Source organism: Diadema antillarum, unplaced genomic scaffold (genome assembly GCF_040938485.1).
Source record: "Diadema antillarum isolate AM-2024a unplaced genomic scaffold, OU_Dant_1.0 seq00001367_RagTag, whole genome shotgun sequence".
In the NCBI taxonomy this organism is placed as follows: Eukaryota; Metazoa; Echinodermata; class Echinoidea; order Diadematoida; family Diadematidae; genus Diadema; species Diadema antillarum.
The window spans coordinates 1-576,716 of record NW_027272129.1 but is presented as its reverse complement, the minus strand read 5'-3'; the positions used below and the strand labels follow the sequence as shown (position 1 = coordinate 576,716).

Genomic DNA, 576,716 nt, shown 5'->3' with positions numbered 1-576,716 from the left:
ATGTTTACTGCATTTTGCTATGCAATTGCGATGGTGCATGAATAATGAAGTTTAGCTGAGCATAACTTATCTGTAAAGGTTAAAATAATGGTGTCAAGATGTAGGGAGCCTAATATTATACAAGTTCTAAGCCAATGAAATTGTGAAAAGTGACATTGATTTCATGAGAGTTTTGGAACTAGAAAAGTTTGCTCCTGACTACATGTCTGAAACAAAGCTTTGCTTTTAGCCAGTCAGAATTGATTATTTGGAGTTTTCTTTGTTTTGTTTTGTTTTTGTTATTATTGCTGAGCTTGTAAACTAATTTTGGCTGCGTTGCCTTTTTATAGTATTTTGCTATTTTGCAGAAATACATTCTTTAGGCAACATTTGTAAATTAATGTTTTTTTTTTGAGATTGCATTACTTTATTTTTGTTCTTACATGGCAATTTCTTAATTTTCGAGAAAAAAAAAAATCATGTAACATTGCACAATGGAATGTTTTAGGTAGGGTGGCTCTGGCTTGGATCTTAGCAGACCAAGGGCAGAATCTGGCCTGACTATTGGCTAGCTTCAGGTTGACTCTGGCCTGACTACTGGTGGGTTTCAGGCTGGCTCTGGCCTGAATACTGCCTGGCTCCAGGTTGACTCTGGCCTGACAATTGACTGGCTCCATGCTGACTCTGGTCTGACTATTGCCTGGCTCCAGATTGACTCTGGCCTGACAATTGACTGGCTCCATGCTGACTCTGGCCTAACTATAATTATATTGACTGGCTCCATGCTGACTCAGGCCTGACTATTGACTGGCTCCATGCTGACTCTGGCCTGACTACAATTATATTGACTGGCTCCATGCTGACTCTGGCCTGATTACTTGTTGGTTCCAGGCTGGCTCAAGCCTGACTATTGATGGGCTTCAGGCTGGCTCTGGCCTGACTATTGCCTGGCTCTGGCCTGAATATTGACTGACTCCAGGCTGCATGGCTTTAGCCTTACTCTTAACTGGCTCCAAGCTGCCTCAAGCCTGTTTATTGGCTGGCTCCAGGCTTATAGCTGTGGCCCAACTATTGGCTGGCTCCAGGCTAGCTCTAGCCAGACTCTTTGCTGGCTGCGGCTGCGGGTAGACTCTGGCCTGACACTTGGTTGGCTTTTGACTGACTCAGAAAAGCACCTGGCTGGAATTAGACTCTGGGATTTGTCTTAATTGACTCCAAGTGAGCCCATGCTGACACAAAATCTGTTCCACAATGGCTCTAACTTCTTCATATTCAGTGTGTCAACAACTTTCAGTTGGATATCAAAGATATTTTTAGGCCTATATGATCACACTCACAGTAATCCAGACATTTCTTCAAAATGATGGATGTTCGAAGTGAATTTGTCTCCCATCATGAATTTGCACTTGGTAATCAGGTCTGTTGAAGTTGAAATTTGATTTGAATGCATGTGATAAGCACACTTCCCGTATAGTCCATAAACCAAAGTTACAAATCAAACAAGAGAGATTTTGTAAAATTATTTTTAAGGTGCTTAGATAAGGTCGAACAGTTGTCCCTTCTTAACACTTATTCAGTCTGGAGCTAGACTAAATGATCAGAATGACGTGTGATGATTACCAAAGATGAAAACTTGAAAAGGTGCTTCATAGTGATGACCGGTCCAGTTCATTCCTGTTGAGATAACTACAGCTGTTGGGCATACATTAAAATCCACAAAGCTCTATTTCTTATAGGTTAAAGTATTACATGTACATTAGGGCACAATTTAGATGTTCAGAAAAGCCAAAGTAGTTTTTCCCTGTTTTGCAATGATGGGATTCCATTTCATTTTCAATTTTGTCAATTTCTGCAATAATCAACAGGGCAAAAGAGTTCTCTGATGCAGTAGACCATTCTGATGAAGAGTTTACCCCCCCCCCCCCCCCACCAAAAAAGAAAAAAAAAAAGAGAAAGAAATGAATTTAATCGCACATGCCCTGAAACCAATAAATTCTTTTTCTCCTTTTATCAATAAAACAGATATCACCCTTGACAGATAGATGGGAAAAATATTGACTCACTCGTCTAATGCCACAGCTGTGTGTGATATTTCCATGGCATTTAGCATTTCTACATTACTAGCATACATTGTGGTAGATTGCACTTGTAGTCTACAAATAATTTATGTGAACTGTTTGTAATTGAACGAAGATCTACCGTGTGGCAATTCCATACACAGTAACATGGTAAACAAATTGACATTGATCTGTTCAGTAGCTAATAGTAGATTTGTGATATGTGAAATTTATCATTTGACCCACGACCTTTTCTGTACATGGTTTCTCACCATGTTCCACTGCTATATGAATTAAGTTGAGCACCTTTTCTTTTGTATTCATAAGGAATTCTTTCATCCTTATATCACATGCACACACCCACACACCCACACACACACACACACACACACGTACCCACCCACCCACACATACATGTACCCAAGATGATAATGTGGTTTCTCCAGGGCAAAACTGGCAATCTGCAGTGTAATCAGAGGTATTAAAGAGGCTAAATGACATTGTTGGGTCTTTCAAGGTATGGTAAGGGTCTTGAGGGAAGCTTAGGAAAGAAAATAGACTATGCATGAATTATGATAGAGTGACATTTTTAGTTTTCATCTACTGTAAAAGTGGAAATTTTTGCGGTGTTGAAATTTTCGCGCATTTCGCGCAACCAGAAACTAGCGCAAAAATAAAAACACGCAAATATTTTTGCTTGCCATACCTTCCTGTGCGTGATGTCTTGATTCCACGGAATTAAAAACACGAGAAACTCTTCTGACCCGGCCTAGTGTGAAAATTATTCGCGCGAAAATATCCACTTTTCCAGTATCACAATTAGCAGACAGAAACCTTGACAGAAAACAAAACAAAATAGAACCTTCCCCCCGCCACTGGCCCAATTCATATGTTAGCAGGGTCACTATCCAGCTTTCACTTCGGTTTTTTTTTTTTAATCGGCTGAAAGGGGTTAGTGGTGAAATATAAGATGAAAAATGTCAACAAGGAGAAATAACAACAGAACACTATTTTATTTGCATTATACATGATTATTTATTTACCCATGATGTTATCCATGAGGCTTGCATGAGTGATCTGGAAAGTAAAACATAATTTCAGGTAGGCCTGCATTTCCCAATACTGATTTTGAATACTTTTTTTAAAAATTCATTGTGCCCTTTGGTATGTGTAATACATACTTTACATGGCTTTACAAAATTCATGATTGTCAAGAAGGGAGCTGTTGCTAAATGGCAGTGTGTGGGATATTTATTAGTGGCTGAATTGGGTAGAATATGCTCTTTGCTGTATTAACTTTAAAGTCTTGGCTTTTGATTGTAGATCTCATATGGCTGAAATAGTCATGTAATAGTGCTACATATATCTCAATTAAGTACGACAATGTTGTTGTATAAGCCAGGAAATCAAATTTACAGCACAGATCAGACTCATTCAAATACTTGTTAAAATGCCCTGTCGGGATATAAGTGTATACATACTGTGGATGTTGAGGGTCCAGTGATGTGATACTTGGGGTACAAAAGATGCTGGTACTCTGTACAGTACACTTGGCGTCATATGCTATCATGTATTATTTAAATTCAGCCATCTTGTGCGCTAGAAAAGTGGGTCCACTCCCTCCATCTTGTTTCCTGTCATACCTGCTGGTACCTCTGGGCTTTGACATGGTGGAAACGCACCCTTTCCTCTCAGCTAGGGCCTCTTTCATTAGTGCGCGGCACATCTGCAGTGTTCTAATTCTTGCCTACAAGGGACCTCTCCCAGCTCCCCTGCCTTTCCCTTCAAGCACTGCGCCCTGTGCCCAGCCAGCGCTCAGGAGGCATGCAGTGTCCTTCAGATGTCCTGCCTGCCTCCCGTCACCTTGTTGCTGCTGAACTAAGACATGGTGTCTGTGATTCGGCCTTGATGAGTACTTCACAGGGCAGGGTGTATCTCAGTGATGCGAAGAGAGTATATAGCTCGTGGCATCCACATTGATATTCATCGCACAATGTGCCTCATCTTCATGCCCTGAACATACAATGAAGATATGACAGTGAATAGTAGCATTTTTTTTTGCTTTCTTTCTTCGTATTAGACGTAATGAACAAATCATAAATATATCTGTTATTCTGATTTTGCACTGTTAATGTGACTTCCTTGATCAGTTGGATATTTGCTGAGTCTTCATGTATTTGATTGCATCAAATTGCAGTACTTCTCAATTTATTCAGAATTTTCTGCATTGAATGTATATTACAAATGAAGTGCAGTCATTTTTCAAAAACAATAGTTAAGGCGTACTATCAGTACATTCGAACATTAACTAAAAATCTATGTGTACAACTACAATAGACTAATAACATATTGAAAGCAAAAACACATTGATTTGGAGCTATTCAGAATGATGGAACAAACAGTGATACGACTGAATTGTGGTAGAAAGTTTCTTTGGGCATGAATGCAGAAAGCTGTCATTTGATAAGAAAATAGCTTGAAGATACAACAGCCTAAAAAGATAAAATGCCTAAAGCATATATTGTGTGTATTGAGGGAAAAAGAAGCCAGGTTGTCAGCTGTTCTTTTGTCACCTTGTGATAATAATAAGAAAGATTTTCTAGGTACAAGAAAGTGAAGTGAGTGTGGAAGTGCTGGTGCTAATGTGTGTGCTTACCAAGCCCACAATACATGATGCCTTTTTCGATAGGTAATCTCGAATGTGTTTGTTGAATGATCTTATTGGGCTTGTGTTGATAAGTGTCTTTGCTGTTTTGGAAATGGTAAACGAGGTAAACATATTTACAAATTATAATTAACATGTCTGTTTTTGTGCCTGTTCTGAATATTGCATTTACTCTTAAAAGGTTATTATTTTAAAGGAAAGTAAGTTCATATCAGCAGTTGATTATACAGTCTGTGTGAAATCAAACTTATGATAATTTAGTACTATGTGACAATCTTTACATCCAAATATGCTGTCTTGAATAATGTGAATCAAAACCTATTTTTGTGGTGTGACTATAAAGTGGGATATTTATAGATTTCACCCAAATACATAGACCTTGATTTTCTATTCTTGAGCATCGTCAGGAGACAACATACTGAAAACTTTTTGTGCAGAATCAAGGAGAAGGTAATGTCTGTGGTAAAAAAAAATCCAGCTGGTAATATTTTGTATGAAAAAGAGGGATGACATAGACTCCGTTAACAGTGTGGGGCTGGACCGAGCCGTGGTTGAGCCGCGGTCGAGCCCGGCCTCAATTGCGGGGCCGAGCCCCGCAATTCTGTCCGTTTATAGTGCGGGGCTCGGCCCGGGCTTTTCCTTCAAACCTTTCAATATTTTGTCGTAGTGGTGCTCTGCTTGTAAACAAATGCAATTTGGTATAGTCTGGTTTTCAGACCCTTTGCCAACTGGATTCCATGGCGACGAAGTCGCTGTTCGGGCAAAGGCCTTTGCCGAAGGAAAAATCCTTTGCAGGACAAAACCACCTTAAACCATACTAGTTTTCGACGTTGAGGGGGTTAATATCCTGAAAAGCGAGATAGTACTGGCAGAGGGTCTGGAAGCCAGACTAAGATTGGCCGCGCATTTGGCCCAGTTTGTGTTTACACTGAGAAAAGGCAGGGCTCGGCCACCTCCAGAGCGTGGCCAAATGCGTGGCCAATTTTGGCCCCGCATTTGGTCTTTTTGCGCGTTTACACTGAAATGAAGGCGGGCTTGGCCGCGGCCGAGCCGCAGCCCAGCCCCGTAAACGGGGTCATAAGCTCTTGAAGGCAGCATCTATCTTAACATTCTTGAAGAACACTACCCTACTTGGAATGCTGTCATTCAAAAGTTCATTTGTTCTCAATTTGTTTCATTCAAACCAGTTGTCACCAACTTATTTTCGTGGTATCATGACATCCTTTCTAAAATGCTTTCTCTGTTGGATGTTGCATACATCAAATATTTCCTGATGTATTTATTTTTAGCGAATTCCTCGAGTCGAGTGCTATTCGCCAATTTAAAGACATGCAAAAATATTAACTTTCATCCCAACATGAATGTGACGTGCACGCATACAATTCTCCGTTCAGTACTGTACTCCACGATCATGAAATTGTCGGAAAGTCCTGATTCGGGAAAATTTAGACTCGCTAAATGGCATATACAGTAGATTCCACTTTTTTCTTGATGAAGTGTTTGTCTGAAAATTAGTGTGCTTATCAAATTGATAAAACAATTGATGAACAACTGTTACTGTATAGTGTAACCAGAGCTTAATAAAAACCAACATTACAGACAGACTACCAGGATAGTGCTTGTCTACATGCCTACTAGCTGGGGTAGATGAGTTGAATTAATAGTCAAACAGAGACTCCAACCCCAAGCACCTTCTGATCTGGAGATTCTCCCGCCTGAAACCCCTAGCAAACGGGAGACTCCAAGTTGATGTGTGCGAAGCGCGAAGTTCCCAGGGTTCTAGATGCTCTCTGGTGCTTTAAGGCTTATTTTTTGCAACATACAATAGCAATAAGTAAGAAATCCTTTCGAACGGGAGACACAGAGCCAGGGCGGGAGAAATTAAATCTCAAACGGGAGAACGGGAGATTTTGCAAAAATGGGTTTTCGGCGGGAGACCTCCCGTCGAAAACGGGAGAGTTGGAGTCTCTGGTCAAACACTCCCGACATTTCCACCAATTATTGTTCAGTTTTACTCCGAGTTTCAAAGCTGTGGTGCTTTTGCGTGCAAGGGTGGGGGGGGGGGTGTTTTGCTTTACACATATTCAGCTCAAGTGATAACAGATGCATCTTATTTACACTGTGGGAGTTCAGGTAGAAGGCAAATGAGAGCGATCAATGCCTTTTTTTTTTAAAGCCTGGATGGCTATCAAAAGTTGAATTATCCAGTAAAAATAGGTTTCCTGCATGGTCCAGCCTGAGCTATGGAGGCGAGTCCAGAAGAAATTTGTGTTTGGTAGATAGGTTCTGTGGTACAATGTACATGTTCTCTTCTACTGTTCAGTATCATCACACTGTAAGAAGTGTGATTTCGATTTGAACATGTTTTTATGAAGACAGTGTAAACACCCCTACTGCTTCAAACATGGGGCCTCTCTCACAGGTATCCAGCCTACCCTAGTGTGACTCATGTATAGCAACTGGCAGCAATGGAAGGGGGGGGGGCGTGAGAGAAACACATAGGAGATAGATAGTGCTAGTGCTAGAGGGAGGGAGATGAGAGAGAGTGAGGAAGGGAGAGAGAGAAGTAGGTGAGGCCATGTACGGGTAATGTACTGCCTATGAATGTTCCCTTGCCTTGTCACTACCAACACATCAGTATAGCAGGATGGAATTGAAATCTACTCTGTTCATGACATACGTGCATGCAATGTATTGTGAGGCCATATTGTGTGTATATATATATGTTTGCACATGGCCAATGGCTAATGTAGAGAATGGTATGATGCCGGTATGGCAGTGTGTGTGTGTGTGTGTGTGTGTGTGTGTGTGTGTGTGTGTGTGTGTGTGTGTGTGTGTGTGTGTGTGTACGCACTACTCACTAATGCAAGGGATAGTGTCAATGCCAAACTACAGTGTGTTTGTGACATAGGACTCCAAACCACACAGTATAGATGCTCACATATGATTGAATGGTAATATATACTGGCACACAGGTTTTGTTGCTTTTTGTTAATGACAAATAAACCAGCTAGAATGATGTGATATAGGGATAGATATGTGAAAGTATATCCAATAAGTACATGTGTAAAAATAATCTCTGGTGATCGTCCTTCAAAAATGAATTGTACTTGATAGAGATATTTGTGTTGGGGATTTACACATGTAAAGATTTGAATAGTTTAGCTTGTCAAAGATTTAGTAAGTCATAGGCCCTACATGTAACAATAGTGTTATAGGTTGTATAAGCCTATATGTGACCACCATAGTGTCAAACAAACTGAAGGGAAGAGGGTGCCTTTCCACATTATAGTCAGTCTTATGCTGTAGTTTGACTTCACCGGAGATTTAGCAGATCAAATACTATTATGCCTTTTTTGTTTTTTAATTGTTCAGAGGGTGCATGTGAATGGGGGAGGGAGGGGCTATTGTTTTCATAGAGCAGCTATTCACATAGAATTATTTTGAATGCTATAAATAGTCCAACTTAACATTCATGACTGTAATGAGAAAAGAGCAAAGTCATCTGAAAATCAAGAATAGCTGGATTTCAGTGATTCTGACAAGTCTTTAAAACCAGCCCAAGTGACACCAAAAGGTAGGAAATTTCTTATCAAATGGCTTCTTTCTTTGTGGTGTGATATGGGTGTGGACTTTTTTGTATTCAGGGGATAAAGCTTGTGAGAAATCCTGATATTTCTTTTTGTTTGTGAGGTCTAATTCTGTAAGTGTAATTAAAGGTTAAAGACAAAAGGAACAGATCTATGCATTGTCTAATATAAAAGTTAAGAAGGTCATCGTGTTTTGGCAAATGAAAGTGAAGATATCCTCAGAAATACTGTGATTATTATGCATTATATACATCTTATTCATTTTGGATGAAGCCTAATGTACACGTACACAGGTTCACATCCTCACATTCTACGTTCATAATATTTCCTAATTTTCATTTGTGAGTTCTTACTCTACATGATGATGTTTATTGTATGAGAAGTAGGACACTTCATGCCCTAAATTCTAAAGTGACAGTGTTGCACATGAAAAAAAGAGTGACTTGTAGATTAACCTATATCCATCATCATTATTGAAGACAGTTCTCTTTAAAAAAGAATATGGACTCCATTAGATGTTTTTGATGAAAAAATCATTATTGAAGACAATTCTCTTTAAAAAAAATGGGCTCCATTAGATTTTTTGATGAATAAATCATCATTATTGAAGACAATTCTCTTTAAAAAAATATGGGCTCCATAAGATGTTTTTAATGAATAAAGTGATGAAAAGTAGATCTAAGTTTGCCTATCGTGATGTTGAGCAAGCTAGGTGTTGTGTAGATCTGGGAGGAGGCTGGCCGTTTATGTCAAGGTTGACTGTGAAGTCTGCTAGGCCCCAGCGGGTTAGTCGACCTTTTCCCCAGCTCTCTCTGCCCTGCACATATATAGCTTACTCAATAACTTACTGATTCCCCATCGCCCGTACAGTGACAGCCAACCACAGTCTTTTATGTCTGTAATGATTTTGAGAAACTGCAGCTTTCTTCTCAGTTAATAATGTCAGCATGTAAAATATGTGCCTGCCTGTGAAAAAAATAAACAATGTGCAGTCACTCTCTAAAAAAAAATCGAGTGAAAATATTCACTCTTAAAAGAGTGACATTAGAGTGAGATTGGAGTGAATTTTGAGTGAAAATGTTCATTTTCACTCATTTTTGAGTGACCTCAGGGATCACTCGAAGATTTTAGAGTGATCCCTGAGGTCACTCTAAAACAAGTGAAAATGAACATTTTCTCTCAAAATTCACTCCAATTTCACTCTAAATTCGCTCTTTTTTGTATTCTCTCTATTATGAGTGAATATTTTCACTTGATTTTTTTTTAGAGAGCATGGTGTTGTGAATTAGTCCAGGAATAATTCTGCATTTTATGATAATGCATTAGTTGTCGCCATCAAAGATGCAAAGAAGATGAATTAGATGGAAATAAATGAATGCAGTAAACATGAAGAGGTTAACCCAGGTGAGTGATAGAACTGCGAGAACAAGAGAAACTTGAGGTGATGAACGAGATTTAATGATGAAAAAGAAATGCATTCTCAACAGGCTGTATCAGACATGTGGGATTGAGTAGATTCGTTGACCACTTGAAAGTTAAAACCTGGCATCACACAATAGACATAAGCCTATATAATGTATACCAACTTTTGAGAATTTAAGCATGACTGCATAGGATATGCTCCTGAAAATCCCTCTCATAGTTCATGAATATATACACTACTTTGAAATATCAGCCAGATATCTACTTCGTGTGAAGAATTGTTATATATCAAAGTTTGATTGATCTATGAGAATCTTCAGTGACAGATATCAGTGGTCACACTTCTTCGTCTGTCATGGTCATGAACCCTGTCCACATTCTAGAGTACCCTTGTGTCTAAATAAAGAAGTAGGGGAATGTTTGACCCAGAGAGCTGACCATTGCCCATGACCGCTCCATAGGTGTCTTTCTCTGCTGTCCACTCACTGATGGATGGAGGTCAAAGACCTCACACAGCATGAATTTTATGCTTTCTTCTGACCATTTTCAGCCATCATAGCCAACATATCAGCTCAGTATGAAGTAGCCTCATGAATTTTAATGGCAAAAATCAGAGACTGCTGTGAGGGGAACATAATAAGCTATAAACAAAAACAATTTGCAGTACATCAATTTTTCACAAATTTTGCACTACTGGTACTCTTGGCTCAGAGTATGAATTCTGTACCCCTCAAAAATACTTTCACAAGTTTCTGTGCATATTTTGAACGGGTCGAATTTTGCACTTTATCAGCTGATAAAAGCTTCTGTAAAAGTGGATATTTTCGCGCTTGGCTGGTTAAGAAGAGTTTCGCGTGCTTTTAATTCCGCGGAATCGAGACATTAACTACTGGAACATAAGTTTATGACAAGCAAAAATATTTGCTTGCTTTTGTTTTCGCGCTAGCTTCTGATTGCGCGAAATGCGCGAAAATTTCAACACCGTGAAAATTTCCACTTGTACAGTACTACAAGTGTAGTACGTGTTTGTGTGTGTATGTGTGTCCTAGTGTCAATTTTAGCCCATGTGTGTTTGCTAGTAGCTTTGTGCGGGCCATACATAAGAATGGATGATTTGTGTGTATACCGTAATCAAAATTATGTGTAATACTTTATTGTTAAGAGTAAGACATATTTGTTGCGCAGTTGAGTAAAGGATTTCATGTGGGACATTGAGTTTTATGCACAGAACTGTCCAATCAAATTATGTCTTTCTTGTGAATTGGATGAATATTGTATCGGGCCCATTACCCCCCTACCTAAATACCGGTTAGTGATAGGGTTAGAGTAAAGATTAGTCAAGGGTTAGGATTAGAATTAAGGGTAGGGTCAGGATTAGATTCAGGATTGGGATTAGGATTAGGGTTAGAGGAAGGGGAAGGGTCTGGGGCAATTGTCCAGGGGGTAATTGTCCGAGAACCATGAAGTCAGAAGAGTAAGCTAACGCACAACACAACTATAAGAACCAGTGAATATGTTTTTTTTTTATGTGAGCCACTGAGTGTGAAAATTTTATTGTGCTAAAACTTTGTAAAATTCAGACTTTTTATCACTTGCAAACACTCATGCTCTCGAAACTCATACCCCTACATTGTAAATCTGTTCTCCCCTTTAAAACTAAAGTACTGTGAACTTTGAAAACAAAACAAGGACATTTTGCATGCCTCTAAATTTCTTTTATCCTTGATTATTTGCCAATGAACAAGCTAAATTGCATCACAATCATTGTCACGTTGTTAAACTCTCAATACAGTTAATATTCCACATATGAAACTGTAAGTGATATTGCAAAGATATAGATATCCTTAATTTCTAGCTTCCGATAACTTTGGTTCTCCGGCATTCGTAGCAATTTAAATGTAATGTATCAGAGAAGCATCAGTGAAGAATCCTGAAGGTCATGACAATGTCACATTCAAAACCACTCATGTACCTCCGTAGTACAGACAGATATGTACTTAACAATGCTCTCATGCAAACATCAGTGTGTTAATGTAAAGGCATTCTGTGTTGTAGAAAGTGATACATTTTTTTTTTTTTTTTTTTACAAGTAAGACTAAAAGAAACATTGTAGTGACACATTGAGCTCTTCTGTCTGCTTACGGTCAGTTTTAAGGAACCTTTGACTGGTGTGATCTACAGAGACTTACTAGTATTCATTGAAATATATGTTAGATTTGCTGTAAATGATATTGTCAGCTGAGAACCAGAAGGGTTTTATGACAATTTTGGGGGGTATTGAGTTATTGGTATTTTGTTATTGGTATGTTGTAGAGCTTCAGTTCCTCTATATTATGGTGTCAATTTTAGATTAATTTTACTTTCAGCAAAATGTTAGAATTAAAACCAGAAGAACACTCTTTTATCCTATACTTGGAGCAGTGCTTATAAATCTACCCACTTTAGATTAAATACCTTTTTATTTCATGAAAATTGATTGTTTCATTTTTATTTATGTTCAAATCTTAGAATGCAATAGTGCCCTTCTGGTTCTTAGAGCCCTGACTATATGCTCAGGTGATATGTCATTCAAAACTATGCTACAAGGATTGCTACAGGGGTTGGTATAAAATTCTCTTACCATATAACTATTCACTTTACTGTATCTCATGAAGAAATCGGCAAAACATGCTTTTGAATTTGCTACTTAAAGCAACCTTGAGTAACTGTTTGAATGATACATATAACAGTAGTAAGATTGTGTAGCGTAGGGGACACAAAAACAATAGTCAATTAGGCTTTTTGAGATTGTTTAAACTGGTTTCTTACTGTTTAATGGAAGAAAGGCTTGAACTAGGTTGTTTAATACTAAAATCTGACAAAGCTGCTGTTTTGTGTCAGTGTGTATGTTTGTGTGTGTGTTTTTGTGTGTGTTTGTGTGTGTTTCATGAAGTGTTCTGCCTCTATTGAATTCCAAATCTATTGTTTGCAAGATTGGCAAGAGAGCATGAATCCTAAAACCACTGAAACGTGACAGTTAATCTGGAAATCTGGTATAGGGGGACTTACAAAATGAGGGACTATGATATAGACACTCTTCTGTTTTCTATGTTAAAGATATGAATAAATATCCATCTCCCACAATGGCTTTGGTCCACTTGCTTTATCCTGGAATACAACAACAAAGAAATATATATCTTGGGCATTTACAAAACTCTAAGGCAATCTAATTCTGTTACCCTATATTACCTTTACACCCCTGTGATAAAGTAGACTGCCCTAGGCCTCATACCATTGAATTAAGATTGGCATAGAAAGAGAGAAAAGGGCACGGTGAGTGGGTCACGATATCATTGTGAGATCTTCACCAGATACTTGTCAGTTTGTGCCATGGTTACTCTCTGGACTGGTCAGAAGTGAGAAATCCACCATGCACACCACCATAAATCTTAACGGTGAAGCTGAGAAGGAAGACAGCTTTAAATTACCTTCTGAAACGAGTAGTGACTCTGGCGTGTACGATAATCTCAGTGGGGTAAGTGTGTAGGAGAGGGAAGATTTTTATCTTCTGTGCGCGACAGTTGAAAACCATTATCAATGCTAAATAAGTTTGACTTTTTATCAATTCTTCAGTACTTTGATATGTTGTTCACCATTTGTCGTGGAAGACAGAGGCTAAGTTAACATCTCTTTGTATGTAGAACTAAAATGACTTTATGTAGTCACCTGAAAAATGATGTAGTGTTACCTTTTTGTCATGTATCTATCAAGCCATCTCTACTAAATCCTTTAACATCACATGTTCCTGAAAAAAAAAGAAGAAGAAGTTTAAGATGAATTATCTGTGTCATTGACATTATTTTGTTTGTAGGAATACATGTTCATATTCTATGATGAGTATGAATGCATCTTTGGTCTTTACTTTGAGGAAAGATGAAGACCAAAAGCTGGACTGTGAGTGAATTGGTCTGAAAACATCACGCATTGGTCTTTAGATTCATATAAAGGCTTTCTGTGCCAACCAGTTTCCACGTTATATTATTGGAGGTCTCAATTTTTCTGTTATTTCCCATTTAGGTGTGTGTAAGAAGTTAAAACATAAGAAGAAACATCGTACAAAACAGATGACAGATTCAGTGTAAATTTCTACTAACCAAGCCAACTAACTTACCTGAATCATTTTTCAGTGGGATGGGGGTGGGGGAGGGTCATAAATACTCTGTGTAGGCATTATAACAGTGATTCTAATTGTTTTTGTTTTGGAAAAAAAATGTGTGGCGTGTGTATGTCTGAGTGTATGTTTCAACAATAATACATTTAACCCTAACTAGGCGGGAGGGGGCCCCGGAGGCCCCCCCCCCCCCTCGACATTCCGTGTGATGTATCAGCATCACAAGAAGCTATTGCCGCGATATTTTGCAACTTTTTTCATTTTAGTCTCCCACAACTTTTGACACCAAATTTGGGATGCCTAGGCACGCAGTTTCAAAGTCACACATAAATATGTACTTGCATGTCAGACCAAAAATTGCTCAAAAACGGTAATTCTTGTACAATTTTAATGCAAACTGTGCTTACAGTCAAATTTCATAAAAGCATGATTATTTTGGCGTTTATTGATTAAAATCAATTAATAACACATTTACATGTTCTGGACAATGATGCAAACCAATTTCAGCGAAAAAACAATGAAAAACAAAAAGTCGAAAAAACAAATAGATACATAAGAAATTTTAAAAAAATTTCTTAAGTAGTTTTTCTGATGGCACAATTTTTTTCATCTACATTTCCTATGGAGACTGAAAAGAATATTTACACAAAAAATGTGCCTGTTTTGAGCTTTATTTAGTGATTCAACATAGCCAGAAGTCTGATATTCATGCATCATTATGCATGAATTAGCATAATTTAGTATTAGTGATATTTTTTTTTGAAAATCAACTTTACAGTCTTTTAGATTACATCCTAGGCAATGTGCGCGATAATTTTTGTCGGGATCGCACGGTCGACGGCCGAAATCTGGAGGGGGGACCTGGGAGGCCCCCGACTTATCATTTACCAAAATAGGCCGGCCTAGTTAGGGTTAACCTCTTGATGAGTCAATTTCTAGAGGATTACTCCTGCTAATCGCTTGCTTTGAATCCTTATTGTCACTTCTCAAATTCCTTTCCTTTTGTTCTCGAGTGGGTATTAAGATTGGGTGATAGAGTTCAAAAGGGTATATTGTGTTTATTGTTGCGAGATTCAAAGCTACGTGATGTCAGATGTCATCATGCGTGTCTTTTTAGGGCACGTGAGTTGAAAAAGTGTGCGCCCTTATCACAGGAGCATTCCAATCTGAAGAGGCGTATGATGGAAGGATGAACCAACAGTCTGCTTTTCCTTTTAGAGCATGTGAGTTGAAAAAGTGTGTGCTTTGTCACGGGAGCGTTCCAATCTGAAGAGGCTTATGATGGAAGAAAGAACCAACAGTTTGAAAATTTGGTGTGGTGATGAAAGCCTCACTCCTTCTGACACTCTTGTTTATGTCTGTCTGAGAGATTTCACAAAATACTCTTTTTCCTCATTTTCCTTTGAAATCAACTATTCTGGGAGACCACTTTATTGTTGACCTTTTATGTACATGTTCTGTACTGTTCATAGCAGTCTCGGACACATGCAAGCACGGAGTATAGACTTTAAATGCAAGCATTCTTCATACTGTCGAGAATGTATAATGTGTAACAGGTAATGACATCGATGCTTGTTTGTGGGCTTGAAATGATTCATGCCTCTACCTAAATGGTGTCATGATGATAGAATTCAAGCCACATGAATTTGCTCTGGATAATGACAAACTTAACTGCTTCCTTATCAAGGATGATTGTGTAGAATTTATTGTCTAACACAGTTAGTTTTTTAGCTCACCTGAGCCAAAGGCTCAAGTGAGCTATTGCGATCGCCCTTCGTCCGGCGTCCGTCGTGCGTCGTGCGTCGTCCGTCGTCCGTCGTCCGTCGTCCGTCGTCCGTCGTGCGTCGTGCGTAAACTTTTTACATTTTCATCTTCTTCTTGAAAACCCCATGACCGATTTTCATCAAACTTGGCAGGTAGCATCCCTAGGGGGTTAGGAACTCAATTTGTTAAAATGGGCACCATGCCCCACCCAGGGGGCTCCCAGGGGGTCCCAAACCCCCCAAAATTAAGGAATCTGTAAAAATCTTCTTCTCTAGAACCAGAAGTGATAGAGCTAAGTTAATACTATGAGTTAGTACATTGATGACTGTAGTTTCAAGTTTGTTCATGGCAGAATCAGGGGTGCCCCCCTTGGGACCCAGGGGAGGGGGGTGGGGAAGGGTTCTAATGGGGCCTAAATTGTACATTTTCATCTTCTTCTTGAGAACTCCATGACCCATTTTCACCAAACTTGGCAGGTAGCATCCCTAGGGGGTTAGGAACTCCATTTGTTAAAATGGGCACCATGACCCACCCAGGGGGCCCCCAGGGGGCCCAAACCCCCCAAAATTAAGGAATCCGCAAAAATCTTCTTCTCTAGAACCAGAAGTGATAGAGCTAGGTTAATACTATGAGTTAGTACATTGATGACTGTAGTTTCAAGTTTGTTCATGGCAGAATCAGGGGTGCCCCCCTTGGGACCCGGGGGGGGGGGGGGGGGGGGAGGAGGGGTCCTAATGGGGCCTAAATTGTACATTTTTATCTTCTTCTTGAGAACCCCATGACCCATTTTCACCAAACTTGGCAGGTAGCATCCCTAGGGGGTTAGGATCTCAATTTGTTAAAATGGGCACCATGCCCCGCCCAGGGGGCCCCCAGGGGGCCCAAACCCCCCAAATGAAGGAATCTTTAAAAATCTTCTCTAGAATCAGAAGTTATAGAGCTGAGATAATACTATGAGTGAGTACATTAATGACTGTAGTTTCAAGTTTGTTCATAGGAGATCCAGGGGTGCCCCTCTTGGGGGTAGGGGGGGGGGGGTGGTTGGAAGGGTCCAAATGGGGGCCTGAATTGTACATTTTCATCTTCTTCCTGAAAACCTCATGATGGATTTTTGTCAAACTTGTTTTTGACTGACTGTACTCTTTGGTGGTCTAGAATGTGGTTTGCCATGATATATGGAATGAGATTGAGTTGTAAGCCAGTATTCTGATAAGCTGCGGCTTTGTTTGATCTCAACAAAGGAGGGAAGGAAGTTAAGTTATTTCTCTGTTGGACAAGTGAAATATGAAATTTAACAGTTATGTGGTGTCACATGAGTAAAGAAACTACAATATCAGCTTGGTTTTACCCAAAGAACTTTCAGGCGAAAGGTATAATGTGGGACAGAAAATTTGGCATGAAATTACTTCTCGTATGTGTTTCTATTTTACTACCAAAGTCAGACAGCCTGATGTCATCATATGTGAAGGGTTTATCTGTGGAAAAAAAAAAGAAACTAAATGATACATGCAATTGCTGTGCATTCAAATTCTAAGATAAGTCTATGGATTATTGTACAAGTCTAACAAATCCATACATTATCAATTAATAAGATTCACAGTCAAGAATACATTGTTAAAGTATTGAAAACTAATTTTCAAGGAATGGCCAATATCAAGATTGCATTTACAGAAATCAAGGAAATGTGTGTGTGTGTGTGTGTGTGTGTGTGTGTGTGTGTGTGTGTGTGTTTTGTGTGTGGGGGGTGTTTTTGGGGGGGAGGGAATGACCGAGCTGAATGATCTGTGACTGTATCATCTGACTATATTGGGGTAAAATTGACAATTCTAACCAGACGGCAGCCTTAGAAACATTCAGACACAATCCATGAATGTGTTAGTTACAAAAGATGGAGCTCGGCTTTGAGGTATCTTTTTGTACAGCAATCCACATTGAGGGGACTGTTTATGCAAAGTCACCTGTAGATATGAATATAGTTTTGTCTTATTCATTGCCTTCTTTATTGCTGTCTACTTTTCCCTGTTCATTCAAATTTCTGTCCATAATTTTGTCTAAAAGAAGTGTTATGATTGGTGTGTCGCTACATGAAGTGTTCAGTTATTTTGTGTTGATTTGATGCACACTGCACTTTTTTTTTGTCCAGCTGCTAACAAGTAAGTCAGAACATGTGACAAAGACATCCAGCGTAAGCTTCCTGTGAATGTTGATTATTAATTTGATGCACCTGTCAATATTATGTTTTTGTCTTGTGTTATTTGATGATAACACTGTGAATACTTTTTATTTCTCTTAATTTGCTCTTCCAGTTCGCGTACAGACCTGTAAGTTTAAAAGTTATCATAAGATTCTGCATGTCTCTGTTTTTGCCAAGTTTTCATTTGTGTTTCGCATGTTTCAGTCCTATGTATGCCAACTATTTGTCTGCGTAGTTTTGTCTTTGTGTTTTGAATTTACATAGTGTGATTATTTTGTTGTGTTGCATGCCTATAGAGATAGGCACTGTGCTGCCAAGCTTTTAACCACTGAAGCATGATAACAAGACTGTACTGTAGCTCCTATTGTTGAGTTGCAAGAGTAAGAAATAGAAAAAGATAGTGATAAATAGGTTGGGAGATAGTGGGGGAGTGGGATAAAGGGAAGGGAGAAGAGTATTCATATGAGAAAGCAAGTAACAAAATACCAAAATAACATTTTGGGTAAAGTCTAAAATATTGAAACCTTTGTAGGTTTTTAGGAGTATATACCCAAATGAAGCTTGGGCTTCTGAAGTGTAACAAGAAGCTTTTAATTTGTTATCATATGAGTGAGACTCTGACAATGATTACTTAACTTGAAAATGAATGCAGTTATTAAGGATATTTACATCTGCTATCAGAAAGTAGCATCTGAAGGCTTGATTTTCTGAAGATGCGTCAAATTTCATGTTTTTTCCTACTGGCTTTTCAAGCTGACATCACACAAACAGGCTTATTACAACATTGCCACCATTTTTTTCATCATCTGTATGAAATTATTAGACATTCATCTGTTATTCATGCAGATAGAAGAGTATGATAGTATTACTGAAAGGGACTGCTGGGCAAAGTATCTTGATGAAAGTGGTAAACTTTTAGTTTATATGTCAAACATTAGTATTTGTTAATTGTTAAAGGAAAGAGGCATAAGATTAAGACAATTAAATATCACCGTAAGAGTGGGGCACTTAGATCTTGTCATCATTTCCATAATAGAGGAAGGTTTTGTACATCATAATGAAATGGACAAATCAAAATTAAGCATATCCCAAAATTTTATTATCACCCCAAATTTAATTGTCATGTTTGTTTGCAGTTGTTGGTGAATCATGCTTCCTCCACAGATTTGTAAATATTAAAAAAAAATCCCAAGATGTTATAATACTGACTGAAGAATTTAGACTTCTAAAATTAAGATCATATGCATGAATAGGTCAGCTTGTGACTTATAAGAGTCTGATTAGAGATGTATAGATTAAATTGCTTGTGATGATTATGAGATTATATAATAAAGGAACTGTTATAGTTGTTTGTACGTCAGATTATTTAATCTTCATATTGTTGTGAGCATTGTGAATGTTACTGTTTTTCCCTCATATCAATCTGAGCTGTGAATACACCATTGTATCATGGTTTGTGATTATAGGCCATGTACGTATTATCAATTGTCCTTGATGTTCCAGAATTTGCATGAATATTACAAGAATCATTTTAAACACTGTTTTTGAGGTGGATGCTAATATTGCTGTCAAACACATTTCAGTTTAAACCTATAGATGTCACAAAACTAAGCATCCTTTCCTCTATAACTGATGAATCCTAACCACCCCTTTCCATCTCGCAATGAAATTTGCTATGAACTGGTCTGGATCTTATGGTAAAGAGGAAAAAAGCAGAAGATAGAATATAGGCTGAAGTGAAGCTTGTGTTCGCCTTGTAGTTTAGGTAATTTTTGTGAGCTTGTGTAGCATGCAGTTCAATGATTTGTTACATTGTCTAGTACAGAATAGGCACGTTGCAACTCAGTGTGTTAGAATGGACTTACAGCTATCTCATGCTGATCTGAATATATTAATTTTAGTTTTTTGTGACTGTTGTTCAACACAGAATAGTCATGTTCACAATCGTACGCAGTGTCTCATATTCTTATTGATTGATAGATATGATCATTGGAATATAGTCACATCACAAAAATTCTGACAAACAATATGAAGCCTAACATCTATACTGCTAGATGTTATTATAGAAGCAGGATTCTGTAGGCTTCCCGATCCATCCATTATTGACTTCCGTAGAATCACTCTTCTTTAACACCTTCAGCTCTTCCTCTCAATCTTATGGACTGCTTTGATTATATAAATACCAAACAGAGCAAAAGGGGCTTTCCCTTCTTGGCTACAGTACAGAGGTTTCAGTCTGTTGTCTCCCATGGGTATTTAGTCAGACTATTTTGGATCAAGTGTGGATGATAATGATAGTTAACTCGTTGAAGACTATTTCCAAGTATACTCGGGCATGTACCAGTCCTATGGGAAATGCATGCTACAGCAAAATCAGCCCGTCCTCAACGGGTTAAGAGCCATATGAATAAGGTGGCTTAATGTATCTAGACATTTGGCACATGGTGGATGTAGATACTAGTAGTCGGTGCATGGGGATAGTTGAAGCATTTATAAATTGATGTGTTGTATAGAACAGTGTCAGTAGGGAACAGTATGTAGAGTAGGCATAGCAGTAAAAGAGTCATGTCAGAGTATGTATAGAGTAGACCAGTCTCAACCAGTGGAAGGCTCAAATAATTTGACATTATCTGACAGAGAATTTTCAAATATCTTAAATCTCCTGTACTTTAAGCTCACGAAAGAAAATATGTCATATTGGTCACCTACAGTATGCTATGTGACATTTCCTGTAAGTGTTTTATGTAGTGTCATAGCCCTGAAGTACTTTATTTAGTGACATATTTATCACAATATCATTTATAAACAGTTAAGAGCAAAATTCATTTATTTTGTTGTGTAGTCATCAAAAGAACTCATTGGAGTGCATGACATTAAAATGAAAGGGACAAGAGCTGTGTCGGACTGATAATCTTCAGTGTCTTTAGGACCTTGAGAGTAGAAAAGTTAATTCATTCCTTCCTGAATTGTGATTAGACAACAGTGGGTAGATTCTCCCATTGATCTAATGGTGCTACCATGTGTGAAATAGAAAATCTAACTCGTCTATTCCTTGCTCAATATGGTATGTAGAGTGCTAAATGCCAGACATTGATGAGTGAGCTACTTCCATAGATGAGTTTCTAGACTGGTGCCCCTCTCGATTTTTTTTTCTTTGAATCTATGATAAAGAAGCCTGGCACATATTTATTTCTATTGAATCTTTCTCTCCTAAACCCTGCCTTATTGAGTCAAGTTTCTATTGATCTGACATGGTGGAATCATGGCTTGGCTAGAAGGCTTCCTACATCCTACATTTGGGTCAAATTTTGTGGAGTGATACTCAGAAAACATACTTGATTCATGATGCATTGTAGAAGATATGCAGATTTCTGTAGACTTGGTTGAGAGACTAATAAATCACTTGAGATTTGTATTCCCTTGTAGTTTCACAGCTGGGCGAAAAGGCTTCCTACTTCCTACATTTTTGTCAATTTTTTTTTGGAGTCATACTTAGAAAACATACTTGATTCATGATGCATTTTAGGAAATATGCAGATTTCTGTAGACTTGGTTGAGAGACTAATAAATCACCCAAGTAGTTGTAATAAATCACCCTTGTAGTTTATCAGTGGGTTTGCTCAGAATTTTAGATAATGTCATTTCTTTTCCTGGCATACACCAAAAGAAAACAAAAGGAAAGACATGTAGATAGTTGTCACATGACCTGTTTGAATGAATGTTTGGAAATAAAATGAGTGAATGAATGTTGATAGTTGAAACATGACCTGTTTTAATGAATGTGTGATGTAGTTGAGCAACATATGACACAGCAAACCCTGACAGGCAAAGAACAACTTTCCTTCATTATCTAACAAAGATACCCAGTATATATTACTCCAAATTATGCAGTGGAATTTGAGACACATTAATTTCACAGGATAGACAGGACACTTCTTCACATTGTGATCGGTGCAGTTATTTTGCAATTCCATCAACCTACTGTAAAGCAAGATATTTTGCAGCATGAAATTTTTGCAAATTGGAGCCGGCAGCCTTTTTCACAGCATGAAATTTTCGAGAATTGCCACCGGCATTCAACGATGTAGTGGTGGCAAGAACTTTCACGAGCATTTTGATTTCACGAATCTTGGCTCTTGCAAAATTTGCGAAATCAAAATGCATGTAACGTTTCAGGTCTTACAGTATATGAGAGATTGTGTGAGAGCATGTTGTGTGGTCATTGAGATCAGAAATTCTGTGGTATGGTATCCTCGAGAGGCAGAGATATATCAGTGTGTCTTATGAAAGCAAGATTAAAGCTGCGTTTATCTAACTTGAGAGAGAGAATCACGTTTCAAAACGTGTTTGGAATGGTGCTTGTGAACATGGTTTGAAACGCGATTCTCGGGGTGCAGCGTTTATCTATCCATCATACAATCACGATTCGAGTGTTGTCACTGCGCAGCTACTTTGCGCCGTTCGACCCGGGAAGTAAAGGTTAACTGTGTACCAGCAAACATACATGCCTCATCAGTCACACACAAATAATGGGTAGAGAGCACAACCAGAAACAGCTGGGATTTGACCTTGAGATATAAATGCGTTTCAAAACGGCATTGCGTTTATCTTCTCACAGAACGGCGATCGTGGTCTCAAACGCGTTTCAAAATGCCCTTTGAAAGGCGTTTCAAAACGCTGTTTCTGAACGTGTTTGAAAACCCGGTTGCATTTATTTAACCCCTGAAAATGCCTCAAATGCGTTTAGGATCGTGATTCTGCCTCAGAATATTTTTAGATTAAACGTAGCCTAAGAAGATCAGCATGTTCTGGGAGGCAAAGATAACAACCAAAGCATCATCCATCATGTCAGTTCTTGTTAGCTGCCAGAGGTATATGCTACGTCACTATACATTGACCATGCATGCCTATCTGGTGGAAAATAATGAATGACAAGGTGTCCCCCTGGTAGACTCTCACATATACTTATAGGAATATAGTATACCTGAATCAGTCAGAAACCCTTTAGTACATGATGGCAACAATGTTTGAAGTGCATGAAGTCTTAGTATTAGTGTCTTGTGGTCAGTGATGTCCCATGTTGTGTGCAACATACATGCGTTGTATACCTGGTATCTAGTTTTTAATTTCTAGATATCCGTCAGAGACATAGTATAAACAGCCCTGATGGATAGATGCCACAGTAATTTGATACAAGCATATGTGTATGTGTGTGTGTGGGGGGGGGGGGTGGTAGTGGAGATGGGAGATCATAGCCTCATATCCAGGCTTTGGTATTATTTTCTTCTTTTTTTTTAACTTGAAGACTAGTCCCAAGTATATTCAGGCAGTAGGCCTACGTGTCTGTGGGAAATATGCGATGTTGTAGCAAAATCAACCCATTCTCAATAGGTTAAGTCTTGTGCTGATTTAGTAATGGACATTCTTTCGATCTTTATTTTTTTAAGTTAATCTTGATTAGAGCATTCATCTAAGGCTGAGCCATCATCTTGCAAATTATCAAAAAATATATTATTATTATTCATATAACTAAACCACATGCCCGGCCATGCTGGAGTTGTTTATCATTCAGCATTTTGTTGGGATTTTCCCAATACTTATCAAGGTCTAAGTGTTTACAAAGAAGGTAATCTCAGGGACATAAGGTTGATGAAAAAAAAAATTCTTTTAAAGGGAAATTCAGTGCACACTTACCCATAAACTCTGTGATTTAAACATTACATTACATATAAACAATGATTCGTGACGTACAATGTAGGCCTGTATACAATACTTATCTGTTTAATTTCAGGGGATAAAGATGTCAGTCTTGTGTATAGGGTGGATGTATAAACAGTGTAGGGAGAAAGAATATAGAGGCATCAATGGGATATGATCTCATTTGATAGCATGTTCACAAAACTGTAGCAATGTGATGTTATTAAGGGATTTGAATATCAATATGTAGGAATTATAAGAAAGTCCTGTATTATGCACAGGCATTAGGAAGCACAAAGAATGTCAAATACTGATGTCAGTAGTGACATCCAGAAGATAAAAAAAAAGCTACCAACAAATACCTATAGTGTTGGTAACGATTTCATCAATTGCAAGTTAAGATACACATTTGATGTACAATGATATGATATGAGTATATAAAGTCTAGATTTTTTTCTCTAATAAAATGGTATCAAATAATTTAGTAAACCAATCATACCAGGTTAGATTTCTAGAAGTAGAAGACAATTTGGCAGTACTGAATGTTTCTTTGAAGGGAACCAAACTAATTGCATACCAACTGCATCCTCTGTGATTAACACAATTGACAAAGTAATGTTGTCATGAAATGTGAAAGTGCTTGTTGCTCAAAAATTTTTCATGTTTCTGAAAAAAGCAATTTCAGATCTCTGACCCGTATACCAGTTGATTTACAAGTGAAACCCTTAAAGACACAAATGATTGTAGAAGTGAAGTGTTTGCAACACTTTGAGGTGTCACGTAATATCGAAGAAACGTGTGGACACACGTGAGAAACAAGTCAACTGTGACTGAAGTATTCAGGTAAAATGTATCTGTCCTCTTTCTGACTGCATGTATTCTGTGACTGGACCCCGAAATCTTTCAAACAAACATTTTATGGCTGTGGAAAAAATTCCAGTAGCCAACAAAGTGAGCGTGCATAAAGGTCTTGTTACCTTGCATGCTTCTGTGGGTTCTTATTCCTTTTATCAATTTGAGGGTCCAGTTTCGTAAGTGGCTAAGTAGCGTGCTAGAACATGTGCACAGATTCTTCTTTGTTATCACTGTGTAATAAATAATCGCATATTTACTGTGTTTATGAAAAATGGCCATAATATGCTTTCTTTGATCACGTTTTCCAGCAGAGTGAACGAATAGTTGGGAGAATTGTCACATCCTGTGGATGCTACCGATAGCTGTAACTGATTTAACCCTGGTTCACCGAGTATGTGATGAAAAGACCTAGGCATAGATAACTGGTAGTAGCCTGTGCTGGTATAATTCAAGGTTAGCTATGACGTTTGCAGTACAAAGAAATCCACAGCTTATTAGGGGGGAGAACAAAAAACTCGCTTGACGCTTCTTGTTTCACACCACCACTAAACACTCTAAAAATGATATCACTCCATCGTAGACAGTATGTGTTTAATATTGTCATCAAACTCTGTGGCAACTGACACTATAGGGCATACAGGGAGGTATCCCGGATGGGAAGAGGTACAATCTTTTGACATTGTTTTGATTTGAATGTGTGAATTCATTGTTATGAGGTTTCCCCTGATACAAAGACGTTGTTCTTTTAGATCGAGTCGCTAGGCTTGTGATGCTGTCCACAAATTAGAACAAGTTCTAGGTATCTTACATATCATTCAAGTTTGAAGTACTTGTAAATTGAACAAATACGAAGTGGAAACCTAATGCACTGTCTGACAGAATTTGACATTATGATCATATCCGACATTGATTACAACCATCTAATGTAAAAGCCTTAACTTGATTGATTGATTGATTGATTTTATTTTTGCTTTTTTTCATACATAAATGGGGAGCAACACAAAATTGATTGAACAAAGAAACTGAGTAAAATATTGTTTAAATCTAACAGTTGAAACAGGTGAGTGATTAATTAAAGTGTACAACATCAGTCTACCAAAAGACAAAATGAAGTCAAGCAGGCATGAAAAATTATGAATGTATATGCAATCTTAAGGATACTAATATGAACAATTTTAGTGAAGACAAAGTTCAGCAAACCTTCAGTGATCCCAGCCTTTTCAGGATCAAAGAAGTCTCTTTAAGTATGTTTTACAATCTCAAACCATATTTTTTGATGAATCAAATAAAAATCACTGTTAGCAGTGTCATAGCGAATAGATTTATAGCACTGAAGCAGATCTATCAACATTTGATATAACTGCATCATAACAGTGTATGCACTATGCTGTAAAGAGTGATAAGACTGTAAAAATATAACCACAAGTTAACAGTTCCTGAATTGCTGGTATAGCCACACTTTACAGTACCTGTAATAAATGCACATGTTCGACTTTTCCTTGAAGGTCAGTTAAAAAGCAAGCACGTTGATAGATATGTTACTTGAGATCCTGTAGTAGCCAGTAAAAAGCAGTTTATATATACCAGCCACCTGAAATTTTATCACCAACACATAATGCTGGTATTTCCAGCTTTATAAATGCATGCATGTAAATAAAAGTATCAACAGCATGATTATGATTTCTGTGAAGAGATAAAATCAAGAATAATTAATGGCATATGTATAACATACAGAATTTGTCACGGATGTATAATCGGTGTAACTTTTGTGTGTTTATGCATTTTAATTAAGTGTACTTTCAATTCCATGCAGAGCTTCTAAACTATCATTCCTGCAGAATCAATGCTGTTAAAGGGAGTTTCATCTTCAGGATGGAATATCTGAAGGAAAGAGAGTATATGGCCATGCTCTTATAACCTATTGTCTCATCTCTTAGTGCTTTTGCACTAACAATGGTGGCAAAACAGGGAAAAAAATATTTAGGCCTTTCCTCTTGTTTTTTCCTGTCACAGACTTTCATCTTGTATGATATGTATAAATATGAATTAAGGAAAGTGTGCCATTCTGGCAGATCATGTTATTTTTTGTTTTTTTGTTTTTATGACTGAGCAACTATTTAAATTTGACAGACACACAATACTATGTGTGGGACTGCTACATCCGTGTAATCCGTGATTAACACAGCAATCAGTGGTGGATCCAGGTGGTGGCACACTGGGTGTGCCCCCCCTCTTTATTTTTTGTTAAAACAAACAAAATAAAAAGAAAAATGGGGGGGGGGGGGCGCATGCACCTCCGCTTTACGGAATTCCTGGATCCGCCCCTGGCAATGAACAATGGTCAACTTGGGTCAGAATTTCAAAGTTATAAGATCTAAAATCCATAAATTTCTATAACTATGTACCGTATTACTCTGTTTCCACATTCTATTGTAAAAACATGACTCACAGAAGGGTTATTGAAAAATGGGTAGATCACTCTTTAATGACATAATCAGTAACAATGCACATACCCGGTACTTTCAGCGACACTTAGAAAATTTGAGCAGCATGACAATTACACTGAGTGCTTCAAAGCACTGGCCACATGCATTCATGTAGAGTACACTGTAGGTACAGAGTGCCTATTATCACACATGCATGTGTGGTGTTTGTGACGAGGTGCATTCAGGGGCCAGCGATTAATTGATCTGTATATGCATGATTGCATCAAGGAATTTATCATTACAGAGAGATTCTAATTGGCAAAAGGTTGAACAAGTATTGTCCTTTTGTGTAGTCAGTGGGAATTTTGTGAGATGAAAATAGTTTTGATATGTAAATTATATGTTTATCGGTGGTGTATCTGTCATAAAGCAAAAACAAAACCTTACGTGGTGTTACTCTGTAACTTGCTGCCAGCCAGCTAATAAAATAACGCAGATAAAGAAGTATGGGTGATAATGCTACCTTACCTTAGGAAGAATAACAGTAGAACCAATGGAAATACCAGCTAACTCAGAATTGTTATTATTGGGAGAATTATACTGTGTCCAAGCAGAAATTGTGGAAATGCTACTTTCTATTCCCATGATCAAAATTTGATGTCATCTTACAGTCTCCAGTGATTAGTAATACAGGAATCTCACATTCAATCTTTCCATTCCATTGACCAACAGTGTTTAGACAAAAGCAGGCTCTGAACATGAAGAAGACCTTTTCTAATGTCACAAAACACAGCGGTACGTCTAATCTCTTGTAAACCAAAGTTCACATGCCAGATGCATAACTCTGGCTTCGTATTCATCACCGCGCTCAATAAAAGACTCTTGCCCTGACAAACAAGTATGTTCATTTTCAGGTATCAAGTGACATAATAATCTAGCCTTCATTTTTTACACTTCTCTTAATATAACACTTCTCCATATCACAACCATTTCTTCAAGTCCCTCTCGCCATGCGAGTCTAGGGGTTATCAATCAGATATCTTCTGCTGAGAACCAGAAGGGCGTTATCATGTTCTAAGATTTGAGCATAAATAGAAAAAAAAAACTAAGCAATCAATTGTCTTGAAGTAAAAAGATTATTTGATCAAAAGTTAGTAGATTTATGAGCATTGTTCCAAATGTAGTGTAAAATGGCACCCTTTTGGTTTTGATTTGAAACAAATGACTGAAATTGAAAATAATTTGATATTGACACCACAATGTAGAGGAGATTAAGCTCTACAACATGATACCAAGAACTCAATACCCCCCCCCCCCCCCAAAAAAAAAAAAAAACAGCCCTTCTATTTCTCAGCCTAAGATTGTGCTCTTGCCCCCAACTCTGGAATGGTTACTCCCAGCAAATACATTTGACAGAACCAGGAAACTTTTTTTTTTTAATCATTACTTTTTCGGGAAGAGCTGCAGAATTTTATTTACATACTACCAAAGGTAGTTTATTTTTCGGTAACGTTCTGTTCATGTTCTGTTTGTACATTTATGATTGTGTCACAGCACTTTGTAACTAGTGGTGAAACAGATCATGCTTTGTAGGGGAAAGAAAGCGGTATTATGTTAGACCTGGGCCTGCACTTGAAAGGAAAATAACATACAAATTGTCATTGACATGTTTGAAGTGTCGTGCCATTCTGCGTTGTCTTTTGATATCCATGAGCGTGGAAAATTTTTAAATTGAAGCATCATTAAGAGCTGATAACACCATAGGATTCAGTGCAGTCCCTGAGTGAGTAGAAACAAGTGTAAAGTGACATACTGTAGGTGGGGTTGTTTTATGCTAATGACTAATAGAGCCTGTCATTTCTCTATAGCTCCAGTCCATTTTACAATCAATGATGGTGGCATGTAAAGTGATAGGTAGCAATGTCCTTGTGTGTCATTTCATTGTGCAAAAAGCAAAAAAAAAAAAAAAAATGTAATCAATTATTTTAAATCAGTCCACCACCTCGCCACAGTGTGCAGAGGTAGTAGCATTATGTGAGGTCTTTTTCAGGGAGGTTGTGATTGCAATGAAAAGATATCCAAACGAAACGAGACAAAGATGTGGTCTGATGCCATTGTAGGCAAATTCTCAACATTAGGGGTATGTACATGTGTAGGCATCTAGATGAAATGAAAGAAACATGAAGCTTCATTTGTGTATCTGATTTTTGTTAGCCTGAGATGAAACAAATTCAGAAGTGTATTATGCTGATGTGTATACTGGTGTCACAAACGGAAATTATAATGTTACCATGGTCGAAGTGTTCATTCTTTAAGATGGAATATTTAATAAATACCTTATGTCAGCTCCTCACTTAGTTTCAGGGAAACTGGAATGTCTGACTCTGTTTGTTTGTTTGTTTGTTTGTTTGGTTTTTTTTTTAAGAGAGCTCCCACTTTTGGCTGCCTACAGAAACATGCTGCTGATTCAAGCCAAATTGGGTTGTCAGTTTGGCCAATTATTTTCTTTTTTTTTTTTTAGATTCCAAATCATTATTTTAGCTCTATCATCTCCAGGTTTTCTCATAGCTTGTATTTCTGGTCATCAGAAGAACAAAAAAATGATGATTCTAGGGCTCTTATGACTGTTAAACCGTGATGTGGTAAATACCGGAGAACTGACATACATGGAAGTACTTTGATAGTTTAGCTAGTCAGATTGCTGTTCATTCCTTTTCTGTGTGTGGTACTTCTATCATGTATATGATATGTTTATAAGTTATATCATTCTGAATTCTGACTTGAATATATGATGAAATCTCCTCACAGGTACAGGATGACAATTCGCAGACCTAGTGAGGGAAGTTGTCTGACATTTGTAGAAAATTTATCATAATTTTTTTTTTAGCACAAATGAAATATCAATGTGTCTATCACATCACAATGAAGAGCTATGGCTGATCAGTGTAAAGAAGGGTGCCTTGTAAACATCAGCTGAATTTGTGAGCTGGGGATTATGTCAGATATTTTGAAAACATCAGTCTGTCAGTGAGAAGATGCATGTTTTGTTTGTCAACAATCTTTTGTTGTCATGGTGATGGAATAACTTGACATATCAGATAGGTACTGTCGTATGGTCAAATATTGTTTGTGTAATACACTGTACCTACATCAACGAGACATAGAATTATGATGTTGTTATCTCACTAAAAATGTCATTAAGTTCATGCCCTTGTAGATAGATGTCCTTTTTTTCCTGTAAACAGCACAAACAGAACTTCTTCATTTTTTTCCGCTATTTGAAACTAATCAGACTTTGGAATGAAAAATCATAGAGTGAGGTTTGATGGTTAAAAGCTGAAAAACATGAGATTCGACAATGATTGGTTTTTTATTTCCATGTATCCTGCAGAATTCAACAGAAAGAGAACTGTCTATTTTGGGATACGGTTCTTTTAGACTATACATGGCTACCAATTCTTGTAAGTCCTGATGTATTATGGCCTCTTCTTTTTCACCATCAAAATCTATTTGATAGGGACATGTGTGATAGGTGGTGAAAGGGAGATAGGTTTTAAATATAAATGCTTCCCCCCTACAACAATACAAGGGTTATAAATGCAGATATTCCAAGAGTTTGTCTTGAAATCATTTCACTGTCTGTACTGCACTCTATCTAGATTGGCTAGTTAATACGTCATAGGCCTCATGACGTGAAAGTGTCTCGCAGGCAGAGACTTTTCTAAAGTCTATTGTACAGAGAAGATCTCGTCTTGTTCCGAGCTACAAAGCTACAGTGTATTACCACAGTGAGTGAATGGCTCCCTACTTGCGTATCACTGGATTAGATAGGACAAAAAATCAAGGCTGAAGTTTTAGTGACCAATCAATGGCTTTCAGTTTTTTAGGTCCTTTATGTTAAGAGTTAATGGAGAAGTACCAAGAACATCAAGCTTTGTGATGTGCTATATATGTTATATAACTATATTTTGCAATATATCACTGTAGACTGTGCAAATAAAAGGCAATTTTTGAAAGAATGCCATTGTAAGAAAAATTATAAACCACATATTGGGCATTCTTTCAGGATGCAAAAATAGCACAGTTAAGAGACTTTCTCTGAATCTTAAGTATAGAGTAAAATAACACAAATTCCTTAATATTCATAACCATTTTGATTCAAAGCAGTACTTTGACCTGATATTTTAAATCATGTATACCCGGTAAATGTTTTCTTTGGATACTGTAGATGAATCATGTTGTTGGTTGCTTGTAATGTAGGACATAAAACTCTATACAATAACATGCATTAATGCCCTTTTTGCTTTCAGGGGATATATGAAATGATTGCAAATCAATACCAATGTAGGTGTAACCCGGGGACCGCCTTGTTTATGTTGATGTGTAAGGTTAGAGGGTATGAGGACTAAAAAATAACAACAACAGCAACAACAACAACAACAACAACAACAACACCACCAAAGAAATTAGTAATATTCCTCTTTGTTGTGTAGATTATTTCATGATTATCAGGATAAATGAGGAATAAAAGGTTTGTGAATGCCCACTGTTTTGTGGCTAAAAATAAGCAAACCAGACCTGGAACACTTTTGATACTGAAATTGTTACAATTTGCATTTTTAGTACCCTTTGTGGCAATGCGAACCAATGAAGAAAATCTTGATGAAAAAGTAACGATTTCTTATAATAATCCTCAAACTTAGGTTGTTATTCAAGGTGCTTTGTTTTTTGTACTCTCAAAGTTATAGTGTGACTGACTGTGTAATGATCCTACAAATGATCACTCATATCTTTTGATAGCAAGAATTTATAAAGATAAAGTGCATAGAATGTAATGCACTCGTGTGGAGAAAAAGGTTGATATGTGTCTAATAGCAGGACATCAGATCTTTTAAAGGGGTTTTGAAATACAAGTGCAGATCCTTGTCAATGAAATGAGTAAAGACTTTACAAGAGGTTATTATAGTGATTATGATCTAAATAGAGTATGGTGCATCTGGTAGATGTAACAAAGCTACCTTTGGTAGTTTGTCATGCAAGCAGTGCACAGATTTGCATTTTTGTTTATTGTTGTGGAGGAGTGCAATCACATGTGCATGTCTATACCGGTAGAGGGAAGTAGCCTCTGTCCCTCCGTTCGTCCGTCAGTCTGTCAGTGTGTCTGTGTGCCATGGAATGACTGACACTCGGAGCATGTCAACTATTTAGTATCTCTCTACCACTCTCGCCGGCATAGACTTGGCTGGTGTACAATGTGTGTGAGAGCTTGGGTAGTCATATGTTCCATCAAGCTATGTGTCTGTGTGTGTGTGTGTGTGTGTGTGTGTGTGTGTGTGTGTGTGTGTGTGTGTGTGTGTGTGTGTGTGCGTGTGTGTACTGAATGCGTTGTGGCTACTGGGTGCAGTGGAAAAGTCCAGGATGGTGACGTATTATTTTACCGAGGGCTGGATACTAGTACTCAAGTTCGGTACTCCACACTACCATGCTTGGTATTGGACTATTAAGATATTTATTAATCCCATGGCAGTGATTAGATAATGTCATTGCCATATTTAGAGCAGAAGTGCTATAATATGAGTCAGTCAAATATATCCAACATTATATTCTCCACATGGGAATTGACATCCGCTTGGATGTATCTTATTGTGTGTGTGTGTATGTCGTAGTTATCCAATATAGCACTCTTTTAAAGTGTGGGGTGTGTACAGCACACCATGTATGTTGCCCCATTTTAGGATGTGTGTGTTCAGCTGACGTTAAAATTTTCACAAGAAAACGAGAAAATTATTCTAGGGCTTAAAGTAAGTTTTCACTATGATCCAGGCTTTCATTAGAAAAAAAACAACATTACACTGGTAATGCATATGATCTTCTTGTACCTTTGACATTCCTGGGAAACAAAGGCTTATACTATGTCATTATAGCGACTCGAGTATTAGTGGTAGAACTATCCTTGGGGTATATCAGCACATAGGCATTTTTAAACTCCCTCCCCAAAAATCTCAGTGGCATACTATCATTCACATAAGGGAAGGGATAATTGACTTGTCTGACAAATAATTTTTTATATGACATTTCCTTGCTTGGTGTATTGACCAATGTCAAGACTACACAGAGACTGAAAAAAAAAAAACCCAGTATGCAGTTTGACATTATGACAGGATGCTGGAACCAGTTCTCAAAAAAGTACTGTCAAGCTTGTCACACATGGCATTTCTGAATATTTGTTTATCATACCAAGGGGGGAAAACTGTTGCATGTATTTCTGCTTCTTTGCCTATTGCTTAGAATCAGGTGGCACTTTATCAATGCAGTCAGATGTAGAAAGAAGAGGCTTCTGATTTTCACTTGATGACAGTGTCGGGATAAAGCTACAGGAGAGAATGTCCATCAGTCCATGTTGACTTAGAAATCCTGACTGCTGAGAAAGATTTGCATATTCATGATGGTGGTGGTTGTTTGGGAGTGACAAATTCCACCCATCTTCTCTGAGTTTCCTTGCCTAAAAAAACCTGACTTCTTACACCTTGCTCTGAATCTCAGGTTGGCAGCTACAGCAGAGTCTGAGACTAAACCTTAACCCATTGAGGATGGGCTGATTTTGCTACAACATGCATTTCCTATAGGCACTTGCCCAAGTATACTCTGGACTCGTACTCAATGGGTTAATGTCTTCAACTGCATGTCAATGTGTTCACAACCATAAACCAATAATCAGTCACAAATATTAATAATGAGCAACAATGTCTCAGGACTCGGAGCTCGTTCATTAATTTGACTCAGCAATAGGTTGCAATTGGCTGTGTCCCTTTATTTTCACTTTCTTGTACTGTGAAACATGCTCATGATAATAGTATGTTCTTACTAGACATGTATTCTCATTTTAAATGCATGAGTTATTTGTATGTCATATGTTTTGTTCTTTTAAAAAAGAGTGTCCCTTATTTGCAGATCATACAGTGGAGTCATACTAAGATTCTAGTAATTCTATCTGGATTCACCTACCAGTATATCTAAACCTACAAGCTGTAACTTTCAATCAATATCTGCAGTACATTTCATCAATGTTCAGGGGCGGATCCAGGAATTCTGTAAAGGGGAGGTGCCTTTACAAAATTAAAGGGGGTGCATGCGTCCCCCCATTTTTTCTTTTTATTTCTTTTGTTTTAACAAAAATAAAGAGGGGGCGCGCCCGGTGCACGCCCGGTGCACTCCCCTCTGGATCTGCCGCTGATGTTGTAAATAGAAGGAATTTGTGTTTTCCATCTATATGTCATCAGAGTGATGCTAGTTCCATGGATGAGAAATGAGATATTAGTGTATACATTCATATGGATTTGTAATAATTTAATCTTTTCCTTTCTCAGAAAGAAGACATTTGCAACCACAAGACCTTTTTTTTTAGGAGATCATTCTATAAAAGAAGAATTATTCTTCTTTTTAATGATATTTTTTTTCTTTTTTATAGCAAAAAGTTGATGTTTTGACTAGTTCAAATTCATGTTGTTTGTATCTTATGCATTTTATATAATCATTGTTTCAACTGACTTTTGTTCATTGCAGAATTCAACTGGGAAGGGTACAAAGAAGAAGGGGAAATTCAAACGTTCCAATGGAAGTTTTTCAGACACAAGTTCCAATAGTCTACTTCGACAGGTATGTCATCCATTACCTTTTGTTTTAACTATGTTTAAAGTATTTCAGCGACCTGCAAAGGTATGCATTGAGAAATCATTGTACGGCACGAAAAGGGGAAGAAAAACAGAGGAATTGTAGATAATATGACTTGAAGAAAGACAAAGGCAGATAAAAGAAGTGATATATAACTATAATGTGGCAATAGAAACAATGAAAGAAAGGGAATGGCAATGTAGATTTTGCAAGTGAGTATAAGAGAAAAGGCATACAGATTTAATTGATTCAGTGGAATCAGTTAAATCTGTAGTCCTTAGGCGTAGAGGCTTTCAACTGCTTAGAGGCTTTTGCAATTTGCAGTATAGAAAATAGTTTCATTATAGTCACTATTATTATTCATATAGGATGATAAAAGGAAAAATTCATCTCTTTTTTTAATTCATATATAGAAGGAGAAATTTTAATATTGTTATTCAAGGAGTTCAAAAAACTTTGGCCAGTATGAATAGATATGATCTGAGCTAATGACATACATTTGAGAGATCAGTGAAACTCATAAGAACACCGAAGGGGATATTTATGAAATATGATGGATTGTGGAGAAACACAGAATTTAAAACGGATAGGAGTGAATTATTAATGTACATACATATTCATGTGATAAAAGCTACATTTTGGTTTCAGTAAAATTGTGATCTCATCTGAAGAGTGTACAATGCAGTCATCTTCTAGAAAGTTCTTTTTTTTTTCTTTTCTTAATGGTCTCACTGAGGCAAACAGGCCACTGCCAGTGATATCTAGTCATCCTATAGCAGGATAAATCAACAGATAAAATAATATCAGCAGAAACCAAGAAAATTATGATACTGATGATGATAATGATACTACTAGTGCTGCTGCTGCTGCTGCTGCTGCTGCTACTACTACTACCACTACTACTACTACTACTACTACTACTACTACTACTACTACTACTACTACTACTACTATTACTACTATTACTACTACTACTACTACTACTACTACTACTACTACTACTACTATTACTGCTGCTACTACTACTACTATTGCTGCTACTGCTACTACAACTACCACCAATACTTCAACTACTACTACCTCCGATTGATCAAAAGTTAAAGGTCTTATTAGCTATGCCACAGTGCCCCAACAATTTATATATATCACATAAGATATTTTGATGATGCCTTTTCACATATACTGTTAACCTTAATATTTCATACAGGATGGTACTCACTGATTACATAGCAATCACTGAAGGACATCGTGTGCTGCATCGAATTCTATGTGATCTAGCATTCTATGGGAAATCTATTAATACCATCACTCCTTATTTTTTTCATACAGGGATGCACCTTTCTTTAGTATGATGAAGGCAAAAGAGGAAATATATATTCATAATTTGGTTTCAGGTGACATGATTAACCAGTGAAATAATGAATGAAAAGTGTACACATGTTAATCACACAGCTAAAGAATGTATTCTGTTGATTAGAAAATGCTGGTTATCTCGTTGGATTGATTTGCCCATTCATCGTCTTATCAGGCTGACTAGTCCCTTACGCAGCCCTCAAGACCCACCCAGAGTCCTGGTAAAGGCTATAATTAGACCCCCTTTGAGGGCCCCAGGGCACCGACGCAGTCTACTGCAAGCCCTCGTCTGATTAATTCATAATATTCACATTTGATTTCACATATGGAGTAATTACTCACCGCTCCTCCTGTTTGTCCTTTCCCCTGCCGGAGCCGAGGCCTCCTGAGCGGGGTCTGATGCTGTCTAGATTCACCGACTTTTTACTGGAGGAATTTTAACCTCTTCAGAGACGATCTCTGACAGCATCTTGTAGTCCGAGGCTTCCTTGATGGAGGGATAGAGTGCCACAGTTTGATTTGTTCAGAATTACACAAAAAGCTGTTAGGCTGATGTGATATTGGGAGGAGGAAATTGTATGTAATAGCCATGGTCAGATGTCCAGTGGATTGGGATTTACAGCTGCCACATTATTGATGGAATCTGTACTGTCAAGTCGTGAGTGGACATTGATTAAAGTGGTGGTTGATCGAGCTCTTCTGTTTTCTTTCTGCAGTTAATCAATCTGCTAATGATTAAAGAGGTTAATCACACACCAGGTTAAGTGCCATTCTCACAAATTTTAAAGTAAGTCCATCATCAAATAGGACAAATAAAACCTTTCCAGTAGTGCCTTACTTGCACTGTAACAGGAAATATTCTCATAGTAATTGTTAAAAAATATCCCATATTTTCTTATCATATCCTTTTTTTAGCAGCTTTAATTGCAAATATCTCAAATTATCAATAATAGAGTAAACTTGTTTTATGATCAATCTCATCAGTTATTGTTTTCAAAACAAAGCAGTCTTTTTTAGGATGTTAATATTTTCCCCCTCAAAAGAATAAAATGGTTTCATTGATGACCATATTCTGTCAGTTTACTAGGTCATATATCTCTTTTGTCTCTCTTCTGTTGATGTTAATGTTTTGTCTCTCTTCTGTTACTGTGTATTTGTATTTTTACATTGAAGATTGCTACTCTTAAATGATCATTTTTGTAAAGTATTTTTATACCTGAAATATGTTAATTCCCCTTGATGAAAGTGGTTCCTGATGGCAATAGTTTATTTCAAATGTTTCAAGATTTGCAGATCTAAGAAAGGGCAAACAATATCTTTTTGATACAGCTTATAGACCTTAGATTGAAATAATGTTTCTTATTAGTGAGAAGCTAGTTGATCTTCACATACGTTAGTTTATATGAGTACACTGATTAAATATTGATTCACACAGTATTGCCTCCTGGCAGTATGCTGTGTCTTACAGATGACTGCAGTCTTTGCTGCCATCTCTTGTCAAGAGTGTGCCAGGTTGAACCTGCCTAGAAATGTCAACATGGAGTGTGATTGTATGCCACGACTGCATAGAGGCCATCATGTAATGTAATGGGTGGACACACTGTATGACGGGTCTTTGCCGTTGATGCTATGCAGTCTCGTGGTTGAATGTGAACATACACAGACACACACACACACACATATTCACACCGTTCTTGTGTACGAGTCGTCTACTCAGCATGCAAGCTATGGTCATCTGACAATATATTTCACACATTGTTTATGTGCCACATGTATTTCCATATTGTTATTATATCTGTTGCTGCAGTAGAACTGATGTAGGATACTCTGAGCCATTGATTTGTCTTGAACTAGTGCTTTTCCTTTTCACTTGCCTGTATTCCAGTACCTCTGTGATGAAATGAGATTGAAGCTGGCCAATTCTGGTCTTCTTTTTTCTTTTCTGTTTTTGAATCATAAATCATAATAGAACCTTTTAGAACAACCACATAGGGAGACTCAATCCTGACTTTTTCTCTGAAGTGATTGAATTATATTGCTAGTGTTTGCAATTTGAAAGGTTTATCTACAAACCTGTTGCAATTCAAAAACCCAGTGTACTTCTATGTTAATCCTGTTTATGCAGAGACTGATCAGTGGTCATTGGATCAATGGGTTGACTGTGAAAGAACAGAAAGCTGAAAAGCTGAAGTAACCGTTCTTGTGTGCAAGCTGTATGATTACAAACACTGTCATTGAAGTCTTGCCTGGATTTCAGTTCAGAGATTATGAACGCTTTATTTTTTATTTTTCCTCTGCATTCTGTGGACATTGTTGAAGTCTTCCTAAGAGGGGAGGGTTAGTTTTATTTGGCAATTTTATACCATGATGCTTCCATTGAAAGTTGCCACACCCAAGCAACAGTGATAGCATTTTAAGCCTTAAAATTTTGTCTGAGGTTTGCATGGTGTTTCGTGGGTAAATGCTATCAAACTTAGTATTTGCCGTAAGATTTGAATTCTGTGTATAGGCATATAGTCCATCATTTTTGTGTGTGTGTGTGTATTGCTTGTTCCAGTTTTAAAAGGAACATCATACTTTAGATAGGTTTTATAAGATGTGAGGATGTGTTTATTCTCAGCATAGCATGCTGTAATGCAATTTGTTTTACACCAAACCATTACTAATAATAATCACATTTATCAATAGATTTGATGTGTATTACATTATTTTCATGTAGTCTCCATTAGAGTTTGTAATCATTTCTCCATTAGAGATTGTAATCATATTAAACTCTTTCAAATTTTGATGGATATGCACAAAAAACTAAAATGTTTAGTAGACCAAAGCTGCATAGTGTTTAAACATTGAGAGAAAATCGATATTGTTGCTATCACACAAAAAAGACTTGTTTTTCATAATTGTTTTGAAGGAAAGTAGAGGAAAAAAATGTTAAAGGTATATAAAGTTTGCATCATAATATTTTCAAAATTGAGACATTAAAAGAAAATATCATTATTGAGGTTGAGAAGTACCAACGATGAAACAAGAAGTAAATTTTATCCCTTTTGACTGTAAAGTTAGCAAATTCCCATCTTGGAGATATCATATGTTGTATTTCTGATAAAGAAAGCAGTATTTTACTAGAGAGTTGGTATAGTTGCGTATAAATCAATTGACTCTGAAATTTGCAGGAAAAAAAGAACGCTGCAAAATAAATGGCATATAAAGTAGATATACTTTGAGAAATTCATGCATTAAAATGTGTTAAAGCTGCTATGCTTTATATAGCACTCTGCCCATGTAAGCAAGATCTGCATAGAAGGAAGGTTTGACTCATTTGCGGAACATACAAATCTATTTTTTTTCTAGATGTGCAAATATGTTCTTCATTTCTATTAGATCATCAGGTACAGCTTATACATGTAACAATTATTGTTTAAACAATATGATTGAGTCAGAATTTATATTTGGTACAGCTTATACCCTAAACAATTTATGGTGTACAAAGATTAAAATTTTCTATTCTTCAGTAAAATAGGCTTGGACAATTGTAACTGAATATTAAATCATTTCATTGCAAGTCCTTTTTTGTATCGTATATGAAAGAGAATAGACAAATCCTTTGTTCTGAAGCATGTCATAAATACATAAAGACAAAATGACACACATTCTTGAAAATGTACAAAATGTTTCATCATCTAAAGTTTACATGAATTATGTCTCACTCTACAGAGGCACACACATTTAAAGAACACAATCATTGCATATGCAGTCTGCATATTCATCAATTTATTAACTGGGTCTTAATTGGCCAAATAATGTACATATATCCTTGTGCTTATTTGTTTTGTGATATTCTAGTCCTATTGTCATGTAAGCAAGTAAAAAGCTGAATATATTGGTGGTAGATATGCCTGATGTGCCATATTGAACATGTGGAGATAAAGCCTGGAGATATATTGATTTTTGTTATGGACAGAAACTGTGAAAATGGAATGTTGCAGTCAAAAGGCGATGTCATGTGTTTGTTTATTTGTGAAGTAAAAAACAGAACAGAACACAAAAATATACCAGTATTTGACCATTTGAAAGAAAGGAAGTTGTTTTCCGTTTCTACTTGTGAAGGCTACTCCCCTGCTGAAAAGAATGGTCGAGTCCTTCTAGAAACAAGCACAGGTTCATTCTGTGTGAGCCCATTAAGTATGCACACGTTAGCAGCCTGTGCTATTGTGCATACCCGTCATGCAGTGGAGATATACACCAGCACCAGTGTGTGTTGTCAATACCAAGCCCACCCAAATCCATGCATACACACACAGACACACACAGACACACACACACATAGACACAGACAAACATATGCAGACACACACACACAGTCATGTCCATGCGTTGTCCATGCATACATCAGCAGAGCACTAAGCGCCAATTCACAGTGCTGTACACTGGGTTTCGTTAATAACTCATGCCTGTGTCACCTCTCTGCTGCTATGTGCTCTGAGCTGCAGAATAGTTGTCATGATAAATTCATGATATGATGCAGCCGGCCCGCTGACATCAGCTCTTCTGTGCATAATCACCACCAGATAAGAAATCAGCTCTTCACCAGGCTGTTGCAGAGAACTCCAAGTACACCTTGTTTTCGGCTCCATCCCCAATGACTCAATCAGCAGAAATTGTGGGCTAGCCAGTGCCTCTTGGGTATGGCTGGTGGGAAAACGCTCCCCCCTTCTGGTTCCCCTTCTAGCGCTAGGGAGAGGATGGTCATTGTGCAGTGTCTTACCCACAGGGACTAGCACGCAGGCAGTGGAAACCCGACATGCACATGTATAATGAATGGTGTGACACTAGCGATAGACTGTATCGGTGTGAGGCGGACTTCTTCCACATCTTATGTTGATAACTGGTGGAGTCTGCGACCGGCCTGGCATTAATCTCTTGATTCCTACACACATGTTTGGGTCCTTGGTGTATGCACCCCGTTGCGACAGTAATCACTTCCCTTCAACAAGACTGACTTCACTCTGTGCTGACATCATACCAGTAACCTGCTGAGTAGTTATTCGGTCATCCGGGGCACCTATATATGTGGAGCTAACATCTCAGGAATTTTCCTGGGAAATCTGACTATATAAATTGCAACCTGACAACAGCCAAGAGCAGGAATAATATAATGTCCATGGAAACTCCTTTTTAGAAATTTGAAGAAACTAGTGGACTTTAATACCTATAAAGTGCTGCAAATTTTTAATGATTCCAAGCGGTTCCTCATTTCCAAATCATCGAGCAGCAGTCAAAGGCAGAAATGTGTAGAGATTTTGGCAACCATTCCTCTGTTTTGGAGCACGGCTGTTTCTTGTGATGCTCTACATTCCAGGCATCCATCTATCTAACATTCGACAGGTTGGCGGAGCTGTCAAATCCAAATGCTTGCAAAAACAAGAGTTCTGATGTGACAAGTGCTACTTATGATTCTCTGTGAAAAAAAAAAAAAAGTGTACTTGAAACATAGACGTGAAGCAGTAGTCAAGAAAACAAGCAACTTGTGTAGATCTGAAAATCAATTATTTTTCATTCAATCACTTCCAAAGTTTGCCTATGCAATTTGTTTTATTTTGTAAGTTTGCAAATATACATGTATACATTTTAGTTTTTATGAATTTGGTGCCTCTTGCATATTTTATTTCATAACTGGTGATTTTCTAAAAATTTCTTTGCAAGTTTAAAACCATTAGCCTATCTGCTGATGCCCATAAAAAAAAAAAAAAAAAAAAAAACTTCCATTGAGTTATTTAACTGTTTAATTCTGTTACCGCAAGCTACTTTTCATTGTGTTCATCAGTATTAAAGACTTTCTTTGCTTTTGGAAGTTTGAGTGCTTGGATATTTAGCTTCCTGCTTATTGTGAAAAACTGCCTGTGTTGGATAATACACTCATTCCCTACAATTCAGTGACAATACTGGTGCCTCTTGAGTTGGGACCACACGAACTTTGACCTGCCCCCAACAAGTTTTCGACAGGAATTGGACAGAATCCTTTCACTACATGAGCAGCATCTCAGAAGTGGAGTTTGAATGTTGCAGTTAGTACTGTCGTTTTGAAACAAATCTTCACAAGACTTGTTCATCATGCTGTTGGGATGTTTGTAGTGGCTAGCAGGGATTACAGAGACTGGACTGATTTACTCAGAAGGCTGTAGGCACCATGACCTGGGCCAAGAGAGACCGTGGATCATATTCCTCTGTTAGCCAGTTTGACCCAGACTACCACATGTCTACCGACGAGGTAGGTATCATAAGTACTCTTCGAGTCCCTCCACCAAAGACCTTTTTGGAAAAAGTTGGTCAATGATTGCTGATTTAAATCTTCTGGGGGGTGTTTCATCAACGTTTGTCAGCGCTGACAACTGTCAGCGCTGACAATTTCAGCAAAATCCTTGGTTTTGATTGGCTGAGATGCTCTCGTCACTGACTGTTACTATGGTGATTCAGGTTGTCAGCACTGACAAACGTTGATGAAACACCCCCCTGGTTTGTTTTCTTTCTTTGTTTTCTTTTTTTTTCAAAAGAAAGCATTGAATGACATGCAAACTACAAAAATCCTCCAGTGACTTTATCTTCATGCATCATCACCATAAAAGTAAAACGACTTAGGTGGATGCATGGTATAAATTATGAAGAGATACCCCCCTCCCCCTCCCTTTTCTTAAAGGAAGGAGGTATACTTCTCAGATCTTGACTTGATATGAGCAACGAAAAGAGGAAATAAGTTCAAATGTTTCTTTTTTATACAGTGGTGGAAATTGTTAAAAAAAAAAACAAACACCAGGAGTTAAATACACTTTATAGTGTAGAACATACAGAGGTGACCCCAGTAAAACACACACACACACACACAAACAAAGAAGGAGAAAAAAACCAGATTGTCACAGTTTTGTTATACTCGTAGTGACATTAACAAGTGAAACGTGGGTGCTCGTTAAAGAGTATCTCATGATAAAGTAGTTGTAAAGTATCTGAAAGATGCTGGCAATGCATAATGTACATGATGTTGTGTGCAGAATGGCCTCTGGCTTATGGCGTGTGCTGGTTTTTTCTTGTTTTTTGTGTCGGGTTCAATGTACATTACACCTGCTACTTTGTCAGATGGCAGTACTAACTACTAGTACTCTGAGGTGACTGGTAATGCAGCTTTTTTGGCACAATGGTCCCATTTTCTGACTGAACGCTGACACTCTAGCCCGACAATTTGAAAACCAGGTGGATTTCCTGATGAGGAAGAAAAAAAAAATGTAGACCTTAATTGTCTTTCCAGACTGTTGTATAGAGTAGCATGAAGCCTTTAAAGTCAGAGATATGTGGAGATCATGAAGACAACTCTTACTCTAGGCCTAGACTATATTGGACCAGCTAATGTGGCAATTTTGCTCTCGCCATCCCGGTTTGGTCTTGTTTGAATCTTTAATGCAGTGCTGTCGTCATTGCTGTTTTAAAGGACTATTTTTGCAGGTAGTTATGAGCAAAACTAAGTGACTTTTCTTCTCTGAATTTCTTTGGGTCGGTGTAATTGATATGTGTTGTTTCTGTTTTCTCTCGTTACCTGCAACAATGCAAAGGGACCAGGAAATTTTAATTTGCAGGTAGAGTGATCTGCTAAGTGGTTTCCTAATTAACTCAGATGCCCTTAATCTGTTGGTTAACATATTTTTATATGAAACTCAAGTTTTTATCAATCATAAAAGTCAGCATTGAGTATTAATGCAATGTAAGCAAACAAAATACATTAACTATAGTGAAGTCTATAAGCAGAAGCATATGTAGTTAGCATATTAACTTAACGACAGACATTCCTAATCATTACAAAACTAATGACTTTCAGATAGTTTTTACCTGTTAAGAGATGTGTTTCTTATCGGGATTACTCTGTCATTCCAACTTATATTGACTGAAAAAGAGAATCGCAACAATAATCACATGCATTTTCCATTCTATCAGACCAATACTCATTTTACAAACACTAAGCTCGCATCTCCCTATAACCTCCTACTCAAACGTATAAACATTTCATGAATTGATGGAAGCATTCAAATTTTTTTTTTTTGAAATGTGTCTTGGAGATTGTTTTACATAATTCATAGATAGATTATAGATAGAATAAGTAATAAAATTCTAGCAAAATAAAGCCAGACTTGATAGACTGTCATCTGAAATGTTGACAATGGTGAAATTGGTACAGAACTATGATTTTACTCATTTCTAGGGGATGGACAGAATGAATGAAAAGACCCAACATCCACTGTTAATGTTGATCTCAAGGTTGTAGTGTGTAGTAGTACCCAATCTTATGGAGACATGTCAGTTTCATAAGGATACAAGTGTGTAGGAGACTGGTAACACCAAGTGAGTTAGTTGTTTTCATAAGTCTTTGAGTGTGCTGTTGATCATTTATGCAGGTATGAATCTAATACTCTTTGGGAAATTTCCAGGTATACTCACAAGGTATCAACCGAAGGTCATATATAACTGTTACACCAGAACTTGTATAGTTGGTTTAGCTCTGGCACTTTGCTTGCGTGCTCATAACTCAGTATAGACCATCCCAAAAGAATTGATGATTTAAGTGATAGATACTTACAAATATATGAGTTAGTATTTATCATTTTAAAAGCCAATAAAATGTCCATAAAGTAATCCATGGGTAGAATTAAGGCTGAACATGTATGAATGACTGCTATTTGAATATCAAATATAATCTTATGCATCATCTGTAGAAGTCTTTCAATATATCTTGAGGCTTATAAACTTGATGCTGGGAATGAAAGCTCAAGAATGATTGAATACTATAACATGTTTTGTAAATGATAACGTATTCATGAATCCTATTTGAAATCATATGAATTATACCCAAGTGATAATCTACCCACCTAGATTTAGGAAGTAGAAAGAATGAATGAGTTCATGTATCATTAACTGAAAGTTGTTGAGCTGTAAGTGGATACATCAGATAGTTCTGATTGATTCTGATGATGAACATTATTTTTTTCTTCTAAAACTATCAACTGTCTTTGATGGCTCATCAAGAAGTCCTGACATTAGAAGATGAGATCCTCTAATTAGATAGCTTGCAATACCATTATCAATTTGTTGCCTGAGGTGATGTTCAGGTGTAGTGAAAAGCATTTTTAGAGATCCTGTCAGTTGTCCCTTTAAAAAGGTTATTTCCATATTTTTGTCATGGGAAAAGACTCTGCCAGGCTTGCCAATCAATGTATGGCGTCCTTGGATCAATAGTCCAGATTGGGGCTTCTGCCTGCAAGCCTTGGCCAGCGGAAACGGCTGAAGCTGCCTCCACCGTGCTGATTTAGGTACAGTAGGCTGCATCTAGTATGTAGTCTCCGTAGTCTTCCAGTCCAAACCTGTCTATATTTGTCAGCAAACGTGGGAGAGGCACATTACAGCCTAGAGTAAAGACTTTACCTTTTCTAAAGTCAGTGCACTTTCAAACTCTGAAAGAAATTTCTGTATGACATTGAAAGGACTTTGACGAACTACAAGAATGATCAGCAGTGAGATAAAGAAAGGGGTCTGTAGATTTAGACTACTGGCTCTGAAGGAGAGGCACACTAGGTTCTTGGTTGGCAGTATTATGAGGTGCCAATACTCTTGTCCCTCTGCAAATGGATTGCTACAAATAAAGGATAGCTTCCATGTTTGTCAACAAATGCAGGGCTGTGTGCTTGCGCAGCATTGTTGCATGTCTAGTGATGTGGTGGGAAGTTAGGTCCAAACAAATGGAATGCTACTCCTGTGGAAGGGAAGGGGATTTTCTAATGTAAACATGGATGAATAGTGTAGGTATTGGGTTTACAGGCAGGTGCAGAGATAGACCTGGCATGTGAGAAGGAACCAACTACCAGGAGTGGTCATGTTATCTACTCCTGATGTGGAGTTAGCAATGTGAGCAAGCCATTCAATGAGAAGATTATATCAAAGGCACTTTTATAGCTGTATGATAAACTTATGTTTGTGTGATGTTAGGAGCAAAATGCACATTACTTCAGTGTGTCAGCTTGTCTGTAAGATATTCATCAACTTTAAAAGAATGGATTTGCACCAATAAGAGGAGATACTTTATCTTCCCTATATTTCACTTCAAACTTATAACTCACACAATTTGTTGTCATTTTCCACATGATTTTATTTCACTGAGGCACAAGCAAGTCATGACATTTATGCCAACCTGGAAGTGAATTCAGATTGTGACATGATGTATGGGGGGAAGGGGTGGATTAAATGGCTGACTGTGAGATAGCTGAATGAAGTCTCAGTTTCTGTATCCCTGGGAAGTTGATATCATGTGTGCAGCTCTATTTTCTTGGTATAAAATGGCTGCTAAACTTGTATTTTTATAATCATTTGCAAAATGCAATAAGGGGATGGATGTTCACACCTTATACATGTTAAAAATATTATCTTCTCCCATTCACATTCTGTAAAAAGTGTTAAGAGGATGGTGTGTGTTTGATGAAGGACAGATAGGGCATCAGTTTTATAAAAGAGGTAAAGTCTGTGGGATGCGGGCCTCATCGTAAACCGGTAGCAGAAAATTCTATTGATATGAAACAATCACTGTCACTGCTGGACAGGAAAGGTATCACTTCTTTTATCACAAAGCAAGCAAGACAAACATCAGTGGTGATGCCCATTAGATGAATGTATTAAGTGATGAAAAATGTAGTAAAAGTATTAATTTTAGTTATTATTTGAGATAAAATTCCTTCTTTTTAAAAAGCAAGGAATTCTTAGCTGAGCAAAAATGGTCTTGGTTTGCATTGAGAATGTTACAGACAAGCTGTAGTGCAGTTAGGTAATGAGCATAGGGTGTTTAGAAGATAGACTACAGCTGGCAATCAATACCTTCAGAGTTTGCTAATGAAAATCCCATTTCACCTCCTCCCACTCATCTAACCCCTTTCAGCCTTGCAGTTTCATATCAACCACATAACTTAGCCACTTCCCGTGTCAAGTAGTCTTTAAAGTTTAGTCCCGGAAATAATATTAATTACTACTTTACATCGTGGAGTCACGTTTCATGACTTGGGATGGAGACCAGATAAAAAGAAGTGTATCAGCCCATTAGAAATTATGGGATTTATTGCATGCAAAGTATCCAATGAAGCATTTATGATTCCTGGCTTTATTGAAATCATGTGCTGAAAGTTTTGGCATGACTTTTTATGATCTAAAATCATCAGTTTGAGATGATGTTTTCATGGTGACAGAGAGGATGTAAAGTGTTGGCTGTTAATACTTGTACACACTTGTCATTGCTCAAATAATATCAGTGTAAACATCTGGGATGATAGTAGTTTTTCACTTCTTCTTTTCCCTCTCAACTTTTACTGACAATTTCTGAATGAAAAAAAAAAAATGCACAAGTGAAGGACATACATCCTTATCAAATTAAGAAGGGTTATCATGTAACCAATTTGCAGAATTATGGCAATAGTGGCAATTTTGGCGGGATTACGGTAATTTCTCACGCTTGGCCAAGTAGGATGAATTTTGCATGTGTTTGATTTTGCAGATGGCTACAAAAAACAATAAGCACTTCAAACAGCTTACTGCTGCTGCAGTGGTTAAGGGCTTTGGCAGCACATACTATATACTACAGTAAAATGTAGCTGGTCTGTATTGTGACAGTAATTTCACTCGCACTACATGACTACGGAGAGTGAAGAAATCTACAGAAAAAGACAGTTATGCCCCTACTTTGTGCCTACCTTGAGATCAAAGATATTAAATAATGTTATTGCGCATAAAGATATATATTTCATGGAACCGTAAAAACAAACATATCACTTGTTCGTCATGATCACTATCCTCCTCTCATGACTACACACTCTTCTTCAAAAAAGCTCACTTGTGGCACTAGTTTCATGTCAGATGAAATGCACAAAAATGTCAGTATTAAAATCGGAATCTGTTTTGTAGCTCATCTTGAGTGAACCCAATGGCGAGTGTGCTGAAATGCACAGAATTCACACCATCAAACTAGCTTGCATTCATCAGGACTGCACTGACTTGGCACAGTGAGTGGAGCGGTGAGCTGACATTTCGGCTGCTTGATGCATAGTGGTAGATTAGGGCGAGGCAAGGAGAAATGCCAAATACACTCTTGTAATCAGACGTACCCAGCAATAATTAGGATGGCATACAGGCTTACATGTTTGGCTCGCTGGCATGTAATCTAACGTTCAATGGCGGCTCATCCTTGGAGGGCATAAATTGCAAACCACAATGTTTGATCACTGCCACATCCAACTTGATTAGATGAGATGAATATATGAAAGGCCCATTGGGAAGGTACTCTCCTCTACAGCAAATTTATCTTATCTATTCTCTGGACTGTCTATTTGATTTCATTTCTAATGCTCCCCAACTACTCTGCCGTGTCTAACTGAAATGGCAGACTGGCTGATGGCAACACTGAATCTCTTGAATTACTTATGACGTGATTTTGTCCAAATCTCTAATAAATTCATAGAATTTCAGCTTCATGAAATTTGTATGATATGAAGGGTTAGACCTACCCTATTTTATACATTTATGTGTATTGATTATGATGGGACAGAAGATCTTAAAGTCCAATTTGTTGATGATTTGTCAGTGAATGTACAGTGTACAATATCCAGCTAATATTCACCATGCTGTCTGGCTATGTCCTGGCCCATGGTATATCATACCTTATAATAGCATGTTACATCACAGTGGTAGTAGCTGGAAAGTAGTGACATTTTGACTGAATGAAAATGTTAAGGAGACTGAATGAAAAAAGATTTACCAACATAAGCAAATTTTTACATTTCTGTAAAATTGGATTCAAGAAATAGCTCTTGGCATTCATTTATACAGAATCATCCAACATGAAAAACAGGGACTGAGAAAGGAAAATGTATTAGTTGTTGATAAACACAGTGCATAAGAATATGTCATGTCTGTGAGAAGGACTTGTCTCTAAAGTTTAGTGTGCCTTTGAACATAACAATCACAATGATCATGCATAAAAAACAGTCCTATTACCAAGTACCTTGATTTTTGCAAATTTTGGTGAACATATTGTATGGAATGAAATTTAGTTAAAAACTGGCACTGTGAGAAATTTGGGAAAATTTGAGAGAAGTTGTTTTTCTTTTATCTCAGTAATATTGATATCAAGTAATTTCTTGCATTCTAGTCATGTTACCTGTAAATGAGGATAAACAGATAACATCTTTGTATGAAAACCATACCAGTGATAAAATACACATAACTTATAGGAGAACAAATACATGTATACCACAATTTGAATAATAATGAAATGACTTTGTGTCTTCTATAAGGGACAATATGTTATGCTAATCAATGAACTTTCTGCTAAATACCCTTCTGCTCCGGGTTGGTCCTGTGCAAAGGATATTGGACTGTCAAGATCTTGTAAGCTACAGGTTGATATAGTGCTAATGAGACCTCAGGTTCTGTTTGGTTTCGTTTTCTTTTTGTTTGTCTGTTGTTGTTGTTGTTTTTTTTTTAACTTTTGATTGCAGAATATAATACCCCACCCCCACATGTTCATAGCTAATACTGCTTTCATGAGATGTGCACCATCATCTGAGTCATCCTCATGAGTAGCTGGAAAGTGATGCTTTCATCATAATGATACAGCGTAGGACTTAAGATTACATCATGTGCATTGTATAGAGAAAATTGGAAAAAGAGATTAGTGAGAGAAGTGTGAGTTAATATCCTCAGTTGTGTGAAGTGAGACATGTGGATAGTCAAAGTGAGCATCTAAGTCTGTTAGTGGTATGGTTTGTCAGAAAGCTCAGGTTAAAAAAAGCAGTACGAGCTATCACAAGCTACAATCACTATTACAAATACTGATGGAGAGTGCCAATAACTGCTTTTAGCAAATATAAGAAATGTTGAAAGTATATACTTTTGGGGAGAATTTTTGACACTTATAGGAGATATGACTGCTGTTTTTTCTCTTTGATTTCTTTGAAAATGTATTGGGATGAGGTAGAGGAGGAAATTGCTCCTTGAAGTTGGTGTAATATTAGGCTGACCCAGTATCCATAATTGATGATATCAAGCTCATCATGCTCAACCTTAATCAAAGCAGACACTTTGACCCAACACATTTACCCTGGTACCCCGGAGACGGTGCTTATCACTGCAGATGGACATTGGTGTCATCGTCGTGGAGATGGGAGACGGGAGACGGAAAGGTTAGCCTGTCTCGGCTGTTTGTTCTTCACACCGGCAGACCTTGAGTGGTGGTATTGTGGTGAGATGTTGTTCCAAGAGTCCTCCTCACTTTACAGGCCCGATCTTGGCTCTGACTTGATTCTGTCTCCGGTTTACCCATCCAGACTAAACCACTCTATGATTGCATTTCCAAATGCTCCTCAAACTGTTGATATGTCTGATGGTAGGTATTGTAGTAGTGACGCAGTTAACTGACGTTTGCACTTATCTGTGAAGTACCCAGTTGAAGTTGGTGACTTTGCTGCAGCAACTGGTTACTGGAAACTGATACACACAAATGAGATTGTTCAAAAGGTAGATGATGACTTCTCAAAATGTTCAGAAAGTAAGAGTACTTTCAGGCTGTACCATAGTAGGTAAATACAGGTGTATCCTTCCTAGATGAGACTGTTATTTGCTAAATTTCTATCATTCATCTTCTTTTTAGTTTACATATGATTGAAAGTCAACAACATGTATGGGAGAGTCACCAATGGAACAAGATTACATACGGCACTCCTTAAATTAATAGCCTGATTAACTATATGACTTCCCCCGTCCTTAATATGAGGTGTTTAGTTGAGTTTGGGTCACACAAAATGATGTAAAATTGCTTGTTTATTCCCACTTTTCTCAGTATTTGCAATCAGGTGATGATACAGAAAAACCTCAAGTTAATTAACTGGTTAAATGACAATGCTCGTTTGAGTCTTTCTTTGGCTAATGCCCTAAAATCTATCCCCCACCCCCATATGTTAGAGAATTAGTATGACTACAGTGAGGACCAACAAAAGCCTGTGAGACATTTAAGCATCTTGAGGTAATCCCCGTCCCTGACGATGCATCAACCAATGAGAAATGACATCTTGGAACGAGAAAGATGCTTTCCTCAGAGATTGATGACTGTGATGCTGTTCCCATGGCAATGATTTTGCAGACGTTGTTTAATGATACCACCAGGGTTTGGGTTTTTCTTTTTTTGACGGTGCTATTCTGAATGGAAATCCGCTTAGTACAGTATGTAGGTAAAGACAAGTGTATTATGGAAATGGGACAAGGATTCACATGATGATTATACTAGTTCTTCATAAAAACAGCATGCATGTCATGTGATGGATAGATTATTTATAAAAAAATGATTTTGGGGTTCCATTGCAATATTAAATTCATGTAGGAAAGTTTCTAATTTGCAAAGGCATCAGTGTAATATTGAGATATTTAATTTATGAATGATATTTCCCGCTTCAGCTTTAGACCTTGTTAGACTCGTGATTGTCGCTATGGATCTGCCTTGTCAAGTGCCATCTTTATTATCTATGTAGTCCATTTCTTGTCCCAACTCTATACCAGCAGTCACTTGAACCCTCCGTACATCAACGTATCCACGTCACAATGTGTAGTGATGTCAGTGAATATTGTAAAGGAGACTTTATAGTATCAAAAGAGAATGTTCTTCTGGTTAGAGATAATGAAAATGATGTGTTGTGTGAATCTCAATTTTGTGCAGGGTTCCGTTGATGTCAGATTTACAGGGTAACATGATTGTTTACGACCGTTCCCTGTGGCATGCCCTGATACAAAAACGTCCGACTTGAGCACTCTCCACAGGCGAGCGATGCGATGGGCAGAATTTATCTGATGAGGTGTTGACGTCACCACGCTCTTTGCATCGGCAAGACCAATGAACTCTGGAGCACCTTGCATTTTTTTTTTATCAACCTGGCATCAACATTCTCATCCTCTGCTGCTTGCTAACCCCTTTGCATCAGCCCCTGTCCCATTTCTCCTGATTATGTGTAACCCTTCCCACCTATCTCACTCTTTTCCCAAAACTTGTCCTGTGTTCCCAAACCTTACTTTTCAGCTCCTTTGCACCTCAACTCTTTTCCTTTCTTTTTCCACCAACTCGGCTCTACCTCAATCCTCCTCTCTTCTCTGCCTATTCTTTCCATACCAACTCTGCTCTACCTCAACCCTCTGTTCCTCTTTCCATATCCTTTCCCTACCAGCTCTGATCTACCTCAACCCTCTTTTTTTCTTTCCGTATTCTTTCCCTACCAACTCTGCTCTACCTCAACCCTCCTTTCCTCTTTCCTCATCCTTTCCCTACCAACTCTGCTCTACCTCAACCCTCCTTTCCTCTTTCCCTATCTGTTTCCTACCAACACTGCTCTACCTCAACCCTCTTTTCCTCTTTCCGTATCCTTTCTCTACCAACTCTGCTCTACCTCAACCCTCTTTTCCTCTTTCCGTATCCTTTCCCTACCAAGTCTGATCTACCTCAACCCTCCTTTCCTCTTTCCCTATCCTTTCCCTACCAACTCCAATCTACTTCAACCCTCTTTTCCTCTTTCCGTATCCTTTCCCTACCAACTCTGCTCTGCCTTGACCCTCCTTTCTTCTTTCCCTATCTTTTTCCTACCAACTGTGCTCAACCTCAACCCTCTTTTCCTCTTTCCGTATCCTTTCCTTGCCAACTCTAATCTACCTCAACCCTCCTTTCCTCTTTCCCTATCATTCCCCTACCAACTCTGATCTACCTCAACCCTCTTCTCCTCTTTCCGTATCCTTTCCCTACCAACTCTGCTCTGCCTCAACCCTCCTTTCCTCTTTCCGTATCCTTTCCCTACCAACTCTGCTCTACCTCAACCCTCCTTTCCTCTTTCCCTATCCTTTCCCTACCAACTCCAATCTACTTCAACCCTCTTTTCCTCTTTCCGTATCCTTTCCCTACCAACTCTGCTCTGCCTTGACCCTCCTTTCCTCTTTCCCTATCTTTTTCCTACCAACTCTGCTCTACCTCAACCCTCTTTTCCTCTTTCCGTATCCTTTCCCTACCAACTCTGCTCTGCCTTGACCCTCCTTTCCTCTTTCCCCATCTTTTTCCTACCAACTCTGCTCTACCTCAACCCTCTTTTCCTCTTTCCGTATCCTTTCCCTACCAACTCTGCTCTGCCTTGACCCTCCTTTCCTCTTTCCCTATCTTTTTCCTACCAACACTGCTCTACCTCAACCCTCTTTTCCTCTTTCCGTATCCTTTCCCTACCAACTCTGATCTACCTCAACCCTCTATTCTTCTTTCCCTATCCTTTCCCTACCAACTTTGATCTCCCTCAACCCTCTTTCCTTCTTTCCGTATTCTTTCCCTACCACCTCAGCTCTACCTCAACCTTCTTTTCCTCTTTCGCTGTCATTTCCCTACCAACTCTACTCTACCTTAACCCTCCTTTCCTCTTTCCCTATCCTTTCCCTACCAACTCTGCTCTGCCTCAACCCTCCTTTCCTCTTTCCCTATCCTTTCCCTACCAACTCTGATCTACCTCAACCCTCTTTTCCTCTTTCTGTATCCTTTCCCTACAAACTCTGCTCTGCCTCGACCCTCCTTTCCTCTTTCCCTATCTTTTTCCTACCAACTCTGCTCTACCTCAACCCTCTTTTCCTCTTTCCGTATCCTTTCCCTACCAACTCTGATCTACCTCAACCCTCCTTTCCTCTTTCCCTATCATTTCCCTACCAACTCTGATCTACCTCAACCCTCTTTTCCTCTTTCCGTATCCTTTCCCTACCAACTCTGATCTACCTCAACCCTCCTTTCCTCTTTCCCTATCCTTTCCCTACCAACTCTGATCTACCTCAACCCTCCTTTCCTCTTTCCGTATTCTTTCCCTACCACCTCGGCTCTACCTCAACCTTCTTTTCCTCTTTCGCTGTCTTTTCCCTACCAACTCTGCTCTACATCAACCCTCCTTTCCTCTTTCCCTATCCTTTCCCTACCAACTCTGCTCTACCTCAACCCTCCTTTCCTCTTTCCGTATTCTTTCCCTACCACCTCGGCTCTACCTCAACCTTCTTTTCCTCTTTCGCTGTCTTTTCCCTACCAACTCTGCTCTACATCAACCCTCCTTTCCTCTTTCCATATCCTTTCCCTACCAACTCTGATCTCCCTCAACCCTCCTTTCCTCTTTCCCTATCCTTTCCCTACCAACTCTGATCTACCTCAACCCTCTTTTCCTCTTTCCGTATCCTTTCCCTACCAACTCTGATCTACCTCAACCCTCCTTTCCTCTTTCCCTATCCTTTCCCTACCAACTCTGATCTACCTCAACCCTCCTTTCCTCTTTCCGTATTCTTTCCCTACCACCTCGGCTCTACCTCAACCTTCTTTTCCTCTTTCGCTGTCTTTTCCCTACCAACTCTGCTCTACATCAACCCTCCTTTCCTCTTTCCCTATCCTTTCCCTACCAACTCTGCTCTACCTCAACCCTCCTTTCCTCTTTCCGTATTCTTTCCCTACCACCTCGGCTCTACCTCAACCTTCTTTTCCTCTTTCGCTGTCTTTTCCCTACCAACTCTGCTCTACATCAACCCTCCTTTCCTCTTTCCATATCCTTTCCCTACCAACTCTGATCTACCTCAACCCTCCTTTCCTCTTTCCCTATCCTTTCCCTACCAACTCTGATCTACCTCAACCCTCTTTTCCTCTTTCCATATCCTTTCCCTACCAACTCTGCTCTACCTCAACCTTCCTTTCCTCTTTCCTCATCCTTTCCACAATAATTCTGCTCTACTTCAACCTTCCCCTTTGCTTCTGGAATCTTTGCCGGCTCTCTCCTTACACTCTCTATCTCAGCCACTGTTCTGCATATCTCATTCTCCTCACTTCTATTTCACTCTCCTGTCCCTGGCGGCCTCTCCCAGTCACTTTTGTACTTTATTTCCTCCCTCATAATGTAACTACATTTAGCCATATATTAATTTGTCCTTGGTTCCTTCCTCTTTTAGACTTAATATTCATTCTTTCCTTTGATTGGCAAGTAAAACTGTTCTGAGCCATTTCATTGTGAGAAAGGTTTTGAGACTTGTTTTTGTGTTATCAGTGTGAGTTTGTATATACGTATTTGTGTCATTGTGTGCTGATCCCATTCTATCCAATCCTGCTGTGCTTATCACTATTGCAGTCCTTCTTTCCAACCATCTTTTGCTAATTTATCACTTTCATCTTTATGTTAACTCCGTACTAATATGTATACTCATATATTTTTCTTTCTTTTTTGACCCCTTTAACGTTCCCAGTATTCGTTCCAATTGACAGGACCTCTTTTCCCGAGCCTATTATACTGTTCTGAAGAGAAAAATGACCAATGCTATGCAGTGCTCAGTCAACCAAAGCTTTGGCATATACTAACTTTGAAGGATGATTGGTCCAATACAATCAAACTTAATGACATGTGACAGTAAGTTAAATTTCCTGTCCTTGACTGTCCTTTGGGAGTGGATATTTCCATTACTTTCATGATCAACACCATTAGCTGTGATGAACACAGCCAATGCTTGCCACGCCTTGTTTTCATCTAGCCACTCACACAACGGTGTGTATATATAGTTAAATACCTCTATATTCACTGGCACATATGTGAATGTTTATGGTTATGTACCAAGTACATCTCTTACTGTATGACTCTAATGGACTCATTATCCTATGATATTGTTCGCTGTGGCTTCCCCATTGGGCCAGCATTGCCCAAGGTTTTGTACACTCTTTACATTGTGCATATGATGCAGACACCCTATCACATGACTAGATCACCTATTGTCCTTGAATTGCAGTGTCTCTGCTAGTCTCGCTAAAACAGTCTCTAAAGAAGTCTTGCTAAGAACTGAGGGTGCAGATTTTACACTGGCATATAACAACTTCTTTTGAGATGTAAACCATTGTAGGAAGTACACGTGTAGGAAGCTCCATAGCTAACCTCGACTGTAATTCTTTTGCCCCGCTCTTAGCTGTTCCCTAATGAAGCTACTGTCACAATCACAAGACAAGATAACAAGTTTAAAGACATAGGACTTGGCCTGAGACTACTATGTCTAATTTGTTAAGTGCTCAACGAGAATACAGATATGATAATGGGAGTTGATATTGTTTGTAAAGCTACTTGTGTAGTACACTATCCATTACACTGTATGCAAGGTTGACATGACAGCAACAGGTAACTTGATATCCACTGTAGATATAAAGTGATGTCTCTCATGACTCCTGTACTTTCAATGAGATATTTCATTTCAGTTTCAGTCATATCATTTGAGTGCATCTTATCAAGCAGTTTAAAAAACAAAGCGGAAGAAACAGTATATGGATATGGATGTCTAAATCACAAAATACGTAAGATACAATTGCAGTGTATACTGCTACAACTGGGAGTATCCAGAAAGGCAGTCAACTCAATAGAATGGCTGACCATTTATATGGTTATGTTCTGGATCATTTGAATTCTGAATTGTGTGTATTGTGTAAATAGGAAATTAGTGATGGGCACTTTATCAATGACACTTTTCTTATAAGTGTGATACACATACAAGGTGATAGCAAGGGTGCTCTTGCAGCAAAGTAAAAGTGAGTAAAAAAAAAAAAGTCTCCTTTGGCTATGCATAAACATGTGGCTGTATGAGTTTGAGTGGGTTGCACACTATGCCACATGTTTCCCATCTACTCCTACCCCTATCTCCCCCAGTGCCTACACTGTTCCCATTGCATGCAGACGAAAGAAGAACTGTTAAGAAAAGGTTGATGGTAGTTTTGAGTGAAACCCTACAAAGGAGTAGAGAAATGAGATGGAAACAATGTGTAGAAACAAATTGCCCAAGTGCCAGTGAACCCCTACCCTTCCCCCACACAATACTGAATTACTGTAAAAGTGGATATTTTCGCGCGACTAATTTTTCGCGCAGGGCTGGGTCAGAAGAGTTTCGCGTGTTTTTAATTCCGCGGAATCAAGACATCACGCAAAGGAACATATGACAAGCAAAAATATTCGCGTGCTTTTATTTTCGCCCTAGTTTCTGGTTGCACGAAATGCGTGAAAATTTCCACTTTTACAGTAGTAGTGTTTGTCATGTGGAACATCAAAACCCCCTCCCCCCATTTAGTGCATCTTCTTTTGTTTTTATTTCTCTCTCTTCATTGTGTACCCACCCCCCCCCCCCCCCTCTCTCTCTCTTTCTACTCTTCTCTTCCTGTGAAACAATGTGTGATTCTGTTCATTTGTGCGGTTTCGTTGCCTGGCTGCCAATTTATTCAAAGCTATGCCAGACAGGTTTTTGATGCAGCTGCAAAGAGCTCCCCAACCACGTTAGTGTATGTGTGTTGTGTGTGTGTGTGTGTGTGTGTGTGTGTGTGTGCAGGAGTATGTGTTTGTGTCTCTTACCTGTGATTGTATGAATCTCAAACCTGCAAACTTCCATTCACATAATTCACTTGATAGGTTTGCATTCTACATCTAGATTTCATCGTTCCATTCTCATGCCATCAAACTTCTGAACCTGCTTTTTTTTATCATATTGTTGTCTTTTCCACCCTTTTAGATTCTTATGATTCACTTTCTCCTTTCAAGCCAGTTGGCTTGGACATCTGTGATATCTTCCATCTTCTGCATTTGAAATGTGTATGAAATCATTTCGGTGCTATCTATCCATCATGCTGTTTTTGTATGATCTTTCTAAACATTACTTCCTCACATTTTCGATATTGTGCATACATTCTTATGATTTCCATCTTACATTTCATATCTTACATTTCATACAAAAAACCTGTTGATCATATGTTCACACTGTTTATGATATTTCCATGTTTACTGGAAGTTGCTCTTCTTTCATTCGATCTGTTCTATTCAGCATTGTTACTGAGTACTTCAGAAATTAAGTATACAAAGTTTTTAGGAGCTAACAGTATACACACAAAAAGTAGGCAAGGCAGTACAGTCACAGAGCTCAATTAGAGGAATGTTTGATGGAGGTGGCTACAGTAGTGATCATGTTTTCTAGTGGTTGTTTCCGTGTAAACTTTCTTTCCAATAAGGTGATTTCTCCCTCTCAACCATGTGATGCTGAACTGGAATATTACGTGTAATACAGCAGTGGCAGACATATTGCAGGAGCATTTTAAAAATGCATCATGTCAGTAGAAAGAGCAGGAAAGAGAGGATTGGGGAGGACTCTTTTTTGGTTGTGTCCCCAGGGGCTCCATGTTTTATTTTTCATCAACCCAAGCTGACTCAGACTGGGGCCCTCTCTGGGGGAGGTGACTTGCTGTGAGAGTGTAGGATGAGACGGGAGAAAAAAAATTGCAATCATCTCATTAACATGTCTTACCTGTATCAGAGCAGTGATCAGAGGTGATAAGCACCATTTTGACTTGTGTGTGTGTGTGTGTGTGTGTGTGTGTGTGTGTGTGTGTGTGTGTGTGTGTGTGTGTGTGTGAAACTATCTTTATTTACAATAAACCTGTTACTCCAAAAGTGTGCATGTGCACTAAAACATATGATTGAAATGAATTGGACTCCCAATAGTAACAGAGAGGCTTCAAGGAGCATGATATTGTTGTGTTATCATTGAGACTCAAGAATAGAAAGTATTCTTTGTCAGGTTAGCTGGAGCAAAATTTCTTGCAGGAAAATGAGATGTTTGACACTGTTTAAGGACTTTTAGGTAATCTTGACAGCTATGTTAGTAGTCGTATCAAGATAAAAGTGAATGATTTGGGGAAACAATCTATATAAAAGATGATTGGGAAACAAAATTGTGATACAGAGTACTACTCATAACATTGTTGTGTGGGTTAGGATATGTAAAGGATAATAGTTTGATCTTAGGGTAATTAGACTAACACTGCTACTTGTGGCAAAATTCTTGCATGGGTGGTAAAGAGACACAAATACCACAAAGTTGGATTGTGCCTGAAGTCAGCAGTGAAGTGAAGTCCAACGTACATCTTCTCGTCTGCCATCCAGGCATAATTCATCTCAATATTCAGTTCACATAGCTGATTTCTCACAGCCCCTTGGTATAAAATGTAAAGACATGAACACTGTGAATGATAGGAGTGAGACGGGGGATGCATGCAGTGGGTAAACTAATAAACCTAATCAGATTTTTATCACAATGAGATTGCAGTGAAATAATAACGTCTACCCACAGGTGGATTGTCTATACAATCTGTGGAAAAGCTCTGGTTCACATAGCTACATCCCTAATCAAAACACACTCTGCCTTGCAGCGTTGGACTGGGAAAAGCTCGTCTCAGTCCAATTTGCTAAATATAGATGCAGGATCAGACGCCATCCCACTCCCCTCTTCTATTCTTAGCCCATCCCTGTGCTCGGTAAGCTCTTTCCTGCTTTAAGTTGTGTGAGGATAATTTGATTTGAAGAAGAATATGAGCTTATCAAACACTACGTAGTCAAGCTGATGAGATAGGTATCAGATGGTTTAGGGCTCTGGAATGGCCGGGTTATCCAATCACCTTGTAATGCCATTGTGAAATGACAATATGATTATGAGGCTCATTTATGCATTATTAGAGTCTGTTAGCATACAACAGCGAGGCGTTCCTAATCAGTTTATGTTTTATATCAGGCACAGTTGTTGTTGTTTTTTGTATATTGTGAAAATATGAAATGTCTTTTTCCTCATCGTCGAGATGAGAGCATGCATGACAAGTTAAACAAGTTGAGCATAGTCTCTCTTGTGTGTCCAAGTATCTGATATCTAAATTTCCATCATATTGGCAACTCTTAATGAAATGTAGTTTGCTTTGTGAACAAAGATCATATGACCCAGTATCTCAAATTCTGTAGTCATTACAAATGCTGTACTTTCCTGTCAAGAGTTGTTGCCAAAATCATTAACTAGACTGGAATTGCTTTCTAATTGCAACATTTGCAAGCCACACAATAAGTGACTGGATGATCAACATTAAAGGGATGGTATAGTATTGGTTTTTTAACGTTTTGCGAGATATTTAGAAACCACTCTATGAAATGTTAAAGAGCATACAGTTCTTAGGGGAATTGAGGGGAATCTCATATTTCAGCTGTATGAATGTAAAACTTCTCTTAAAACCACCCAAAATAAAAAAGAATGAATGTTAACTCTTGATATCTTGATATAGAATTGTGCCTTTACTTGTGTTGAAAATAAATGTTTTCATATATAACATACATGAAAAATTGTGAGGGCATGACATCATCAACTTGCTCATTTGATCATTCATAAAGGCTGGTCAAGAAATGTCTTCCGAAAAAATGTGAAATTTCAAAATGTTATTTATCTTCCTTATTTCTTATCCAATTTTTGTCATTTTTGTATCGTTCTGTATAGGGAATATCTTTTTTTTTTTTTTGAAGTTTATTTTTGGATGGATTCCCTCTTCAAGGTGTCGACGGCATGGATTTTTTTTGCAATCCTTGGGGCTGACTATAGCTCTCTCTTGACGTAGTTGGTCTTGCAGTCTTTAGAGGAATTTTCCTCTCTAGAAGGGTGGGGGAGTGAGTGGTGATATTTTCTATTGTTGTATCAGCTAGAGAAGAGATCAATTTAGGGGCAATGTTGGCATTTCACAGGCAGGTTCTCTGCCAAATTGATTCATTAGCAGAATCCTGCCTGCACTTCTGTCACAGTTGGAATCCCTTGGCTAACAATTTTCAGTACTATTTATAGCACCAAATCCTTGCAATTCTGCCAGTGAAGAGGTTGATTGATTTTTTACCCCTCTCACCATACCATGTCATTACACTTGTCCTTTGTTTCAGACCATCAAAGTTCTGGTGTGTAATTCTCATCAAGGTTACAATATTGTCTGTCAGAATAAACAGGCAAATCGCAACCCACTGTCTAATATGCAGCACTTGTCATTTCTGATTTAAATCTAATTTCCGTGTGTAAAAAAATGATGACAGTGATATTACTGGTAGTTGTGTAGAAAGCATGGTTACTGAAAAAAAGGAAGTGAATGATCTTCTTCCACTCAAGTTTCAGTGGAAGAAATAAAGTGCTCTGGTTGCTCTTCATCCCCATGTATTCCTTTGATATTCAGACCAATACTGAGATTTATATTTATAATGATTAAAAATTTATCCTGAAGTGATTGCTGAAAAGAGCTTGACATGATTTTATATATATATATATATATATATATATATATATATATATATATATATATTCAACTAGAATGTTGCCGTGCTTGACACTCCATGGTATACTATTTGGAAAACGGTGCCACTTTTCATGACAGCATTTTCCAAATACATGTAGTACACCACCTGTGAAATGATGTCACAAAGAAATTGTGACATCATTGCACGCTGTATTGTACAGTCACTGTAGGATCCCTCCACAACACCACATCCACCACATGACATGCCTCCTTTTTCCCCTTGTTTTTTCCTCCTTTTCTCTCTTCTTTTGTTAATTTTTGAAAAAAAAAATCCAAAATATGGAACACATTCAGTGCCTAATTTAAAGTTTCTGCTTAAAAACTATTGGCCTCGGTGCCTCCAGTGGTACTATTCACTACAGGGGCTGTGCTCCTCAGTGAATAGTACTATTTTGGAATCGCCTCTGCCCATAGTTTTAACCAGAAACTCTCAAGGCAAAGTTTATTTGTGGAATATTCAAGAAGTTAAGGAGTAGGTGTCTCTATTTATAATGTTTGGGGTTTGTTTTTTTCAGACTGACCTTGGTTAAGAGTGTAGTTGGGAAATGTCCAATTTCTGATTTTTATTCTTTCATTTTTTGAGGGGGGGGGGGGCAGGATGGGTTGGTTGATTAAGTGCAGTGAAGTTTGCGCTTTGTGGAATTAATGGACTTTGATCATTGGAGATGAGCCCTAGAAAAGCAATATTTGCATAATATTTTTCTTAAGCAATAGAGACTAGTGCCATTGGTGAAGAGAAGTTTAGATGAATACTTCAATAGTTCTCTATCATCATGTTCTCTGTCTGTCTGTCTGTCTGTCTGTCTCTCTCCATCTGTCTCTCTGTCTATCTGTCTCTCTTGCTCTCTATCTCTCTCTATCTCTCTCTCTCTCTCTGTCACTTTCTGTATCAGCTTGTTTGGTATATTTAGGTGTTATTTCTATGAGAATGTCTATTTCAGCCATAATTGGGGGCTTCATGTGCCCAACAAGAGTTGATTTATGCACTGACACAGTAATGCACCTGACTTATCGTGTAACCCATGGAATCATCTTTTCTTATTTTGGAAGCCCACTCCCCCCCCCCCCCCCCCCCCCCCCCATTTATGGCCAACATAAGTTAGAAATGCATTCATGTTCAGGGAAAGATTGGTTATAATATCAGTGTTATGGGTTATGTACAAAAACATAGTGATTACATATTCACTGCACAGTGTTAGCGTGAAGTAATCTACTGAAGATGTTGACATGTCAAAAAAAATCCATGTCTTTTCCTTTGTCATCAACCTGGAAAAAAAAAATCTCTTGTAGAACCAGGATATCTGAAGGCCTCTTCCACCTTTTCCAAGTTTCCCCTTTCCATGTGACTCGAGTTCCTTTCTACCTATCTTGTTGTCAAATAAACTTTGTCTATGTGAGATGTTTGAGTACCTGTAATGAAATCCAGATATGCCTTGTATCTCTGTTCTTCATATAAATGCCAAAATTCATTGCAGTACTGATTTTGGCTCTACCTTGGCCTAAGCTTCTCCAAATGAAATTGTGTAGTGCGAGCTCTGAATGGAATAGAAGAGAACTTGTCTGTTGTATCCTGACACAAACACATTTTGATTTCAATACCTTTTCCCCCCATGCACCCCTACCATGTTGTCAACTGATTGGTGTTTCAACAGATGACAACAGTGTTGATGTGAAATTTATTTGGTTTCAACAATATTCATCTTGCAGAGATGATGTTCAGACATTCCTTGACCACTTTTCAGACATTAAGTTGTTTTCATTGGTTTTGTTTTGTTTTGTTTTTTCCATCAGGTATCAAACAATGAGGTATGGTTCTCCATGCTTAGTAGCAACATGTCTTTTCTCACAAATGCCAGATGAAGCTCCCACCGATTGCACGGTACACACACCCTGCAGCCTTATATTGACTGACTTGTTGGACACAGGCATGTTTGTGACCTTTGACCCATGGTCATGAATAATAATAAGCATCCTGTTTGTAATCAGACATGGAGATGCACTCCACTCAATTAGAGTGTATTTGACTTAATGGAATGAGATTAGAGTTAGCTGGCTTTACCGGCAGTGCGCTAATTGCCTGCATGTCAGAACGGTATCGCTCAGTCCATCAGCAACTACATGCACACACTGTATGACAAGTGTATAAAGTGATATATGGCGAGGCCAGTGGTAGACAGTGGGGCGTAGTAACAGTGTGTGTGTATTGGTTTACCGGAAAACACAGACTTGGCCGAGTGTGAGGCATTTTTAGGGTGGAATTCACACGTCATGTTTGCCACCCATCTTACATTGTAGGCACTCTTTCCTGCCTGGAATTTTCACCAGGTTTTGTCATTGCTCTTACTGGTAATCACACTTACAATGTTTCATCATAAGTCACACAGAGCATAATGGACTGGTTGGGAAGGGAAAAAATGAAACTATGTTGACAGTGAGAGATTTTTAGGGGGAACCTTTGAGGGCTGAAATTCATAGTGTAGTGTGCCTATTCCTCTGTCAAATCTTATGAATACATGGAATAAATTTTGTTGGTCAAATAAGCAAAAATGGTTTTTCTCACAATTACTTGAAGTTCAGTGCAAGAATAGGAACATTGCTAACTATGTAAAAAAAAAAATGCAATGTACTATAGCTCTTTACACAAAGGAACCTTTTTTTTCTCTCTTTGAGATTTTATTTCCGTAAAAAAAGCCTTCTTATATCAAATCATTGGAATAAGATATGAGTTCATTTCAGCAGAATTGAAGACTTTCCAGTTGTGAAACAGAAATATTACATTTATTCAATCAAAGATGTCATATTTACGTTTCGTCAAACCCACAGTTGCTCTTTTCTTAATAAATCTGGCATTGTAGCAATAAAACAACATAAATTGATATTAAAATGGTAGCAGATAAGCTGCATCAAGATATGCAATTAGTGTTCCCAATCTAAAGGGCTGTCAGTGCAGGCTTGGTTTGGCATGGAAGACTTGTGTTCTCAATCTAATGGGCCATCAGTGCAGGGTTGGTTTGGCATGGTAGACTCTCCCTCCTACTCGCATCATCTTAGCCATCGTCCCAGAAGGGTAGAACTTGCCTTCATTAGTGTCTACTGCTGTCATGTGTGCCTAATAACATGTATATCTGTCAGCAGCCGCGTCTGTAATTAAGGCATTCAAATTACCCATCTCTGTGTTGTGAGGATGATGATAGAGCACAATAGACAGAGAGGATTATATGACCCAGAATCTTAAAGCCATGTTGACTGTTTTTATCTGACTCTGAGATATATTGGTTGCTTGTATTCTTTATGTCGTATCGATAATATGACTCTTCAGTATGGCGAAGAAACTCACCAAATCATAGAATGACTTTTACAACATATTGAAGTGAATGATAAAGATCACAAGTTGTTTGTTTCAACCTTATCTCTATCAAGTAAACAAACTAATTTTCCTGTCATCGACAAGTGTTTGTCTCCATTCAGACTGTACAGGAAAGTTTATGCCCACATTTCATATGCCATATATGTCACAGTACGTGTTTGTTGTATTGTTTGTTTATTGTGGTTTGATTGGTTGTTTGTTTTTTTTTTGCAAGTCAGCAGATGTTTGCAAAGTTAGCTACATGCCAAAGTATTGCCTCTCATTACACCCGTCCACTGTGTTATCATCTCCAGAGTGAGAAAATCAGTGATCATGCTTCTTGAAAAAGGAAATGCATATTGTTCATTCCATCCCTCGGGTTCTCTAAAATGAATTACCTGCTTGTGAAATTGTCTGATATACTGAAAGTCAAGATCCACAAAATATTACAGTCCCAAAATATATTGTATACTGTCAAAGTGATAACCTATTATTCCAACCCATTCTAGAGATATGACGTATCACTTTCTCTTCTTTGTGTTGTAGGAAGATTCAGAACATCATAAGCTTATCACCATTGCTACTCAGACTATGTTGTAAGACTTTAGTGTTGCTGTGTGTATGTTATGCTGGAATTCTTGACATTCCATTCAGGAATCAGAAATATTATCTTGTGCTTTGTTTGTGTGGTTCTGTGCTCTACATCATGCAGAAAGAGCTACATGTCATGAGCTGGGTTTTACTCTCATGCTTTCAAGGATCCACATGATCTATAGGCCAGAGCACACTGTATGACCTTGCCACGATTCACTGGTTGTATGACCTTGCAACCGGAAGTGTGACGTCACCAGCCTTGCCAGTTTCCAGTCGTATGACTGAGTTGCAATGCCAGTTGTGAAGATTTGACAAGTTGAATTTTCACGAGGAGTCGTGGAACTGTTGGCCAATCATGCTGCAGTAAAATATGTACTAACGTCACGTACGGTAGTAAGCCTAGATGTGTGGTCTGGTCGCATAGTGTGCGGTTTCGAGGCGTGAGACTGGACGTGCAACCTGACATGCCTCCAGAGTTGTGGGATGGGTTGAATTGTATAGTGTGCAGTGGGTCTAAGATAATCTCTCATGTTCTAAATATTCCATCAGCATGATACCTTATCAATTCATCTCATATGAAATATATGCGCCTTCTTTGAACGTAGCCCACGACGTGTCTTTTTTTGATCACTTATCCATGCATTCTTTCTTCTCTACCTGTTTATATGCTGCAGGGTTCGGAAGATTCAAATTACGGCCGGCCTTCTGATTCAGACCTGTCGCTGGATGAGGAGAGAGAGGCGTTGAGGAGAGAGACAGAGAGACAAGCATTAGCACAATTAGAAAAAGCTAGGGTAAGTTTGCATGCTGTCAGGGCATCTGATGAAAGAAATAGAAAGAGGAAGGGACATATAGATGGATGGAGAGGGAGAGTGAGAGAGCAAAAGGGAGAATTAGAACTTGAATTAGAACTTGAAAGAGAGAATTAGACAGGTGTTCTTGCTTGATGCTCTAGAGCTTGTAAATCTTTCTGGATCTAAGTCAATTTTTTTCTCTCGCGCTTATCTTTCTTTATAGGAGTGTTAATCGATACAGCTAGAGGGACTTCTTTCCATTAATGCATTTTTAAAAGCTTGATTGACGCTTGCAGAAGGGCAAGGATGTTTGCTTCTGTATTTAAAAGAGATTTGTAGGATATCTTAATCACTCAAGATTTGGGTCATTTACGGTTAGAATGAGACGTACTAAACAAATGTAGTAAAATATCTACAATGTGGAGCAGAGCAGAACACCTGTTTTTTCCTAATCCTGTTCACATTTTAAAAGCCAGTTGAACAATGCATGTGTGTGTTATTCATTATTTATTTTTTTAATCATTGATTGCCCATGCCAATGAAGATCATAATGGTGCATGATATACCAACAAAATGTCTAGCGATGTATGCATCTCATTTATTCACTGTATTCTTACTCATTTAGTGTAGTATATAAATACATGCTGTCCATAGCAGCAGATATGTGAAGTAGAAGTTTGTGTGAAATACAGCCATTCAATTCATGACTGTTGGATATCTATAATCAGAACTATCAAGGCTGTTTTAAATAAGATAGAATAAGGAAGACAGGATCCATATCTTTTGTTGCCTACATGACAGTGAGTGCTAAATAGTTCACATACAAAATGAAAACAGTCCACCAGTTGTGTGTGTGCAGTTTTTTTTTTATGTGTCTAAAAAATACATACCCCCAGGTCATTACAGTGTACTTCAATATTTCCAGAGTACCAAACACTAGATTTAAAGATCAAAACCACAAATAACATGTAACACCTTTCATAGAGTGCAGCCCTTTCCATGAGATGTACTGGTTTGCCTAGTGTTTTTCATTGGCCTGTGCATCTGTCAGTGACAGTAAAGTTTTGAGCACTAAACTGTGCGAGGCACAGCATGTTTTTTCCAGCAGTGGCTTAAGTGGAAAATCTTGGCAACCCTTGACATTTCCAGACTGACTCTGGCTTTGCTGTGTATCGGAACTCGTTACTGTGTGAAGTAGACCAGTAATTCACTGGTTACCATGGCGATTGTTCGGAGGATCCAAGAGCAGTAGCTGTGTGATCCTTGCAAAGCCGGCTGTGTAGATTCTGTGAAGCTCGGCACTGAGAATTAGAAATGTGAGGATTACAATGAAGCATTGTGACCATTTTCATGTTTGGATTTTCTCTTCACAGACAAAGCCAGTTGCCTTTGCGGTGCGAACAAATGTAGGATACGATGGGTCAATAGATGATGATTCACCGGTTCAAGGCTGCGCAATATCATTTGAAGTCAAGGATTTCTTACATATAAAAGAGGTAATGTCTTTTTGGAGTTACAGATTTGGTTTGCAGGTAACAGATTATTTTCCGTATTAGTGTAGCCAAGGGTAGAAGTTCATGTTGTAGTCAAATGCACTAGTAAACCATTCAGATAGTGCAGTATCTTATGTAAGATGTTTGTTCTTATTCCATTCCTCCCTCTTTATTTTGATGTCAATAAATGTTGTTATGACAAGCAAATGACAAAGTTAGGTTTAGTCATATGTTTGTAGAGACTTATACAGTAATGGGAATGTGCATTTTGCTTTCAGTATTATTTGTGTTACACAGTACCTGAAATTCATGAACAAAACTGGTTATGCAGAAGTAAAACATATACGAATGTTTGGTGTGTTTCATTTAGTACTCCTAAATTTCATGCAACAGCCTTTGAGTAGTGCCACATGCCACGAGGATTGATATACATAGGGTATTACACTCTGTGGCATTGTTGGGTTGTAGGATTGCGTTATGAAACTATTCTTTTATTTTTCTCTTAACAGAAATACAACAATGACTGGTGGATAGGCAAGCTAGTCAAAGAAGGAGCTGATATAGGCTTCATCCCCAGCCCTGCCAAGCTGGAAAACATGAGGCTACAAACCTCTGGCAGCAGAAATAGACTTGGAAAGTGAGTACAAGTCTGGGAATGGAGACTAGATTGGTGAAGCAAAATTATGTCTTCATGTGTTGTAGTAGAGCTGATGAAAGGGAAGATACTGTGGCATGTGCTTCATTTGTGCCAGAAAAGAGATGATTTCTGTACATGTTCATAATTGATCTCAGAAGTTATCACAGAAAAAGAATATCCTAAATAAGCAGGGATAAATTTGAACCGCAGATTTAATGACTGAATGTCAAATATTCACCAGAAGAAGGAAGATGTATCTGAGCTGATAGCATGTGGTGGGTTTGTCTTGATTTCAGAGTTTGGTCTCTTACTACTCCTTTTTTTTTTCATTTGTGAATGATGATTGTCAAAATCACAATATATCTTCTTTCTGTGTCATGGAAGCCTTGAATTCATCTTTTCTCTCAACTAGCACAGATGGACACAAATCTGTGCGATATCTAAAATCATCCAGATTGCATTGTCTGCATATAAATGCTCACATTTTTAGTTGCTACTTGAACTGAATTTGTAGTGCGCAAATCTTTTTTGACAAATGTTCAAAAACTACATTGTTTCCATGACTGTCTGTGAATTTTTGTATCTTTACATAATATGGGAATTTCTGTTTCTATGGATATATCACTCTTGATAGTGTATATAGTGTGTGCTTTCTGTGTTCTGTCAGTGTATGTATTAGTCCATCATGTGATGTGTCTATTACGGTACACATTTGTACAGAGACAGCAATGTCGACTTTGTCTTCTGCTAAATATTTATTTCATACTCTGCTACTCTCAATGTCCCTCTGCATTATGCCTTTGTCCTGCTTTTTTCTTTATTGACAGGCAGCACAATTGTAAATGACCTAGACTTAAAAAATCACCTTAAACAGATATCCCCTGTGAATGGTACATCAGTTCTCAAGGTGAAGGCCTTATCCTTGATATATTCCACCATACATTCAAAGTACAGGAATGAACACTACTTTCAAAGGTGTTTTTTTCTCGCCTATATTTCTAGGTTGAAATGGCATAACGAGTTTGATTATGCACGAAGGTATGATTATTTTTCTATAACCCCGGGGTTCCCTTTTGCCTTGGTGGGGGAAGTGTTTAAACGTCAGTGTTTATTTGCCTGCTCCAGTGAACAAACTCCAGAAAACTCTCCCGGTGGTTACTTGCTGAATGCCAAGTGTTAATCGGTGTCTTTTTGTATCCTATAGTATGCCTTAAAAATATGTATTCAAAGGTATACCGGTAATATGATTCCAAATCATTAAGTTTTGCAAGGCTGAAAATCTGTGGATTCCTTTCCCCATTCCCATAAGACCTATTGAATCAAATCTCTTCCTGTATTACCTCTGTTGTCTGTACCTCCTTTTCTGTACACTGTCTCTCTGTGTTCTTTATGTTACTTTCATACTTTTTAAAAATTAATTTTCTATGAATTATCTGTTACAGCATGTGATATTTGTGTTTAAGTTTCTCTTTGCATTTGAACTGATATTCAGAATGTTTTGAGAGTTGATTTAATAGTTCAGCTGACAATTATTACAAAACGATACACAGGATATACCATTAACACAAAATCCTATGAATTTACTGTTCAAAGTTAAAGAAAAAGATACCTCTGTATCATTCTCATTTTAGGCACAAATAATATCACATTTTTTTTTCTCCCCAATGAGAGCTGCATAGGCACTGAGATATCCATGCTAAATCTCAAACAAAACATGTCACGATGCCAAGTGGGGTGGTGTTCCAGGGCAAGCTATATACAGAAGAATTGAGATTACAATGTGTGACCATTTCATGACTATACATTGAACTGAAGCTTTAGGATTAAAGGGATGGATTAAAGCTAAAGACAGACCTAAAAGAAACAGTCATACTATCAATTAAAAAAAGATAGAAGCTGCAAATACTTTATTAAAGCTGTGCTGGAATGACCAAAGGAGAGTAACCAGTACCAGGACTAATTCAACCTGCGAGTCAAGACATATTACATAGTTACAGAACATTGGCTCGTTGGAAGGTGTTGAATGTGAGGTTACTGATCGCAATAATGTGATGATGGATAGATGAGTTAAAAGAAAAACTACCATAAGATAGAAAAAAGACATTTCTGGACAAATACTCATACAAATACAAATACTGAGAAAGTAGCACAGAAATTTGATGTGTGCCTTTAATGTTTGGATATGTCATAGCCTTTTGAGTACTAGAGTGTGACTTTCTTGTCATCAAGACATCTGGAAAAGAAATATACCTCTGATGCCATGAGAACTTTAGTGTGTAGGAATGAATCTATAAAAACCAAAAAACTACTCAGCATTTACCTGATCACTGTAGTGGAATAATGCACTATGTACATTTCGTTCCCCCACCCTGCTTTGTGATTGGCTTTGGTCTGCTCACATGGCTAACGTTGCGTTACGCACAGTCAGAATGCATTGAAGTAGAACGCTGGGTAATTTGACTTCATCTCCCAATTTCAACTGATCTTCATTTCCTGGTTGAGTCAGCCATGTATGCTCGTCTCCAGGGGGAAGGCTAAATGTGATGGTACAGGTTAAACCCACCTCATCAATCGAGGCAAGGAGCGCAGCTCGCATACGACAACACAGTATTACAATCTGCCCTATGAAAGGATAACATGGTCTTCCAACACAGGCATGCTTCACTCGTGCCTCTCATGCAGTAGATTGATTGTGAAAACACGCTCGCCTGCCTCATTTGTTTGATGTTCCTCATACTGGAACAGGTGCAGACTGTGCTCTCTTGATAGGACTGCAAGTCATGTATCGCAGAGAGGGGGATACACACAGAATGTTGCAGCACAAACTATCTCCTAGATTCTATTCCATTTTAAAGGAACACACAGTGATGACGAGCAGGTTTTTATATGAACTCAAAGAGAGCACTAGGATGAAGTTATAATTAATAGGGAAGAAAAAGGGAAAACAATACAAAAAAAAAACCCTGAGCTGCTCAAAAGTGATTTGACTTCTTAGTTTCATTCAGAACAACTTTCATCATCGAAGTTCATTTGATATCATCCCTGACACATGCTTTGACTTTTGAATCTTCACACAATGACTGACAAATATGAGATTACATCTGAAAAGGCAAGACACAATACAAAAAGAATATGTCGATGATACAAAAGGGCCTATGACACTACACATACTGTATATCTGAGATACTTTTAAAATTGAATGTACCATAATCTTGACTAATGATTGACATCAAACACTCATGCTGGACTCTCAAACAAACACAGCTCCAATGATTCTGATTTTGTTTTTTCTTTTTTAAACAACTGTCATCACTTCTCAAGTTTCTTATTTTCTTCACTTCTACTCATCAATTCAGAAAACCTTCAAAACACAGACTCTACACTGTAGATCTAAAGTTATGACTAAATAAAAGCAGTGATTCAAAACCTTTGCACGTAGGCTCTCCTTGCAATTGATGCATAAATCACTTGATTGTTCATCTGATTGTGTTAAACTAAACATTTAACTAAAGTTGACTCGAGTTTTCACTTATTTTTTTAGTTTATTTTGTTTTATTTGATGAAATTTGTATTGCTTTGATATCTATTCTTTTAAGTTTTTTTTTGTATTGTTTTTAATGAGTTTGTTTTTTGAAATTTGTTCTTTAAACTAACTTGTTTCTTTGATCCTTTCTTCCCCTTCCTGTTTGTCCTCTTTATTTCTCCGCCCCCCTCAACTTACTGCATCCTGATTGGTCAATGAATTGAATGAAATGTGTCCTTTGCATGAACGATGATCATTTCAATAATCCTGGCTATGAATGTTCATTCATCCCTGCATGCTGCGCTTGCCACATGTTCTGGGTGACATTGATCACCATTATGGAATGCACCTTGGAATGCATGCATGACATTTGAGTTACTTTTTTTCCCCTTCATTTGGGATTTTTTGAATTCTCTTAAATCTCTCCGATTGTTCACATTTCATGACATGAATTTGGATTTGATTGACATGTATTTTGTTTCTTGATTCCATTGTTGTGGCCCATGATACGGATTGTGCTTGGCTCTCCATGTTTTTGCTCATGACGAATGATGTGTTACCATGACATCATCTGCTGCCTTGTTCCGTTGAACGACATGCCAACTGTTTACTTCCAAAATGACGTCAAAACCTGGATAAATAACCCTTCCCTACCTACCCACAACTGATTTTTTTTTTTGCTGTTGGACTTACATCTAAACCGTTCACATATTTCTTATTTCTAAAATCTTATTTGAAACCCATCTACTCAACATTCGTTTTTTTTTTTTTAATGTGTGTGTTACACTTGTCAATTTCACTCAAATTGTGATACATCATTTAATTCTCCTTTTTGTCCCATATTTGAAAATCCATCTGGCAACAATTTTTCTGTAATGATGTATTTTTTTTTCTATACTGACTAAACTTTGGGTGGTTATCATGAATGAAATTAAAAATATCCCATTAATTACTCATTCTAAATTTCTGTTGGCTGCACATCTCTCTTGGTGGTTTAACACAATTGTTAAACACATCTTCATGTCCATATGTTGTGTGAAATCAAATTGTGTTCCCATTCATTCCATTTTTTTTCTTCACAAATGAATTGTGTGCTAACCCCTACACACATCATGATATCTAACTGTTTGAAATGAAATAAATAAATTTCCACCTGTTAACTGTGTGTGTGGATTTAACTCCTTTCTTCTTCATATTTGTGATTTCTTGCTGTATTTTTTGGTTTCTTTAACTAAAACTCTAATACGTCCATCTCAACACTGTTTCTTCCATTAAACCTCTCGGACTTCTGAAAAAAAAAATACATCAATGGGATAATTCATCTAATTACTTTCTTTCTTTATCTTTTCTGTGATTAATTCCATTCTTGTTTCCTGTTTTCGTACTCTCTATCTTATTTCCTGGTATGGTTTGCCATGGCCATGATTCTCACTTCTCTCCTTTTATTTTTATTTTTCTTCCACTTTTCTTTGTTAATCCTATCGCTCTCAATTCCTTTTGCTATTCTATTTGATTTCCTGTTCTTGAACAAAATATCACCTATCCCTTGATACTGCATCTTGTCTTTTCTTTTTATCATTTTGTGTGTGTGTGTGTGTGTGTGTGTGGTTTACTGCAAACTAATCTTCAACGGTTTCATTCTATTCCTTCTTTTGTCTTTAACATCTTGCCGAATTTTGAGATGTTTTCTCCCCTTATAATGCTGTCCTTGCTTACTTTGGACTGACATTTTCAATCCTTCTACACTAATGATTCATGAAATGAGTGGTCTTTTTGTATCGTTTTTCAATTAACATTTGTTGTTAAAATCTGATACCCTAACCGTAACTTCTGAACAATCTGTCCATGACCAACACCTGTATTTTTGTCGATTGACTAACAAACCCCCACTGCTGGTTAAACCCGTCCTGCCACACTGACTTATGCTCAATTCCTGGAATGGAACATTCAAATTTGAAATGCTTTTCTATTTCATATCCCTCAAATATGTGCCCTCACCCAAACAATTCTTGCCGTACTGGAAAAAAAAAATTGACCTCACACTTCAATCATGACTTGCTCCCCTTGCTTTCAACACATCATTTACCTGACTCAATGATGCGATCGGCCCCTTACCCTCCCCTCTTCACCTCCGGATCTCCCATCTAACTTTTACCAAGAGTAGCCACCATGCCACCCTCCCCTCCTCCCCCAGTAGTAAGGGAAGCCTTTCCAGCTTCCCTGGCCTGTCGTTTCTCCAGAACAAGGCAGCAACCCTCCCCCTTAACGCTACCAAGACCAATCACCATTTGGCTTCCCCTCGTCACAGCAGATCCACCAGCGGTCTGAGCTCCAGCTCCAACTTAGGGGACTTCCCTGCTACTCTGCCTAACTCTAAGTCATCCAATTCAAGAGGATCCACACCACCAACTCCAGGTGAGTCTGTTTTCACTTTTATATCTTTTGAGCTTTTCCAAGGTATTCTTTGTTTGTCGCCATGTCTGTTAGGTAGTTAAAGGAACTATGCAATGCAAATGTGTGTTAGCATGTGTTGATTCCTGATGCCCTCATCATCACTTATGTGGCCAAATGAATACCTAAATGCATGCCTTTACATTCTGTAATAAATTTTCTACCATTTTTTAAAGTTTACTTGGATATGCCCACAAAAAAACAACAACAAGAACAACCCTGCCTAACCAAGATTTTGTCCATGACATCATCTGTCAGTCATTGCTGAAGTGCTAGTATGATTACCAAAGGACAGTGCAGGGATACATACCGGTACAAGTTATGCTTAGTCTAGGGGAATGTGTATACCAATGTCTTTTGTTAATCATATTAGTACTTTACCGAGGATTGACAGATGATGTCATCGACAGAATTCTGTTTAGGAAGGTTTTTTTGTTTGTTCGTTTGTTTGTTTTTTGGGTGTATCCAGGTAATCTGAAGAAAGATAGTAGAAAATTATTATAAAGTATATGACACATGATATAGATATTTTTTCGGCCACGTAAGTGATGAGCAGGGTATTATAAATCGATACGAGTCAACAGTAATTTGCATTGCTCAGTTCCTTTAAGATGCTGTGGTCTGTAAGACTGTTATTTGGGTACAGGTTGCTAATTTTCAGTTTCATAGGTACATGTAGCACTAACATGAAAATGGTCTCAGAAATGATCTCAGAAATGCCTCGGGTGGAAACATCTTAGGATGATCTAGAAAAAGTCCATTTTTACATATTAACAGCATACAGAGAGGAGATATAATTGATTGCAATAGGAAAGAGTGGATGACATCTCAAAGTCACTACATTGAAGATTTGTAACAGGGTGTCATAGACATAATGTACTCTAATGAGATACACTGTGGATTGATAACTTTCTTTTTTGATTGCACTGTAAAGCTTTTGATAGCATCTGTGTTTTCTTTCCACATGTCACTAAACATGGTAACTTCATGCGCCATTGCCTGGGAAATGAAATACCCTAATATGAATACAAAGACAGTCCTTACTTGCATTTTATATCAGTGATTGCCTATGTATCCATGCAATTGGAATATTTATCACACAGAAATCAGGAAAGTATCTGATACAGACATAGTATCCAAGTGAGGAATGAAAAATGTGCATTTGATATTGCTTATAAGTGGTGATCGCTCAAGTTTCTTGAGGAATTGACTTAATACCTTTTTCATAGCACAAACCTTTCCTACTTTTTTATGTCTGTCTTGCATAGAGGATCTTCAAAAAATGTCTAGATATTGTGGAAGTAAATGACATTAAAATCTTCAAAACACAACCTTTATTCAATCATTTATTTTCATCCATCCATTTTCAGTTTACTTATTCGTGGAAAGTATGAAGTTTTGTAATAAAGTAAAATTTGCAAAACATAAGAAGGCAGTGTAACAGAGATAAAGTAGAATAGCTCCATCTCCAACCTCACTTTTTTGTAGTACAAAGACCTAAATATCACCTTCTTTCATGAAAAAGATTCAGATGGAAGAGAGGAAGGGAAAAACATGCATCCAATCTTTATTTAGCCTTTCTCTTTTTTTACGGAGTTGATTTCCTTCTCTCTCTGTTTATCTCTCTCCCACCCACATTCCATATATATGTACGCTGTGTGGGAGTGTAATTCATAGACGGACTCGGGGCCCCTTTAAATTACACCTAACTGGTTTATTCATGTATTCCACTCGCTTCGGCTTTTGACATTTCTAAATTGAGCTCTGCTTGTCATTTTGGGCCTGCATCTTGTTGCTCCCGACAACAGATATATTGATATGACTGTTTTAAATTCTATTCTTTCCACTGATTCTCTCATTCTTTTGTCTTTTTATTTCCTCTCTATAGCTCTTTTTCCATCAGTCTAAATTTTTACCTTTCATGTTTATATGAGTCTTGGATTATTGAAGTTAGTGTAGTATAAACCAATTAATTACTCCACATACACAGTCACCATGGTATTAAGCTCTCCATAAAGTGTAATATAAGATCCTCCTTGTTGTGTGTAAATTCTTTGGGCGTGTAGAAAGTAGTTTCCATCAAATGAAGATATGAAATGATTTCTCATGCAATTACAGATTCCATTGAAATTCAGTTAGTCACTTAAGAATTCAGTAGGTTTTTTATGTTGTAAGTTTGTAGGAATTGCAGGAATTGAGTGATAAGATGATATTCAGACTACAGGAGGTAGTAGTAGTAGTAGTAGTAGTAGTAGTAGTAGCAGTAGTAAATGTAGTAGTAGATGTAGTAGTAGTAGCAGCAGCAGTAGCAGTAGTAGAAGAAATGATTATGATAGAAATAGTAGCAATTTGCATTTGTACAGTAAATGTGACCCTGCACCTCAAAACAAACAAAACGTCGCCAGACATGATTTTTTTAGTTAAGACCATATTCTGAAAGAGCAGACTTTAAGCTTTAAAATGATGTATAACTCAAATCAAATGGACTCTCCTAACCTATCTGAATATTGGAAAGAAAGCACAAACTCAGGAAAAGTGTGAACTGAGAAAAGAGGCTCTGAAGTACAGTGTCTATTCAAGCGCTTAATCTTTACCAAACCGTGCTGGCTGTGTGATGAATGGGACAAAAAACAGGAAGTAAACCACCAGAGTAACAGCAATGAAGGGATTATCAGATTAAACTGAAATTGAGCATGCCTCATTAACACATTCTGTCCATAATTAATGCCAACTTTCGAAGCAGTAGCACTATCCTTTCAAAAGTTATTAGAGTTGAAAGTGAAGAGTGTGGACAAGGTTTTTCAGAAATGAAGAAGGGATTCTAAATACACGCCTAATCACACTATTCTACCAAAAATGTTCGAGATAAACTGCTAAAAAAACACAGTTTCCAGCCCGTTTTATGATACCAAATTTTAGCATAATGTAAAAGAAGACCCGCTCTTTCAGATAATATGAAAAAGTCAAGTTTGGCTAGGTTGACCCATTTCACTTATTTTCAGTCCTCATGCAAAATCAGTGTGTGTGCGACTTTATGTTCGTTTTGAGGTGCACATGCAGTCACATATGATAATGTAGTAGAGTCACTATGCACTTTACATAACTTCCATCTGGTACATCACAAAAAAAAAGATAAATTGTCAGGGATTTTACAAATTGCTTAGTGTCTGTCTCCAATCCTAAGTCTGTCCGGTAACCAATTCCACAAAATAGGTGCTGCAGCAGCACAAGAACAGTCTCCGTAGGAACAGGTGGATGAAACTAACACAGTATGTAGATGATTACCAGAAGAGCGTAGGTTTCTTTTAGGTGTGTTTAGAGTAATTATAGTACATAAATAAGAAGGGGATTTATTGTTTACAACTCTGTGACAGTACCAAAGGGATTGCTTGAAATGAATTGATATTGAGATAGTTTTTAGATGAAATATTAATGAGGATATCATGTGACCTTTTTTCATCTATATGTTTACTCGCAGTGAGTAAAAGAGGACTGTTGAATGAGCGGACAATTTTAGCCCACACTACGTCATCTATTTGTGACCTGCTGGATAATCTAGGCTGAAGCACTGAGAGATATGCTAATTTTTTAAACCAGTAGAAAACAGGACTATTTATCAAACTATATCAGTGAGTTATGTAGTCATTTGAAGATCTGTGGTAAGGGGCTTATCAAGTCTTTTCCCTTTAGATTGAAGATAGAGCCGTTGTCGTGTGTTTTTCAAGCACACCCACGACAACAACACGAATGTCAATTGGTGCATGTAGGCGTACATGCATACCCCGTAGGAAAGAATGCTATCACTTTACCTGTGTGTAGCCAGGGGTATGGCTGCAAGCAAGGAGAATAGGGCAGCCAACATTACTGACATGATAATGAGTCATTTAGCCAAGAAAGCCTGTTGGCGACTGGTATTATAACTCGTACCAGTGGCAGTCCTGTCCAACTGAGTGATAGTACAGGGACTGTGTCATATGTGGTGAATTCCGACAAATCGGCTCTTGTACGTAACGGTCATGTATCAGAAGAAAACTTGTTTTTGGAATTTCTGTCTGAGGAAATATTACAGAACAACTCATATATACAGTAGACCTGTTCAATCAGATGTGCGTGAACAGACCCATTGAAATTGGGTGTACTTGAATAAGCCAGCTCAAGGTTAGCTCTAGTCTACAGTGACCTCTGAAACCACAGACTTGACAAAACATGGAGTAACCTTTTAGGAGAGCAGTTGAAATCAGCCATGCTGAGAGTAGTAATTTACATAATAAATGCTGCAATGTGGTTTTTGTTGTTTTAGGTTGGAAAGAATACACATTCACCTGTACATTCGGATATGCACCTGGTTCATACATGAATATCTATAACATACAGGTTTTAATACCTTTTAATAATTGCAAGTCAATTTCAAGAGCAGATCTCCAATGACATTTATGTGTACATGCTCAGATTTTAACTGTGAACTAAGAAAAATAGACTTGTTAAATGTATGCATGTAATCAGCCATGATTAGTGTATATTTCTCAACACTGACATTTTAGAAATGTCATTTCCCTCTCAAATCGACTGTTCACATTAGTTGCTTCAATTTCCTGCAGCTCATCTCTGACATTTGAAAAATGTCAATCGGGGTGGACATAGAATATCACCCTCCAGCCAGTCTGTCTGAGGGAGAGAAAAAAAAAAAGGAATATGAAAGTGGAAGATAGGAATAGAAAGCTATATGATGAGGAAAGATAAAGATGTTTTCTAGATAGCTCCTTGTGGGATTGACTTCAGTCTAAAGCACCTGCTCATTGCTTTCTGCTTGTGTGAACTCCATACTGATCAGTTTGTGAATAATTGCACTGAAGCAGGTTTTTACGCCATACTGAGAATACAATGTGCACTAATAGCACAAGGCTCAGTATAAAAATTGTGATCTCCTGCCGAATTTCTTGCCATGCTAAGTTTTGTTCACATTCCAGTGTTTTATAAGGAGATTACTGTGAGCAGGATAAAAATCCTGAGGTCATTTGAAGTCTTAAATTATTCACAGATCGTGGACAGAGATTCTCCCAGGCACCTGTTAAATTACCAGGCTCGACAGAAATACACTACACTACAATACAGATATCTTTGGCATACTCTTCCTGTAAAGCTCAGAGAGCTTACAGAATTACAAGAATAAAAGATTTACTGTGAAAGAAAAGAGCTTATTATCTATCACTCCACACCAGAGGCAAAAAAAAAAGGATACCATTGTCTAAATCCTGATTGTAGTCCAGTGATTTTTTTTTTAAGTCTTTATTCAAAGATGACTGGGTTCAGAGGAAATAATGCTATACAGATAAGGTTGTATCATAAGTAGTGCTTTTATGTTGCGTCTGACCTTTTTTTTTTCAAAAATAATGTGCTTGCAAGAGAAAGCTTGGTGAACAAATGTTCTCCAATCACTGAGGGGCTGGACTGTTTCTTGCCAGCATGAATAAGGCAGATCTGAAACTTTGCGGTACACTAGAAAATGCGAAATATTGAAGGGTTTGAACTCATCTCTCAGGTCAAAGGTCATGCAAAGCTCTTGTGGATGTGATGAGGTGATGTAAAACCACAGAGTAGAGGAGAGAATGAGAAGGAGAAGTTTTGCCATCAGTCCGGAGAAAAAGTGATATGAAAAATATTTTCATGTGATTATTCTCTTTTGTCACAGATGGAGATCAGAATGGTCTGGGGGAAGAGGAAAGTGCAGACACGCTGAGTCGATCAAGAGGAAGTACCATTTCACCACAACCTAAGGAGAAGCGTAAACCTTTCTTCAAGAAGGTCAGTTTTACCTGCACCGATTAAGAGTTATTCCTGCCAACTTTGTATGTGTTTCTTTGTGCTGAGTCCAACTTGTCTACAGTGTATAAAGACAACAGAAGACATACAGTCAAACCTGTCTATAAAGGCTACCAAAGGTATACAGTCAAACCTGTCTATGAAGATTACCAAAGGTATACATTCAAACCTGTCTAGAAAGACTACCAAAGGTATAAAGTCAAACCTGTCTAGAAAGACCACCAAAGGTATACATTCAAACCTATCTAGAAAGACTACCAAAGACATACAGTCAAACCTGTCTTATAAAGACTACCAAAGACATACAGTCAAACCTGTCTATAAAGACTACCAAAGACATACAGTCAAACCTGTCTTATAAAGACTACCAAAGACATACAGTCAAACCTGTCTATAAAGACTACCAAAGATGTATACTGTCAAATCAGTCTATGAAGATCCCTTACTTAATTCAATGGCAGTAGAGTTTTGTTTTGCTTTTTAGTCCCCCAAATCTCAACAAGTTGACTCCTGACATCACGCCCTACCTATTTTAAAACTGATGTCAGGTAACACATGATGTAAGCTTTCCATCCTGCAATTTATTCTGCCTTTAGGACAGAACTGGAATTATGCGGTTCAATGAGTTGTTGTTCGACAGTGTAAGTCCTGCATGGGTTGTGATCTTTCTACAAAAAGAACAAGCTGTACTTGACTCCCATTGGATGTATTTGTTTGCTTGAGATGGCCTCCAGTCGTCCAGATCTGATTCTATTCAGTCATCGGCAGGGAAGAAAGGCTGGGATTGGATTGAGAGTCTGCCACAGAATTAGTCATCCATCATTCGTTATTGAAGAACTGAGCAAGTGGCTTGAAACTGAATTGATGACTCAGATATATGGGACAGATCAAAAGTATTAATTTAGTGGAAAGGAGAAGCATGAATTCTAGCATAACATGTGGAATACAGATATCTTTGTAAATGTGACTCTTAATGAAAGATTATTCCCATAAGCAGGAACAGTCAGAAAATTGCAAAGCAGTATTGTATGTGACCTCTAATACCATTTTTATGTAGGTATCTTCTGTATTAAACCTTGCATGATGACAATTTGTACTACTTGTGGATGATTGACATGAGAAGTTGAGTAGAACGTCCTTCTACAAAGTGGATATTTGGCCATAATAAACAAAAACAAGTCTCTTTAACCTTGAGAAATCTGACTTTATCCCGCAGAGGTGTATATTCCTCCAGATTAACAGCTCTGTCTCTTAAAAAAACAATCTATTCACTCAGTATGTTGTAAGCTAATGTCAGAGAGTCTGCTTCTGGCAGGATTTGAAATAAAAATTGTTGTACAAGGTAACTGTGCTGCTCACCCTCCCCCCCCCCCCCCCCTCCCAATGGAGAGGCAAAAGAGAGAAAAGGTTTTGCTCACCACTGCTCAGAGAACGAGTTCCTGTATGCATTAGGGTTTTATTGAGTGAATGGAATTCACATTTCTCCTCACATATCAATCTATCAACTCCTATCTTGACTCATTTTTGCACATGTACTGTTCAGTTTGTATATGCCACAAATTTGGTGAACTGTTGTTCATCAGGTAGACATTATGAATTTTCTTTCATTCTGAATTTTTATTGGATGCTTATGCATTCTCTTCTGTCTCCTAAACATTCTCTCTGAAGTCATTCCTTGTATCTATGACTGGTAAAATACCGGTACTGCATATAGACATGGTCTTTTGATGCTCTCCTCATATGGACCTCGTGGGAATCCAGGAATAATTATCTAAAATTTTTCTCACCGCAGAGTAGAAAACCTCATAATCTTTTATTCTTTAGGCTATGATGTCAAATCATCCAAGGGAGTCCCCATGTAAAATTCTGATTATTTCCACAGCGAATGCAGCAGATAATTTGAGAATAGCAGACACCGTCCATATTTTATGGAAATGTGAAAAGTGACCCACTGTGTTCTTAATTATGAGATGAAAATGATTATATGCAATGTATAAGGGAATATGGAAATAATCTGTATTCATTACTTTACATCCACGCTTCTCAGCCTTTCTTAAGCCCGAGGCTCACTTTGGCTCTTGATTTTTTTTTTTTTTAGGCCCAGATAGATAAAATGAAATCTTTTTTATTTCATTTTTGGCCTACATTGCCAGCCCACCTGAGACAGCTTTGCGGCCCAACAGTGAGCTGCAGCCCACCAGTTGAGAAGCTCTGTAGTTTACATGATTTTCATGATTAAAACACAAAATGGAGTGCTTCTTTTCCAATCATTTTTGGTGTTTATTAAATGTTTGAAGGTGTTGTCCTGTTTCTGTTGTCAATAAATGTTATATCGTTACAAGTGTCTAAATAATGAAAGCTATGATTTATCAGGTGTTACTTTTGGTTAGACATTTGGCTTGATTTGGTATGCACCATGTAAACTAACTTGTCAATCAATGAGAGACACGTAATGACACATTCACATCTCTAACATCTTCATTGTTTTTCCTTTCTTGCTTATTTGCAGACGGAGAACGTTCCTCCATACGATGTGGTTCCTTCCATGCGACCAGTGGTCCTGGTTGGTCCGTCACTCAAGGGTTATGAAGTCACAGATATGATGCAGAAAGCTCTTTTTGATTACTTGAAAAGGAAATTTGAAGGAAGGTGGGTATATTGCTCTGTGAAAGCCATGCACGCCATGTGCAAATGAGCATGACTTATTGGAGCAACGTTAATGTCAGTTCTCACTCTTAATGCAACAGTGGTTACAAAAACAAGCCCCCAGAAAGATAAAAATTAAAACCTGTCCCAAGTTGTAAAGTAAAGAGTATATCTACTAAAGTGTCTTCAAAAATTCCACACAAGTTTTTGACTGATATGCCTCAGTGTCTCAATGCCTCAGAGTACCATATGCCATTCATGGTAATCACAGCAAAACCTTTTCAGTGGTTTATAGGTCTGAGCTATATCAAGGCAAAGGTAATAAGAATGTTGAATTTTGAGCATGGGTGAAGCAATGATTCTGTGCTATGTATCATAATGTACTAGTGTTTCTATGGTGTGTTACTATGCCATGTAATAAGTGTATGGGGGAGCTTTCAGAAATGTTTCCCCAATGTGCTTGGTTTTTGATGATTTGCCAAGCACTAGAAGTGAATATTGGAAGCCTTTTCTTCACTGTAGCAGGGTGGTTTACTCAATTTGCTTAATAGAAAAGTCAGCAGCCACAGTAACTGATAATTTTTCTTGCCATGAATGGAATGTTTTGTTTTGTTTTGTTTGTTGTTTTTAATGTGCTCATGATACTCTGCAGTCCCATATTTTACTCCTTGTTTTGTTTCAAGCTTTACTTACATTTTTTGCAAAATGACACTGTCATTTTATGGTATAGCACTTTTTTCTATTCTCAGATAGTGATAATATTAAACACATAACATGTTAACTTTAGATCTTTTACAATGCTTCATTTTAGGAAATAATTTACAAAGCTGGATGATGAATGATAAAGACTTCAATGAGATATGTATCATGTAATATTAAAGTTTAATGAATATTACAATATGATTTCTTACTCCTTGTTTAGGATCTGCATTACACGTGTGACAGCGGACATTGCCCTCGCTAAGCGGTCAGTCCTCAACAACCCGAAAAGTCGACAGATCATTGAAAGATCAAACAGCCGCTCCTCCAGTATAGGTAGGAAATCCAGCAATCAAATTGACAATCATTTCAAAGCGCAAGAAACATTAAATCTTAGGACACATACACTCCTTCCTAGATGAACCTACTGTAGAACCAGAAACATTCGTGCCTGAAACTTTCGCTAATTGCGAATGGCATTCAATGCATCATGTAAGACAAAAACTATTGTGTGCATTTTACTTTCCAAAATCTTGGCTCCTCGCAAAATTTGTAAAACTACATGCACACAGAAATTTCTGGTTTTAAAGGGCTTGATTTGTTAGGTCTCATGGTGACTGAGAGTAATGTTTGGGAATTATTTGGAATATCAACAATAACAAAATGATTTTGCTGCCATACACATATCTTCAGTAAATGTGTGAAGTATTTCGTGCAGCATTTTGTAGTTGACCCATTAAAGATGCAGCACAAGAAAAAATGGCAGGAATCTTCCTTCTTGATGTAACTTTTTTTTTCAGTCTTCACCTTATATCAGTATTCTGTAGTCAGCTGATATCTGTGCAGTCGCTGTCAACATGTAGAGTCAAGGAAATGATTTCGATTATCCAAGCCATGAATTCAAATGAAAACATGTTTCCATTTATTAAACAACTGGATAATATGCACCATATTTACTATAGATTATTTAGAAAATGGGCTAAGATGGCTTATAAGGAGATAAGCGGCCAAAGCACAAGTTGTAAGGGAGGTGTGTCTCTGAGCTGGAATCAGAAGGTTTTTGGTATACTGTAAAAGTGGATATTTTCGCGTGACTGATTTTTCGCGGTTGGCCAGGTAAGAAGAGTTTCGCGTGTTTTTAATTCCGCGGAATCAAAACATCAGCTACTGGAACATGCCTCTGTATGGCACACAAAAATATTCATGTGCTTTTATTTTCGTGCTAGATTCTGGTTGCGCAAAATGCGCGAAAATTTCAACACTGCGAAAATTTCCACTTTAACAGTATTCCAAGAGAATTTGAAAGGAGCTGCAATGGTACCAGTGTCCAGTCAAGAACAGACTACTGTAAAAGTGGAATTTTTTGCGCATTTTGCGAAACCAGAAGCTAGTGCAGAAATGAAAGCATGCAAATATTTTTGCATGCCATATATTCAAGTACCAATATAATGTACTGATTTCCACGGAATTAAAAACATGCGAAATTAATCTTACCCAACCAAGTGTATAAAATGACTCAAATGAAAATGTCCACTTTTACAGTACATTGATGGAGACAGGAAGAAGAGATGGCATGAAACTGGTAGCATTACACTCTGTCATGACCATAGAGGGAGCTATTTAACACCAAATTATGACCCTAACCATCGCCCAAATTATATGCATGTAATGTGTACTAAAAACTAATACCAAGGCTTTGCAAGCAAAATAGGCAGGATAGTTCATGATCTGATTCTTAGAAAACTGTAATGGATAAAGGAATGCAACAGAGAATAGTTTGACACAAGTTATAATTTCTTGGCTGGAGAATGATTGTTTTCATAGACAGAGTGCAGGTCAAGATCATTTGACTGCAACTCATCGTTAGTAGCATCACTTGTTTACATGACTGTGTGTTATTTCTTGGCCTGATACACACAAGGTTGAACCTTGTTTATGTCTTCCAACAGACTGCAATTAGTATTTGTGTAGCAAAAACAGTAGGAGGGGGGAAGAGATAGTAGCTAGAAATGTGTGTGTTTTTTTTTTATAATGTTTTATTAGATCAAATGAAAATCACAATATTTACAAACAATTGGGATGATTTACAAGAGTGGAGTAATTAAAAAAAAGCGCAGAAAGAGAGAGAGAAAAAAGAGAGCATGTAACCTGTGAAGTCGCCAAGGGGAGTAATTTTCAACGTGTGGCCGAGGAGAATAAGTTTTACATCGTTGGTTGGTCAGGGGCGTCCCGAGATAAGGCAGACTTCATGCAGCTCTCATACCACACTGATGACCAGACACTTTCTAGAAATGTTCATTGTATCATTTGACCTTTTTCTCTTTCAGCTGAAGTACAGGCGGAGATAGATAGGATTTTTGAGTTAGCACGCACCATGCAGCTTGTGGTCCTAGACTGTGACACAATCAACCACCCCAGTCAGTTGGCCAAGACTTCTCTCGCCCCAATCATTGTCTACGTCAAAATCTCCTCTCCAAAGGTAAGATGCCCAACATCATGCCGATTCCTCTTTCTCACACCAGCCCTACCATGAAAGCAACATATGTGACCTGCTACAACAAAAGGATCCGAAAGTCGGGGAGGTTGATTTTCAGAAAATGGCACGACATTATTTCCTTACTCTTCTGCTTTAATTTCATATATAACACAACTCATAAAGGTACTTGGTTGCGGAGATATCGATGATTTTATGAGAGCATGTCGAGTGGTCTAGGAAATCAGCGTTTCGAGAAAACCGCCTTCATAGTTTTCCTTCTGACGCAATCGTGATCAACGGGAGGTGAGACAATTTTCTCCTCTTGAAAAGAGAAGGTATGCTCATAGCAACCTCCGCGATGTTCATTCAAACTTAGCGTCAGCAGTCTACGCATGACCAATCAGTAACCATGATGCCACGCACTAACCAATAAGATCACTCCCTCGATGCTAGGGGCAGAGTCTATCTGTGGCGCTAAATCCAAATCGTCGGGCATGTTTCTGTTCTGTTCAAAGTTGGAAAATCATGGCCCAGAAAAATACTAATTTCTTGCCTTCCCTTTGATCATCAAGCTTTGAAATTTCAGGAGATGATAGATGAAACATTACACTACAAAATTATGCCAAAATAGAAATTTGACGGTTTTGACTGATTTTGATGATCTGACTTCAAACTCCATTTTTTTATCGGCTCAGCCATCAGCAACTTTCGGATCCTTTTGTTGTCGTGGGTAACATATACTGTGTCTTCAATTTAGTAGTACTTGCTCTGAGTTGTGTTTATTCCAACTGATTGACTAAATGGCCTTCATTGTCATGGGTATGAATCTCACCCGAGTATGTATGCCCATGATTTTTGTTATGACTATTACTGGAAACACTGCAATTGATGAAGGGCAATTTGTCAGTCAGTTGCAATAAAAACAACTCAACACAAGAACCATAATTTTGATCAACTTGCAGTACCCTGTGCTGTAATTGTTAAGAACCGTCACAGGCTATTGGGCAGAATAAGCTCAGTAGTCTAGTGGACCTGATGGCTGTCTAGCAATCAGGAGGTTTTGGGTTTGAATTCCACCGGAGTATGTATGCTCATGATTTTTATCAAAGCTATTATTCAGGCACTGAAAATTTGATATTAATGTTGATGAAGAGCAGTTTGTCAATCGGTATTGATACAATAAGATCTCCCCATGACATGCTTTTTGCAATACTTTGTAAACTCTGATGAAGAAAGAACTAAAATCACCCATGTGGTAAATCATGATTTGGTATTCTAAACTTAACACTCAACAGCAGCAAAATGTACCTAATGGAAATCTTTTTAATCTGTTATATTTACATTCTATCTCATTCATCATTTTCTTTCTTTGATTAACTTCATTCTATGCTTGCATCTCTCCCCTTGCCTATCCCCCATTTTCTCACAGGTTCTGCAAAGGCTAATCAAGTCACGGTCAAAATCGCAGAGTAGAAACATGAATGTTCAACTAGTGGCTTCAGACAAACTTGCGCAGTGTCCACCGGTAAGATTCCAAAAGTTGTCAAAGTCAAGGATAAGAACGATGTAAATAACACTAGATGAATATTTCACCATGTCTCTCTAGCAGTCAAAGGATCTTTTACAGGGCGCTCCCATTACAACAAACATATTGGAACAAAATTCCATTACAACAAAGAAGAAATTAGATCCCAAAATTATCGTCATTAAAGTCTATGGTGGAAATTCCCTTAGGGTATACAAATTTTGATATAACCAAAGAAAACTACTGTTCCCGAAGACTTTTTTGTAACAGGAATCACCTGTATTTGATTTATATTTTGAATAACCTGTATTAATTGATTGGAGTGATGGTTATAAATAACTTTCTTTCTCTATCTGTCTAACAAGAATAATTGCAGAAGCAACCAGAAGCTGTACCCTTTGTCATTTTTACTACTTTCAAAGTAAACACTGCTGAAGAGGTAGTGACTCGGGGAATCAGAGGGATGGTGTCTTTGCCGTACATCATGGTTCCTACCAAGAAAGAAGCAATACATTGTAGTCTAGACTTACATGCTAGTTGAATGAACTTTCTCCAAGTATGTCAAGGTATGTGCGTAATGCACTTATTCTATTCATTTGAGTTTAAGTTAGAAGGTCAAATAATCATTTTCTGTAAGATGCATGTTTATTTCTTTGATGCTATTGTTCTTGCCACCAGGACTTATTTGATGTGATCTTGGATGAAAACCAGTTGGAGGATGCATGTGAACACATGGCTGAATACCTGGAGGCTTACTGGAGGGCTACTCATGGCCCGGAGGCCCAGACTCCACCCAAGTCTGGTCCACAACACAACTCACCAATCCTCCAGAACCTCCTGTCACGCGTCGGCTCCCACCGTAGCCACGATGGTCGGCAGGACAAAAAGGGTGACCACCACCACAGCAAACGGGGCAAGGATGAGTACGATGGGAGTGACCCCAATGAGCCTTATGAGAGCGGTTACCGCAGCGACTCACGAGAGCATCCCGGAGATTACATGCGAGATGAGCGGGAGCGAGGTTACGATCGAAGGCCAGCGTCGCCAACAGATGGGAGAGGGACTAGCTATGGCTACGACAGCGAGAGACGAGATCGAGACAAGGACAGAGACTATGATCATCATGGAGGAAGGAAACACGGGAGAGAGAGAGACAGGACTCGTGATGTAGAGAGAGGGCCTCATGATAGAGGTCCAAGGGAGCGGCACTATGCCGAACGCGACGCTGTAAGGTACGAGAGTGAGCACACTCACGATCGACGAGAACAGAGAAATCGCTATGCAGACAGAGAACGTGATCGCTATGACGATAGGCCGCAAGGCAGTGAGCGAGGACGTTACCCGCCAGAAAGGGGTTCCAGCTCCCGCAGTGGACACAGTCGGGATCACGAGATTGAGATGGAGGAGATGTTTGTGAGGCAGAGAGGCCGGGAGGCTCCTTACCCAGAGCAGTACCAATCAAGGTACCCGGACTCCAGGGAAAGGGCACGCCGGGATGCCTCGCCCGGGCCTCGACAACGGTCAGGTCGTCCCTGACGCTGACCTCTTACATTTCACCATTTAACGGTGGAGCCAATTTATTTTGAAGTTACCCAATGCTGACGGGGTGCGCAGCCCTGGATGGAGTGGAGTCTCATGCCCCAGAGCATGGGTTTTATGTGTTCCAGCCATTGTTACCTGCTAGCATTCTCTCTATGGAGTCTCAGCAATTGTAGTAGTTTGTGTCCAGCAATCTTTCTACTACCTTTTTCTATGAAATGGCTGTTTAACCTCAAGAGTTGCCTGATGCCTGATTTTTTAATATGCTTCTCTAATGTCAGAAGATCTTTGGACTCGGCGCATTCTCAACGTATTGATGAGTTGAATGGAAAGCCAGGGAGCTTAGGGTGAAGGCTGGTGGCGGGTTTGAACCCAGCGTCTTCGGTTGACGCTTGGGTGTGATTGATTGCAGTACTGACCAGATGTTCAGTGCCATGTCACATGACCATGTCAGTCATGTGACTTATTTTACAACCATGTGACAAATCATGGATCAACTGTGAGTCATGTGACCGCACGAAGTTTGCAGTATATGTGCCTATTACGTTCTGTAACATTGAAACATTTCACGCTTCCAGTTGGGAGCAAGCTCTGCTAACATGTTTCACTGGATCACAGTGTTTGTTTGATTCTGGCATGAGGTCACGGTATGTGACCTTTGTATCATATGACAGTTTGATGATGCATCATGTCAACTTAGCAAGACACAAATATGTATTTTACCATATCTCTCAGTTCATGATTCCAAGCATTTTGCACAAAAGTTAAACACTTCACGCTGCCTTGTGCACATTAAGACTGGTAATACATTTGTACGAGCTTGTTGATTTTATAAAAAAAGAACTTTATTTCCAATATTTTTTTCTAATGTTTGACAGCAAAATGAAATAGTAATGATTTGAATGGGTGATTTGACAAAAAGCACTGCTGGCAGGGTTTGAATCACCTCGACTGTCACATGACCTTTAGTATATGTGGCAGAAACCAAACTGAAACAACAAAAAGAAGACAAACTTCACATAGTGTGGTCACATGATGAAGAGTTCAATGATTCCTGGTTGCCATAGCGATGTGATGGGAGGTACTGAGGAAGTTGTGTGAATGCCTGAGAATGTTCTTTGACATGGATTCTTGGTTTGCTACCTGTTGCTGATCCTAACATATCCAAGTTTATTTCACAGTGGATGTATTCTTGTTCATTCTTTTCAAATTTTACTGCAAACTTTCCCATTGCATTTCTCTTTTTCTCTCTCTCTCTCTTTCAAATAGACAAGAGAGTTATTTGTGAAAGTAAAATAGGGTTCGATTCCTTTGTGGTACTTTGTAATTTTCTGTTATGTACAACATGCACTCTTTAAAGAGATTCACTCTTATGAGTTATTCTTCTACTTTTTCACAAATTTTCTGTCAGAATATGAACATTTGTTTCTCAGTCTTTTTGTTGTTGTTGCTTAGATAGGCACGAGGTTTCTTCCAAAATTTGACACATGATACTATACATAATGATGTTGGTTTACATTCATCAGTGTAAATTGAACAGGGGTTTGTGCTGTTTCCCATGTATAGATCAATTTAAAAGACAATTTTATCATAAAAGTGTGTGCTTTGTAGAGACAAGATGTTATTATATATATGAATATATTATATCTATTATATCAAGCTAGTGAGAGGGCATTTGGTGTAGAAGTTATATGTATTTGGAGAATGGAGATTCTGACAATTCTGTCCTGGTCATCAGATTCAGTGTGAGCAATTCCCTGCTTTTCTCTCAACGTGTGTCTTATGTATGAACTGTAATCCTACTCAAAGAAGGCAGGGATACCAGAACAAATGACAAAAACAACCTGTTTTGTTTGTTTGTTTGTTTTTTTAGATAAGCGCCAATGAAGAGCAAAATGTGTAGCACTCATTTCCAGTTTCAACATGACCACATGTAGCTTTAAAATGCATCTACCAGTTAGTAACCGCTTCCAGAAAAAACAAAAAAAATAGACTGATAACATTGCAGGACATAAGACTTCATTCTGATAAGAAAGGAAAAACAACAACAAAGAATGACTCAGTGGTATGTCTAAGGATCGAATGTACTGGTTGGATAATTTCTTCTGGCTTTTATCTATGTTGTGATTGTTATGAGACTCTTCCCTGTAATGCAGTCATTGTTGCTGAGAGTGAAGAAGAGGGAATCGAGAGACTGCTGGACAGGTGCACCAGAGAAGAAAGAGATAATCTCTTGTTATCTCTTGGTAGCAAGTCAAGCTCATGCCATTCTACCTACTGACTAATGAATTTGCCCTAGGGAATTTATCTTTGAATGTGTAATGATTATTTGAATTTACAAAGCACAAATATACAATATCAATTGGTCATTGTCAAAGGAAAGAAATGTTGTATTCCCCAGGGAGTAGCTTCTTGTTGTTGTTTTTTTTCTTTCTTTCTTTCTTTTATTCCGCAAGCTATTCTTGGAAAATGTTAGAATGTTGCGAACAGGATAAACAAAAGCTGCCAGAATTAAAAAAAAGAAAAAAACCCAACTTGAAAGTGCAATGGAAAATGATCATATATTGGAAAAAAATGGCCCATCTGGAGATGCTAACAACAATGTAGCCACTTGGACTTAGCCACGCATAGCTAGATTTATTGTTGACGGTGTTCTTGCCTTTTGAAGGAAGTCTTGCACATGAAACTTTGCCTCAAACTTGAAAACCTCCTCTTATCTTGCCATAACTTTTCCCATTCCAAACACACACACACACCCAAAGAGTTAATTGGAAGAAAAAAAGAAATGTTGCTGGTCGAAAAGGATTTGCTTCAGGTGTGGATCACATTTCTTGCTCATCAAATCAATAAAAAATCACTAAAAAAATGAAGTATTGCAAGACAGTGTAAAGTGACATGTCAACTAAACTGCTGATACTCGGTATACGTATATCTGAACAAATTTCATTTGTATTTGTAAGGAGTTCATGACTGGTTTAGTCTGACATGTTTCGATCTACTTTTCACATATTATTGTATTTCTGTCTGCACACTTGCTTCAAGTTGAGAATCTTCCAACACACGAGGGGTTATTATTCCTTATTACAGCATATGCTGCTATTTCCTAATACCAAAATGATATTAAAATGACACAAATAACCCTGTCCTGGAGTGTAACATATCATTGTCAAATATGCTTTTATTCTCAAATAGACCTAGAATGTTTGGTGGGCCATCACAATTTCATACACCATCAACACGCCGGCCTGTATATTTATCAGTAGAAGTATTCTACTTTGCAATCGGAAACACTAATAACAACAACAACAAAATAATGATAATAATCTTGACTTACCTCCTCTAAAAAGAAGAAAAGAAAAAGGAAAGACTTCTGGTTCCATCCCTACCTTTCTCTCTAAAGGAAACCAACAATGTATAACAGTGTATTAAAAAAAGACATTTATTGGTGGCATGTATTGCAAATTGGTCTGAATAGTTATAAATCCCACAACCCCTCAAAATATATTTTTACCAATGTGAGACAAAGAACCTTTTTGGTAAGCTCCAAAGCTGTTGCTAGGTGATGTAGTCTTTGTTTTAGGCATAGATGATATCAACTACCACCCCCCTTTTTTATATATTAAAAAAAAAAAGTAAAGAAAGGAGCACAAAATTGCTTCCTTTTCTTTTCTCCAAATGTTTGTCACCACTGGTGTGGGAGAGCTCATCTAAATTACTACTTGCTGTGCAAGATTGTACATAGGATTCTTGTATGCCATGGAAGAGTTTTCCATGCAAACACTAAGGCAGGTGTGTTGGACACCATTCAGTCTCGTCTCATCTTATCTGTGACTCTTTAAGTGGTCTGTGTGTGTGTGTCTGTCTGCTCTACATGTCCATGGTGGTCGCCAGTGATTGTAACGTGATCTCGTATAGCTCTCTTTCTTGGATGGCTGGGCCGCTGCAGACTCCAACCAATACTGCAAGCCCACATGTGACGGGAAGCATTGGAGGAAGTGTTACTATGCTGTGTCAGAGAAAAATAACAGATTATCTGTAGTTGTAGAGTTTAGAATTTGTAGCTGATTTTTTGAAGCAAAATGGAACAAGTTCTGTGTGGAAACCCCGAGATGGGTGGAACGTTGGCAATGTACGCTCAAGTAAACTGATGTGAATAAAACGATTGCATACCATCAAACTTTATGTACATAATGACACAGGCCTCTTGTTTAGCAAAACAAAAGCAAAAAAAAAATCATAATATGACATTTCCGGCAAGGGATGGACGAGTTAGTACATGATAGTGAGTCAACGATCATTTCCAATCTCACTTCTGACAATATTTATGACTTCAAGTGAGTGGTTCAGTCCCCTGGTGAGGTGTAATCAAGTATGTCATGTAGATTTAGTACTAAGCATATCTTTGCATCTATATACACTCCACAAACCAGCATGAAACAATTAAATGTACTTCATTTGTACATAATGTGATAACTTGTTCACTCATCCTTAGACGGCTTAGTCAGAATCAAAGCATATTTGCCAATTATTCGACATATATAACTACATATTCTTCTTTGAATATGAACTTTGGACATCATTTTCAGCAAGAGCGCAGGTTATTCAGTCCTAATGTAATCTGAGAACATTTCCTACTAAACATTTGTGACATGGACTGTAAACTTACAAGTTAAGTGTAGGTTGTGTGATTCCCACTTATACTTTCAATTCCTTTCAGATTTACTAGAAATTTAAATGGATGTACCTAACAGTTTTTGCAGAAAAAAAAATATCCATGTGTTTGTAAGAACATATTATTCTGAAACAGTAACTATTATGTACCAGGTATCCAACCAATATTTATGAAGGTTTAGTCGAGTGATGCAGGATAAAGAATTCATGAGAAATGAAAGATGTTATGTCAATGGAGCTACAGTAACCATCTTATCTGCACAAACTTTGCACTAGTATGATAGATTGTACAATGTTGTAGTGTAGTGCAGTGGTTATAAGATAGAGCAATGACAAATGGACAATGTGTACATTAACAGGTGATGAAATATACCATGCTGTCACTTCCTCGCTATGTATATTACATGGTTGTCAATATGTATGATATATTTACCCATGAGTACTTCACTTCAGACTATTACATGCCCATACTCTCACTGAAGGAGTTAACGGTATATATACCTCTTTTGAAATGGTAGATGCATTATGGAGGTAGACAACATGCATATGTTTCCTGTTGGCAGAAGTAGCAGTGAATATTTCTTGTGTCACAAAGACATATCTCGGCTGTGACTCCTGGAGTGCACCTCTTTAATTGTAAATATATTGTATAAGATCATTGGAGTATTCCAGAGCACATCAAAGGCATGTGCGTTGTTCATGACATATTTATTGTATATTCGATATGCCTGGGTATTGTGTATATTGATAGAGGGTTATCATCCTCGGTACAAAGGCTTGTCTAAATAGAAGTGGAATAATTAATGGCACATTTAATGGAACCATCCCTCTATTTACTTTTCTATACTTATCAAGAAAGAAGAAAAAAAAATCCAAACAAACCAATAAACTCAAACAATTCACCATTATGCATGTTTCGATAATAACGCATATTGAAGAATTGCAGTCTCAGTGTTTGATAGCCAGTCTGTCACTGAGGGGTTTAAGTTGTTCACTTCTCAGCTCACGTAGATTTCAACATTATGTTCACGACTGAGCTCCAGTTTTAAGAAGTAGTCAATATTGGAGAGAACAACAGGCAACCCTAGTCCAATATAAGTTGTCCTCAAAGTGAAGGGAGGGAACTTGCATGTGTTCTACCATGATAAACTACTTCCCACTCCTCTCTTTAAGTGCCATTTTATTTTGCTATGACAGAAACAAGATGTCACTCTATTCAAAGTGTCTGTTAAATTGTAGCTTGTATTTTTTCATTTCTTTTTACCATTTGATGCAATTTATCTTTCAACACTGGCTGTTGTTGTTTTTGCTCAAAGAATGTTGTATTTGAGCTGTTGTTTCTTGGAAAAAAAAAAAGAAATGTCTACCAAGACATGGTTTTTTTTTTCAATTATTGCTGTATGTCAAATGAAGAAAGGTACCAGATTAAATCACTATATTATTAGTTATTTTGTAGTGTTTATATTCATTATCAATATTCCGATGGAGGATTTGATAAAAGCTTGTGCCTTTTCTCCTCAAATGTACGTAGGACGGTGTATGTGTTTTAAATTCAATATTTGAGATTTAAAAAACACAAAACAAATTTATGCTGTTATTTCATTTGCCAGAAGCAGGGACAGGTTTGTGTTCAAATTTAGCTTGTTTAGGGTCTTTTGCCAAACGCTGTGAGAGCGAGATAGTCATATCTCAAGACCATGTCGGATTGTTTCATACAGATTGAGTTCAGTGTGTGATTTTATTCAACATGACGTATAGGAACTGACTTTGCTTATTCGCCAAACTTGAAAGTCTATGATTTGCCCCTACCAATCCCTTAAACGGAGAGCAGTCTTATGTCATCATTTTACGTTCTCTACAAGTCTATTCTAACCCCCCGCCCATTTTCACATCAGGCTCCCTTCCTTAAATGTATACACTGTGCAAGTTCACCTGTCAGTATCCTCAGTAATGTCTGACATCTTATCTACCAATCATTCTCCCTGTATTTATGCAGCTGTTCCCTACAATGTGTTTCTCTGCCTCTTTCTCTACATCCCTTTTCATTCCTGCCATGCGTGAAGGTCAAGCTTTTGAGAATCCACTAGATCCTCTCTCGATGAGAATTCCTAAATTTCATCTTTTTGCAGGTTTTATTGTGGCCCCATATATATTCACTGCCTCCTGATATGTTCATCAATAACAGAATCCCAGGCAAAGGAAATCTTTCTCAAGTCAAATGATTGAATTGTGTGTTTGTTTACTAAGATTTTTTCAGCCCCTTAGCCTCGTGAAATATATTCATTTTGCATTGTTTGAAATTAAATGTTCAGGATAATCTAGAGTACAAACTGCTTACAGAATTGGGCTTGGAATAAACCCATGCAATAGAAAGTAATTGAATTCAGACAAGATGACAATATTTATTAGCCTCTGAAGTGAAGGTGTATTCAAATTTTCTTTTTCACTGTCCATCTTTTTTTCTTTCTTTAAAGACAAGGCCAAAAATTAGCCAATAGTGCCTGGAGTAGTGTGCGAGGTCAGGTTGAACCCTGTAACAGTGAGCTGCTTCTGGGGCCCAAACCTTGACCTACTGGACATACTTATCCAGTAGCCAGGGGGGTAGAAGAGGGGCATGGTGTCATTCTACCTGCAAAGAGATATTTCAACTGATTGTGCATTTTTGGCATATTTTGTATTTCCCACTTTTCATTTGTACATTTCTCTAGTGAACTCTCTCCTGTCTGCATATAGCATGCAAGAAAAAAAAAAAGATTATGTACAAAAATCATGCAATGTACAAACTCGCTTTATTTTTCATCCTGTATTTTACACCACTTTGTTTATTTCGACCCCGCCTGACCCCAAGGTGTGGCCTAAAGACTGCCTGGTCCTGCTCTAGGGAATGATATTCAGCTTGTAGGATACTAAGTAGGTGAGTTAAGAGGATACCTTTCTAGCTCTGCTCTGCCATGTAGAGGAAAAGCGACATTTTTTCTATAATTGTTGACTTTGGAGTTGTGTACCTCACTAAGTTGTTTGATTGTATGTCATTACTGGTGATATTAAGACTTGTTCAAGAGTGATGTGGTGTATTTACAACAAGGAGATGGGCAAAGACATAAAAAATAATGTAAAACAAATGTTCTCAGCTGACTGACTGGACTATATATATATCTATATGTATTTGGTGCAATGAAATGTATACAGGTCAGTTGTGTGCCAAGATGTACCGACATACGCTGCAATGTGAGTGCAAACAGTGGCTACTTTGATCAGCTGGTAGACGATGATGTTGCCATCAGTTATGTGTGGTGGTTTGTGGTATACAATTCCCACTCGTGTGGTTCGGCGGCACATGTATGATTGTTCAAAAAAAAAATAAGGATTGAAGTGGGTTTACAAGAGGCTGATCACTATAGCTACTGTCTCTGTGAAAATGATTGTCTTGTAATCACTTTTTAGAGTTACAAACATGTATGACATGGTGAATATATCCACAATAGTCAAGTATTCCAATATCTAAATGATGTGCCGAGTACAGAGTAACATATCCACAATAAACACAGATAAATCATGATGCTTATTGGACTGCTCAAATAGGGAACGTGTTTGTATTGTACAGGAAAAACTCCGGCATATTACAGAACCTGCAAGTTAGCCAGTTCCCCATCAGCATTTTCCTAACTTTTCCCCATTTATCAGTGACAAGAAAAGGCTAATCAGCCCAATTTTGATTACTAGTCAACTAGCTACTCTGCTCCATGACAAGAATAAAGTCTGTGACTTGTTTTCTAAATTATGTCATGTAGTATGTTACTAAGAGCCAAACAAAGATATGAATATGCTGCACCAACAAACGCGTCTCTCATGTAACTACTAAACATTTGAATTCCAAGGATGTCAGTAGGAGATGATAGTCTTTAAAAAATTTTTAAAAAATCTAAAATCAGTAATCAAAATTTGCAGCAGGGGTTACGATTTGCATGTCTGGAAGTAAGTCATTATGTGATAGTCTCTGCAATCAGACTGCTAAAGCATTTCATTTCTTGTCAGAGTGGTCTCAACTCGAGTTACAGCTTGGTGTAGGAGACATCGCTCTTGACTGTGCAATTTTGTTATATCCCCCCCTTTAGTCTCATTCAGTCCATTGGGTGTTGCTCAGATGGGTGACAAGTGTATGGTTGTTGAGACATGTTGTAGAACACCATATGCAATGTTGCTGCATGAAAACTGAGACTGTAGCTTCTGGCATTGTCTGTATTTTATGTTATACATTGTAGACAAGCTTCTCTCTAGTTCCTGACCAATCTAGAATTGAATGAGCTAAGTCAGAGTCATCCCAACGTGCTGCTTGCTTTGCTCTTAATTTGTCCTTTCTTGAGTTTGTCTACCGTGATGCCAGACTGCTTAGCAAAGCCTGTTTTTCGTGCCAGCTCGTGCAAAGAACAAGAGAAATATTCAGAGTTCATATAGGTAGCTAATGCGCACAATAGGCAAGGGTCGACTGGTACCTGTGTTACCGTATATCCTGCAATGTCAATGGTAAGCGTAGGAGGCATGGATGTTACAGGTCTGTTTGACAATCAGTCGTAGAGCTGCAAGCAAGTCATGGTAAAAAACTGGACGACACTAACAAATCTTGAATACGTACACTTACTCCCTTCATAACAGTAGATGACTTGTTGCAGGTTCCTATATATTGCTGTATTTGATGTAAAGCCATGACATTAAATGTACGTCAATTCCTACTTGTATCATGTGTATGTTATATATCAAAGAATCATGATATAATTCACACAGTAGAAGGCAACATGTAGAGAAGCATACTCAATAAAAGTTTGATGTGTGTTAAAGCAAACTACACAAAAGTCTTATAAAAGATTCTAACAAAACTTGTATAATGACAGAGCGAGGGGAAGGTTGATATATCATTACTACTATTATATCATGACTATGCTATGTATGATTATTATATATCGTTGATACTATTATAAATATGTAAACTCTCATTAAGATGGAAAACTGGTGTTCTATACAATGTACGGTAGTACCATAATATTATGGCAAGTTGATCATTATTCTAGTTACATCTATGGCACAGCAATGGATTCATGACTAAATCATGGAATGAACGTAGTGATTTCTTTTACAAATAAACATTATATGCCTCCAAAGAGTGTTTCATTCCTTGTCGTATGTTTGGAAGTGATGTCTGCAGAGATTATGATAAAACAGTGGAAGTGAAGGAATGGAAGGAGCCGAGACAGAGTCGTATGGATGTTGGCTACACAAAATACACTGGTAAGAATGAATATAAGTGACAGATCCACATTTGATGATACATAATGTATTCAGCAATAGGACATCTACAGCTAATGTGTACCAACATTGAATAAAAATACAACATTAGAAAAGGACCAACTACACATATTTTTCTTTGCAAGTTGTAAAATATTTGTAAATCTTCAATAAAATGTTCTTAAATTATCTTTGACTATTTTGAAAATTTGTTGCATGACCAGGAATACACTGCTCTATGTCTCAAGTTGAAATAACAGTAGGCTGAAATTACATACTGCATGTTTGTTCTTTGTAACTTGTCAGAATGGCATCATAGACATCGCTTATTTGAAGTAAAACCATTTCCCTTAATGCCAAGACTTTTGAAATACACAACAGGTTTGACAAGACCCCTTTCTAAGATGTGGTATACATGACAAATGCCCATATATATCATAATTAAAAATGTGACCCTGTATCACAAAACCACCAAAAAGTTGCCAGACATGGATTTTTAGTTAAGGGCAGATTCTGAAAGAGCAGACTTGTTAAGCTCTTAAAATGATGGATAACTCAATTCAAATGGACTCTCCTAACCTATATCCATATTTGCAAGAATGCACACACGCTGGAAAAGAGTGAACTGAGAAGAGAGGCTCCGAAGCATGGGGTCTACTGAAGCTGCGCTAGCTGTGCAATGAATGGGACAAAAAACATGATGTAAAATACCATACCAACCACAAAGGGATTATCAGATTAAGATGAACTTATGCATGCTTTATTAACACATTCTAGCCATGATAACACAAAGCTTTGAAACAGCGTCATCATCTTATCAAAAGTTATTACGAGTTGAAAGTGAAGAGTGTGTAAAGGATTTTTAAGAAATGAAAAGGGGCATCTATTATAGACATACCTAATCACAATATTCTATATAAAAAGTGTTAAAGAAAAACTGCTAAAATAGTTTCCCATTTGTTTTATGATCCCAAACTATAGAATAATGTAGAAGAATAGCTCTTTCAGAAAATATGACAAGATTGACTACGTTGGCTCGTTTCACTTTTGAGTTCTCACATAAAATCAAGATACTGTATGTGACTTTTTGTTGGTTTTGTGATGCAGGGTTACAAATAGTTGTGCCCTTTATACAAATATTCCTATTTTATATAATTGGGTTTATCACTCCATCCTTGGCAGTTCCAGAGACTCCAACCCCAAGCACCTTCTGATCAGGAGATTCTCCCACCTGAACCCCTAGCAAACTGGAGACTCCAACTTGATGTGCACGAAGTCCCTTGGGTCAATAGGGTTCTAGATGCTCTCTCAAGTCTCATGCTATCTCGACCTTATTTTTCAACATACGATGGCACTAAGTAATAATGATTCAAATCATATATTTGGGCTTAATAAAACTTCCAATTCATAAGCAGATGCTATTTTCATGCATGCATATGAAATTGATCAGCATCTACAAAACCATACAAGCGAGAGACACAGACAGGGCGGGAAAAATTTTATCTTAGTGGGAGAACGGGAGATTTTACGAAAATGGGCTTTCGGCGAGAGATCTCCCATCGAAAGAGGGAGAGTTGGAGTCTGGGGTTCCTACAAGATCATTTCCTGCCATGCCTTCACAGCATCTACATAAAAAGATGGGATTGGGGATTGCATTTGTTATCATCAATCTCTACTACATACACACACACACACACACACACACACACACACACACACACACACACACACACACACACACACACACACACACACACACACACACACATAGCCATAAACAGATTATTTTTGGATACACGATGTATCTGATTTCGAAATGGTGACACCCCATGGAAGAATACTGTAAATGCATGTCTGCAGTGTAACATTGCCAAAAGATTGTGATACGGATTCTGGTACAAATCAGCACAATAAATTGGTTGCTTAACAGCGACTGAGTAGTGCTCTGTATGAACAGTTGGACTGCAGATATTGACAGCAGTCACTAGCAGTCAGGTCTGTACGCTGGCCGTATGCTACATGCAAATGAATGAGGTGATCTCGTGCACCCGCAACGCAACACAGGGAGTCACATTTTCGCAATTCACTTGTGCATTTCTGGTAAATGCAAATTTACTGTGCAGCAGGTATGGGCAGAGCGCATCGGATGTAGCAATCACATCTACTGGTAATTTTCCCCTTTTTTATCACGACTAAAATATTCTCTCTTCACAACAGAAATGCATTTTGAAAGCTTAAAGTTGATACAATAATTCCCTTCCCAACACACAGCAGCTACTCAGAAAATCTACAAAGCTATTGTAGTTTCAAGACATAGTACTATGTGTTATGCGTACCTGGTATATGATCAAATAGAGCTCATGCTGAGCACCGGCACAGCAATGTCGACTCCTTTTTATGGAAATTTAATAGTGCCACCTCCATTTGAGTTTTTGTAGTTATATGCAATAGCAGGAATTCACAAGTCATCACCTTTAACCTGGACAAGTCAAGAGATTTAAAATGATTATCAAAACATAAACATGGACAGTTAATGAACTTCTGTGATCTATTTCTCTACAGTATCTTGACACCAGTGAACAAGAGACTTGAAAATTCATCTTGATGTCTTATCAACCAATTTATTCATTTAATAAATGTATACAATGTTGAATGCTTTAAAAGAGTTAGTCATGATATGAGAAAAAACAATTTTCAGAGCTCCACACCAGCCATCCACCCTGTATTCTGAGTCTGAAACGAACTCAAATTAAATCAGGATGACTTTACAGTGGAATGTAAGAGTCAAAGGAGAAATGTAAGCACTGGAAAAAAAAAAAGAATCTATGCACAAATAAAATACATTTGTAGGTATGTGTATCATGGGTTGAACTACAGTTAAGCTGGCTGATGGAATATTTCTAATCTATTTCATGCATTGATAGACCTTTGCCTATATAAGTCTATAATCTTTGATTGGATTCAAAATTGAATCATACAGAATTCTAGCAAATCTAGCATCTTTGTCAACATGGTTCTGTGTGGGACTAAATACTCAGTAATTTTATTACCGATGGCTCTTTTTTTTTCTCTCTCTCTCATCCATTCAATAACAGGCTTCTTGAAGCAGTATGAGTAAGAGCATCTGATTAATGGTATAAGCCTACTACTATTCAAAGTGGCAAGGAAGATAACATGCTGTAAAATATCTAGGTAAACTTGTGGATTTCACAAGATGAATAAAATGGTATCTAGACGACCCACAGTTCACATTGAACAAGTGTGTCTTCTCCACATTAAAAAAAAAAGACAAAAGAATGGTTTCTCATTCCCATGTATAATTAATGACAAAGATTACTAAACTGCACCTACACTGACATCAAACACATATTAGCAGAACATTTAAACTTCTTCATCAAAGTTTGCTCATTACTACACTGCTTTGGCAGCCATGATAAATGCACTTCATATTTACAAGCTCATTCCTGAGCTTGGATAGAATTTATCTTACATTTGTTTTTTTTTAACTTACGCTTACAGTGATAAATTAAAGCCATAAAATTGTCTTGACATCTAATGTGCTGATACCTAAATCTAAAGTTATACCTGTATTCAGATAAAAACCAGGCATAACATGTGTACACCAGCTTTCTTCAATGAACAGAGAACTTGTCTTTCCTGGACCAAAAAAAAAAAGAAAAAGAAAAAAAGAGGGAGTTTTTAATAGATGTTTGCTTCAGGAAAACCATGAAGGATTTGAAGTTTGTCACAATAAATGTCACAATGTACAATAAGTTTAATAAGAGACAACCTATCATGTCTGCCCACCTATGAGAGTACCTGGCTGGTGCAGAATGCAATTCTCTTGCATCCACCCGCTTTGGGGGAAAAAGATAATAAACAAACATTGCTGCTGAAGATCACTGAGACAGTGGCCTGTTACACTGGTAACATACAAATTCTATTTTGTTTTTGTTGGTTTCTTTTCTGGTTAGACATTCCATTCAAGCTTTATTCAAAACAATCTCCTTTTAGGTATGTTACAATTTAAGGCTGGTAATGAAAAAAGAAAAAAAAAACCACCTATGAATACAGTTTTTGTGACTTAAGCTTCACAGGTAACATGGACTTTGGAGTGCAGTGACATTGCATGTGTGTCATGAAAACATCAAGAGACATGCACTGCTAGCATACCTTAATGTTTGCTCATTCTGCAAAAATGATAGCAAATTTCACCATTTATAATGAAAGCAGACCATTTCTTCATCTGTTTTTTTTTTTTTTTTTTGACTGACCAGTCATGTTGCTTTGACAATATTCAGCATTACTTGCAAAAATTTCAGAAAAAAAGCACACCCAACAACCTCCACTTGATAAAATAACTTTAGAGTTCATTGTGGTGACAAAGTATTTCAAAGATAATTTTGTTTTCCATAAAAATTATATTATTCATTGCTGATGTAAAAATCTATAAAATCATCGACATCATACCTAAATCAAAACTTGCATTGATCTGCACAAAACATTTAGTAAGAGAAGATTTGCTCTTCTCAGAGCAATGATGAACATACAAATGACCACATTGACCACATAAAATATGCTGCAAATGATAACAATCCACTTTATCATAACAATTGACAAAAGGAGACACAGTGTAAACTAGTCTGTAGTTTTGTCAAACACTGTACAAACCTGACTTCAATATATGACTTAATTGAAAGGCCATCAATTTCACACTTGTACCAGTCTGAGGCAAACCATTTCTTTCCATGAGTCATGTTAGTGGTCAAAGAAAACATGAAGAACGCTCTTTTCTAGTCTTCCCTCATCATTCCTCCCAAACAACAAAAATAACATCCTTCATTTCAGGCTGAATTCACTGTTGCGTACCAATGAGCAATACCAGCAATCGCATCTCCAGAATTTCACATGACACAAGATGAAACATAGACGGGCAGAGAATCAAGTCTTGTGAATTTCTCTGCAAATCTAGTACAAATACAAACATATATTAAAGGTATGTAACATTCCATACATGTGCCTGTTCTTTGCATTTTTTGTGTGATAACAAATACTGACAGGTCAGTCTGAACTTTATGAGTTGATTGAACTTTGGATGTTGAAGTTTCCAATCACCTTGCTTACATGCCTATCATGTTCACTGACACTAGAAGCAATATGTGATATCTAAAACATGTTTGTTTGGGTCTTTTTTTTGTTCTTGTTGTTTTTGTTTTTGCTTGCAAACATCTTGATTCATTGTTGTGAGAGGAAGGCCAAGTTGAAACTTGAAATAAGGAAACTAACAATCTTGTGAAATAAACCACACTAATTAACTGAAACCGATGATACTGATGCGACATGTCCTTTAAAGACACCAAAGGATGCACATAAACTACTAATCTGAACAGCCAACATATGATAATTCCTGACTTTAACAAATCAGGGAGTATTAACTTTGACTGTGGTAACTGTGAAACATTACAGTATATCTTGGCACTGAAACAAAACAATACTTGAATAATGTCCTGCATTCTATTTCTTTTGCAGTTTTTAACATTTTACTCCATCCCATTAAATGACAGCCTATTTCACTATTCAACTACGTGCGGCCACAAACTCCTGGATGATTGCTGCATTTAAGATGTTAAACCCAAGCTCATAAGAGATTCAATTCTTCCTCACTGCACTGTGTCAGCGACAGGCTATCAACTGTATGCTCCTCAAAAGTAAAGTCACCCAGATTATCAGTGTATGGCCATTTGTTTAGTTTTAGGAGGGGAAAAAGAACAAGCTGAATGATATAGCAAGTTTGGTTTGTGATATGCCTTACAGGTTCAACATGCAACATAGAAATTGTACCTATTTCCACATCAGATAAATTTCATCATCTCAGATGCTTGGCATATTGATTTTAGATCATTAGAATAAAAAATCAGTCAGTATGTATAAGCACGAAAAAGACAGACACGACTTTCTTGTGAAATGCTACAATGTATTCACTGAAATCTGTTCAGACCTTACGCCATTAGTAAGAGACAAGCAAGAAAAATTGCAGGGACTGTTTAGAAGCGAGTATGGTTGAAATCAAATATAAACACAATGTAAGATAACTTTGGTTGAATTTCTACTAAATAATCATGACTCCTCTTTTCCCCACTATACATCAAAATGAAATTTGTAATACAAACAGCCTTATGTTTGTCTATTTGCATTATTCCAACTGTAGGCACATGCTATCATGCAACTGACACTGACCGACAGTATGTATTACAATGGGTTATTTGTGTACACAAGGAGTAGTCCCATCATTTGAAAACAGGGAATACATTCTTGGTCGCTGCACAAAATGACTGCCGCAAAATACAAGTTACTGGACTCTGCATCGCAAAATAAAACAACATAAAGTAAGAACCCTTACAGACAAATGAACATTTGGTTTCCTTGGATCTTCCCCTCACAAAAAAATCTGCCACGCTTCTATTTTGCTTTGCTGTGAGTTGTAAAAGTACCAATATCACCTGGTTGGTTGTACTCTTTATTTGCACTTCATTGATTTGCTTTTTACCACTACCATACTCCTAGTAGTCTGTGTCTTAGTTCTTCCTGGGTTGCTGTAAAATGTTGGTTGGCCTGCTGCTGGCACTCTTCTGGTTAGTTGGCATGGCTTTCTCATGGTAATGTTTGATGGCCTCTGGCGGAAAGTCCTTGTTACCTTGGGAAGGAGCTCCGGATATTAGAACCTTGGTGTCAGACTTGTGCGGACTGCAGAGTGAACCATGAGAAAAGAACATAGAATGATATGATAAAATCTTGCAAATGAGGACCTTGATAAGACTCTCACTGTGGACTGCTGACTGAGTGGATAAAATCTTGTCATTGAGAACCTTGGGTACATCTTACTATGGACTGCTAAAATTAAGACAGTGCTGAGAAAAGATGTCAGATCCTTCAAATAGTTTCAGATTGGTGTTGACTGTGCAGAAAAACATGTAAAAAAACAACAACCTAAAACTACATTAAAAAAAAAAAACATATTGGTGATCAAAGAAAGTGTCCTACTCTAGACTTTCTTTTTAGAAGGCTGAATCAGCCTAAACAGTATCTTAAATGCAGCAAAATCATGTCTTTTCACTATAAGAGACAATATAACACCCTACAACTGGTACAGGTTCGGTTGACACAATAAAAGACTTACATTGTACATAAACTGTGTATCTCAGTTGATCTACACATATTCTTACTTCACAGTCAGCATCACACCTAGCAAAAATATACTGGTGTAACAAGATTCATTGATTTGATATAAAACTTGGCTCGGTAAGTTCAGCAAGGAACACAATTTTGAGACAAGTTTAAATAAGAATATATTGCACCACACAATTTGGGGACTAGTACTGAACAAAAGTCTCAATTTTCATTAATCAACCTTTTGAGAAACCTGAAAGGAATTCTCAGTTTAGTCTGGATTGGAGAATAAACCACATATCCGTGAGAAATCTGTGTGAAGACACACCTGGCTACTGTTGATTCACTGGATGATATGAATGGCCTTCCACTATCCCACTCCTACACACACACTGACACTACTCTAGCCTACTATCAAGTCTAATTCCCTTACTGCTATAGATAATCAGTCACTATGCAATTGACCTTTTTTTTTTATCTCAGCCTTCATTACAATGCATTTGTACTTGTAGTACAGCACAATGTTGATCAATGTCATTTAAATATAGCATATTACAGTATATGAAATGGAAATTTCTAAAAAAAGAAAGTACAGTTTTAGTAAGAAACCTTTTAATGCGACACAATTTGACTTCTGTAGCTGTGTAAGAGATTAGACTTCATCACCAATTTATCATCTGCTCCATAAGCATTTTAATAATTACAAATATGACATAAATGGTATCCTGGGGTACCAAATGAAAATCAGCCATTTTGTTGATTTATCTTTTTAAAAAGGTTGTACCCTGGGTTGCCAAAAAGTGGAAATTATTTTGGTGCTAGAGTTAGCGGTGCTAGCCACTACACTGCAGTGCACTGACGCACACGCTATTGCTAGCACAGCGTGCCATGCATGCATCGTATAACATGCAGTGGCATGGGAGTGACTATGTACACGCACACACAGTGCATGCAATTCTCTGCTGCTGTCCTCGAGTGGACGTGAGGTGGCGCTACACAACGCGGTAACCCGGGGTAATATGGTACCCAGGGATAATGCGTGATGCATCATATATTCTTCAGTTTTTTCTCTCTTTTGCACCCTCCTAAAGCCAATCACCCCCCCCCCCATCTCTCTCTCTCTCTCTCTCTCTGAAATTATATATCAATCCATGTACATGTGTTCGTGTTGATGTGCGTATAAACTGTGAAACATATCAGATCCTGGTGTTGATCTATGCAACTGTCCCACTAGACCAGCCAGTGTCATGTCAGGAATGCAATGCACGGTAGGGTAATACTGTTTAAAAGCATGTATCCGTAATGCTACTGCAAGTTGTGGGAGGGTCAATAGACCAGGTTGATGCTTATACAAGGAATAAGGCTTATCTTGAGGACTTCGGGAGTTGTGGCCAACATAAATGAGAATGCAATAGAAGAGGTATAAATTTCTATAGAAATACATATTTTGATCAAACAGTTAGGAGTAAAGGAAAGACTATCAGATAATCTACCGACAGCAAACAAGATTTTATCTGTACTGGCACAGTGTGAACATCCTTTCTGCAGTCCAAGCAGATTTCTAAAGTTAGCAGTACAAGTATATGTGTCCAACCACTGACTGCCCTATGGTAACGTGATACAACAATGACTGTCCAATAGGCATGAGGCATGGAAGTACAATGTTGTTTAATACAACAGGCAAAGTAAACATTAACCAAGCAAATGATTAAAGTCCATTCTGTTTGGAACGAGTATCATCAAGTACATAAGTAGGTTGTTAGCACATTAAATTTAATGGAAAGACAATAATAAGTGTAGTTGCAATTCAATTGTGTGAGGGTGTCATAATGTATAGAAATACCAGTACCTCTCTCACAATTATCATTTCATCTTACAGTCATAACATTGGTGTGCACACATGATGCATAAATTGCAATTATGTGACCCTGCATCACAAAACCAACAAAAAGTCGCCAGACATTGATTTTTTTTTTTTTTTTTTGTTAAGGGCAGATTCTGAAAGAGCAGACTCTAAGCTTTATAATGATGCATAATTCAATTCAAATGGACTCTCCTAACCCATCTAAATATCGGAAAGAAAAAAACTGGATGTAAACCACACAAGCAACAACAATGAAGGGATTATATCAGATTAGGCTGAAATTGAGCATGCTCTATTAACACATTCTGTCCATGATTATAATGCTAACTTTCAAAGTAGTAGCATTATTCTTTCAAAAGTTGAAAGTGAAGAGTGTGCAAAGGATTCTCAAGAAATGAAAAGGGGCCTCCCAGACATACTTCATCTCAATTCTTTACATAAAAAAGGTTGTAGGAAAACTGCTGAAAACACACTTTCCCATTCATTTTATGATCCCAAACTTAGGAATAGTGAAGAAGAATAGCTCTTTCAGAAAAGACGAAAAACTCAACATTGACTAGGTTGACCCATTTCACTTTTTTTTTTAGACCTCATGCAAAAATCAAGGGGTGCGACTTTTTGTTGGTTATGTGATGCAGTCACAAAACCAACATAAAGTCGCACCCCTTGATTTTGCAATGCACAGTCACATATAGTGCAGTGCATATTCCAAGCCCCTTCCCTTGAGATTGTCTCACCTGACGACAGTCTCAACGATCTCCTCATCTTCTACGTCTGGTTCCTTGTGAGATACTTTTTCAGTCTGCACCTTGCCTGGTATTCGCACTCCACCAACTTTCACTGTAACAGGTAGAAAGGATTCACTCTTAAATATGAATTGATCCACCATACATGGGCAGGTGATAAAGGGAAATGCATGGTATAGCAAATCAACTTGTCCTCAGTGGGTTTACTGGCCTAGTATGTATAGCAATATAGGGCAGATATGTGAAAAAGATGCTCACATCCGGCGGAAAGTATGAAATTTTGCATACAGGGGTATTTGGGGGCGCTGATTTCAAAAATTGTCGGATCCAAGAAATCTGGCCACGGGGTCGGCCACCATTTTGAATTCCAATATGGCTGCCGTCAAAGATCCCTATCTTTAGTTCTGAATGACATAAGCCGTTGCAATTTGATACATAAAAGCATGGTGATATGATGACTTCAATAACAGACTTATTTGATATGTCTGACAAGCTGCACGGCAGCCAATTTGAATATTCCTACATAGTTGCCATGTTGGAGTGTTGAAAATCTCTATCTCGGGTTTGTAAATTAGGCTAGCTGACTGAGCGCATTTTAACTGATTGAGTGTGCGCTGCTGTATTTACATTGTGACGTCAGTGAAATGTGCAATATGCTTCATTTTGCTGCACTTGTTGGCATGCCTGTGAATGTTAGTCATGATGTTTATTTTCGCAGCCATATTGGATTTCAAAATAGAGGGCATTGCGTTTGTCGACACATCACAATAGTCCATTTTTGAACTCAGTATGTTAAAATACTTGTTTGAACCTTATTTCAGTGTCACTCACCACTTAGAACTCGAGATGGGGATTTTGAACATTTCGTTGAGGCGGCCATAGTGGAATTCAAAATGGCGGCCATTCGATGTTTGTCATACACTTCAAATAAATCTGTCATCAAATTCAATATGTCAATAAGCTCTTGTGTACCAAATTTTGGTGCCACAGGTCATTTAGAACTGAAGATAGGGATCTTTAAATTTGTTTCATGATGGCGGCCATATTGGAATTCAAAATGGCGGCTGTCCCTGTGGTCAGATCTCTTGGATCCGGCAATTTTTGAAATCAGCGCCCCAAAATACCCTAATGCAAAATTTCATATTTTCTGCCAGATGTGAGCATCTCGACCAATTTCTGCTACATATCTGCCCCACTAATAGTTTCTGCAGGTGTATGGAAACTATGCTTTACCTTTGATGCCAGAAAGGTTTGTCTTTAGAAGCAGACAGTATAAAACATGACAGATGTTAAAAGCACATAGAAACAAGTCAGACTAATGTGAAATTTTCATGAAACAGCAGATATGCAGTTAGTATGTATGTACTGGATTTACCATAAATCACTCTGCTCAATGATTGTCTGGCTGCTTTAGACATGCTCAGACTCCAGAATTATTTCTTTGTTGTTTATAATGATCAAGTACAAGTTGCACGCAGTGACATACGGCAAATTCAAGTTGTATTGAAGGGAACTGGAAGAGTGGCGTAAAGAGATTACACTCTTTCAGCCAGAGATGGTGAATTCCTGGAACAGCCTCTCTGCTGATACTTTAGAGGCATCATAAGTTAACGCAAGCTGCCCATAATTCGACTACAGCACCGTCTAAAATTCAACCACCTTCTACACAGAAAAAGTTCAGAAGAGAGCTACCAAAATGATCTCAAACATCCAGACATTACCATACACAGAAAGACTGCAGACACTCAACCTTCTTTCCCTTGAATACCAAAGAAGGCAAGGAGACATGATCCAGGTATATAAGATCATCCACGGCCTGGACAGAATCCTAAGTAATGCCTTCTTTAAATTTGCTACTTCCAATACATGGGGCATAGTCTGAAGCTCACCAAAAACAGATGCAAGACCAAGCAAAGACAAGAAACCTACAGCCAATGAATAATAAATGAATGGAATTCTCTGCCAGAGAATGTCGTCAATGCCCATTATCAGCGATCACTTTCAAGACTAGACTGGACCGAGCATGAGCAAACCAACGTTTCAGCTTCACATTTTACATGTAGACAAAAATGCTGAGAGCACAAAAGAGAGCCAGACAAACTGACAGAAAATAACACCAAAAGAAAAGAAAGGAATTGAAAGGAAGAGACTTAACAGCAACTACAAGGGCAAGAACTGGAAGCCCAACTACTGTGACAACACTACACTACCTACTCACATGAGTGCAATACTCATGTGGCCTTTTTTACTTGCACTTTGTATTATAAGCACAGTCTGCCTGCACTGCACAGGACACTCACTAGTCCCCTTAGGGCCTTGATGCTACATTCAGAGTGATGGATCCTGTCAAGTACCAGTACCAAATAGAAGTAGAAGCAGGGGCGGATCCAGGAATTACGTAAAGAGGGGCACCTTTACAAAATTAAAGGGGCGCGCACGCAACCCCTCCCTCATTTTTTCTTTTAATTTCTTTTGTTTTAACAAAAAAATAAGGGGGGGGGGGGAAGAGTGCACGCCCGGTGCGCTCCCCCCTGTATCCGCCACTGATACATCAAGTAAGCATTCTTCCACTCCAGAATCTTGAGTAAAGTAAATGTAGAAACTACATCATGTGCTTGAAAATTGCGCACGGTCGAACCTTGGTGCAGGTGCCGATACTCGACTTCTGCTCTGCTCTGGGCACTTTTGTAGTCTAAACTTAAGGCCAAGTAAAAAAAGATAGCAGTTTCTCGTCCGGGTTTTTTGAGCAAGGCGATGAGGGAGGTCCTTACTATTTGATATCTTACTATTTTTTGAGGATTGTCAAAATGAAAGTAATATGTGTTTATCGTCCGGTAATTCTGAGAAAGGTAACGAGAGAGGGATTTACTATTTCTATATCCAATTCATGAAATGAAATATCACTCTGGTAGCTGTGTTATGAGAGACCAAGTCCCAAGTGTATGTCTTGCCTGCACTCTGTGCATTTTCAAACAAATAGATTATGTACCATACTTGAAATGAAACTTCATGTATGCAGAAATACATTTGCTTTTTCTTTCCACTACATATGTCAAGGGAAAATGACCATCTTAATACTGGTATTTAGTGTTGTAATGGCATTTCTGATTCGCAGTGTACTTGCAATTCTGATGTATTGTGTACAGGTATAAAACATGTCTTTCAACAATGTACGACTGAAATGAATTCCATGATATTCAAAACACTGCTTTATTCATCATTGGTGTTTGTGACTTTTTGTATCCACACAGCTGGTATGTATCAGCATTTCTTCACAGTACAATCATTGTAGCACATTCAACTGGAAACTGGCTTGTACAATTGCAGATGGATGTCAAAATGATACTGATATGGCATTATAGCATTAAACATTTAAAGATGTTTCTTCATGTTCTAAAAAGACATTTGATAATCACTCATCATTTGGATGATGAATGATTGTATACCACACTACAGATGATATAACTATACACAGCCCAGTCGCTGTACGTAGGTACGTCGCACAGCGTAATTGAACAGCGTCTGGTCGGGCTACAGATGATACGACTCACGGCCGTGTCTGTGAATTTACATCGTAAAGAAAAGAATCCCGCAGAAATACGAGACAAACCAGAATCCGTGGAAAAGTTATTTATTTTGGAGATACATCCATTTGATAATTCTACATTTGCTGGAAAAGCGCATTCATTTTCTCTTCAAAATAGAACAATACATCGCCGTCAGATGCAACGTTACAGAGCAGAGTGTACGGGCTTCTACACATTCGAATGTGTTCATGCGTGCGTGCAGACAGCAACAGACACGCACACTTTGCCAATACGGCCACGGTGCGGCACGACGGCCACTGAACCCGGCGGCACCGTACCTTACGACACTGCACACACATGTAGTCACAATGACATGAAAATGTATACAAACTCGATACAATCCTCACAAGCATTTGTACAGTATAATTCATCCGCTTGAAATATGAGAAACGGGGAAAAATACGAACAATGCTCGAAATATGCGTGGAATATCAGCGATTGATCGCAAAAATGTTGCCGCTATCGCGTTCATGACATACCGAGTGCGCTGTACATCACAGCTAGCCCAGGCCCGCCCGCCGCGCCCGCGCCCATCCAACTATATACAGTTCGACTGCTTTGTGGGTCATTCCTTCTTGCCGAGCTCGCAGTGCTAGTGTGAAATGCATGCGTTATTACATACGCACTACAGAAGCTACAGCTGTACTACAGCTAAGTAGAGGACGCAAGGCGTAATTAGAAATGAGACATCACGATTGGTAGGTGAATTGTCGATTTTTTTTCGGCGGCCGAAAAAATAGTAAATATCAAAAAAGTCGATGCGGCAACTGAAAATCGATGCGGGCGGGGTGCGGGCTGGGACGAGAATTATGAATTTCTCGGTATTTTCAGCGCCATTTTGAAAATAGTAAATAGTAAAAAAATCGATGCGGCGGCCAAAATCGATGCGCGCGAGGACGAGAAACTGGTTTCTTTTTTTACTTGGCCTAATGACCCCTGGAAAAAAAAAGAGGTAAATTCTGAATAAATGTCATCAGGACTGCATAAACTGACCACCCTGCGGCCAGAGCAGAGGCATCAATGAACCTTCGTCTACTCTTTCATAATTCAATATCAAGTCCAATCAAGGCTCAGCCTCACTCAGCTCAGGATTAGATTTGTTAAATGTTGAATAACTTCGACTTTGACTTACTGGGGCATCATCATACTATAGGTCAGGTAATATCTACAGCCCTCAGCTCTGAACTTGGGTCTAGGTGACCTTAAACATCAGGCAATTGTGCACTAGGGCCGAACAATTGCCAAACATCATACCATTCAATCATTAGATCATTCAACCATTCAATACAACCTGTACCGGTAGTTATTGAATTGGTTTACACAGACTCCACAGTGTTGACCTTACCTGCTGGTGGGTGTCCAGCTTTCAATTCTGACTTTCCTGGAGAAGACATGGCGCCAAAACTGCTACTACTAATGCTACTGCAAACCTACAGCGTCGAAACGATGTGTAGAGGATGGTTTACAGTTCTCGAGCGTCAGTAGCTAGCTGTATTTCTGAGTCGAATCCACGTAGACGTTTATTATCAACTTCGTCGCCAGTCGGTCAGATCATCGCATAGCTGATTAAACTGATTCTTGTCCCCGTAGGTCGCGCGTGGCATCGTGGCATATCAAAGGTTACATTGCACACACGTTGCAAGAAGGTTTGTTGTTGTGGGCGTTTAAACGGGGGTACCCTTCTTATGTTGAATCTGTGTTAAAGAAGAAACACTACATTATGTGTAATTTGTCTTATTCATTACCACAAAGATAGCCACAATTCATAAAATCACGCTTTAAATTGATAAAAGTAGTGTGCTTTCATATCGGTTAGTGACTAATTGATACCAAACTGAATGGATGTTAAATAATGGGAATGTTTATACATAATGTGTTTATAATAAGATTGGCTCTCCCGGAGAAATTCCCAGGCTCGCCCTACGGAACTCAGCTGGTGAGGATGGTCCTTGGCAGGTATAGGTGTATTTTATCTTGACGAGATAGCCTTCAAAGAAAACGACCATCTTGTCTCTGTTTATTATCAGCAAAGAAAGATGTAAACCAAGATGTTTAACCGCCAAGAAAGGTGATAGTAGAAACTGAGGAAACAACATGAAATAGACTCAAAGAAACAACCTCGACAATTGTGTAAAAGTTGTAATAATTATTATAATGTGATTCGGCTCATCAGTGCTCACGTAGGCCTACAACTACAAAACTTACATCAGCAAAAGTTGTTAAATGCATTGATATATTACATCGACAAACACCACGCACAAAACAATTACTAGTACTAGTATTCAATGTCCATTATAAGATCATCGTTTATCCTAATACAGGTTGAGTCCATTACATACCCTCATAACGTCAGAAGTCTTACTATCTACAATTCTTTTGTTATCATTATGCGGAGCCCCAAACCACTTACGCCCTACAAACGTAAAAAAAATGTTTTAAGAAATTGATTTTCGTTATACCCCAACCATGATGACCAGTGGCAGATCCAGAGAGGACCGCAACCGGCGCACGCCCCCTTATTTTTTGTTGAAACAAAAGAAATAAAAATAACAAAATGGGGGAGGGGTGCGTGGCCCCCCCCCCCTTTAATTTTGTAAACGCGCACCCTCTTTACGGAATTCCTGGATCCGCCCCTGATGACCGTATAAAGCACAGGGGGGGGGGGGGGGGGGGGGATGAGGTAAACTTTTTCTTTCGACAACTCAGCGGGACTCCTCGGATATCATATTTTCAAATAAGTTGATCTGTAGAGGAGAAGATCACGCAGAAATTAGAGAATTTAGAATTTAGTGTGTTTTGGGTTTCCGTTTTACGATTGATACTCAACGCACGTGTCGCTTACTTTTTTTGACACTTTTCCGTGTATTTCATCAAAATTGTGCACCAGATCGTTGAATTTCAACTCTGAAAATACAAAAACTCCCTCATGTCCTATTGTGGGAGGGGGAATACCCCATTCCCACGCCACCGCCTTGCCAGCGAGTCGCAGTGCTTTTATTGATCTTCAAATAATAATCATCATTGTTGACTTTTTGTAGTACATTAGATAGGCCTAGGTAATGAGAAAGTCACGCAACAATGAAAGAATTCAGTCTGTTTCTTTGTGTGCATGTGTATGTGTATGTGTTTAGTTGTTTGTTTGTTTGTTTATTTGTTTTGCAATCTAACAACCAACTTAGTTTCTTACATTTTTTGATTGAAAATTTTCCAAATAACCACCCAAAGTGTGAACCAGACAGGGGAGTTTCAACGAATCCCATGATGAAGTTTCCTCGTGTGAAAAGAGGGAATTCCCCATCCCCATCCCCCGCCCCGCCCCGCCCCCTCACTTCCCGGTCGCGCGCGTCTCTTCACTATCTACATAGAATTTTCCTCCCCCCCCCCCCCCCCTCCATCCGTGATGAAAAAACAAACAAACAATCCTAGTTCGATACGGGCATGGTTACTATTATGGAAGAAACAATGATGGTTAGCGGACCCGAATGGAAGTTGTTATCATCAATGGCTGACTAATATATATATATATATATATATATATATATATATATATATATATATATATATATATATATATAAAAGAATAAATCACAAATTGGATGAAGTCTTCGCCCCACACCTCTCCTCTTGGTTTGTTCAAAGATATATCACAAAATCAATATTCTTAACATCATGCACTTTTAAGCGCCTATGCCATCCTGTTCACAAGGTTACCACTAATTGCCTCATTTCTTAAACAAGAGATGTTCCATAACAATACAAGTTCTCTTTTTTTATTAAACAAGTAGCCCTACTATATACTTGGAAAACAAAAAACAAAAAACCGACCACCTGATGCTATAGGCTATAAATTATGCGCGCGATAGAGAGATATACTAAACGAGATTATGACGTGATCACCTCATTTGAAGGGGCACTACTTAAAAATACGTGGATTCAGTAAATACAGAAATGTTAGCAGTATAGGCCTACACATCAGTGAAGTTTGAGAGAAATCGGACAATCCCATCGAAAGTTATAAAATTTGAAATAAAGAACTATTTTGTCATGACAATTCTATATTCTAACATTTTTATAATATATTGTAGCATAACTATGATAATGAAGGGCTCTTGACTTAGGTTTATACCTCTTTAAGGAGACAGGGGGAATATTACCACCCTTAAAGAAGACTTAGAAGGGATGTGTTATTTATCATAAAATCATTAAATTAAAATTTGGTGAATTCTCATTGTACAATTAATTTTATATCGTTGCCATATGCCTACCATTGTGCAGACATGAATTAATGCAGTCTTATCCTGCCGCGATGACGGCACGCACGTGGATTTAACCAAAACTTAAAAAATATAAAGAGGCCTAGGCATATAAAGTTTGAACAGTTTGTCCGATTGTGGTCTTAAAACTCAATGGTGTGTAGCTCTACTCTTTTTATCTATTTATTTTTGTTTATTTGTTTATTTATTTATTTATCTCTCTATTTTGTTCCTATTTTTTTGTTGCATTTACTGTAAAATTCACAATAGCCCATTATGAGGTATAGATTCCTCTTTAATTTCCATCGTGACTGTGACTGTTACACTTTTTGAGAAATTTATAACAGAACGTCCCAAATCGTCGTGCCCTGTATACCGTTGCATTGTAGAGGGCCTGAACCTCTTGAATTATTATGATGATACATGATACCTGCGGATAGTCGTGAGTTTGGCCAAAATTATTGTGATGGTGTAAATATGCTGTCGTCATACATGTGTGTTTCATGTTTTCCCGATCAATTTTACCTTGTACAGTGTTAGATGAGAGATCTAGAAACAAGATTGTAGGCCTACAAATAATGATTGATTCTAATTACAATCTAATCAAATTCTCAAACTGTCAACAGTTTTTGCAATAAATTCACCAAATTATTTATGTCTGTGTTCTTTCATTCTTAATCGTTCATTGAGCAAACCACTGCGAGAAGCAAGAAAGATGTTTTCTTTTTCTTTTTCTTTTCCTTCTTCTTCTTCTTTTTATTTTCTTCCACTGATGTCGAGTGTTCTCCGTCCTCCGGTCGGTATCGGTGCGGTAGGATCGAGTAATGATAAACATTAATGGCGCCATCAACGTGCGTTTGATGTCAGTTAGCTCTCACTTGTACTGAAAATTGATGAACGACTGGGGACTGATCTTATCTAATTGTATTAATTAATCGATAATTATGGGTGGTGGAGACCTGGTAAGTTATGCGCCTTTGTATGACTCTTTTTCATTTGAATTTTGTATCTAGGTATCACATTCATAGTCGCTGCGTGCAGATATCATCATGACAAACTGCCACGCCAGAGGTGCCTTACAAAAATAAAACTGCAACTGCTTAGTCCCAGTCGTTGAATTTTATGATAGTGAAATTTAATACTGAAAAGCTATGTGGAAAAGCTTTATTGACCACACAAAATGACGTGTAGACTTCTATACACTGACCCCGGTCACTGTAAGTACAAGCCTCATTTACGACAGTAAATTTTGTAATCATTTTCTAATTAGGTGCTATGTTGTTGCTGAACCCTAGTTAAAAATGGGTGTATGTACGTACTTCTTCTAAAGTAGATATCTAACGCCACGGGAGTAACGTTGACTAGTTCTACTAGATCTAGAGTAAAATATCCCGTTTGCGGCAGTTTAAGCATTGTTAACGGTTTTTCCAACTTGTAAACAAATCAGGCAAATTATTTTCAACCATTTCATATATCATAGACAAGATTATTCATTAACGCAATTGTTTTCATGAAAGAAATTTACCACTGACCAACGCAGTTTTCATGATTTACCAGGGCAAAACCCGGCACAATTTTCGCCGATAAGGGCGATATGCGACGTAGTATTTCTGCTTGCGGCACGATGTACAATCCCTATGCAATACGCGCGTGCTCCGCGATCTTTAGCGGAACGTCTTCACATGTCTCGCGAACATTGCGTAAGCGCCAATTCCCATTGCGAAAGCACGTGAAAATAGCGTGCGCACATGCATTATTGGCCACAAACAAGATCGCAATTCTGGCGGTGTTGTTGATGATTTTCTCGTATTTTTCTCATTTTTTTTCGATGGTAACATCCACTTTCCGAAAAAAATGGCGGCCCACATCGGCTCGCGAAAATTCTATTTTACGTGAGGATATGTTTTCAAAATCCATAAACATCGAGAAAACGACAAAAAATCCAGTTTCTTGGACCATTGTTTCTTAACTGTTATGTTAAGAAGTACCGAAAATTTCATTTTGGATGCGACATGTTGTCATTTAGGTGAGAAAATTTCACTTTCGTTAGAGATCGTGCCCATTTTATCGGTTGGTTTTTGTTGATTGCTAGTGTGTTAGTATATGTGTAGTGTGCATGTAACAGTGCAATGCTGTGTTTAGCTGTATATTACCGTGTATGTTGTACCTGCTGCGAACGGCTGCACGGCCGCTTACTGACGCAGTTACTCTAGTACTAGACTCTAGAGCCTTAGTACCAGGTACTAGCAGTCCGGGAAACCCGCTCATGAGGACTGCTCCCGCGTACGAGGACTGCCCCGCCTCATGAGGACCGCCCCCAAGCCTCATGAGGCCCGGGGGGGAACGCCTCATGAGGCCCCCTACTCACTTCTTATTCATTTCACATCTGACGTATAAATTGTCGCAACTTTGCACGGTGATTTTTTGTTACACACACATGTCCACTATCCATGATGAAAAGAAGAGAAAATCCTGTCTGTTTTTTTTTTTCAAATATCGAGTTTTTAACTGATGCAGAGCGCCCATCAAAATCAGTCGGATCAGGCCGCAAGGTGCGGCAGTCTTGCATTGTGCGAACACGCTGGCGCCCGTGTTTTGATGGGCGCTCTGCATCGGTTGATTAAAACTTGATTTTTGAAAAAAAAAACAGACAGGATTTTTTTCTTCTTTTCATCATGGATAGTGGACATGTGTGTGTAACAAAAAATCACAGTGCAAAGTTGCGACAATTTATACGTCAGATGTGAGATGAATAAGAAGTGAATAGGGGGCCTCATGAGGCGTTCCCCCCCGGGCCTCATGAGGCGTGGGGGCGGTCCTCATGAGGCGGGGCAGTCCTCGTACGCGGGAGCAGTCCTCATGAGCGGGTTTCCTGGACTGCTAGTAGTACTTGTAGGTACTCATGGTATTAGACCTAGTTAGAGTAAAAATACTCCGTTTGCGGCGGGTTAAGGGTTTTCCCACACTGTAAACAAATTATTTTCGACCATTTCATATATCATAGACAAGATTATTCATTAGTGCTATTGTATTGTTTTCATTTAAAAAAATTGACCAATGACAAATGCAGTTTTCATGATTTACCAGAGCAAAACCCGGCACAATTTTCGCCGATATGCGCCGTGACGTGACTAGCTCTGCTTGCGGCACGATGTACAATCCCTATGCGCCTTCACATGTCTCACGAACATTGCGTAAGCGCCAATTCCCATTGCGAAAGCACGTGAAAATAGCGGGCGCACATGCACTGGCTGCAAACAGGATCGCAATTCTGGCGGTGTTGTTGATGTTTCTCGTGTTTTTCTCAATACAATACAGTTGATATGTTAGTATATTTCCAAATTTCACTTTATTCTCAAAATACTATAAAATGTGAAATGAAATCTGGAACCTTGTTCGGCAAAGAGTTGATGTGTTTAAAGATTTAATTTATCTCCAAATTTTTGGTTTTTTTTAAACAAAATACTATGAAACATATGAATGAAATCTAGAATCCTGTTTGGCACATAAACAAATGAAAGATTTACTTTGTGTGTATATTCTCAGAAGATCTGATATTGATGGAATTCAATTGGCTTGAGATTGAATTCATGTATAAATGAGGGAAAGTCTGCATTGAACCATCTGTGAGTAGCAACTAAATTTTTTCCCCCTTCCCATGCACTCTGCATTTCAGACCCCTTTCTACACCTGCTTTCTTCACATAAATTTTCAACCCTTTGTTTTCTATTTTGTTGTCTGTAGAACATGAAAAAGTCATGGCATCCGCAGCGGATGGATAACATTGAGAAGGTTTGGAAGAGGGAGGAAGAAGCAAGGAAGGAAAAGAAGAAGATGATGGAGTTGAAAAGGCAGCTGCAGGAGGAGAGAGAGATGGAAGAAATGCAGAAAAGAGGAGAAGAGAGTGGAGTCTTGAAGTAAGTGCTAGCTTCTTACGTTTGTAAAAAATTATGCTTTGTATTAAATAAAAACCTCAGTGAAATCCTCTGTATTTAGCACATATATGAAATGTACAGCAAAAATGTAAAAATGTTGTATACACATGTGACAGGAAATGCACTAGCTTCTAATACATTTTTTTTCTATTTCAATTCAATTTATTAATTTCATAAAATCACATTCAAAATATTTATAGTAATGTGTGAGTTACAGGAGATTTGACAGAAACTTTTTATCTTTTTATGCCTCTGCCATGAAGTGTCGCCAGAGGTAGCATGATTTTGGGTTGTCCGTCCGTCTGTCTGTCCTTAATCAACTTTGTGGACAGTGTATCTAAAAAAACCTTGCAGGTATCCTAATAAAACTTGGCATGTATATGTATGAGTGGGCAAAGTTGTGCCTATCAACTTTTGGGTGCATATGCTCAAGGTCAAAGGTCAAAAGGTCAAGGTCAAGGTCAAATGCTCAAAATTTCCCTATTTCCCTATTTCCCCCATATCTGTGTAATGCATGAAGGTATATTCTTGAAACTTAGTGTGTACATGAACTACCAAATAAAGATTCTCCAGAGAGAGTTTGGGGTCATGAGATCAAAGGTCAAAGGTCAAGTGAAAATGTTCATAAAATTTCATTTTTTTTCTCCATATCTCACGAATGGTTCAAGGTATCTTCATGGAACTTAGTACATATGCATGTACTGACTGGCAATGATTGTCTAGGGAATTTAGGGGTCATGGGTCAAAGGCCAGGGGGTCAAAGGTCAGGGTCAACTCCTCAAAATTTCACTATTTCCCTCTTATCTAAGATGCAATGCCAGGATTTTTCTTGAAACTTAGTGTATGCGTGTATTACCCACTAGAGATTCTCTTGGAAGTTTCTTGCCAAAAGGTCAAAGGTCAAGTGAAAGTGCTAAAAGGGTCAAAAGTCAAGTAAAAACCCTCAAATCCCTGAATACCTGCACTCTTAGACATTATAGACATTCAATTCAACCTATTTCAAGGAAAGTGAAAATGCAACACATTTGTGACAAACTGTCATTTTAATATCTTGTTAATTACGTGGAACTGTCATCACACATTATCAAAACATTGTACTACAGACCTATTAGGAGAACCATGCATTATGGCGGAGGCATACCAGTCGCCATAGCAACATTTCTATTTTATCATTGATACCTTTAACTTCAAGAGAGCACATGTAAAATTTCTGGCTGGTTTATTGATGACTCTATGTGAAATCTTGAATGCAGGAAAAAGAAAGACAGAGTGGACTGGATGTACAAAAACCCTCAGGATTCTGTCAATGAAGAAGATTATCTGTTGGGAAAGAAAGTTGATTCAGCTATCCTAGAGCATCAGGAAAAACAGGTTTGTCTGAGTTTACTCCGTGCCTGTTTTGTACTCTCTACATTGTATGTCAATGCCTTTATTTTCCTTACCCATTTCCAATACATTATTTTGATCAAGGATATGTTCATATATGCTTATTGAATTTATGTACCAATTACTGTTGATCATTTGTGTATGGCTTGCTTTTGTGAATTTTAAAAAGAGTTCCAGAAATTTTGTTCACTTGCCAAAATAGCCATTTGGGCAGTGACCCCATACTTTTATCATTTTGTTGCCTTGCCATATGTCTCTCATGCCAAACAGTGAATTTTAGTCAGTTGACCAGGGTAAATAGTCAAGTTGGTTTGTTGCACTGTGACAGTGAAAAGACCAAACTGACAGATCTTTGGATGAGTAAGTGGCTCTGCACCAAATACCATTTTATTTTCAGTTTTTATACCACTGACAAACAAAGTTGGAAGGAGGTCTAAGGAATCAGTGTTTGGTTGATCAGTCAGTATGGCGACCAGGGATGACATCTTATTGCGTTTTGTATCCAGTGGAAAAGGTGCTGTAAAAAGATCAATTAATATTTTTATTATTATTATTATTATTATTATTATTATTATTATTATTATTATTATTATTATTATTATTATTATTATTATTATTATCATTATTATCATTACTATTATTATTATCAATATTATTATTGTTGTTGTTGTTGTTGCTGTTTTTATTATTGTAGTGCAGAGTTCTGAAAAGAATTGTGAAACGAGAGCAAATAGCCCCTTACAGAATAATTATTATGAAAGATTTGAGGTGAAAACTGAGCGACACAAAAAAAAATTCCCAGTGTCTGAGCAATTGAATTAGAAAATTTGGCAAGGTTTGGTTTGCAAGTACTGGTATGCATGATTTAAAATCCAGGATGGTTAAGAGTTTGATACCTGAGTTTTCTAAAAAATTTTTTTTCTAATTAGGCCCAAGAGGCAGCGACTGGGGGACCAAGCATCACGGTTGACATTACGGCGAAAATTAGGGAGGACCCCCTTTTTGCAATCAAGTGAGTTTTTTTTTTTTCTCTCACTTTCTTTTCTATCATAGTGGGTTAATAATACTGCAGATGACAACAAAGACAAAGGTCAGTTGTCATAAAGAATTCCAAGAAATTGAATGCGTCATCATTTTCGTACTGGTTCACTTTGTATCAAATGTAGTAACGATCAAGAAATGTATATGGCGTATATTCTTACAGTTAGAATGTGTTGCGCATCGATCAAGAACCACATTGATAAAATGAAAAGAATATTATCCCATTTCAAGGGATAAGTTAGCAATTTCCCACCATGGAAACAATACACAAGGCATAACATGTGCTAGGGGAAGCGATGTTTTTGCACATTACTGATTTTGTAAATATCAGTCACCTCAGAAAATCTATTGAAATTTGTTGTCATAATTGCATGAGATTTTGTGAAAGTCAGAACTTTTAAGGATTTAAAACTTTTCAACTGATGTTTTCAGAACCGAGAAATTTGCTATTCCTGACCTATTGACATATCTAAAGCAGAACATACATTGTACATGTACTTTATTTTTCTTGCGTAGGCTTCATTTTTGTCAAAAAAAAAAATGGGGATTATTGTGCAATTTTGTATGCTGTATCATTGATGGTTTCCATCTGTGGGGATTTGTGTTGATTGTAGTGTTGTTCTTTCTGTGTGCCATAAAGGAAGCAGGAAATGACGCACAGAAAAGCACTCATGAATAATCCCATACGCATGAAGCAGCTTCAACAGATGGTGAGTCCCTACATGCTTTGTCCAGTCAGGGTGTTTGATTTGTAGTTAAATCCTCCTTGGTTCACAAATGATATCTGAGAATTTAGTTCAGTGGTGATCTTCATTCAGTTATGGATTCAAGACATAAAGATATTTAAAGCATGAAAACAGAGGCATATAGTTATATTCTTTATTAGATAATCATGCATACATATCTGTTATTAAGATCCTTCAATAACAAATTGTATACAGGTAGAAATCTAAGCTACAGTATTTGAATATGTGCAAATGTTCAATGCTGTTACGTATTGTAACCATAGTGTGGTCATGGTACAGTTCATTTTGATATGTATTGTTTCACTGATATATATATTTTTTGCTTTTGTTTTTGTTTGTTTGTTTTTTTCAGCTTAAGGCACAAGTTGCAGCAAAGGAAACATCCAAGAAAAGTAAAAAACAGAAGAAGAGCAAAGATGGGAGGGAAAGGAAAGGAAAGCACAAGAAATCCAGACAAGACTCAAGCCCGGATGACAGTGATAGCTCTACAGATGAAGAACTTGTGAGAGACAGAAGAAAGAAGGAGAAGAAAATATCAAAGAGGAGAGACTCAAGTGAGGATGAATCATCAGACTCTGATAGAAGGAGAAGAAGAAAGCAGAAAAAGAGGAGCAAACAGAGAAGAGATACAAGTGACAGTGATGACATGGATGGAGAGCAGAGAAGAGATAGGAGGAGAGAGAGAAGGTTTAATGCACAGAGAGGACACAGTGAAAGTGATGATGAAACAGAAAAGAGGAGCAAGGAAAGGAGAGTTTCCACTCACCGGAGAGACTCGAGTGAGGATGAACCAAGGAAGAGGATTCCTGCAGGATATGGTTTGATAGTGAGTAGTACGTTGCTTTCTTCCTTTGATGCCTATTGACCAGTTATTAATTATGGCTGAAGATAGAACTGAAGAGTGTTTCTTCATCCACACCTTTGGGATGTGAGGTTTTGTTGGTTTGTTTGTTTTTTGTTTTAAGATCTCCCTCACTTCCATTCTGTAGTTGATATTTAAGATAAGACCGTCAGATATAAACATACTCTCTTTTTTGGATGTTTTGAATGTACAAATGTACCTCTAGTATATTTTTGCATAAATATGAGGCTGTTGAGGCACTAACTAGAGATCACACCTATGGCATGCAATGATATGATACCTTGGATAGGCTGGTCAATAGCTTTAGTAGTTAGATGGAAATGCCTTGTCCCAGTTCTGGTGACAAGGTGTCTTGTACTGTACTGTATAAGCTGTAAATTTCGCGAGGGTTTAATTTTCGCGAATTTCGCGAATAACAGTTGGATCGCGAATTTAACAACACGCGAAAAATGTGTCCATGCACTTTGTAAATAGAGCATTAACGTAAGCGTCGGCGTCGATTCGCGAAAACAGCATCGCGCAAAAATGTCTGTGACCTCGTTATTCACGAAAATTTCTGTACGCGAAAATAACAGCGTATACAGTAATCCACATTCCTTGTGTCACGTTACACGTCTGTGCGTTTGTATCTGTCTGTTTCATTTTTTCCAGTTTACACTTCTCATATTACTTTATGAGCTGATTTGCAGTAATCTCAAACTGTGGTAGGGAATCACAAACATGCATGCATTTCAAAGTTGATCTGTTTTAAAACCAGGAAGGTGTTACATAGATGGAGTGGCAACTCTTCATAATTCATGCAAACATATGTTTGTGTTCAAAGCATTGCAATGGGATGTCTAACATTCTTCTACACTTTGAAGTCATGCTCGACACCATTCTAGCGGGAAGACAAAGTTTGTAGACAAAGAACGCATTTTACATTTCATTTTATTACCATTGAATTTCACTAAATCTTAGAACAGTTTAGAAAAGAATTCAGAGTTATAAACATGTGTTTCTAGTTTCCCAGTAATGCACAAATCAAAATGAAATGAAAATTAGGTCCTCTTAAAAACCTAATATTTTTCTATGATGCGCTTATTTGTGCATGTTACTTCTTTATCTTTTATTCTGGGATATTTTGATCTTTCATACAAAGTATGAATTCATTGTTGCCATCACATTGAAAGAGAGTGAACTGCAGTAGGGGGAAGTCTTTCCTGGTGTGAGAGCCCTAGTCCCGATTATTGATGCTCTCCTTTGTCAATTCACATGAGTAACACCTGTAGTTAAGCGCATAACTTCTCGATGGTGCCGAGCATGACTTCCAAGGAGAGCAGCAGTTATCCCCCTTCTCTAACATCTCCCTGTTTAAAACCATATTGTTTACACATTATCTCTTCTCAGAGGGCAAAGAAGCATAGAAGTGATGAAGAATACACAAGAGACTTACACAGACATCAAGATAGAGACAGGGACAGCAGGAGAGATAGAGACAAACACTATGATAGACATGGTGAGGGACACAGTGACAGACACGGTGACAGACACGGTGATAGACACAGAGAGGGTAGGCCAAGGCACAGGGAGCAGAGGGAAAGGTCAAGAAGTAGGTCAAGGTCACCAGTCCACAGGTCAAGGTCTGCTGAGAGATCTCCCCCAAGGAAGGAGTTCAAGAAGAAACCAAGGTGAGCCTGGGTGTGTGTGTATGTGAGTGTGTTGTGTGTGTGTGTGTACGTGCACACATGTGTACAACTAGTAAGGTCCTTTCTACAATAATGTAGCTTGCAATGTAACTACTCTAAACCCATTTATAGATGATTTTGATATGCTTTGCCATTATGCAATTCATGAAAGCACCAAGTGCCCATGCCTGCCATTGGTGCCGGCACATCAAATGTAATGGGGGGGGGGGGGGGGGGGGGGGGGGGGTGGAGGGGACCTTTATGAAACACATTAATAGCAGACAGTTATCGTTTTGTATGTGTCTGATATGGATGAGTACTGTAAGTGTAAAAGAGAACACAACAGTTCATATCTTTATTGAAAAGTTGATAAGATTTTTTGTAAACCACATTTGTAAGGTCTGTGGAAGCTTCAATTCATTCATCTCATTTTCTAATAAAAAATAAATAAAACAATTCAATTCTACAGTACAATACAAGCATAATGAAATATTTACTTAATACAAATGTGAAAACAAAAAAAGAGAACTTTGATAAAGCCAAAAGCAGGTTCCTTTCAATGCAAGCTTGCAGCCAAGTGTAGTTCTACTTTTGAAAATGAATATAGCAATATGAAGAAATAGGATGAGTCATTTCCTCCTCTACATGGTAGGAAACTTGATGCTGAGGAACTTGAGAAACGTCGAGCAGAGATGATGGAGAATGCAAAATGGAGAGATGAGCAAAGGATGGACAGAGTGAAGAAATATCGGGTGAATATACCATGCATGCCATGTCCATTATATTTCCTCTGTGCAGCTCATTGAGAGAACACATTATAGTGTTGATGCTAGTCGGTCTCATGCTGCATGTGATATTAACATACTTGCTATTTTAGTCTCTTTTGTTGTCAATCTCTCACACCATGTTTACACAAAAAAGTCCATGTTGCTCTCGTACTCTAGAAGTGGAGAATTTCGTGCCAGTAATTTTTTTTTGTGCCTGGCCAGGTAAGATGAGTTTTGCGTGTTTTTAATTCAAATATCCACTACCAGAACATATGGCAAGCAAAACCATTCATGTGCTTTTATTTTTGCGCTAGTTTCTGGTTGCGCAAAAAGTGCAAAAATTATAGCACCGTGAACATTTCCACCTTTACAGTATTATATTGTGAAGACTGAGTCAATGCAGTGAGATCTTGCCGTTTGGATGACCTGGTTACCACGGGTATTTTACACTGTAAAGTTGAGTGTAGACTGATGATGCAACAGATGCTCAAATTATGATGGTAGCATACACATATCTCTTCTATAGAAGAAAAGGGATGTTTGCAGTTGTGTCTGCATTGAGTCCCAAAATTGATAGCATGATGATTCTGAGCAATCAAAACCAATGAATGTGAATACTTATTAGATGTACATGGTGAGTAATCAAGTTGGAAATCCAACCCCCTTGTTTGCTATGAATGAAATGAGGACAGTAGATACTCCTATATGTTAGCAGGTGGGACAATGTCCTTATGGGTATATGTGTGATGTGGGACCACTTCAAATATGTGTCAGTAGCCACAATGCTCGACAAAACTAAGTTGATTGAATGCACTGACACCCATCATCTCTCCTCAACAACAGGCAGAGGAGAATGTGGAGATGGAGATGGAGAAGAAGAAGGACAAGAATGCCAAGTTTTTGGAGTAAGTTTCAACAGAGCATGATTCTTTCTGATGTGAACACAGAGCATGCTTGTTACAAAGACACCCTAATATGACTAATTGTGTTTTATATTCTCTAACTCCTAACTCAGTGTTGGGTTGCAGGCTACAGAATATTGCTGTGATGACTTTTCTCTTTGTTAGGATGTGTGTAGACAACAAGAAATATGAACAATTACAGTGTACTTCCATGTCCTCAGTGAAATCCTCAATACATACAGAAATATTTATTTTTCCTTCACTGGTGATGTGGTATCTTTTGCTTTCCTCTTTAGAAAAATAGAAGAGTTGAGTATGATTAAGTAAGCATGTGAGAACACACGCAATATTTTTGATTTCACGTCAAGTTAGTATCTGCATTCTATATCAGTCGTGTATTCAAGTGCTTGCTGCAAGGTACAGTTGTACACTGTGTAGACGTTCGCACAGATTTCATATATTGTCTTACTCTGAGACTTGCTTGCTATGTGGTAGTCAAAAACTGAGGTCTGGTAAGAGACTAGATTGATATGGCATTGGTAACGGAGCTGGGAAAACTCTTCTTGACACCACTCTTGCCTAGCGAGAATTATTCTTTTTAATATTTCTTTCAAACCGAATTGCAGTCTACATGTACATGTATTTGCAAATGTACTTGCTTTTGTATGTGTCATTATTCTTTTTTAGTACAATGGTATTCTTTTTACAGAGCATCTCTGTAAATCTGTTGCAAAATACTGATTGTGTGATTTTCCAAACATCGCTCTCAAACTTCCCTTTACATGTCTTGTTTCTTCATACCTATAGCACAATGAGGTTACCTACAAACAGCTCTGTGGAGGATCGCATCAAGAGGAATGTGTTCAACATACAGCGAACCAATGCCGCTTTGGATAAGAATTTTGCTCGCAGATAACACATGGATTATTTCTTGTATTTGTAATTTTGTTATCCCATGTACCAGAGAAAGTAATAACTCAAAAGACCAGGTGAATGAGCAAAGGAAAATGAAATATATATTTTTACCACTTACCTTGCTTTATATTTTGTAAAAGCATTTGTTGTTTCATTTCAACAATTTCAGGTGATATTCACTGTGAAGAATGAACTTCCATGACTGTATTTTTTTGGTCAAAATGCATCAGTAATGTATGAAAAATTACTACTGACTTGGTACAGCTGGAGGGGGGGTCTCTAATGTCGTGTGATGCTCTCTATAAAGTCCCAATATTTTTCATATAATTTCTTTGCGTGAAATTCTCTTTGTAAGTCAACATTTACATGTTAGAAAATTGCACGTCAATATGATTTCTTAATATCAATTCAGTTCAATTCAGTTCAATTCAATAGTTAATTTATTTCCATCATCACAAAGAAAAGAAAAGAAAAAGTTGACATAATCCAAAGTGATACAATTTTTTTCATTTCTCTTACACTCGTATGATAAAGGATTTTTTTTCAATACAATATAAAGTATATTATACACGATAAAGGATATTATACACGATATCACTTGGGAATCCTTTATAGATTGCATCGTGTCAATCAAAACTTGTTTTCATTTTGCCATGAGTCAAATCAATTGGGAATGGAGAATAAGCCTCAACATAGGCAATATTTAATTTACATATCTTCGCTGGGGTGACAAGACCTTGTATCTGCAATTTTGATGAAAATTACTTTTTTTGAATTAATGATCAAATAATAGGATAAGTGATGTCCAGTCCAAATCCCAACTGTCTTACTCCAAAAAAGAAGCCACCACGGCATGTCAAAGGAAAGGCTATCCCATTCGCCACAGTGCTTTGGCCAACATGTCTTTTGGCTCTCCTGAACATTTGACATTTTGTAGATACGAGGTCTCGTCGCCCCAGCGATGATATATGTGTGATGAAGTCAAGACAGACTTTCATATTTCTGTCAGAGAATTTGTTTTTGATGTCAGTAATTCAACTTATTTGAAGTTTGTGCAGAGCTCACTGTACTTTTTCAAAGCTTAACAATTGCCCATATACATGTATACACATTGTGTTTTTAATAAGAAGAGATAAAAAAAGCTCTTTCAATTTTTTTCTTGAGAACCTCCTACAAGAGTTGATGTTGATGATTTGCTGTATAATAATGGTGTGTTCAATCTATATGTAAAATACTGTAACAGTCTATGTTCCTTGTTTTATTTATATATCTTTTATTTCTTTATTCATTTATTTATTTAATTATTTATGTGTTTATTTATTTATTTATTTATGTATTTATTTATTTATTTATTTATTTATTTTTTGGGGAGGGGGGAGGCGGTCATAATAGTGTGACATGCTCTTCATGTTAAGCAGTGTGATTGCACAGTCTGAAGAATCTACCCAGCACTGTCTTTTCTGAGCTGGATAGTGTTGGGATTGTACCATTACACTGCTTGACGCATGTAATGCGTGTCACATTATGATGATGGGGAAAAATATACACAATAATCCAGTCTTGACTACTGAAATACATGTACCTGCTTACTGGGTGCTAAATGTAATGTGCAGAATAGAGATTATACTGTTGCAGTCTGTACCTGAATAGTCAATAATGAACTATTTTCACTTCACCCAAAACAGACGTGTTCACATTTCTGTCACTCATGAAGTGTTATATGATTGCATTCCTATTCCCTCACTGATGTAACAATGCAGGTGTACCAATGCTTGCAGTGATATTACTTTTAAAAAATGCATTGCATCCAATGGAGGCACATGGTCTCCAGTTTGTCTGCCTGACGTCATTGCTTTAGCCTTAAACTTCAAATTTGTGTGAATTGCTTTTATCATGGTAAGCATACAGGATGTAAATAAATGATTGTTCTTTCAGTCAAATACATGCGTACCGTATGTGATGTGTTCTTGCAAAAGGCACTTTCGTAAAATGCATATCATCTTTGATCTTCCTCTCATTTGGTTATACAGTATTTTGCTGAGGAATATCCAACTAAAGTTTTACATGTAACTTTGGCTTTGTGAATTGTTCATGCCATATAAATTACATGTACAAATGTATATCATGTGTGAGTATTAAGTAGCCTAGTGTTTGGGCATTTTTCTGTTGGATACTGCCGTCTAAAAAAAAAGTAATAATAATGATAATAATTCTTCAATGAATTGTAATGGTATACAGTTCCCATTGACAGGGCTGCCAACCTTGAGTGAGTTTGGAGCAAGACACTGCAAAGGAGTTAAGCAACGATGGGATGGAAGAGAGTTGTCCCCCCTCCTGCCATGGTAGGGAGCCTTGACAATTTTACATTCTAAATGTGCACAGGTACTTCTATTTTGGGGGTTCAGCTTGAATATTTGTTTATATGAGTGAGACAGAATTTGGTGAATTGTGCGAGTCTGATGCTGATTGCGTGAGAGTTGGCTGTCCTCCATTGAGTTATTTTGATTGGACATTACATGGAAGCATAATGTGCTAAATGTGCTACATGTAGAAAACAGAGCTAGGGCAAATGAATTAATATACATATATTAATGTGTGTGTGTGTGTGTGTAGTTGAGCATGTCACCACATACAAGTTGCAGATCACAGCTTATCTAATAGCCAGTGTTCAGTTAAGACGGCGAGTTCATGCACACCCAGCCAGTTTTCACAATCCACCAACAATCATCACAATCATCTGATCTTTCTTTTTTATCTTTTTTTTTTTGGTTTTTGTTTCCAGAGTATTACACATTCATACATCAGAGAATAATCTCAAAGGCACTCCAGTTATTTGGTTTGTTTGGCTCATAAACACCACCCTCTTACATCGCGTTGCATGAATATACACCTGCACAAAAACTCTGGTTCCAATTAAAAAAAATACACAAAAAAAAAAAAACACCACTAGTCACACTGACTCAAAGCAGATATGCACACCTGTAGAAAACGAGAATACATTGAAATTAGATGGAGCTCTAGATGTAGCATGACGCAAGTTCATGTTGCGAATTTTATGGGATCTCACAGCCACTTCTTTTCACTGCAATCAAATTCTAATGAATTTTCAGTAACAAGGACAGGATTTTCCCTTTGACTTGTTCAGAATACCACTATGCAACTTTGACTCGGCCACAAACTTGTGTGTGTGTGTGTGTGTGTGTGTGTGTGTGTGTGTGTGTGTGTGTGTGTGTGTGTGTGTGTGAAAGCATGGAAAAAAATGGGACTTTTTCATTGGTCTGAATAAGGATATTTTTTTATCTTGTGACTTTGAATCATGCAGAGTTAGTTGTGAGGTTTGGCAAAGTGCTATTTAACAATGATACAAACAGGTGGTCTGGTAAGGTGTCTCTTTATTTACAATTTCGATGACATTTGGTAATTTAAATACTTCAGAAGTATTAATTGTCATGAAGTTTGAGAGAAATGATAATGATGTAAACATCTAATTACTTAACAAGCTACAAATGTATGTCTCCGATTCTTTAGTGTACATCTTGTCTGTGACAAAATGTAAGTAAAACTGATGCATAAAGGATGAGGATAATATACCCTGAAGTAGGAGTGTCCAAGACACACATCTTACAATGTACAAAGGAGAAACAGAAATCCATGATGGTCAAAAATCCCAAAGCTCTCCCTATCTGAATCTATTCAGTCAATAAAATACAATTTAAACCAAACGAAAGCCATCAAAGCCTCAGTGTATGAATGGATTTCAGAATTCTGGCTGACAGCTCCTTGGTAAACCAAGTCTAAAAATATGAATTAGTTTGAACACAATTGCCCCATCAGGAAAAAAAAAAAAATGGTGAAAATCATCTAGCTATAACAACCCATTTCATAAGTAAACATACTGTATCACAGAAAATGTAAATAAGCTAATACATAATTGGTCTGTTCCTGTAGAAAACATGCAGACCTTCCAAAATTTTTAACTGAAAAATGGATGGTTTGGCTCAAAAGGTAGGAAAGAAAGAACAGTTCCCATAGGAGTGTGTAGCAAAATTATCCAGAAAAGTACGAAACACATATTGAAACGAGAGCTATGAATGGTGAAAATTCAGATTCTTTCCTCCTCATTCAAAATAGAGTAAGTAGGTCATAAACATGTATATGTTTCAGTTACCAAATAATAAAGTTACCAGGTACCATAATATGAGCCCCCCGCTATTGTACTCGGTTGCTCTTCAAGCTTTACTATCATTCACATCTTGTTTAAAGATAAATGAAAAATTTAGATTCAGTACCACATCCTACTACCACTAGACGCAAGTGTATGTCACAAACTGAAATTAACACCCACTAATACACATTTATGATGTTTATTCATGGTTTCAGAAAATGAACTTGATTCTAATATGGGGTCCTGAACAGATTATAGAGATGTAATTCAGTTATTCAGGCTGGACAAGAAAACCAACGTTCTGCAAGAACATGGACAGAAAAAAAAAATGCAAATGCAAAACAAGGCCTGGTAGGAATCCTGATAAATACACTATACCCCTCCCCAGACCAATAACTCATTGACTAGGGCAGCAAATGGTATACTCCATGATAGCTGAGGCAGTAAGCCATGCCCTTGGACTATTCAGAAGTGCCAGTGTTGATTTATCCTTGACAGCCTAGGTCATACCAAATGCATACTCATGAAAGAAGATAATCCATTAAAAATACTTATGTGTTGGCACATCCTCCCCTTGAAACAGTTTACATCTCACACTACTCTGTGTCTACTTGAATACTGCCCATCCTACTCACAGATTTCAAAATGATCACATTACTGAACACAAAGAGCACAAGGCATTCTAATGACACGCACACAGCAACAACAATATTCCAGCATTCAAAAAGTGCATTACACACAATGTATTGCATGTGGTAACCAATTTCAGGCTGAGAAATTTTGTGCAGATTAAGACTTTGTGTAAAAATTATATGATTTTCAGTCTACTGAATATGAATAGAAAAGTGATGGAAGGTGTGAGGGGTTAAAATATCTGCATATTTTCAAACACTCCAGGTAAAAGTATTTCACAAACTTGCAATGCTTATGTGTTGCTCATAACACAAACTACACTCTACTTTTGACACCATGTAATGCTTTTTTTATGAGTTGTCGTGAGACACATGTATCTCAAATTATGGGTTTGCTCTTTTACAACTTGTAAGAGGTTCAGTGTACCCATTTCAAGAACACTGCTTGTCTTCTAGTTATCCAAATTCCCTTTCTATAAATCTACAAAATTGGGGGGAAAAAAGAAAAAATGATTTGTCTGAGAAATCCACTTCCACATTGCTGTTTGTGATGATCCCATGATATCACTCTGTGAACTATGAATCAAATTCTTACATCATTCAAAAGAGATGGAATGCTACTGGAACAAAATGACAACTCTGCACTCACTGACCTACTGAACAGTTTTCTCATTCTTTCTAAGCCTTTACCTTCCTGTTCTTGGGGTACTGACATTCCCAAAGTCAATAGTTTGTTTTCTGTCATGTAATGAAAATCAATGCGACCACAAAGCAGCATAAAATATGGTCTACTTTACTCTATAACATATAGCAGCTATTTCATAACTCATAACCAATGTATGGTGTGAATGTTCCCCTACCCTATAATTTATTTGAGACTTCCATTGTACATGGGTTTGCCATTTGGAGGAGGAGAAAACACAGCTCGGTTTGAATACTAAGAATATTTAAAGTAATCTCATTCTTTCTGTGGATACATACCTCATTTTTCCACTGCTAATATATATTTTTTTTCCAATATGAGATATGTATGTCAAACATATGTGAAATACATCTCACCTGATATTCTTTAATTCCACATTAATCTAACATCTCGTATCGTAACTAAGAATTAAATGCAATGTCTGGATAATTTCTTTAACTTATCTCAGTCACATATAATTCATTTTACACATTTCTCTTTACATAACTTTGTACAAACTTACTTCTTGTCATCATAGTGAATCAATATAATAACATTATTTGTGGCGTTCAGGCTCATCAATGCACTGGCACTAAACATCTACTCTACCAGCATTATAAGCATGCAGTCAATTTACATTGAATTCAATGGCATTGTGTTTCAGGATTTGGAAGATTAAAACAAACTGTACTGGATGTGAAATCCACCGATTGTCTTGCGTTCTGAACATGGACACTTTAATGGGAATAAAATGCATACTTGGGTATATAACTTACATTTGTGCACACCATTTAAACATATTTTGCCATGGTTGATTTAAAAAGTTAATTTTTTATCAATTCCATATGTTTTGGGCACTTGTAGATGCATTTACAAAGCTTTGAAAGAATTTGATAATGTGCATCACTGATGTTAGATTCACATTGACTGATTACTGTATATTGTTCACTGTCTATGCCAGGTGAGCTGATACTGTAATTCCAACTGGAATGAAATAAACTAAGATGAAGGTGTAGCTGCCCTTTGCCATTAAAGAAACTGCTTGTAGCTTGCCATTTAGTAATCAACATAAAATCCCTATTGCCACACCAACTACTATATTGAATAAGTACATTTTATAATTTCATGTGAATTAAAAAAAAAGAGAGAAATTGTTCCTTGATGAGAGAGAAACACAGTAGAGAGTGAACTCTTCATTTTCATTGAAGTTCATACTGAAACATCTCCAATGCACACAAATGTGAGCTTCATGCAGAAGAGCAAATTTCTTATGAAGTAAAGTTCTCTGATCCACTTGGGGAGGAGGGCAAACCTATGATGTTGTTGCCGTGGATACAGGAGATGCCCCTATCCCAGTAGGCAGATTAGGGAGTGGTGTTGGTCCCGGTATTGAGATACCTCCCGGTAGGGAGACGACTGGTGAAACACCCGACACTCCCCCAACCGCTGGTGACATGACTGGGGCAGGGGAGGCTCCAACTCCTGTGGTTCCTTGTAGGGAGGCAGAGGAGCTATTGAAGGAGGGGATGTTGGAGAGATCGACTGGAGGCAAGGAGACGTTGAGGTTTGGTAGACCAGGCACGTTGGACAGACTCACTGGTGGTAGCACTCCAGAGACTGTCATAAGAGAAGTAATTGCAATGTCAATTCAATACATATAATACATATTTAACATTTATTTCAGAATTTAATCAAAAGGCATGGCCATCAGTTTGGAGAAGATATCTCAGTCATTATACAAATGATGCACAGGTCTGAGTGCGTCAGTCGGAATTGTGTGCATATGGTAACTATGGAATGCTTAACCCACGAGGCGAAACCGAGTGGGTTTAGGCTAAATTCCATAGTTACCGCATGCACACTATATTCCGACTGACGCACGAAAAGACATGTGCGTAATCTGATTTATAGAATGGGTAATTTTCTTGCCAAAAACCCATTTTTCTATCGTGTTACCCGATGACAAAATGACTGGATGCATTTACTTTTGGCTTGCCGTAAACGAGCATGCATCAGTCTTTACTGGACGCACGGCCAGCCATGCAATTAGTTTTTACTGGACGCATGGCCAACCTGAGTGCGCGAACGCTTGCTTAGTGCGCGAACCTTTGTTACAAGTACGCGTACGCTTGTACGCGTAACGCTTGTACAAGTACGCGTACGCTTGCTTAGTGCGCGTACCTTTGTTACAAGTACGCGTACTCCCAAGTGCGCGATTACATGTTTACCACTGTGACTCAGCATGCGGCCAGTGAAAATCAACGCATAGCTCTCTACCAATCAGATCGCAGGATTCTCGCTACCCATTCTATAATAGAGTTTGGTCGTTCTCCACATGTTCACATACTTTACTCAGCTAGTTAAGCCTATCTTGTCGTCTAGCTGATTGCAAGCCATTGTTCTCATGAACCACTCAAATTTTGAGTTTGAAAGTTTGTATTCATAAATGCTTCCTGAAATTTGCAACCACTGAAAGAAACCCTTCGAACAATAAAAATTTTATTTCACTTTACAAATTTGCAACATATGGCAACACTGCCAATACAAATTCACTGTGTGGTTCCCTATTGCAACATGATCCTAATCATTCAGCTCATCTGCTGGTAGCCATGTGTGTCAATTACGCAAGTAATCAGTTTGCTACCACAGTCTACTTACAAAGTCCAATGTTTCTCCTGATTGACAGAAGTTCAATAGGAAACATATATGCATTGTAGCAAACTTTAGCTTGAGATACAATGTGTATGTGCTACCTGGATTACCATCACAGCAGACTAGTATATATGATAAGATATTAACCCGTTGAAGACTAGTCCCAAGTATACTCGGACAGGTATCTATGGGAAATGCATGTTATAGCAAAAATCAGCTCATCCTCAACGGGTCAATACAATTCCCCAACAGGAACATAACTTACTTGGTCCTGAAATAGGAGGAGGCACCTTGGCAGCGCCAGTAGCCGGTGAAACACCTGGTGTCAAAGTGAGGGGTGCAGGAGTAGCACCGCCCACTGACAAGGGAGTCTGGTGCAGGGGTGTGGTGCTGGCTACTGTAGGTACAGTGGTGGAACCACCAAGGGAGACGGGAGAAGGCGAGGCAAGGGTGGACAGGTTGGGAGGGGCTAAGGGAGAAGCCACAGCAGGGTTGGAGTCTCCAAGGGCGTGTGATGCTGAGGACACCGGACCAGGAGGTGAGGCCACACCCGTAGTGGTAGTGGGAGTGGTACCAGGAGTGAGAGACAGCCCCGCCATACCACTTTGGAGGCCTGCTACTGAGTTAGAGGGTGTGGAGGCCAAGGACACCTGGTAGTAAAATGATAATGGTAAATCAGAATGCATGATTGTATTAACACTTATTGGAATAAAATGTCTTTTTAGTGTACCACAACTGTAAAAAAACAAACAAACAGATCTCCATATTCTATGTAGTGCTTCATTTTAAAGGGGATGGCGAGTAAGCGATCAGTGGGAATCAGTGGGAATGCTGAGAGATGATTGTTCCAATCCTTGTGGGATTCATTTAAGAGTACATTATATATCTACTGTTGTGTGAAAATTATTTGCTTCAGAACGGTCTCATATTCAAGTAATGTGCAGTTTAATGTTTTCAGGTTAGCATGCCTGTACAGTGACGGGGCATTAAACTACACATTACTTGAATATGAGACCGTTCTCAAGCAAATAATTTTCACACAACAATAGATATACAATATACTCTTAAATGAATCCCACAAGGATTGGAACAATCATCCCTCAGCATTCCCACTGATTCCCACTGATCAGTTACTAGCTATCCCCTTTAACAATTACAACTTGAGGCGCAGACTACTTAAACAAATTCACCCCTCCCCCCCCAAAAAAAAAAGAATGAAGCAAACACATGAAAATGCACAATGCTAATAAGAACAAAGTAGATAGAGGTACTAGTACTACACGGCAAATAGCTCCACCATGTTTTAGATGTTCACATCGTACTGTGAATACCAGACTTAACACGGATATCATGATTTGTAATAGATTAACACATGTCCTTCAAAGAGTAACAACTCTTACTTTAAAACCCATTAACATACACTCCTTGCAGAGTCAGCAATATACATTGTAGTTGCAAGAAATTATAGTGAAAGATGTCACTTCAGGTGAAAAGAGGAGAAAAGTCAAACCTCAGAGAATCCATCAGGAGGTGGGTATGGGGCTGATGGGGCAGAGGGCTGGTCTCCTCCTGCCACTGACTTGAGATGTCCAGGGATGTCCACCTGCTGACCCTCTGGGAAGGACCTTGTGGGTATCCGGTGGAGGTAACCATACCCTATGCCACAGCCCATACTGGACGGGGATATAAATTGATTGATTAGTCATGTAACCATTATTCATGACTAACAAGACAATGTATACAGTGCACTGACTTGTCTGTTTGCATACCGTAAGCTGAGAACAGAAAAGAGCTAGACAAGCACTTGTAGAGCGCAGACCTCCACCAAGCAGCTCATTTTCACCGATTAAGCATGCATGCTGAAAATCACCCATTTTCCCAATATAGAAGCCTTTTGTTTACGTCATCAGCTTCCAGCTGCATGGCAAACCACAAATAAGTGCAGCCTGAACTCCAAAGTTTATTCACCTTATCTGCCAAAAGACAACAAAAATCCTTCAAAAATCCATAAAACTTCCTGGATCACATCCAAATTTTAATCATCTTTTCTTTGCGTCAAAACCAACTTTTCTTGCAAGTTTCATTCAAGTCCATTCACACATTTTTGAGTCATTTTGAAAACATACAAACAGACACCAATGAAAACATAACTCCTTCCCTGGCGGAGGTAATTAATACTATACTGAATACACACTATTAGTTCCCTTATGTAACTTCAATAAAAAAGTAGAACTTTTCAATATACAAATTAGACAATAAAGATACCTGACACAGCACACAGTGTTCTAACATGTACTATATGGTCCCACTCGTCTAACATAAATATAGTTGTTAGTACATACAGCAAGACGATTTTCTCTTACCTTCCTTCACCTCCCCAGTTTCTATTTGGCGTGATGGTGACCTCCCGACAACCGTCTGTTTCAACGTTGTACATGTACAGCTTGAGTGGCCTGCCCTCATGTGACTCAATCAATGAAAATAAGTCTTCTGACTGCAGATGATGGAAAAAAAAAAGAGAGATGACAGTAAGGGAAATGAATTCAAAAAATCTTCATAATATAGTCCCAAGCAAGATTGATATGGAAGCCATAACTCACTTCACAAATTGTTTAAGCATTGAATACTAAGGAGACTCACCTGCAAGGTCACAGTAAACATTAATTTAATACAAAAGTGACAAGGGGTCTGGCAAAGATAGTTTCGACCTAGAAAGAAGAAGTTGTATTGGTCACTTTGTGGTAATATTTACAATTGATCACACAAAAATAATATTGATAAGAACTTACCCATACAATATAATGCTTACATTTAGATTACCTATGCAGATAACAAACAATTTTTGTAAATATGGTACGTACATTCACGCATGAAAAACTGTCGTACATAATTTTTATATGAATACTATCATTCTTGCCAATGGTATCTAGGATAGCACATTCTCCAATTTCACAACTTTATCCAACTACCTGCACAGATATCGGTGACAACAAATAGGCTACCAAGAAGCTGAGGTGACTAGACATGATTGAATGCAAGTGATTTAAAAACTCACCTCAAGGAGAACCGAGTCAGCACCAATGATATAGTCAGTATTTGTTCTGAAGCCTGCAATGGAAGCTGGAGAGTTTGGCTGCACATCCTGTCATGGGGATACAGACAAAAGTGATTCCTCACTGACTGTCACATATGTAGGAATAAGTCATGTCACCACATAATACTTGATGACAATATTGGTATCACCTTGACTGTCAAGGGTGGGCAAACTCCCAGTGTTCGACAATACATGTATGTAATTGCTGGCAAATCCCTGAAAACAAGACACTATATCAAAAAGTAACCAAACCCCTGTATATCTTGTCATGATGAAAATTCAGGCCTTCCATTAACTGCTGTATAATGAGAGTACCATTGCAACAGCCATGGAGTTACATGACACAAGTTACTGTGCTGACCATACACATGTAAACTGAATGTAATCAACAACCAGTTACTGAAAGGTATCTCTTCTTTATTCTCTCAGATTTACCAAATGATGGATAGCAGTACAACAGACAGCCAAAAAATAATCAATGAGCTACCATATTACCTTCTACAAGATAGTCTAGAAAGTTGGAACAAGAATTTGCTGCAGGTATTGCAATTTCATCTTGAAATCACTCCTGCAACATGTCTACTGAAATTTAATAAAATGACTGTTAAGGTACATAACACTACAGATCTGGGAGACTCAATCAAAACAATACACACCATGGACTTCCATGATATGAGGTTGATGAAGGGGGGGGGGGTCTATGGTTGTAACTAGAAATCTAGCGCATGGGATCAACTATGGGAACTTACCAGTACATGCCAGACATTCTCATTAGCACCCTCAAAGGAGCAGAATCTGATGCTGACTCCAAGCAATCCTTGTCCTCCCCATCGCTTATTGGGTGTCAAGGTGACCTCGCGCACACTCAGTGCCTTGCTGCTGTAGACTAGCATTTTGACTGGCTTCTCTTCATACTCCTGCAGCAGTCGCTTCAAGGTGTCATCGTCTTTATCCTTTCATTGTGAAAAAGACAAACTTTCAGTGTGTAAAAAGTGTCATACTTAATCCAAGGCTGCACACTGGCACTGGTCTCTGACCAGTAAAAATCACTGTCGGACCAGTATTACTTTTTCAGGAATTTACCAGTAAAAATGGAAAAACTGGGTACCTACTGATCCGACAGACAGGTTGGACAAGTAGAAGAGATGGGTTAGTGTGCAGCCCTGTTTAATCAAATGTTTCCATTGGGAGGCGACTTCTGATTAAAACTTAAACTTGATACAGAATTTTTTTTTTTTTTTACTTCAAAACAGAATTAATCACTTGGTTAATAAACCAAAATACAAAAAATTCTTTCTTTAGCTTCTTTCTTTGAAGGAAGGAGGGGGTGGAACAGCAGTGTTTTTTGCACACAGATTTACATTTTATTGCAGTTTCACAACTTTGCAATTATAATGGACATATATTTACAAGCTTGCTTCATCCAAAAGAGTGACTTACCAATCTTGTGTTGCCGATTGCAATAACAAAATCAAAGAAAGCTTCCAGTCCAGCCTTGTGTCCTGGTGAGTTTTCTTGTACCTTGAGTAATGAAGTAATAGAAACAAAACTGTTAACAGTGAACTAACTATTATACACAATGCTGTCACAAACAGCCGTGCTTTACACAGCGTCTGGTCAGGTTAGGGTTGGATAAGCATTTCTCGTGTGTTCTTATGTTTGGACTTACTGTGTCCCTCAGCATTTACTCAAGATTTACTCAGGATCTCATCCGGACATTGCTGTACAGCATGGTGCTGCTACTGTGCAACTTGGCTATACCAATTTGTTTAATACTGTTTGAAATTTCTGCATAGATATTTGATTTTCTATATACATTGTATATGGGTAGATCATTCCAGTTGGCTATGGTTTGAGGCAGATAGCTACACAGGTACAATTTGTATGCTTGAGTTCAGCATTGGAGTGGGATAAATCTGTTGTTATCTCCTCTTGCTCGACTGGCTTCTTTGACATAAGGAGGGATATATGTTGCACTTTTTGATGAGTTGCTTTATAAAAGTAGTGTTGAACTGTGATCAACCCAAATGCTTCCGTTCAAGCTGCTCAAGGTTTGCATTTAGACTCTCTGAAGTGGTGGTATTTTGGCATTAAAATTGGCATTAAAAAAGCATTATAAATCAAATTACTTTAATAATGTACAGTAAGAGATGTAGATCAATCATTAGCATGGGTAAAATTTGGTTCCTCAAAGAGTGCTTTATACTGTTCAAATTGATGATTTTTCTTTGATTTAATCAACTTATTACAATGTATACCCCCATAAAATTGCTACACTTCAATTGCATGAAATAAGTGATTTGGAACTTATGTGTATGCGGTAGCTGATCCATCATCCGTGCATTACGGCATCAAAGACATAAACCCCAGGGCGCTCTAATGTGATTTGCGGAAGATGTTGAACAAAGAAAAAGCATCTTCTCAAGACCACAGGAACAGTCTGGATAAGTGCAAGTGTACCACAATAAGTTGGATATTACATTTAATCTGTATGGTATAAAAGCCAGCCAGTCGCTCGTGAAATGGGCAATTTGGTGTCTGAATTTATGTTGTTTCTTTGCTAGCTACAGAGTATGCAAATAGCCCGCTATTGATTCAGGGCGAACCCTCAGTGTAGACAGTGGAGCTGGAGCGCCCAGGGGGTATAAAAGTGAGCGAGTCAACTAGCTATGTTGTCTTCTTTGGCATGGTGATGTCCATAAAGGCTGTTCAGCATGGACCATGGTAGTCACACTTGATGTAAAATCATTGAAAATAGAGGCGTAGATCTAATCACTCATTCCAGTCTATTAAAGGGCCAGGTAAGGCAAACTGCTCTCTTCAGAACCATTTCGATTTTAATGATTAGGCGGCAATTGTGCACTTTACGGCCCTATGATATCGGTGCGAGATTTTACCCTAATCGAGCAGTGTGTGCAAATTCGATTACATACCAGGCACCGCGGGTTCGACAGCGTGTCTACCGGCACTGTACTGTGTGCATGTGTGTGAGATTTCACATTGGGATGCAGTGTGTATGAATGTGTCAACGTGTGTGTGCGTGCTGAAGCACTTATGGCACGTAACATGGTGGCTCTAACGCCCTTCCCTGCGCGGCGCGGCGTGATCGAGCGCGAGCAGTCGACCCTAGACAAACAAGATCATGATTTTAAATGAATGAATTCTGCATTATATCTTAAGCAGGGGATCACTAATTAACCTACTGCAGAGGACATATGTCCATCTGCAGCCTTGGTGAACTTATTCTGTGAAATAATAATTAAAAAAACCCCAAAATCTTATCCCGATTCGTCAGTCTGTTAGTGTTTATTTCGTCTACACGTTTACCGTTTAACGAGCCCGACCAGATGTCGTGCGAAGTGTGTATAGCTAACGGTTTACGGGCAGCCACTACATGGACACACACACACAAGCCTCACCCGCGTGGTTGGTTTGCACGATTTGTGATGGGGTCGGATCAGGATGGATGAAAAAGGCATAAAAATATTCACATAACTATTGAGGCGAGCTGGCGCAAGATGGGATGTTCAACAAGAGACCCGCGGGTCTAGCGCTCACCTGAGTATCGCAAGTTCACCTTTCACGCAGTCACTAATCTAAATTATTCACAGCTCCACCAAAATTTGACGAGGCATTCTCAAGTGGAAGATGAAAATGTACAATAAGGGCCCAATTTTTTTCAAGATTCCTTAATTTGGGGGAATTGGGGCCCCCTGGGGCCCTCTGGGTGGGGCATGGTGCCCAGTTTGATAAATTGAGATCCTGACCACCTAGGGATGCTACCTGCCAAGTTTGACAAAAATCCATCATGAGGTTTTCAGGAAGAAGATGAAAATGTACAATTCAGGCCCCCATTTGGACCCTTCCAACCACCCCCCCCCCCCTACCCCCAAGAGGGGCACCCCTGGATCTCCTATGAACAAACTTGAAACTACAGTCATTAATGTACTCACTCATAGTATTATCTCAGCTCTATAACTTCTGATTCTAGAGAAGATTTTTAAAGATTCCTTCATTTGGGGGATTTGGGCCCCCTGGGGGCCCCCTGGGCGGGGCATGGTGCCCATTTTAACAAATTGAGATCCTAACCCCCTAGGGATGCTACCTGCCAAGTTTGGTGAAAATGGGTCATGGGGTTCTCAAGAAGAAGATAAAAATGTACAATTTAGGCCCCATTAGGACCCCTCCTCACCCCCCCCCCCCCTGGGTCCCAAGGGGGGCACCCCTGATTCTGCCATGAACAAACTTGAAACTACAGTCATCAATGTGCTAACTCATAGTATTAACCTAGCTCTATCACTTCTGGTTCTAGAGAAGAAGATTTTTGCGGATTCCTTAATTTTGGGGGGTTTGGGCCCCCTGGGGCCCCCTGGGTGGGTCATGGTGCCCATTTTAACAAATGGAGTTCCTAACCCCCTAGGGATGCTACCTGCCAAGTTTGGTGAAAATGGGTCATGGAGTTCTCAAGAAGAAGATGAAAATGTACAATTTAGGCCCCATTAGAACCCTTCCCCACCCCCCCCCCCTCCCCTGGGTCCCAAGGGGGGCACCCCTGATTCTGCCATGAACAAACTTGAAACTACAGTCATCACTGTACTAACTCATAGTATTAACTTAGCTCTATCACTTCTGGTTCTAGAGAAGAAGATTTTTACAGATTCCTTAATTTTGGGGGGTTTGGGCCCTCCTGGGGGCCCCCTGGGTGGGGCATGGTGCCCATTTTAACAAATTGAGTTCCTAACCCCCTAGGGATGCTACCTGCCAAGGTTGATGAAAATCGGTCTTGGGGTTTTCAAGAAGAAGATGAAAATGTAAAAAGTTTACGCACGACGCACGACGGACGACGCATGACGGACGACGGACGACGGACGACGGACGCCGGACGAAGGGCGATCGCAATAGCTCACTTGAGCCTTTGGCTCAGGTGAGCTAAAAATGGAATCTATTGTATCGCAGACTATTGCCAACTTTCTCACACTTTGCAGCATGATCATGGCAATTTTCTGCGATGCAACATTGTATAACTATAAGCTCAATAATCTTGCAGCGGAGAGCAACGGCTAGGCACGCACGCGAAATCGCGATCGCACAAAGTTCATGTTTGATGTGTCAGCTCCGCAGATTTAGCACAGTGAGGCTGGCTTTTATTGACCTTATCACTTGTCAAACGGCATTCCATACAGCAAGAGAAGCTCGCCAGCTGCTCAGTGCGTGGTGTTTCATGGGATACCACCTTTGGCTTGCATACGGTGAATGAGGTACCGATAATATAGGGCCGTAAAGTGCACAATTGCCGATTAGGCTTGGTAAAACCTGATGTGTAATGACTTAGATGTGTTAGTGATGGGGATCCCAGATTGGTGATGCTGCATACTCCAATTTGTGACAGACTACTGTATACGCTATAATTTTCGCGTACATAAATTTTCGCGAATTGCCGCTGTCACACATTTTCGCGAGTGGTTAAATTCGCGATTGGGGGACCAGAGAAAATATGAAGTGGCAAAGAAAGTGTGAATTTTCAACTTACTAGCAAATAAGAATGATACTAGTTATACACTGCATGAATAAAACTTACCAAACTCTGCAAACTAGTAGGTTAGAATTCAACATTTTTGAAGTGGTTAAGTCCATCGAGCTAGATTTCTGACGAGTGGTCCCCTTGCGATAATAGATTGGCTCTCTACAGTATTCGTAAGTAGACGTGGACGAGCGTAAACAAGCTCAGCCAGTATGGTCTGTTCGGTAAGCCGTGACATGGTATACTAGTACTGAAATGTTCGTATCATCAAAGCAAGGGATTCATTTTGGAAGGTAATATTTTCGCGTGTTGTTAATTTCGCGAATAGCTCCCGATTCGCGAAATTCGCGAAAATAAAACCCCCGCGAAATATATAGCGTATACAGTAATAAAGGCTCTAAGCCCAGCCCAGGCAAGATCATCTTGCACTATCATTGCAACCTTCTGCATTGACCGAAAGATCGGTCTGTATCTGTCCGTCGGGGAATGTTCCGCGGAGACTGCGTCTGGCTTCACGGATCCCCTCCGTATACAGACCGAAGTCAATGATTGCGGCTCCTGTGTGGAGCAGTCGCGCACAGATCAAACGTTATGATAAACCAAATTTCAGACAGCTTTTTTACATTCAAACAAGTTTGACATGACATGACATATTATGCAGCAATATTTGGGATAAATTTCTCAATTGTGCAATCGAAATACTCACATAAACTTGGTTATAACGCAGAAATTTTATCGATATTGCAACATCGCCGTTCGCAAGCTGTAAGTCGCCATTTTGAATCTGTAAGCCAATCACATGCGAGGTACGTGTTTTAGTAAAACAAACATGTAGAAACTACCTCGCATTGATCGCATGTGATCATGGTGATTGGCTAATAGATTCATAGTGTATGTTTCTGCAGTTTGAACGTGACGACGCGACAGGCTGTGTTTTACGTTGAAAATTCTACTAAAATGTTGGATTATTCATTAATCTGGTGAGTGTAATGTATTCTTAAAAAGCTAATTTCACTATACAAGCTTAAATTTGCCGACCTAGGGCCATGCATTAGACGCAATCGAGAAGGGTGAGGTACCTCACCCAATTTTCCATAGAGACAGTGGTTAAGAACATCCACACAACAATGGGTACTGCAACCTTCCGTCTGTCTACGGAGGACAGCGTTAATGGCAAAATATAAAAAGAGTCCTCCGGACAGACGGATCTTTCTGTCTACCTTCTGCACAGCTAACGTTACTGTCCTGAGCTAACGTTAGAGCTGCGCGCACACACACACTTTGATAAATTTCTCCTTTGGTTTAGGCTTTAGGCTTTGAAACCTTACTAGATCTAACGTTAGGTCTCTAACCGTTAGATTTACTGGCCTTGCCCTTTCATATTCATAATCATATGGTGCTAATATTAATAAATTTATTCATAATTCATATCATGCATACGACAGGAAACCGGTAAACGATACACAAATATGAATTGATGGGACTACAGTACAAGGCCCGACTCTTACCCTCAGAACATGATATCCCTCGGTACCACCTCCTGGCACTTCAACACTATTTACTCCACCCATGTTGCACTCTTTGCGCTTTAAATGCAGTTATGAAATTATAATGTGTTACTTTCGACTAGAACGTTGTCTGGTCCATATGCCGACATGAGGTGAAAGTCGGTAAGCCTGCAGTTTTCCTTCCGACGTCGTTACCGACAGCAGTGATAATTTACGTGGCAAAGTAAGATGCAATGCAACATGGGACGGGCTGTGGAGCCGGGAAATGTGCAAACGCCGGGAATTGTGCAAACGTCTCGCCGGGAAATGTGCAAACGCCGGGAAATGTGCAAACGTCTTGCCAGGAAATGTGCAAACGCCGGGAAATGTGCAAACGTCTCACCGGGAAATGTGCAAATTTCATCAACGGGAAATGTGCAAACATGACGCCGGGAAATGTGCAAAAGTTCAATTTTGCCGGGAAATGTGCAAATCATTGTTAGCGATATTGTGTATAAAGATAGTAGATAAACTCCATATCAAAACTGCCCATGAACTTCCACCATTTAGATTTTCTTAATGAAATCCTTCACAGATTTTCAACAAAATTGGCAGGTAGCACGATTATGGCAATGGGATCTCAATTTGTTTATATAGTAGCCACCCCCCCCCCCCCGAAAAAGGGGAGGGGGGGGGGGCTCAATTAAGTCCCAGAACTACGGTATTATCGAAATTCTTCTTGCATTATATAACCAAATAAGAATGAGCTAGGATGGTTCTTTAACCCTAAAGGGGCCGGGCTTTTTTGGCTATGCTCAGACCGGGGGGGGGGGGGGGGGGGGGGGGGAATGGATTCCGCCCCCCCCCCCCCCCATGAGATCTCGGCCATTGGTGGTGCGATCGCGATGAAATTTCGCATGCGATGAGACCCATGTCATAATCTTCAAGATTGTGTCATAAGATTTTGTGAAACAATCAATTTCTAATTTTAATTAATTAATTATGCAAATTAAGCTCAAGATGATATTTTAGCCTAATTAAAAGCATCGAGAGTCTAATTTTTGATCTGTAAATCTGTTTTTGCATATTCAACAATTGTACATCACAAAAACTTCCAAAACTCATTTCAATTCTTATGTATTTCATTGTTTTCAGAATTTCTTATGTATTTCTCTGTTTTTAAACTTTTGTTTTTTCTTTGTTTTTTCATTGGAAATTGTCACTGACCACTCTTCTACCATAATTAGCACAGAATTGATAAATGAAAGTGATTAATTGTAAAAATAATCAGGTTTTATGACTTTCATGACAGAGCATTGTTTTCCATAGGAAATGTACACAAAATCACAAAATTGTGCCCGTTTTGGGGCGACATTCCGTTACAAAAATGGGCGTGGCTTCGCAAAAGTATGCGCGGACGTTGCAAATTTGGTCTCAAAAGTTGCGCGAGACTTGAACGAAGAAAGTCAAGAAGCCTCGCGACGAGGCCTTCTCGCGTTACAGATTTATAGCGAGAAACGTCGAGGGGGGGGGGGCGGATTCCGCCTCCCCCCGCCCTTTTAGGGTTAAAGATATTGATGACAGGAGTTCACGTTTAATGGCAGATCCAGGGATGCAGGGCACGGGGCCATAAGTGGGGAGGAGTCTTCAAATTGAAGCCTCAGAGTCCCTAAACTTATAGTGCTATGAAGACATTAATGACTGAAATTGCATGTTTGATTATGACGGATCCAGGGGTGTCCGGATCGCGGGGGAGGGGGTGAGGGGAGGAGAGGGATTTTCTACAATCATTGTCAGTATCTTCTTGAAAAGTCTAGGACAGATTTTCACGAAACTTGTCAGATAGCCTCATTACGGTGATATGATCTTTATGAATTGAAATTAGCCCCCAATCCCCCCCCCCCCACCCCCGGCCGAAAAGGGGGGGGGGGGGAGTTGAAGCCTCAGAGTCCCTAAACTCTGGATTTTTAAAAATCTTTTTCTGTCGAACAAAAAAAAAAAGAGCTACGTTAGTGCCTTGTATGACTGAAATTTCATGTTTGATTATGGCAGATCCAGGGGTGCCCTGATTGCGGGTGGGGGAGGGGAAGTGATGGAGAGGAGGGGGATTGTCCACATTTACTGCATCTTCTTGATAAATCCAAAGGAAAGGATTTTCACCAAACTTGGCAGATACCATCTTTACGGTGATATGGTCTTATATGGTAAAATGAGCTCCACCCCCTCCCACCGCCAAGGGGGGGGGGGGGAGGAGGAGTTTAAGTTTTAGGTCCCTAAACTGTGGAATCTGTAATCTTCTTCTGTTGAACCGAAGAATATGGAACTACGTTATATGAAGACACTACAGTTACTAAAATTTCAGGTTTGGTTATGACGGGTCCAGGAGTGCGCTAATAAGGGGTGTGAGGGGGATTTTCCACATTTTCTGCATAGTCTTGTAAAATATATGACGGATTTTTACCAAACTTGGCAGATAGTATATATATGGTGATTCGATCTTAATTTTGTAAATTGAATCCCCCCCCCCCCCCCCCGCCGACGAGGAGGGGGGGGGGGGGGGTGAACCCTCAGAGTCCCTATTCTCTTGATTTTTTTTTTTACTTCTGTCGAACCGAAAAAGTTAGTGCTGTAAAGACATTAATGACCGAAATCTCATGTTTGATAATGGCGGGTCTAGGCGTGCTCTGATCGGGGGTAGGTGAGGGTGAGGGTGAGGGGGTGCTGTTCGTTATTCCGAAGGTTCACTGTTCCGAAGGTACGTTATTCCAAAGAGTCGTTAATCCGAAATACGCAAAGTCCCTATACCTAGAGGTTCGTTAATCCGAAAATTTGTGGCGTTATTCCGAAGGTTCGTTATTCCGAAGACTGGTTAATCCGTAAATGAAATTCGGAACAATGAACGTTCGGAATAACGAATCTTAGGAATAAAGAGCCTTCGGAATAACGAACCTTCGGAATAACGAGCTGTAACCAGGGGGAGGAGGGGGATTTTCAAAAATTTCTCCTTCTTCTTGAAAAATCAATGACGAATTTTCACCAAACTTGGCCATAGCATCTTTATGGTGATAGTACTGTAAATACAGTTAATGCATGATGTAGGCTCAAGTTTACAATGACAGATGAAGGGATGCCCAAAAAGGTGAGTGGGTAGGAAGGAGGCTTAATTTTCACATTTTTTGTCTTTTTCCTGAAAACTCAAGACGCATCCCTCGGATAATAGAATTATATATCAGCTTTAAAAAAAAAATAAAATAAAAAAAAATTCTATACAAAAATGATGGAGCTAATAGAGTGCTGGTGCATGTTATGTTAAGTTAATTCATGAATATCAATGTTAAGTGCGGCGGAGGCGGATTTGTCACGTCATATTCAGCTACTTCTTGAAACCCTTATATAATAGATATTTGCCAAGCTTGAAACGTAGCGTAGCGTATTTATCTGGTGATATGACCTCAATTTGTCTAAATGAGCACTGCCCCAACCCCTAAAGTGGGAGGAGATGGAGCCCCCCCCCCCCCCACCTCATCTCCGCCCCTTGAACTTGAAAGGGACCAACACGAGGGGGATGGGGTCGTTCGGGTGGAATTCAGAATTTTATTGAAAACCCTATACATATGGAAAAAAACGGAATACATACGTTTTAAAGAAATTTTCTATACAACCAAGAGTAATAGAACACAATCTTATCACATTTTTAGAAGGTAGATCTATACTTTGATGAAATTTCACTTCTGCTTACGATATGACGTGGGGGCTACCCTGGTCTTATCCCAAGCTTTGGGGAAGGGGAACAACTTGGACTTGTCGCCCCTTCGAACAAAGTGGGATTCTATTATCCTAGAGATATTAATTACCTCCCAAGTTCGGGGGAAATCCGTCAAAGATTTCTCAAGAGGATGCAGAATATGTGAAAATCCCCCTCCTCCCCCTCAACCCCCCGATAAAGACACCCCTCGATCCGCCACAATCAAACGTGAAATAAAATTTCAGCCATTAATGTCTTCATAGCACTAACTAAGCTCTCTTTTCCGGTTTGACAGAAGAAGATAAAAATTGAGTTTAGGGACGCCGAGGCTTCAACCCCCCCCCCCCCCCTCAAGCAGTGTGTGTGTGTGTGTGTGTGTGTGTGTGTGTGTGTATGGGAGGGGGGCTCATTTTAAGAAATTAAGTGCATATCACCGTAAAGAGGCAATCTGCCAATTTTGGTGAAAATCTGTCGTAGATTTTTCAAGAAGATGCTGAAAATGTGGAAAATTCCTCTCTTTGCCCTCACCCCCTCGATCTGGAGACCCCTTGATCCGCGCCATAACCAAACATGAAATTTCATTCATTAACGCTGTGTCTTTATAGCACTAACTTAGCTCTATCTTTATCGGTTTGACAGAAGAAGATTAAATTCCAGAGTTTAGGGACGTTGAAGCTTCAACCCCCCGCAGTCCCCCCCCCCCCTTCGGCGGTGGGGGGAGGGGGGCTCATTTTAACAAATCAAGATCATAGTTATTACCATGATCTTGCTATCTGTCAAGTTTGGGGAAAATCCCTCATAGATATTTCAAGAAGATGCTAAAAATGTGGAATATCCCCCGCCACCCATCACCCTCCCCCCCCCCCCCCCCCCGATCTGGGCACCACTTGATCCGCCATAATCAAACATGAAATTTCATTCATTAATCACGTTAATGTCTTCATAGCACTAACTTAGCTCTATCTTTTTCGGTTTGACAGAAGAAGATTTTTTTTAAAAATCCAGATTTTTTGGATGTTAAAGGTGAAGCTTTAATCCCCCCCCCCCTTCGGCGATGGGGGGGGGGGCGCATTTTAGCAAATCAAGATTATATTACCATAAATATGACTGTATTTCACAAGTTGGGTGAAAATCCGTCCTAGATTTTTCGAGGATGTGCTATAAATGTGGAAAATCCCCCTCCTCCCCCTCACCCCCGATCAGGGCACCCCTAATGGGTCCGCCATAATCAAACATGGAATTTTAGTCATTAATGTCTTCATAGCACTAACTTAACTCTTTCTTTTTCGGTTCGACAGATGAAGAAAAAAAAAATCAAGCGTTTATACATGGTATAGGGACTCTGAGGCTTCAACTCCTCCCCCCCCCCCCCCCTCCTTAGGACTGGTGTGTGTGTGTGGGGGGGGGGGCTCATTTTGACAAATTACGATCATATCACCATTAAGATGTTATCTGCCAAATCTGGTGAAAAATCGTTGTAGGGTTTGCAAGAAAATGCTGAAAATGTAATAAAAAACTAGAAATGTCGCTTTGACGACTGATGCCTCCGCCATAATGCATGATTCTCCCAATAGGTGTATAGTACAATGTCTTCACAATGTGTGATGACAGTTTCACATAACTGGCAAAATATTGAAATGACAGGTTTGTCAGAAATATCTTGAATGTTCACTTTCCTTGAACTGGGTTTGCTATAATATTGTCCAAGAGTGCAGGTACACATATTTAGGGAATTGAGAATTTTTACTTGACTTCTGACGGACCCTTTTATAAGTTTATGCATTGAATAATTTCCAATTTATGGAAGAAGACTGTAATTACAGTACAAAAAATATATATATTTTTCTTTTTTTTTTTGGGGGGGGGCATTGAAACCTGGCCCTTGACCCTTAACCTTTGACCTTCTGGCTGGAAATTTCCCGGAGAATCTCCATTAGGTAATGCACGTATATATTAAGTTTTAAAACTAATAATGCAAGCATTGCATATACTAGTATATGAGGGAAATAGTAAAATTTTGAGGAGTTGACCTTGACCTTTGACCCCTGACTATTGACCCACGACCCCTAAATTCCCTAGATAATCCCTGCCAGTCAGTACATGCGTATGCACCAAGTTCCATGAAGATACATTGAACCATTTGCGAGAAAAGTGATCTTGCAACATTTTCACCTCACCTTTGACCTTTTGACCTTTGACCTTATGTTATGAAACTCTCTTTGGAGAATCTTTACGCAGTAGTACATGTCTACACTAAGTTTCAAGAAAATACCTTCGGGCATTGCATAGATATGGGGGAAATAGCAACATTTTTAGCATTTGACCTTCACCTTTTGACCTTTGACCTCTTGCCAATGTCACTAAAATCTATTCAACTAATTGTCCCATCATACATCATCCTTGGACCAAGTTTGGTGAAAGCTGCTTCATCCAGTTTTGAGTTATCACGTAGACAGATAAATTTTAGGATTTGACCTTGATCTTTGACCTTTGACCTCTGTCCGATTTCACTAGAAAACTTATCAAGTAATTGCCCCGTCATACATCATCCTCCGACAAAGTTGGGTGAAATTTGCTCCCTCCAGTCTTGAGTTATCGCGTAAACGGATACAATTTCATGATTTGACCTTGACCTTTGACCTCTGACCTTGCGCCGATTTCACCCAAAATCTTATCAAATAATTGCCCCATCATACTTTATACTTGAACCAAGTTTGGTAAAATTCCAGTCAATATTACTCAAGTTATCGCGTAAACGAAAGCGGACGGACGTACGTACGTATGGACGGACGGACAACCCGAAAACATAATGCCTCCGTGGCGGAGGCATAAAAAGACAGATGGTCGCTAAGACAGGTGGTAAAGATGGTAATGGTTCGTGCGCAGCTTTGATTGAGAGTTTCTCTTCCATCTCTACATAATATAGGTGAAATGAATGGTTTGCACATTTCCCGGCGACGTTTTGCACATTTCCCGGCAAAATTGAACATTTGCACATTTCCCGGCGTCACGTTTGCACATTTCCCGTTGATGAAATTTAGAGATTTGCACATTTCCCGGCAAGACGTTTGCACATTTCCCGGCGTTTGAACATTTCCCGGCGAGACGTTTGCACATTTCCAGGCGTTTGCACATTTCCCGGCGTTTGCACATTTCCCGGCTCCACACGGGCCGAGCTGCGAGGTACGTACAACCACAGAAAAGAGTTCTGTGGGTACAACTGTGCCAGTGTACAGTAGGTCGCGGTCACACAAACGCTCATTTCTTGGGTCGCCGTTCTGTTTACACAGCATCTGGATACTTTATGATTTTGATCCTGGAGAAAAAAACAACAACAACAACAAAACAACTGCCTTCTCTACAATTGTCATGACAGTACAGTGTAGGTATCTTCATGCCTTCAACAATAAACAACCTAACCTTTTTACAAATTTTCTTTTCACTTGGACTGCCTTCTCACACTGTCAAAGCTCTCCATTTATTCAGGCCAGTGCAGGAGTCAGTGGTCACCAGTGAAAAATTCGAAAATACAGTGTATAGACCCTATGGCTATAAATCGACTGACTGCCTTGTACGTGGTGTATCGATATTATTATTATACTCTTTATCAGCTTCATACAAATCACATATTATATAAAATAAGATATACATATAAGGTTAGTTTAAAACATAATATAGGGCCTATACACAGTGCGTATACCAAAAAAAAAAAAAAAAGGTATACATGATGTATTCCGACCAGCAGTATTTTAAAAAAGCATAGCTAGTATGGAAAGAAAGTGCAACTTTTCTTCTTATTCAATGGCGGATCCAGAGGGGGCGCAACCGGCGCACGCCCCCTTTATTTTCCGTTAAAAACAAAAGAAATAAAAAGAAAAAATGAAATGAAACCCGGAAGTGGCACCAGAAATATTAGTTGCCTCCCCCCCCCCCCCCCCCCTCACAGAATTCCTATAGACCCACCCCTGTTATTGATACCAAATTTAAATGTCAGACCACTCTGATAGTCCAGTAGACGATGTCATAGACCATGTACATGACCTGGAAAAGTTTTTAAGTACAAGGTTTTTTTTTGTTGATTCGTGTTTTAGAAGGGTATTGGAGTAAATTAAGCTTGGTTGCCACCTGGGCAACCTTGGGCAACTTTTTTTATTAGCCTAATTAGCATAATTACGTAATTAGCATATATAAAATATGTAATATATCACTAATTTTGATACAGGGAACCAGAAAACATGGGAAATAAAACTTTTTAAGGGTTTTCCATATCGAGGAATCCATTCATAACATTAATTTTCGATTTCAAATTATGTAAGTGTCTTAGATAAGTAATTAGCATAATAAGCGTATTTGCATACGTAGTGAATTATATGGTAATATATATCATTGATATGACCTGAAAATGCTGTTTAGCCCAATGTTTTGTTGGTGTTGTGGTTGATTCATTCTTAAGATGGGTACTGAATTTATCTGAGCTTGCTTGGTACCTTGGCAACCTGGAACAATAATTTTTATTAGTCTCATTAGCATATTCAGCTAATTAGCGCAATATGTCATATGTTCTTAATTTCACTGCAGAAAACCCGAAAATACACGTAATATTACGATTTTCAAGCGTTTTTTAAGACCAGGAATTCATCTGCAACACTGGTTTGTACTTCCAAACTATGTAACTGTCTTAAATATCATAATTAGCATAATTACATGATTAGCATATTATGTATGCACAGTGTACAATAGTCCAGCAAATGGTGTCGTATGTCATGTACTGTATTAATGACCTGGAAAAGTTGGTATATACAAGGTCTTTGTATGTGTAGATTGGTGTTTTAGATGGGTAATAACAACGCAGTAAACTAATTAAGCTGGTTGCCATCCTCTCAGCCTTGGGTAGATATCTTTGATTAGCCTAATAAACATAATAATTTGTACTTAATAAGTGTAATATGTATCCTGCCAATCTTAATCCAGGACGCCTGGATATTGAATTTTGATACAGGAAGCCTGAAAACACCCAAATTATAGCTTGTTACTAGGAATCCATTTGTAACACCAGTTCCCAATTTCAAATGATACAAGATTGTGTCTTGAATATCTATAATTAGCATTTTAACCTAATTTGCATGTGTACAAAAGTAAAGTAGATAAATAAATACACCATTTGTAAATGATCTCGAAAAGATGTTCAGTACAAGGCTTTTTATTGCTTTATTTGTTTTAGACGATTATTGGAGTAAGCTAAGCTTGGTTACCACCCTGGCAACCTAGTGCGATTAGCATATACAGCAAATTATATGTTTAATTTGTTAGTTTCAATGCTGGAAGTTTAAAAACAAATGCTTTTCAAGGTTTTAAATGAAGAGAAATTCATTATAACATCGGTTTTCACATATTTGCAAATGGTACAAAGTGTCTTAAAATAATATCGTAATTGGGATAATGAGATCACATGTATTTGCATATTTCCGATAGTCCATTTTGCGATACTAGATACCATGTGACCTTGAGATGTTGTTAGATACTATGTAATATTGTCATAAATATGCATTTGTACAAAGTGAGTGTGGCCTGTTCGGCCCACGTTAGATGGACCCACCAAGATAGATCTAGACTGGGACGATTCCGCTTGAGGCGAGGGAAGAATAACGTTTTTGTTACTTTAAGTCTGATATCATTGGTGATGGTGATTTGTTTTGTTGTCAGAATGTGTGACATGTTGTGCCACCAGTATTTTCCTTTCTTCCGTAATGATATATATATATATATATATATATATATATATATATATATATATATATATATTCAATCATACAATAATGAAAAACTATATTCTGTTTTATAGGGTAATGTCCTTGCCCTCCCAACCCAGCCATTTCCCATAAAAACCGGCATCACAAATGGATTCCTGTTCATAGAAGACCTTTGAAAATGTGTTATTTTTTCAAACATTCTTTATAATAAAGCGTAAACAACATATTCTATTGTCAACCTAATTAAATCTTCAATGCTGTTAGGCTACTAAACTGTAATTGCCTAATGTTGCCAAAGTGGCAACGAAGTATTATCAATCCTTGAATACAAAATTTAATCTCAAAACCTCACGAAGTCATATCTTATGAGTATTCAGTCTCCTGGATTAAGATTAGCAACATGCTCAGTGCATATTCAAATTAGCTAACATCATGCTAATTAGCCTAATCAAAAATAATTACTAGTACCCAAGGTTAAGAAAGTGGCAACCAAGCTTAACTAGTTTACTACATTGTTAGTTCAGATCTAACATATCTAAAACACCAATCTACAAAGATCTTGTACATACCAACTTTTCCTGGTCATAAACAGTACATGGCATATGACACCATTTGCTGGACTATTGAACACAGTACATACATAATATGTTAATCATGTAATTATGCTAATTATGATATTTAAGACAGTTACATAGTTTGGAAGTACAAACCAGTGTTACAGATGAATTCTTGGTCTTAAAACACCCTTGTAAATTGTATTATACGTTTGTTTTCGGGCTTTCTGCTGTGAAAATAAGAACATTATGACATACTATATTGCCCTAATTAGCTGAATATGCTAATGAGACTAATAAAAACTATTGTTCCAGGTTGCCAAGGTACCAAGCAAGCTCAGATAAATTCAGTACCCATCTTAAGAATGAATCAACCACAACACCAACCAAACATTGGGCTTAACAGCATTTTCAGGTCATATCAATGATATATATTACTATATACTTCACTATTATATGTATGCAAATACGCTCATTATGCTAATTACAGTATTTAAGACACTTACATAATTTGAAATAAAAAATCAATGTTATGAATGGATTTCTCGATATAGAAAACCCTTAAAAAGTTCTATTTCCCATGTTTTTTTGGTTCCCTGTATCAAAATTAGTAAAATATTACATATGTTATATATGCTAATTACGTAATTATGCTAATTATGCTAATAAAAAAAGTTGCCCAAGGTTGCCCAGGTGGCAACCAAGCTAAATTTACTTCAATGCCCTTCTAGAACACGAATCAACAAAAAAAGCTTGTACTTAAAAACTTTTCCAGGTGTAAGAAGTTTCTACTCGACTATGAGGGCTCTACTGGAAAGCAGTTGAAAACCTGAGGGATGATCCTGTTTAAATATGACGGAATGAACTGATAAAACTAATACTCTTTGATGAGAGAATTGTTCTTGAATAAGACAATAGGCCTATACAAAAACACACTTTTTCCAATTTTAAGATCTTGCACAAAGACGCTCAACCCGAGTTCATGTTGTCACTATATTTATAGAGGAGGTCTTTTCACTACATTTTGCATGTCTGGGATATGTGAGGCATCTGTTGAAGAATTATTCATTATCAAGATGCTTTACATTGATACCAAACTAGTCACTGTTACTGAAGTGACTGAACATGACTACTCTTAAATGCAGTTTTTATCACTATCATATAGTGAATGGATGTATTCAAGTGTATGGACATTATGCAAAAATCACAAAATGGTTCAGCTTCCAATCGAGCAGAGAGTTTTTGTTGTCGGCGTTTCATGAGTTTGGGAGTCTGCAACAGACTCGTGAGGCTTTCAGGAAACTCTTTCCCGATCGAGAACCACCATCGTTAAAGACAATCTGGGCATATGTTAGAAAGGACGAACAGCATGGTATACCAGCCTGAATCGCAACTGGAAGATCTGAACAGAACATTGAAGCTGGACATGTAAAGGCAGTAGTTTCAGCAACATCCAAGGAGAACAAGTTCAAGGAGAAATGGATTGGGATTACCTTCGGTAATTTTCAATCGCGTCACAAGACTGGACTTACATATTATGCAGCCTTACGTTACAGGATACCAACCAGGATACACTTCAGACATCTGACTGAACGTAATTTCCTTGTAGTATGGTTGACAGCCCGCGAGAATGAAGATGCAAATTTTAGGCGGAATCTTGTAATTGGGGATGAGGCCGGCTGAATTGGAATGGATGGCAAGGTGAAATTACAAAATTTAATCGAATCAATTATGCCCCTGCAGGACACACCCAGAGGTCCGAGAACCCAGATCAAAACCAGAGGCGGATCGGGGGGGGGGGGGGGATGTATTTTGTAAAGGCGCCTCCCCTTACGGAATTCCTGGATCCGCCCCTGAAAACGGTCTGTGTGGGTTGTCCTTTGTGGGAGTGACCAGAATATCGGACCCTTTTTTTCTTCCAATGGAACATGAATGGTAACATGTACCTTCATAATTATGCTCAATGATACCGCAAATGGAGGAACGCTTTGAGCGACAGGCTCGTTAGGATGCGTGCACCAGCTCAAGTCTTGTCGCGGTCCGCAATCATCTAAGAAAACTCTTTGAAGAAAGAGTTGTTGCCCTCAAACATGACACTGAATTGCCTTCGAGATCACGCCAGATCTCACACCTTGTGATATTATTTTCTGCGTAGCTACTTAACAAAAGATGAATGTGACTCTTCCTTGTAATCTCCAGGAGATGCAAAGACGCATTCGCGACGAAGTATATACGGAGCGCTGCCTTACGCTACAACCCGCATATGGTTCGGAGATCATCCAAGACATAGTCCGTCGCTGCGAGCTATAGCTGTTTTGAAAGGGCAGGTGGTCATGTTGAAAACTATGGACCATAAAAGGTAAGATCGAGGAAACCCTCAACACAAACCTGCTGTCTATATCCCATCTATTTCAGTTAGACATTCAGTGTTCCTTCATGGTGACACTCAAACTTGGAAAAGTACAACTTGTCATTGTTGTTTTAAAAGTTAATGCCCTCATATGACATTTGTCAACACAATAATGGCTCCTTACCAATGGAAAGAACAGTACTCCTTTCCTCACAACAAACACGGTGCTCTATAGGCCTAAGTTAGATAATTACGAAATAGTAGCCCTCTAAAGTTGGATTACCTTTTTTTTTTATACGCACTGTATAATTATGCTTATTGTGTGCTTTGGTTGCATAATATTAGTTTCACACGATACTAGAATTATAATCATGTTTCAGTGTGTGTGTGTGTGTGTGTGTGTGTGTGTGTGTGTGTGTGTGTTGTTGTTGTTGTTGTTGTTGTTGTTGTTGTTTTGTCTCTCATTGACAATGCTTATAGTTTTATTTGACCAATACCAGAAACGGGGGGGGGGGGGGGCAATAGTGTGGACCTATTCATGCAAACACTTTCTTGTTTGAGAGATAGGAGATTGATTTGTTGAAAATAACCGAGATAAATACCTAAAAGCACCTTTGGCTCTGTCGATAAACGTCTGTTATGTGTGTTGTGTACGGTATTTTTGTGTAGGTATGCGTATCTTAATCTGAACTACAGGGCCTATTTTGTTATCAGGACCTGTTTTAAGATAATTAGCCTTCCTGTTGAGTCTTGCTTTAACTACAATGCATATTCTCTCTTTCCTTCTTTGTTTTTGCTCAAAGTTCTCCGTGATAGGGTTGTCAATGTAGCCAATGCGCTTTTGTTTTTGTACAAAACATTCATTGTATGTTGTTTTATGAAAGTGTTAAACAAACAGACGTGAATTCATTCAGCACCGTATGCGAATGTGTGTGTGTGTGTGTGTGTGTGTGTGTGAGGGGTTGAGGGGATGCGGAAAGTTCTGAAACACATACACACACACACACACACATTGTATCTTTTTCACAAAGAATTACTGAGAGGTAAAAGGGATGGATTGATTGATTATTAAAAAAAAAAAACGTATTTTGTTTGATCAAATTGAATCATGATGTAGGTATAAGAGTTCATGATACACAATGTATTCTACAGCATATTTTTTGTGTAACTTTAGTCTGCATGAATGCATTTCATAGATCAAGCAGCATAAATGAGTTTAATCATGTTGATCAGTCATTATGTATTTAGAGCGCCTTACTTAAGACCATACATCATTGCAGGGTAGTTTTTTTTTTTTTTAGAAATACGTATGATTTTTTTTTTTGCATGTTCGAAGCAGCATTATTGAGTAGAATACTAAATTGGTACCTACTATATCTTTTTTGGTGTGTAAATGTTTCATTTGTGAATATGAAATTCAAACAAAAAAGGCAAAAAAAGTGCGTGGCGCTCGTGTGATAGGAGAGGAAGAGGCTGGAAAGTGCGAGAGTAAAACGTGTAAAGTGAGAATTGTTTAGGACAAAAATATCAAACTTACGATTTCACGCTACAATTTGATCAAAACAATGTATAGTAGCTCTATTCGGTATACGTTTACGGGCACAGCAAGACAAGCAAACTATAGCAAGTAAACAAACAAGAGGAAAAAACAAGATTAGAATTTTGCTTCATATTCTTATTTTTTTGATGTAGAGAAATAATCAATTGGACACAATGGTCATGATTTCTTTACGAATGCATACCTTTAAAATCGATAGAGAATCAATGCGGACCGAAAGTTTTCTAAACTGTATCATGTTGCCCATCACACTGTGGGATCTTTATGTCATATAGTCTGGAGAAAAATAAACATACCCATTTCAATTATTCATTTTCTTGCATTTGAGTTTATACCCCATCAGGTAGGCAACCAACGTCATCGCTCTGATTTATTTCTGAGGTATGCACAATGGTAGCAATTTACTGTCTGTAGGTCACAATCTTCACACACCTCTGAAAACAGACCCCATGTGTGGGTGAGTGTTCAAAGGGAGACCTTTTGCACTGTCATCCATCCATATCCGCAGTATACCAAAAATTTAATCAGAACCATTCTAGCTGTATACCCTTTCACGCAAACAGCTTTGTTGACAGAAATAAGATTGCGCCATTTAATTGCTAGTGTTCGTTTTTAGGGATGGTAATACAATGTAATAACATTGAACCATTGCTACCTCGATCGGTGGTTTATTTAATGTGAGATGATGTAAGCTTTGCACTTTCTTGCTTTGCTTTTATAGTGATGGTAGATTGTGTCATTTCTACTGTAGCTGATGGGAATAACGTATGATGTCTTCGGGAAGTGTCTCGGTATGTGTATTATTTATATAAGATACAGTGTATGGCTCTATTTACCCGCTGGTAGTTCATCTTCGGGAATTAATGTAAATTCTTACTACTGTACTCGACTAAATCTTGAGTTAGTTAAAGTATACAATGGTTCACTTCAAACAATCTCTCTTAATCTTTGTTAAGTCTAGTCTCACATTGCATATTATTGTGACATCGTTTGGGGGAAATTGCAGCAAAACAAATATCAACTTTTTATCATATCACAATAAACGAGCGATTAGTACAATCACTAACGACAATCCTTAACATTCGTCTAACACAGAATGCGTATTTATTCATCTATTCGTATCAATATGAATAATATAAGATTTCCATATTTCACAAATACGCACACTGTACTTGCGATTGCGTTTAAAATTTAGTCCAATCAGCTGTCCCTCATTACTGTGCATACAATTTTAATTCAAATATTATACGCATCCGGCTCGCCAGTCAGCTGATTATCACCCAAATTCTGACCTAAAGTCATTTCGCTTAAAGATCAGTCAAGCAACACGGACCGTATACATTTGTAACGCCCTATATTATGATATATACCCCACATTACTCAAAGCAATGTCCCTCAAAAATATTATACATGTACATATTTCCGAATACAGTGTACGTCAATACTAAAAGTGGTGCAACAGGTTTTCATAAATTTTGGTCAAATGAGATACCTTTTTAACTTTTAACATTATATATATTAATTCATCTATGATGATTCTAACAAACTAACGAATGGAATTTCAAACTATTTGACACGGTACCACGCCCCCCCCCCCCCCACACACACACATACTCAGTCACATGCATACAAACAAGCAAATAAACACACTCAATATCAACACATACACACTCATATTATGATAATCGCTTATAAGTCCATGAAAGCATGAATAACATATACACACAACCACACACATCCGCATAAAATCATGTACGAACACAACACGTGGGTGCCATGTCATGTCTATTCATGCAATATCTTAACTGATGGTATAAGCACACGTCATATTGCAAATAATTCTCTTATTTTTATTCACCATTCTTCACACTTAGCATTTTACTTTGTTCATTTTCCTTTCTTCACCGCTCGCTTTCCTTTGTTGATTCAGACAAGTTAGCAAAAAAAAAAAGTTTCAATAAAGTATGACTGAAAAAAAATGTGGTGGCCTGAGCTTGAGAAGGTTTTGGTAGAAATGACTGTTATGTAGTTCTTTTTTAATGATACGAGAGCCAGCACAAGGGAGGTTGGTATAGGAATAAGATTGTTTTATTGCATAAGAATGGCTGTTTGGGGTAATGATGGCGTCGCCCGCCTTTGATATTTCGCTTAACATCACTAACTATAGCTGAAAATAGCTAACTACACATCATTCTGTACAGTGCTTCTTTCTTTCTTCTTCTTCTTCTTCTTCTTCTTCTTCTTCTTCTCCTTCTACCTTTTCCTCTTCTTTAGGAGAAAGAACAATCATATTAATTCATGAATATGTATAATTATTTTATTTGGAACGACAATGCTGAAAACATCTATAGCGCCCTCCAAAAACCAAGTCAGTGTTAACCTCCTTACAGCTTTTGTATTTGGCTGGAGAAAAGTAGCAGTCATAGCAATCTTGTAATGTTGATCAATCGTGATCGATGTAAGGGTGGTGAATCCACGTGGCTTCGGGTTTAATTATAAACCTATAGATGGAGCAATCGAGTTCAGTCATGCGATCACATTCCTACCCAATCTCTGTAGTATGTCACTCTCTCTCCCTCAGTCCGTCTTTTGTGCATACAAACCCTTCCACAGCAATAGACCTTTTCAGTCTCCAACCTTGCTCAATCCTTTTTGTACATAGTGCAATTCGAATATAATACAATTGTACAATCAGTGCTTCATGTATAACTCTAGTGTAAAAAACAACCTTTCAGTGATGTTTAATCTAACGAGCAAAACTGATAACAAAACACCTTTGTTTTCAATGCTAATTAGTGCTAGAACATAAAGCTAAAGTTTTACCTTATGTTGATGGTGACAAAATATAACAGAAACAATGTTGAATGTCACCATTTGCAATGAATAAACCATATCTATCTAATTACAAAAGCAATATTTCATCATTTGTAAAAAACAATTAATGATACTGATCATGATATTTGAATGGTTCTATAGAAGCGAGTACTTGTGTCATTATAGTAAGTGTCAAATATGCACAGAATCCCTTCCCACAATATTTAGCTGAAGATTTTGGTAGTGGTGATCTGATGATCGTATTGGACTTAAAACTCATCGTTTTCTTTGCTACAAATTCATGTATGATGACGGATGCACCGATTTTCAAGACCACAATGGTAAGCAACTGAAGGGATAATGCAAATCTTTCAGGGACCAATGGGAAGACACCATCACACTTAAATGACTTACAGTTTCCCATTCCAAACTATTTAAGGAGTCCCTAAAAGTGTTGTGTGCATGGCGGGGTGGGGGTGGGGACACTATACTTACATTATATTCACACACACACACTCACTCTCTCTCTCTCTCTCTCTTTATGATCACAATGCAGTTTATGTATATCCACGACTTGCCAACCACCCAATCACTTGAGATGCATTCTGTGACACAACCAAATCACTTATGATAATACATACAGGTAGCATATCAAGAGTAATATCAAATGTGTACCTGCATAAATTCACATGTCGATTATCCTTTATGTGGTATGTCGATATCAATCGATATGTCGATATTATGATACCTTGTGATATGTCGATATCGGGTTGTGAAATCCAGAAAGAATGTTCATTTTGTTTACAATTTGTCAATACAGTATTGTACTTCGAGGTTGAAATAGAGTAGCATAATGGTGAAATTGATAACGGGTCTTCACGCCGCATAATCACAGAAATTCATATGTATACATTATCTAAATGACGGCATTCTAACTTGACCAAGACCCTGTAAACGGAGCATTAAATTGCACGCAATTGCAATTTTATACCTTTTACATTCTGCTGGTAATTATTGTGTTATCGGTCTTATGATAAAACACTGTACATGTATCTCTTTCAACACGAGGCTGCTGTCGTTGATGAGTCAGGCGACCTGTTCTTCGTCTGGCGCCATTTTCGCGCCTAATGTCGTCTCAGTCTCGGCACTGGGCGTTGCGTTGCTCAGGTGTTTCTTTTCGTGCAGACGCATGTGCGCACTTTGGATGAAGGTGGCGTTGCAAAACCTGCAGTTGTATGGACGAACACGTGAATGAGTACGTTCATGAATGCGAAGATGACTGCTCTGCATAAACGCCTTGTCACATAGGTGACACTTGTAAGGTCGCAATCCCGTGTGGATTCTCTCGTGCATGTGAAGGTGACTGCTTTGCCGAAAGGATTTAGAACAGAAGCGGCAAGAGAAGGGGCGAACTTGGGTGTGAATCAATTCGTGTTGCCGCAAATGACTACTCTGGGTAAAGCGTTTCCCGCACAGCGAACAGGCGTATGGACGGTCTTGATTGTGAAGACGCATGTGAACATGAAGATTGTCCAGCTTGGAAAACACCTTGCCGCAAAGACCGCACTTGTGGTCTAGTATCTGGACATTACTGTTATGGGTGCGAGTATGTTTGTCCAGGCTCGAGAGTTCCCTGAAGACATCGCCGCACACAAGGCAGAGGTGGGCGGTCTTGTTACTCACCGGCTGCCCGGACACACCCATGCGACTCCTCGCGAAAGAATGCACATTATAATCCGGTCTTGGACCGAACCGCTCTGGATGCCTCTTCTCTATAGACTCTAGGTCTCCAGTGACGGACACCATACCACCTCGAGAATTGTGCCTCTTGACATGCTCCAACATTAGCCTTTCGTTGATGAATCCTTGGTGACACACCGGACATTCGTGAACTCCTCCCATCTGTTGATTTTGTCTCTGTCTCAAATTTTTCTCGTGGACTTCAACGTGACGCAGCAAAGCGTCAAACATTCTCGAACGCTTCTCCGCACTCAATGCACGAAATGTTCCCCATGTACCCTTGGCCTTGTCCCTCCTTGGATGTCCGACGACTCTCCTTCTTCGGAGCCTTGGTAGACGTCGTCATATGTGTACTGGTAGGCCTCGTGTCCCTGAGACAGTGCTTCAGCAACAGATCGATGTTTGCGAATGTCACGCCACACTCCACATCAGCAGCAAGCATTTTCCTCCATCGTAGCTTTCTGCCTATCGTCTGCGGAGAACTCGCCTCCTCGAGCACTGCTACCCTTGGACTGATAGCAGAACACCTGAGGAGCAACACACTCCGTTCTAGTCCCCACTGTTGAAGGTGTCGTTTCATGCTGTGAGGAATGTCCGTTCATTTTGTCCAAAGTGTCAGCCGGCGAAGAGTCATCTCCTTGAGCTATCTCGCACATCTCTTCAGCTCCGCCATCAAAAGATTTAGAGTTCTGGTCACGTGGGGGTGAACTCTCTTCACAATTTCTTGAGGTAGTCATAGTTTGGATGTCAGTCTCGTCACCAGCTGAAGAGTCCAGTCCGCCTCCAAACCCACAACCCTCTTTACTAAGATCATCCATTGGTCCAAGTTTTCGTCAGCGTAGGTTGATGGTCGCCTCAGCTATATATTACGATGATCTTTGTATTCAATATCTGAAGAAAAAAAGAGACAAGCAATGACAACAATGACTACTTTGTCCTCCACCATTTTTAACCAGGAAAATAACCCGGGAAAGAAAATATTTTTGTATACCTTTGCTGTTAAGCGCTGAGCCACATACGATTTACGAATGGGTGCATTTAAACTGTTTAGTCAGTTCTTATTATATATCATCATTAATAACTTTCAGTCACACACTGTCAAAAAGATTCCTTTCAATGATATACTTTATCAATCTAAGAACACATGGTATTGTTCGTTTATTCTAGAGGGTCTTTAATCCGAAAAAGAAATAAAGATCGTTACTCCGAAGGTTCGTTAACCCGAAGCACACAGTTCGGTATTCCAGATGTTCGTTAATTCGAACATTTGCGGCGTTATTCCGAAGGTTCTTAATTTCGAAAAGTGAAATAAGGTTCGTTATTCCGAAGGCTCTTCATTCAAAATGAAAAGAAAGGGGGTTCTTTGATCCGAAAATGAGAGGAGGTGCATGCGTACTCACGAACCTCCGGAATATACGAGCGTCATTTCGTTTGGATTTTAACAAACTTTCGAGTATTAACGAACTTTTTTCTTTTTTTTTTTGGATAAAGGAACCTTGGTAATTGCGAACATTATTTCATTTTCAGATTTAAAAAAACCTTCGAACTGTACATATGTGCTTTTTTTGTTTGTGTGTGTGTGTGTGTGTGTGTGTGTGTGTGTGTTTACAACATGAAAACTGGTATCATGATAATTATTGTTTGCATATCATTTATGGTGATATAAAACACTAGAGTCGCCACTAAGATAGGTCCTACCTGATGATGTAGAAATGACATTGACGACGGACAATGCTTAGACTCAAAATGTAAGTGGACATTGCATTTTTTTCGTTTAAAATATGATATGCATTGAATATGATGCTATATAAATTCCATTTATATCCAAACGACGATTGAAAGATGACTTCATGATTAAGAAAGTGCCGTATGAATTGCTTCTAATGCAGAAAACTTCACGATCCTATTGAGATGTTCTTGAGTATTCTCACTCAAGTCGAGTCATCAGCTCGTAACCATATTAAAGCGAAAACGGTTGGTTTCACTCACCACCATTCTAATCTTTGAGAACTCAATATTATACGTTCGCACTTCCAATGGTTAACAGGTGAAAATGCACACGCTGACTGTATTCAAACCCAATTCCGTTGTACGTTAATATCGATTTCAACAATGTTATATCTCTCACTCAGTGCAAATAACTGCATAACACGGCTAATGATAGAAATGGCATATAGTCTCACCAACACACACACCACGACAGGTGACAACCGTTCCCTTACCGTGGCGTATCCAGAATTAATTTAAGGGGGGGAGGGGAGGAGGAGGAGGAGGAGGCGCTCGCGCGTCGTGGAAGTGCGAAATGACTGTGCTTATTTTTAACGATCATAGCATTCGTGCATATGGTACACCGGAGTGGCAACATTACTTACCAAAAGTGTATAATATAAACTTCGATAAATACTGTATGCCATCAAAATCTTGTTTTGACTTACAGACTTTAAATGCACTTGATGCTCTCTTGTAGACTTTGCAGTCGACTCACATTCAGTGGATTTGCATGGAGCACTGCCTTTGACAGCTGTAATATGGGACGTGTGGACCGAACCGAACTTTTTCCTCTTCTTTTTTTTTTTTGGCTCATTAAAAAAACAACAACACCAATGAATTTCAAAAGGTTCCGTCCTCAGATTTATTTTATTTTATTTCATTTTCAAGTCTTCTTTAAAAGCAGAGGTAGTCCCACTTCAGTGCCACAAAGGCACTGCTTTGTACAAGGGAGCCCTGCGTTGATATACATTACATTGCATGTGCACACAATAAAAACCAAAAACAAAACGAACATAGATATCGATACAGCTAAAGAACAATCGATTCGAAAAGAACATAAAACGAGCAGAGAAAATAGCCATTTCAAATATGTTCACATTAATCTCTCAACTGCTGTAATTATGTAAGTAACCACGACTATCATCACAGCGGTTACTATGGAATTCTGCTACAATTTGAAACAGGGCCCGAGTTTCATCTAACATCTCTCCCTCTTCCCCGGTTATAGAATTGCTTTTCACTGAGCATGTGTATAGCAAAAACATCAGTAAGTTGTGCACTGTAACCGTAGGATTATCACAATATATATTCTGACCTTTATACGCCCGCGACATAATTCCGTGAAAGACGACTCTCTTTTTGTCTATGCAAAAAGTCAATTTTCGTACTTTCACTCTGGTTTTGATAATTTATATAGCTGTTGGGAGCAAAATAATTGATTGAACCCAGCAGAAAGATTTCTGAACGAAAGAAAAGAGAATAGCTGAAATTGATATAAGTATTATACTTACTCAAATGCGACCAACAGACTCGCGAATGGTAGAAGTTATTTTCGAACTGCAAACAAAAGAGGGTAGCCGGAGAAGAGTAATCTATAAATCCACTGAAAATGAACCCATAAGCTTATTCCTGTCGGGTTCAAGATATATAGAATCAAGTTTCTCTTGGTAGATGACTGCCTTTTCGATCAACCTAAGTAGAATGAATATCGCGGTAGGTTATTTCAATCGTTACAAGTTGACGCATGTATATACTTGATAGCGAGTAAGACAAAATGCGATGGCTCTGGAATCAAGAAGATGTCTGTTAATGTATTGAACGAGTAGCCCAACAGACAAACATTGCGAAATCATAATGTTGAGAACGACGTTAAACACACGTTGTGAGAACGAAGACTCGAGGCATAATGAGTTATACACACAACGCTGTGTGCACTGTACAATATACATAGCTTGTATGGTACTCTCGTACATTATACCACGACCGTAAACCGCGATTGGGTGATTTGACGACGGCGTCGGCTATTTATAGCCCCACAGATGATAGCGATGATAATGATGATGATAATAATGGCCTGACTCATTGGCCTACTCGGCGCCGTGCTGTCGGCAACCAAGCTCGCGAGGCCAGCCAGCGAGTTTCGCTCACTTAAAGGCGCTGTGACATGTAGTATTGGAAAAGGCAATTTTACTGAATATCTCTATAATATCGACTAAATAAACCTTCGTGTCATTTGTAACCCGATACTTTATGGAACGAGTTTTCTTAAGAGACGATATTATTATTGTATCATGCACTGGCGTTGCATTTCACCATTGTGTTGAACCAAGCTTGTACATTTATTACGTTAATTTTCCAATGATGAGAACCAAGCTACATCAAGAGTTTAACTGTGATGCATGCATTCAATTCTCCCTGTTGAGAAGTTTTAAATTTATGTGACGATTTCGATTGGCTGATACGTGAGCCCGAAGAAATACATTATAGAAGGATAGTAAATATGTGATCATAACAATCATTGTCTTTTGCAGACTTGTTATCTAGTGTCACGTATATAGTCCGAGATACAGCGATGAGATAATGTATAGACATGGATTTGTCGGTCGAAGTCTACATTGATTGCACACCCACTATCTTGAGCATTGATAATGTCGCGTAATGACATTAATCGGCTGGTTTTGCTGTACGCTGTGCAATCCACATATTGATTTGATAAACGTTTTATAATATACACTCAGTATATCTTCATTCCTTCGTCAATCTTCTACCTGCTTTTCATGTCCCGCCTATCGTCTACGCAGTCATTGTGCGTGATGTAGAGTATAGACTCTGAATGACTGCACGAATAGTAAGGGAAATGACTAGATAACCGTGTGGCGACCTTTAAAAATAATGACGATGATGATGATGACTGTGCCATGTCGTTATGACGATCGCCTTGTCACGCGATGATTGATGATAATGGCGGAGGTTGCTAGGCAACTGCCTGATCGCCTGCTCCGACGCTACGATAATGGATCATTAGGTTTCGATCAGGGGGGTTCGAGGGGTAGGCAGCTCGCCGCACCGCCCGTTTAGAATCGAATGATTCGCGTCAGAGCTTAATGAACTTTGGGCAGTTTCCTCCGCAGTGCTATACCAGAAGTCCGATTTGGAAGCAAGGCGTATTGTTAGTGTTAGAATTGCTAAGAGTGATTTACCTAGTCTCCTCATGCCCGCACGTTTTCTCTCTTTAATTGCTTGAAAGAAACAATGGGCGGTATGACACTTGACGCTTCATACACGGCTCGACGAGTAGAAATCCAAGCGACTCTTCAACTCGTGTGAGATTCTCCGCACAATAATCAAAGCAATAATAGAAGAAATTCCTAAAACTTGCTCGGAAATGCTGTTATGCAGGAATCGTCTATACTGATGTCTATAAATAAAATCGCTGAACAGCTGTTCACAAAAAGTTGCACGAGTAGGCCTAAGATTTTATATGTATAGATGCCTCTAATTTTCTGTTGTATGTATAAAAATGTATTGTTGTGCAAGTGTTCGATTAGAATAAAGCTGGTAATATCCCCTTTCTTTATTCTCTCTACTTCAGGTAGCCTATCCCTTTCTCTGTCCCTCGATCGTAATTGTCTTGTCTTGTCTAGTCTAGTCTAGTCTATGGCATAGTCTTGTCTAGTCCTATAGCGCTAAATTCATTTGTTCGTGTGTAACTAGAAGATGAAGATATTCTTTTCTGCAGTTAATGCTCCTTCATTTTCAATAAGAATTTTGCATTTTTTTATACATTCCAAACCGTCATCCAAGTCAAGCCTATGAGTACTGCTTATTGACAATGGTCTCCTCCATCCGCGTCTCGAAATATGGGATTTAATGTTTACAAGTATACACGTTATTCATTTCATGTACTTGCATACTTATGCCTATAAAATTACGAGTAAGTTATAGGCATCACTGATTAAAATTGTTACAGTTAGATTGTTGTTGATCCATTAATTTTTCTCATTTGTACAAGTGGACAAATAAAACAAACTTAACTGAACTGAATATCAATCCAAATGCCCGATAACTCAACTAAAAGTCGCAAGCGATATCTTTACCCGGGCTTGCCTGTCACTTGTCTGTTCGTTATAGTTTTTTGTTTGTTTGTTTGTTTGTTTTTTGACAGAGTAGCAGTAAAACAGGGAAGTGGGAAGAGTCTCTTACCCATTTCCCTGGAGTAACGTATACAATTCTATTTGGGTATACATGTATACTTTCATTGAATGACATCCGAGACTACCGATGTATGGTTATCATACGGCACTGATTATATCGGCTGAATGGCGCCCCCTTCTCACACAGTAAAAGTGATGACATGTGCGTGTGAACTGCTAGGACTGCATCGACAGCCAGTCGGAAAACGTGCAAGAAAAGTACCCCCTCTTTATTTTTTATAAGGGGGGGGGGGGGTGTAAAATCACTCTCTTTCTCTCTTCTTCTTCTTCTTCTATCCTATTTGTCCCTGTAAGAAATTTTCTTCTGCTTATTTTTTTCCTCTGCCACGACCCGTATTTCAAAGGCACAAAGTTGGTAAATCTTTCAATACCGAGATTATTTAATCCCTTTCCTAATATCATGTCCGCAAAATATTTCCAACATGCACAAAATCACTTATATATGTATGTTTGAGTTATACGAGTCTTATTATAACATATTGTGTTTTTAGACTTCTTTGTTCCCTGAAAGTAATTTTCTTTTACTTACATTCTCTCTATGGCCCATATTAGAAAGACACAAAGTTGACACATCAAATGGCAGGGTGATAGGATATTTTTGCCCTCACTTGGAATGTGTGCCCGGCAAGAGCGGCGAAGGCTGGTCGCCAGTTTCCTTTTTGTCCCACTAGAGAGTGGTCGTGAAAAAAAAAACACAAATCAAAACAAATTAAAACAAATCAAAGAAAGAAAGAAATGTGCTTCTCAAAACAAACGTGTACTTCCTGACGGGGGATTATGATAATGATAGCTTTTTCTAACAGCGATCATAAAAAGAGGAACCAAGAGTAACCTTTCTCTGATACTCCCGCCCCTCAATCTCTTCCCGCCCCTCAATCTCTCCCCCCTTTGTTTGTTTTTTTTTTTCAGGACTATGTAAAGGGAGCCCCAAACGAAAATTAATGCTTGTTTATACAGTTTCACGCACTATTTCACACAAAGGCAAATTAATGAAGGACTAAAAAAAAATCACGATGTGCTCTTTAGAAAACGAGCAGATGTTTAAATTGCTCATTTTGTCTCAATATGTGTTATTTTCACAATACAGTAGGCCGGCCTATATTGTTGAATCAATCAAAACCGGTCATTGGCGCACCGTATGAAGCAATTACACACTTGGTTGTCTTGACATTTTGCAATATTATATTTGCGCTCACAATGACGATGCTGCAAACATCCTGTCCCTGCCACCTTTCCCTCTCCTGGCATGATTTCGCCTGTAGGGGTATGCAACACTATACTGTATAGTGTCCTGATGAGACTTTTGTTTGAGAAGGCGAAAGTGCAAGATTTCTGAGCTCGCTCACTATTCGTTAATAATAATAAAGGTCTTCATTATCCAAGGTAGCCTTTTTCAGTGTTGTCACTGCTCTATCAGGGGACCCTGCCGTTATTATTACCCTAGTGTTGCCAAGTACCCATTTATACACCTGGGTCGAGAGGAACATATGCATGGTTGGTAAAAAATATATTGTCCAAGGACGTAAGCACTGGGCGGGAATCGAACTTGGGTCCTCCGATCGGGAGTTGGGAATCTTATGCACTACCACAGCGCCCCCACATTCACTTGCATTGAAAAACTAAATTGTTGTATCATACAATCCTGACAACATTCACGTACATAAAAGTATACAAATATTGATGCAAATGTTTTTCACGCGACTTGGGGTTTTACTAGATTTACATTCAACATTACCAAGCTACCCAATTTAGAGTTTACTGTTGATCATTATACGAAATGTAATTTTGTCAGAATAATGTAGCTCGATAGAGATATTGCTTGAAAGAAAAGTACAAACTTTATGCTGATTTGTGTGTGTGCGTGTGTGTGTGTGTGTGTGTGTGTGTGCAGGGAATGGGAATAACAATGTTGCTTTTACCTCAGAAATTATCACGATTTCGATACACAAATAATTCAACAATCTTTCTATACCGCTTGAGGGGGAATACCCAATTGTGGAACACCATGGATTCCATGCCGTCTGTATACCGGGGCGCTCCTTGTACACAGTAATACGTTCGGGCTGGTCGCAGTCAGCCCCCACCCTGTTCATACATTTTTTTTTTTCTATCGTATAGATTTCGAAACCAATCGTACCACTGTCTTGTCAAAAAGAAGACAGTTGAAATAGCAATAATCAACAATTCTTTGGCTGTGATTAGCGAATCCTCCCCCTCCATATTAGAATGCTTGACATTGGAAGCGATAAGAACGTCCTCCCCTCCGGTCTCTCTCTCTCTCCCCCTCTCTCTCTCTCTCTCTCTCTCTCTCTCTCTCTCTCTCTCTCTGTTTCAGAATGTTCACATTACCCACACGTATACTCGACTATATTTAAGTTAAAAATTGAGTACAATTGTAGTTTGAATGTGCAAAGCATATACGTTTAACAAAATTAATGTTCAGATATTCCTTTATTTGACAATATTGTCTACCCCTATAGCCCTAACCCATACCCCACACAGTGGGGTTTAATGTTTAACGACAATCTGCAGCCTATATGTGTGTATTTAGGTAGCAAGCATAGAGATAATACTAAAGAACATGATATCTCTATAATCAACATGATAGCAACCTATGAGGGTCCAATAATAATGCTGGGGGGGGGGGGATCGTTGTTAAGACTTTATAGTATTTCACGCCTGTTGTAAAGAACATGTACCATTTTTCATAAAAGGGTAAATGAGGGTCTTTAAATGGTAACTCTATTTCATTAAAACATTTCTAAAAATGCCTTGAAACACTCCATAATACATAATATGAGAAATGCGATCCATCTTCAATAGATTTGAAGCGATCAAAATGGTAATTATCTCATTGTCAAACTCGGTCGTCATGTCACTCTGCAATAATTCTTCTTTTGTGCTCAAAAGACAGGATGGGCAAAAGATGCAAAAAATAAAATTGCGTCTGTAAACATTGTGTTATCATTATGATATGATAAATTAAAGATTTGGAAATTTGAGTTTGATTGTTTACTTTTCCTTTCTCTTAGTCACAATCAATGCATGCTTGGTACCATCAGAAACATGTTTTAATTCTCTTTAATGATACCCTACTTGTTATGATTATGCTATTGTGAAAAGGGCAGTATCAGGTCTAAATTGAAAATCTGTTACGTGAAAAACAGTGATTAAGAGTCAATAAAGAACATGTTCTTTGTCTAGATTACTCTCATGTTTTCAGCCAGTCAGCAATGAATGCTATTTTGAATATAGAATCCTGAATTTAACATACACTGTACATGTAAGATTATAGTGCTGCCATGCCAGGCAAGGTTGATAGCTCGTATATTTTGTATTTGGTTTGTCATTATACCACGCGTAGGCAATGTTTAAAAGGCCCGCGAAATAGGGCAAATCGAAGCTGGGATGCTTCAAAAAGATGTGGCTGAAAGACACAGTGATTAGCTGGAAGCCCTGTGACCAGGGAGGTGGGATTCCCCTGCTGGGACAATCGCCATTATAGAAACAAAAATTCTAAGCAACTGCATGAAGATGCGGTGCCAGGCGGTGGTGCAGGCCCTTGGGCATCCACCCACCCGATATACCAAGCCCTGATGATGTAATTGAAACAATAAGTATCAATGATCCACACAAATCAGACCCATGCCACTTCAGTTGTTTTTTACTTGGTAGTGTTTCAATGATAGTGTGATGAAGGTTTTGTGAGATTAAACGTTAATGGTCCGCGTCCTGTTTTTAAATACCCATTGTTTGTTTGCTTGCTTGCTTGCTTGTTTGAATCTATGTATGGTAATGTTGATGTAAGAATGCATAACAATCAAAGAGACATGGGAAACTTACATATCAACACGGAAAAATAATGAGCGACTTACCAAAACATAAAGTAGGGTGTGATTTCGCAGAGAATTGAACAATTTTTCTGTGGTTACCAAGCATTCATTTCAATTATTACAGTATTGCCGAGGTAAGAGAACAATAACTGATCAAACTCTAATTTCCAAGCTTTTAGTTTATATATACAGTGCATATATATTTATGTATGTATATATAATACTAGTGTATGTATATATATATACAATGTATACATACATGTATATCTTCTTTATGGTGCTCACTCCCTCAACTTATTACAAATACACTGTAGCAATTCTGTTGAAGTATTTAAGAATAATCTCAACAAGTATTTGTTTAATTTGGCTTACAATAATTATGTTCGTATTATTATGTCATGTACTGTTTCACTTCGTTTTCTCTCTTATGTACCTGTATGTAAATGTACTCTCTTGCACATGCTTGTATCGAGAGTATTCAACTCGTGTATTAGATGGATTTGGCGCCTTATAAGTCCCATAGTATCATATATTATTATCACTATCATTATTATTATACATCTATGTGTGCATATTTTATATATATATATATATATATATATATATATATATATATATATATATATATATATACATATACACACAGTATATTATATATATATACACAGTATATTATATTATATATATATATATATATATATATATATATATATACAGCTGTATACATGCACACACACATATTAGGGCTCCACACTAACTTTTTTGTCTGGTGGCCTGTTCTGGCCACTGAAGTCTAAAATCTGAAAAAAATAGTAGCAGCCGGAAATAAAAGCCAAAGTAACAAGCTATTTTGAATCTTAGTTGCCCGATTGGGCCACCAAAGTTAGACATTTGGTGGCCCGACACCAATTTTTGTGGCCCTGGGCCACAGCCAATGTTGAGCCCTGTATACACACACATACATACATACACACACATATATAGATCTATAGGTATAATGCTGATGTATACTGCTGGCTTTTGTCATCTTTACATCATATTAGATACATTTGATTTAATAAATTAACGATCAGGACGTCACAAGAGGCCATTTAGTTTGAAGCTTTTGACAATTACGTCTTTGTAACTAATAACCACCATAACGCCCATTATTCTGTACTCTGGAATCGATTCTCTGTTTGAGTTGGACTCCACTTGACACTTACATGACAACTTAACCCACCCCTGTAAGCCATCATCAGACCCCAATCCCAGCCATGCACTACTGCACAGAATACACCTTCTTTCTATATCTCCACTCTTCCTTTTCTTCCATTCTCACACTGATGACATTTAAATTAAACATCACGTTCTTTTCACTGAAGTTTATTTCTTTCTGCCAAATTTTACAGTGGAGGAGACATATTTACCTTACAGATGATCAAAACCATTTCAACAAAACCACAAATTATCTAGACATTGTTTTACAGATCAACCAAGTCACCAATGATCCTACTTCCACGAGCAATTTCTATCCTCAGAAGATCCGTTCGAGTCCTTCTAGTGTGTAAATCCTTGTTGAACAAGGCATTTTTCCATAGTATCTCTTTTGACCAAGTTGCACAAATGGGTTACTGGCATGTAGGGGTAAGAAGGATAATGACCAGACAATTTATATATGTAAGAGCACAGAGCTGACACTGAAGGGGTGCAACCTTGTGAGTGTGTTTCTTCAGAACAAGGTTTGCAGTCTACAGTGAATGTAAACTTTGAAACTGACTCTTGATACCTACACAGGGGTCATGATTTCAAGATATTTGACCTGTTGATGATGAGGCTATCTACTCATGCCATAACTGGAATTCATCGTCACTACCTGATTAGAGTCCATTTTTGCATTTATAAATACTGACATTATTAAGGTTACTTCTTATATACTAGTAATTACTGAAGCAACTGTTATGGTTTTACTTCTTGTTCACCCAGAAATGCTAGAGCACAACATCAATCCATCCTTTTTAAAATGTACCTCCATTGATTACAGATGTGGAAATTTCCTTTCATGAAATGTAAATTTGGAGAACAATTGAAGTACAGCTTGAAAGAAAGTTTTTCTTCAACTCACTGTACATTTAGCATCACAATATACATTGGCGTACTTGCTACATAGTTGTAACAGCAGGTATAATTCTGGTCATCTGACAATAACCATAAGAACTGCTAGTAAGGAACACTGAAATTTTCTCTTTCTCTGCTAGAACTAGTAAGCATCTTTCATGTACCAGAGAAAACTCTACAGCTTTTTTGGTAGTGAAAAATGTCACAAGCTAGAGTGTGAGCAAAGAAAAAAAAGGAGAAAAAAAAGTCATTAGCATTATTGTATGACCATGAAGTTCCACTGGACTGCATGAGAAAAACAATAAATATTTGGCTGGCAAGATATCAGAGTATGGGGCTAAAAGTACAAGTGTATGGAATAAAACTACAATCGCACTTCTGAAATTCCCTCAGATAAACTACAGGTTTGTCCGACAACAGTTTCAAAACCATTTATCATTTGCATAGAAGTCCAGAGACTGAGAATGTTAACATGTCATACTAGTCCTATGAGTTAATCTGCCCTCTTTAGTCTACCATGCCCCTACTGGCTCGCTGAACAAGTTCTTCCAATCTTTCATCCTGGCCTTTATCTCTGCCACTGCCAATAAGCTGATCTCTCCCAACAGACTGACACAAGGACGATGTACAAGTAGCCCAGTCACGGAAGGCGTTCCTCTCCACAGCTTTCTAATTCAATACCAAGCCAAACCTATGCTTGGTAAGAGCGATGATTTGCAGTGTAGCATCCACCTGTAAATGAGAATGTACAATTTAGGAACACTTGAGTCATGGATAAGTATCCTGAAAGAGCATACATCATAAAAAGCAGACAAGTTTGTGTTTTCAGATAAACTTGCTACCACTCTGACAGATTCTTTTCAGAGCTGCCATGATCCATTTGCTGTTCTCATAGTGGTTAAAGGACAAGTCCACCTTCATAGACATGTGGATGGAGCGAATGCAGCAATATTAGTAGAACACATCAGAGAGAGTTTGAGAAAAATCGGGCAATATTTTCAAAAGTTATGAATTTTTGAAGTCTCTCCACAGACACTGCTGGATGAGAAGACTACTACAGCTTGTGACGTCACATGTATAGAACGGTATAAAGAAAATACAACACATTTTCATTTTTCTTGCATAATAGAACACTTGACTTGCCTCTTTCAGAAGGCAGGGGGAATAATATTACCCTTAACATATGTCAATGACAGGTCCAGGAAATGTCCACTTTTTTTTCAAAAATTATATTTTGTGAAATTCTCTTTATACATGTATATTCCTTATATCATCCTACGCATGTGACATTAAACACTGTAGTCTTTTCATTCAGCAGTGACTGCGCAGATACTTTAAAAATTAATAACTTTTGAAAGGATTGTCCGATTTTCCCCAAACTTTCACTGATGTGTTCTGCTAATATTGCTGCATTCAGGTGGACTTGCCCTTGAAAGGTTTGATTTAAAAAAAAATATATAGATTACTAGATCGGCATTTTCATAATTTGAGGTGCACCTTACAACAAATTTTATGACAAGTCAAGCCATATTACAACTTTAATGATGAAACTGTTATTGAAACCTGAATGCACTGTTACAAGCTTGAAATGGAAATATTCAACTCTGAGAGTCTTGTGAAAATAAAGGATATACTGGATAAGATCATGCACCACAAAACCAACAAAAAAATCGCACCCCATGATTCTACATGAGGACTAAAAAAAAAAAAAAAAAAAAAAGGTGAAATGGGTCAACGAAGTCAATCTTGAGTTTTTCATATTTTCTAAAAGAGCTTTTCTTCTTCTCCATTATTCTTAAGTTTTGGATCATACAACGGTGTGTTTTCAGTGGTTCTCAGTACACATTTTTCCAGAGTGTGTGCTTTCTTTCCAGTATTCAGAGAAGTTAAGAGAGTCCATTTGAATTGAGTTATACATCATTTTAACATTAGAGTCTGCTCTTTCAGAAACCGCCCTTAATTAAAAATCCATGTAAGGAGACTTTTTTTGTTGGTTTTGTGACGCAGGGTCACAAACAAAAATGTAGAGCAAAGGTATTTTGCAGGTTTCATTTTTTTTTTTCGAATTTTGTGAGTTGGGTGCTATTTGTGGATTTTAAAAAAGGCGAAGTATAACTTTGATCCAGACATGAATGCAACTTGCGTGCACACATATCTCCATCCATTACTGTACTCCAAGATGGTAAATTCAACAACTCACAAAATTGTCCAGATATACTGATTCGTGAAAAATTAGACTAGCTGAATATTTGGCACATACAGGTATGCAAAAGAATTGGCAAGCCTGAAAATTGAAAAGTTTGAGTGGTCATTCACAAAAAATAAAGAATTCCCCCCCCCCCAAAAAAAAAAAATAAATAAAAAACAAAAACAAACAAACAAACAAACAAAAAAAAAAACATAATGCCTCCGGCACCCTTTGGGCGGAGGCATAAGAAATAAATAAATAAAATAAAATGTCTCACAAAAACAAAACAGAAAATCAGAAAAAATAACAAAAACAAAAACATAAAACATCCTCACACACATACCAAAATGGACAGATACAAACAAATACACAAACACTATTCAAATTGTCTTCACAGTACTTACACAGAAAATTCCATCCCTGGATACGGCCAGATGCTGTCGACCATCCTTGACCATCCTCAGCTGAGCTTGACTTCAGCCTTTGGCTGCATTTGTAGCAAGGGGTGATCATCCTGCATATTGTAGAGGTCTTCCACGAAGGCAGGATCTTCCTTGCAATCTTATGCCACCTGCAAAAGATGATGAGACACAAGTTAGAAAGAGCAAAGAGAGAAGATCTCTGCTGAGAATTAAGTCACATTTCATCTTAACGTGGACAATGTTTCACGGAAAAACCTATTTCTTTGTATACAATGTACATGTATATATCTTCTTTTGGACAGGAAGTAAAATTGATTTCATCTTCAAATGTGTACAGAGAAAGCAAAGACATGTTCCAGCATTCTCCAAACACTGCAAAACAAATGTTTTGTGTTCATGACATTCCAATCTGTCACTGCTGATCATGTATATATTTCATACTTTCAAAAGAGCAAAGCTACACCAAGAACTGACATATCTTTGGCAGCATACAGTGTGTAGGACAGAGACACTTGCATAAATCTCAGTGAAGATGACTACACAAAATGCTGGACTCGAGTGGAATATGTTGTGGCTTTGGTGCTCTGTGTACACACAGCATTGTAAGGGACTGAAAGGAACACTCTCAACGGGAAATTTCCCACATGAAAATTAATTGGGAAAACGATTTTGGTCTGGGCTTTCACATGTAGGTCAGGAAAGACTGTTTTCTGGGTAGTACTAGTGTGGGATTATTATGGCACCCTGTAGAAATGATTGGAGTTCTTGGCAAGGTAGTTCTTACAAAGTGTTGGGCATACATACGCATCAGGAACGGCTATTGCAGATGGGCCAAATAATGGAAAAGGCTCATTGGACCGGAACGGAGCGGGTTGGATCGGATCAGAGCGGGTCAGGTGAGGTCACACATGGCAGGAAGAGAGTTAAGTGGACCAAATGAGCCCGCATTCTTCCAGTGGGATGGATAGATGGACGGGCAACTGGTAGTGAGATGAGTGGCTAGTCAGATCGGAGTAGGGCAAGTTGGATCGGACTTCACACCCAGCATCACAACTGGGCGTTTGGACGAGGCATTGGACAGAAGTTGGTCGCGGCAAGGAGGGACGCCCCTTACGTCATGTGGTGGACATGTCAGTGATGGCTAGGAGGTTCCTACAGTGGCTGTTTCAATGCTTTCTCATGGCACCCAGATACCTCCTACAACCAACTCAATGTTTTGTTTGCGCAGTTGATACTGAAAATTGAAACTGGTGATTCTATTAGATCTGAGGGAGTATTCTGGGGTGTGGTTTAGGACTGACCATCCCACTCAAGCAGTGCTCACAAAGCAGTAGCTGAACATGGGAATTTATCACTTGGCTTTGTCTTTTCATCAAGTTCAAATTTCTGGTTGTGGACATAACTGTTGCCATTTGACTTCAAATTTTATGTTATCCATTGCAGTTGGACTAATCTGAGGATGCCTATGAATGTGGGGACCATACAGAGAAAACAAGGTCTGTACTCTGTACCACTCTTGGTTGGATCTTGTCATATGTGTAGGAAGGGTGGTCTTAGTAATCGGATGCACAATTTTAGCTGTCCGGGACAAATTCCCATTGTTCCCCTCTGAGGCATTGTTTCAATCAGTTCTACATGTACAGATTTAAAAAAAAAAAGATCTGTGCACTGTCAAGAGAGCTTGACAAGCTAGCACACTGAATCTGAAAACCGTTGATTATCTACCTTGACTTTCTCTATAACTGCAGTTATTTTTCATTAAAAAGTGCTAAATACATGTATGTTCAGCAATTATATTCTTCACATATCTTTCTTGTAGAAAAATAAGGTGTTGGGAGGAAGGCAGAACACAAGCAAACAGCTTTTAAACATAATGTATGATCACCAAAATAGGAATCAATGGAACATGGTGTTAGAGAGAAGTGTCTGGTGGCTATTAGGGCTATGTAGGATTGGCATCATATCTGAAAACTTTGATTTTACCTCTGAATGGGTAGTGGGAGCAGTAAGAAGGTCCAATACTTAAAAGGAAAGGATGAAATGTGCATCTCATACTGCTCAACATTCCTATTCAGGACAACTCTCATGATCAAAACACACTTGTGAGGTACAATGTATAATACATTGTGACAAATAAAAGCATGTGTGACCAGCACCAGGTATAAGAGGACACTACAGTGGTGAATATGTATTGGATGATAGGAGAATATATGACAAACTCAAAACTTTCACACATGGCACTTGAAACACATACCTACATTCAGCACACACTGCATACAATATGAAAAATACTCTATGCCTCCTAACAGTAGCATCAGTGAATTCACATCATTTATTTCCTAACTTGAACTAGACAAAGCTTGACGAATGAGGTCAATCATTTAAAAAAAAAAAAAATCCATAATATCCATTAGTATGACAACATTGGTAGAGAAATACAGTCGCCAGCGCTTCTATCGAGACTCAGGAGACTTTTGTCCTGGTACAGTTCCTGTCGAGACTAAAAGTTGTCAAAAATTTACACGATGTGTGACGGGCTGAATTTTGAGCAAGGCTGTACTTACATTGTAGTGTGCAGTTGGACTATGTGCCACCTTTTTCTTTCTTTCTTTTTTTCTTAGTGTGTGTATCAATAAATCTTAGGCTACATTCTGCTTCATAATTAGCTTATTTTCTTTCTGTAAAATATTCTATACAAATTGTCTATATCAATATCTGAATAAAGAATATTGAATAAATTGTCCTCCTTCACCAGTGTTTGTGCCCGTAAGTTGTAAAGTCAATATCCCTTGGAAATGCTGACGTCATGTTGTCCCATGAAAGCAGTGCTCAGGGTTATCCAAGTCCCAATTAAACGATGGCAACTGTATATCACTGGAAAAATAGTCTACCTTTAAAAACTACAAACCAAGTGAAATCACAAGAAATATTGTACATCATGCTGTCGGTCTATCAGCTGGAATCCAGAATGAATGTAAGATGCGACATGAAGTCTGGGGAGACTACATACTCATGGGAAACACTGAGATAGTATTTTTCCAAATGATTCAGGGTCCCCAAATCTGTACCGGTATGTTTGACACTTCCTTACAATGCACCCTCTTCATCTACAAAAAGAAAATAATATAGGACGGTGTGACTATGAGTTTTTTTTTTTTTAATCACATGTAGACATCACCCTATCACCATTCCTTAGCTATGTTTGACATGAGCTCAGTGAGAGTGACAGCCAATTGATATTTTGACAAGAGAATTTGCCAGAATTGTCAGCATGGTTAAGGTGTGCATTGTGTTGTAAAATTCTGATAACCCCTTTGTGAGAAAAAAAAAAGTAAGATAAAACTGAAGATGTGATATACATTGCATAAGGTGTTCAAACTAACAACCTTTATATGAGAAACTTATGTTTCTGAACTTCTGTGAGCTGAAATGTGAACAGGATATTCCATCAGAACAGAACAGTTATCTGTGACAGAAGTGGACAGCTACAAGTGTACCTGTATGGTGTAAACTTCAAACTATCCACCCTATTGTGATCAAATACTCTCCAAACCAATGACACTGTTAATTCTACTAGTTTGGGTAGTCTGCAGGATAGAAAATTGCAGATCTATGAAAACAGAAAACAGTAGCCCTAGATAAGCCTTGAAGGAGTTCCTATACTGTATGATTAGAATTGAAAAAACAAAACAAAACAAAAACAAAAAACCTGTCAAGTTGGGACAAACCGACATGTAAGATGTACCATACACTGTACAACATGTTCGATGTACACTAATACAGTGTAGTACATTGTACATGGGTATGTATTGATTAGACAGAAAAATCTGCCTGTTCGGAGGAGTTTAAAAACATCTTTTGACTTTGATGGTTCTCGTCCAAGACAGACGGAAGCTTCTCATAAACACTGCTGTGGGGGGATGAGTCCCTACAGTACATACATACAATTTGTAGTGTACCTTACGCTCCTCGATTACATCTACTAGTAATTCAGTCCTGGATCAGCAAATTTAAATTTAAATAGCAAAATTAATATACCCTGGTAAATACAGTGTGTACAGCATCTGTTTGAAACATCAAAGATTTTGGTAGACAGCTTCCACAATAGATGCTCTGATTTAAACTGATATTCAGCAAATGCATCCATTGGCCAATCACATTGGTTTTTGTGGGTAGGGCAATTCCCCCTATGGCAGTAGGTATAAGAGCCTTCAGTCTGTATAGGAGAGGGATTCCGTGGAGCCAGACGTAATCTATGTGAACATATCCCTAACGATAAATACAGACTGATCTTTCACTTTAAATGTATAAATGTCATGGCACTAATAATGTTGATCACTCTACTTTCCTCAGCTCCAATAGATTAAGCCCAAAAAAGAGAAATGAACAGAGCTCTGTTCTTGATACTTGACAAGAGCCTTGACAAGTCTGGCTTGGTCCTAATCAATCATTGACAAGACTTCAGAGCTAGCACTCTTGCTCTTTCCAGTCTGAATTGTCAACTGTACATGTGTGTGAATTGTTCCATATTCCCACATACTGTAGACTGTAAACTGAATATTTGATTTAGTATAATTAGCATACAAGGTAACAAAGGACCTTTCAATTTGCAAAATCTACAGCTTTGTGGGAAAACATGCATGCATGTATGTTTGTAATCTAAATGCATCATCAGCGGTGTTGTCTTTATGGAGAAGTCATGTGTACAATTGTAGTAGTGTTTAGTTTCGCATGCTGAAAATTAAGAAATGTAATCACTGCAGAAAAATGTTTACACTCGGGATAAATGCTCTCCCTCATCCCCTCCCTTGAAAAACCTCTGGTCTGGTTTGGTCACAGTTCAGAGACATTTTGCTGCTTGTTGCATCAAAAGACTGTCTGTACTATACAATGTCGTTGTTGATACAGTTTACAATGTACAATGTATGTTCTAAAAGACTCTCAGGCTGAGATTTCTACCACTTCTGCCTTACAATGCATGACAAACAACACAATGAAAGGGAAATATTTTGTCAAGGCAGTCTTGAATCATCTTTAGACGCACATTGCAAATGTTTATCCAACAAATAAAGGAGAATAGAGAGTATGAATGTATTCATGTATGAATGTATTCATTTCTTTATGCTCTGTGATAAATGATTAAGAAAAGGACCAGCAGTCCCTAGCAAACTTGAGTTTCAATTAAATGCATTCATGGGTAAACAGTCTAAAAGCTCATATGTACAGCAAGGAAAGGGCATTAAAAAAAAAAAGTATTTGACATTGTGCTACTGAACTCCAATTATTCATTCATTTATTTTTTATATCTACTGCATGGTCATATGTATTGCTGCTCAGCACAAATTATGAAAATCTATCATTGAGTCCAAACAAGCATTGTAAATCTTATGACATTTAGTGAGTCTCTTGTACAGAACATACAGTGTATGCCACACATCACATGACATCCATCTGTACATGTATGTATTCTCTAAACAGCCTTACTAATATTTGATTTCCCCCATCCAGAAGAGCTTGGTCATTTACTGAAAATTTGTGTACTGCACAGTATTTAGATCAGTTTAAATTAAATAATTTCTTGGAGGAGACTTGCAATTTTCAACAGTACAAAGATACTGTATTCAAGAAAACAAGGGAAATGAGCAACAAGTCTCAATTCCACACTTTTGACAGAAGACAGAAGATGCCATCTTCTAAGGGAAAATACAGGAATATATTTCAATTTAGCCAGGCATGGGTATATAAAAACCTAAAACAAATACATGTACATGCCAGTTCCAGAGCAAGATAGTTGAAGTTCAGGGATGCAATTGCCTAATCATTGAGAAAAATGATATCATCTATTGTGTGTCATTATTGTTGGACAAATTTTAGCTTTAAGTATGACTACATATGAACTTAGCTTTATATCAGCACTGATGGCTAGTATCTGCTTGTTAAAGCTTGTCTGCATTGGTAAATTGATAAAACACTAATACTGGTATTAAAAAAAAAGCTAAATATCAAATGAAATACACAGAACCATTTCACACTAACCACTTTCCTGGATACAAAGCTGAGTAACAATTCATCTTAATATCAAATGCTCACGAACTTACTAAATTACAGGCCTAAAAGAACATGGACATACAGCAGTCAAACAAAGCCACTCTGATGGACATGAAATATACAGAGTTTTGAGTCATGAGGACTACATACAAAACACTATTGTTATGTTAAAACAAAGAAACAACAACAAAACCCACCCCCAAATCTGTAGTGTGTTTGAAACAACAATCTGTCTGGCAGGGACTTCCTATAGCACTTGACTAAAGACCACAGCAAGAAAAAATATATATAGTTATATCCTCTTCCAGAAGTTATAAAAATGGAAGAAACACCCAAAACCTATGGCTGAGATTTGGTTAAAGTAAGATTGTGTTAAACCCTTTCTCAATAGGAAATAAAAGGTCAAGAGGTAAAATATGGGAGAAAACATTAACAAATAGCACTCAAAACATCCCATGACACCAGTGTTAACTGCATTTAGTGGATACCTTGTGGTGCTTCCCTCCCCCCCCCCCAAAAAAAATACATGTACTCCACCATCTATACATATATATATATATGCCTTGATTACACTAATTGATTTCCCTTGTTTAATCAGATTACTATCTAATTTTGGCAGGTAAATGGTGCATCTATTAAATTTTACTTGCTCAATGGGAAGATTTCAATAAATAACAAAAACAAAACAAAAACAAAACTATGCAGTTGTGCTTGTGCTTATTCATATTGTTGATTATTACTACAATCACAAGGCAAATGTATTGTTTTCTTTGCCCTAGTTGTAAGTTTGAAATAAAAAAAAATCCAGAATTTTGTTGTCAGAAATTACAAGTGTTAGAAGACTGTGGGTGGGTGAGCTCGCCCATATGTTCTGTATTCTAATGTCTACTTGAGAAACACTGATAATACCATGAACTATAAAAAGCAAGAAGCAATAAATCACATCAAGTGAATATTTATGTACATGTCTGAAAAGAAAACTCTACAGGACAAAAACCCAGGACCTGCATCACTAATTGCGCCCCTCATTCTGACATTCCCTCACACTGGTTTGCAAGAGTAGCTTGGCATAGGTACAAGATTCTGCTGTACCTGTAATTGTGATGATGCGCTCTTTGCTGCCTGGCAGGGAGTCATCGATCTTGATCTGAGCTCTGGAATCATTCCGAATCTTCCTGATGCGCAGACCACCTCTGCCGATGATGGCTCCGGCGAGGTCGTTGGGGATGGTCACCTGCTGCGTCTGCACGGCTTCGCCACCACCGCCCCCAGAACCAGAGTCGAAACCTCCGCCACCTCCAAACTCTGACGAGTTGCGGTCGGATCTGAAGTTGAAACCCGGCTCCATGTACTGTTGCCCACTGAAGCCGCCTCTGCCTCCACCACCACGGCCACCCCTTCCTCCTCGTCCGCCTCGCATTCCCACACCTCCTGGGCCCCCTCCGCCAGCTCCTCCTCCATACGGACTGCGTCCATAGCCAAAGTTGTCGTTTCCTCTCATTCTGTCAAACCCACCATGACCATGCGGATGTCTCATCGGAGGACCACCTTGCCTCCAGTGGCCTCCTCCTCCTCCTCCTCCTCCTCCTCCATATCCACCATCCCCTCGATCTCCCTCTTCCTCTGAAGGATCAAACAGGTAGCCTCCATACTTATGAAAGTAAGCAACTTCATAGCAGAAGGGGTCGTATTCCTGTGAGGGGCCTTTCACAGGGGTCTCATCGCAGATGTTGTAGACTTCTCTAATGGCTGCTGTGATCACCTTTGGATCACCGCTAAGTTGAACGACTCGATCTGTAGACTTGGGACAGGTATCGGTGAAGATCTTGAAGTTAGCGCCTGTTTTCTCCCTTAGTTCTTTTATCTTGAAGCCACCTTTTCCGATAATAGCCCCAGCATGGCTCTGATGGACCATGACCCTTACAGACGAAGTTTTCTGATCCTGCGAATGCTTCTTATCTCCAATGCATGGAATGATATCTTGGATACAGCCCAGACAGCTATCCAGCTTCTTTGTAACTATCTTGATGATGCGTTCTGGTCCATTGCAGTCTGGAATGGAGACCTTGGCATCGTACTCACTCCTCAGGCGCTTGATGTTCTCGCCACCCTTACCGATGACCCCTCCAGCATTGTAACTCCTAATCATGAGGCGAACGACTACTTGGGGGGAGTCTCCTCGGGGACGCTTGTGCTGGTTGTGCCTCTGGTCCTCTGCAGCACGCTTCCCACCTTCACCACCATAATCTTGATCATCAGCCATGCTTTTGGTTTCTTTCTCCAATATAAATCTGCAGGAAAGTAAAAATGGGTAACAAGTCAGTGGTTTCACTTCAGCAAATTCAGCATAGACTGCTGTTTGCATGTATGTTTGGGTACTTCAATAATGAAATACAGTAAACCTCGGATAAGTCGACGTCGAGTGAGTCGAAAATCACTTAACTCGAAGCAAAATAAAAAGTCCCGATTTTTCCCTATGTACTTTCTCTAAGAAATATTTGGATAAGCCGAAGTACGAGAGTCGAATTTCGGCTGTGTCGAAGTAAAACATTCAGTCCCTTTTGTACAAAATACACGTAGTTTACATCACTTGAGCCGAAGAAGATTTGTCTGGCATTCTCATTTATTACATTTAGAGGAGAACAAAAAAATCGGCATGTCGCAGAACCCCGTCCCTGACCTACTGCAGGTAAGCATGCACACTCACCGTACCGCTCCGCACGCATGTCAAATACATAAACATGTATGCATTGTATACACACAACACATCGATCTGGGACATACTTTATCCATACACACAGCACATCCATACTTTATTCATGTCAAGCCAGAACTCCTTGGTCAACCAATCGCTGCTTTAATATTTTAGTGACAGGCCAATTGGGCGGAGCTTGTTAGTGCATGCCCGGCTGGCTGTATAGTTTTGTTCAATGGAGGCAGGATGGGCCTGGGAGAGTGTTTGTCTCAGGGTAGGTTGACAGAGATGGCTACCTATGTTGAACCATAGACATAGCACATGCACATTGCCACATTAGCGCAGACATTCTCAGAACTACGTCTAACTACTAGTATTGATACAAATTCCATGTTCAATTTAGAACAAAATAAGAACATTATCTTCAAGAACAGACAAATTTGAATGCAAACACAGACACACACATGCATGCAAATGCACTATAATACATGTACGTAACTGTGAGTCGAAAAAAATTGACTCTCGCGAGAGTCGAAGTTCACTTAAGTCGACGCATTTTTGTCAGTCCCGAGAGCTTTGACTCATGTGAGGTTTACTGTAATACCTTATTAAAGGACAAGTTCACCTTCATAGACACGTGGGTTGAGTGAATGCAGCAATATTAGTAGAACACATCAGTGAGAGTTTGAGCAAAATCGGACAATTCATTCAAAAGTTATGAATTTTTGAAGTTTCTGCTCAGTCACGGCTGGATGAAAAGACTACTACATAGCTTGTGATGTCACATGAGTACAACGATTTAAAGAAAGAATAAAGAAAATTCAACATATTTCCATTTTTCTCACATAACAAAGGAACACTCAACTTCTCTCTTTCAGAAGGCAGGGGGAATAATATTACCCTTAATATACATCAGTAGCAAGTTGAAGAACTGTGCATTTTATTCAAAAAGTGAAGTCTTGTGAAATTCTTGTGAAATGCTACTTCGGCGGGGACATATATTACGCACCGCGTAAATTCTACTTTTCCTTGAAATGGTTAGAAATGGCGAGGGAGTAGCATTTTGTAGCAAAATGTACAATACAGGTAAAAAAATCAAGGTCAAAGGTCAAAGAAGTCAAAGGTCAAAGGTCAAAATTCTGTGTAGAAGTTTTGAAGCCCTCAACTAGTGCCATCACATAAAGCAAACGGAATCGAAATCGGGTTAGAAATGGCGAAGGAGTAGCATTTTGTAGCAAAATGTACAATATAGGTCAAACGTCAAGGTCAAAGGTCACAACTGAAATTCTGTGTAGAAGTTTCAAAGCTCCTACATAGTGCTATCATATGAAGCAAACAGAATCAAAATTGGCTCATAAATGACAGAGAAGTAGCATATTGAAGATTTTGATCACACACGGACGCACACACGGACACACGGACGGACACACACACGGACACACACACGTACGGAGCCCGTTTCATAGTCCCCTGCTCGAACTCGTTCGGCGGGGACAAAAAAAAAAAGATAGGGCCTAGCTTACAGCTGTAGATATACATTGTATATCAATTCTTTATAGATTTGTTTACATGGTAACCTTACATAACACAATGTACATGTACAGTGACTGTCCACGTACACAGTTCTGTTGTACTTCACTTTTCAGCTCTACAATTGTACAGTTTGTAGTACTAGGGTTAGTGCCATTGTGTAGAACATACAAATACACATACTGTAAAACATTATATATTCGCGGCATGAAATTTTCGCGAATTGGAGCTGACAGCCTTTTTCGTGGCATGAAAATTTCGCGAAGTGCCACTGGCGTTCAATGCATATAGTGTAAACAAGAACTTTCGCGTACAATTTAATTTTGCGAATCTTGACGCTCGCGAAATTCGCGAAATTAAAGTGCATGCGAAAATTCCTCGTTTTACAGTACTGTATGTGGTGTGCCATTTGACAAGTAAAAGCATTGCTGCATGTAATTTTGCTAAAGCCTGCCTACCACTGCGATTTTGACTACTGTAGTGATAGCTTGTGGTTTGTTTGAGCAATACCAAGCCCTATCGCTCTCCATTGCAGGATGTTCAAAAATGACAGGCTGTCGCAGGGTGGTCCACGAGGGGTTTTAGCATGTCGCTGCAACATGCTAAAATTCTTGTGCAACATCCTAAAAAGCCAGCAACATGCTATGCAACATCCTCAAGAATTTGCAACAAGCTCAAAGTAAAAGTACCGGTATTCAAAAATGTGCAAAACATGTGCATAACATACCGTACTGTAAGAAAAATCAAACTACCAGGTACTTTAGATATTTGTGTGCAAAACATGAGAGAGAACATTGAATGTAAGCAGCAAAATATTGCGTACTACGTACTCATCGTGCATATTCAATTTCTGCAATATTCTCAGATTCTGAGCTTGCAACATGCTAAAATTTCAAGTTGTGGACCACCCTGCTGTCTTATCATAGACCATGATTGCCATATGTCCACTAATATTGTCAGTGGAAAGTCGTCGGTGAACGCGATAGCGGCAACATTTTCGCGAACAATCACTGATATTCCACGCATATTTCACGCATTGTTCACGTAAAAACTATGTAAACTACGCAAAAATTACGTAAAACCGCACAATAGAATGCATAAACTTTTATGTGAAGCCGAGTTTTGAGCTGCTCAACACCAGGGATCGCGTAAAGCGCCGATCTGGCACACATCGGCTGACAATTGCGAAGGTTCCACGTCAGACAAACTTGTAGCGGTTTTCAATATCTATGTATCATATTGTCTGGCATTCTGGCTGTTGTAAATTACGCTGTCTGGCGGCCCCAGTATTTTGTCAACATCCATGCGAACTTTCTTTGTGCGCCGACACATAACAGGTGCGCACTACATTCTTCGCCTTTGTCATCGTGCCGAGGTACGCGTATTTCACATTCCAACAGTAGTCGGATTTTCAGAAACACACCCCTTGTTTTGCTGTCACGGAAACAAACTACCAATTAGTGGCGAGCTGTGCATTCTCACCAGCCAATTACAACTTCCAAAGCTCCTGTCCATGACACGCTTTCTCCGACCACGCTGTTTCATTTTCCACGCTTCCTCACTTCACGATTAGCTTTCATCCTGAGAGCACGTTCTAATCGTTGGAGTCACGTCCGCATATCACGTCCGTACATTGATAATTCCCACGTCTTTTCTCGCGGACGATACCTCGCACCGTGGACTGTCATTTTATACGGATTATACCCAATACGGAATATTACACTTTCCCGGATTTCATACTTCGCGATATTCGCTCCCTTTTATATCGCGACTCACCCTTTCTTCAGACTCTACACTCCAGTCTGGGGATTTTTACATCGCTACATTCAACGCGATCGGCGCCTCGTTACAGCGCTGCATTCAACGCGATCTGCGTCCCATCACATCGCTGCATCGGTCCTGCTATTGCGTGCTGTCCGTGGTGTGCAGACTCTACCAGGGACCTCGCAGTTCTTCGACCCAGCGCTCCAGCGGTGGACTCTACCCTCGCTTGTGCTAGCCGCGGCACTCGGAGGCTACTCCACGCTGCCGCTGGATCTTTTGTACATATTTCTATGGGACACTGTCGTCTTCGGACACCATACATGTAAGTGCATTCGGAGTTTGTCCATATTGTTTCATATTATTTCGGGGAGTGCAATACAACCCACAAGGACACTCTTCACCTTTTCTGGTGCCCTAGTGCATTCCACTACTGATACGGTCGTCTACCACTACTGCTGGTGGTGCCTTCAGCTCTGTCGCGTCCTGTTAGGCCAAGTAAAAAAAGAAAGTAGTTTCTCGTCCGGGTTTTTTGAGCAAGGCGATGAGGGAGGTCCTTACTATTTGATATCTTACTATTTTTTCGAGGATTGTCAAAATGAAAGTAATATGTGTTTCTCGTCCGGTAATTCTGAGAAAGGTAACGAGAGAGGGCTTTACTATTTTCTGTATCGAATCTATGAAATGAAATTTCACTCTGGTAGCTGTGTTATGAGAGACCAGGTCCCAAGTGTACGTCTTGTCTGCACTCTGTACATTTTCAAACAAATAGATGTATGTACCATACTCAGTACTTGAAACGAAACTTCATGCATGCAGAAATACATTTGCTTTTTCTTTCCACTACAGATGTCAAGGGAAAATGACCATCTTAATACTGGTGTTTAGTGTTGTAATGGCATTTCTGATACCAGTGTACTTGCAATTCTGATGTATTGTGCTATTAATTGAAACAGGTATAAAACGTGCATGTCTTTCAACAAATGTACGACTGAAATTAATTCCATGATATTAAAAACACTGCTTTATTTATCATTTGTGTTTGTGACTTTTTGAGTCCACACAGCTGGTATGTATCTGCATTTCTTCATAGTACAATTGTAGCACATTCAACTGGAAACTGGCTTGTTCAATTGCAGATGGATGTCAAAATGATACTGATATGGCATTATAACATTAAACATTTAAAGATGTTTCTTCATGTTCTAAAAAGACATTTGATAATCACTCATCATTTGGATGATGAATGATTGTATACCAAAACTACATGATTATGTAGTAAAACATGTACCTGTGCTGGTAAGTCATATCTCCCTTCATTTCTTCGATGGCCATCATTACAGTGCTACCAAGAAGCAGCAGTGATATAAACAGCAAAATACAACGTGTAATGACAATTTCAGTTCACGCTCATCAAAACTGCCTATTACTTTTCAAAGTTTTGGCTATCAACATTCGTTCGTGGGTGTATTTTGTTTGTTCGTTTGTTTTGTGTGTTTTTCCCTCGTGAAAGACGTAATGATTTCTTCGTATCGAACGTAAACTGCATGTTTACCGTAAACAAGCCATTCAGCTCAGCTCTGATGGCGCATTCGATTCATCGAACAGCACATGGCGCATTCCTTTAAACTCGAAAGTGAAGCCACGTGTTTGCACATCGGCGCTTCCACACACAGCGCGGCATTTTGCGATCATCGTTATAGCAGACTTTCCGATTCCAGTCAGGGGAAAACTTCGGAAAATACTGATGTTTAAAATCCAATAAAATGAAAAAAGCCTGAAAACAACGCATGATTATGTTTTCATAGTAAACGATAATTGGAAACACGGAACAGAGTATTGCATCCGCTCACAAAGAAGCTCTCTTGAGAAGATGAAAGCATTCCCCGTCCACTGCTAGATAGTGGAAGCTTCCATAATCAGCCCAGCAAGTTTTTGGAGGTACATACTTGCACTTGTACACATTCATTGCGAGAAAACAATCAATCAACGCTGAACATTGCGTAGTTTGGCATCTTTATCGTGCTGAAGACAAGCTCGATGCTTCGGCATGTGTCATAACGTTATGTTTAGAGCCTGTAGGCCTCATAAGTCGACGAGTGTAATTCAAAATAGCAAAAAGAGGGAGATTGAAAAAATAAGAATTCTGGTAGAAAAATACGAATTTTGGAGCTGCTGACTACTAATTTGTGCTTCCAAAGGTTGGCAGCTCTGGTATTTAAAGCCGTTCGCTGTGCACACGTGCGCTTGAGATCGGTTCTCTCCATCACTGCACTCCACGATTTTTTTTTCCAGCTCCAGAACGCGCGCATGCTATGCTGGCTGGCTGGTCTCCTCTATTATGTGGTTACATTGCGCAATCAATCTAGCAGCACATGAAGCGGGCAGCGAGCAACAGCACTAGAAAAATGTACAGAAGGTGCTCAACGTCCTGTCTACATCACGACATACCGAGTGCGCTGTACATCACAGCCCAGGCCGCGCCCGCCCGCGCCCATCCAACTACAGTTCAACTGCTTTGTACATGGGTCATTCCTTCTTGCCGAGCTCGCAGTGTGAAATGCATGCGTTATTACATACGCACTACAAAAGCTACAACTGTACTACAGCTAAGTAGAGGACGCAAGGCGTAATTAGAAATGAGACATCACGATTGGTAGGTGAATTGTCGATTTTTATTTTTTTTTCGGCGACCGAAAAAATAGTGAAATATCAAACAAGTCGATGCGGCAACTGAAAATCGATGCGGGCGGGGAGCGGGCAGGGACGAGAATTATGAATTTCTTGGTATTTTCAGCGCCATTTTGAAAATAGTAAATAGTAAAAAAATCGATGCGGCGGCCAAAATCGATGCGCGCGAGGACGAGAAACTGGTTTCTTTTTTTACTTGGCCTTAGCCATTCGGTGAGTAAAGTTAGTTAGGTATTTCATCATAGGCCCACACAATATAATACCTACAAACTCATGAAATACGCAAATCGCGCATATATCGTGTAAGGCTCGAATTTCTTACGTGATTCATATTACGCGACTTTTGGGAAGTGCGAACGGGCCTCCAGACCAGGTTTTGAGCAGCTCAAAACTTGGCTTCGCGTAAAAGTTTACGCAGTATTGCGTTATTTTATGTAATTTTTGCGTAGGTTGCGTAGTTCTTACGCGAACAATGCACGAAATATGCGTGGAATATCAGTGATCGTTCGCGAAAATGTTGACATTATTGCTTTCATGCATGCGTGGTCTGATCTGTTAATGATTATCGCATGATCTTTCCTTAGTTCTTGCGCAATTCATCGGTGATTTTCAACGCATAAATCAGTGAAAATTCTCGATGGACAAGCACGCACAACCGAATTTCTCGCGTGATTCATGCGTTTACACAACTTTTGGGCAGTGTGACCAGGCCCTGAGGGTTGGGGCTTGGCCGGAAATTTCTAAGCAAATACTGCACGGCTTGTTGGGGACTTGGCCGCGGATTTCTGTGCAAATACTGCCTGGCCCGTCGGGGATTTGGCCGGGGATTTCTATGCAAATACTTCCCGGCCTAACAGGGAATTGGCCGGGGATTTCAACTTCACTTTTGCCCGGCCTGTTGTGGACTTAGCGGGGGATTTCCACGCAAAATTTGCCCGACCTGCGGGAGACTTGGCCGGGTGGTGTAACATCCTGAAATTGCAAGTGGGATGCAAGTCCCGGCCATCCGCGGGTACCCATTTTGCCACCCAAGGGCCGGGACTACAACTGACAAACGCATTACAGAGACAGACATGCCAGTGCAGTGTTTGCCAGGGCAGTGGCAGTGCAGCTAGCACATGTAGCAGCGCACTGCAGTGCATAGACAGAAAGATCCGTCTGTCCGGAGGACTCTTTTGTATTTTGCCATTAACGCTGTCCTCCGTAGACAGACGGAAGGTTGTAGTACCCATTGCTGTGTGGATGTTCTTAACCACTGTCTCTATGGAAAATTGGGTGAGGTACCTCGCCCTTCTCGATTGCGTCTAATTCACGGCCCTAGGTCGGCAAATATAAGCTTGAATAGTTAAATCAACTATTCAAGAATAGACTACACTCACCAGATTAATGAATAATCCAATATTTCGGTAGAATTTTCAACGCAAAACACACATCAACCAGCCCGTCGCGTCGTCACGTTCAAACTGCAGAAACATACAGTATGAATCTATTAGCCAATCACATGCGAGGTAGTTTCTACGTGTTTTTTTTTAGTAATTTACTAAATAAAGTACCTCGCATGTGATTGGTTTACAGATTCAAAATGGCGACCTACGGCTAGCGAACGGCGATGTTGCGATATGGATAAAATTTCTGCATTATAACCGGGTTACTGTGAGTATTTCGATTGCAAAATGTGAGAAATTTATCCCAAATATTGCTGCATAATGTGTCATGTCATGTCAAACTTGTTTGAATGTAAAAAAGCTGTCTGAAATTTGGTTTATCGTAACGTTTGATCTGTGCGCGATTGCTCCACACAAGAGCCGCAATCATTGACTTCGGTCTGTATACGGAGGGGATCCGTGAAGCCAGACGCAGTCTCCGCGGAACATTCCCCGACGGACAGATACAGACCGATCTTTCGGTCAATGCAGTGCAGTGCCAACCATGTGCAGTGGGGGCCTACTACTCGTACTAGAATTCTATGCTGGTCTGGGGCCATGTCATCAATCCAGCAATGGGGCCTAACACTGAACAGCTAGGCCTACGTTTAATACTAATAGTCAGCTCAGTTCTTTCACAATCTTCAACTTTCATGGGAAAAACTTCATAAAAAGAGAGGAAATTGAAATATCTGAAGGGGAATACATTACCATACGTAGCGAATATTAGTACAGGTCCTACAGTAAATGTCTCATACACGAGCTTTCTAATTCTATGGCTATGCAAGCGTTAAGCTCGCACTAACGTGTTAGACTTCTAACGTTACACTTGAAACCACACCTTGGGCCTTTCAGCGTAGCGTGTGGTGGTGTACGTGGTGAAACGCCACAAACAGCTTGCACGCACCCACGCTGTCGCCGCCGCCAGGTTATACACGTACACGTACACTTGTATTGTACATGTACAGGATAATACACCAAGTTGTCCAAGGTAGTTAAGTGTAGTTCGCTAAATAATTTCCCACTAAGACAATACTGACAATTTTTTACAACAGATTTGTATACCAGCCATGTAACCAAAAAATTAGAAAGCCAAATATCTAATATAGAGCACGTCAAAAACTTACGAAGTAGCTAAAATCGGGCCGTAAATCTGTTTCCTCTTCCTCAATAGTAGACACCGAAGCACTACCAAGCGAAAAGGACTCTTCGCTTGAGATCGAGACTTGACGTGACGCTCTCTACACACATTCGCCCAAATCGCTGTCTATATCGGTCGCTGCTTTTGCATCTCGCCCAAGGATTTGGAGCCATCACTTTTAATGGATTGAACCCATAAATGCAAAATTGTGCGTTATAGAATAGTAAGATTTACCAAATTTTGGTTTTGTAAAGTTGACTCAATCATATTGAGCTTTAATTGTTGAGGACTGCTTGCATGTGTAATTGTAGGTCTCTCATCTCAAACAATTACCAACAAAAACACGTGTTAATAAAAAAAAGTGAATAAATGAATGGTGATAATAATATGTAGGCCTACTGTATTTCACAAAACCAACATAATATTGATAGTATACAATGTTGGTGATAATTACATGACCTATAAATACAATAATCAGTATCAGATAATAAGAGATCATCACCTTAACACCTCCCCACATAGTTCTTTGAGCTGTACTGATGCACAGAAGATTCAAACATCAATTATCATTATTACCGTCAGTATATACGATTGTCACCATGGCTACATTATTGATTATTTATTTTTTCATTCATAATAGTACAATACAGTTTTTTTTAAAAAATAATAATAATACTCTCCGGTACGAGAAAGTGATGAGCCTTTAGCACATCTGAGTATCTTAACGGTTCTGTGTGTTTGCTCGTGTGACTTGATGTATGATATACCAGAAGTATATCTCCATGGTATGTGTGTGTGTGTGTGTGTTTCAATGTCCATTTAAGCAATTGTTAATGGGAATACATGATGCATGCTGAGGATGAGATGTGATTTTTTTTTTTTTTTTTTTGGCTGTCTTGATTTTGGTATCTGCGAGTTATTGTCACATCGTTGTTGGTTTTTTTCCTCTTTATTGCTTCTATAATTTGCACATCACTTCCACATTATGATTAGGATGTGTATGAGAAAAAAGTGGCAATCTGCACGTCAATCAGAGTTATTCAAGTGTGAATAAAACCTAAAACCTGAGGGCTGAAGACATAGGTTCGGGTGAGGGGGGGGGGGGGGGTGCGTGTTAGCGCATGTGGGTGGGGGTGTGTGCGTGTCGGCGTGTTCGTGTGTTCTCGCAAACGGCCTCGATTTTTTTTTCTTTCGAGAAACAAGTATATAGGGCTAATGGAATATGCCCAGTTGCCTTGAGCAAACTATCATGTCCCCCATTTTGCGGGCATTTTGCAAGAATAGTGTGTCGGGTAAAAACAAAAAACAAAAACGGATTTCGTTTCTTTGGTAAAAAAAGAGTCATAGTGTAAGATTGACATCATTTTGCACAATGTTGTGTATACTGCATTTTGTCTTTGTATAATGTAAGATTGACATTATTTTGCACAATGTTTGTGTATATTTTATTATGCAGTTTGTCTTTGTATAATGTTTTGTTTTTGTTTCTGTGAACGTGAATTTTGTGATATGAAATTGAATGAAATTGCGAATAAAGAATCAATAAAAGAAAAAAAATCTATACTAGCTAACTCCTGGGGGGCATTTCATGAAGCGTTTTGGTTGGATATTTTTCTGACAAACTGTTACAAGCTACTGAAATCCTTGCATCTGATTGGCTGAGAGCAACTTTGTCCGACAACTTTGTCCGACAAAATGCTTCATAAAATGCCCCCTGAAATGAAAATTTAATATTAACATAGTTGGCTGTCAATGAATGGAGACCCAAATGAACAAAATGGAAGAAGTTTCAAAAAATCGGTCCTGAACTCTAAAAGTACCGTAATGGAACTTATGCAAATTAAAGGAGGTAGAAGATGGCATCACCTCATCTATGCTATACCTCTTCACAGTATAAGTTATAGCATTGGCCTGAAATTATTGTATGAAAACTTCAAATTCCACAACTCTCTTATTTTCTGTCAACTTTGATGATATCTTATACTGAGTATTCTATTCGTCTGATGTACACAGACTATCAACTCAGCATGACAATGGTATAGGGAGAAGTATAAACTTTAATGTTTGCCCCTCATCGGCAAGTTATCACTAGGATTTATCCGTACACATTTTACTGTATATTTCAATGGAACAGAATGCGCAATGGATCGTATTCGATTTGATAAATAACTAATGAAAAAAGTAATAAAAATATCTCCTCTTAATATCACAATGAATTAAGACCAAAGAGATTGAATTTACTCGTAACATACAATCTTATGATGAAAACACATACATTTTTTTTTACTTGACAGAAAGTATGGTTTATAAAACTTCAGTAGGATTAGCATTTATGTTCTTTCCATGATAACAATGATAAAGAGGAATAGCTCTATATCTTTTTGGGAAAAAAGCTGATGAGTGTAACTTTAGACCAAAGAGGTTTATGCAACACACTCAGGGGGGTGTTTCATCCAGTGGCGTATCTAGGGGCAAGCGCGAAAATTGCGCCCCTAATTTCTGAAAAAGTGTTCAACCTCAACCCCATCCCGGTAGCGATTTTTTTTTCCGTAACCCTAACGCGTCGAAATTGCCAATTGTGTCACTTGAGCAAAGACTATCAGTGTACAAGTTGGTTTTTGTACGCATGTGCGTGGACTTCGCAGTTTAGGCGTTGAGTTCGTACTGTTTCACAGTATCATGGACCCATGCACAGCTCCTTGCACAGACAGAGCACCATTGGCACGGTCGTCTGCTAACCACAGAATCAGATTACAATGTGAGAATGGGACGCCGTCCTTCAAGCAGAAACATAACAACGGGGTTTACGTTGTGTGTATGGGCAGGGAGGTGAGCTCACCTCCCTGGTATGGGTATGTGTATGCGCGTGTGTGAGTGTTTGTGTGTGTGTGTGTGTGTGTGTGTGTGTGTGTGTGTGTGTGTGTTTCCACTTCACATGTCATCGCCATCGCGTTCAGCATTGCCTTAGGTAGTATTTCTGTAGATTTGTTAGCCGTCTGCTGACACTTTTCCTGTGTCTCGCGAGACTTGCGTTACTAGGATGCATGCAAACTCGACGTCGTCATCAATACATGTATCTTAAATTGAAAAAGTAAATTGGAAATCTAATTGAAGCTTGGAATAAATCATAATCAAAGTATCATATATACGTAGCGACACGTAGCGGTACCTGTATAGGTTAGTGAAGCAACCTTCTTTGTCAAATTTGTAATCTGCTATTTACATGTAGATTAACGTCTGTATATATTTTCATTTTACTCATGTTTGTATTCCCATATTATACACTATAATCTTGTATATCTTTTGTGTCATGTGTAATCTTTGAGTATTGTACTCACTGGTTTGTTATATTGTTATTTATACTCTTTGTTTGCTATATACTCTCATACCCCGAGAGGAGGTCGAAAGAGTCAATAAAATTCACAAAATTGACAAATATTTAGGTCTGCAGCGATTGCTATTGTTAACATTGATCATGTTTATTAAGCACCACAAAATCAGATTCGAAGAGGGCATTAGTGGTCTTGGGTAACATGGATGAACTCCTGGGTTAATTTGGGTTTATCCTCCAACTTCACAATGATTCAGAAAGGCGTATAGTATAGGCTCCTTTTCAGTTCAGGTTCATATAATTATATCAACGTATATGATTACATTCTCATGCAATAACATCCATGATGAAGATGGGGGAGGGAAGAGAAACTGCGGGAGGGGGGAGCTAGTAATCATCGATTTTGATCGATGAAATCTCTCTATACATATTTTAATTTAATCAGCTTTAAAAAGTCATTTTGGATCGGCATTTAAAAATCAAAAGATGTGCTATTTCCATCATAATCAATTCATTTTCCCAGTCCATACATGTGCAAAATTGCTCTAGTATCACGGTTTGAATTGCTCTATCAATAAGTTTTTGATGTTCACTTTATCATTGCCAACCCTATAGTCCGTCTCATCACTTACCATCGTCACCTCTGCCATCACGACCATCATTGAAGGAAACCGAAACCCAAAAAGAAATGTGGATTGAGTGAAAGCAGCAACATTAGTAGAACACATCGGTGAAAGTTTAAGGAAAATCGGGCAATCGATGCAAAAGTTATGAATTTTTTAAGCTTGGATGTTGGAACCACTGGATGCATGACATCATGTGTGGGCAACAATATAAAGAAAATATAAAGAAAACAAACATGTTTTCACTTTTCTTGAGTAATGGAAGAGCATTTGATTAACCACTTTCAGAAAGTAGGGGGAATGATTACTACCCTTTCATAGCATAAATTATGTCAGTATCAATTAAGTTGATGGAATGCATAATTTTATCGATTTTTTTTTTTGGTGGAATTCTCTTCATATTTTCTTTACATTGTTGCCCATCATGGTCTCTATAAGTAGTCTCTTTATTCAGTGATTACAACACAATAAATATAAAAACGAAAAACTTTGCATCGATTGCCCGATTTTTTTCTCAACTTTCACTGATGTATAATGCTAATGTTGTTGCGTTCACTCAATCCATATTGGTCTTTGGGTTTTGGTTTCCTTTAATATCAACCAATCATCACTATACCATCGTTGCTTTTATTAGATTACCATGCACGACCATAACATCATTACTAGCATTTCACAACTGGATATCATCTTATCACCACGATCATCACTCGTATTACCATCGTATATCACCACAAGCAATATATCTTCCACCATTATCAATACTTTTTTCCATGTCATCAATCCATCAACAACAACAACAGTCTAAATAAGCATTGCGACTGGCAATATATTCATACTCGATCCCTCCCTCCAATGCGCACATGGCATAGCACCCGTAATTGAAATGATGAAGAGAAACGATTGAATATTAAAACACTGATTTATTTGTTTGTTTGTTTGTTTGTTTGTAAGAACACTAGCCGCATTCACACGTACAAAATAGCTTGTTATACTCGCAACTTTTAACTTCATGATCGATATATTATAGAAACAAACACCTGGCTTTAACTGGTATCAGATTCCCAGGTGGGTTCAGGACTTTAAATGTGTATAAACCATTTGTTGTCGACTGACACCCAAAAAGGGAAGCCATGCGTGATTTGTTGTCTCGAAGTCGTGCAGTATCGTACACATAAAAAGTGATGAGATATTAGAGCTGTGATAGAAGTTTACCACAGTATATGAAGTTTATTAATATCAGCATAGCCATTATGTTCACTATGTGTGAGAGAGAGAAAAAAAAATCAAACCCACAGCTCCGATTCTCAAGTAAAACACATTTGTAGAAGAGATTTGAAACGATCGTTTTATAATGTGTTATTTGGCACAAAATAATTTCACTTATTTATAATAATATTAATCGATAACCAAATGAAAATCAATTTGCCCGATATTAGCCAAATTCCAGATCTTTTCATTAAGTTGGAGCAACGAGATGGTTACAGTTCGTTATTGAGAAGGTTCTTTATTCCGAAGTTTCGTTATTCCGAAGTTTCGTTATTCCGAAGTTTCGTTTTCCAGAGGTTCGGTAATCCAAAACTGAAACAAAGCTCGTTATTCCGAAGGTTCGTTACGGACCCAATTTAATTGTCGGATCAATGAACCTTCGGAATAACGAACCCTATTCTATTTTCGGATTAGCGAACCTTCGGAATATATAACGAACCCTATTTCATTTTCGAATAAACGAGCCTTCAGAAAGCGAACCCTATTTTTTTCGGATAAACGAACCTTCGGAATAACTAACCTGCGGAATATCGCCACAAATGTTCGGAATAACATACCCTATTTGATTTTTGGATTAACGAACCTTCGGAATAACGAATGTCCGAAAAAACACAAATTCCCTATATACTACAGGTTTGTTAACCCTAAATTCAAGAAAGGTTCGTTAATCCGAACATTTGTGACGTTATTCCGAAGGTTCGTTAGTCCGAAAATAAAATAGGGTTCGCTATTCCAAAAGGTCGTTTATTCGAAAATGAAACAGGGTTCGTTATTCCGAGATTCGTTAATCCCCAAATCAAGCAAGGTTCTGGAACGGGTCATATGACTTTTTTGAATGTTCTTAAAACGTTTTTAAATGTTCTAGAGGGTTTTCAAAAGTTATCTTGATGTCTATAACGTCCAAACGTTTTTCTGTCGGTCCTTAAAACGTTAGAAATTTTTTTTAGTGTTATCTTACCGTTTAAAAAAAAAACGTTTCTATAACGTGCAATTGAAACGTTTAAATACGTCGAAAACCTTCTACAAGAAGACGTTCTGAAAAAGTTTTGACAAAACGTTCAAATAAACGAACTTGGAATGTTTCAAGAACGTTTAGAAAACGTCTTTGTGTTAGCTGGGTAAAGACGTAAAATTCAAGTCAGTTTTGAGACGTATTTTTATCACTTCATATTTACGACGTATTAGTGAAATAAAATTTACTTTGCTTTGCAACCTATTTACCACGTCATATTAATGACGTGACGTTAAATTTACGTCAGTTTTGCGACGTCTTTGTGACTTCATATAATAAGGCCTACGAATTATAACTTTATAGAGTTATATCAGTTTGCGACATACTGTCGTCAGAACGACGACAATTTCACGTCAGTCAACTGTCAAAAATAAGATTCTTTTTTGCTCAAATGGAAGACACAGAGAGACGTCATTATCTAGACTTTAGAAAGGCGTAATAACTGTCGTTTGTTTGCGGTAAATAAGCAAAGAAAAAAGAAGCTATTTAGACGTCTCAAACTGACGCCAATAAGTCGTATTGTTGTTTGAAGATATCTAAAAGACGTCATATTTGTGACGTCTTTCTGACGCCTGGTTGGTAATGCGAAGACGTTGTAAAGACGTGTAGATTACTAATTTAAAGTCTTATAGACGAAAATAAACACAAATACTTGACATCATATAAACGTTTCAAACTGACGTGAATATGTCGTATTTTTCAAACTGACGTCAATATGTCGTATTTTTGTTCAAATGGAAGTTGTCCCAAAGATGTCATTGGTGGTCATTAGATTCGTCTAAATGACGTGTAAATCACAATTCTAAAGACAAGATTTACGTCAGAATAACGTCATGAGCACGTCATCTACACGTTAATTCATGCCTTTTTGATGTGTATTGGAAAAGAAAAAAAGGAAGACGCCTGAAAGACGCCATTTTCACGAAAACTATGTAAACAAGGAAAATGGACGTGATTTTGACGTCATATTTAGATCGTGGGCGGTCAAGGTCTAATAAAGCGCACGTGAGTACCTCAAAGCACAACCATAATACAAATCTGGGTCCTAGCTGACATTTGGACGTTTCTAAACGTTCTTGAAACGTTCCAAGTTCGTTATTTGGACGTTTTGTCAAAACGTTTTCAGAACATCATTAAATTTTTCTGGAAGGTTTTCGACGTATTCAAAACGTTGCAATTGGACGTTATAAAAACGTTTTTTTTTTTTTTTTTTTTTAACGTTAGAATAACAAGAAACCTTTCTAATCTTTTAAGGACCGACAGAAAAATGTTTGGACGTTATAGACATCCAGATAACTTTTGAACAAAAAAGTCTTATGACCCATTCCAGAACCCTGTTTGATTTTTGGATTAACGAACCTTCGGAATAACGAACCCTATTTCATTTTCGAATAAACGAGCCTTTGGAATAAAAACCCTATATTATTTTTGGACTAACGAACCTTCGGAATAACGTCACAAATTAATGTTCGGATTAACGAACCTTTCTTGAATTTAGGGTTAACAAACCTCTAAGTATAGGAAATTTGTGTGTTTCGGATATTCGTTATTCCGAAGGTTCGTTAATCCGAATATCAAAAAGGGTATGTTAATCCGAACATTTGTGGCGTTATTCCGCAGGCTAGCTATTCCGAAGGTTCGTTATCCGAAAAAATAGGGTTCGCTTTCTGAAGGCTCGTTTATTCGAAAATGAAATAGGGTTTGTTATTCCGAAGGTTCGCCAATCCGAAAATGAAATAGGGTTCGTTATTCCGAAGGTTCATTGATCCGGCAATGAAATAGGGTCCATAACGATCCTTCGGAATAACGAACCTTTGGAAAACGAAACTTCGGAATAACGAACCTTTGGAATAAAGAACCTTCGGAATAACGAATATTTGGAATAACGAACGTTCGGAATAAAGAACCTTCTGAATAACGAACCTTCTCAATAACGAAATGTAACCATGATATTTTGGGTGCTATCATCGTTCAAACTTATAGTTATCAGTTTCCTATATATGAATGTATTTCATAAAAACTCGAAAGTAGCCTCTGTGACTCTGAACTAATGCTCGTTGCTCCAACTTAATGAAAAGATCTTAAATTTGGCTAATATCGGGCAAATTGATTTTCATTTGGTTATCGATTAATATCAAAAATATAGATTTTATTTGGGTGTATATTGATGTTTTAAATATTCTTTTTTTTTCTTATGAAGCACTGTTATGCTGAAAGTACAGCTCCATTTAATATAAATATTCTTTTTTTATGAATGTACTGTCATGCTAAAAGGACAGCTCCATTTGATTTTAATGAAAGTAAGTAAGCAGTGTATGTTTTGTTTTTATTTTTGTTTTTCGGTGCATTGTATATTCTTTACGAATGCACTGTTTCTGCTGAAAGTAGAGCTTGGTTTGATTTCATTATAATTGTGTTTTGTTGAATCGTGGATGCTGTAATACTTGTGATTCGATTTATTATGAAATTGTATGGAATCAATAAAAGATTATGGAAAAAAAATAAGTGAAATTATTTTGTGCCAAATAACACATTATAAAACGATCGTTTCAAATCTCTTCTACAAATGTGTTTTACTTGAGAATCGGAGCTGTGGGTTAGATTTTTTTTTTCTCTCTCTCACATAGTAGACATAATGGTTATGCTGATATTGATAAACTTCATACTGGTAAACTTCTTTCACAGCTCTAATATCTCATCACTTTTTATGTGTACGATACTGCACGACTTCGAGACAACAAATCACGCATGGCTTCCCTTTTTGGGTGTCAGTCGACAACAAATGGTTTATACACATTTAAATTCATGAACCCACATGGGAATCTGATACCAGTTAAAGCCAGGTGTTTGTTTCTATAATATATCGATCATGAAGTTAAAAGTTGCGAATATAACAAGAACTCTCGAGTTTTGGAGCGCGCTCGAACCAGCTATTTTGTACGTGTGAATGCGGCTAGTGTTCTTACAAACAAACAAACAAACAAACAAACAAACAAACAAACAGATCAGTGTTTTAATATTCAATCGTTTCTCTTCATCATTTCAATTACAGGTGCTAGGCCATGTGCGCATTGGAGGGAGGGATCGAGTATGAATATATTGCCAGTCGCAATGCTTATTTAGACTGATGATAATGATGATGATGCTGAAAACTTTGAAAGAGATTTCGTGAAGTTGTTGTTGATGGATTGATGACATGGAAAAAAGTATTGATAGTGGTGGAAGATATATTGCTTGTGGTGATATACGATGGTAATACGAGTGATAATCGTGGTGATAAGATGATATCCAGTTGTGAAATGATACAAGTAGTAATGATGTTTATGGTCGTGCATGGTAATCTAATAAAAGCAATGATGGTAGTGATGATTGGTTGATATTAAAGGAAACCAAAACCCAAAGATCAATATGGAGTGAGTGAACGCAGCAACATTGGTATTATACATCAGTGAAAGTTGAGGAAAAATCGGGCAATCGATGCAAAGTTTTTCGTTTTTATATTCTTTGTGTTGTAATCACTGAATAAAGAGACTACATAGAGACCATGATGGGCAACAATGTAAAGAAGATAATATGAAGAGAATTCCACCAAAAAAAAATCGATAAAATCATATATTCCATCAACTTAATTGATACTGACATAATTTATGTTAAGTGTAGTAATCATTCCCCCTACTTTCTGAAAGTGGTTAATCAAATGCTCTTCCATTACTCAAGAAAAGTGAAAACATGTTTGTTCTCTTTATATTTTCTTTATGTTGTTGCCTTAAAAAATTTAATAAACTTAAAAAATTCATAAATTTTGCATCGATTGCCCAATTTTCCTTAAACTTTCACTGATGTGTTCTACTAATGTTGCTGCTTTCACTCAATCCACATTTCTTTTTGGGTTTTGGTTTCCTTCAATGATGGTCGTGATGGTAGAGGTGACGATGGTAAGTGATGAGACGGACTATAGGGTTGGCAATGATAAAGTGAACATCAAAAACTTATTGATAGAGCAATTCAAACCGTGATACTAGAGCAATTTTGCACATGTATGGACTGGGAAAATGAATTGATTATGATGGAAATAGCACATCTTTTGATTTTTAAATGCCGATCCAAAATGCCTTTTTAAAGCTGATTAAATTAAAATATGTATAGAGAGATTTCATCGATCAAAATCGATGATTACTAGCTCCCCCCTCCCGCAGTTTCTCTTCCCTCCCCCATCTTCATCATGGATGTTATTGCATGAGAATGTAATCATATACGTTGATATAATTATATGAACCTGAACTGAAAAGGAGCCTATACTATACGCCTTTCTGAATCATTGTGAAGTTGGAGGATAAACCCAAATTAACCCAGGAGTTCATCCATGTTACCCAAGACCAAATGCCCTCTTCGAATCTGATTTTGTGGTGCTTAATAAACATGATCAATGTTAACAATAGCAATCGCTGCAGACCTAAATATTTGTCAATTTTGTGAATTTTATTGACTCTTTCGACCTCCTCTCGGGGTATGAGAGTATATAGCAAACAAAGAGTATAAATAACAATATAACAAACCAGTGAGTACAATACTCAAAGATTACACATGACACAAAAGATATACAAGATTATAGTGTATAATATGGGAATACAAACATGAGTAAAATGAAAATATATACAGACGTTAATCTACATGTAAATAGCAGATTACAAATTTGACAAAGAAGGTTGCTTCACTAACCTATATAGGTACCGCTACGTGTCGCTACGTATATATGATACTTTGATTATGATTAATATTCCAAGCTTCAATTAGATTTCCAATTTACTTTTTCAAGATACATGTATTGATGACGACGTCGAGTTTGCATGCATCCTAGTAACGCAAGTCTCGCGAGACACAGGAAAAGTGTCAGCAGACGGCTAACAAATCTAAAGAAATACCACCTAAGGCAAAGCCGAACGCGATGGCGATGGCATGTGAAGTGGAAACACACACACACACACACACACGCAAACACTCACACACGCGCATACACATACCCATACACACAAACCCGTTGTTATGTTTCTGCTTGAAGGACGGCGTCCCATTCTCACTTTGTAATCTGATTCTGTGGTTAGCAGACGACCATGCCAATGGTATTCTGTATATACTGTGCATGGGTCCATGATACTGTGTAACAGTACAAACTCAACGCCTAAACTGCGAAGTCCACGCACATGCGTACAAAAACCAACTTGTACACTGATAGTCTTTGCTCAAGTGACACAATTGGCAATTTCGACGCGTTAGGGTTACGGAAAAAAAAATCGCCTCCGATTTTTTTTTCCGTAACCCTAACGCCTCGAAATTGCCAATAGTGTCACTTGAGCAAAGACTATCAGTGTACAAGTTGGTTTTTGTACGCATGTGCGTGGACTTCATGCAGTTAGGCGTTGAGTTCGTACTGTTACACAGTATACAGAGTACCATTGGCATGGTCGTCTGCTAACCACAGAATCAGATTACAATGTGAGAATGGGACGCCGTCCTTCAAGCAGAAACATAACAACGGGTTTGTGTGTATGGGTATGTGTATGCGCGTGTGTGAGTGTTTGTTTGTTTGTTTGTTTTTGTGTGTGTGTGTGTGTGTGTGTGTGTGTGTGTGTGTTTCCACTTCATATGTCATCGCCATCGCGTTCGGCTTTGCCTTAGGTGTATTTCTGTAGTTTTGTTCGCCGACTGCTGACACTTTTCCTGTGTCTCGCGAGACTTGTGTTACTATAGGATGCATGTAAACTCGACGTCGTCATCAATATCTTGCAAAATGAAATCTAATTGAAGCTTGGAATAAATCACAATCAAAGTGTTATGTATACGTATCATAGCGACACGTAGCGGTATATAGGTTAGTGAAGGAACCTTCTTTGTCAAATTTGTAATCTTCTATTTACATGTAGATTAATGTCTGTATATCTTTTCATTTTACTCATGTTTGTATTCCCATATACATTATAATCTTGCATATCTTTGAGTCATGTGTAATCTTTGAGTATTGTATTCACTGGTTTGTTATATTGTTATTTATACTCTTTGTTTGCTACTCTCATACCCCGAGAGGAGGTCGAAAGAGTCAAAAGAATTCACAAAATTCACAGATATGTAGGTCTACAGCGATTGCTATTGTTAACATTGATCATGTTTATTAAGCCCCACAAAATCAGATTCGAAGAGGGCATTTGGTCTTGGGTAACATGGATGAACTCTTGGGTTAATTTGGGTTTATCCTCCAACTTTGATGATTCAGAAAGGCGTAGTATAGGCTCCTTTTTAGTTCAGGTTCATATATATCAACGTATATGATTACATTCTCATGCAATAACATCCATGATGAAGATGGGGGAGGGAAGAGAAACTGCGGGAGTGGGGGGGGGGGGGGGGAGCTAGTAATCATCGATTTTGATCGATGAAATCTCTCTATAAATATTTTAATTTAATCAGCTTTAAAAAGGCATTTTGGATCGGCATTTAAAAATCAAAAGATGTGCTATTTCCATCAAAATCAATTCATTTTCCTAGTCCATACATGTGCAAATTGCTCTAGTATCACGGTTTGCATTGCTCTATGAATAATTTTTTGATGTTCACTTTATCACTGCCAACCCTATAGTCCTTCTCATCACTTACCATCTCACCTCTACCATCACGATCATCATTGAAGGAAACCAAAACCCAAAAAGAAATGTGAATTGAGTGAAAGTAGCAACATTAGTAGAACACATCAGTGAAAGTTTAAGGAAAATCGGGCAATCGATGCAAAAGTTATGAATTTTTTAAGTTTGGATGTTGGAACCACTGGATGCATGACATCATGGTATTGTGAGGGCAACAACATAAAGAAAAGCAAAGAAAACAAATATGTTTTCACTTTTCTTGAGTAATGGAAGAGCATTTGATTAACCACTTTCAGAGAGTATAGGGGGAATGATTACTACCCTTAACATAAATTATGTCAGTATCAATTAAGTTGATGGAATGTATCATTTCAACGATTTTTTTTTTTTGATGGAATTCTCTTCATATTTTCTTTACACTGTTGCCCATCATGGTCTCTAAGAGTCTCTTTATTCAGTGATTACAACACAGAAATATATATAAACGAAAAACTTTGCATCGATTGTCCGATTTTTCCTCAACTTTCGCTGATGTATAATGCTAATGTTGCTGCGTTCACTCAATCCATATTAGTCTTTGGGTTTTGGTTTCCTTTAATATCAACCAATCATCACTATATACCATCATTGCTTTTATTAGATTACCATGCACGACCATAAACATCATTACTATCATTTATTTTCACAACTGGATATCATCTTATCACCACAATTATCACTCGTATTATACCATCGTATACATATCACCACAAGCAATATATCTTCCACCACTATCAATACTTTTTCCATGTCATCAATCCATCAACAACAACTTCACGAAATCTCTTTCAAAGTTTTCAGCATCATCATCATTATCATCAGTCTAAATAAGCATTGCGACTGGCAATATATTCATACTCGATCCCTCCCTTCAATGCGCACATGGCCTAGCACCCGTAATTGAAATGATGAAGAGAAACGATTGAATATTAAAACACTGATTTGTTGGTTGGTTTGTTTGTTTGTTTGTAAGAACACTAGCCGCATTCACACGTACAAAATAGCTGGTTACCGAGCGCGCTCCAAAACTCGAGAGTTCTTGTTTAATATACTCGCAACTTTTTATAAACTTCATGATCGATATATTATAGAAACAAACACCAGGCTTTAATTGGTATCAGATTCCCAGGTGGGTTCATGACTTTAAATGTGTATAAACCATTTGTTGTCGACTGACACCCAAAAAGGGAAGCCATGCGTGATTTGTTGTCTCGAAGTCGGGCAGTATCGTACACATAGAGCTGTGATAGAAGTTTACCAGTATATGGAGTTTATCAATATCAGCAGCCATGTTTACTATGTGAGAGAGAGAGAAAAAAAAAATCAAACCCACAGCTCCGATTCTCATGTAAAACACATGTGCTTTGTAGAATAGATTTGAAACGATCGTTTTATAATGTGTTATTTGGCACAAAATAATTTCACTTATTTTTAATAATATTAATCGATAACCAAACTAAAATCAATTTGCCCGATATTCAGCCAAATTTAAGATCTTTTCATTAAGTTGGAGCAACGAGCATTAGTTCAGAGTCATAGAGGCTATACACTTTCGAGTTTTTATGAAAAGATAAGCTATAAGTTTGAACGATGATAGCACCCAAAATATCATGGTTACAGCTCGTTATTGAGAAGGTTCGTTATTCAGAAGGTTCTTTGTTCCGAAGGTTCGTTATTCCAAAGATTCGTTATTCCGAAGTTCTTTATTCCGAAGGTTCGTTATTCCGAAGGTTCGTTATGGACCCTATTTCATTGTCGGATCGATGAACCTTCGGAATAACGAACCCTATTTTATTTTCGGATTAGCGAACCTTCGGAATAACGAACCCTATTTCATTTTCGAATAAACGAGCCTTCAGAAAGCGAACCCTATTTTTTTTTTTTTTTTTGGATAAACGAACCTTCGGAATAACTAACCTGCGGAATATCGCCACAAATGTTCGGAATAACATATACCCTTTTTGATTTTCGGATTAACGAATCTTCGGAAGAACGAATATCCGAAACACACAAATTCCCTATATACTTAGAGGTTTGTTAACCCTAAATTAAAGAAAGGTTCGTTAATCCGAACATTTGTGACGTTATTCCGGGCTCGTTAAAAGGCTCGTTTATTCGAAAATGAAATAGGGTTCATTATTCCGAAGGTTCGTTAATCCAAAAGTCAAACAGGGTTCTGGAATGGGTCATAAGACTTTTTTTGTTCAAAAGTTATCTGGATGTCTATAACGTATACAAACGCGTTCTGTCGGTCCTTAAAGTATTAGAAAGGTTTCTTGTTATTTTAACGTTTAAAAAACGTTTTTATAACGTCCAATTGAAACGTTTTGAATACGTCGAAAATCTTCCAGAAAAATGATGTTCTGCAAACGTTTTGACAAAACGTCCAAATAACGAACTTGGAACGTTTCAAGAACGTTTAGAAACGTCCAAATGTCAGCTAGGACCCAGATTTGTATCTTGGTTGTACTTTGAGGTACTCACAGTCATGCTCTTTATTAGACCTTAACCGCCCACGATCTAAAAATGACGTCAAAATCACGTCCATTTTCCTTGTTCACATAGTTTTCGTGAAAAAGGCGTCTTTCAGACGTCTTCCTTTTTTTCTTTTCCAATATACATCACAAAGGCATGAATTAACGTGTAGATGACGTGCTCGTGACGTCATTCTGACGTAAATCTTGTCTTTAGAATTGTGATTTACACGTCATTTAGACGAATCTAATGACCACCAATGACATCTTTGGGACAACTTCCATTTGAGCAAAAATACGACATAATTTATATTGACGTCAGTTTGAAAAATACGACATATTCACGTCAGTTTGAAACGATTATGATGTCAAGTATCTGTGTTTATTTTCGTCTATAAGACTTTAAATTAGTAATCTACACGTCTTTACAACGCCTTCGTATAACCAACCAGGCGTCAGAAAGACGTCACAAATATGACGTCTTTTAGATATGGGTTCAAACAACAATACGATTTATTGGCGTCAGTTTGAGACGTCTTAATAGCGTCTGTTTTCTTTGCTTATTTACCGCAAACAAACGACGGTTATTACGCCTTTCTAAAGTCTAGATAATGACGTCTCTCTATGTCTTCCATTTGAGCAAAAAAAAAAATCTTATTTTTGACAGTTGACTGACGTGAAATTGTCGTCGTTCTTACGACAGTATATATGTCGCAAACTGATATAACTCTATAAAATTATAATTCCTAGGCCTTATCATATGAAGTTACAAAGACGTCGCAAAACTGACGTAAAGTTAACGTCACGTCATTAATATGACGTGGTAAATAGATTGCAAAGCAAAGTAAATTTTATTTCACTAATACGTCGTAAATATGAAGTGAAAATAATGCGTCTCAAAACTGACTTGAATTATACGTCTTTACCCAGCTAACACAAAGACGTTTTCTAAACGTTCTTGAAACATTCCAAGTTTTGTCAAAACTTTTTCAGAACGTCTTGTGGAAGGTTTTCGACGTATTTAAACGTTTCAATTGGACGTTTAAAAACGTTGTTTTAAACGGTAAGATAACACTAAAAAAACTTTCTGAAGTTTTAAGGACCGACAGAAAAACGTTTGGACGTTATAGACATCCAGATAACTTTTGAAAACCCTCTAGAAGGTTTAAAAACGTTCTAAGAACGTTCAAAAAAAGTCTTATGACCCGTTCCAGAACCTTGTTTGATTTTGGGATTAACGAATCTCGGAATAACGAACCCTATTTCATTTTCGAATAAACGACCTTTTGGAATAGCGAACCCTATTTTATTTTCGGACTAACGAACCTTCGGAATAACGTTACAAATGTTCGGATTAACGAACCTTTCTTGAATTTAGGGTTAACAAACCTCTATAAGTATATAGGGAATTTGTGTGTTTCGAATATTCCGAAGGTTCGTTAATCCGAAAATCAAAAAGGGTATGTTATTCCGAACATTTGTGGCGATATTCCGCAGGTTCGTTAATCCGAAGGTTCGTTTATCCGAAAAAATATGGATCGCTTTCTGAAGGCTCGTTTATTCGAAAATGAAATAGGGTTCGTTATTCCGAAGATTCATTGATCCGACAATGAAATAGGGTCCATAACGAACCTTCGGAATAACGAACCTTTGGAAAACGAAACTTCGGAATAACGAACCTTCGGAATAAAGAACTTCGGAATAACGAATCTTTGGAATAACGAACCTACGGAATAAAGAACCTTCTGAATAACGAACCTTCTCAATAACGAACTGTAACCATGATATATATTTTGGGTGCTATCATACTTATCAAACTTATAGCTATCAGTTTCCTATGAATGTATTTCATAAAAACTCGAAAGTAGCCTCTGTGACTCTGAACTAATGCTCGTTGCTCCAACTTAATGAAAAGATCTTAAATTTGGCTGAATATCGGGCAAATTGATTTTAATTTGGTTATCGATTAATATTATTAAAAATAAGTGAAATTATTTTGTGCCAAATAACACATTATAAAACGATCGTTTCAAATCTCTTCTACAAATGTGTTGTACTTGAGAATCGGAGCTGTGGGTTTGATTTTTTTTCTCTCTCTCTCACATATAGTAAACATATGGCTATGCTGATATTGATAAACTTCATATACTGGTAAACTACTATCACAGCTCTATGTGTACGATACTGCACGACTTCGAGACAACAAATCACGCATGGCTTCCTTTTTTGGGTGTCAATCGACAACAAATGGTTTATACACATTTAAAGTCATGAACCCACCTGGGAATCTGATACCAGTTAAAGCCTGGTGTTTGTTTCTATAATATATCGATCATGAAGTTTATATCGATCATGAAGTTGCGAGTATAACAAGAACTCTCGAGTTTTGGAGCGCGCTCGGTAACCAGCTATTTTGTACGTGTGAATGCAGCTAGTGTTCTTACAAACAAACAAACAAACAAACAAACAAATCAGTGTTCTAATATTCAATCGTTTCTCTTCATCATTTCAATTACGGGTGCTAGGCCATGTGGGCAATGGAGGGAGGGATCGAGTATGAACATATTGCCAGTCGCAATGCTTATTTAGACTTATGATAATGATGATGATGCTGACAACTTTGAAAGAGATTTCGTGAAGTTGTTGTTGATGGATTGATGACTTGGAAAAAAAGTATTGATAGTGGTGGAAGATATTGCTTGTGGTGATATGTATACGATGGTAATACGAGTGATAATCGTGGTGATGATGATAAGATGATATCCAGTTGTGAAATGATAGTAATGATGTTTATGGTCGTGCATGGTAATCTAATAAAAGTAATGATGGTATAGTGATGATTGGTTGATATTAAAGGAAACCAAAACCCAAAGACCAATATGGATTGAGTGAACGCAGCAACATTAGTATTATACATCAGTGAAAGTTTGAGGAAAAATCGGACAATCGATGCAAAGTTTTTCGTTTATATATTTTTTGTGTTGTAATCACTGAATAAAGAGACTACTAGAGACCATGATGGGCAACACTGTACAGAAAATATGAAGAGAATTCCACCCCCCCCCCAAAAAAAAAAAAAAAAAATCGATAAAATTATACATTCCATCAACTTAATTGATACTGACATAATTTATGTTAAAGGTAGGGGATACCTTTTACAGAACTCCCAAAATGCAGCAAAACATTAAATATGAACCTCAGGGGACTTGTTTAGGCCACTGCTTAAATTTGGAAGTCAACAGTTATCTACAATTTGAATAATGCACAAAACTCTTAACTACTCAGTAGTTTTGTGTGTCAGCCACACTTAAGCCTTTTTGCTGCAGTCTTCTGTATTTTTATCTACAAACACAAATCTAAAAGTATAAGAGCTGATGTAATAACATATAGAGTGTGTGGCAAGAATGTATATAGAAATGTTTGTAAGTTTTGATGAACTTTCTTCACAAAATATACATGATTGACACACATGCAGTGCATGGGTCTGCAAAGGTAGCCTAGTAATGTACTGGAATTTACGGTGAGCCCCGAAAAAAAATTCAATTCAAAATCTAACGGTCTAAAAATGTACTAAATGTTACCTTCCACTTTCAATACTTTATGGGAGTTTCTAAAATGATACTCTCTTCAACATACCACTGTATTTATACAACTCTTCATTTAAGGCATGCAAATGGGATTCCCTACCTTTAAGGGTAGTAATCATTCCCCATATACTTTCTGAAAGTGGTTAATCAAATGCTCTTCCATTACTCAAGAAAAGTGAAAACATATTTGTTTTCTTTGGTTTTCTTTATGTTGTTGCCCACACATGATGTCATGCATCCAGTGGTTCCAACATCCAAACTTAAAAAATTCATAACTTTTGCATCGATTGCCCGATTTTCCTTAAACTTTCACTGATGTGTTCTACTAATGTTGCTCCTTTCACTCAATCCACATTTCTTTTTGAGTTTGGTTTCCTTCAATGATGGTCGTGATGGTAGAGGTGACGATGGTAAGTGATGAGAAGGACTATAGGGTTGGCAATGATAAAGTGAACATCAAAAAATTATTGATAGAGCCATTCATACCGTGATACTAGAGCAATTTTGCACATGTGTGGACTGGGAAAATGAATTGAATTTGATGGAAATAGCACATCTTTTGATTTTTAAATGCCGATCCAAAATTCCTTTTTAAAGCTGATTAAATCAAAACATTTATAGAGAGATTTCATTGATCAAAATCGATGATTACTAGCTCCCCCGCCTCCCGCAGTTTCTCTTCCCTCCCCCATCTTCATCATGGATGTTATTGCATGAGAATGTAATCATATACGTTGATATATATGAACCTGAACTAAAATGGAGTCTACTACGCCTTTCTGAATCATTGTGAAGTTGGAGGATAAACCCAAATTAACCTAGGAGTTCATCCATGTTACCCAAGACCAAATGCCCTCTTCGAATATGATTTTGTGGGGCTTAATAAACATGATCAATGTTAACACTAGCAATCGCTGCAGACCTAAATATTTGTGAATTTTGTGAATTTTATTGACTCTTTCGACCTCCTCTCGGGGTATGAGAGTAGCAAACAAAGAGTATGAATAACAATATAACAAACCAGTGAATACAATACTAACGATTACACATGACACAAAAGATATACAAGATTATAGTGTATATGGGAATACAAACATGAGTAAAATGAACAGATATACAGACGTTAATCATCTGCATGTAAATAGCAGATTACAAATTTGACAAAGAATGTTGCTTCACTAACCTAAATACCGCTACGTGTCGCTACGTATATATAATACTCACAAACACTCACACACGCGCATACACATACCCCATACACACAAACCGTTGTTATGTTCTCTCTTCCACCTCCCTGGTTTCTGCTTGAAGGACGGCGTCCCATTCTCACGTTGTAATCTGATTAGCAGACGACCATGCCAATGGTACTCTGTATACTGTGTAACCAGGGAGGTGGAATCTCTCTTCCACCTCCCTGGTGTAACAGTGCGAACTCAACGCCTAACTGCCAAGTCCACGCACATGCGTACAAAAAACCAACTTGTACACTGATAGTCTTTGCTCAAGTGACACAATGGGCAATTTCGACGCGTTAGGGTTACGGAAAAAAAAATCGCATCCCGGTAGGGACATAAAAAGTCTACATGATATGCCTTTCCAAGGACTTAAAAGGGGTCTTTTGAGGGTGATTTAAATGTAATAAATTTAGATAAATTTTGGCGAGCGAGCGCAGCGAGCGAGCCGAAAATTTTTTGTATATTTCCGCGTCATCATCACGTTTTGTTCTGATCTTTTTTGTGTGTGATAAATTTTGGCGAGCGAGTCGAAAATTTTTGTATTTAAGCTTACAAATCATGGAATTCTTGTCTTTTTTTGCTTATTAAATCTTACAATTCTAATCAAGAAAATTAATGGCGACGGCCTTATAGATAACGATTTATACCAACAAACTGAGGACTTGAAAAAATACTCCAAATTAGTACGCACGAGTGAGCCGAAATTTGTATATTTCCGCGCCACCATCACGTTTTGTTCTTATCTCTCTTTTTTTGGAGAAATTTTAGCGAGCGAGCGCAGCGAGCGAGCCGAAAATTTCTGTATTTCAGCTTACAAAACATGGAATTCTTGTCATTTTTTGCTTATTAAATCTTACAATTCTAATCAAGATATAGTGACGGCCTTATAGATAACGATTTATACCAACAAACTGAGGACTTGAAAAAATACTCCAAATTAGTACGCACGAGTGAGCCGACATTTGTATATTTCCGCGCCATCATCACGTTTTGTTCTTATCTCTTTTTTTTTTTGGAGAAATTTTAGCAAGCGAGCGCAGCGAGCGAGCCGAAAATTTCTGTATTTCAGCTTACAAAACATGGAATTCTTGTCATTTTTTGCTTATTAAATCTTACAATTCTAATCAAGATATAGTGACGGCCTTATAGATAACGATTTATACCAACAAACTGAGGACTTGAAAAAATACTCCAAATTAATACGCACGAGTAAGCCGACATTTGTATATTTCCGTGCCATCATCACGTTTTGCTCTTATCTCTTTCTTTTTTTGAGAAATTTTAGCGAGCGAGCCGAAAATTTCTGTATTTCAGCTTACAAAACATGGAATTGTTGTCATTTTTTGCTTATTAAATGTTACAATTCTAATAAAGATATAGTGACGGCCTTATAGATGAGGATGATTTAAATGTAATGAATTTAGATAGATTTTGGCGAGCGAGCGCAACGAGCGAGCCGAAAATTTTTGTATATTTCCGCGTCATCATCACGTTTTGTTCTTATCTTTTTTTGTTTGATAAATTTTGGCGAGCGAGCGCAGCGAGCGATCCGAAATTTTTTGTATTTCAGCTTACAAAACATGGAATTCTTGTCATTTTTTGCTTATTAAATCTTACAATTCTAATCAAGAAAATTAATGGTGACGGCCTTATAGATAACGATCTATACCAACAAACTGAGGACTTGAAAAAAAATATTCTGAATTAGTACGCGCGAGTGAGCCGAAATTTGTATATTTCCGCGTCATCATTATACGTTTGTTCTTATCTTGTTTGATTTGGTTTTTTACGCCCCCCCCCCTGTATGTTCGACACCTTTGGCGCCCTCGTTTGATCCAATGGGCGATCGCTTCAGAACGAAAGAAATAAAATTGCAGCCGCTGCTCCGTGTAACATTTTGCCTTCTAACGATGGCATGTGTGAACACAATATACATTGTCATTTTGTCTGCGTCATCATCACGTTTTGTTCTTATCTTCTTTTTTCTCTTTATATGAATTTTGGCGAGCGAGCGCAACGAGCGAGCCGAAATTTCAGCTTACAAAACATGGAATTCCTGTGTGAACACAATAAACATTGTCATTTTTTGTTTTCATCTTGTTTGATTTGGTTTTCTCCCCCCCCCCCCCCCCCCCCCATTCTCCCTCCTTCCCGGTCCGGGCGACTTTTTTCTTTTTCTTCTTCTTCTTCTTCTTCTTTTTTCCCTTCTTTTTTTTCTTTTTCTTCTTCGTTTTTTTTCTTTTTTTTTCTTTTTTTCGTTTTCGGCGCCCCCATATAAGAGTGGCGCCCGGGGCACGTGCCCCCTTGCCCCCCCCCCCCTAGATACGCCACTGGTTTCATCAATTTAGTCAGCGCTGACAATTTCAGTAAAATCCTTGGTTTTGATTGACTGTGAAGCTCTGGTCACTGACTGTTACTATGGTGATTGTGAGTGACTGACAACTTGTCAGCGCTGACAACTTTCGTGAAACGGTGCCCTGGACGCGATTTTTTTTTCCGTAACCCTAACGCGTCGAAATTGCCCATTGTGTCACTTGAGCAAAGACTATCAGTGTACAAGTTGGTTTTTTGTACGCATGTGCGTGGACTTGGCAGTTAGGCGTTGAGTTCGCACTGTTACACCAGGGAGGTGGAAGAGAGATTCCACCTCCCTGGTTACACAGTATACAGAGTACCATTGGCATGGTCGTCTGCTAATCAGATTACAACGTGAGAATGGGACGCCGTCCTTCAAGCAGAAACCAGGGAGGTGGAAGAGAGAACATAACAACGGTTTGTGTGTATGGGGTATGTGTATGCGCGTGTGTGAGTGTTTGTGAGTATTATATATACGTAGCGACACGTAGCGGTATTTAGGTTAGTGAAGCAACATTCTTTGTCAAATTTGTAATCTGCTATTTACATGCAGATGATTAACGTCTGTATATCTGTTCATTTTACTCATGTTTGTATTCCCATATACACTATAATCTTGTATATCTTTTGTGTCATGTGTAATCGTTAGTATTGTATTCACTGGTTTGTTATATTGTTATTCATACTCTTTGTTTGCTACTCTCATACCCCGAGAGGAGGTCGAAAGAGTCAATAAAATTCACAAAATTCACAAATATTTAGGTCTGCAGCGATTGCTAGTGTTAACATTGATCATGTTTATTAAGCCCCACAAAATCATATTCGAAGAGGGCATTTGGTCTTGGGTAACATGGATGAACTCCTAGGTTAATTTGGGTTTATCCTCCAACTTCACAATGATTCAGAAAGGCGTAGTAGACTCCATTTTAGTTCAGGTTCATATATATCAACGTATATGATTACATTCTCATGCAATAACATCCATGATGAAGATGGGGGAGGGAAGAGAAACTGCGGGAGGCGGGGGAGCTAGTAATCATCGATTTTGATCAATGAAATCTCTCTATAAATGTTTTGATTTAATCAGCTTTAAAAAGGAATTTTGGATCGGCATTTAAAAATCAAAAGATGTGCTATTTCCATCAAATTCAATTCATTTTCCCAGTCCACACATGTGCAAAATTGCTCTAGTATCACGGTATGAATGGCTCTATCAATAATTTTTTGATGTTCACTTTATCATTGCCAACCCTATAGTCCTTCTCATCACTTACCATCGTCACCTCTACCATCACGACCATCATTGAAGGAAACCAAACTCAAAAAGAAATGTGGATTGAGTGAAAGGAGCAACATTAGTAGAACACATCAGTGAAAGTTTAAGGAAAATCGGGCAATCGATGCAAAAGTTATGAATTTTTTAAGTTTGGATGTTGGAACCACTGGATGCATGACATCATGTGTGGGCAACAACATAAAGAAAACCAAAGAAAACAAATATGTTTTCACTTTTCTTGAGTAATGGAAGAGCATTTGATTAACCACTTTCAGAAAGTATATGGGGAATGATTACTACCCTTAAAGGTAGGGAATCCCATTTGCATGCCTTAAATGAAGAGTTGTATAAATACAGTGGTATGTTGAAGAGAGTATCATTTTAGAAACTCCCATAAAGTATTGAAAGTGGAAGGTAACATTTAGTACATTTTTAGACCGTTAGATTTTGAATTGAATTTTTTTTCGGGGCTCACCGTAAATTCCAGTACATTACTAGGCTACCTTTGCAGACCCATGCACTGCATGTGTGTCAATCATGTATATTTTGTGAAGAAAGTTCATCAAAACTTACAAACATTTCTATATACATTCTTGCCACACACTCTATATGTTATTACATCAGCTCTTATACTTTTAGATTTGTGTTTGTAGATAAAAATACAGAAGACTGCAGCAAAAAGGCTTAAGTGTGGCTGACACACAAAACTACTGAGTAGTTAAGAGTTTTGTGCATTATTCAAATTGTAGATAACTGTTGACTTCCAAATTTAAGCAGTGGCCTAAACAAGTCCCCTGAGGTTCATATTTAATGTTTTGCTGCATTTTGGGAGTTCTGTAAAAGGTATCCCCTACCTTTAACATAAATTATGTCAGTATCAATTAAGTTGATGGAATGTATAATTTTATCGATTTTTTTTTTTTTTTTTTGGGGGGGGGGTGGAATTCTCTTCATATTTTCTGTACAGTGTTGCCCATCATGGTCTCTAGTAGTCTCTTTATTCAGTGATTACAACACAAAAAATATATAAACGAAAAACTTTGCATCGATTGTCCGATTTTTCCTCAAACTTTCACTGATGTATAATACTAATGTTGCTGCGTTCACTCAATCCATATTGGTCTTTGGGTTTTGGTTTCCTTTAATATCAACCAATCATCACTATACCATCATTACTTTTATTAGATTACCATGCACGACCATAAACATCATTACTATCATTTCACAACTGGATATCATCTTATCATCATCACCACGATTATCACTCGTATTACCATCGTATACATATCACCACAAGCAATATCTTCCACCACTATCAATACTTTTTTTCCAAGTCATCAATCCATCAACAACAACTTCACGAAATCTCTTTCAAAGTTGTCAGCATCATCATCATTATCATAAGTCTAAATAAGCATTGCGACTGGCAATATGTTCATACTCGATCCCTCCCTCCATTGCCCACATGGCCTAGCACCCGTAATTGAAATGATGAAGAGAAACGATTGAATATTAGAACACTGATTTGTTTGTTTGTTTGTTTGTTTGTTTGTAAGAACACTAGCTGCATTCACACGTACAAAATAGCTGGTTACCGAGCGCGCTCCAAAACTCGAGAGTTCTTGTTATACTCGCAACTTCATGATCGATATAAACTTCATGATCGATATATTATAGAAACAAACACCAGGCTTTAACTGGTATCAGATTCCCAGGTGGGTTCATGACTTTAAATGTGTATAAACCATTTGTTGTCGATTGACACCCAAAAAAGGAAGCCATGCGTGATTTGTTGTCTCGAAGTCGTGCAGTATCGTACACATAGAGCTGTGATAGTAGTTTACCAGTATATGAAGTTTATCAATATCAGCATAGCCATATGTTTACTATATGTGAGAGAGAGAGAAAAAAAATCAAACCCACAGCTCCGATTCTCAAGTACAACACATTTGTAGAAGAGATTTGAAACGATCGTTTTATAATGTGTTATTTGGCACAAAATAATTTCACTTATTTTTAATAATATTAATCGATAACCAAATTAAAATCAATTTGCCCGATATTCAGCCAAATTTAAGATCTTTTCATTAAGTTGGAGCAACGAGCATTAGTTCAGAGTCACAGAGGCTACTTTCGAGTTTTTATGAAATACATTCATAGGAAACTGATAGCTATAAGTTTGATAAGTATGATAGCACCCAAAATATATATCATGGTTACAGTTCGTTATTGAGAAGGTTCGTTATTCAGAAGGTTCTTTATTCCGTAGGTTCGTTATTCCAAAGATTCGTTATTCCGAAGTTCTTTATTCCGAAGGTTCGTTATTCCGAAGTTTCGTTTTCCAAAGGTTCGTTATTCCGAAGGTTCGTTATGGACCCTATTTCATTGTCGGATCAATGAATCTTCGGAATAACGAACCCTATTTCATTTTCGAATAAACGAGCCTTCAGAAAGCGATCCATATTTTTTCGGATAAACGAACCTTCGGATTAACGAACCTGCGGAATATCGCCACAAATGTTCGGAATAACATACCCTTTTTGATTTTCGGATTAACGAACCTTCGGAATATTCGAAACACACAAATTCCCTATATACTTATAGAGGTTTGTTAACCCTAAATTCAAGAAAGGTTCGTTAATCCGAACATTTGTAACGTTATTCCGAAGGTTCGTTAGTCCGAAAATAAAATAGGGTTCGCTATTCCAAAAGGTCGTTTATTCGAAAATGAAATAGGGTTCGTTATTCCGAGATTCGTTAATCCCAAAATCAAACAAGGTTCTGGAACGGGTCATAAGACTTTTTTTGAACGTTCTTAGAACGTTTTTAAACCTTCTAGAGGGTTTTCAAAAGTTATCTGGATGTCTATAACGTCCAAACGTTTTTCTGTCGGTCCTTAAAACTTCAGAAAGTTTTTTTAGTGTTATCTTACCGTTTAAAACAACGTTTTTAAACGTCCAATTGAAACGTTTAAATACGTCGAAAACCTTCCACAAGACGTTCTGAAAAAGTTTTGACAAAACTTGGAATGTTTCAAGAACGTTTAGAAAACGTCTTTGTGTTAGCTGGGTAAAGACGTATAATTCAAGTCAGTTTTGAGACGCATTATTTTCACTTCATATTTACGACGTATTAGTGAAATAAAATTTACTTTGCTTTGCAATCTATTTACCACGTCATATTAATGACGTGACGTTAACTTTACGTCAGTTTTGCGACGTCTTTGTAACTTCATATGATAAGGCCTAGGAATTATAATTTTATAGAGTTATATCAGTTTGCGACATATATACTGTCGTAAGAACGACGACAATTTCACGTCAGTCAACTGTCAAAAATAAGATTTTTTTTTTTGCTCAAATGGAAGACATAGAGAGACGTCATTATCTAGACTTTAGAAAGGCGTAATAACCGTCGTTTGTTTGCGGTAAATAAGCAAAGAAAACAGACGCTATTAAGACGTCTCAAACTGACGCCAATAAATCGTATTGTTGTTTGAACCCATATCTAAAAGACGTCATATTTGTGACGTCTTTCTGACGCCTGGTTGGTTATACGAAGGCGTTGTAAAGACGTGTAGATTACTAATTTAAAGTCTTATAGACGAAAATAAACACAGATACTTGACATCATAATCGTTTCAAACTGACGTGAATATGTCGTATTTTTCAAACTGACGTCAATATAAATTATGTCGTATTTTTGCTCAAATGGAAGTTGTCCCAAAGATGTCATTGGTGGTCATTAGATTCGTCTAAATGACGTGTAAATCACAATTCTAAAGACAAGATTTACGTCAGAATGACGTCACGAGCACGTCATCTACACGTTAATTCATGCCTTTGTGATGTATATTGGAAAAGAAAAAAAGGAAGACGTCTGAAAGACGCCTTTTTCACGAAAACTATGTGAACAAGGAAAATGGACGTGATTTTGACGTCATTTTTAGATCGTGGGCGGTTAAGGTCTAATAAAGAGCATGACTGTGAGTACCTCAAAGTACAACCAAGATACAAATCTGGGTCCTAGCTGACATTTGGACGTTTCTAAACGTTCTTGAAACGTTCCAAGTTCGTTATTTGGACGTTTTGTCAAAACGTTTGCAGAACATCATTTTTCTGGAAGATTTTCGACGTATTCAAAACGTTTCAATTGGACGTTATAAAAACGTTTTTTAAACGTTAAAATAACAAGAAACCTTTCTAATACTTTAAGGACCGACAGAACGCGTTTGTATACGTTATAGACATCCAGATAACTTTTGAACAAAAAAAGTCTTATGACCCATTCCAGAACCCTGTTTGACTTTTGGATTAACGAACCTTCGGAATAATGAACCCTATTTCATTTTCGAATAAACGAGCCTTTTAACGAGCCCGGAATAACGTCACAAATGTTCGGATTAACGAACCTTTCTTTAATTTAGGGTTAACAAACCTCTAAGTATATAGGGAATTTGTGTGTTTCGGATATTCGTTCTTCCGAAGATTCGTTAATCCGAAAATCAAAAAGGGTATATGTTATTCCGAACATTTGTGGCGATATTCCGCAGGTTAGTTATTCCGAAGGTTCGTTTATCCAAAAAAAAAAAAAAAAATAGGGTTCGCTTTCTGAAGGCTCGTTTATTCGAAAATGAAATAGGGTTCGTTATTCCGAAGGTTCGCTAATCCGAAAATAAAATAGGGTTCGTTATTCCGAAGGTTCATCGATCCGACAATGAAATAGGGTCCATAACGAACCTTCGGAATAACGAACCTTCGGAATAAAGAACTTCGGAATAACGAATCTTTGGAATAACGAACCTTCGGAACAAAGAACCTTCTGAATAACGAACCTTCTCAATAACGAGCTGTAACCATGATATTTTGGGTGCTATCATCGTTCAAACTTATAGCTTATCTTTTCATAAAAACTCGAAAGTGTATAGCCTCTATGACTCTGAACTAATGCTCGTTGCTCCAACTTAATGAAAAGATCTTAAATTTGGCTGAATATCGGGCAAATTGATTTTAGTTTGGTTATCGATTAATATTATTAAAAATAAGTGAAATTATTTTGTGCCAAATAACACATTATAAAACGATCGTTTCAAATCTATTCTACAAAGCACATGTGTTTTACATGAGAATCGGAGCTGTGGGTTTGATTTTTTTTTTCTCTCTCTCTCACATAGTAAACATGGCTGCTGATATTGATAAACTCCATATACTGGTAAACTTCTATCACAGCTCTATGTGTACGATACTGCCCGACTTCGAGACAACAAATCACGCATGGCTTCCCTTTTTGGGTGTCAGTCGACAACAAATGGTTTATACACATTTAAAGTCATGAACCCACCTGGGAATCTGATACCAATTAAAGCCTGGTGTTTGTTTCTATAATATATCGATCATGAAGTTTATAAAAAGTTGCGAGTATATTAAACAAGAACTCTCGAGTTTTGGAGCGCGCTCGGTAACCAGCTATTTTGTACGTGTGAATGCGGCTAGTGTTCTTACAAACAAACAAACAAACCAACCAACAAATCAGTGTTTTAATATTCAATCGTTTCTCTTCATCATTTCAATTACGGGTGCTAGGCCATGTGCGCATTGAAGGGAGGGATCGAGTATGAATATATTGCCAGTCGCAATGCTTATTTAGACTGATGATAATGATGATGATGCTGAAAACTTTGAAAGAGATTTCGTGAAGTTGTTGTTGATGGATTGATGACATGGAAAAAGTATTGATAGTGGTGGAAGATATATTGCTTGTGGTGATATGTATACGATGGTATAATACGAGTGATAATTGTGGTGATAAGATGATATCCAGTTGTGAAAATAAATGATAGTAATGATGTTTATGGTCGTGCATGGTAATCTAATAAAAGCAATGATGGTATATAGTGATGATTGGTTGATATTAAAGGAAACCAAAACCCAAAGACTAATATGGATTGAGTGAACGCAGCAACATTAGCATTATACATCAGCGAAAGTTGAGGAAAAATCGGACAATCGATGCAAAGTTTTTCGTTTATATATATTTCTGTGTTGTAATCACTGAATAAAGAGACTCTTAGAGACCATGATGGGCAACAGTGTAAAGAAAATATGAAGAGAATTCCATCAAAAAAAAAAAATCGTTGAAATGATACATTCCATCAACTTAATTGATACTGACATAATTTATGTTAAGGGTAGTAATCATTCCCCCTATACTCTCTGAAAGTGGTTAATCAAATGCTCTTCCATTACTCAAGAAAAGTGAAAACATATTTGTTTTCTTTGCTTTTCTTTATGTTGTTGCCCTCACAATACCATGATGTCATGCATCCAGTGGTTCCAACATCCAAACTTAAAAAATTCATAACTTTTGCATCGATTGCCCGATTTTCCTTAAACTTTCACTGATGTGTTCTACTAATGTTGCTACTTTCACTCAATTCACATTTCTTTTTGGGTTTTGGTTTCCTTCAATGATGATCGTGATGGTAGAGGTGAGATGGTAAGTGATGAGAAGGACTATAGGGTTGGCAGTGATAAAGTGAACATCAAAAAATTATTCATAGAGCAATGCAAACCGTGATACTAGAGCAATTTGCACATGTATGGACTAGGAAAATGAATTGATTTTGATGGAAATAGCACATCTTTTGATTTTTAAATGCCGATCCAAAATGCCTTTTTAAAGCTGATTAAATTAAAATATTTATAGAGAGATTTCATCGATCAAAATCGATGATTACTAGCTCCCCCCCCCCCCCCCCACTCCCGCAGTTTCTCTTCCCTCCCCCATCTTCATCATGGATGTTATTGCATGAGAATGTAATCATATACGTTGATATATATGAACCTGAACTAAAAAGGAGCCTATACTACGCCTTTCTGAATCATCAAAGTTGGAGGATAAACCCAAATTAACCCAAGAGTTCATCCATGTTACCCAAGACCAAATGCCCTCTTCGAATCTGATTTTGTGGGGCTTAATAAACATGATCAATGTTAACAATAGCAATCGCTGTAGACCTACATATCTGTGAATTTTGTGAATTCTTTTGACTCTTTCGACCTCCTCTCGGGGTATGAGAGTAGCAAACAAAGAGTATAAATAACAATATAACAAACCAGTGAATACAATACTCAAAGATTACACATGACTCAAAGATATGCAAGATTATAATGTATATGGGAATACAAACATGAGTAAAATGAAAAGATATACAGACATTAATCTACATGTAAATAGAAGATTACAAATTTGACAAAGAAGGTTCCTTCACTAACCTATATACCGCTACGTGTCGCTATGATACGTATACATAACACTTTGATTGTGATTTATTCCAAGCTTCAATTAGATTTCATTTTGCAAGATATTGATGACGACGTCGAGTTTACATGCATCCTATAGTAACACAAGTCTCGCGAGACACAGGAAAAGTGTCAGCAGTCGGCGAACAAAACTACAGAAATACACCTAAGGCAAAGCCGAACGCGATGGCGATGACATATGAAGTGGAAACACACACACACACACACACACACACACACACACACAAAAACAAACAAACAAACAAACACTCACACACGCGCATACACATACCCATACACACAAACCCGTTGTTATGTTTCTGCTTGAAGGACGGCGTCCCATTCTCACATTGTAATCTGATTCTGTGGTTAGCAGACGACCATGCCAATGGTACTCTGTATACTGTGTAACAGTACGAACTCAACGCCTAACTGCATGAAGTCCACGCACATGCGTACAAAAACCAACTTGTACACTGATAGTCTTTGCTCAAGTGACACTATTGGCAATTTCGAGGCGTTAGGGTTACGGAAAAAAAAATCGGAGGCGATTTTTTTTTCCGTAACCCTAACGCGTCGAAATTGCCAATTGTGTCACTTGAGCAAAGACTATCAGTGTACAAGTTGGTTTTTGTACGCATGTGCGTGGACTTCGCAGTTTAGGCGTTGAGTTTGTACTGTTACACAGTATCATGGACCCATGCACAGTATATACAGAATACCATTGGCATGGTCGTCTGCTAACCACAGAATCAGATTACAAAGTGAGAATGGGACGCCGTCCTTCAAGCAGAAACATAACAACGGGTTTGTGTGTATGGGTATGTGTATGCGCGTGTGTGAGTGTTTGCGTGTGTGTGTGTGTGTGTGTGTTTCCACTTCACATGCCATCGCCATCGCGTTCGGCTTTGCCTTAGGTGGTATTTCTTTAGATTTGTTAGCCGTCTGCTGACACTTTTCCTGTGTCTCGCGAGACTTGCGTTACTAGGATGCATGCAAACTCGACGTCGTCATCAATACATGTATCTTGAAAAAGTAAATTGGAAATCTAATTGAAGCTTGGAATATTAATCATAATCAAAGTATCATATATACGTAGCGACACGTAGCGGTACCTATATAGGTTAGTGAAGCAACCTTCTTTGTCAAATTTGTAATCTGCTATTTACATGTAGATTAACGTCTGTATATATTTTCATTTTACTCATGTTTGTATTCCCATATTATACACTATAATCTTGTATATCTTTTGTGTCATGTGTAATCTTTGAGTATTGTACTCACTGGTTTGTTATATTGTTATTTATACTCTTTGTTTGCTATATACTCTCATACCCCGAGAGGAGGTCGAAAGAGTCAATAAAATTCACAAAATTGACAAATATTTAGGTCTGCAGCGATTGCTATTGTTAACATTGATCATGTTTATTAAGCACCACAAAATCAGATTCGAAGAGGGCATTTGGTCTTGGGTAACATGGATGAACTCCTGGGTTAATTTGGGTTTATCCTCCAACTTCACAATGATTCAGAAAGGCGTATAGTATAGGCTCCTTTTCAGTTCAGGTTCATATAATTATATCAACGTATATGATTACATTCTCATGCAATAACATCCATGATGAAGATGGGGGAGGGAAGAGAAACTGCGGGAGGGGGGAGCTAGTAATCATCGATTTTGATCGATGAAATCTCTCTATACATATTTTAATTTAATCAGCTTTAAAAAGGCATTTTGGATCGGCATTTAAAAATCAAAAGATGTGCTATTTCCATCATAATCAATTCATTTTCCCAGTCCATACATGTGCAAAATTGCTCTAGTATCACGGTTTGAATTGCTCTATCAATAAGTTTTTGATGTTCACTTTATCATTGCCAACCCTATAGTCCGTCTCATCACTTACCATCGTCACCTCTACCATCACGACCATCATTGAAGGAAACCAAAACCCAAAAAGAAATGTGGATTGAGTGAAAGCAGCAACATTAGTAGAACACATCAGTGAAAGTTTAAGGAAAATTGGGCAATCGATGCAAAATTTATGAATTTTTTAAGTTTATTAAATTTTTTAAGGCAACAACATAAAGAAAATATAAAGAGAACAAACATGTTTTCACTTTTCTTGAGTAATGGAAGAGCATTTGATTAACCACTTTCAGAAAGTAGGGGGAATGATTACTACACTTAACATAAATTATGTCAGTATCAATTAAGTTGATGGAATATATGATTTTATCGATTTTTTTTTGGTGGAATTCTCTTCATATTATCTTCTTTACATTGTTGCCCATCATGGTCTCTATGTAGTCTCTTTATTCAGTGATTACAACACAAAGAATATAAAAACGAAAAACTTTGCATCGATTGCCCGATTTTTCCTCAACTTTCACTGATGTATAATACCAATGTTGCTGCGTTCACTCACTCCATATTGATCTTTGGGTTTTGGTTTCCTTTAATATCAACCAATCATCACTACCATCATTGCTTTTATTAGATTACCATGCACGACCATAAACATCATTACTACTTGTATCATTTCACAACTGGATATCATCTTATCACCACGATTATCACTCGTATTACCATCGTATATCACCACAAGCAATATATCTTCCACCACTATCAATACTTTTTTCCATGTCATCAATCCATCAACAACAACTTCACGAAATCTCTTTCAAAGTTTTCAGCATCATCATCATTATCATCAGTCTAAATAAGCATTGCGACTGGCAATATATTCATACTCGATCCCTCCCTCCAATGCGCACATGGCCTAGCACCTGTAATTGAAATGATGAAGAGAAACGATTGAATATTAAAACACTGATCTGTTTGTTTGTTTGTTTGTTTGTTTGTTTGTTTGTTTGTAAGAACACTAGCCGCATTCACACGTACAAAATAGCTGGTTCGAGCGCGCTCCAAAACTCGAGAGTTCTTGTTATATTCGCAACTTTTAACTTCATGATCGATATATTATAGAAACAAACACCTGGCTTTAACTGGTATCAGATTCCCATGTGGGTTCATGAATTTAAATGTGTATAAACCATTTGTTGTCGACTGACACCCAAAAAGGGAAGCCATGCGTGATTTGTTGTCTCGAAGTCGTGCAGTATCGTACACATAAAAAGTGATGAGATATTAGAGCTGTGAAAGAAGTTTACCAGTATGAAGTTTATCAATATCAGCATAACCATTATGTCTACTATGTGAGAGAGAGAAAAAAAAAATCTAACCCACAGCTCCGATTCTCAAGTAAAACACATTTGTAGAAGAGATTTGAAACGATCGTTTTATAATGTGTTATTTGGCACAAAATAATTTCACTTATTTTTTTTCCATAATCTTTTATTGATTCCATACAATTTCATAATAAATCGAATCACAAGTATTACAGCATCCACGATTCAACAAAACACAATTATAATGAAATCAAACCAAGCTCTACTTTCAGCAGAAACAGTGCATTCGTAAAGAATATACAATGCACCGAAAAACAAAAATAAAAACAAAACATACACTGCTTACTTACTTTCATTAAAATCAAATGGAGCTGTCCTTTTAGCATGACAGTACATTCATAAAAAAAGAATATTTATATTAAATGGAGCTGTACTTTCAGCATAACAGTGCTTCATAAGAAAAAAAAAGAATATTTAAAACATCAATATACACCCAAATAAAATCTATATTTTTGATATTAATCGATAACCAAATGAAAATCAATTTGCCCGATATTAGCCAAATTTAAGATCTTTTCATTAAGTTGGAGCAACGAGCATTAGTTCAGAGTCACAGAGGCTACTTTCGAGTTTTTATGAAATACATTCATATATAGGAAACTGATAACTATAAGTTTGAACGATGATAGCACCCAAAATATCATGGTTACATTTCGTTATTGAGAAGGTTCGTTATTCAGAAGGTTCTTTATTCCGAACGTTCGTTATTCCAAATATTCGTTATTCCGAAGGTTCTTTATTCCAAAGGTTCGTTATTCCGAAGTTTCGTTTTCCAAAGGTTCGTTATTCCGAAGGATCGTTATGGACCCTATTTCATTGCCGGATCAATGAACCTTCGGAATAACGAACCCTATTTCATTTTCGGATTGGCGAACCTTCGGAATAACAAACCCTATTTCATTTTCGAATAAACGAGCCTTCAGAAAGCGAACCCTATTTTTTCGGATAACGAACCTTCGGAATAGCTAGCCTGCGGAATAACGCCACAAATGTTCGGATTAACATACCCTTTTTGATATTCGGATTAACGAACCTTCGGAATAACGAATATCCGAAACACACAAATTTCCTATACTTAGAGGTTTGTTAACCCTAAATTCAAGAAAGGTTCGTTAATCCGAACATTAATTTGTGACGTTATTCCGAAGGTTCGTTAGTCCAAAAATAATATAGGGTTTTTATTCCAAAGGCTCGTTTATTCGAAAATGAAATAGGGTTCGTTATTCCGAAGGTTCGTTAATCCAAAAATCAAACAGGGTTCTGGAATGGGTCATAAGACTTTTTTGTTCAAAAGTTATCTGGATGTCTATAACGTCCAAACATTTTTCTGTCGGTCCTTAAAAGATTAGAAAGGTTTCTTGTTATTCTAACGTTAAAAAAAAAAAAAAAAAAAAACGTTTTTATAACGTCCAATTGCAACGTTTTGAATACGTCGAAAACCTTCCAGAAAAATTTAATGATGTTCTGAAAACGTTTTGACAAAACGTCCAAATAACGAACTTGGAACGTTTCAAGAACGTTTAGAAACGTCCAAATGTCAGCTAGGACCCAGATTTGTATTATGGTTGTGCTTTGAGGTACTCACGTGCGCTTTATTAGACCTTGACCGCCCACGATCTAAATATGACGTCAAAATCACGTCCATTTTCCTTGTTTACATAGTTTTCGTGAAAATGGCGTCTTTCAGGCGTCTTCCTTTTTTTCTTTTCCAATACACATCAAAAAGGCATGAATTAACGTGTAGATGACGTGCTCATGACGTTATTCTGACGTAAATCTTGTCTTTAGAATTGTGATTTACACGTCATTTAGACGAATCTAATGACCACCAATGACATCTTTGGGACAACTTCCATTTGAACAAAAATACGACATATTGACGTCAGTTTGAAAAATACGACATATTCACGTCAGTTTGAAACGTTTATATGATGTCAAGTATTTGTGTTTATTTTCGTCTATAAGACTTTAAATTAGTAATCTACACGTCTTTACAACGTCTTCGCATTACCAACCAGGCGTCAGAAAGACGTCACAAATATGACGTCTTTTAGATATCTTCAAACAACAATACGACTTATTGGCGTCAGTTTGAGACGTCTAAATAGCTTCTTTTTTCTTTGCTTATTTACCGCAAACAAACGACAGTTATTACGCCTTTCTAAAGTCTAGATAATGACGTCTCTCTGTGTCTTCCATTTGAGCAAAAAAGAATCTTATTTTTGACAGTTGACTGACGTGAAATTGTCGTCGTTCTGACGACAGTATGTCGCAAACTGATATAACTCTATAAAGTTATAATTCGTAGGCCTTATTATATGAAGTCACAAAGACGTCGCAAAACTGACGTAAATTTAACGTCACGTCATTAATATGACGTGGTAAATAGGTTGCAAAGCAAAGTAAATTTTATTTCACTAATACGTCGTAAATATGAAGTGATAAAAATACGTCTCAAAACTGACTTGAATTTTACGTCTTTACCCAGCTAACACAAAGACGTTTTCTAAACGTTCTTGAAACATTCCAAGTTCGTTTATTTGAACGTTTTGTCAAAACTTTTTCAGAACGTCTTCTTGTAGAAGGTTTTCGACGTATTTAAACGTTTCAATTGCACGTTATAGAAACGTTTTTTTTTTAAACGGTAAGATAACACTAAAAAAAATTTCTAACGTTTTAAGGACCGACAGAAAAACGTTTGGACGTTATAGACATCAAGATAACTTTTGAAAACCCTCTAGAACATTTAAAAACGTTTTAAGAACATTCAAAAAAGTCATATGACCCGTTCCAGAACCTTGCTTGATTTGGGGATTAACGAATCTCGGAATAACGAACCCTGTTTCATTTTCGAATAAACGACCTTTTGGAATAGCGAACCCTATTTTATTTTCGGACTAACGAACCTTCGGAATAACGTCACAAATGTTCGGATTAACGAACCTTTCTTGAATTTAGGGTTAACAAACCTGTAGTATATAGGGAATTTGTGTTTTTTCGGACATTCGTTATTCCGAAGGTTCGTTAATCCAAAAATCAAATAGGGTATGTTATTCCGAACATTTGTGGCGATATTCCGCAGGTTAGTTATTCCGAAGGTTCGTTTATCCGAAAAAAATAGGGTTCGCTTTCTGAAGGCTCGTTTATTCGAAAATGAAATAGGGTTCGTTATATATTCCGAAGGTTCGCTAATCCGAAAATAGAATAGGGTTCGTTATTCCGAAGGTTCATTGATCCGACAATTAAATTGGGTCCGTAACGAACCTTCGGAATAACGAGCTTTGTTTCAGTTTTGGATTACCGAACCTCTGGAAAACGAAACTTCGGAATAACGAAACTTCGGAATAACGAAACTTCGGAATAAAGAACCTTCTCAATAACGAACTGTAACCATCTCGTTGCTCCAACTTAATGAAAAGATCTGGAATTTGGCTAATATCGGGCAAATTGATTTTCATTTGGTTATCGATTAATATTATTATAAATAAGTGAAATTATTTTGTGCCAAATAACACATTATAAAACGATCGTTTCAAATCTCTTCTACAAATGTGTTTTACTTGAGAATCGGAGCTGTGGGTTTGATTTTTTTTTCTCTCTCTCACACATAGTGAACATAATGGCTATGCTGATATTAATAAACTTCATATACTGTGGTAAACTTCTATCACAGCTCTAATATCTCATCACTTTTTATGTGTACGATACTGCACGACTTCGAGACAACAAATCACGCATGGCTTCCCTTTTTGGGTGTCAGTCGACAACAAATGGTTTATACACATTTAAAGTCCTGAACCCACCTGGGAATCTGATACCAGTTAAAGCCAGGTGTTTGTTTCTATAATATATCGATCATGAAGTTAAAAGTTGCGAGTATAACAAGCTATTTTGTACGTGTGAATGCGGCTAGTGTTCTTACAAACAAACAAACAAACAAACAAATAAATCAGTGTTTTAATATTCAATCGTTTCTCTTCATCATTTCAATTACGGGTGCTATGCCATGTGCGCATTGGAGGGAGGGATCGAGTATGAATATATTGCCAGTCGCAATGCTTATTTAGACTGTTGTTGTTGTTGATGGATTGATGACATGGAAAAAAGTATTGATAATGGTGGAAGATATATTGCTTGTGGTGATATACGATGGTAATACGAGTGATGATCGTGGTGATAAGATGATATCCAGTTGTGAAATGCTAGTAATGATGTTATGGTCGTGCATGGTAATCTAATAAAAGCAACGATGGTATAGTGATGATTGGTTGATATTAAAGGAAACCAAAACCCAAAGACCAATATGGATTGAGTGAACGCAACAACATTAGCATTATACATCAGTGAAAGTTGAGAAAAAAATCGGGCAATCGATGCAAAGTTTTTCGTTTTTATATTTATTGTGTTGTAATCACTGAATAAAGAGACTACTTATAGAGACCATGATGGGCAACAATGTAAAGAAAATATGAAGAGAATTCCACCAAAAAAAAAAATCGATAAAATTATGCATTCCATCAACTTAATTGATACTGACATAATTTATGCTATGAAAGGGTAGTAATCATTCCCCCTACTTTCTGAAAGTGGTTAATCAAATGCTCTTCCATTACTCAAGAAAAGTGAAAACATGTTTGTTTTCTTTATATTTTCTTTATATTGTTGCCCACACATGATGTCATGCATCCAGTGGTTCCAACATCCAAGCTTAAAAAATTCATAACTTTTGCATCGATTGCCCGATTTTCCTTAAACTTTCACCGATGTGTTCTACTAATGTTGCTGCTTTCACTCAATCCACATTTCTTTTTGGGTTTCGGTTTCCTTCAATGATGGTCGTGATGGCAGAGGTGACGATGGTAAGTGATGAGACGGACTATAGGGTTGGCAATGATAAAGTGAACATCAAAAACTTATTGATAGAGCAATTCAAACCGTGATACTAGAGCAATTTTGCACATGTATGGACTGGGAAAATGAATTGATTATGATGGAAATAGCACATCTTTTGATTTTTAAATGCCGATCCAAAATGACTTTTTAAAGCTGATTAAATTAAAATATGTATAGAGAGATTTCATCGATCAAAATCGATGATTACTAGCTCCCCCCTCCCGCAGTTTCTCTTCCCTCCCCCATCTTCATCATGGATGTTATTGCATGAGAATGTAATCATATACGTTGATATAATTATATGAACCTGAACTGAAAAGGAGCCTATACTATACGCCTTTCTGAATCATTGTGAAGTTGGAGGATAAACCCAAATTAACCCAGGAGTTCATCCATGTTACCCAAGACCACTAATGCCCTCTTCGAATCTGATTTTGTGGTGCTTAATAAACATGATCAATGTTAACAATAGCAATCGCTGCAGACCTAAATATTTGTCAATTTTGTGAATTTTATTGACTCTTTCGACCTCCTCTCGGGGTATGAGAGTATATAGCAAACAAAGAGTATAAATAACAATATAACAAACCAGTGAGTACAATACTCAAAGATTACACATGACACAAAAGATATACAAGATTATAGTGTATAATATGGGAATACAAACATGAGTAAAATGAAAATATATACAGACGTTAATCTACATGTAAATAGCAGATTACAAATTTGACAAAGAAGGTTGCTTCACTAACCTATACAGGTACCGCTACGTGTCGCTACGTATATATGATACTTTGATTATGATTTATTCCAAGCTTCAATTAGATTTCCAATTTACTTTTTCAATTTAAGATACATGTATTGATGACGACGTCGAGTTTGCATGCATCCTAGTAACGCAAGTCTCGCGAGACACAGGAAAAGTGTCAGCAGACGGCTAACAAATCTACAGAAATACTACCTAAGGCAATGCTGAACGCGATGGCGATGACATGTGAAGTGGAAACACACACACACACACACACACACACACACACACACACACACACACACAAACACTCACACACGCGCATACACATACCCATACCAGGGAGGTGAGCTCACCTCCCTGCCCATACACACAACGTAAACCCCGTTGTTATGTTTCTGCTTGAAGGACGGCGTCCCATTCTCACATTGTAATCTGATTCTGTGGTTAGCAGACGACCGTGCCAATGGTGCTCTGTCTGTGCAAGGAGCTGTGCATGGGTCCATGATACTGTGAAACAGTACGAACTCAACGCCTAAACTGCGAAGTCCACGCACATGCGTACAAAAACCAACTTGTACACTGATAGTCTTTGCTCAAGTGACACAATTGGCAATTTCGACGCGTTAGGGTTACGGAAAAAAAAATCGCGCCCTGGACGACCAAACTACATGTAATTGCATGGAACGCCATTTTACACGGCGAGTTTATACGGGGCGCTATACTGCAGGTCGAGGTTTAGCACGGGTGGAGCGCACGCTGCGCGTTCACACAGATTGAAACACACAAGCGAAAACGTCGTACGTGCTGCACAATACGCGCGCATTTCACGCACCAATGGGTTCGCATTGTACACAGAACTCTATTGGAGAGTTCTGTGCATACTATTACTGTACTGTACACGAAATTATACATAAATTTTGTACCGTATGGGGGGGGGGGGGGGGGGGGGGAGGAAGGAATCAAAACTTGGAGGATATTACCGCGTGAGGTGGATCATGGAGGGTGTGTTTGAGCAGGGAGGTGGGAAAATCTCTTCTCACCTCCCTGGTTTGAGGAGGGAGAATACCAGTAGCTAGAAGAATTCAACCTCCCTCAAGAAGGAACTTTTGAAAATCTTATAGTAAATAGAGACTTTCTAAGTACTAGTATGGTAAACACATGTTTGAATTGTATAATCTAAACAAATTATTAGGGATTGTAGTAAATGTCAAGCAGGTATATAGTTCGATACAAGGACAATAGGGCCTCTATGCACTGAACACAAAACGGAGGGGCGCGTGGGGGTGGGGAATTGAGCAACTGAATATGTTATTTATTATTTATTTGTTTTTATTCTGGGTGCGGGGTGGGGTCCGTTTCATGAAGTCATCACATAAATTCTTTACATAAATCTCAGAATGGCTAAGTTGCTAGTAGGCATTGTAGCTACATGTAGAGAAATAAAGTCCATTTCATGAAGTCTCTCATAAAATGTGTGTCTAATGATCTCATAAGACTTTCATGAAACGACTCCTGATGTGGACTTATTGAATAATCATGCAAATACAGAGTGCCATGCACTGGTAGTAATATTCACATGAAAGCATAATTCCATCACCACGTAGGCTCTATATCTGATAAATAGATGAATAACTATACATGCACAAAACATCCTTTCGGATATTGTGTCTGTGCCTAATTTTTCTTGCCCCCATATTTCCCCCAGTACAATTTCCACATTTTATTCCTCGGTGTGCAACTGACTCTTGTTGGATATTCATTATTGATAATATTATATTACATCATCCATTTTCTTGCATGTATTTGCATATTTAACTGATACACAAACTGATAATACACAGTCAAACATTATTTTGAAAATAATCTGAAAAAAAAAAAATCAGATTACTCGGAGAATAATGAGCCTTGTGGAAGTACCGAGTCCTCTAATTACATGTCTCACCTACGGCCATATCAAAAACATTTGAACATCAGGCCTAATTCTGTCATTCCGTTATTTCCATGTAGGCCTACTTAAGCACAATAACTGTGCATTAAGATAATTCCACAAAATTTCATTTTTCATGAGTAGTAGGATTCCTTTCTTTCTGAAAAAAGGTAAGGCCTACAGTGTGTCAATTGCTCTTTCATTATGTTAGAAAAGTGAAAATATGTTGAATTTTCATTAAAGGCCCACTCGAGTATTTTTTAAAATATTGTTATCCAGACGTAATGAAGGGCAGACCAAGTCGTATGCCTACTAGTAGTTTCCTAAGATGACGCCACCGAAACTTTAAAGATTCATACCTTTCACACAATCCTCCTTTAAGCCTATATTTGGGCTTTGGTTTCCTTTAGTGGTTATTGGAAAATTGGCGAAATTGATGGCGAAATTGAATTATGAAGTTTTGATAATGTTTTGATGCCTATGAATACAACGTTTGTTTACAACGTAGGCCTACAGTGTAGTGGCATTGTTTTAGCAGTTTACATGACATGTTTACATCATAAGAATAAGAGGGAGGGTGCTACTGCATCCCCCCCCCCCCACACACACACACACGCACACACACACATACACACACGTCACACGTCGCCCTACTAGTATATCATGTCAGGGAGGTGAGAGTCTCACCTCCCTGATCATGTCCACAGAAGCGTCTTTGATCATATCTTTACACATTATTGTAGAGAGAGTGCATGCATGCATAGCATGCTAGTGAGCAGTGCAGTGGGTGGGGAAGTTGCAGGGTACGACTTGTATGTCGTGTTTTGGTCTTTGAGGCAGAATACACGTGCAGAACAATCGTGGGATCGTGTTTTTCTTTTCCTCATTTACAGTCAATAGTGATCTACAGCTTTCGTAGGTTCTGTATTGACCAGCAAGCAGCTCGGTTTCTTCAGAGAGGTTGGTACTATGTCGTCCCTCACCAGCACCAAGCTGTAGCAGTTAGATGTAAAATAGGCCAGGAGGAAAACTGCAATTAATGCGATGATACTGCATGGTCCCATACGTAATATTTTACGCTTGTAGAAATCTAACCCCGGCGTTGCGTAGCTCTGTAACCAGTAAATTTATTCAGTCATGTACTATGTAGTTGTACGTGTTGGGGTCGCTGCTGCGGTTAGTAGAAACGTAGAATTAGATCTCTTTCATTTTCTCGCTGAAGTGAAAAGATCTGGATAAACATGGATGACACTATATTAGAGTCTAATTCAGTGCAAATTTAAGTATAACTGCATTCTATTCTATAAGCAATTTATATAGCAAAAATCTAATAATTTACCGTCCATCTACGAGTTTACTACAGTTTGTCACCATGGTCACGGTTGCACATAGTAAATTTGTATCTTCCAGTTGTGATGGATACTGTCTCTTCAAAAAATTTAGTCATACCTTTTACCCAGCAGAGCATTGTACACGTAATACCCCAAAAAAAAGATGTAACGTGTTAGATGTGCCCTCCAATAGTTCTTGAAAATGAATATAACCGTAAGTTTCATACTCGTTGACCTCGAGATCAACCAGTATCAGTTGTTACTTAGGAGACGAAAAACAAGAATGATATCAAGTGACATTTAATGAAGGCTTGCTTAATTGTCATTTGTTTGAAAACCACAAGATAATGGTTGTAACTGGGGATGTTTGAGAAGATTAAAAACTAGAGAAAGTTGAAAAGTTCAAACTTCAAATTGGAGTTTTCAAAAGTCTGTTACTGTAATAGATATTCTCATGTTCTCATGTTCTTTGTTTATCTTGAAAGTGTCAGCTGTGATCCTTTGCTGAATGCACATCACCAGGTACATTTTATTTTCAAGACTTCTACCCTCCAAACTGTGATTTTACAGGTTCACCGGAAACTGTGACAGACTCGATTAAATGCATCTGTAAGATGGACAATGTGATGAAAAAAGACTTTCATCAAGTGAATGCCGCAGTCAGCATCAGATGAAAAGCTGGCCTATCCAAGTAGCAACATAGAAACAGTGTAGCGAGAAAGAGACTTGACAGTGGAGCCATGGCCACAACAGTGAGGAGCTCAAGGAGACTCAAGTCAAGGAAGTCTTTTCAGATGCCATCCAGAGACGATGTGCTCGATCAAATTGAGGCTGACCGCACGCCTCACAAAGGCTTCAGTCAACTTCGACCAAGAAAGCTGATCCATGATCTTGTGAAAGGGTATGTTTGTGAACAATCCAGCATTGGAAATTTTCAAAAGTCAAGAAAACTGAATTTGATTGTCTCTGTTAAATGCATTAGTGATGTCTGTATTACAGTGTACTCTCGTTCTAACAAATGGGGATATAATAAAATTATCTTATCTCATTACAATGAAGTAAAAAGATTTCAATTTCATAACTAACATGTGTTTGGTGAAAGCTGTTTTGACTCTTAATATTCAGCTGGCTTACCATGTTCCAACTCTTTACGATTGTACCTCTGAAATTCACCTGTATAATAGGGTCTTGATGCAGTTTCTGATGTACTGTTAAAGATTTATGAGCAGTCATGACAGAGGAGAGAAACACTGTTATTTTGAACCTAAGGCACATCCTTTAGTGGTATCTTGTATCATGTGTCTTCAGAGATTACTAGAGATCCTCTCGAGTTGTTGATAAAGAAAAGGGACATATTTAGAATAGGATAAGATAACAATGGAAAATCAGAGCTCTATAGGAATGTTTACCTTCAAAGCTAACCTGACATGAGCATATTATGTTTGTTTTGATATTTGTTTTAAACAGACGCAATCGATATAACAATTTGGATCCTATCTCCCTGTATGACGACGACGCCATGTCAGACTTCATTGATGATGGCAATGAAGATGACAGCAGGGATGAAGAAGAAAATGATTCCAGCACGTCTGACGATGATGACAGTGGTAATGATGAAACTTCTGAGGATGAAAATTCTGATTCTGATGATGATGACAGTACTTCTGATGAAGTTGAGATAGTTTATAAACTGCACATCAGGTACAGCCAGAGAAAGAGTAAGGTGAGAAGGAAGAAAAGGAGCTTCCAGTTGATTTCAGATGAAGAAAGCGACAAAGACAACAACAACAACAACGATAGCAGCAGCAAGTTGCAAACTTGTCCAAGGAAAAGAGGAGGCAGAAAAAAGATGAAGGAGATTACTCGGCATGATAAATCTTCAGCAGTAAGACAACATGGCGAAGAGAAGCCTGATGTAGAATGGGATGTGGAGGAATTAGGTATCAGTGAAAGTACAAAGTTGAGGCGTCGTAAAAGAAGGGCAACATTGGAGAGCAGTGACGATGACACACCTCAAGAGGATGAAGATGAGGATCAGAAAATTGGAATGAGATGCCGTGGTAAGAAGAGGAGAAGAACAATTTGTAGCAGCGATGAGGATACTTAGTATAGATGAGAGCATCAAATACTCAACCTGATGCAGCCAGAGGGAAACATATTCACGGCTACCAACGAAGTGGTAATTCAAAGACTTCACAGTAAAATCTTTGTTTTGAGCACATCAGATGGAAGACTGATGATGAAAGTTCACCAAGTGAAGTCCAATGTAGTTCTGTTTGGGATACTAGATTGATATTTGAACAAACAAAGACACAGAGTATGTCCTGTCCTGTAAGGTACCAGTACATGATCTCATGTCATTTAAGGACTTGATAGTTCGGGGAGAGAAGGGTGGCCCGATTGAATTGCTCTCCATGTGCTGCCCACCGTAAAGACGCAACAAGCTCAGGCCTATTGGAATAGAATTTCCCACCAGCGAGTATATGCATCAAAGCATAGGCTCACCAGTAACATTCAATTCTAGTTGAGATTCTTCAGCTAGGTGTGTACTAACATAGAGGTCAGTGATAAAGCTAACCATAATTTGCTCCAGGAATTCCAAATCTGGCCAGCCTTCACATTGCATGGTATATCCCACACTACTGGGTCTTTTAAAGTTGCTCTTATCAACTGTCATGCAAACATTTATTAATTTTTATCATGCATTATCAGAATTTAAAATTCCTTTACACCTATATGACCACTTATTTTGAAGGCCTAGAACATTGGCACAGTGATATCAATTTTGTGGTAATATGATAACATAAAACATAATTTTACACCATTTCTATGATGGCTTTGATAAAATCAGATAGGAAAATGAGTCTGGAGCAATGGCATATTTAAGTACATGTATCACATTTTTCATAAACAGTGATATTGTGAGCAATCAAACGTACGATTACACAAGGTACTGTTGTAACAGCCTAAGAGTTCCCATAAACAAGCCTTTTTAAAAGGCCCCCATGCTGATAGAACTAATAAGTGTGAAGGGGAGTGTCAAAGCCAAGCATGTTGGCATGAAAGCCTTTTGTTTGATACCTGCAGATCTGATTATTAGACATGAGCTGGTAGAAAACAAACCCATGCACTACTCACAATGAATACAGTAATTCTGCAATTTACTTTGACCAAGAGAATTGTAAGTGTGCCAATCAGCTGTCAATGCAAAATGAACTACAATACATCAGCTTCTTCAGGCAGAGCTCTCCTGGTTGGTTGTGTTTTTCACTACAATTGTACTGAATACCAGGTACAAGAATTAGAAGACCGATTCTTTCGCTTGATACTTGGTAGCCTGGAAGCCTTTATTTACAGCTATCTGAATCAGCTTGGATCTCACGGATGAACATTGTACATAATTACATTAACCATAGTGACACTCATTGGTACATACTGTATTTCTATTGGCGTGCTAAGTGCTGTGATGGTGCAGAAATGTGTTGCACACATTGTGTTGACATACTGATCCCATTATATCTGCTTCATGTAGAATAGATGATTAAATGACAAGATCTTGGATCTCAATGTGTCAACATCCTATAGAACAGTTGCACTTTATGCTAAGATGATAGAATATAATCATATTTGTACAATGGGCACCATGCATCTCCTGCCCCAAAACTCCCAAAGTATGGAATCTCTCACAAAGAAAAATAATCATCTATAAAACCAGAAATGCTTTGAGTAAATACATATGAGTGTGATGAGTGTTGGAGTGTACTTTGTTCATGTCAGATCCAGGGCTCAGAGGTGGGGCCCATTGGAACCTGTACCAAATTTGCGGCGCGTTTTGACATTTTGATCTTCTTTAGAAAATGTATGGTCAAAATTTCTGTATACTTGGTAGGTATTATTGCAAGTGTAGTAGAATTTACTGATGGCAGGACACCAGTCTCTCCTACTGGAGGCCCCTTAAGTGCAGTTGGGCAGTCAGTCAGTTGCAAATGTTGGGGATGAAATTACTTTTACTTCTTTTGAGTGATTGATCTCGAATATGGCACGCATGTCCGAAATAATATTGAGATGTGCAAGACATAGGTCTTGTCAATGTCAGTGAAAGCATCTCCATGGTAACATTTTTAACTCACATATCAAAGCCTCAAGTAAGCTATTGCAAACGCTCACCATCCAGTGTCTGGTGTGTATCAAGCATAAACTTTATACATTTTCAACTTCATACTGATAACCATAAGATGGATTTGCTCCAAACTACAAAGTCGGCAGGTAACATCTTAATAGGGTGATAGGATCTCAATTCTTCAAAATGGCACCAAGCCCCTCCTTCATGAGGGTACCCCTATGGTACCCAATTCCTCAAAATTAAGGAATCTTTAAAAATCTTCTATTTATACACTGTTGTATGATGTGATAATCAGTCCACTTCTGTGGCACATGAGATAAAGCTAAAGTTATGTTAGTGCTATGAGTATAATTCATGTCCATTGGTGACGATAGTTTTGAGTTTGTTCATGGCAGATCTAGGGTTACCCCTGTTGGGGTTGGGGGAGGGGGACCAAATTTGGGGCCAGTTTTCACATCTTGAACTTCTTTTTGAAAACTCAAGGTAATTTTTTCTACAAACTTGATTGTATATTATCTCTGATGTGATATCATTTTCAAATGGACATCATGCATGTCTTCTGGAGACACCAAGCAAACGCCCCTCCAAGTTTGCTATGTACTGATGACTGTTTGAGATAATAGCATGCAACAATGTGTGGAAGGTGAACTTGCGGTATGTATACTCGGGAGAGCGCTAGACACACTGCATGGATCTCTTGTGTAAGTCTACATCTTGATTGAACCATATCCACAATGTATGATGTGTATATAGATTATTGAGGAGAACCTTTCCCAATGTTTTGAACACAACTTTAATACACAGCCTTGGTTCAAATGTAAATGGACAAATTAAAACAGTTGTGAAAAACTGTTGACAAAAATATACACATGTGTATATGTACATGCTCAGTGCAGCTTTAGACATGTTAAAGTCACATAGTGTATGTTGTGTTGTGGATACTATACTTTCAATACACTATATGAGAACTTCATATGAATTACCCTGTAGTACTCCTATAAATAAGTATGTATATGCACATGATATGCATGTGTGTATGTATATGTGTGTGCGCGCGCGCGTGTGTGTGTGCGTGTGTGTGGTAACACCCTGCATGTTTGAAGAAGTTCATCTAAATTACAGAATTATAATACACTGCACTTTGACAGCATCAGGTGTATTTGTAAGCAGGGAGGTGTCAGAGAAGAAGAAACACTGATATGAAATATTAGAGAGCATATTATTGTAAGAGAAATTAAAAGTTTATTTGATGAAAATCGATTTTGAAATGACTGAGCTATCCAAAAACAAAGCAAACGAAAGTGGTCCTAATGAAAAGTGGGTCCCATCTTTTATTGGAACCACTATGTTTTTGGATGTCTCAACCATTTAAAAACCGATATTCATCAAATAAACTTTTATTTCCTCTTAGAATCGTATGCTCTTTCATGCTTCACCACAGGTGGTTTTTAATTATCACGCAAGAAGTTAAAACCTGAAGCCAATCTCAACCAAAACTATAATGTCATCCCTTTAAATTGTTAAAATCGAGAACCTCCTCTGTCATCTCCATAATATCTTAAATCTGTGGAAGAGCAGCTTGGAGCAAGGAACATCAAAGCCAGAGGACATGCTATAAGCATCAATTGTCATGCTTTACAGAACCTACAGTGTACTTATATAATGTTGCACAAATTGCGAAGAGATATAAATCCTGTTAACTCCTCGATCCCTGCAACAGTATAAGAGAATGTAATCACTACACTGTCTTAGTCCATACGAACAGGTGTTTAAATTGATCGTATAGTTTTGGTTGAGGCCTAACCTCGGGTTTCTAACATTTTGGGGTGAGATTATGAGAAACCTTTTATGAAATATGAAAGAACATGTAATTCAAAAGGGAATTCAACATTTATTATGAAAATCGGTTTTGAAATGGCTATGATACCCAAAACAGAGCAATTCTATGAGTGTGGTACCCAGCTTTTATTACGATCGCTTTGTTTTACTTTTTTTTCAGATGTCTCAGCCATTACAAAACCGATTTTCATCAAATAAACTTTGAATTCTTCTTAGAAAGGTACGCCCTGTACTATTTTACAAACGGTTTCTTGATATCTCGCAAAAAGTTAAAAGACCAATTCTCACCTCTACCAATACTGTACCATCCCTTTAATGCCGCCACTCAAAAATATTTTAATACGTTTTGTATGTGCCAAATTGGATCTGCTTCACAGATAGGAAGACAATGGATTCATGACTCATTGCATAATGACCAGCCACTTTTAAGGAAGATCTGTACATGATGGTAATTACGCGTCACTATACAAGATGAGTGAAACATAATCGTAAAGACACTGGATGCGCGATAGAATGTCGGTATTGAGCGGAAAATTATTAAATCGGCTTTCAGAAGGGCTCAGTTTCAAACACTTTCACGACATACAGCTCTGAAATGCACTTTTGCACATATAATCCTGGATGAGATTGACTTCTATTCCATATTTTTGATCAGTAGGGAAAACTTCATCTCACGAAACGAATAAACAGGCAAAATATAGCCGATAATACGACTTCAAAATTAATCTTTAAAATTAATCAGAAAGGTGGCGGCCTCATGAACATCCGTCATCAAAGGCACAAATACGCATGGGGAATAATATTCTTTTGTGCATCATTAGCAAACTGACAATTGTTTGAATAATAAAATTAGTTGGAACTCCAGCTCTTGACCTTACCTTTTGTGCAACATTATCTGAAAAATAGAACCACGCATACAATTATGACTGTGTTGATGCATGCATTTAAGGTTCACAGCTTGGGTAAAAACAAGTAGAAAAAGGGCACTGCATAGATTATGTCTGCTTTAAGACAAAGCTGTACGAAAGGATTTACACACATACTATACAGAGTAAACAAATAGAGGCAGATGTACTGACAAAGCAAAATGATATTGTGATAACTATTTACAATGGCTACTCAAAGATTTAAAAATCAATTTGGCTTCCCTTATTATCCACACACACGCACACACACACACACACACACACACACACACGCACACGCATATCTGAAACACACACATACACACACTCTTTGCGACGTGTAGGAGCTACAGGAGCCAGCGGGACGTATAGCGCCATTGTTCACTTTTTGCCTATATTTACCGAGCTTTTGACTGCTTTAACACGTCAGGGCTTTAAACACATTATCGTATATCAATATATATGTATGTATGTATATATATATATATATATATATATATATATATATATATATATATATATATATATATATATATATATATATATCCATTCTCTCTCTCTCTCTCTCTCTCTCTCACCCTATATATATATATATATATATATATATATATATATATACATATGATACTGTATGTATGTATAATCAGAAAGAGAGAGGCGGGGGGGGGGGGGAGAGAGAGAGAGAGACGGGAGTGATTTGTGTTCATCAACAAGAAGATGCATCATACAATCTGTAATTTTCTCAAGGCAGTGTTCAGTTTAATTTTTGAGGAGAGAACACCATCGATAACAACGAACATATGTCTATATTCAGCAACCCCTCTAAAAAATAAAGACTACCGTGGTGATGTATTCACATAGCCCTCCCAATTCCTGTGGTAATATGATGTATTTACATAGCCCTCCCAATTCCTGTGGTAATGTGATGTATTTACATAGCCCTCCCAACTTTGTTTGTGTCTGCTACTCTGTGATGGCACAATTATTCAATGCTAACTTGACATTGAAGAGCGATGGTCAGGAGCAGCTCTGCCATTGGTTTTCAGCAAGTCATTATTAGCACACAACTGAATTATTGATACCCGTACAACTCAGTGACTCAGCATATTTCCCTGCAGCAGTAGATGCAGCATGCGAATCGCTGTTCAAGTTGTGTTACTATAGTAATTGTGTTGGCGGGAATGTCAACGTGACGTTTTCAGACGACTTCTGGTCACCGAAACAGACGACAACTCTCGTTTCTCACAAATCTTTGCCACTTCTCAAAAGGTAAGAGTCTTGTGTTATATAGACAATGCCAATTTTCTAAATACCTATAAGAGAAGATGTTGCATGAAGGTTGTATGACCAAATTGGAGAGGGCAAAAGTGAATCAAAATATCAAAACATAATAGTTCAAATTTAGACCACCCTTGTAGACTTCTTGCAGAAGCTGAAAATGTGTGAACCTACCTAGAGTGCCCAAATAACCGGGGGGCCAAAAGCTAAAAACAGAGGTCGAGTTGCACTCTCTCTACAAACTAAGTAGACCGTACTTATTTTCAACTTTTTATTGTAACAAACAACATTCCACTGGTCTACCTCAAAAAATTTGTTGCGAAAGCCTCCAAATCCAAGATGGCGTCCAAGATGGCCGCCATATTTACTGAATTTGTTATTTGAAATATAAAATTTGATTGAAACATCAGACTTCAACAAATTTGATGTCATATGAAAGAGAATAAAATTTTCTACAAGTTGATACCATTTTTGTGGGTTATTGTGATAACTGGATTGAGATTTTAAGGAAAAAACACTCATTTTTTGATATTTTTCTGAAAAAAGGAAAATCATGAAAATGCTTGATTTCGCTTAAATCAGAGAAAGACTGAAGAATTATCTTGAAACGTTTCAAGAATTTTGTTTGACATATAATTAATATTTGGAGAAAATTAGGGGTCAGTACCATTTTTGGTTCAGGAGTTATAATGTCTCAAACTTGAAAACTCACTATGTAAAAATGGCCACTTTAGTTGTGACCAAAACCTTGTTGGTCATAAAAAAGTCTGTGCGCGCCAAGACTACTACACGCACCACTGGCACTGGCGCTCGTAGCAGTGCCAATGGTGCGTGTACTAGTCTTGGCAAATGCAGACTTTTTCTTTGACAAACAAGAATTTGTACCTGCAAACTAACTTTTCATACCAAGTGGTAGCTCAGGTGATACTGATCGCTATTATTTCAAAGTAGATTGTTCTGAAGCAGATGAGATGAAGCCAAAAAAAAAAAAAAAAAATTCAAATAGAGGTAGTAGCTTGAAACTTGGCACCAATCTTGTTATAGATAGTTTAAAGGACAAGTCCACCTTCATATACATAAGGATTGAGAGAATGCAGCAATATTAGTAGAATACGTCAGTGAAAGTTTGAGGAAAATTGGACAATCCGTTCAAAAGTTACGAATATTTAGAGTATCTGCGCAGTCACTGCTGGAAGAGAAGACTACTACAGTATATGATGTCACATGCGTACAACTATATAAGGAAAATATAAAGAGAATTTCACAAAACTTTACTTTTTGAATAAAGTGCACAGTTCTTCGACTTGCTACTGACGTATGTTAAGGGTAATATGATTCCCCCTGCCTTCTGAAAGAGAGAGGTCGAGTGTTCTTTTGTTATGGGAGAAAAATGGAAATATGTTGAATTTTCTTCATTCTTTCTTTATATCGTTGTACTCATATGACATCACAAGCTATAGTAGTCTTTTCATCCAGCCGTGACTGAGCAGAAACTTCAAAAATTCATAACTTTTGAACAGATTGCCCGATTTTGCTCAAACTCTCACTGTTGTGTTCTACTAATATTGCTGCATTCACTCAACCCATATGTCTATGAAGGTGGACTTGTCGTTTAAGACAGAATTTAGATCAACCGCTCAAAAAAAAAAAAACAAAAAAATCTAGATGACAGCCATCAAAGTTGACATAGTGCATTGCGCCAAATTAAATGTATTATTTCGATTTTGATACAATTTTGTCTGTTGCGCTATCTTAAACCGTCTTAGGTTTTTATGGACACATTTTTAACAGTGATATTCTACTCTCCGAAAAAGAAAAAACAAATCTAGTGGAAGTTTTTACTTTTGATGTGAGGAGTGAATAACAGAAAACGGTGAATTTAGAGTGAAATTGGAGTGACTTTTGAGTGAAAATGTTCATTTTCACTCTTTTTAGAGTGACCTCAGGCAGGGCCCCACACTAACTTTTATTTTTGGTGGCCCAAAGGCAAATATCCGACCTTTTTCGGTGGCCCGATCAGGCCACCAAATTTTCATTTTTGACATTTTGGTGGCCCGACGTGCCTAACGGTTTTTGGTGGCCCTGGGCCACCGGACCACCGTTAGTGTCGAGCCCTGCCTATTATAGGGATCACTCGTCACTCTTCGAGTGATCCCCGAGGTCACTCTAAAATGAATGAAAATGAACATTTCACTCTCGAGTGATCCTGATATCTATATTATGGGAAAGCATCTACCAATGGCATAAGTTCAGATCAATTGTGACACTATAACCCACATGAAATCAGCCTAAAAACAATGTAAGAAAAATCTGATAACAGTAAATACAGTTTCAGCATGCTTATTTGTAAATGTGAATATACAGCACGAATAATCAATTTGGACAATTCTATTCGAACAATATACTGAAAAAGTAATTTCGCACAACACATTTAAGAGCAAAGTTGAGAAATTGCCGCCATGTCAGATTTTTTTTTTTTTTTTTTTGGGGGGGGGGGGTTCGGATCAGAAGGGCTTTCAAGGACATCTGCGGATCAGACTGTCATTACACATATTATACCATTATCATTCACGTTTCTACAACAGCAGAGTAACATACAAGTAAAAAAGCATATCTTTGATACAGAAGCATTTCTTTTTTATCAAAGATTGGGCCTTACCCAAACACTGGAATGAGTTTCACCCCCCCCCAAAAAAAAGACCCTCAATATGGTTTACACTAGAACTATAACGTTCGGATGTATAGAAACATGTAATAGACAGCAATATAAGAAGATTAAACAAAATATATCAAATTATAAGTTATAAGTTGAGATTTAATCTTCACGCAACCCAATTAAGGTATTGTTTACCATTGGGAGAGATATCACATTCGATTTATATGTGCAGGTTAGTTGTATCACAAAACATTCTACCATGTAAAAAATCATAATAAAGCCTAAAACATACGGAGATAACACCATTTCTTTTCAAGAAACCATGACCATGATAACTGTTAACAATTTAGTATATAAAAAGACATTCTTATCAGATCTATTTAGTATACCTAACAATATTTAGCATTAATTATACTGATTTAAGTTTGTACATTAGTTGTTCTATCCCTAACTCACAGTTTAGAACTAGTTTTAGGAATTAAGTAAAGGTGGGTTTTTGTTTTATGTGCACTAATGGTAACTAATGCCTTGAACGACAACCTCGATTAATTACCGCCATCTTGAATTTTGTGTGGATACTATTTTTATCGCTAAATATTACACATTGGCAAAATTTGTGCCAAATTCCAAGCTCCTATCTCTTTTTGGAAAATACTTTCTGTTCAATCTTATCTGCCTCAGAACAATCTACTATGATGAAATGCTACAGTAATAGCGACCAGCGTCACCTACCACTTGGCATGAAAAGTTAGTTGCAGGTACTTGCAAGTCACCAGACCATAACAATATTACATGTGACCATGTAAACACATTGTATGCAAAATTTATAATGCATAAATATAATTTTTTCAAGTTTTAGATTTTTATTTTGTCAACAGTGTATGATATTGCCTATAGTTCCAGAAATATGAATTATGTCTAAATCTCAGTAAATCTCAATCTCAACCGCAGGTTTCAAAACAATTCTTCAGTTCTTCTTTGATAAATATTAAATCATGCATTTTTACATTTCTTCCTTTTTTCAAAACAATATAAAAATATGTATCCCCCCAAAAAAAAGAGAGAAGCAAACAACACCCCCCCCCTCTCCAATTTATCACAATACACAGCTAAAGTGGTATCAACTTTTAGGAAGTTTTGCTCTCCTTCATATGACATCAAATTTGTTGCAATCCAATGTCTCTATCAAATTTTATGTTTGAAATGTTAAATTCAATAAAAATGGCGGCCCTATTGGACCGCATCTGTACTTTGGAGGTTTATGCAACAAATCTACTGAGGTGTACTTACGGAACATTGCTTAGTATACTTAATATTATGTATGGTCTTGTTTATAGAGAGAGTGGAACTCGAAAAGTAAGCACGATCTTGGATTTGACCCTCTGTGACGTCTTTGGGAACAGATGCGTGCAAATATATATTATGTAAAATTGGATTTCAAGTTTTAGACATTATAACTCCTGAAGCAAATACAATACTGACCCCTAATTTTCTCCAAATATTGATCATATTATGGGAAAGATGTTAATTTCTGCATGGTTTTCTTAAACATTTTTCATTTTATTTTTTTTTTTACTTTTTAGAGAAATATGGTGCATTCTGAAAAATGTCTCCATAAAAACCTAAGATGGTTTGAAATACCATCAAAATGTTCAGAATATATAAAAACCATATAAATAGACAGCAAAACAGACAAAACTGTATCAAAATCGAAATGATACATTTACTTTGGCGCAATACACTATGTCAGCTTTGATGGCCTGCAATTTTGAATCTTTTGAGTGATTGATCCAAATTTTGTTTTAAACTTTCTATAGCAAGGTTAGTGTTTCAAGATTCTACCTCATTTGAAAGATATTTTTTGCTTCATCTCATCTGCTTCAGAACAATCTACTTTGAAACAATAGCAATCAGCGTCACCTGAGCTACCACTTGGTATGAAAAGTTAGTTTGCAGGCACAAACCCTTGTTTGTCAAAGAAAAAGTCTGCGTTTGCCAAGACTACTACACGCACCACTGGTACTGCTACAAGCGCCAGTGCCAGTGGTGCGTGTAGTAGTCTTGGCGCGCGCAGGCTTTTTTTACGACCAACAAGGTCTTGTCACAACTAAAGTGGCCGTTTTTACATAGTGAGTTTTCAAGTTTGAGACATTATAACTCCTGAACCGAAAATGGTACTGACTCCTAATTTTCTCCAAATATTAATTATATGTCAAACAAAATTCTTGAAACGTTTCAAGATAATCCTTCAGTTTTTCTGTGATTTATGCTGAATCAAGCATTTTCATGATTTTCCTTTTTTCAGAAAAATATAAAAAATGAGTGTTATTTTCCTTAAAATCTCAATCCAATTATCACAATAACCCACAAATATGGTATCAACTTGTAGAAAATTTTATTCTCTTTCATATGACATCAAATTTGTTGAAGTCTGATGTTTCAATCAAATTTTATCTTTCAAAATAACAAATTCAGTAAATATGGCGGCCATCTTGGACGCCATCTTGGATTTGGAGGCTTTCGCAACAAATTTTTTGAGGTAGACCAGTGGAATGTTGTTTGTTACAATAAAAACTTGAAAATAAGCATGGTCTACTTAGTTTGTAGAGAGAGTGCAACTCACTCGTTAAGTAAGCGACTTTTTGGGGTTTGGCCCTCCGGTTAAAAGTAATCTTTTAGCTTATGAAGATAATGACTTGATATTAATAATCTTACGTACGCCCTATAAATACTCTCGGCTCATGCATCATCCACAGACTCGTGTTTATAAACCAACTATCGGGTTAGCGATGAAATAATGGAGCTTTAGGGCCTGTATACGCCGTATTTTATCATTATCCTTATGCTGACATCGTTTAGTCATTTCAGCGTATTGGGTTCGTATAAAGTTATGACATGCAGGAGAAAGAATTCCACGAGACGTTATGAATCTTAGAAATATTGTAGGCCCTTGTACTATACCGTGATACTGTAGCTGGTGAGTGAGAGTTGCCCGTATTTCTGGTAAAAAGCGACTGTAATAAACTTGTAGTTATAGTGAAGTAGTTTTTCCCACTAATATCGGAACAAAACTTCGATGAATTGCTAATGTATTAACAATGCGCAGAACTATAAAGTAGGTATCCTATACGACTTGTGATTGCTGCATTACTTGTGTTTTAATGTTTTGACAAATTTTTGCAGATGCATTGTCAAGAATGACATTTTTAGAGGCGGTTGATATTTTGAACTCTTCAAAGTTAAATGTACAATATTTAATTTCAAATGCAAAATTGGGTTTTGTATAAAACATACAGACAACTAATAAGATGTTGGTAACTGTCATTTATCTATCATGCTACTTCTGTTGGTTTTGACCAAATTCAAGCCAATTGGCATGATATGTATACTTGTTAAGATGTAACGAGGTCCAGTTGGTTAATCCCCAAAACCTTATATATATATATATATATATATATATATATATATATATATAGTTATACTAGATATATTATCATAGTACCAATTGTCGTGCTTGTGTGTATGTGTGTGTGTGTGTGTGTTTGCTTGATTTGTAAATCCTTTTTTTAATACTGTACCTAAATTATGTGTATACCAACTATATCTGTAATGACACTATAATGTATCAAGGCGGTGGAAATGTTTACTACTTATTAGGTATCACAAATTAGTTAATACGCCTTATCTCTCACCGTCATTATTATTGACCTTGTTAAGTCATTATACTGTATTTGGTGTATGGATTATGATGAGACTTCATGGATTATAAATGAGAAAGTCGTACTTGTTAGCGTATCAATGAGATCTGCCCGCATTCCGCGTGAAAAGAAATCGTATAATGAGTGTAACTTCGACTTGTTAATAAGATTATTAGGACCAAAACATTGCTGAGATGTGAATGTGTCAACAAACTTGTGTCAAACTAGTGATGTAGACACACTATCGAGGGTCGCACTCGACCCGACCACCCGACCCAAATAATATCTCGGAACCAGTGACCGTGTTTACCAACATTTTATCAAAATAAATGCTTGACCTACGGACCTATGAAGGACATTTACTGATAGTTGGAATCGCTGATGCGTTGTGTGTGGAGCTGGATTGTTCGGCGATTCTGGTAAATGACTGTGTCAAGTACTGTATACAAATGATGTCCATTATACTTGTGTCGAGTGAGGAGGCCGATCAATAGTCACCAAAGTTATAACAAATGGAATCGCATTTATAATCTAATCATCTGTACAACGCTGACTTTGTAAATGGACAATATGTTTTTGTGTATAGTCATGCCTACCTTTAGACCTTGGTGTCCCTTTCGACATTCCATCCAAAACAATAAGGCTTTAGTGATTAAAAACTGCGTTTGAAAATAGGAGGACCATTCCAGCTAACGATACAGCTTTGCTAAATTTTGCATGCACTTGTACACTCAGCTCTCAATAACACAGGTAACGCGACTTCGCCGTGACACTTAGATCATAACGTAAATCTGAAGAATATCGTCCATGCGGTAATTCCTTTTGTCTCAACTGAGAAGGGATAGAGGAGAGATGGGTGCGTCGAGCTCGTCGAGTGGCAGCGACCTGCAGAACAAGACGGTGGTGATCGTTGGCAGCAGCTTCGCAGGGAAGAAGGTGGGACTACCTCTTAGGGGAAAATGTAAACTGGTCGTCATCGATACTAGAGAGGCTCTCCACCTCGCTCCAGCCTCACCTAGAGCTCTGGTGGACGAAGGTAAATAGCTGCCGATCATTTGTAACTTGCAACTCATAAAAACAATAGTGCTGACGCCACACAGCGATGCCTTTTTCTCTAGAGATATTACCTATACTACGCCATACACTTGATGCTATCGGTGGTATTCCACATCGATCGTTTGGGATAACGGATTGATCTGATTGAAATACGGAGTCATGCATGATAGGATTGTATAAAAAACAATTATTAACAATTAAACGGTGAGCTAAATAATTCCATGACAAACTCGTTAAAAGACTCAAGACTTTAAAGTAATCTTATTAGATTAAAATGAGGATAGTTGATGAAAAACAGGTGATTATCTTGATATAGAATAAACGTATTACACAAGGTCATTCTGATTCGTACGAAGTGACGATCATTACACTCTCGTTTTTATAGTCTCCTACTATTAATGCCAAATATATTGAACTGTTGAGAAGTTTCAGTGAGAGCAAGTGTAACCAGGGAGGATCCCACTTCCCTGGTATAACCCACGTTGATTATGAATTAATTTTCTCATCACATGAGACAATTGATATGAACGCAGAACACCCACTTTCACTCAATGACACTGTTGACCTTAATTGCTCACAGCATAACGCAATCATTTCCGATATGATATTAGTCGTCTGATGTGCGTATTATGGGGGAAAGAGAAAAGAATGACCAAGCACTTAGATGATTACTTCGACGTGAGCATATACATGGGCTACTTATAGGCGATATCTTTCTTAATACGATTGAATTGCGCTCCCAAATACCTGTCTTCCTTTCTGTGAATGTATCAATATATATGTCTATGCAATGGGCAATATAGAAACTTCACTGAAACTATAGGTGTTTGAGTAATTATTCATGTCTTATTACTAAAACCGATTTAGTTCATTGTCAACCCATTATCACTCTGCAGGATTTGTGAAGAAAACATTTGTTCCAATCAAAGATATTTTTGGAGAAAGCTTTCGGCGCGGGAAGGTTGCTGCAATCAACCCATCCGAGAAAAACGTTACATTGGCAGACGGAGAGATTATTGCTTACGATTATCTGGTAATAGCAACTGGTAGCAGTGGACCGTACCCTGGAAAAGTCGCAGATGACGTCAGTACGGAAGACGCCGTCCAGATGTACAAGAACACAGTTGCACAGGTGACGATAGGATCTCGAACAAGTTACCAAAACTCCCGAAACATAAATACCAGCGATTAGCTTTTAGAGGTTATATTTTCAGGAATTAAGGAATAAATGTAACGTGGTCTGCGAGCATGATTGCAAATTTTGATGAAAAAAATCAGATGGGAGTGGTGGGGGGGGGGGGCGAAAATGAGGATTAATGGTGCCCATTGTTGCTGCGAAAATATATACGCAGTTGGAAGGCACAACAGACAACGAGATGCGTGTTTACAATATTGCAAAAGAATTGAATCCTTTTTGTTATCTTTTAATGATTAGCGTGAAGGAAGTAAATTGTAGTTGTATAACTGCTAATGTAATTTCGATGTCAGTTGACATACAATAAATTGGAAGTAGAATATACTGCCTTGGAAAATACTATGTCTGACTGGGAATGCAGTCAAATCAGACATACATTCATATTTTCCTACAACAAAAATCAGAACATCAGACTGTACGAACCAAAAAAAAAAAATATCCATATATAGCATGAAGAAAAAAAAAATCAATCCAGTGCTGCAGCATGTCAGTTGCGCATTTATAGATAAATTTCTGAATACATGTATAACGCGACTGAAGATACAGACGGAAATCTGTTCTCAGTTTTCTATGAATTTTTAGTTTCTCGTGCATGGTTTTAATTCAAGAAGCGAAGGTTATCTTTTATTGTTTCATTTTTCTATCGAGTAATTTTTATTATAAAGTAGCCAAGGTCTTTCAAAATATCAATCGGAGGTTTGGGATTTCTTTGGAGACAAAGAAAATCGTACGATTTCGCATTAGACAACTAAGTCTTCTCAACTGTTTTCTCTTTCTTTTTTTCTTTTTTTGTGCACGAGGTGAAAGAAGCACGAACGGTCACCATCATAGGGGGCGGTGCAGTTGGAGTTGAGATAGCTGGTGAGATTGCCACCGACTTCCCCGACAAGAAAGTCATTCTAGTACATTCACGAAACGAGCTCGTTGAACCACCCGTTCACAGGAAGCTAAAAGAGAAGGTTAAAAGGCAACTTGAGAATCTGAATGTTCAACTCATTCTAGGTAAGTTTTGTTTTGTTTTATTTTGTTTTGTTTTGTTTTTGTGACATATCGCCGAAACCCAATTTGTATTTAAGCGAGTTTAGATCGAAACCTGGTGGCCATACCATGAAAATAATATACTTACAAAAAAGAGGCATAATCCTGGCATCCAAATATACATATATATATTTAATCGCATATGAAGTTTAATTATGTTCTCTATACTTTATACAACTATGACTATCTACAATGTATTTTTATGTTACCTGCATCATGTATCAGTTGTAACTTGCTCTCACTATCAGTAGATAAATTTTGAATATACATGATATGGGCATAATTTTTTTTGTCTTTTTATATAGTGATCCACGTTTTACAAGCTCCGCTTTCCAGTCGATCTCTCTTTACCATTTATTGTGTCCATTGCTATATTCACTTTCTGTCACCATTGCAACATATATGTATCGAATCTATGGATTATATTCATTCGTTTATATATTTTTGAAGTAAACTTTTTGTATTCTTTACAATTTGTTAATTATGATTTATCAAATGTGATACTTTGTATTTATATTACAATTTGTTGGATTGAAATGAAGAGAAAAATTGAACTCAGTTGAAGTGATAATATGAATGAAGCTGCGATATTTGCAGTGTTACAATGCTATAGCAAAGACAATGGCGTCATATTGATAGTATAGGCCTAACAATTTGTTTTGTAACCACATGAAACAGGAGAACGGGTCGATGACCTGAGCAGTTATCCGACTGATCGAGTGAGTGGACCAAGAGAAGTCAAGACAGACAAGGGACGAACCATACAGTCTGACTTGGTTTTCGTGTGTGTCGGTGGGAAAATCAATAACCAGGCGTACCAAGAATCCCTCAGTAAGTCACTTTGCTTCCCTTGTTTACTTGCCTTGCTTGCTTAACCTATCTAGAAAACGTATACGGTTGTCAGTGTTCATTCTTCGACTCACTATGAATGATAGCTACCAGTCAAACAATGTTGGTGTGAAGAATTGTCATACCTTAGTTCTACAATTACTGAAGTGCTGAAAGTTAAAACAAGCTTTAAATGGAAATGATTTACGTTGTACACATTTTACGTTTGGGAAGAAGCACAATCCCACCCATTAAAAATTTATTCCATGCATCACGTGTCCAAACAAACAAAAGCGCCACTTCATCTCACGTCTGGTGCACGAATTTTCAAAGGAGAATACGGAAAAAGAGCATATCGCGGTACGCATGAAGACGTATATTTTGTTATCATGTTTTAGAGGAAAGTATGGATCAGTCCGGATATCTGATGGTAGATGCTAACCTGCGGGTCAAAGGTCATGACAACATATTCGCTGTGGGAGACTGCTGTGATGCGGATGTGCAGAAAATGTTATACCGAGCTGAGCGTCAGGCTGAAGCCCTGGTCCAAAACATTCTGCGTCATAGCAGCGGGAGACCAATGAAAGCTTACAAGCAACGTGAGTCTTTTCTTTGTTTCATATTTTCTCATTGATTTTCTCTCCCCTTAACTTAAGTTACTGTAATTTAACATGGATATCATGCCGCCTACGTCAGAATGGTGCTTGAAATACTTGCTGTAACAATGCGGATAGACATCGACTCATTGAATGCTGCAGCATATAGGTCCAGCTGAATATAGAACATTAAAGGAGACCTCCGGATGATTTTCAGATTTTTACATTTGAACAACTATAAATTAGTTATATCAAGGACAGAGTTTCAGAATTTGTGAGAACTGGGATGAAGAATTAGAATAATTTCACAATTTAAAACAACTTGCGATGAACAAGGATGATGACATGGCAGAGTCACCATAAGAATGCATGTGGGGCTCAAGGAAGCAGAACAAAAGAAGAAGGCATGCAAGATTATACACAGGTGAACTCGCAAGCAAGCGGTATTGTAATGGAATTACACTGCTACATTTCTGAAATATGTAAACCTGCTATGTCATCATCCTTGTTCAGTGTAATTTGTTTAAGGTTTTTCAAAGCATTGTTTCTCTGCTCAAGAACCACAATAAATTCCACAAATCTATACATGGAGTTGTCGATTTATGTACTACATGATGTGAAATTATGAAAATCGTCTGGAATGTCCCTTTAATGAAGTTTGCTTCAATGAATGCACAGAAAATAACATTCTGCCCCCCCCCCCCCTCCCCGCCAAAGAGCACACACACACACATGTGCAATCACACCTACACACACAGGAGTGCTCGGCTGTGAAATAAGAGACCAGTCGATGAAGATAACACAAGTTCTGTAAGTTTGTTTGTTTTTCTACCTTCCCCTTTTGGGGAAATGCTGGTCAATGAACAGATGTAGGACCATTTCATAGCCTATCGATGTATAATTCTTGAATTTGTTTTTTATTCCTCTAGTAATACGTTTTGCTGTTTTTTTTTTTTTACATGTGGCCAGCGGCTATGCTTTACGCCGTGTCCCTGGGCAGGAATGGAGGTGCGATCCAAATTGGCAACGTAGTATTTGGGGCGTGGTTTATGAAGAGACTCAAGGGTGCAGATCTCTTCGCAGGGAGAATGTGGGAGGGCTGCGGCCTGCCAGTACCGAGGAACTGACCACTTCACGAACTTTGACGTCTTAATTAATCTCTTTGTCAATACTTTTGCTATCAATAATTGATTGTATTCAAAGTTAAAGATGATTTCCTATGGCAGTTGAATTTTTCTTTTTGATTTTTTGTATTCAACCCATCACGTCAGAATCTCTGTATACAGTACTATTACTACTAGTAGTCAGTACGTATCTGCATGTTCTTACCCGATTACAGCTGTACTTGCTATCCCAGGCATGTAGTCTAAACAGGGTCGTTGTAATTGTCACGTCGTCAGAACTGTTAGGTTTGTTTGTTTGTTTGTTTGTTTGTTTGTTTGTTTTTTGGTCGCTCATAATATACCGATATCTAAAGTTGTAAAGAAATCTTAAATTTTACATTTTGTTGTATATAGAAATCAATATCCAAACGAAAGCAATGATTCAAAAGAAACCAGAGTACATTACAAGGAAAAAAATCCATCCATTTTGGAAGAAAACATTCAGCAGACACCCGGGGGTATATTGTGTTCTTCATAATTTAATTAATTGTTAACTATATAAATGGAACATTTGGTGAGCAGTCTTTATTACATAGGTTGGCATTTTTTAATTCATTTTTTTGGAGGGTGGGTGTGTATGTTTTTGTGGTGCTTATATGCATTACGGATGTGTCCCAAAACAGCAGCATGACAAGACTCAAAGTTTTCACTTGGTGAAGCTATTAGTCAACTACACGCGTTGTACACCCTCCTGATCCATCCATGATCTACAGAACATTCTCGCAGACCTACTTGCAGTTATCACACATCACGACTTAGGTAGTATAAACATTGATACCGGTATTCAAATCAGTACTTAACTTGACAACAACTTTTAGATTTTTCTGGATGCTTGTCACAACGTATATGATTCAATTTTATCTATTATGATTCTGTGATTATATACGAATGAATAGTCCATTGGTGCGCTATAGGGCCTATGATGCCTCGGTCATCATTATTACTTGATCCCTCAATCTTACGCCCTTGCACAACAGACTTTTTCCCGCAAGTTTTACTCGATTTAACTCAAACCATTAAATGATACATAAATTAGTTAGAAACCTTGTAATACAATGTACATGTAAACTCATATAATATCGTATACATACACACGTTCACAAAACAAACACACACACGGGTACTGCATATACACGAATATAGAGGCTATAGGATCTCCAGCTGTCTGTAAAGACGCAATTAAAACCCACGACATTTCTTTCCTCTTAATGTAATGGTCAGTTTCCACTTAACTTTCTTTTGGTAACTCTGGTCTACTACAGTGTATATGCTTATGCTCAGACATGTTATTGTATCGTACCATACAGAGGTCGCTATCAAGATCAAACTATATTGCTTAAAACCGTCGACAACAGGAAGCTGTCTTTGTTTCTTGCCATTCGTGAGTATAGAAATAATTGTCTCAGCATGGTATACTACAATACATTGAGCAGACACGAGCTCATTGTATACTAAGTATTGTTCGGGGAGAATATATACAGGGTCAGTATAGCGTGCACAATATATATTTAGATTTCTTAGATTTAGATTTAGATTATTCATGTATATGTCACGTGTTACGTGTATTTTACGATGCATCATGTTTTATATCCATGCAAACTATACGCCGTGAATGTCTTATTTAATTCGTTTCAATTCAGCGTCAGAATTTATGGATTAATGCTAGTAGGGGCTACCCGGTAATAGCCCTACATAGATTATGCACAAGGAAGTATAAGTTTACTATTCATAGCATTCGAAATCGTTTGAACACCGTTCATTACACTGTATTACGAACGTCTTTGTTTATAAATGTCATATCATTGAAATTAGATGGAAGACATCACTGATCATAATCATAAAAATCACTTTTTTATAACAAACTAATTAGTCTGGTCTCTGTGCAACCTATAAACAAAGACACGAGAATCTTTGTCACCGACGATTGAGATGTAACCGTTTTGTGTGGGATGCTATATCAGGTAAACATGTATAAAAGAATACATTGTGCACATATTATTTGCAATTGACATTTTACTTTTAATAGGCAGTGTTAGTATCAATTTGTAATCATGTGTTCTTCATCTATATGTACAGACTACAAAGGTAAAAAAAAAGAAAGAAATGTAATATAGACCTATACAGGTATTATAGTCTTATGCAGTAAATACAAAGGTACACTATTCGTGCCATCAGTAACGCATGTCGAACCGTACTCGTTGCTGGAAACGGTGTCATGGTAATAATAATAATAATAGTCAGTTCTTAGAAACGCATAATACCATAAGATAGTCTCTATGCGTGTACAAAATAATGAAACAAAATCATCACATATTTCTCTATTCAAACATGTAATCAACAATTGTCAAAAAGGTGAGTTTTTAACGCAGATTTGAATTTATCAAAATCTGTAATGCATCTAACACTGAGAGGGAGATTATTCCATAATGAGGGTGCCATTTTTCCAAAAGACCTATCACCATATGTCTTAGATTTGACACTTATTTCAGAGAGGAGATTTTTTTATTTTGAGCGCAGATTACGACCAGGATGATATGGTTTGATGAGTTCACTGAGATATGCAGGTGCATTTCCATGAAAACATTTGAATACAAGGGTCAAAATCTTAAACCTGATACGAGCTCTTATGGGCAACCAATGAAGACTACGAAGAATGGGAGTTAAATGATCAAATTTCCTTTTGCGTGTCACAAGCCTTGCGGCTGAATTTTGTATCCGTTGGAGTCCTTTCAGGTGAGAGTCTGGAACTCCAATGAGCAAACCATTATTATTATCCAAATGACTAAAAATAAACGCATGAACTAGTTTTTCTGTAGTTGCTTTATCGAGAACGTGTCTCAATTTTCCAATCCTGTGTAGACCTATGGCTGCAGATTTGCAGATGTTATTGATATGAGTTTTCATACTAAGATCATCTTGGATAATGACACCAAGGTCACTTGCCTTAGAAATTGGCAGCACAGGAGTATCGCAAACATTGACGGACAAAGTTGTTGAGGACTTGTTACGAGATCTTACATGCACAACTTCAGTTTTCTCAAGATTCAATTTCAAACCATTTTGCAAAGACCAATCTTGAATTTTACCTAAGCATGATTCAATCTGACCAACTGCTACATCAGAATTAGTGCTACATCAGTAATACGCTGCTAGAGGTATTATCTTCAGAAGTAAAGGTATCAGTAATAAAACTTGCATGAATTATAACTTTGATAACATTATCAGTTCATCTCAGATCTAAATATCAATGTGTTTTAATTTGGCTCTCCTAAATAAGGTTAACATTGTGGATTATAGATTTACATCTCAAAGCTTCTCTATGGAGCCTCTAACAATTTCTCACTGACATTTACACCTTTGTACACACATGTAGGTATATTAATATGTGAATATATCATATAGCCTATATATATATATATATGTATATAAATATATACCAAATCTCTCGAGAAAAAAATGCAATTTCCAATATCTTGAACCTTAATCAAATCAACAAGACATAGGAGATTGTTTGCCTAGATTAACGTCTATGATTGTTGAGAACAAATCATAATTATTTTTGAAAGACCTTGCTATCTACAATTATGTGTTCAACTGGTGAATACAGAGTGGTTCGGTTTTATATCAAATACAGTCAAGAACAACAAATCCGATGTGTAATGAGTGGCCTTGTTTTAAGCTTTTATCGTTGGGCTGCACGAAAGAACGGAAGAATTTGGGTTTGCTATGATAGCATAACTACTTCGCGCCTTTATATCGCAACGCCTTCACTGCCACGCCTAATTCACTCGTCACTTCTTCACTCGCCACGCCTTCTCTCTCCACTCCTTTTCTCCTCTGTGGACCGACTTCACTCGCCACGTCTTTACACACCACGCCTTCATTAGCCACACCTTCACTGTCGCCTCTTGTCCCCTCTTGCTACGCCTTCACTCGCCAGGGCCCTATTTCATAAAAAGTTGATATGATAGCAACTCTTGCTGGAATGGCAATTGTCATAGTAACGACAAGAATCCAGCTTCGTGATTGGCTGTTGCCATTGGAAGTTGCCATTCCAGCAAGAGTTGCCATCCTAACTTCTTTTATGAAATGGGGCAAGGTCTTCACACACTGACACTCACTAGCCATGCCTTCACTTGCTATGCCTTCTCTCGCCACGCCTTCACTCGCCCGACTTCTCACACCGCACCTTCACTCGCCACGCCTTCTCTCGCCATGCTTTCACTTGTCACCTCTTCTCTTGCCACGCCTTCTCTCCCCGCGCCTTCACACACCACGCCTTCACTCTTCACGGCATCACAAAGCCACAAGCCATGTCGACTCTATTCTCGTACAAGGGCCTATGTCTTTCTTTTTCTTTAGGGTTATGTACCTCCTCAATGGTCTTATTGCAGAAATCACCTCACCGATATTATTTTTCAGAGAGGAGTGAAGTGTGTGCGTGTGTCCCCCCCCCCCCCCCCCCCCATTTAAAATCTCCTTCTGTTCTTTTTACTGCTTTGTGGTTAAAGTGCATTGTCAGTGGCTACTTTCGGCGGGACTCTGAACCTCATACGTGCATGCATACTCGAAACCCGTGTTGTGGCTATACATGTTTTTGATAGTTCGCAGCCATAACAAGGCACACTCTCTCTCATTTATCTGTTTTAACTGTCTGATTCAAATTGCATTGACTTTGTATTTCATTTATATATGAAACAGAAATTCAGAAATAAAATCAAAATCAGTCAATCAATCTTGTTGAATGACCGACACAGCAGGCGTAGTGTGACGGTCTTGTCTTAAATTATTCACCAAAAATATAACCAGAATATCAAACATAAATTCAGTCAGCATTTTTGATTATTCAGTTACATTCAAGACATTTAGTTTGGGTGTGACATGCAAGCTTGTTGAGTTATGCTGCACGATATTCAACCAACATTATCACAGTTACTTTCAGTTGCTTCAATTATTGTGCTTTTCATTTCCATCGAACAGAAATGTAATACAAATACAGAGTATGCATAAATAAATCACAAATTGTATGCAATGGAGGTCATAAGGCTTTTGTACAATATAATGATGAACGAATTATGACTGGAAACGATGCAACGTTGCAACGGTGACCCCCCCCCCCCCCAAAAAAAAAGAAAAAAAAAAGAAAAAAAAAGTAAATACACAAATGGAAAAGAGTGTTATGCAGAAAAGCGCAGCCTGTTAAACGTATAGACCAGTTGAAAAACAAAATAGCAAAATCATGTTAAATATTTTCTAATTGATTTAGTATACAATGTAGAGCATTTTCCGACAGATATATACGGCAACACTATAGGCAAAAAGGCCTATAGCAGCTTCACACTATAGGCAAATGAGATCAGTGAGCTCGACAATAGGCAAAAAAGGCCCATTCATGAGTCCGACACTTGGCAAAACAGGCCCACGAGACCGACACTATACACGTGCAATACTGAGCCCTGTGATTGTATTGTCTCTCTCGTGGGCCTTGTTTGCCTATCATGTCGGGACTTCTGGGCCTCGGGCCTATTTGCCTAGTGTCAAGCTCATGGGCTGAATGATTCGTTCGTTTTATGACTTACTGCAACTGGACCTTTTTTTTTTTAATGTATGACTCTAAAGTGTCGGACAGATCCAAATCGTACTGTATAATCTATGCCGGGTCTGCATGTGCAATAGAATTCATAGCGGTGAAGTTCGTTCACGCGGACTTTGAACTTGGCATATAATAACGGGGACGACACTTTATGGTACAGGCGGGGTGACGAAGCATTTTCGTCTTCTTTCTGTTTTGGTGTGTGTGTGTGTGTGTGTGTGTGTGTGTGTGTGTGTGTGTGTGTGCGTGTGTGTGTGTGTGTGTTTCGAACCTAGTCGATTGTTGATCTGCATTTATTGTCGATTTCCCGATTCCCATAACATTATTATGATACTTAGATATAGGCCTATATATATTTGCACTCATATACGCTCTCACGTGCATAAAACCACTGGTGTTATTCAAAAGTTTTCATTTCGTTGTTCGCATGATACATGAAAGCAAATAAAACAAACATTCATATAAAAGTGGAGATAGTGCAACGAATAATCACAAAACCGAATGATTTAGTAATGCAATAGTCGTCTATTGGCCTTGGCTCCCTTTTCGATCGTTGAACCGCTGGCAGTTCTGTTCGGCTTGTTGGTTGATACCAAAAGATATTCTCACTGCTTCTTTCTCCCGATTCTTCTCCCACCAATTTGTCTTGGTTCGTTTTTAAAAGACAAATACGGTAATCGTAAGACAACGATTGATAATATATCGCCATACTACCAACTCTTGCAATTAATGCCCCTCCTATACATTTAAGTTCTATAATGCAAATACATAGTGACTTGTGTTGATCGATTCATCACCCAATATCTGTATACAAGTTCAAGATTCAAGTTTCAAATTTATTCTCACTTCCATCAAATAAACAAAGAAATTATATACAATGTATATGCACAGGATATTTGTAATAATTGCAGAATGTGATTTAACAAAGTACATATGAAAATGAGTAACAGATGAAAAAAAAAACACCCACAATTATATCTTTTTTGATATAGACATAAAGCATATGATACAAGATAACCAAGGATAGGGATGAAAATGGAGGGTCCCACTAAGAGGCAAAGCTTGCACGATATGGGACCCTCAGAAAATACATAAAACAGCGATATAAAACAAAAGTACTTGTCACTTAGAATTACTTAGTTTTTCTTCAGGTTACTTGAGTACGCCTGAAAAAAAAATCCAAACCAAGATTATGTAAGTGACATTTATTGATTATTGCTAAATGTAGGCCTAATATGATTAACAAAATGAGAATATGCTCCCTATCAAATGAGCATGAAACTTATTGTGTGTTTCCACGTTACGTAGGCTCTACTGTACGTGATTAAGAACAAGACATTGCAGGAAGCATGCGAGTTATGATCGGTCTTGGAGAAGTTGCATTCCAATTCAGGGGCGGATCCAGGAATTCCGTAAAGAGGGGGCGCGTTTACAAAATTAAAGGGGGCGCGTTTACAAAATTAAAGGGGGCGCACGCACCCCTCCCCCATTTTTTCTTTTTATTTCCTTTGTTTCAACAAAAAATAAAGGGGGGGGGGGCGTGCGCCGGTTGCGGTCCTCCCTGGATCCGCCCCTGCAATTTCTTTTTCAATCATAATATGAGTACTTAAAACGTAGATGTCATTGGCATATCTTGGTTTGGCATTCTTTTCTTGTGGGCGTATCCATATAGGTCCTTTAGTCCCATGGAGAAAAATACACTATAGTAGAAATATTAATGTGAAACATAATGCCAATGGCACATATCGCAGATTCATAGATAATTCTTTTGGTCACACATGTGATGCGATCCAAGCTAGGGTATTATGAATAATACAAATCAACATACTTTAATCACATTGCATAGTTCCTTTAGTGAATTGGCATAGGCCTATCACATAATATTTACCACAAGAAACGACGACACTTGAGCTGCAACATGATAAATATGCACTTTGTAACATGCTTGTAAACAGATTTATCGCTACTTTCATACCGGGCAAATATTCGAGATAACAGTTTACCCAGCATCCTGAAAATGTATGCACAATATTTCCGGTGGTTTTTACTGCCCTGGCCAAATTACTTTGTTGACATCTTACGGTGGGCGTGGCGTTTGATATTGAGCTACTGGAGTTCACGCCTCTTGATGGTTTGGTCCGTCCAGCTCCGTGCATCACGCATGGCTATGTAGTGGTTAATACTCGAGGTAGTCTAGCTAGCTGCAACAGCTCGAAGTGTGCGACAGTAACAAGGCGTGTTCACCATCGCGGTTACAGGATTTTGATAATCGGAGACGCTTTTAGCATATCTCCTCTGGTATCTCGGAAAAGGTTAGGCATGTCACTGTGTTACTGAGGTTCTTGTCATTGATCATGATGCGAAAATATTGATCGAGTTACTGTCACGATCGAGGGTATAAAAAGAGAATTCGCTAGTCGCGTATTTTTTGTAGTCGGCCATGTTGTAAAAGCTTGTATTAGTTGTAAATATCATTATAGTAGAAGGTCTATTTTGTAAGCAAATGCTCTTGAATTTGAAATTGCACCGGCCCAAGTGGCAGCGCCCCGGGCCGCGATTTTTTTTTCCGTAACCCTAACGCGTCGAAATTGCCCATTGTGTCACTTGAGCAAAGACTATCAGTGTACAAGTTGGTTTTTTGTACGCATGTGCGTGGACTTGGCAGTTAGGCGTTGAGTTCGCACTGTTACACCAGGGAGGTGGAAGAGAGATTCCACCTCCCTGGTTACACAGTATACAGAGTACCATTGGCATGGTCGTCTGCTAATCAGATTACAACGTGAGAATGGGACGCCGTCCTTCAAGCAGAAACCAGGGAGGTGGAAGAGAGAACATAACAACGGTTTGTGTGTATGGGGTATGTGTATGCGCGTGTGTGAGTGTTTGTGAGTATTATATATACGTAGCGACACGTAGCGGTATTTAGGTTAGTGAAGCAACATTCTTTGTCAAATTTGTAATCTGCTATTTACATGCAGATGATTAACGTCTGTATATCTGTTCATTTTACTCATGTTTGTATTCCCATATACACTATAATCTTGTATATCTTTTGTGTCATGTGTAATCGTTAGTATTGTATTCACTGGTTTGTTATATTGTTATTCATACTCTTTGTTTGCTACTCTCATACCCCGAGAGGAGGTCGAAAGAGTCAATAAAATTCACAAAATTCACAAATATTTAGGTCTGCAGCGATTGCTAGTGTTAACATTGATCATGTTTATTAAGCCCCACAAAATCATATTCGAAGAGGGCATTTGGTCTTGGGTAACATGGATGAACTCCTAGGTTAATTTGGGTTTATCCTCCAACTTCACAATGATTCAGAAAGGCGTAGTAGACTCCATTTTAGTTCAGGTTCATATATATCAACGTATATGATTACATTCTCATGCAATAACATCCATGATGAAGATGGGGGAGGGAAGAGAAACTGCGGGAGGCGGGGGAGCTAGTAATCATCGATTTTGATCAATGAAATCTCTCTATAAATGTTTTGATTTAATCAGCTTTAAAAAGGAATTTTGGATCGGCATTTAAAAATCAAAAGATGTGCTATTTCCATCAAATTCAATTCATTTTCCCAGTCCACACATGTGCAAAATTGCTCTAGTATCACGGTATGAATGGCTCTATCAATAATTTTTTGATGTTCACTTTATCATTGCCAACCCTATAGTCCTTCTCATCACTTACCATCGTCACCTCTACCATCACGACCATCATTGAAGGAAACCAAACTCAAAAAGAAATGTGGATTGAGTGAAAGGAGCAACATTAGTAGAACACATCAGTGAAAGTTTAAGGAAAATCGGGCAATCGATGCAAAAGTTATGAATTTTTTAAGTTTGGATGTTGGAACCACTGGATGCATGACATCATGTGTGGGCAACAACATAAAGAAAACCAAAGAAAACAAATATGTTTTCACTTTTCTTGAGTAATGGAAGAGCATTTGATTAACCACTTTCAGAAAGTATATGGGGAATGATTACTACCCTTAAAGGTAGGGAATCCCATTTGCATGCCTTAAATGAAGAGTTGTATAAATACAGTGGTATGTTGAAGAGAGTATCATTTTAGAAACTCCCATAAAGTATTGAAAGTGGAAGGTAACATTTAGTACATTTTTAGACCGTTAGATTTTGAATTGAATTTTTTTTCGGGGCTCACCGTAAATTCCAGTACATTACTAGGCTACCTTTGCAGACCCATGCACTGCATGTGTGTCAATCATGTATATTTTGTGAAGAAAGTTCATCAAAACTTACAAACATTTCTATATACATTCTTGCCACACACTCTATATGTTATTACATCAGCTCTTATACTTTTAGATTTGTGTTTGTAGATAAAAATACAGAAGACTGCAGCAAAAAGGCTTAAGTGTGGCTGACACACAAAACTACTGAGTAGTTAAGAGTTTTGTGCATTATTCAAATTGTAGATAACTGTTGACTTCCAAATTTAAGCAGTGGCCTAAACAAGTCCCCTGAGGTTCATATTTAATGTTTTGCTGCATTTTGGGAGTTCTGTAAAAGGTATCCCCTACCTTTAACATAAATTATGTCAGTATCAATTAAGTTGATGGAATGTATAATTTTATCGATTTTTTTTTTTTTTTTTTGGGGGGGGGGTGGAATTCTCTTCATATTTTCTGTACAGTGTTGCCCATCATGGTCTCTAGTAGTCTCTTTATTCAGTGATTACAACACAAAAAATATATAAACGAAAAACTTTGCATCGATTGTCCGATTTTTCCTCAAACTTTCACTGATGTATAATACTAATGTTGCTGCGTTCACTCAATCCATATTGGTCTTTGGGTTTTGGTTTCCTTTAATATCAACCAATCATCACTATACCATCATTACTTTTATTAGATTACCATGCACGACCATAAACATCATTACTATCATTTCACAACTGGATATCATCTTATCATCATCACCACGATTATCACTCGTATTACCATCGTATACATATCACCACAAGCAATATCTTCCACCACTATCAATACTTTTTTTCCAAGTCATCAATCCATCAACAACAACTTCACGAAATCTCTTTCAAAGTTGTCAGCATCATCATCATTATCATAAGTCTAAATAAGCATTGCGACTGGCAATATGTTCATACTCGATCCCTCCCTCCATTGCCCACATGGCCTAGCACCCGTAATTGAAATGATGAAGAGAAACGATTGAATATTAGAACACTGATTTGTTTGTTTGTTTGTTTGTTTGTTTGTAAGAACACTAGCTGCATTCACACGTACAAAATAGCTGGTTACCGAGCGCGCTCCAAAACTCGAGAGTTCTTGTTATACTCGCAACTTCATGATCGATATAAACTTCATGATCGATATATTATAGAAACAAACACCAGGCTTTAACTGGTATCAGATTCCCAGGTGGGTTCATGACTTTAAATGTGTATAAACCATTTGTTGTCGATTGACACCCAAAAAAGGAAGCCATGCGTGATTTGTTGTCTCGAAGTCGTGCAGTATCGTACACATAGAGCTGTGATAGTAGTTTACCAGTATATGAAGTTTATCAATATCAGCATAGCCATATGTTTACTATATGTGAGAGAGAGAGAAAAAAAATCAAACCCACAGCTCCGATTCTCAAGTACAACACATTTGTAGAAGAGATTTGAAACGATCGTTTTATAATGTGTTATTTGGCACAAAATAATTTCACTTATTTTTAATAATATTAATCGATAACCAAATTAAAATCAATTTGCCCGATATTCAGCCAAATTTAAGATCTTTTCATTAAGTTGGAGCAACGAGCATTAGTTCAGAGTCACAGAGGCTACTTTCGAGTTTTTATGAAATACATTCATAGGAAACTGATAGCTATAAGTTTGATAAGTATGATAGCACCCAAAATATATATCATGGTTACAGTTCGTTATTGAGAAGGTTCGTTATTCAGAAGGTTCTTTATTCCGTAGGTTCGTTATTCCAAAGATTCGTTATTCCGAAGTTCTTTATTCCGAAGGTTCGTTATTCCGAAGTTTCGTTTTCCAAAGGTTCGTTATTCCGAAGGTTCGTTATGGACCCTATTTCATTGTCGGATCAATGAATCTTCGGAATAACGAACCCTATTTCATTTTCGAATAAACGAGCCTTCAGAAAGCGATCCATATTTTTTCGGATAAACGAACCTTCGGATTAACGAACCTGCGGAATATCGCCACAAATGTTCGGAATAACATACCCTTTTTGATTTTCGGATTAACGAACCTTCGGAATATTCGAAACACACAAATTCCCTATATACTTATAGAGGTTTGTTAACCCTAAATTCAAGAAAGGTTCGTTAATCCGAACATTTGTAACGTTATTCCGAAGGTTCGTTAGTCCGAAAATAAAATAGGGTTCGCTATTCCAAAAGGTCGTTTATTCGAAAATGAAATAGGGTTCGTTATTCCGAGATTCGTTAATCCCAAAATCAAACAAGGTTCTGGAACGGGTCATAAGACTTTTTTTGAACGTTCTTAGAACGTTTTTAAACCTTCTAGAGGGTTTTCAAAAGTTATCTGGATGTCTATAACGTCCAAACGTTTTTCTGTCGGTCCTTAAAACTTCAGAAAGTTTTTTTAGTGTTATCTTACCGTTTAAAACAACGTTTTTAAACGTCCAATTGAAACGTTTAAATACGTCGAAAACCTTCCACAAGACGTTCTGAAAAAGTTTTGACAAAACTTGGAATGTTTCAAGAACGTTTAGAAAACGTCTTTGTGTTAGCTGGGTAAAGACGTATAATTCAAGTCAGTTTTGAGACGCATTATTTTCACTTCATATTTACGACGTATTAGTGAAATAAAATTTACTTTGCTTTGCAATCTATTTACCACGTCATATTAATGACGTGACGTTAACTTTACGTCAGTTTTGCGACGTCTTTGTAACTTCATATGATAAGGCCTAGGAATTATAATTTTATAGAGTTATATCAGTTTGCGACATATATACTGTCGTAAGAACGACGACAATTTCACGTCAGTCAACTGTCAAAAATAAGATTTTTTTTTTTGCTCAAATGGAAGACATAGAGAGACGTCATTATCTAGACTTTAGAAAGGCGTAATAACCGTCGTTTGTTTGCGGTAAATAAGCAAAGAAAACAGACGCTATTAAGACGTCTCAAACTGACGCCAATAAATCGTATTGTTGTTTGAACCCATATCTAAAAGACGTCATATTTGTGACGTCTTTCTGACGCCTGGTTGGTTATACGAAGGCGTTGTAAAGACGTGTAGATTACTAATTTAAAGTCTTATAGACGAAAATAAACACAGATACTTGACATCATAATCGTTTCAAACTGACGTGAATATGTCGTATTTTTCAAACTGACGTCAATATAAATTATGTCGTATTTTTGCTCAAATGGAAGTTGTCCCAAAGATGTCATTGGTGGTCATTAGATTCGTCTAAATGACGTGTAAATCACAATTCTAAAGACAAGATTTACGTCAGAATGACGTCACGAGCACGTCATCTACACGTTAATTCATGCCTTTGTGATGTATATTGGAAAAGAAAAAAAGGAAGACGTCTGAAAGACGCCTTTTTCACGAAAACTATGTGAACAAGGAAAATGGACGTGATTTTGACGTCATTTTTAGATCGTGGGCGGTTAAGGTCTAATAAAGAGCATGACTGTGAGTACCTCAAAGTACAACCAAGATACAAATCTGGGTCCTAGCTGACATTTGGACGTTTCTAAACGTTCTTGAAACGTTCCAAGTTCGTTATTTGGACGTTTTGTCAAAACGTTTGCAGAACATCATTTTTCTGGAAGATTTTCGACGTATTCAAAACGTTTCAATTGGACGTTATAAAAACGTTTTTTAAACGTTAAAATAACAAGAAACCTTTCTAATACTTTAAGGACCGACAGAACGCGTTTGTATACGTTATAGACATCCAGATAACTTTTGAACAAAAAAAGTCTTATGACCCATTCCAGAACCCTGTTTGACTTTTGGATTAACGAACCTTCGGAATAATGAACCCTATTTCATTTTCGAATAAACGAGCCTTTTAACGAGCCCGGAATAACGTCACAAATGTTCGGATTAACGAACCTTTCTTTAATTTAGGGTTAACAAACCTCTAAGTATATAGGGAATTTGTGTGTTTCGGATATTCGTTCTTCCGAAGATTCGTTAATCCGAAAATCAAAAAGGGTATATGTTATTCCGAACATTTGTGGCGATATTCCGCAGGTTAGTTATTCCGAAGGTTCGTTTATCCAAAAAAAAAAAAAAAAATAGGGTTCGCTTTCTGAAGGCTCGTTTATTCGAAAATGAAATAGGGTTCGTTATTCCGAAGGTTCGCTAATCCGAAAATAAAATAGGGTTCGTTATTCCGAAGGTTCATCGATCCGACAATGAAATAGGGTCCATAACGAACCTTCGGAATAACGAACCTTCGGAATAAAGAACTTCGGAATAACGAATCTTTGGAATAACGAACCTTCGGAACAAAGAACCTTCTGAATAACGAACCTTCTCAATAACGAGCTGTAACCATGATATTTTGGGTGCTATCATCGTTCAAACTTATAGCTTATCTTTTCATAAAAACTCGAAAGTGTATAGCCTCTATGACTCTGAACTAATGCTCGTTGCTCCAACTTAATGAAAAGATCTTAAATTTGGCTGAATATCGGGCAAATTGATTTTAGTTTGGTTATCGATTAATATTATTAAAAATAAGTGAAATTATTTTGTGCCAAATAACACATTATAAAACGATCGTTTCAAATCTATTCTACAAAGCACATGTGTTTTACATGAGAATCGGAGCTGTGGGTTTGATTTTTTTTTTCTCTCTCTCTCACATAGTAAACATGGCTGCTGATATTGATAAACTCCATATACTGGTAAACTTCTATCACAGCTCTATGTGTACGATACTGCCCGACTTCGAGACAACAAATCACGCATGGCTTCCCTTTTTGGGTGTCAGTCGACAACAAATGGTTTATACACATTTAAAGTCATGAACCCACCTGGGAATCTGATACCAATTAAAGCCTGGTGTTTGTTTCTATAATATATCGATCATGAAGTTTATAAAAAGTTGCGAGTATATTAAACAAGAACTCTCGAGTTTTGGAGCGCGCTCGGTAACCAGCTATTTTGTACGTGTGAATGCGGCTAGTGTTCTTACAAACAAACAAACAAACCAACCAACAAATCAGTGTTTTAATATTCAATCGTTTCTCTTCATCATTTCAATTACGGGTGCTAGGCCATGTGCGCATTGAAGGGAGGGATCGAGTATGAATATATTGCCAGTCGCAATGCTTATTTAGACTGATGATAATGATGATGATGCTGAAAACTTTGAAAGAGATTTCGTGAAGTTGTTGTTGATGGATTGATGACATGGAAAAAGTATTGATAGTGGTGGAAGATATATTGCTTGTGGTGATATGTATACGATGGTATAATACGAGTGATAATTGTGGTGATAAGATGATATCCAGTTGTGAAAATAAATGATAGTAATGATGTTTATGGTCGTGCATGGTAATCTAATAAAAGCAATGATGGTATATAGTGATGATTGGTTGATATTAAAGGAAACCAAAACCCAAAGACTAATATGGATTGAGTGAACGCAGCAACATTAGCATTATACATCAGCGAAAGTTGAGGAAAAATCGGACAATCGATGCAAAGTTTTTCGTTTATATATATTTCTGTGTTGTAATCACTGAATAAAGAGACTCTTAGAGACCATGATGGGCAACAGTGTAAAGAAAATATGAAGAGAATTCCATCAAAAAAAAAAAATCGTTGAAATGATACATTCCATCAACTTAATTGATACTGACATAATTTATGTTAAGGGTAGTAATCATTCCCCCTATACTCTCTGAAAGTGGTTAATCAAATGCTCTTCCATTACTCAAGAAAAGTGAAAACATATTTGTTTTCTTTGCTTTTCTTTATGTTGTTGCCCTCACAATACCATGATGTCATGCATCCAGTGGTTCCAACATCCAAACTTAAAAAATTCATAACTTTTGCATCGATTGCCCGATTTTCCTTAAACTTTCACTGATGTGTTCTACTAATGTTGCTACTTTCACTCAATTCACATTTCTTTTTGGGTTTTGGTTTCCTTCAATGATGATCGTGATGGTAGAGGTGAGATGGTAAGTGATGAGAAGGACTATAGGGTTGGCAGTGATAAAGTGAACATCAAAAAATTATTCATAGAGCAATGCAAACCGTGATACTAGAGCAATTTGCACATGTATGGACTAGGAAAATGAATTGATTTTGATGGAAATAGCACATCTTTTGATTTTTAAATGCCGATCCAAAATGCCTTTTTAAAGCTGATTAAATTAAAATATTTATAGAGAGATTTCATCGATCAAAATCGATGATTACTAGCTCCCCCCCCCCCCCCCACTCCCGCAGTTTCTCTTCCCTCCCCCATCTTCATCATGGATGTTATTGCATGAGAATGTAATCATATACGTTGATATATATGAACCTGAACTAAAAAGGAGCCTATACTACGCCTTTCTGAATCATCAAAGTTGGAGGATAAACCCAAATTAACCCAAGAGTTCATCCATGTTACCCAAGACCAAATGCCCTCTTCGAATCTGATTTTGTGGGGCTTAATAAACATGATCAATGTTAACAATAGCAATCGCTGTAGACCTACATATCTGTGAATTTTGTGAATTCTTTTGACTCTTTCGACCTCCTCTCGGGGTATGAGAGTAGCAAACAAAGAGTATAAATAACAATATAACAAACCAGTGAATACAATACTCAAAGATTACACATGACTCAAAGATATGCAAGATTATAATGTATATGGGAATACAAACATGAGTAAAATGAAAAGATATACAGACATTAATCTACATGTAAATAGAAGATTACAAATTTGACAAAGAAGGTTCCTTCACTAACCTATATACCGCTACGTGTCGCTATGATACGTATACATAACACTTTGATTGTGATTTATTCCAAGCTTCAATTAGATTTCATTTTGCAAGATATTGATGACGACGTCGAGTTTACATGCATCCTATAGTAACACAAGTCTCGCGAGACACAGGAAAAGTGTCAGCAGTCGGCGAACAAAACTACAGAAATACACCTAAGGCAAAGCCGAACGCGATGGCGATGACATATGAAGTGGAAACACACACACACACACACACACACACACACACACACAAAAACAAACAAACAAACAAACACTCACACACGCGCATACACATACCCATACACACAAACCCGTTGTTATGTTTCTGCTTGAAGGACGGCGTCCCATTCTCACATTGTAATCTGATTCTGTGGTTAGCAGACGACCATGCCAATGGTACTCTGTATACTGTGTAACAGTACGAACTCAACGCCTAACTGCATGAAGTCCACGCACATGCGTACAAAAACCAACTTGTACACTGATAGTCTTTGCTCAAGTGACACTATTGGCAATTTCGAGGCGTTAGGGTTACGGAAAAAAAAATCGGAGGCGATTTTTTTTTCCGTAACCCTAACGCGTCGAAATTGCCAATTGTGTCACTTGAGCAAAGACTATCAGTGTACAAGTTGGTTTTTGTACGCATGTGCGTGGACTTCGCAGTTTAGGCGTTGAGTTTGTACTGTTACACAGTATCATGGACCCATGCACAGTATATACAGAATACCATTGGCATGGTCGTCTGCTAACCACAGAATCAGATTACAAAGTGAGAATGGGACGCCGTCCTTCAAGCAGAAACATAACAACGGGTTTGTGTGTATGGGTATGTGTATGCGCGTGTGTGAGTGTTTGCGTGTGTGTGTGTGTGTGTGTGTTTCCACTTCACATGCCATCGCCATCGCGTTCGGCTTTGCCTTAGGTGGTATTTCTTTAGATTTGTTAGCCGTCTGCTGACACTTTTCCTGTGTCTCGCGAGACTTGCGTTACTAGGATGCATGCAAACTCGACGTCGTCATCAATACATGTATCTTGAAAAAGTAAATTGGAAATCTAATTGAAGCTTGGAATATTAATCATAATCAAAGTATCATATATACGTAGCGACACGTAGCGGTACCTATATAGGTTAGTGAAGCAACCTTCTTTGTCAAATTTGTAATCTGCTATTTACATGTAGATTAACGTCTGTATATATTTTCATTTTACTCATGTTTGTATTCCCATATTATACACTATAATCTTGTATATCTTTTGTGTCATGTGTAATCTTTGAGTATTGTACTCACTGGTTTGTTATATTGTTATTTATACTCTTTGTTTGCTATATACTCTCATACCCCGAGAGGAGGTCGAAAGAGTCAATAAAATTCACAAAATTGACAAATATTTAGGTCTGCAGCGATTGCTATTGTTAACATTGATCATGTTTATTAAGCACCACAAAATCAGATTCGAAGAGGGCATTTGGTCTTGGGTAACATGGATGAACTCCTGGGTTAATTTGGGTTTATCCTCCAACTTCACAATGATTCAGAAAGGCGTATAGTATAGGCTCCTTTTCAGTTCAGGTTCATATAATTATATCAACGTATATGATTACATTCTCATGCAATAACATCCATGATGAAGATGGGGGAGGGAAGAGAAACTGCGGGAGGGGGGAGCTAGTAATCATCGATTTTGATCGATGAAATCTCTCTATACATATTTTAATTTAATCAGCTTTAAAAAGGCATTTTGGATCGGCATTTAAAAATCAAAAGATGTGCTATTTCCATCATAATCAATTCATTTTCCCAGTCCATACATGTGCAAAATTGCTCTAGTATCACGGTTTGAATTGCTCTATCAATAAGTTTTTGATGTTCACTTTATCATTGCCAACCCTATAGTCCGTCTCATCACTTACCATCGTCACCTCTACCATCACGACCATCATTGAAGGAAACCAAAACCCAAAAAGAAATGTGGATTGAGTGAAAGCAGCAACATTAGTAGAACACATCAGTGAAAGTTTAAGGAAAATTGGGCAATCGATGCAAAATTTATGAATTTTTTAAGTTTATTAAATTTTTTAAGGCAACAACATAAAGAAAATATAAAGAGAACAAACATGTTTTCACTTTTCTTGAGTAATGGAAGAGCATTTGATTAACCACTTTCAGAAAGTAGGGGGAATGATTACTACACTTAACATAAATTATGTCAGTATCAATTAAGTTGATGGAATATATGATTTTATCGATTTTTTTTTGGTGGAATTCTCTTCATATTATCTTCTTTACATTGTTGCCCATCATGGTCTCTATGTAGTCTCTTTATTCAGTGATTACAACACAAAGAATATAAAAACGAAAAACTTTGCATCGATTGCCCGATTTTTCCTCAACTTTCACTGATGTATAATACCAATGTTGCTGCGTTCACTCACTCCATATTGATCTTTGGGTTTTGGTTTCCTTTAATATCAACCAATCATCACTACCATCATTGCTTTTATTAGATTACCATGCACGACCATAAACATCATTACTACTTGTATCATTTCACAACTGGATATCATCTTATCACCACGATTATCACTCGTATTACCATCGTATATCACCACAAGCAATATATCTTCCACCACTATCAATACTTTTTTCCATGTCATCAATCCATCAACAACAACTTCACGAAATCTCTTTCAAAGTTTTCAGCATCATCATCATTATCATCAGTCTAAATAAGCATTGCGACTGGCAATATATTCATACTCGATCCCTCCCTCCAATGCGCACATGGCCTAGCACCTGTAATTGAAATGATGAAGAGAAACGATTGAATATTAAAACACTGATCTGTTTGTTTGTTTGTTTGTTTGTTTGTTTGTTTGTTTGTAAGAACACTAGCCGCATTCACACGTACAAAATAGCTGGTTCGAGCGCGCTCCAAAACTCGAGAGTTCTTGTTATATTCGCAACTTTTAACTTCATGATCGATATATTATAGAAACAAACACCTGGCTTTAACTGGTATCAGATTCCCATGTGGGTTCATGAATTTAAATGTGTATAAACCATTTGTTGTCGACTGACACCCAAAAAGGGAAGCCATGCGTGATTTGTTGTCTCGAAGTCGTGCAGTATCGTACACATAAAAAGTGATGAGATATTAGAGCTGTGAAAGAAGTTTACCAGTATGAAGTTTATCAATATCAGCATAACCATTATGTCTACTATGTGAGAGAGAGAAAAAAAAAATCTAACCCACAGCTCCGATTCTCAAGTAAAACACATTTGTAGAAGAGATTTGAAACGATCGTTTTATAATGTGTTATTTGGCACAAAATAATTTCACTTATTTTTTTTCCATAATCTTTTATTGATTCCATACAATTTCATAATAAATCGAATCACAAGTATTACAGCATCCACGATTCAACAAAACACAATTATAATGAAATCAAACCAAGCTCTACTTTCAGCAGAAACAGTGCATTCGTAAAGAATATACAATGCACCGAAAAACAAAAATAAAAACAAAACATACACTGCTTACTTACTTTCATTAAAATCAAATGGAGCTGTCCTTTTAGCATGACAGTACATTCATAAAAAAAGAATATTTATATTAAATGGAGCTGTACTTTCAGCATAACAGTGCTTCATAAGAAAAAAAAAGAATATTTAAAACATCAATATACACCCAAATAAAATCTATATTTTTGATATTAATCGATAACCAAATGAAAATCAATTTGCCCGATATTAGCCAAATTTAAGATCTTTTCATTAAGTTGGAGCAACGAGCATTAGTTCAGAGTCACAGAGGCTACTTTCGAGTTTTTATGAAATACATTCATATATAGGAAACTGATAACTATAAGTTTGAACGATGATAGCACCCAAAATATCATGGTTACATTTCGTTATTGAGAAGGTTCGTTATTCAGAAGGTTCTTTATTCCGAACGTTCGTTATTCCAAATATTCGTTATTCCGAAGGTTCTTTATTCCAAAGGTTCGTTATTCCGAAGTTTCGTTTTCCAAAGGTTCGTTATTCCGAAGGATCGTTATGGACCCTATTTCATTGCCGGATCAATGAACCTTCGGAATAACGAACCCTATTTCATTTTCGGATTGGCGAACCTTCGGAATAACAAACCCTATTTCATTTTCGAATAAACGAGCCTTCAGAAAGCGAACCCTATTTTTTCGGATAACGAACCTTCGGAATAGCTAGCCTGCGGAATAACGCCACAAATGTTCGGATTAACATACCCTTTTTGATATTCGGATTAACGAACCTTCGGAATAACGAATATCCGAAACACACAAATTTCCTATACTTAGAGGTTTGTTAACCCTAAATTCAAGAAAGGTTCGTTAATCCGAACATTAATTTGTGACGTTATTCCGAAGGTTCGTTAGTCCAAAAATAATATAGGGTTTTTATTCCAAAGGCTCGTTTATTCGAAAATGAAATAGGGTTCGTTATTCCGAAGGTTCGTTAATCCAAAAATCAAACAGGGTTCTGGAATGGGTCATAAGACTTTTTTGTTCAAAAGTTATCTGGATGTCTATAACGTCCAAACATTTTTCTGTCGGTCCTTAAAAGATTAGAAAGGTTTCTTGTTATTCTAACGTTAAAAAAAAAAAAAAAAAAAACGTTTTTATAACGTCCAATTGCAACGTTTTGAATACGTCGAAAACCTTCCAGAAAAATTTAATGATGTTCTGAAAACGTTTTGACAAAACGTCCAAATAACGAACTTGGAACGTTTCAAGAACGTTTAGAAACGTCCAAATGTCAGCTAGGACCCAGATTTGTATTATGGTTGTGCTTTGAGGTACTCACGTGCGCTTTATTAGACCTTGACCGCCCACGATCTAAATATGACGTCAAAATCACGTCCATTTTCCTTGTTTACATAGTTTTCGTGAAAATGGCGTCTTTCAGGCGTCTTCCTTTTTTTCTTTTCCAATACACATCAAAAAGGCATGAATTAACGTGTAGATGACGTGCTCATGACGTTATTCTGACGTAAATCTTGTCTTTAGAATTGTGATTTACACGTCATTTAGACGAATCTAATGACCACCAATGACATCTTTGGGACAACTTCCATTTGAACAAAAATACGACATATTGACGTCAGTTTGAAAAATACGACATATTCACGTCAGTTTGAAACGTTTATATGATGTCAAGTATTTGTGTTTATTTTCGTCTATAAGACTTTAAATTAGTAATCTACACGTCTTTACAACGTCTTCGCATTACCAACCAGGCGTCAGAAAGACGTCACAAATATGACGTCTTTTAGATATCTTCAAACAACAATACGACTTATTGGCGTCAGTTTGAGACGTCTAAATAGCTTCTTTTTTCTTTGCTTATTTACCGCAAACAAACGACAGTTATTACGCCTTTCTAAAGTCTAGATAATGACGTCTCTCTGTGTCTTCCATTTGAGCAAAAAAGAATCTTATTTTTGACAGTTGACTGACGTGAAATTGTCGTCGTTCTGACGACAGTATGTCGCAAACTGATATAACTCTATAAAGTTATAATTCGTAGGCCTTATTATATGAAGTCACAAAGACGTCGCAAAACTGACGTAAATTTAACGTCACGTCATTAATATGACGTGGTAAATAGGTTGCAAAGCAAAGTAAATTTTATTTCACTAATACGTCGTAAATATGAAGTGATAAAAATACGTCTCAAAACTGACTTGAATTTTACGTCTTTACCCAGCTAACACAAAGACGTTTTCTAAACGTTCTTGAAACATTCCAAGTTCGTTTATTTGAACGTTTTGTCAAAACTTTTTCAGAACGTCTTCTTGTAGAAGGTTTTCGACGTATTTAAACGTTTCAATTGCACGTTATAGAAACGTTTTTTTTTTAAACGGTAAGATAACACTAAAAAAAATTTCTAACGTTTTAAGGACCGACAGAAAAACGTTTGGACGTTATAGACATCAAGATAACTTTTGAAAACCCTCTAGAACATTTAAAAACGTTTTAAGAACATTCAAAAAAGTCATATGACCCGTTCCAGAACCTTGCTTGATTTGGGGATTAACGAATCTCGGAATAACGAACCCTGTTTCATTTTCGAATAAACGACCTTTTGGAATAGCGAACCCTATTTTATTTTCGGACTAACGAACCTTCGGAATAACGTCACAAATGTTCGGATTAACGAACCTTTCTTGAATTTAGGGTTAACAAACCTGTAGTATATAGGGAATTTGTGTTTTTTCGGACATTCGTTATTCCGAAGGTTCGTTAATCCAAAAATCAAATAGGGTATGTTATTCCGAACATTTGTGGCGATATTCCGCAGGTTAGTTATTCCGAAGGTTCGTTTATCCGAAAAAAATAGGGTTCGCTTTCTGAAGGCTCGTTTATTCGAAAATGAAATAGGGTTCGTTATATATTCCGAAGGTTCGCTAATCCGAAAATAGAATAGGGTTCGTTATTCCGAAGGTTCATTGATCCGACAATTAAATTGGGTCCGTAACGAACCTTCGGAATAACGAGCTTTGTTTCAGTTTTGGATTACCGAACCTCTGGAAAACGAAACTTCGGAATAACGAAACTTCGGAATAACGAAACTTCGGAATAAAGAACCTTCTCAATAACGAACTGTAACCATCTCGTTGCTCCAACTTAATGAAAAGATCTGGAATTTGGCTAATATCGGGCAAATTGATTTTCATTTGGTTATCGATTAATATTATTATAAATAAGTGAAATTATTTTGTGCCAAATAACACATTATAAAACGATCGTTTCAAATCTCTTCTACAAATGTGTTTTACTTGAGAATCGGAGCTGTGGGTTTGATTTTTTTTTCTCTCTCTCACACATAGTGAACATAATGGCTATGCTGATATTAATAAACTTCATATACTGTGGTAAACTTCTATCACAGCTCTAATATCTCATCACTTTTTATGTGTACGATACTGCACGACTTCGAGACAACAAATCACGCATGGCTTCCCTTTTTGGGTGTCAGTCGACAACAAATGGTTTATACACATTTAAAGTCCTGAACCCACCTGGGAATCTGATACCAGTTAAAGCCAGGTGTTTGTTTCTATAATATATCGATCATGAAGTTAAAAGTTGCGAGTATAACAAGCTATTTTGTACGTGTGAATGCGGCTAGTGTTCTTACAAACAAACAAACAAACAAACAAATAAATCAGTGTTTTAATATTCAATCGTTTCTCTTCATCATTTCAATTACGGGTGCTATGCCATGTGCGCATTGGAGGGAGGGATCGAGTATGAATATATTGCCAGTCGCAATGCTTATTTAGACTGTTGTTGTTGTTGATGGATTGATGACATGGAAAAAAGTATTGATAATGGTGGAAGATATATTGCTTGTGGTGATATACGATGGTAATACGAGTGATGATCGTGGTGATAAGATGATATCCAGTTGTGAAATGCTAGTAATGATGTTATGGTCGTGCATGGTAATCTAATAAAAGCAACGATGGTATAGTGATGATTGGTTGATATTAAAGGAAACCAAAACCCAAAGACCAATATGGATTGAGTGAACGCAACAACATTAGCATTATACATCAGTGAAAGTTGAGAAAAAAATCGGGCAATCGATGCAAAGTTTTTCGTTTTTATATTTATTGTGTTGTAATCACTGAATAAAGAGACTACTTATAGAGACCATGATGGGCAACAATGTAAAGAAAATATGAAGAGAATTCCACCAAAAAAAAAAATCGATAAAATTATGCATTCCATCAACTTAATTGATACTGACATAATTTATGCTATGAAAGGGTAGTAATCATTCCCCCTACTTTCTGAAAGTGGTTAATCAAATGCTCTTCCATTACTCAAGAAAAGTGAAAACATGTTTGTTTTCTTTATATTTTCTTTATATTGTTGCCCACACATGATGTCATGCATCCAGTGGTTCCAACATCCAAGCTTAAAAAATTCATAACTTTTGCATCGATTGCCCGATTTTCCTTAAACTTTCACCGATGTGTTCTACTAATGTTGCTGCTTTCACTCAATCCACATTTCTTTTTGGGTTTCGGTTTCCTTCAATGATGGTCGTGATGGCAGAGGTGACGATGGTAAGTGATGAGACGGACTATAGGGTTGGCAATGATAAAGTGAACATCAAAAACTTATTGATAGAGCAATTCAAACCGTGATACTAGAGCAATTTTGCACATGTATGGACTGGGAAAATGAATTGATTATGATGGAAATAGCACATCTTTTGATTTTTAAATGCCGATCCAAAATGACTTTTTAAAGCTGATTAAATTAAAATATGTATAGAGAGATTTCATCGATCAAAATCGATGATTACTAGCTCCCCCCTCCCGCAGTTTCTCTTCCCTCCCCCATCTTCATCATGGATGTTATTGCATGAGAATGTAATCATATACGTTGATATAATTATATGAACCTGAACTGAAAAGGAGCCTATACTATACGCCTTTCTGAATCATTGTGAAGTTGGAGGATAAACCCAAATTAACCCAGGAGTTCATCCATGTTACCCAAGACCACTAATGCCCTCTTCGAATCTGATTTTGTGGTGCTTAATAAACATGATCAATGTTAACAATAGCAATCGCTGCAGACCTAAATATTTGTCAATTTTGTGAATTTTATTGACTCTTTCGACCTCCTCTCGGGGTATGAGAGTATATAGCAAACAAAGAGTATAAATAACAATATAACAAACCAGTGAGTACAATACTCAAAGATTACACATGACACAAAAGATATACAAGATTATAGTGTATAATATGGGAATACAAACATGAGTAAAATGAAAATATATACAGACGTTAATCTACATGTAAATAGCAGATTACAAATTTGACAAAGAAGGTTGCTTCACTAACCTATACAGGTACCGCTACGTGTCGCTACGTATATATGATACTTTGATTATGATTTATTCCAAGCTTCAATTAGATTTCCAATTTACTTTTTCAATTTAAGATACATGTATTGATGACGACGTCGAGTTTGCATGCATCCTAGTAACGCAAGTCTCGCGAGACACAGGAAAAGTGTCAGCAGACGGCTAACAAATCTACAGAAATACTACCTAAGGCAATGCTGAACGCGATGGCGATGACATGTGAAGTGGAAACACACACACACACACACACACACACACACACACACACACACACAAACACTCACACACGCGCATACACATACCCATACCAGGGAGGTGAGCTCACCTCCCTGCCCATACACACAACGTAAACCCCGTTGTTATGTTTCTGCTTGAAGGACGGCGTCCCATTCTCACATTGTAATCTGATTCTGTGGTTAGCAGACGACCGTGCCAATGGTGCTCTGTCTGTGCAAGGAGCTGTGCATGGGTCCATGATACTGTGAAACAGTACGAACTCAACGCCTAAACTGCGAAGTCCACGCACATGCGTACAAAAACCAACTTGTACACTGATAGTCTTTGCTCAAGTGACACAATTGGCAATTTCGACGCGTTAGGGTTACGGAAAAAAAAATCGCCCCCGGGCCGGGGTTTTAGAGGTCTCCTTTACTAGGCTTTAGGGAACATTGCAGGATTAAAATCATGTCAAGTGAGTACTGAATCAATTTACAGTTTCGTTTGTAGTCGGGCCTACCTTTCATTTATTGCAACCTATCACTATCAGTGCAATGTCTGTGCTAACTGCGACCAGGGATGTGAGACACCTCCCTGCTGCAACCATCCCGAACGCGAAGCGTTCGCTCCCATGGTGTAACGGAGTGAAGGATCGCTCCGGGATTTATATGTCTGTGCCTGCTTCGTCCCTGGGATGGTACAGTATTAGTGGAGATGAGAATTGGGCTGATTGGGCTTTTAACTTTTTGCGAGATACCAAGAAAACACTTGTGATATAGTACAGAGCATACAATTTTAAGAGGAATTTAAAGTTTATTTGATGAAAATTGGGTTTGGAATGACTGAAACATCCAAAAACAGAGTAAAACAAAGCGATGGTATTAAATAAAGTGTGGGTCCCACACTTTATTAGAATTGCTCTTTTCTGGATATCTCTGCCATTTCAAAACCAATTTTCATCAAATAAACATTGAATTCCTCATAGAATTACACGTATGCTCTTTCATATTTCATAAAAGGTTTCTCATTATCTCACCAAAAATTTGGTCTCAACCAAAACTATACGATCCCTTTGTAACATACTCGTATTAGATTTAACCGTACTCGTAGAGACTCGTAGTATAAATCATCGTCTTCAGGCCAGCGCGCCAGTGAAGTGTAAGTAAATAGAAGTCCTTATAAATTGACAGCTGCTGACGTGCTGTATTTGTTATTCTCACTAGTCCCTGCAACCCCCATGGCAGCAGATATGGGATATGCCTATGGGTAGCCAATCAATCAAAGGTACATGTAGGCAATTGTGCATTTTACCAATGCTGCATAGGTGTGCAGTTAAATAAAATGGTGCATAGGTACTGAATACTGAGTAGATATTTTTGCAAATGAGGTCATATTTCACGAGATGTTTTTGCGAATTGACACCACGCAAACGCAAATGCACTATTACTCTAGCGCATGGAGGCATTTTATTTTCACATGTTGTTAAATTCACTAGATAGTATCCAACTGTAATTCATGAAAATTAAGCCCTCGCGAAAATAACAGCTTATCATAGTATAGTATACATTCACTGTCACGCCATTTTGAAGTTTCAAGTATTTTCACAGAAAAGTGTACTGTTCACGGTTCTATGATATTTCTTCTGCAACAATTGCTCCCAAGTCCCATAATGCACGCTAGCTACACCAAGCATAAAACCGACCCACAGATATAAACCTTAACCCTCATCCTAATCCTTGCATCCAACTAAACCTAAAAACCTATCACAATAACCCTAACCCTAACCCTAAGAGAACTTGTGTTGAGAGCAATTGTTGTAGGAGCAAATGTGTCACCAAAGCTGTTCACATGCAAGTTCCCAGTGTGGGCTTGGGTAACGATGTGATTATTAACTCTTTCAATTCGCTCCTTGATTTACAAAAACAAAGAAAAGAAAAAAGAAAATGATAACAGTATTTCACTCCCCCCCCCCCCCCCCAAGTAAAAATAGTTTTAAAAAAATCTTCCCCTAGATAATCCTTGAGCATTTGCTGGACTATGACAACACAACGAAAAATTGATGTGAAGAATGCAAGGATGCAGTATATTGTAAGATTCACCAGTACCGCATTGGGAACAAGACATCATCAACTTATCCTATTGGCATGTGTGGTAACTACTAATTTTTTACTTCTGTATAGCTTCTTCGGACATGCATGCCTTCCTTTAGAGGTAACTGTTTGTTCCATATCACATCATATACCATGTAAATGTGCTCTTGTATTACATTTTTGATTGATATGAATGGAAAAAATCTACATGTATAACTTGAATTGAGTTGAATTGTTGAAGCATGTAAAACTCTGCAAGTGTCACGATCATGACTCATGTATTTCATATTGTAGGTCTACATGTATTTTGATGAAACCTTTATAGATACTGGTACTATTTTTGTTCATTTCATTTAATCTCTTCACTAATAATGGCAAACTGAAGTGAAGATGGCATTGAATTGCACTTCAATATTTGCTGACAGTAACATTCTCATTGTAACCATGGTGAAGGTACTGGTATGGTTAGTGCCATCAATGAATGACTGCACATTGCTGATGATTGACAACCACCGACATTGACAGTTGGAAGAGGCATCCGTCATCCTACCCCACCCCACCCATCCAGCTGTGAGATACATCAATCAATCTGCATCTTTGATTTTTGTCTAGGTGAGTCTTGTTTCAAATTTGGAGCCTGTGGAGAATTTCATAAGCATGACAGGCCAAGGGGAACTGATATATTGGATGTGGAGCATTTATTAAAATCCAGAAATCCATTGATTATTTCCAGTTACACATAAGATAATAAAATGTAGATTACCCAGTAATACTTTGACTTGAATAGATGTGGTAAAAAACACATCAGAACTCAGTCAGAACATTAAGGTTGGAGTATAATCTGATATAGAGAGCATATAACTCAGTTTATATTCTGGAATACTTTCACTGTAGCCCTTTCCTGACTCTATTCTTATTCTAGATATTCTGTTTGACCATCTTTCACTTTGGTACTGATCTGATAAACAGAAAAAAAAAGAAAAACAGAAACAAACCTCTATTCTTTTTCAATCAAAGTATATGAATTTGGAATGAGAAAAATCTGAGTTTTCATTACATATAAGAAAATATCTGTAGAAATGATTATTAGATGAAATTAAGATGAAACAAAAGGAACAGTCTCAAATTCAGTTTCTATCTCTCTCTCTCTCTTTACTATTTACATCATTATCTGTTTCATCAGCGACATTTGAGACTACCTATTCTATTTTTCTTTACTGATGTAATGAACTATTTGTCATAAAAATCTTGACTAAATACTTTCACAGGAAATGTTTCTTTGCTTGCTTCAACAGAAAGTATTGTGACCGAGATCTACAATGGGTTTATCGCCAAGTACAGAAGCTCTTCGTGAGAAAACTGTTGTGGTCATTGGAGGCAGCTACGGAGGAAAGCATATAGCTGACTCTTTGCAAGGATGTTGTAAACTGATCGTTATTGACACCAGAGAATCTATGCACCTGACTATTGCAGCACCACGAGCAGTGGTAGAACCAGGTAGACACACAACCTGACTATATATCATGGGTTATTACATAACCACCATGGTTTATATTCAGACTTTCTTAATTTCACTGTGTAATTTGCATGTATAGTGATATTTATTTTAAAAAAGAAATGAAAGTTCAATAGTTTGCTTCATTCTGTGGAACCTGGTACTGAAAATGTTTTAAAATAAGGGATGGTACAGAATTGGTGGAGGTGAGGATTGGGCTTTTAACTTTTTGGGAGATACCAAGAAACCACTTGTGAAATAGTGCAGAACACACCATTCTAAGACAAGTTCAAAGTTTATTTGATGAAAATCAGTTTTGGAATGGCTGAGACATCCAAAAACAAAGTAAAATAAAGTGATTGTAATAAAAGCTGGGTCCCACCCTTTATTAGGATTGTTCTGTTTTGGGTATCTCGGCCATTTCAAAACCAATTTTCATCAAATAAATGTTGAATGCCTCTTGGAATTACATGATCTTTCATATTTCATAGGAGGTTTCTTATTATCTCACCCAAAACTGTTAGGGACCTGAAGTTAGGTCTCAACCAAAACTATACGATCCCTTTAAAACTGTTTTGGTTTTAATGAAGCATTGCATTGCTGACCTACCCAGTCGCCTGCATTAGGCGTGAAACTCGTGCCTGGGGGGTCTTTCTCATGCTCACATGCACTCTCACATGCCTGACAAGCTTTTTTTTCTCTCCAAAACAACCTGATGCAAGAATTCATTAATTTGAAGCTTTTTCTCCGGCCTTACACAAAAAAAGTGGATTTTCATCCACCATGTAAGTCACATTTTGGGACAATCTTTTTGTATCAGTATAAGCCAAAATGTTCTATTTAGTATGCTTCTGAAGACACAAGTTGCAGCTTGAAAATACAAGCTATCTGCACTCCTTAGCATGGTATGGGGCCACCCCCCATCCAAATTTTATCACATGATATTGATAAATGTGCAATAATTATATCTCGTGCAGATTGTCATATTCTCTTTTGTTCAAATACATTCTACAACTGTAGGTTTTGTAAAGAAGACTCTAATACCAATGAAGGAATTCTACAAAGACAGCTTCAAGAGAGGCACTGTGCAGTCCATTGACCCTGCTGAAAAAACTGTTACCCTCGCTGATGGGGAAAAGATTCCGTATGATTACCTGGTGATAGCATCAGGCAGCAGTGCTCCATTTCCTGGTAAAATAGACAATGACATGAGTACAGAGGAAGCTATACAGCTGTACCAGGGTATTTGTGAAAAGGTAAGTAGCTAGTGAAGCATGTAGCCCAATGGCAAACTTGTCAAGTAATGGCTGCTAGGTGGTGCTTGAAATTCATACATATCACCTTTGTTTTCCTCTCATATTTATGTGCTATCTACTCGGGAGAGTAGTGTGAAAGTAGCAAATACAGTCAAACCTGTCTATAGAAGCCATCCAAGGGAGATGAAAGAAGTTGCCTTTACAGACAGGTGGCCACTATAGACAGCCTGGCCTTTAACATGTTTTTTTTTTTCTCTCAGGAAATTCTATAATGGCCACATACGGCAAGTGGCCGCTATAGATAGGTGGCCGCTAAGGCAGGTTTGAATGTAGTAATGTGTACTTGATATTCATTATGATGATTGTGTGTTACCACCCTCTCCAAAGCAAACAGTTCACACAGGTGTAAACTTATAAATTATGAATATTGATGGCAGGGTGAAAAGCTGCTGTTATAGAAACAATAAGGAAGAAAGAAAAAGATTACATGTAGGCCTGCCATGCTGTTATATTTTGTTAAATTTTTTATTTGTTAATTACAGTTAAACTGGCCTAAGTCGACGTCGCATATGTCGAATAATCGTGCAAGTGGATGATTTTAAAAAGTCCCGATTTTTCCCCATTGACTTACGTGTATTAATTCACTCACAAGTCAAATTTTGTAAGTCGAATACTCGCCTAAGTCGATGAAATTCCAAGAACACTTTCACGGAAAAACCATTAAATTCACTGTGCCTAAGTCGAATAAGATTTTATTGTGTAATAAATCACTGTCAAAATCATGAGACGCCAGTTTTTTGTCTCGCCCACCGGAGGTGAAGGCGAGACTAAGGGATCCAAATGGCGTCCGTCCGTTGTCCGTCGTCCGTCGTCCGTCACAAATGTGAAAGTTTACCTGCAAGACTCTCTTATGATGCATAACTTGGCAACTGTTACAGCAATGGCAGCCACACTTGGGTGATAGAAGCACTAGGGGTATCTTCATGTTATGGTGTTGTCAGAGGTCATGTGATGATGTCAAAGGTCATTTGAGGTCATATATTAAAGAGTATGTGCAAGACTCTCTTTTCTATGTTAAAGGACAAGTTCACCTTCATAAACATAAGGATTGAGAGAATGTAGCAATATTAGTAGAACACATCATTGAAAGTTTGAGGAAAATCAGACAATCCGTTCAAAAGTTATGAATTTTTGAAGTTTTTGTGCAGTACCCGCTGGATGAGAAGACTACTGCAGTGTGTGAATAACTTAGATGTCACATGCGTACAACAATATAAGGAAAATATAAAGGGAATTTCACAAAATTCCATCTTTTGAAAAAAGTACACATTCCCCTGACTCGTTACCGACAAATGTTATGGGTAATATTATTCCCCCTGCCTTTAGAAAGAGGCAAGTCAAGTGCTCTTTTATTATGCGAAAAAAGTGAAAATATGTTGAATTTCTTTTACATTTTCTTTATATTGTTGTACGCATATGACTCACAAGCTGTAGTAGTCTCCTCATCCAGCGGTTCCAACACAAAAATTAAAAAAATTCATAACTTTTGCATCGATTGTCCAATTTTCCTCAAACTTTCACTGATGTGTTCTACCTGATACATGCAGAAAATGTGGTGGGACGGCCATAATGTATGCATGACATCATCATGACGTTTAGCAGGAATGAGGCAATCTGATGCTGTGATTGGCTTTCTACATAGGGAATTCCCCATCTTCACACACACGCAGTCATAATGTACATACAGAATGTGTCACATACACACACAACATTGTGCAGCCCATATTCAAACTTCCATAACACACACCCATACGATAACCACATACCAATCCACATACGATCTTGATACAATCGCAAGCTATATAAATTTACAAATTCAAACATCTACAATTAATAAGAAACACATTCATGACTTGATATTGGATTTCCTTGGCGAAAAACATCTTCTTTCCCATAAAGGTGAGTAATTCCCTCACACACAATATCAAGTTATCAGTATTGATTGAAATATGATGGGTAGTCCCACATGTGCAAATTAATGTCTTTATGTTATGCCTTCTTTTATGCCTACTGATATAACGAGATATCGGCTATTAATATTGTTGCATTTTCTCAATCCTTATGTTTATGAAGGTGAACTTGTCCTTTAAAGTTTACCTGCAAGACTCTCTTTTGACAAATAACTTCACATAAGTTGCTTGGATTACAACCTAACTTGGGTCATAGATGCACTAGGGGTACCTTCATGTTATGATGCCGTTGGAGGTCACAGGATAAGGTCAAAGGTCATTTGAGGTCATACGTTAAAGTTTACTTGCAAGACTCTCTTATCACATGTAACTCGACACATGTTGCTACAATGGCAGTCAAACTTGGGTGATGGATGCACTGGGGGTACCTTCATGTCATAGTGCCGTAAGAGGTCACATGATAAGGTCAAAGGTCATTTGAGGTCATACGTTAAAGTTTACTTGCAAGACTCTCTTATCACACGTAACTCGATCAGCACATGTTGCTACAATGGCAATCAAACTTGGGTGATGGTAGATGTCTCTTGGGAAGTTGAAGGTAACCACAAGGTCAAAGGTTACAGACAGGGGTCAACAAACTTTTAGGACCCAATGTTAAGTTTTTAGGGCGCATTTTGTTTTATGGCTCATAACTTTTGATCCCTTTGTCCGTTTGTGACCAAACTTTGATGGAAGATGTCCCTTGGGGAGGTGAAGGTCGTCACAAGGTCAAAGGTCACAGACAGGGGTCAACAAACTTTTAGGGCCCAATGTTATGTTTTTAGGGCGCGTTTTGATTGTGGCTCATAACTTTTGATCCCTATGTCCGTTTGTGACCAAACTTGGACGGTAGATGTCCCTTGGGGAGTTGAAGGTCACCACAAGGTCAAATGTCATAAGCAGGTCAATTAACTTCTGGGAATTATAAAAAATATTAATTCCTTGTACGCGAATGGGCGAGACACAATTTGGCGATTGCCTTGTGTTTACATAAGACCTAGCCCGACCAGACAGGTGACAAAAAAATGATCTAAAGTATCAAAATTCAAAGCGATCGCATGCGATCGTTGAACTCTCTTCGTGTTTGGAGGTCCGCTGATACAGCCCTGTTGCGCTACGTACGTACAGCGACTGGGCTGTGTATAGTTGTGCGTACAGCAACTGGGCTGTGTAAGTGTAAAGTCTGTGTATGTTTGCAGTCTGCGCTGTGCAGTGGAGTGGTATGGATGAAGCTGCTGAGTTTTCAAAGCGGAAAGTAGGGGGAAAGTTACGGGCATGGGTAAATCAGAATTACACCTCTACACGCATTTCAAGCCACGGTATGGTAAACTGGAATCAATCACTGCTCAAATATCGTTAATATTCACTTCCCCAAGGTTTAACAAGGGTGTAAAGTAATCGGATCTGTGCCAATACTAATGCACTGTCCATGTAAGTCGGATTTTTTTTCGACTTACGCACAAGTCGAAAATCGCCTAAGTCGATGTGTTTTGCTCAGTCCCGAGAAGATCGACTTATGCGAGTTTAACGGTATTTAAATTTTTATTGATTGGCTTGTTTATTTTATTCAGAAAAGCAATATATTGTGTCTAAATCATCATCTTCCTGGGAACTTTGTTGTGTAAAAATCATGTTTAGCACCATCTAGATATTCTCCTTTTCTCAACGCAAGTCTCCTCCCCAAATCAAAATGGATTTTGTTTACCTGGAGAATACCTGCATTTTCAGAATCTTCCATTTTCATCCTTCAGGGTTGTACCCCGTATGTGTGAAATGACTTGATTACCGGTATATCATCGCTGAATCTTGATGCTAAGTTAAATTGTCAATATTATCCTACCATGATCCTGACTCAGGTGAAAGCTGCCAAGAAAATAGTGATCATCGGTGGAGGAGCAGTAGGGGTGGAGCTTGCTGGTGAGATTGCCACAGACCACCCTGGAAAAGATGTCACCATCATCCATGCTAGGGACTCCCTGCTAGAACCGGTTCTCAGTGAGAAACTACGGACGAATGCTCTAGCCTTCCTTGAGGCCATGGGTGTCAAAGTACTCTTTGGTAAACAACCTTAAAGCCAAATTCTTATATGAAGTTGTTGATCAAGTACTTTCCATGTGAGCATGCATACTAGTGAAGTGTGGAAGTGTTACAATTAAAGGTCAACACACCTTATGGTACTGATTCTATTTTGGCTGTGTAGCAGGCATGCATAGTATAGATTAATGATCAGTGTAGCAAGTATGCATAGATAATAATGTTAAATAAATATTTAAAGCTACACCAGTCAGAGATTATTTCATTTGTAATAGTATGTGATTATAGCATTTCCTTTTTTATATGAATGACTAAAGGATTATGAACTGGGTAATATCAGTGTCCAGATGTACTATGATGATTCAAATTCTTTGTGTGTAAGAAAAAAAGAAACACATTAACAATAACAACAAGAAATTGCTCAATTTCATAATCCTCTGTTTTTTGTTTATATGAAAATTTGATAACTGTTCATAGTATAGTTAGCTGTTAAAAACATTCATCTGTACATCATTGCATGCATCCATACACAATGCACATTGTACATGCCTACTGCATGCAGCAAAATTAAAATAGCCACCAACCTGTATGTAATGACCACATGCCTCCTGTGAGTGGCTGCTATAGACGGGTATTACTGTGTATTTGTATTTTATTGAGGTCTCACTATCTGTTATGTCATAAACTGCAAGATCAATAACATTTATTACACTTGCCCTGGTGTGTAATGTTTGTTATTCTGCAGCATGTCTGATACAGGTGTACTTGTAATTCAATGTCTTTACCTCAGATGAAAATTAATATGTCATTTAACATTCTGTGCCAGAATAGTATGACTGGGATTTGATCATTAACACCACACATAAGCATGATGTCAAATGTGTTTGTGAGTTTGATTTATAATATCCTCTGACTTCACACTTCCAGGAGAAAAGGTGACCAACTTGGAAGAGATGCCTAAAGACGCCTCCAGCCCAGGGACTGTGAAGACAGACCAGGGCAAGGAGCTTCAGGCAGACGTTGTCTTTGTCTGTATTGGAATGAAGGTCAACAGTCAGGCATATACCAGCAGTCTGGGTGAGGAATAATCTCTGAAGAACACTACAGTACTTGTATGCCACTCAAATTGCATATTGTCACTGAGGTAACAAGACCTTGTATCATAAATGTCGGTGAAAATCACTTTTTTTAGATTGATTGTCAGATAATTATATAAGTGATGTCCTGATCAAATCTGAGATGTCTTACCACCAAAATGAAGCCACCATAGCATCTGAAAGGAAAGGCGATCCAAATTGTTATAGTGCTTTGGCTGCCATGTTTTTCACTGTCCTAAATATTTGATGTATTTTAGATACGAGGTTTCGTTGCCCCAACAGCAATATGAAATTGAGTTTCATCATATCAGATATTCATCTTCAAGCATTCTAAATGAATGTTGAAATCAGATGCCAAATAGATTTTTTTTTTTTGGTCACACAATGTTCAAAATATGTTCCAAAGATATATGACTATGACTTCATTGAATTTCACATGCTAATTCCATTCATTTCATTCTGTTGCTCTCACAGCCAGCAGTATGAATGAAGCAGGTGCCCTCAAGGTCAATTCATACTTACAGGTTGAAGGTCATGAGAACATATTTGCTGTAGGAGATTGCTGCAATGCCGATGTCCAGAAGATGGCACTCCGAGCTGGGGAGCAAGCGAAAGCGGCGGCCAAGAATATCATTCTGCATGCTGGTGGCTCACAGATGAAGCCATACAAGCCACGTAAGTTATCGTAACACTCACAGATACATGGAACTCTGTTTGAAGAGACCTGATTGTCAATTTGAATAATTTATCAGATTTGCCTTGATCTATAGCTTGTAGTTAGATATGTGCATACCCTTTAAACAATTGGTATCTAATTTTTCCTCTGACAATGCTTTGTTGACTCTCCTCTCTCCACCTTTAGTTTTCATGAAATATACTGAAAAGTTGCGTTCATAGTTCAGGGCAATGTAATCTCATTGACTTTCTTTGTCTTGTTCCGCAGCTGGTGTCTTGTTCATGATATCCGTAGGTCGCAACAAGGGACAGCTGCAAGTGGGTCCAGTCACAACAGGAGTTGGCTTTATTGTGTCAATGAAGATCAAAGATCTCTTCACTTCAAGGACATGGAAAGAGTGGGGAATGGAAGTTCCGGAATAGCAACCACTGCAAGACAGAAATACTCCAGATGATGCTAAATTTAGTTTGATATACTGCACCTTGACAGTGTTCATTGCATGTATTATTGCTGCACAGCCACTCCAACAAGCTTGGCAGTCTCAAGCAACCCTTTGTTGATGTGGTTCATGTACCTTAAAAGGTTTTGTCTATTTTTTTCTTGAGTCCCAGATATGTTGCTTGAAAGGGGAAAAAACGTCATATGTACACTTTCCTAGCCATAACATACCTGTGGAAGTTTGAATGGTGTTCCAAAATTAGTTTTGTGCTGCACTGATCTGTACCCAGCAGTCCTGTGTTTGTGAAATCTGCAGTGTATATCTGAGTGTAGAAATGTTACAGGAAAAGTTGTGTTGACTGTTGATCATAGCCATGCAGTTCTGAAGAGACTCTTGCCTATTAAATATCAATGTTTGATAATATAAGCTAACTGCAAAACACAATGTAGTCATTGATTTGAAAGTTTTCAGAAGCATTATTTCATTAAATACACTGTGTCTCTAATGGAGTTTCCAGTCAATGTGCTAACATACAGAAACTTCTCTGCTCTGTAAGAGTTTGTTTGTAATATAGAATGCTTATATGTTTTCTTTTTGTGCAAATGCCATTGTAACATTTTTTTTTTTCATTTGCACTTTTGGTTATTCAGAAGTTTGTAAGAAACAAATATGTTCAACTAAGGAACATATATATGCAATTTCCATCAAGTACAGCTGTACTCAGATTTAACGCAGGCATGTATTGCAATTGTTGTTTTGTTGTTGTTGTTTTTAATTACACAGCTGGATGCACTATTGTTTTATCAGTACTTCAGTGAATTTTTATGTCAGACATTTTTTATACTGCTCTAAGGGTGGAATGCAGATACATTGCAGAAGGCATTTTATCTTTTCTCACCCTCTACCATGTTGTATATTCCTTGTGCTTTTACATCTATGTATCTCATTTTGTATCCATGTACTTATGACACTATTTACTTCATATGATGGACCTTACTACAGTGAAATACAAATATGAAATATATATTCACATTCCACTGCCTTCACGTTTCCCTCTACATTATACATAACCTAGCAGAAAGCAAGCTTTTCACGATTGAAAAGTTTGTTTTTGGCTTCTTCTTTTTTTGATGAGTATGCTTGAGTGTGTTTACCTTGCCTTTTAGACAGAAATCTTTAGACAGAAATTTCCAATGATGTCACCCTTTGGTAATTTTATTTTTGTCAACTGCAATAATTTTTCACATTTTGAAGGTTATGTGTAATATTAACTGAAATGTAATGGGAAGATGTGCGGTATTTTATATCAATAGTTACTCTTGCCAGATATTTTCCTGAATCGATAAATTGCCAAGGATATGTTTTTCAAGGCAAAGTACTAGATGAATGCCTATACAATAGCTTTAAAATTATGGTTGGAATGGATGATTGGGTTAAATCCAATACTAGTCAGATCTCATGTTGACCTCATGAAAGTTTTATTAAAGATTTCTTCAACGATGACTAAAACAAGTTGACTACCTTCTTCTCAATTTCTTGGTGTTAAAATCATAATGAAGCAAAGTCATATGCTATGAGTGTGTGTGTGTATGTGTGTGTTTGTGTGTGTGTGTGTACATTAATTTTGTGCTTGTGAGCTTGCCTCTTTATATATTTTGTTTTGTTTTGTTTTGTGTACATGTTAGTGTGTGTGTGTTTGTGTGTGTGTTTTTGAAGTGTAAATGTTCACTTTTGTGCATGTGTTAGCAAAGAAGACTTATAAGTCAATTACTATACCGTATGTCCCCCCAAAAAATTACAACGGGAGCTCCACAATGATATCTTTAAATATAGTGAATCAATCTAAATACAGTGCAAATTCAGGGTATGAAGCTATTTCACTCATTGCCCACATCTTACAGAAAACCCCATTCGATTTGCTTCAGTGGTCAAAGAGAAATGAGGAATTTTGTAGAGGATGTCGGGAATCTCTTCCCTCCAAGTTTTGTCTATTGCATTCACACAAAAGAGCATCGAAGTGCTAAACTTGGAAGAATCAGACTCATGACATGCTTAACAACAATCCACATTTCTCTGTGACCGCTAAACCAAAATGAATAATGTTTTCTGCAAAATAGAGCTTAGATGTTATATCTTAAGGCCTTGAAGTAGCATTTAGACAGTTTAATCATATTGGATGTTATCAATGCGAAAATCTGATTGTAATTTTTTTGGGACATACTGTACATATGTATCCTACAATGTTTTATATGAATTAAGTGACAATATGTAATGGGGGTGCCATATAACTTTTCAATTCAATTCAATTCAATTTCAATTTATTTGTTCAATTCCACCAAGAATAACAAATTACAAAAGTTGTAATATTGGGCGAAGACAAAAATCAATGATTAGACAATCATGACAAATAGCTGATAAGAGATGTAATATATTTGTACATCAGGTGGAAAAGATGGGAGACCTGCTGAGAAACAATGCTTGTAAATTGCAGAAACTCCTATTTACAAATACAAAACAAAAAGCCACCAGGTACACAAGACTGAAAATTTCAGCCTGAAAACTATGTACAATATATACATACATACAAACAAAACAAAATATATATATATATATATATATATATATATATATATATATATATATATATACATATATAAGGCTACATACAAAACAAAATGCACATCATTGTAGAAAAAGTAGAACAACTGTCTTCCAACCAGGAATGTGGTTGCCTTTTCATCTCCCCGATCCAATTATATAATTCTAAATCATTATAATAAGCAGCAGTAATATCAGTGCAGGAATATTGTACACATTTCTTCCCCACCTCAATGATTGGAGCAAAAGAGATCAAAAAGTAACAACAGAAATCAGACAAGACAAACGGTAAACTAACAACACAATATAAAACAGACCCAAATGAAACACAATCACACTGTGCATCATGTTTGATTTAAATTTGAAAAAAAGAAAAGAAGAAGAAAGAAATAGATATGCAGTTGGCTATGGTTGATGAGATATGCTCCTCTACATAACAAAACGCACGTCATTGTAGTAGAACGTCTAGACACTCTTCCAGTGAGTGTACGACGCAGGTATTTAGTAGGCGTAAACACATTAACAAATACAGTCTAGAATGTAGACTAACACAATGCATGTACGTTTATATCCAGCAGCAGTCTCGAATCAGATCAACACATCATCCACATCGAACGAATGAGCAAGACCGTGATGTGGGTGGGTACGGAGCCCGGAATACGGAGTCGGCCATAGTGAAATAGTGAGTATGGATGTAGACAATAAAAGTCAACTATAGCGATCCGTTATGAACAATTGTCTGCTTACTCAGCGCTGTGATGTAATGATGTAGAATTGGCTTAGATTACCTTTACAGAAACTAACAGATGAAGACTGTTTAAATATTTAGTCCCGCTAATATAAAATGGTGTAAGTCAATGCACACACGCAAATTCTCACTGCACAAACGTTGATGGAATGTATTGTATACAGTAGTCTAGTCTGGAAATTCTAGTTGAGTAACCCGCACCTCGTCGTAGTTAATGTTTGTGCATGTTTGAATCACATTTCGTCACTGAAATTCTATGAAATCCCACTCGCATACAGGAAAAATGCTGAAGATTCCAATAGAACCACAACTTGCACAAGTTCATGTTCACTGATCGATACCGGAAATTTGCAGCTATCGGTATCGTCCTCAGACGCGACCGATGCGAAATAGTTGTGCGGTTAGGAAGGGGCCCGCAACTCATCACCCTTACTCCCATAGACAAAGCACGCAAAAGACGTGTGTGGGTGACCGTGATGCTCCCGTAGACAAGCACGTAAAAGATGCGTGCGGGTGACCGTGATGATAGGCAGTGTACAACAACCACACGCGTGTGTCTTTACCATCCAGCCACACGAGTGTGGCTGTAGCCATTGCCAGAGTCGCCGGATACAGCCACACTCGTGGACGCGTGTGTACATACCACACACACGGAGAAGCTCCATTGCGTAGCGGGGAACACGCTGTGTGTGGCCACTTCAACACGCGATGAGCCTACCTTCTAGATTAACCTTCGTGTTTCCAGCTATGCAATAAAGCAGCCCCCCGTGTGTGCAAAAGTACACACATGTCCACACGCGTTTGGTTGTATACACTTCCTATATAATTTAACACGTATTCCTAGTAGAAATTGTCTATAAATTAAAAGATTTTCACAGAAAACCGTTCATTTTTCACCAGAGTTTGCTTGGTTGTGGTAACCCTGCCACGTTTGAAGCGTACTGAACACAGTCCCAGGCATAGATCTTTGAACAGTGTGCTCGTAACAATTTTAAGTGGGGTGATGGTATAAGGGCCCCTGACGAGGTGCGGGCACCTGACTATACTACTTACTAGTATTGTCAGGACAAATTTTTGTGAAGTTGCGAGTTAAGATATACATCATACGGCACCCTTCATCTATGGTGTGTAGACTCTATCTACTCGTTCAGTGACAGAATCCGGCAGTTCGAAAAGATTTATAGAGTATGTTTCTACAACATTCAACAACACCATCAATCCTAACGTCTGTATTAAAACTGGGATAAATACACCTGTGTAGTCACAATGCCTGGGATAATGACATGAGTAGTGAAATGAGAATGTGGGTTGACTATACACGGCCCTGTTGCTGTACACAAGTACAGTGTCACCGCGCTTTGCAAGGTGTCTGGTCGGGCTAAGTGTGGGAAGAGTCCTATTACAATGTACCAGTGATTACTGTGGCGTGGATGTAAAGCAAGTTGCCCATTTTCTGACCGCTTAAATTAAGTGAGCATGATTTGAAAGCCTGCGCTGCGCCCATTGTTTGAACGCCTGCACGCATCGTTCGACCACATATGCCCATGCTTCGTATACATGCTGTATACATTGCACTATGAGAACACAGTACTCGATATACTCCACTCTGTGCGAGAGATTTGCGTTCACTACACACAGATTCAACACGCATACGTTGCGGCCGACGCAAATCCTGGCACGAGTAGCATGCAAATATAAATAGCACATAAATGCACAAATTATCTCAGAAACTGCTGCCACCGTGGCTGTAGGTGTATATGCTGTACACATTCAATGCAGATAAATGGACTAGTAACTCCAAAACTTGGAATGATACAAGTCTATACTTGTTGCTATGCAATTTTACTTACCCGTTAACATAACCTTGAACTGCTTATAAATGCGAGCTGACCTTGGGAGGGTCGCGACAATGATTTCGGAGGTGTGGCGATGTGACCCATTGTTGTGGTCTTCGGAACACGTGTGGAGGTAGTTGCATAGTTTGAATTTCACACTTGATTTGCATCATTTTTTATTCGTGAACTTTGAGAGAATGCACTTACCTTTATATTTGTAAGAGTGGTCTATTCATGGAAATGGTTGAATCATGGGCAACATGCTTTATGAGTGTTACATGTCCCATTAGTGCAGACTTGGAAGGATGTACATTGTACATCTGAAACAATTTGCGAGTAAAATTCTAACATGAACCCAATCAACAGCTGAGTGATATGCCATTCTTCTGAAGTCAAGAGCAGGGGGCAGCAAAACATTTTCTTTTTTTTTTTTGGGGGGGGGGGGAGGGAGGGGGAACTGAGGGCTGATTGGGGTCAAGGGTCAATCATTCCCCCCCCCCCACCCACACACACACACACACACACACATCCGGTTCCATGGTCCAAGAAGATGTTCTAACTGAGCACTTTCCTGGTGGCAACTGAACTGCTTGGATTTAAAGAGTTCTGTTGGGTTTTGTATTGAAGGATATTGATTTTATCTTTGGTACAATTTCAACAGATTCATTCAAAAGTTGTGAGATTTCAAAAGAAACTTCATCTAGCTGCTGCTGCTTTAGAGAGCACAGAGCTACAGACTGAAAAGAATCAAACGCTTTACCAATTACAGTAGCTCACAGCATGCTGTTATGATTGCACTCAGACTTTTCCCCATTTTCCTCATTTCCGTATAACTGTCTCACACATGTATGTAGATGTAATACAACAGTAGGGCCTAATATTTCAAGGGTGTGATATTTCTTGGGAACTTGTTAGACAATTTCTTGAGTTTTTAGATTCGCAATCAGGAATCCCTTGGATAGAAGGAAAGGTGAATATTATCACTTTGCAAGAGAGAAAGTAAGATAGTGATTTCCCATCTTTGCTATGATATACATAAAGGGAATATTTTTTGCCACTTATTAATTTCACAAATATCAGTTGAGTCACGAAATTTTTGAGAACAAGACAACAGGAAACTATACTGCATTATGCAGATCTCTATTTTGGTCGTAACATTTCATACATGTGTTCACATTGTTTCTTTCACTGCTTCTAGTCATTCAAATAATTCTAAGAGAATTTCACTCAAGCTGTGGTAGAGTGTCATTGTGATAGATCTATTCTCACTGAGATATCTCATTGCATCTGACTGCTTAAATTTAACACGAATTTCTATATCAATACATGTATTTGAAGGATTACAGCTTTCAGTTAGTGCAAGACAGAGTGAATATATATTTGTTTCAGGAGAAGGCACGTCTACCACCAGTGTGTCCTGAGCTACACCATGGCAGAGTCTGGGGATGAAGTTGAGGCAGCTGTAGCTGCAACAGACATCCTTGACTACACACTGAATGATGTCAATGTAAGATTAGACTTCAATAAATTCATCAAATTTCATGGGATGTGAAATCTTTCTGCTCTTTTATGAATCTTAGAATGAAACTGGTTATATCTGACAGACATTATCACTTTATCAGGAGATACCTTTCCTTTACTTGATTCCTCTGATGATACCTTTACTGTGTTTACTATATTTCCAAATTTAAAAGACATAACAGGTAAATTCAAAGAAGTATTAGAACATTGTGCTTTGAAAGTCGGTAGAGTATACATGTACCTCTGTAGCCTACAGTACTATGTTTAGTTCACATATTGTTGTATGTTTTTCTGCTGATCATAAAGAGCATAGACTCATCCTTTAGTTACAAAATTTACGGATAAAACCTCACTGAGCTTGTACCCTTTTCATTGTGATGTCAATTGTATAATTTTTCTCTTTCTATGTATGAAACAACTTAAATAAGAATATCCCATCCAAATAGATTTACACTTGTTTGAACCTCTATATAAAATGTTTGAGTCTTTGAGCCAGTGGAGGCTTGTGTTTTTAGTGTCCTGTGTTAAATTCTTCTAATGCACACTCATATTGATAATTAACACAACAATTATAGATGAACTGATATGACATGATGATGTTACCAGCTTTGTTTTTATACAACTTTCATAATAGAGCTCATATACTTCACAGTGTCAACTCTTTCCCCCAATTGTCACACATTCTTAAAGAAGTGAAATGAGGAGAGATATGTTTCACTCACATCGGTGCATTTTCCTTTACCCGAGTTGATATGTTTTATCTGTAGTATAATTGTTATGAATATTATTATTGTTATTATCATTGTCATCGTTATTGTCCTTTTTATATTCTTTGTTATTCAGTGAAACATGTGTAAGTATATCATGAATGTGATAATTATTTTCTTTGTTGGACAGATTGATGATAGTGAGTTTGATATTCCAGAAGTTGACTCCACACCAAGCCTGGAGAGCATTCTTAATGAGGTATGTACTTCCAGCCATTTTATATACAGTGTGTATATATATATATATATATATATATGAGATTAAAACCTAAAATGGCATTAAAACGCTTTATCCTGGCGAGGAAATTAAGCGCATGTTTTAGAAACAAGGCACCAAACAGGTTAGTCATCGCATTCTTCATCAGCGACCAGGATGCGATGTGATGTTAGATTAAAAATCCGTTTCTGAAGCAGAACATACACACAAGGTTATACGTCTGCTCCTGGTCGGACGGATTTCAAAACTCCGTCCGACCAGGAGCTGATTTAAAAAACAAACACCTACTGTATACATATATATAGGTATATACATATATATATAGGTATACAGTATACAGTATGTCTTGTATATATATACATATATACAAGACACCAATATATAGGTATACATATATATAGGTATATATATATATATATTTTAGCATGTTTTTTTGGCATGATTTTGTCGGCATGACATCTTTCACAATAGCTACCGCATTGAACATGTCTACAACATCCACATTACCAGTATGTGTTTCCGTTGAGTGGTTGTTACAGGCATGTTGAACTATGCCTGCATTATATTTACGTTGTCTCACAACCACCAGGTGAATAATGAAAATCCAAAGTGATGATGATGATAATGATGGTGGTGGTAATGATTATGATAATGATAATTAATGATTATTGTAGTTGCATTTAGGTAGGTGTATGACAAATTAGCTGTCATTGAGATACTATAATGTGATTCACCAAATTTATACATGTGTTTAACACATGATTTAGATACAATTTGAGAAATATTTGTGATATCAATACATGTACTATCCACTGTTACCTGATTAGAGAAGGGACAAAGAGTGATTACCATTGTTGTGCATCTACACTTTATTGATGCATTAGTGACATAGAATATGTGTTTCTGATAATATGATAAAATATACTATGGGCACTGTTTCATGAAAACTGTCAGCCCTGACAAGTTGTCAGCCTCTGACAATTACCATAGTAACAGTCAGTGACCAGAGCTTCTCAGCCAATCCTGACATTGTCAGAGACTGACAACTTGTCAGGGCTGACAACTTTCATGAAATGTTGCCCTGATGGACTTCAGTGTATACAGTAGGTGTTTGTTTTTTCAAGCATTGTGCACCAACAAGTTTAGGAAAAATTGAAGTCACTAAAGATGTTAACAAACTTTGGTGACTTGATTTGATTCCATTCTTGACAACAGCCTGAAGACTCCTTTGAACCAGATAATCACTCTCTGAGCCTCTTCTCTGTTGGAGCTGAAAACAGCAGTGACAATGTGTCTATCCACGACATTCCAGTAACTCCTGACAAGTCACCAACTACGCAGCAGTATGTGTTTATCCATTTCACTCAAAGGCACTCAACTCTTAAATCCATTTCTTAAATTGAATTATTTTAGACAGTCACATGTTAATACAAAACTTTTTTTTTTTTCATTGGAACCTGTTTTAAAATCTTTGTTAAGAAAATCTTAGAAAACATTTACATTTTCCTATTTACCTTATCATTGACTGAGACATTAATAAATTCTTGATGAATCTGATTAATCATTCTTCAAACATACATGGCGGACAAGTACAAGTATGCAAAAGTGTAAAGACAAGAGGAAGTAATAGTGGTTATTGTGACCTCTTCAATGTTAAATAGTGCCAAGAAGGACCGAAAAAAGAATTGCCAAGATATTTCAAGGTTAATATGAATGTCTGCTTACGATGTGCCTGTATTTCATGTAATTAAAATACCTCAACATTATGAAATATTTGTGGTACTTCAGCTTATTTACTAAAATTGTAATGGAGAGCACAATTCAAAGTCCCTCTGTCATGGCTCATTTATGTCATCCTGAGTCTTGCTTATCTTCCTGCAGGCGTAAAAACATTCAGTATGAAGAGCATGGGTCCATTCTGAGACATGTCTTGCTGCGTGGGATAGCTTCCCAGGTGTCTTCTGCTGCTGTGAGTCACATAGTTTGCAAATATACCTTTTTATTTATTTATTTATTTTTTTTTTTTTTGGGGGGGGAGGGTTGGCATTGGGGATGACTGTCTTGGTAGGACTGAAAGGAGGAGGACAGTGCCATTTACTAGACAATTTATTGACAAGAAAAACATGAGTAGCAGACTTACAAGTGTACGTTGATAACTTGGTCTTGAGTTCATATATGATAATGCTACAAATCAGCACTTTGATGCAACTCTAGATTTAGCTGTGTGGCACTGATAACACAATAAGGAAATTGGTAACTCTGTGATATTGAACACTTCTTTTTTTATAAATTTTTAAAGAGATATTCATAACACGTGAAGCTTTGCCTGACTTAAAGATAGTAGTCCTTATCAAAAGGTGTTTAAAGGCTGTTGAAGAGAAATGGCAGAAGTCATAAGGTAAACAAAGTATAATTGCCTATGCATGGTCACAAACCACCATCTACTGTGAAGGTGAGCATTCTTCCATGTCATTGACATTATGTTGTGTCAAGTAAGAGGGATTTTTTTTTTCCAATTTACAGACTGCTGACATATCACCAATATTAGTATAAATTTGTGAGGACAGAACAAAGTAAATAAAATGTTTTTATGTTTCCATATTTGCTGGATTGGTGTTTTGCTGTATGAAAAAAATCCAAACTGTGAAATGTCACATTTACTTTATCTCTTCATTTTAAAAAAGCTCTTTTGTATAAGGGTACTGATAGATGCCTCTGATTACAGCCATGTTCCATATTTGAACTTGTTAAAGCTAGAAGTTCATTCTTGCTAATGTAATACCAAACTTCATCATTCATCCAAATAAAGTTGATTTTATCTCACTCACAAAAGGGGTGACAGTATGCTATTTGAGTATTGTAGGCTCATTATAGTAGGAGGAATTGAAAAAAAAATGCTTTCAGTGGCAGGATTGCGATTCTGTGCTGCATTGGTGTACTAACATTTGTAGGGAGTTAAGTAGGGTTGTAAGGCAATAGCATCTCAGAGTCAGAATACTCATTTCAGAAACAGTGATATGAAATTTACTGGCTGTATTTTAGACAATTAAAACAAAAGAAGATATAGTTTATGCTCTTGACATCTTTCTTTTGTCACTTCAGGACCGCGTGGATGCAGGAAAGCCAACAGCCATAGCAATCTCTATACAAATTGCTGTAGGCAGCTCACATGGCCTCATTTTGGTGTTTGGTAAGTTTAGACATAAATGTGAGATCTCAAAGTAAGCAAAAGAAATCATCTTACACTGACCTGTCTGTACTAGCTCTAATGGTTCTCCTGATTATAGTCTTTAGTCCCTTATCCCAGATACAAGATACCTAAAAAAAGAGATTGTCTTAATTGAAATGTTGCTTTTTTTTAAAGATTTACCAGCTCTTTTGAAAGTTAACATTTGTACAGGTACACATTTCTGATGTAAAGTCTTTTTGACCTCTTGCTAAAGAAACTGTTACAAGGTATTGCTCAATTAGTCAAATCGGAAAAGTTCATAAGTATTATTATGAGCAAATTGTATGTCTTTTGATTGTTGCAAATTTTTAGAGCATTTTATGCCTTCAGAAAAATAATTTATTGAAACATTGCCTATTTACATGTAGAAGTATAGATTAATGCAGAGTATTTGTTTGATTTGCCATTATTGATGAATGCTTTCGAGTATGGTCCATCATTATCGGATGTAAGAGAACACTGTACCCAAAGTTTATAATATTATACTTCAAACCAATATCTATGTAAACATCAGTACCCTATATACCTATGTCATGTGAAGACTAATATGTGTCATGTACAAGTTTATCAGCATTCATAGCTAGATTTCTGATATTCACAATTCCCATGTGTGTCTGTATAGTGGAAATGTTATTTTGTAAAGAGTAAGGCAAAAAAATGTTTGCCTGTCTACCATGTAGACCCCAAACAGGTGTTGAGATGGTGTCTTGGAAGTACAGCCGTTGGGGCTCAGTATGGAGCAGTGTCTGCACTCAGTATCAACAATGACTGTACCAGGCTGCTTGCTGGCTTTGCCAAGGGACAGGTATGTAGACTGCCCTCATCTCTCATTGGTAATCCCATAAACCAGTTATCTCAGGCCACTGATTGATGTCTGGGATAAAAACAAGTGTCATTTCTTATATATTGGTGGATGGAATAAATGCAGGTGCTGTTCGTACCATGTCATACGTAGTCGTCATGATTTATTTCCACCTCCGATTAAAGACTTCCAGATTCAAGATTCAAGATTCTAATAGATATGCAATGGCACCCATTCGTATGATGGTAATAAGTGAGAGTGATTTCTGATTTTCTCTTTTGAGAGTAATAATAACAATAATAATAATAATAGTGGCTACTTGTATAGCGCACAGGTCCACTTTTCAGTGCTCATGGCGCTTCAAAAATGAAAAGATATCATGTATTTACATGCATATACATATTCAAACATTTCAACAAATAAAAAAATGGTAAACAAAAACAAATATATACCAAATAAAGAATACAACATATACCAATTAAAAATACGATATTGATCCAATCAAAATGACATACAGCAATTACAGTCCTGAGTATGAAAGGAACAGATAAGTTTTAAGTTTGGATTTGAATGACTCTGTAGATGACAGTTCCCTTAACTGAAGAGGTAACTGATTCCACAATTTTGGTCCCATAACGGAAAAAGCACGATCACCATACCCATGTTTTACTCTGGGTGTTTGGAGTAAGAATGCATCTGATGATGAACGTAGCCTTTGTATCAGATTGTATTTTTGAACAGAATTACTTATGTATGTTGGGGAAAAAGAATGAACTGAATGATGTACTAATAACAGAATCTTGAAAATAATCCTTTTTTCTACAGGTAACCAATGTAAGGAACGGAGAACTGGTGACATGGAATCAAACTTATTAGTAAAAGTTAACAATCGGGCAGCAGAATTTTGCAACCGTTGAAGTTTTGTGACATCTTTTTTTGAAAGATTACACAACAATGAATTCGAAAAATCCAACCGAGAAGAAATCAAAGCATGAATAAGTATCTCAGCTGCAGATTTAGACAAATATTTCCTTATGAAACTTAAATTACGCAACTGATATCGAACATTCCGCTGAGTACTGAGGTGTTTGATTGAAATTAAACCAAAGAAGGAAACAGTGATATAGAGGACCATACTAAAGGCTTTTCAAAGCCTCACCAGTATTCAGTAAACAGTGAATACACATTTTAAAGACAAAACACGATCTACAACTGCATGTGGATGATGCGTAAGTTTAGATTCTGGTAATAAAACCTTCTGTAAAAGACAGTGAAGCGGGATATGATGTAGATTTTGATGCTATCACCCCTTCAGATGACCATGTGGGATCTAACATCAGGCAAGCTGCTAAGAACCATTACTGATGCCCACCCACCTGGCTCTGCTGTGCTTCACATTCAGGTAAGATGACCTCCTTTGCTCACTGTATATAAGGTTTATGATGCAGGAAGATTGCTTTTATACTGCTAGTATGATCTTCCTTTTGTGCTTCTTGTATTTTATGCACTGAGCTGATGATTTAATCTAGGATATATTGTGTCTAAATAAACAGTTTCCTAATTAACTTCAGGGATTTCTATCATTTGTTGAAGTTGGGAAACAGTTATATGTCAATTTCTATTATTATTACCTAATTTCTCAAGAGATAGACTTCAGGGTACATGTATTTTCTTGAATATTGACTAGTGCAATTTTCCTTCCAGTTGATTTGATTATGAGTGCAGACATTACCAAGACATTTTGATATGCATTGTATTCACACTAGAAGTGAGAGAAGATGGAGAGTGTCATTGGTCGGTGATGTTTTACGATGTTATATGATCAGGGCCCTTTGAACTATATAAGATTGCAAGTTCACAAGGTGATTATTAAAGTGAAATTCATTATTCTCTCCCAGTTTACAGATGATCCCACCTTGGCAATATGCAGTGATTCTGGTGGTTCTGTCTTTGAGCTCAGCATGAAGTGAGTTTAGTCTGAATTCTGTGTACCAGTGTCTTAGAGAGGTGTCAATCTACCATTTCTTTTCTTTTTGCTGATTTCTAATCGGCATATTTAGTCCATGGTGGAGCTTGTTTGTTCCAAGAATGATATGTTGAGATTTGTGTATTTCTTTTTAGTCGTCTTTTAAATGCCAAGAGACATGCTGAGATTGAACCAAAATTTGATGGAAAGATGTCAGTGCACTTTGATGGCAGGTGCTCAAATAAGACTGCAGTATTCTCTCTTTTCTCTCTTTTAAGGAATAAATTAACAGCAGTGTTAAGATTTCATTATCTTTTTGACCTAGCTACATTAAAGCAAGAATATTGTTATGTATTTCAAAAGACTTTTAAGTATATTAGACCAATTCCATTGATGGGTTGATTTACTTTGGTCTTTCTTACTCTGCCTTACCCTGTAAGGCAGTATGGTGCATGTATATTCATAGATATAATCTATTCCTTCTGCCAATCTTTCATGAACTTAATTCCATACACACCAATGTGATACACTTTGATATTTGCCTTGTTTTCCTTTCTACTTACTCTTCTTGGTGTCATGTTTCCATAAATACCTACCTCCAAAGTGATTGTTGATGGTATATGTCATTAATTTTTTGTTGCTTTGTCTGTTTGTCTTTTTAAAGACGAGTAATGGGAATGCGCACCTGTGAGTCAAGATGTTTATTTTCTGGGAGGTAAGTTCACAATCAAATGATTATACATTTAAGCACTTTCTGCAGAATTTAATAATTTTTCAATGCCAGTATTTTACAATCTCTACCATGACAAGGGCCTAAAGATTGGCATTATTTTCTCTTGTTTTGAGTATCAGAAGTGAAATCTAATTCAAGCTGTATCTGTATTTTATTACAATATACTGTGCAGTGATATCAATACTCAATGAATGTTTGTATGAGGTCTGTTGTTGACATGGTGCACTTAAAACTTGTCTCAGAGTGTTGTTGTTGTTTTTTTTTTTTTGCACTCCATGGTGAGTGAGGAAAGTTTTGAATTTTGGGCCACTTCTTTTGGTATGTACTTGAGTAACGGAATGTCTTTATTTTCAGTCGAGGCGAGGTGTGTACTCTGGCTCCCCTGAGGATGGATACCACCATCACAAGTCATCCACTGAAAGATTTCTCTCTCCTCGCCATGGCAACACTCTCCAAGGTATGGAATGTAAAATATCCTTACCATGTTTTACATGATGTCTTTAATACAGTACTGTATTCAACAATGATGTCAAACAACAACATACATGTCAACACAAGTTTTTGAAATCTTGATGTCTATTGGGGAAACAAAAAGAAACTGTTTTAGTCCATAGACATAATTCAAACCATAGATTTTATGAATTAACCTGTGATGAATGGGGCAATTGTGACATTAAGTACTATCTTTGTCTTTTGGCTATCTTCTTCTTTGTTTTACTTTGTTTCATGCTATGATGTAAGTATATCTTTGAAACTGGTTTTGTCTATGTCCAAAGCTTATGTGTCATTCCAACATTTGCATCAAAGTTTTACTTCAGTTGTGAGAATACTTTCACACCTTCTGCAGTTTACATGAATACATACGCAGCCAGTGTGTTTCACTCTGTTGGGTAGGTGCAGCTGCTAAGGTCTATTTTTGTTCTAAAATGTTCATTGGTTTGGCCAAAGCAACTAGACACTTCATAAGTTAGAACATGCCATACCAAGAGTTGTAACAACATTGGAAGTGACATTAAAATTCAGTTCAACATAGTGTATGTTGCACATATGCCTGTGCTGCATAAAATCACCTTTGCCCATAGAGCTCAATGCAGTGTTCATTGTCAGTGTGAATGGGAAAGGGGCTGTGTGCATTAGGATTACACCATCTTAGATATCTAATATCTAGACAAGTATTAAAGATGATTAAATCATAAAGACTTTTAGTCATTAGAAATCACCAGTTAAACTTGTCACAAAAGAGTAGATACTCTTTAATTAAAATAGTTTTTATTTTTATTTATATATATTTTTTTGTCAATTGCTAACATGAGCCACACAGTAGGATGAGTCTTGGAAGTCACAAGTCATGGTCTGTGACAGATATTCATCAAAATGGGTGGATTTTGCATTTTGTAGTGATATTGCAAAGATTGCATTAAAAAGAATATCTCATAAGACAAAAAAGAAAAGAGAAAAAAAGGCCGTGAGAATGGTAAAGGTGTAGTAGATGACTTCATTGTTTTTTTTATTGAAGTATAAGATGAATAATGCATATTGGTAACAAACAACATAATGCATGTCTAACGTAATCAAATTTCTCTGATGATTTAAATCATGCTGATGAAATGTGTTCTGTTCATAATAATGAAGGTATTCTGTTCATAATAATGAAGGTATTCATCGTGGGTCTGAGGCCAAGACTAACTGTCATGTTCACCAAACAGCTCAGGGTAAGTCCCACAAACCTATACCTTACTATGAAACAAATTAATTCTTTCAGGAAGCCAGCTGTTGGTGCAGGCTCCTGGCATTTTGAATCCAGTCAACCATCTGTAATGACATAGTGAATATTCCATGATACTTTTACCACAAAATGACAAAACACGGATGACCTCAGTGAATTCACATTACCACCCAGAATAGAATATAGAAATGATTGATATTTCTTATGTATTTCTTATCACATAATAAAGTTTTTTGGTATAATTAGAGCTAAAATGCCAGTTTTTGGTTTGAATTGTTGGTAAATCAATTGTGGAAATATTGTTTCCTCTTCCTCTCATGTAAACCAATTAAGAGTCATGTCTAGTCATTTTTTCTGGACAAAAAAAAAAAAAATGTATTGAGTGCAGACCTATTCTGTGAAAAGAATTCCTTGTTGCCTGTGACAGACATACAAGGATTTAATGCACTATTTCTCATCTAATGTCATACCCATGAAATGCATTTCAAACCCAAATATCAATTATGAAAGGGACATAACATGATTCCATTTCTCATTTCTAATTTTCTCATGCTAGTTCAAATTGGCTTTAATCAGTGTATGCTTTTTTTTTCCAGGGTGACCCTTCAACTCTGCCCCTTCTTGCCTGGCAGTTTGTCATCATTCAGGTCACAGACACAGCAAAGGTCGTTGACCCTGTGCTGGCTTGTGCCAGGACAAATATCATCAACTTCTATCAGGTAGGGCTGATGAGGCATAGCAGTGTGTTCAATGTAGTGACAGGTGAAGGTCTATATTTCATGCACATTAGAGGACTTTGGACTTACTAGTGCATGATTGTATGATGGCATGTGGGCCAAATCAAAGTCCTCCATTTAAGAGTGGTTCCAAAGTCTTGTCTAGCAGTTCGTATGTTTTAGAATGTGCATAGCCAAGAGAGGGTACTACTACATGTATCTGAAGTGTGGAAATGTTGTGAAGAATTTATGTAATTTTTAACAATACCCTTTAAAGTGCTTTTCCATAACACGTTCAGGTGGCTTTAATAGCTAGAGTAAAGTTGGATAGACAGAGTGGTAGAAGCTTGTATCAAACTTTAGCCTAAAATATCAAAGTTATGGACTGCTAAAGGTTCATATGTTTTCGTCAAGATGTGAGAATGTCATCACAGGTCCCTCAGTTGTTTGTACACAAAAATGTCACTAAACTTTGATTGAAATTTTTTAGTCAATAGTTGAACAAGTGCAACCTTTTTAATCCTGAAAGTTATTGTTTCCAAAGTTATTACAAGACTGAAATAGTTAGAGCTTATTCTTCTTACTCTTATTCTTATTGATTTCATGACAAAAAGGCAGTAAAATAAAAAAGGATTAAAAAAATGTAGGGTGATTGTAATGTTTATTGATCTTAATGGACATTCATTAGTTTGGCCATTTGATAGAGATATTGTTCCTTTATAACTGAACTTTAACATTAATTTTTTTCTTGTTGGTTTGTTATTGTCTCGCGTTACACAATCCTTTGCCATCCAGCAGATGAAATTTCTCCAGGTTTATTAAAAATGACACTGAGGTGTATACCTCTGTCACATCTGGTGATATTTGATTTGGGGGGGGGGGGGGGGGGGGTAGGGCTGAAAGGACAAAGTCCCATAGGATGTGATATTCTGACTTCGCAGTTTTCATGAAACTTGCCGACTATTGCATTCCACTACATGAGCTGATGATCAAAGTAATATGACAACATATTCATATTTTCCTCTTTTTTTTCTCTTTTTTTTTTACCCATTGGAAGAAATATATCATTGTCTTAGGGATAGGTACAGGTTTGGAAAGAAATGACTTGTGTGTTACATTATCAGTAATCAATGCATCAGAAAAACATTAAGATGATGATTGTGTGCTTCCTTTGTCAATATTCAGAACAAAATGTGAAGTACAAAATTCACAATCAAAGCCATTTTGTTAACTGATGTATTGAAGGCTTTGAAACTCTGGTTTTGTCACTTCGCATGTTTGTGATTTATTTTGCAATATCTCCCATTTTGAATGTTATCCCTGAAGGTGCTGTACCAAGATGATGGCAGTAAAGTGAAGTTTGCTCCTCTTCAGAGCATCATTTTGTCCTACAGTCTTCTCAATGTGCAGGTGAGAGAACAATTTGTGTGACTCATGTGAAAGCATTTCATTAGTTACCCCAATCTTGGGTGAATTAGACTGGCTTCCGATGCAATGCTGACTTACATGTAAGATTCTTTTATTGACATTTTCCTGCTTTCAAAGTTTTGCCCAGCATATCTCCAAGAACTCATCCAGATATGTCACCCAGTTAATAGTAAAATCTTTGCTCCAGGTCCAAGTCTCTTAGTTTAACTCCCAAACATCAGAACATTTTAACCTGTTGAGGACGAGTCCTGAGTATACTCGGGCAAGCGTTTACGGGAAATGCGTGTTGTAGCACAATCAAACTGCCCTCAACGGATTAAAGAGCACAAACTTTTGTAGTGACAGCGGCAGAACTGTAGAATTCTGTCGAGAAACCAAACATGCACAAACAGTCAGTTCTTTTAGAACAGTGCTACATCGTATTTCTGTTTATGATGATACATTCCACCATTCTTTACCTCTCCAGATCTCACTGTATCGATTATGCTTTTCCATCATATATTCTATATCTATCTCTTTTCTTACTACACTTTTATTCTTGAAACACATAGAGAATTCTTTCAGAATATGACATGTGCTAGCTATGAATATTTTATATCATTAGTGGATGAGACAACATATATACACCTAGTAGGCAAATTTGGGATAGAGGAGTTTAAAGATCTGAAATGAGGGGTTACCGTAGGTATGCAAAGAGATGAATATAATTTCCATCAATTTTGTATTTCGTGTGTCCTTTTTTATGTGTGTGTTTATATACCATCTGTTGATGTCGATGACTCATGATCTTCTCTCAGTGGATGAATGCAAAAACCCTGGTGACTGTGGATACCACTGAGAGGCTGCATGTCATTGATGTCAAGTCTGAAGAGGAACTGGAGGTCATTGACCTCGGTGATGTGGAGCTGGTGTATGGCAGCAGTCACTTCAAGAGTCTGGCTACAGGGGGCAACGTTAGCAAAGCTTTGGTGAGGGTACAATCTAGAGCTTTGTTAGGGAGCAATGTTAGGAATTCATGGTGAGGGTACAACCTAGAGTTTTGCTGGGGGAGGGGGGCAATGTTAGGAAACCCTGATGAGGATAGAATTTAGAGTCTTGCTTTGAGGGCCATGTTAGCAAAGCCTTGGCGATCATAAAAAGTCTTGGCTCAAAGGAGTGTGATATCGACTGGGCTGTCAGTTTGCAATGCCTCTTGAAGTTTGCGAGAAGACCTCAATTGCAGAAAGTGAGTTATCCCAGGCAAGGTGGTGATGCAGATTTCAGTTGGGGGATATCTGTGTAATGCTTTCATTTATAATCCAGTCAAAGGTTTTGTAACAATTGAGCTTGCCTATCAACCAACAATACTTTTTGTATACCTGAGAGAAAGTGAAAAAGATTCTTTGGTTCTTTGTTTTAACAATGTACAATCAGTATTGTATCAGAATAATTAGAAGGAGTCAGAAAACAAATTAGTATTGATTGATTCTCTAGAGTATTACAAAAAAAAAATCTTTCTATTCACTGCAGGTAGAAACAACTATCTTTTTATTCAGCAAGATGCTGCTCACTATTAGTGGAAGGCAAGCTAGATCTTCCTTTCTTTGGGTACACTGTACACTGAATTTCAGTTTTCAAGTTTTTTATGACATGGTACACTCTCGCAGTTTGCTTTATTTTAAACTGAAAACAGCCTTTGACTTACAACAAAGAAACTAACACCTCTGATGTACTCCTGAATATTGCCATCTCCAGGCTCTCTCTGAGTCACTGGTGGCTTGTTTTCTGACACAACATGAAATGGAAACTATTTTCTTTATATATTGTTTCTGATAAGCTATTAATCGTTCATTGCTTCTCTGTACAGGCGCTGGCTGGAGAAAGAGCTTGTTACCAGTCTATAGCAACCAACAAGGGGCAACTTATTATCTTAGGCACAAAGGTAAGTGCATTCTTGTCTTCTCTTTTGATTTCAAATCCTAGGTGATGATGAGCATCATTTCTTTGCTTGTCAACATATGTTTTCATCAGGTTTATGCATAAAATGAATAAGTCTATATTTCTTTCCAAATGTAGGCTTATATACTTATATTAGTGCTTTAAACAGATAAGCCTTTTTATAACAGTTGTCTTCTCAAAGTTTGTGTAGGAGTGCATTTGCAGAGAAAGAGAGTCAAAGGGTAAGGGGTGATGGATGGACAGGACCTAATGTTATAACATCATAAAATAGATTTCAATTGATATGCCAATGAAATAATCCTCTGTCTGTTGTTATTCAAGTGTGTATAGTCTGGGTCTACTCAATGTTTCTAGAACTGATATAACTAAATTTGGTATTCTCATTGTGTTTTAGGTGAAATGTCAGTTAGAAAGGATTTGTCATTAACATTACTATATGATAAGAGTGCTGGTTTCTATCTCATGCAGTACTGATTCATTTCTCTCTCAGAATTGTTCGTTATTTCTCAATCTCTTCATTTTACAATATTTCTCTCTGATTTCAAGATCTCATACTGTTTTTATTCTCATTTCAGTCTATCCATGTAATGAACATCAGGTCATGGCATCAGGTAAGAAGGATTAGTCAAGAACATTTGAATGCATATCTCACTCTAGGTATGTTTTCTGCTTAAGTGTGAAATGTATAGACCAAAGTTGTCTTCCTGCTTTTAAATACAATTGCTTGTGTGGGTCCTTCAAACCTTACATAGATTTGCACATCATAACAGGGCAGATATAAATAGCCACAAGGTACACAACTATGTATTCTTTTTGCATATCACAGGTTTTGGATGTCTTCAGAAGAAAACAAAATGGATTAGCCCAGCTGAATATGCATCATGTAGGCCTACTCTTTGAAGTGTCTGAATGAATTTGAATTTATCAGTTTTCTGGACTAGTGCATGTGTATCAATTTGAGGAAACAACAAACATTTCCTTTCTGAAGAGCTGAATAAATTTGAATAAAATATACAATACGTTGAAATTCCTTCACAAATTTACAATCTTATACTGCCTTCTGCACTTGCTTTTTTTCTGCTTAAATGTACAGCGCCTCGATGTTCTCTTGAAGAGTGGCAAATACAAGGAGTGCCTCAAGTTAGCAAGCTCATTCTACACAGGAAAGGCCAAGGCTGTCTTAGGTAAGGAGTATATATTTCTTAGTGTTTTTGTTTGGGGGAATTTCTCAAGTTGCATGCTATTTGCGAATTTTAAAACACACAAAAATATCAACTGTGATCCCGACATGAATGCAACGTGCACATGTCTATTTCTCCGTCTTATTAATGTACTCTACAATCGCAAATTTTAACCTCTCTTAGAATTGTCGGGAAGTCTGGATTTGCAAAAAATCATACTCGCTACGTATGTAGCTTATGCAGTAATTACATTGTAAATGCCAGTGAATTCTTTTGATATCATCTGCTTTTGTTTCAATGAATAAAGGCTTTTGCTGTTTGCAAAGTTATATGTTGATTGGAAGAATGAGCTATGGGAAATATGAGAGAGATATTGTGATTTTGTTTTCCTTCACTGAGGTGACTTTAATAGCATCCTGGTAGTATTGAGAATGGAAAGAGTCTTGGGTGAGGAAAGTTTCTCATTTATTTCATTCCATTCATTTTTGCAACTTGAAAACAAAAGAATACACAAAACAGCATGAAAAGCATAAAATACACAAAGCAGTGTGTATTACTAATGCAATACACACATGTACTTCTTAAAAATCGTGATACATACACTTAAGGATAGTCACACTATGAATTGCACTTTTTATAGCTGACAGCCATAGACTGTTATTGTTAGTGGTGTATTATGAACGCAGTAACAGAGAAAAAGTTAGTTTACATGTGAGAAGTATTACACTATTTGCAGTTCTGTATTCTCATTCAAGTGAATGAGGCATTTCTGTTTTGTCTGTAGGTCAACAGAACTAAAAACATGAATTGAATTTATACATTGTCCTATATATCACAATGAATGATTCTCTGTGCTATCCAGAGTTTTGAGTACATGGTATGAAGCGCACCTCTCATCTTGCTCTTCATCTTCTCTCCCCTCTCCCCTCTCTCCCCAGGTCTCATTAAGAAGCAGCCACAAAGACAAGCCGAAGTGGCAGACAAGGTGAACTAAAACACTAACATGATGTGCTACCACCTGTTTTCAAACATCACAAAATCGTAACTGCTCCTGTGCTGATGTTTTAAGCTTCAAGAGAAAAAATGGCCATAATGAGAATAGGGTCATATAAGCAAGAAAATAGCAAATGTATTGGTATCTTTTCAACCACTGAGTACAAGTATGATTGTATTAGACAAAGTGAAAGGTATATTTTGGATGACATTCTGTTTCACCAAGTGTAATCCAAAACTAAATACGAGGTACATTTCAATGACTTTCATCAACCATGCATTAAAATACATGCTGTGAATTGTTTTGCTTTGCATCTTGTATACTGAGGTGTAATTGAAATAAATAATCATATGTTGGATGATATTGACTGCATCTTAGTGATATGAGGTGATGAAAAAAAAAGAAGAAGGAGTGGTTGGAATTTTTTTTTGTTTCTTTGTCATTTTGCAGATTCTTGAGATTTTGTTTGAGTTTGTTGAGGTGTCTATGAAGCAAGGACCAGAGAGGGGGGCTATCCACTTATTGGAAGAGCACTTTCAGGTAAATGTGTTCTCTCCTGATAAAGCTATGTCAGCAACCATGTGCATCAATAAGACATGTTATAGGGTTCTAGTTCTTAGTCAAGACTTCCCCAAGAAGTACATAACCTCGTATTCCAATGCAAGTTAGAGGGGAAAAGGGAATGAATTGATCTGCATTCCAGTCTCCATGTCAGACTTTATTATCTTTAATTTGCTCCTATTGAGGTTGAATGATTAATAGTTGTATCCTGAAGACTGATCGATTAGTGATCATTCAGGCGATGTTTTCCATGTCGAAGACTAAATACCATGCATGCATACAAGCTTGCATGGTTGGCAATACTATTCTCTTATTACCTGTAACATCACAGTGCTTTCTGATGCAAGATCATTTTTATTTTCTTTATAAACTAATACAGCCTCACCTGCACAGAGTAAGAATTAATTATGAGTTTGTAAAAATTAATGCCAAAGAATGAATGTATGATATTCTTTTGGTTGCATTTTATCTGGGATTGTAGTGAAACTTTCGTTTTGTGTAGGTTTATATACCACAAAAAATTGGGTCAATGATGGAACTAAATTTTATGTGATAGTGTGTAGCCTTTATTGTATTGGTTCATGGAAACGTGTATCACAGAGTTGTAATTTCATGTCTATGAGTAAGTATCTGAAAAGAAAAGATGTGTAATTCTATATGTGTATTTTTATAGATATGAATTGATAGCTAGGTAGAGAAGTAAAAGTTTGATGTGGTAGCTGTTCATGCAGTTGCAAAAGACTTGTTGAGTGCTAATATCCTATCTCATTTCTTTGTGCAGAGAGTTGTTCCTATCTGTGTTGAACACTGCCTCATGCTGGGAAGAAAGTAAGTGTACAATATTTGAGTTGCTAGATTAGCCATGTTGGCTGTGATGATATCAGGCTGGGAGGACTGAATGATGAATGATGGAGGACAAACATGTTATTATTCAAAATACCCCTACCAAATGCCAAAATACCCCTACCCCTACCACAAGAACTCTACTTGATATATGAGTTTATCTATTGTATAGAATAGTTATGTACCTCATTATATATGAAGAGACTTTGCATATATATTTCATGCAGCAATAGCAAAATACTTTTCAGATTTAGTCTAGACATTTTACCTACCTTTTTCTTTTCACTTTTGATATACCTTGTATGAATACATTCATGATATTTGTATTAATTGTATGTTGGAATAAAACATATAAATCTCAAAGTCTTTAAACTAAAATGATTAGCTTTTAAGAAACTGCAAATTGTATGTGTTTTTGGTAATATTGTGTACATGGTATATTTTGGGGTGTTGTTGGATTTTTTTTTTTTACATTTCAGAGGTCAAATGATATTTGTGACATGAACAACTTGTGAAAATATTACCTCATGTGGCACAAATGAGCTGTATTGTCTCCAAGGTGGAAAATCACTGACTTTTCTCCTGAAAAGGGGAAAAAATATCTATTTTTTCTTCAATCTTTGTCGTTTTCAATAGTGAAATCAATCACTAGCATAATCATCAATACAAGTTCCAATCTACAAAATATAACTCTCACAAAATATATGGCATATGCAGTGAGTTTTAAATGCTGTAGGGCCTACATCAAGAAAGGACATCTTTTTTCTCAGATAAATATTCAACACAGGCCTGATTCAACATCACAAGTCAGTGCTCTTGCATTCTTACAAGACTGCATCAAAGTGTTGGAGTACATGTAGGTATATACTTACTTTATTTCTGTTTAAGTGACAAATATAACTTAGACCAGCTTATAGCAAATCACTCTGCCAAACATATGAGTTCTGCATCATGTCTAGGAAAACGGGTGCATCAGTTATTTTAGCACATACTGGTATGCTTTCTACTTTTGCTTTTTATTAACTTATTTCAAAGGGATGTCCTGTTTGGATCAATCTATGAGAAATTCCGACATGACATCATTGCCAAGGGTGTCTTTCTGGAGTGTCTGGAGCCGTACATCCTCAACGACCGGTTGACCTCTGTGACCCCGGAGGTCATGAAAGATTTCATTGAACACTATCGGCAGAAGGAACTCATCTCCAATGTGGAAGCCTGTATTGTGCACATGGACATTGCCAGCTTGGACATACATCAGGTCAGATGTTAGCCAAAGTATGACATGATTTAGCTGCATAAAATGTCATTCTAGTTGCTAGATAACATAGCCACACTTGCAGGATAAACACTTCATCCTGTGAAAAAGACTCCCTTTGGAGAGACGTGAAAAATTTTGATGCAGTGCTTGGTTGTAAAAATCCAATTCATGTGGTCTTAAATCCATCTTGGCTTAATGCTTAATGTTAACTGAGAAGCAAGGGAAAACTGTAGAGAGCTCAACATGCAGTTTTGATCCATATGGACAGAGATAAGCTGACACAAACTGATCTTGCTCCATGTAGTAAGTTTGTATCTAAATTGTAGAATAAAAAAATTCATGATTCTTCTGAAAGTCCCTGTCAATGTTGTGGTCCATTTCACACAAATCACACACATTCTTTACCCACTAAAAAGTCTTAATACTGAGTTTCCAGGATGAGGTGGTACTGCTTTGCAATTTGAATATTTGTCTGAGAAATAGTAAGCCAAATATGTAGGAAGTCTTTTTTTCATTGGATGTTTAGTTTTCAATTTTGCTGCAGCTGTGCTATGTCAAGTGTACCACCTTTACGTTGTTCATATTATACATTTTGATGCCCTGGTTATCTAGATATTATGCTTGCAAGCACCACTGTCATATTTTAAGAAGTACTTACAATGTTTAGTATCTATGTTTTATAAATATGCTTGCTCCAAACTAATGTGATACAGTACCAGTCATAGCTCATGACAGTCTTGTGTGGCTTGTCTCTTTCATCACAAGAAATGTGCTTGATGTAAGATTTCTGCTCAGAGAGCTTACTGAATAAAGTTGATTAAATGTGGTCTTCTTTTAGTAGTTTTATCGTACATTCTCTTGATAAATATTTTGAGTTGATGTTGCAGGCAACCAGCATGCTCTTTTGTCATTTTAAAGACTATCTGGGCAAGTATTGTTTTCATTTCCTTGATATCTAACATTGTTTAGGTGAAAAATATTTGCTGGAGGTTGAACTGTATATTTCTGTCTTCCCTTGTTTTATTGTTGTTGTTGTTGTTTCCAATGTGTCGGCCATTTGTCAAGGTAGGTTGAACTTGATATGTTTTGTCATACTTGTGCAGGTTGTGTCACTGTGCTGGGCATATGGTCTGTATGATGCCATCATCTATGTGTACAACAAAGGGATGAATGACTACCTCACTCCGTTAGATGAACTCCTTCAACTGTTGAGGGCAGCAGTCAAGGCTAGCAGCCAACTCTCCGATAATCAGATTCGGCTGGGAAACAAGTTACTTGTCTATATCAGGTAGGTATTGCCATCAGCTTTATTTCGTAATCAAAGTAAACACAGAAACACTGTAATGTAGTTCGTCTGAATACAATCTTTAAGCCTAGACTAATCTATCCCCTCCCCCATGCATTTGTAATTTTGTCATGTTTCAAGTAAGTAAAGATTTAAAAATAGTGGCTTTGTTTGCTAAAATGTGGTCTTTCATGTTCATGAAAAAGAGAACAATTTTGTACATTTGTGCATTTGAAATATTTTTGTGCCAGTACAAGCCCTGTAAGAACTAAGTTTGTGTGATGCACCAAAGTAATGTTTGAAGTCATGAAGGTAAAACTGAAGCACAGTACTCAACTGTAGTTGTGTCTGCAATGCAATATGTGCTCGGTAAACTATTTTAAGTCTTAGTGTTTTGCTATTGTATATCTGCAGACATTTCAGTTGTTTTGTTTAATTCAAAAGATGAATACACACTGTTTGTGTATGTTTCTAAACCTGCAAATCTTTTCTTTCTCTTTTGTAGTTGCTGTCTTGCTGGCAGGGCATACCCAATTGGTGACATTCCTCCTCATTTGGTCTCCAGTGTCAAAGAAGGGGTAAGACTTTGCAGAAAACTTTGTTTTATATTGTGCCTTACATCACCTGTCACTGAGCTGGTTTATTTTATGTGTATCATATGTAACATCCTCTTAAATTTGCACTCATGCAGTAATCTGGATTTACTATGAAGGAAGTATTGGTTAATAGTCACAATCTTTCCCTCTTGCCTGAAAATTGGAGTATTATTGCCTTATAATGATTACAGTATTTGTCAGTCATGTGAAACTATCATATCACATTGGCAAGATGCACTGTAGACCTATTGGGAGTTTAAATTTATAAAGCAGAGACATACCAGATGCCATAGGGACATTTCAAGTTGTAATAGAAGGTAGACATTAGGTGCATTGGATTTGTGGAAAGCAGTATCCTGCCAGCAGCAAGTCAGTCATATGAGGTGTTTTACTTCTACTGTATAGACTTAGTGTGTGCTGTGCCTTACTGTAAAATGAGGGATGTTCGTGTGCATTTTAATTTTGCGAATTTCGCGAGAGCCAAGATTCGCGAAATTAAGATGTACGCGAAAGTTCTTGTCTACTCTATATGCATTGAATATTAGAGGCAATTTGCGAATATTACATGCTGCAAAAAAGGCCGTTGGCTCCAATTCGCGAAAATTTCATGCCGCAAAAATATCGTGTTTTACAGTATTCTGGAATTATATATTGTGCTCGCATAGACTAAGTCCATGGCTTCTCCTACAGGCTTATCTTCTTCTTTTTTTTTTCTGCCTTTCTGACTAGGTGTGGAAGTGTCTTACAGCGCTACACACCAAAGATGCCTCAGCTGATGAACCAACCTACCCCAACCTTCGCACTCTCCTTGCCTTTGACACCAGAGAGTTCCTCAATGTTGTCTCACTGGCTTTTGAGGAGTCAGAGTTTGATCAGCAGCAGGAGGCAAAGTGAGTCATAAATTCAATTCTGTATTTTTCTCGTGATGAAGTAAAACTCTCCAGATGATTGGCATTAATGCCACATCAATCCTTTAAAAACTGCATTTCATAACCAGGACATTTTGTGGCAAAGCCAAGGCTTGTATCTTTTAAAGTGTCATACAAAGTGATGACATACAATCACATAGGCCTAATGCCTCATTACACATGTGGTTGCAGGTAGTACATAGTATACACTTACACGTGACTGTAATCACACAGACTAGCTTTCTAGCTTTGTGATGACCTATCAAAGCAGAAAAAAAAATCAATCATATTTTTAGGAACTAGAATTTATTATATTTTCAATAAAAATTTATCCTCTAGTGATTGGTTGAAAGAGCTTAAATTCTAACTATTCTGACATCGGGCAGGGTAGGAACCTTCATTCTGTGAAATGTAACAATTTCTAACAAAACAAGTGTAACATCACAGAGCAATTCTTATGTCATGCATTGCTTCATACAGTCATTGTAGGATCCCTCCATAACATCACATCCACCACTCAACTTCTCACCTTACATTTTCCCCATGTTATGTTTAAATTTTTTATCCAAAATATGTAACAATAATATGCTCTGCCCTATTTCGAGATTCTGGTCAAAGCTATATGCCTCAGTGCCTCCGAAAGTACTATATTTGAGTCACCTCTGCCCATAGTTTTAATCAGAAACTCTTGAGGCAAAGTGTATTTGTATACTAGAAAAATTCCTTGGGGTATGTTTTTACCTGGCTGTTTTTTGTTTTGTTTTGTTTTTGTTTTTTTCTGTCAGTGCTGTGCAGTCCAGACAGAGGGTAGTGGACATCCTGCTTCAAGTTATGGTAGAGAGCGTGGGATTTTCGGTAAGATAAAAAATGTTCTAATCCTACTTGAGATGTCTTACATCTGTTTATGCAAATTGAATATTAAAAGTATAATTTACTTCATCTTAAAGAAAAAGAAATTGACTGCATGAACTATTTCTGTAGTAAGAAGGGGATAGTACACATTTATATGAAAATCATAGATGAAAAAATTTCACTGTTCAACCATTCATGACAGCACTTATTTTGTCATAATTTTCTTTGAATATTTTTAGTAGAATGTCAAGGAGCCAAGATTCACAAAAGTGAAATGCACATGAATTTTTTCCCCCTTCACAATGCATGTAATGTCACTTGCCAATTAGCAAAATTTTCATGCATCAAAAAAGGCTGTTGGCTCCGATTCACAAAAGTTTCATGCTTTGAATGTTTTCTGGTTTGACAGTACTTCCTGTTAGACAGGAATCAGAAAGTTATAAATGTCTCCTGTCTCTCAGCCTGCCCAGGTTGGATGTCTCTTCACATTCCTGGCTCGACAAATGGCCAAACACGAGAACACAATCTTCGTCAACAGGATGCTTTTTGAGCAGGTGAGATATGGCTGCTTTCACTCTGTCCACTTCCACACTATTCCTCTGTACTTGATGTAATATCGTTCAAGAATTATCATCTCTCCTGACATCCGCAATTCCATTGCAATTCTAATGAGGTGATAAAACTCTATTTTGTATGGTTTTACTCAGTGCACACATTCTTCTTTCTCTCTTTATCTCTCTAGCTCTCTGTATTGTATGTGTATGTGTGTGTATGATATATAAAAAATTCTTAATGAGACTGAAATGTAGCTGATATTCTAAGTAGATGTTACATATAATATAAAGAGATCATGTCATTTAACCTTTAAGCTTGTCATAGAGGTAAAGTGAAGATGTTCACGTCAATTTTGTGTTAGTTACAGGGCTATTAAAACCACTATGATACTAATCATAGACTAGTGTTGGTGATTTGTGTGACATATTACTTATTACTTGAAACCTGTAATGCGAAAGAATGTCTGTTCTCTGTAGGTCTTAGAATTCTTGTCGAACCCGACGGGAGAAGCCCGCCATGAGGAGAGGGAACAAGCTCTGCTGGAACTGTTGAGTGCTGGAGACCTTCTACAGGTGGATCCACAACGTCTTCTTCAGCTGGCGGAGGGAGCCAAGTTGTAAGTCTTGGGATCGATGTAGCAATTTACAGTAAAAGTGTAAACTTTGTGGAAATTTTTGTGAATATAAAAGCATACATTTTTTTTTTTTGCCTGTTATATATAATACTCTCTTTTTTCATATTTTTATTCCACTGAATTAAAAATGTGAAATTCATCTTACCACGGAGAGTGCCAATAATTTCTCAAGCGAACATTTCCCCTTTTACAGTAACACCTATTTGTGTGCTCTGCACTCTATATTCAAGGTCTGTCCATTATTGTGATCTCACTTTAGATGAGGGGTGTTTAAAATTATGTCCCACATTTCTCTGACTTTGCGCACTAACCCTGATTAATTTATTTTGATGCCTGTGGTCTTATTACATGTGTCTTCACGAAAGTAAACATAATCTATAGACGTAATTGAAACAAATTAGTTTATTTTGCTGTGAGTGTTGCAGTGCTTCATTTAACCAAAGGAGAGTAATGAGTATCCATGTATTTCTCAGTAATCAGAAGCAAACATAGAGTAACATATCTTCTGCAATAAATCTTATAATATTTTGATAGATCTGATTTCTGTTTACATGGAATTACAAAGTTCTATCGAAATGTGAGAATAAAATATGCCAATGGGATTGTATCTAACAAGTTGTTGAATTGTACTTTTTCATAAAGGATGACATTGTGGATGTGAACAATTCATTGGTAATGATTTTTTTCCATCAATTTTTTTATATGTCAGCTACCGGGTGTGTGAAGTGCTGTATGAGAAAAGAAGAGAATTTGACAAGATCCTCCTCTGTTACCTGCAAGATTCATCAAGAAAGGTATAGAAGTGTCTTCATTTCTGTTAGTTTTGAGTCCAGTACAAACAAGACTTACGTTGTTACAGTTTATCATATTATCAGATTACAGTAGGAACAGATCAACACACACAGTGTGCCACTTATTAGTAATAATAAGTCATATGATGTGTAAGAACTTTCTATGTACTCTTTATGACAGGTATGTGTAGATATCAAAAGTAGTGTCTTTTCATAGGACCTGGACAAAGTCATGAATATTATAAGTGTAGACATTTCTGGATTGAACAAATAAGATGTGGATTTTTTAATGAAAGTTTTGAATGCTATTTTGGAAGGTTGTAAAACCAATAATTCCCATCAGTGTCTCAGCATTTTGTTCACATACTAGGGATAGAGTTTTATTCCCCAGGGGAAATGTCCACCCCACAATTGATTTTTAGCTTCAATGATATCAAACCAATACATTGTTACTGATCTAGTGTGGTAAATACATCTTTTGAACAGTCATAGCATTTATCTTTGTAGATGACTTTCAGGAGTGACTTTCATCTGCACATGTTTTTTGAAACAGAAGGGAAGTTTGATAGATTAGAAGTTACCTTCATATTTTATTTCAAGAGTGGACAGATTTCTGTGTCTTGAAAGCCCGTAGTAGCAGATATGTTGATTATTTTGGTCTATTTATTACTGGTTTGTTTTTCATCTCTTTATTTACAGTCATCTTCATTTTCATACATCAATCAAATCGTGATGGAGAGTTACTACACTGAGGCAGAAAAGGAGGCAGTCCAGAGGCAAGCTTTGAAACACCTCAAGGTATGCAGTGCTTTTCATATTCAACTAAGTAAAGGGAATACCTCAAAATAAGCAGTGCTTTTCAGATTCAACCAAATACAGGGGAACGACTCAAGGTGTGCAGTGTCTTTTCATTCTCAAATTAAAGGAAACCCTTCAAGGCATGTACTCATCTTAAGATTCGATCAAGAAAGGGAAGTACTTCAAGGTATGCTGTGCTTTTGATATTCCCTAAGAGAAAAAAAGAACAACAAATTGATTTTAATCAATTAATTTTGATTTTCATCGAAGGGAAATAATTCTAGGTATGCAGTGCAGACTTTGGCATTTAACATCTATGAATTGGTCATACTGGGTACAGAGTTTCAGAATTTGTAGTGATTGGAATGAGGAATAAGAATGTTTTCAAAATTCATAACAGATCACAATGAAAAAGAGTGATGACATTGCAGTTTCACATAAGAATGTGTGCTCAAGGAAGCAGAACAAAAGAAGAAAGCATCTATAAAATATACACTAATGACGAATTTGTGAAGCAAGTGGTTTTGTAATGGAATTACTTTGCTACATTACTGGAATGTGTGAACCATCGATGGCATCATCCTTTTTCAGTGGATTATATGTTAGATTTTTTCAGAGTATTGGTATATCTGCCCTAGGGCCACAACAAATTTCACAAATCTGTACATGGCACTAACGATATAAGTAATACCTGATGTAAAATTACATAAATCGTGTGGAATGCCACATTAATATTTGTATATGGAAAGTAAGGGGAATCCTCAAGATATAATGTGCTTTAAAAGTCCTTCAGTATTTGAAGCTCTCAATACCTTATTGAAGTTAAAGCATACTTCAGTAAACTCGTAAAATGTACTGCCAAGATAATTCTGTCTCGATTCTCACAACATTTTCACAACATTTGGTTAAGGTATCATGTAACTATAACATTAGGTTTATGTCCTGACTTGGTTGTTGTGGGATTGGGATTTTTTTTTTATGCCTCTGTGATAAACATGTACTAGAGAGAAATAGCCAACTTTTGAAGTAACCGTCCTCTCTCCTTTGATTTATTCAGGATCTTGTTGCAATAGACAGCAAAGAGACAGCCCAGCTTGTGCTGAAAGTCTTCGCCCACTCCTTGAGCGATGTAGTCATCCAGTTACAGGTGAGAAATGGCTAAAGGGATTGTACAATTCCTAAAAGGATTACAAATGGCTGAAAAGATGGAAATGGCTAAAAGGATTGTAAAATGACTAGAAGGATCGAAAATGGTTAAAAGGATTGTAAAATAGCTCAAGGGTGGACAGTGATGATGAGGACGAGATTCTTTATGTAGGCAGGCTTGTCTGCAGTACAAAACCTGCTAACAGGTTTCCAGTTCTGTCTCAAATCATACACAGAAATTCTGGCAATGTTTAGAAGCTAAGTATTTGAGGTATTTTTTACTGAAATATGCATAATGTAAAGTCAAATTTTTTAGCAGGTATAGATCATTGTATTTTGTGGTTTTTTTAATGGAATTTCCACATAAAAGACTTTAGAGGGAGCGTCATTCAATTTTTATATTCAGTTTTTAGCAAGAAATGAGCAAAAGTCGTTGACTGCTCACTGTGTTATCTAGTGTACGGTGACTATAAAAAACAATACCTTCTGATGTGGTTGCTTTCAGGGGAAGATAACAATGGATGATTCTTTCATGTCATAATATAAGTTGCCAAGTTCTTGTTATTACATGAATTGACTCGAGGAATCTTCACATTGTGTAAAAAATCGTCTTGAGTTGTACGTACCCATAGTGATTATTGGAAAGAATGTGGTTCAAGTATTTGTAGCATATATCTGATGCTTGACCGTAACTTCACTGGCAGGGTCAACCGCAGCTGCAGTACGAGTTTTTGGAAGGAGTCTTTGATGGGATGGATGCGGGTAGCTCCCTCTATAGTCGGGAGGAGCCACAGCCTGACTGCTTTGTCCATGAGAAATACTTGGATCTCATGTGTACCTTCAATCCAAAGAGGGTTCTCAAGTTTGTCATGATGTCAGAGAATTACAGACTAGAGGAGGCGTTACATGTAAGTTGGATGCTGTCACTGTGAATTGTCCTCTAGTTGAGATCTTTCCATCTCAAAATGTCAATTCATTTTTCTGATCTCCTTGTGCAATAGGGATTATGATTAAAATGTGTTCTACATCAAATCAACTCTTTAATCTGTTTTCAGTGTTTTAATGTAGTTTTGTAGGCAGATAACATATCATCCATAAGAACAATCATCAGTGTGACTTTGACTCTTAGATTACCAGAAGACTCCCTTAATATGCTTATTGCATTGTTTTCTTGAATCCAAGTGCTGTGCCATGATATTGAAGGGAGCTCTTACTACAGACAGATTCATGTTCTGTAATTCAGTAGCCATCTTGAGCAGAAAGGTAATAACTCCACTACTGTTGCTCTTCATCAGATTGTTAGGAAGCACAAGATGTCGGAGCCCACTGCTTTCCTACTGGAGAAGTCTGGAGATGTCCAAGGTGCCTTTGGGATCCTGATGGAAAACCTGCAGTCAAAGGTCAAAGCACTCTGTGATGAGGTCAAGGGTCAAGATGGAAATGAAAGTGAAGGTTAGTGAGGTCATTGCTGATCAGGCATTGAACATTCACCAATAGACTCACATGAAATTATGCGTTCTGTGAAAAGACAAGGTGAGACTGTTTTCTAACAGATGTACATCATGTATTGTATATGCAGAATATTTCACGAGGTTATTATTTTCGCGAATTTCAAGAGTTGGGTGCTATTTGCAAATTTAAAACACATTAAAATATTAACTCTGATCCTGACATAAATGTGGCGGGTGCACATTTCTCCGTTCAGTACTGTACTTCACAATCGCAAATTTAACCACTTGCGAAATTGTCGGGAACTCCCAATTCGCCAAAAATTATACTTGCTAAATATATGGCATATACAGTATTCAAAAGCTTCAGTGCACTTTGAATAGGCACACTCTGTCTTCTTTTGCAATTACTGTAGACTTCAAAAATGAAATTGCAGGGACATAAAACTGTACTTTCTTTGAAATGCCTACGTAGAATCTCTGTAATGTATCAGTGTGTAGAATGAAGTATCAAGTGACGTTGTTCCATCTCTCATCTTTGCAGGCACAAATCTCAGTTTGTCTTTGGCCAATCTTCAGGCCATACTCATGGTACTTGTCCAGCTGTGTCAACGAAACTCACCCAAACTGGACGGAGACGAGAGAGAGGTTAGTTATAGCATAGCACTCAAGAAGTGTGCGGTTCGGTCAAGAAGTTCGGTTCAAGAAGTTCGGTCTTTCAAAAAAAGAAAACCAAGTGTATATTTGATGTATGTTTGCATCTGATTCATCGAGCTTAATTTTCTTTCCTTTTTGTAGTTTGCGTCATGAGCACATTAGTCATGTGGAATTGGTGCATTATGAGTACCCTGTCTTATTATTATTATATCAAAATGATCTTACGGTTCTAAGAAACTTAGAAACCATTTTGAATGAAGGGACCATATTGATGCAGAATGACTGTGACCTTGTTATGAGAACCCGAGTATGAAAGTCACATGGTACTGTAACTAATGAATTAGTTTTGATGTGTACTACAATGATATTGATGTATACATTCTACAGGCTTTGTGGTTTCCACTCCTGGACTTAATGATGATCACGCAGCGACGTCTCAAACCAACATTTACTGAATCACAGTTTCAAAGTGAGTATATTTGTGTTTCTATTGTAATAATTGTATGATTCATGAATTGATATTAGATAATTCCTGATACAAGATTACAGACAAAGAGACAAGCCCAGTATCAAGATATATGTGCCTGTGCACCACAAAACAAACAAAAAGTCGTACACACTGATTTTGTGTGGAGACTGAAAATAGGAGAAATGGGTCAACCTAACCCATCTTGACTTTTTCATATTTTCTGAATGAGTAAGTCTTCTTCTACATTATATTACAATTTGAGATCATAAAATGGGCAGGAAAGTGTGTTTTTTAGCAGTTTATCTTGAACTTTTTTGGTAGAATAGTGTGATTAGGTGTGTTTTAGAGTCCCCTTTTCATTTCTTAAAAACCTTGAACACACTCTTCACTTTAAACTCAAATAACTTTTGAAAGGATGATGTTACTGCTTTGAAAGTTGGCATCAATTATGAACAGAATGTGCTGATACGACACTCTCAATTTCAATTTAATCTGATAATCCCTTCATTGCTCTTACTCTGGTGATTTACGTCCTGTTTTTTGTCCCATTCGTTGTACAGCCAGCATGGCTTGGTACAGATTTAGCACTCGAATGTTTAATAGACACTGCACTTCAGAGCCTCTTTTCTCAGTTCACACTTTTCCTGAGTGTGTGTTTTCTTTCCAATATTTAGATAGGTTAGGAGAGTCCATTTGATTTGAGCTATACATCATTTTAAAGCTTAAAGTCTGCTCTTTTAGAATATGCTCTTAACTAAAATTTCATGTCTGGCGACTTTCTGTGCGTTTTGTGATGCAGGGTCACATATGAAGTGGTCGTTTACATCTCTATATTATTTGAGATCTAAATGCATTTTACAGTGATTCATCTGTGTGTTTTCATTTCTGTAATAGTGTATTTATTATTGTTGTCATTACTGTTTAGTCAGGCATTTCTTTGTGATTATTGTAGCCATTATTATTTGTAATGTCATTTGAAAGTGGAGGGACCTTTGAAAGAGAAAGACTCAAAGCTGACTGAACATTGTTTTGACATTAGTCTGTCTCCACGATAGGTTTCCTGTTGTTTAATGAAACCTGTTAGTGTTGAAAGAAAAAATACCAAAGTTTACAGTAAGAATGGACCTCACACTTTTGTAAAGCATTCTTCTTCTTCTTTTCCCATTTTCAAATGTATCTGTTATAGTAAGTGGCAAGCCATATGTAATGTGATATGTTTTATCTAATGTTCTAATGTGTAGGTTTCAAGGAGCTGACAAGACATGTACTCAACAGCATGATGGGACATCTTGCACTGCCTAGAATCTTACAGAAGATTATGCAGGTAAGTTATATCAGCAGGGGGCCTGCATAAAAGGATGAGTCAGACAAGTAGGAGTATATAACATGCTGTAATTAATGGGTGCTCATTACATGCACTCATGATTGTTTGTGAGATTCTCATGTTGTAGCATGCAGACCTATGTATTCACCTCTGGTATTGTGTTACGCTGAGTTTCTTGTTAACATACATACCTTGTATTCAGTGTTGATGTTGTGTAATAATGGGTTGATATTGTTGTGTGTGTGTGTGTTTGTTTGTTTGTTTGTTTTAAACCAGACACACCTTGTATTTTAATTCCTCTTCTGCTGTGTAACACTAAAGTCTATGTCATACCATTGCTTTACATACAGGACCCAACATACAGCACAGGAAAGTTTGGAGAAATCCGAGAATTGATAGTTGGAATGCTGGACACTTATAACTATGAATCAGTGAGTAGCCTTGCTTTGAGCTAGAAAAGCTAGACTTTGATATGTTCTGTAATATCATGTTATTACATGAAAACCTTTGTCAACATCAGATAAACCTGGTCATACACATACCTTATCAGTTTTGTGTAGAGAGATTGATATTTTCAATCCTCGTTACAATTCACACAATTCTCTGCCAATGTTTGTCATAGTAATGAAATGTAATGTATTAATGCAGATAAGATGCTTTGGTTTTGATTCATGATTTGAAAAAATCAAAGCCAAAATGTCCAGGAGAAAAATTTGTTTACAACAAGCTACAATTGTGCAATTTAATATGTATTCATGTATTCGTACAAATGAATGTTGACAAGATTATGCATTTACTGTACAGCACGTGATAGTTGCTGGTTTTTTTTTTTACCTTCAAACGTGAGAGCCTGCAGACCCAAAGTACAAAATTCTTGTAATGATAGTATGCTCCTCTATGCTGTGTCTACAACCCTAAGGTGAGGCTGTGTGCTAAATGGTGTATTGATTCTCGTCTTTCCTCTGCTGACAGAAAATATTGCATGTTTTTGTGCAGCATACATTTTGTAATTGTAGTAAAAGCAAGCATCATGTTATGATCTCCAGCTGCCAAGATATCTATATTGTATATTGCCATATATCACATTCTAGAGTTGGTTCTTGGACTGTTTCCATCACTCTAGACTCTTCTAAAGACTGCTAACAGCCTCCTAGCAAGGGACCTCTATGGGTCAGTGAAAAACCTGACCATAGCCGCCAACAGAGGGCTCATGCCTCGTCAAGAGTCCTGTATGATGTGTGGCAAGAAGTATGAACACTCAGCTGAGTCAGACCACATCCTTATCTTCAGGTATGTCGTCTGCGGCTTCATATATTTATTTTATGCTCTTTCAGCACTGCATGATTAATGTTTGTTCTCAATACCTTCGTTATGATGATGTAGAGTACAGTGGACTCCCGTTATAACAAAATCCTCAGGACCGGCCCTTTTCTTTCATTATATCAAATTTCGTTATAACCGAACAAATAAACAGAAGAAAACATAGAGCTGATAATGTTTGGGTCCAAATTTTTTCTTCATTGTAACCGAAATTTCGTTATAGCCGTGTTCGTTATAACGGGAGTGTACTGTATCTTGCTTCCATTCTCTGCTATCAAACTCCTTTCTAAATCTGATAATGTTTCTATCCAGCTGTGGCCACACCTACCACACAACTTGTCTGCAGACAGCTGGATGCTCAGCTATGATTGATGGTCAGCGTCACTGGACCTGCCTCCAGTGTTTCTCTGCCCGCCGTGGGGCCGCCCTCAGCCCTCATCGAAGGCCACGCCTATTTAGCTCTGGTGATGGTCAAGGAGACGGGGCAAGGGGAGCCACATCGCCAAGGGGTGGAGCCAGTGGAGGGAAGCATAGTGATGATTTGGTAAGAATGGCAAACAAGACATGGCTGATTTGATAAACAAAGCAAAGAAGACATGTATGACAGTGTTTCGTAAACACAACGTACCATTTAAGGAGAAGCAAACCTTGATTGGATTAAAGCGTTGATGACAGGGGGAACTCTGATTATTGTGATGGAAACTTTAATATGCTGTAAGCAAAACTTTCAGATGGAAGGAAATTGATCCAGTCCCCATTCATAGAACCCATTATGTAGTTTAAGGTTCTTTGTGTATTGACTTTTTGCTGTAAGATAAGTGCATGAAAACTTCAATTGCACATCCAAGCTAACACTTTTTACATTGATAGGATTATGCCAACCTTTGTGTCCCTGTAAAACAGGTTCAGAGTTAAGTATGAAAACTTGGGAAATGTTACGATGCCTGTATTATGAAGGAACACCTGCTTAATTCAACAATGCATGCAAATATAAATAGTTTACTTGAAGACTTTTTAGTCTCTGCCTAATCCTGACCTAAAAGGACAACAACAACAGACAGACACTCACTCACACACTTGAAAGTGAGATGATTCAGTCATTGCATGGTTTTCTGCTCTATGTACTCAATAAGTCAGATTCTGGAAGATTCTGAAGACAACATTCTGAAGGTGAATATTGACATTGTGCATAAAACAATAAGTGGTATATGTATGAATGTTTTACATACAGTTTGTATTTTTGTCACAATATTAACCGTATTATGGTAACGATATTGTCTTGATCCCTCTGTAATCATTGTATTACTTGGTTCATCTTTGTTATTTTGAACAGGCCTATTTCAACTTTGAGTGATGTTTGCATGAAACAAAATATCCATGTTGTTAATGTGAATATACCGAAAACTAAGCATTGATACTTGACCAATGACATTTACAATTGTGTCAAGGAACTATGAGTTGAAAATGTATAATGTAAATTCTCAACAGAATCTCTAAAAATCATATTGAAACGTTGGAGATCATTGAGGTGAAGAAGTTGAGTGATAGCAAACACAATGAATGGCCACCCTTGGTGTCGATATGTGAATGCATAAAATGGGAAAATGCAGTAAAAAAATAACAGTTGATACAAATTACTGCTAAATTATTTGCGGTTATGTTGTGTATATCAGAGCTTTGAATGGATATTATTTCCATGTTGATCTGTTTTAGCAAGTGGAGTTGACTCCTGAACAGATTGCATCTCTTGACAACTTAAAGAAATGGACAGACGGTCCCTCAAGGGTGAGTCCACCATAAATCTTTTGCTTTGTGGGCTTTCCTTCGTCAATCTTTCCCTTCAAACATCTGTGCTTATGGAAGGATATATCATGTATGTGAATCTCCTAATATCACATATTATCAGGTTTTCTTAGATTGGTCAGACTTTATTGTTATCTTGGACACTCAACGGTCTAAGAGTAGGGCATGACATCAATTCAAAAGAATGACTGATGTGGCAGATAATATAGATTAGAGTGCCCTATCAGTGCTTGTTGGCAGATAGATTGAAGATTTTTTTTTTCTAATACTGATTACCATCTGCAATGAAGTCACTGATTTTGATATAGAAACCAAGAATTACCCCTGGAAGATTACATAGATATTGGATTTGTCTTGGTGCTCAGGTGAGCATCCAGTCCCTTGGGCTCTTGTTCATTGTAAAGCACATGGAGAAGCACTAATGCCCATCAGGCACTTTGCATGTACCAGGTCCTGTCTTTGAATGTACCTTTGAATCACTATTATTATCAATATCATTGATATAATAGCATGTGACTTTGCAACACTTTGCAAATTCTTCAGTATCTGATGCAAAGTTTGTGTGTGACTTTATTTTCTGTCTACAGCTTGCCATCTTGAGTGAAGTCTTACTGACACAGAGATCCAACCCATCTAACAGAGGGCTGGTCAGTCCTAACAGTATTCTTCACCAAGAGAGATTCAAACTCCATCTTGCCCCTCCCCCTAACGATGAGTGACCACCAAGAGAGATTCAAACTTCATCTTGCCCCTCCCCCTAGTGATGAGTGACCATTAAGAGAGATTTAAACCTCATCTTGCCCCCTCCCCCTAGCGATGAGTGACCATTAAGAGAGATTTAAACCTCATCTTGCCCCTCCCCCTAGTGATAAGTGACCACAGACTTGCTCTGTTCTTTATCAGACATCACATAATTTCTTGTGTGTGTAGTAAATTACAACGTCAGTGAACAGGGAATGATCCCTCATATTTGCCAAATAGACACAGTTGTGTCTAAAATTTCTTCTTACAGTGAAAAATAAAGGCATTTGGAAATTTAAGATCAAGAAAATTCTTTAAAATTTCTCAAATGGAGCCCTTCTAGGCCATGGAAAAACACACATGCAGTTTAACACCTGAAAAGATTGGGCTATGTTGGAGGTTTTGAGGACGGGGGGCATCATCCCCCCCCCCCCCCCAGATCTCGGCTATGGGAAGTCTGATTGTCGCCAAATTCAGCACCCACCAAGTTTATGACGTGCCCTACAAGAATGCATAATTAATTTCACAAAAATCACCATAATTTTCTAATTAAGGCTAATTAATTATGCTAGTGTGCTAATTTTTATTGTTGTTTTATTTTTTTTTTATTTTGTGCCAATATGGTTGTCTTGTGATCCCTTAATTGTGAAATATGTGAAAGGAAATCGTTTAACATGTATTTGTAAGAAAACTGATTGTCTAAGACCAAAAATTTGGTAATTAATTAAACAATTGTACTCGTTATACATACCAAACTCAATATTTCGGTATTTCTTATGTTAATTATTGTTTTGATTTCTTATGTTTTCTATTGTTGTATGACTTTTTTTGTATTCAGAACAATTGATTTCAACTTTGATTTTAATAGCTGAAAAACAGACTGTGCAAGAAAAACAAAAGAAACACATTAGAATCTTGCAAAACCTCATTCATTTTACACATACACTGTAAACACATACAAATACGCCACTTTTGACTGACATGTGACTGTAAAATGTATGTAACACCATAACCGCTGCAAGTATATGCGCAAATTACGTATCAAGAGATGCGTAAGACTCTAAAGAAAAAAGTCGTGAAGTACACAATGTTAGAGAGCTTAGATTTTTACCGTAGCCCCAAATTAACCCTTATTATGTTCTTCAAGGCAGATCTTTATATTTGTTACTTGTTACCTATTGTTGGAGTTCAGGTTTAAGGTGTTGGTAAAAGGTTTCAGATTTGTTGGTTTTGTCAATGTATGTTGCTTGGAACATATCAGATGCTTTGGTGTCTTTGCAACAGTATATTGTGAGGATGGAGTTGGAGGATTAAGCATTAAGAGGGTAAGGTAAAAGTTGAAATCATTGGCAGAGAACCAGAAGGGTTCTAAGATTTGAGCATAAATAAAAGCAAAACAATAAATTTTCATGAAATAAAACATTTGTTTTATCAAAAGATACCCACTCTTGATTGAATAAACTTTTCATTTCATGAAAATTTATTTTTAAAGCATATATTTAAGCATTTAAGGCATTTCAAAGATTTTTAAATATTGCTCCAATGTCGGGTTAGGTGGCACCCTTGTGGTTTTGATTTTTTACATTTTACGGAAAAATAAATATAATTCAAAATTGACTCCATAATGTAGAGGAGATCGAGCTCTACACTGTGATACCAGTACCCACCTCCCCCCAAAAAAATAAAAATAAAAAAAAAATTAAAAAAAAATTGTGATAATGCCTGAAATTAGCCGTGTGTAAAACCCTGCTTTCCATTTCTGTGCCACCAACTTCTCTGTAATATGTTCTTCCTCTGTGTCAGAGTAAACTCAAGAACTCATGTACCTAACGCATTGCTGTAATAATTCATCTGAAATTTCTTACTCATGTATTAACAGACAAGGAGACTCTACTTTTGCTTTTGATTTTTTTTTTCATTTTTCCATCTTACAAACTGGCTGGATATAGCCTATATTCAACTGGTCTTCCATGGGGTCTTTTCATTTTGTTGAGAGGGGCATAATTATGTTGCATTTCATAACCTTTACTTTCTTTAAGACTCCTTTCTTTACATATCTTGAGAGCTGACATTAGTAAAGTTAAGTGCATTGATCAGTGGAATTGGGGAATAATGTAAAGTGCTAGTGGTTTCAAATTGTTTTATAAGCTACACAGTATGGGTTGATGCAATTAATGTTTCAAGCCGTACTGTTGAAGTTGAACAAAATGAACAGACAAGGCTTATTGTATAACAGTGCCAATAACTAAAGTTCCTTATGGGCGTGAAACCAGTACTGAACAGTGACAAACATATACTCTCATGTTTAATAATACCACAGCAGTGTTTAATAAGGTTTTCATATGAGTCCATGAAACATACACTTGTATGCTGCTTCCTGTATCCTAGTAAAATGTTATATGCTTACCTATCACAATCATTTTATGATATAGTTTGTTCAGGTATGTGAAATGTACATACTTTAAATGTAAAATGAGAACTGAAATAACTATGTTCTCTGTTATTGACTGCTATTAAAGTCATACACATACAACTATTGACTTCATGTTATGAAAAACAAGATACTAGAGTATGAATTATTCACATCCAAAATGCAGGTCCGATAAAAGTGTAAATTGTACAATTATACTATTGTTATACATGTCTATGAATCATGGCAAGTGTAAATAATAAAGACTGCATTGATTTATTGGTATTCTTAACTGCAGTTGTGAATTTATGTTGAAAGCTTTTACAATCCAACTTCTACAAGTATTACTAATGTAAAACAACCTCTGCAGTAAGTGTATAAAATTGATATTTTAGGACATCTTAAGTTAATATGTGCAATTGATATCAGAGGTCACTGAGCCTTTACATTTTGCTTACAACTGAACAAAAAAACATTTTTGTAAACTTGCAATTTTGTATTTGTTTTAATGATGCTTATCAAATAGATGAATTGATATTGATGCATGAATAACCCATTAACCCTAAAAAACGTTTCACGCTATAATTCTGTAACGCAAGAAGGCCTCGTCGCGAGGCTTCTTGACTTTCTTCGTTCAAGTCTTGCGCAACTTTTGAGACCAAATTTGCAACGTGTGCGCATACTTTTACGAACCCACACCCATTTTTGTAACGGTATGTCGCCCCAAAACGGGCACAATTTTGTGATTTTGTGTACATTTCCTATGGCAAATAGTGCTCTGTCATGAAAGTCATAAAAACCTGATTATTTTTACAATTAATCTCTTTCTTTAATTTTACGCTAATTATGGTAGAAAAGTGGTCAGTGACAAATTCCAATAAAAAACAAAGAAAAGACAAAAGTTGAAAACAAATACATAAGAAATTCTGAAAACAATGAAATACATAAGAATTGAAATGAGTTTTGGAAGTTTTTGTGATGTACAATTGTTTAGTATGCTAAAGCAGATTTATCGACCAAAAAGTAGACTCTCAATGCTTTTAATGAGGCTAAAATGTGATCTTGAGCTTAATTTGCATAATTAATTAATTAGAATTAAAAATTGATTGTTTCTAAAAATCTTATGGCACAATCTTGTAGATTATGACATGGGTGTCACGCATGCCAAATTTCGTCGCGATCGCACCACCAATGGCCGGGGGGGGGGGGGGGGGGGGGGGGGGGGGGGGGGGGGGGGGTGGAGTCCACCCCCCTCCGGTTTTAGCATAGCCACAAAAGCCCGGCCTGATTAGGGTTGATTTATATGCCTTCTCTTTCTCCCAAAGACATATTCCAGAAAAGAAGAAATTGCAGGAATTGAATTGTATACCTCCTTCAAATTATCATCATGTCACTAGAATGCCATGCATCCCTGTCTCAGCAAATGAAAAACTGAACTGTTAAAAAATTACTCAAAGGTAATTTGAATAGGAAAGGACATGTATTTGACATTATGTAATACCAAATGCTTCACATGCCTTGTTAGTTGAGGCATATCTTCAGAAAAATGCATTTGGAAAATATTATCATGGCTGCCATGTCTTCATTGGCATTTTGAACACAAAAATCTTTATGGAGTGGTGTTCTTTCTTACAGGTCTTGGAAAAGTCTGCTGATTCCTGCTTTTATTACCAAGGAGACCATGCATTTTGTGTTTATTGAGGATGGTGTGTGCTTTTGCATCATCACTGGAATAATAAATCAGTTACACTTAATTTTTTTTATGTTCTTGTGAAGATTTGAATAACATGTGTATACAAATTAAGACTAGAACTTGTGATATCATTATCATAGATGGCTGTCTTTCCAAATGTAGTGCATGATTATGTTGTAAATCTATTTATCAGTGTTCAGTGTTCACCTGAATGAAAAGATTAAGTTTAAAATGATATCACACACTTTGCATTAATGTCCTTGTTCAGTAATAAACAAAGAAACAAACATATATTTATGTGTTGTCCTAAATGATGTCTGCTGAATGAATCTTCATGTACATGTTTATGTTTGTGTGTTTTCTTGTTTGCTGATAAATGAAGTGCTCAACATTTTAAACACCATGCAGTTCTACAAATTTTAATAAATGATGATTAAGTTAGTTTTAAAAGACACTGTACACTCTGTTTGGCTGTAAAATAAAAGGGTCCATTGAACTTGTGTAGTATCACAAGTTTTCAGTGACCAGTGACACTAGTAGCAACCACATTATGCAAATTAGATGAAGTGATGATGTCATGGCCTCACAAATATCTAGTCTCATTGGCCATGACATAAATCTTCACAAAGTTCCCTTTTTCAAAATGAAATCCCCAATAATGTATACACCAAATATTTCGTGAGGTTTTTAATTTCATGGTTTTTGGGAGTCGGGTGCTATTCACGAATTTCAAAACATGAGAAACACAAATGTGACGTGTACTTGACAATCACTAATTTAACCACTCACAAAATGGTCAGGAAAACTCGTTAAATATGTGGCGCATACAGACCCACATCCTGTGTTTGCATATTTTTATTATATATATAATGTGTGTGTCTGAGGATACAATGATGCTTATTATGGAGAAAGGATTCCAGTTGCTAGATTATTATTTAAAAAAACAAACATGATTTTTATTGATTGTCACCATACATGTATTTCTGTGCACAAACTGATATGGCCTCACAAGTAATGTGTCACATCTTCAGTTTAATTTCCTTTTTTGATATGAATTCAAACATAATATGTATCCTTTGCTTTAGTATTTGAGTGTGTCCCAGCTTTTCATTTCCTCCAGACTATTGATTTAGAACTAGGATTAGGCTAGGGTTAGGGGTTAAGGTTAGGGTTAGGTTAGTCGTAGGGTTGGGTTAGGGTTAGGTTAGGGTTAGGTTAGTCTTAGGGTAGGGTTAGGGTTAGGTTAGGGTTAGGGGTTGAGATTAGGGTTGGGTAAGGGTTAGGGTTAGGTTGTTTTTATTGTAAATTTTATCTGATGCAGCATAGGCCTAATGGATATATGACATTTTGCAATGAAATTCTTCACGCGTTAATAATCACATACATACATACATACATACACACACACACACACACACACACACACATAGGTAACCCTATATATGATATGCTTGTAACATTTTCTAGCCTAATTACTGTTTGTTCCACTTTACCCCAACCGATTTCCCACTTTTCCCAAGGGTGCATTCGGAAGTTTTTTGAAAATTCATAATTACACAAATTCCTACAAACTTGTTCATACAAGTGTGTAGGAATATGTGCTATAATTGATTTTCAATCACAAATTATACAATCATGTGCTTTCAAGATTTTGTCAATCAAAAATGTACATAGGAAGATTTAGATTAATAAAATCCTTCCAAATTTCATTAAAATTTGCCCTGACTTCAGGCCCGGTTGACAAGTTTATCAGCTTTCCAGCACTCAAATAGGGAAGCAGGTTTGGTATTTAAGTAATGAATTTAATTTATGAATGATGATCATCACTTTGTTTTCCATGTTCACAAAGTATACAAGTTAATTGTAGGTTTAGATCAGAAAAGATATCAGGAAGTGAAAAAGAGTTTATCTTTTTTTTATTCTTGCACAAAATTGAAGGCTGGAAATATTAACTTGTATTTCTGAAAACGTAATTGAAACATATGTTTACAGCATTATGTCTGAAACTCGATGCGTGCAAAAGTGAATGAAGATATTGTGCCATGAAATGGAATGGATGTATCACTAATCTAAATATGTAAAAAATGGTTATCATGGTATCTTTCACAAAAAACCTGAAAGTTCTTGATGGAGAGGGAAAAGGTGAGGAGAATTGCTCTAACATGAATGCATGACAACAAATTTGAACCAAATTATAATCAAAGTGGTGAGGAAAACCTTTACTAAAGTCAACTTTTAATGATCCATTAATTTCATGTCTATGTATCTTTTCACTGAAACATTCTCTTGAAAGGTTTTCTCGCAAAGTATGGTTCGCGCACTGATGTGATTCTGTGCAACTCAAGAATGGGAGTGTCCAATATCCCTACACAATGACCGGCTTTCATAAAATCTACTACATGCTCCATTACAATGAAACTTTTGCTGTTGATGATGGAAAAGAATAGTTTAAAAAAGATGTGCTTGTTGCTGCATATACATTTGTATTACAGTATTACCTTTCATAGTTTATTACCCTACATGTATATAATAATATTTAACACCACATTTATATAGATAATATCATGGTATGAAATCATGGGATTTGTTTGAAATAAGATACCTTATATAAAGTATATATTTTCAAACAGACATTAAGGTTGATGTCCTGCATTTAACCTTACCTGTCTGTATCTAGATGACATGTACGTGTATACACAAACTGACAGACAGACAAACATACACACACACACACACACACACACACGAGAGAGAGCCACTGTGACAAGCAAAGTTACCATTCAATGTACTCAAGCAATACTTTCACTGGGATCTATATTACTAGTATTTCAAAGTAATATGTATTTAGTATTGTACAATGTATTGTAGAATGAATTTCACATGCCATAAGAGTTTAAACTATGTGGACATAATCCACTTGTGGAGGGAGCAAGAAGTGTTTGAAGCATTGTCATGGGGGTTATTGAACTTTCATTGCAACTTATAGCCTGTGTGTAGAGATTGGAAGCCATTTATACAAAACTTGTAATTTTATGAAATATTTTTTGATGGGTTTACACTTCTTGAGAATGTATTTTAATAATGATAGCTCTGTATTGCCCTTGACATTTTCTTGACAGAAAATGTAGGAGCTGATACATTTAATCCTATGTGTGATTTTAGTGTTGATTGGCAGAGAAAACCCATAGTACTGTGCACTCAGTCCAAAGCCCCTGGCACAAAAAGGGTTAACACATTTCCAAAGATAAACAACACAAGACAACAGAAGATACTATCAGCAGCTATGGTATATTTCAATGTTGAACAACTTTTATTACATTCTTGTACTGTATGTAGCATGACATGTTTGCTATTAAAACAGATAAACCAACATGCAATATATGATTTTGCTGCTTCTGACTGGGTAGTGTAGCTATATTTCTGAAAAACTCATTGTTTTCCCCAGTGTTTCTTTTATTAACAGTGATTGCTAGCATGCTGTATATTACAGTATCAAGCTAAGGTTTCTAGTTGATGAGTTAGCTCTCTGGTTACACAAAATGAATCTTTTATCACTTTCAACACTTTAATCAGCAATGAAAGAACTGGTGTCAAATTACATCATATCCTTTATTCCATTATGCATGTAACCACTGAATTTCATAAATATGCTGAAAAGTGGGACAAGGAGAAAAAAAAACATCCACTGTTTCAATACCATGGTGTGCATTTGGGCACAGGCCGACAAAAGCTACAGCTGACAGTTGAACGTGTCAATTCTAATTGGCAAAGTTGACTGGTTAAAACACAGCTTTCTCCTAAATTACAACATTTGACTATATATTGCAATATCTTGTCAAAATATTAAATGAAACAAATATAATCTGAACAAAGAAAAGAAGAAAAACTCTAGGCACGATAATACCATTCTTTAAAAAGTAAGGCTCAAATGTTCATTGGGACTTATATACCACATTTGCTCAGAATAATGTTATTTTGTTTTGACAAGACCTCTCCCATTACATAACAAAATCATTGATGTTTGGGACTGTACAATAGGAGGAAACATCAACCATCTACACAATGAAATGTTACTTATCATGGCACACTGTACAGAGTCAACCACATAGATATGTTACAGATTCTCAAAGCATTTACACTGATATGTAGTAGAGTGCTATGAGGATGCATGCAAATGTAGAAGAGAAAAGGGATAAAACAACATATAAACATTTGAAAATATATAAATATATGTATATATATAAATGAAATCTTATGGTTAAACTCACAGGTAGTCTGAATAAGCTGTCCATACAAAGAATACATTGTATAATCAATTACAATGACTGGCAACACATAAGCCAAAAAAAAAAAAAAAATAGATTGAATTTAAGATTTTTTTTCTGTAAAGACATTCCAATAATGATTGTAACACTGTAAGTGTACAATGTGTAACCATAAACTTTTTTTTTTTTGGTTATTGTTGAAAATCTGACTGGAAAATTACAAGCTTGAGTGCCAAAGTCATATGAAAATAATAGATGTAAAACATTTGAAGGTGAGTCATCAGAAATTTATCTCCAATAAAGAAATAATGGACAATATTTTGAGATAAGGTAGTTTTGCTCCTTCAGTAATTTCTCCCACATCCGATACACAGTCAAAGTAATATATGGGGAAAACACACAAATGTGATGCATGTGCAGCTATTCTTTCTTCAAGAACATAAAGAATATCTACAAATAAATACTGTGCTTAAAGAAAGAGAGAATTAATGTGTATCAGCAAAAGAATCATTAAACTTTCTTGGCACTTTGGAGCTGATAAAATACAACAGCGAACTAGAGAAGAAATAAAAGTCAGACAGAAAAGACGTAAAAGGAAAATAAAGAGAAAGAGAGAAGGGGGAGAGAAAACATGATAATGAAAGAGAAATTTATCTTTTAAAACCAAGACAATTCATGAGTTGTAAAAAAACAATGTCCATCCAACCAAACAATTGCTTTGATAGGAAGTCAAACATCACATACACAGCCCAAATTACAAATCGGCATTTGTTTTTTGTTTTGTTTTTTGTTTTTTGAAAACTTTATCCTCATCAATAACTTTGTAAACCAAAACTTAATATAGAAATAATCAAAACAAGGTTTTGTCCACACTTTTTACCCATCAAGTAGGCATCAATTCAAAGAACAATATTTTTGTCTCATTGACATAATGTCATAATGTTTGGTTAAACTATTTCTTTTCATGCTGCATTGTGAAATTATTTCTACACTGTCTCCTGTCTCACTGTTCTATCAAACAGTATTCAATGGGAGCAGTTCATGGTATTGTATGTAAATAGTCCTTCAATCATTTCAATATTGATATATATCCAAATACTGAGTGAATACATGCCTTTCATATTCATTAACATCAACTTCATAAATTACATTTTAGTAAAATATAAATATTTTTTGTTTTTTGTCGTCACAATAGCATTGATTTTGTATAAATACACAAACATTTCAATATTCATATATGTCATGCAATATAAAAGTCCTGCACATCACACAGACTATGAACACACTACTTATAAAACTCTCATGGTAAGAACTCATGCATTTTTTTTTGTGTTGTTGTTGTAAGCATTACACATTCAACTTGTAATTTTTATCATAAAAAACATAAAAGACCATAAAACATACAATGTATGATACATTCATTCATGTACGACCCCATCTGGCCTTACACAAACATGTATTTCTTTGTGTATTGTTTGTTTTTCTTGCTTAGTTTCAGGTTGCATTTGTTTCCTTACTTGCAATCATACACCAGCACTCTAGAGGAACATACCTCCCTTACACAATGTCACATATCAAACACTTTGCTATACATCATGTCACTTAGTCCCACATGTGTAAAAAATGTTGTTGGTGGACATGCACAATATTCATACTTGAGCTGTCTCCATTTTTTCAGCAGAGAATTATTAAGATACACTACCTAATTACACAAACTGTTGTATGATACATCAAAGACTTTAAGGCAGACTGAACAGTTCTGCATGGCAAACTGATTTGGTATAGGATCTTCTATTGCCACATGGACTGAAGAACTATGTTAGTTGTAAGCAATTTTAGAAAGAAAAAAAAAACTTTCTACAGCAAGTCGCATCGCAAGAGTCCCCTCAAGATTGAGAGAAGTACCCACATATCTTCAGTCCATCTAGGGTAAGTGAACAAACTCGAATCAAACAGAATTCCTGTGTTAAACATTATCAATTTGTAAACATTTTAAAGAATACATTGCTTTGAAGAGAATGACAGCAGCAAGCAATACATTACTCTATTTAAGTTAAACCAGCAAAGATGATTCTCGCAATAAATTGTCCTCGTAACACAAAGGTGAGGTATCTTTTAGCTCCATTCTTGCACAGATGCCTCCAAAGCAAAACTGCTGGTGTCCGTGAAGCACTGATGTCCAACAACATAGAAATGTCATTTATTTTTAATACCATACCATAGCACGTAATGAGACCCAATTCATTCATGCATTGTTTTTAGTTTGTTTTCTTTAAAAGTGTCTGGTGTACTTAGTGCCCTACATAGGCCAGCCACCAAAAGTATCACTGTTCTCACATAGTCACAGATTGTTTCTCAAATCTCTGTTTTGTGGCTCATGGCGTCTTAGAAGTAGACTTTGTGGTGCCGAGCATGACCTTTGTCACAAAGCTGACGATGGCAGACGCAGGCTGCTCCACTTCATAGTCCGCGAAGAGATGGCATTGGTTGTCCGTCAGACTTCCCGGCTTGCGTGCCACAAAGCCAAAGATTCTGAATGAAGAGGAAAGGTTATGGAGGCATTAACTCTCAAATATTGATTCCAAATCTACTCATGACCAGTTCTCATGTTACCCAGTCATAGAGGGAAATTAAAACCAAGAAAACTGCCTAACAGAGTGACTACACTAAAAAATGAAACATTTGACATTTGTTCAACAATAGAAAGTTTAATAATTCAACTACTTCAATGTAAAATACAAATGTACAATTTTAAAAAAAAAATTCTGAAGTGGTTTAATGTTCACAAAGCATGTTATTGAACTCTTTTGTATTGATCTATTGTGTTAAAATAGCAGCATGCTTGACTGCATCTAAACTTCAGGGCAGATTTTCTTCAATGTGATGAAATATGTTCTACCACCTCATAAGCTACTACAGATTAAATCAATGAATGTTTGCTTTACTTACTTGGCATCAGCCACTTCCTGTCCCTCTTTTCTTGGGTATCTGTGGGAAAAAGGAAAGAAAGTAAATTAGAGTACTGAGATATGCATTTTTGTATATCATTATTGTGCCTCATCAGTGCAACAATTTGCTCTCATAATCTACACAGTGTATGTAGACTATCACTTTGTCTGAGTTTCCTACCAAAGTGCAAACTATTGTCAATAAATGTTAATTTCCAGAAACAAATTAAGTGCTCCAACTACCAGGTACTGCAGCTCACATCATTAGTAGTTCTTTTTAAATTGATTGTAATATGAATCTTCTAACTGCTAATGTGGTCCATTTCTTAAAGAATTCTGCTTCAAACTTTTTAACTCATGCATAATTTTCTTCATTTATTACAATGAAAACTGCACAATAGGAAAAGCGATATTGAAAAAGTTTGATAGAACCAACTGATCCAGGAAACATGTGTGAGATGGGAAGCTCAGATGAGTGTAAGCTGACATGTGATGATTTGACAGCAAACTTCCCCCCAAAGCAGCCTTCTTTACAATAAAACTCAAATTCCTCTGGACAGGTTGCAGACAAACAAGCGTATACAGGATAAGGGACTGGCCAGTGGTCAGTGATGCTGATTTTTTTATATCGATAAAAACTGGTCTAAAATAGCCTCTAGAAAGATTCTTATCCACACGAGGGGTTTTAACAGTTCCTTCAGGAAGGTGGTAAAGGAAAAAAAAAGTTATAGAGCAAAGGTTAAAGGCAGAAAGACCACAAGGAAAACAACAACATAACAACTGCTGCTTTGGGCAGCTGTATTAGTGATTTCTTGATGTGACAGAGATAAGAAGTTTCTGAGGTGGGTGGTTGCTAGGAAGTTCATATGGATGGACAGTAGCAGTGGAAAGGGGAAGGTTGGGGGAGGGAGAAGGAAGGGTGTCCATACAAAGTGGGCTATGAAGTGGTCATGGTGATGAAACTTACTTTCTCGATTTGGGGTCCATGCCACTGTAAAGGATTGAGTTCACAGGATAGTGCCTCCTGAAGAACAATCTGTACATTGTCAGGCAAAAAGGAGAGAGAGAAGAGAACATAACATTACATTTACTTCTACTCAGCATCTGTGAATTACTAAAGTCAGGTAAATGTGCAGTAGGTCCAAGTACACACGGCATTAGATTGCACCTATTTTAAACAATATGATGCTTGAAAGTTATGCTTTGCTCTTCTATGATCTCAACAAATGAGTTAGGTTGTTGACTCCTGTGCTGATGAATGGCAATCTAGTTTCAAATTATTACACCTTGACTTGCAGAGCAAGTAGCTGCAAGAAGAAATTAAAGACACATATCTTATGTTATAATGGTTAAATAGATAGTTTTCCATTTAACTCAGGACAAGCATACTCTTTAAGAAATTCACTCCTGAATTAAATTATATCTTATGAGCTTATGGTAGCAAAATGGGTTCTGATTAATAGCTTGTAACACTTGATGGACTTTGCCTATCTAAAATGGGTAAAATGGACCAGCAATTAATGAAAAATAAAAATTTAAAATTGCTTTATGTATTCTAAACTTGAAGTCTACTTAAAGAAGTAGGGTAAGTGGAAGGTAAAATTATTCATTTGGTTTTCCCTTTTGTTTACATACAAGTATAGTTTCAGTTACCTGTACATACCTACTAAAACTGAGCATCATATTAGTGTGTATATGTGTATCTATGGTTAACACTTGTGACATACACACTTTTACATGTACTGTTTTATTTGATTTTGCTGAGTAGGAGGTGGAATAAGAGGCATTGGGTTTCTGAAAATCATTGACAAGCCTAACAAAATTTCCACAGAAACTCTTGTCACTCACGTAAAGCTTCAAATTCTTTTCATTTTCTCATATAACACTGACATATACCTGCTACCAGGCATAATGTAATCAAATTTTGATTGTGACTCTCACAGATTATAGCTAAATCCCAAAGTGGCAGTTTTTGTGAAGTACAAAATGAGCATTGAACAGTCAATACAGGTAGCAGGAAAACATACAATCAACCTTTCAGGTTATTGCCCTCTTTGAGTGAAATCCCTCCCTTGGGTAGGAATGGAATAATATCATGGTTCATTTCATACATGAAATCTGATGGGTCCAATGCACTGGCTCTTATCTGTGTTCTTAGCTAGGATAATGATTTATGAGATTGGGGAAGATATAGGGCCCTGAACTAGCATTGCAGTCAAATTCAACATAATGAATATTACATATTGGAAAAGCTTCAAGCCAATAAACTCATATCAAAGGAGAGATCTCTCCCTCGTATGTATTATAGGTATTACTGGTATGAAATTAATATCAGCCGATTTGACTGTTCGGCAAGGTAGTTTTTCATATTCTGCCATTTAGGTGTATCATTTTCTCTCTCTTTGTGCTGGCATGTTGACTGTTATTAAGGATGACTAATCCTTTAAAAACAAAATTGCACAAATAGTATAACCTACTAACTGGTTTATGACAGTTAGGGTGTCAAAACACCTCAAAATTATATCATATAACACTATATCATATGAACTAATTGAAAACAAAAAACAACAAGCTGTACTTTAAAATTGGGTATGATAACTACTTTTGGATAATAGATAAGAACGTGAATAGAGTTTGATACTTTTGCACCTAATTGGTACAGCAACACATGATGGATTTGTGTTCTTTTGCTAAAAGCAATATACTGCAACAAACATTGAATGTTTTATCATTCAGCACACATAATGGGAAGTTCACCATAGGGAACTGGTTAAATCCCCTATCCCCCTTTTGTCCTTGTAAAATATCTTTGACTCACTTCCTCTGCATATCCGTCAGTGTGATACCCTTTGACGAGACCTTGAAGTGGACAACGACGGTGCTGGACTTCTCCTTGGCCGACAGCGTCCTCGTCAGAGCTTCCCTGATTGCCTCCGAGCCAGTCAGGGACTCCATGTCAACGCTTGCGATGTACAGCACCTTGCATGCTGGGAAGACACAGAATTATATCAAAGACTGTATCAACCTTCAGATAAGATAACAAAGTCTTCAGACTGATTGCTGTACTAATCTGTTGCAAGACATTCCCAACACTGATTGCTGGTATGAGTAAAGAACCATGAATCTGTGAAGAGTTTCAAACTTTAGTATTGAGCAATGGTTGAGGTATGACAGAGTCTGCAAAACTGCCATGATGCATGATTGTGAGAACGTTAAATGTGTGTTTCTCCCACCCCCTCCCCCCTCAGGCAATCAATTACACACATACACTTGTTCAAGATTCTTAAAGACACCCCCTTAAAGGATGGAAATGAGTTAGGATCTTGACCCCCTATCACAGGCTTTTGAAAGGGAAGCCATCAAAACTACCTCCCTATCAGAAGCTTTTGGAAGGGAAGCCTGCTAGCATACGTCAAGCAGTGTGACGTATGTGCAGCGCATGTGGGGAAATGCTTTACAAAAAGAAATCCAGCCAGGCATGCTTTGTAAAATATGCAGAGTAAGCACATTCGGGAGAATCAAGGCTAACACCAAGAAGTCGCACTACCCTATTTCAGAATTTATCAGAGGTATGAAACTAATCCTATTCAGGACCCTATTTGATGATTGTTTGGGAAAGACGTGAAAACTACAACTAATTATGAATAATATATGAAAAAAAAACTGAAAGACCCCCTATTTCAAAAATTTTTATATACCTACATGTATAACTTATATCGAAGAAACCAACTTCTGAACCATTTACTTCCTATGGGGAATACCCAAGTCCTCCAGAGTAGATTAAAAACACCTATCAAGAATGATTAAACATCATAAAGATCATGCATATTCTCAATGATCACTTATTCCTACATCTTTGTCACCTCAGAAACCATCTTCTTCATCAGATTCTGGTTTTTCTGTGATGCCTGCTGTTCCCAAGAGTAGACAAAATATCTTGCTGCTTCATAATTTATGCTCCAGTCACAAACAATGTTTCTTCCTTTCATCTTACCTGCTCCCTGCTGGAGTAGTGCTGCAGCAGACTTCGGGTCAATGGTTCCATCAGTGGCATCACCAGTGGATGGGTCTGCACAGAGGGAGGGAAAGCAAATACAGAAAGAGCCACAAACATGTTAACATGAGATACTCTTGTGAGAAAAGAACGATCTTTTGAAGAAAATGTCAAAATAGTATTATATGCCATTGACAATAAAATTCCTGTATATTCTTGATCTTTTGAATTACGCACAGATAAAAAACCTTTCCAAGGTCAGTATTAATGTTCACAGTATCAAAACATGTGTATCGCTTGGGTCCTTTGGCTCAGATCACGTGTGGCGTGTATATGAGACATGTCAAATTCTTCCGACATGATATTCCTGCAATTTGACGGTGAAAGTATTTTTGAAAAGTATTTGACTTCTCAAAAGACATGACTTTTTCTATCACATTATCAAAAAAGAGTAAAGTGCTCAAGTATGCCTTTGGTAGTTACCTCTACATCACACCCCATCCCTTTCATTTCTTGTGGCCTTATTTCATGACAAAATCAAGTGCAGGAATTTGGACCACTCTATTACAGAACACACCTACATCTTCCATGATAAAACAATGGTGTGATCACATCAAAGTCATTCCATTCCAGCTTCCTCTATACTTTATAAAACATTAGTTTGCTTCAGAGTCACCGATGCATGTCAGTCATGCTTTACGGTCGATTGCATGGCTCCAAGCATGTTTTCGTTGGTTTGGTGTGGTTGTAGGTCATGATTAAGGCCACAACTATGAAGAATAGATATCTAGTGACTCATGTATTTACATTATTTTGCCTGAATAAGGTAGGGGAGAGAGAAGGTTTGTAAACACATGTTGGTATCTAGCTTACAAACATAATACAGAGCACATGTTGATATATCACTGACAAATCTGTTTTATATTTAACAGTGTCTTCCAATTCTTTGTAATGAATACAACAGCATAGCTCACCTCCTTTGCATACCATGTGGCCACACTCTCGCTTTTACAAGGATTGTTGAAAATATGCATGTACTTTCCCTCATGCTAGTTATCTTTTTGTGATGCAGTTTTACATAATTGCCTTTGAGGAGTACCACGCTGAATGATGACAAAAGAGACGGTTATTTGTGCGTGCGTGCGTGTGTGTGTGTGTGTGTGTGTGTGTGTGTGTGTGTGTGTGTGTTTGTGTGTGTGCTTTGTCTTTGTCTTTGTCTTTGCCACAACCATATGTCCAAGAAACCACAGAAAAACTGAAATAGACCATCCGCTATCATTCCCGTGGTTTACCACAAATAACAAAAACATTAATTTATGGAAATGAATTTGCCTCATCCAGCTATCAAACCAGGGGCTGTTGTTCCTGGCCTATATCTGAAGTGTGGATTGTTTGATTTCCACTGTAATTCCAACAAACAACTCGACTTTTGGCTTGTCAAATTGTGAGATTCACTGAAGTATGACTTTAAACCAGGCTGTAGTGTAGTCAGGGGTAGTGTGTCAGGTCTTGTTTGGCTTCTTTTTTTTTTTTGCCAAAATTTCTATTTGTAGGGAAATGTAAAGAAGTGAGGCACATTATAGGGATGCTGTAGCTAAAGCCATTTTACTCGTTTCACACGACTGACTGAGGATTCACACACAGTTTTGCTGTTTTCAAGAGAATTATCAACCCATATCCCCCAATGTGAGGTTGAAAACGAAAACATGCGTCGAATATGACCCAAATTCTTGCTAGTCTCAAGCCTTGAGTTTGGGTTGAAACAAAAAAGTTTGGATGACCCCAGAAAGCTGAAATGAATCATTGTCATTAATTCTGTGTATATCATACAAACTTAAACTGGTGGGTTCTGTATGAAAATCTGCTAAGATTTAAGAATCTAATAGGGAGTGGGTTGATCATGGCATGGAATAAGGCTGGTTTTCTTTTTTATTGGGCTAAACTATAATCTTATAAATAAGCAGGGTATTTGAAATGCAATACTCTTGTGGCTTGCGTACAAAGCACCCATACAAACTGTTAGGGCCCCATGCATGGGTGAACAAAGTTATACAGGCAATCATCACTGATTTGGATAAACTGTGTGTATTAAAACAATAAGACAGTTTACACTGTGTTTGTCTATGCCTAGATGAGGGGAAGCCACCCCAAATTATGCAGCATGCAGGATGCAGGATTTTAAAATTCATGATCACTATTTACATAAGGTGACATGGCCTGGTTTTCTTTCTAAAAAATGCTGCTATGGAATATCCTATAAGACTGTTAAGCTGTTTAGCTCTTGTGATACCAGCCTGCAGGTATTAAAGCCATTTTTGGGAGGAGAAGAATCTCAGGAGAGAAGTGTCTTGTCATTTGGTCTAATCCCATCTCTCCTATTTCCCATTTAATCTTAAAGCACAGCCAGGGGTTGGAGTGTTGGAGATTAGGGATTAGGATTATAGTATGTGGGATTAGGTGTAGATGTTGGGGCTTGAGTTAGGGTTTCTTACCCCATTTATACTGTGGGCGGGTTTCAGAGCCTTGGGGAAGTTGGAAAGCCCACTCGAAAAAACGGTCTCTTGTCTGTTTATACCGCTCAGGCTGGTTTTGCCAAAGCAGGCCCAACTGTCTCCTTTCTAATGGTAACTGAATTCCCCTCTGATACATTGCGCAGGCTTTTGAATTTCTTACATAACTGAAAACGTGATTGAGTGCGAAAGTTGTCAAGTTGTGCTGCGTTTATCAGTGGCGGTTGGTCACCACGGCTGGTTTGTTTACATCAGCTGGAAATGTCTTTCAGTGAAAACTTCTGGGTTGGCAAAAAAGCAGCTTCTGGAACACCCTAGCGTTTATACTGCAGTCCAGGCTCTTTCGAGCAGGGAGGTGGCCAACTCACTGTTTTGAGGCTGCTAATGAGGCTCTGAAACTATCCTCTATAGGTGGTTTCAGAATCTGACCTGATCGGATCTCGTTTTCTGAATTCTGTCCGTTAATAGAAAGGCTGCTCGAGGTTGCTATAGGAGGCTTCAGAACCCTCTTTTTGCTTAGTATAAATGGAGTATCTGATTTGACGTTTAGTGAAATTTGTGTCCCGCAGAAAACATAACCACTACACTCAACTGCAGCATGCAGTGACTTGAATATGCCAGGCAAAAAACCTAATCAGCACTTCACTGCTTTATTTCTGTCCATCTGAGTAAAGAGTTTTGGCCATGTCTCTCTCACAATATAAGTCCAGGTTGGTAATAATCCCCCCCTCCCATATTTTTGCACAATCCATCAATCATCAAAATCTTTGACCCATTAAGGATGAACCCCATGCATTCATAGGCTAGGGTCTGGAGAGAATGTATGTTGTAAGAATGTAGTATCTTTTTCAAAGGGTTGAGGAAAAAAAGGACCTACCGTCATCCTGACAGTGATTTAATGCCACATTGCTTTGTGGCTGTGCCTGGGAATCAAAGTACATTATGTCTGTGACAAATAGTACGACAAGGAAAAGTCTAACCATCTGCCAACTCTGATTGAAATTTGAATAATGCTGTGGAAAGGCAGCGTGACAGGCAAAATACATGAACAATAGGGAGAGGTTAGAAGCAAACAGGCTAGATAAATCATCCATGGGGGAACAGACTAACAAGCAGTGTGCGTTAGAGAAAATTGAATGGTGCCAAGGTAAGGGAAACCAAACGCACAGGCGATGACTGTTGTGTGACGCATTGTTTACGTGTATGGTTGACAAATTTTGCAAGGAAAAGTATGAAAAAAAATTGAAAAAAACATTAACCTGGGATTTCAATGAGCTACCTGCATTTCATGATTCTACTAAAGAGGAAAAACAGAAGGGGATAGTTTTGCAGAGGCTTGTAGTGTGTGTTAGCGTTTAACTGTTTTCCTATTAACTTCTTTTTCCCATAACCATGAACCAGTCTTCTTAGTAATCAATCAAGAAAACATTACTTTACCCAGATTTCATGAAATTCCCTGTGACTGACAATTGCACAATTTTTTAAACAGAAGGGGATAGTTTGGCAGAGGCTTGTAGTGTGTGTTAGTGTTTAACTGTTTTCCCATTAACTTCTTTTTCCCATAACCATGAACCAGTCTTCTTAGTAGTGAATCAAGAAAACATTATTTTACCCAGATTTCATGAAATTCCCTATGTGACTGAGAATTGCACAATCTTCTAAACAGAAGGGGATAGTTTGGCAGAGGCTTGTAGTGTGTGTTAGCGTTTAACTGTTTTCCTATTAACTTCTTTTTCCCATAACCATGAACCAGTCTTCTTAGTAATGACTCAAGAAAACATTATTTTACCCAGATTTCACAAAATTCCGTATCTGACTGAGAATTGCACAATCTTCTCTTTCTCCACAAACAAAGACACACATTTGCCATCTATGCCTGTTACCAAGGATGACGCTTCCACACTACTAGCCAATGAAAGCAATGAAAGTCATCACATCAAAATAACAGTTGTCATGCTCTTCAGAGGGGAGAGTCAACCAAGATGATGTCCATGGCCTTGACTCAGGAAGACGAACTGACAAATTAAGCAGCTGAATCAGCAGTTAGCACCTAGATACAAAAGTACTGAAGACTGTCAAGCTACATCAGTAGACCATTTGGTTAATTCCCGTAAAACTTTTCCTTACTATAGGTTGAGACAACCCACAAGGATTCAATCTACAGGGAAGTCCTTGTAAATTTTGTAATGGACCTGTCAGGTTTCTGCCATACAGTAGTTGATGGACAATCAACTTCACTAAAGCAATACTGAAATCTCTAGTGACTCTTTGAACAAGACCCATCATTTCCTGCAGGCAATAGATTAAAAATACTGCCATCCTATGTGACGACCAAGGTGATACAATAGAGATTTGGGGGCAATATTCCATCTCTACTCATAGACAGTTGGTTTCAGGACACCTCTGGCAATGGGGAGCGAGGGTGATCCAGAAGATTCCCTTACCAGCAAATCGAGCCCAGCAAGAGCAGCCCAGTGAGAGCTACTATATAGTATTCAAAAACATAACAAGCATGTCTGTGAGGTGCTGGGAAGAGAGGTGGGGCTGGTATAGACAAGGGGTTGGGAGTGGCTGTATAGTTACCTGCATCTGGGAGGACCAGTTTGATGGGGAGAGCCAGCTGAGTCAGTGTGTGCTGGTAGATGAGAGCTGAAAGGCTGCTGAAGACAGGCTCATTCACGCACCCCTTCAGACGCACCCCCCTGGCATTGGGCTCAATCAAGAAATGCCTCACCAGCTCACTCTGTGGGTCACCTCCTACATGATTGACAAACAAGAAAAAATAGAGAAACAAACACAATGATAAATGGTGCACATGTTGAGATTCAATAATGGCTTTGGTAGTTGTAAAAAACAATTTCTGGAATGCCAAGGTCTGAATGTTGTCTTGAAATAAACCTTTGAATGATTATGCAAAAGATGTATGCACATAACTGTTTTTACACCAGTTAAACACACACATACACAGAAGCCAAATCTATCCAAAGGTTGTAGAGTGGTTTCCTCACTTCATGTTCAGAACTAATCAGAAATGAATATGAGCTAGAGATATTGTGCTGATGTAATATAGAAGGCTACTATGATGTGGCCAAAGATAACCTGTCCTGTTAATCCTGACAACAAATTGTGATTCTGAACCAAAACTCTCCCATACTAAAACAGAGTCAATTCTTCTCCCCTTTTTACTACTGGTAATCCTAAGCCCTTGCAAGTAAGAAATGGATCCATGGCAGCTAATTCCAAAGTGTGGATCCATCACTGGATCACAGGAAACCAGAGCCTCAGCTTCACACCTGTTGATTAACACTCTTTCCAGCCACCCCCACTTTGGGTCCACTGCCAAGAACAGAGGGGAAAGTGCCCCAACCTATCATGATTTATGACCCAGGAGAAGGGTCATTTCTCCCTCACAATAACTTCTCACACAAAACTCTTTACATTGTCTCGTATCCTTGTGGCCCAAAGTTCATTAGCCCATTATTCTGTCAGAAATCAATTGAAAACTGTTGACAAAGATTAAAAAGAAAAAACACCCTTTGTGTTCTCTCTCAGAAATTGTGGAACTAGCAACAGTTAATCACCTTCATGGAGTACAGGTAAATGAGGTGGCGGGATACAACATAGGCCAGGAAGGGTCTACAGTGACTGTGTTACCATTCAATGGATATTATATGACAGGACAATTTCTTGAACCTCTTGTTTACAAACAGAGCAAGGTTGGTCCATGAGGCTGTTGACCAGTTGAAGTGACCAAAGAAGTGTGACACCTCCTTGAGGTGACCAAATGAATGCAAGGGAGGATGTGCTCCATCCAATGACAGTCTCCATGAACCCACATCTACTGACAGCCTCACAGACATGCTGCTATTGATAGAGGCAGTCCAAACACAGTACAACAAACCTGTGCCAAGGATTTTAGGTCACTGATTGTGATCGGAAACAAGTAATGAATTATTTTGCAAGGTCTACCTATGGATTGTCTGGAATGAATAAGAAATAATGCTACTGAAGCCTGCCAACTTCCTCAGCCAAGTCCTCTAGAGAGAAAAACTACAGCACTTTAAGCAGGATATACTAGTACTTGGTGAAACATTGGTATAAGTGTTAAGTTAAGCAAAGATCTCTGAAACTATCCAACTATGTGAACTGAAAAATGAAATCAACTCCATGAGCAGACCTGAAAACAGAACAGTCAAAGTTCTGTCTCCTTGCTTCCATGGACAGGGACCTGTAAAAATTACCTTCATTTTCATTTTCATCAGCAGGTAAGCAAGCTTTCAAACAGGTCTTGCATTATGTACCACTGTGCATTGAGCACTGAAAGCTAACAATATATCAATGTACAAAATATGCGAAATCAAAATTTTTGCAGAAACACTGGCTGCCTTGTAAGAAAACAATATGTGGGAAAGGAATAAAGCTGTGGAAAACAAGACACTGACCATCCCAGGTGAACACAGGACTTAATGAGGGAAGAGATGGTCTGTGGTGGGGAAGGGTCTGAAAATAACTCCTAAGTGCCAAGTTTTACCAATTTCCTGTTCTAGCCAGATGAGTGATCGTCTACGATGAACTCGGCCATGAAAGGGAGAGGCAGGTGGATTGGGGTGATGCAGAGATGACAGAAAGGTGAAAGGAAGAGAGAGAGAGAGAGAGAGATGGATAGATAAGAGTAGGGAGATAGAGAGAGAGATATAGGGAAAGAGTAGGGGAGATAGAATATAGGAGAGATGCATAGACGCTGAGAAAGGAAGGAGACAACCTAGGAAGGTGATTGTAAGGGAAAAGTTTGAAGGTGGTAAGGAGCACATAGAGTTGACTGCCTGAGATGTGGTGAGAAATGAAAATATATAAAAAGGTAAATGTACAGGTGAATAGCTAAACACACAGATCCAGAATGAAGGACTAATGAAGAGAATAGGAAGAAGGAAAGGGACTGAGAGGATACACGTGTTGTTGATGACACTTCTGACTTGGAATACATATGAAATGTTGTCTACAGTCAGTTGACATTAAGGTGACACATTTCAGCGTATAAACCAGTTCGTTTGTTAAGGGGGAAACCTGCCACTACCACCTGCTATATTTTTGTTTCACATGATTGTTGTTTTAGGGGCCTTAGACCGAACATTCATTTATATTCGCTGCATTATTATTCCTTTATATATGACTGACATCACAAACGGTAATGCTATCACTGGGAATTGCAGGCTTGATCCACAGGAATCTAATTTGATTGCCTGCTAAACATGTTTGTCATTCCAAAATTTGTTTCCTGTAGAGAAGAAGAGGGGAGCAGTAATTAGGGGTTGAGGGGTGGGGGGGGGGGGGCAGGAGTGAACCCCTGTATATTCGATCCAAATAAAGTGATGAGTCAGAACCAAATATGTCCATGAAAAAGGAAATGTCACACCACAGGATTTATGTAGAGGACTATCAGAGAAGAGCAAATATTGAGGAATTTATATGGAAAGTTCACAAATCCCTCCAATTATAACAATGATGCAATCCATGGAGAGTTATCCCTCCCCCCCCCCCCCCCCTTGAAAGAAAAGTTTGGAAAAATATATGTTGGAGACTTTGTATCCAGGGACATGACAAATTGAATAAAGGCTAGATTATGTGTTGATGCTCCAACAATCTGGGGATTGGTTGTTCCATAATGACAAGGATTACCCACAAAGTATCAATGATCCATTGCTAGCCTGTATTCATATTGGCTTCCTGCACGCAAAACACAGACAAGCTATTTATAAGGAACTTGCCATGCCACTTATTGGATGGATTTTGTATCATTTTATTTCAATCACGAGCATGTAATCACAGTGAAGTGTTGAACACAGACAGAAAATTACTGTGGACAAACACTATGATTATTATGAGTAGTTCATACAATGGCCGAGCCATCATTTCTATTCATTCTATATTGCCTCTACATGAAGAGGTTTCTTTCATTCCAGTTTACCAAATATAACAGGCAACTGTGAACAAGCTTTTTTGAAAGAACAGCTAAGGTTCAAAGAGAACATCTACCCCGACAACCCCCCCCCCCAAAAAAAAGACCCCACTAAACAAGACAAAACAAAATAATACAATGCAATACCATACAAATTTTTTGTCACCTCTCATCATTGATAGCTCTCACTTGCACAAAATACCAGTTTCATTGAGTGTCCAACAGTTTACACAGACTCTTTCTAACATTGCATGTTTGGTTAAACTTACACTTTACAAAAGAGCAAACATCTAAATCATGATGTTACTATAGAGTACAAAGTGTGATGTCATAGCAATTCATTATCATGGAAACTGGTCCTAAATAACATCATCTGGCCCAAGTGTTTATGCACACACTTGGTTCCAACTCAAGCTATCAGAAATGACTGGGACATCATCACTTCGATTCTCTATACTGTGTTTTATCTTCCTTGCTTATCCATTCGGTATGATTGATATACAAAGGGAGGCAACATTACATTAATATATTTTGGTTTTACTTCCATTTACAACCCTGTGAGCTTTTAAGTTGCTTATCGTAATATTTTTCTTTACTACAATAAGATGAGTTTGTTACTGTATATGTCTACATCGCTATCAAAATGTCTACACAACACTCCAGAGAGTTAGTTGATGTAGACTCAAGGATCAGTTCAGAAAAGAGACAAGTTCCTTGAGAACATCCAAGATTCTTGCATTTATCTCATGATGTTTTTAATCATCTGCCATACTTCAAATTTAATCATTGCCACAGCAACCAAAAAAGTCTACATCATAACAGATTTATGTCTGAAATTCTCTTCAACACTGTGGAAAATAGAATCTTGTGTAATATTCATCCCGTCATCCCTTTCTTTTGCCCCAACAGATGGTTATGACTTGGTGATGATGTTTCACGCACTGACAGCTGTAAGATTGTACAGTTGCATCATTTTCCCCCTTTTTTTCCAGCAGAGTTCTGCTTGAGAGGTCCAGGGGAACTCTCTCACTTGCTGCCATGTTACTCACTCACACTCACTCACATACACAAAATGTCAGCACTCTGTTAGTGAACAGATGGGGCCATCCTTCGCCTCAAAATCCCCCTTTCTTAGAAGGCCCATTCACACACACCTAAAATCAACTTTAAAAAAAAAAAAACCCAACTACTTTTGCAATGTGATAAACCTAAGAATATTTTGCTCGAATGCAAAAATCTTAACTTATCACCATTCACACTGCAATGGAAAAATCAGTCCATCTTAATTTATTTGGGAAATCCTTGCGGTAGTATGACTTGCGCAGAGTGCGTGCACACATGAAAACACAAAATGATGCAACTCACATCATTTGACCCAGGACGAGGGTGACAAGGGTGCCAAGGGTCATACTCTGGTCATTGCATAAGCATGTGCAGATTGGAGATTCGAAGTGCTTCCAGCCAAATTAATATTTTGGGGCCATGAGAAATAGTGGCAAATGAAGTCTGATTTTTGCATTGCGATAAAACGCAAACAAACAAGATAACTCTTGTCACAATTGAGTAAAAATTGCATCATCCTATTAAGTCGTTGTGCACAAGATAACTTTTGTGTGTGAATGGGACTTGAGACCGACCATCGGTTCTGAAGGAAAGAGATAGGAGAAATAAAAAGAGCAACAACTCTGGAAAGGAGGAGACAGAATTGAGTAAGAATTGTATCATCCTATAACGTCCTTGTGCACTTCTCAGGGTGACATTTATTTGTAAAGGGACGAGTGATGAAGCGCAACTGGTTGCAATGAGTGACACACAAACAGTTGGTTGCACACGCGTGTCACTCTCATTTCTATCATTAACTTTGAAGACTCTCAATTTCTTTCCCCAAGAAACAAAGCCAGAAATGCCTCTATTCTAAAGACATCCTACAAGTCTTCTTCTACCCTAGCAATTAGTGTAATGGCAGCTTAAGCTCCAAACTGAAGGGGCTTCATATCTGATCTGATGTCATTCATTATCAGAAACCTGATCTCATAACTTCATCTCTGCCATTTTTAATCAAGGGTTCCAAAATGGTATTAAAAAAATATTGAATGCCAGACCAGAATCTTCCATTTTGTTAGGAAAAAGGCATAATCATTATAACTATATCACTATGATAAATTCCAGCTGCTTAGTTGGAAAAACAAAGTTTTGATATAATCTCCACATCCAAACAGACTGTCAAGCATGAGGATTATCTACTGTTACATTAATTTTGGTTCCTTCCAGGCCTTACTCTCCATTCACACATTTTATCTCCAAACAGGCAGATTGCTTTGCTGTTCTGAGAAAAGAGGACAACCAATCATGCACTGAATATCACCGCCAATAAGCTTGTTGACATGTTTAAAGCATGTTGGAAAACTTGACAGAGACTCAACAGCTAGAATGAATGTATGCTATAATGACCAACAGTATTCTGATCACTGAGTCATCTCATATGGGGCTCATTCCTGGTGGCATATTTGCCATTAACAACAACAGTTCAAAATGCAATATGGTAAAGGTTGCCCAACAACCTAGCCAAAAGCCATCTGAAACACTGCCAGAATATTGCACAGCAGAGTGCAATTTATTAAAATTTTAAATGTAGGCCTACACCTGTAGTTCTCATGATTTGCAGTGTGGACTGTCACAGCAGAAAATGCACAATTTTGTCATGTGACTTCTACTCCTTCCCAACCTTTTGCCTAGATATTGTTGCATGTAGACATTAAAACTGCTCAGAAATAGAAACCAAATGTTTTGCACAAACCCAATAAAACAAAATTACTGTTTTTGACCTGGGTTTCTCAATATAACTACCATAACTGAAATTGAAATTGCTGCGTTTGTCAATACCTGGTGCGGTGACCACTACCAGTTAAATCTATAAGTGGCCATAACACACATGCCCCAAAGAACGGTTGACGTCTCAAGTGTCGTCTATAAATCATTTCCTTGTTAAGTGATTTCAAGAGGATGATTATTACAAGCTGGTACCTCCTAAGTATAAGTTTCATTTTTAATATCAATATCTTGCTTGTCGCTAAAAAAATATAGTAAAAAAAGTAAATTATCATTACTTTTTGTCTTCTTTTGGTGTGATGACCAATCACTGCAAAAGATTTGCAAAACCTTAACATCCAAACAAATGTGTACTAATATCCCTGCATGCTCATAAAAAAGGTACCAAAATTTGATTTCGAGATTGTGGCCAAAGGGCAGAAATTGGAGGAAACAGCTACGCAGGCAGGCACTGCAGCTGGTACCTATTACGCTGGAGCTTTAAGAGAGGAAATTTTGGATTTACCAAAAATATCTGTAGCAGTGGGGACCATGAAAGGGTATCTAATAAAGATCAGAAGTGAAAGTAAGATATGTATACTGCTAATCTGAAATATAGTCTTTAAATAAAATCTTTAAAATACCTTGAGACAGATTAACAAAATTCTATAACTTTGTTTCTTGCTCTGTGTCCAAGCAGCTGCAACTCAAAGTGGTGTCAAAAACTGAATTGACTTGCAAAGGTAGGCACAATCTTTCTTGGTTCTTCCAAGATAGACTTATTGTTAACACATCTTCCAACTCTTTGTTTACTTCCATTTTGGACAGCGCACACAGAGGAATTTAACACTTACCATGTTATTTTTGTAAGTTTGGATGTGAATTTGACTCATGTTCCTCCCAAATGTGTTTTGCTATCTGCGGCCAATCATGGTCTAGGGATGTTTTCTACTTTTGCTCAATTCAGAGAGTTCATTTGTAATCTGAATGTCTTGACCTCTAAAATACAATGAAAGAGGTGGAGCCTAGCTTGATGTGATATCGCTTCCACCATGGTGTATACATACTGTATGTTTGTGACATAGCTGTCGTTTGAACTGTTTGTTGCATGCTTGCAGTTAGGGATCAGAAAAGCTAGATTTGTGTTTGCGTGAGATCACTCCATATGACTCTTAACAGGTGTATGAATGTGTTTATTTAATAAAAGGGTATGAACAAGTTCTCCTTTTGTGTGAAAAAACAAAACAATACACAGAGAGTGTCCATAACACAGAGCCACACACAGGTCATGAGAAGTGTGTCTAACAAAAGGACAGATGAATAATTATGCTTAAAACTACAGAAAGTCCACTCAAATCATTCATTTGGGCCCTATTTATTTGACCCATTAGCACATGTTACTTTGTTGACACCATCTCATCTAAAGCATTACAACATTTGATCAAGTAATTCATTGCAGCCTGTCAAAGTAAATTCTGTGTCCCCAGTTGACATGGATATCTCTCCCCTGGGCTTCAAATAAACAAGGCTTTACCAGGCAGGCATGAGTGACAAGGTTTTCTCTGCTTTTTGTATCCAGTTCTAACTGCCACATTATGACTTGATGTTTCATTTTCAACCCCCATCTCAACAACTAGGCCTCATTTCAGTCACCACGATCAGCCAGAGAGGATGCATCCAGGGAAGATACTTATCAGCCTTGGGGTGGAACAAAGTTTGAAAGAAAACCAAAAAAGAGTACAGCACTGAAAACCATATGCAGGATTGATCAAAATGCGATTGCAAGATTTAGTGACAAGGACTTCCAGGGTGGAGGGGAAATTACCCAAGGATATCTGGGTAATTATCTCAGAAGACATAAGCATCTCTTCAATTTTTATCTTCATTAGTAATGTAAAAAAAAATTCACAAATCACAAATATGAACTTCTGGTTCATTTTTATTATGACAGGCAGGAATTTCATATCCATGTTACCTTAAATGGTACAACAAAACAGCACAAAATATGAAGTTTTATTTTTCTTTAAGGTTACGTAAGGTATTTCACAAATTATTTCCTGTGTACGGTGACTATAAGGTAGGAGGCATTTATGATAGCAACAAACATAATGGTAGAAATCAGTATCTGTATTCTTAGTATCAATAGCATTGATAGTATTGACAGAGACACTGACAGCATATGATGTGACAGTAATAGTCATTTCAGTAGTGGTATTTCAGTAGAGTCAAATGTCAACAGGACATTAGTGGCACTCTCTCTCTCAAAAAAAGAAAAAAAGAACAGAAACCCCCCAGTTTTCAAAGGGTTCTACACCTGCTGCACTGGGAAACATTTCCTATCTCAATTTCTGAGGGTTCTACACCTGCCGGGAGACACTTGCTATCGAGGGTGGAGGGGAGCATTTGGCCTTAACCCCATCTTCAGCACTACCCTTAACATCTATCCCCCTCCAATACACACTTAAAGCATTCAGCAGTCTCAAGTAAAAATGGAGTTCGGTAATCACAACATTCCTTATATTCTACAACTTGGTTCCGAAGGCAGTGAGCAAAGAAAGAGCACCATAAGGGAAAGACAATCCAAGTGACTTTTCCCTCTGACCATTAAAATCCTCTTTGCTGAGTGAGTATGCTCATATGTGGAAGCGACAAAATGGCTCTACACTCTCTGTTTCCAATTGTCACCAATTCAGCTGTGACTCACAAATCCTCTTTTGACTCTTTCAGGCTGCATCCCAATAATACGCCTACTTAGATCACGAAAAATGAAGGTTAGCGCCGCCTGCCTGAATGGCTGCTCAGTCAGTCAGAAGAGGGCTAATCTGATCTTCTGTTCCACAACTTATTAAATAAAGGTGAATCCTAGCACCTAACGAAGGAGACGCAGTCCTCAGATAAAGTTAAAAAAAAAAAGGCAACCAAAACGTCTAACCCATGCAAAGATAGAGAAGACATCCAGAAGTCTGTGTGCCACGTATCATTATCATCCCCTCTCATCCGTTTGGGAAGTTACATTCTTTTTAACAATATGGGGCGCTGTGTTATCAACAAGGTTTCAGTTCCTTCCCTCTTCCCTTCCTCCTAAGCCCTCCTCCTCAGTTTCTCTGCATCATTCTAAATTCCTGGTGCCAACAGATGAGTCAAGGTCATGTGACATTCTCGTACAGGACATGGAGATGACACATGCGTGATGCAACATTATTTTGTCAAAGTACTTAGAACAGCTTTAGAGTTTTGGTGTACAAGAAATAAGAAATTCTGTAGCAATTACAGTGTGACTCTTCTATGTTACCTGATGATAGTGAAAAAACAAGCTGTTTCTCTTTCAATGCTGTCTCAACATGTTGTGGCACTTGCAATACACCACTGCCCTTGGTCGCAGCAAGCAATGACACTTCTGTATTACTATTCTGGTTATTCAAACGATGGAAATTAAAGAGACAGGTAGGGAGAATATCACCGGGCAAAAAGTGTCTGGAGTCTGGTAGTGCTCATTTCCTCCCACTAAGGTGTTCACAAAAAAAAAAAAAAAATGAAGACCTGCTATGAATTTACTCTTGAAAGTAATTATGCTGTATCTTTCTCCCGCTGTGAAAGCAACTACTATTTTCTCTTCCTTGCCGTAACAACAGCCACCACTAAAACATCTCCCATGAATATTTCATGAGGAGCCCACGCTTGGAAATATCTCATCCAACCTAACACTATTCAGCATCATGGAATGGGAAATTCTCCTCATCGCCAGTGGAGTATCAGAACACTCTTGATCGTTATGTAATCTCTCCTCTAGCATGAAAACGCTAGAGTTGGGGGAAAAAAAGAGAGAAAAAGAGCGAGAGGAATGACAATAGGTGACAAAGAGAAAGCAGAAAGAGAATAAGTTCTGCATCAGAGGTGAGGGACAAGTTGGCATGAATACAACAATCCTAGTTATCAGCTAAGCAAAGCTCTCATGTCTACCTGGTAGATTTCACTCGTAAAATAAATAAAGAATAGAAAAAGGTCCACAGAGATTTCTCTCTCTCTCTCTTCTCGTGTGCTAATCACAGCTCACTTGAAGATGGAAGGGAATTACTCCCCAATGAGGGAATCTATTTCGGTCACTCTCCACACAGGATATTTTCTGCCTGTAAATGTACATAATGCTTTCTGTCTCAGCATTTTTATGGGTGCTACATGTCATATAAAATGTAACTGTCAATCTCAAGAACAAGAAATTGGTCTCTTGACAATCAAAATGTTAAGAAACAATCATAATAAAAAAAAAATCATGTAACTACTTCACTCTCCTCTTGGGATTGCCTCTGTCAGAATAGTTTTTCAAACAGAACTCTTGATAATAAGATGATTTGAAAAATAAATTCCTGCATCAAGTAGTTTCTCGTAACAAATTACCTTTCATCAATATAAATATCATATGTAACGATGAAGGACAGTTTGTTGATAAGTGGCACGGTGATTTCAGTGCCATTCGACATCATGTGTACAAAGAGTTTAATAAACAGAGTGACATGATGCAAACAGGCTGGCGAAATTTCACAAAAGTCATAAATGAAATGCAGTTACAAAGTTTAATGTTTTACATGTCTTAACTATCTAGTAATGCTAATTAGAGTGAATGGTGAATAGTCTAAAGAGTACCTTTTACTCAGTCTGCTAGGAGTTTGACTGGTCTAACATTCTGTTTTTTCTTCCACCATTAATTCAGCTACTGTCTGCCATACGATCAGTAGCAAGTTTGTAACATACAACTGAAGGCAATTCAACATGAAGGTATGAAGAGAATGCTACCAGCATGATATAAAGCTATCAATCCTAATCAACAAAATCACTTAATGATAATTTTCATTGGACTGAATGGAGCTGTGGGGATTACATTTACCTTCCGCACCATGACATACTGTAACTCTCTCTCTCTTCCTGCCCTTTTCTTGGCAAATCTTTGAGTTGAAAATATGCTTACTAAATATAGCAGATACTTGTGAATAGATAGGATATCATGTTTGGAGAGCTTAACTTAACCTATTGTCCTTGCTCTATAGACTGGATCTAATGCCACAATCTATTTCTAAACCAAACCATCCAAGCTTATTTAAAAACAACAACAAAAACAACAACAACAACAACAACAAATGCTTTGGAATCAGTGAAATCACTTTCACTGAAATTTTGTTGAATGGGGGCTTATTTAAACAACAATAAAAAAAAAAGAATCTAAAAATTGGAGCAAGAAAAATTATTTTGTAAGAATGAGAGTTTGTATCATTAGCATTTGTTCATATTGTTTGTTCTTTGTTGATAATGATACTCTGCTGAATTATCATGGCGGAGAGATGTGGGTGTCCATCCCACTCTCTCTCTCACCATCATCACTGTCACTGTACCTTTCCTGGGCGTCGTGTTTGCAGGCACCTGTGAGACCTTGAGGGCCAGGCCAAAGGCTCCTGGGAAGGAGTTACTGTCCCTGACAATGAATGTTCCTGGTGCCTTGTCCTTCAGGATGTTGATGGCTGTATAAGGGGTATACAGGGGACACATATTACAGTGAGAGAAATTTGCATGTGGCAATTCAAAGGGGATACAGGGTGTGTATAAGAGCGTGGAACAAGGATTTCAGACTCCTATGCACAAACTTGAGTTATGTTGAATAGTTGAGACTTCACTTGAAGGGAGCTTACCCTTGTTTGAAAGAATGACTTGCCCTTTCTAGATACCAAAACAATTATGGCTTACAATTATTATGATGCTGATTCATGAGAAGATGAAAAATTCAAAGCTTAACTCTTCTTCCTGGCACAAAGTAACATCACAATATTGAGATAAAATTACATAGAACTCATAGTGAATAAGAGTCTGGACTCCCAATCGGAGGACGTGAGTTTGATTCCCACCCAGTGCTTATGTTCTTGAACAAGATGTTTTTACCCACCATGTCCCTCTCAACCAGCTGTAACACTGACGAGGCTACCCTGGATGAATAAGACCTTATTAATAGTAACTCAGCAATATCAATCATAAACTTTACATATGAACATTTTGATGTATTTATAATGTAACAATATCATACTTGTATTCTTACAGTGCATTTATACCACATCATTGTACTCAACATGTTCTACAGTACATCTAAGATGTACAGACATACATTGCTGCAGGAAACAGAGATGGATGACATAAGAATATCACTACCTTTAATGAGAACAATACATCATCTATCCCAGGAGATCCTGGAAATGAAATGACTTCTCACATCTTCCTCAACTTCCTCTACTCATATTGAGTCACATCATCTTCCAATCTGCTTTTCATGCCACCATGGACTTACCGTCGTCTCGCGAAATGTTCGGCTTGTACCACCACGCTGACAAGTCTTTGACGAATCGCACATGCTCCAAGCTGGGGTCTGTGGATAAATATACAGATATGAAACAATGATTGATTAAAATCCATTTATGTGAACCATGATGCAAAGGTCAAATGCAGGGAAAAGGCAGAGCACAGCTCTTCCTGTATATGATACCTGAAACTGAGTAGGAAAAGGCAAACATTTGTACAGCAGAAGCTGGCTTCTGAAGTAAGACAAGTTTTCATCCATCATCAATATACTCAGCGACAACATTATCCCTCAATGCAACCTGGATATAAATCATGTTCATCATTTGTCTATATTTATCGAGATCATTAACCTCTTCCTGCTGTGTTTCCCTTTCTTCCTCTCCTACTCCTCCTCCTCCTCTTTCTCCTCTACCTTCTCATCCTTCCTCCAATCAACATCATTATTCATCATCCTTCCTAGCAACATCATCACTGGACAAACAGTTGCTTAGTCAAAAAGAGGAGAAGGATGTAAGACAGCTAGGGTATGTTATTTCTGGAATTATACATCCACAGAAGAGGAATCAATGTCAGTAATTTTCCTTTCTCATTTTAATCAAGTACCAAACATAGTCAAAATACAAAATGTACACACACACACACACACACACACACACACACACACACACACACACACACACACACAGACACACTCTTAAGTGCATACACAAAAAGTATTCAAATTATGTCTGCTCTGAATTAAAAATCAGCCAATCACCTGACCCAAATACTTGCATGAAATAATATCTGGCTGACAGGTAATGATGAAATAGACTACGACCAAATACTAAATCACGGGCCAAATCCTCCCCGGATTCTAATTCCCATTCACTTTCAGTCCATCTCCCTTTGAAGTGCACGGTAGGAAAAAAAAAAAAGAGTCCAGCAGGGTGCGCCTAATAGAGTTCCATGCCAGCAGCTTACTTCTATCGTCTATATCATCACCGAACATAATTCCATTACAACGATTACTTCCACGCTAACAGCTCCGGAATAGCTTGCCGTTTTGAAATCATCGCTAATTCTGCTTTCATCTTACTCCCCTCGCTCATCGTTCTCCCCCCCCCCCCCCCCCCCACCATCTCATCATGATTACGACTTGCCTGTACCTGTACAGTCACTGCACATAGCCCACTGTGATATCATTGACGATAAATCTTGCTCGCCCTTTTCTGAGCTTCACTACTGATCGTAAACAGGCAGGCCTCACAAACTCCCACCATTAAAGAGTTGTGATGCCTGTATAATAAAACTTGTGATCAATCAAGTGGGTAAAAGAAGAAGAAGAAGGCATGAGAAAACAGCAGAGATTGGGAGATGGGAAGAGAGAATATACGTCAGCAAACATCCACAAGTTTCTACCTTGGATGCACAAGAATGCTCTTAAACTTGACAACATCCCCCATGCAGGTAATGAGCAATCGGTAGGCGTGAAAACAATTCTCACCGCACCGCAATGAAGACACGCCACAGTCACTGTGGCACGTCAGGCGTAACCCAAGTTTGGCGCCACATTATTGAATTAGACGAACGAGAATCCAAACACAGAAATTTCATTCATAACAAGTCTGGTCTTTTCTCTCAATTTGACTTGTGACAGTGAAAAACCTCAAATTCCATGAATGAAGTATGGCTGACTGGTTTCTGGATAGGCTCATGAGAAGGACATCTTGTTATTCTATGTATGTTGATGACCAAAATATATTACTTTCTAATACTTCCCCATATTGGATGAAGCCACTAAGATCATAAAAAATTGCCTCATCAGAACAAACACCATCTATACACACTCATTTGCAACCATATTGCCAAACCTTAAACAGAGATATAACATATCACTCCTTGAAAATCATCCACTAGAAATCATCAAAAATGGCAATAGGCACATTAGACAGTTGTTCCATTTCATACTCTAAACATATAGTGTGGTTGCCAAATAAACACCACTGTCATTATTTTCTGCAAGTTTGAAATGTATTATTCTTTTTGGCAAGTTTCATATTCATTGATTTGTGATAAGAAAACTGCTAAATCTGTTCAGGCTCTGGTGAGTCATGAACCAGGAAACGTCACTACACCGAGAATTTCACTCTGTGAAGGAATACTTTTAAGGTATTGCTGGAGGATCTTGGAAACAGGGTTCAAAAGATGGCAAAGTCTTCCAAGGGGTGCAGTCGCATCCCCCTTGGGTTGGACTTCAAGTTTAGCACTTGACTGATGTTTCAAGGTTTACTCTCCAGCTCTGTGAAGAGGAAGTGGGGGTCACTGTGTCAATACGATGACCAAAAAGATCTCCCTGACAAATTTGTTCAAGCCCAAGGAGAACGTGTCAATATTGACTGAAGCCACACTGGTACACGTTTGCTAAGTCTTTAAGGCAATCCAATTCAGATGTGATAGCCTTCTTCCAAGGCTAACATCTGATTTGAATTCAACATAACAACAAACAGTAAATTAGGGCAAGCAAATCAGTCTGTGTGCATTTGATACCACATGAAGACAACCACATATTCTGAAGCATAACCACTTAAATACACAACAAACAGATTTATTATCATTCCATTCAGAGAATGATGATTCATCTATATTTGTCTTGCATAGGACTATACTATGAGCATACTGACTACACACTGCTGATGACTGAATGTGGCATTTAACTTGGGGCTGGTGCTAAGACTACATTCATAAGACATCTCAGAGCTTTATTTCATAATTACACTGGACCACAAGTTAACACCCCTCAAGATGAAATCATTTTTAGCCGTATTGTTCCTTTCAGAACACTATACGTGTAGACATTTCTGAATGACAAAAACTGGTACAAGCCTAGATTCAAGTCAATGATTGAAACCCATATGGCATTGTGGAGGACAACACTAGATCATCATTCTTGCATTGATTGACTCGTACAAATGCTTTCAGTATTGATTGTAACATCACGCCTTCCAACAGGGCCAACCAATGGAATCACTATAAGTCTACAGGCTGCAGTTCTCTTGTGTGAGACCTTATTCGATATCAAATACTGCCCAAAGATAGCAATTTGGTACAAGAATAGCAAATGACATTTTCAAGTTCAACTTAATATGAATGTAGATACCATAGAGTGAGAACTTAACATACTCTTCAAACTCTCTGATGTGTTCTTTAAATATTCCCAGTTGCCTTGACAGAAAAGGTCTCAAGTGACCAGAATACATGGTGTTCAAGAGCAACCTTAATGAGCTGTTGTGGCATTTTACCTTGTGGGTAATTATTTTCAGCCTTTGTATGTTTATATTTGTAACCATCCAAAACATGTGGGTGATCATCAATAAGGGATAGTGAGTGAAGATTTTAATGAGGCAGAATAGAAAACTGATATCACATGGTGCAAATATAAGAATAAAAAAATACTTCATCTTTCTATGATTCAAGGAAATGGAGAAGGCAATATAAAGAAGTGGTGACCATGTAAAGAATAGAAAACAAGGAATTAAGGATGATGATAAGAAAAGAAAAATGCCTTAGGCAGAATTTAATGCTAAATCATCTTTTCTTTTTGTAGCACTTCTTTTCATGTTGAACTTTGAGTCAAAGGAAAAACAAAATGCAGACACATCCAAACCATATTTCCATCAAAACAATTCTTGCCAACTCATAATGCCTTACTAATCCCAAACTTGTATCCATGATGAAAAGTTGAAAAAAAAATATTGGAAGGAATAGTATGAATCTGTCCGACAACGCTCAAGGACAGACTCAAGAACTCGAAATAAGTTAGGATCAGTAAAGTCTGACAGGAAAGGAAGTGATACTGTCACATTAATTAAAAGTCTGTCTACTCTATGGCAGATGTCCTCAACAACTTTTAATCTAAGCCTTTCATCTAGTGCATTATCCAGCAAACAGTTTCAGATGAGGAAGTTATCTGATATTGTCTCTTCATCTTCTCTAATCAGTCTGGTGTGACATTCCACTTACTTTCTGTCATTCCCCTCCCCTTCTTCCTTTTCTTTTCTTTTTTTTTTGGGGGGGGGGGTGATAAAAAACATAAATGCTTTCATAGATTCTCTAAAGACTTGATTTCATGCAAATCTACTTGACTGCACTGATTGTATAAAACTAATCTGTTCTTCGTTTGGAGATGATCTGTCGGAACAGTTTGAACATCACAAAGTTACATGATCAAACACATGGAACTAAAACAAATAACTAACCATGTTTCCTCTGATGCACATTATAACACTTCATCTGTCATGAAAATGTTCAATTTGTGACATTTCAAATAAATAAGTGTGTTATACCTGTAGTCACACAACTGCCATCACTATCCCTTTGTGTGCCATGTAATGATATTCTGGTATTCAATGCTGACATTTTTTTGCTCCACTTAAGTGGGGATGTTTCACTGCAAAGGTTGTACTGATCGCAAGTTGCAGTCATGGCAGTTATCCAAGTAGCAGCCCAGGGAGAACCAATCAGTTGTGAGTATGTACATTGTTGCCATGAGGATTGTGATTTTTTGGTAAAGTCTCACAACAACTGCAAACATCTAAGTTATGAAACAGGCCCCTGCTGCCTTAGTTTCATGTTATAACATTCAATAAAGATGGAGTCTTTTCAGTCAGATTTCTCTTTTTTTTTCAGGCAGTGAGATCATACCTGCACCATAGCCATCTCCAGCCACAATTTTAATATGCCAGTTATATTTCATGCAAACAGATTCCCCATGATACGGAGAGAGGTAGTAGGAACAGCCTCACTCCTCTACACTCATGTGCATTACAACTGTGGATTGTATGAGGTGTTAAATACATTAAGGACTTATGAGCCAACAATATGTGAGCGCATCTTGAACCTGTGTCTGTTTGAGGACATGGAAAAAAGGACCTACTACCTTTCAAAGAAACATCTGCCTGTTCATGCCAGGGAATGAATCATCTTGAAATCCTCAGCAAAGCTGCCCCAGTCTTGATTCCAGTCCAATGGAAATTGTCTCCTGAATAATTGGATTCCCGCCAGTACTCTAAGCCTTGGTAACGTGACACAAGCCTGGAAATCACCAGGACAGTGTGTAGGCTTGCCAAAAACAAGAACAAAGACACCAAAAAACTTTATCCCTCCTTGCCTTACCCCCCCCCCCCCATTAAAAAATATGACAACAATGACCAAGAACGCAAGCCAAGAGATTTAAATTGTGGAACCCAACAATTCGGAGCTCGTCAAAACTGACAGCAAAACTAGCTGGAGGCATGCAAACATGATAAAGAGTTTACAGTCAAAAGACAGGGCAACATGCTCACAGGGTGAAGAAAATGGATTGAGGTGCTGTGTCTTCTTCATTTCCTGTCTTCAAAAGACTAACAAATACATTACAAAAATATAAAGAACACCTTCACTACTATCTATTTGTGAGACTAAAACCGCAAGGGGATGACTCATTGCTCAATTGGTCACAATTAGAAACTTTTTTCTTTCTTTTTAGCTCTTTGAGGGCAATTCCACTCATGCTGACGGTGGGCGGTCAAACTTTGTTTCGCTTCAGAAGAAATCTTGCTTTGAGTTTTTTAACCTTGCTTCCGGATTAAGGTGACATAAAAGTGAATAGGCTCCTTCAGTGTATTTCATGAGAGCTGACAATTATCAATGCATGTGCCTGGGCACTAGTTAATAAAATCTCACTGGGGTGACAAAACCTTGTATCTCAAATTTTGGTGACAATCACTTTTCAGCAATCATTGTCTGATAATTAGTTAAATGATGTCTTGTCCAAATCCTAGCTGTCTTACCCCTAAAAAGAAGCCACCATGGTGTGTCAAAGGAAAGGCTATCTATTCGTCATAATGCTTTGGCTGCTATGTTTTTTCTCTCTCCTGAACATTCAATATTTTTGAAATACGAGGTCTTTGAAAGTCAGGTTGAATGGTATGACATGAGTCACCATCAAACTTTGATAATATCTTTATCTCCACACAAAGATATACTATGTGAGCTTGTCAAATCAAGTGCTATGACATGAGACTCCTTTTCCTGCAACTTCAAACAAACTTATTTCTGGGAATTCCCCAGTCTTACTCCTCCTCCCCCCCCCCCTCCCATGGCCAAAAACCAATTAGGGTGTCTCAAAAAGGGATTGTCTCAGGGTTTTGTTGTTGTTGTTGTTTGTTTGTTTGTTTGGTTGGTTTTTTTCTTCTTTTTTTTTGGGGGGGGGGGTGACTTGTTTGTTGGGAGAGATGTGGGTATACACACCTGTAAATGAACCTCATGATATGGCATATGGCACATACACTACAACAGTTTCACAAAGCTTTAATTGCCATGACAATCAAGCTTTAAATACCCATTTTATATTTTTCCACACAGTATTTGATGGCATCGAGAGTACAAATATGGCTTGGAACCAAATGAATCATTTTCCTTTCATTTGTGGCAAAAGTAGAGAGTCCTCACCTCAGTCATGATTTTAATACACGTAATTAAATTGCATCTAAGTGCCAAATATAAAACTATACTGTGACCAAAGAAACAATTACTAGTACTACCAAACAAATCTGACACGCATCCAACATGTAGGCCTACGTTCCTAAGTATCTGTAAGAATGTAATATAAACATCACTTTTTTCTTGGTGTGAAATGCAGAGCAGAAGTAAGGCTTCAAACTGCTCTCTCCTTTTCTTTCTTTCTTTTGTGGAGGGGGGGGGGGGGGGGATAGAGAGGGGGATATCTGGGTCATTCATGACTGCACGATGTGCACTGTCTCCATGTTTCTGTACCCAGTAACAACACACACAAAGAGCTTACTCATGCTCTGCGGCCGACTGGCAAAATCTTTCTGCAGCCCAGTGACAAGAAAAAGCCCACTATCCTTGGGCAGGATTACCGAGCCTCTGTAATCCAATCGCTGGCCCAGCAAATGAGTCTAGACTCAGTAGTGCCATCCTAGTCAAGCTCAGTGGTCCCTAAGAAAGACATTTTCTGCTTTTCTTCAATGTACCTCAGCGAGATCTGTCCCTCTCTGTCTTTTTCTATTCTTCCTTCTTTCTTCTCTTTCTTTTCCTCCTTTTATTCCTTCCATTGTTAAGACTTCTCCATGACTCACATGATTCCAGAGTCTGGAAATATTAGGGCCTACACCTGTACCTCTTTTAAAGTACTGCATGGATGAAAATTTGGCAAAATCAGTCACTCAAGAAACTTCCATACAGCGGCATGAAAGGCAATGTGCCATATTTCCTCTTGTTTGACCAAATACCTAAATATGAAAAGATATTGTCGACCACCATGATACATCACCTCAGGTAAATGCTATTAATAATGATCTAACCTTCACCTGTGTATCCTGTCTTCAAACAAATACAAAAAAACGATTGTTAAAAAAAATTAAATCCTTCAATACTTTTGTTGTGATGAAGTATACCTGATGAGAAATCTGCAGGAAAAACAAAGACTGCCTGAGTAAATAAACACAGATAACATTGCACAAGTACAGAAGTAGTGTGTAAGTAAAACAGACAAAAATAAAATAGGGTGAAACCAAATATTTTAATGACTGCATATCTGATTATCATTAAAAAAACAAAGCATAAATTATCATATTCATTCACTCCCTTTTCAAGGCTGAATAGAGCTCAGCTAATTTTTACATTTAATTTATTCATAAGCCTCCAGTGAAATAGTCAGCCCAAACAATAAATGGCATGGTCTCAAGAAAACATGATGTTCACATGAAGCTGACCACCTGAGATAATTGTGGCTGTTATGACCTTCTGGCTGTATCCTTACCCTTCTAAGGGGCTAAGTAACAGCTACTGTTGAATGTGGTGAGGATGTATGTAAACAATACATGCCCACATTGAGGGCTAATCTTTGCTGGTCTATTTCAGACAAGCTCATTGTCTCTTTCTGTGTTCTTGTTTTTTCTATGCATATGCGACATGGGAGGTAGGTAGTGAAGATTCCTTCTTTGTATCTCACTGCTGTTCACAACAACTTTACAATATCTCTCTAATCCTGCCTATGAATAGGGGGAGAAGGTGTTTGAAAGAAGTTTGCTCAGTGACTCATCCACATTATGATTGTCAATGTGGTCAACACTGGGATAAAATCTCAGCAACAAGTGACCAAGTGGCTGGGAAGCCTTGCACGTAACTCCCAGGCTTATACCAAACCATAAAGTCCCTTCAAAATCACGGAAGACTTTTCACTTGTTTGGTAATAGGCTTTTGTCCCTTTTAGAAAAGAGGTAATACCTCTTGTTGAGAGGCACACTAGCATCATATTTAGACAACCATCAGATATATTGCCTATGATTTCAAACTGATGACAAGGAGAAAAAAATGCTACTTTCAATTGTGAACAACAGAATCAGCTACTTGCTCAATTTACACACATCCTTATCTTGTAATTCTAGCATGTGGCTGTTTACTCATGATTTTTATCCATACTTTGATGAAAAAGGTGATGAAATAATAGTCCCATGTTTTCTTTTGAAAAGAAAACCCAAACTGCAAATTAAATCAGTATGTGATAAATAAAGATGCATGTAGGGGCCTATTTGACTTACTTCAAGAGTCAAAACAAGGCAAAAGAATTCATTACATTTTGAGACAGTGTTACTGACTCAAAATGTGATGAATTCTTCTGTAACACTGTGTATATTTTCATGAGATCAGTATTTTTGCTTTATTTTGTTATGTATTTTGTAATGATGTACAAACTACAAACTTCATGCCTTCAGGTTGGCCAAGACACATACAGAAGGAGTAACCAAAGGGCACCAAATTCTATTACCCGAAAATATTAGACAAATAAATGAATTGTATTACCGAATTGCACCATATGGGGTGATTTACTGGTATGATAAATTTACTACTAGTAGTTGTTAATTGTACAATTCCACCCATAGTTCACTGAACTGTCATCTCAAGTTACCTCACGGTAATTTTTTCCATGGGGTGATGACCCCTTTAATTCTTCACCAGGCATTCTTGCAGCAGAGAACACACTTGTGACATGAGTAATGGGTGTTCAAGGAACTTGAAACATTCTCTGGAGGGGTCTTTTGACATTTGAGGAGATGTACATGTAGTCTCTCCAAACTGGCTCTATTGCAGTTTTTTTTTTCTTTTTTTAACACATGACAGGCCTATTATAGCAGTCTGCTCTCTGCACAAAGTGTTTTATGGAAGCAATGTGTAAGTAAGGAAGTCAGGAAAATCCCCATCACCTTGTGAAATAAATGACCTATCATATTTTCTTCTAAAAAAATGGTACTGGCACCTATGATTATTCCACAATGGGGTAACTGCATCAGGAATCATCCAAGTAACAAGGGGGCCTGCCTGTCTAAGACTAGTTAATGGCATCATTTTTCCAGGCCTGCTCTGAGCAGAATTTCTGGCATGGGTCACTAACTTTGAAGCTTGTAGTTGGGAGGGGGGGGGGGGGGGGGGAGCAGATGGAATTCCTCGTAGAGATGGATTTCACTGAAATTGCTGGTGTAACTTTGAATATTACTTGCTACTCAGAAAGGATGCAGGATTTCAAATCACCTTGTGATACAAAGGGGAGAATATCGACCTCTCCATGAAAATTCTACCCTTTCAAATTTGTACCAAGATCTTGCTACGACATCATACATTGTATGAGGTGGCACTCTGTCTACCCTGCCTGAAGTTGAGCTCCATTTCTCACAGGTGGACAAGAATTTATAGTTTCCAGATCCTCCCACACTTCTTTGGAAGTCTTTAACAATGAATGAGACATTTATATTTCACTTTCTGTCTCTATGTTAACAAGAAATCATATAGAACTTTTACTTTAATTTCCTTCAGTTCTGCTTTGTCAATTATACCAGAATTGTGACATGGTGGCCAAGAATGAATCATTGGCAATTGGAAGAGGACATTCTAAGCTCTAATACATCTATTTCTCCTTCTTATAAAACCCCCTCAAAACACACTATGATCAAGCCATGTAAAATATTGACCCTTTCTAAACTTGTTGCTTCTCTGTTATGAAATAAAAAGTTATTATGGTTGGGAACATGTACAAAGTCAAGCATCCAAAGTGAGTAGAGGAGGACAGAAAGACAGACAGAGAAAGAGAGGGACAAACAGACAATCAGAGAGAGAGGGGGGGGGGAGGGGGGGGGGGAGAGGATGTGAAGAAAGAAATTAAAAATGTCATTCACCTTTATCCATCCATCATACACCTGAGATTAACAAAAAGCAAGATCACCCTTTGAAATCACTGCAGTCGAATAGCATGCCCAAAGCTCCCGATTAACTGTACATTGCATGATGGATCACTTTAACTGACCCCAACATCTCAGTCTACAATTGAAAAAGTGCTACAGCCTTCCTCTTTCATGGCAGAAAGTGGAGTCATTTCACTACCCCTCCCCCCCCCCCCATGTTCCCTAAGGTGCTCCAATCCCCACACCTTCATAGCATACTGTAAAACGAGGAATGTTCGTGTGGATTTTAATATTGCGAATTTCACGAGGGCAAAGATTCGCAAAATTAAAATGCACGCGATCAAAGTTCTTGTCTACACGATATGCATTGATCACAATGCCAGTGGCAATTCACGAAAATTTAATGCCACGAAAAAGGCCGTCGGCTCCAATTTGCGAAAATTTCATGCCGCGATTATATCATGTTTTACAGTATGCACATCCAAGTGCATTCACACTTCGTCATACACCACATTTTTAACCCTCACTGTGCTATGTTCGGCAATCGGCATGCACATTGGAGTGCTTTCTTCGCCAACTGGCACATATGCGTGGAAATTAAGGTCAATGACTAGAGATTAAGTAATCCCTATAAATCCAGTTGTGTCACCTTGACCTTCCTGTTGGACTGTGTCTTCACTTTCCCCAGCCCACAGGATGTACGTAAATCCCCCACATCGCAAATGTAGGCCTATGTACTTGCCATGAAAGGGTATCAAGATTTCCATGTTTGATTGGCAGGTCACAGAGTTTGTGCATTATTGTTGCATGGGATATTGATAGCAGTTTGCTGCTGCCAAGGATACATTTTCCTGCATGAGAACACTTCCTAGTAACTCATGCACAATTTGGAAATGTATTTCTGAAACATGATTACAAATGAGTTTTTGGTAAGTGTGAATGCCCCCTGCATTGGACACAGCAGAACACCAGAGAACACTTGAAATATTTCCTTCCCCTCCCCCATCTTCTCTTCCTGCATATGACACTGAGAGATTAGCCCTGTATATTTACAATTGGTCAGAAGGTGACTGCTACTCACATTCCTGTAATTTTCTCCTCCTTTGCCCTTCCATCAAAGTTCAACATCTTTTCCTAATGCTGTCAGTGACAAGGTGAAAATTCACCATTTACCTGATGTTGCCATGACAACACCACTTTCCCTATTAAACTGAAAAAAAATCTGCAACCATGTCAACAATATTGAGGAAATCCATGATGTTTGTGATGTCATGACCATGGAATTTTTCCTGCCTGAAGTATGTTGTGGTCTAGACTTCCGACTACAAAAAGAAGACAAAAAATGGAGGCCTGAATATCAGCAAAATTCCAGAAGAAGAAAAAAAAAAAGATTACTGTCTGAGAAAATTAACCAGATGCTGATGGATGGTTCTTGTGTTTACACATGACTGCATGAATGAAACTGGTCCAAATTTTGCCTTCATTTCTGGCCTGTCACATCCAGCCCAGAAAATTTGATGTCTACAGAGAACTGGTACTTCACAAGAAGAAGGCAATTGCAAAGCTGAGCTATCACATGTAGGCTATCACCTTTAAATTCTAATACTTGAACATCACTACAACAGAGTTGACAAAACGGAATGGCAAATTTTTCAAAATGGGTTATCAAAAACTATTTTCCTCTACTTGCTACAAATCAAAATTTGAAAATAATTCACACTGACTTCCTATTTCAACCGGCATACTATTTTCAAGGGTGCATGGTAGCAATTCAGATCTAAAAATCATACTCTTAGAAAATGAACTGTTTCACGTGTGTAAAACTATCTTGACAACTTAGATTGATATTAAAAAAAATAGAACTTTCATTTTACACTCAACTGGAAGTGAAAAAGATATAAAATATGCAAAAAAACAGTGTGACCAAGATTTTCAAAGGTGTCATGCCCCCCCCCCCACCCCCCTCTGAAGAGCAAGAAGAATGTTACCAACTATCCACACACTAATTACCACATCATAGGCAACAGCCATTGCCGCAAATCTCTGGTGAATAATTCTGTCACCCCACCTAATTTGCCCTCACAACGTCAGAGAGTAAAAATGTTTACTGATACACGACTCTCACACACGCAGTAAATCTATTTCCATATTTGGTACCATCACTTCCGGACAATGATCAAACGACCCCACCATCATTCCTCACAGAAGGGAACTCATCCCCCCACCCCTGCAATCAAACCTTTGACCCTACATTTCCTGTCTTCACGAATGCAATATGAATCTATTATGCAGCAGTTCATTTCCCCTTTTTATCATTTGATTGTAAGACATTTTAAACATTACTACTGCAGAGCACCCAATGTCTGTTTTCTACAGAGTAGTACATATATACCAATGTATTTGGGTGAACAGCATTTACGCATTGCCATGCCCCTGTGTGGGTGTTGCTATTTTCTCCCAACACAAAATTCCTTTGCATTGTGCCCAAGCAACATCATTGTTTGCAACTTTTGAACTGCACCACTGCTTCCCTTAAAGGGAAATGATATGAACGGAAACAAAAACTGGTGGTGTGGACTTTTAAAAAAAAGGCAAACTTTTTGCAAAAACAAGATTGCTAATTAATTATGCAGCCACCATTACCATTTTCAGTAACTTTTATGTTTTATCAATGGACCAGAGCAGTGAATGTAGAATGATTTGTACAGAAGAAATATCTCTGTCTTTTCATGAGGGTAATTTTTGTTTCATGTGCTGTGCACCCCACATTCTCCTGGGGAAGGATGAACTTAATCCCATTAGAAGAGATCTCAGGGGTGTAAATTGAGGCCCTGTCCACTGGAAAGAGGTACATCACGGGCTTAGACCTGAAATAATTACATTGTTGTTGATCTGTTGCAAAACATTCACGGCAACACACAGGAAGGTGACTTGTACAGCGTCAGTGACATCCTATTGTGTAAAGCACTGCTTGGAGATTTTGAAGGTTTAAAGAACAGTGTGGTTTTAAGAAATCAAATATTGAAGAGCTGCCATTTCACAATGATATTAAGTATGGCATCACATATATCAGAAACATCTAATGTTAAAGCCATGTTGCAATGACAACCAAAGTTTCAGCAGTCAACAGATTCCTGCCACTTTTTAGTTGTTTTTTATTTAGATGATAGGAAATACGCAATAAGCAATGAGTAATGTCACAGACAGTGCCCGAACTGTTTTCTTTACATAGCAGTAATGAATATTTCTAAACATTCACAGTAAGTATGTTTAAAACATAAAATCAACTTGGATTACACACAAGTATCGTAGGTTATATTTAGCTTTACAACTGCTTTGTTTCAACGGTTTGAACATTTGGGGTCATTTGATCATCACTATTAAACATCGTTCACTGGTTTATTAGCCCTTTGCCCTAAAATATTGTCATTTCTCATAGACTTAGTATAAAGTACACCTTGTTCAGATTAACAGTGTGTATCCTCATGCCAATAACTTCATAAATTTTTCTTCAGTGCATGAGTACAAAATATGTTAATATTACACTAATTTGGCAAAGTGTTGCTTTAAAATTTAGCACTTCTGTACATCTTTTTGATAAATAGGTATGGCTGAACTGAAAGATATGCTGCATAATATTGCTGCAGACTGTAAGTCTGCCGCATGGGACTCATTGAGCAAAACAGAATATGCCAGCAATCAAAAACTCCTCAATTACTGGTGAGCCGACGTGTACCAGAAACAGGCGTGCACTGGGCAATAAAAAACAGGCCAACGAGATGTGACTTGGTAAGGATCAAACATGACCCACACGCAAAGACATCAATTTTCTCCCCCAGTGCACATCACGGAGGACTGACAAAATGAATAAGGTATCTCTCGTCTGGGCAGCGGAGCCCTGAAACAAGCACAAGGGCATACAAATTGATTGCTGCGGAGTCACCTTGTGCACAGTGTTGCCAATTAGGCACATTGCAGCATAGATGGGATCAGGGAAGCAAGGGAATTGCTCAAATCAAGTTATTAACATCTACATGGTCCTGGATATTCCCAAAGAAATGTAGAGGAAAAAGAAAAACAGAATCTCAATTTCATTTGTGACTGGGAAAAGCCATTGTCCTTTTTAAAGTCTTGTGGTATGATTGGGTTGGACCTTTCAAGTTTTTCCCCCAAGAGTAAATGATTTCAATGATATATTATGATCTAAATATTTGATTCTGCTGCTCGCACTTCATTGACACTGATATGAAGTTTGAACAAAGTTCATTGTTCTTTTACATGAGTTGACTGTAAGATGTGCATTGGAAATATAATAGAGGGCTAAGCATTCAATTATAAAACTTCACAAAAGTCCTCCTTATCACTGTCTAACTGAACATTTGTTAGAGTAAACATTCATAGGTATATGCAATGGCATGATGATATAGTGATTTCTTTATTTTTTCCCTGTAGGGCAATATTAATGGATATTTTACAACTACTGATTAGAGCTAGCTAAGACACTGAACAGAAAGAAGGAGAGGATGGCTAAAGACAACTATTGGTATCTTGCCAGGAGCACACTCTGCTATACATCACATGCATACACAATGGACTATGGGTTACTTGCAGGTAAATGCCTTGGCTAGGGAAGGGGAGAGAAAAGAATGAGAATTACAAGCAGGTACCACAAATAACACCTGACAAAAACTGGTCTTGGCTATTGCTCTAGTAATCCCTCAAAAGTCGATGAAAAAGTGAAAGGTAAGCTGTCTGTATTTAGTCCAGTGTCAAGGGTCTTTTGTGACGAAAGGCTGGGTAGGGGAGATCGATCGTTGAGGTGCAAAGCGGGCCTTTTCAAAGGGCTATGGCCATGTTTTCCAACAATCGACGTTTGTTGGCTCAACTTGGATTACTGTCAAAATGAATCAATTTTAATATGTTTGTTCTCTCCCTACCCCTACTCCTTTTCTTATTCCTCTTTTTCCCTCTGCCTCTTTTCCTTTCTATCTGGTCTTGGTCTATTTGGTCCCTTCTCTGGTCTTTAAATTCTAGATACCATGTGAAATATGATATACAATAAACATATGAAAAAGTAATTGTAATTTGAGTTCAATCACCCTCTCCCTCTCTTCTCAATACTCTGAATCTTCTGGAAAATCTATTTGTTAAATTAAAAATATTTACTCTTCAGAAGTACAAATCTAAGTCAAGATGCAAGTACAACAATTCTGCACTTTGAATGGAGCCCAGGGGCAGAATTTTTTTTTTACTACATGCACCTTGTCATTACATGGTGACATAGCTCAGGAGCAAATTACTTCAGCTAAGATCCATACCAGTATGCAGACTAGCTCCTGAACCTAGTCTGATATAAAGTTAAAGCAGATAGGTCATTTACCCGTATACCAATCATATTTCTTGATCCACAATTCCAAGTTATTTACCATATTCTTAGACACAGCATAAAGTGCATGTACTACAAAGTGCCTACGTTATATTGAAGATGGCTCATACCAAATGGTTACTGCAATACATGTACCATAAAATTGTTCTTTGTACCCACCATCCCCCTTTAAAAAGGATAGAGACTATGAATACAGGTCCCTACATCTCAAAACAATATTTTGAGATGTACAACTGCATGACAATGACAATTATTGTTATGTTGCCTCCAATTTTATTCTGCAGTTATGAGTCTGACCATGGCATCTTTATGGTAGGCTGAGGTGAATTATTTTTGTCATACTTTACCATGTTTTTTTATAATAAAATGAGCAATATCAATTCTTTGCCTCTTCAATTACATACTCTGCTAAACAATTTTAACGAAAATGTACAAGTTTCAATAAATGTAATAAATTAATCTCTCCTCCTTCTTTCTTTTTGGGACAAGGAGAATTATTGGGTCAACTGCAGAATAGTGGGCAATATAACATCAACTCTGTACCTGCCATAAAGTCAGATAAGTCTTCTCTTATCATCATATTGCATGCTGGGAGAAGGAAGCGGTGATAAGAAATGTAAACAAATCTCCAAACGTGTTTGTGCTATTGAAATGGATGGCATTTTAGGCATACAAACATTGATATACAAATGCAAATACCAAACTGATGGTATCGCTGCAAATATCCCACCCATCTGGTACTGGAAGCTGAATGCCTCAATTCAAGTTCATACAACACCTTTGCGAGGAATTACATTAATGTTTGACTGAAAACAACAACAACATCACCTGTGAATGAAGAGTAATTTGATGAACATAACGTCATATGGCTTATATGTATGAATGTGTGTTTGTAAATAATTAGATCTGCATTAATATTTTCACATCAAACATAAGAAATGAGCATGGGGGGGGGGGAGAAAGGGGGTTATGTTTTCTCTTCTGGTTGGAAGTAAGGATATAATCCTGACTTGAAAATAAAAATGTGATAATCATGATGAGCAACATTAAGCTGATTTTTTTTTAACATCGTAGGAGCCACAATATCATAACAAGCAAAATTACAAAGGGGACCCATATCTATGCTTAACATAAAGTATACATTAATATCATTTTTGATTTTTTTTGAAAATCTTTCAAATGTTACCTTATTCACTAGAGTTAATGCCATTACACATCAAGTATAATACCACAACTGTATTATTGCATGCAGAACCAATTTTTTTCCTATGTCATATAAATTATACCATTTCCCAAACAGATCTAGTTTGATGGTCAATGATAAAAGAATAACTTGCGGTAATAAAGAATTGGAGAGAGAGCAAGATGGATGGTACACAGGAATAAATTGACCCAAAATCATGTAGACAAGATGCAAAGTTTTTCCCTCAGCCTAAAAAAAAAGGTCAAACAAATTAGCATTTTGTTAGACCAATAGGTCAGTACATCCCTCCATATTCTTGCTAATTTATTATCTGCCTTATCATATAATATCTCACAGGACTTCCGATTTATTGAATCTTTCTATCAATTCAGCGGAGCTAGAGCGGATGTCCTCTTGATGCGTGTTTTGACTTACAAAACAGGGCATTGGCTCCTATTAGATCTTATGCATGAGCTACTGTGTGTTTGTAGGAGACAGGTTTGGAAACAAGCTCTCTCTCTGAGCATCAAATTGTTTGCTGCTTCCATACCATCAATTCCATCAAATATGACACTTGGGACAATCTAAGCACCACAGCCATGCATATGACATTGTGTGCATATGTGTGGTGTGTGTGTTTCATATCTCTAATATTTGTTATGACTCGTCTGTTGATATCATATGGCATGGGGGAACCAGCAACACCAACTGCCATAAGTTTTGGTTCCAAAACCAAACCTGTCAGCATGGGATTTTCAAAATGCGTGTCTTTCAGTTTAATCACACAGGTTTCTCATGTACTGGTAATTCTTACCCACTCCAGTAACACTTCTACTTGAAGTCATTAATCATTATATATTTCCGAATGAACTGTAAATGAGGAAATTCAGCAGGAATGTTCATAAATATCCATATATTTCGTTTCATCATCAAAAGACATGAACGAAAGAGTATTTACTGAATGCTGTATGATTATAAGAATTTCTAAAATACTTGCCACTACCTATGTTACAAAAAAAAAAATTATCATCACCCGTTTTCTTTTTATTTTGATCATGCAATGATATGGTCACTCTTAACCAGACTCGTTGTGTACAGGCTTCCAGTGATACAACACACTGAGCCCACAGCATTTGCCAAAACTCTGGTCTGAAATTCGAGTGAAAGGGATACTGGGTAATCCCACCCCCTTACCTATGGCTGTCATGACTAACAAATAATGGCATCTCTACTGCAAGCTTGCCCATGAGGGAGGGAGTGACTGGAAGCTATAGCACAGGCAAAGATATTCCTCAGTATTTGGTGGCTGATTTGTTCTGCACTGGAAAAGAATCATCTAAATCATGATGTTACCAGATGGAAAGCTAGATTTTGCAGATAATAATTAACACAGATTTACAGCAACTCTATGATGCATACAAATGTATATTCCATATCGATATCCTCATAGAAACACTATTATCATTACAGATTCTTTGAACTCAAACTTTACCTTAATAGCTGAAATCTAAATCACACTGATCATTCTAGGAAAAACAAGATTCTGAAAAATTAAACAATCCAGAACTGCCTCTCAAACAAGATTGGCAACTTGTTTATATTTGCCAGTTTTTCCCAGAACTGTTGTGATGGGTATTTTTGTAATATGCAGATCTTCCTGAATGCCAAATCACATAGGTATGGAAACTTATCTCATTATTACACCTGGTAGTCTACTGAACTCAGTATATCAAACTACTCATAAATCTTGGTGGTATCCATGGTAACAAGGACAAACAAGGGTGACCACTCTGTAAACCTAATTAGATGTCATGCATTGAGTAGGGCAGCTCTTCTACTTTATTCTCAGTGAAGGATTGTGGGGTAACCATGTCCATGGTCAAACATAGGCCTGGACATGGTCACTCCTAAAAGCTTATTTAGTTGCTCTAGTTTTTAGTAGTATATTATTGGTTATCCTGGAGGCAGCATGGTGAGGTGGAGAGTGAGAGAGGGAGAGAGGAGGAGAGAGAGGGAGAGATAGAAATAAGAATGATAGCATGATTAATCAAACCATGGACACAATCCATTAGCCATGTCTAAAGCATGCTACATCCCTTGCTGTAGGCCTACATGTACATGCACTTGACCTAGAAATGACAATCTAGTACTCATAGACGAGACTGGTAACCAAGACTATTGTATGGTATGCTGCAAACATAAAAAAAGTATTTTTTCTATATTTCCCATATCAACAGTATGGACCAAATATGTCCTTTTCAGCCTTTGGAACTAATTTGCACCCATCATCAGGGTCAATTCACTGATATATTATCTTATGCACACATTGCCATTGAGATCACAAGGTCCTACTATTCCAGTGCAGTGTCAAAAATTTACAGTTGCACGAACAACACGCAAACAACCGCAGATACAGTTGTTGCAAGTATTAGTGTAGGCAATGCATGGTTATTAATCTCACAAGGCAATTTTATCTCTGAAAAGTTTAACAGACTGCTCCAAGTCTGACTCTGAGTTTAAAAAAAAAGAATAGCCATTTTGGCTCCAACAAAGTGACTCCTCGGCCCCCTCCCCCACACCACCCATACATAAGTTGTTCTCCACATTTTTCCAACCATACATCAGATTGTATTGAATTGTCATGGTGATATATTTGTTTGCTTGCACAGATAAAGCCCAACATAAACAAATAAACATTTAATCTATTTACTCACTTCCCACAGGTGACCATGAAATCATTGAACCTGCAATCTGTTTTTGTAACTTATGATTGTGGCTTTAAAACGTCATTTGCAAAGCAAACACACTGCTGCATTTTCCATATATGGCAACTGTTTATACACATAAATGAAAATCCTCTAAATTATATTCATATTTTCTAATGCTTTGAAAAGGAGTTTAAAGTTTTATAAAAGATACACTTCTCACAGTAGAATTCATGAATGTATACAACTATATAGATGCAAATATTGTACTTCAAAGGTTGCTAAGAATAATCTTTAAACATGTCATTACTATGAATAAAGAAAACACCATTATAACTTCAGTCATAGTTTTTGTTTTGTCTAAGCAAATATTTCAAGCCTATATCAACACAGTCGCAGAATTATCCTATACCATTATCAAACAATGAAATGTAATAATGTGGTAAACACACACATACACATTCTCTATTAATACTGATCAATCTATGTATGCCCCTTACTTTAGGGGGGAAAAAGATGATTATTGCAAAATATAGGCCTATTTGATACTACATCAATGGAATTAAGAAAGCTATTACCTGACATGCATATTAGCAATAAGGTGTAACACTGACTGGAAATGTCAGAGCAGAAATATTCACACCACATATCACCTGACTTATGTAGATATCATTTGATTGAAAGGGCATGTACATTTTTCAATATCTAGGCAATATCTCTCTCTTCATTAGCTAAAAAGGAGATATATTGCTTTTCAGAATCTCATAACTCTTGCTCAGCAGCTAATATCAGACAGCTGTCTTGCCTTTCTTGTGACATTTCTAAGACATGGATGGTTATATACAGAACCCCCAAAATGATATTGTGCAATTACTAGAAAATAAAACAAATAAGATCAGCAAGTCATTACAAATCATAGAGGAGAAATTTTGCCTCTGTATTTTGGGAGTGACTGTTCAGTGTTTGGTGAATGGGGCCAATATTTTGAATTTGTGTGTGCATGCACTGATGAAAGTCAGTGATTTTACAACTTCGAGCTCCCATGTGAAATGCACTGGAAGAGGTGAACTTTCTGGCTAGAGCTAACATGATTTCATGATAATTGGGTTGACCTTATGGCAAAGAAGCCAGCTGCACGTAGTATTTCATAAGACCAAAAATGTCAAAGTGTGATGAGAAGTAATTTTTGATTTGGGGATATCAATGTTAGCTATGGCTGGGAGAGATAAAGAACATTTTGAATGTCATACAGCCATACAATCATACAGAGAGACTAATATATGTCTGACATGGCTTCGCAGTATTTCTGACTATGGTATTAGGCCTACATGAGCACTTACTGACATATGCATTTGTCTTTAGCTTTACCACCAAATTCCTTGAGAATAAACAACTCTGTCAGATGAAGAACTATTATCATGACTTTCATCCTGACTTTCAATAAACGATTGCAGTTTTTGAGGTATAAAACTTTCTAAGGCATGTCAGTGTCTGATGAGGTATAGGTTTGCAGGACTGGGTTTGCATTTATTTCATCATACTCGGAAACTTGGCCTCTTTCGCCTTGCTGTGGGCTGGCATGGCACCAAGTTGTGAATCTATCAAATTGGGGGAAAGGATATCTAAATTGGCTCAAACAAGCTTGATTGATTGGACATTTATCTTGATTTCATTACATGGTTTGAGATTAACCTGCCTCTTCTAGATTCATTGGTCTTGTCTTTCTTATCATGCAGGTTCGCTAAGGTCTGAGTGTGTTGGGGTTAATTTCACTGGGACATGTGGCAAAGTGCTACCAATTTCAAGGATGGTGTAATTTGGGATGGAAGTACAAGTTTTTCACATTTAGCAATCAAGGGGTCAATGGTGCTCCTCAAATCATCTGATATTAGATGGTCCTGTGTCAGTATCTCTAAGAACATGAAGATCAGAAGTATTTGTGAAGACAGAGATTATCTTTGAGTGGTATATTAACTTAAAGTCTGAAGGAAAATACCTTGGACACCAATGACAGTACATCATTTTTATATCAGATGAATAAAAGTGGTAGCTCCCATCTCCTAGCAGTCTCTGACATCTCATCTCCCTCAAAAACAGGGAAGAAATTTATACTCTGGTTTTCATTTGGTTACAATGTATTGCAAATATTGCGCTATTTGAGTCACACACAAAATGTAAAAAAAAAAAACTTGAGCTATTTTGAATGTACTTTGAGAGCTCCAAATTTCCAGAGGTCTTAGAGACCAAACAATAGGCCTGCATGCTTCATATAAGCATGCATTCCAAGAAGGCATTCAAAGGCACACAGGAAAAAGGATGTCCTTACCTGCTAATGAACTCGAACTGCCATAGGGTGACAACTTTTGTGTGTAGTAGAAGTTTGAGGGTGTGCTCCGTCCACTCAGTGTCGCTGGCGGTGTAGCAGCTCCATTGAGGGTAGTCTTCCCAGTTGACAACCCTCCAGGGCTGGGCAGCTGACCCTCGCTGTAAAGAGAAGAATAACCACTGTCTTTATCGTGTTCATGCTCATCTTCCACCAAAAGAGGTGAAAGTTCAAAGTTCAAGTCAGCCAGTCGGTTTTCCACCTCCTCAAACTCATCCAGGAATTCATAATCCTGGTCTGTTTCATCAATGTGCAGTGATGGTGCTTTCTTCTTGGTCTTTTCTGGGAGAAAGTCTGGTGCGGAGAATGAGGTATTGATATCATAGTTCGTTAACCTCTTCACCCACATTTCCAATTCAGCAAAAGGATCGGAGGCTTCTGCTGTGCACGCGTTTGAGTTTGTGTTCTCCATCTTCAAATGGTTGTCTTTTTAGTTTTTTATGGCAAAAAATATATATTCCTCACTCCTTTCAACTAAAAGGGAGCTGAGTAACCCACAATTAAACACTTCAGCCGGTAATATCTACTTTCACATGAATAATTCCAGAATGGAAAGAACACCACGATTATGCGTATCCTCACAATACTGCATCAGCACAGCTGCTCCTTGTAATCAAATGGGTAGTAAAACTTTCTTGAACGGTCAGGGCTGAGTCCCTGTTTATCAACCATTGTGAAGATTTCAATCTAGGCACAAGTGACGCTCCAAGCAGAGAGGGAGTCTGCAGTCTGTTGGACAGAGTTGATTGACAAATATTCCTATAGAGCTCCACACAGTCTCAACTGAATTCAGGACAGATGGACTTCCATGAAATACACAGAATGGAACAAGAAACGTGAATAGGCGGTAAAAAATCCACTTGAATGAGAGTAGGGAGAGTAGATCGTAAATCACAGGCTTTCACTGGGGTGAATATACCATAAATCATTCCATAACTTTCTAGGGAGCCAAGCTACTGCATAAAATGCGGAAAGATTTTTTTCCCCCCTTCTTCCGTGCACACGAGGGAAGCAATTTTCTGAGGATGTACACTGAAAGCAAGGCAGTCAAGGGGAGTGTCTTGAGAGAAAGACAAAATGAGCGGTGGAGTTTGCATACAGCGATGCAGTCTTTGTGAGAGATATGACAACAAACGCGCTGGAGGCGGAGCGCTTCTTGAGTAATCCTGGAGCAAAGCTGCCAGATTAATATGATGAAGTCCTATTGTCTCGCTTGCTGTACTAAGCGCTCTCGCTCTCTCTCTCTCTTCTGTATGGCTCTTTCCTTGCAGCCAGCGCTTCTAGCCTGATGAGGTAATTAGCACAAACTCTGGTCTCATCCTCTTCCTCTTCATTAATTACGGACAAAACTGATCACAAAAGGAGATCCCCAGGTGTGTGTTTAGTCACCAAATGAGTTCAAACCTTCTTCTGCACTCACGTTGTGCCAGCGCATAAAGGGTGAACAAGATTGTCCTTTATTTTATGATGAGAGACATCTTTTCCCCGTACCCGTCTCTGAAGAGCAAGCTGGGTTGATGGGATGATGTCAAGAAAAAAACAAAGAATGAAAAAAGATGTGACTTTAGTCAGGCGATATCCCTAAACCTGAATCAACTTCAAGAGCGCCGAGATCAGATAGCATCAGCATTCAGCTTTGGAGATGACAGACATTTCCTTTTCGTGCAGGCTGAAGACTCAGATACGGCATCCACTCAGAACACACTTACTTCACTGCACAGCAGACAATCTATGTTGTTGTTAGTTGCTTTTTTATGTCTCAATGCCCTCTTCTTCTTTATCCAGTCTCCTCAAAGGCATCCACAAATTTAAAGCACAAATCACTCCTTTGCCAAAAATATACACTTTCTGACAGAATCTAAGAGGGCTAGTAAGTGCTGATATTGATCTTTTTTTTTTTTTTTGCAGCTCCTGTTTTTATGACACATCAACAGAGCCAGATGGAGTGGTAGTCATTTGTCCAGTCACTTCTCTCCTTGTAATGTTTTCCTTTCTCAGCGATCGCTCCTCCTACACTGAGAAAAGACAAAGTACCATGGTCTGAGCAAGCTCTCTGTTTGGGAGAGGATAGATGACACTTCTAATGCGCGGCATTTACCCTGCTTCCTCGCTCCTGTCTGAAGAGGTCTGGTGGAGAAGAGCGAGGGGAGAGTGTCTCAAGAGACCCTCCCAGCTTGGAGATTGCTGGAGCGGCTAACGTACAGATCCCCCACTGAAATGGAAATCTACCCTGAGAGTACAGGTGAAGACCGGTAGGCGATAAACACTTCACAAACTGCCAGGGAAGGATGGAAATAATGCTGAGAACATCTCCCTGATGAAAACACTCCACCCTGCCCTGCTGAGTAGACCATACATCCGTTTAGCGAATGGCGTCAAATCCACTGTAGCGTGAAGACAATTAAAACCACGAGGGTGGTTCATTGCCCATCAAGTTTAATGTCCCCCCTCAGAGAGATCTATTTGGTACCGTTCAGTGAGTCAACAGTACAGCAATCACGGTGCAAAGTTGTACACCCCCACAACTACAGGGGCAAGATGCAAGACGATGAAGTGCCCCATCCAAAGCTGTAGAAGAGTATCACAAAATTGGAGTTCCGTCGTAAACTGGCGACTATCTACGTAATGTTTCCACATAAAATTCAGTAACCTACACTGATGTGACTTGTTTATTTTTGTTTTTCCTGAGCAACTGATAACGACAGCAACTATGCAAATATTTTTATAATCCACGTGTTTCCAGCTTTTATAAATCCGAGGAGTGCTTCATGGAGAGAAAGCAAGGAAGTAAGAGACGATGCAGATATACTCATGAATCAATTGTCTCTCCTGCCTCCAATAGAGCGAGAGCTTGCTTGGTCGTCTGCTTCCAAGCACAGCTAGGAGACACACTAGTTTACTCACTACAGAAAGAGAAACATAACCATGAAAAGGTGACAAGCCTGAGACAGCCACCAAAAGAGGTGGGATAGAAAAAAATAAAGGTAGGAAAACAAGTTCTGTGCACCAGTTCAAAAGCTCCGCACTGAAACACACACACCTACCCTATACACTCTGTGCACACATTTTATCCCCATACCTTGTAATGCTGAGTTGTGTGTGTGTGTGTATATGCGTGGATGCCCTAAATGTGTACCTATCTGCATGTACTCAAGCTCCTATGGTTGGCTACCCTCACTATTTTAGTATGCGAGTGGGCGGGGATCTCAGACTGTGTGCAGTCATAGTGGCAAGCCATTGGTGGAAACTTTCACAGAGGATCAGCCCACTTTCAGAGAAAGGGAACAGAAACACACGTGGTAATGTCTGCTGGTGCTACTGCATACACTATGTATTTTGGTATCACAACTGCACTTAACACTGTTACTTATGAATCATCCCACAGTCAATATTACTGTCATCTATCATATGTACCAGGTACTTGTTTTCTCAAGTTACCTGTAAATGCTTCATGCCATCACATTGTACTTTTCATTGAAATACCAATTTTATTTTTTCATAAATGTGATGATGGTGATGAAAGTAGTAGTTGTAATAACAATGACAATGATAATAATAATAATAGTGATAACAAGAATTTCGAGAACAGAAAATGATCTGACACAGTATCATCCCAGGAATACTCCCAGTTTTCCTCCATGAATGTAAAGACTGTCATCATAAACACAGGTTGCTTTACAGGATTCCTTGCCACATTTTTGTCTGTTCTGTTGTTATTCATGATATGTGTTATTGCACATTGCCAAATGAAATGAATGAAATGAATGGGGAATGATAAAAACATATAACCAACAAACATTGTAGAAAATATTATTGATTAACTGGAATGTAGACACAGCCTGAGTAATGTTGTACTTTCTTTCTTTCTTTTTATTCCTTTATCATGAAAACTGAGAATACTTAAGTGATTTCGGCAAATTTTGCTGCAAATGTTAAGCATAATCATGAATTTGTGATAACAGGTCAATAAACTATGTTTTCCAACTCTTCTCTGTACGTACCTCAAAAGCAACTGACATATCTATGATCCTAAAAGTCTTCTGGCAATTATCATAATTTTGATTGCGTCCATTCTATGGACAAATCCCATCATTTCAAGCATTGCTCAATTTTTTACCTTAAAATGCAAACTGACCACAAGAGAGTGACTAGGGCTACAGTCGACATGCAATCTATTTTCAATTATTCATTTATCTATCTGTTTGTTTTGTTTTGTTTTGTTTTTTTGTTTGGTGTTTGTTTGTTGTTTTTTTTTTTTTTGGGGGGGGGGGGCAGTCATCAATTCCTCATTATGGGCATTCATCTCAAGATATAATAGTAGATAGCATCAACCCACAACAAAAAGGTAGTACACATACAGCACCTTTTTCATCACTAATCATAAAACAAGTTATTCACCACATATGCCTATACATGGTCACAAACACGAATGATTATCTGCAAAGCCTGCAGAAGAACTACAGCCAATCACCATCAAAAAATTATAGTGCTTCAGAAATCATCATGAGTCAAACCTCATGACACATCATTGGATGCAAAGCCTACACCTCATTACAGCTTGCATTTCATGCTCTAGCTCCAACTACCCACTAAAAATTCAGTTGAATTAAGTCAAAATCTTATTCCCCCTCCAAAAAAAAGGGGGAAATGAAGCCATAACCATTACTGCTTTTTTTTCCTCTGTAGTTTTTTCTCCATTTGGGAAAATTCACACTAAACAGCTTATAAACCACAAAATTATGCATTGCTGTAAAATGATATGAATAAGGGAAGGATGGAGAGAGTGAGAGAGAGAAAAAAAGAGCAAAAGAAAAAGAGAAAGATAAGAGAGAGATATAGATTGAACAATATTTCACAAGGAGCGATGAAGCAAATGTCTTCAACTCCTAACGACTTGCAACCTGCTTTTCAAAATGAAATTTACAAATTGTGAATGTCCTTGCACAATAAGTGGCACATGTCACCCTCCAGGTATTTTTCGCGTCATTCAAAGAAACACCTCTCCTAAAATCGACTGCCATGTATGCCGCTGACTTCTTTCACACAGGGCCAGCCAAACCCAGTCTTCCCTAGCCTTATCAAAACAGAAGTCATAAAATGCCTTTTGAAGTTCTCACATCTATCGTGTGGGTTGACAAGTTCTATTATTGCATCTACCTTAGTGATGTGAAGAAGGTGGTGGTACACGAGCCAATTTTAATATGCTGCCCGGTAAGAAACTATGACAGGTAGGCAAGGCCAATGTGCAAGGGTGACAAGTTCAATGTATTGCTGGTCTACGCAGCCTTGAATTTGTGTCACTAGACAGACAAAGTGTTTAACCTTGAATGATCGTTATCACATTCTGTGCAGAGTGTGTATGTGGTGTCCATGGCTGTGTGTGTGTTAATTGGCGTAAAATTTATGAATGAAACTATTCATACTAATATCTTGCTATGCAAGGACATATTGGCATTCACAAGGAAATTTCTCACAACGTCCTCAAAGTGGCACATCAAGAAATCTTGACTTTGCTAAATATCTATAGAATCATGAATCGCCTCATCTAAGAGTGGAAATTCAGAGTACATTTTCAGAATATATTCATGCACTACTAGTGTAGGTTACTCAAACACAGTATGATAAAATGATTATCATTGATAAGGGCAATGAACCTTGATTGTGAAAATTTTGTCCAAGGATAATAAAATCCATGAATTTCTCTACACATTGTTGTACTATCTGACAGCATATTGATGCTCCCATCTTGGATGGCAGAACATAGAACTTATTAAACATGTAATCATACAACTTTTGATTGGATTGTCTGATTTTCTTCAAACATTTACCAAGTGTTGAACTAATTTTCCTCAATTCACGCCATCCACTGCATTCTGAGAGAAATATTCCCTTTAAAGGGGATGGCTAGTAACTGATCAGTGGGAATCAGTGGGAATGCTGAGGGATGATTGTTCCAATCTTTGTGGGATTCATTTAAGAGTACATCATATATCTATTCTTGTGTGAAAATCATTTGCTTCAGAATGGTCTCATATTCAAGTAATGTGCAGTTTAATGTTTCGAGGTAAGCGTCCCTGGTCAGTGACGGGGCATTAATCTGCACATTACTTGAATATGAGACCATTCTGAAGCAAATAATTTTCACACAACAGTAGATATATAATGTACTCTTAAATGAATCCCACAAGGATTGGAACAATCATCCCTCAGCATTCCCATTGATTCCCACTGATCGGTTACTAGCCATCCCCTTTAAAGAGTACAATTTTGGATCCTAGCATGCTTCACCAATATTTTACCTCATATAGCTGACCTATGATCTGAGTGTCCATGTTTCAGCATACTGTTCTTCCTATGAAGTGCATTCCTTTGCAGTCCATGGTTAACCTTTCCTAACCACATTCTCCCAGTCCTCTTGATCCATCTATCTTTATCTCCTTGATCCTTTTCTTGGCCACAAGTGTGTGGGGGCTTTTACTGCACCTCATCATGTCATTAATCCCAAAGGCTCTTTCCCTTTCTCTTTAATGGTCCATCCACACTCATTCTTTGTCATCAAAATGGACTGGTGGAGATGTATTGATTGGTAGCGGAAGTATTCCATCACACTCTGGTTTCACTGGATTAAGGAGAGGGGGATGTGTGGAGAGTTTCCAGGCATTCTTTGTGCCATAACTGGGCCAGGTATTCACTTTTTTTTAAACTCAACTTTTAAAGGTGGTGACTTGTTTGCAAACCTGTCCATATTTACACCAAACCCCCCCCCCCCCCAAAAAAAAAAAAAAAAAAAAACCAACCCATCTGACTGTGAGATTATCAATGCCCACAAGATTGCCTGGTTAGTTCAGAAAAGATGGCAGTGAATTTCCACTTGAATTTCCTTTCCATTCATTTTCTTTTTAACTCAAGAAATTTGGAACATTAGTACCATGGTATATTGCTAAAAAAATGTTACCCGAAAAAGTATTATAAGAATAGCCATATCTGTACTGGCACTTGCTCCATACATGGTCTCCAGCATAATTTCATAATTTGGCTTCAATTCTGCTGGCTCACTGGGTCAGGAACACCAAAACTTTGTACTTTTAACACTGCTTACAACAAATGACAGCCAGAGCCTTCTCAAAATAAACGTATTGTTATCACATTTAAACCAGAATTCTTAGAGTGGTTAATCACCACAAGGCCTTCTAAATTCAATTACCTTCACTCTATCTCCTGGTACTGGCTAACTTTAGACATTGTTTTGTTCCTGCCAACACTCATCAAATTTTGCAATTGATAGAATTTAAAAAAAAAAAAACTATTACATTGAACAGATACAAGCTGCACCAATATGGCAGATACATCACTAACCTTGCAAAATATACAAAACAACAACAACATGTAAATACTACCATTCAGAGATTCTTAAAGTCAGAACTATAATACAGATGCTAATATGTACATGTAAACATATACCATATCTCGAAGCTCCTGCATCAGTATAGCCCTAATTCTTAGATGGTAGATAGAAGTTCAGGTCTCATTTATTACATTATCTCTCAAAGCCAAATAGCAATGCAGTTCAAATTGTTGCACTGATCACTCCGTACTACAGGTCAGTCCCCTCTGTCGGTCATCGGTCATCTTATTGTGTCCATGTGGAAGGCTGCTAGCCCCTTTCAATCCATTATGTGCGATACACAAGAGTGCTCACTGTTCTACGAAAGATAATGGACTACCAGCTAACTGTATGGGATGTTTCTTTATTATCAAGCCCGCTCAGGGTCCATGACACAATACAACCCATTTTCTTCCTCAAGAAATACAAGGGGTAATCCATAACATAACCCACCCCCTATAACTGGTAGATGGTAGAAAGGAGGCATGCTTTGACCTCTTCTTCAAAATGGATCATGAAGTCACTGCTCTAGTCTGCTTATCCATGATTCACTTCCATAATCAGATAATTCATTCTGAGAGCAAACATATTCCTTACTTGTCCATTTTCCTTCTCTTTGAAACCAGGCACACTGATCAAACAATATCCCATTCCACATCCCTCTAGATAAATGAGGGGCAATTTCTGTAAGCTGAAGGTTCATGGAGTAAGAAATTGAGGTTTGCTGTGATATATCTTAGCACATGTCTTTGCCATGATGGCACGTCATTCTACATTATCTGAAGATGAGTTTTGTTATTGCTCAATCACAGTAATTGTGACACATTTTAGCTGTGACTACCCAATAACTGTGGTGAGAATTTGAAAACCCATTTACACATCAAAGATTTATTTTTCTAATGCCTAACATAAGTCTTCAAGGAGAATCTATCTTGAGGAACAGTTCTGGTCTTCCTTTTCCTGTTATATTTTCCTTATATTATAAGATGGCATACCATTCTACATAGCAAGTGATGTTTATGATAACACAAATGGAGAATGTGACTTTACTTACAAAGAGTAATAGCACTGGGACACTGATAACTACACTCTCCATGCAAAACAAAATCTCTTTACACAAATATTGAACAGCTTTAAAAAAAACTCAGAAAAATCAAAACTAGAGATCAGCAAAAGTTTGAGCAAATTAGGGATTGTACAATTTGGATGTGGGGTTATTCTGACTGCAACTTAATTATGTGAAATTTTCATAGGTAGTTTTAGCAACAGATTTTACCTTGTCTTCGCAAAAAACTTTTTTCCAGGGATACTTTGAAGGATGGGAGTGAGAATGCAACTTTTTTTCTTTGAATTTATTTCCCTCTCGCACCATCAGGTGTACCCATCTCATCACCTATGAACCCTTCGGAAAAATCGATACTTCGAGTCTTTTCACTTTCAATAGCTAAGAGGAAGGGGGGGGGGGGGTGACATCATCAGCCCCTTTCACTTCAGATAAAATGGGTGACTGCCTGGGCACAAAACCCTGCATCGATGGGACAGACAGGTGAGTGAACTCACAGAGGGAAACCCCATCCTGAGAAGTCGGAGGGGTTCAAACACTTAGGTCTCTTGTACTGCTTCAGGCACTTGGGTCCCGATCAATGCGGATTATGAAGCGATGAATGAGATACAGGTTTTTTTTTTTTCAGCACTGGGGTATACTAACAATCTCTGGGGGTTTGGCTTAAAGGGAAGATAAACCCCAAGAGCAATGTGGATTGAGTGAAAGCAGCAGCATTAGAAGAACACATCAGTGAAAGTTTGAACAAAATCGGACAATCGATGCAAAAGTTATGAATTTTTAAAGTTTTGGTGTTGGAACCGCTGGATGAGGAGACTACTAGAGGTTATTACGTATGAGTGGACAACAATACCATGAAAATATAAAGAAAATACTACAAAAATCAATTTTTCATGAAAATTACAAATTCCATCAACTTGATATTTACATATGTTAAGGGTAGCAATTATTCCCTCTGCTTTCTGAAAGCGGTTGGTCCATTGCTCTTTCATGATTCTAGAAAAGTGAATTTTTGTTGGATTTCCTTTATATTTTCTTTGTATTGTTGTCCACTCATACGTCATATCCTCTAGTAGTCTCCTCATCCAGCGGTTCCAACACCAAAACTTTAAAAATTCATAACTTTTGCATCGATTGTCCGATTTTCCTCAAACTTTCACTGATGTGTTCTACTAATTTTGCTGCTTTCACTCAATCCACATTGCTCTTAGGGTTTACCTTCCCTTTAAGCATTACATGCATGAAAGTGCACAATTCTGCCTTTTCATGTGTGCACACATTTAACTTATTAAAGGAAACTAAAACCCAAAGAAAAATGTGGACTGAGTGAAAGCTGCACATTAGTAGAACACATCAGTGAAAGTTTGAGGAAAATTGGACAATCGATGCAAAAGTTATGAATTTTTAGTTTTGGTGTTGGAACTGCTGGATGAGGAGACTACTAGAGTTCATGATGTCATATGTAGACAACAATACAAAAAAATATAAAGGGAATTCCACAAATATTCATTTTCATGAAAATTACCCATTCCATCAACTTGGTACTGACATATGTTAAGGGTAGCAATTATTCCCCTGCTTTCTGAAAGCAGTTAGTCAAGTTCTCTTTCATTATGCTAGAAAAGAGAATTTTTGTGGAATTCCCTTTATATTTTCTTTATATTGTTGTCCACACATGGCATCATAACCTCTAGTACTTGTCAGCCTGTCAGCTCCAATTCCTGCAAAATTTTATGCTGCGAAAATATCTTACTTTGCAGTGTCAGCATGTGATACATTTTGGGCAGAGGCATAGAAAATGAAATAAGCAACACTAACAAGAAACGAAAACAGGGATAAAGTTACCTAATAACACAGGTGTCACATGACTGCGGTGCGGCTATTCTGAGATTCAAGTCAGCTGACTCACTGGTAGGCCCTATATAGAGAGTCATAACTTTCCTTTTGTGTGTTCAAATGATAACTCTAAATTTAGTTTCATTATGCAATTAATGTTTTCAATGCTTTCATCAAATGCAAATGTTTATGGAGTACATTCATTTCTTTCAAAATGATGATCAATGAATGTGGCAAAAATATTGACTTTTGTAACAATGACATCTGAGATGATTTATGTCAGTGCCAGGTATTCCTTCTATCTTGCTCTGTGTTTGTCATAGCTTTACAGACTTTTAAAGGGATAATATAGTTTTGATTGAGATGGGGATTTTGGTTGCAACTTTTTGTGAGATAATTAGAAAGCACTTACATATGAAATGAAAGAGCATATGATTCTACTAGGAATTAAAAGTTTATTTGATGAATATCGGTTTTGAAAAGGCTGAGATATCCAAAAACAAAGAGGGCCTAACAAAATATGGGACCCACCTTTTGTTTGGACCACTTTGTTTTTCTTTGTTTGTGGATACCTCAGCCATTTCAAAACCAATTACATTCATCAAATATACTTTAAATCCTCTTTAAAATGTATGTTCCTTAATATCTTATATAGGAGGTTTCTAATTCTCGTGCAAAAAGTTACAACCTAAATCCCCTTTTCAGCCAAAACTATACTATCCTTTTAAGTTTTTATTTCCTGACCATGTAATGGTAATGTTTACATGACAGTGGAAAGCAAAAAGCATCTTGACTAAATAATGGTTTCTCAATAGAGTGTTCCTTAATGTGCAATTTCAGTTTTGTAAAAATGTTTTCCATTTGTTTGGATTTCAAGGCTGCTGGGATCTTGACTTTACCTGCCAGTCAAGAACAAAACATATTGCAGTTCTTAGTCAAGCAGACATGATTTTTGTCTTTTAGGAGCATTCCAATATCTATTTCCTGGTCAAGAACTATTTGAACACACAAGATGGTCCATTTCCTGTCAAATGCATTCAATTGCATTTTTGTTTTGTGCTTCGGAAGATTTATAGACTTGCATTATACTACATTTATCCTTGGAAGCACTGGGACTTTTAAGAAAGCCTTTTAGACATCTCACATTATTCTAGGCAGAATTTAGATTTAATTGCAGTCCTAAAAATACCTTGTGGGAAATTTAGATGCTCTCAAAAATTTCCATATTTTTGTTTACTGCAGCTTCTAGAGAAATGTACATGTAGATAAGGTAGAATAATACTCCCTCAGGTAAGTGTTGCAACTTAAAACCAAAAATTCAATCTTGTCATTCTTCTACTGCATTACCAGTGGCCAATGTATCCCTTCCATGTGCCAAATGAACCGAGAAAGACTGAAAATAAGCAACATTAACTGCTTGAAAATTTGCCAATCACTCTCCTTTGCACACAATATAATGCCATGAAGTTCAAGTTTTAAAGTAAATGAGAAAAAGCCAAGCATATCATAATTTAACTTATGACAATCCATTGTTTGCCATTGATAATTGCCTACAGGTCATTGTCTATGTGGACCTTTACAAATTATTATTATTATTATCATTATTATTATCATCATCATTATTATCATCATTATTATTATTATTATTATTATTATTATCATTATTATTATCATTATTATTATTATCATTATCATCATTATTATTATTGTTATTATCATTATCGTTATTATTATTATTATCATTATTACTATTATTATTATTTTTTTTTAAATATAAATAATGTGAACTGGGCATGGTCTGAGGAGTTAAGCATGCAAACAAGGCACATTTAAAGTTAAAGTAAAAGATGCCAAGGGAGGTTTCTACTGTGCTAGCTGTCCAAATCTGAACAAATACAAGTTACTGCTGGGGAAAAAAAGAACCCTTTCCTCATAAGGCCTCTGCCTTTTAAGGTTGGCGAGCGACATGGCGATAACAATCAAATGTTTGCTTACTCTATCCCCATACCTGGAAGATGACGCTCACAGATGGAATAGCAAAACAAAATTGCTGAGTTAAACGACATTTCAGGTAAAAGCACTTTCTGAGCACTGCTAGCTGCAGCTATCATGTGAAAGGACATGTGATGTTTTTCGTTCCTTGAGATGGAATTCATTTCAAGCTATATGTACTTGGGTGACAAATTGGCAACAACCTAAATCAGCCCCAATCCTGTTGGGTCAAATAGCCGATTTAAAGGGCATACTCACTTTATATCTTTGAAACTTTTGCTGCACAAAACACATTTGCCTTGTTTTCAATCATTCTTTTGACATGCACACAAGATGTGGCAGAATAAAACAGCATGTTACCAGATTGTTCTAACCCTAGTTATGATATATGTAAAATACTTTTGAAGTTTTGATCACATCCGTACTATGCATTGTAGCAGTGCATGGTGACTGGTGACTGGATTCAAATGTTCTGACGACAATTGCATGTGAAAATAAACAACCACCGTAATCAATTTTCAGATAGATCAGACAATACAGTCATGTTAAGTGGCAGTACATTGAGTATTTCCCATTAGACATACTGGTCAACAGATTGCACCATATTGATGTGAAGTAGCTCTTGGTCCTGAAGCCCTGGTCCAGAATGATTACAGGGTTATCTTTAAAAACCAAGGGACATTCATATGAATTAAGAGACTGCACTCTAAATGCAAACTTGATCTGCAACCTATCCACTGAGGAATAAATGAAAGGAGAAGATCTCCATCACAGCGGAACACTTTCCAAAGAGCAAAATTGCTTCACTTGAAGATGTCAATCACCCAACAATTACTTATAAAAGCCCAGGAATGTCACTTTATTCTGATTCCATTATGCACACACAAAAAACCCGAGCAGCCGGCTGATGGGGAAATGGTACCTTTACCAACTCAGCAAATATGCTTTGTATGGGTTCAAGCACATAAAAACACCAAAGAGAAGGAGAAGGAATAGAATCGCACCCCGCGTTCACATTGGTCCCCGCGACGCGGGGACAGCCATAAGAGATCTTATCTTTTTTACGACTGACCGTTCACATTCTGTCCCCGAGCTGTGGGGGCAATTGGGGCTTGGGGCGAGCTCTGCCAGGCATAGCGCATGCGCACATTTGATGACCACAGCTGGACGCTATCAATTTCGCCCCAAGGTCACTCTCCCCTCCAAAACTTGTCCCCGTACCCGACTTGCTTGGCGGGGACGGGGGGGGGGGGGGGGGGGGGGACAAGTCCCAGTGAGCGTTCACATTATAGTTTTGGAGGAGAAAGTCCCACAGCTCGGGACTTTCCCCGCGTCGCGGGGACCAATGTGAACGCGGGGTGTGATGGAATTTGCAGGATAGAAAGGAATTCCGAAGTCTTGTCCAACTTTTCCACTCTCCGTATTCACTCCCCAATGAATTTCCATCAATCAAGATATGCCACTTATCTGTTGGACACTGTCTGTCCTGACCACTTACGGGAAACACAAAGTATCAGCAACTTTCTCATCACAGGATACAACAGAAAGTTGACATTAACAAAATGTCTTTGTTTCATGAGCTACCAAAAATAATTTTTTCTCAGGGGAAGCATCCACCACATGCACAGCATACATGGGATCATCAAAACATGAAACACTGATTTGCAAGTGTTATTCACTTTTGTGTCATTTCATCTTTCGAATCAGACACATTTTTTTTTCTCTCTTATGAATTACTATGGGGAAGATGCCTAAAAAATGCTGAAAAAAAGTCAAAAGCAATTTCTTGAAACTACTTCCGTCTGTTAGCTCGAATCAAACACTTCAGCAACATTTGAAATGTGGTACTGCTGTACACAGAAGCAGTTCCACAAAAAAAGCTTGCCAGAAAATTTCAAGTATTGTAAATAGTTACTGCTGCCTCAAAGTTTTCCATATTCAAGATATATTTAGTGATGTTACCTCTTTGAAAGCCATCCTTGTTTACTCACCATTGAAATACCAAATATCCAATCTGAAATTGACAATGCCTTCAGAGGTAGCAACAAAGTGAAATATCTTCTGAAATTTGTTTCATTTGATGTCATCATGTGGTTTCTTCAAACGAAAATCTGTCTAAGCAACACTAAACAAGAAAAGAAAAGATGATTATTTTTTCTAATGCCAAGAGATATAAAAAATGCTCTGCAAATGAAAGGAATTTCCTTTAAGACTTTACATTAATAACGTGATCTCAAACATGACCTAAAACTGTTCAAACTGTAAAGTGAAGAAAATGAGAAAGAGGAGCAATGACTGTAGGCAGACTTCAATCATAGTTTGTCCTCAAAGAATCAAAGGATAAAAACCATCTTACCGAAAGTATTACTTATTACACCCATTCCTATCCCAGAGAATATACCCTCCCAGAAAAGGGTGGAGACTATATTTTTCTTCTTGTTGGTGGCTGCTTCAAACACCATCTTATCTTTCTCCAAGACGGTAGCAACTTGCTTTTGGGGAATTAGGCAACATAAGATGGATAAACTATGTTTTCTTTTACAAATTGTAACTTATCTCGGCCTTTAAATGTCTCACATGGGAAGTCTCAATATGCTTCATGTATAATTCTGTAGGATCTACAAAACAATCCCAAGATTTGACTCCCTGCTTCTTTCGAGGATGGCTGGAAACTCCGCAAGAGATTGGGGGACTTACCCCTCTCCTTCCCATATAATCCAGTCAACCTCTGACATGACGCTAACAAAAGATGGCAGTTTCCGCAGACAGGAAATGAGTGATGGGATTGCACAATTTATCTCTTAACTCACTTTGCTATGTCTATCTTTTTTTCTTCTACTCAGGAAGGACAGGATTCTTCACAATCATCTAGCAGTGGCATTGGGCTTTGCTCTGAGGTCACGTTCAAAATCTACAAATATCAATTAAAAGTCTCACAGCAAAGGACATAATTTATCTTGAAACATTTCACAGCTTGCCAAGAAAACTGTCATTACAACTGGTGTTTCTATGAATAAAAGTGAGAAAAGAACCCATTGAATAGCTCACAGAATTTAACAGAAGATTGTATATTTTATGTAGGGCAAAGAACAGAGATGGTAATAGCAATGTCACTTATTTTCTAAGGTATATCTTAAATCTACTTCTCTTCCAGGAACATGAAACAAAAAGGACAAACCTCCCAATTTTGATAGAACACAAATGACATATATGCAACAGCCACTGCCTGACTCTTAATAACAGAAATTAACATTGCTCTCCTCACTGAATGGTACCTTGGCAACGAAAAATGTCTTGTTTGTTAGAGCAATGTACTAATAAGTATATTCTCTAAGCCATTTAGGATAACATATACATAGTTGTATGTCTTACACTGTGTGGTTATGTTTGCTTAGGTTGTTTAATTTGAAAGTTTTAACAGGTGGTTTTTGCATTTGTTTTTCAGGCAAGTTCAAGACTGGAATGGACCTATCAAATCTGATGACATTCAGGGAGCAGCCTAGTCCACATGAAGCAACATTGTAGCTGGGGTTGGCAATTTCCTGCCTTGGACTAACTTTGCAAACATTGCAGTAACTACTGCCTCTGGAGTAGTTCAAAGAAGAACTTTTCTTGGTATATCGTATGCTCACAAGCCCCCCACCACTTGGCATTGAAGTACATTTGTTGTGGTCTATTTCTTTGGTGTAATCCTTCATAAAAAATTCTGTGGTCCCATTTCAGCTGCATGCTGTCAACAGTTTACCTATAATCCTGGGACACTAAAAATTACCAAGAATAGGTTAATGACTGGACAAAGGTCTGTGTATGGAGATTAGGACCTGGTCTATCTAGCTGGAACCATGTCCAAGGTGGTCTGTCTCATTCATGAGCTATTCTCAGTGAATGGATACTTGATTCTGGGACCAAGCAGATGAACGACCACAACAATGAAAACATGTCTTGCCTTTAGGACCTGTGTGCTAGAACTTCAAGGAGGATCAAAGTCTTTTCTTGTGAATAGACAAATGGGAGAAGCTTAATAGGGAGCTGAAAAAAAAGCTGGTTTTCATCCTACTGTCTGGTCCTGGATGGAACAAATGAGATAATTGGCTACTATAGAGGACTAGCACTGCATGTTCAGAGCATTATCAATCAAGAGAAGAACTGCAACCCTCCATATTCCTCAGAAGGGAGCTATCTGTAATGTTAACACAAACAAGTTGATAGCGTCCTCTTTCTTGCAAGTCAAAATACTCATATTTGGAATGATTTAAGACTACATTACATTAAAGTTAATCCCATAAATTTAAAAATTTTTGACTGGTTTATTTCTTGAAAACACATGAACATTGGAACCCCCTTAAAAACATGTATATCTTAGCCTAAACACAACATTATGATGAATTTAAGCTCATATCCTCATACAAACCTTACAACCATCTGACACTGGCCATACAATCTTGTTCTCAGCCTTAGCTTCTTGCTCCCCTTGATACAGATCACAGACCCTCAAAGTTGCTCTCTTCAAAAAGTATTTGCCCCCTCAGTCTCATCGGCTTGATCCTCAGTTCCTACACGCACCACTCCCCTCCATACTCACTGGGTGTGTTGGGAGGGGAGGCGGGATTATGTCACTATCTGCCCCGCCTCTTTTCAAGGAAATCAGAAGGATTCTGTTCTTCCTCCGCAGCCTTCATGTGCTGGCTAATTCCTCTTAGTTGAACTTTGCTAAAAAACTAAATGCTAACCCTCCACCTAATAAAATTTTGGTGATCACATTATCAGGCGATTTTATGAATGCCAACAGAAGAAGAAAGGGGCTGCTAGAAAAGAGGCCTAAAAATAAATGTCAGTTCATGTTCCATTCATACTTCAAAAAGTTCCTCATACCCACACTAAGTACATGCATTATGGTACTCTTCTCATTCTAAAAATCTTACATAAAAAAAATAAAAAATAAAAAATCCCTTCTACACCAAACCATCCTGTCTACCTTCATGTCTGCCTTCTCTATGACTAGCTCAATCTTCTAATCTATGGACAATGTTGAAAGCAGTAACCATGTTAATTTGTTTTGGTTGCATGAATGAGTACCTCTGATGTCAATAGATGTTATACTTTTTCTTCTTTGGTAAGACTGGAATGTGATCGATGCCAACACTCTTGCTATGAAACATATGTTCTACTTTGCATCAATTCATTGAGGGCAACATAATATCTTGAAAAAAAAGGGGGGGGGGGGAGAAAAAGTGGTCATTACAAACCATAAGATATGAAGGAGATCAAATCAAAATGTAGGCTACCTTGGTTGAGGTTCATTCATATTTTCCCCATTCTTGTTTGACAATACATACTTGAGAAAACAGGAAGGTCACTTTTCATCAATGGAGGGTCAGTAGAGCCTGACAGTCAGTGGTCAAAACAGTGGAAATTCCTACGAAATTTGGTTAGTGGTTTTGATATCAGTGATGAAAAAGAGCAAATATTTGGGGTCTCTGATGGCTTGAATAGATAGTTTACATATCTAACCATTTGGCAAAAACAATCAACACACTTCCGGTGGCTATATAGGTCTCAATAAAAACAAAAAATGGGCTAAAGGCTTAAACTTTTCAGATGTATACCATTGTACATTCTCTGTTGCAGATAAGGGAAATACAGGTTGTACAACATGAAAGTTATTTGAAAAGACACAAAGATCATACAAAAATGCAAATTAATTGTAAATAATATGCATTGTACGACATATTGTGAGTTTTAGCATATCTTAAAAAAGAGATTAGCAAGAGGCGCAATGAATATTGTTCCTGTCGTGGCCGACGCCATCGGATGTAAATTCAGGAGTGACACCAGCATGCATAGGTCTCTTTCTCTAAACTCCCTCTCTCTAATTGCATACATATTTGATAACAAGCAAATGAATAAATGAATGAATGAGTACATAAATCAGTCAATGCAGCCAAAATATATAGGACAAGTTTTCCAAGCATAGAATCAATAAGTGATTAAACAGTCAGTTTCTTATCAATCATGACAGTGTCAAATCTCTTGGATGAAAATAGAATGATGATGATCATTTTTTGGAAAGACTTTGGCAGAGTTAAAAATCATTAATCTGATCTGGACTACTTATCAGCTATTTCCTCTCTGGAACACATTCAAATAGTACTGGCCTGCCTACATTCTGCAGAGAGATTTCCAAGATGTCACATCACTAATATTATCAATATAATTTAATGGAGAATAAATGAAATAAAAAGGAGGTCAGAAATGACAGAAACAGCCTACATTCTCGCAAATGCCTGAAAAATACAGGAAACTGCAAATTGTTTACAGTCAGGCAGCAAAGTAAATTGATAATCCCACAGATCACAGCAACACGTCCAGTGCAATGTTGTCACCATCAAACTTCTGGTGTCAATCTCATTAACGAATAATTCCATTTTGAAACCTAATCAGCACTCATTGATGTCATATGTCTGATTCAAGCTGTCACTGAGATGGGCCATGACAATGACATTGGAAAGAAAAAAAAATGTCTGCCAATTTTTTTTTCTAGCTTGCAACAATTAGATTAGATAAAACTGTCATTATTTTTGCACTGAGTGTTTCTTTATCTTCATAATGATTACGCCTGAATGAATTTCCTTGACGTGTACAGAAACTAAACAAAAGTTTCATCACCTCTCCTTATTCACAGAGGAAGATAAACTAAAACACATAACTTTTGTGTAAGCATGTGAAAGTTTAGAAAATCACCTTCTTACTTTGGGTCCTATTTTAATTACATTTCTCTCTTCGATATTTCTCACAGTTTGAAGTCAACTTGAAATGGAGTATGAAATGCACTTTCATTATTTCTGAAGGCTAACTAAAGTATTCAACACATGTCTATCGCAAAGGACAAAGAAAGTTTAACTTTATGGCGACAAAAATAATCCTGAGAAGAAACAAAGCCACAGTTGAATTTTTCCCATTTTTTTTTCAATCTCATATTTCAGAATAACATGCACTGGTGATGCAATACTAGCTTGTATTGGTCAAGGCCCTCTGGAGACAAATTTGTGCCGATTCATGACGCAGCTCAGAGAGGGGTGATTAAATCAATCTGAGCATCCCTAATCCTTGTAATCTACATGGCGATGTTTGGCACTTATCAATGTACGCAGCAATACTGAACATCAAACTCCTTGCTCTGCACATATATGTGTTCCCATTCTGCTAAAACTGTGCTTTCATGTTATAGATTAAATGGCATCTTTTTTTTTCCCAAAGCAATAATTACAATATAGCACATACTCAATTTCTGTACATTTAATGTTTGAATATATTGTGACAAATGACAAAGATTGAGTAATCTGATCCTAACATGAAAATATCACTCAGGTCTTCGCTTTTTAGTTTCTTTAGAATTGCCAAATAATTTAAAAGCTATTTCAGTCTTACAGACCAGGGATAACCACTTTCTTAAAGTTATCTTTTCAAATCCAAAACTGCAAGGATCTACTTTATCAAATTGTGATTTCTCCTGTTCACATGCTGCATTTAAACTCTGGGGCTTGCCTATGTTAGGAATGAGAAATCCCCAAATGTGTACCTCAAAAAAATCTGAAAGTAAATCTACATTTAAAAGCATGTCATGTTTTAGTTCTTACTTGATCATCTTACAGCTGACTTGAGTCACACAATCTTGATGACTTTCAAAAAATTTGAGGAAAAGAATCTTGATTCCCTCATTCATCATTAAGATTAGTTTCATGTTCTATATTCTAATCACATTCTCACATCATTCCTTCGAAGTGTTTTCACTAAAAACAAATGTCATGTTGAGCTAGTTTGACATGTCTTCACTGCTATTTATCTTGCTTTCCAAATCATTTCTAAGGCAAGGGACATAGATATGTGCTGAAGTCATTTGAAAATGTTAACTTGCTTTTTGAAGATTTCATGGATTTTATGGCAGGATGCTTGGGGAAGGGGGGGGGGGGGTTCCACTAAATCTGTTAATGGATGACACATGTTATGATAACAAGCTGACTTCAAACTGCATGATAGAATAGGAGAAATTTAACAGAGCACATTTCTATTCCATAATATTCAAAATGAAGACATGATTTGGAAGAACATTCTTTATAAATATGGGCGTATTTCAAGATGTTTAAAAGGTATTTCTGTTTTCTATTAAGAGTAATAAAGATATACAGTGCACAGCATTTATTTTACAAGAAATTAACTGAAATATCATTCACATGAACAATAACTTCAAAAATATCATCTGATAAGGAAAATATGAAGTACAAATGCAAACCTTCATTATGCGCATTGTAGAGCTCAAATGTAATGCACTGAACACTCTTTTAGTGGTTCAGTTATGTTCCACTTACATTATTTCCAGAGATCTTATTTCAATGTGTATATTAATTTAAACACGTCAAACATTGTCAAACGTTTAAATATGTTAATTTCTCCCAAAATACACAGATTTTCTGAGAGCTCCCTCCCCAACCTTATGAGTTCAGGCTCTGAATAGAACAAACAACAATTTCACTGGCATGTACACAACTTGATTTATGTGCAACAATCTGGGGAGTCTACAAAGTAGGCTTCTGTTGAGGGACTCCTAAAATTCAATTAGACTCCTCTCATCTGTGATGGCAGAATCCATCTTGGAAGACAAGATGGAGGGGAAGATGAAAGGGGAAAATGGAAGTCTGCTCCCTTGTTGTTTACAGAGACACAATTACTCTTTCAAAACGGAAGAAGAAATCATACTGCCATAGATAAATGTCTAAAAATTTGGTACAATCAATTTCAAAACCTTCTTTAGTCTCTCTCCCAATTACTATTCCCATTTCTCCATTTCTCAATTGCTTTGTCACTGTTGACATAATAACAGTTTTAAAGGCAATGTAAGTTTTGATAGATCAAGAATACTACTATTTAGGTATTCTCTTTCATTTCATAGTGATTCTGAAAAGGCTACAAAATAATAATGTAAATATTCAGTGATAGGTTTTTAATGAAATTACTCAAAGACCAAAATTTGTGTCATGAAATTATTTGAAAATTATCTTGCACACTACACATTGTGAAAAACCCATGGTTCTCATGATTTCATTATCAAGGTTTAGAGTGAATGTTCACTGAAAAGTTTAAGAATACCCCCTCCCTCCCAAAAGAAAAAAAATATATATATACTGCTAATCTACTAAATTTCATCTAATATACATGTATATGTACATAAAGTTATATCAGCTGATCAATTGTTGCGTATGTACTTTAAAATCTAATCAGAAGACTTCATGATATCCTTATTTTGATCACAACCTTGACACATATAGTATATGCTTGGTTAAAAAGCAGACATAAACATGCCCAAAAATGCAGGAGGGGGAGGGGGTCTGAATGTCAAGGGTAATCATGTTACAATTTGCTCATCTTGTGCAACATACTACAAGTCACAGTTTATCAAATAATGTTTTCAATCCCCACCCTTAGATGACAATATCTTCCACTCATAAAACCATGGCTCGCGTGCTCTTCTCAAGTAATCTTCTCCCACTATGTCTGGGAGAGGCAGTATCATTTAGACACCTGATATCTCCGTCCGAGTTTTTATCACCTCTAATATTTACTTTGTTGAGGCCATTAATGAGGCCCCGCATTTGTGCAAGTGTGCTATGCTTGTGAGCCATGCACACTTGTACCCATGTACAGGGTGCTTGTCCCCACAGACGGAGGAGCGCTAAACTTTGCCCACACTTTTCTTTGGTGAACCTGCTCACATTGTTCATCCAACCATCATGATATCCCTTGTTAGGTCAGAAATAGATATTCTGAAATGACATTTCCAACAGAAAATTCTTGAAACCAATTTAATGCATATGCAGTCAGCAGGTAAATCAACAACATTTGCAACCACTTGGATTGATGTCTCTTCATGCATTCCTAAAAAGTCAAGGTTTAAATTAATTAACACTGAAATACTTGATACTGTTACAACCAGATTTTGGTCCAATTGTAAATAGGAAGAAAGAAAAAAAAAGACACATCAAAGGAAGAAATGGATTCCCAGACAGAGACAAACAATTAGAATTCTACTCTGAGATGACCTTACTTATTATTCATCTAAATTCATAATTTCTTTTAAAAATTAGTCCATCGCATGATTTTTCTTCCAGTATGTCGTTGTGGGAAATATTCAAAATTATTTCTGACTTTCGGAATGCTGTAACAGTTTTCATTCCATGTACAAACCCATTGTTGAAATGTAAAACTGAACTGGAGTAGAGGTGAAGATAATGAATTTGACTGAGAATCAAAGGCTTAAACCTTATGAGAAGATGGCTTTTTTTTTTACTTCCAAGTAGTGCAGACTACAGCCAGCTTTATGCCAGCAGTCAGGAAGATGTTACTTGACTTGAGCAAATCAATAGCTTGGCTAGCAAGAAATCATTGATTGCAACTCAGGTGTGTTTGGATACCGGGTACCTAATAAGTAGGAGCCAAACAGCCTTGAATTATCCATGGAATCATGTAGTTTACCTGCTCAAACGACTCACTACACTGCTCTTGTCAGATATTGATATGCAGTTTATGTTACTGAAATACATACATCTTAGAATATGAAATATGTGAAATATATGAAAGTTGGTGATCATGAAATACATACAGATACTACTATCACTACTATTTGAATACAAAAAAAAAAAAAAAAATCTCCCAACATCTTATTATGATAAGCTTGCAGAGGTAAATTAATAATGCAATGAATTCCAATCATCATATTTAATGTCTTCACTAATAATCTCACTGTCTTTACCATTTTCAAAGGAAAGGGATGTCTTTTGCTGTTACCGTCATAATAGCAGGGGACAGTAACTGGTTTTTTTTCTTTTAGCACTGCACTTTGGAATGAAATGGTCCACAATAAAGCTCACCACTCCTATATATATGTAATTACCACACCCCATGGCACCTACAAGATCTATCAAATATTTTGGTTTCCTGGCAGCTAAGTTTACAATTCAAAGTCAACTAATAGTTTGTGTTCTCGTTCCAGGTAAACTTACAGTAGCTTCTCATTTGAGTATCTGCAATTTATAGCACTGTTTTTGTCTTGTCTATTCTTTGATACAAGTACTAATCCATTCAACCTCAAACCACCTCCTTTCAATAATACTCATAAGTTGATGTATGACACTCCAAAAACAAGTCATATCAGGTTAATACTTTCCACTATTATGCCTCTTGTGACAAAAAGGAATAAGATCCCTCTCATTCACAACAGTCAAGTGTCTTTCATTTCATGGCCTCAAAGAAAATAGCAAAGTAAAAGTAATACCTGCACAGATAAAGTCCCTTCTTACAGATGTATCTCGAGTGAAACTGAATGAAAAACAGCAAGATAGCACTATGTTTAAAATGCCCATTTCTAAAATATTAATCTAAATGATTTGTGTATGAAAGTAAGAGTGCTAAGAAAATAGCAAACCCTACACATATTAACGTTGCCTCATACACCAACTAATGATGGCCGATTCTATGACTAAAGGTTCACAAAGACAATATCCCCCCCCAAAAAAAAAAAAAGAAAAGAAGGAAACTAAAACTAATCAGGTTGTCAGACATATGTACATACATTCATAAGCAGGATATAAAGTTCAAACATTGGCACAAATAAAAACACCCAAAATAGCAGAGCTTCTGTATGTTGTGCGCTAATATATCTATTTGCAATAGGAACCCATGGGGGAACCATGGAAACCCTTGGGTGGATAAATGTCAAGCGAAGAAGTGTCAGCATATGGTATGTTCCAAGTTGAGGAATGACTTGATTAAGTCTGTGGGCAAGACGTGGGAGTGTGCGTGTGTGTGTGGGGGGGGGGGGGGGGGGGGTAGTGCAGAGAAATAAGGGGAGTGATTAATTCTAGGTTAATATTTGAAGAAGGATCACGAGGATTGATGCATTTGGTAATAATATTGGTGGATACAAGTGAGGCTCATTCCAGGGTATTAAAAGACAGACACTGTATTAGGCACAGAATGAGCAGCTCTGCGATCATTCTGCAATTATAGATGAATGATACTTGTCTGGGAGGACCAGGTCCTATGACTGAATCAAGAGCCTTCACTTCACTTGTCTTTGCATTTAATGTCAATGTTTTCTGGAATTTCTTGGCACTTAAAAAAAAAAGTCTTTGGGTTTCACATTGGTCTTGTTCAGTTTAACAAGGAATGTTAACAATTGTTAGGATTTGACTGTGCAGAAATTTAGTGGAAATGAGTCATACTAGTTATCTAAACTATAGTAATAACAATAATAATAATAAGGTCTTATTTATCCAGGGTAGCCTCTTCAGTGTTGCCACTGCTCTACCAGAGGGCCCTGCCATTATTATTACCCTAGTGTTGCCAAGTACCCATTTATACACCTGGGTCAAGAGAGACATTGTGGGTAAAAACATCTTGTCCAAAGACGTAAGCACTGGGCAGCACTTGAACTTGGGTCCTCCGCTTGGGAGTAGGGAGTCTTATCCACTATGCCACAGCACCCAAGTGTTTTCTACTTCTGAAGGAGTCTTGGTTGCTTTGGGAATGCAAAAGGTGTATTCTACAAGAGCACAAATGCCAAGTAAAGGAGAAATAAACTATCCCTCAGGTAAACTGTCATTGTAATGACAAAATGTGCAATGATGATAGTAAGTCATTCAGAAAAAAAAAAATGAACAAAAAGGCCTACATCAGGCATCCAAACAACTGGCGAGGATACTGGCACAATATCTAGCGTCCATGACCATGATACTGGCACAATCAGAGAGCATAAATAGTTACAGTTCTGGACCAGAACTTTGAATGCTGCCCTCTACTGTTGAAAAGCAAGAAAAGCAGCAGAAGTTCTCAGTGAAAATGTTGACACCATGAAACTCTAGGACCACACACACATACTCGGTAAAATGTGACTAAAACACAAAACAGGCATACAATCTGAATCATGTCAAGTCATAATGAATAAGATGACAGAATTAGCCTGTACATTTTTTTTTTAAAATCAAAAAAGATCTTCTTGATAACCCTCCCCATTAACCTGTTGAAGACGAGTCCCGAGTATACTCAGGCAAGTGTCTATGGGAAATGCGTGTTGTGGCAATAACAAACCGTCCTCAACGGGTTAAAAAACTCGCGTATGATAAAATTTTTATTCCAAGTGAAAACTGAGAAGGCTCTGGCAGAATAGGAATGAAAGTGTGATTTGTTACAAAACAGATCATCACACTGAAGACAATAAAATCAATATTTAATTGCAAAAGTATAAAACTAACTGAAATGATGTAATTTCACAGTGTAATGTAATATTCCAAACACAAGGAAAACAAGGAGGAAATGGGAGTCTGCATCTTTTGTTATAAGGAAAAAGTCTGGTTGATCTTGTATTCCTTCTCACAAAACAGTTTTTTCACTATTTAGAGGATCTAAAGAAGAACAGAGAGCAACATGTAATTATTCATGAATCAATGTGAATGTATCCAAGATTCGTACTTGATAAGAATGTATCTGACCAAATGGCATCATTTACTTAGGTATAGTAAAAGCAACATACAATGTTAACTTCAGGGAGATTGATTCATAACAAAAACACATTTGTACGTAAACAATGACTTACTTTCCAAGAGAAGACCTCTGTCGTCTGTTGTCATAGATGGTTCTGTATCCCGCTCCTCCATTGGGCAGGGCATCTTCTGCAGGACCCCGGGCAGCCTTTCGGTGTCTGTCGCTGAACGTTGGATACTGGACGGCTGGTTTTGGCTGGCTCAGGAGACGCTCACTGGCCACTATCCCCGTCTGTTCTTGAGGTTGCTGTGGTTGCGACTCCTGTTGAAGCTGCTGTGGCTGCACATGTTGCACAACAGGAGAATGTTGTTGCTGCAGAAGTGGTTGCTGTGGTTGAGCAGCCTGCACAATGGGCGATTGTTGCTGTTGCAGCAAGGGTTGCTGTTGTGGTTGCTGATAATGATGGGGTGCTACCTGTGATCCTGGGATTGTCTCTGTCTGGGTGATCTCTCTCACGCCTACCCTCTGATGCGTAATGGTTGGTTCCTGGCCGGCATTGGAGACTAATGCTCTCTGGGGCATAGCCTGGACTGTTCCATATGACAATGGGGGTGAGACCTGCTGGACAGTTGTGTATGCAGCAGATGGGGTAGGCGGTTGTTGCACCATGCCATATGAGACATGAGGTTGAGGTACCTGGGTCATTCCATAAGAAGGCGGAGATGTGTGAGCTGTTCCATAGTTGGGTGGAGGGGTAATCACCTCTTGGAGGGACTGTTGATGATACTGTTGGCTTGGCACACCGGTGACTGGCACTTGTTGTGGAGAGCTCGCTGTGTAGGAGAAATACGATCACAAGAAGCACAGGTCAGATCATCAAATGTAAATTACATGTGTCATAATGAGAATTTGATTCATCACACAAAAGTGATCCCAATCATTATTTCTTTGGGACGAATTCAACCAAATAAGTAAAGTGGCTGTTATGGGATCTATCTATCTATTGCTGATCTCAGCTCAGTTTAACTTTTGACTCAGTTTTATTTTGGAGATAATGGGAATTATCAGATTCTACGTTGAAAAAAGCAAAAGAAAAATATGTTATTTTGATCCACTATTTTGCTTTATACGTTGCTTTGATTGGACTACTCTGGAGAGTGAATATTGCTATAGGAAGGGTTTGCTAAGTACACATCTTCATAAGAAGATACAATATGGACCAATAATGTCTAGTTAAAGCATTATGAGCCCAACAACATTGTGGAAAGGTGCTAAATATTCATTATTGTGATAATGAAGGCATTCAGCCTCTTGTACCTTGATATGTGCTGCTTGTTGGGAGCTGTGCCTTGTGGTCCATGCCCACTGGGGTCTCAATAGGCACCACCTGGATTGGGCCCACCTCCACAGGATGCAAGCGCACCTCTGTGATGGGCTCCTCAACCACATGCTGGGCACGGGGAGGGGCCGGCAGGACTTGGGGCTCCGAGTAGGGCATAACACGGGGCTGGACCGGGGCTGGCGGCCTTGGCAGTGGTGTCTCTACTGTAGGGGGTGCTGCATTGATCTCCCGGGCATACTTAGGCACAAACGGCCTTTCCACAACTCTGTGCAGGGTGAAAGCAATGAGAACACATTATGTCAACATCATGTGAAGTATTTTAGGGTGCTTTAAATGGCAGAAAACTACATCAAATACAGCATCAATTTGGAAGGGAATCAAAATTAATTTGTTGGCCCTGTTTAGGACAAGCTGATTTTACTATAAAACACATTTCCCATAGACACCTGTCTGAGTATACTAAGAACTAGTCTTCAACGTGTTGAAATGTATGGCTGAATTTTATAACGAAATGATGGCAGGATCTATTACAAAGTCAGCATCAATGCGTATATGCATGCAAATTTATGCAAGGTGTCATCAATATTAATGTCCATGAAGAGATTCAAATCTCTCATCAAAGTGAAAATCATCATATCTAAGGGATTATGCAATAAATACCAATCCAAGGAAACTATGCAGAAAATCTGGGTAGACTTGTGAATTTGACAGTATTTCCATTGTGAAGATAACCACATCATAAGGTTTCCAACCGGGGTAAATCATATTTATCCAATATTTTGTATAAGAGCTTCTCACCATTAGGTGTTTGAATATCAATTACATTTCAAATGTCATGTTACACTAATCATGCAGCATTTGAATTAATGCAAAGAACATGTTATGTGGAGGAATTACATGACATGAGTAACTATCATCACCAAAAACAACTATATTAATCAAACAACAAAAAAGCAATATACTGTTAAAAGAGGGATATTAATGACATGAATCCATTATTGGTTTCATATCCAGTGAGACGAGATACAATGAAAATACTATTTTTTCTTCTTAATGTTCCACTTGTTGATGTCAATTCAATTCAAATAATTCTATTTCCATGTAAAGGAATACAAGGTCATAAGCATAATGATTACATGAATGACATGTCCAAATATTCCCCTCGGTAATTTGCAGTAGAAACCAACTTGCACAATGAACACAAAATTACATGCTTTCAAAAAAAGCACATCAATTATTTAAATTTGACAAAAGAAAAGCTAAATTTTCTGTGCTTTTGGCATTAAATGGATTGCGAATAATTCCATTACACTTAAATTATTACTGTGCAAACAACACACGCAAGGAAAACAAAAGTAAAAAACAACAACAATGGAACTACTGCCAAAAAAAAAAATGAACAAACCACTACCACTATAAACACAAAGCAAAACAACTCCATGCCTTTGTGAACAGAAATGACTTGACTCTCTCTATTTTCATCTCAGGAATGATCATTTTTATAAAGCAAATCTAATTTTACCTACTGTCAACTTTAGGTAATTGATTTCTCCTTCTAGACATAGATTCCTCAAACACACGCAAACAAAGAGAGGCTAGAATTGCTAGAGAAGCAACCTGCCTACACCAATTTCTAAGATTCTATTTCCTAGACATGTAATACTAACAGTACTCGCAGGGTCAAACCAAATTCACCAACTTGATCACATGACAAAGACATATGGTAATTACTATGTCTGCTCCCATGGTAACTATGAAATGGACAGATTTGTAGTTTGTACAACTATTTGATACATAGTGTATTTACAGTAAACTCCAATATCACACTTCAAGCACCAAAAAAAAAAAAAAAAAAAAAAAAAAAAAAAAAAGATTAGGTTATTGTAGTAAAACAAATTGCAACCCTTTACAAATGAAAATGGCAAACTATGTCCTAGGGGTAGGCATGAATTAGGGGGATTTTATGTTAATGAATGAATTGTGAGGGATGAACAGAGACACATGAAACTTGGTGCAAAGACCTACGGAGTTGGAAAATGCTCCTCTAAAAGATCATCAATTTTCATTGTTGGTGGAGGACTATGAAATAAAAAGTCATTACAATAGCAGGATACTATTAGAAAGAATACAAGGACTTTGTGAAAAGAACAGAAAGACACAGAGAATGCACAAGAATATATAAATGAAGCAGACATTGACTAACATACTGTATGGACCATATATTTTGCATGGTTTTCATTTTTGCAAAATATTGCAACATGCAAAAATATTAACTCTGATCCTGACATGAATGTATGAATTTGACCACTCACAAAATTACCTGAAAATCATGAATTGCAAGAAATGAGACAAGCTAAATATATATTTTTAAGGTATATCTTTATATATATAGTTGGGTTTTTTTTTTTCAATTGCATGATGACAATAACATGAATGTGATTTTAGAGCTGAGTCAACTTGCAATTGCAGCCATGTTATGAAATAATAGCCCTCATTTGCATGACATCTCTACATTGCAAATGAACAGAACTGTTCTGAAGTTCAAATTTTGAAGAGTTCCAAGGAACATTACATTGGTATCACATGTGTCAGGTAAGCTGTCAAATCAAACTGCCTCCCATTTCAGGAGACAAAAATAAAAATCATTCCACAGATTCTTATTTTCTTTCAATTTCATCACTTTCTTAGCTCTGAGAATTCATTATGTAAATGCGATACCATGACCAAAATAAATGTTCATGGTTGTGATTTTGCATTGCAACAACTCTTCTTTATTCTGGCACACTGATCACCATAACCAAACAAGGACTACTATCTTGTTGTTTTATAGAGATTTGCTTTCTGAGGCAAAAAAAGCATAGGTAAACTGAATGGTAGTAAGAAGCATTAATTATTTCAGCACAGGGTAAGGCAATGAAATAACACAAAAGCTTTATGTGATATAAAAGATATAGATAGTAAACAAGCACGGTCAGTGGCAAACGATACTGACATAATCTTTTCAAAGCCACATATGAAACTACTACAAGTTTAAAGAGAAACATTTCTTTCATAGATATCTATCAAATATGATACAACAACACCAAATATGTGTTTTTATTCTTTGACTAATAAAAAAAGTCCTACAAAGTGAAAGACACTCTAAATCAATGTAGAAGCTAAATGACAAAACCTAATGAGAAATTAAAATTGAAATCATCACAGTCTAACTATCTTGACATACAAATGACTAAAAAACTATAACATTCCATCCTGGTAAATGCCTGAATTAAAGAAAAAGAAAGAACAGAAGACAATACAACATTTTTGTTTTGTGAAATTTGATGAAAACATCATCAAACAATATTTCTGTGGGTACAAACATATTGTTGATCTTCATCCCTAAAAGCCAAACATACCTCTTTTTTCTCCTTGCCTCCTCAGCGCCCCTAAGGTCTACCTCAATGGGGGCAACCTCAACCGGCTGTTGGTTGCTACCTTCTCTCCTCCACTGGACACTGGTGGTGGTGGTGGTAGTTGTGGAGTATGGAGCTCCAGTCATCATGGCTGGTACTGGGCCAGTGGTGATGGATGTTGTACTGGTCGGAGTCAACTGTGGAATCTGGAGGGTCCAGGGTTCCGCCTCCATCCTTTTGGGAGTGGTCTTAACCTGGGGACGCTTTCCCATCCAAGGTTCACTCTCTAGATACTCCAACTGTGTCAGTGCATCCTGAAGGAAAAGACAAAGAGACAGACAAATAGATAGATAGATGGATAGATAAATAAATAGATGGATAGATAGATAGGTAGACAGGTAGATAGATAGATAAATAGATAGACAGGTGGATAGACAGATAGATAGACAGATAGATAGATAAATAGATAGATGGATAGATAGATAGATAGATGGATAGATAAATAAATACATAGATGGATAGACAGATAGATAGACAGGTAGATAGATAGATAGATAGATAGATAGATGGATAGATAGATAGATAGACAGGTAGGTAGATAGATAGATAGATAGATAGATAGATAGATAGATAGATAGATAGATAGACAGGTAGACAGATAGATAAATAGATAGAAAGATAGATAAATAGATAGATAAACAGATAGCTAGATAGAGAGGGGGAGAGAGGGAAAGGGAGGGATTCAAACGCTCCTCTTCAGACATGACACTAATGCTTTGTCAATCTTGCTTATCACAGAGAATTGATCGTAGATGTTAATGCAAAGTTGCTGATTTCACACTATCAGTCTTACATGGAATAGCAAACTTCTAAGCCACCACCCTAAAGATAAATCTTATCATATCTGTATCATGGAGAAAAAGGGTGTATTTGCATAATCTGTGCAGTACAGAGGGTATATTCAAAATTTTGTGATTTGAGAAGCATAAAGTTGTGATGGAAGCAATATGGTATATCCTGGCAAAAATTAATTTGGCAATGTTTAATACATCATTGTGAGTTTTTCTGATATTCACAAAAGTAAATGAAATAAACAGGGAGAAAACATTTCTTGCCCTGGAAAAAAACAAACATATTGCGAGGCTTACATCATCCAGTGCTGTTGGAGTCCTAGCCTGTTGTGTGTACAAGTGCACTGCAGGTGTAGGAGTAGGCACAACTGGTTCTGCCCTTGATGGGGGCGGGGCATACATCTCTGGGCCACTGTCATCAGCTGGCAAAGAAGAGTTGTCAAATGTGTCACTGTCCTGTCTCCTCATGGGGGACAAGGGGTGGGGCTCATCTGGTCCTGTCAGAGAGAGAAATATAAAAAAAAAATACAAAGAAAAAAAGACAGGAGGACAAGAGAAAGAGAGAGACAAAAGACAGAGACATCATGAGAAACGGACAAAGGATGATATACATATTTATATACTGTAAAACGAGGAATGTTCACATGCACAGAGACTCCAACCCCAAGCACCTTCTGATCTGGAGATTCTCCCGCCTGAAACCCCTAGCAAACGGGAGGCTCAAAGTTGATGTGTGCGAAGCGCGAAGTTCCTAGGGTTCTTGATGCTCTCTGGTGCTATTAAAGGCTTTTTTTTAACATACAAAAGCAATAAGTAAGAAATCCTTTCCAACGGGAGACACAGAGCCAGGGCGGGAGAAATTAAATCTCGAGTGGGAGAACGGGAGATTTTGCAAAAATTGCCGGGAGATCTCCCGTCGAAAACGGGAGAGTTGGAGTCTCTGCATACATTTTAATTTCGCGAATTCTGCAAGTGCCAAGATTCACATAATGAAAATGCACACGAAAGTTCTTGTCTACACTATAAGCATTAAATGCCAGTGGCAATTTGCCAGAATTTCATGCCACGAAAAAGGCCATCGGCTCCAATTCGTGAAAATTTCATGCCGCAAATATATCATGTTTTATAGTACATGGTATATTGTATACATATAATGGGGTAGAGAGAAATATGTTTCATCATATCTTTATTTTTCCCTATGATGTTAGTCCCAGGTACCAATCAAAATCAACATTTTGATTATATAAAAACATAGAATGTACTCGAGTGGGCAAAATTATATCAAATACATGATATGTAAAGTTATGTTGATGTCAACATTTCTACTAATCTCCACTAAATACATATTCTTCTCGTATTTCTGTGCCAACAAGTTTGCAGTGTTTGTCCACACTACTCTTGCAAGTCCATGTAACTTTTTCCCACTTTCCCATGACACTATTTTCTGGTTCCTTCATTCTGTCTGTGGTAACATATGTCACCTTTGCATATATATTATGTTTTGACAGAGGTATTAAGGATTGTTTTGTTGCCATGATCATAAATGCTTAGCCTTGCTGTTCTTTTCTACTCTCTCTAGATCTTAGTACTGACTTCAGCCATACCATGTGGGGGTGCCCCAGACATGACGATGAAAGTCTTTGTCATGTTGGCATAGGCACGAGGTCCGACCGGAAATTTGGGCGTCTTGGCTCCCGATATGCTTTCTGTGGATGAGCTCAGGTCATAGGAGTCAACTGGTTTCTGACCATTCTGTTTCTTCAGACCTTCTGTTCTATTCCAGTGCTCATTTTCCTGTGATAGATTATCACAGAAGAGAAAGAAAAACAACAGGAAATGATGCAACATGTTTTATAAACATGGTGGTCTTCCTATATCTTCATGGGTTCTAGAAAATGGGGGTAAATCCAGTATCATTCATGCTGGGAGGAATGAAAGTTAATCAGTATTCAATGACTGTCACTATTGACATTTCATTACTTATCACCTACAATATATTATGAGGAGTATGAAGGGATGACACAGTTTTGCATAAAAACTAAATGGCCGGAAATATGCACATATGAACACTACATTTTATTGGGATTGTCAAGTTTCTGGTTTTGATGGTGAGGCCGATGACATACTTTCTTTGGAAGGCCACCAGGGTTCTGCAACCACACTTCTGCGCTGGGGTCCACCAGGTTGCGCCGGCGTGGTGGGCGGTAGTACTGTTGGATGCCCGTGTCTGAATCATAGCCTGACTGGGAGTTGGTGCGGCGAGGTGGGCGAGAATTTGTCTGCTGGGCTGGAGGGGGGCTCAGTGATCTTTCCATGGAGTCTTTTGTGAAACAAACAAAAAGATGAACAGAAAAAATTACTTTCAGGGAAAGGTATTAGCAATAATCATATTTTTCAATCAAGTTTTCCTCCTCAAAAGTTTTCTTGTGGGGTTTATTGTCATCAAAAACAAAAATTGGAAGGTGATAATGCTGAAGGTTAGACTTAGTTTGTCACTATATTCTACTTCTTCATTCTTGTTCTTGGCTTCCTACAGATGGATTGCAGATACCTATCTCTCATGTTTAACACCATTGAAACATTTAACCTGCTTCCTGAGATATGGTAAGTCCCACTTTCATTTGATACATGGCATAATCAGCCTTGTTAACAATAGGTTGATAGACATATGTTGCATCATTCATACATTTTGAAAAGATGATCTATCTCAACATTACAAGAATATCTAAGCTGTCCATTAGAAAAAGTACTGAAGCCTAATAATTGCTTTATTTTGGTTTAACCCTTAGAAGGGAATCATTCATAATTGAGGGAGAAAAACTACAGAGATGGACAATTCTATTCTGCCTGATGGAATCCCATGAAAAGTGGTCATCTATGAAAAAGTATATATTCTTCTACTCACATGTCCGGTCGGCCACCACACCTTTCGGGATGTCCGTCTCCGTGGGTTCGTCAATGTGCAGATCCACTTCATCGAGCCCCTTCCTGGGCGTGGATGTGGCCTGTGGCCTGTGATTGGTCAAGTTTTGAGATGTGAAATGGTAGCTCCCATTTGATTGGAGGGTGTGGGTGTGGTGATGGGAGTTAGTCCGGGCATCTGATTGGCTGCTGTGATGATGGTGGTGAGTGGGAGCGGGAGATTGACCTCTGCACTCTACAGCATGCGTGTTACGGTTAGAGTCATCCGAACGGTATGGGTCACTCAGTTTTTGGATCTCACTGCTCCAGTGCGACAACATCTTGACAGCATCATCAAGGGACGAAAATGCATCACCCGTGCCAGTGACCTCATTATTGTTAGTCTCGGCACCAGCATACACAAGTTCATTCAACCCTGAGCTGCTCAAGCTTCGGGAAAAACTCGGGCGTGTCGAACCATGCAATCTCACAGCAGAGGAAGAGGAGGAGGGATTGCTGGAGTTAAAGGACACACTCTGTTGGGGGTTAGTGGCTTCAACATGCAGGGATTGCTTATTAAATGTGCGCACTTTACGTTCCGACTGCAGCAACTGCTGCTCGCGATGCTGAAATCTTGTGTTCTGTGAATTGACCACATGACCCACGTGTGTTCTTTCCTCCGGATGTTGTATCCTTCCCAAAGTCCCTGCATTTGTGTTTTGGCTTGGAAGAACTGGGCTGCTTGGGAAAAAGCGCTGTGTGACAACTGATGCTGGTGATGGTGTCATCTGCTGCCTGTTGTGAGAATCGTTGCCATGGAGATTGAAGCCATGAACATTCAACCGATCTTTATCCTCTGTCTTGATAGGGGCATTGCCAGAGGTCGGCAGATGTGGATCATGAGAATGGGACTTTCTGGACAGGGTGCCTGTGTCCTGTGGGGTCCTACACCGTCCATTTCCCTTTGGAGGGAGTGTTGTCAATTTCTCAAACTGCGACATGTGGGGGCGCTGTGGAATGGGCTGCACGACCTCTGACTTACTATCATTTGTACGATTTCCTTGCCCAACCCTGCTCCCTGCTATTACCTCATTCCTCAAGCTAAAATGCACCTTGCTTGATGTTTTCTGGTTACCCTCAGACCTAACCTCTCCCCTGTTGTGAGTGGACTGACCCAACAACTCTTCACCTGTGTTTTGCTTGTCTATGTTAGTGCCCTTACGAAGCTCCCTTATCCTGGTCATGACCCAATCATAAGAAGGGAGAGAGGGAGGGACTGAAGATGCTCTTGGGGGCTGTTCAGTCTCTTTTTCAAAATTTAACTTTTGAGGAGGAACCCCATTTTGTGGGAGCCCCTTGTGGTCTTCCTCCAGTTGGAAGCTAACTTTTGGTCTCTGGTTTGGAATGAGAGGGTTTGAAAGACCTGGCACACTGGATGGAGTGAGTAGAAGGTCAGCCTGCCGGAATGCTGACTTGAGGAGTGTGTGAGCAGGAGAGGATGCCACAGAGTGTGGTCCCTCATTTGACTTGGAAACTGATCCCTGAGGTAGAAACTCATATTCACCCACCCTGGGGCCTTTGGAGGGCATGACAGGGGTTTGTGTGAGGGAAGGCTGTGGCGGCTTATCCTGGCAATTATTGGAAGACTGGGTGTGGCTGGACTGGTGAATTTGGTGGTGGTGATGGTGGTTGTGGTGCCCATAACCACTGTTAGTTTGGTGATGGGGAAGAGTACCAGTTGGAGGAGGGGGAGGAAGAGGGTTACTATGGTAAAGAGCTGGAAGAGATGATGTGGAAGAGGAAGAGGAGGAGGAAAGGATAGAGGTGTCATAGACATGATCCCTGGCAGTGGAGGTGGAGATAGTGATAGGCACAAAGGCTGACGATGGTGACCGAAGGCCTGCAGCTGAGACTGCTGAGGAACTTGACCCTTGCTTTGGAAAGTTTCCTGCAGTGTAATGTCCTCCATTGGGAATCCTACTTTCCTGTGACTTCAGATGAAAGTCATGGACTTCTTCATATGGGTTGACATGGATATTGATTGGTGGTTTTCCTTGAGACACTGAGTTGGCATTTGGCTGTGCACCAATATCTGACTTCCACTGAGTAACAGGAATGGATGGATACGATTGAGACCCGTCCTGGTTGGTGACAGGGAAAACCTGTATTGTCTTCTTCCTGCGTTCTGTAGTGTTTGTAATTGTTGTTTCAGAACCATCCTTTCCAACAAATCGTGTAACGTTTTTGCTCATCACTGCTGGAGCAACTGATGAGAGATTGGATGATAATGTCTGATGCGAGGATGATTCGTAGCCTGAATCCAAGGAGACAGGACCAGAGCTGACCTTGGAGGGCATGTTGATACCATGAGGAGAGCTAGCCCCAGCTTGAATCAAGCTGCTTCCATACGATATGCCAACCTGTGATGCAAGCGCACTGCGTGCTTGGATACGCCTCAACTGCTGCTGTTCAAGGTGATCACTGCGTCTTTATTTGTGCATCATGTCAGTAGTGGCGACAGATGGATTATATTGCAGGTTGGCGAAGGATGCGTGAGTGAAAAGTCACAGGTGAGAAGGGCGGGTGAACACACACAGACCAAGAAAAACAGCAAGGATGTCAAGAGACCATGGAAGAAGGATGAGATTAAATGGAAAGGTTAATCAGTGTGGCATACCATGTTATCAACATCATCATGATACAAAATGACCGGAAAAGAAGATAAATATATTCATGATGTGGGTGTGTGAATACATACATACATACAGAAGTCAGTTTCATACATAACACTGCAACTATATGGCTGGAATTCACAAGGGTAGTTTGAATGTCATGGTAAAAGTCCAAGAATTCTGCAAATTTTGAGTGCATAAATGTGCATGTCACATCAAGTACAACAGCAGACATCCAATAATTAACTTGAGCTGATATGCACATGTGAAATGTATGTTTATTTTGCACTTCTTTTAGTTCTTATGCACTAAATTTAATCCACAGAATTTCTTGATACTACCTTTGTGAATTTAGGCCTTTGGGTTAATTTGAACACCAAAATTCCCATGAAGGCATACAACAGTGCAAACATAATGTTTCCTCTGAATATTCTTCATGATTTTTCATGATTGTTTATGATACTGTAAAATTTGAGAACACAGACTGGCCAAAGATCTTGTTTGTTTGACAATTTTTACATTCATATCTTTCATACTGTGGCTTCAGCTTAGATGGAAAGCACAAAGCAAATTCTTTTGCCTTTCTATTCCATTTCCTGGTAAGCATTGCTTTTGACTGTGAGCAGACTTCCCAAATTATGTCAGTGAACTTGCCAGTTATGCTCTTATTGCTTTCTTTATGAATTATTCTAATCATATTGGAAGATATAGTATGGATTGACTAACTAGTAGCAGCACAAAGTCACATGCATGCAAGAGTTACTCCAACATGATCATGGAAAGTTTTTCAATTTCATGCCATGTGTTACGGTTGTTATCATTCACAATGAGGTCAATTAAACTGTACAAGGAAATCCCATGTGGAGAAAGCACAGACACTGCTAACAAATGTGCATAAATATGTGTTAGGACTGATATAAAATGTGATATATATATGAAATGACCAAACCAACTCAGTCCAGAAATGTGACACCACTCAAAGTAATCAATTACCGGTATCCAGCAAGCCCTTTCCAAGTTAACTTTTATTAGAATATAGAGTTATCCCAACTTTTTTTTTTAGTATGTGTTTATTCTGCACAAGCAGGGCAGTGTGTGCAATAGAATGCTACAAATTTGTGCACCATGTGACAAAAAAAAATCTAGGACTACTTAATTACCACTAAGTCATAAAAAATTACCCGATTTGTAATATTTCAGGGTTTTTATTGTAGCTACAATGTATATACAGGATGGTCGCTGTAGTGATTTCACTGTAATGCTACCCAGCATGCCAGACTGTAAAACTGGTCATAGGGCCAACTGTGGTCAATATCCAATATTTTCTTTTAAACATGATTTTTGAAACCACAAATAAGGGATGAGAAGTCTTGACACAGCCTGCTGTGATAAGATTACATTCAACATTATTTGATAATTGTTTCTCACTTCTTTTGCTTTACTTATTGCAATAATTACAATGCTTTATTAGTACCATTGCATCTATTCTGATCTTCTCCCATTATGACTGATGAAGAAACAACTTGTGCCATTTTGTCATTCTGAAAAATTGGTCAGGGTACTACAGTCCTAAACAATACTTAAATTTCATACCAATACACTAATATCACTTCATTTCACTACTTAACCAGCTCATATATGCATTTCCAAATACTAAATGATTAAAATCTTACCAATCTGAATTCACTGGAATCATTCCTATGACTCTCACTTAAGAACAGTACCATTTCATTGTAATCAAGACGATAACTGAAAACTTACAGATAGTACAACCCATCTTGATATCTTCAAAAGTTCCAAGGATTTTCAAAATGTTACCTTTCAAAAAACATTCAAATATGTGATATAAAAACAAACTGACTTCGATAACAACAGAAATGTGAAAATGACACTATAGTTTCACACAATACGGCCTACTCTGAAATTTCCTGAAATGTGAAAATGACACTATAGTTTCACACAATATGGCCTACTTTGAAATTTCCTGGTGCTAAAAACTATAAAACAACAACAAAACACATGTATCCTAAATAGGGGGAAAACACCCTACGAAAGCACTTTTTGTTCCATTAGCAGTTATTTACATTTTTGTAAAGCCCTGAACATGAATATGTAATACTTACCCGCTGTAGAGCTGAGAGGATGCTAGAATTGGTGGCACTGGATCATATGGTGTAGCAGGTGTATGGTGAATACCTTGGTTCTTGGGAGTCTGGTCAGCAATGGGACGTTGGTAGACAGGGTCTCGAAACCTGTCATGTGTTAGGTCAGACAGCTGCCTGTTCAGTGGACGCTCATGCGGCTCCCATTCCATCTGGTTAGTGGTTGGGGTGGTGCGCTGGACATATGCCCCAGAGGGCTGGCCAGTGTTGAGACTGCCGAGTTCATCGAGAGAACGCTCCAGGTCATTTGAGATGGAGAGAGGGGAAGGTGAGATGCCTCGTCGGGCTGAGACGCCCCCGCTTTGGGGTGGAGTCAGTGACAGAGGGTCATGGGATGGGGCCATTGCATTGTTGAGGGGAGTGGTTGATGTAGAAACGTATGGTGCCTGATTAATGGGCACTGGTTGATTATTTGCATGGCGCTCACGCAGTTTCTGCTGCTGCTTTTCCAGCCAGGATGCTGAAGGGTCTTGATTAATGTTTGCTGCTGGAGGCGAGGCTACAGGTGGTGATGTGGGAGAGTTTGAGTCCCCCTCAAAGCGGACTCGCAGCTTGGGTGAAGCGCTGACTGGGGTGACGGATACAGGCTCTACCCGCTCCTGCATCGGACCACTGCCACTGGGTCCCTTGATGGGAGGCGACTCCCTGACAATGGCTCTCCCTTGCTCCCTCTCTCGTTTCTCCCGAAGCTTCTCCTGCTGCTTCCGGAGCCAGTGTAATCCCCCATCATCCTCTCCAGGACTGGAACCAATGGGGCTGGTCTGGACAAACTCCACAGGGGATGCTTTGAGTTGGTACTGGCTCTGGGGCTGGGGCTGAGGCTGGTGCTGGAGCAGGGGCTGGGGCTGGGGTTGGAGCTGGGGCTGGAACTGGGGTTGGGGTTGAGGCTGGGGCTGGGGCTGGGGCTGGGGCTGAGCTGGAACTTGCTGCACCTGCTGCTGAAAGGTGTTGGGGTCCTTCCTTACGAGCTGGAATCGCTCCTCCTTGGCTCTGAGTGGTTGGGGCTGGTACTGATTGTTGCTAAATGTTGGTGGTGACGTAGGGCCATTCACTAAGGGGTTGAGGGTTGGAGTCCTTTCTGTCACCCTACTTGCTACTGAGTTGGGTACGATAGGGGTCTCCACAGGGCCATTCATCTGTGCCACGTGCGGTGTGGCTGGCCCAGCGTTCACCGGCACTGGTCCATGGCTAATCTGGCCTGGATTGTAGTTCACCTGTGGACTTCTACTATAATTCAGGTTTGCCTGGTTCTGAGCTGGATTCAAGTTCACTGGTCCATTCTGGTCTATTCCTCCATTTGTCAGCGTCCGTTGGTGGGCACCCTTTGGTGTGACTTCGTATGTAGGGTTGTGCTGCTCCACAGTCCTTGGCACATTGATACCTCCATTCACCATAGGGGGTGCTGTGTGTTCCTGCCTCTGCTGGATCACAGGACTAATGCTCTCCTGCTGGGGTCCAAGGGGATTCCTGTTAGGGTTTTGCTGCAACTGTTGCTGTTGCTGTTGCTGCTGCTGCTGCTGCTGTAGCTGCATTGCATCAGTGATTTCCGCATAGGGATTTTCCGCATCTACTGATGCCTTTCGAGCCGCCGGTGATTTCTTTGGTGAGGCGTTGTTTACACTGGCATTCTCTTCACTAACCTCTTCTTTGACAGGAGGTGGCTTGGGTTTGGACACAGCGATTGGAGCATGTCGCAGGTCTTCACTCACACTGACGATACGCCGAGTGTGGACAGGATCATGATGAAGAACCTGGTGGGAGGGAATCCACAGACATGAACAGTTGGAAGGATGCAGAAACTTTACATTTGTATCTTTGCTACCTGACTTTTCTTTAAGTCCATAGAAATACACATGTACCAGTACATACATATATCATACAAATTCTGAAACTAAAAGTATGTTGTAACAATATATCTGATTAGGCATAGTGTGTACTCATTCAATGCACACTTTTTTTACAACTACTGAAACTTTGACACTTACAAGTGTCCCTTGTGAATAAATCTACTGTTTTCCTTTGAGAGAAATTTTCAGCAGACAGCAAGAAGGTGGAAGAAGCTTGAAGATATTTTTCTATAATTTGCGTAAAACCCAAGAAAAACTTTGCTTGAATTTAGGCAGCATTGGCTATGCTACATCAATACATCAAGGCAAGCAAACTCTTGTTGATTGGTATTGTTCTGTTTTGGTTTGGCTTTTATAATTGCTGTTATGATTTCCATCATTACATTCTAGAGTGCAGGAACTAATGCTAGGTGATTCTTTTTGAACTGGTTATTGTCTTCGCAGTACTTCTCTTTGCTTTTCTCATGACCAAATTTCTATGCTATAGAGGGAAGATTTGAAAATAAGCCATAGGAGCTTTTTTCTAACTTGCTAGCCCCAATGAGAAATCAAATGCGAGTACATTGACTGACCATGAGAAATCCATGCCAACTCATGATCATATAAGAATGGTGCCAACTTAACCAGGATGGAGGATTAAACCCTAGAGAAATCATGGATATGCTGGGTGTGGCTGTTTTGATTGACATGCCCTCTACCCACATCTTTGCCCAATGTATTGTAAGATCAAAGTGATACCTGGTTCTCTGGTGATGGTGGTGCCTGCCAGTGGGTGTTGTTGTTCACCACCATGCCACCATCCGTCCCTTCCCCAGTAATCCCCTTCAAGAGCTCATCAAGGGCCATCCTCTCCCGATAGTCCATATGCTTCTTTGGTGCCTCCCGTGGTCCATTCACTGTGGGGGCCTGATCTGGGGACAGTACATAAGGGACTGGGCTGCTACTCTCACCATTAGTCAGCTTGGGGTGGGGGATGATGGGCGACTGCTCCGGGGATGGAGTTTTCTTGACCTGGGCATAAAGGCTTCCATCTGGGGCGGGGCTGTGAGGGATGTCCAGGATCATGTTGTTGTTGTTGTTGCCAGATGTCTCATTGAGATCACCACCACCATCTGGTAGGGAGATACCCGCAGAGGAAGAGAGAAAAGAATATTAATGTGTTATACTAATTGCACCAGGAAATATCTGCATTAATAAAGAACGCTAAATGGCAAATCAAATGTCTTGGATTCAAAACAAAGGGAAAACTGCTTTCTTCCATCAGTATTTCAAGAGACTGTCAGACATGTAGGCATACATTATCTGGTCATTATATTGAGGAATAAAAACCCACAAAAATCATCATTCTTCATAGTGCCACTAAAAATCTAAAGCTCCCTATTGATAGCTGTATGCACATCACAGATACCTTCTGGTCCCTCGATGATGTCATTGAAGTGCTCATAGGAGTCCCATCGGATGAGGGGATCATCAATGAGCTCTGATGGGAAGGATGCCCCAGGGACGTAGTCACTTCCATGCAAGGCATCATGGGAAGAAGAGAAGATGAGCTCCACTTTAGTGAAGTCTGGGAAACGGGCATCTGATGAGGAAAATATGTAATCCAACATAAAGAAAGTGGTTTTTTTTACTTGCACAAGCTGTATCAAAAATAATATGCAGAATGTTCTGCTAATTTAGATATTCAACAAAAGCTTCATATACCTAAATACAATGTATATATTGATATAATTTTTTTTAAAAATTACCATGAAATGTGTGACAGAGAAGTGACTGACCATCATCTAAGCAAATAGACTGAAAAAGGAAATTGAGGGAGACAAAAAAACAACAACAAATGGATAGATTGACAAATATCCAGAAATATAAGAGATAAAATATGAAAGATAAAAGTCAAAGGTTAAGAGAGAATATATATATTGTGAAATAAATCAGAAAGAATGGTAGGAGTGGTATAACATCAATATAGTCCCACTGACAGAGATTTGTGATTGTCTTCTCACCTGTGCATGCATCATCCAGCTCCTGCTTCTGGAAGACCAGTCTATACTCCATGACGGCTGTTGTGTGAAACTGGCACCTGAACACAGTGTCACGTGTCGTTGAACGGAACTTCTTGTGATAGCACTTCACCTGCACCATAACACAAATAGATACCTCATCAGTTTTCAGATTTGGATGTTCAGTTACTTCTCCTGCAGTGACAATTTCAAGGCTTCACTTCTATGTCTCTAGATAACTTTTCACTTGCAAAAATCACCCATGGTAAAATAATGGGTTAGATCAACAATCATTTGCAACTGGAAAAGCTTTTGATGGCTTTGAATATCATGCTATCTCACTGCATACACCACATACTTCACAAATTGGGACTTGTAAGGCAATTTCACAAGTGGTTGAATTCAGGGAACTGGTTCAAAAAAGTTGTCAGTCTCTGACAATATTAGTAAAATCCTTGGTTTTGATTGGCTGAGAAGCTCTGGTCACTAGCTGTTACTATGGTAACTGTCAGAGACTAACAACTTGTTTGGGCTGACAGCTTTCATAAAATGGTGCCCTGAATGAGAAAGGAGAAAGACATATCATAACTTTTAAAGAAAAATTTGCAATTTCCCACCTTGGAGATGAGATACTATGGACTTGAGTTATAGGAGGTAAATATTATTGCAAGCTGTTAATTTTGTAAGAGTTGGACTTGTAAAACATAAGACATAGCAATATGTACCACATTACAATTTACAGATATTTATTTTGCGTGTGTGTGCTCTGTGAATTACGTTTGATACACATTAAATGCTGCAATAGTTATTCAAAAGCAATCTACATCCAATATAAACCCTTTATTTCTACTCAATTATGATAGGTCAATAGTAGTAGGCTATCCCTAGTTAGTGATGGATCATTAGGTCCCACATGTTCATGTTCTTGATGTTCAAGAAATCTCAATAATGTTATTTCTGTGAGGGCTCAAACACATGTTATTGTCATACTTACAAGGATATCTCCCCTCAGAGATAGGGCCCTTTCCGGTGTGATGGCAAATCGACTAGTTCCTTCGGGTACAGTACTAAAGAAACAGACAAAAAAAAGCAATATTTCGACATCTCTGTGCAAACATCCTCAAAAGTAAGAAGAGAATCATTGCTGAACACGCCCATCAAACTTCCTTCAAAACAGGAAATATGGGACAATATAAAGATGAAAAATCTTACAGATGCTTGAAAGATTTTCTCTAAAAAGGGAATGAATGGCAGATGAAAGATCTTTAAGGATGTCTGTGGGTGTGATTCCATAATCTCAAAAATACTGATAACAGATAAAGAAAGAGGATGATAGCAAACAACACTGAAACTCTGAATTGTGATATCTAATAATCTAATCTCATATGGATCATATGACCTTGCAGTTGTTCCAATGGGGAAAACATCCTTGATGATCTCACGTCAGGAAACAGAAACTCCTTTCCCAGAAAGTTATGGAATTCAGTATCAAAGAATGGATTTAGGTTAGAACGCAAAGATCCGATGAATACTACAGGCACTATTGATTCACTTTCCATCAACATCTGTAGGAAGAGCAGAAACTAGATCTGGATTTTGTCAAAAATACTCACTAGACTCCCGATGTGTACACAGGATGCATGCCCTGGTAGATTCTCACAAATGGTCTGCAGCCTGGATAGTTAGGTGACAAAGAGATGACAATTTTTCACTTACTAATGAACCCATAAAGAGGAAGACAAAGTAAATAGAATAAATCACAAATTAATTACTATGGATATCCATCAAATAAAATCTTATGAGATGCTTCTCTCTCTCTCTCTCTCTCTTACAATGTACTTTGAGGCTTTACTGTGAAGGAAGCTGGTTTACTACTTACATGGTATGAATCATATGAGGATTAGAGTGAACATTTGTGTAAAATAAAGAATCAAAAAAACATTTGATAAAACAATGCCAACTAATGCACCTCTGCATATCAAACTGTCTTTGAACAAAACTGGAGGTACGTACAAAGTAAATGTCATGATGTTATTTTTAGAAGGCTTGGCTAAACAGTAAAATTTCAGACTGAGGAGACTTTTAACATCCCAAACTCTACTTGGGACTCCCCAACTCCACTGCACCCAACTAACATGAATGAACATCAAACATTGCTATATCTTGAGTCATTATGTAAATGACACAACTTTTAGAAAATGACCCTCATATCTGACCTGGACCTTCATTGGATTTTCCCCTACAATCTTACTGTTTACTTCCCCTACGATGCTACATTTCTAATGAAAGTTTGATCGCATCTCGCTTAAAATTGTAACTTGAAATTTTGCCCTAAAACCACACACAGACAAAATTTTTTATCGATAGGTGTAAATGCAGTCAATAGGTTTTTATGCAAACTTCAGAAGAAAAAAAAGAAAACATAGATAGGAGTGTAAATCTCTTACAGAATATAGGAATGATGTAACATTCTCTATTTGAACTTATGCTGCCATTCACAAGTTTTATATTCTCTACCTCCATTTGAGTCATAGTTAGGCACGCCGTGAATCACAATGTGGTGCAGGAACAAGGGGGCGCTGTTGATCTGGATGGAGTTTGTGAGCAGGCCAGTAAAATAATCAATGTAGCGCCTCTGGGAGGGGTGCATTGAGTTTGCTGCCTTGGCATCCAAGAAGCGCTTCATGGCAAACCGGTCCATGGAGGATTCAGTACTAGAATTGATGAACGAGGGAGATGAATGTCAAACTTTGCTTCTTCACTATAATTGATTTTACATTCATTGAAGGCAGTTTCATGTTGCCCTTAATATAGATTTCTAAAATGATATTCGTTATTTAACCTCATATTATTTAGCATTTTACAGCACATTAATTTGCATAAACTTGTAGCTGGTAATAGATGAGTCAAGTTAAGTAAATGAATTACGGGTATATGGCAGATGTGCTGACACAAAACAGAGAACGAATATCAACAATTCATTTAATTTGAAGATGGCTTTGCTAGCAAAAGATATGAAGGCATTTTGAAGGGGAAAAAAACGTTAAAAAACAATAAGTCAAGTAGATTAGGTCAAGGGCAATCATCTACTTACTTTGAAGTGATGTGCATGTAGTTCATGAATGCAGACACCACAACTCCAATTGGACCTCGACCACCCTAGAAAGAGGATAGAGATTTGTGGAATATTACACAAATGATGCTCTGCACATAACACACAACACAGACTCTTATCAATTTTTAAATGGTTCTTGCAAGCACTTGTGTATGAAGTTACCTATATATACATGTCTTTTCATCATTACATGTATTTTACTATCTACCTACATTTCAAAATATAACACATATATTTACATACACACAAGTGCATTCAATTCATTTCTTAATTCTTTCTTCCAAAGTACAAAAGAAAATGACAGATAATCTTGAGTAAACATTGGTAAACATACATATTTTATGTATCATTCTGTGAATGTATTAACATGTACCTCAATGTCTCTGTTTGTTTGAAAATGACAGCTTAATAGGCATACTGAGTTTGTTTGACATTGCAGCATACCTCTCTATGCTACAATATATCAACGAGTGCAAAATTGTACATTAGTTTCTTGACATCAACATAGCACACTCTGTATATTTTGGCATATCTACCCACCGATATATCTTTTTCAATCGGGCTGGCCTGCAGTGACTGTTTGTATATGAACATATCTTTCAATCTCAGGCAATGTTTATGTTTCCATTCATCTATCAACAACTATAAACTGTTTCTTGTCCTATCTCTCTCTCTGCATCTCTCACTCTCTGCTCCTGCCTTCTCTTGCCTGCTCTTTATCAGTTTCCAGGAAACAAAAAAATCAAAAACCTTTTCCAGTTTCAAAGGCATTTGTAAGTTGACTCACAGTTGACTTCTCATGTACTGTTAAAGTGAAAATCTTTGTGGCGTTTCTGAAACTTCCTCTTTTGTATGGTCTTGTTTTCTTTGTTTCACTTAAATTCTCTCCCTTCAAGACATCTGTGGGGTATATCTTTAAAGCTGAACCTACCTTACAATGAAGGACCACCACATTGTTGGGGTTAGTCTTCATCCAAGTCTCAATCTGTTTGCAGATACTGCACAGCCTCTCCAGGGGTGGGGCGAGGACATTGGGCCATCCCAAGTCACGCACCTTCAATGAAATCCAGACAACATTCACTCAGCAAAATCAACATTGTTCTACTCCCTTCCATTATGAGTACTAAAATATCCCCCATCAAGACTTTTTTTTTTGCTGAAAAGCAATATATTCAATGTCATCTAAACAGTTCAGAAGGGGAGGTAACCTTACATGTCACAAGTTATAACAAAATATCATCTGTTGAGAATGAGAAGGGCTTTAAGTTGTCTTGAACACTATGGGTTTAGTGGCAACTTAACGCCCGTGTCATTCTCAACCGACGATATGTCAGGTATATTCTTCATGCACTTCTCTTAATTTGTGGGAACACAGTCAGATTCTTTGTTAAAATACAAAAAAAAAAGAGTGGCTCACAATCCATTAAATTACAATATCTTGCACTGTGGATAGGAATCAGTATAGGTATAAGATAGGTATAAGTATGCATTACTAATGAAATCTTCTCTGCCATTCAGAGTAGGTGGTTGTGACAAATATTCACTGATGTGTGAAAACATGGGGCAACTTTACAATTCTGTAAGTTTCTTATTTCAGGTCTGATTTTGATGAAGTCTCTGCCATTATGTCTATTTGACTTTACCCTTCATTACAAAAGAAAAACCAATGACTCAAAAATGGTGTGAAGCTGCACAGTAAAGGCAACAAACTTCCAAAGTTTCTCAAAATCTTCTCTGAAGAATGGCATACTGGACTAGAATATGTAAAATTCAAGCTCATATCACCAATATGTTCCCAAATGAGCACTGACTGCAATCATTCTTTTATAGATTTCTTTAATTGTGCCAATTAACTCTTCTTGTAATCACAGAAGACATGAATCAGTCTCATCATTCAAATGACACATATACAACATGGGCTGAATGTAAATGATGCATGTGTCCTGCAATTTTATTTGTAAGATTTGATAAATGCATTTCTCTCTAAGATTCAATTTCCACCCCATGATACTTAGAAAATGATGATTACTTGCATTAATGTGTTCATTGCTGGTCGGAAGTACACTTTTAGAAACAAGATGTGAAAGGAATATGAATGACTGACATCATTAGTATGCCTTCAATGAGGTTTTGATGACTGTAATGTGACATGAATTCATTAAATAAAGATCTGTTTTCCCTCTTGGCCAGCATTTGCCATGAATCACCTTCTCTGATGAAGAAACTTGCAACAAATCAAACTGCATTTAGCAACTGATCCAAAAGCCTCATATTCCTCAAGGGTTCAATGAGAGCTCTTTGTCTTTGTTTTGCATCAACATTTCACATTGGCTTCTGGCAATACAATCCCCCATGTCATTTGATTTGCATTCCACTCTGCTTAACATTAAGTGATGAAGAAATATCAGAACATGAAGTGATGAAGAAATATCAGAGTGACAAGAAAAGTTCATTGACACAATGGGGTTGTTTGATATTTATACATGTATCTTCACGAACAGAAAAGACTGTAACTCAGCATTTTGATATTCTGTGACACATCACTACTTGAATACTTTATGAAGTAACCACAAAACAACATGTCTCTTAGTTGTATTTGCCAATCACAGATTAAAGGAATAAAGAAAGAGTCATTTCAGTCAGTCAGATTTGACTATTTATAGTCACTTCCTCAATAGCAACAAACAAGCAGCACACAGAGATAACCAAGGTATTAAAAACACACAAAAACACCCTGATTTGTAAATCGAGGAGAGATTGAAGAGCTGGCTAAGAATAAAAAAAAGTCAGATGAAGTTGATGGACAGCTAGAGAAAGGGAGAAGAATGGGGAGGGAGAATGCTTGTGTGGGAGGGGGAGTGGGAGGGGAAGAGAGAGAATAAATGTGCACCTCTTGGTTGAGCTTGGCGATATCATGTCGCCTCCTGGAGAGGTTGAAGACGACGTAGCTGTTTTGATGCTTGTTCTGCAGCATCCGTACAACATCCCGCAGGTTGCTACGGTACTGGTTCTCCAGACCACCAGCGGGGAAAGACACGGCTGGAGAAGACAAAGGTAAAGCAATGTGAGGAAAAACACACCATGATAGAATGAGGGAGATGGAGTTTACTTCACATATCATGATGAGGCAATTATACTTCAAACCTTCTGATTATCAAAAACATATTTGCTGTCACACAGGTCATGGTAGAATAAGATCTACGACACGATTACAAGTCATATCACCACTACCATGAAGTTATACATAGAGATGTAACTGATCTGTTAGAAGCCTGTGGTATCTGAATTGGATGAGAATTGTTGTGGCAGCATCAAATCTCAAAGTCCATTGAAACTGGGGATCATATCTATATCCATCTATACATATCTACTGTCAGATTCTACAGTACAAGAGTAATATGGGGGCAGCCCATATCAAAACTCAATGCTGAGAAAATTATTGCACTGTACTATGAAGGTTACTCATTTTTCACGAATGATTTTCAAAGGGCAAACGCATGATTTTTAACGATGATTTAGATACTCCCTAACACAGGGTTACCATAGCAACTCTGTAGCTCGCTGACTGTAAAAGTGGAAATTTTCGCGGTGTTGAAAAGTATCATGTACTGTAAAAGTGGAAATTTTCGCGGTGTTGAAATTTTCGCGCATTTCGCGCAACCAGAAACTAGCGCGAAAATAAAAGCATGTGAATATTTTTGCTTGCCATATATGTTCCTGTGCGTGATGTCTTGATTCCGCGGAATTAAAAACACGCGAAACTCTTCTAACCCGGCCAAGCGTGAAAAATTAGTCACGCGAAAATATCTACTTTTACAGTATGTCTCTATCAAGACACAAAATGTACCAAAACTTTTATTGCACAGTACTGTAAAACATGATATAATCGCGGCATGAATCTTTCGCGAATTGGAGCCAACTGCCTTTTTTGCGGCATGAAATTTTCGCGAACTGCCACTGGCATTCAATGCACATAGTGTAGACAAGAACTTTCACGTGCATTTGAATTTCGCGAATCTTGGCGCTCACAAAATTTGTGAAATTAAAATGCACGCAAACATTCCTCGTTTTACAGTATTTATTTTCTGCAACATAATTGATGTGTGCAACTTACCAATTAATCTCTCAGTAATGTAATCCACTTCTATTTCAAACGAGTACCTTACAAGTCCATCTCCACTCCTGAAAAGCAACAAAAATTTTATATATTATGCGTAAAACTGACAAAGATACCCTCATTTGGAATTTGAGTCTTTAGCAAAGACAAAAGTCATACAATTTCAATCCTTGATTGCCCCTCTTGTTTGGGATCTTTAGAGTGAACATGTACAAAACTTACATGCACAAGATTGTGTTCACACACACTGTGTGCAGTTTCCTCCTTTATTCTGGCCAGATATTTACTTATATTTGTTGTGTACATAACACTTTGACATGAAAATATAATTCTTGCCCACAACTTTTGTTTAAATGGATTGAAACATAATACTGTTTCAGTGATATTCCAATGTGTATTCTGGCTAATGATGTCAAATGATTTTCATACTGATGTTATCAATTTCATTTGTCATTGGGTTCCTGAGAAGAAGAGAAAGAAAGTGCACTTACCTCTACCAAATAATTTTTATTTCTCAAAATATATGTTACATGTACATCTATCTACATTGATACAGATGTTATGCAGGCTTCTATGTGTTGGTTTGAAACCAAGTTATTATGACTGCATAAGAAAATTAATTTGAAATGAAGTTACGGGAGATGAAAATGGAAATGGACAGTTTCAAACTTGTTGTCATTTGTTCACACACGTTACAAAACCTCCTTGTGTCATGTATCACAAGGGAAATCAAGTCTGGTGTAGCCACTAGAATACAGGACAGTTTTGGTGACAAAAAACTGTGACCCACTTGATTCCGATGGTCTTGGTGTGCGTAACTTGTGGTTGCATCATGTTCATGGTGGTCGGTGCGTGTTGTACATTGGCCACAGAGTGTTGGACGGTGACAGTTGCCTGTTGCAGCTTGGGTGATTCTTGGTGTTGCAGATGCTGTTGCTGATGTTGTTGTGGTTGCTGTTGCTGTTGCTGCATCATTTTCTTGGTCACAGGCACTGGTTGCAACTTGGGGGTTGAAGGAGGGGTTGGTGAGGTTGGTGTGGAAGGTGCAGACGGTGACCTTCGGCGGCGGTTCTCACTGGGTGATCCTATACCACTCTTACCTTCTGGTGATGTCTGGATAAATTTGCATGAGGAGAATGAATGAAATGTATGACATTCTTTTTTTCCTGACTTTTTAGAAATCAGGATATGAAAAGGTTAAATGTAATGGAAACTTGGAAAAATGTTTTTATTACTATTTTTCTAGTTCAATTCGTGATCTCCCATTGCGAAGAAATTAAGTCTCAGTTTCTGGCATTTTGTGAATTGAAGGCAAAACATTCATCAATTGTCAGTACAGAAAGCCTGAATGTGAGGCAAACACAATCATTTGGCTGACAGAATTCCAACAGACTTAATGAAACCATGGTAACATTTGGTGCTGCTTACTTTTAACTCAGTTGGAGCTAGAGCTTTTGCAACTACTTCTGCAGTTTCATTGTAATCATTCTCTTCGTATAATTTCATCACTGTGGGATCAGACCTCTCACATTCTTGGAGTTTTTGAGACATATAGGGAGAACTGGTGGTATCAGGGGTGTTGATAAAGGAGTTTGAGGGGTAGGGTAAGGTAGTTAAAGGATAGAGAAGGGTGTTTGGAGGGTAGAGAAGAGTGGTGTTCAAGGGTAGGTAAGGGGTACATCAAGCTGGTGGAGAGTGGGGGTGACAAGGACGTTTAAGGAGTAGAAGAGGGCAAAGTTAGGAAAGGAACTGAATAGCAAGGGAGCATCTTTGGGAGGGGGTGGGATGGAAAGGTTGTTTATAATAGCAGGGAGGGGGAGAGTACTGTTACCTGGACAACTAAGCATATTACTTGCATGTTGTTCCTGCCTTATAAACAAGTGTGTTCCCACATCAGGTGATGATTGTACGAGACACATTGTCACTCTTTATTAAGATTATCTCTTCATGGAGATATTGCCTGATACTTTTTATCTGATAGCAAATGAGATACTTTTCTGGACCAAGTTTTCTCTTTTCAGATTGAAATTTTCCTCATGACCTTAACATTTACTTCAAAGGTCAGGGGTTATCTTCACCCCCACTACCAATTTCATTTGCAGAAAAAAAAGTTAGAGCCAGTGGAATATAATTCACTCATCTGCATCCCTTTCAGACCTAGATAATTTCTGATGTGTGCACCAGTTTAATTTTGTTGGTCTGTAGATTTTCCCTTATTTAAAAGGAAAGTCCACTCTGTGTTCAAGTGACTCAGAGAGATAGGTCAAAGAAATACTGTAACTGGACATTTTCGTGGTGTTGAAATTTTTGCACATTTCGCACAACCAGAAACTAGCGGAAAATAAAAACATGCAAAGATTTTTGATTGCTATATATTCCAGTAGTTAATGTTTTGATTCTGCTGAATTAAAAACACATGAAACTCATCTTGGCTGAGTGCAAACGATTACTCACATTAATACACCCACTTTTACAGTATTGTATATGCCACACAATTAGTGAGGTTCTCATTTTTGTAAATTTCACATCTCTTGTGGTATTAGTGAATTTAAGGATGTGCGAAAATATAAACTCTGATCTTGACATGAATGTGACATGCAAGCGTACATTTTTGTGTTCATTAGTGTGCTACACAGTTGCAAATTTAACCCCTTGTGAAATTGTTGGGAAGTCCAGACCCTCAACCAAATGGCAAACTTGAGAGGCTTTGATATCAAGCCCATCTAATTTGAATATCTGAAAAAAACCCAAATACTACCGTTCAAGGAAAACATGAGAAACTTTAAAATATTCTGTATGCTGTGTTTGATCTTAATAAGACTTCCATCCGTTTGTCTCTTCTAGTTTATTACTTAATTACTTTAAAAATGAGTGAGACAAAGAACAGACATATTAAAGAAATTGTGAAAATGCACAAAACAAGATTTGAAAAAAAAAAACAAATACAGACTTAACATTGAAACTATAACATTTTGGAACAATGTTCTAGGCTTAAAAAAGGTTCATCTTCTGAATCACAAGAAATAATTAAAAAAAATGATAAGACAATGAAAACTACCAAACTAAATGTGGGTACCTGCAATAATCTTCAGGATTGAGAGAAGCAGATTACCCTTCAGAAAAAAAAACTTACAATCATGACAACCATCACTAGGAAGGATAGAGAAAACTATGCATGAATGTTAAGTGAATATATTTATTTATTTATAAAATCCAAAGAGTGATCACTCATATATTTCCTTTCCTGAACTTCATTTGCTCACACAGCATACAGTATCCAGTATCTCTCTTCGCTTAATACCAGGCTGTGGCAAGGGTAGAATATATGCTTTCCATTATGCTTTTATGATGTTTCTCAAAATTTCCTCTGGCTCCAAGAGGTGAAAGTTGATATTGAGGTGCCTTGCCTACGTGGTGGCAAGCAGGTAGGCAGGTATTTCACTCTAACCAGAATTTATTGCCTGGATAATATCACAGCACATCGTGGCATAACACTCTGACTACTTTTCAGAATGACTGGATTTCATCTGATGACAACATGTAATGCCAAAAGCGGGCATCTGAAGTGCTTTTGGCAAATTTATCTATACCAGGATCGCTTCTCTTCTTGATTTGTGCGTAGGTGTGAGGGTTAATAAACTTAGCATAAAAGCTCAAAGGGCACGCCGTAGGGGGGAGGGATTTCTATGTAAACGGGACATGTAATTTCACTCCTTTTCCTACACCATTACACGTGCAAGTGCTTCACACACAGACCATATTTTATTTAATGGATTATAACTAGAAGCACAGATATTACCTACTGTCAAGACTAAATGGACGACTTGTATATCTTCTACTTTCAACCTGCACATTTGGCGTCAAAACATTTGGTAACATTTGTTTATTGTATGCAGTAGCAAATGCAAAGGTCACTCTGTGCAGAGTAAACACAATGTTTGCAATTCAGTCTTCAGTCTGCAGACACTTTTTAAAGGGAAACACCACCTGTATTCAACCTAACTTTGACTGAAAAACAGGCAAACAAACAAAACAGACAAAAATACCATTAACCTTTGACCAACAAACACAGAAAGTTTTGCCATTAAATATCAAAAGTTGATGTCGTTTTGGAAAACAGTGACATTAATCAGAATGATGTGCACAAATGAGACAAGACACTGATGACAATGTCCTTGCCTCGTGATTGCCCCATTGGTTTGTGCAGGAAATATAATGTTCATGTGTCACTGTGATAATATCAGTGTTCTGGATAATCATGTGACATTTTACGATATTCTCCAGTGTCCTTATTTCTTGTGCAATTTTGATTACACTTTTCATGTTCTGTTTGAGTTAACTCCAGTCATATCAGTCAGACAAAAGAATAAACTAAGCCACTGGCCAGAGAGAAGTGACCAAGATGGAGGTAACAAGTGAAGGAGTTGTTAAAGATTAGCCTCCAGTGAGCAATACCACAGACATATGTATGACCAACTCTGTGCCTTGCTGACAGCCTATTTTAAAAAGGACCATGTTAACCCTTTGAGGATGGGCTGATTTGCTACAACACGCATTTCTCATAGACACTTGCCGGAGTATACTCGGGACTCGTCCTCAACAGGTTCAATGAATACTCACATTTGATTCTCTGTCAACTCTGTTGCTAGTCACCTTATTTTGGTAAAATTTTCACTAATCTAGAAACTCCTTCCCGTGAATAAGATCCCTTCTTCAACAATTTAGAACAAGTCCCAACAAACCTTCAGGCTTGGGGTGGGATAGATAGTGAATGCATGGTGTACTAATGCAGCTGTCATTTGTATGACGCACCTCTTGACCCCCGGGATAGGTGCGTCAAAGTACCAATGTGCGTCATACCTTTTAGGTACCATGACGTACCCTCCGTCACAAAAAGTGACACACCTTTATGAGCCATTGACGCATTAACCATGAAAAATGGTGACGCACCTCTTCGTGAAAATGACTGACCCTTGACGCACATGTTATTCGCGGTACGTCCCAGACTGGAAAAGTGTGCGCTCACGCAATTCGCTGCCTGCGAACTGTGTGCACCGAACGGAAATTCGCGCGCGTGAATCCCTGTCGCCTACGGACCCTGGATGTTTACATGGATCGCCGTGGTATCCCCATGACATTGTGTGGGCGGCTAGCTGGGGAGCGTGAGTATAGTAGCTTAGCTGCACACTGTAGCCAGCTGCCACTACACTACAGTCCCCTATTTCGTTTTGAGTCGGGGTAGAAGCGTTCCGTTGTGCAATGTCTGCTTGTATTTCTCTTCTTCTCCATCTGCTTGTCCCTTTCCTCTCAAGTACGAAATGATTTTTAGAGTGTTGTGTGTGTTTTTTGTAACGTTATAGCATCATTTTTCTGCAAGGAAGAGGTGAGTTTCTGTTCGTGTATTGATGTGCACTGCAGTATGTGCAGATGAAAAGCGTTCGAACTTTCTTTCCCGAGGCCGAGTATCGTGGAAATTCGATGTAGGCCTATTTCTAGGCCTATCAAAGGAGATCTCATATAACAGAATACTTATAACAAACTATTTTCCGGTCAAAATGAATTGATTTCCTTTGTTTTGTATCGTTTATTGACTTGATCCTAAGGATCTCGTCGCAATACCGAGTTTCCAATGTCTATATTTTCGCGTAGCTTTCGGTGCTGCCAACTTTTGCTAGGGCCTAATTAAATTTACTACACTAAACTTACCGTTCTCCACTGTCGTTTCTCACACCTTGTTTGGTACGATTTCTTCCATTTTATATCACTTTATCCGTTCCCTTTGTACTTTGAAGTATTTTACGTAATTCTTTCAAGTGTCTCGCACTGCTATTTTCGTAACGGCGATTTTTCCGCTTGCTGCAATCACTTTTTTCGAACCGAAGCGACGAAGTTTGATACCAGCCGCTTTAGTGTGCTGTGGGTTGTCTTTTCTAAATACATGTACCGGTATTTGTGTTGTTGGGAGGTGTTGATACTTTGTATTTGTTATTTATTTTCCTAGGTGTTTGTCTCGAGGGACTGCATTGTATGCGTGTTTCTTAATGTTGATAGGAAAAGGCTAAAATTGTCTGAGTGATGTCTGATGGTGATGATGATAACTATGCTGGTGGGAAAAGACGGCTTACTGTGAATGCTGAGCGTACGTGCCGTTTGTTTTATTTCACTTTCCCTCTTATTCTTCTTTCCCCCTTACTCTTCTTTTCCCTCCCAAGAATGATAAAAAAGAAATTACATACACTTCACAACAAAAAAGAACCACGTGCTACCAACCTTCGTAAAGTTAAATCTAAATGTTCAACATCAAATGCAAAGAATAAGGGGAAAGCACGAATGACTATAAATCAGAGCGAAGAGATTGTGTTACATGCAGTCTCTTCGGCTCGAAGAAACTTGACACCACACCTCTCTCCCTTTGTGGAAATTTCCACAAAAGCAGGTGCCACACCCAGGTGCGTGCCAGACGAAAGAATGCGCGCACTGGAATAAACAGCGTGTAAATATACTGGAAATATCGATGGAAGAACCAGCTCATTAGTTGAATTAAAGGAATAATTGCAAAGATATCGTGATTCTATAGCCTTTCTTTTGGCGCATAGTAGGAAACATCAACAGTCGAATATAGTGTACTTGATCGAATATCTTATGTTCCCTGAACAATGAAAAAAAAAAGATCGATTAATCAGTCAATTAAAAATGCAATCACAGAAATACTTAAAAGGTCTCGTATGCCCAGAGAAATTCACTACGAGTAGGTTCAATGAGATGCAGTCATCGCCTGGTTAGACAGCAAAATCATGACAATTGATTTCAGTTCACGCTCATCATAACTGCTTATTACTTATCAAAGTTTTGGCTATTAACATTCTTTCGTAGGTGTTTTTTGTTTGTTTGTTTTGTATGCTTTTCCTCGTGAAAGACGTAATGATTTCTTCGTATCGAACGTAGACTGCATGTTTACCGTTTATCCAAACAGTAGGCGCCTATAGGCGTACTTTCTGAATATATTCAGAAATTTCTATCAACATTTTTAATAAATTACAAGACTCCCAAATACCAGTTGAAAAAATTAAGAAATCGAATTTTTGAGATATGAACAAAAAAAAAATAAATAAATAAAAATGCGTAGGAAAAAACCACTTCAACTTCGAATGACTTCGAATTTCTCAAAACCGTTCCCTAGTTCATGGACATCATGGACATAGAAATGCGTGTTTTGATATATACACGTTGCTATGGTATGTCCTCGAACTACTCGTAGTATCTAGTTTCGCGATACTACGGCCTGGCCACAGTAATTTTTTCCGTATTAAACCTCCCGCCTCCCCTTCCCCGATTCGAAAACAGCTTGATTGAAGCCCCTGCCTATTTAAACACGAACCTTATTAAACCCCAAGTTAGGTACATGGTTTATATGGCTAGTGCTTAAATAGAATTTACTATTTTAAGTTAATATAGGTTTTAATAGACTCTCAGTAGTTCCATAATCGTTTGTATGTGTTTTGCGGCCTGGCCTCTGTCATGCCTCGTCTTCTGTATGTACGCCTGTACCTACATACGTGTACCACACGGTCACATCACGCACGTGGTTTTGCTGGAGATTCCACGGTCGACGGTCGATGCTACACTACATTGAATGCGATTGAAGGATAGCGAGCTTCGCGATGCCGCGGGCTGTATGTGATGATTTTAATCACAAATTGTGTTTGGTAGTGTGGTTTTGGAGCAAATTTGTGCTCAAACTTTCTGAAAAGACCTTTAGTCTGACATCAGATAGAAAAAGAAGACATACGAGAATGAAGTGAGTATCAGTATGTTATAATAAAACTGAATGAAAATTGTGTCATTTTCGCGTTTTCAGGAGCCGGTGAATTCGGCCGGCTCGCGATCGCGAGTTTGTTTTATTCTGTTACGGAGGGATACCATGCAAGAAGCCTCGCAAAATTACATGACGGTCCTATGAACGAACCTTTTGACACACTCTGGTTAAATGACCGACTATGACGCACATAATGGGTCAGTATTGTGACGGACATTTTGCTCCCGTGACGGTACCACGCGTCATCAAATTGGTGGTACTTGACGCGACCATGACGCACATTTCCCGGGGGTCAAGAGGTGCGTCATACAAATGACAGCTGCATAAGTAGCCCAGGAAAAAGTAAAACTTAAAATACTTTAAACATAAGCCTGCATATGCATGTCTGCCAAAGGGCTACTGGAGCTGGTAACTTCTCTTCACGACTGTTTCCCTTTTTTTCAGCATTAGGAATGGTATTGATACGGGAATATTGTTTAAGATGCCAGCAGTCAGGCCACCACTGAACCTGCATAAAAACACATGTCTCCCCATCACTGCAAATAATGACTTACCCTCGGGGATCTCGGAGACTTTGGAGACCCTTGTTTCAGTTTTTCATTACCAGGCTGGACAGGAGAGAAGTAAAAAATAAACTTCACTTTAGACTGACAAACTTCTGAGTTTACCAGCAGGTCTGGTAGGGAAAAAGAGATGACACTCCCATAAGTATAGACTCTCTAATGTGTATAGGTTACCTACATTTTTATTTCATTTCATTTCATTCATATAAACATATATATAAAAGATTCATAAATTGATTGACTATAGTAAGTGACAACATGGAACAATATAGCTTAAAGGTACATATAAACATACATAGATATGTACAGGCATACAAGCATCCATGCTATGTATATTATGTAGTGGTCAGTTTGTAGACAGAGAGAAAGAGAGATAAAGCTAATGAACAGAAAGACGGTTTAAAAATATCAAACACAATCCTTTCCTTCAGCCTCAATATTGTTGAACTTTCAATTAATGCTTTAGTTTCCTTTGTATATAGTGTGGATGATGAAGATATTTGTGGTTGGTGGTGAACTTGATTAATGGGCGTAGAACTTTACAAGGTTAGTGGGAACAAATTACAGCCGCTGACCCAGACACCATAAAGGCATATGGGGATCTCACAAACAGCATAAATCATAGTTGACAACTCTTACTCACTCTCTCTCTCTCTCTCTCTCAAAGAAAAAAAAATGATATTCTTGCATGGCACGATAATATCAAAAGCATAATGGAGAAAGAAATCACCTAGTATTGTGGGCCGAAAGAATATTTTTGTAAGTGCTGCAGTGATGATGGTGGGAGAGACTGTGCTCTCTGTTACTTTTGGACCCCTTTCAGATTGGTAAAGACTCTTTCATTCAAGCATCATTCTAATCCAGTCATATTTTGGAAAGTGTGAAAGCAAACTGGAATCACGTTTCTCAGCAGCGTGTGTCCAAAATCATGATCAGCCATTATGTGGTTTGGATGGGTTGTCCACTCAAATTTGTTTGTACATGCATCCGGGTGCACACTGGCAGTTGAGATGATTTTAATTAGAAGACGTGAAGATTAGCTTGACTGTGTATTCCCATTTAAAATGGTGTATGAAAGTAGTAAAGTACTTTTGAAATTAATTGTATCACATGCTGTGTGTTTGATTGACAGGTCTTGTAGTTTGTTGTTGAATGGGTTGTGTTATTACATTTAATGAATGACAAGAAGACTTATTTCAGTAATTGAGCACACCTAACTATAAACAGGGTTAGAGATGTCTTTCTGAAATATGAAAACAAACCACTTCTTTCATTCGTGTGAAAGCTCTCTGTGGCATATTTGCCAGGACAGCTTGATTTGCGGGCACAGAAGACTGAAAAATGAACGTCAGTTTCAATTGTACTGAGTTTTACTCAAAAGTATATGGGAGAGGGGGTTGAATTAAAGAGAAAAACGGGAAGAGTAAGGTCACACTCTCCCTCAGATGACCACAGCTGTTGCTTGGTCAGAATATAAAACGCCACTAGGGATTTTGCAGAGATTTTCATCTTTGCTAAGTAGGCCTATTGTTTTCTGTTATTCAGATTATGATTTGCTTGTCATGTCTTTGATGACCATATTTATCATCTAGTCATATTCTATGAGGAGTAGGACTTGATTTCTTTTTTCCACAGATAATCACATTGACCTCTTTCTAAATCTACAATCAGATAAATGCCTATATCAATCAAACTGAAGAAGATAACTGGTGACATATGATACAGGAACAGGAAATAATTCATCCATATATACTTTGTACAGCTCTGCTTGAGTTATAATTTCATAGCAAGGAGAAAAATAAACATATCTGATATGTTACCAGTATTTGTTTTAGTAAAAGTAATAATGAGAAATAGAACTAATATATTCAATGATAATATTTGTTACAAAACAACAAAACTACTACGACTGCTACCACCAATACTGATAATAACACCGATAATAATCACCACCACCATCATCATCACCATCGTAGTCACGCCACTGATAACATGATTTCAAAGGATCTCTGCGGTGTATCCATTTGGAATGGTAGTTTGAGCAACATGTAAACAAACATTGAATAACTTTCTTTGATGACTTACTGATGGACTTGATGGAGGTAGACATGTTGTCATCACCTGCAGAAAAACAAAACAAAACAAAACAACAATAAAGCAAAATGAGATCACCAGAAACAGACTTGAAGTACAATGCATGCAGGCATTGTCCAGGAATATATTGAATACTACACAACAGAGAGACAGAGAAAACATACTGAGGTATCTGAGATGAATAAAGCGGATTAATAGAACCAACAGAATTCACCATAAGAAAGTACTCATCAAAAATTTATAATTTTACAAGTCATTTGAGAGGAACATTAATACAAATATATAAAAATGATTAATAAAGCAGATTAATGGAACCAACAGAATTTACCATAAGAAGGTACTCATCAAAAATTAATAATTTTACAAGTCATTTGAGAGAAACATTCATATAAATATACAAAAATGCAGATTTCACATTTGTGAAGTCTGCAGATGAACACAGCCCCATTACAGTGAATTTGCAATCAATGTACTGCAGTTTCTTTCAGACACACAACATATCACATAGTTGACCATGTAGACCGCTGATAGCAAAACTCAAAAGAATGTCTACTTTATCACAGTGATTTATATCCCATAATGCAAAGTGACATGTGACTTCCTGTCTCTGATTGGGGCATTACACACAGGAGTAAAACAGGAAGATGTCAAAGCCCATTCACACAATACAGGAAGTTGTTCACTTAAAGGAATTAGCCACCCACATTCCATAGCTTACATTCACTCTTCCAAGTAATGTCATATTCTCAATTTCTCTCTCCCTCTCTCTCTCTCTTTCCCTTTCTCCTATTCTTTCTCTTTCTCTGTCTATATCTCTTAATACCTCCACCTTTCTCTCTCATGTACCCATACTTTTTTTCTTTAGCCTTCTTTCAGAGAAAAGCTTAGTTTCGAAACATTAGCAAGAACCTAAATACCTTATATGAATGTCACCACCCGGGTTTTGCTATCACTTTTGATATAGTGAGTAATTTTTCATTATGTCTCTTGGAATTAATTTGTCATGTTTATATAGGGCCTATAGCTATGAAAACATCACTGGTATCACATTATATTAGTCTATGTTTAACGTTTACTTTCATATATTTTTGCAATGACTTCTCCTGTTAGGAAAGTCATCAGTTTGGAGATTGTTTGTGTAATGGTATTGTTTGTGTGTGACATTATGAAAATGTGGTTGTGTGCGACTAATATTTCTTGGACCTGAAAATCTTTGCCAAGGACATATTTGGTAATTTGTGGAACATCTCACTGGGATGGATTATGAGATAATTTAAAACTGGAAAAATGGACTTGAAACTTGGTGTGGGATTTTAGTACAGTACACACACACAGACAGACACAAACAAACATGAATAAATCTTTTCACAGTTTGTCATGGGTCTGTATGTGTGCTAAAAATATAAATCATATCTTGCTAGCAGAGGTAAAGGTATGATAGGACATTTCCTGTGTGATAACGACTTGGGCCACCATGGCATTACCTTGTTACATCCAATTTTCCAACATGCCTTCATGGCACACCTGGTAAAAAGGATAACCAACAGATGAATTCTACAGGCTGGCAAAACAGAGTTATATACGAGAGACCAACTGTGTACACATCCCTAATCCATAGATTTTTTTTTTCTTTTGATGCTTACATGGCTCAAGTAATGATAAAAACTACATGACAAGATGCCTGTCATTGCAATATGAGATACTTTTTACCAAATATAGACAGAGATTATTTGTAAACATTTCTGCAAAAAGAAATAACTAGGTCTGGTTGGTAGGAATATCCCTTTGTGCCTGGTATGGGTTCTGTTGGTAGGAGGGAAGTTTTGGCGAAAAGAGGAACAAGAAAAAGTATGGCTGGGTTCTACCAGTCGCTCCAACCACAGTAGGCAGAGGCATTTGAAGAATGAAAGCTCACGGCGATTCCTCTCACTGAGCTGTCAGAAATTATTCCTGAATCAGAGGTAAGCATCCGGTAGGCCTGTCTCACAACCGTGCCTCCAGCCGCACTATTGGGGTCATATCAAACCTCAAAAGATTTCTTTTTTAGCTCATATCATGGACATCCAGCTCAATGGAGTAGAGAATCAAAATGTTTGATGTGTTGATTACAAGTCAGTCTTGAAGTAAAGCAGCAAAAATTATCTGTTTTGTTGAATTATCAGGATCCTCCAACAATTCACTGAAAGCTGTCTTTATGTTTCATGTCCTCCAAGCCATGTGAGAAAGTCCTTTTCTGGCCCTGATCCATTAACTCATTTACAATGATTTCATTTTCAATAAGCTGTCGTATCTGCAATTGAGCAACATCAAAATGAATTCAAATCTAATGTATATTCACACTATGAAGTAGCTGATTGAAGCATACCTTGCTTTAAAGTGTAGAAATGGATATAGATATGATCTCACATGGCATTTTGTTCATCATCTGTCATAAAGAGTAAAATTGTGATACAAACCTGTGTAGGCCTAATTCTTCAAACCATAGCATCGGTATGGCCTATACATTTAACGGCATGGTCCTAAACTGGATAATTACATTTACTTAAATGTAGTGATACCTGATGCATATCAAAGAATTAAAGATGTGAGGTAAAATGCAAGTATTGGGTGAATGAAATAATTTGCACAAGGAGATCATAATCAGCAGTGTTGATCAAACTGCAGGCCTATACAAAAACATGCAGTTATGCTCTAATAGGTAGTAATCATCTGTTTAGAGATATGGTAAACTTGTGCCTATAGAAGATAGATACCCCTATATCCCATTATATCATTGTGGAAAGAAATGCACTATAATTAAGAGGAATGATGGCCTCTAAATCAAGCCAAGCATTGTAAAAAATACACTCCTAAAATTCCAAAGCACTGATCGACTACAACTGCCTGCAAAAAGTGGCAATTGCAAAATCTGACATGCCTAATCAATTTCTGCTCAAGAACTGTAGTTCTTTTTCCCTGCATAAACACCTTATACGGGGGAGCTAGATATAGAAATTGGCATCAATGAGCTATACAAAATTCATAATTTGTCTGAGATGAGATATCTTAACTGACATATTGCTTGACTAAACCAAAGAGAAAGAAATGTTAAATGAGAGTCTCTGCTTTTCACGATATAGCACATTTTTACAACAATGAAAACTTCACATTTGAGAAGAGTAAACATACAAGACAAAGATACATAATTTCAAGCATGACTGGGATGCCAATGATGGAGAAAGAGAGGGAGAGAGAAAAAGACTTCTATGGTTTTAATTGCCTCATGTGATGCATCACCAAATGCAATCACCCCAAAAGGAAACAGAAATTAATGAAAACTGTGTTTGTCATCTATTTGCATCAACTGGAAGGGGTTGTAGTTTTGCTCAGACCAAATTTGACAATTTGGCATCTGTAAACTTTGTGTCATTGCCACTACAAATAAACACAGACAAAATTTGAAATGACCACAAACTGGCAGTTGGACCTTTCAAATGGACCTTTCTTTGGATGTGGTTATGTAAGTGTGAGTACAAACAGGAACTTTGTGAAAGATTGCAGCCACCAGTGACTAATATATATTTCACGATCCAAGTCCCATGAGAAGGCTACCGTAGAGACAGATAAATATATATTCCAACCACAGAGAGAGAATTGTGGATGGAGATAATCCTTAGAACACATAGGCCAGGATCACATGAGCACACAAGACCAATTTGCTGTGGACTTTTCATCTTTTATCACTCACTGTTCACTGGGAGAACATTCCATGTGATTGCGTCAGCTTACGCACAACAAAGACGAAAACAAACTTCAGAATTTGCATCAAGGTTCACAGTTTGAATCCAAACAAGCCTATCACTGAGATACATACGTACACATATCAGTCTTTTTACTGGACCCTCTGAATCAAACTCTCTCCCCTTCCTCAGAATGAAGCTGGTAGGTTTTAGTCCTAAGACACCTATTACATATCCTGATTTTTTTTCATTCCACTTTTACTCAAACATCTCACCCCCCCCCCCCCTCCACTATGGGGACAGCCACTACTATTTCCCAATTTCATCTGACCCAGTTATCCACCGCAGCCGTCCCCAATCTACCCAATCTCTTTTCGCCCTTGGCATTGGTGATGCCTTTGACCCCCTGCACAGCCATCAAGAGGTCAGAGGTTATGTTTCTGTGACAGAGAGGAGAGGAAAGTAATCTCTCCCCCCTTCACCTTGCTTCTTGGGGTGATGCCTTGTTTCCATGGTGACGGGCAAGCTGGGATGAAATGATTCAGGCACCCGGTTTCGATACAAGAGATTTGACACCAAGAGAACCTGTATGGAAAGTGCTCTCTGTGAGACTGCAATTGCTTCAATTTCAACAGGCTTGAATTCTGTTTGGCTTCATGTTGTACAGAAGGTTCAGAGCCAAGGATTTTTCCCCATCAAACCATGATGCATTCTGACAGAAGAATCAGCAATGGCTGCCCCATCTACCATTTTCCATGGAAGCCACCCAAAGCACCCTGTAACATTCTTGGGGACTTTTTTCCAATTCACTCAAGTTTTTGGCGCTTGTACAAGTCCTCCTTTTCTTTCTGATTTTTATATGGTAGTCTTTATGTGCATACAATTGTGGGTGGGGGTGGCCCGGTCCAAGAGAACACAAGCATATTTTCTCTGCAAGGGCAAAATATGTGGTATAGACATTGCAAATTGCAATCATTTTTTCCAAATCACCAAAAAGGAACATCATACCGCTGCAGGTCTTGCTCTGCATACATAATCACTTGATTTAAAAGAAAAAAAATGTGTGATCAAATCAAACCATCTCACTGCAAACCACTTTTAGTAACCAAGATGTAGACAAAAAATATGTATATATTTGTTATGCAGGCCTATATAGAGTTGCAGATATAATCCAATCAGAGCCGCATACACATGAACATGTGTTATTTTACTGTCACTTAGTTCATTAATGTTGGGTGCTTGTACTGGTGTTAGAGCTATTGTAACACTAGCACCAGCAATAGTCCCACAGTGTATACTTTTATTATCAGTTATTTGGGTGATAAGAACAGTGACAGCACTGAACTTGAAATCACTCATTATCCTAAAATTTTGCTGCTACACTGAAAAAAAAAGAATAATTCTCCTTCAAAATGAATGTATATCAGTTAGCTATAGTGAACATTTGACATGTAATGAATTTATAACACTATTACCAACAATGCTTGACTTCACAGGAATTATCCTTTAACAAACATCATACCAAATAATTCACCTTTGTAATTACCACAATGCTAATTAAATGATCACAAAACTTATGGTCTGTGTTTTACAAAGCACTGAAGTCAAAATCCAAATTACTTTCAGCTGCATTTTGAACGGAACATCAATGACCCAGATATGATAAATGTTAAGAGTTTTCTCATTCTTTTTAATGTGTGGTATTGCTGACATTTATTTCATTAATTTCCCTTTCTTTGGATGTGTAGTTTTGACATTTTTTTTTCAAAGAAAGTGATCACTTTGTCACATGGAAATATATAATGCTCCTTCAAGCTCCGACAAATATTGTGTGAGAAAAATCTGATGATAAAAAATGTAGAATGTGGAGGTGGTGTTGGAATGTCAAGAAGGACACCAGCACTGCTTCATTCATGAGAAAATTCCTGCATTAAAATTCTGTTGCTGGGAGCATCGCTATGTAGATCCATTCAGTACATAAGCTATGTCAAGAAGATTATGAATGCGTATACTGGGGCTGCTTCCTCCCCTTTCCACTTTACCTTGGTGCAGTTCAGTGATGTAAAGAAATACCCACTTCCCTTCGGCATGGCGACAAGAACCGAGGATGATGTCAACAATTAAGTTTGATGAAACTCGATGAGACATCAAAGGGGTAGCAGAGAACACAAATGATGATTGATGCAAATATTGCTGCGCAAATTTTGATAAACAAACTTGGTCTGGTAAGAAATGCCCTCAAGAATTTGTTTCCTTTACGGAGAAGAGGTTGATAAAGCAGGATAACAAATGAAGTTGATGTCATGCACAGAGGGGTAACTCTTCGCTATAGAATCCAGACTGCAAAGGCTGATACTCTTTTTATGTTGCATATAAAAGCAGCAGAAGGCAGATCTCTTGACAAATAAAAAAAATTAAATGATGCACACATTGAGTCTGTTGCCTTGGAAATTCGTTTAACTCCCTGGAAGAGAAAACAGCCAAATTGAAATGAATAATTTTATGTAACTGTACTGAGGCAGAGTAGCAAGGAAATTCAAAATACAGTGGAGGTGGTTGGAGTGGGTTACAAATGCAAGGTCAAAGATTATTCTATGGGCCAGAAATTAAAGAATTCTCTGCACTGACGACACATGATTGTATTTTCCCCCCTAAAGATGAGCAAGTTTTAAGATTGAAGTTCCTCTTTACTCCCTTATTCCTTCTTCACTGAGTGAAACAGGAATGATTGATTTTTGTCCTTGGATCAAGCCGGCTTCAGAACCACAAAAAGATTCCCCAAAATTGATCGTTGACTCTTGGGAAAGGAGATAGGTCTAAGTAAGAGTAAATATGCTGATTTATCAAAACCAGCTGCTGACTCCCCTGACCACAAATGCAAGTTGTGCAATTATCATATTTTCACTTGAAAAACTTGTCTATAAAAGAAATATGACAGGAAATTATCAAGTACATCTCCTTACATGAAAAAATCTAAACAGAGGGAAGTTTTGTGACCCTAATGCATCATAACATATCTTTGAAATTCATATGAAAAGCTGATTTTCTAATGAGACAAGGAAAATCCATTTTGATATCCACTATGGATAACAGGACTTATAAACTGAGAGAAAAAGAGACAAGTAAATCCTCCAATTCCGGTGCCAAATTTGATTGCAAAATACCACATCCAATGAAGTTTAAGTTGCGAGCTGATTCATCACATCCAGTCTCAGTGTGCATGACTCTCCAATCCTGCCTCTCACATTATCCAAACAATTGATTAGTAAAGTCCCAAGTAACACAAAAGTGCAGAATAACTGCCAACTGTATACTCAAGATGACAGAAGTATCAATTCATTATCCTGAATGGTGTCCTCCAAAATGATAAGCACAAACTGTACCCAAGTCTCAGCTTCATACATCTGTTTGGTCTCAACAGGATGGAGAAGGAAGGATTTACAAGAGTAACACCAGAAGATCTTTGAAGATGGCTTGAAGCTACTCAGTCAATTGATGTGTGGATGAGATAAACACAAGGTCTTCTTAAACCTAATCAGAGATGAAGTGAGTGAACTTCCGTCAGTGAGAACAGTCTGAATTTATGCTATAATTTGTGCTTTGTTTCTTCTGTAAGGTTTGTGTTGATTCTTGTCTGGAACATTTGAATCTTCAGTGCACAATTCTCCTGAAAGTAAATAATGGGAGTAAAGCTAAATAAGCAGATTAAAGTCTACCACTGGATCAGTACAGGATCAACGACCACAACTGTCTCATTTTGCATTTGGTATTCATGCGAATATCCTGTCTATAGACTTATGATACTACTTGTCTCAACCATTTGCTTTTACACTGGGTAGTCATATACCTAGCTCTGTTCACTTGTGCCTAATAATCTTAATTGTTTTAGTGAGGGGCAAATTAAATCTATCAAAAACAGATAAAGATTGTACATGGTATAAACTGTATGAATTGCAAGTGCATGTGCGTGTATGGGGGGAAGGGGTTTGGGGGTGTGAGTAGGTGTGTTCAATGTACCGGTACGCTGTTCAGCCAAGCAGCTAAAAGTATACCTTACTTCCTGTTGGTATGGCTTCCTTGAATAAAAGAACAAGCAAACAAAGACAAAGGAAGTCTGATTGCTAATCAACATGAAGGTTTTAAGTAGGAGGAGCTTTGTCTCCATGGTAATCAACCAGAAAAAAAAACAAGTGAATCTTAAATCATGGCGACACCGTAGGTATAGGAAAGTTCTTTACCGTGGGCAGGCAGAGTGAGAGGCAAACGTGGAAAATGGGAAAGGAGCAAATGATAAGCTGACATGAAGCAAACACAGTAGATATTACTGAAGACAAATCAGTATGGATACTTCTTCATTTATTTGATCATACAAATGTCAAGGCCAAATTCATGCCTACCTGGTGCTGTATGAAAAAAAGATAGAAAGTATAGCTAGTAAACACTTTGATGCATGTATTTGGAAAAGCATATATGTGTGGAGTACATCATCTGGTACAGTCTGGTTCAAGCAAAACAGAATTGATAAACAAAGCAAAATCAAAGTTTTCACATAGTACTGGGTGATTATGAATTTTTTTCAATGTGATAGGAACCAGAATTGCATTTTGGGCAAAAGAAGTGTACAGTTGTGCTTACACTGATGCCTATAAAAATTCAATATGGAATGAATATTCACGAGTGAAAATTATTTGCTTATTTTTGATTAGCCAACTTCTCTATCAGGACCGATTCTACAATAGATGGTTAACATTTGATGGGTGCTGGGAGCAGCATTAATTACTTAAGGTTCATTTCTATCTCTAACATCTCCTTTTTGCCCTCTTTTTGTCTAGTTGCAGCAAGCTGACATAATATCCACAGATATCAACAAATATCTGATGTATATTGTATAAGCTGTTATTTTCATGAGGGTTTAATTTTCACGAATTTGTGAATCTGTTGTAATGCAAATTTAACAACACACGAAAATGTCGCCTTGCACCAGGGCAAAAGTGCACTTGCGATAGCGTCGGTGTCCATTCGTGAAAGCAACATCTCGCGAAAATGTCTGAGACCTCCTCATTCGCGAAAATATCTGAACACAAAAATAACAGATTATACAGTATAGAGTACACTACAGATTCTCTACTTCACATTGAAAAGCATCTTGCATCATAGAAGAAGACTGTGATATTGATTTTAGCAATCCCAAAACGGAAATGACATTCCCACATAATCAGTGCAGAATTGAAACTATATAGGATACAGGGAGGATAGACTAGGCTTTACTGTGGATTAGAAAGATAAACTGGCTTTAGAGCTAAGTTCAGGATTTCTACACTATACAAGCTTGATATAGAAAGTACATTGCTGGTCTACAGCAGAACGCTGCATCTCCTTTCTCTATTTCTAAATTACACATTTAGAGAAACTGACTTTTCTGTCATTATCTCTATTAAACTGCTATTAAGTTGTTGATGTTTTAATCACATTGACATAAAGAGCCCTAACAGATGCACTGGAAGAATAACTTGGAATGCCTATAATTATCCATAGGAAATCAGAGAATTTACGTAATTGTAAAGGAAAGAAGTATGAGGACAATGAGGGATGATTTGCGATGACTGAAGAACTACCCAGTGATGGTTTAAAAGATAAAATCGGCATTTCAGTGACAAAGACAGATTTGTCATTGTCATTTTCATACTGATTTTTGCAAAACAAACCTTCAAAGAGTAACAGGATTAAATATAAAACCCCCATATCCTTCAAAAGAACCCAGCTTATGGTAATTGCAGTAGTACATAATGCAGCTAAAACAATCTAGCTGAATGTAATGAGATATTGAATTCTAGAGCTGCCATTTCTTAACATTCAATATTCAGTCAAATAAAACTGGACAATAACATTACAATATCGGCTTGAAAATGTCAATCATAACTTGTTCAGATCTAGACAAGCTGGCCCTGACCCATCAAATCTAGTACATGATCAAACACTATTTGGGCATGATTAGGAAAATACTTCATCCAAGTTAGGCCTGTTGATTCAAAACTTTTTCAAACACAAAATATGAACACTAGCAGGCAAGTGTGATGGCATTAATCAACACCAACACTGCTGACATACAAAACTCTCTATATTCTTCCCTTCCATGCTATCCCATCCTGAATTACTCAAGAAGGTGCTGCACTGGGATGGTATGTTATTATTACTTACCTGTCATGCCTATTACTCTGTCTTACTGTGTTGACATGTGGGATATTGAAAGAACCACTGTATAAACTGCATGACCCTGATAAAGTATTAAACACACTCTTAACCCTATGTGAACTATCACCTCAAAATTCCATTGAAATTTAGTGCAAACATGTTGCCAATTGACAGAGGTAAAATGGTACAGTTTGAACATGGACCCTACCGGTAGGGTCCATGGTTTGAACAATCACACATTCAGATTTTACAAACATATCAGCAGGTATGTGAAACAAAACAAATTTCCAAACATACTTCCAGGACCCTACATAATCTAGATGAACTGGAATTACTTCATGCACGTCAACTGATTTGAATAACGCTATGGGAAACACCAAAACAGATCTTCATGATGCATGAGCAACACTGTCTGCCACCATCAATGATCGGACCAATCGTCAAGACTAACTCTATGTCCTGCTACAGTCATTGAACCCATACCTACCGGTATTTGGCATCATCAAAAGTGCATCATCCAACCTCCTGAATGAAAATATATATTCCTCAGACAACATCCAAAAGTGTCCTCTACACCACGGAGAGGCCTAATGGTAGGGAAAGAAGATCTTCTTGGTTTCTATTCACAACTGAAAAACACTCATGAAGCAGGAGACCTCCACAGCATGAGCGAAAAAAATACTGCCAGTTATGCTGCTGGTGTACATCCACAGTCTAACGAAGAAGAGATGCCACTGCTACCACGGTGACAGACGATGGGGGTAAAGAAAAGAGGGTGAAGTGAGGCAGGGAGAAGAGAGAAGATATCAGCCCGTTTCTCTCCCTCTCTCTCTTTCTCGCTCTGTTTCACAGCAGTGCAAACTACGGAGGATTGACCTGACCTTGTAGTTGGAAATTTTCAGTTTGTGGGATGTCCTCGGAATAACGATAAAAACAATAACAGTGACTGGGGAATGAGACTATACTCCACCGCAACAACAACAACAGCAGACAAGAAAATGGCAATGTGGGAGAAAAATTGTGACAGTTCTGCTAGCAGATATTGACAGGAGTCGAGGGAGTGTAGATTGTAAGGATTGGGTAGTAAGTAAAGTGTTTGTTTAGCCCATACTTATTTATTGAGAAGTAAACAGAAAAAAAACAACTGATTTATTAGTATCAAAATTCTTCAAAATTCACAATAATGAGGAGAACAACTTATGTAAATGTTGACAAAGATTTGGTCACACACCCCAATTTTATAATTTGACCACATCCTTGAGTAAACAACAATGACAGCTTAATGGTCTAGAGTACAATGTAATCACATCATGGTGGTCATATCCTCACACCACTATTTCTGCATCTCTTTATGTCCATCAAAATATGTGTAAATGAGGACCGATTCAATAAACAAACCAAAATGTCAATACTATTGTAAACCAAAGCTACTGAAAGAAATATTTTTACTGTCATTTAGTCACACTAACATTCTAGGAATTATTTGCAAATAGTAGGACAGCAGCAATCAAATTAGTTCGGGGAACTAATATACTAGATTTCCCTGCCAACTTCCTGACATACTGCCCTGAAGTATCAAATGCATCGGCAAAAAATACAGTCATGTTTTCCTGTCACAAGTTTTGTTTAAATGGTGAGAATTTTTGATTTTGCTGTTGTTCCCCTTCTTTCACTTACTTCCTATGTACATATGTCTTCCTTGCTCTGAGACTGAAGTGGTGATGTATTATTCCTCACACCTATGGCTCTACTCTGTTGAATGTCGCCCTTATGAAAAGTGTTTTCAATGAGGAGTACTTGTGTATGATGCCATGAGAAGCAGAAGGTAATAACACCATTGACTCTGCGTATACCAGTAACGTCTTTCTAGCTCTCACATCCACCTGCTACTGTATCCTTCAGGTTAACAACATCTGTATGTGGGTATCAACTTTGTATACAAATGCCTATGCCACAACTCTCTGCAGTTAATTGGTTCCCATCTGGTATATCAGCTTCACAAATCAAAGCTTAACGAGTATCTGCACAGGAAAGTACAACAAATTTCCTCCCACAGTCAAGACATAAAAATGCATTTTGACACCAATGACTTACAGCCTTTTTCGGTCATCAATATGCCTTGGTAAATCAAAGCTGCACTCATTGAGTTAGCTGTTTCTGGCATGTATCAAAATTATGATGGACTTCATGAAGTGTGACATGATTTATTTCCATAGCCATTTTCACTTTCTGTTTTAGAATAAGCATACACATAGATATGAATGTATGGAACTTATAACGACTCAAAATAATTTATCTAAATACGCTGTTGCAAACTGGGAAGTCACTATCTTTTTTTACTGCACAGATATTTAAAGGATACTTTGCCCTGGATCTGAATTCCAACATTCATCATATGTTCACTCTTCAGTCTTCTTTCTTGCCATGACAAGATTTTATTCAAGCAATGAAGGAGTAATATGAACCCACTGTCATCAACAGTACTACACCAATTGAATATTGGTTAACGCATTTAACCAATTGAGCATGGACTGATTTTGCTAAAACATCCCTTTCTCACATACACCTGCCCGAGTATACTCTGGACTAGTTTTCAACAGGTTAAAGGAGAAGTTCAGGGAGAACAAAATTCTGTGTTTGGATGATTGCAATAAATGAAGTAAGATAAATGGGTGAGCATGTCAGCAAAACTATCAAAATCACAGTCTTCGACTGATTCATATCCAGTACTGAGTAAGTAATCTGTCATGGGATTCAACGGATACCGAAGTACAGTCATCTTGGTCATGTAACAAGTAAACATTCCTTTTCAGTGAAATTCTACAAATTTTGTTCATTAAACATTTGCATTTTCAATAATTCAAACACATCTCAGGCATTTCCTCTCACTATATTTCATGTTATAAAAATCAGCCTACAGAATGGCTAATAGAAACACAAAATATTTGCAATAAAGGGAAGGTTTGTGATATTTTCTTTGAATGCTCACATATTTGGGCAAGCCTAAAGCCAATCCAATCTTGTGTAAGCTCTCTGGTCTAATTTCTGTTTGCAAAGTCACTTCCCCATAATTGGCAAATGGAGCATACACATTTACAGTGAAATTGCATTCCATGTGTATGTTGACTATAAAGCATGAAATGAATCAAAGAAATAGAATAAAAACAATAGCTACCGAAAATACATTAAGAAACTTGTAAAGTTACCAGATTTTAAAATTTCACATATTTTTAGTTTATTCTTCTTTTCAAAATAAATTTGAATGTGGATACAGGTGTTTTTTTTTTTGTTTTGGTTTTTTACAGTAAAACCCACCTGAGAGTTTTAGTTGTGTTATTATTTTTAAAAAAATTGTTTTCATCATCCCCAACTTACCCTGAACATGTGACTGTTTCATAAAAATGACCAGTAGGCACCTAATTCCTCTCTAAGAATTTCATAAAAGTATGGGTGCATATATCTACAAATTTTCTGAGGTGTAATCACCATTCCAAATGTGTTTGAGGCATTTTTCTGGTGATAGATGAGTGCAACTGTGTTTTAATTTGTGGTCGGAAATGTCGATTTGAAATGCCAATAAAAGGGTGATTTGTAACATTTTGGGGGCACAAGCACCTTTCTGCAACATAGATAAATGCAAAGAAATTTTGAAATGTGTGTTCATATCGCAGGATTTCCAAGATTAACTTCCAACTGTTTCTGGTTTCAGAGAATATCTCAAAAACTGTGATTAAATGACTTTTTGATAAAAGTGGCATCCCATGTTTCAAACCATGTTCATATAGGCCCTACACCTTTTGAAACATGGTTCTTTCTTTCAAGTTAGATAAATGCAGCCTATGTCAAGGTAGATGTGGGTGAAATTTCGATTGTTCTGTTTGATGTAATTCTTTGTAATAAAGTAAATGTAATCACTGAGCAGAGGTTCCCTTGAACTTCAGATGGCAACAAGTTAAATTGTGTCTGGAATCCCACAATGTTTTGTGAGTGGCAGGTCACTGCCTCCAGTCTGTCCACTGCATTACACATTCCACCTGGCGAAAGTGAACGGCAGGTAAAAGTTTGAGGGACTATATACTCGTTGATGACATCATAAATTGGGCGTCCACCTCCTTGTCCTACTCATTCAACCATCATGTCCACATACTCCAGTCTCATCAGCACTGGGCTGTCTGGCAGCGTAGAAACAGAACTAGTCTTACCTACACAGACTTCAAGTGAAACATTATGACTGCTATCACCAATTTTGTCAGGATTGTAGTTAGGGCCTACATCCTCCTAATGACTTCTTTTAGTGGTGAATTACTTGTAACATGTTTCACATACTTTTAACTGAGCCCCCCCCCCCCCCTCAAAAAAAAAGAAAAAAAAAGAAAAAAAGAAGAAACCTCAATATGATATAATAAGATACTACAAAACACAGAATTTCATTTTTTTTTTTTTTTTTGGGGGGGGGGGTTATAATTTAAAATGAATGTGTGAAAGTGAAAAGATAAATATAAACTCATCAGATTTCATTAACTTTACAACATTTTGAAAATTTGTCACGTTTGAATTTATTAGTTGATTATTAATGATATAATGTACACATATAAATAAATTTCTAATTCTACTATACCAAAAATGCACAAAAGATCAAAGGATTTGATAGGAAACATTGTTACCAAGAGTCTGCAATTTCAAACTAGCCACACTGCATTGAGGATGGGGGACAATAAACATTGACATATAAGGGAGAACCCTACACCAGGCAATGGCATTCCTCTCATAGCTCTCTGTAAATTCAGCCCAGGCAGAGCCAGGCCACTCGGCGGCGGCTGCAGAGCCACCAGTGGTGGCAGTACTGGCGGAGCCGAGTGTGGGTCGGCTGGGGTCGTGGCATCCCAAGTGATGTCACCATAACCCCTATTCACCCCAAGGTTCTGGAGCAAATTGTTAACCGCGTAGCTTGTCTTCCACTTCAGATATTCATTACAAATCACAAGAATAATCCTACCAACGCTGACTCCACCAAACATTTTTGAAGTACTAGACTCTACAAAGAGACAAACCTGATAAGATGGAGTTCTTATTTGCCATTGGTGGTTGTAGATAAACTATCCATTTCATTTTAGCATCATGATAATTTGTCATTAATTCATCACAATCAGTGATACCAGAAACAAAACATTTCATCTGGAGTTGCTATCATTTAATATAACTTCTGCAGCACTTGAAGAAATTGGGCCCTGCACTTAGTATGCCGAGCAAGTTTTTGATGCAAAAGTGGGAATTTAATACCTCTCAGACTAGATTCATGATGTATGTTGAAGAAAACAATATTTCCTTTCATAATGAAGGCCACAGTGGAAGCTTATGCCTTAACTCACTATACAATTAGAATCATACATTAGGTCCTTGCAATTTCAGCATTCTGCACTTCATTTCACCCTTTAATTGTACTTGATATAACATAATGCACATGTTTAGATGCCTGCACTCTTTTCTTTTATCTGAATACTGTATAATGAAAAATGTTAGCATGCATTTTGATTTTGCAAATTTTGTGAGAGCCAAGATATGCGAAATGAAATGCACACGAAAGTTCTTGTATATACTATATGCAGTGAATGGCAGTGGCAATTCACACAAATTTCATGCCGTGAAAAAGGCAGTCGGCTCCAATTCACGAAAATTGTGAATATTTCTTGCTCTACAGTAACCTCATCTCTAAAATGATTTACGATTAATTTTGCATCAAACAGTATTACTGGACTCACAAAATAATGATTTACGCACTTGATCCTGAGAAACACAAGGTAGCGCATGAAATAAAAGTAAGAGAAAAAAAATGATATATGACAACATATTTGGAATTCTGCCCAGAATAGGGGAAGCAAATCTGGAATTCAAAACTTGCTAAAAGATACTGAACATGAAACACTATAGCTTATCTTTATGGAGACATAATCTACATGTATGTGAAGAAGGACGAAAGGAACAAATAATATATGTCAAAGGGCAATGACCACAGTCTGATCAGTGACTGAAAGCTGCAGAAGTTGCAATATGATCAGATTGCCAGAAGGGGTGCTTTTGTTCCTGAAAATAGTAGGGACCCCCACAGTGCTAGCAAGTAACTCAGGCTCCAAAAATGCAAATTGATACCTCCAGATACCATGAACATGATCCTCAGTCTGACAGCAATAATGCCGCTAATTAACAAATCTGATTCAGGCAAGATATTCCAACAAAATTCTCTCTCTCTCTCTCTCATCTCAAGACATACACAGATGTGTGTGTTCGTGTAAATATAAATACAGATTATGTATATATATATATATATATATATATATATATATATATATATATATACATATATATATATACAGTCAAACCTGTCTATAGCGGCCACCCAAGGGAAACGAGAAAAGTGGCCGTTATAGACAGGTGGCCGCTATAGACAGGTAATCCAACTTAATGTGCATTGCCTATACATGTACCATCGTTGGATACGTCGATATTAAAGTATTTATTGTACATAATGTACTATGCGTAAGTATACACACGTGTATTTCATGCATTGAACAATGCCAGTGTTTGTGAAATTGTTGCACAGTAGCATCTGTACAGTCGTGAAGAAAGCTTTACACTAGTGCATTATTATGACTGAATGAGTGATGAATGCAGCGGTGGCGATCACTGAACATTGCCATGAATGTCTGGCACGGCCACAAATCAGAAAAACATGCTGAATTACCGGCTCTGTGGCCGCTATAGACAGGTTAAAATCTACCGCGGGAAACAAAATTTGTGGCCGCTGGCCGCGTTAGACAGGTGGCCGCTATACACAGGGTCTTTAACAGGGCTTTTCTCTCGGGGGGATTTTTCAGTGGCCGCTGTAGACAGGTGGCCGCTATAGACAGGTGGCCGCTAAGGCAGGTTTGACTGTATATATATATATATATATATATATATGCAATCACTACATTGTATTATACATCCTATATATGAGTGGGTTTATACACATATATACGTATATATAAAGCTGCAGATATAAAGAAAATATATATGACTTCATGCTGAATTCCACACATGTTCAAAAACAAAAGTCTAAAGACACAACTTCTAACAATCTCTCTCATTCAAAACCTGTCTTTTCTAATCATGTTCCTGTAGATATACAACTTTCCTGCAGGCACTGATAGCGCAATGATCTGTGATGATGTAAATGGGAATATTTGCGAGTTTGAGGAGCACGGTCAAATTTTGCCTGGAGAAGGGGGGCAGGAGTTTGCACAGCTCTGCCACTTGAGGAGCGCAGACGTGTGTCAAAGCCGATTCCATTTCCTTTGTTGTGGGCGGTAGCCCTATTGTTCATGGGGGCATTGACCTAGTCCCTGTGGTGCCATTCACATTCTTCAAGGGAGATGGAGTTTGACATTTGGTTGTTCTTTCTTTCTTTCTCATTTTGTTTCCTAGCAGTAGCCCAGATTTGTATTGCTCCTCAACTACACAAACAATTGATCTTGTCTGGAATGGTGACTGGCATTAGGCAGCACTGTGGTTAACAGTCTTGGATCTTGTCCTTTCAAATTCTGAAAAAAAACCCAAAAAAACTTGGAACAAGAAAAAAAAAGTGCATTCCTAAAACTACTTCAATTGAAGTAGGTGAACGCTTCAAGAACCTCACGGGTGGTCATAGGAAAGAACTGGTATCATTACTATCAAGACTGGCTATGTATGAAGAGACACTGTTTGGCAATCTTTCTTCTATATTCACACTGACCAAACCAGCATGAACAAACAGAAAAGTCAATAGATCGTATCTGCAAATCCTTTAATAAAGAGAAGAGGGCTGGCTTTCCCTGTATATACTGTCCATCAAGGAAATCTTATATTGAAAGCAATGCATCTTCAGAATACCCCTGATATCTTGCAAATGTCACCCAACAAACAAACAAACAAAGTTTTAGAAAGGAGAAGCATAAAAATCCACCAAGAAGAGATAATGAGATAATGGTGAATGATGGGGGTGAAAGGGACCACCAGCTTGACAGGAGAAAAGATCTAAAGATTATGGGGGCCTTTACCTACTTTGCAAATATATAGCTTTGGAAGAAAATATATCTGCAGGAGTAGCTTATCACATTATGGCCTGCATCCAGGTTGCCATAGAGACACTCCTTACCTTTTATGGATTAAATCTCAATATTATTACCATGATCAAAGATTGCATTTTGCCCAAATAGGAGAAAGGGGGCAGCAGGAAAACCAGGATTATTTGTATGGAATCAGGCAGTGGCCATCTAGAAGGGGAGAGGCAAAATATTTAATGTAAATCACGGACAGTCTAGCTCCCAAATGAGAGCTGCTTGACTAACTCAGGAAGAAGAAAAACAGTATATTGGAAGAATACACCTGACAACTTTTTTTTGCATTACAATGCACAGATGCAAACCTTATACTTAAAGGCATGGTGCCAAGATGGAATGTATTCATCATAGGTAATGTTTGCTAAACATTAGGAAATGTGACAAAGAAATGTGGACATGTAATGTGGTAAAAATGACAAATAAAACAGGATGACATGTCTCAATGTATTAGTGCATGTTCAGAGTGATATCAAATAAAGGACACAGCTGATGTCCAGAGTCAACTGGATGAAGATGATGATGACGATGAAGATGATGATGATGATGATGATGATGATGATGATGATGATGATGATGATGATGATGATGATGATGGAGAAATGTATCATTTCAATTTGGTATTCTCTGGAATAAAGTGGAAATGAATAAATGACTCAAGCATCCAAGGAACATGACAGGAAATCTAATGAATATTTGCATTAAGTATAAACTGATTGCCAAATACAAGAGTAGTCTCACCTAGCATTTCACGTAGGGATATTCTAATACCAAATTCTGCCTCCAGATAGGAGGGATTCTGAGAGGAAGCCATGATGACTCTCATACAGAATATCAGCTAATAGATTATTACATAGCAATTCATATGAGAGACTCATATCACAGCACTTTAAAGGACAAGTTCACCTTCATAGACATGTTGGTTGAGTGAATGCAGCAATATTAGTAGAACACATCAGTGAGAGTTTGAGCAAAATCGGACAATCCGTTAAAAAGTTATGAATTTTTGAAGTTTCTGCTCAGTCACGGCTGGATGAAAAGACTACTATAGCTTGTGATGTCACATGAGTACAACGATATAAAGAAAGAATAAAGAAAAATTCAACATATTCCCATTTTTCTCGCATAACAAAAGAACACTCGACTTCTCTCTTTCAGAAGGCAGGGGGAATAATATTACCCTTAACATACGTCAGTAGCAAGTCGAAGAAATGTGCACTTTATTCAAAAAGTAAAGTTTTGTGAAATTCTCTTTTTATTTTCCTCATATAGTTGTACGCATGTGACATCAAACACTCTAGTAGTCTTCTCTTCCAGCAGTGACTGCGCAGATACTTAAAATATTTATAACTTTTGAACGGATTGTCCAATTTTCCTCAAACTTTCACTGATGTGTTCTACTAATATTGCTGCATTCTCTCAATCCTTATGTATATGAAGGTGGACTTGTCCTTTAAAGAAAAAATAATAATATCTGTACAGCTGCAAAGTGTCTGTTTAATTTTGCCAGTTTCACAAAAATTAATTTCAGGCATGTTTTGATCCTCACGTTGTTGTTGTCATTTTGTTGTTTGTTTGTTTGTTTGTTTGTTTGTTTGTTTGTTTGTTTGTTTGTTTGTTTGTTTGTTTGTTTGTTTGTTTGTTTGTTTGTTTGTTTGTTTGTTTGTTTGCAGGACCTCCAAGATCGAAGGCAGATTGAGTTTAGATTTGCCACCAGCTGATTTTATCCTCTTTTTCACCTAAATCTCAGCAGAAACTAGGTAGTCCTGTACCGGGAGATATGAAATAACTAGACTGAAAGGGCACCTGTGATAATCCTAGGGAGCTCAAATTTCAAATGTGAAATGGTCTCTCTGTATGGAGACAAGTGACTTTTGTTGATTGACTTGACTTCAAAGGATAGACAGTGATTGGATAGAGTTATAGAACTGAGCCGAAAGACTGGAAAACCCTCCCACGGAAATGTCAAGTGATTTTTCTCAGCGGCATTGAGAAAGCTCTCGCCGTATTTGTCCACTCTAAAGCGTGCACGGATTTCTCTGATCCACCGATCAACCTCACCTGTACTTGTTGTTCCTACCCTTCTGTTTTTTCTTCTATGTTTGTAGTCTTGGTGCCGGATGGTCCATTATTTTTTTCAAAAGACTATTAAACGAATGACTATCTTGGCTGCTGTCAGTGGTTGATAATGGCCCCCTTGCTAAATATTCTGGAAGACATGGAATAGCACATACTTGATCAAAATTATGTAATAGTGTTTGGGGTTTGGGGGGGTACAAGTATGAGAGACAAAAAAAAATATTGTAGTCATTTTTGCGCAAAAACATCAAATTCATAGTCGCATGGCAAACTTTTTGTCTGGTAAATAAGCAGTAATGGAAATAATGCTTCAAGACTTTTTCTTCTAGTATTACGGCATTTTCCTCCTACCCTGATATGTGCTAATGTAGCATGGTTGAGAATGTGTCTGGTGTAAAGCAGCACCTTGGTGTTAATGTCTTTTTTTTCAGGAAAATATTAAGCACAAGCTTCAAGGTACTCTACAAAGAATTACAAAGAACTTCTTAATTTCTCTATCATCTCTCCTTAATCCCTGCAAACACTGATCACATCAAGCCTCTTGGGAACATCTAACTATTAATGACATTGACATTATGTACAAACAGGTCAATGATCATACCGGCAAAGTTAATGCAACTCTATTTTCACATTTCCAGTGTGCCCAAAGGACCACAAACATATTTTTTTAACAGGGGTTGAAGCAAAGTTCACTGCCATCTTGACTCCTTGCTGTTAAACTTGCCTGGTTAGTGGTGGAGCGATGCAGGCACAGTATGATGACAGCTGATTTGTGACCAAGGCTAGACATGGCCACTGCTAATGGAAAACCATCTCATCCTCCTACGCTGGATTGAACATGACTCTCCTTGAGAGGACGTTTATGTGCATCATTTTCTCTTATTCAAATTTATTGCTTTTACAAACAGAAGCTGATATTTAATACCTGCCCTAAACAACCTGTTGAATGGATTTTTCTATCGAGATACTGAACAGTGTGTCATATGCCTTTCCTCCCTTTGGAGATTGACCAATCAATTCATGGCATTTCAAAAACAAAAACAAAAACAACAAAAACAAAAACAACAACAAAAAACAGAACAAAGTACAAACAGGCGTGTGGAATGCATTTATGCACCCTGGGTTTAGATAAACAAAAAAAAAATGAAACAGCCATCTGTTGGCCCTATAAGTCCTACGTGGTCAATTTGATTTTAATGCTAAACACAAGCAACTATTGTCTACATCACTTCAAATTCTGTATAAGTTAATCTAGGTAAGTGCATGAGCTATGTGGTAATATAAGATATCTTGACAAAACTATTAGCAATTTCACCACCTCCCTTTGTGGAAAGTCCTGTTCAGAAGTCATCTCAGTGGATGAGAACTCTAGCTGGCTCAAACAATTCTTTAGTTATCACAAAATGCTATTTCTATACTAAAGCAGATGAAGAATTATTTCAAAATGTCACAAGAATTTTAAGGGTTTCACTGTGAGAGTAGATAAGATCACAGGTTGTTTCAGTATCAGTTACGAGCTTGGTTACTGATACTCTTTTACTTTTCCTTGAAGAACGTGCGAAACTCTACTGACACTGCAAGCAGCAAGTATGTTTTTACTCCACAGCTTTCTCCACGAGGACAGGATGATATTGCTGTAACACACGCTTTCTATAGACACCTGCCTGAGTATTCTCGGGACTAGCCTTCAATGGGTTAAAGACGAAGTTCTATATTGGCCTTACCTTACAACTGCCATGAATTTATCCAAACACAGGTGAGTTCACAGAAAATGAAACAATTATCCGTAACTTCAGAATGAAATTGATGTCACTTTTCTGTTGACGGTGTTTTGTTGCTGTGATCTGCCACCCTCCTCCTCACCAGCCTCCTCCCAGTACTGCCAGACCGGTAAATGATAGCATCTCTGCCAGGCCTCTTCCCTACGTGTCCCTATGAGGCCTAGCTAACAAGGGTCATGGACTCATAACATATGTGGTGATGTACCTCTCGCACAGCAGGAAGTAGGGGAGGGGTGGTGAAAATCAAGAGGGAGGGGGGAATCTGCTGATGACAACATAGAAACAAGCTACAAAGTAAAACAAAACAAAACAACACAAAACAAGGATGGGAAAGACAGCCATGATACTTTCCTCTCAGCAGGAGCAAAGATTTGACCAGTGAGTCATTTGGCACAATTACCTTAGCTTCCATGTGGCCACTGAGATTCCATATCAGCCTGTCACTTTTTCATGGAGTGTTTTAAAGGGTGGGATTTATCATGTCGAATACAAGAGTGGCATCATAACTGACACTAAAATGAACAACCTTCTGCAAAATTGCTCACATGTTGTTAATAATTTAGACCACACAAAGGAAGAAGTTTGCCAAGGTCAACATTGAGGTTTATTCACTCTTGGCTTTTGTGCTGCATAGAGATAACTTCTTTCCGAACCTTTTCATTTTGTCTACTCTGTGTTTGGAACATGGCAAAGGGTTTTATGGGTCTTTGTCACTCATAAAATGCTTTGTCATGTACATTTATACACTGAGCATAATAGAATCACAATTCCATGAGACTGCCAATGGACTTTGGACATCTCCTCTCCAAATAAGACCAGCAAAGGTTTTCAAAACACCAAAGATGTGACCATTCATGTGAAGACTGGGTCCAAAGGGTTTTTCCACCAGCATTCTGACCACTTCTTTTGATTCTGCCATGAGTCATTCAGTAAGTCATCAAACCTATATCACTATGTTTGCTGAGTGCAATCTAGCTTCTATGCAATTTCAATCCAAACATACACTGGAGGACTAGATAGATCCACTGATATGATTAAAACTTTTCTTACCTTGTTGGATTCCTAATATCTAATGGCCTGCTATAAAGTGCTATGATAGATGATTCATTGACAATATGGGAATTAAATATTTATTTGTTCAACTTTGCACAATATTTGTGTGATCTTGTATTATAAAACCTATGTACCCAGGCACTGAGCTTAACTTGACAAGCTATTTCATCAGCATGTAGTAATCTCTCCAAACTTGACAAAGTTGAGAGTTAGCAAGCCTACTCAGGTGTAGTGTGGTGCCTCAGTCCAACGGGAATGCCATGGTGACACAATAGGTATCAGGTAATCTCTTTTCATTGACAATTAGTTTCAAGAAATCTGTGCCAATTGGCAAAGAAAGCACCGCTAAGGAATAAGCTACTGCCTTTATTCAAAACAATTCTTTTTTGCAACATTTCCCTAAGCTCTTATTTGCTCCTCTTCGTTGATGCTTTGTGGTAGCAACAACGCTGAAATGGAAACATCATATGAAATCTTCCAACACTTTTTCATCTGTGAAAACAACATCCAAAACTTAGTAATTCATGCCTTCATTTCAAGAATTATGTGTCTTCATAAAATCAAGTTTATGCACATGCATAGATTCACAATTTTAGTTGTTGTTTTTTCTGTCAGATATCGTGGTGGTTTTCCCTTTTCATATTTTGTCAACAATTCAACAACCATTGCTGCATCTTCTATACATGTCTCCTCACCCTACCCCCTCCCATTAAAACGCACACACACATGTACTACAGCCACATCTAAAATACCACGTCCTGTCTCTCAAAATTAGGCTACGCTGCAACTGTAAAGAGTGTCAAATTAATTAAACAGGTCCCATAATAGTTTCTAATTTGTCCTCATTTTACTCGCCCATGCACTTTCCCCCATTTTTCTTTGTCTGTCTCTCACACACACACAAACCTATTTTGTATTTTTTTTTTTTGTCAATACAAAGAACAGATGAGGGATGCGTCAAACTGTTTGCACATCAATCATTTAAACACACTTGGCAATCTTGTCACATCAACATGGCTAATTTGAAAAGATGTTAATGATATGACCATGCTGATATACAATAAACAGCTGAAATACACACACACACACACACACACACACACACACACACACACACACACACACACACACACACACATATATATACAAATGCTGGCAAACTCCCACATATTATGTTTTCAGTAACTACATTTAGAAAGTGTGTGTCTGTGTGCGTTGGAAAAGTGACAAAAGTATTGACAATATTTTTCCAATGAGCTTCGCTAAAAGTGCAACAGCCCTCCCTGTGTGAGTTGACACTGATAAATAAAGTGAAATCAAACACTACACTCACAAAACTTTCAAGAGAGGACATAAATTAAGAAAGATAGAGAAGTTTAGAGTTTGACATGTTTTCATCAGAGTAGTTGAACGCAGAAAGGCCTACGCAAATTAGATGTAGTCATGATATGAACAGCTCTTAACTCTTCAATTAATTTGTGCATAATTCATTATAAAAATCATGCTTTTGCTTGCTTATTTAGGATCTACAACTTCTTTGAAAATGGGAGAATATATCGGCATTTCTTATTACAACACAACTTTTATGTATTTCTAGAATACATCTCCTGTCTGTAGATTTTATGTCAAAACAAAGGAAATTCGGTAAAAATTTATGTGCAGGTCAATGGGAGACCATGGGGTAATGACATCAATGCTTCATCTAATTTGTACTAAAAACCAATATTTAGTGAAAGTATGGGCAACTTTCATATTCCACGATTTCCATATTTTAGGTCTGATATTGGTGACATTTCATTATTCTGAGACATGTTTGGTTTTTGATCTGTACATCTAAACATCACAGACTTAAAAAAATATATTTTTAAACTATTTGCCAACTGGGGCTCATAAAAGTTTGTATGTATAAAATCCACATATGTACACCAAAATCTGAAGGAATTGATATTTCAACCTAATTTCGGTCTACTTTCTCTGCAAAGAATATCATAAAATATATGTACGTAGAGCTATGCAATTAGAGCCTCTGCTTTGAGGGCAGAATTTGAATACGCTGCAATCTCTGGTACTTTATTTAAGAACTGACACTGAAATTTAACGTTTAATATCAAAAACATTTTCAAAGCTCAAAAACTTCCCTCCATACATTCCAGAGCCTAATCGCTGTAACCTTTCTTTATCACGCATAAAATTATGTTGACCTTCAATCACCATTTTTTTAATGTTCTAACTTGATCTCTAGTCTTTGCTGATGCTGTCTCATCAAACACACTTGTGAAATTGCTTTATTAGTCTGACAAATATAATTTATTGTCTTCCAACTAAAGATCATCATCAGTCAAACAAACACATTACACACCAATTAAATGGGAATGTACACATAGAAGTGTGTTTGATTTTAGTTTGAATTCATATATAGGATTTTCATTGTCAGCATATGCCCTTTGCAGTTTTCCAGTCAGAAAAAAAAAAGATGTTTGTAATAATACAAAAGTCTGAAAGCTAGACTAGTAGTTAGACATAGGTTTGATGCCTGGGAAGCCATGTGATGGGGTCGAAACCAATAATATTTCTCTAACCTTTACAAGTAGTCAAGAGCAACAAAAGTAGTATGACAGAAGGAACACCTTCCAACAGAGAGTAAGAAAGAGAGAAAGAGACAGAGGGTAAGAGAGGGAGAAAGAGAGAGAGAGAGAATAAAAGGGACAGGAGAAGAAAATTGGGGAAAAAATTATAAATGAAATAAGAAATATGTGAAGAGAGAAGGGGAGAAAGAAGTTGAGAGCATGTATGGGTCACAGTTTCTTACTTGTCATGAATAGGAATGGAGAGCATGTTATGGTATCTTTCCCATAGATGACTGTGGTATTATTCCAAGCCAGATGTTCACACTTTCATAGACAGTGAGAACAAATCAATTGAAATGGTTAAAAAAGGAAGAGGTGTTACAGAGGAAATAGTGTGGGAGATGATATATACATAGAAAATATCAGGAGGGACCACCTAGAAGTGTGCACAGCTGATTTTGCATGTCATTATATGATGTATGTATATACTATGATCAAACATAGAATAACTGACATGTTACTGTTGTTCTCAGAGGGTCAGTTAAAGATCAAACTAAGATATAGTGAAAGGAGAGATGTGATGTTTATTTCCAAGGAAGGATAGAAGAAAATATATGGAAATTCAGATACTGTAAATGATAGAATATTGTACTCAAAGGTCTAAAATGAATATGTCTGAGGCAGAGAAGAGGCTCCTGGTTTGTGAAGATGAAACAACACTAGGTAAACATGATTTGTAGAAAATCTAATTTCAAGTTGATTCACTTTGACAATGACAATTTAAAGAAAACATAAAGATGCATCAAGCTGCATTTGAATAATAATTCAAATAATCTGCTGTGATTCTAATTAGTTTGTGTACACATGGCCAAAATGTGTCATTTGAATGATGATTCTAATGATGCCTTAGGGTGGGATTTCACGGAGCACGTGAATGATTTGCGAAGGACGCGAATGGCAAAATCCAGCATTCGCATTTTGGTCTGCAAAAGATCGCCAAACGAACGTGAGGGTTCGGAAGCGTCGTCAATTGTCCGCGAATGTCGTTTTTACTTCGGCGAGAATTTCAAAAAAGTTTGAAATTTTTTGCGAACCTTTTCCGCACACTTGGTCATGATTTGCTTGTGAATTGTTCTCGAAAGTGTCTTTAAAGCCTTGTCATATGCGCAAGACCTTCGCAAGACACGCGCGATGTTCGCAAAATGTTCGTGAAACCCCAAACAGACTCCGAAACTTTGGAGAATGTCTCGCGTATGTTACACGAAATCTGCGTTTTTCCGATCATTTTACGACGTAATCGCAAACTGTTCGCGTACCTTTTGAGACATTCTCGCGAACGTTTAGCGCACGTTTGGGGGATGTATGACCTATACATTTTCTACAAATAAAAATCGTAGCATATACACCTAAACATCAAACAATTATCAACAACTATAGTAACAGAAGAAATTAAAGACTAGCAAAGAGAAAGAAATGTTTGATATACAAAAAAAAAAATCGCAGAATACAGTTAAAATTAATCTAAAGTATGTACAATATTATTTGAAGTGTAGAGATTATGTGTTGGAGGAACTGCAAAAAAAAAAAAAGATCATATGCTTTACTAGGGAGATACGTCCTAGGAAAAAAAATGTAGGCAAGCACACAATAGAAAAATGAGAGAAAAAGAAAGGAGAAATAGAGGAAAGAAAAAAATTCAACTCAAGACAGCTTCCACCTCTCCTTGGGTACATTTTCTCCCATGATTATTGAAAATTTTTCGTTGTTCGCATTTCCGTCGCGTGTTCTTCGTGTACGTAACATGCTGTACTTTAGCTATGATACACACGACATTCGCACATACATCGTGGAAACTTCGCACAAATTGCGCAAGAATAGTTTTCGGCTTCATTGTCGGAAAACATTCAGAGAAAAACTTTTCCGAATGTTGGATTTTGTCATTCGCATCCTTCGCAAATCGTTCGCGTGCTCCGTGAAATCCCACCCTTACCAGAATCATCGTTCAAATGATGCACTCTCTGTACATGTGAAAACAGTCTCTGACTTCTCTGGTTACTTGATCAATACAGAACCTGCAAGCCGTCACACATCAAGCAAATCAAAGTGCTTTAAACTTCAGAAATTCAGCTAAATAATTGAGGTCCTACAACCACTGAGTCCTGCCAGGCACCAGGCTATGAACAATCGTGAAGATAATTGGTAACCAAAACTTTCTCCCACTCCTCAGTCATTTATTCTCCTGTTAGTAAACTCAGCAGAGGGTCGAGGCAGAAGCCAGGGGTATCACTCTCAACACGTCTTACTCCTATCATTGTCTTGTAATGGTGGTGGGTGACATGGAAGAAAAACAAGATCATCATTCTACAGTTCAGGGTTAAGTTATCAAAGAATGGGGTCAACGACCTAAAGAAAAACAGCCATGATATGAAAAGCAATAAGTTTGTGTCTTTGTACCATGCACCCTAATGGCCCAGACATAAGATACTGGAGAATGAAAAGAACCAAATTTTACGGAGAACGAACATTTGCTTTTAATGCCCATACCTTATGGAATAATTTACCTCAGAAATTAAGACAAATCACTGATATAAATAGATTCAAGTCTGCTTTGAAAATGCATTTGTTTACAGTGTAAGCAAACATGAAACTCGGTACCATCACTGTAATTGGAATTGTATGTTTTTGTATAATCTTTTCATTTTTTGAGCGCATAGGGACATTATCACTTTGTGTTATGCGCTATATAAGCACTGTCAATTATTAATTATTATTATTATTAAAGATGATTACCAATCTCCTCCAGTTTGATATTTTACTCTATGCCTTGGAGAAGAGATGGATGTAAAGAGAAACAAATTTTCAATTAACTACACTTCTCTTCATCTCCATCCTCAAATATAATTCAAACATTTGATGTCATTATTGGTAGAACAACTTAAAAAAATTCAGTTATTTTGCATTGGATGTTGGTGAGATTCTCACTGTTTTTCTAGCAATGTTCCCATTGCTGTTGTGTAATAAATGTGTGGTCCATGTTAGTAATTTGGCTTACAAATATCTTATCAAACACAGCCAAGTCATGGGAAATCTATCTGAGTAAAACATTCAACACTCACGAGTAAATATTCAGCACATAATTTGTTTCCATGCCACACATGAACAGAGAATTTTACTCATACATGCTGCTCTACCCAATACTTAAACACCATGAAGCTTGATAAGAAGAGAACACAACAGTTTCTATGTTATAAAAGTAGATATCACCTAAAAAGTAACTGAACAAAATGTATGTAAGGCATGACAAACTTGCATGTGAATGTTTGTACATACAACATCAAGAGGGTATTGACCTCCTGAAAGTGAAAAGTTGATACCTTATATCTGACTTAATCCTGTGAGACCTCTTTAAGATATTGATATAAAAACAATATTGTTCTGAAGTTAAACAGATATGCTGATCATCATGCAGAATCCCGCTTGTAATAAAAAAAATCCAATCGAGGCTACATGAACCTCCATGAGACACCCAAACTAATTAGGGCCTACTACAGATGTATGCCAAAGAGGTATTGACACAAAATTTAAATGTTAAAATATTGAATTCAAAGAGGATGCTTTTTGTATCCTTCTTTTGATGAAAAGTTGAATTCAACATGATTTCCTCTTTGCTGATAGCTTTACCGAATTGTAGTTAGACTTTAAATATGGCTTCTTCGTATGTCACATCCCAAGCTAACATATGATCGCTACCAACAGATGTCCAGCTGTGATCCAGCCCACATACCATCGGTGTGGGTAATGGGGGAGGGGGAGGAGGGACAAAATAGGGAAGGGGAAGAGAAGGGAGGAGGGACAAAATAGGGAAGGGGAGGGGAGGGGCAAGGGTATTGTCAGTGATCAGAAAGCTGGGGAGTAGGAAAGGGGTTGGGAGGAGGTATAACTAGAACAAATTGTCTCATCTGTAACCTTATACACTGCAGAATAATAACAAACAAACAAAAACGTATGATCAGAGTTTTACAGAACATATATTTGTGAAGAGTGCAGAGAAAGAGGATTTTACAACACATCACAGATAAAAAATTTGGATGACAAGTGACAACATCTCCTCACCTTTTCTCTTCTAACATGATAAAAGTGTGGCTCTTTCCAGACACATTATGAGGAAAAAATGCAGAACTTCCATAAAATTGATTTGAATCCTTATTTAAATGTTAAAATTGATCACAAAAATCAGGGTTCAAACTGCATCTCTCTGACCCCACCCCGTGAAAAAGAATCTACCTTAGCTTTGAGAGTGAATCCATACTTGAATAGGGGATGCGTCATGTCAGTTTGTGAACTCGTCACTGCAGTATAGGTCATGACATGGGATAAATTCTTGGCAGATTTTGAGATGGAGGTACACAGGAGAGACAAGTTCTGGCCTCCATATTGTCTGCACAATTTGGAGATGTGGTGTTAATAGTAAAGGACACTAATAAATAAACTCTCATCTTCAAAGGAACATTAACTACTTACTGTGTAGACTCAAGACAAGGAATAATCTTGATGTGAAGAAGGCAGATGGAAGAAATTTAATGATGACTTTATGAGTCCATGAAGGCTCAGGTTTTGGTTTATCATATTAAGGTTGCGTCTGTTTTAGAAAGGATTTTAAAGAGGAGTTCTAGTCTAAAGAATAATTGTCAATCCTCAAAAAGTATAAGTTTCTTTGTTGTTTTTGTTGTGTGTTTTTTTCTTGCTAGACAATGAGAGATATAGGCTAATGGTTGATGAAAGACCAAATACAACAGTTTTAATTAATGGTGCCAAGCCCTAATGTTTGTGAGACAATGGCTACTTATCTTACTGTACCAGGAGGAAGTCTCAGACACACAGTGAGAGTCAAAGAACATTGATAGAATACTTTCACTTCCTACTGCTACGTGCACAGATGCACAGACCAACATTGCCACATGCTCTTTTGATGAGAAACATCGTAAAAACCTTTCAGATAATTAAAAAAAATGGAGGGTTTGCACAAAAGGTGGTCTCGACCTTTGAAACGATAAACAGTAGAGAGTGCTCCTGAAAAATTATTATGGCATGTGTACACCTATCATTACCCCGTTGAAGACAAGCTCATTTTGCTTTAATACACGTTTCCTGTAGGCACATGCCCAAGTATACTCAAGACAAGTCTTCAATGGGTTAAACAAATTTATGCTCCACTCTTTTTCTTTTGTTCTGCTTGTACAGGCTGATGATGCTAACAAAAATAACCATATGACTACATCTTGGAGCCAGCAGGTGCGAGTATTTATGAAACTGACACTGGAAGTTCATCTCGCTGTGAATACCATGGATGACGACGAGATGAAACTGAGATGCTGTCCTACTTTCACATCCAATATAGAAGATGGTGCAAGCCTCTATGAATCAGAATAGAATTGTATTGATATAAATCACCCCGATGATAACTCTATTCATAAGGTATTGACTGCACAGGCAGTAATAAATAGATGTCATCAAGTGTTGGTCTCAACTGGTAATGTGACACAAAATCATCTACACCGTATGAGACCAGCACTTGCAGCATACACCAAATTTTCCAGTATCCATTCGATGTGTCACACTCGTTAGTTGCATTTTCATCTTTGCTGCTTGGATAACTTCTTCAGTGCCAAAAATAAAAAGAGGACAAATTTGTCAAAGACAAGATCTGCAAATTACATACAAGTTGTGAATTAGTGGGTCCATCTTTTTTCACAGCACCTGGCCATTTTGTCATGCTGACACACAAACTGTATAATACCAATCTATGAATATATTACAATTGTCTTGTATAGTGATTCATATCGTTTAGATTGTATTGAAAGTAAAACATCATATTTACAGGCTTCATTTCATGTTCTCATGAAAAAAAAAAACGCAAAAGAGGATCTAGAAATATTCCACATTATTCTGCCAAAACAACTTCACAGTGAAAACTGCATACAGACATTGTTCAAAATAATGAGATGTTACGTGGATAGCCAGCTAGGCATGGAAGTAGATTGCTGTAGCCAACACCCACACTAACCATTTAAGAACTTGCTTAAATTTGTTTTAGTTTTGCACTTAGGATCAGCACATTTATATTATCGCAATCCAACGTAAAGACAAATGTTGGATAACGTGCTTAGTCTGGTGAGCAGGACTCATGACAAGTACCTTAATCAACTACCTTGGTTAAATCTACAGGGATATACAGCATAAAAAGTCTCATTGCTTTGTGGGTTTCTGTCCAAGCAAACTATATCACCCAATACAATCAATATCATATCACATTACTACCTGTAGGGCAATATGCCAGCATCTAAATTCTAAAAACATCCATTGAGGATGTTGGCAAATACACGTCAAATGAGAGAAGAGCCTGATTTGATAGAGGGAAGAAAATGGGAGGAGAAAGTGAAAGAAATGGAAGAGGCATGAATCAAGATAATTTACTTGATGATGGAAATGGTTTCACAGTGGAACCAAGCAGGAGGCTGACACTCCTCCAACAAAGAGATACCGGATGATGCAGCACTTGTCATCAACTGGATGATGGTGGAGGAACCTGTCACTTGGTATCGATGGGGTAAAGATGGTACTGGGTGTGGTTTAGAGGATTTCTTTGCCTCACAACATGCAGAAGTGGCTTCTTTGGAATTAAGTCATAGATATTCCCTCTCCTAGAAAAGTTGTTCTTTGCATTCTCAAGGTTATCATCCGTGGGAAATAATGGACTTGGCCCATTAAGTGATGACACATGTATGGGAAGGCACTCCAAGGAGTGTCTTGTGGAAGGCAAAAACAAGGAGAGTGTTAAAGCAAAATTGTTGCTGAGACAGATTTGCTCTCAGGTTTCCCCTAATGCCTCAAGTTGGTTAATGTGCTAAGGCTAATTTTGGTAAATGATTATTTATCATGGGATAATCAGGTTTGAAAAAATTGGCATGCAGGATTTTTTATACATTAGTATGTACTGTTGATGTTCTCCCACACTCATGGGTTTACACAGAAGTAAGTTTGGTATTTTCTGGTAGATCAACATTAAAGGGAAGATGTATATTCCTCAACTTCCTCACTTGTTACAACTGGGCAAGATCTCGAAGAGAATCAATGGGTTGATTGCTCAACAGTATGAAATGGTTTCTCAGTAAACTTTAGGCCACAATCATTATACAGAGTAGCAGAGGTGTCCTAGCTTTTATTTTTATCCACTTCGTCCATCAGCTGTCTGCCTGCGTCCCTGTCTCTCCTCACTCAAACAACTGGACTATAACCAAACATCAAACCTAGCTCCATCGGTTTCACAGGTTGATGCCCTGCATCAGCTGGTCTCTTCAGAGGAAGGGGGAGGGTGAGGGTGAGGTGGAGGGAGTATGGGGGTGTGGGGTGGTGAGTGGGAGAGAATTAGCCATTAATTGTAGCATGGATATTAGGCAGTAACTTATGATTTAAAATATTTTTTTCAAGCGTGATAATCTATACCAACAAATTAATAAATTCATTTAAAAAAAATCAAAAGGGCATGACGGACAATGAATTTTATTTTCCTTTAATCTACTTTTCACAAACCTATTATTCAAACAGTTTCAGTGAAAAACATTCAACATCTAAATCATTGCAAACATCAGCCATCTTTACAAGCTTCAAAATATGTGTTTCAATTGATTTTTTATCAGTTTTCTTTTAAAACCATGATTCAGCTGGGATGGTTTCCATATATTCCATGTGGCCACTGCTAGCCATAGCTCCTTAGAGAGAGATTAGAGCCCTGATTAAACAGTGACAACTGTTACCTTGCGTAGCAGCAAGCCGCGTGCGGTTTGCCGAAGCATCATATGCCATTCCCTATACTGGTTTCACCTCTGACTTTTATCAATTAATATGGGCTAATCACTTCCCCAGCTGACCTTCTTTTAACACACTGCCACGTGCACACACCACTATTAAATACCCAAACAGTTAGCTCACCACTGAACAGAGCCTTGCCTTCATATCAAACTGACTTGGACAAATGTTAAAATATCTTAGACTCTGAAAAATCACATTTTGTATGAGAGCTTGCAAGTGGATTAAATTGATCAAGAAGTACTATCAAATCTTTTTTTTCACTCAGTTGAACAACCTGCCATTGTATCCCAGTTCATTGCCAAAAGTCAATATTCTGGTGTAGGAGGGAAAGGAAATCAATTATCATTAAAACATGACGCCAAGAGTGACAACTGAAATGCCTTTAAAGTGCTGACTATCAAAATACCACTCCAAGCATGTGAGACTGAACCACACATTTTATGTCCTCTCCTAGATACTGACCAAAATGAAAATAAAAATCAAGGCAGCAGAAATTGCCATTTGTAATTCATGATAATTCATTGAACAATAGACAATTCAGTGCTCACAGCTGTTCATAAAAATCCTTTTTCAATATATTTTCCTTCTGTTACAAAAACTAACACTTTTCATGTACAGTTGGTGCTAAACATATTCTTCTAATCCATAATTCTTCTCTTTGTCAATCAACATCTTTACTCTCTCGAGAAAAAGAAATATAATGAATTTCTGCCTTGCAAGCACTCACAGTCTCCTCCTTGTTCATTTCAATATAGGAACAGTAAAGTTCAGAGGCTATGAATAAACATACTGTAAAACGAGAAATGTTCGCGTGCATTTTAATTTCGCGAGCGCCAAGATTCGCGAAATTAAAGTGCACACGAAATTTCTTATCTACACTATATGCATTGAACGCAAGAGGCAATTCGCGAAAATTTCTTGCCGCGAAAAAGGCCGTCGGCTCCAATTCGCGAAAATTTCGTGCCGCGAATATATCATGTTTTACAGTAATCCAAACTCAAAGGTGATTGGCTGGGGTAGCTTGTAATGAAACATAATGACAACTACATGGCATCCTCACCTCTACATAAACTTGTAAATCAACAACACAACCTTGCTTTCTTTACATGATACTTGGAGTCACTGATGGTGAACATGTCAGGGCAATACAGGCAAAAACCAGAGAGAAACAGTGAGGATATAGGTAGGATATGAAATGACCAAAGAAATTAACCTATTGAAGACGGTTTGATGTTGCTACAATATGCATTTCCCATAGACTCTTGCCCGAGTATACTCAGGACTCGTCCTCAACGGTTTAAAAAAGAAATTGGACAATCATTCTCTTTGCAGAAAAAGTTACATATCTAAGGATAGATTTCATTCGGCCTACCTCCAGGAAACTCAGATTTTAAATGTCACCAATTCCCCAAACATGATTAATGATTATACAATTACATCTTCTATGAAGTTTTATTTATGTTTTTTTCACACAGGTTGGGTCATTTCCTATCAAAAAGAGGTTTGTCCTTGAACGGAGATATGGCTGACTGTAGACTTGATATGCTCTAAATATAGATAGATGGATTAAGCATACCTACAAAACCACCAAAATACAGATGAGGGCCTTCCTAGCAACCAATAGAGATATGTCATACAGATAGCTGACAGAGAGGATAAGGTTGCCCTCAACACATTTTCACAAGGAACTTATCACATTAATATAAAGACAAGTTGTGCCAACTGTGACTGCTCTATAGCCCTATCAAGGCCCCAGGTGGTCTTCAGCTTAAATATCTTCAACAAATATTGCCCTGCTTTCTCCTTAACTTTGGCACAGATACCCATCATGATTAATATGAATATAAAACAAAATGACACTCCTTTTTGACACTAATATCAACTAAAGTTGTATAGATGTTAAATTTCAATTCCTGTACACATAAACAGTATCTTAATTTTCCATATACGGCTGTAATCTTAACTTAAACATGGGATCTTATGATCTAAAAATTACCTTACTCACTGAAGATCCCACTCACTCAAAACATTTCTATCCTTCTAGGAACAGTTTCATAAAATGTAAAGAGCTCACTTCTGGAGGCAAACCTAAAACCAACAAAATATGTCTTTGAACCTTGAACACAGAATTTAAAATGTGTGTGGGCATAGGCGAAACCAACAACACTCCCCTTGTTTGTTTGGAGAGCGTTATTTGTTCCTCATTTTATTTCCAGTTTTCCCTCAAACTGAATGTGATAATGGTTTGATAAGGACAGCGCAAAGAGTGACTCATGTCTTCTTCCTAAATGGCTTGCAGTTGGTCCATCAAACAGAGAAAACTTAAAATGAAAACCATGTTGAATACTGAAAATAGATCTAATACAGGCTATTTATCTTTCTTCTCTCCTGCACTCTTTGAAAAGTTCCTCAGGAATTTCCTTTCCTATCCTTTTCTATGTCTCTTTTCCTGTGGTTAGGTGGATATTGTGAGGATGTAACATAAATTTCCTACTACAATAGCCTCTTGACACATTTCAGACAGTTGTGAAAACATTCACACACTTTTGGTAGGATACTAATGGGCTTCACACTACCAGCACAAACAAAAGGATACTGAACCAATTTTATCAATGGCTGGAAATATTTGATGTGGCTCTACTTATCATCAAACAATTACGCACTGATTACCCACGAGATTATTTGTAAATAGAAATCAAGGATCTTGTTACTGAGTTGAAGGTATTTCACAGAAATTGTGACCTTGGTCTGAAACCAGAGAAAACATACATTTTGAAACTGTTCTCTCTATCCGTGATATCACTCAAAAGAGTATACATCAAAGAGTACATGAAAAAAATTTCTATGGCAACAAATCAATGTGTAAACACACACACAACCAAATAGACAATATACTGATTCTGTGAATTATGATTGTGATTTGAAACTGCGATTCATCGAAAATAAACATGGATTTAAAAAATATATATATATTGGAAGATTTTGCATGAACATCCATAACTTCAAGTCAAGTATCAGTGAGTTCATTGCAATTGAAAGTCATTAACCTAACATTGTCAGAGTAAAATATTGGGTACCAGATTTACAAGTACACTAATCTTAAAAAAGTACAGTGTCAAAAATATACCAATGCAGGCATATCCACTTGTCCAGATAGTGATAGAGCAACTCAGTCATTGATGCCTACAATGCCGAATTAAAAAATTGAGAACAGAAAATTTTGACGGTATAAATGCTGAGGAAACGATATATTTTGCATATTCAGAGAGCATGCTGCTGCTAGAGCACTCTTATGATTTTGCTTTTTTTTTTATTTATAAATGTACTAGTATGTGGGAGCTGTTTTATGAGTCATGTCACTTAAATAGGCATGGTTCCAGTGCAGTGATTAAGTCATTGAGAGTAATGACTGTAGAATTGTCAATTAATAGGGTATTCACTTTGGAGGGGGGGGGGGGGTTGGGATGAATAAATGTTCAACAGAGAAGTATCATTTGAACTGTAAATAATGATTACCAATACATGCATCACAGCATTTCTGTTTGTTTGCTACTGTATCACTAACATGAGGTACCAAACAAGAACACTGGAAGAATAATGCCAGCTTGGAAAGTCCAAGAAGATTAAATTTTGACTTCAGAAGACCAATGCTATTTCCATTCTCACTGTCTGATCAAAGGAGAGATTTGACTGAAATCAAGCTGCATGCAATTCAAATCTGTTTTTGTCAAGTGCCACATTGAAATGTGTAAAACCGGGGAAAATTTTTTCTTGAGACTCCTTTCTATGTATTGAAAGACAAGAAAGAAAAGAAAGGCACATCTGTTAGAATTTATCACAAAATCAGAGTGCATTAATGCAATCTTATAAATGAAGAATACACACTACCAAGTTATGAGGCCCACCCAGCTTTAAAAACTCCTCTGTTTGACATTAATGTCAAGCATTGTTAGTGTTTATGCAGTATGAAAGAAAACTTTAAAAAAAATCATTCAACTTACCGGCACGGAGTAGAAAAGCGACATGTTTACTTCTAGTTGGAATTCTCAGATCATGAAATTGAAAGCAAAGCTGCTGATTCTGAGAAGATGACTACTGTGAAGTCTAAAATCTTGCCGATATACACATTGATCCAAAATTCTAGACGAGCATGAGTCACATGTCAAAGTTCATGAATGTCAAAAGGTCACAGTCTGTACAAGATCACTTTGTCCCACGCTCTTCCTCCAGAAAGAATCAACATACAAACGCTTCCTCTATTTTTTTTTTTTTGCTTTTCTTCTTTTTTTCCACAGCAAAAGTAGCACAAGTTGGGAGCAAATTGCAGACTATACCAGAAGCAAGAGGCTGCAAAGTGGGAAACGATACATGAATCTTCCTACCTTGGAAACAGCATCATAGACTTGGTATACATTTAACAGATAACACACAATAAGTTCAGAGTTCACAAGTTTTATGAGTTGGCATCACATCCACAATGTCTACATAGCACGAAACGGGGCGACCATGAGGATTAAAGACGCGAATCAAACCACATATAAAGCAACAAATAAGATATGAAGAGCACAGTACCACTGACAGTGAAGAATAAAAAAATAGTAGCCACAAGAAAGCCCCCTATCTATGTACAGTGATGGAGTAGTTATGAAGTTGGGACTGAAGAGTTTGGGATGCACTGCAATAGGGCAAGGGTGTTAGTCACTTGAAATGATAGGGAGGAGGGGGGAGGGAGGAATGGTCATCAATCGATGAGTGATGGTAGCTATGTTGGGGTGTTGATGAGAGAGAGAAAGAAGAGGAGGAGGAGGAGGAGGAGGTGAGAGGAAAGGCATGGCTCTGGAAGATAGACTAAGGATTGAAGAGAAACCATACTAAAGTATTCATGGGGGGGGGGGGGGAGATGAGAAGGAGTGGGTTTGGTAGAAAGAGGATAGTGCACATAGTGACTACCCAGGGATTGTATGGGGATGGTGAGGGAGGGAAGGGGAGTAGGAGCCCAGGGGTGAGAAAGGCCAGGAGAAATCAAAATATATGAATACATAGGCATTATGACTGCAACAAGTAAGTCTGAGAAGTTCATGTATTTTCTCCTTCCCAACAGAGCATCAGTTTGATGAGAAAAGAAAGAATAGTGAAGAGAGTGGGGATAGAGATAGCAAAAGGACAAGCTGTGGGGAAAGATGGAAGATAGACTGGCAGGGTGGGGTTTGGAGGAGAGAGGGGTGAAAGAGGGGGGAGGGAGGGGACAAGAGTGGGGGCCTGAAGGACAGACCATATTGGACAGCAGGAGGAATGTGTGTCATCCAGCGATACCAGGGTGACTCACTGGTGATGTAGTAAAGTTATCTCATGAGTCTCTCCTTGATACAAAAGACTTTGTGGTCTCATGCTTCCAGGCATATATTTCAACCACAAAACCAGAAAAATCAAAACTGTGGTCATATGCATGCACTGAACTTTTGATTATGGCATATTGCCCTGGCAAGCTGGCATATAAGAAAGTTAGCTATTCCGGCCATCTGATTACAGGGGAAATTCTAAATTGAAAATATTGCTGAATTGCAAATATTGCTCAATTACAGACACTTGCTGAAGCTGTCAGCTCAAACAAAGTTATAGATGTAGTTGAACCTTGGAGATGAAGTACATGTTACCCTACAAAGTGTATTATATGACAAAGACCATCTAAAAAGCTATGCTTGATCTATTTCACATGAGAAAGCCTTGATGAAAGACTACACCTTCTTCATCATACAGTTAAACTACAGATTAGTCTTCATTCATGTCTCTGAGATAACTTCTATTATACACATATATGCATGTCTGTAGCACAATTCATAGCAAGCTCTGTTTGGGTGGGCAGTCAGCCAGAATGTACACAGAGACTGGAATCTTTCTTTCAAAGTTTACTCTTGCTGGCAATCATAAACATCAGCGCTGTAAAATTACAAGATGGGTCATCAGTCTGTAGGGTGGTTTCAAGCAAAAGAATGGTGAGATAATTGCACTACAGGACAGCTCTCATGATACATCATTTTGATTTGAGGCACATATTTCAACAAATGAAGTGGGAATGGCTGCACACCAGACTTTCAGAATGCAGAATGATCTACTGGTTTGATTATTTTTGTGGGATTGGGGGGAGGGGTCTATTCTCATGGATGGGTGTAGGACAAGGTTGAGATAAAGCTTGATGAATCATTGAGAATAAGATAAAGAAGAGATGGAGATGGGAAGAAGATTGGAGATAAAGGATGGAATGGAGGAAGAGGGGGGCAAATGTATAGGGATGATTACATGATGAGGACACACACACACACACACACACACACATGAAATTACACAGAACATATTTTGAGATCTTGAAGTCTTTTTAACATCCCATTCCATATTTTCTTCATGACTTTTTTTTTCCCACAGAGGAGTGTAGAGGAACATAAGGTAGGAAGCTATTTCAATACAATTAGAGCAGCTGATACTGTGAGTGCTAATTTTAGCTGTCCCCTTAGTTGAAAAACTGAAATACAGACCCCAGCTATGTGTCCTTTCACTTTGCTCTGAGATGCCGAAAGGTCAGATCAGAGCTGGCCCATGGCAGCCTGGAATGCTGAACAGCACTGAAGCCAGAGAAGCCGGCATTTCAAGGAAATTGCCTCATCACACAAACTGCTGGCTTTTCTGATATTGCCTGCAAGGCCAGTCACTGGCCAGAGAATGAAGGGGGATTGGGGAGGAGATGAGGAAACTGGAAGAGGAAGACATCAGGAGGGATGAAAATAAACCACACCCATCACTGAATACTTGCCTTCACTCTCCAAAGATGGAGCAGTGTTCTTTGGCTTTCTGTACTCATGAAATTGTGAAATAGTATGGTATTCACAATCATTAATGTTAGGACACTCCTGCTGTGCTAACCTCACCAGGGAGATAGTAAACCTTGCTGGTTATCTATCTCTCTCCAACAAACCCATCTTTACAACTGACTGCTGCACTCTTGCTGAAGATGACAGACAATTTAACATCGAGGATGACAGTGGTTATTGTGATTAGTAGATGTTAACATAACATACAAGAAGGGAAAACAGGCCATGGCATTACTGTCATTCATTTTCTTTAAATACTTTTCAGAATTCCAAATACAAACAAAACATAATTCAGGAAAGAATTTCAGAACAAACATTAGCTTTTATGATGGGATTTTCGTGTTTGACTTTACTAGATGTTTGTTTATGCAATAAGTCCAATATTTATTCAATTTACATTCGATTTGCTAGAATGGTAGGTGCTGATAATGAGGATAATGACTAGCACTAATGATGATGACGACGATGATGATGACAATGACAACAACAAATTATAATGACAATGGTAACAGTAATAGTAAAAGTAATACAAGGTGTAATAGTAATAGTAATAGTAATAGTAATGATAAACAATACCGTCATTTATTATTATAATCGTAATATGCAGCAGTGTCTCAAAGCAGCAACAACTAAAGTTCTTTCTCTATATATCTATCCAGATGGGTATCACCAGTGGTCCTGTTACTCTACCCACGTAGGGGTAAATGACACACCACGGGGATAGGAACAGCCATGGAAGCTAGCTGGTTCTTTAACACTCTCGGCTTCTTGTGATCTAGGCACTGTCAAGGAACCGTCAAGGAGATCAGATCACATGCTCTATGTCAACATCTACTGTAGAAAGGTCAGAGGTCATTATGGCACAGTGCCTCACCAACCTGCTGGTACCCCTTTAAAGGTAACTTGTTATGTTGTGGTGATACAACAGGATACACACTCTATGAAAGAACCCTAATAAAGATTTACCCATTATTCTTTCAAACTTGACACATTATATGATGTGTCCTTAAATCTTAACATCACACTGATATTTGACTATACTAATCTTTAATTGCTTGACCCTTTGATTTGCTTCACTGCGCACTGGAAAATGTTACAAAACAGAATGTCATAACTTGGAATATGTTTGGTTGCAAACACTGACAAATTTCTTTGATTATATTTTTGTTTCATTGATGATCATTAATGTGATACTAGATAGACACCACAAAACATAAATGCAGCTCAGTTAGATGTTGATTTACACTTTGATAATAATGTCACAAAGTCTGAATACATGGGCACTTTATTCCCAAGGCTAAATGAGAGATTTGCAGATATTTTTATTTTCATTATAATACTACCAGTTCTCCTAAAAATGGTCAGTTGGTCAGTCAGTCTTTAAAAGGAAAGTTTAGTCTGTGTTAATTGAATGCCCTCTTGTCCAACATGTGTGATTATCTATTACCTTGTGTCTTGAAGCAGTGACTCTCGCTACCAAGATGACAGCAAGCCAATATTTAGGGAATATTTTACAAAAATACATCCAGAGCAAAAAATTGTGTAAGCCTTGAATTGTGTATGACCATGAACTAACTGGTCACAGATGAGAGTGTATGCATCAGAGCTCTGTGTGTGACAAGGGTAGATGTATTGGTGAGCTGTGTGGGAAGGGGGAAAAGTAGCATTTCATCTGGATGTTTTTTGATTCTCAGATCCAAGAGTCAGATGAAGCAATCTATTCATTACCGGTTGTCAGTTATCTGGTTTACAAGAAATAGACTGCATTGGTAGAAGCATCTGTCACAGTGACAGAAATAGTCCAATGCAGAGAAATGGGGAGGGGATAAAGTTGTTCATGATGAACAAACCACCCCCAGACCACTTTGGAACAGTCTCACCTGTAGGTGTCATAAAGCATGAGCCTGTTCTCAGTAGAATGTCCCATTAATGCAATGGGTAATGAGTTCAAAGTAAGCATCTTATTTCCTCATCCCCTGTAGACAAATAGTACGGCCCAGGAGGCAGATAAGCACTACTGTATCAATTTCCCTCTGACTGTTCGACTCCTTTGTTTGCGGCAATCTATTAATACAAACTGATATATAGCTATGGCAAATACATCTGGGCAAGCACACAGACATAACCTCTCTGATGAATGGAATGGCCTACAGGATTTGATTTCAATTCCAGCCTCCATCACTCATTGGACCATTCCACTTTAGTTGAGGGATGAGTGCAGCTCTATATCATGATATATAATCTGACCTTGAACTCCCAAAAGATTGACAATACTTCATCCTCAAAGTAGGCTTACCCCTGCACACATTCATCCTGGGTACTACAGTTTGCTTGGACTATTCCAATACACATGACAGGTTAAATGAAAAACATTGTTTTTAAAGAAAGATGTATCACTACTCATTTCAGAAAATGTCAGACCTCTACATCTATAAATCCATTTGAAGCACATAAATCAATTAGACATAGGGGAAAAGCAGCCACCATCACACAGTAGCTGCCTGTATTACATCTCTTCTGTGGTTAAATCAGAGTTTAAATATTTGTTTCGGAGAAGATAGTCCTAATTATAGAGGTGAGACGTTGGTGACTCCATAGTAAAAATTGATTGCTTAACTCTGTGGTTATCTTCAAAGCGAAGACAAATATGTGGATCTAAGATAAGCTGAATCACAAGTGACAATCTAAATGCAGGAATAAAGCTGTGTGCAATCAAGAAAACACTTTGCTGCAATTGGTGAAATATCAGTAAGACTGTGCTCTTTATGATGACGTACTTCAATGGGTAGATATGAAGAGTTTGAATGCCAAAACAGATAATCAACATTTTCAAAGTTTTGTTTTGTTTTGTTTTTCAGTGAGGTCATCACAAAATACAGAAAAATTGATCTTTTCAATGAAATTGCACTAGTCATATAAAAGGAAGTATTTTTGAAGATATTAAAATAATCACATATATTCTTAGAATTACTTTCTTTGCTTTTCAACAGCTTTAATCTCAGGTACCTCATAATGATAGAAATAGACATATAATATTTTCTATTTAAACTCTTCATATGTGGGTGATGTTAAGGGGGAATTAGCTGCTTCAGAGTCACATGGCCTTAAAAACCACTGTACAAAAAGGCAAAGATATCACTTCGATATAGAATACACAGAAAAAAAGCAACCTTCGAGCTCTATTTGAAGTTCCTTATATAATCAAAATGTGTGACATCACCGAGACCGGGGATTTAAAAAAAAACAAATTACAATGATTTCATTCTGTTTCTCCATGTATGAAGAAAACCATGTCACCCACATGATCTACAAAAACAAAATTAGCATGTTATAACCCTCTGGACCTTCAGTTATTCTTGATAGTTGATCTTTGTCAATTTGGGCTGAAATAATTGAACTGGTATTGGGTTGCAGACAACCCAATTTTGAAAGGACAATGCCAATTTGCCTCAGATGTAATCATGAATTGTAATCAGCATATTACACATGCACACACACATATTCATCATCATCTTCACTGTCATTTTCATCATCATAATCATAATCACATATTTAACTAAGTGTACATACTCATGCTTGGCTATACATTTTGTGGTAAAGCAGTAAGATTGTATTCCTGCCCCCATCCTCCCCTCCCCCATACTGTCAAACATGTAGAACATAAAGTGATGAGCCTCTTTCCCAGAAAGTACGTTGATTGGACCACCCACAGCTTGCTCCAAAAGCTTCGTCCTTCCAATTTGCCTATCAATCAATCCAGATCACAAGCTTTAATCCTTTCAATGCCAAAACGTTATCTTCAAAATAAAAATCTCTCTTCAAGGATTTCAAGATCCTCTGATATTTAAAAGACTTTTACTTAACTGCAATTGTACCACTATATTTAAAAGACCTTTACTTCCCTACCACTACATTTATATGTGTTTATTATTGTACCTTTGATTATGAAAACTACTTTTTTATCACAAATACTAAACTTTTTAAACATCTTATTCAATAGTTAAGTCATGTGTTTATTTAAAATATCTTGTCTGAAGAAAAAAAAAATCTGGATCTGAAGACGTTATGTGAGCAGGAGAATTAAAAATGCAGCTACCAATTTTTTGTATCTGAACATCTGATGATCATGCACATTTTAAGTGATAGTTATGGTACTAGCAGTTATAGTAAAAGCAGCAATAAGACAATGATAATGATTAGATAATGACAGTAACAATAACAACAACCATGATGATAACAATAATGATAATACTATTATCATTGTCAAAATGTACATTTAATACCATGCCATATATGTTAGAATATGACATGAGATTCTATGACATACTTTCTCTAAAAGCAAAATGAATGGAGAATAGAAAACTCAATACCTTGTTTGGGTGTAGTTGCTTCTTTCATGACAATCTTATCTATGCTTGCAAAGCTTATAAACTTGAATATCCCACAGTGACAGAAAGCAATCAATAGCATCACTTCTGCTTAGCTTCCCTACCACCTTTTTCTTCCTCCACAAATTTCACAATTCTCTTTCTCCTCTCTTAAACTTCTCTCGTGATTCTTTGAATTCTATCTGTGCTAGAAGTTTGCCATCTGTCGAAACTTTTCTTCTCACCTGCCGACTAGACTGGAAACTCAACGTGACAAGCTGTAATGCTCCACATCAACTTTGTTTATCATCTCCCATTCCTTCCACCTACAATCATTTATCCCTCCTGACTCCTGCCCAACCCCCAACTTTTCTCTAAGAATTCTCTTAAAACTGTTAAATATCTCTTACTACTCCGCTGTCACTTTTCACACATACACACATTCTCTCCCTCTCTCTCTCTCTCTTCTTTTTCAGTAACTGAAAAGACAACTCTCTTATATACATACTCTCTCTTTCCCTCTTAATATGCTCCTTTTTTTTCATAAATATACTTTCTCTCTCCCCTTCACTATTTATATCTATTTTTCGCTTTAGAAGGATGGTATATATTTTTGGTTGAGATGGGGATTCTTGTTTTAACTTTTTGCGAAATAATTAGAAACAACTTACGTGAAATATTAAAGTGCGTATAATTCTAAGAAGAATGGCAAGTTTATTTGATGAAAATCGGTTATGAAATGGCTGAGATATCCAAAAACATAGTAAAACAAAGTAGTCCTACAATAAAAGGTGATGGGATGCACTTCCTATCAGACCACTTTGTTTTACTCTGTTTTTGGTTATCTCAGCCATTTCAAAACTGATTTTTCATCAAATAAATCTTTTAATTCCCCTTGGAACTGTATGCTCTTTAATATTTCATAGAAGTTGTTTCTAATTATCTTGCAAAAAGTTAAAACTTGAATCCCCATCTCAACCAAAACTATACCATCATTTTTTTTTCATAAACACACACACACACACACACATTATCTCTTTCTGATATTTCTTCTTGAGTCACTAGTGGTACACTCCACCCATCTAGTACTGTCTGCTCACTTTGTCTTCCCTGTGTCTATTTTGTCTTATATAACCTCCATATATTCCACTGAATTTCTGCTTCAGTCTATCTGCCTACCCTTTTTTAGCTCACAGAAGTTTTTCTTCATTCAGTACCTGCTGATCTCTATCTTTAACCCCCCCCCCCCCCCCCCCCCCACGACAGACATTAATGAGTGCCATCAACCCATGGCGCAACTTTATTGGAGTCGACGCCGCTGACGTGGGATGCAAGATTTGTGGGGACGGTAATATGGAAGGCGCGTGGCGCGTCCGACCTTTTAATCAGGTGAGGTATGTTTGCCGCAGATCACAGGAGAGGAGGCAAGCACCGTAGACGATGCGGAGCTGAGATAAGTAACTCCACGTTGTGCTCGTGGAGCGGGAGACATGTTTTGGTTCTTGGCTTCTACTTCGTGCAACATACTGGTGGCATGAATGATATTTGAGGCATGCTCTGGCGACAAATCAGTGGGAATATCATCCTCCATGCTAATAATAGAGCGGCTCAAGAAATGAAACTACACACTTTATCCAAGCTAATCAGTCATGACATGCTACCAAGCAGATGTTTTCCAAGACCAACCTCCGCACCACAACAGCATCAAACATACATACAAACTTATCAATAGTAACCCTTTCCCTTACATCCCTGGCAATAACAGCATACAACAACAAAAAAAAATCTCCCAGTTGTTCTGCATGCAAATCTTCACTTAGTTTGGCTTTTTTTTAATGTTCATTAATTAAAAAAGTATATCCTATATGCACATGGCAAATGTAAAAGAACTAAAATTTCAGTGAGGTAGAGGAAAAAAGGTTCAGATTGTATAAATTGAAACGAATAAATCAATTACATAAATAAAAAAGCAAAAAAAGCAAAATTGAGTACTAACAGTCATATGAAAAAAGTGTCAACAAATAGTCAGAATGCATTAAGTTATCCTGAACATACTACATAAAATACAACAGTTTGTGATTTGTTTTGCTTGTTTGTTTGTTTGTTTGTTTGTTTGTTTGTTTGTTTGTTTGTTGTGATGTACATATCATAAGTACACTATGGTATTCACAATTCATAGTGTTGCATGTAATATAAATGCTTTTGTGGGCAACACATGTAATTTATGCATGTAGTGCTTCAAAGGAGAATTATGCTTATGATTATACATTCTTTTTGATATTTAGGTTAAACAAGTACTGTAAAAAGTTGAAGCAATAATCCTGATGGTCAGTATAAGTATGAATATTTAAGAAAGTTCGTCTCCTGGTCTCAAGTGAATTTGAAGGAGTAAATAGCCCCTCCTTGTCAACAAAAATTCAAGCCACATAGCAAGCTAGTCTCTCCAGGGATGGACACAATGTGTGGAATTTCAAGAATGTCTGGTGTAGTGACAAAGATACTTCACAACAATGTCAGGAATCCTTGTTAGTAAGCTCTTGAGGAAAAGGTACAAAAGATGAAAAAAAGAAGGGTCAATCTTGTGACAGTGAAGCTTTGATTGAATGTGTCAAAATCACTCTCTGTTTTTTCTCCCCCCCCCCCTTTTTTTTTTTTGGGGGGGGGGGTGGTTTTATTGAACTGGTTGTGGGTTTTTTGCAGAAATTGCGCCCTGACCAATAAAAGTAATATGTTCATAGTAAGTAATATGTTCAATAAAAAGTAATACATGTATATTCAATAAAGTAATATGTTCAAAAGCAATATGTTCAATAGAAATAATATGTTCATTATCAGCATAGCTGACCATAAATCCTTCATCACATTTTTATGTCAAATCTACAATGTGTTCTGCATTTTCAACTCTGAACTAAGAATCTCAAAAAAGAATGATAAAACAAATGTATCATTGCACATATTATGTTAAAAAAAAGGGATTCCACACCAGGAGGGTAATGATCAGGGCATTAAAATGATGCTTTGATAAATACAAAACAAATTTTACATTAATAACACTTTGCCATATGTATAAGCATTCCTATAGGTATGTTTCACATTAAACATTTTTCCAAATCTAAATACTTGTATACACATCAAACCTGCTTAAGATAAAATGATATTACCAGACTTTGTCTAGGAATGATTTGCAAGTTTCCTCTACCTTCAGACAATGTCACATGTTTTCGCAATCTTATGTCTTGTTTATTCTTTTCAAAACATCCATATATGATGTAAGCAGACAGCAGTGTCCTTCTAAAGTAATTTGCCTGACAATACAAATCTCTCAAGACCTTCCTCCAGGATAATCACCGACTACAGTCTAATATTTCCCCAGCTACACTGTGACAAATTGGAAATTACGCTATCAGGGACATGCAGTGGTCAACATGAATTGCAAATACAGTCAACAATATCACTTCCTCATCAAAATATACCATCCACACGCTCAACGCATTTATCCAAAGCAACAAGCAGTCTATGAATTGGCCCCTGGATTCAGTTTAATGAGGACATTCACAATCCCCCTCCATACATCTGTAAAGCCTGCTTAATGCCATTACCTCTAATTGAAACAGCACACACGTTTCACCCTTAACAATGCACTGATACTGGTAACACATGTGCACAGAAGCATCAACAGCCCCTAGATCTCATTCCGCATGTCAAATATGTTGGCTTGAAACCATGAACAATCACATTTAATCAATACTTCTGAAAATGATACTCCTTTAGTGTGTTTTCATGTGAAAAAGTATCCTTTCATTGCACATAGATACTACTGATATCATATGGATATCATAAAGGATTTCATATTTAGAAAAGGATTTGTTGTTATCAAGTTTATTAAACACATTTCTCAACATTTTAGTTACATGAGTCAAGTACACACAACTCCTTTAAGTGTAAAAGCAAGCTGTGTTTGCTGAAATCATGAAAACATATTGAAAATAGATCAATTCATTACTGAATGGTCCCTGTTCTTCTTTCCCTTGATCTTTACTACATGCACTTCCTGGAGCTACAGGCGAGAGAGTATAACCACCTCCCTGATATGAGCATTTTTGCTAGTACTACATCCACAATATTATGGCATCTTTGTAATGTTTGCCACTACAAAGTAAAGCCTTTAAAAAAAGAAGGTAGAACAGACCCTAATTCAACAAAAACAATATAGAATATAGATGTCAAAATTCCAGTTAGATAGGTAATTAAAGGATTAGAACATCTTACTGTCTGTCCTGGTGTTTGTTTGTTTGTTGGGTGTTTGAAGCATCTGCGGTAAAAGCAACTAACCACCCAATAACTTGAACGTAGGGTTCATTGGCAATGCAAAAATTGATGTATACCATCCATGTCCTGGTTTGCTCAATATGCCATCTTTTACAACAGGGAGTCAATGAATACCCTCCACATGACATCATTAAGGCTGGAACAGGCTTTTCTGGCATCAACTGCCAATCATCATATTCAGACAAAATTTGGTGGAAATCAGAAAGGTTGACCAAATGAGGCCACAACCTGTCAAGGGTATATGTCACAAGAGCTATTTTTAGAGCATTTTTTTTTTTCACACATAGCGCTCATCATTATCTAACTCACACCCCGCCAAAACAATATACCGGCTCCCTTTCTATATGGTTTTGACTTCTTCAGAGGCAGGAAAGAGGAAAAACAAGAATATTCCCTTTCAAAAACATTTCTTTGACACACTTTCTCATCCATCTATTTCTGATGTCTCTTTCTGTTTTTTGCTCAAGTTCCAAGTGAGGCACCTTCTTTTCTTCGAAGACTGTGAGGATTTGTGTACCTCATTTCATGACAAACACCTAAAGGTACTGGGGGGGGGGGGTGGGGAGAGGGTGGCTTATCATATCATATCATATCATATCAGTATATGAGAGGAATACGTAATTTGAAATGCAAAATTTCCTTTGAAAAAGATAATTCGTCTCTTACCTTATACTCACACCGTTTGTGGCAAGCAAATCTACACCCTGCAGTCAGATAAAGGAAAATAAAGAAAATGATGATATGAAAAAAAAATGTATGGTGCCCATTACAAAAGTGTTTTGAAGCACTGAACTGTTCAAGATATACTCAGAGATTATATTAAAAAAACATTAACAATCAACAAACAAAACATACACATACATTAAAGCAAATTACAAGTTCAAATAATTCATGAATTGCATACTCATATTGTTCTTCAAATAGGTGAATCTTGAGTTTCTGTTTGAATGTGTCAATGGGATAATATGACATTCAGTGCAGTGTAAAAGCATGAATGGATGATTGAGAACTGAGCTGCTCTGTTTACACTATACATCAGAAAACATACACATAATTCTATCATGGAACTGTCTCACATGAAACAACAGTTTTGGCTCAAATTAGAGACAGTAAAAACACACATAAAGTCAAAGAGAATATTTACTTAGGACTATATGTCTCTATGGTTACTAAGTTTGCACTCAAACTTGATTTTTCATCATGACATTTATTCATCTCATCAAAAATATTCTTGAAATGGAAAGAACTGATTTTAGCACATTGTTTCTCCTCCAGACAGCTGATTTATCCTTAGAATTCTACAATAAATCTCTCTTTCTATCAAAATCTTGCAACACTGTTTAGGGTATTGTTTGCCGCTGCATTATCATGTGAGAATATCACTTTTCATGATAATGGTGTAAGAGATATTTACATCCGAGTATCCTCGTTTCTATTTCAAATGATAAGATTATCTCCTTTAGCACATCTTCCTCCTTCCTTTATTTGTATGTTGGTAATCTTGACCACAATACAAACATGTTTATAAAGCTGTTATGTTTAACTTTTTTTTTCACATTACGGAACTTACTCAGTATTACTATCATATGGTCAGACAGAAATACGCTGTATAATACCGTATATGGCAAATATTTTGCGCGGTTTTCATTTTCACAAATTTTGTGAGTTGGATGCTAAATGTAAATTTAAAAACACGCAAAAATATTAACTCTGGTCCAGACATGAATGTGAATGCATGCATACACTTCTCTGTTCTGCTCTGTACTCCACAATCGTGAATTTAACCACTCCTGATATTGTTCAGAAGTCCCAATACATGAAAAATTAGACTGGCTATTATGGTGTATACAGTAATCAATTTCATGACCCATTACATGAAGGTGATGCTACTCATTTGGCAATGTAGGGAATGAGCTCTATTTCAAATTATAGATGACTAAAATCAATCAATATATCAAATAATCAATTAGTATGTGTACAGCCTTTGGACTTTCATCTGAGGTTTTATTCAATTACTTGTGTGACAATGGGAAAAAAACAGACTGTGTGCCCCTGGCAGTTGCTTTCAACTCACCTCTGCAGGACCGTCCTTCGTTCCATATGATTTCTTTACAGACACCACAGCTGTGAGGGTTTCTGAACACCCGAGTTTTGAATGTGTGGGACTGAGGGTCTATGGCTTCTTGGGGCTGCAGTGAACAGAAGAGATGAAAAAAAGAACACATTAATAACATACAAATATTTCACCAAAAGATGTTTTTGGTGACACTAATAGTAATTTTTTGGTTTGTTGTTGTTTGTTTGTCTGTTTGTTTGCTTTTTGCTTTAAAACAAAATGATAATTTCCCTAGAACCAAACATTCCTCTTCTGAAAAAAAAAAAAAAAAATCTGTCATCACATTTTAAAATTGTATATTTGGTTTGACAAATCAGTACTAGCTCTGTTAAAACCCTGTATAACCATTGTCTTTTGATAATTCTCCTTGACCATTTTTATAGGTTTAATTATGGTATAAACTGATAAGTGTCTCTCGCATATTCTTAGAAATAAAAGAAAAAGAAAGAAAGGGAAACTACAAAAGAGTATATACATGATGAATCATCAGATATTATAGTAATGGCTAAAACAAAACCTGGTGAATTAAAAAAATGAGCAGCCACATAATTGTAAGAGTAATTCATGCTCTGACAGTAATAACATTGTAAAAGTGACATAGAAATTAAATGAGCATTTGATCAATAATATGTAAAGTAATGTTGTTAGCAAATTATTGCATTCATGAGCAAAAAAAGTGCAATAAAAACTAATTGCAAATCTTATCAAAACTGGCTGCAGAGTATGCTTAAAAAGGTTTCGATTTATGTAGAAATGAAAGGAAAATTGCACGTAGGACACACACCATCCCTAAACCTGTCTATACATTGTCAACATCAATACAAGAAAACAGCTATGACGAAAGCCTACAGCATTAAACTGTCACAAATAATGTCCCTGATTTAAGAATACATACTGACGAAGCAAGCTGAATTTCACTCAACGTCTGTCCCACATTATCTTCGAACAAACTTTTCTTCTATAAGTACCGCAAGTCATGAATATTCAAAATGACGCCAATATAAGACCACTCTGATCAATATTCCACTCTTTGCTTGCCATGGATAACCGCTGTATGGCCACGACATATGTATTTGTTCTACAAGCATTGACTAATCAACCAAATACCAATTACCTATTCAATTGGTCAACATATCAATTACTCACTCATGCGCATGCATACCGTTTTGAGCAATTGAATCAATCAATGATTAGCACACAGCTTCATTCTTTCATCCTTTCAAAAAGCCGACATCAGAGTGAACATCACTCTCACGCTTACATCATATAATTATTCATTCATGCATTCATTGATCTCATTAAATGGAAATCAATACTAGGTATGGTAGGCCCTAAATGCAAATCTGATTTAGTTTCCAGCCATGCTTCAGAGAGTGGTATCTTGGATGACCAAAGAAAAAAAAAAAAAAAGATCAGGAAAATCATCTTTATAACACAAAATCACTCCACAATGTCGTGCTACAGGTTAAAGCCTGGAGTACTAGTTCAGTTCATGATCAATCTAGTTTGGGGTGGTGCAGCAAATTTCACTGTTTTATAAAAACATATAAAACTTACTCTCTTATTTCTAAAATTTCATGATGTATTTCAACCTGTTGACGACTAGTCCTGAGTATACTTGGGGCAGGTGTCTACAGGGAAACGTGTTATAGCAAAATCAGCTTCATCCTCAATGGATTAAATTTGATTCCACTGGAGAACATGAGAAAAAAAAAATCACTATCTATTGGTGTTGTATATATGACTTTGAAATTGATGCATAACATTTAGGTAGGAGCCTAATGTAATTGCCTAATTTTTGTCTGAAAATTGAATATGTACAAGAATAACTCTGTAGAAATGAAAACCATATTATCCATATATTATGGCTTCATCACATAGGATACAAGGAATGCAAGTCTGAAAAAAAATCCCTGCCTAATATTTACACCCCCCCCCCCCCAACAGCTAACAGAATAATTGTCATAGCAACATTTACAGAGCACAAGAAAGCATGAACTAAATAGAAATAAAAGGTCAGTAGCATTTTCCCACGAAATGAACACAGAATTAAGGAAGGTAAACAGGAAGCATGGTTGTATGCACTCCTAGATGACGTAGCACCATTGACGTTTCACTCCATTTCTTCCCCCAATTGTTTGCTTGGTCGCTAAATTTTACAATAAGAAATAAATCTAAATAGTCCTCTTCCTCATTTTGCTGTGTATTCATGATCCTACAGAGCTGATAGGTTGCAAGACAAACATCAGTATATGACTTCATTGTCATGATTTGATGCCATGAGTCTGACAATACATGGTAACCACACAGGAACAATGATAACCAAAATGAAGCACATGAGGGCAGGATAAAGATTTACATTTGTTTTTCTATAGAAAACCACAGGGGTCTTAAATACCCTATTGTTTGGATGAACAAGTTGAAAACTTCACCTACAGATCATGGGCTCCACTGAATGGGCTGTTTCCCAAAATCAAAATGAATAGTACAATGACGTAAGAAATTAAGAAAAAATAAACATTTCTATCTACAATAGGTACTCATTCCCTCAATTTGCGACAGACATAATTAAAGAAAGAGTAATTATTCATGCCTTCAGGAAAAGTTAGGTCAAATGCTCTTGCAACATCCTGAAAAATCTATCTAATGAAAATTATTTTCATTAAATGTAGGCCCTACATATTGGCTTAGCTTTCTACAGTACACACTGTGGCTGTAATGCTAACCCGTTGAAGACGAGTCACAAGTAGGCCCTATACTCTGGCAGGTATCTATGGGAATGCCTGTTGTAGCAAAATCAGCCCATCCTCAACAAGTGGGAAGAAATGATCACCAGTAGTTGCTAAACTATTCACAAAATCTAATTTTCACACCAACTAAATAGACTGATCACAAAATAATTGACAATTGTAATATTTCCCAAATTATTCTTTTGCAATGTTTGAGGTAGTTTTGTCACAGTTGCTTAGCAACCTCTGTATGATTTTTACTGGCAGCTTGAATGGCTCAGCCCTCCTTCCAGGAATACGTAATGGGAGGTAGGAGAAAATGGGAGGGGAGATCTGAAATGTACTGTTCTGTTTGACAGGCATTTTCAATGGTCTGTATGCAATGATTATAACCCTTTCTCTGCATTCCTATTTTGTTCTTTTTTATGGCCAATTTCACATAGCCTCGCATTGAAGGCTGTAGTGGGCACAATCTACCAACCAGCCTTTGCTAGGCTTCAAATCCAGGAATGCATATATTTTCTATGTAAACAGAAAGAGCTCCCAAGCTTGTCTTAAATATCAAAGACCTGAGCTACTGTGACACTTATCATCAAAGTTTGATAACATTCTCTATTCGACTCACTTCAAAGTTTCCTGTCTCTTCAAATCGTAATGGTAGAAAGGATTTGATGGTAGAAGGGAGTACCGAATTCCAAAGGATGTAAAATCAGAGCTTTTTATGGTATCTGGACAGTTGGCTGGGGCTAGTAATAGTAGTATTGGCCATTCACCCTTCTGAAGCAGTATGCCAGCCACTGATCTTCCACCAGGGACACAATAATTATGTTCAGATGGTGATCCCTAACCTGGAGGATAGCTATCTTCCGAGGATACGCTCTAGCCCCCTAACTAACAGGGTGTTCAGATGAAAAAAAAAAAAAAGAAAAAAAAAATATATATACTAAAATGTTATTGCTCTACCAAACGGTAAAGCTATATGATGAATTTACATGTCTGAACGCTGACTTAGAAATGACATACAGCGAAACGACATATAACAAAACAATGGTCAGAGCATCGTTTCGAACTAGAACTTGATAACGAATCAGCATTCCGTGAACGTCTGAACGTATGGTGACCATAGAAGTACATTAGAACAATAGAACTGGGCGGGGCTTATGTGAGCATGCACGAAAGGTGACCATATATTCCTCTCAGAACCCGCACAGTGGGAAATTGTGCATCAATAATACGACATTTTCCAGATCGGTCCAGATTACCACCTGAATGGTCTGTAAGCTATACAATGATTATTTATATGTTGTTTTTTTTATTGAGTTTTGGTATTTATAAACTGGCTTGCGTCTGAACAGGGAGTATGATGCTCACTCACATGATGACAGTGCCTAACTACGAGTCTATCCTCGAAGGTAGCTATTCTTGAAGTAACAGATCACTGTCAGAATGTAACTAACATCTGAGGAGACATGATCATAACACTGAATGCTATTTTAAATATTCAAACCCTGGATCTACACAGTAAATAGATTATACACAACCATCAACACATTCAATCCCCACAAAAAAGTGGGAGTAGAAGCTCATGTTTGTGGACCATTAGAAACCATGTACACAGTACTCCTTGCTTTATTTTTTCCCAAAATGATCCTTTCCATTATTCTTCTACAGCTATGTCATTGGTAAGATGTTCTTATACACCCTCCAAAAGACAGAAAATTAATGCATCAACACTTATGTAAGAACTCAGATCCTATTTCCCTTGGTTAAAAAGTAAATTCCTCCCGAAATGATACGCAGTGTTGCACAAAGCACACCACAGTAATATGATATTTGCAGTTTCTTTGAGGAGTTGATAAGATGCAATGGTAGATGATTTGACATGCGGAACTTCTCATACTTTTGCTCAAACATTGGCCAGTATGTTGATCACATGCTACTGCTTTTCTTCTAAACAACTTGCCTCAAGGATAAATTCTCATTCAAAACTACAGGGAAGCAATGTTGTATTTTTGCCACATTGATGTGTGTGACATATTACCTTGTTATCAAGGCAAAATAGGCACTGGCAAATTCTACAAATACTCTGTGTGCCAGGGTGCTGGAAGCTGTACATGCTGACTTATATAATTCCTTTTCTCTCCCGGCCTACTAAAGCAAGAGAGTTTGACAAAGTTGTCTGGAAAAAGAAAACACCTTATAAAACATCATCTTTTCTGTCACTGTCATTGCTATGCTTGATTTGGAGATAAAGAATTTGTGGCAATTTGTTTAATTTGCAAATACTGCTGATAAAGTTGAATAGCGCAACATGAAATGACATTTATGCAGATCTACTGGCAATCCATTAACACTGCTGCTCTATATCCATGTCGCATAATAGCATAATCTGTTTGGATCCAGGACATGTTTGTATCTAGGACACTGAAGAATAGGGTTTGTCAAACATGGAGGTATGTGCCTTCAAGCAATGGCTAGATGAGTTTCCTTTTGAAGAGAAGAAGAAAGAGACACCTGTCGACAGAAGACTCGGGATTGAATCATCTCCACATTTGTGTATTATCCAAAGGCACTGTCAAATACCCACACTAGTATTCATATAACCACAAGATTTCCAAAATATTACCATTATCAATATGAGAGCATTCTGACACATGGCCTTCAAGCACAATATTTGTACAGAGGCATTCAAACTACACAACCTGTTGCAGTATTTGATAATCATGCAATGTAGCAGTAGATTCTCATTCATAGGTATGAGTCTCACTCTTGCATAGTAAAGTACACACTTTGGAAGAGCCTTTGCCCACCATGTCAATGACATCCAGTATACCACTTAAAGGAAAGAGGCTATTAATTCAGCATCTTGTATGAGACATACCTATTTGCATGCCCACTGGTAACACCAGTCAAGTGGAAAAAATGAATGAATGAATGAATAAATGAATAAAAAATAAATAAAAATGAATAAATAAATAAATAAATAAATAAATAAATGAATAAATAAATAAATAAATAAATAAATAAATAAATACACACATACATACATACATACATACATACATACATAAATATTTACATTCATCAAAAGGACCTATGACTGAATTACAAGAAGGATGAATGAAAATTATTTTGATAAGAGTGCATTAATATATGTGCCTTAATACCACACAAATTGACAGGTAATGCAACATTGTGCATGCATATGTTACAAATCCATGCATTGTGTAGCAATATGAACTCTTGGATCTGATTTGGGAGGAAGTTAGTATTTGATATCTACTCTGGCATCCACATTCTCTTGTCTGCTCCTATCATTTGTCTAGTTGACTTGATTTTTTTTTTTTTTAAATCATGACACCACTTGGTAAGCTAAGATCCACCTTACTCATTACTGTCAATCACTAGGAAATGTGCTAAAAAATCTCCACTCCTTTCACAGTGATGCGAAAGAAAAATATGGAATTTGTGTGTGAGTAACATTTACACACAAAAAGCCATAATAAAAAGTGTTATAGTATGCAAATCTTACATCAAAATTCGTCAAAATTACTCTTGTGATACTTAAAAATAATAAATTGTTCTATGTACCCACATCTATGCCAGCATTTTGCATAACAGTCTGAAATCACCTGAGACTGTATATGTATATGATTTCTGTTCAATCTTGTCTGTTAAATCCATTACATTGAAATTGGAAGTGCGTGTACACAACTATTCTGAGCAAAAATTGAGCCAGTTTCTCATGAAATAAATTTCTAATGCCTTTATAAATGCTGACACTTCAAAAGCATTCATCAGGAAGACTTATGTGATCTGTCACACACCTCCTAATGGCCTCATTTGATGAGGGTTTGACAATAACAGGTCGATGATTTACAGCTGCAAATGTGAAGGAAGCATGTAGTAAATTGAAATTACTAATTGCTCACAGCTACGAGAAATCATACATTCACATCTTTTCTGACAGTGACAATACATCAGCTTGATGTATAGCAGGGGCTAATCATTTGCTGTACATTCCTACATAACAGGCCTGCTAGCCTCACAAATCATCAAGAAATTGTCGTTCAAAGTCCAGTCCTCTTTTCTGCTACAAAGACGGTCTGTCAGTCATTGATCCATCCACAACACACACAAGGCAAAGTACACAGTCAAGCAGATTAAATTTACCACTCTTTATACTACAGCATTCAACTCCCCATAGGACACAAGCAATCATTCTGAACATGTGGTACACATAAAAATGATTTGTCTTCACAACTAGTAAACACTATAGAAATGATTCAATCAGATTTGTTTTTTCATTGCTTACTTGGTATTCCTTGTATCTTACATTATCTGACTGGTTGCTTCCCTGAACTCCAATGGCAATTTTTATGTCTCCCGATCTCAATCTTGGTTAAAAAAAGTATCTATCATTTTACCTGAACAAGACAGTTTGATTATCAATGCTCATATACTGTATTTCCTACCTGTAGGTCAAATGTGAACAAGCCAAATCCAGCTTATGTCCCATATGAGTCATGAAATTACTAAAAGATAGAAAAAAAAAATGTTGGAGTGGAGAACAGCAAACTGCATAAAATGCCAGGGTTCCAGTGAAATCCTCCTTGCGTAGTGCATTCTCCATATACCGGGTATCACCAAGGAGGTGTTCACTAGTACCTCCTTGGTATCACTTGGTCTACAAAAACAGTGGGAAAGTCACAGTGGTTTGTGAAAGCAAGAAGCTACAGAGCTGCTATGGTTGGTGGGTGAGAACGCTGTACAAAGTAGAAAATACTGGTGTCCTGTGATGACAGAGTGATTTATATTTCAGCTCAAGAGGGGTTCACGCATTGTAGTGTGTCCACAACGGCAGCTGATGTACACACACACACACATACACGAGCTTTCAATCCTCACTGTCCTTTTTTTTCTCTCTTTCTAGGTTCTTTTCTATTTTTTCTCTCAAAATCTGAATCCTATCCCCAATACAAACCCTCCAATTACTTCTTTTGCCACACCCGAGTAAGCACAACTTATTTACTTAATGGAGAAGGAAAAAAAAAAAGAAAACTTCTTTTTTGCTATTCTTCTTGCTCTTCTTCTCTTCTCTCTCATCCATACTCCCTATCCCATTCCACTATTCCAAATGGGGGTGTTTACATTTGTGATGTCATACAATGACAGTCCTGCCTGCATATAGTAGAGGTTTGTTCACTTGTGTATGCCCAGCCATGCAAAATCTGTTTGTGGACACCACTCCTGAAGAACCCTGTATGGATAGTTGCTTGCGTGGGGGTGCTAATTTCGCGTGCAGTAACAATTCTGTAACTGCACCACCATTACCCCAGACCTGCTGTACTGCCCCATAATGGCTGAGGCTCAGTGGAGTGCAGCAGAGCATGTAGCATGTGGAAGAGAGATAATATAAGACCTAACCTGATATATTCAGCCTGATTGTTTACATCAGTGAAGCAAAGCAGTAGTAAACCTCAGAAAGTCAACATTTTATCATAATATTAATAATGCTAAACTGTGCTTACTTCTTATTCATGCCCCCCCCCAAAAAAAAAAAAAAAAAATCACTAGCAATAATAGCATCAGTTTTCACAGCACTGTTATGGACATATTAACATTTCATAGAATTATTCAAGTTTGAATAATCAGACAGAAATTCATACCCTGTTCTTCATCAGAGTAGGTGATGGGCTAAGAAAATTAAGAACTTGAAGACATTATGCAGGGCTTTTATTATTTGTTTTGTATTCACATTTGGAGAGAAGGTTTTCAGGCCAAAAAAAAAAGACTCAAATACATTCAAATGAACACATCACATTCCAGCTAGTTTCATACTGAAGAAAGATTCATAAAAATGAAAAAACTTGGTATAACTATTTCTGATCATTATCTAAAATATAACACTTCAACTGATTGATAATCTCACCAATATTCTATCTATCCTGTATGTTTTCTTTTCATTGGAACATTTATTCATTTTGATTCCTGTGCTTCATTTTTCTCCCTTGGTATATACTGAAACTCCAGTGTAGCTGTATCACACTCATATGTTAATAACTCTCTGCTGTAACCATCAACCCACCTGCAGCACATGTTTTTCTCTTTCCCTGATACCCACAGTCATACTAATTTGACAGTGACCTATGACAGCCCCTCTAATGTGCCTACAACTAGTATTCAATACAAAGCCAGCTAATGCCTATGAATAGGCCAAGCAGGTACTTTGCCAATATTCTGCACTTCAGTGAAAGAATTGCACATGACTTCTGCTCTTGTTAGTTTAAGGGGGTTTTCTTTTTACCTGTGTTGACATTAATCCATACAATGTGTCTGGTTTAACAAGGCACTGCCCAAATGATATTTCTACACTTTCTAGTAGATCTATTTGAAGATGTATTACAATTTTTGTTACAGGATATATTTACACATTTACTTGTGACATGTATAGCTTGGCCTAGAGGTCCCATAAGTAATCATCACAAAACAGCTCAAAGCTGGAAGCCATCCACATATCTTGACCTAATGATAGGCATTTTCTGCTGAAAGCATAAATCTACAGATGGCATATCAAAGGAGAAAGAGAAAATCATATGATCATGCGAACTGATCTGCATGTTACATGCCAAATCTGTAAAATTTTCATGGAAAAATGGTTTGGCTAAATTATCAAGCAATTGAAACAATCTTAAGACAATCACAGACATTACAATAAACTCACCTGTCTCTCTCAGTATTTTCTACTTCTGAAAAACAAAAAGAAGTGAACCAGTATCCATTTCTCAAATCATTCAAATGACCAGTAAATGTTCACTCAGAATGTTGTGATATGGCTATACAACTTCTGCTTGCTCCTTTTCTGTGGAAGTCACTAGAGATGACACACCTTTCCAGGGAGAATGCAATAAACTCACACATAGATTTCCTTGTAAAGAGCTTTATGAATATTACACACGGCCAGGTATCTCTAGAATGTATCACACGCAGCACACAATAACATTCCAGTTGGCAGAGAGATAACTCTGTATCTGGCTGGTTCATCCCTCGTTCACTCCACAGCAATAAATTTTGATTTCTACTCCTCCGTCCCGCCAAAGAGCTGCCTGGCATTGGCGCATCTTTCGCCACAAACCGCACCAGAGAACTGCACCACTGAACTACACCATAGCAAATCAATTGTGAGGACTACGAGGACTGGGGGGGGGGGGGGGGGGGTGGGTTGGTGTTCATGCAATAAAACAACTCTCTTCCACTGAGAAAGAAAAACTAATGGGTAAAAAAAAAATCAGAGCAGAGAATATACACTGTGAGGTAAACTCTGACATATGAAAACCAGCTGGAAGTGACAGTTCTAGTGACGGGGGTGGGGTGATAGGGGATAGCTTTTCGCTTCTGAGTGGTAGATATGAGCATTGACGATGGATGAGCCTGTTCGAATCTTGTCTGGCATTCCTACACTGAGTGATCCAGACTGTACCCCAGCCCCCTTGATTGCTGAGCTACAGGCAGTAAACTTCAAACCACGTCAAGAGTTCCACAGGATTATGATACTGTATGAAGCAGCAATAGTTGGCCAATGTATGATGGGTATATTTCACTTTCTAAACCAGCATGGCTGGATGTCAAAAAGCAGCCACAACTGGCCAACCAAACAGGAGTTGGAAACAGCTACAATTCTTAAACATAGTAAGTATAATAATGATAATAATGATAATAATAATAATAACAACAACAATAATAATAATAATAACAATAACAATAACAATACTAGCAGTAGTAGTAGTAATAATAATAATGATAATAATAATAATAATAATAATAATAATAATAATAATAATAATAATAATGATAATAATAATAACAAGGAAAATTCATATAGCACTTAGGACAAACATGTTTTGAAGCACTTTACAATTGTCAAAAGAGAACAAACATATAAATCAACTACTAATACAAATAATCCACAATACATTTGAAATCATCAGTTCTGATCTTGAACTAAATGGGTTATGAGTTTCTTTTTGAAAATGTCAATTATTAGCGAATGATAAAAGAATAGTCAGGGAGGTAAATACAAAATGTGTAATCTTTTAACAATTTGGGCAAATTTATGAAGTAGGTTCTATAGCACGACAATAATGCATGCATAGCATTCCACTGGCTTTGACGTTCATACTCCACACACGATCTTCCATAGAGTTTGTTAATGGAAACCCAAGAAGTGATTCTCAATATTTATAATTTCAAGATATATTTCAAAAGAAACGTTAAAATCCGGTATGGAACTTGGTGGTAATATTGTACTCAACATATGCCTCCAGTTTTTCTTCAGATCTCTTTGTTATTACTGCCCAAGGTCTGATGAAAATGGAATATTGATATCTCATAAAAAGTTAACATTTAAAGGGTGTGTACAGTTCTGGTTGAGGTGAGGATTTAGCTTTTAAAGTTTTGCGAGATATTCCGAAACCACTCTATGAGATGTCAAAGAGCATGCAATTCTAGGGGGTATCAAAAGTTTATTTGATGAAATCAGTTTGGAAATGGCTGAGATATCCAAAAACAAGGTGAAACAAAGAGATCCTAATAAAAAGCGTGGCCTGTCGCCTTTTATTATTATCACTTTTTGGATATCTCAGCCATTTGAAAACCAATTTTCATCAAATAAACATTGAATCCTTCTTAAAATTACATGCTCTTTCATATTTCATGAGAGGTTTCTCATTATCTCACTTAGCAATGTTCAAAACATGAATCCCCACCTCAACCAGTACTGTACAGTCCCTTTAACCATCTTGCCCACATATGTGTATAACTTTGTTCATCAGGGTTAGCAATTGAATGTTAAATATTTCACATTAAGTAAATGATTAATGAGTATTTTTGTGTACTTAGTAGAATTTTACAATTAAAGAAGTACAATATTTGATTGATTTTAGTGTGCATGCCCTGTTCTTTGTACAATAATAATTGCTATCAGAAATATTGAAAGGGATGCTTTCTTTTGTCAAAACAATTTATCAACACCTGCTATAGAGCACATAACTTCTCAATGGCCTAGAGGATGGGAACACAGGGGGGATTCTTGTTTCTTCTCCTTTTATGACACCCTCTGGTTTAAGGGCTTTTTACACTTGTAAATTTTTGCTTAGCCCCGGACCAACGGTGGGGCTAAGGGGGGGGGGGGGGGGGGGGGGGGGCCTTAGCCCCACCGTTGGTACGGGACTATCCTTAGCCCACTTTCTGTTTACACTCGTTTTTGCCAAAGTGGGCTAGCCCCACCGATAGTACGGTACTATCTGGCCCTGCAAAATAGCAGGGGTTAGCACCGCAATTGCGGTGCCAAGCAAGTGAGTGTAAACAATGAAAAAAAATCCTGGGCTAAGCGACGGAGACGAAGTCCGAACCTCACTGACCAATCAGAAATGAGGTAATCAAGTGCTGCCGGTGCGTGCGTGTACGTGTACAGTACACAGCATAATTATGAATATTCATGTGGTTTGGAAAGTCCAGGGCTAAGAAATACGAGTGTAAAAAGGTCAGTTTTCTCCTTAGCCCCGGACAAGAGATAGTATGGGACTAATTGGCGAGTGTAAAAAGCTGAAAAAATTGGTACGGGACTAACGATAGTCCTGGGTCAGAAAAAGTCCGGGGTTAAGAAACACAAGTGTAAAAAGCCCTATAGTGTACCTAAAAATAGCAACCCATATGGGCAACATGGTCACAGCGATAAGAATGATAATGAAGAACTACCTCATTATTATTAAGATTATTACTATTATCATAATCAATACTATTACTATTATTATCACTATCACCAGAACATTTACTGTCATTATCATTATTCATTAATCACTATTGTTATTACATATCATCATTCCAATTATCATTACTATTGTCATTATCACTATCATCAATACCATAACACAAACACTGTCCCAAAATCACAATTTCTTCAATTGAACTATACAAAAAACACACAATATAAAATCATAAGATCATTTTAACAACTGCTAGAAAGTATAGGATACATCAGTTATTTTCATTACAATGACGGAATAATAGCTTGAGATATCACATGACCTTCAATTCTATAGGACATGCTAAGTGCCTAGATTTTAAGATATTGATAAACTACACAACTTTCTTCCTGTATGCGCATGTACATACACATGTATATGCATGTGTGTATGGATATTATGTATGTACGCCTATGTATGTATGTATGTATGTATGTATGTGTAAAGTATATAGGCCTAAAACACAACATCATACCCATATATGTAAAACACATTTGATGTGGATGAGGAAGGGTGAGGGAAAAATTAATATTATTACATTGTATTATGAATGACATAAGTCTGAGAAATGAGACTATCACCAGCATTTGAATATAACTTGTACCCCCACCCCCTAATTTGGTAAGTCTGATGTTTGCGCAGACATGGTAAGTGGCCATTAGGAGTATCACATAATTGTTATGGACTCTTTGTAGGTCCACTGTTGGTTCTGTCTCCAGGCCTAAGACCTGTTCGAATGGACCCTTCTATTGAAGAGATGGTCGTTTAGCAGCAAGGGGTCCATTCCAGGTGACAATGTGATGCAATGAGATAATAGGATGGAATTCAAAGAGGCTAGCCCCTTAAGATATATGTCTAAGTCAATGAACAAAAACGTGCACTTTCTCAACTGCTGTGTACCATCACAAATGAAGTCTGTACTTTGCTCTGTCTGTGCACACATACAAAAAAGAAGAAAAGCATACCATCAACATTGCTAAGAGCAAGACCATTTACAATACCCTCCCTGACCCCCATCCCCCATTTGAATACCATTTCTACTCTTGCATTATCCATTACCAAAGCATTCTGTATATAGAGGAATACATTTGCTAATACAGTTGTAGGACAGTTACCTGCATAAAGCTGGAAATAAGAACCAATATGGAGCCCCTTGTATTACAACTTCAATTCTCTGTTTAAAGGGAAATTGTACTCTTCATTCAAGGTGATCTAGTAAGATCAGTATTAAAACTTAAAACAAACTGAACAGTAAACATCCCATAAAAAAAAATATTATTAAAGAAAATTACAAACTTTACACTTTATCATGTTTTTGAAATACTGTGGTATTAAACAATTAAACAAGGTGATAATGCTATTGCTTTATTACTCTCTCATTAGTTACTACACACACACACACACAAATGCAAGATAAGTCTCTATGCCAATTATTCATAAAATATGTAACAAAGTCATTTTTGTTAAATTGTTACAAATCTAGGACAATGTCATATACAGCATGGAATTCATGTGAAACAAATTTATTGAAGATTTGTGTGTATAAAAATGGGAGATCTGTGAAACTAAGACTTCATAATTTCATATTACTTATATGAATAGTAATGCTATTGTTCAGGAATTTGAAAAAAAAAATGCAAAACTGTGGAATTCAACTCTCTCTTTCACTATGTCCAATTTTAACAATACTTTTCATTTTATCTGCATTATCATGTTTGATTCCATTCTTTTTATCTAAGATAACTTGAACATGAGGTTTCCCTTTAAGAGATCCAAAAACTCATTTTGACATCCAACTGGGATCATCCATCTTCACTTTCACATCACAGAGAGGTTGAGGAGGAAAACTGTGTGAAATGTGATTCTGTATCTCATCCACTGATACTGCAAAGGAATGTCAAGTTTTGCACAATTGCAATTGCTGTCCATCAGTGAACATGGTCAACATCATCTGCCCAAATATACAATGAGACTTAAATCTTGAAACACTTTTATTATTAAGAACAATAATGATTTTTCCTCTTTTTCATGTTTCACTCTTAAATTCAAATTTACACAACAAAATAATAGTACATGTAATTGCTTGACAAAAACACAAACAAATAGGGTTACAATAAAAAGAATGAAGCAGTTGATCTCAGACAACTTCAAGTGGGAAAAAAAATCAAACAAAAACAATTCGTATCACAAGCCACCATCTAAGATCAAGTCAAGTGTGATTGAAACAATGAATTGAAATCTGTCCACTTCACACAGTATAAATTGAACTGAAAGAAATCAAATCAAATCTCGACAAACCATGACATGCTAATGTATCTCTGACTCTTATAAATCTCATAATGGTATCTCATTTTAAAGAATTGTGTCAACAAAATAATCAACACGCACATTTCTAAATCAATGGATGTAAAGCCATCACATGATATACATTTCTCTTGGCTATACTTTCAAAATGAATGAGACTGGAAAAAAAGACTTGCATTTTTTAGCACACACGATCGACATGCACCATTTCTGCTGAGCGTCAATTCTTTATAATTCCAGTGGTTATGTGCTCAAGATGAGGAATGGTGCTGGACCCTTTCATACTCTTTATTAATTGAACCCTGGGTGGTAAAACCACCAGAAAAGGATGCTGTAAAGTTTGTACTTCAACAGTCATACCAAGGAGGCATTTCGTACCTCCTTGGTCATACCAGCTTCACAAAGGGAAGCATAGTTACCACTCAAGCAGCACTGATTTCTCTGGAGTGAAGAAACAAACATTCCCATACAGAATGTAACCCTGTCATTACCACTGGCAACCTCTTTGCAAACAATATCATTAGTATTTTGACAATCTAGTCCTTGGAGGGGTTAATCAAAGACTGAACTGATGCAGACATTCTCACAAGTGTCTCCAGTCTTATTCAGGTAAGAGATGGTAGGTAAGTTGAGGCAGTCAAAGTGTCTGGGACCACTCTAGGTAGGATTGTTAGTATTTGGTGGGTGTGGATAGAGTCTGGAAAGTCAATGTTAGTCTCTGCTCTGGCTGGCTGCCTTCTAAGTGGAAAGTCAAATTTATGTTAACTATTTTAGATTTGTGTATCTACCTCTGAGTACTTGTAACAGAGTTCCCAAACTGGTGAGGGTGTATCCAAACAAATTCAGATTGACATTGGAACAGTGCACAGATCAAATGCTTTTTGTGCAGACTTTAATCTCAAAGTGCATACTTGCAATGAAATAAAAATGTTTAAAAAGTCTCCAGATTACTGGCATTTCATGATGCAGAAACATGCATGAGTTGACTTACCATGACTTCACTATACAAATAACAACCCTGAAATTAAAGTAATGAAAAACAGGACCCTAAAATATAAATGTCATCTATGCTTTACTCCAATTTCTCACACTCATGTTGAGAATAATATTCTACACAGCAATGAAGTAGTTAATTTGACAGCACCACCAGCAAAGTATGACATCAAAACACTATTTGCAATTCCTTGCAGTTTCTCCAACTTCTTAACACATTTCTGATTTTCTGAAAGGTTATTTCTTTTAAAGAAAATCATGAAGGACACTGGTGGTCATAACCATATTAACGATAGAGAATTGTCAAAGAACATACCCATGAGAAACCCTCAAAAGAAGCTACGTATAAGAAAATTTATACTGTATATCCTTGGTTTTGTGAGATGAGTGAGTGGAGCAAAATTCTATGATACCACAATACAAGCACCCAATGCACTGAAAATTTGTTTAAATGGATAACCTTAGCTTAGCTTTCATTCTCTACAGGCTCTGCTTTGGTAACTTGTGGTTTGAGATTGACTCAACTTTACAAATGTGATTGCTGTTTGCTTTGGGATTAGCATTTGTATCATATTCCTTTGATCAGTTCAACAAAAAGTTGAAAAAGCTGATTAAACCTTAAATTGCCCTGAAACATACTTTCTTCCATTGTACTAAACATACAATTGACCCACAATGACACTAAATTTGTGAATTTGCTCAACACAAGTCCATCATCATTCGTACCACTTGAATTCTGCAGTGACAAATATGCAGGCAATACAATCATCAAGTTGCATACAGTATTTTTCTGACTGCCCATATATACTAAACCCATAATGACAACTAGTAACTGTCATAAAATTCTTTTGAAAGTGAAAGAAATAGATATACAGCTAACAGAGATAGAGATTCAGCCACTCTGTTAAAAGGATGAGAGAGGATTGGGACAAAGTGTCAAAAACACTGAAACTCACCAAAAGAAAGAATACCGTTGCACACCAAACTCACAAACAAACTTTCCAGGCTCGCATCAGTGAAAAGAATGCTCTATAATACTTCCATCCGTGGGGCTTTGTGTCTTGCGGATCAACAACAACACACAAAAAGAAAGGTTACCAGTACGTTTACACAACCAAACATTTGACAATCCGCAGCCCTACTGGCGCATCAAGGCGTGTAATTGCAACATGATCACGGGAGCGCTGAGCCGCGCACGGATGTCAAACGTGGAGTTAATTCTTCACATTTACAGACCGATGCTCCCCTGGTCATGTCTGAGTACATGCTTGCTTGCCTTGTAATGAGTTTGGAGTTGTGAAGTCACAGTTTTTTCCCTTCCCCCTTGTTTATTCCTTCTACCAGCCCGATGTAGACAAATGGTATGTGAGGAGCTAGTCTACTTTCAGACACTACAAACATTTTCTCTATTTATCTTTGCAGGTTCATTGTACCATGGGCTGTGCCAGTGTTGTATGACACTGGTAAAATTGATGTATGGCATCTTTTAAGATGAAACATGAATACTCTGCCAAAAGAAAACTAGATGCTTTCTGCATATATGTTGACAGCAACTCCCGGCAATCATAGCCAGAATATAAATGTAAAATAAGACAAATAAATTGAGAAATACATAACACATTGAGTGCCTTGTGTTCTCATGTTATCAATCTTTGGTGCATAAAATGTGCAAACAATGGCAAACCAAGCAGAAAACTCTCTCAACATCTCAACAAGACTGAAAGAAAACACTGAAATCCCCACCGGCAAATTGTCTGGGTATTTCCTTTCATTCGTTGCACTTGCTTTCCGTTTACCACTTGCTTTTGCTTTTTGCTGATTATTTCTCTTCCTGTGGGATTCCTACATAAAAAAGAATAATAATCTAAATGTCATGAATTTAATCACTACAGCAAAACACAGATTCAACCATACTGTAATGTGAAAATAACACAAAAAGTATGAAATAAAGAAGAAAAATTAAGAAGAAAAAAATATAAGATGAAAAATACACAGCAAGACTTAGTATCCCAACATGTATGTGGATTCTGTTAATGCAGAGAATACATCAGTGAAATTGGAGGAAAATTGGACAATCTGTTCAGAAGCTATGCATATTTAATATATTGATTAAAACCACATGCCATCTCATCAATGGATAAGAAGGCTAGAAAAATGAGTGATGTCACAGAAGTGGATTGATGTAAAGAGAAGTCTACAAAATTTCATTTTTTTAAGAACAGTACAACCTCCTTTAAACTTATCACTGACATATTTATGCTAGATGTAATATTATTCCTCATGCCTTCTGAAGGAGGTAAGTCTGATACTCCTTCATTATGCTAGAAAAATGAAAATATATAGAATTTCCTTTATGTTTTCGTTACATCTTCTACTTCTATGACATCACAAACTGTAGTAGCCTGCTTTTCTAGCAACGGTGGCACTAAGATATCAACAATTCATAACTTTGAACTGATAGTACAAATTTCCTCAAGATTCACTGCTACTGCTGGATTCACTGAGTCTACAGATGCATGTTGGGTTGTTTACCCTTCAAGAAGTTGTGTATGTGAGCGTGTTGGTGATGTGCACATGTACATATGTACACATAGTGTACATGTGTAGGGGCATTTTGGTAGGCCTATGTGTACTTTGCAATAATATTTACAGCAGAGACAAATATGTTCCTGAATAACATAAGTGAAATCAGAGCAACAGACTGGCAAAAATGTGAGCAAAATTAAACAACTAATGTTAGTCAAAGATATTTGAATATCTTAAGATCTTCCCTCATTTCACAATATGAGGCAGTATCTAAACAGAGCTATATCTATCAGGAACTTTTAAATTACTCCAAAACAAAAGAATTTTAAGGCATAAATGATGAAACATGAGAGTGATTGAAAAGCAGAATTAGATTGTGATGTGACTGATTTAAATTGAGAAGTGTTATCCTTTCTGAAGCGGCATGTCCACATGAAATCATCTGAGTGTTATCAAGGTCACATGACAAAGACATGGACATCAAGATGCCAAGAAATGCTACAATCTGCAGACATTCAAACTGTCAGGTATTTCTTAACGTTTGTCTCATCAACAGTATTTGCCCATCAGCAGCTGCATTTTCATTTCCTCAAATATGCTTCTCTCTTCCAGGCTTATCTTCTGCATCAGCCAGTTTCTTTTGGCTTTTAACTTCTGGGCATTCCAAAAGAGATAAAAATATTATGCTGAATGGACCAAACTATTGTGAAGCTTGTTTTCTGACATTATTAATGTCAAATTATTACAAAAGTAAATAACTAAGAATAAACAAACACTTCAGACAGTGCATTTGTAAGACACATGCAAAAAAAAAAAACAACAACTACCAAATCATGGAAACCAGGAAAGTGTTCAAAATTCATAAACCAGACCTTCCGTAAAACAGTAAGGAGGCATGGATCATTATGTATTTCATACAAATACATGTATAAATATCTTGATAAGATTTAATTTCAGAAGCAACATTTTTCATGAATTATTTCTGTGTATGTTTTTCCAAAAGTTTTATAAATTTGACATTTGACTATCTCTCATTATGGTTGAAATGAATCAAAATAGCAAAGGAAAACATAAGTACATCTCAAAGAAAAAGCAAATAAGAAGATGAAAAATAACAAAAATGGGAAAACCTACACAAATGTGATTTGGTCTGGGCATGTGATCAAATATCCAAATACCCCTATGTCAAAGGGCAAACTCAAACAATGAAAAATAAAAATGAGAAACCAAAATGATACAAACAAAATTACTGCCAAACAAGAAAAACTGATTAAAAAAAAAAGAATTGTGATGAAACAGATTAATTCATAATGTATTCCTTCTGAGATTCTGACATCCACATAGACTTTACACAAGACCCCATTGTGTAGCCTACTTGTAGGCAAAGAGATAATGTGCGTCTTCTTCTGAAGCATTCTGAATTGTGATAAGCATTTGTGCATTGATTGTCATAACAAAGTGAAGAAAAGATTGATAAGAAAGATTATCTTTGCATGTTAACAGAAAAACAGATTACAGGCAAAAGAAAACCCAAAACAAACACACAGCAGAAAACCAAACCTCCAAGCAATGAAAGTGGATTTAAAGGCCACACCGGTAACTTATTGGATTGTTTCCTGTTATTCCTTGGTCTCCTTTTTCTTTCTGAACTTGCTCTCTCTTTTTGACGTTTCGCTTTTACTTGTTTGGCTTTTTGCTGTTTTCTTTTTTGACGTTTGGCTCTCTTTCTCTCTGGATCCTAAAATGAAAAAAACATTTAGCACAAGAATTATACAAATCCAGACACAAATTATACAAAGATACAAATACAAAGCATATTTTAGCAACCTCTTTATACACACCCTTCTTCGCAAAGATGTTTACGTACAAATGGAAATCATAATCTACTAGATTCAATACATTTTCGGAAAAAGACTTTGCTACTGATTGCCTTCTAAATAAAAAGGCCAATACAGACCAACAAAATTGATTCCCTGAAAACAGAGGACTACCATCTCAAGATAAATCTCACCTCATGTACTACATCGTACACTTTCTAGGAGAAAAATACTGATATGTTTCCAGTTAAACAACAATAAGAATACCTTCAGTATTCACCAGATTCTTTTTCCTATTTACATGCCTATGGCATTTCAAATACCATCACATCAATGTGTCCATCCCCGGAGCTGGCCTGAAGATAAGACTAGGAACAAATACAAGCAACATGAGCTGGGCCTGGATGTAATGATATGTCTGACTGTGAAACATAACTCAATTGTTATGATGCATGTCTTCATGTCATACAGCAGGGACTGGGCCTACAGGATAAGAGAGTGCTTGCACACTCCAGTAGCCAGCCTGCCAGCTGCACATACCAAAACAAACTTCCACTCCTATGAGAGAAAGAGATGGAGGGAAGCACAGACAGACAGACATACAAACAGATGGAAACAGAGAAACAAAAACAAAGAAGCATTTAAGAGTTTAACAAAGAACCTATCTGTTATCACATTTCCCAAACGGTGTATTGTAAACAGAGTGAAAACTAGTGGTCATACATTTCAATGACTCACCATGACAACCACCAGACTGCTGGTGATATTCCACACAGCCCCTATACCCTAAACTCCATCACCATGCAACTCTATACTCTTGTATGCAAGTAGTATGCATGCATAAATGCACATCTTATGGTGGAAGTGAATACAATATCAAGCTTGTCATGATCTTTTCAACTGTACTTTCAACAGAACTACATTAAAACATTCCTCCTGACAACCAGTGACCGAATATAATTTGAGAATCATTTTGGGACAAGTGGGATTCTGAGTTACTTTCAGACATACTAATATGAGTTGATTAGTATAAAATGTATTTCTAAACATGTTTACACACAAGTTCTTCTGCTCATAGTCTGAAAGCTGTCAGAGAGAAAGAGAGGTAAGGATAGAGACAAGCAGAGACAAATAAAAAGAACTGAACCCAGTCAAAGTATGTGCAACTTTTCATGCACAACAGAGTGAAGAGTCAGTCATGGTCATGCTCTCTCCCCCAGCCACCAAGTCACTGCTATATTTAGGTCAGCAAGAAATGGAATGAATGGCTTGTTTCACTGGGGGCAAGGAATATTTACAATTCCTGCACAGCTACCAGTTTATTTCTCTAACCTCATTGTATCAGGGTGAACCATGCCTCCTGACGGTCTAAATATAGGAAATAACACTATGTCTGACAGCTTCTAGTAAAACTAAAAACAGGGAACAAGGTAACACAAAAGTTTTAGAGCATTGTCTGTGTTGTATTTCCATGTGTGGGTCAGAGGAGTTTGTGGAGGCTGTTTTATGCAGTATTCAGAGCGCCGGCTGATTGTGTGATTATCTGGCAGTGACCAAAATGTATAAATAGTGGAAAACACTTAACATGTACTTGAAGTTTAGAACTAAGAAATTAATGTTTCAGTGAGATAGACAGATGCTGTATTTAAAGCAGGGTTTAGACAAAATAGATTAATAGCTATCCCTTAACAATACTGCTACACATGATTCCCTTAGAAACATATACACAAAATTAACTATCCTAAAAATAACTATCCCCATTCGAAGTTTTGCGAATGCATGGTCTTCAGCAAGTTCTAGTCATCTTTATTTGTAAAGCTGGTCCATCAGATCTAGTTGCATCCAGGGTTAGTTTTTGAAGTAAATAAATTAGCCCATCTTTGAATTTTAACTCTATATTCAAGTATAGGCCTACCTAGACTTTTGCAGCAAAAAATGACTCACATCTAAATTTTGTCACAAGCAAATCATTTTGTATGATGTAATGGCACTAATATGGAATTTGAAACAACATTTTACCAACTTTAACTATCTAACAATATTGCTTCATCAACAACAAAAAAGATGTCAGATTCAAACACATTATGTCGGCTGCTTAGCTCTTTGAATTGTGTTCACAACTGGGAAGTAAGGCCCATATGAGCCTTGACAAAGACTAGCTCAGCATGTGTTTGTGGTAAGAGACAGTTTACAGAAAGGCTGAAGTACAACTTCGCAGGACGACTTAATGCATAATGCATACAGTTACAGGACACGCACTTGTGATATTCCACTCAAGCCTCAGGTCGACAATGACACAATCGGACATCCATAGTATATCAGTAATGAGTAAATTACCTTGAGAGACCAAAAATATGCAAAAAAAGTCATAAAGACATAGATATTAAAAGATGATAACTTACGTTCCTAATTACACAAACACAGAGAAAAGAACACTTCCAATATTTCCAGTTTCAAAGATATCATAGGCTGCTAGTGTTTGAAGTCCAGGTATTCTACGACCATGCACATAGCACATGTTGTTGTCAATATACTTATCCAATACATTTCACATCATTAATACAATTATGAGACTTTGAACACACACCATCAACATATTACCCAATAAATGTATTAGCACATGACAGTCAAAGTCCAATACAAAGACTGGTAGATAAGCACAGCCAAAACATCATTTTAGACTCCTAACCAACAACACTATACACCCCCCCCCCCCCCCATACAAGCACAAACCTAGTGATAAGAGTGTCATCCTCCCTACTAACTGATGCTAACACTGTATTGTCTTTAAACTCAGAGGGCAGCATACTGGTTTCTCATGCGTACAGATATGACCGTGTATGTATGATCTGTGCACAGCATTCCTCCATAGTATCTCCTGGAGGGTCATTCATTGATGTCAACATACACTCAGCCAAAAAAAAAAAGAAAGAAAGAAAGAAAAGAAAAGAAAGTACATACTTTTTCAAGTTCATATCTTTCACTGAAGATCTAGATATTAGGATATGCAAAGCAATAATGATTTTATTTGTGATGGAGAAAAATAAGGAAGGAATGGGAAACAAAAGAGAAGTAAGTGAATTTCCTACTTTGAAGATAAAATATGGTACATTGGTATTACAGGAGACAATGGGTATGCCAGTTGCTGATTTCATGAATTTAGGTTGAAATTCACAAAAGAAAAAAATGAGAGAAACAAAAGCACATTAAATAAAGAGTGTATATAGTATTAGCAGTGAATAGAGGGTTTCAATGTTGTTAGAAATGGTGATTTGAAGAGTTTGTTTGCAAAAACCGATAAGTCCATATTTGCCAAATGGAGATATTTGCGATTAAAGGTCAAGAAAAATAAAGAGAATAATAAGAAAATTTTGCTTCTTTTGACCATAACTTAAACAATATACCTTTATATGTAGTGACCAATATATAATTTAAAAGGTATTATTTTGTTATTTATGACAGAGATCATACTTCAAAATCTTCAAAAATGGACTAATCGGTTTTTGCAAACAAACCCTTCATTTGCTCAGTGAATTTACCAATTTGGATGAGGGATATACAGCAGTATCTAAACCAGAAAAGTACCCATTAGTATACACCTGGAAACCTATTCAACATTCATATAAACTCAAAGAATTGGGACTGACATTTTCAATCTTCTTTCCATTCTTAAGTGTTTTCAATTTTACTGATAATTCCACCCCCTAAATGTAATATTAAAGAATAGTCATTAAGAAAATCCTCGTTGTGGGATGAAAAGAAAAAATATTCAGTCATTTTTGTGACCCATCCACAAGATCACAAACTTCTTTTATTCTGACTCACAATACTGTGTGAGTCATATATCAAAGGTAGGTGCAGTTTTCAACCTACACCACCCTGGAAAGGCAAATGATCCATCATTAAGACAGAGATATATCATGCCCATATACAATTAATACCAGTCATTAAAATATTTTTGCATGTTTTTCCATGAGTCACAGGGTATCAACATTATTGTCACGGCTTCATTCAGCCAAATGCCGATGAGATTCTCACAGTGTTTGATATTGATTATATTGCAACCTATCACTTATTTTATAACACCACTATCTAAAATATAATACTTATCCTGCAAGGCTATGGTAGACTCAAATAATCTCATATTGTGTATGACAAAATCAGAACACATTCAAAAAAACATCAAAGATTTCAGACTAGATTGCTATAATAATCACCAATTAGAAGTTTAATGAAACAGGGTTCCTAGCAATAGATTACTTATGGACATGGTATTCTCTTGAGCCAGTACTTAAAGAAGTCACACATGCTATGTACGATATCTGTATTAAGTTACTTTTTCTCAGCAAGAATGGGATAAGATATCAAATGCTGCATATGGAAGGTGCCGACTACTGTATACGCCAAATATTTCGCGAGGTTTTTATTTTTGTGAATTTAGCAAGTCAGGTGCTATTCGCAAAATTAAAGACCGCGAAAATAATGACTCTGATATATACACGTATACATTTCTCCATTCAGTACATTACTCCATGATCGTGAATTTAACCACTAGTGAAATTGTTGGGAAGTCCCGATTCGCAAAAATTTAGACTCGCTAAATATATGGCATATACAGTAATTCATGGTCAATTTTTATAGTCAGGAGACAAAAAGGTGCTACCCTTGTCAAAATTATTTTTCAGATGCTTGACAAGTCAGAGCTATAGGGAGAAACTCTGGCATGCCAAAAGGAGTATATGTGTGATTACACTTGAGGCCCTGAGCATGATTGCATGGCCCAGAAGCCTGGTTTTGGGAGGTGGGTCAAGCAAGACGGAAAAGCTTGGAGTGTGAGCAGGGATGCGAGACTGACAAAACTCTTGCATATGTGTGCATGTGTGTTTGTGTGAACACATCAGCAAACATTGTAATTATCCGTTTGCTGAATGCTTCGCACACGAAGCCTTGATAGGGATGGGGTTATTTCCACCACCGGGCAAATATTTTGCAGAATACTTCTCATAGTATCAATTTCATGTGCTTATCTTAATACATCTACGAGCAGATTGTGCTCACACTGATTGAGAAGCATACAAGTTTACTATTACCCCACTTTGAGATTTTGATAGGGAAGAAAAAGTGCACAAAAGCCCCGGGGACACTCCAAAATGAAGCATGATGTTCTGTAGCTTATATCGCTTTGGTAATGGAAAGACTTACCGTTTGAGCTCCATTTTCATACTAAGGATACTGCCAAAGCCTGTTTGCTAAGTATGCGAATTTGGTTTTGCCTCCCTTGTGTCTTCTGCTTCTCTTTCCATTGAAGTGTTGTGAGATTTTTTTTAAAAAGGCAAAAAAATTATGGTGGGAGAGGAGTATGCATGATGCATGTAGTACCAACGTGGGGTACAAAGCTTTCAATTTTTTCCAGTTTCCTTTCACAATTACAACCTGTGTGGCACTGTCTGTTATCTAGACGATGACATCATTTTCCCCTATAGTGTGCTTCTCATTCTCACAGAATATAGTGTTCCGACGCCATTTTTAAATTCAAAGGATAAATTAAAAATACAAGACAATTAAAACAAACTTAAATTGTACTTTCCACCATTACATGGTACACTAGATCTAGTCAAAACAATGTGTTACAATGCCACATTCATTCACCCCCTCTTGCTACTATACCTTACTATACACATGATGTTCATTCTGAGGGTGCTCTGGATAGCTGCATTCTCTAGGTGCAGAATGTTTGTCAAATTACCATCATTTATCACTCCCTTTCTGTCAAATATGCAGTCATCTTTGTTGTCCTGTCTTTCTGCTTGGCACGTAAACATGGCAAATCTGCATCCTTTCTGCCTGTCACATAGAGTCGATTTGTGATGTTACAGTTGAACAAAGATATAATGAAAATATAAAGAAAATCCTGCAAAATTTCACTTTTTTATGAAAAGTACACATTTCCTGCATTTGTTATTGACATATGTTGAGGATAATATTATTCCTCCTGCCTTCTGAAAGAGCCAAGTGCTCATTCATTATGATGGAAAAATGAAAATTATTGAAATTTTTCTTTTTTCTTCTTACTGTTGTCCAACTGTGGCATCACAAATTTTGGTAGTCTTCTTATCCAATGTTAAAATCAATTACTTTTAAAAAGATCATCTGATTTTCCTCAAACTTCACTGATGTATTTCATCTTATATTTCTGCACTTACTCAATACACACTTATATTTTGGCTTCATTCCCATAAAATACAAGTGAGTAATCAACTTGGTATTTGGTTTCTCACTTTGGGTAATAATTCCATGTCGAAAGTAAATTATCATGTTTTCAAGCTTTTCTTCCTGTAACAAAGTTAGTCTATCAATTATTGATGTTTAGCCTGCAGTGCAGTGATACATGTATTGAAATGTATCTTTCTTACCATTTATAAACAATAAATCATGAATTGATTGTCTTTACAACCGAGAGTTATTACCTTCAGACACTGTTTGAACACCTCTCCACCACTTCTATTCATTCTGCTAGATCCATTACACACCTTTTGCTTTAAATCCCCTCCCTGTTTCTTTCTTGTTAAAGGCTACGATCAGCCTGCTGTTCATCCGATCAATACAGACGACTATTTACCAAACTTCTGACTCATGGCAATTTTTTTTTTCCTTTTCTCAGAGCCCTTCCCATCCGAGGCTCCAATTAGAAGAAACCTAGGCAACCCCAAGAGAGGGAAGTTGTTTGCAAGCGCACGTTTTTAGAATGAGGGAGAAAGTCGCAACAGTCGCAATTCACAGAGCTACTCCAGATATTACCGTTAGGGGGACCTAGTAATGCAGAAATTTTACAACTGTTTAGCACACATGCATAGCATTCCATTCCTACTAGCAGTGTATGGCAAAGCCATGTCCTCTCTACATTCTCAGTTTGTGAGCTCGTATTGAGCGACTTGATGAACTTCTTTTTGATTCTTCTGATAAATCACTGGTATTTTTCCCTCATCTAATCTTTGAAAGACTACACAAGATTCATATTAAATAATTTGTTAACAGATATACCAAAATATATATCTATATGGTTTAATTATCAAATGTCTGAAATAGGACCTATGCTATCCTTCTCCATACAGATCTATTTTCAAACTCACATATTCCTGAAGAGAAATTACACAAAAGTAGGAATATGATGAATAGCTTGCTGTTTTCTTGGCATCTAAAATCCACACAGACATGCCCTATAAATCATCTCAAACATTATGGGTAGGGATCAGGGGAACACAACACACCAAGATTTATTGCCTTCTATTGTTTATCATCTAATGTTGTATACCATTGCATTTGAGTAACAAATAAAAATGCAAACTTTGCCCACAATAATGTGAGGCAACCATGTGAACAAAGAGCACAATGTAAAGATAACAGGTGGAACCCTCCTTTGTGAGAACGATTTATTGGTCCTAAAATGTTGTCTATATTTAAAGGCAACTGGAACAAAGACAGCATTTGGATGACACATCTCGATTGTTGGGATGTCACGAAATGTTTCTGTATGGTTAGTGAGACATAAAACAGAAATTCCTTGACTTTAAATTTGTGAGCAAAAAATACCTGATGAGATCACTGAATATCAAGTTTCTGATTTCGGTACTATAACATTTTCCAAGATTCCAAGATTCCAAGAGTTCATGATGCGAACTTTTCCTACCTGATCCCCCAAAAATTTCTACAGAAAGAATAAAAAAGTGGTTACCTGAGCATAGTGTTCAGAAGATCAACTCTAAAGTTTGCATGTCATCAAGTATGGATATCAAAGATTAGACATTCAAACACATTGGGTTGTGTGAAACACCTGTCAACTTGCTTCAGAAACAAAAAATTCCTATTTCAAAACACTCGTTGACTTTCAAATTTAGGCAAAGGGTACAAAATATCTATACCTTTTGCTTTTCAAACTGATATCTATTATCTCATATTTTCAGCTAATCACATAATTTTATAGTTTTCTCCATTTTAATGTCTGTGACTTTATCTATATAAGGTAATATGGTGACAGTTTACATTTGTACATATCTCACAGTGATCCAAATAATGCATCTCATCTTATTAAACAAAACACTGTGGTTGTTGTTTGACATGATTTTACACAAAATGTGGTTTGAGAGTTCAAAATTAAAGAAGGCATTCATATCATAGATCTGTGTTCTGGTCTAATCATTGCTGACCTCTACGTGGAATAATTGAAGCTCCTTGATAGGATTGCTAAGCAGTGAGTTAAATATTGCCTCTGGAAATGACCGTAAACTGAAATCCATCCAGGTCAACTATTCCCAACCTGAGCCACAGAAATATCTGGACAACTGAAAGCTTGTAATTCATTTCAGAATTAATCAAATTTCTAAATCCATTAGTTATTCACTTGTTATGTTCAGATGGTGATCATTAACCTTGAGGACAGCTAACCTCGAGGATAAGTTCCATGGGGTGCCAAGTGTCACACAGTCAATTTTGTTATGAAATTACTCATTCCTTTGATGAAATGATTGATAAAATGACTGATTCAATTACTGATTTCATAACGAAATCAACCATGGGACACTTGGTGCCCCATAGAACTTATCCTTGAGGTTAAGGATCACTGTCTGAACGTAACTGTTTTTGCTTTACATGTAAATCTACTATGTGGCTGGCACACACCACTATGTTCAGTATGTGTTAGCATAAATGTCATATATGCGTTAGCATAAATGTCATATATGCATGAGCTATAAATAACAAATTAATTGCTTTCTACTCTACATGGTACAATGCACACTCAATAATTTTAAGTGATTCTGCATGCATGATGAAACCTTTAGACAACTCACTACAGATCATTTGCACAGGAGAATTTAAACTACTACATAACAAATAGACATGTCACCATTTCATCAGGAAACAATATGCTGAAAATTGAAAAAAGATGTTTATCTGAAAATAGAGATATGATTTCTTGATGAATACTGGGTAAAAACAACAAACATCATACATGTACATGCCATTTTCATTCTTCCGTAAACGCTATGAAATTGATGCTACCAGATATGCCCCTTTGATAAATTTCAAAGAGCATCAATATTGATCATTCAGGTAACTAATATTCATTTACCCTGCATAGATACAATAAGTGTTAATTAACCCATTGAGGATGAGTCCCAAGTATACTCAGGCAAGTGTCTATGGGAAATGTGTGCTGTATCAAAATCAGCCAGTCTTCAATGGGATAAAGATATCAGCTACTTTCATTTGTAATTGAAAGCTTTGAGACATTCGTTTGATGTTCCATGAACTGTTAAATCTCTCACAATATCTGGCTGCAAGAGTTTATTACTAGCAAGCCAGGGATACAACTGTATGTTGTCCGTAACCAGCTTTTTAAACACACATACACTCGCACACACAGAAACACACACACACACACACATCACAGTGGTGCGCCACATAGTGTGCAATTCGAATTTTCCAATATAATCCTCTTTGTAGGAATGATCCAACTAATCATAATGAAATTCCTAAAGAATGAGGCTAATCCAGATATTGAGGCAGCAAGCATGCCAAGAGGCACTTCATCACAAGGAAACTTGGAATTACTATACTCAAATTCTTGATAAAATGGTATGATCCACAACAACTGTTAGAAATCTTTTATATACCAGTATTTTTCTTCTGATCACTGCTAGTGAAACTATACTATTGTTCAAAGAAGTGCTTTGACCTGTCTTTCAATTTCAGTTCTGTAGTGGAAAAGGGAGAAAATCAAGCATATTTATAATTTTTAGACTAAAGAGTTTCACTAAATTGCTGATTCAGATACCTTCATGACATGCAGCAAATTTCTGGTAATATGATAGAAGAAGATGATATTCACATATCATTATCATGCTATAATGGCACAATAGCCACATTACTGTGACAGGAAGATGGATATATAGTCACAAAGCTCACTACAAGTTGAAAATGTAAGTAGCTGGGTGTTAACATGGAGCTACGTAGCTCCATGGTGTTAATGGAGACTTCCACACATGTGAAAGATGATATCGTAAGCATGTTTCTAGATACATTCACTGGCAGAGATGTACACCTTTTCTTATCTTCAAATTTGTGATGCAATTTGTGACACAGTTATAGCGTGGCATGTTGTTTGTGGTTTGCAGTCTCCAAGAATAGTTAATGTGTTTTAGATATGTAATTACAAAGATGTAGGCCTACATCCATACCATGAAAAGCCTGAAGAAAGCTCCCATGTAAAGCATGCATGGGGTGTGGGAGAAGTGATTGTTGTTTCTGCATCTCAGGTGGTTCACTGAACTTTACCTGTTCAGGACAAGGTCAGCTGAGGTCAATCCAATAAAATGTGGGAGGATTATCTGTTTGTTTTCACTGGTCTTGACAACCTTGAGGGAATTGGGGGGGGGGGGGAGGTGTAGGGGAAGGCTGCAGACAGTCTCTTCAGATTCTACATTCTGCAGCTGATAGGGCACAGATTATGTAATCAGGGGGTCTGACATTTACCCTTAGATTTGTGGGTGAATAATAGTCTAAAATTCAGACAGTAAACAGCTATGAGAGAACCTACAGTTTTGAGTTTAATGAAGATTTCCCAAGCAAAAAACAACACAAAACAAAATAAGACAAAACAAGACAAAAAAAACCACTACTTGCAAGATATCGATAAAATATGTTTGCCTTTAAAATAACTTACATTTTATTGTATTAGAATTATACACACCAACATCTTTTGTAAGACCATTTGTAAGAAAATGAGAAACATCACCTACTTCCTTCTGTGCAACTGAAGTGCTGTTCAATAGTCTGTCAAGGAAAGGCTTACAATAACAAATGTTTCCAGCTATTCTCTTTAAGGTTAGTTGGTATGTCTGAGCTATCACAAGACACATGGGATTGAACTCATTGCCCACTGCTACAGTGCTACTAAATAGTCACAGCGCTTAGTGATATGATAAAATTGGAACAAATGTCTAGTACTTCATCTATCTGATCTTATGAAATCATTCAATGGTCTCCAGGATGATTTAACAGCAAGGAAAGAAATCTGCACATAATACCTACATGTATATCATGCATCTTTATGTACAGTTAATCTAAAATAGCATGATACAGCAATCTTAGCAGAATTCACCGACATTTTCATTGGCAAAGGTATATCATGGTTTATGTTGACAATTGGCTGCAAGCTCTAGTAACAATATTTTTATGCGAGCTTACAAATTGAAGGTTTATCCTGCTTTATGGTCTTCTAAGCCTTTAAAAGGGAAGATGAACAACAGAGGATCAATGTGATAAGATCTTTCACAGATCAAACTGTGTAATCAGATTTAGTGTTTATGGCATTCCAGCTAGATCAAGGAGCCATTATGTGCACCTTTGTCAGAAGCATACAGGACTTCTCATATCTTAGAGGTGACAGTCATAAGACAGCACCATCTCTACCAGGTTCACACTGTAGAAATAATATTCAAAAAAAGTTTACAAATATGTTTTGTAATGTATAACTAAACCTGTTTGGGGATAGTGACAGTGTGGTCACAGATATAAGTCTCATCATCAGTCTGCATGCAGGCACTCCACATAGAATGACTGTATCACTAACACCTTGGCTTGTCAAAGATAAAACTCTTTATAGGCTTTATTAATGAATACATGCAGAAGTACATGCACACACATATTTATATTACACACTAAGGCAGGAGTTAAAACAAGGTCAAGCTTGGCTCTACCCTATAATTGAGTTTAAAAAGTCAAATCATTAAGATATTATAAACACACACCCGAGTAAAGGCTGATTGGAAGTACGTCCAGAACATGATTGGTCACATCTGACATCAGAAACTTGTTTGGAATTAATGCAATTCAATTGGAATTCAGTCTAACCAAAGACAAAAAGCAAAACAGAACAAAAAATGGTCAAGTAGCAAAATATGCATTCAAGTCCAAGTGTACAAACAAGTTTTGTTATTCTAGTGTAAAAGCCATCTTTACCATCCTCACCAACCCCTACCATCCATTATTCATTAATCCCTCTCTATCCACCAGTTTCTCTATCAACATCATCTTTTCAGTCCACCAGGAAACATCTTTATCCATCTCATTTCTCACTCTACATGATCTACTCATAATCTTGTTAAAATGCCTCTACCAGTAACAACAAGGCCTCAATTGCCTCTTTCAGAATCCTTCACACTCTATAAATGCTTTCCTAAGCCTCACTCATCCCAAGGAGGTGAACCTCATCTCCCTGCTCATTCTATCTATGCCATTTGTCAAAACTGTTGAGTATTAAGAGGAAGGGCTGAAAAAACAATGGATTGAACACCTATCATAGTTGGTCCTCTCTAGAGGAATTTTCATGAACATCATCTTCTGTACTTTTCTTCAAATGTTCTTTGGTGCTTGTATGTAGTCCTTTTTAAAGTGATACAAGATCTCTCAGTTTGATTTATACTGGCATGATGAAGAGAACAGCAAGGTAGGTCTACATTACAAGACTGAACTGATGATGGCAAGAAGTGGACTTATCTTTTATCACTATGATATCAATGCCACTCTCACCTTCTTGCACCATCATCAATACCTCCATCACCACCGCCATCACCAGCATCACTACCACCACTCCAAATATCACTAACCTCACCAATACCACCAATACCACCATTACCATCACCACCACCATCAACACCACCACCACTTCCATTATCACCATCATCAATACTATCATCGCCATCATCATTACCTCCACCATCATCCATTTCTTATAAAACTTGTCCTCTTCTTCTTCCTCTTCATCTTCCTTCTCCTTAAACTCATCATCATGTTTTGTATTATCAATGCTTATATCATTAAATTCCATCCTGCCATTTACATATGCATACAGATTAAAATATATACATGAATTGCACTTATGAATTAAACTGATGTAATCATGTAAATAAATTTGCATAAATGCACAAAATTCAAAGGGATATGAGGACAAGCTTTATAATGTATTAAGATACAAGTGCATGTCATAGGCACATGCTCTCTGACCATAAAGAAAATTGGCAGCAGTTACTTCTGTGAAACTGGACCATCCCTACACGATGCTTATGGTGTAACCCACATCACATCACAGCTTCACTCACCACTTTTACATTCCAAGTCTATGCAAGTGATGCAGAGAGACCCATGGGGCAGCCTGATATCCAGCAATGCTACGATATTGATCTTGCTGTCCCAATGTAAACAGGGTCACACATATTAGCAGGATATATGACACAAGCAAAATAGTGGCAAACATCATTAGGGCATTTCTGAGGGGCATTCCAGACATTTTGTTCCTGGCCCATCCTGCTTTACTGGCCATCACACATCCTAACCAATGGCCGCTTCAGCATGGTCACATAGTAAATCACCTTGAACCCATTCACACTTAAAACTTCTGTCCATAAAAAGTCTGTAAATAATGTATTGACATACATTTTTTCTAGAGTCTGTATTTACATTATCAATTCCAAAGAAAAGCCATTTTTTGGGATATCCATCATAAGATGATGTACATTTTAGGGCCTACTGAGTATCAATATCCCAATGGAATCCTATTTTCTTTGCTGACTTTTCCACTAATAGAGTATCAATATTCTAACTTTGTGAGTGAATTTAGCTTGAAACCACTATAAAAGAATTTTGCAAGCAAATCAACATGCAGGGGCACTAAAAAGATGGACAACACTTGCATGATCATTCATTGATGCAGTTCTGAGAAGAATTCTTCTTCTGCATAGTATCCCTGGTCAATAATCTGATAAATGGACACTAGTATGAAAATATCATAATCCACACTACAATCGACACAATAAGTCTGTCATTAGTCAAATATTTGTTCATCAGTGGTCTGATAATCTTTAAAATCTGAACTGGGCCATCTAGGGTCAAAGAGGGATAATTAAATCCTCATCTGTGGCTAATTAGCAGTCACTTAACTTGAAATGGATCAGTGAAGAAAGCTATGTTGATTGGGCTGTAAGAACCAGACTGCCACATTTTGTTTTAATTTGGGATCTATCTCCACTAACCGCCGCCCCCCATGCTTGTCACTTAGAACCTTTCTCATGTCATAATGTTATATCAATTGGTAGCCTCATTTCTCATTCCAATGCACATATCTGTCAAAGGCATGTACCAAAAATCTCTAGCTCCATGGGTCAAAGGCAATATTACGATGATTGCATGCCATTGCAGAAACTTCTGAAGTGCCATGGTAGCTTCTCTTACCAAACAGTGTTTTTCTTTTTACCTGTCAGTATTTGTTGTAACTCTTCCAAGAATGATTTCATAAAACAGATAAATATTCTTGTCACATTTGTGTCATGACATTATTACTTTCACACAAGCACAATTTCTTGAAAAACATGTAAAGACTGCTTAATGTCACTACATGAATGTATTCAAGAGAGATATGGATAAAAGAATAATATGTATTTAAGCACACAGTTACACACACACACAAACACACACACACACACATACATTTCATATACACAACACTCTCACACACACCTATTTTTTTTTAAATGATACTTATTCACTTCCATGCAAATAGTACCACAAACATCAATTCTTTTGGGTATCACCCATACACACACACACACACACACACACACACACACACACACACACACACACACACAAACGCAAACTCTCACTCACATGCCTAAGATAATTTCTCACTGGTTTGTTGTCATATAACCCTGGATCCCAGCAGGAGCTTTCTCTGCCATAATTCTTCTCTCCTCAACTTATCATGGGCATGACAAATCAGAAGTAGGTTTGTCACTGACAATGACACAGAGCTCCACTTGTATAAACCTTTCTGAACAACATCTTACCGTGTCCATGGAGCTACACCTTGAATCCACTCCAATCCAATGTATTTACACATTTTTAAAATCAAAATATAGCTCAATATGGAGTAGAACTTGAGAAGTAAATACTATAGTAGTAGTAGGCCTGTGGTTCCAGTTACTCAGATTGCACATTACGTGTATACATGTACAATGTAGGGCCTATTTATTATTTCCTACATATCATAAAATCAATTGCTCATATGTTGCATTCTTAAAAGTGGGACACAACCTCTAAAAGTTATTTCAAACATACTATGTGATACAGCATCCACATATTTTATAAATGAGCATTCAAAATATGTGTTCATACTTATTTCAATAATACACTGTACGGTAACTGCCAAATATTTCCATAGCCAGTCTAATTTTTCATGATTTGGGATTTACTCCCAATTTTGTGAGTGGCTGAATTCACCATCGTGGAATACACAGTAATGAGTGGGAAATGTCCAAATCTACAGCAGGATCAGAGTTAACATTTTCACTTGTTGTTAAATTCCCAAATAGTAGCACCCTGACTTGCAAAATTTGAGATGATATGAATTTCACAAAACATATGGTGCATACAGTATTGCTCTAAAAGATTAAAGTTTGGAATGTTAAAAAAAAAAATGATTCTGTATATGGATTTGGTATCATGGCATCAGCTTGTTGACTATGAATTACTCATTGTAGTGAATGGTTTGAATATTTTTTTCACATTCAGAGATAGCCGGATAAACATAGGACAAACTGAGCTGTCTCTTTCCTCTGACATGGGTGGTTTATTTCTTTTAGTTTTCCTGTTTGTTTGTTTGTTTGTTTTTCAGGGATGTGATTGAATGCAAACAAGGTCAAAATCAGGAGCTATCATTAGCTGGAAGCAAATCTGAGATGAAATAATGATTGTAACAAAATGCAACATGATATGAAACAAAACATAAATACGCCTGGTGGCTCACTTACAGAGAACCTCTAATTCATTTTAATTCTCGATACATTCTTAGTGTGTAACTGAGAAATAGAATCTCCTTATCTGTGATTATCAAGAAAGAAACATCCACACGTTATTGTTTAAAAAGTTGACTTATGTACTGTTCATATTTCTGAAAATCTTTTTAAACTCTGTCATAAAAAGTACTGACATATTGTAATCAATATGGGTAGATATCTTTAAAGTAAGTTTTTTTTTTCAGTAATAAACCATCTTGACAAACAAACAAACATTTGCATGAACAATATTCATGATGTGGTTTAGTTCAATAAAATATGTGAGAGTGATTTAGTTGCACAAAGCAAAATATTGACAGCAGGAAATGAAGGCAGATGTTTGTTTGGGGTTTGTTTCTTGAAAACTAGACATATTTGTAGTGCTTAGCACACAACAGGGAAAGGAGGAGAGAGGAAGGAGTCATGGGAAATTGAAATAGAGAGCTCAACTTTTATCAATCTCATTATTCAAGTTCTGTCCTGTGGGTTTCATGTAGGAATAGTTAGCCTAACTTAAAGAGTCTCCTGGGAGTCCATGAATAGTGTGCTGTTCAGTGAATTATTCCTCACATTAGTTTTGAGAAATATTTCACTCTGAATTATCTGTATAGTGGAAAACATTCTTCAGCTCTGAAATGGCTAGATGCATTAAATGTGGTTCTGCCTGAAGCTTATCAAGAGTGAAAAAAGAGGACAAAATTAACTCAGCAAAGCACGGTCAAGTTATATCCTACACTGACATACATCAACCTGGTGATAAAACATTATCAGTACAACCCTTAACACAATTTTATCCTGATTACTCAAGAAACCATCATGTCTATAGTTACAATCACTACAACAAAGAAGACATTTGGTTTGATTTTTCCTTAGGCCCTATATCTCATGGTGCACAGATTTTTAAGTGTACTTCATACATTGCTGGAACCAACCTCACAATTTTGATGAAGTAAACCAGACCCCATAAGGTAATTAAATACATCCGGTCACAAAATTATTTTCATTTCAAGATTCTAACTGCATAAACTTGAATTCACATTTGCATGTCATGGTTGATTTCAAACATGGAGTATTTTCCTTTTTTCTCCCAAGGTATGCATTACAGTATCACTCAGATTGCACATTGTAATACTATACCCATCAGATACCAACGTCAAACTCTGGTATAAGGGCAATATCTTTGGGTATTGGCTGAAACCTTCACTAATGCCTTGAGCACAGCCTTGTCAGCTGTAAATAATTGACTTTAGTTGACACATTATCTACATTCCTCAGCTGTTCTCACTGAAGTCTTTTGCAACAGGTGCAACATTCTTTAAGTAGAGGGGGGCCACTCATTCCTTCAGTTTCATCATATACACTCTGAAAAGCAAATAGACAAAATGTTGAAGATTTTAAATACATAAATGTTAACATTCTAGATAGAATGACATAAACATGATGTCACAATAGCCTAGTCAGCACGTGCACATTTTAATACATGTGACAAAAATTTTGAGTTTTGTGCAGTTTGGGTTTATACTGCAAACCACAACAGCAACCTTTGCATGATGTTTTTGGCACCTATTGTTACTATTGTAACTGTCACTGTTGTGTGACTAGTGTAAATTTAGTGTGAACAGTCCTCTTTGCTACGTTTAAATGATAACAAATTCTGGAGAAAATAGAAAGTTGTAAAGAAATCAAGACTCTCCTTTTTATATTCATAACAAGATTCTGAATATCAAACTTCATTTTTTTTTTCTGTCAGCGGTCAAGTGAAATGAGATCCATTTCTTTGGTGTGGAGGTAAGCTGTGTAAGCTGTTACCTTGCAGATAATGATCAAATTACTTCAACAAAAGGTTTAATAACCTCTCATTTAACTGTGTAAACAACAGACTGAAGTAAGCAGCACACAAGCAGGACTCTAAGTACATTTTCCTCAAAGTAAGATGGTAATGGATAGGGTCACAGTTAATAACACTTGGGGAAATGAAGTGTCAACTCCATTGTAGCATTTTTCTTCCAAAATCAGGAACATGATGCCTGGGTGTGGTTTCTTCCTTTGGTGCCCTTACATTTGCCAAAATCATATATATATATATATGTCAAGGCTCGACATTAGCAGTGTCCTGCATGGGGCCCCACTGAGAATTGATGTCGGACCGCCAATTTTCCCAGAAGGCTATCTTTATTCATACTTATACAGTACGTATACCTGGTGATTGAATGCACCTACATACTAACGCAAACAGGTTAGGTTTATAATCCATCTGAACGTAACCTAGATGTAACCTTGTGTGATTGTCTGCTTCAGAAACAAACTTGGAAGTTTAAAATCCATGACGCATCCTGGTGGCTGATTGAGAATATAATTACTAACCTGTTCGTTGCTTTGTTTCTTAAAACATGCCCTTCATTGGCAGGATGGAGCATTTTAAAGTCATTTTAGGTTTTTATCACATATACATATAATACATATAATTGAATGCTGGAAATAACATCTACCACACCTTCTAAAATGCTATGCACATTACTATGTATGGAAGCATGGCAATCAATAAGATCAGTTGTAAGTACAAAAGCTATACAGGATTAGTAGGTAGGCCTATAGATAATAGATTACCTGACATTTCCATCAAGGGTCTACAAATGATTTGCAGTGCATGCCAACACAAAGATATGCATCTATCTTAGCCAAAGTAAGGTAATAAGAGGATTTTTCTTGTAACATAATTAATGACATGTTACTTGAATGAAGACTATTATATGGTGATTTTACAAGACTGCCTTTGTCACTCTTTTCTTAATTTTCCTGTATGCCATGTACATGTGCTGAATATGATTTCTTTTTTTTTGTGGAGATCATATCAAAAGAATTATCACTTGCAGCAAGTACAAAGTTAAATTTTACACGTCATCACATTGAAAAATTGCAAGCTGTATCATTTCATTCTTTATCTTTGACACACACATGAATGCACGTACACACTCTCTCTCTCCTTTCACATACACACACATTTCACAAATGCTTACATCTGCAGGAAAGGCTAATACACTTAGCAACATACCAACACAAATTGATTGAGTATTGCTGAAGTACATTGACCTCACATGTCCAACTTGGCATCCCCTTATGTCATTTTGTGGTTTGGGAGGAAGTTCAGGTTCCCCCACCACAAAACCACAGACTCTTTCAGCATCTTCCTACCAAGTAAATAGTCAGATCACAGACAAATAAGAAAGACAGGTCAGTGGCAGGTCAGGCTCTGGATATATGCAGTTCTAGGGTATACATATTTCTGCAAGTATAATGAGTTTCAGAGATTGAAGTCTCTTTCCACATTTATATCTTACCATTTATATCATCCTGTCCTGAAATAAATTTGAAACATGTCAACTTGCCTTCTCATTGACCCCTTCCCTTACTAATTTTGTAATTTCTGACCATTATTTTATTCAGTTGAAGGTAAATAGTAGACTATGAAAGTAAAATTTCATATCTTGACAAACTAAATGGCTCGTGATTTAATCCACTATTCTATGCAAATAAAGGAAACAAACCTGAAAGTAAGGAATGTCACTGAAATGCAAGAAACAATTAGAGAGATTGAGTAAGTTAAGACAAGTATTAAGAAGGTAACATTTTCCACAAGTAAATTAAACTATCTTACTTAAAAAAAATAATCAACTAAGTTGCAACATTGGATAATACTTACAATGAGCACAGCTTTCTCCAATATGGAAAAAAAATCCTTCTCCAAATCTGTTCCTCTATACTATTTAGACTGTTTATAGACCGATATTTGAAATAATTAATTTTCTCATCTTTTCTATCACCCTTGCCCCTCATTTTCTGTGTCTAATGTCATCACACCTGTTACTCTAGAATTATTATCTTTGCCCTCTGCCATCCAATGTTTCAGTCTCTTATTCTGACATTCAATACGATCTTTTATTCTGAGTGCCTCATTGAAATATTCACACTCCAATTCTCTCTCTCTCTTTTTCCCCCTCTCTCTCTTCTCATCTATCATTCGCAATACCATAATGCTCATCTTGAATATATTCTGTTCCCCTCTGATCCCCACATTTCTCTGTTCTTCACAACGTCGATGCACATATGCCCCCTTTATTATCTATTTTGCCATTTCAATATTGCTCTCTCATAATCCAAATTTCCTTCCCTCTGTCTTACCCTCTCTCTCTCTCTCAACCTTAACTCAATCCACCCCCATTAAGCATTAGAGTCCCAGCACTGCATATTCCTAAAACCCACACACAAACACCCAACGGCATAACGATAATTTTCCTGCATTACGTTCAAAATGAGTCATCATGGCCAGCAATTTACAAACAAGAAAAAAAAAGTATGGGGGGGGGGAAAGAAAGCTACACTATCACATCTTTGCTAAACCCATCCCAATCCCACTTTTGAACACTGGGTGGAGGCAAAAACAGTTGCATGGATATTTGCACAGAGAAGTATATCACAGTGTAACACAGAGAAGTAGATAATGACCGGGAATTCCATAGAGGTATATAGCCTGGTATGATGGTTTCTCAGTGTTTCTTTGTATAGTGCTCCAATATGACTCCTTGGAGGTTTGCGTCGACAGCTATGATCTCATTCCTCAATTTCATTTTAATGTCCTTTGTGTCGAGTCAACCAATGAGGCAAAGCCATGCAAGGGTTGTTGTTGTTGGATTTTGTTACAGTAATTGTATATTGTCATTATCATTATTATACAAAGTATGTCATCTGTGATGAGTACATGTTCATTCTTTGTCCTTTTATCTGAGGACAGTCAGTGTCCAGAATCAGAGCTCCGTGTGTGGGATGGGGGAGAGGAGGGAGGAATTCTTCTTGTTGCCAGCTAACTTACTGGTCCATGACCAAATTATTTATATCATTCATTATGATGCTGTTGGGGTAGAATATCCACACAAAAAACCCCAAACAAACTGTGATTATACAAGGGTTATTACCCTGTGCACACACACAAAAACCATACAATTGTACTTCTGCAAAACAGTGTGCAGACACACATTGTAATATAAGTAAGAGGATAGTACTGTACTAAGGCCATGGTGCTGATATTTTCCTGATCTTCAGTTGGTGATCATAATGACAGAAATATGAGATTAAGCATAAACAAGTACAAATCCTGATTGGCCAATTGTGTACATCAGTACGACTTGACACATTTGGGCAACAGATCCATTTTAGATAAATGTAGAGGAAGACGTCAGATCGGAAGGAAAAGGGAAACCTCACCCTGGAACAGAATAAAAAAATGCATCATCTAACCATGACCACTGATGAATACACAACATTGTTTGTATCAAGTTGTGTCTGAAAAACAAAGGCACACATGGTGGATTTAAGAGAAAAAAAAATTGTTGCAACACAAAGTATGTCAAAGGGAAGGAATGAATGTGAAGGTGTCACTTGATATTAGAAAGAGTCATAATTCAAGCTGTTATTGTTACTATCATTATTATTATTATTATTATTATTATTATTATTATTATTATTATTATTATTATTATTACTATTATTACTATTACTATTATTGTCACTATCATTATCATTATCATTAGGGGGTATGTCAGCTCACGGGACTGAAAATGCTGCTTTGAGTAATATTCCAGTAGACATGGTCATTCACCATGGATTGGGTGTAATTCAACAAAGAAACATGCCAATGTACGACAGTCTCTCATTTTGATACATAGGCCTACACTAAGAACTTGACATAGACATGTTTGTGGGAGACATGGCGACCATCGTTTTTCACATCCAATCACATAAATCATTACGGTGCCTTCTGGCCTCATTTTTTTCATTCTTTTTTTTTTTCTTCTGGCCAATTTCCTCTGCACCAGAATTCCATCTGGACTGTATCAAGGGAAGTCATATTGAACACAAAGAAGTTGTCTTTTTATGTTTTTTATTTATACTGGACTTTCCTGAATGGTGTGTATGTCACTGTATGCATAGTGGGGAGGGAAGTGAAATATAATTTCTGCTCTGTTTATTTACGAGGGCCAGCTGTGTGGACAGTAAGCATGGCTGGATGGCTGGTCTATCAGTTCAGACTCCTTTAGTTACTGGCAGGTTGCAAGAATCCAAATATTTACGTAAAATGTGTAAATGATACACAAATAATCACTATGAATTGACCGCAGCTCCTACATAAATGTAGCATACATATAACAAGTGGTGTCAGCCAATAATCTTTCTCTAAACAGCTATTTAGTTGTAGCCTTCATGCACAATACATCCTGAGTGATTCATAACAGACACTAGCTCCACTGGTAATTCATATGATGATTCATGCCATAGAAATATGATATACATTGCTACATTTCCATCCTAAATCACTAAGTCCTATTTATAAACAAGGGTAAAGACCTCTAAAGATTTCATTATATTTCAATACACTTACTCCCAGATTTGCACAAACAAGGTGATACATTTGAACACCAGATATCAAATCATACTTTTAATGCATCATCCTTCATATCTTTATTTCTTCCTTGGCCAGAACATCTTGTTTAACATGTCATGAAATTTCATGTAATGTCTGGACTCTAACAAAAACTGATGTGCAAGTATCCAAAAACATTAACAAATAGAATTTTACATGATTAACATCAGTAAACATAATTATGCACCATGAACTTTACTGGATGCATTGTACATCACAAATATCAAATATGCATTTAGAGAGGAAATTTAGCAACCCTTTCACTTGCAATAATTTACTTTATTACACTGAAAAATGTGAAAAGATCAAGATGATGATTGTGTGCCCATGCTATGATGAATGCTTCAATACATGCATCCTTTATATCCAGGAATTCTAATCCAAGAGTACCCTGGACAGCACTGCCACATTCATCAGAAACATGGTAGTTGGAATGATGTGGAAACATACTATCATTTCACGCCTCTCTGACAAAGACCATCTCAGAACTGTTTGCACTGCACTTCCAAAATGATGAGTCAGTTGATTAATGTCCCCACAATAACATCCTCTCTAGTGCCAGAATGTTCTACTCTTTCCAATAAACCTTAGACAAGATTCATGGCTTTTCTGCAATTTTGATAATATACATCAAGTTTGTCTTGATTGGTTTCCATAGCAACTTTTTTGATGAAGATCATATCAGTAGCTTTCATAAATTGTGTTGTGAAAATACAACCAATCGAACCTTCCACAGTAGGCAGTCAAAATACAAAAGAGAAACTGGTTTCATTTTATTGCAAGTAGTTGAGCAGAAAGAATTTTATTATAAAATGTAACGTGCAAATACCGAGGAAATCTGAATGTCTTGTTGATCAAATGATAGACCAAAGAGTACCACCATTACAACCAATAATATTGGTCTGACAGAGACTTCCTTCAAAAGGTTAAAATGACCTCTGAAAAACTTTTTGAGCTATTTAACCTTTCAGCATTATTGTTCAACATGCCATCTGCCATTTGCACTTATTAATTTAAGGTACAACTGTACACAATAGAAATCTAATCATGAGAAGACGCTCCACCATCCCAATGCCATGTTTTAATTATCACTCTATCAATGGTGCATGACAAGGAGAATTATGTATCTACAGACCAGAACTATGGAAAGACAGGAGTGGCAGCTGTACAAGATTTTAATTGTCTCAAACATGTACAACAAGGCAGTGTACGAAGAGCAGGTGGCTACAAGGAATAATGATATGGCCCTTTAGATCTCTAGGGTAGACATGGCCATAAAGTTACCAGAATTATTGGCTGTCTAATTTCTGTGATCAATAGGAACATAATGCATTCCTAGAGACTCATGAACATCTGAGGGTGATCAATATCATAATATTCCTAGAAGGAATGTTTCATCTTCTGCCCTTTGATCACTCAGCATTTATTAGATTAAGCCAGTGGCAATATGGATAACTAATTTCAAGTCAAGGACAATTTGCATTAAACTAATTACTAGGCTCCTGAGCTTGGTGCTGTTGGAGATGTCAGGTAAAAATGGTGCTTTGTCCCTGTTGCAAACGAACAAATCATCATTATTTTAATATCTTTTTTAAACGACATTAGGGACAGAATGTAATAAAACTTCAATGACCATCTTTCAGAGCACAATAAAATGACCTTTTAATACTGGAAGACGGATTCACAGCCTTCATAATAGTTCTCTTCCTTTTCTCACAGCACTCCAATGACTAGAAGAGACTATAGACTGTCATATCATTTGCATACACACACTGGTAGGCCAGTTAGTTATCAAATTTCAATATTTGACACACATTTACTCCTCATACATTTTGTATGGCACCAAGAAGATTTCCCAAGACTTGTCTGTTGTATTAACCACTGAGAAAAATATGTGCAACAAATATATCTCATTCTGGAATTTCATACTTTGAGTAGTAACCAATGAGAAAAATATGTGCAATAAATAGATGTCCCATTATTGAATGCATACTTTAAGACCAAAAATAAGTGCCCGTGTTGTAAGAAAAGAGAAATAGCTCCTGCCCCTGAAAGGGAAAGGATGAAACCCAAACACATCACTTTAACATCGTGACATTATTAATCACTTCCTACAGACTATAAAAGGGCAACCCAAATGGGTCTAGGTACAAGAGACTAGGGAGTAAATATGTAAGGAGGCATGAATTTAAAGGGGCATATCAATAACTCTAAGTAATGAGTGCCACAAGTGATCTGGAGCAAAGGTGACACAGTACAGTTGCTTAAAATGACATTCACGGTTGAATGTGGAGATGGTACACATAAGCAAGGCATAAGCCACTTCCACCTACACAGTGATTTCCTTTGACTATTGTATTAAATGTGACTCAATACCACCTCCATCGATGAAGATTTAAAAAAAAAAAAACATGTAGTGTATGACAGTTCACCTTAAGGGAAAAGCATGTGAAATTGCAAAATGCCATATCTTTGAGAAAATTTCTACCTTTTCAGTCACTTGATTCTGCTCTATCTATCAAAGCCAATTTTGCGCTGGGATTGGAGTTTCACTTTAAGGAAGGGGGCATGGTATAACCCTCCAGCTGCACTCAAAGACAATTTTGATATCTAACACACAGACACAAGAAAGTAGCCTAACATAAAACCAAAAGAGAACCCTCTACATTAGTAAATGCACCACCGTGTCATTGTTCAAACAAACTGCACATACCCAATGTTCATATGAGTAATGTCTCTAAGTTAGAAGTGCTTGCAATCCAAATGTCTACCAGGAGTTATAAATGATGCCCATAAAACTTTGGAATGGCTGCCATGCAAGGATCTGAAAGGTAGTAAAGGAAGGAAAACGTTCTGCTTGTTAAGATTAACTAGGGTATCGTGGAGAAGCAACAATTTTGGTTCCGATGAGTAATTCTGCAAACTGACTCTGAATGACAAACCAGATAAAGAAGAAAGGAATTTGGCATAAATCAAATATCTACTCATCTTTTATTAAATCCAAAATCCAGATCTGGTATGGCAGCAGTCAATATGGTCAGGAAGTTTAAAAAAATGTACGAGACTGCAGACAGAGTATATTCTTGAAATATTGTACAAAATTATTACTTTAAATTACTTTAAATTGCTGTCACAATGACCATTTGAAAAAATCATATCTTGCAACAGGTTTAAAAGTACATTCAAGGACAGGGATTTACCATTGATACTTAAGATATTAGAATCACGAAGAAAGAAAAAAATACATAGAACGAAAAGAAACTAAAACTGTTGAATGTATGCATATCAGCTATGCAGTGTCATAATAGACCCTTTCCAAATAGCCACAAGTCATAAAACCATATTGTCTTTAACTACTTATTCCTCATCTGCTTGTTACCAAGGAGGTTCGAAAGATGGAGTTACAACTGACTATAATTATTCAATCAGCTGTCAGTTTTCTATGGATGGACAAAAGAATTCCACAGGTGCATTTGTGCCTTTGATGTTCGATGCTTGAAGCTTGAAGCCACCATCTTTCTGAGCAATCTGAAGATTCATTTTTAACGCTAACATAATATCGGGTATATGCTGCTCGTTTATATATCAAATGCAATGAAATTTCACCTAATGATAAAGCATATAAAACAAAAGTCAATTCCGTTCGAAAATATGTGCAAAAGTGTAAATCTGAGCTGTATTTTGTGAAAGTGTTTGAAATTTTACCCTCATGGAAAGCCAGTTTTATCACTTTTTTCCTTATTTCCGCCAAATAAAACTAATATGGTACCATCTTCAAGTATAGTTCTTTATAAATTAATATGTCAGATTAGCATACAGACACGTACAGTCGGGTAATTTTGATATCTATTTCAGCAATATTTGAGCAATTTCTATTCGCGCACCCCCATGCATATACCATTGCCTACCACCCATCGTTTGTAAGTAGGGATAGCGAAAAGTAATTACCATCACAAAGACATATCTTCCTTGGAAAATGGCGGGTGATTATGCAATGAGACACGAGTCAATTGTCTTCGCATCTGAGCGGCAGATCCAGTTTGACACACACTTCAAATATTTTTGAGTGGCGGCTTCGAGCATGGGATCAAAGCGAATAAGACTGTTGTGACTCCATTTCTCGAACCTCCTTGTTGTTACAGAGAATGGTGTGGAGAATATGACTTTTGTTGGAATACTGGTCGAGATGGAATGTCCATGTATCCAATACAGAGTCATAGCAAGGAAAAAATATCAAAATAGTGAATAAATGGATAAATTAAAGTAGGAACACTTTAAGCATGTCTCATGTGAGGAGTGTCATCCATGACTGTATTAGCTCTTTTAATGTCAGATACTACTCCACTTCTGACAGACATTTTGAACAATTGTCCAGGATTTTAAACTGAGCTAAAAATTGATCAAGAATTTGTGATTGATCACTTCCACTTCCTTGATGACCATGGAATATGTCTTGTAACACATCATTCATAATAAGCACATAGTCAATCTACAATCGGTAAATTAAAAAGCGATGAAATGATGTAGGCATATATGATGACATCCTTCAAAATATGCACCATGAGTTTTATATTTAGAGCTGATTTTTCTTTTTAATGTAAATCATATGACACAATACAAAATATGAAAACATGATATGTAACATGCACTATAAAAGGCATTTTATAATGACTTTTATATGTTGTGGCATCTCAAACTGTACAGTAACTTTAAATGATACAGATATATAAATGGGGTCAAATTCCTATTAAATGTCAGGTATTCCTCAAGAGTCACAAGTGGCAAAACTATGTCCAGTCTTCAACACAAATTCACATTGTCACAATATTTTTCATAACTAGAATATTTCACCATGGGCAATCATTCTCTGTCACTGTCAGTTCCTCTTTTTCAGAATTCAACCTGCAATCTCCCCCCCCCCAAATACTATCAAGAAATATTTGTGCGGAATTTCGCCAATGCTGGAGGGGGTCTGTTACAAACATAGGAAAGGTTTGACTTGAAGCTGGAATGGGGGAGAGGGTACGAGATTGACTGCAAAAGTGTGTGTGTGTGTGTGTGTGTGTGTTATTTGTGGAGGATAGAAGAGTTAGGATGGGGTCAGTGCAATGAATACATTACTGGAACATGTTGAGAGTCTTCACAGATCTAAAAAATAAAAAAAATAAATAAATAAAAAAAATCCTAATGGGAAATTGAGTCATCATGATCCGTACATCATGTGCCCTTAATGATATTGTACTTAGACATATAAATGAACCATTTTCTTGATGGTTTTATTTTGAAGAAAACCATGTCTCACTTTGCTGGAAAAGAAACAAAAATATTCAAAATCTCCTGTGCTTTGAATAAAAATAAATTGTGCCCCAGATAGCTTAATTTAATTTCAAGATGTAATAACTTGACATTCTGAATAATGAACCAGGCATGGCAATAAAGCCATTTCCCTATATCAACTCAACTTCTTCTTTATTTTCATAAGCAAGACACAATTTTCCTTTCCAGCAAGGGGGAGGGAGCGTCATATGGAGACGACCTGCATGAACTGCCTATGGCTTCCCAAGGGACAAGAAAAGAAACACTTTAAAAACAAAGTCAGGCTCAAAATAGGCTGACATGTGACCCATGCTCCAGAAGCTCAAATTTGTTGAGGATTTCTCCTCTATCCCATATTTGGCATTCCAGTTTTCAAAATGGAATCACTACATCAGCCATATCTTAGTCACTACAAGCTAAGATAAATTTTGCTGCTATAATAATCCTCTCTTTTCATGTCTCACATTAAGTTTCCTTGACATTCTGTTCTGTATTTAACCCAAAGTACCAGAGGTACAATGTGGTATATCAATACTCTACCTAATGAAGAGGTTTAACAAACTAAATTGGAAGCTCATGACCATGGTCTCTTATCACTACTCTGATACATACATACAAGTATAATCCTTCTGATTCCAATCATACAAGTTTGTGGGCTGAAGTTCAACTATGACATATGGAGGAAAGCATTTTCCTTCTTTATGTTTTCATTTTTCATTATTGATATCCCTAACATACATCTAGGCTTTCATCCGTACAAAGGTGATATTAAAGGATGAAAAAGTATGCAGTTTTTAATTAGAGGATATTCAGCAAAATATGGTTGCAATGGAAATTACTTTAAAAACAGATGTAACAGTCAAACTACATCATGGTTTGCAAGTAAACATGAATTTTTGAAGAAAATGAGAATTTGAAAAAAAAAGATGCTCAATGAAAAACTATATTTCAAAAGTAAACTAAAATAAGTCATCTACCTACTGTAAAGGAAGATATTTCATGGCATGAAATTTTTGTGAATTGCCACTAGCATTCAATGTAAATAGTGTAGACAGAAACTTTTGTGAGCATCTTAATTTCATTTTGCAAATCTTGGCTCTTATGAAATTGGCAAAATTTCTGGTTTTATGGCATACAAACAAACACATCATTCTGTGTCTTACTTAAAGAATTTTTCAAATTATTGCTACCTCTGAGATCTGTTGAGGAAAATTCTTACTACTGTTTTTCATATGGACCTATGCATACCAGTCAGAGGTAAAAAATACAACAACAAACAAACAAACAAAAACAAAAACAAAAACAGAAGTAACAGCAAACTGAATATGATATCTAGTTCAAATATAGAGAAGTAATGCGTTATTCATGAGAAACACTGCCGTGCACTTTTGAGAAATCATTTTACAGGTCTGTCTTTAAAGAGCGATGGGTGTTTTCCCTTTTCGTGCCTGTTTAATAATTTTCTTCTCTTTTCTTCAATTACCACTACTTTGCACCTTCAGCACTATATTGTATAGTGTGAGTGAGAGGATCTGCAATTTGATTATTTGCTCAAATCTCCAAAATCTGACAACAAGCATCAAGAGTAGGATTTTTTTTTTTTTTTTTTTTTTTGAAGGGGGAGTTTTAAAAATACTCTTGGTGTATTTTCATCACATGAACTGTTTCCTGTACATCAATTCAATGTCATACTATGTATTTAAATATATCGTGTATAGCAGATCATGTTCATATGATGTCATTTTGTTGGTGTGTTCTAAGTATATGGACATTATGAGGGGCTGGAATACAACAAGGTAAATTAGCTGGACCCAATGACCTCATTCAAATGGGAACTCTCAAGTACTCTGAAGACTCCAACACTGTGGTATAGCCAACCACTGTAGGCCCTACATCACTGATCCCAAATTGTTACACTCCTAGCTAGTCTGGAAAAGAAATTGTTTATCTATTCTTTCATGACTGATGGATTTATATTTTGGTATATGACTTTATATTTACCTCTGATATCTTTATCTCTGACATTATTACCAACAACACTTTTGCAGCAAACCTTATATATCCACAACACATAAGTGCTCAAATATGAATATAAAGTTAAATGCCAAGAGTTCCACAATTCTTGCTCTAGCACAGGTGATATTAGAATTATAATGACTGAGAAGACAGCTACAGTATTTGAAAATAGTGAGCTTTAGAGGCCTGGGGTGCCAAAAACATTTCAAAACCTTACTTTGGAATCAAAGACTGATATCACGATCCCCCCCCCCCCAAAAAAAAAAGGCCAGACACAAAAGGCATCAAACTTTGTGTACACTACAGAAATGCTGAACACTCATGATTATCATCCCTCCACATGTCAGACGGAAAAAAAAAAAAATAATAATGGAGAAACCAGAAACATGAGTCTTAGATGCATTGTATACCCTGCAAACTATAATGCCACAGCAAACATTTACTGTATTGTTTTTTCACGATACAATGAGCACGCATTGTTTTCTTGTTTGTAATAAGATACATGGCAGGTATTTCATCACTAACATAAAAGGTATGCTACCAATGAGTGGGTTTTATGATGATATATTGGCACCTTTGACTCAGAGAATCACAGCGGAGGATCTTTTGATATCACTTGGTCCATTTTATGGATGTAATTCATCTCAGTCTCAAAGACACAGCTGAGCTTTTTTATAAAACATAAACATCTAACTTTTTATGAGCTATCATATTCATTTATGCTTTGATAAAATAAGAAAAAAATAATAATGTGCAGGTTGCTATTGCATTTATATCTTTGCAACTGGCAACAAAGAAGCAAAGACATCAATACGGAAAACCTGATGTGATCTTTATTAATTCTCTGGGGCCTAGTTTTTAGATATTTTTGCTTAATATGTGTGCATGACTGTCATCTGAATAGCTTGACCTCTAAACCCATTTGAGGTGTCAGAACATTATCTTGACATTGTATTCATTCCTAACCACAAACTGTATGCCATGCATATCTTACGGTGCATGCATACTCTTGTATGTATGAGTGTTAAGAATGTTTAAACAGGTCATGGTGTTTGTGTCACGGCTGTTTAAAGGAACTGAAGATCACAGTCTGAGTAGAGATTCATTTTAGTACCTGAATATTTCTCAGCTCTGAACAAAAGTTTTACATTTCATGTACATGATTCCCATGAATCATTTTAGCTGTCTGAAAATGGACAATGTTACATCAGCAATATGAAGTAATAGTTGTGAAAACCTGGTATGAACTGTGATTTCTAGTCACAGTGACACCATTTGTTAGAATCCCCTTTCAGCTCTAGATAGCTCTTCCTCCCCCATCTCCTCTCCCACTGTCCCCTGGACTCCCTCCTCCTTCCAGTGCATGTCTTGCTCATGAGATTTACTTAAGGGCTTTTTACACTTGCAAATTTTTGCTCGGTCCTGTACCAATGGTGGGGCTAAGGGGGGGCCTTAGCCCCACTGTTGGTACCGTACTTTCCTTAGCCCGCTGTCTGTTTACACTTGTTTTTGCGAAAGTGGGCTAGCCCCACCGATAATCCCGTACTATCTGGCCCTGCAAAACAGCAGGGTTAGCACCGCAATTGTGGTGCTAATCCCGCAATTGCAGTGCCAAGCAAGCGAGTGTAAACAGAACGAAAAAATAATTCGGGGCTAAGCGACGGAGACGAAGTCCGACCCCCCCATAAGGCCCACTGACCAATCAGAAATGAGGTAATCAAGTGCTGCCGGTGCGTGCATGTACTTGTATAGTGCACAGCGTAATCATGAATATTCATGTGGTTTGGAAAGTACGGGGCTAAGAAATATGAGTGTAAAAAGGTCAGTTTTCTCCTCAGCCCAGGACGAGAGCTTGGTACGGGATCTATTGGCTAGTATAAAAAGCTGAAACAATTGGTACGGGACTAATGATAGTCCTGGGTCAGAGAAAGTATGGGGTTAAGAAACACAAGTGTAAAAAGAGCTTAAGGTAAGACATATTTTACAGATGACTTCAAATCAATGCTACAGAGCTAGAATGCAGTCAGTTTTCAATATTCCATTAGCTCTTAACGAGTGGACAAACCATTAGGGTGTACTTGGTCAACAAATGTTATGTAAGACTGGCTAGTATATGTCCTCTTATAATAGAGCTCTCGCTTTGATGAAAGTCATATGAAGTGATATGTTTACTCAGTACTTCAGCCTTCCTGGGATGTTATGATGAACTCCTTTCCCATCTAAGTTCTACCTAGTGCCTGATCTTCAAGCCTTGCTGTACCTAACACACAGTATCACATCTACAGTTGTAGAAGCCACTCCATTTTCAAATTGACATCAACAACTGGATAACTTCAAACCCAATAGGAGAAGTTTCATTCAGGCCAGTCATAAAATAATGATAAAGTTGCAGAATGTTAAAGTTTCATATGTTTTGCAATGCGGTCATATCAATTGCAATGAAATATATGCAAAGATGTGATTGGTGATACATGCCATCATCCCCTCCCTTTTGATTGGATATAAAAATGCTATACAATATACATACATTAGAACATTCCCTCTTTCAAACATATCATACTAAATTCTGATTGAACTTTCCTAGCTGCCATTTTCTTTGGAAAATGACATACTTAGAAGAAATTCAGTATGTATTTTATGTTAAACTTTGTCCTTTTATATCTTTTAATTAACATCATCATTTGTCTTGTTTGTGCGATCAAGTTCACCAAATTACATTACTATTGAACATTTCTGGCTGCTGCTACATCTGGAATATGACACTTTGGTTTTGTTTTTGTTTTTCTGGCTACAGTTCAGCGACCCTTCTGCCCGAATTGTATCTCTGCATCTAACCTTACTTAGCATTCCTCAGTCGAATATGAACAAAACACATGAAAGATCATCATCATCATTATCATCATCACAACTATCACCGCTCTTAAACTATTTGCTTCATCAGATGACCACAATTGTTATCATCATTCTCATCCTCATTCTCATCATCATTGGTAGCAGAAGAACTATTCACTTCCATCATAATCATCACCATTATCACCACCATGACAACCACCATCAGCATTGTCATCACCAGCACTACGATTGCCATAAATTGAACATCACCATAAACCAAGCCATTGTAAGTGCTTATCCTACTTAATTCAGTTTGTTTAGGTTTCATGACATATGCTCCTGCGATTGCTCCCATGAAATATCTGCACACTAGGCCAAGAATAAATTGTACCCACGAACATAACCCTAACCTTAATCCTATCCTCACATCAAATTAAACCTACAACCCTATATATTACAACCCTAACCCTCACCCCTAAGTCCTTGAAGAAAATAAGACAAGAGCAATTGTTGCAGGAGCAGATATCGTGTCACCGTTTGTTTAACACCCCATCTCCTTCTTGTAGCACTATTAATTTCAGTTTCACGAAGCAAAATCTCCAGGTCAATCTTTCAATCCACTTCAGCTCTAAGAGCTATCATCATCTTGTAAGCCCCACTTGTGTGGATGTTGTACTTATACCAAGGAGGTACTAGGTACCTCCTTGCTTATACTGTGCTTATTACTACCTTTAAGCTATCCCAGCTGCCTACATTTACTCTTTGCCACCACTAGCAAAGACGTAGCGAGGTTGACGTGAGTAGCATGTGATGTAATGGATATACCATCCCTAACCCAAATATACAACTTGATCCATCTATCTATTATCTCATATGAACATATACCCAGCAACACACACACATGCAGGTACATGGAAGTGAGACAGAGAGGGAACATGAAAAACAATGTCACATGAATATATGTCACTTTGTGCCACATTTTGCTCGACAAGTGTAAATTACAGATGTTTGCAGAAGCATCCTATATTCATACAGAGATACGGGCATCATAAATTCCATTCTCCATCTCACTGCATCCTAAAAACAAATTCTCCAAACATGCCTTGATGTAGCATGGCACAATGGAAAGACAGGTTTTTCAATTGATTGCATAAACACGATCTAATTCATCAACCTACCTCCGTATCCCCATCTCCACTGCCTCCCCTAACTCCTCTCTCCCCCCCCCCCCCCCGATTCTTAAATATCGCATCTACTCTGTCAAATCCATTTACAGACATCCCCTCATCTCTTGTTTCAATTCTTCTTCAGCACATCAAAAAAGACATGGTTGGATATGAATTCTCACCAAATGAAGGTACGATAACAATTTTCATAAGGCATGTTTCTGTATTGTCCTTGTCAAACTGCATAACATCAATCAAACAATGTAACTAATCATCGGAATATTGAGGTCATCATACATTGGCCATAAAATGTGATAGAAAATGAAACATTTGTCCTTCCTCATAAAGCAAGTGCCTCGAAATAGAACATAAAATGTGACTAGCATGCCATTCCTTGCTCACATCCTATCCTGCAAGCGGAGCTCGTGTACACAGGGGTACGTGTCAAAATGTGACAAACTGATAAACATTATCCATCACACAGTGGTATCTCAATGTTTGACAATACGACTGCATCCTTACCTTGCTAAACAGGCTGTAACATTCTCCCATCTCGGACGACCAATCACAGTCTCACGGCTCCGTGAGGACTCGACCACCAGAGAGAAAGCATTTAATCCTGTCCCCACTGAGAAGGAGGGGGGAAAAAAACCTCTCTCCGAAGAAATAGGCGAAAAAATGAAGGAGATGGAGGAGGCTGCCAGCAAATTGATATAATCCTAGTTAAAGATTACCAAGCATTGCAAGATCCAGGGCAGAGCCAAGCTAAAGGGTTGTAGAAAAGGGGAAAGCATGGGAGCAGTGTGTTTCACATGGGAGCACATGAGGTAATACAGCCCAGGGTAGCAGTAGAGCACACGGTAGCAGGTCCTTCCACATGGGGGCAAACGTCCTCCTCGCTGGGGCTGGGGTTAATGTTCAGACAGTGGGCCAGTGGCTGGAGAAACTTAATACACCATTCACAGTCCTCCTCTGTCTCTTTTTTCCCTCTCCCTGCTCCTATTCACAGCTTGCTTTCAGAGTAGAAAACACAGTTGTGTTGGGGGAGGGGCACGAGATGAAACTTCACAAAGCTCCTGCGCTGAACGCTCAAAGGTAAATCTACCTCCTTACTGACAGGCCCAATCTGGCGATGGCAATCTGAGGTGAAATTGCTATGTTTAAGAAGAGATTGCACAAAAATCCACAGCTGAACAGTTGGTTTAATTTTTGTTTTCAGGTTTCTTGAGAGAGAGGAAAATACAAACTGTCACAAGGTGAGAGAGAGAGGGAGGGAGATGAGGATTCTTGGTCAAGGATATGTCCTCACTCAATCAGGAGTGCTCTCCCTACTACACACACAAGATACAATATGCAAGAAGATTAATGGAAGGGATGTGTGTGTGTGTGGGGGGGGGGGGGGGGGCTGCTGCGTGCTTTTCAATGGGTTGGGATCCACCGATACCACTTTGCAATCCAAGAGGCAGGGATGAAGTCCCTTGGCAAATGCTGCACACTCCTCCGTTACCAAGGAGAAACACCTCGCCAGGGATGATGGTGTGAGGATGATTGCTGGAGAGGGGGCAGGGATGGTTAACTGACCAACAGATTATTCGGTGATGATGGATGGGCAGGCAGTCAGTCACTGAAGTGTATGTCCCATCCTCAGCTTGGTTTGAGGAGAGTGGAAGTGACGCATGCCTACAACAAAGGCAATCACTTGCCGCAGGATGACTAGACCATCGTGCCGCTCATGAATAGCAAATCAACAGTTCGTGGGGCAGGTAATTGAAATCTTTAACGACCAATCACCCAGTCACAAAATATTTGTTGCCTGGGATTTAGATCACTCCAAATGTGCATTGCGAGCACAAAGCAAGTTGTTCTGAAGTCTCTTTTCTCTCTCCTTCACAATCTATTTTTCTTCTGATCACTCTCAATTTCTAAAGGATAAGTATCCAATTACAATATTGAAAATATTAAATTGAAAAGCTGCCTGGTCACATTACCTGCATACACACACGTCAAAGTGGAATGACCTCATGCACAGTCACACTGTCAGTAAAGCTTTTGAAAAATCAAAAAGAGAACTGCTCCTGAAACCAAACACCATCTGACCTCCAAAACAATGTTTTATATTTATCTGATCACTGGGTTAATGATGATTGTGCTGATCAACAGCAACACAAACGTCTCTCGTAGAACTGACTGTAAATAGCTAATTGACATTAACTGTTGCAAGAGGGGAAATGACTGACTGTCTGCATAAAGTGGCAGTCTTCAGGAATCACAATTTGCTTCCACATGCAGAAGTAGAAAGTATTATTCACAGAAGAGGCATTTCCAACAGAACAACAGCAAAAATTTGGGTCAATCAAAATGAGCAAACACGGCCATGATGATGAGTGAAATTTTCAAAGACATCTGCAGATCTGAATCTGGATGGGATATCAATCACTGGTGAGTACGACAAGTGAAAGCTCAGCTTGGCAAATTTGTCACTCCACTGATTTTCAACTCCCTGCTCCAACATACAAAGATCCTCTCAGCCTCCTCCTTATCCCACAGAGTGATGTAAAATGGTATGGATGAGATGTGTGTATCTTAAAATTCCAATTTGTCAATTCCAAAGGTAAGGCATTGTTTGTGCAGTACAGATTTCATAAATCCACTGGAGCCACACTTGGTAAAATCTTGTTCAGCATATAAGGTTCATGAATAATATCACTTCTTGCACCTTTTTGTATCCTTTATTACATCACAAAGCTGGTCCCCACAGGAACGACATAAAGTCTCCTTGAAATTTGACCACTGATTGTAATGCACAACTTCCAAAATCAATGTGTCATCATTCATCATGTTTACTGAACTTCAATTTGCAACAACAAAGAAGGTAATTCAATCTTACTTTTTCATCCTCGACAGCACTTATTGAATGTCCCAAAGAATCACCATCACATTGTAATTACAGAGTGTTGCCCCTTGCAGCACTCATAAGGTATAACAAATTGAATTTGAATCACTGATGCATCATTCATGAGGTTCAAATTTTGTAAACGATGAGATATTAAAAAAATGCACAAGGAGCCATCCAATTTGGGATCTTGGGAGGGTGTGGAAACTGCACCAGTCACAAAGCACAGACTCTATATACAAAATGGCGTGTCCAGCTTTCATGTATCATCATTCATGTACTTGCATCTTCAACTGGTCGATTGAGTTACAGAAACTTTTCCCCTGCATTCCAATCTTTTCTTCTGTCAGCAAATATATATATGTATCTATAAACATATTTTTTGTCCAGGATATAAAAACAAGCATGAAATGCACAAACAAGCTGTGCATGCAAAATCATGCTTTGTTGCTGAAGTACGGTAAACGGCCAATTGCAATAATCTCTTGGTGCCTCACGAATTCATCAATACACACATTCCATAAATGTAGATTCCTCTGATTTCTGTGTCACAAATCTATATCTGCAATTTACATTGACTTAACGACACATTCCAGCTCTCCTTCCGTAATTTTTATTCCAGCAGAGTACGAAGGTTCCGTAAGGAGTAAAATTTGTCTCACTGTCTGCATTCCAAGCATATATATGCATAAAGTAAAGATGTTGATTGCAGACTCTCCCCCGCTTCTTCAACCTTTCCTGCAAATTGGATGACGATCCGGAAGCAGAGAAAATCTTGTGTGGTTTGAGTCTGGTGAAAGGCAGATGCTAATCCAATACATCCTCCGTGCGTGTCCCCAGGATGTGCACCAGCGGTCAGTCAATGACCCAACAAGCTTTAAGATTTTTTTTCTTTCATATTTTTTCCTCAGGAGGAAAAAATAAATGAGAGATGGAGGAGTGCAAATATTAGGGCACATGAACAGACACATATATGAAACTCACAATCTGGGGTAACAGCTCCACACCCCCCTTCCAAAAAGTTTACCTTTGGTAGAAGACACACACTTTACGTGAGCAAGAGGGACGATGAATCTGATAATATTTTTTAAACGGGATGAGAAGTGTGGCAGTCCCTGGGTGTGCTCTGATGGACTTGACAAGCAGACGATCACATCAAGCAGCCGCACAGAGAAAAAAAAAATCTACACACGTATGTTGGGGTGGGTTGGAGCGATGAGGAGGGAAACTCCACGTGAGATGGGCTCAAAGTGTGCTGAGAGTACGCAAAAAAGTTCACAACAATACCACGAGAGCCACAAATGGCAGGCAGATCAATTAGCCATGCATGCTGTGTGAGGAGCCCTTACTAAAGTGACGGAATGACAGCTGTTCCTACAGTAGTATCAGCATGACAGCCTCTTCCACAACTGCTGCCTAAATGGAGAGAGAACAACGCCAGAAGAAACTCTGATACCATTCTATCTTACCAAGTTTAACAACTCTCTTCTTTCAAAGTCTTAACTTCACTTACATTTTGATCCTGGACACAACCAGAAAATCTCACATAGGCAGACAGCAAGAGCTATGAGAGATTTGGTTGTCATGGCTCTGAACTGACGTCAAAAAAATCTGCCAATGATTAGCTCAGAAGTATCGTACCCTGTAGTTCAATGGACACAAGCTTGAAAGAGCTGGTTCTAACAAATAATATTTGAAAAGTCTGCTGTACATCAAAATAATTTCCAAGCAGACTAGTTCTACCACATCTTCAAAATATCAAATGTTACTACAAATCACTAATTTTCAGGTGGTCTCTTGTAGTTCCACTCGCAGTAGATACTGAGGGAAAATATGAAGAGTTTGTTTGCAAAAACCGATAAGTCCATTTTTGAAGATTTTGAAGTACGGTCTCTGTCATAAAGTACAAAATAATACCTTTTAAATGATATATTGGTCACTACATATAAAGGTATATTTTTGAAGTTATGGTCAAAAGAAGCAAAAATTTTCTTACTAAATTCTCTTTATTTTTCTTGACCTTTAATCGCAATATCTTCATTTGACAAATATGGACTTATCGGTTTTTGCAAACAAACTCTTCATATATATACACAACATAAAAGAAATCCTCATCTCACAGGAGGTATTTGTTTTGATTTTTACAGCAATCAAAATGGTCACTAGTCATGAACCTCCCAGTGTGAGTCATGGTAAATCAAATCTTAGGCCAACTTGAGAGAGTGAAATGATATGAGGTACTTCAGAAATTCTTCTTTGATGCTTCATTTGGTTTGCAATGTGTTTTTTCCCCAGCTGGAGTTCTTTTGTGGATGTCTTATTAGTGCCTACCATACACATACCATGATGATGTAATAAAACTAACAGTGATGGATTAGGCTATAAACACTACATGCAAAGAGTAAAGACACTGCAACAACCAGCTAAAGTCATTGAGGGTGTTTCTACTGAGAGCACCTCGCACCACCTCGCATCACCTCGCATCACCACAAATTTTATCCCCCGCATGACCTCGTATTTTACGACCACTCGAGCTGTTTCTACTGAGTGATAAAATACGCGGTGATGCGAGGTGACGTGCTAAATGCGGTGAATCCGGAAGTCGCATATTTTCAGGTCACTGGTAGGTCACTGAATTTCGTTTAGTCCTTCCGTCCAAAATGCCCCTCACCAACATTTCCTGCCACTTGGTTATTAGGAATCATTGCAGGTCGAGGCTCTCCTGGGGCTCCGACATACTAACATTAGTATTGCAGCGAAAACGAATTAGGGAATCTACATCTTCGAGGCAATACGATTTTTATGGGAAAATGAACGCGAACAAGTATAGTATACTAATAGGCTGTTGGGCACGCAAACAATTTAGACGATGGTACCACCTCATATACTGTATATAGTAATAGTTGGTACAAGGCATAATGCTTGCGAAATTACGGTCGCTGTGTACACACAAGTGTTGGAGTGTGCGATGAACCGTTTGAAAAGCGCGGGGCGAAAGCTCCCAATAATTCGAGACTTCCGGTATACCGTGAATTTCGCTACCCGGTGTGTTTCTACTGAGAATCGTCCCTCGCATCACCGCACATCGACCACCTCAAAAGGTGGACGACGGAGCACCTCGCATCACCGCGCATCGGCCACTACCCGATCTGTTTCTACTGAGGAAAAATTTGAGGTGTCACCGCGCATCGCCGCGCATCACCGTGTATCACCGCGAATCATCTCGCATCGCCTCGCATCACCTCGAATTTTTGTCGCTCAGTAGAAACACGCTCAATAACTCCTTTACCTACTGAGGATGAGCTGATTTTGTTGTCATACACATTTCCCATAGACACCTGCCAGAGTATACTTGGGACTAGTCTTCAATGGGTTAACATGCTTGTTTTCCCTGGATTTGCTGTAGGTACTCTGGGGCAGGTGTGAAGGACTCACTGCCTATCTACCATTTGGGAAGACAATTTTTTTTTTTTTGGGGGGGGGAGGGGGAAACACAGATAACTGATAATACAAACAATTACAAAATTGCTTTATCAGAAAAAGGTAATGATGAATGGTAATAATCATTCATCAAATTAAAAAAAAAACAGTGATAAATGGCATCCCATGGGTCTTTTTTATTAATGTCATAGGCCTATTACTTATGATATAAAATCTGCTATTTTCACCTCCCCATACCTACACTGGAGTTTGTGTGCAAACATTTTCCCAATATGCTGCTTGCTTGATAACAAAGAAACTGGCACCATTCAACTATTAAACAAAAATCACTGTGTATTTCTCAAAATTATTAGTTAAAATTAGTTGAGACAAAGAGAGGAAGTTACAGTGTAATAAACAGCTTTCTGAGCTTTAAATAGTTGAACAACTCTCTCCCTTAGAAAAAAAAATGATATAAATAAAATTGACCCGAGGAATGTTAGACTCTGCTAAGCAGGCATATCAACCCTGCTGGGACCTTGTGAGTCCCATTTCACTCACTGCTCATCATACATGGCATGTGCCTCGCAGGGGAAAAAAAAAATTATTTCAGCAAATGACCACAGGCACAATCGGGCGTCGGCAGTCGTCAAACGCCATATACATAGACGATTCCAATATTGAATGACATCATCTCCTCTTTAACAGGGGTTAGTAATAAGAAAACAGTGGCAAAATATCCCTCATGGTGATGTGACGCCACTGAAGTACTATGATTCTTTTAAACTGCCTTCTTTAATATGATATTTGCAAATGAGAAACCGAATGTTGGTTGATGATTCAAGTTAAAGAAGCCATACAAAGGTCCTAAACCACATTTGTGAAATATATATTATGAAATTTGTTTTTCAATAGGTTGTCCACATGTCATTACCTGATATTTCTTTTTGCAACATTCAAACACTTTTATGAACATCCCTGCCTTCAGAAATTTGCACATGTAGTTGTTAATGATTCTATTATCTCATAAACCCCATATTTTCACTCAATTTCATATGTTTTATACAAATACAAATATGTGAAAATTATGAACATCATATCTTTCTTCACACTGAATGATATTGATGTAATGTCTAATGTATATATGCCTATGATATAAGTCCTGATTTAATCTGTGTTATGTTTTGTCTGAAAAAAGAGAATGAAAATCAATGAATTAAACTGAATTGAATTGATATGATTTCACATATGGGTATGTTTTGATTTAATATTTCACTTGAACATCTGAAAAATACACTCAACAAAAAAAGAAAGTAAACACTTTTTCCAGTTAATATTTTTCATAGAAGATTTTTATAAAAATCAATGTGTCATATACCATATCAAAGATTATTTAATTGGCTGTCAACCTAGTAGGTGTATACAAAGGGAAATTTTACGCATGAGTGAACACATTCGTTTTTGCCCTTCAAGGCAGAAAAGTAAAAATTGCAGAATTGGACATATTGAGATTCATTTGCAAATGCCCTCCAAGATAGCAAATGATAACAAAAGACCAATTTAACGCAATGAGAGACATGAATGAAATAGCAGAAATAAGTTTCTGTGCCCTTATTTCCCTTTATATTAAAAACAAAAACATAGTAGGGAAACTGAAGGTGGAACATAAGCATTGTCCATCAATTCAACCTTTAAATGACATATAGGGAGTAAGCCGTAAAGGTGATAAAATCGGCAGAATTTCTTCATTTTACCTTTTAATCAAGGAATTTAAGAATGCACGAGACAAATTCAAGAACCTAATATTATCTAAAATTTTCTTAATTTGGAATAACGTTTCAAATTTAACTTTCTTTGTTACCATAATTTTTCTCTTATGTCTTTTGACTGCGGATTTGACAGAAGATTCATTTTCCTCCATAATTTTTGCCTTTCTTTATCTTTGGAAGGTTACAGAGATATTATTGAGATCATAGGTTGATTTTTGCAAATTAATTTGCATTTCTATTGTGTTGAACTTGTCTTTTGTTTGCATTATTATATGGAAGAACAAATACGCTTGAATAACAACTTGTCCATTTTGCAATTTTTACTTTTCTGCCTTGGAAGAGAAAAACGAATGTGTTCACTCATGCGTTAAGTTAACATTTTCATTGACCTACTGGGTTGATAGCTAATTGAATTACCTTTAACATAGTATATAAAACACCATTTTTAGCCAGATAGTCTATGAGAAAGATAAACTTGAAAAAGTGTTTACTTTCTTTTTTTGCTGAGTGCAGCATGGCCAATCACCCCTTATCACAAATTCAAATGGATCGCCTAATTTGTCAGTCTTGACAAAACTAAAGTCTTGTTTCATTTGATTCAATCAGGTCAATGTGAATGTGGAATAGAGCTTCTCTTCAAACCATTAATCCCAATCACAATTTGTACTATTTATTGTTAATGTTTCATAAAGTAGAGTTTACGAAATATCTTTCATGTGAGGTCTTTGAGGTTCATATACAAGTATGTTGTTTGCTTGGGAATTAGAAACTTCTTAATTGCTACATTCATAACTGAATCTTAGATTGGTAACACCATCTAGAAGACTAAATTTCATGTTTCTCTCTCAGATTTACAGTTCCTTCCAATGTTGTGTAGACTTTATGAATTTAAACAGTTCCATATAACCATTCTGTGATATGAGATATGAAATGAAGATGCTAATGTAATGATGACAAGATAATAATTACTGCAGCAAATTTTCCTGGGACTCCATGAGTTAACAAAGATGTGTTTTCATTAAATTGGACAGAAAATATTTACACTGAGTTTGTTGCCTCTTATATAGAAGAGTTCCCCCTTACCCAATAGCTCCCAAAAGAAATTTTTCTCAAGTCTGGAGCCAGTTAACGTTCTACCCTCTAGCATTAAACATCGCAACAAAAATAAACGTGAATTGTGGGTCATTTTCTTCACCTTTCATTCCCAGCAAAGATTTTTTTTTTCCAAGCCCGGTGAATAACCTCTGCTGACTGCAAGTTGGGTCAAAGGTTATCAAACACAGTGGCTCATTTTGGATCTGGCGTTAAGAGCTGACAATATTTTATCCATTTAAAAGAAAACAGTTAGATGCAGCAGAATAGATGAGTTTTTTGGTAATTCTTCGGATGTTGCCATAAACTTCCCTTGAGAGGGACTAAGAAGAAAATACAGCATTTTATTTGGTATATTGGAAATGCTATATGTTGAAGATCCCTATCAATTCTTAAGCTTATTTGCTTTATCCCCTCTGTAAATTGATCACACTCACTTCGACATTGCTGGGAGGACGATGACAAACCATTTGAAATACCATCATGTTGCTTGACACATATTCCTGTACCTTCGTAAACTGACACATATCTCATGGGGTTGCGAAACTGACAATTACTTAAACATGGTTATCGTAAACAGTAACTCAAGACAGAGTGAATGATGTCAAGTGCTGTGACTACGGTTTCTCATTTCTGAAGCCATTTGGAGAGAGGGTAAGAGAGTAGGTCCACTTTGCTGAGGTTGTGGAGAGGGGTGAAAGTTCAGAGTCAGTTTCTCTTCAGGAGATAGAGAAATATGATCATCAACTATGCCAGCTATGAATGTCAGCTAAGACTCCTGGCAGAAACAGGAGAAAAACATGTCAGATGGAATGAGGAGATAGGACCAGCTTGGAAGGGAAGCACCTGTACCCCTGCCTGCCTGCATCAATCTACCATGACAACCGCATCATTGCCAACAATAAATGATGTTAAGACTTGAGTACAGTACTCCTAGCTGTTGGTATATTCTTGTCTTCTTCCTCTCCCTCTATCTCTCTTACTCTCTCTCCCTATCTCTTTCACGATTTATCTATTAATTCATCTCTCTCTCTCTCTCAAAACCAGTGACGTTGAAAGCTATTTTTGTGCATCACATAACCCTGTAAACTTTACAATGGTGACATGCCAAAGTAACAAACTATATCTGGAGATGACAGCTGTGAAAGAAATTTTCCTGTTTGTCTTTCAAGTGTAGCCCAGTTTGTCAGGGCTTCAGCACATATCATCGTTGAACACACGAGGAACAAAGTTTGATGAGAAATGCCAAATGTAAGTGTATTCCATTGCATGGAATACTGGTTCTTAGTATTCAAGGTCAAGAACATGAATTAAAGTGGAACATTCTCTGACACACGCAACAGCTGCTCTCGAGGTCACAAAAACTGTCACATTATTATTTTGTGTGTGTGTGTGTGTGTGTGTATGACAACTGTTTAGATAGATACGAGCCAATTCATATTGAAAGAACTTATGTGAGCAGTGTTATTTCAAAATTAGTAAAGTAATTGCAGCATACTTCTTTAAATTACTAATTTCATAGATTAAAGGTGAAGAATCATAGAAACATACAGGTAAATTCTTATGCGATTTGTGAGATGCTTTTACACTTTTGTCTGAAATCCCTTTCTGAGTGACTTCACAGAAATCTAGACAATACAACATAGAGAGGGTGGTACTTTTGTAGAATGTCTCCGCTTTCCCATGCCAAATAAGTCAGCAGATTTTTGTGAAAAAAAAAGAGCAAAGATATCATGTAAGTTCATAACGTGCATGGCATGAAGAAGCATTTTGATTCATCTGGTTTGTTGCATTGCAGCATATATGTTCCCTCACTAAATGGCATACTTTCTTTGTGTGCTTTTTTTTTTTCAAAAAAAAAAACAGTTAGTCATATATGTTCCTGAATTGAATCTCAAAATTTAGAACTAAAAATGCCCTAAATTTCAAGAATTTGTAAAAGCTGTATTTGAAGTTAAGATGCATATAGAAGAGTTCCTTGTCATAAAAGGGCACAGTGATGAACAATGGTTCTAGTTTGCAGTTTGATTTGTATGCTTAGTTTGTACAAAAATGATCTCTAACACAGAGATAAATTGATGGACAGCATATGACAAATTCTTTCCAGCATTTTGGAATCTCTTGAATTTCCTCTCATCATAGCATTTTGGATATGAGACCATCTGGATTCATCATCACCCCATACCATATCACACTAATCTTCTACCATACTTTTCCACACCAGTCTTGGTCCCATGCTTTAAAATACTTTGTAATGAAGTTTTGCTTTTCCTATACATCAAAAATTTGTTCTTACTGAACACTACACACTTGCTTCACTTATCAATCTTTTTATACAAAAAGATAAAGGTAAATAATATGTTTTTGTTAACAGAGAGGTAGTATTGAAATTGTCCTTCCCAAACTGTAGTCTGGAAGGTAAAATGACAAGAAGAATCTTTCTGTCCAAAGGTCTGGACCCAAAACTACTGTCTTCCCTCATCCATCACATGACATTCACACTTGGCTAGCTGAGGGCGGGGTGTCGATACACACTGGTGCTCTGTCCTTAACTCCTTCGCATCCAGGACAAGTCATATGAGAAGATTCTTCAAGGTGATACATCAATCATGGTTTCTGACAATTAAAATTAGGCTGCACTGAATAAAATCCAATTTGAATAGTTATAATTATCTTTTGCTACAACCTACACTACAATACATGCATAGGCTAATGAAAGTTGCAACGCATATCAAGTAATAGTCATATACAAATATATAAACTTTGTTGATGTTACTACTGTCTGATTTATTAAACACTCCCTTTCAAGCAGTTCAGAATCCACCTAGCTCACAGTATGAGAAAAATTACATGACAAATATGGAAGATGAATGTGCCTGAAGAACAAAGAGGACCAATCATATCTCCCACCTGTTTATCTTTCAGTAAAATCAGCATCCTCGTTAGGACGCTTTCTCAATAGTTTTGAAGTATAGACCTTTGTTACCTTGACAACAGTGCTGACAAACTATGGCTCAATGCAAGCAAAAAATCCCACTCTTAAAAATGTTCAAAGTGTGCATTAAACGTCCTGTTTACCATTGTGAGCAGTGATTCAAAAAAAAATCGCAATATCACATTTGATGCATATATGTGTAGGTCAGTTGTATCACAAAACATCCTACCATGTAAATATTTTGCAATAAAGCCTTAAATATAAGGAGATATCCCAATTTTTCTTACTAAACCATAACTGTAGACGGTTTAGTCTAGAAGCATGTTTATTATAACTATTATTCACATTTTGTATATTTAACAATACTTAACATGAATACTGATTCAGACTTTTCCATTACCAGGTGGTTGTTTCTATCCCTAACTCATATTCTGTAACTATTTTGAAGCACTAAAGCTGACTTTTTGTTTCATCTGCAAATGGTAAATAATGCCTTTAAGGGGCCTCAATATTGTATGTTGACAATTTTCAAGAAAACAGGTTTTTTTTTTTTCCAACACTTCAAAACATGACAAAGTTTCTTCACACTGATCCCAGCCTTGTGATAAAGTTTTCTTCATGGACACATGGAGACTACACCTCTCATTTCACCAAGAGAATGATTAATTTATGTAGAACATCATCCATTCAAAAGCATATCTTCCAAAATATCACTAGGACGATCTGCCTGCTCTGCATAAATCATCAACTGGGAGCAATTAATCATACATCTATGCTGGGATGTGTCAGGAACCCACCTCATTTCTAGGTGGAGTCAGATTAAACATCTGCAAATCTTCCAGCTTTTGAGATATGCCAAATGTGAGGCTCTGGCTGCCTGATAGTGAGATATAAGGCCCATTTACACTTGCTTGGAAAAATCATGATTTTTCTAAAATCGCGACATTTGGGTGCAAGTTGCTAAGCAACTACACCCAAATGCCCTCGAAACATCGCCAGAAAAATCGCCAGCCAGAGTGCGGTTTTTTGAAACATCGCGATGTTTGAGGCGAAGTTTAGCGAGTATAAACCCAAGCTGGAGAAATATCGTGATTTTTCATCACGTGACTTTCGGTATCGGATTGCACCACGAGTTTACGTGCACTCCCAATCCCTCTTTGGAACATGTAGAGAGTTCGTCGGCCGCTGGCCAGAGTACAGGGTACATGCTGTACAGGTAAATGGCCGAGGCCGATCCTCGGCTCGTGGTCTCTCACCTCCCTGATGAAACTATATTGTATTATGAAAACTAGTGACAAACCTGAAGTTCTCCAACCATGTATCATCACCCCATAACGACTTAACAAAATAATGTTCTCCCAGAAATGCGTTGATTTCGGGAGTGTCCATGCTGCTCTCGGTATACATTGACTTTGTGGAACACAGAGTACGTAGCAAGTGTCGGTAAAACAATGGTGAGTTCTTGCTGTCGCCTGATGAAATACCAGTCCTAAAACACAAGCCTACTTCTCACTTTCGTCATATCGGCGAAATTTCATGATCCTCCTGAATGCTACTTTCATCAACTTTCCCATACTAAGCTGAAATTTTACACACCTGCTACATATGTGATCTAATATAGCAAGCTATATAGTTTTACCGTATAGTTTACACTCTCAAGAAACACAAATTTATGTGTGCATTGGACTGATAAAAAGCCCTGGCTCAACGTTCCAACCAGTTAGCTAGCTGTGAGCAAAATAGACTGCACTGCAGTGAAAACGAATAGCCCGCGTTTCCACTCGTCTACCGTGTTGAAGAGAGGTAAATTATGCATGCGCACTACCAACCAAAAAATCGCGATGTTTCGTGAAGCTCAAACTTCGCATGCTTTTGCGCAAGTGTAAACGGTGGAACCAAAATTATCGTGATTTTAAAAATTGTGCTGTTAGTAGGTGTAAATGCGGCTATGGTTTGATTGGGGAAAAAAAGAAACACATGCTGTCAGAAACTCCAGATAATCTCTCCTCTTCACAGAGGGAGGCAACATGCCATTCATTCGTTGCCAAGGACAGTCACATATCTTATGATGATAATGATGGTGGCACTGATGATGATTATGAGGATAATGATTAAGTGAGTAAGTGATCCATACGCTTTTCTTTAGTGACACAAAAGATCAATATCAATATTTTCAAATTGCAACTGATTGACAAATTGTCAAACACCAATTATTCAGTGTTCGAGTGATCGCCAAGATATTTGTCAACCAGTTGCAACTGAAAAAAAAATGAAATAACTTGACACAAGAATCATCGCTATGAGTATTTTCAAAATATTCATATTTATACACACATATATATATATATATATATATATATATATATAGATGTAACGAGCTGAAAATAGGGGGCTTCCGAATAGGATGGGTATTATAAAGAGAATAATAAAAATTTAGAAGGTCAGGAAGAAGATAGGGCAAAGCACAGGGTGAAGGAGTAAAGAGAATAAAAGGGAAGGGAATAAGGTTCAGACAGCGGGCTTAGGGCATGGTAGGACAGTGTAGGGAATCAGACAAAGGGAATAAAGAAGAAGGACATTTGATAGACATCAGGTGATTTTTAAGGGAATAAAGAAATAGATAGGACCGGCAGGATGTTAGGAGTAGATGTTTGACGAGGAGTTGAGGTGTTTAACGAGAATATTGTGGTAGTGCGAGTTAAATTGGGAATCCTACTGGAGGAGTAAGTTAAAGGGCTCGCAGCGAAGCTAGGTTTTGTTTTATAAATATTAGGAGGAAGGGAGAGTGTCAGGTTGGGTTCGAAACGCAGGTAGGTTACGCAGGTGAGAGGAGAGGGTCAAGTTGGGGACAGGTAAGCGGATTGGTCGAAAGAGGGGTGTCAATAATTCAGGTGTGGGAAATTAATTAAAATGATTGGATATTGGAATTGTAGGAGGGATTTAAGGGTTAGTTTAAAAGGGCATGCATTGTAGGGAGAAGACAGATTTTGAGATTTCAGGAGAATTTTGCACACTTCGAGATAGATTTTTGCACAGATTTTGTGGACGGAACTTTCGGCACCCCTTTTGGGGAAATTTTGCCCGGATTTCCGCACACATTTTGGAGAGACTTCTGCGAGCAATTTTTGCGAGAACTTTTGCCTGGCTCGAGAGAGAACTCTGTCAGATATTTAAGTTTAGCAAAGATGAAGTTTTTAGCGCAGCAGATTTGAAGATGTAGCCCGTTGGCATAATTTCCCTTTGAACGTTTGTGGGGGAAAGACCGAGTTTGGCAATACACAGGTGGACTGAACTGAATTATAGTGGTGTGTCGTCCTGAACAATGATTGATTTCTGCCAGACTATTTATTAATATATAGTGCCGTGGGCCGAACTTTAACTTCTGACGTGGGGAACGGCTTGTAATTTCGAATGACAATATAATTAGCGGAAAAATCGGAATCTGATCCGAATGGAAACGCCTGTCCGTACCACTGTCCGACAAGTTGCCGTGTAAAAAGTGATTGTGAATTGTGCACAACCCCCACCCCTGATGCCCACTAATATCCCGATGAGGCCGAGGAGCAAGTGAAGCGAAGCCCAGACAGCCAGATCGACGCAGCCGCCTACTAGCCGTCAGGGAGATGCTGCGACGAGCCGCCGGTGCGACGGAAGCGGTACGGGTCGAAGGCGACGAAGGCAGCCATCAGCAGAGTTACGTGTAGCGCCAGCGAAAAGGACTGAGCGAAGGAAGGACTTCCGTAAATGACTGCAGTAATCCACGGACAATTTCCCCTCCCAATTAACCCCCCCCCTTTTGCACTTGCACCCGAAGCTGTATGTAAGTACAATAACCGAGATGAGATTGTCATGCGCATGCCCAGTTAAATTGTGTAATAGTGTTTGAATCGCCAGTGTCAAGTAATCATTGATAGAAATTGATTGAACAAGAGGAGATTTTCCCCTTGAATAAAAGGCAATTAATTTTATGAATTTGATGTAACGTTTTCTTAATTTTTGTCCGTAAATTAATTTAATGAATTGCTGATGATGTGGCAGGTGTGTCTATTTATACGAGTGCACTAACCAAATCCCCTCGCGTCTTATAGACCGGGCGCGAGCCCAGCCATCCCCTGCCGCTGGTAGCCCCAGCCCAGGGCGGTGAGTTGGGTCGGGAGTAGAGGGTTAGACATATATATATATATATATATATAAAACCATGAACAGACATTGAAATACATTCCACAGTGCCACATGATTGATTGAAGAAAGCATGCTTCATCCATCAGTGGTACTGTAATACAGCTACATATATTGTTATACAGTCATGAGTTCTATGCAATTTTAAACTGCCTTGTTTTCAAATTGTGACAGTTTTACCTCTGCTAAGTAAACTTTTTTTTTTGCAAGAAAGTGTGCACCAGGAAAATCACATACATGCTTATATTCCCTCTGTCTTACAGTCACTGAATCTGTGTGGCTTATAGGCCCTATTTCAGTTTTCATACATATTCAAGCAGTTATCACCCATGGTAGCAAACACGTTTGAGAAATTCCATTCACAATTTTACTAAATTCATGAGTGATGCCGTCAGTATTTGGCATACAATCTAAGCCTTCATGACATCCATTGGTATTCACAGGGCTCCCTCTACTTCTCTGGTCTACCATCAGTGAGCACACTCTCTCTTGATCATTCCAAGGAGACAACGATGACAGTGTAAGAGCACCAATCTCACTTACGATCCTTCACACTAATTGTGGATTTTTCAAGTATGGGACATTATTTCGGCCTGCCTTTGAGCGGGGAACAGAGTGGGGTGGAGATGTGTATTGGCACAGCTGTCCATTCACAGAATGCACATATTTTTCTTGGCACTTTATACCAGGGCCTTGCCCTCAGTATTAAACTCACTAGTACATCTCAGTTCAAGAGAAAATAACCTTGAGTGAGGCATCTAATTTTGTCTGTCACTTCTGACATGCAAATGTCTGCTTGGGATAACTATCTTCCATTGCCTGCATCCCCCTCAAAGCCAAGTGGAGTTTGGAGAAAACAAACAATACACCATGTCAAGATTAAACACACTCGATATCAATGGTTTCCAAAAATTAGTCTTTAGCAATGTAATGTGATACCATTAATTTTTATGTGTGGACACACACACACACACACACACACACGCACAGTCTTTCCATTATCATGACAACCATCGCCAAGCAAAAATTAGTCCATCTTGATCTTCTTTTTAAAACCTTCAAGATAACTTGCCTAGTGCACACCAACATGTGTGAACAGCACATGAAAAAAAACAATTGAGAATTTTAATTGCACACAGCAAATTATTGCGACAATCTTTTCAAGAAATCGATAGGGACTGATTTTAACATCATGATGCGGATTGCAATATTAATAACCATTATTTTGTATGTGTCCACACACATGAAGTAATGGTTTTTGCATCGCCTTGCAAAACTCAAGTTTCAAAAAACGTTTTCATGTATCTGCAAATGCAGCTACTAGTTCTACACACTAGGGTGCTTGGGATCATGCCCAGATCATTGTTTAGGCAGTGGCAAGTTGGAGATTTGAAGAGTTTTACTTGCAGCCAAATCATTTTTTTTTTTTGGGGGGGGGGGGGGAGGGGCCATTGTACAATGTGAATATGTAGAATGTATGCTTTGATAAAATGCACATGAGGGATTCACCACAGGATATGATGACAAAGAGCGAAATCAGACAGGCATTTAAAAGATTATAACATTTCAATTATCAGCTAGTCACTTGCAAACAAACAAGGATCTGGTGTCTACCTCAGTCACATGATGTCCACAGTTAATTCCCCTTATTATTGTGTACACTTCCAAAACAATCAACTTCGGAATGAAGGAATCAGCATACATTGATCTCTGAGAATGTGATGCAATATCATTTGTATATCTGGAGCAGAGTCATAACAAAAACATCCTTTGAAACAACAATAAGATTGTTACCTATTTTAAATTTTAAGTATTATGCCACCATCATGTGTTCCACATGACCCTTGCAAGGAACACTAAAACTGTCTTTCAGTATTTGTCCACTGTATCTTTTTTCCCCCCAGGAGTATAACTTCTTTGATGCAAACAAGACAAAACATTTTTACTGTCTGTTAGGGTGTGCTCCAAATAAAAGAGTAAAGTGACTGCACACAACAGCAACAGGAAACCGTCTAAAAATTTACAAAAAGCATGCTAAAGGTAAAATAAACTATTGCTAGTCAAAGAAAATAGGACAAGCAAAATACACTGATAAATTTCAGTCTTTCCCTTCCTCTTTTCCGAGTATTTCAGGGATAGAGCAAAACAACTCTTCTATTGGAAATTCGGA

General features: G+C 37.7%; 9 protein-coding genes and 2 pseudogenes across 13 annotated transcripts; 6 read left to right on the top strand and 5 right to left on the bottom strand.

Annotated features, from left to right (window-relative positions):
• The first annotated feature begins 34,273 nt into the window (after positions 1-34,273).
• On the top strand, positions 34,274-97,567 carry LOC139708702 (voltage-dependent L-type calcium channel subunit beta-1-like). Of its 5 annotated transcripts, XM_071620635.1 has the most exons (12): positions 40,267-41,208; positions 41,758-42,091; positions 65,696-65,815; positions 67,189-67,311; positions 67,818-67,945; positions 73,633-73,883; positions 79,609-79,721; positions 82,249-82,388; positions 83,308-83,420; positions 85,412-85,563; positions 86,990-87,085; positions 87,764-97,567. In XM_071620635.1, the coding sequence occupies exons 2-12, from the start codon at positions 42,011-42,013 to the stop codon at positions 88,619-88,621; spliced, it is 2,175 nt and encodes a 724-aa protein (XP_071476736.1). In that variant the 5' UTR covers positions 40,267-41,208; positions 41,758-42,010; the 3' UTR covers positions 88,622-97,567. The 5 variants fall into 5 exon arrangements, with proteins under 5 accessions (XP_071476738.1, XP_071476737.1, XP_071476735.1 ...); XM_071620637.1 differs by lacking the exons at positions 40,267-41,208; positions 41,758-42,091 and adding an exon at positions 34,274-34,455 and having other exon boundaries at positions 73,780-73,883; XM_071620636.1 differs by lacking the exons at positions 40,267-41,208; positions 41,758-42,091 and adding an exon at positions 34,274-34,455 and having other exon boundaries at positions 73,777-73,883.
• A 3,258-nt stretch (positions 97,568-100,825) lies between these two features.
• LOC139708700 (death-associated protein 1-like) lies at positions 100,826-113,518 on the bottom strand. Its single transcript, XM_071620633.1, has 3 exons — positions 113,285-113,518; positions 108,344-108,446; positions 100,826-105,319 (listed from the first exon to the last, which is right to left on the bottom strand). Exons 1-3 carry the CDS (start codon positions 113,331-113,333, stop codon positions 105,151-105,153), a joined length of 321 nt encoding a protein of 106 aa, XP_071476734.1. The 5' UTR covers positions 113,334-113,518; the 3' UTR covers positions 100,826-105,150.
• Positions 113,519-117,136: 3,618 nt separating this feature from the next.
• LOC139708696 (pre-mRNA-splicing factor CWC25 homolog) lies at positions 117,137-128,495 on the top strand. The gene is made up of 10 exons (XM_071620629.1): positions 117,137-117,154; positions 119,937-120,109; positions 121,381-121,498; positions 122,443-122,525; positions 123,195-123,264; positions 123,653-124,126; positions 125,552-125,832; positions 126,482-126,581; positions 127,440-127,501; positions 128,306-128,495. Exons 1-10 carry the CDS (start codon positions 117,137-117,139, stop codon positions 128,412-128,414), a joined length of 1,488 nt encoding a protein of 495 aa, XP_071476730.1. The 3' UTR covers positions 128,415-128,495.
• A 3,302-nt stretch (positions 128,496-131,797) lies between these two features.
• Positions 131,798-146,874, bottom strand: LOC139708699 (Golgi reassembly-stacking protein 2-like). The gene is made up of 8 exons (XM_071620632.1): positions 146,668-146,874; positions 141,079-141,159; positions 140,388-140,591; positions 139,600-139,686; positions 138,908-139,038; positions 138,055-138,217; positions 136,810-137,194; positions 131,798-135,509 (listed from the first exon to the last, which is right to left on the bottom strand). The coding sequence occupies exons 1-8, from the start codon at positions 146,728-146,730 to the stop codon at positions 135,205-135,207; spliced, it is 1,419 nt and encodes a 472-aa protein (XP_071476733.1). The 5' UTR covers positions 146,731-146,874; the 3' UTR covers positions 131,798-135,204.
• A 17,629-nt stretch (positions 146,875-164,503) lies between these two features.
• LOC139708695 (uncharacterized) lies at positions 164,504-165,975 on the bottom strand (annotated as a pseudogene).
• A 20,264-nt stretch (positions 165,976-186,239) lies between these two features.
• Positions 186,240-197,048, bottom strand: LOC139708698 (heterogeneous nuclear ribonucleoprotein K homolog). The gene is made up of 2 exons (XM_071620631.1): positions 196,958-197,048; positions 186,240-188,020 (listed from the first exon to the last, which is right to left on the bottom strand). Exon 2 carries the CDS (start codon positions 187,990-187,992, stop codon positions 186,742-186,744), a length of 1,251 nt encoding a protein of 416 aa, XP_071476732.1. The 5' UTR covers positions 187,993-188,020; positions 196,958-197,048; the 3' UTR covers positions 186,240-186,741.
• Positions 197,049-239,757: 42,709 nt separating this feature from the next.
• On the top strand, positions 239,758-242,600 carry LOC139708693 (uncharacterized). Its single transcript, XM_071620626.1, has 3 exons — positions 239,758-239,888; positions 240,830-241,160; positions 241,727-242,600. Exons 2-3 carry the CDS (start codon positions 241,000-241,002, stop codon positions 242,364-242,366), a joined length of 801 nt encoding a protein of 266 aa, XP_071476727.1. The 5' UTR covers positions 239,758-239,888; positions 240,830-240,999; the 3' UTR covers positions 242,367-242,600.
• Positions 242,601-248,289: 5,689 nt separating this feature from the next.
• On the top strand, positions 248,290-263,756 carry LOC139708692 (ferroptosis suppressor protein 1-like). Its single transcript, XM_071620625.1, has 7 exons — positions 248,290-248,395; positions 255,494-255,794; positions 256,711-256,946; positions 257,810-258,011; positions 258,726-258,878; positions 259,274-259,474; positions 260,441-263,756. Exons 2-7 carry the CDS (start codon positions 255,611-255,613, stop codon positions 260,596-260,598), a joined length of 1,134 nt encoding a protein of 377 aa, XP_071476726.1. The 5' UTR covers positions 248,290-248,395; positions 255,494-255,610; the 3' UTR covers positions 260,599-263,756.
• A 4,751-nt stretch (positions 263,757-268,507) lies between these two features.
• Positions 268,508-298,965, top strand: LOC139708691 (ferroptosis suppressor protein 1-like). Its single transcript, XM_071620624.1, has 8 exons — positions 268,508-268,539; positions 288,907-289,065; positions 289,749-289,950; positions 290,969-291,204; positions 295,070-295,271; positions 296,175-296,324; positions 296,819-297,019; positions 297,288-298,965. The coding sequence occupies exons 3-8, from the start codon at positions 289,773-289,775 to the stop codon at positions 297,440-297,442; spliced, it is 1,122 nt and encodes a 373-aa protein (XP_071476725.1). The 5' UTR covers positions 268,508-268,539; positions 288,907-289,065; positions 289,749-289,772; the 3' UTR covers positions 297,443-298,965.
• A 1,699-nt stretch (positions 298,966-300,664) lies between these two features.
• Positions 300,665-337,868, top strand: LOC139708689 (vacuolar protein sorting-associated protein 8 homolog). The gene is made up of 41 exons (XM_071620623.1): positions 300,665-300,739; positions 304,030-304,147; positions 305,059-305,127; positions 306,361-306,488; positions 307,027-307,114; positions 308,248-308,335; positions 309,055-309,179; positions 310,492-310,578; positions 311,075-311,142; positions 311,807-311,857; positions 312,230-312,332; positions 313,531-313,587; positions 314,198-314,320; positions 315,644-315,727; positions 316,543-316,713; positions 317,592-317,666; positions 318,259-318,294; positions 318,777-318,867; positions 319,803-319,849; positions 320,309-320,398; positions 321,201-321,247; positions 322,298-322,520; positions 323,624-323,808; positions 324,311-324,383; positions 325,131-325,291; positions 326,095-326,164; positions 326,623-326,715; positions 327,193-327,332; positions 328,060-328,144; positions 328,841-328,939; positions 329,997-330,086; positions 330,790-330,993; positions 331,381-331,537; positions 332,078-332,181; positions 332,578-332,659; positions 333,901-333,983; positions 334,334-334,414; positions 335,107-335,273; positions 335,616-335,847; positions 337,017-337,088; positions 337,694-337,868. Exons 2-41 carry the CDS (start codon positions 304,070-304,072, stop codon positions 337,823-337,825), a joined length of 4,239 nt encoding a protein of 1,412 aa, XP_071476724.1. The 5' UTR covers positions 300,665-300,739; positions 304,030-304,069; the 3' UTR covers positions 337,826-337,868.
• A 10,675-nt stretch (positions 337,869-348,543) lies between these two features.
• On the bottom strand, positions 348,544-558,880 carry LOC139708703 (tensin-1-like; annotated as a pseudogene).
• Positions 558,881-576,716: the final 17,836 nt, after the last annotated feature.

Bases quoted from the DNA above. Each gene is read 5' to 3' on its own strand.
- LOC139708702 (XM_071620634.1), top strand. From the start codon at position 34,300: ATGTTGTTTGTATCTTATGCATTTTATATAATCATTGTTTCAACTGAC. The intron at 73,884-79,608 runs GTGAGTCTGTTT...CTTTTGTCACAG, and splicing joins ATCCACACCACCAACTCCAG to ATGGAGATCAGAATGGTCTG. The intron at 85,564-86,989 runs GTAAGATGCCCA...ATTTTCTCACAG, and splicing joins TCAAAATCTCCTCTCCAAAG to GTTCTGCAAAGGCTAATCAA.
- LOC139708700 (XM_071620633.1), bottom strand. From the start codon at position 113,333: ATGTCTTCTCCAGGAAAGTCAGAATTGAAAGCTGGACACCCACCAGCA. The intron at 108,447-113,284 runs GTAAGGTCAACA...TACCTGTTACAG, and splicing joins AGCTGGACACCCACCAGCAG to TGAAAGTTGGTGGAGTGCGA. The intron at 105,320-108,343 runs GTGAGACAATCT...TTCACTCTGCAG, and splicing joins ATCGTTGAGACTGTCGTCAG to TCCGCACAAGTCTGACACCA.
- LOC139708696 (XM_071620629.1), top strand. The intron at 122,526-123,194 runs GTGAGTTTTTTT...TGTGCCATAAAG, and splicing joins GACCCCCTTTTTGCAATCAA to GAAGCAGGAAATGACGCACA. The intron at 124,127-125,551 runs GTGAGTAGTACG...ATCTCTTCTCAG, and splicing joins CTGCAGGATATGGTTTGATA to AGGGCAAAGAAGCATAGAAG.
- LOC139708699 (XM_071620632.1), bottom strand. From the start codon at position 146,730: ATGGGTGGAGTAAATAGTGTTGAAGTGCCAGGAGGTGGTACCGAGGGA. The intron at 139,039-139,599 runs GTGAGTTTTTAA...CATCATCTGCAG, and splicing joins CTGACTCGGTTCTCCTTGAG to TCAGAAGACTTATTTTCATT. The intron at 137,195-138,054 runs GTTTGACTTTTC...TTTTACTACCAG, and splicing joins CTCCTGATGGATTCTCTGAG to GTGTCCTTGGCCTCCACACC.
- LOC139708698 (XM_071620631.1), bottom strand. From the start codon at position 187,992: ATGGCTGATGATCAAGATTATGGTGGTGAAGGTGGGAAGCGTGCTGCA.
- LOC139708693 (XM_071620626.1), top strand. From the start codon at position 241,000: ATGGCCACAACAGTGAGGAGCTCAAGGAGACTCAAGTCAAGGAAGTCT. The intron at 241,161-241,726 runs GTATGTTTGTGA...TGTTTTAAACAG, and splicing joins ATCCATGATCTTGTGAAAGG to ACGCAATCGATATAACAATT.
- LOC139708692 (XM_071620625.1), top strand. From the start codon at position 255,611: ATGGGTGCGTCGAGCTCGTCGAGTGGCAGCGACCTGCAGAACAAGACG. The intron at 258,879-259,273 runs GTAAGTCACTTT...ATCATGTTTTAG, and splicing joins GGCGTACCAAGAATCCCTCA to AGGAAAGTATGGATCAGTCC. The intron at 259,475-260,440 runs GTGAGTCTTTTC...ACATGTGGCCAG, and splicing joins AATGAAAGCTTACAAGCAAC to CGGCTATGCTTTACGCCGTG.
- LOC139708691 (XM_071620624.1), top strand. From the start codon at position 289,773: ATGGGTTTATCGCCAAGTACAGAAGCTCTTCGTGAGAAAACTGTTGTG. The intron at 289,951-290,968 runs GTAGACACACAA...CTACAACTGTAG, and splicing joins ACGAGCAGTGGTAGAACCAG to GTTTTGTAAAGAAGACTCTA. The intron at 291,205-295,069 runs GTAAGTAGCTAG...ATCCTGACTCAG, and splicing joins ACCAGGGTATTTGTGAAAAG to GTGAAAGCTGCCAAGAAAAT.
- LOC139708689 (XM_071620623.1), top strand. From the start codon at position 304,070: ATGGCAGAGTCTGGGGATGAAGTTGAGGCAGCTGTAGCTGCAACAGAC. The intron at 311,143-311,806 runs GTGAGTTTAGTC...GTCTTTTTAAAG, and splicing joins GTCTTTGAGCTCAGCATGAA to ACGAGTAATGGGAATGCGCA. The intron at 333,984-334,333 runs GTAAGTTATATC...CTTTACATACAG, and splicing joins TCTTACAGAAGATTATGCAG to GACCCAACATACAGCACAGG.